At 42.1% G+C, this 516,735-nt stretch overlaps 24 protein-coding genes across 29 annotated transcripts; 10 read left to right on the forward strand and 14 right to left on the reverse strand.

Annotated features, from left to right (window-relative positions):
- Nucleotides 1-3,243: 3,243 nt before the first annotated feature.
- On the reverse strand, nt 3,244-28,587 carry LOC308305276 (RAS guanyl-releasing protein 1-like; the record flags this gene model as incomplete). Its single annotated transcript, XM_080750040.1, has 17 exons — nt 3,244-3,381; nt 4,430-4,812; nt 5,850-5,984; nt 6,715-6,751; nt 7,957-8,101; nt 8,800-8,909; nt 9,050-9,154; nt 9,534-9,614; nt 13,194-13,469; nt 15,558-15,674; nt 17,842-18,015; nt 19,085-19,235; nt 19,357-19,488; nt 19,639-19,690; nt 21,918-22,034; nt 27,647-27,825; nt 28,454-28,587. 17 exons carry the CDS (start codon nt 28,585-28,587, stop codon nt 3,244-3,246), a joined length of 2,466 nt encoding a protein of 821 aa, XP_080606166.1.
- Nucleotides 28,588-36,329: 7,742 nt separating this feature from the next.
- On the reverse strand, nt 36,330-37,343 carry LOC308305996 (zinc transporter ZIP6-like; the record flags this gene model as incomplete). Its single annotated transcript, XM_080750895.1, has 1 exon — nt 36,330-37,343. The coding sequence occupies one exon, from the start codon at nt 37,341-37,343 to the stop codon at nt 36,330-36,332; it is 1,014 nt and encodes a 337-aa protein (XP_080607021.1).
- A 3,514-nt stretch (nt 37,344-40,857) lies between these two features.
- On the reverse strand, nt 40,858-41,874 carry LOC308305997 (zinc transporter ZIP6-like; the record flags this gene model as incomplete). The annotated part of the gene is made up of 1 exon (XM_080750896.1): nt 40,858-41,874. The coding sequence occupies one exon, from the start codon at nt 41,872-41,874 to the stop codon at nt 40,858-40,860; it is 1,017 nt and encodes a 338-aa protein (XP_080607022.1).
- An 11,484-nt stretch (nt 41,875-53,358) lies between these two features.
- On the reverse strand, nt 53,359-54,375 carry LOC308305998 (zinc transporter ZIP6-like; the record flags this gene model as incomplete). Its single annotated transcript, XM_080750897.1, has 1 exon — nt 53,359-54,375. The coding sequence occupies one exon, from the start codon at nt 54,373-54,375 to the stop codon at nt 53,359-53,361; it is 1,017 nt and encodes a 338-aa protein (XP_080607023.1).
- A 4,496-nt stretch (nt 54,376-58,871) lies between these two features.
- On the reverse strand, nt 58,872-59,888 carry LOC308305999 (zinc transporter ZIP6-like; the record flags this gene model as incomplete). The annotated part of the gene is made up of 1 exon (XM_080750898.1): nt 58,872-59,888. One exon carries the CDS (start codon nt 59,886-59,888, stop codon nt 58,872-58,874), a length of 1,017 nt encoding a protein of 338 aa, XP_080607024.1.
- Nucleotides 59,889-64,407: 4,519 nt separating this feature from the next.
- On the reverse strand, nt 64,408-65,424 carry LOC308306000 (zinc transporter ZIP6-like; the record flags this gene model as incomplete). The annotated part of the gene is made up of 1 exon (XM_080750899.1): nt 64,408-65,424. One exon carries the CDS (start codon nt 65,422-65,424, stop codon nt 64,408-64,410), a length of 1,017 nt encoding a protein of 338 aa, XP_080607025.1.
- Nucleotides 65,425-102,299: 36,875 nt separating this feature from the next.
- Nucleotides 102,300-198,717, forward strand: eml5 (EMAP like 5; the record flags this gene model as incomplete). Of its 2 annotated transcripts, none has more annotated exons than XM_080750741.1 (42): nt 102,300-102,496; nt 118,240-118,399; nt 123,065-123,163; nt 125,092-125,160; nt 134,534-134,719; nt 137,688-137,823; nt 139,895-140,096; nt 142,661-142,798; nt 145,466-145,722; nt 147,089-147,301; nt 147,413-147,577; nt 151,006-151,112; nt 151,892-152,010; nt 152,600-152,786; nt 153,436-153,541; nt 154,186-154,279; nt 157,091-157,191; nt 157,776-157,969; nt 158,781-158,892; nt 161,319-161,446; nt 163,892-164,033; nt 164,140-164,292; nt 172,211-172,342; nt 172,903-172,991; nt 173,905-174,081; nt 176,923-177,124; nt 177,359-177,485; nt 180,543-180,651; nt 181,920-182,049; nt 183,220-183,318; nt 184,471-184,491; nt 185,206-185,379; nt 188,067-188,275; nt 188,868-189,025; nt 189,578-189,692; nt 189,792-189,980; nt 190,072-190,244; nt 190,344-190,506; nt 191,132-191,235; nt 191,345-191,498; nt 198,079-198,179; nt 198,681-198,717. In XM_080750741.1, 42 exons carry the CDS (start codon nt 102,300-102,302, stop codon nt 198,715-198,717), a joined length of 5,928 nt encoding a protein of 1,975 aa, XP_080606867.1. The 2 variants fall into 2 exon arrangements, with proteins under 2 accessions (XP_080606867.1, XP_080606868.1); XM_080750742.1 differs by having other exon boundaries at nt 180,573-180,651.
- A 3,361-nt stretch (nt 198,718-202,078) lies between these two features.
- isca2 (iron-sulfur cluster assembly 2) lies at nt 202,079-204,517 on the reverse strand. Its single transcript, XM_080750100.1, has 4 exons — nt 204,420-204,517; nt 203,868-204,033; nt 203,253-203,368; nt 202,079-202,919 (listed from the first exon to the last, which is right to left on the reverse strand). Exons 1-4 carry the CDS (start codon nt 204,494-204,496, stop codon nt 202,745-202,747), a joined length of 534 nt encoding a protein of 177 aa, XP_080606226.1. The 5' UTR covers nt 204,497-204,517; the 3' UTR covers nt 202,079-202,744.
- A 492-nt stretch (nt 204,518-205,009) lies between these two features.
- LOC308305787 (NPC intracellular cholesterol transporter 2-like) lies at nt 205,010-208,203 on the forward strand. Of its 2 annotated transcripts, none has more exons than XM_080750659.1 (5): nt 205,010-205,143; nt 205,415-205,528; nt 206,643-206,750; nt 206,844-207,016; nt 207,452-208,203. In XM_080750659.1, the coding sequence occupies exons 2-5, from the start codon at nt 205,447-205,449 to the stop codon at nt 207,536-207,538; spliced, it is 450 nt and encodes a 149-aa protein (XP_080606785.1). In that variant the 5' UTR covers nt 205,010-205,143; nt 205,415-205,446; the 3' UTR covers nt 207,539-208,203. The 2 variants fall into 2 exon arrangements, with proteins under 2 accessions (XP_080606785.1, XP_080606784.1); XM_080750658.1 differs by lacking the exon at nt 205,010-205,143 and adding an exon at nt 205,151-205,246.
- A 134-nt stretch (nt 208,204-208,337) lies between these two features.
- gskip (gsk3b interacting protein) lies at nt 208,338-210,780 on the reverse strand. Its single transcript, XM_080750660.1, has 3 exons — nt 210,770-210,780; nt 209,769-210,014; nt 208,338-209,528 (listed from the first exon to the last, which is right to left on the reverse strand). The coding sequence occupies exons 2-3, from the start codon at nt 210,009-210,011 to the stop codon at nt 209,370-209,372; spliced, it is 402 nt and encodes a 133-aa protein (XP_080606786.1). The 5' UTR covers nt 210,012-210,014; nt 210,770-210,780; the 3' UTR covers nt 208,338-209,369.
- A 524-nt stretch (nt 210,781-211,304) lies between these two features.
- atg2b (autophagy related 2B) lies at nt 211,305-242,883 on the forward strand. The gene is made up of 43 exons (XM_080751316.1): nt 211,305-211,352; nt 217,317-217,727; nt 217,824-217,986; nt 218,951-219,103; nt 220,334-220,436; nt 220,542-220,704; nt 220,800-220,979; nt 221,496-221,592; nt 221,694-221,858; nt 222,278-222,429; nt 223,307-223,418; nt 223,914-224,157; nt 224,262-224,424; nt 224,558-224,650; nt 224,886-225,074; nt 225,594-225,867; nt 225,947-226,055; nt 226,440-226,641; nt 227,549-227,691; nt 227,803-227,960; nt 228,113-228,288; nt 228,387-228,537; nt 229,231-229,433; nt 229,798-229,878; nt 229,983-230,089; nt 231,014-231,106; nt 231,407-231,477; nt 231,564-231,640; nt 231,895-232,065; nt 232,506-232,638; nt 233,159-233,358; nt 234,216-234,445; nt 234,545-234,662; nt 235,100-235,291; nt 235,724-235,825; nt 236,234-236,312; nt 237,532-237,742; nt 237,975-238,044; nt 238,153-238,235; nt 238,735-238,856; nt 239,047-239,201; nt 239,322-239,471; nt 239,793-242,883. Exons 2-43 carry the CDS (start codon nt 217,566-217,568, stop codon nt 240,021-240,023), a joined length of 6,231 nt encoding a protein of 2,076 aa, XP_080607442.1. The 5' UTR covers nt 211,305-211,352; nt 217,317-217,565; the 3' UTR covers nt 240,024-242,883.
- Nucleotides 242,884-244,331: 1,448 nt separating this feature from the next.
- On the forward strand, nt 244,332-246,604 carry noxred1 (NADP-dependent oxidoreductase domain containing 1; the record flags this gene model as incomplete). Its single annotated transcript, XM_080750900.1, has 5 exons — nt 244,332-244,486; nt 244,979-245,154; nt 245,246-245,426; nt 245,821-245,975; nt 246,402-246,604. 5 exons carry the CDS (start codon nt 244,332-244,334, stop codon nt 246,602-246,604), a joined length of 870 nt encoding a protein of 289 aa, XP_080607026.1.
- A 2,855-nt stretch (nt 246,605-249,459) lies between these two features.
- On the forward strand, nt 249,460-256,743 carry tmed8 (transmembrane p24 trafficking protein 8). Its single transcript, XM_080750788.1, has 6 exons — nt 249,460-249,600; nt 250,518-250,629; nt 251,690-251,795; nt 252,674-252,767; nt 254,356-254,646; nt 255,202-256,743. Exons 2-6 carry the CDS (start codon nt 250,520-250,522, stop codon nt 255,417-255,419), a joined length of 819 nt encoding a protein of 272 aa, XP_080606914.1. The 5' UTR covers nt 249,460-249,600; nt 250,518-250,519; the 3' UTR covers nt 255,420-256,743.
- A 1,389-nt stretch (nt 256,744-258,132) lies between these two features.
- Nucleotides 258,133-263,594, reverse strand: gstz1 (glutathione S-transferase zeta 1). Of its 2 annotated transcripts, XM_080750061.1 has the most exons (10): nt 263,486-263,594; nt 263,337-263,388; nt 263,123-263,190; nt 262,788-262,868; nt 262,504-262,629; nt 260,823-260,898; nt 260,653-260,705; nt 260,494-260,555; nt 259,758-259,807; nt 259,454-259,536 (listed from the first exon to the last, which is right to left on the reverse strand). In XM_080750061.1, coding segments are annotated over exons 1-9 (537 nt in total). In that variant the 5' UTR covers nt 263,504-263,594; the 3' UTR covers nt 259,454-259,536; nt 259,758-259,806. The 2 variants fall into 2 exon arrangements, with proteins under 2 accessions (XP_080606186.1, XP_080606187.1); XM_080750060.1 differs by lacking the exon at nt 260,494-260,555 and having other exon boundaries at nt 258,133-259,536; nt 263,486-263,583.
- Nucleotides 263,595-264,352: 758 nt separating this feature from the next.
- Nucleotides 264,353-272,322, forward strand: aldh6a1 (aldehyde dehydrogenase 6 family, member A1). Of its 2 annotated transcripts, XM_080750057.1 has the most exons (13): nt 264,353-264,507; nt 265,122-265,163; nt 265,252-265,281; nt 265,407-265,481; nt 266,281-266,442; nt 267,250-267,328; nt 267,854-268,156; nt 268,373-268,494; nt 269,093-269,282; nt 269,765-269,946; nt 270,085-270,264; nt 271,207-271,305; nt 271,897-272,322. In XM_080750057.1, the coding sequence occupies exons 1-13, from the start codon at nt 264,469-264,471 to the stop codon at nt 271,999-272,001; spliced, it is 1,608 nt and encodes a 535-aa protein (XP_080606183.1). In that variant the 5' UTR covers nt 264,353-264,468; the 3' UTR covers nt 272,002-272,322. The 2 variants fall into 2 exon arrangements, with proteins under 2 accessions (XP_080606183.1, XP_080606184.1); XM_080750058.1 differs by lacking the exon at nt 265,252-265,281.
- Nucleotides 272,323-272,455: 133 nt separating this feature from the next.
- Nucleotides 272,456-304,231, reverse strand: bbof1a (basal body orientation factor 1a; the record flags this gene model as incomplete). Its single annotated transcript, XM_080750901.1, has 10 exons — nt 272,456-272,845; nt 273,049-273,117; nt 273,939-274,043; nt 274,298-274,791; nt 290,940-291,084; nt 292,953-293,023; nt 293,856-293,936; nt 294,035-294,178; nt 301,951-302,203; nt 304,188-304,231. 10 exons carry the CDS (start codon nt 304,229-304,231, stop codon nt 272,740-272,742), a joined length of 1,512 nt encoding a protein of 503 aa, XP_080607027.1. The 3' UTR covers nt 272,456-272,739.
- A 4,688-nt stretch (nt 304,232-308,919) lies between these two features.
- On the forward strand, nt 308,920-315,850 carry entpd5a (ectonucleoside triphosphate diphosphohydrolase 5a; the record flags this gene model as incomplete). Its single annotated transcript, XM_080750059.1, has 13 exons — nt 308,920-309,364; nt 309,813-309,892; nt 310,445-310,588; nt 311,192-311,267; nt 312,010-312,045; nt 312,510-312,598; nt 312,690-312,769; nt 312,874-312,935; nt 313,026-313,127; nt 313,844-313,987; nt 314,232-314,288; nt 315,152-315,267; nt 315,767-315,850. 13 exons carry the CDS (start codon nt 308,920-308,922, stop codon nt 315,848-315,850), a joined length of 1,515 nt encoding a protein of 504 aa, XP_080606185.1.
- A 3,098-nt stretch (nt 315,851-318,948) lies between these two features.
- On the reverse strand, nt 318,949-332,633 carry coq6 (coenzyme Q6 monooxygenase). Its single transcript, XM_080750207.1, has 12 exons — nt 332,310-332,633; nt 331,657-331,791; nt 330,345-330,403; nt 325,941-326,067; nt 324,585-324,715; nt 324,356-324,463; nt 324,212-324,274; nt 324,011-324,118; nt 321,706-321,908; nt 320,702-320,817; nt 320,132-320,298; nt 318,949-319,064 (listed from the first exon to the last, which is right to left on the reverse strand). The coding sequence occupies exons 1-12, from the start codon at nt 332,512-332,514 to the stop codon at nt 319,035-319,037; spliced, it is 1,452 nt and encodes a 483-aa protein (XP_080606333.1). The 5' UTR covers nt 332,515-332,633; the 3' UTR covers nt 318,949-319,034.
- A 1,863-nt stretch (nt 332,634-334,496) lies between these two features.
- Nucleotides 334,497-339,265, forward strand: fam161b (FAM161 centrosomal protein B). 2 transcript variants are annotated; one of them, XM_080750102.1, is made up of 9 exons: nt 334,497-334,588; nt 335,404-335,623; nt 335,720-336,201; nt 336,828-337,162; nt 337,675-337,799; nt 337,949-338,116; nt 338,339-338,438; nt 338,531-338,706; nt 338,981-339,265. In XM_080750102.1, the coding sequence occupies exons 2-9, from the start codon at nt 335,415-335,417 to the stop codon at nt 339,063-339,065; spliced, it is 1,680 nt and encodes a 559-aa protein (XP_080606228.1). In that variant the 5' UTR covers nt 334,497-334,588; nt 335,404-335,414; the 3' UTR covers nt 339,066-339,265. The 2 variants fall into 2 exon arrangements, with proteins under 2 accessions (XP_080606228.1, XP_080606227.1); XM_080750101.1 differs by having other exon boundaries at nt 338,531-339,093.
- Nucleotides 339,266-349,943: 10,678 nt separating this feature from the next.
- Nucleotides 349,944-352,802, forward strand: ngb (neuroglobin). Its single transcript, XM_080750743.1, has 4 exons — nt 349,944-350,530; nt 351,084-351,186; nt 351,783-351,902; nt 352,035-352,802. The coding sequence occupies exons 1-4, from the start codon at nt 350,436-350,438 to the stop codon at nt 352,179-352,181; spliced, it is 465 nt and encodes a 154-aa protein (XP_080606869.1). The 5' UTR covers nt 349,944-350,435; the 3' UTR covers nt 352,182-352,802.
- Nucleotides 352,803-366,264: 13,462 nt separating this feature from the next.
- tmem63c (transmembrane protein 63C) lies at nt 366,265-396,241 on the reverse strand (the record flags this gene model as incomplete). Its single annotated transcript, XM_080750110.1, has 22 exons — nt 366,265-366,577; nt 367,952-368,026; nt 373,891-374,003; nt 374,114-374,281; nt 375,238-375,343; nt 375,517-375,679; nt 375,783-375,848; nt 376,595-376,681; nt 377,302-377,408; nt 378,785-378,938; nt 380,982-381,104; nt 381,978-382,111; nt 382,519-382,639; nt 383,163-383,243; nt 384,130-384,203; nt 384,613-384,721; nt 384,826-384,877; nt 386,774-386,916; nt 388,404-388,441; nt 389,153-389,240; nt 390,784-390,863; nt 396,032-396,241. The coding sequence occupies 22 exons, from the start codon at nt 396,239-396,241 to the stop codon at nt 366,347-366,349; spliced, it is 2,523 nt and encodes an 840-aa protein (XP_080606236.1). The 3' UTR covers nt 366,265-366,346.
- A 26,972-nt stretch (nt 396,242-423,213) lies between these two features.
- zdhhc22 (zDHHC palmitoyltransferase 22) lies at nt 423,214-424,844 on the forward strand (the record flags this gene model as incomplete). Its single annotated transcript, XM_080750902.1, has 2 exons — nt 423,214-423,760; nt 424,567-424,844. Exons 1-2 carry the CDS (start codon nt 423,217-423,219, stop codon nt 424,842-424,844), a joined length of 822 nt encoding a protein of 273 aa, XP_080607028.1. The 5' UTR covers nt 423,214-423,216.
- A 2,795-nt stretch (nt 424,845-427,639) lies between these two features.
- Nucleotides 427,640-433,041, reverse strand: cipca (CLOCK-interacting pacemaker a; the record flags this gene model as incomplete). The annotated part of the gene is made up of 3 exons (XM_080750903.1): nt 427,640-428,368; nt 429,973-430,142; nt 432,933-433,041. The coding sequence occupies 3 exons, from the start codon at nt 433,039-433,041 to the stop codon at nt 427,640-427,642; spliced, it is 1,008 nt and encodes a 335-aa protein (XP_080607029.1).
- Nucleotides 433,042-437,555: 4,514 nt separating this feature from the next.
- pgfb (placental growth factor b) lies at nt 437,556-483,813 on the reverse strand (the record flags this gene model as incomplete). The annotated part of the gene is made up of 9 exons (XM_080750904.1): nt 437,556-437,577; nt 438,751-438,813; nt 439,129-439,158; nt 439,262-439,341; nt 440,281-440,477; nt 456,644-456,650; nt 456,826-456,877; nt 483,350-483,414; nt 483,802-483,813. 9 exons carry the CDS (start codon nt 483,811-483,813, stop codon nt 437,556-437,558), a joined length of 528 nt encoding a protein of 175 aa, XP_080607030.1.
- Between the last annotated feature and the right edge of the window lie 32,922 nt (nt 483,814-516,735).

The raw sequence follows: 516,735 nt of genomic DNA on the forward strand, positions 1-516,735 counted from the left end.
CTTGAGATTTCAGACTGTTGCATACTCGAAACTTGTGTTGTTAGATGTGGACTTCACATGTTTCTTTTTAAGGACTTTTTTAATAAAGTCCCAATTAACCACCATTTGAGAGGTACTGGCAGAGAGTGTGTTTGTTTGTTGACTTTTCAGCCAAAATAATTGGACAGAAAAAGTAGGTCTGCCCATTAAACAACACTGTTCTCAAACTCAAAACAAGACCATTTAAATAACCACTTTGGATGTTAAACTCATTGTAACATCAGCAGCAAAAATTAGGCATCCAAAACTGAGATACTGGAGAAGAGGCTGATTCTGAGGCTTGAAGGACCCCTGTTGGATAAGTACAGTATTACACTTGACTTTTAGATTATTGAAAGATTATGCTTTATTGTAACAAACAATAAAAACAATACTGAGAGAAAGAATGCTCTTCTAAGTAACTGTATGGCACAACAATATAGGCTACTGGTGTGTGTGTGTGTGTGTGTGTGTGTGTGTGTGTGTGTGTGTGTGTGTGTGTGTGTGTGTGAGAATGTACAGCATACAACCCAAAGCCTATAAATAATACACAGTACATTAATGTTATGCTTGCTTACCATTGAGGGCTGCACAGTTATCAAAAAGGCATAGACTAAAACAAAAAAGGCAAAAACTACACATAGGCATAAATAATCTGATGAAAGTACCAGTATATAAAATGTTGAACTGTCATTCATTCTTATATATAATACAAATGTGAAACTGTGTAGTGTTTTAGACAATACATATTAACAGAAGTACAAAGACTATCTTGCACATTGCTGTAAATGTTACATGTTACTGTGATACATTACAGAGTAACACTGTCCACCTCTCATTCTGGTGGTACACAAATTAGAGTGCTTGTCACCTTCAAAAATAATAAAACAATAACAGGAGCTTTTCTTAACTCCAATTAAAAACATGTACACTGCTGTACTCTATTGTGTGCAAATCAATGTCAAATACTATACTTCTGATATTGACATTCCTGATTGATTTTTTTACAACCAATTTTACTGACTGTCATTTTAGCATGAGGAAAATCGATTTTAGACCAAATGCATTTATTGTAGCTGTTGACATAAATTAACACTTAAAAAAGTGATCAAGTGCTACAGTAGCACATTCTACGATCTTCATACTAAAATACTATAGCTACCATAGTTCACATACTTTCAAGTCTCTGTTCTACTACTGTATGAAAAGCTAGGTACTAAAGTAGTAATTCTTACATTGATGACATTTTCACTCACTGCACTAATACAATAGAAAGACTGTCATTGATTAATTAATCACTAATTGCCATTATTTGACAATCACTCACTACATAAAAGTATGTACTTCACACACCATTTTACTTCAATGTGTAGACTTGTTTCACATTTGACTTTCACTCTATAACATTTTATACTCTTTCTTTTATTTATCCAGTACTCACCACTGGATTAATAGCTAACTGACTATTTGGCACACAGAATACATTTTTGATGTAACCTCCAGTTACTCTCAAGAAGCCCACACACCCTAGAAAAGCTACTTCACATAGTTTGTTATTAATGCCTTATTGATAGTATACTGATTGTCTTTATTGCCTGATTGTATACCGTAACGACAGTAAAGTACTGATTGGCTGTAGGCATAATACACACTTTGTATACAAGGTGTCTGTAATGTTGGGGCGCTCTAATGCAGTGGTTCTCAACCTTTTCAGGCCGCGACCCCCAAAATAATCATATTTTAACTGGGGAACCCCCCACCCTGACAAGCACTAAGAGTTGAGGCATTACATTTTGTATAACACGGTTGTATTGTGAAAATAGCAGATCTACATGCTCGCAACGCCTCGCAACGCGAGGCATTGTGAGCATGTAGATCGGCTATTTTCACAATTTCTGCCTCTAATATTTGACAATTTCGCCAATGTTTAATTTGTCATTTTAGAGGTATTAAAAAGTCCTTCAATTGTTACTTTAGAAATGTGCAGGTACCGTCTATACACTTAAACTTTATGTTGGCTTGTTTACTGTTGGGTGAGAAAACAATGTTGCACTTTAAGGTAATCATCTGGCGACCCCCCCCCAAATAATTTGGGGACCCTTCTTGGGGTCCCGACCCACAGGTTGAGAACCACTGCTCTAATGGATCTCCTGGTAAGAGCACATACCACATAATTAAGGTTATAGACCTCACTCCAGTGGGCCTGGGATTGAATCTGACCTGACACTGTTTGCTGCTGCTTGTTATCCTATCTCTCTCTCCCACTTTTCTATGTCTCTCTCACTGTCACTATCAGAAATAAAGTGGAATTTCTGATAAAAATAAAAATAAAAAAAACTCATGGAAAGGAATGTATGTGCGTGCGATCCACAATCATCTAGGACAGTGTTTCTCAAACTTTCAAATTTCAAGGTCTCCCCTTAACTCTGACAGTGTACAAATAACGGGTTCATTTGGTTCCATTTGTGCACTGTAAGAGTTACAGACTTGTATGGGTCAATTTTGACACCCCAAAAGCAGTAGTTCTCAACCTGTGGGTCGGGACCAGGGGGGGTCCCCAAATTATTCTGAGGGGTCCCCAGATGAATAATTTAATATGTAACATTGTTTTCTCACTCAACAGTAAACAAACCAACATAAAGTTTAAGTGTATAGAGGGTATCTGCACATTTCAAAAGTGGCAATTTAAGGACTTTTTAATACTTCTAAAATGACAAATTAAAGGAGCTATAGTCAACTTTTTCTTGAAAAACGGATGCTAAAATAAAAATAATGTTTCGAAAATATTTTATAAAAACATAAGCTTCATATATGTGTTTCTATTAAAAAATGACCACAAAAAGCGTAAAATAATGATAAAATAATCATTTTGGCCATTGTCAGACCTACACTTTGTTTACATTCATAGTCTATAGACTAGGATGTAAACAAATTGTCGGCCCTACAATGAAAAAGTTGACTATAGCTCCTTTAAACATTGGCCAAATTGTCAAATATTAGAGGCAGAAATTGTGAAAATAGCTGATCTACATGCTCGCAACGCGAGGCGTTGTGAGCATGTAGATCTGCTATTTTCACAATAGAACCATGTTATTCAAAATGTAATGCCTCAACTCATCAGGGTGGGGGGGTTGAAATAGGATTGTTTTGGGGGTCGCGGCCTGTAAAAGGTTGAGAACCACTGACCTAGGATGCCACATGGCATCAGTGTCAGTCTCATGTTGGCTAAGAGGACGACGAGTCTTCCTCTACAGGGTGGAGGGCGTGTCTCTTCAGAAGAGTCTTTAGAATCTCAACCTCTCGCTCCGTTTCCTTCAGTTTCCGACGCAGCGTCTCATTGGCTTTCTCGAGCTTCTGGACATCCTGAAGAAATAACATGGGTTTAATCAGTGTTGTATATCTCTTATCACATACTGTACCCAGCCTTTGTTTTTTTTACAACAAGGGTTCATATTTTGGATTGTATTTAGAGAAAAGAAAAAGTTTTAAATGTTTTCATTTACTGCTTTCTATCGTTTTAGCGATTTTAGTGATTTTGATTTCAGTGGGTGGGGGCATGTGGCTAAATATGTATTTTTAGACACAATAAGCCGCCAATTTCTTTATTACTATTTACAGTAACACTAATATCCCCCATAAGTCACATCTGCCCATGAAAGATTGTGGTACATCTTGGGAATGGGCTTATTATTTAGCCACTTGTACGCATGCCCCATAATTACGATCTAAAATATGAACCCTTGTTGTAAAAAAACAAAGTTGTCCTTTAATTGCTCTGTCTGAGGGGAGCAATAAAAGGACAAAGAGGATAACTGAACATAACTAGGGCTGATAACGGAAAACCCTGCCTTAGAGCATTATGATTAGTTGCAAGTAAAAGTGCCACTGCCTAACTGTCCCTGTGAGTGAATGTGGTTACATTGTGATCATATTTGTTATACTGTACAGTGTATATAGTATAAGTCAAGTGTCCCAAACTTGGCAGTTTATGCTACAGCAGATAATAAGTACTTTGAAATACATTAAACATACAAACTACAACATAGACATACATGTATGTCTGTCCATAAATAATAATAAGTATCCCCAGCAGCAAGGCAACAACAACCACCCTCCCACCTACATAATCGTAGACAGCAGACCACGACCATATTGCAGATAATGTATAAATGGTTACCAAATCCACTGTCTGGCCATTTATGACACTACTCATGAGCTGATGGAGGTTGTCTAAAATCAATGCACATATTCTTTAGTCTTTGTGACGTTAAATTGTAGGAATGCCTCTTCACACCACGAAACAACGTCATCTACAACTGGACCAAGACTGGCATGGCATAGGAGGATACTGTAGATTAGAAGTAGCCAGCGTAAAACAGGGAATACCGACGTAAAACGTTGTGAACCTCACCATTTCCAGAACTTCATAGGTGGGCTTGTTCTCCTCCTCTGCTCCCTTGGGCTTTTGCACGGTGGAGGCTCGGTTCTCCCACTTGGCACAGTGACGCTGCTTGCGTTGTGGCACCGGACTAGGGCATGGCGTGAGGGTGGGAGCTGCAGGCGGGACCAGGAGAGAAGGCTGTGGGCGACTGGAGTCAGGGGTTGTATTGGGCGTATAGGGTCTGGAGTCAGGGGTTGTATTGGGCGTATAGGGTCCATCGGTCTGCGTGCCACTATGGACCGTCAGCGTCCTTTGTAGCTGAGGCGGCTGCTTCAGATGGGAGGGGGCTGGGGACTCTGGGCTCCAGGCCTTGCATTGGTGTGGTGGGTAGGTGAAAGGACCTTCCTCTGAACCTGGAAAACCAAACGGAAGTCACATACTGTTAGGCCTGTCACAATAATTACATAATCGTCTAATCGCAATTATTTGACATAATTGCAATTATGTAAAATAATTGGTGGGTATGTAATCGTTTACATGTTGAAAAATGTTCATATATTTATATAACATTGAAAAAAATTGTGGAAATGGCAGCTCTCAACGCGTCGTGATGCAACGCGTTTGACGTGAACCATCCAGACCTCTCAGGTCATCTGGAAAAGGTGTGCTTTCTGTTCCTACAACCACAAATAAACATGGGGACGCACTGCATTCGTTTAGTTTTTATGCACCACATATCTGGAACAAACTCCCAGAAAACTAAAGATCTGCCGCCACTCTTATTTCTTCCTTTCTTCCTTTTTACATAAACCACCCTGCCGGAAAGTAACAGGAGGAAATTGAGCTTCTCCGTCCTGCAGGGCAAAAGTTATGCGTACAAACGAGATTGGATAGACAATGAAATTGCCACAAACTTTCAAAGATGGACATTTGTCTGTGCATACATGTCCTGACCATAAATGAGAGATTCATAACCACCAAATGTACAGTACTTGTACTCTTCCACAGAGACAACCATGTAGTTAGCTAAATCACTTTTAGTGTCAGTACTAGTACTTGCTCCGTCATTGAGCTTACACAATGTGCACAAACACACAAAAACCACTACAGATTGCAAGAGGAAAACTACAGAGTGTGGCTCTGTAGTTTTCCCCTTGCAATCTGCAGTGAATGTTGTGTGTTTGTGCACATTGTGTAAGATTGGTGTATGGAATGTCATTGCCATTGTGGCAGCACGAAGAGCAGAGTGCAAACTCAATGTCTTACTCTTCCTGCGTCACAAGATGGCACTGTCTTTTACTTAGACAGACTCAATCCAACTTAGTGGTTATATTTATGGGTCAACAAAGGTGTGTGCTATTACACATCATTGTAGGCAAGTGTGTATTGTACATTCAAAGTCGTGCTGCATGTGTGGGTCTGTGTGTTCTGTGTGCTCTCTGCCACCGACCTTCCGAGATGCCCATGTTGACAGGTGTAGAGTTTGGGGTTGTTGGACTGTCGGTGGGGCCCGTCCCTTTGCTGTTCTTCTTGCATTCAAATGCAACCTGATCCTTGCACAGCTTGTGGCAGTTCATCCCACAGTCTAAACAGGCCCAAACAATGCAAACATGTTAGAGCAGGAACTAGTCATTTAGTTCAGTTCCACCACTGCATTCACTCAATATGCTATACACCACATGATGTAGGCCTTCCTTTCTGTAATGTTGTGCATTCTGCAAGTGCAATGCTCAAAGCAGTGTGTGCTCTTTGACATGTAAACTATTTGTTTCTCTCTTTGAGGTAATAGACAAGGCAGAAAAGGAGGGGAAAAGGTGTTTTTGTGGTTCTGACACTGCACACTCCCCATTCTTTGTGGAGTGCTGCAAGGTACAGCTAACAGTCTGCAACACAGAAAACCACAAACTACAACCTTTTAAGATCCACTGTACCTGCTCTCAACAATAGCTCTCAATAATAGCTCTGACTGTCAGTATCCTTCCTGAAAATACTCTTAACACTAAAGGCCTATTTTGTACTTCAAACATTTTCTGTAATAGGATCTATAAGCTTTATGACCACGTTGTGAGCTTGTAGATCTACTAAAAATATATATATATTTTGAAAATATTTTGTATATGTCTGTAATGATGAATGACCAGGTTGAAGGTGGTGGCTAGATTACAAAGGCTACTTACAAACTCTGGCACTCTAAAAAACTAATTGCGATATTCATTGAGCCAAATGTGTTTAAAACACACTAAATACCACAAGTACAATGATCTAAATCTCCTAAGTCTCTCTATTAACAAACTAGACAGCAATGAGAACATCACCTTTGCACCTGTAGCCCTGTTTAATGACGCCCCACAACTGTGAAGGAAAAGAGGAAGAACATTTGTATGAAGATAACACAGAACAATGTACAGTAGACATGATGATGAGGCTGGCATTCAAATTTCCACGCACGATTTACAGTTTAAGAGTGAAAACAAAAGGGTTGGGTAACTGGGCAATATAAATGAAACCAAGAGTATCTATGACTACAGGTACAGTATGTGGTTCAGTGTGGTACAGAAACGGGAAATATTGTATATTCAGGTGACGTTCAACCCAGCTTCTCTATGATACTTTTAACCCAGATCATTTTACAGGCATGCAGCTTGTTTAATTTTCATTTGGTTACTGGGAAATGGTGTTAAACCATACAATACCCACACCACCAGTAGAGTACAGACTCCAGTAACTATTATAGAGCCTTAATTCATCCAAGGCAGTTTCTCTGAGCACTCAGCAACAACCCTCTTCAAACTCATACAGTTACAGTTACACACCTTCACACCTGGGAGCTGTCCAGTGTAACCACAGTCTAAAGGTGTGATCATCTTTATGAGCAAGCTATTTCAGTGAAACGTCGCATTCACACCGGATGAAACATTTTCACTAGAAGCGGTATTTCCCCCCACACACAGACTGGCTGTCTGTCACTCTGTTCCCTTTAGCGAAAATTGCTTGGGTTGAGCTCTGGGCAAAGAACAAAATCTTTTTTTATGTTGCGTCATTGACTTAACATTGAATCGTTTCGCTAAAAAAAAAGAAGAAGAAAAATTGCATCATGGCTGGTGTCAAAGCACCTCTATACAATTGCCCAATGAGCAGTGGAGCATTTGGGGGCTACAGTAAGTGCCTTGTTCAAGATCCAGATATTTCCTGCCGGCCCCTGGGGACCACACACCTACAGTATACCCTTTTTAGACCACCGTATATATTATGTGTGTTTTTCACTGATCTTGTGAAATTATCATTATCAGTGTGCATGTTTTTGTTGTTTGGTAACGTTAACGTTAACGCTGCAAACTGTCAACCCGAAGGAACCCCATTAGCTTTAATGTGACATTTTCTTCCCTGCACAAATGCTTCAACCAGGATAGAACATATCAAACTGGGTTACCATGCAGGGTTGAATTGCACTAGATAGCTTGCCTAACCACCACAGAGCAAGCCCATGTAATATATGAAATGCATCTACAGGTATGTTTCCTTTACAGTATCATTTTGGTTTCTGTAAATAAACTTACAAATCCGGAACAGTTGTCGCAGAAGGTTGGCTTCATGTAAGTGGTTTCTTGGAAGTTGTGCACAAAGCCCAGACCCAGCTTGGAGCAGATGACGCTCACGCGCATGAAATAGGCCGTGATCTCATTTCTACTGATTTGACCTTCCCTGTACAAACACAGTACATAAGGTACATACATCAGTCAGCAATTTACTACACTGTAATATCTGACACTGAGAGTGGCACCATGTAATTTGAATCCATACTTCTGTCAGTTCAGTCTATGAGCTGCACTGTAGCTCTGATATTATATTTTCGTCCATGCCTTAGCACGATTTTGAAAAACATTTTAAAATACTTCAAATAGCCGATTACATCGACACGTTGTGAGCTTGAAATATTTAAAAATGTTTTTCAAAATAGTAAAAGACTACGAAAGAGTTTAGGGATAAGGGTTAAGGCACGGATGAAAATAGAGCCCTAAATGTTCATTTAGACAGAAGACATAATGTTCACATAATTCAGTCCGCATTTCAAGAAAGAATATAAATGATGATGCAGTGACAGGGCTGAGTGTGATGATTGACTACTGCGAGTTCTGCTGCTATTTTTGTTTCCTGCTGCCACAGTCAATGCTACAGATTCCACTTTTGTTCCCTTTCCACAAAGGTTTTCGAGGAAAGCCTGGTTTATACTTTGTCACATGAAGGTGTCGCGTGCCGAAAATGGCAGGCCTCCAATCCTTGCGTTGTGGACCTGAAGGTCAGCTATTTTCTTTGCGCGACACCGGCATCCGCCAGAGAGTAAATCAATGACCTGTCAAGTATGCAATGGGAGAAACAAACCGCAATGCAACTCCACTCACCTTTCTTTGTCCATGACGCAGGAAGAGAAAGGAAAGCTAGCAGCAATTTTCTCAAAGTCCTCTTGAGAAATGAATCCATTTTCATCATGGTCATAGTTCTTAAAAACAGACTGTGAATTACAAGGAGAGGGGAAAATGCATTATTGACTTTTATAATAGTTCAAATAAATAATGACACCAGTTACAGTAACTAACATTATGAGCGACACTAAGCTACTTTACACTGTACAGTGACAATAGTGAGACTCACGTCCACCATTCTTTGCACATGTTTGCTGATGGTTCTGGGATCCGGTTTGGGGGCCACTCCAGATGCCCAGTCCACAACCACTGGAGGTCTAGAGGGGGTGGCTGGCTGATAGAAAATCAAACAATCACTAAAAGCAGCCTCTAGACGGTCAATAAAACATGATATTGGATAAGCTCCCCAGATTAATTCTATTAGACTAGATCCATTTATAAGCTTCTACAATTAAAACATGGTTTGTTAATGAAATCTACTCTTAAATGTAAAATACTTGTGAGGAATGACCAATCCATTCCAGTCTTTAAAATGGCAAATAGAATCCATGTTCACATATTTCAGTTTTGTAAACTAACTAAATTTACAACAACAACCAAATCTCAGAGCAAATCATTATCAATGATTAAAGGTATGGTATGATTAAACTGTACATCCGCCTGTAAAGAATGAAGAGAATGAAATATTTTGAATAGCAAGCTCTGTCACTCACAGGTAATTTGGAGTTCTTGGGCTCCCTGGCATAAGACAGCTCATAGATCTCATCCTCTGTATAGTATAAGTCCAACGAGAGCTGTGGGGAAAGGTACACAGTTTTATATGTAAAGCCTACAGTAGTACACCACGATTTGCAACACGAAGAAACCTTGCAGAATGATGCAAAGGAAAAACACAGTGGTCTGAATTTCCCCATTGCAGGTCGGTGCATGCCGGCCGATTGTGTTGCAAGAGGTTCACCTTGTCCAATCGCACATAAGTTGCAACGCAATTCTGATCACACAAACGCACACGAATCTGCCATTAACTTGTCTTACTGTATACAAATATTGTCCCCCTTCTATTTCTCCCTGTATCTATCTCATACACACACAGTCAAGTGATTCAGGTCAGTCTTTTTGAGCGGTGGTCACAACGCTCCTATACGTGGCCGTGTGTGTGGGTCTGTCTGTCTGCGTGTCTGTCTGTCTGTCTGTAGCCTGCAGTAACCTTTTCTGACCACACATGTTAAGGGAGGGGCGCTGTTGTTCAGGCCAGGCCAGACCAGGCACACACACACACACACACACGCACGCACACACACACACACACACACACACACACACACACACACACACACACAGGGGGGAGGGGGGGGGGAACCACCGCTCAGTTCACACGGGTGTGATTTTTTTGTTTTACGACACGCACTTGCTGTGAGAGAGAGGGAGAGGAAAAATAGAGCGAGCGGACAGGAGAAAGGAAGGGAGACCATATAGACATTTCATATTTTTAGAGACTATAATAGGTTGATGTGCTATGGAAACATTAAATGATCTCTGCAGACTGCTTGTCACCTTGATGTGGTCTGTCACTGTCCATTTGCCTGCCCTGTCTGCCATTACATTGCTATGGCAACGGCAATGGGTCAAGGCTCGCCACCTGCATGTGGACTGTCCAGTTTTATAATGTTGCAAACCACCCTTTTGGGGATTCTGCTGGGGGTTGGCTCATTGCAAATGTTAGCTTAATAACTGTTAACTGTTACAATTATTATGCGCATCAATTTAGAATTGTGATGAGACCGCAGCAGTGCATTTATCTGAAGATAATGCACACCCTCCGGCCAATCAGAATTGAGGTATGGTATAAAGCAAGGTTCAACATGCTGTAGTATAGACAGACCACCCGAAACCACCAGACAGCCAGCAGAGATCTTCTACATCTTTGAACTGCACTACAAGAGACAATGTAATGGAATGTGCAACAGTAAAGATAGACCACACTACCACAGTAATACAGCGATATGCACTCTCTCACACTCACTCACACTCAACTGTCACCCACTCGCTCATCGATGCACAACCCTCGGCACACAAGCACACACAGTTTGCTTACTCATCATGCACACCTACACACATCAAGGCTTGCATTTTAGCTGAGCTAAATCCATTTAAAGTTACAATCCAGGACTTATTTTATCAGTCTGCAACCTTTTTCCCTCAACACCAAATCCCTTTGCTGAAAATACTACAAGTTGCTTTGCAATGTGCTGTGAACTTGTAGGTCTGCTATTTTTGACGAATGTTCATCCCCAGAATAGGGCCTATAGTCATCTCAGCAACATGGATCTGTCCCATTTAGCGCCACCATCAGGCCGATGTTTTCAAACACTCTTTTGTGACCTGGCGGTCGCTTATCTCCTGATTAGGCAGTCTTACTGGTACAATATACAGCATATTTGCATTAGTTGAAGGTGATCTCCCAACTCTTCAATTGAGAAATTTTGTCCCTGGCATCAGGGGAGGACCCCTACTGGCTAATAATGTCAATAAAGTTATTTGAAGCAGATGGCACACTGAATCGGATGTGTGTATACTATTCCCTCTAACAAACCAGTAAGACTCCCTAATCGGGAGATACGCGACCGTCAAGTCGCATACACAAACTTTAGAAGGCAATCGTAGCCAATCAGGAGGGAATATGGGAAATGGGACAGTTCCAAGTTGAAGACATGACTTCAGAGATACTGTGTACCGCTTTGCGTGATTTTAGGCCAAAATCTGTAGGAGTAGTGTCCAAAATGTGTTTTGCAAAGATCGGCCTGATGGTGGCACTAGAAGAGGGCCATGTGAGAAATCAGGGGCGGAGGTTGTGAGTTGCCATCCAAGGAGTGTGTGTGCAAAGTTTGGCATCGATAGTGCCAACGGTGCCAGAGATAAGAGTAGGGGCAAAAGTTTGACGTGACGTGACGGACAGACGGAGGGACTGAGGGACAGCCAGTGGAGCTTTTCATAGTAACTTGCGACCTGACGGTCACAATCAAAAGAAATAGCCCGAAGTGGTTTATGGTAGCAGACATGTGTAGGTCATTTGCCTGAAAATATTACATATGTAGGTAAAAGTATCTCTGAGTAAAAGAGTGAAACATGAAAAACGTTACAATCGTGCTGGCTCTCCCGCTGTATAGTTTGGAAAAGACAAGAAACAGACATAAAATGTAAGGACAGTTTTAAAACAATTTTCAAAATACCACAAATCCTATTACTGTATATGCTGTAATTGGCTTGAGACACCTTCATATGCGTTTCCGGTTCAAATCTGCCCCTGAGCCAATCAAATGAGACACTGATCCGGTACAGGATATTAGAATGCCACCTTCTGGAAAAGGAAACTCCAGTCATACACACATCACGCTGCCTATCAGTGCAAAGAGTGCGTTATGATAACGTCCTCCGGTGACTCCGGTGATGTTCAGAACTACTGTAGGCTAGATCAAAGCCCATATGGGGATGATCTTGAAGTCATTACCAGGACGTCATATGGACTTTTTTGTTTGGATTTATTGTTATTGTTTGTAATGATAGTTGAAACATGAGCATGTAAGGTTATATTCTGGGACATACAGTATCTGACTAGTTATGATATTTATCTGGCCTCGATCGGACCCTCTCTGTTTAATCCAGGACGTCCCTTTTCGTGGGCAGGATTAATGTTGGTTGAAATCAGGTGATATTCTAGGCCAGATCTGACTATGTAGCAGGGACGTGCTGGGCCCCTGATTCAGCCCGGGAAAAAGAGTTTGAGAGGCCCTCATTGCGTGCTATAGAGAGAGATCTCTCTCTATAGCGCTGCTGCTACTCAAAGATTTGCCATTTCAGATCACGACAAGTGACAAGCCAGTGGGCCAATTACAGGAGTTAAATTTTGTCGTTGTTGGGTGGAAACCTTGTATGTCCAAAACCGTTTGTTTTGTACTTATCATTTTAAAAATGATTTAAACTAGTGAAAACAGACGATCTACAAGCACACAACGCCTCGCAATGCGAGGCGTTGTGTGCTTGTAGATCTGCTGTTTTCACTACTTTTGTGCGACGGCCTTGTATGGTGAAGCAGGGCTTTGCTTTGCGAAAAAATTTACAAGTTTGAAACTTGGAGTTTCTGCCCGACAGTGACGATTTACTTTGTTGATTGCCCAGCCCCCAAAATGGAACGAAGGCCGACATTTTATTTTAATTTTTTTCCTAAGAATGAACCGGCCATTCGGGAGTTGTCCCGCTTTTCCCAATGACCAGCACGTCCCTGCTACGTAGTCATGGTTTGACTTGATCTGGCCCCAACCGAGACGTCACTGATTGGTCCAGGACTCCTGACCGTGCTTGCTGGGTTGGCTTACCGTCAGTAGATGCACCAGGTCCTTGTTGGCGTCCAGCTGAGGCGGGATCTGCTGCAGGTGAATCAGGTCACTGATGTGGTTGTAGAGGGCCTGCAGCTTCTGGACGTTCACCTTGTCCTCGTCCAAGTAGTCGGACATGGCCTCGTTGACAGAGATCAAGTCTTTGAGATGGACGCCCAGGATGGGGATCTTAAATCCTGCGCACCTGCTGTAAGCCTGTCTGTAGTTGTCGTAGTTCCTACAGGAGGACAGCAGGTCTGTCATCTCATTCAGCGCCTGTGGGGTGGGTGGGGGGGAAAAATGCATGTTTCCATGTCCGTGGTTCTCAAACCTTTTCATGTCAAGGACCCCCAAAATGACATGTATTTGGCCGCGGACCCCCAATACTGTATGTTGTTCCAGGAACCCCCCAGTAGCAAAGATTTGCTTTGACAAAGACACATTCATAGATTTTAGATTTGACCAATTTTTTTAACTCGGTGCCGCGCTGCGAGCTTGTATATCTGCTATTTTTCAATAGTTAAAGCATAAAATTATTCCAGGTCTTAATATGGCAGTGGTTTTTCAATAAAAGAAAAAAAGAAATGCTCAAGGCACACCATAGGGAAAGTCAAAACCGCAACGCACACTCACATGTATAACGTGTGTTATCACTCTTTGCAAAACACAATTTAGAAATATTGTTTTTAGGGTATAGAATTTCCCTCTGTATTGGGGAGATGCACACAGTACTGATACATAAAATGAAACAATTATTCATAACCTTTCTGTATATGGTACTGTAGTAAACAACAGTACAAAGTGTATATTAATGTGTAAAATAATGTGTGGTTGTCACAAAATCCCAAGACAACCCTACTGGTGACTTATGTACATACCGGTATGTAAAAACCTTTTTTAATAAATACATTGAATCGAGAGCTATTCTGAATTTGACCCGTCATGGTCATAGCAAATATATTTCGTCTACTTTCCGTGTGGACAAGTAATTTCTGAACCACTATGAGAAATGTTTTGCCTTGCTTACTTTTTTACTTTTTTGCTATTTTGTTTGTTCCAAAAGAAGAATCTTTGTCATTTCAACATTAAACGTTCCATGACAATCTTTTTGTTCAATGATGTTTGGCCTTATAGATGGAAATCAGGCTGTTTTCCGTTCATTTCCTTCGTTTTTAGACTACTCAATACTCATGTGTGTTACAAAATGATTGTCTAAACTTCCAAAATATGACGGTAATTTTTAGCTTGCGGCCCTTGGACTTTTTGTATTCTGCTGAGTGGCCCCTGAGCCATCTAAAGTTGAGTAGCCCTGTTCTACATACAGTAGGCTCTGATGCCTGATAGCGAGTCCCAGGATGGATTTCTATGACCCTGTCACTCCCTGACTATCTCCCTCTGTTTCCTGTCTCTCTACACTGTGGACTATCATTAAGGAAATACAATAAACAAACTATACTTAAAATAGCCGATATGCAATTTTAGCTATTTTTTACCTACCAAATCTGTTATGAAATGCAAAGAATAGGGACACCTGGTTGAAAGTGATTACAGTATTTTCTGGACTATAAGGCGCACCTGACTATAAGGCGCACTGTCAATGAATGGTCTATTTTCAAAATGTTTTCATATATAAGGCGCACCTGACTATAAGGCGCACATAATAGACGCTACCGTTGCGTTATGCATCCAACAGATGGAGCTGTGCTAAAGGAAATGTCAATGTCAATGAATGATCCATATATAAGGCGGACTGGACTATAAGGCGCACTGTAGTTTTTTGAGAAAATTAAAGGCTTTTAAGTGCGTCTTATAGTCCGGAAAATACGGTAATCATTATGGTCCTAGTCTCTGAAACGAACTGCCTATGACCTGAGATCTGTAACAACTGTATTGTCTTGTCTTCTTTCAGAACTATTGTTAGTCTCTTTCTCTCTGTTTGTGTATGTACGTTGCATTGCAGTATCCGGTGTGGGTGTACGTGCAACTTGTAGGGGTGGGGTAGTGCGTGGGAGGGATTTCTGTGTGTGTGTGTGTGTGTGTGTGTGTGTGTGTGTGTGTGTGTGTGTGTGTGTGTGTGTGTGTGTGTGTGTGTGTGTGTGTGTGTGTGTGTGTGTGTGTGTGTGTGTGTGTGTGTGTGTGTGTGTGTGTGTGTGTGTGTGTGTGTGTGCGCGTGCGCACATTTTATCGTTTTTTTACATATCCCAGTGCGGCACTCTGTGCCACGCTGTGAGCTTGTATATCTTCTATTTTTCAATAGTTAAAGCATAAAATAATAGTAGTGGTTAAAATGACACGGATGCGTTCCCAGTCTTAATGGGGTAATATATTTGACGTGATCAAATATTATGATATATTGATAAATACCTTGGAGACCTCGTTGGGGACATGTGAGCTGGTGTCCTTCAGTCTGGAGATAGAACTGTGACACAGGCCTCCCACCACCGCCATTAGTGTGTTGAAGTTGTGCATAAGATGCAGGCTCTGGTGAACACATAAACATAACATGAACAATAGATGAAGAGATATGAAGAGCATGTTTCAATCCATTACCACATCGCAAACACACACACACACACACACACACACCCATTCTCTCCCACACACACACACTCACACTCACACTTGAACTCTCTCCAGGTACTGCGGCTGTAGTTACATAATTCACGCAAGTTTGCGTTGCATAAGCCACTCAGCGGTTGCTATCTGCTTGTCGCCGCGCTGACATCCAGCTCATTGTTTTATGCAAGTGTTTTTCTCTCCCTTTCAGTTCTCTCTATTCATTTCCTTTAGCAGTGGGTTTGATGTTCATACTAAACAGCAGTGGTGTAGAGTAGCTAAGTACGTTTACTCAAGTACTGGACATAAGTAAAATTCTGAGGTACTTTTACTTCACTTGAGTGTTTCCTTGTTGTGATACTTTTCCTCCACTATAATTACTTGACAGCTTTAGATACTTTAGATTTAGATGATTACTACTTAACATAAACATACATTAAGTTGAGTACTTTTACTTTGCTACTGTAAGTTTATTTTGATGACACTACTTTTACTCAAGTAACATTCTGCATACAGGCCTTTTATCTGAAACAGGGTAATTTAACTTCGGTAAAAACTCTAGGTATCCTACTTTTTCCACCACTGGTAAACAGGCGGTGGCAGGATGCATAACTGGCAGAGAGCGAGAGGTCCTACAGAGTTCAACTGTACCAGCTGGTTCTCTGAAACAGTGCTTCTCATTCTTCTCAAACATTTTCATGTCAAGGACTCCCAATGAGATATGTATTTGGCCGTGGATACCCATCTGAAAGTACAGGGACCCCCATACAAGATCTGTGTTGTTAAAACGTTTAGTTTTTGGAAAATAGCAGATCTACAAGCCCATGCAATGCTTTGCATCTTCTAAAAGTGTTGTACCTCTCAGCCGATAGTAAGTAACTAAGATTGGACTTTTGGGTCTTTTGACATAAAAATACAAAAGTGTGAAAAACTCTTAAAGGAGAAAATCGTAAAGGAGTAGGTCTCTTAAAGAAGTAGTTCACCCCCAAAATGACTTTTTCTCTATTGATTACTCACTCCATGGCGACTTGAGTTCAATAATATTTTTTGTTTTTTCTCACATTCCTAAGACAAAAAATTGATTATAGTAAATTTACCCCCATTGATTCCGGATGTGGACCCAAATGCATTTTGGCGTGAGAAATCAATAGAAAAAAAAACTCTTTTTGGGGGTGAACTACTCTGTGTTTAAAGTTTCTAATTTTCCTCCTGGATCACCTTCAAGGACCCCAGGGGATCCTCTGCCCCCACTTTCAGAACCAGAACTTATCATAGTATTCCTTGACAACTCACTTAAACCCTATATACTATAGGACCAGAGTCCTATATGGCTCTATACTAGGCCCCCTCCTTTTTACTCTACACCATTATCTTCAGTAAATAGCTGCTCTACAAGCTCACAACGCGTTGCGCCGTAGATATGCTATATTCCCCTATAATGTTAACCCCAGAATAGGAACGCTAGTGGTTATCTGGTTAATATTCCAAGCAGTCATTTGTCTATTAGTGAACGTCTTTGATGGAATAAAAGCCTAGGGCTGAGCTCTTGAGAACCATTAACAGCCCTTTGTGAATATGCATTATCAAACCTCAATTTACTAAACCACACTGAAGAAGATGCTGAGTGGGATCACACCACAGAGTGCCATGGTAGTCTGTCTATAGGAAACAATACCATAGAAGCCAGTGATAAACAAATGAAGACAAAAAAAAAGAAGAAAAATAAATATATTTAAATATATGTTCAGACACACCTGTAGATGGCCAGATAGTGGATTGATTGAACACAAAATCAAAAAGCAACAAACGTATGTATTGCTTTGAAAAACATCATGCAGTACATCATATCACCAACCTCAATATGAATGACCATCCGTAAGACTTTGCATTGGTTTATCTCAAATTGTTTCCAACCAGTTTTACCAATGAAGTCTGGGAGATTGTCATCAGTCTCTAGTTGAGCAAAGCATTTAGAGACTGACTTGTGAGTCTACCGACAGCCGACGAAGACGCACAAGGTAGTGTTAATGTAGCTGAGGCTGTGAAAACAGACCCACACGGTCTGTTAAATGAAATGATTTCAGAACTGTACCTGTGCCACGTGAATAAACTTGATGAAGACCTCAGCTCTCAGCTGAGCTGTCGGCCTGCTCAGCACCATCAGCTGGACCCACTGGGAGATCCCGTTGCACAGGGTGATGGACCGCTCCATGGTGGGGATGTCCTTCATGCAGCAGCTACGTATGTAGTTCTGATAGTCTACAAACTAACCATGTGAACAGACAAGAAATTAGCTACGTATGTATTTCTGATAGTCTACAAACTAACTGTGTGAACAGACAAGAAATTAACTACGTATGTATTTCTGATAGTCTACAAACTAACCATGTGAACAGACAAGAAATTAACTACGTATGTATTTCTGATAGTCTACAAACTAACCGTGTGAACAGACAAGAAATTAACTACGTATGTATTTCTGATAGTCTACAAACTAACCGTGTGTGGACAGACAAGAAATGAATAGCAGCATGGAAACTGATGGAAAGCATTTTCCCTCAAGGGGAAACACCTAATTTTTTAAAGCTGCAATCCGGATTCTTTTTTTATTTCTTTTTTAATATATATATATAAATAAAATGTTAGTTGCACATACAGTATCGGTCTCCACTGGGAGAGGACATTGCAACTTTAAAGGACAACGTTGCTTTTTTACAACAAGGGTTCATATTTTAGATTAGAGAAAAGAAAAGATGTTTTCATTTACTTCTTTCTATAGTTTTAGCAAATTTTGGACAGCAAAAACAGGAGAAAGATTGCAGCATTAGATTACTTCACTGCATTTCCCTCTTATCTAGTGTTCTCATGTTTTCATGCATGGCAAATGGCATGTACAGATACTTCACATTATTTAAATACTCAGGTCTACTAATAATTAATGACTGATTTCAGTGGTTGGGGGCATGCATGCAAGTGGCTAAATATGTATTTTTAGACAATAAGCCAGCGCTTTCTTTATTACCATTTACAGTAGCCCCCATAAGTCACATCTGCCCATGAAGGATTGTGGTGCATCTTGGGAATGGGCTTATTGTGTCTAAAAATACAAATAGCCACTTGCATGCATGCCCCCAACCACTGAAATCAAAGTCATTAAATCGCTAAAAAGATAAAAAGCACTAAATGAAAACATTTTAACACTCATTTTTTCTTTTCTCAAATTACCTAAAATATGAACCCTTGGTGTCCTTTAAGTGTGACTTAAAGTTCTGCAAACACAAATAGCAACCTGTGTACAGTGTAGGCAGACGGTTGCAATGACGGCCCGTACTCACTGATATTCTGCAGAAGGATTTGAACTCCAGGTACGTGAGATGTTCCGCTAACTCAATGGGCTCCAGGTGATCAAACAGCAGAGAGACCTTCCTCTTTTTACTACTACTACTGATCTTCTGGCTGGCCTTCCACGACCAGTCCCGTTCAGTTCTGCAACACAACAAAACGTATCACGACAAAGTACTGTGGTGCAAACACATAAAAGAATATTACCGTATATTCACCTTATTAGAAAAGATTGGGGTGGAATCATGACCGGAGATGAACTTACATCCACTTGGTTTCTAAGAGAGGAGACAGATGCTCCTGTCCCAGATCCCTGATCAGTTCCCTGAACTGTTCCAGATGATCAGACAGAGTGTGGTGCAAGCGGAACATTATCCAAAACTCCTGGATCCAATACCTGGGTGCAACATATTTCGCAATACATAACATAATTTACCATCATCATTATGATACCGTTGTCTCTATCAAATAAAACGTAAACAAAATATTATTACAGTATATACACAAGTGAATTTACATGTTTATTTACACGCACACACATACTAACCTGATGAGGTAACATATCCTGTCGCATTCTGCAGATTGCTCATTGTCCATGGCTGTTTTAAATGTAAGCACTCATTAAGGAAAAGGTTACTGTGGATGATGAGTAAGTTATGGCCTTATTGTCCGTTAAATAAAAGTGGTATTTACTGTAGGAATCAATTCAGCATCCTCTAAGTCTAAACATTGTTTCAGGTTTCGGCCCTACTGCAGATAATACACATTGAACATGAAACTACAACGTTCAGGTGCACGCAAGGCACAACTCATCGACAGAAACTAAACCGACCCAAATTAAAAAGCCAAACAGAAATGACATTTGGTCGTTGTGGGAGAAAGCAACCACCACGGGGAAACTGTGATGAGCGTCAAAGAATGAATCATTCCACAATCAACTGCAATCCTTGCTCCTTCTACTGTGGAACATTATGCAAAGTAAAGCAACGTTTTAGTGAAAATAAAATATGCATACAGCGAAGAAGAGAAATAAGAGAGAAGAGTGTGTGTGTGTGTATGTGTGTGTGTGTGTGTGGGGGGGGGGGGGGGGGGGGGTCCTTACTATGTGTCGTGAGGCTGTGACATCACTACAGGTATTTATTACCTATGGACCAATGGATTCATAAAAACATCTCTTTATAATGTGAAACCACTTTTAAAAATGGCCTGAGTCTGACATCAATTGGCAGGAATAAGCTCAGAGTGATGCAAATTAAAAGGCTAATTGCGTCATGGGAGCAGAGGAGCAGCCCACGCAGTCCCAAAGCCAGACTGCGATAAAGGCTGCAAAAGCCTCCTGTTTGTCTACTGCTTGATCCTCCTAACCCACATTATTGACCATATTTGATGGATCCTTTTGGGCCCTCTGCTTAGAGTGAGATGAGGGGCGTGGAGGGTTAAAAATAGAAAGAGGTGCCCCTGCTGCTCCGTAGTGTGACGTGGGTTTTCTTGAGCAGGGTCTGTTTTAGCAACCGAGGGGTCTGTGTTTATATATAGTTGAAGTGGATTGTAATGGGTTGAGCCAGAGGTAATTAACACCTGAAACCCCAAGGCTTCTCGCAGGACCGAGAGGCTTCATGGCGACACCGCTCTTTCCTTGAATGAAAGCCTGGATTACAGAAAAAACTATCTACATAATATGAAGCGGTGAAAAATGAATGGATGGGCATTGAGATTTTTTAATGGGCCCCGTTACAAATATAAGATGGAAATAGTCTTAGCTAAAATGCTTTGGGATACAGTGGGCGTACACTCAATACAATAAAAAGAAAGGGAAACATATGATGTGGTGTTATTAATTAATGACTAGGGGTAAACACAAACTGCCAATCACGTTTTAGGTGAGACTGACTGACAGATTTGTAAGCCAAATTTGAGGATTTAACAGCATAGTTCGTCAGGCCATAAGAGGGTCTTTGTGTCTGTCTGTCTTTTTGTCTATAGCTAATCTTGCAAACCGCTGGACTGATCAGTGCCAAATGTATTTTTCACACTGTCTGCCAATAGGCTAACTTAGGGTCTCGACAATTTGTATTTTCACATAACCCTAAACTTGCCAATTCCTTGCATCCATTTCCAAATTTGACCAAAAAAAAAAGATTGGCTTAAAGGACCAGGTCACCTCTGGGACAACCAGATCTAATTGTTGTGTGGGACACGATCAACACAATCCTGAATTATTTTTTGTGTTCAATCTGTGTTTTTAGATATGTTAGTAGTTCAGCATGCTACAACTGGTCATATGATGCATTTTGCATCATATGACCAGTTGTAGCATGCTGAAATCGGCTGAAATACTAAAATATCTAAAAACACAGATTGAACTAAAAAATCACACCCGTGTGAACTGAGCGGTGGTTCCCCCCCCCCCTCCCCCCCCCCCCCCCTTCCCCCCTGTGTGTGTGTGTGTGCGTGTGTGTGTGTGTGTGTGTGTGTGCCTGGTCTGGCCTGGCCTGAACAACAGTGCCCCTCCCTTAACATGTGTGGTCAGAAAAGGTTACTGCAGGCTACAGACAGACAGACAGACACGCAGACAGACAGACAGACAGACAGACAGACAGACAGACAGACAGACAGACCCACACACACGGCCACGCCACGTATAGGAGCGTTGTGACCACCGCTCAAAAATAGCTCAGGATTGTGTTGATCGTGTCCCAAACAACAATAAAATGAAGATCTGGTTATCCCAGAGGTGACCTGGTCCTTTAAGCCTTTGTGTTGTATTGTTTCAGCTGTTTCAGATTTATGAGTGGTAGCCTATACTGTACTTCTACAGTCAGAATATAGAAAGATATAGAGTGGTGAGTTTATCCAGGAGGTCACTGGAGGTCATGTGGAGACGATGCATGGCCAGGGTGATGTTCATCAGGTGGCTGCTCCCACATACACATCCATCATTATCTGTAAGAAGAAGCAAAATGCACAAACATGTAATGCTACAACTATAATCATATATAATTATGACACTTGAGTTCAATCAATGGTCAGGCTTTTTTAATCGGTCAATACTTGCCTATTGGTAAATGGTGCATTTATATAGCGCTTTTATCCAAATCGCTTTACAGAGATTGTGCATTACATTCACCCATTCACACACACATTCATACACCGGTGGCGGAGGAAACCATGCAAGGCACCAACCTACTCACCGGGAGCAATTAGGGGTTCAGAGTCTTGCCCAAGGACCCTTCGACATTAATGTAACTCAGGGGGAGCCCGGATTCGAACTGGGAACCCTTCGGGAACCCTTCGTGCTCTAATAACGGTTTCTCTACCCCTGAGCTATGCCCCCCTAAACACCTATTAAGTATATATCGGACACTGTATATCAGTTTCGGCGTATATGTGATGATCTTTATAGAACATAATGCAGAAAAAGATGCTTGGGTTAGTTATTTACAAGTGCATAGTTTTAGTGCACTTACATCACAGAATGTCATTGTTGACAATAAACAATTCATCATCGTGAAACTCATTCATTGTGAAACTGCAAAATATTTTTACATTACATTTTTACATTCAGGACCTCAGTATTTCCATTTTCTTTGTCATAAATCAGCACAAATCAGTCTCACGTCATGGCATGGCTACTTCAAAATGATGCACATACTGTCCAACACCTACACTATAAATAATTTTGTAATATTATTAGCGCACACCGTTTCTGCAGGTACGTGCGTTTCCGGTGGTTGTGTGACTGCTCTGCGGTCTACGCTTTGCTCACTTCTCACTTCCTGCCTTTGTGACCAGACCACCTTCCCTGTCTCGCTTCTGTGTGTCTGCAACACTGCAAACACTACAATAGACTTCATGGAATTCAAGGAGGCCAATGTCTTTTGCATCAACTACTTCTTTCAAGACTGTAGAAATACAGTACACTCAATTATACCCTGTCGGTAATAAAATTGCAAACATCTTAACCACTTAAACTCTGTTTTATACTTTGTGGTATAATGGTGTCGCACAGCGAAAATAGCTGCTCTACAAGCTCACAACATTGTTGTGAACTTGTAGATCTGCTATTTTAGAAAATGTATGTAACATAGGGGTGCCAGGGTTAATGTTTAAAACCAAGGCCAGACCAAGTTTGATCTCACCAATCATTACCCACAAGTTTGATCTGATTAATCATTTCCCTCAGACCACTGATATTCTACTTAAGTCAAGCTTTGTCTGGAATCTGTTACTATGCCCAGCCTAGTACATACATAGCAGTCTGTCAATATCATATTTTAATATTCAATATTTTTCTGTCTTTTGAATCCCGCAGACTGTGACATCACACACATGTCAAATTCAATGGAGAATGAAATGCAAAAGTTGACAGTTCAAGCAAACACTCTACTGGAGTGGGCAATCAACACCATAATGATAATACTAAATTCCGAAAATCCATTGGCATTCTCCTTTAAGGCCTAGACAGCTGGCATTATCTTGACGCCAACCAGGACATTAGGTTTACATGCACCCACTTTTAAGCCATATCGCCTTGGAAATATCTCAGATGCCATGGTAACGTGCTCCTTTCTAATCTTTGTTATCTATATGCAGTGGGCCACTCCAGCAGCCACCTAATCCTGCCCTCATATCCTGCATGGGGCGTGTTTCTATTTGCACCACCATACAATCTCTACCAACTACCACAGTCAATCTCAGGAAAATGTGAACTGACCACACCAGTCCTGCTAACAATGCATACCAATCTGAGCCATTGGATAACTTAATTAGAGAAAAGGGACAATAAAAATCTGTAATGAGTAGATTAATAATTATGGAGTACACGCAGCTTCTCTTAAACACTTTTTCTGGGTGTTTAGAATGTGCCTGCCTATTAACTTACTGTACTGATGAATTCTTTAGATAAGTGTTGGTGGGAGCAGGTCGCTGTTACTACATCTCATCTTTTCGACACCCGACTCTAACCCTCACTCTAACCTTAACCTCCGTGGAGTGAATCGCTAACCCTCGGGTCGAAATGATGGGCGTTCGCAAAAGCAAGATTTCCCCTTGTTGGTGATGGTGGAGGAGTGCACAGTAAAATCCTCTGAGGAGTGTACATGTACCAGTGTGTATGTGTACATCATGTACCATTTGTATAATCTTCGAAATTCAAATAACACTAGATTTCACTGTGTACACTATTTTCACCAGAATACTGAACGTGGGTGCTACTTTGTGGGTGCTATAGAACAACATCACTTTCATAAGGAATTCCTGTAATGATTCCCTGTTTTCCTCTGACTGTACAGTAACTAAATTGCTTTAATTATTTTAATTAAGCGGCTGTCTAGCTTTACTTCAACAAAAAACAGCCAGATATAAATCAACCAATCCGAGACATTCTGCAAATATGTGACAGGAAGCCGTGATTCTCCATCCAGGTAAACAATTGCTCCATCCTCTTTTTTCACAACTTTCCAACCACTAACGCCGTTGGGTTAATTGCTAAAGGAAATCCCCTTTGGAACGGACGGTCTTACTCACTGGAAAGTTAGGAAAGCTGCCAGCCGCTACAGTGGGAAAGGAGGGACGCCGTATGATGACAAACACCGCTGAGAGCGTGCTGCAGCAGCCAGTCCTTTGCCTCGGGTGTTATCTTAAGCTCTCATCAGCCGCACTAACCGGTGGGCTGCTTTTCCTTGTTTTGACAGGACGCTATCATAATGGATGGTACCTTTGTTTTCAAAAGAAGTCCAAATCAGATTCTGGACATGGCAAGCATGCATGCTTCTCTCTCTCTCTACATAATCCTCCACCACTCTACCTTTATTGCCATTTCTATGAAATAGTATATTTATTGAATTTATTCTCATAAGCGTTTATATTCCACAACTAGTGGTATATTTACCTCTCATATCGATGGGTGTCACTGTTTGTTTTCAATACCAATAAAGGTTTCGATGTGTTACTCATCAAAACCAATATGTTGATTTCTACTATTCATTTAATACTGTACATTTCCAAACACTTTCCTTTGTTGAGTGAAAGCACACAAAATGATTGCGTTATTGCTGTATAAATGAACATTTATACACAGCTTCAGATTTTTCACTATGAATCCATTGTTTTGAGGCTAAACATTTAGGCCTAAACTGACTTAAACTTCAGAGCAGCTGTAGTCTACACTGTAAAATACTGAGTGATATTTTTACTCTGAGTGTGCAAATGGGCTTAAATGGATCATTTTGGGTCCATGTGTAGGTAGGTTGAGCATGATGATGTCAACAGCTATTGATCCATGCCTTCACTGTGCTCTGTGTTTCAAAGAGCGGTGTGCATCTAAAGACCACCGTGTGGAGAAGCTGACCTTTAGGGCTTGTCCGGGCTTGAAGCAGCCATCAGGTAATCCTTCAAATAGCTCTTACGTGGACGGTCACATTTACCTCAGGGGTTCGTCTGTGATGTGAGGCAGGAGAAACCGAGCAATGCTCTGCCATATCAGCAACAGCTGTTAACAAACCTATTCTGTTGACCACCTCACCTCATCACCTGCATAAATTAAAGGTAAAAAAAAAAAAAGAATGTTCGCATTCACGCACATTAAAACCTGGGAGCTGCCCGGTACACCCGCATTCTTAAAGCGTTGGCCACTGGGCAGCTCATCTAATTTCTCTTTTGGGTCACTGGCTAAAAGGTTTGGGAACCACTGCACCTAGAGCAGCTTGGGAATCAGTGCCTTGCTCAAGGGAACTTCATCAGCCTTGGGGGTGGGGTTAAGTGGTGGGACTTCCCCAGCTCCCACACAGATTTTCTCTTATGCCGGTCTGGGGAATCGAACCAGAATTTTACCTTCAAACCTTTACTCAACAAAGGCGCTGCTTGAAACTTCAGGCCGCTGCCCTACATATTGACAGGGTTGACATGCAGTATTCTTATCTCTGGTTGGTTTCTAGAGGATTTTGTTCTTGAATTACTTCAATTCTGGTGAATTTGAAATGAGCAGCAAGCTGTCACTTCCCCATTATTCTTCCAGCGCATGACATACATGTAATTATGAGATGACATTCACCGTTCACTCCATTGTACCACAGCGACCAATGCTTCATTTGGGTATCCAGGCAACAGTATTTGAAAGCTTGTCTTTTCAAAGACATAACACCATAACTCTTGACTCTACTGCAGACAAGTCAGTTAAGTTCCAGATTTTCACTGGATTGAACCACATGTCCAATTACTGATCAGTTTCTATGCTTATAAAATCTTCCTTGCGGCTAATTTGTCATTTGAAGTTAATACAAGCGATGCATAGAAATGCCATAAATTGAATATGAAAATACAATTGTAAAAAGACAAATTCCCCAATCGCCATTTAAGAGTATCTTTAAGATTTTACTCGCTCATAAAATAATCGAAACACACTTGTTGACTCATCTGAGCTTACACATTAAAATACTCAGTGTTGATTTATCCATTTTGTAACTCAGAGAGAGTTGAATCAATCAATTGACCCTTAGCCTTAGAGGTCCATTTGGTTCCATTTAAGTTAAATTAATTAACCTGTGTAGAAACCTGCAGTAGCATACAAGCTTTCATGAAAACATAACAGTACTGTATAATGCTTTCAGTCATTCTTACCTTCCCATTTTAAGTTAGAGGCCTGTCTAAACTTGTCTTCTTTAGTTTACTCCAAAGTCAATAATGACATGTAGCGTGAGAAAAGTGCCAGACAGGAAATTAACAAACATTCTCAGGTTTAAAAATGACCTGTATCTGTATGTGTTCACTAACACAGAGTAAGCGGTAACCACAAAGCAGAAATGAAGCTTAATTTCCATCAAGCGGTGTCACTTGCCAAACATAACTGACCTAAGCTAATAACAACATGTCGAATTTGTACTACAGACAATAGTTTTAAGAGCCCATATGCAGCAGCTCTCACTTTCATTCAAAAACAAACGTGGGAGTTCCTCTCAGAAAGAATTCCAAACATTCTGCAGTGCAGTAACAACCCAATTGAGGACTACATTGTAATAAATGATGATTACTATTGTTAGTTTAACCAATAACACCCTATTTACTTAATTGACCAGTCAGGTGTCCCCCCCAGGGGCCTATACTTGGCTCAATCCTTTTTCTCCTCTAGCTCTTTGCTTAAAAGGAGGGACCGGGACCCGGTCCCCACAAACTTGGGTCACCGGGTGCAAATGGTTAAGTTGTAACAGAGGAGGACTACCAATGCACTAGTTTAATGGTTAAGTTGTAACAGAGGAGGACTACCAATGCACTAGTTTAAATTGCGTGTCCAACACAGAAACCTACAGTACAGTGGTTCTCAAAGTGGATTCCAGGGACTCTGTGGGTTCCTTTATAAGGAGGTCTAAATTGACCCATACAAGTCTGTAACTCTGACAGTGTTCAAATGGAACCAAATGAACCCGTCAGCATTCATTTGGTTCAATTTGTACACTGTTGAGGGAGGGGAGACCTTGAAATGTGAAAGTTTGAAAAACAGTGCCCTATAGTAGACTATACAGCCTGCATGACAGCAGCACGGCTGGTCAACAGTGACTTACCGAAGCTCTGCAAAGAAGACTGGACGAGCTCCTCCCAGGTAGCGCCTTTGGTAAAGTGTCCCAAGGACATCATGACCTTGCCGTGCTGGGTCATCTGGGCCGGGGTGGGCCTGAGCACCCTCTGAGGACGCTCAGGAGGACAGACTCTAGGCCTGGGACTGCATCCCGGAGTCGCACGCCTTGAGGGGGTCCAGAGGAGAAGAGTGAGGGGGGAGGGGTTATTGTGAGAAGTGTAGGCTGCAGTAGCCAGGGGGGCTTGCTCCAAGAAAGAGTGTGTGTGTGTGTGTGTGTGTGTGTGTGTGTGTGTGTGTGTGTGAGAGAGCAAGAAATAATTTGTCATTAATATTTTCACCAAAATGAAAGCTATTCTTTAACGTCAAACACCTGACATCTGGAGCCAAGCTATTCATTGTTCTCATTTCCTTCCCTTGGGGGAAATAACTGTTGATTGCGGACATCCAGTTTTAGTCTCTGAATGACCAGTGAAGTGAGTGAACGTTGAACATTATTTGTTAAAAAGAAGGGGGGAAAAAAGAAGAAAAAAGAAAAGAAAAGCGAAACTAAAGTGCAGCATCATATTATCAGAGAAGGACAAATAAGTCATAGGCTATCTAACTTGCGCAGCGCACAGGTGCCAATGTTATAGGTCCGTTTTATCCCTCGCATTAATTCTACAATTCCGATAGACTGCTTTAATGTCGGCAACGAATAATGACGTGCCTGATCGCAAAATCTACCATTGAGCAAACTATAGGGTCGCCTTTTTTTCCCAGTGACAGTATAAAACAAAAATATTATAAAACTTACGGATGTTCCTTTTCCTTTTCGCTTGATACGTTCCCATGTTGGTTGTTTTCTTTTGATTGACATCCCATTGCGAGGTACTGGGCAACAAGTGGCTGAACCAGGCTGTCCATCTGTGTTCTCTTCGATGAGAGCATTGCATTGTGATGTGTGTGAGCTCAACTCCCCATGTTTGTTGTGACTTGTCAATGAAGATGATGACACAAACTGACGAAGACCCGTCGCGCGCTGTCTAAAAAGTGGGTGGAAACCAGAGGTGTAAAGTAACAATTAAGTACATTTACTTACTGTACTAAGTACTTATAAGTAACATTTTTGAGGTATTTGTACTTTACTTGAGTATTTCCAATATACTTTCACTTTCACTCCACTACATCTCGGATCCAAACATTGTAGCCTACTTTTTAGATTTGTATTATTATTACAAAACATACATAGGTAGACAGACCTATAACACTTCAGCCAGGCTATTTCTGGCAACATTTGAAAATAGCAGATCTGCTATTTTCTAAAGATTTGTATACATTTGAAAACTAAATGGGACATTATTCTGCATAATTAGTACTTTTACTTTTGGTACTAAAGTGCATTTTGAATCGAATACTTTTGTAAGATACTTTTACTCAAGTAGAATTCCAGACTTTTACTTGTAACAGAGTATTTCTACATTGCAGTATTGATACTTTTACTTAGACTACACCATTTGTGTAGCCTATACCAATACATTTCTTTTTTCATTATGACATTTACAAATGCCAATTAGGCTTGTGGCTATACAAAGGTGATTAATATTGGTTTATTTCTTTCATTTCTCACTTTTGATCTGTCAATTTTTTGAGATTTTATCTTCATTTTTACCAGGTAGCCTGTCTCTTGAGTTCTATAGCCTACTGGCCTGGCCACAATGTCAGCATTTAAATGATAAACAACTAGAAGCAGTGCTCTTCCGAGCACAGGTCTCCACCAGGCAAACTTTGGAAGCTAATATTAGCCAATCAGGATGGCATATGAAATATCAGACGGATCGGACTTGATCACATAGAGATACTGTGTACCGATTTGTGTGATTTTTGGATAAAATCTCAAGGAGTAATATCCAAAAATGTGTTTTACATAAGTCGGCCCAAAGGTGGCGCTATAAAAGGCTTATGTGAAAAATGCAGGGCAAAGGTTTATCCTTAGCTTCTAGGGAGTGTGCTTGCAAAGTTTGAAACTGATCGGTGGAGTTATAGGTAAAACCACAAATCGGCCTGTTATAGCGCCACCATGAGGCTGATTTAAAAAAAAATAAGTGGCATTTCTTCCTCGGCCTAGTGGGAACGTGTGTGCGCGATTTCATGATAATCGCACTTTGCGTTTGTGATTTGAGGCATTTTGTTCCAAACGGCTCGATCCTACAAACTTTGGAAGCCAATCTTAGCCAATCAGGATGGAATATGCAAAATCGGACAGATCCGTGTCGATCACATGACTGTCGAGATACTGCCTACCGATTTGTATGATTTTTGGACAAAATCTGTAAGAGTAGTGCACAGAAATGTGTTTTGCGAACATCGGCCACTAGGTGGCGCTAGAAAAGGCCCATTTAAAAAAATTAGGGCAGAGGTTCTAGATTGGCATCCAGGGAATGTGTGTGCTCACTTTGGCAGCGATCGGGCCAACGGCGACTGAGATTAGGCGCTCACAAACTGCGAGAACTCACGGACGGACGGACGGACGCACGGACGCACGGACGCACGCACGGACGGACGGACGGACGGACGGAGGGGAAAACATACTCTCCCTCAGCCTTCGGCTGGTGGAGACAACAACATAGCCAAATGGTTGGGATTGGGGAGGGCATGGGGGGTATTTTGTTTGGGGCAGGCTGCAGAATGTGTTAACAGGAAAGGGTGGCCTTTCCTAATCTAATTCAGTTAAAGGAGCACTTCTCATATTTCCAGCCTATCTTCATAATTCCCCATGCGGAAAAGCCTCAACATTCCAGGCTAAATGCATTCCAATCGTCTCATTTGCATTGTTGGGTTAAATGATAAAATTATGTCTCAGAGGATAGTTTCTGTTATTGTAGCTCGGAATTTCCTTCGATGATGTCATTGGTAGGAAAGTTTCTGTGCCATCTCTTAAGGAAGATAAGGTTGAAAATGGGTGAAGGCCTAGTAGCTTTGGATCAAGGCTGTCTATCATAGGCACAGACTGGTCCGGACACCTATATGCTTCAATGTAGCCAGGTTCGAATCCCGATCCTGGTGGTCTTTGCTGCGTGTCACTCCCCCTGTGTCTCTCTCTCCCCGTTTCCTGTCTGACTTCACTAAAAAGCCCCAAAATAAATATTAAAAAAATACTATCTATCTTTTATTAGAGTTCTCAACGGTCCTGAAAATTAAGGCCCGGCCCTAACTGGGCCCTAACTGGGCCTACCCGACGCTCGCCGACCCGACCAATTAGAGTAAACTATAAGCCCGACACCCTAGAGCACCCGGAAAAAAAAATCGACAGTTTTTTAAATTATAGCGGAGTGGAAGTGATGCTGCGTGCCTGTACAATGTAATTTATATTGTGTCCATCAAATGCTTAAATGGTTGCGTGACATCAGCTGCAACACAGACTCAGTGCAAAGTAACAAGTTAAAAACGCATTCTAGTTCGCTATTGATCGATGCACGACCGAGGAGGCACCAAGCAGAAACCTGCTGCAGCTGCTGCTAGTGCTGCGTGCTTACTTTTATCGATCGAAGTCAGACTCGATAAAATACATTTGAGCCACGGAACAACATTTGATGAGATTTAGCCTCTCAGACCCCAAACGGGGGTCTGAGAGGCTCGACTTCGAACTCCAGTTGGTCCGAAAAGGTTAAAATTCACCAGGTTAGCATTCACCAGCATCGCCAGGTTAGTTAGCTACTCACCAGGTTAGCATTCACCAGCATCGGCAGGTTAGCTACTCACCGAGTTAGCATTCACCAGCGTTAGTTTTACTGAGGTTAGGGTTAAGGTTTAGGTGCGGTCGGACCAAAGGGAGTTCAAACCAAGGACATGTTACCCCCAAAACGTAGAATATTTTGTTATCGTTGGATACGATTATTTCTTTTTTTCTTCCCACAATTCTATGCTGTATTGATGTGGTATCATAGATAAAAATAACAACTATTCTATTCTCTAATTGTGTAGACTTCTTGTAAATTAAGTAATGCCCCAAAAATTCTCACCCCGGGTCAAATACAATTCGGTGACCCCGGAACGGTCGCCAGCAGGTATTCCTAAACCTAAACGTAGCATCAGTAAAACTATGCCCACACATAATCTTCCTAAACTTCATTTATCCATCTTCAACTGCTTATCCGGAATCAGGTCGGCGGGCTTCATGAACTTAGCCTCAGTAAAACTGTGCCAAACCATAAACATATTCCTAACCTTAACCACACTAAAACGAATACAACAAGATCCGCTGGGGGCGAGCGATACGTTTAAAAAAAAACGGGGGCGAGTGTGTTTTGGGGCGAGTGTTCCGGTTACCTGTCATTCCTGCCTATAGTAGGCCTATACTGTGTATGGGTCATAATGTTTCTGTGTGTTTTTACAACACTGGCTCCACATCTGGATTGAACCGTGTCTAAACAGCTGTCATTCCCAATGAAACGGTGACTGTTTCTTCTGGAGAGAATCCAATGATTTTCTGATGTCTGATCTATATCATGTATCCTCATAATCCATAGGTTACTATACATTATATAGTGACCTATGGATTATTTAACATTGTCTAAAGTTTATTCCCCTGCTAAGCTCTGACCGCAATGCAGTTTACCCTTCAAAATGTCTGCTTTGAACTAGGACGCTTATCATTTTTCTTGTTGGATTTGAGCAACAAAACCAATGTGTTTCATTTGACTAAAAGTATACTCTTCCCTCCGTGTTTCTCTCTCTCTTGCCCTTGGCTCCAATGCAGGTACAGGCAAAAATGTACCACGTGTGCAGTCTGTGGCCTTACAAGGGCAGGGTGAGGTCATGAGAACTTATCTATGTTAGTTGTTTACTGTAGGAGGTGAGGCCTGCTTCCTTTTGTATTGGCTGGATACTTCAGTAATGTCAGTCCCTAGCCAGACTGTCTGAGAGGCTTATGATGCCTTAAGTCTGCCACCATGTGGCTACAGGTCCAACTGCAGTACCTCTGGTTTCACTTTGTAGACATAATCCCCAGCAAATTTAGAGCACACCATTGTACTATGCATACAGCATTTCCAAGGGGGAAAAATAGTTATAGAACTATATCTAGTATTTAGCATATAATCAAATTTTTATGCTGCATGCATGATTTTCGTCCCTTAAAGGGGTCTTCATAGACCTATTGATTACTCACGCCATGGACACTTGTACGGTACCCCCATTAGATTCCGGATGGGGACCCAAATGCATTCCGGAATCAATGGAGGTACATCTACTATAATCAAATGAATGGGACAAATACAAATGTATTTATTTATTTACCCTTTTTACCATACAGTAACTTCAGCTGGGTCACCACCCACCTGACAACCAGGGATACTAATGAACTTCATTTTAACACTTTCTGTACAAAGAAAACAATCTTCCTCCAAGTATAATCATAATTAATACCTGATGATTATGTTTTAGGGGGAAATGTCTTTAAATCAATTATTCCAAATCATGCCGTGTGAAACATGACTATCCTATCATATCCTATGTAAGTAGAAAGATGCAATTGGAAATTGCAAGTGTGTTGCCTTCAAGCGATATCTCTGTATCTGTCAGTCAGTCCCATACTGTAGGTCAGTCCTTGTCCCAATTTGAGTGGTGCTAACTGCTAACCATTCCGACCTTGTCCCTTTTATGCCCATATATGGAGATCCATGATGTCATCAATATTAATGGGAATGCCCATATATGCCCAGCACATACAAAGGACCCCAATGTAAACAAGCCATAGTGATTTCTTGGGTTTAAATGATATTTAATATTTAATGCACTTATAGTGGCGCATCTTTGATCAATGAGCAGTGATAGTTACAACCATATTTGTCTCTTCACCGCCTGTCCTTCAGTCCATGTGTCCATGTGACCATGTGTTTGTCTGTGAACAACTATTCTCAGTCACTGTTGGACCTATCAAGGTGAAACTTTGCACACACTCCCAGGAGGCCAAGGAAGAACCTCTGCCGCCAAATCGGCCTGTAATAGCGTAATATATTATTTTCTTTCATATGATTAAGTTACATTTGAAGATGGAACATTTTAAGATAAACATCCAAGTTAAGCCCTTTGCACACAGGACAGTTGCGTTTTTTTTCGTTTGCGGCATGAATAAAACGCATTGGATTTGGTGTGCAAGGCTGTGCGGAATCGGCGCTGCGGATCCCAAAAGGAGTCATAAAAGGAGTGATGAGTTTTTTACCGCATGCGACAAGACGCACGAATCGAACTGGGTTCGATCGAGAAAAAAACGCACGGCGGCAGCCACTCGTCGCACGGCTAATTCGGAGCCGGTGTGCATGAGGTCATAGAGAATCATTGTTTTCTTTTCAAAACATTATATTGTCCGTTTTATCCGTGCGGTTAAACGCGCCTGTGTGCAAAGGGCTTTACTTGAATACTTTGTTTTTGAGGACCTACTGTAGTCTAAAGATTCTGGTTTTATTGGTCTACGAAGATGACCACATAATCACATAATCAGATCTACATGTGAAATGGTATGATCTCAGGAAAACCTTGTTAATTAAAATTCTGTATTTACGTATAGGTGTCCATGATAATGCCTGTCAAATTAGATTTGACATTGCAATGTCAAATGGTATAACCCATTACGCCATTTGACTCCCATCCCAATTTTAAGATTATGCTTATTTAATGATAATAAACAACCTACTGTTGTACACAAACCAACAATAATTTTGTAAAATCCAACCTGAGCGGTGCAAACACGACACACATGCATATCTCCTTGTATGGGCCGTTCTGTCCCTGAAGTCATTTACTTTATGTGTACGAGCACGGATCTGCATACATAATACATTCCGTACAGACAGAGTGAAATGTAGGAGCTGTTCACACTGCTCAAAAATGGTTAAATAAAAAAGAATTGCAACACGACAGACTCGCATATCTTTTTGTATGGGCCGTTCTGTCCGTGACGTCAGTTATCTCCATACATGAAGATCCGTGCTCATACATACATACATACACACCAAGCCAGATGTAGGAGCGGTTAGCACCACTCAAAAATATATATGAAGGTTTGCTTTCCAGTTAATTTTTTAGCCCACTATATTTGTAACCCATTACTTTATGTGTCAATTACCTAATGTTATAATCCTGGGCAATACACGCACTCAAGCCATATGTCAAATCGCCCGGCTTCAACGGGAATCGTATGCTTGCATTTTGCTAAGAGTTACGTTATTAATTTTCTCCTCTGACTTGAATGGGAAAATGCAAAAAATAAACTTTCCCCAAATTTGGAGATGACTGACATCATAGATGTTTTGATATCATAGTCCGACATGGAAGCCAAATGGGAAAATGCTGATGTCCATATATGGGCATTCCGAGATATGGGCTTAATATTGATGAAATAAGGGATCTCCATATGTGGGCATGAAAGTGACAAGGACTGACAGAGATCTCCATATATTGCCATTCATTTATTAGTGAATTAACTTTCACCATTAGCTTCAATGGTAAGAATTAATTTGCAAGTGTGACTCACGTTACGGCAACAACACTTGCAATTGAACAATTGCGTCTTTCTAGTTTGAATCAGTATTATTTTTGCTGAAATACATCATGTAATGACTTGCAACCTTTTATTGTAAAAATCCAAGCTAGGCTGCTTATGTCTACCATCCCCCTATGTGATATAAAGCGACTGCCTTGTGTCCACAGTAGCGCACTGCAAGACAGACAGAGAGGCAGTGCTGAATCTCACAACCTTCATCAATCAATCAATCAATCAATCAATCAATTTATTTACTCACGACCATGATCACATGGTATGGAGCACATACAGTATATATATACAGTATACAATACAAATTGTGTGAATGTCAGAATGCGTACCAGCCTGGGGCGCCCGCTGGCTTACCAGTCTAGGCTTTTGTCGCAGGTTCGAATCCCGACCTTTGCTGTGTGTCACTCCCCATCTCTCTCCCCATTACCTGTCAGTCTATTGTCCTATCAATTAAGGCATAAAAGCCCCAAAACAAATCTTTAAAAAAAAAGAAAAAAAGAAAAAAAAAGTGTACCATGCCACTTGTGTATCTGTCCATCTGGAACTCCGGGTCCATCATCAGTTGTTCAATTGTTCAAGAAACATAATACAAAAATCAATAATGCTTCTGACTCGCTGACCATCTATTTTTCCACCTTCAGATGTGTCTTCACTTTTCATAATCACAATTTTTTTCAAAAGTTTTCCCAAATAATGGCCTGTAGGGCAGGCAGTGTAGGGCCGTGCCTTGCTGTAGGCAAGGTTCAGTGGCTGCCTGGGGCCCCACACAGTCAGGGCCATGTTATTTTATAATATATATATATATATATATATATATATATATTATTTTTTCCTCTTTTTTCTGTCTTATTTCTCACCTCAAATGTTTTCACATACATATTGTAGTTAGTGTACTGTTTGAAATTATTTTGTTGGTGGCCTACTGGCAGAGTACACAATACATTTTACTCTAATTTTACACTAATCAGTGTAATGTGTAATAGTTGTAGACCCCCCCCGTAGTATTTTTCATTAGTACCCGATGATTTTTTTTTCCTTGCTTGTTTTCATCAGTAGGGTGATGTTAAAATCAAACGAACTTCTTGAATCTTTATTTAGGATGATGTTGGACTAAGGTCCAACATAATTTTGTTCATTATTAATCGCCCAGCTTCAGTTGCAGTTTCGGTTCAAAGATGGCGATAATCAGCATGATGCAGAAACCAAGCAATATGCCAGCATTCTGCAGCAGATAGAAGCCACTCTGACTTCTGAAGCCTTGGTTCCTAGCATCTTTATGTATTATTTCTGGTAGCATGTCCACCAGGGCCACATAGAGAAAAAGTCCAGCGGTGAAAGGAAAGATCCATACGACTATGTTCTCATAGTAGTGTCCAATAGAAATGCCAATAAACATGCCCACGTAGGCAAGCATGGCCGACAACAGATTGTAGATGATAGCCTGGCGCACACTCATACACTTCAACAGCACCGCAAAGTCACCCAGTTCATGAGGAAGTTCATGGCAGAAGACAGCTAGAGAGGTACTGAGACCACTGGTCAAGCCATCACTAAAGGCAGCGCCTATTGCCAGGCCATCAGTGAAGTTGTGCAGGCCGTCTCCCATGAGAACCATCCAGGCCAGTGTGGCGATCCCAGGCTCTTGGATGTGCTCCTGGGAGTGGTGATGCCTGTGTGGCTGGTGGTGGTGGTTCAGTATGTGGTTGTATTGACGTTGATGCGTGGGCCCCCCGGCCGCGCTCTCACAGTCATCCACCAGAACTGGGGGATGACTGGGGGTCACAGAAATGTCGACTGGCAGCGGGTGGGGCAGAGCCCGCATCTCCTGACCCTCTACATCGATGCCCATTCTGTCGCAGGTCACTGAGGGGTCTTTGTTGTGGTTCTTGCGATAGTACATCTTTCCCAGAGTCAGCAAGTGTTCCATGAGCAACATGGAGTTGATTCCTGCCAACACCATCAGACCCTTCCACACCCCGTCAAGAGACTCCTCGTCCTCCTCATGCTCTTCAAGGACACTGTGACTGTGGTGGTGGTGGTGGTGACCACCTTGGGAATGGGGGATGAGGTGAAGCAAAGCGTCTCCACAGAGGGTTCCCACTGCCAACGCAACCAGGAAGCTGAGAAGGAACTTGAAGAAGGAGTGTTTCATCAGAGGGATGAGGAATACCCCAAGCAGAGATGCAAGACTGATCACTGTGACGGACACAATGCCACCCACCCATGCTGTGGTGGCATTTTTTTGGGGGTGGTCATGTTCGCCGTGTCCGTGGTCATGTTCGCCGTGTCCGTGGTCATGTTCGCCGTGGCCGTGGTCATGTTCGCCGTGTCCATGGTCATGTTCGCCGTGGCCATGGTCATGTTCGCCGTGGTCATGGTCGTGGTCGGTGTTGTTGCACTTGCCATGTTGATCCGGAAGCACACAAAGCCAACAAATGCGGACAGATCGGGCAGAGGAACAGCTATGCCCATATATAGAGATCCCTGATGTCAGAATAGGAATTGGAGTGGCCGAACAGTCCTGCCTACAGAGGATGACTGTGAGAACAAGTATCACTCTAACTTCCATAACACAGTGAGGAATAGAGCACTGCTGCTGGGCTGCACTAAACCCTACCTAGTGGACACGTCCCCACTGCGTTAAGACCAGATAGAGCAGAGAGAATGTTAATTACCGCTCAATTTAACACTTATTTCTTTACTTTCTGGGACTGTGCGATACAAATGTCATACTGTACCTCAATACTTACCAGTAAGACTCCCTATCGGGAGATAAGCGACCGTCAGGTTATTCTCTGCTCAGCCCTGGTATAAGAACCTGTGTGCACATATAGAAAAGGTTATTTGATTGCCTGACTCCAGCCCATAGACCCGCCCACTCTCTGAGCGGACTGGTTCTCTTGGTCTGGTGTTGCGTAATGAACCTAGAGTTTCTCTGGTCTGAGGCAAGACCAGGCCAATGAGAGTCGGCGCCTCGGAGGAGGGGGTGGGTCTAACGAGACAGCAAATCAGCAGAAACAGAAAATTAACAGAAACAGTGGAGGGAGGGGGAGCTCAGCCAGAGCTCTTAATTGCTCCCTTTGAACTTCAAAGGGGGTTGTGCACACCTCATTAGTGATCTCTGTAATCAATGAAAGCATCAAAGACAACAACGTGTTTTATTCCTGTTATAGAGGGGAGGGGGAGGGGGGAACACAACCCCACCAGATCTCTTGTGATATGGAATTTCACATTTCAAATCCCCTCCCCTTTGAAATCTCTTGTCAATGGGACAATGTCAGACTCAATCTCCAGCGCAGAGTCTGAAATCAGGCTAGCTATTTGAGATCCTGGGCTCATAGCCTCCAGATGGCGTTGTGAGCTACTTCCTTTTTAATACTTTTTAACCTAGCCACATGTGCTGTGAGACCCTATCCATGCAGACTGTAGAACCAGCCATGTGCTGTTGAGACGCTATCCATAGGGATATTCACGTTTGCATGTTTGGGCCGTTCTGTCCCTGACAGCTCTGATGACCCTGTGGACCCTCTATGACGTCTTGTGGCAAATAAAGGTGGCTAAATTGTGCCTGAATAATTTCTGCATTTCTGTGTGGAGTTCTCAGGAAAACATTGTTAATTAAAATTCTGTATTTACGTATAGGTGTCCATGATAATGCCTGTCAAATTAGATTTGACATTGCAATGTCAAATGGTATAACCCATTACGCCATTTGACTCCCATCCCAATTTTAAGATTATGCTTATTTAATGATAATAAACAACCTACTGTTGTACACAAACCAACAATAATTTTGTAAAATCCAACCTGAGCGGTGCAAACACGACACACATGCATATCTCCTTGTATGGGCCGTTCTGTCCCTGAAGTCATTTACTTTATGTGTACGAGCACGGATCTGCATACATAATACATTCCGTACAGACAGAGTGAAATGTAGGAGCTGTTCACACTGCTCAAAAATGGTTAAATAAAAAAGAATTGCAACACGACAGACTCGCATATCTTTTTGTATGGGCCGTTCTGTCCGTGACGTCAGTTATCTCCATACATGAAGATCCGTGCTCATACATACATACATACACACCAAGCCAGATGTAGTAGGAGCGGTTAGCACCACTCAAAAATATATATGAAGGTTTGCTTTCCAGTTAATTTTTTAGCCCACTATTTGTAACCCATTACTTTACGTGTCAATTACCTAATGTTATAATCCTGGGCAATACACGCACTCAAGCCATATGTCAAATTGCCCGGCTTCAACGGGAATCGTATGCTTGCATTTTGCTAAGAGTTACGTTATTAATTTTCTCCTCTCACTTGAATGGGAAAATGCAAAAAATAAACTTTCCCCAAATTTGGAGATGACTGACATCATAGATGTTTTGATATCATAGACCACATGAGACCGACATGGAAGCCAAATGGGAAAATGCTGATGTCCATATATGGGCATTCCGAGATATGGGCTTAATATTGATGAAATAAGGGATCTCCATATGTGGGCATGAAAGTGACAAGGACTGACAGAGATCTCCATATATTGCCATTCATTTATTAGTGAATTCACTTTCACCATTAGCTTCAATGGTAAGAATTAATTTGCAAGTGTGACTCACGTTACGGCAACAACACTTGCAATTGAACAATTGCGTCTTTCTAGTTTGAATCAGTATTATTTTTGCTGAAATACATCATGTAATGACTTGCAACCTTTTATTGTAAAAATCCAAGCTAGGCTGCTTATGTCTACCATCCCCCTATGTGATATAAAGCGACTGCCTTGTGTCCACAGTAGCGCACTGCAAGACAGACAGAGAGGCAGTGCTGAATCTCACAACCTTCAGAATGCGTACCAGCCTGGGGCGCCCGCTGGCTTACCAGTCTAGGCTTTTGTCGCAGGTTCGAATCCCGACCTTTGCTGTGTGTCACTCCCCATCTCTCTCCCCATTACCTGTCAGTCTATTGTCCTATCAATTAAGGCATATAAAAGCCAAATAAATCTTAAAAAAAAAAAAAAAAAAAAAAGTGTACCATGCCACTTGTGTATCTGTCCATCTGGAACTCCGGGTCCATCATCAATTGTTCAATTGTTCAAGAAATATAATACAAAAATCAATAATGCTTCTGACTCGCTGACCATCTATTTTTCCACCTTCAGATGTGTCTTCACTTTTCATAATCACAATTTTTTTCAAAAGTTTTCCCAAATAATGGCCTGTAGGGCAGGCAGTGTAGGGCCGTACCTTGCTGTAGGCAAGGTTCAGTGGCTGCCTGGGGCCCCACACAGTCAGGGCCATGTTATTTTATATATATATATATTATATATATATATATATTATTTTTTCCTCTTTTTTCTGTCTTATTTCTCACCTCAAATGTTTTCACATACATATTGTAGTTAGTGTACTGTTTGAAATTATTTTGTTGGTGGCCTACTGGCAGAGTACACAATACATTTTACTCTAATTTTACACTAATCAGTGTAATGTGTAATAGTTGTAGACCCCCCCCCCCCCCCCCCCGTAGTGGTTTTCATTAGTACCGGATGATTTTTTTTTTCCTTGCTTGTTTTCATCAGTAGGGTGATGTTAAAATCAAACGAACTTCTTGAATCTTTATTTAGGATGATGTTGGACTAAGGTCCAACATAATTTTGTTCATTATTAATCACCCAGCTTCAGTTGCAGTTTCGGTTCAAAGATGGCGATAATCAGCATGATGCAGAAACCAAGCAATATGCCAGCATTCTGCAGCAGATAGAAGCCACTCTGACTTCTGAAGCCTTGGTTCCTAGCATCTTTATGTATTATTTCTGGTAGCATGTCCACCAGGGCCACATAGAGAAAAAGTCCAGCGGTGAAAGGAAAGATCCATACGACTATGTTCTCATAGTAGTGTCCAATAGAAATGCCAATAAACATGCCCACGTAGGCAAGCATGGCCGACAACAGATTGTAGATGATAGCCTGGCGCACACTCATACCCGCCTTCAACAGCACCGCAAAGTCACCCAGTTCATGAGGAAGTTCATGGCAGAAGACAGCTAGAGAGGTACTGAGACCACTGGTCAAGCCATCACTAAAGGCAGCGCCTATTGCCAGGCCATCAGTGAAGTTGTGCAAGCCGTCTCCCATGAGAACCATCCAGGCCAGTGTGGCGATCCCAGCCTCTTGGATGTGCTCCTGGGAGTGGTGATGCCTGTGTGGCTGGTGGTGGTGGTTCAGTATGTGGTTGTATTGACGTTGATGCGTGGGCCCCCCGGCGGCGCTCTCACAGTCATCCACCAGAACTGGGGGATGACTGGGGGTCACAGAAATGTCGACTGGCAGCGGGTGGGGCAGAGCCCGCATCTCCTGACCCTCTACATCGATGCCCATTCTGTCGCAGGTCACTGAGGGGTCTTTGTTGTGGTTCTTGTGATAGTACATCTTTCCCAGAGTCAGCAAGTGTTCCATGAGCAACATGGAGTTGATTCCTGCCAACACCATCAGACCCTTCCACACCCCGTCAAGACTCTCCTCGTGCTCCTCATGCTCTTCAAGGACACTATGACTGTGGTGGTGGTGGTGGTGACCACCTTGGGAATGGGGGATGAGGTGAAGCAAAGCGTCTCCACAGAGGGTGCCCACTGCCAACGCAACCAGGAAGCTGAGAAGGAAATTGTAGAAGGAGTGCTTCATCAGAGGGATGAGGAATACCCCAAGCAGAGATGCAAGACTGATCACTGTGACGGACACAATGCCACCCACCCATGCTGTGGTGGCATTTTTTGGGGGGTGGTCATGTTCGCCGTGTCCGTGGTCATGTTCGCCGTGTCCGTGGTCATGTTCGCCGTGGCCGTGGTCATGTTCGCCGTGTCCATGGTCATGTTCGTCGTGTCCATGGTCATGTTCGCCGTGTCCATGGTCATGTTCGCCGTGTCCATGGTCATGTTCGCCGTGTCCATGGTCATGTTCGCCGTGGCCATGGTCATGTTCGCCGTGGTCATGGTCGTGGTCGGTGTTGTTGCACTTGCCATGTTGATCCGGATGGTGATTGCCAAAATAAGGATGGCTACTTTCTTGGCCCAGCTGCTCGTCGTAATGTTGAACCATGGCCGTCCTGATGCTGTCCAGGTCGGCACTGTGCAGTAGACGCTCCAGGCCTGCCAGAGACATGCTACCGTTCTCCCCGTACTGGTGGAATATAGACTCTAGATGTTGTTGTTGAGTGGCTTCTGCTCTCTGGCTGTGTACCACTACAGAAAGAATCCACAGCACAGCCAGACATGCTCTCAATGTCCTCTTACCACCCATCATCATTCTGATGTGTTGTCCTTTTTGAGTGGTGCAAACCGCTCCCACTATGTGCTTTATTCTGTTGATCAGCGTTTAGAATGCTGTACAGTAATTACACCTGCTGAGTGGAAGATAATAACTTCTATCTGCTCCTGGATGAAGGGGAACGGTTCAGATTCCTTCGAGACCTGCCTTTTAAAGGTCAAATTAATCACCACTGTGACGTCATGCCACGTCATGGCACATTGCATGCCTTTATATAGCTTTTGTACACATTCATGTTTCCAAGCAACCAGAAGCACACAAAGCCAACAAATGCGGACAGATCGGGCAGAGGAACAGCTATGCCCATATATAGAGATCCCTGATGTCAGAATAGGAATTGGAGTGGCCGAACAGTCCTGCCTACAGAGGATGACTGTGAGAACAAGTATCACTCTAACTTCCATAACACAGTGAGGAATAGAGCACTGCTGCTGGGCTGCACTAAACCCTACCTAGTGGACACGTCCCCACTGCGTTAAGATAGAGTAGAGAGAATGTTAATTACCGCTCAATTTAACACTTATTTCTTTACTTTCTGGGACTGTGCGATACAAATGTCATACTGTACCTCAATACTTACCAGTAAGACTCCCTATCGGGAGATAAGCGACCGTCAGGTTATTCTCTGCTCAGCCCTGGTATAAGAACCTGTGTGCACATATAGAAAAGGTTATTTGATTGCCTGACTCCAGCCCATAGACCCGCCCACTCTCTGAGCGGACTGGTTCTCTTGGTCTGGTGTTGCGTAATGAACCTAGAGTTTCTCTGGTCTGAGGCAAGACCAGGCCAATGAGAGTCGGAGCCTCGGAGGAGGGGGTGGGTCTAACGAGACAGCAAATCAGCAGAAACAGAAAATTAACAGAAACAGTGGAGGGAGGGGGAGCTCAGCCAGAGCTCTTAATTGCTCCCTTTGAACTTCAAAGGGGGTTGTGCACACCTCATTAGTGATCTCTCTAATCAATGAAAGCATCAAAGACAACAACGTGTTTTATTCCTGTTATAGAGGGGAGGGGGAGGGGGGAACACAACCCCACCAGATCTCTTGTGATATGGAATTTCACATTTCAAATCCCCTCCCCTTTGAAATCTCTTGTCAATGGGACAATGTCAGACTCAATCTCCAGCGCAGAGTCTGAAATCAGGCTAGCTATTTGAGATCCTGGGCTCATAGCCTCCAGATGGCGTTGTGAGCTACTTCCATTTTAATACTTTTTAACCTAGCCACATGTGCTGTGAGACCCTATCCATGCAGACTGTAGAACCAGCCATGTGCTGTTGAGACGCTATCCATAGGGATATTCACGTTTGCATGTTTGGGCCGTTCTGTCCCTGACAGCTCTGATGACCCTGTGGACCCTCTATGACGTCTTGTGGCAAATAAAGGTGGCTAAATTGTGCCTGAATAATTTCTGCATTTCTGTGTGGAGTTCTCAGGAAAACATTGTTAATTAAAATTCTGTATTTACGTATAGGTGTCCATGATAATGCCTGTCAAATTAGATTTGACATTGCAATGTCAAATGGTATAACCCATTACGCCATTTGACTCCCATCCCAATTTTAAGATTATGCTTATTTAATGATAATAAACAACCTACTGTTGTACACAAACCAACAATAATTTTGTAAAATCCAACCTGAGCGGTGCAAACACGACACACATGCATATCTCCTTGTATGGGCCGTTCTGTCCCTGAAGTCATTTACTTTATGTGTACGAGCACGGATCTGCATACATAATACATTCCGTACAGACAGAGTGAAATGTAGGAGCTGTTCACACTGCTCAAAAATGGTTAAATAAAAAAGAATTGCAACACGACAGACTCGCATATCTTTTTGTATGGGCCGTTCTGTCCGTGACGTCAGTTATCTCCATACATGAAGATCCGTGCTCATACATACATACATACACACCAAGCCAGATGTAGTAGGAGCGGTTAGCACCACTCAAAAATATATATGAAGGTTTGCTTTCCAGTTAATTTTTTAGCCCACTATTTGTAACCCATTACTTTACGTGTCAATTACCTAATGTTATAATCCTGGGCAATACACGCACTCAAGCCATATGTCAAATTGCCCGGCTTCAACGGGAATCGTATGCTTGCATTTTGCTAAGAGTTACGTTATTAATTTTCTCCTCTGACTTGAATGGGAAAATGCAAAAAATAAACTTTCCCCAAATTTGGAGATGACTGACATCATAGATGTTTTGATATCATAGACCACATGAGACCGACATGGAAGCCAAATGGGAAAATGCTGATGTCCATATATGGGCATTCCGAGATATGGGCTTAATATTGATGAAATAAGGGATCTCCATATGTGGGCATGAAAGTGACAAGGACTGACAGAGATCTCCATATATTGCCATTCATTTATTAGTGAATTCACTTTCACCATTAGCTTCAATGGTAAGAATTAATTTGCAAGTGTGACTCACGTTACGGCAACAACACTTGCAATTGAACAATTGCGTCTTTCTAGTTTGAATCAGTATTATTTTTGCTGAAATACATCATGTAATGACTTGCAACCTTTTATTGTAAAAATCCAAGCTAGGCTGCTTATGTCTACCATCCCCCTATGTGATATAAAGCGACTGCCTTGTGTCCACAGTAGCGCACTGCAAGACAGACAGAGAGGCAGTGCTGAATCTCACAACCTTCAGAATGCGTACCAGCCTGGGGCGCCCGCTGGCTTACCAGTCTAGGCTTTTGTTGCAGGTTCGAATCCCGACCTTTGCTGTGTGTCACTCCCCATCTCTCTCCCCATTACCTGTCAGTCTATTGTCCTATCAATTAAGGCTTAAAAGCCAAATAAATCTTAAAAAAAAAAAAAAAAAAAAAAAGTGTACCATGCCACTTGTGTATCTGTCCATCTGGAACTCCGGGTCCATCATCAGTTGTTCAATTGTTCAAGAAATATAATACAAAAATCAATAATGCTTCTGACTCGCTGACCATCTATTTTTCCACCTTCAGATGTGTCTTCACTTTTCATAATCACAATTTTTTTCAAAAGTTTTCCCAAATAATGGCCTGTAGGGCAGGCATTGTAGGGCCGTACCTTGCTGTAGGCAAGGTTCAGTGGCTGCCTGGGGCCCCACACAGTCAGGGCCATGTTATTTTATATATATATATTATATATATATATATATATTATTTTTTCCTCTTTTTTCTGTCTTATTTCTCACCTCAAATGTTTTCACATACATATTGTAGTTAGTGTACTGTTTGAAATTATTTTGTTGGTGGCCTACTGGCAGAGTACACAATACATTTTACTCTAATTTTACACTAATCAGTGTAATGTGTAATAGTTGTAGACCCCCCCCCCCCCCCCGTAGTGGTTTTCATTAGTACCCGATGATTTCTTTTTTCCTTGCTTGTTTTCATCAGTAGGGTGATGTTAAAATCAAACGAACTTCTTGAATCTTTATTTAGGATGATGTTGGACTAAGGTCCAACATAATTTTGTTCATTATTAATCGCCCAGCTTCAGTTGCAGTTTCGGTTCAAAGATGGCGATAATCAGCATGATGCAGAAACCAAGCAATATGCCAGCATTCTGCAGCAGATAGAAGCCACTCTGACTTCTGAAGCCTTGGTTCCTAGCATCTTTATGTATTATTTCTGGTAGCATGTCCACCAGGGCCACATAGAGAAAAAGTCCAGCGGTGAAAGGAAAGATCCATACGACTATGTTCTCATAGTAGTGTCCAATAGAAATGCCAATAAACATGCCCACGTAGGCAAGCATGGCCGACAACAGATTGTAGATGATAGCCTGGCGCACACTCATACCCGCCTTCAACAGCACCGCAAAGTCACCCAGTTCATGAGGAAGTTCATGGCAGAAGACAGCTAGAGAGGTACTGAGACCACTGGTCAAGCCATCACTAAAGGCAGCGCCTATTGCCAGGCCATCAGTGAAGTTGTGCAAGCCGTCTCCCATGAGAACCATCCAGGCCAGTGTGGCGATCCCAGCCTCTTGGATGTGCTCCTGGGAGTGGTGATGCCTGTGTGGCTGGTGGTGGTGGTTCAGTATGTGGTTGTATTGACGTTGATGCGTGGGCCCCCCGGCGGCGCTCTCACAGTCATCCACCAGAACTGGGGGATGACTGGGGGTCACAGAAATGTCGACTGGCAGCGGGTGGGGCAGAGCCCGCATCTCCTGACCCTCTACATCGATGCCCATTCTGTCGCAGGTCACTGAGGGGTCTTTGTTGTGGTTCTTGTGATAGTACATCTTTCCCAGAGTCAGCAAGTGTTCCATGAGCAACATGGAGTTGATTCCTGCCAACACCATCAGACCCTTCCACACCCCGTCAAGACTCTCCTCGTGCTCCTCATGCTCTTCAAGGACACTATGACTGTGGTGGTGGTGGTGGTGACCACCTTGGGAATGGGGGATGAGGTGAAGCAAAGCGTCTCCACAGAGGGTGCCCACTGCCAACGCAACCAGGAAGCTGAGAAGGAAATTGTAGAAGGAGTGCTTCATCAGAGGGATGAGGAATACCCCAAGCAGAGATGCAAGACTGATCACTGTGACGGACACAATGCCACCCACCCATGCTGTGGTGGCATTTTTTGGGGGGTGGTCATGTTCGCCGTGTCCGTGGTCATGTTCGCCGTGTCCGTGGTCATGTTCGCCGTGTCCGTGGTCATGTTCGCCGTGTCCATGGTCATGTTCGTCGTGTCCATGGTCATGTTCGCCGTGTCCATGGTCATGTTCGCCGTGTCCATGGTCATGTTCGCCGTGGCCATGGTCATGTTCGCCGTGGTCATGGTCGTGGTCGGTGTTGTTGCACTTGCCATGTTGATCCGGATGGTGATTGCCAAAATAAGGATGGCTACTTTCTTGGCCCAGCTGCTCGTCGTAATGTTGAACCATGGCCGTACTGATGCTGTCCAGGTCGGCACTGTGCAGTAGACGCTCCAGGCCTGCCAGAGACATGCTACCGTTCTCCCCGTACTGGTGGAATATAGACTCTAGATGTTGTTGTTGAGTGGCTTCTGCTCTCTGGCTGTGTACCACTACAGAAAGAATCCACAGCACAGCCAGACATGCTCTCAATGTCCTCTTACCACCCATCATCATTCTGATGTGTTGTCCTTTTTGAGTGGTGCAAACCGCTCCCACTATGTGCTTTATTCTGTTGATCAGCGTTTAGAATGCTGTACAGTAATTACACCTGCTGAGTGGAAGATAATAACTTCTATCTGCTCCTGGATGAAGGGGAACGGTTCAGATTCCTTCGAGACCTGCCTTTTAAAGGTCAAATTAATCACCACTGTGACGTCATGCCACGTCATGGCACATTGCATGCCTTTATATAGCTTTTGTACACATTCATGTTTCCAAGCAACCAGAAGCACACAAAGCCAACAAATGCGGACAGATCGGGCAGAGGAACAGCTATGCCCATATATAGAGATCCCTGATGTCAGAATAGGAATTGGAGTGGCCGAACAGTCCTGCCTACAGAGGATGACTGTGAGAACAAGTATCACTCTAACTTCCATAACACAGTGAGGAATAGAGCACTGCTGCTGGGCTGCACTAAACCCTACCTAGTGGACACGTCCCCACTGCGTTAAGATAGAGCAGAGAGAATGTTAATTACCGCTCAATTTAACACTTATTTCTTTACTTTCTGGGACTGTGCGATACAAATGTCATACTGTACCTCAATACTTACCAGTAAGACTCCCTATCGGGAGATAAGCGACCGCCAGGTTATTCTCTGCTCAGCCCTGGTATAAGAACCTGTGTGCACATATAGAAAAGGTTATTTGATTGCCTGACTCCAGCCCATAGACCCGCCCACTCTCTGAGCGGACTGGTTCTCTTGGTCTGGTGTTGCGTAATGAACCTAGAGTTTCTCTGGTCTGAGGCAAGACCAGGCCAATGAGAGTCGGCGCCTCGGAGGAGGGGGTGGGTCTAACGAGACAGCAAATCAGCAGAAACAGAAAATTAACAGAAACAGTGGAGGGAGGGGGAGCTCAGCCAGAGCTCTTAATTGCTCCCTTTGAACTTCAAAGGGGGTTGTGCACACCTCATTAGTGATCTCTCTAATCAATGAAAGCATCAAAGACAACAACGTGTTTTATTCCTGTTATAGAGGGGAGGGGGAGGGGGGAACACAACCCCACCAGATCTCTTGTGATATGGAATTTCACATTTCAAATCCCCTCCCCTTTGAAATCTCTTGTCAATGGGACAATGTCAGACTCAATCTCCAGCGCAGAGTCTGAAATCAGGCTAGCTATTTGAGATCCTGGGCTCATAGCCTCCAGATGGCGTTGTGAGCTACTTCCTTTTTAATACTTTTTAACCTAGCCACATGTGCTGTGAGACCCTATCCATGCAGACTGTAGAACCAGCCATGTGCTGTTGAGACGCTATCCATAGGGATATTCACGTTTGCATGTTTGGGCCGTTCTGTCCCTGACAGCTCTGATGACCCTGTGGACCCTCTATGACGTCTTGTGGCAAATAAAGGTGGCTAAATTGTGCCTGAATAATTTCTGCATTTCTGTGTGGAGTTCTCAGGAAAACATTGTTAATTAAAATTCTGTATTTACGTATAGGTGTCCATGATAATGCCTGTCAAATTAGATTTGACATTGCAATGTCAAATGGTATAACCCATTACGCCATTTGACTCCCATCCCAATTTTAAGATTATGCTTATTTAATGATAATAAACAACCTACTGTTGTACACAAACCAACAATAATTTTGTAAAATCCAACCTGAGCGGTGCAAACACGACACACATGCATATCTCCTTGTATGGGCCGTTCTGTCCCTGAAGTCATTTACTTTATGTGTACGAGCACGGATCTGCATACATAATACATTCCGTACAGACAGAGTGAAATGTAGGAGCTGTTCACACTGCTCAAAAATGGTTAAATAAAAAAGAATTGCAACACGACAGACTCGCATATCTTTTTGTATGGGCCGTTCTGTCCGTGACGTCAGTTATCTCCATACATGAAGATCCGTGCTCATACATACATACATACACACCAAGCCAGATGTAGTAGGAGCGGTTAGCACCACTCAAAAATATATATGAAGGTTTGCTTTCCAGTTAATTTTTTAGCCCACTATTTGTAACCCATTACTTTACGTGTCAATTACCTAATGTTATAATCCTGGGCAATACACGCACTCAAGCCATATGTCAAATTGCCCGGCTTCAACGGGAATCGTATGCTTGCATTTTGCTAAGAGTTACGTTATTAATTTTCTCCTCTGACTTGAATGGGAAAATGCAAAAAATAAACTTTCCCCAAATTTGGAGATGACTGACATCATAGATGTTTTGATATCATAGACCACATGAGACCGACATGGAAGCCAAATGGGAAAATGCTGATGTCCATATATGGGCATTCCGAGATATGGGCTTAATATTGATGAAATAAGGGATCTCCATATGTGGGCATGAAAGTGACAAGGACTGACAGAGATCTCCATATATTGCCATTCATTTATTAGTGAATTCACTTTCACCATTAGCTTCAATGGTAAGAATTAATTTGCAAGTGTGACTCACGTTACGGCAACAACACTTGCAATTGAACAATTGCGTCTTTCTAGTTTGAATCAGTATTATTTTTGCTGAAATACATCATGTAATGACTTGCAACCTTTTATTGTAAAAATCCAAGCTAGGCTGCTTATGTCTACCATCCCCCTATGTGATATAAAGCGACTGCCTTGTGTCCACAGTAGCGCACTGCAAGACAGACAGAGAGGCAGTGCTGAATCTCACAACCTTCAGAATGCGTACCAGCCTGGGGCGCCCGCTGGCTTACCAGTCTAGGCTTTTGTCGCAGGTTCGAATCCCGACCTTTGCTGTGTGTCACTCCCCATCTCTCTCCCCATTACCTGTCAGTCTATTGTCCTATCAATTAAGGCATATAAAAGCCAAATAAATCTTAAAAAAAAAAAAAAAAAAAAAAAGTGTACCATGCCACTTGTGTATCTGTCCATCTGGAACTCCGGGTCCATCATCAATTGTTCAATTGTTCAAGAAATATAATACAAAAATCAATAATGCTTCTGACTCGCTGACCATCTATTTTTCCACCTTCAGATGTGTCTTCACTTTTCATAATCACAATTTTTTTCAAAAGTTTTCCCAAATAATGGCCTGTAGGGCAGGCAGTGTAGGGCCGTACATTGCTGTAGGCAAGGTTCAGTGGCTGCCTGGGGCCCCACACAGTCAGGGCCATGTTATTCTATATATATATATATTATATATATATATATGAAGAGTTCATTTGCAAAAACAGATAACTCCGTTTTTATAAATGTTCACAAATCCAGCTTTTTTATTGTGCACTCAAAGTAATATCAATCAAACTGAAGTTGGGTGGATTTGACTAAGTAAAAATGACTTAACAAAATAGATGTATCATAAAAAATGTTACTTTATTAGAAAATAGTTTTTCTTTTAATTTAAACTTATTTTTTTGGCAAAAACAGATAACTCCAACAGTCGTTTTTTATCAAAAACAGATAACTCCACAATTGATGTTTCACCATTGAATTTTGCCATATCGAGGACGCAAAAAGGATTTCCAGAATTTTACAGGAGAGAAAAAACAAAGTTTTGACAACATACTTAAGTAGTCTGTACTTTTATAGGGGCCACATGTAGCCACCAGGGGGCACAATAGGGGACAACTCAGGGGCCCCTGGGGTGCTAAAGGTGCACCGTTGCTCCAATCTGCACCAAACTTGGCACAACCACTTTTCAGGGGTCTACCATGACAATAGTCACACCAGGGGCCACCTCACAGGCCACACCAGGGGCCCCAGTGTACCATATCAAGGGCCCCCGGGGGCCCCAGGGTGCCAAAGGCACACCCTTGCTCCAATCTGCATCAAACTTAGCATGAACACTGTTTAAGGGTCTGCCATGACAATAGTCACACAAAGGGCTAAACCAGGGGCCCCAGTGTACCATATCAGGGGCCCCCGGGGGCCCCGGGGTGCCAAAGGCACACCATTGCTCCAATCTGCATCAAACTTAGCATGAACACTGTTTAAGGGTCTGCCATGACAATAGTCACACAAAGGGCTAAACCAGGGGCCCCAGTGTGCCATATCAGTGGCCCCTGGGGTCCCCAGGTGCCAAAGGCGCACTGCTGCTCTGATCTGCACCAAATATGGCACAAATACTGTCCATGGGTCTACCATGACAATAGTCACACCAGGGGCCACCTCACAGGCCTCATCAGGGGCCCCTGTATATCAGGGGCCACTGGGAGCCACACGCCACATGGGGCCACATGGTAGACCCCTGAACATTGTTTGAGAAAATGTTGGTGCATAATGGGGCAACAGTGCGTCTATGGCACCCAGAGGCCCCTGGGGGCCACACATGGCCCCTGAGAGCCACACATGGCCCCTGGTGTGACTTTCCTCATGGCAGACCCCTGAACAGTGTTTGAGACACTTTTGGTGCATAATGGGGCAACAGTGTGCATAATGGGGCAACAGTGCGCCTATGGCACCCAGAGGCCCCTGGGGGCCACACATGGCCCCTGGGAGCCACACATGGCCCCTGGTGTGACTTTGCTCATGGCAGACCACTGAACAGTGTTTGAGACACATTTGGTGCATAATGGGGCAACAGTGCACATAATGGGGCAACAGTGCGCCTATGGCACCCAGAGGCCCCTGGGGGCCACACATGGCTCCTGGGAGCCACACATGGCCCCTGGTGTGACTATCTTCATGGCAGACCCCTGGAACAGTGTTTGAGACAAGTTTGGTGCATAATGGGGCAACAGTCTGCCTACGGCACCCAGAGGCCCCTTGGGGCCACACATGGCCCCTGGGAGACACACATGGCCCCTGGTGTGACTATCCTCATGGCAGACCCCTGAACAGTGTTTGAGACACTTTTGGTGCATAATGGTGGCAACAGTGTGCATAATGGGGCAACAGTGCGCCTATGGCACCCAGAGGCCCCTGGGGGCCACACATGGCCCCTCGGAGCCACACATGGCCCCTGGTGTGACTATCTTCATGACAGACTTCTGGAACAGTCTTTGAGAGAAGTTTGGTGCAAAACGGGGCAACAGTGCGCCTGTGGCACCCAGAGGCACCTGGGGGCCACACATGGCCCCTGGGGGCCAAACATGGCCCCTGGTTTGACTATCCTCATGGCAGACCCCTGAACAATGTTTGAGACAAGTTTGGTGCATAATGGGGCACCATCTTGGATCACATGGTCTAAACACGCTGCCCAATGGATTTATCTGTTTCTGCAAACAAAGAGCTATGTCACTTGTCTGTTTTTGCTACAAAACCTGATCTTTGAGGGCGTTTAGAATGGGATATATCTGCCTTAACAACAAAATTGATTTTATATTCTAATAAAACTCTAAGTTAACTCTTATTTACAATAGTTATCTCATTTTTTTCCAAAATGGCTTTTATCTGTTTTTGCAAATGAACTCTTCATATATATATATATATTATTTTTTCCTCTTTTTTCTGTCTTATTTCTCACCTCAAATGTTTTCACATACATATTGTAGTTAGTGTACTGTTTGAAATTATTTTGTTGGTGGCCTACTGGCAGAGTACACAATACATTTTACTCTAATTTTACACTAATCAGTGTAATGTGTAATAGTTGTAGACCCCCCCCCCCCCCCCGTAGTGGTTTTCATTAGTACCGGATGATTTTTTTTTTCCTTGCTTGTTTTCATCAGTAGGGTGATGTTAAAATCAAACGAACTTCTTGAATCTTGATTTAGGATGATGTTGGACTAAGGTCCAACATAATTTTGTTCATTATTAATCGCCCAGCTTCAGTTGCAGTTTCGGTTCAAAGATGGCGATAATCAGCATGATGCAGAAACCAAGCAATATGCCAGCATTCTGCAGCAGATAGAAGCCACTCTGACTTCTGAAGCCTTGGTTCCTAGCATCTTTATGTATTATTTCTGGTAGCATGTCCACCAGGGCCACATAGAGAAAAAGTCCAGCGGTGAAAGGAAAGATCCATACGACTATGTTCTCATAGTAGTGTCCAATAGAAATGCCAATAAACATGCCCACGTAGGCAAGCATGGCCGACAACAGATTGTAGATGATAGCCTGGCGCACACTCATACCCGCCTTCAACAGCACCGCAAAGTCACCCAGTTCATGAGGAAGTTCATGGCAGAAGACAGCTAGAGAGGTACTGAGACCACTGGTCAAGCCATCACTAAAGGCAGCGCCTATTGCCAGGCCATCAGTGAAGTTGTGCAAGCCGTCTCCCATGAGAACCATCCAGGCCAGTGTGGCGATCCCAGCCTCTTGGATGTGCTCCTGGGAGTGGTGATGCCTGTGTGGCTGGTGGTGGTGGTTCAGTATGTGGTTGTATTGACGTTGATGCGTGGGCCCCCCGGCGGCGCTCTCACAGTCATCCACCAGAACTGGGGGATGACTGGGGGTCACAGAAATGTCGACTGGCAGCGGGTGGGGCAGAGCCCGCATCTCCTGACCCTCTACATCGATGCCCATTCTGTCGCAGGTCACTGAGGGGTCTTTGTTGTGGTTCTTGTGATAGTACATCTTTCCCAGAGTCAGCAAGTGTTCCATGAGCAACATGGAGTTGATTCCTGCCAACACCATCAGACCCTTCCACACCCCGTCAAGACTCTCCTCGTGCTCCTCATGCTCTTCAAGGACACTATGACTGTGGTGGTGGTGGTGGTGACCACCTTGGGAATGGGGGATGAGGTGAAGCAAAGCGTCTCCACAGAGGGTGCCCACTGCCAACGCAACCAGGAAGCTGAGAAGGAAATTGTAGAAGGAGTGCTTCATCAGAGGGATGAGGAATACCCCAAGCAGAGATGCAAGACTGATCACTGTGACGGACACAATGCCACCCACCCATGCTGTGGTGGCATTTTTTGGGGGGTGGTCATGTTCGCCGTGTCCGTGGTCATGTTCGCCGTGTCCGTGGTCATGTTCGCCGTGGCCGTGGTCATGTTCGCCGTGTCCATGGTCATGTTCGTCGTGTCCATGGTCATGTTCGCCGTGTCCATGGTCATGTTCGCCGTGTCCATGGTCATGTTCGCCGTGTCCATGGTCATGTTCGCCGTGGCCATGGTCATGTTCGCCGTGGTCATGGTCGTGGTCGGTGTTGTTGCACTTGCCATGTTGATCCGGATGGTGATTGCCAAAATAAGGATGGCTACTTTCTTGGCCCAGCTGCTCGTCGTAATGTTGAACCATGGCCGTCCTGATGCTGTCCAGGTCGGCACTGTGCAGTAGACGCTCCAGGCCTGCCAGAGACATGCTACCGTTCTCCCCGTACTGGTGGAATATAGACTCTAGATGTTGTTGTTGAGTGGCTTCTGCTCTCTGGCTGTGTACCACTACAGAAAGAATCCACAGCACAGCCAGACATGCTCTCAATGTCCTCTTACCACCCATCATCATTCTGATGTGTTGTCCTCCGCTCCCACTATGTGCTTTATTCTGTTGATCAGCGTTTAGAATGCTGTACAGTAATTACACCTGCTGAGTGGAAGATAATAACTTCTATCTGCTCCTGGATGAAGGGGAACGGTTCAGATTCCTTCGAGACCTGCCTTTTAAAGGTCAAATTAATCACCACTGTGACGTCATGCCACGTCATGGCACATTGCATGCCTTTATATAGCTTTTGTACACATTCATGTTTCCAAGCAACCAGAAGCACACAAAGCCAACAAATGCGGACAGATCGGGCAGAGGAACAGCTATGCCCATATATAGAGATCCCTGATGTCAGAATAGGAATTGGAGTGGCCGAACAGTCCTGCCTACAGAGGATGACTGTGAGAACAAGTATCACTCTAACTTCCATAACACAGTGAGGAATAGAGCACTGCTGCTGGGCTGCACTAAACCCTACCTAGTGGACACGTCCCCACTGCGTTAAGATAGAGCAGAGAGAATGTTAATTACCGCTCAATTTAACACTTATTTCTTTACTTTCTGGGACTGTGCGATACAAATGTCATACTGTACCTCAATACTTACCAGTAAGACTCCCTATCGGGAGGTAAGCGACCGTCAGGTTATTCTCTGCTCAGCCCTGGTATAAGAACCTGTGTGCACATATAGAAAAGGTTATTTGATTGCCTGACTCCAGCCCATAGACCCGCCCACTCTCTGAGCGGACTGGTTCTCTTGGTCTGGTGTTGCGTAATGAACCTAGAGTTTCTCTGGTCTGAGGCAAGACCAGGCCAATGAGAGTCGGAGCCTCGGAGGAGGGGGTGGGTCTAACGAGACAGCAAATCAGCAGAAACAGAAAATTAACAGAAACAGTGGAGGGAGGGGGAGCTCAGCCAGAGCTCTTAATTGCTCCCTTTGAACTTCAAAGGGGGTTGTGCACACCTCATTAGTGATCTCTCTAATCAATGAAAGCATCAAAGACAACAACGTGTTTTATTCCTGTTATAGAGGGGAGGGGGAGGGGGGAACACAACCCCACCAGATCTCTTGTGATATGGAATTTCACATTTCAAATCCCCTCCCCTTTGAAATCTCTTGTCAATGGGACAATGTCAGACTCAATCTCCAGCGCAGAGTCTGAAATCAGGCTAGCTATTTGAGATCCTGGGCTCATAGCCTCCAGATGGCGTTGTGAGCTACTTCCATTTTAATACTTTTTAACCTAGCCACATGTGCTGTGAGACCCTATCCATGCAGACTGTAGAACCAGCCATGTGCTGTTGAGACGCTATCCATAGGGATATTCACGTTTGCATGTTTGGGCCGTTCTGTCCCTGACAGCTCTGATGACCCTGTGGACCCTCTATGACGTCTTGTGGCAAATAAAGGTGGCTAAATTGTGCCTGAATAATTTCTGCATTTCTGTGTGGAGTTCTCAGGAAAACATTGTTAATTAAAATTCTGTATTTACGTATAGGTGTCCATGATAATGCCTGTCAAATTAGATTTGACATTGCAATGTCAAATGGTATAACCCATTACGCCATTTGACTCCCATCCCAATTTTAAGATTATGCTTATTTAATGATAATAAACAACCTACTGTTGTACACAAACCAACAATAATTTTGTAAAATCCAACCTGAGCGGTGCAAACACGACACACATGCATATCTCCTTGTATGGGCCGTTCTGTCCCTGAAGTCATTTACTTTATGTGTACGAGCACGGATCTGCATACATAATACATTCCGTACAGACAGAGTGAAATGTAGGAGCTGTTCACACTGCTCAAAAATGGTTAAATAAAAAAGAATTGCAACACGACAGACTCGCATATCTTTTTGTATGGGCCGTTCTGTCCGTGACGTCAGTTATCTCCATACATGAAGATCCGTGCTCATACATACATACATACACACCAAGCCAGATGTAGTAGGAGCGGTTAGCACCACTCAAAAATATATATGAAGGTTTGCTTTCCAGTTAATTTTTTAGCCCACTATTTGTAACCCATTACTTTACGTGTCAATTACCTAATGTTATAATCCTGGGCAATACACGCACTCAAGCCATATGTCAAATTGCCCGGCTTCAACGGGAATCGTATGCTTGCATTTTGCTAAGAGTTACGTTATTAATTTTCTCCTCTGACTTGAATGGGAAAATGCAAAAAAGAAACTTTCCCCAAATTTGGAGATGACTGACATCATAGATGTTTTGATATCATAGACCACATGAGACCGACATGGAAGCCAAATGGGAAAATGCTGATGTCCATATATGGGCATTCCGAGATATGGGCTTAATATTGATGAAATAAGGGATCTCCATATGTGGGCATGAAAGTGACAAGGACTGACAGAGATCTCCATATATTGCCATTCATTTATTAGTGAATTAACTTTCACCATTAGCTTCAATGGTAAGAATTAATTTGCAAGTGTGACTCACGTTACGGCAACAACACTTGCAATTGAACAATTGCATCTTTCTAGTTTGAATCAGTATTATTTTTGCTGAAATACATCATGTAATGACTTGCAACCTTTTATTGTAAAAATCCAAGCTAGGCTGCTTATGTCAAGCGACTGCCTTGTGTCCACAGTAGCGCACTGCAAGACAGACAGAGAGGCAGTGCTGAATCTCACAACCTTCAGAATGCGTACCAGCCTGGGGCGCCCGCTGGCTTACCAGTCTAGGCTTTTGTCGCAGGTTCGAATCCCGACCTTTGCTGTGTGTCACTCCCTCTCTCCCCATTACCTGTCAGTCTATTGTCCTATCAATTAAGGCATAAAAGCCAAATAAATCTTAAAAAAAAAAAAAAAAAAAAAGTGTACCATGCCACTTGTGTATCTGTCCATCTGGAACTCCGGGTCCATCATCAGTTGTTCAATTGTTCAAGAAATATAATACAAAAATCAATAATGCTTCTGACTCGCTGACCATCTATTTTTCCACCTTCAGATGTGTCTTCACTTTTCATAATCACAATTTTTTTCAAAAGTTTTCCCAAATAATGGCCTGTAGGGCAGGCAGTGTAGGGCCGTACCTTGCTGTAGGCAAGGTTCAGTGGCTGCCTGGGGCCCCACACAGTCAGGGCCATGTTATTTTATATATATATTAAGGCTGGGACTTTAACTGATTAATTGCGATTAATTAATTACAGAAAATTAACGCGATTAAAAAAATTAACGCATTTTAATCGCACTTAGTTTTTGCACCACAGAACCTTCAGTTTCGGGCATACCGATCATAGCGATGCACCAACCAAGAAGAGACAACAAACGCAAAGGGAGAAGTAGCCGATCAGAGCGCTTTGCTTGGCCCAGTGGATGCGAAATTTAGATTTAAAAAACTCACTAGTTGATTCACTCGTACAACAAAATGTGTTTTACTTGAAAAAAATGCTTCTCAGGTCAAATATCGATGGGCGATTAAAATGTGATTAATTGCGATTAATTAATCACAGAGCCTGTAATTAATTAGATTAAAACTTTTAATCGCATCCCAGCCATAATATATATATTATATATATATATATATATATTATTTTTTCCTCTTTTTTCTGTCTTATTTCTCACCTCAAATGTTTTCACATACATATTGTAGTTAGTGTACTGTTTGAAATTATTTTGTTGGTGGCCTACTGGCAGAGTACACAATACATTTTACTCTAATTTTACACTAATCAGTGTAATGTGTAATAGTTGTAGACCCCCCCCCCCCCCCCCCGTAGTGGTTTTCATTAGTACCCGATGATTTTTTTTTCCTTGCTTGTTTTCATCAGTAGGGTGATGTTAAAATCAAACGAACTTCTTGAATCTTTATTTAGGATGATGTTGGACTAAGGTCCAACATAATTTTGTTCATTATTAATCGCCCAGCTTCTGTTGCAGTTTCGGTTCAAAGATGGCGATAATCAGCATGATGCAGAAACCAAGCAATATGCCAGCATTCTGCAGCAGATAGAAGCCACTCTGACTTCTGAAGCCTTGGTTCCTAGCATCTTTATGTATTATTTCTGGTAGCATGTCCACCAGGGCCACATAGAGAAAAAGTCCAGCGGTGAAAGGAAAGATCCATACGACTATGTTCTCATAGTAGTGTCCAATAGAAATGCCAATAAACATGCCCACGTAGGCAAGCATGGCCGACAACAGATTGTAGATGATAGCCTGGCGCACACTCATACCCGCCTTCAACAGCACCGCAAAGTCACCCAGTTCATGAGGAAGTTCATGGCAGAAGACAGCTAGAGAGGTACTGAGACCACTGGTCAAGCCATCACTAAAGGCAGCGCCTATTGCCAGGCCATCAGTGAAGTTGTGCAAGCCGTCTCCCATGAGAACCATCCAGGCCAGTGTGGCGATCCCAGCCTCTTGGATGTGCTCCTGGGAGTGGTGATGCCTGTGTGGCTGGTGGTGGTGGTTCAGTATGTGGTTGTATTGACGTTGATGCGTGGGCCCCCCGGCGGCGCTCTCACAGTCATCCACCAGAACTGGGGGATGACTGGGGGTCACAGAAATGTCGACTGGCAGCGGGTGGGGCAGAGCCCGCATCTCCTGACCCTCTACATCGATGCCCATTCTGTCGCAGGTCACTGAGGGGTCTTTGTTGTGGTTCTTGTGATAGTACATCTTTCCCAGAGTCAGCAAGTGTTCCATGAGCAACATGGAGTTGATTCCTGCCAACACCATCAGACCCTTCCACACCCCGTCAAGACTCTCCTCGTGCTCCTCATGCTCTTCAAGGACACTATGACTGTGGTGGTGGTGGTGGTGACCACCTTGGGAATGGGGGATGAGGTGAAGCAAAGCGTCTCCACAGAGGGTGCCCACTGCCAACGCAACCAGGAAGCTGAGAAGGAAATTGTAGAAGGAGTGCTTCATCAGAGGGATGAGGAATACCCCAAGCAGAGATGCAAGACTGATCACTGTGACGGACACAATGCCACCCACCCATGCTGTGGTGGCATTTTTTGGGGGGTGGTCATGTTCGCCGTGTCCGTGGTCATGTTCGCCGTGTCCGTGGTCATGTTCGCCGTGGCCGTGGTCATGTTCGCCGTGTCCATGGTCATGTTCGTCGTGTCCATGGTCATGTTCGCCGTGTCCATGGTCATGTTCGCCGTGTCCATGGTCATGTTCGCCGTGTCCATGGTCATGTTCGCCGTGGCCATGGTCATGTTCGCCGTGGTCATGGTCGTGGTCGGTGTTGTTGCACTTGCCATGTTGATCCGGATGGTGATTGCCAAAATAAGGATGGCTACTTTCTTGGCCCAGCTGCTCGTCGTAATGTTGAACCATGGCCGTCCTGATGCTGTCCAGGTCGGCACTGTGCAGTAGACGCTCCAGGCCTGCCAGAGACATGCTGCCGTTCTCCCCGTACTGGTGGAATATAGACTCTAGATCAGGGGTCTTCAACAGGGGGTCCGCGACCCCTAGGGGGTCCGCGGAGGTACTGCAGGGGGTCCGCGAAATTATTGCTTAAAAAAAAAAAAAAAGGATTTCAAAAAATGTTTTTCCTTTTTTTTTTTTTTTTGCCATTTTCCACATTTATGTTTAAAAATAAATCATGATTCTATCCATTTTGAATAGCTTGAATACATGATTGCTATTGACATATTATTAACATTTGTTCTCAGTTAATAAGTAGTATGTTTAGAAATGGTTGTGGTACGGCCCACCCTGCTCGCTGTAACTTGTACATGTTTAAAATAAAAAATATGTCGTAGCCCCGACCCCCCCACCTTACGAGGTGGTAGGGGGTCCCTGCTCCATCTCCCCATCAGTTTGGGGGTCCCCGGCCTGAAAACGTTGAAGACCCCTGCTCTAGATGTTGTTGTTGAGTGGCTTCTGCTCTCTGGCTGTGTACCACTACAGAAAGAATCCACAGCACAGCCAGACATGCTCTCAATGTAATCTTACCACCCATCATCATTCTGATGTGTTGTCCTTTTTGAGTGGTGCAAACCGCTCCCACTATGTGCTTTATTCTGTTGATCAGCGTTTAGAATGCTGTACAGTAATTACACCTGCTGAGTGGAAGATAATAACTTCTATCTGCTCCTGGATGAAGGGGAACGGTTCAGAATCCTTCGAGACCTGCCTTTTAAAGGTCAAATTAATCACCACTGTGACGTCATGCCACGTCATGGCACATTGCATGCCTTTATATAGCTTTTGTACACATTCATGTTTCCAAGCAACCAGAAGCACACAAAGCCAACAAATGCGGACAGATCGGGCAGAGGAACAGCTATGCCCATATATAGAGATCCCTGATGTCAGAATAGGAATTGGAGTGGCCGAACAGTCCTGCCTACAGAGGATGACTGTGAGAACAAGTATCACTCTAACTTCCATAACACAGTGAGGAATAGAGCACTGCTGCTGGGCTGCACTAAACCCTACCTAGTGGACACGTCCCCACTGCGTTAAGATAGAGCAGAGAGAATGTTAATTACCGCTCAATTTAACACTTATTTCTTTACTTTCTGGGACTGTGCGATACAAATGTCATACTGTACCTCAATACTTACCAGTAAGACTCCCTATCGGGAGATAAGCGACCGCCAGGTTATTCTCTGCTCAGCCCTGGTATAAGAACCTGTGTGCACATATAGAAAAGGTTATTTGATTGCCTGACTCCAGCCCATAGACCCGCCCACTCTCTGAGCGGACTGGTTCTCTTGGTCTGGTGTTGTGTAATGAACCTAGAGTTTCTCTGGTCTGAGGCAAGACCAGGCCAATGAGAGTCGGAGCCTCGGAGGAGGGGGTGGGTCTAACGAGACAGCAAATCAGCAGAAACAGAAAATTAACAGAAACAGTGGAGGGAGGGGGAGCTCAGCCAGAGCTCTTAATTGCTCCCTTTGAACTTCAAAGGGGGTTGTGCACACCTCATTAGTGATCTCTCTAATCAATGAAAGCATCAAAGACAACAACGTGTTTTATTCCTGTTATAGAGGGGAGGGGGAGGGGGGAACACAACCCCACCAGATCTCTTGTGATATGGAATTTCACATTTCAAATCCCCTCCCCTTTGAAATCTCTTGTCAATGGGACAATGTCAGACTCAATCTCCAGCGCAGAGTCTGAAATCAGGCTAGCTATTTGAGATCCTGGGCTCATAGCCTCCAGATGGCGTTGTGAGCTACTTCCATTTTAATACTTTTTAACCTAGCCACATGTGCTGTGAGACCCTATCCATGCAGACTGTAGAACCAGCCATGTGCTGTTGAGACGCTATCCATAGGGATATTCACGTTTGCATGTTTGGGCCGTTCTGTCCCTGACAGCTCTGATGACCCTGTGGACCCTCTATGACGTCTTGTGGCAAATAAAGGTGGCTAAATTGTGCCTGAATAATTTCTGCATTTCTGTGTGGAGTTCTCAGGAAAACATTGTTAATTAAAATTCTGTATTTACGTATAGGTGTCCATGATAATGCCTGTCAAATTAGATTTGACATTGCAATGTCAAATGGTATAACCCATTACGCCATTTGACTCCCATCCCAATTTTAAGATTATGCTTATTTAATGATAATAAACAACCTACTGTTGTACACAAACCAACAATAATTTTGTAAAATCCAACCTGAGCGGTGCAAACACGACACACATGCATATCTCCTTGTATGGGCCGTTCTGTCCCTGAAGTCATTTACTTTATGTGTACGAGCACGGATCTGCATACATAATACATTCCGTACAGACAGAGTGAAATGTAGGAGCTGTTCACACTGCTCAAAAATGGTTAAATAAAAAAGAATTGCAACACGACAGACTCGCATATCTTTTTGTATGGGCCGTTCTGTCCGTGACGTCAGTTATCTCCATACATGAAGATCCGTGCTCATACATACATACATACACACCAAGCCAGATGTAGTAGGAGCGGTTAGCACCACTCAAAAATATATATGAAGGTTTGCTTTCCAGTTAATTTTTTAGCCCACTATTTGTAACCCATTACTTTACGTGTCAATTACCTAATGTTATAATCCTGGGCAATACACGCACTCAAGCCATATGTCAAATTGCCCGGCTTCAACGGGAATCGTATGCTTGCATTTTGCTAAGAGTTACGTTATTAATTTTCTCCTCTGACTTGAATGGGAAAATGCAAAAAAGAAACTTTCCCCAAATTTGGAGATGACTGACATCATAGATGTTTTGATATCATAGACCACATGAGACCGACATGGAAGCCAAATGGGAAAATGCTGATGTCCATATATGGGCATTCCGAGATATGGGCTTAATATTGATGAAATAAGGGATCTCCATATGTGGGCATGAAAGTGACAAGGACTGACAGAGATCTCCATATATTGCCATTCATTTATTAGTGAATTCACTTTCACCATTAGCTTCAATGGTAAGAATTAATTTGCAAGTGTGACTCACGTTACGGCAACAACACTTGCAATTGAACAATTGCGTCTTTCTAGTTTGAATCAGTATTATTTTTGCTGAAATACATCATGTAATGACTTGCAACCTTTTATTGTAAAAATCCAAGCTAGGCTGCTTATGTCTACCATCCCCCTATGTGATATAAAGCGACTGCCTTGTGTCCACAGTAGCGCACTGCAAGACAGACAGAGAGGCAGTGCTGAATCTCACAACCTTCAGAATGCGTACCAGCCTGGGGCGCCCGCTGGCTTACCAGTCTAGGCTTTTGTCGCAGGTTCGAATCTCGACCTTTGCTGTGTGTCATTAAGGCATAAAAGCCAAATAAATCTTAAAAAAAAAAAAAAAAAAAAAGTGTACCATGCCACTTGTGTATCTGTCCATCTGGAACTCCGGGTCCATCATCAGTTGTTCAATTGTTCAAGAAATATAATACAAAAATCAATAATGCTTCTGACTCGCTGACCATCTATTTTTCCACCTTCAGATGTGTCTTCACTTTTCATAATCACAATTTTTTTCAAAAGTTTTCCCAAATAATGGCCTGTAGGGCAGGCAGTGTAGGGCCGTACCTTGCTGTAGGCAAGGTTCAGTGGCTGCCTGGGGCCCCACACAGTCAGGGCCATGTTATTTTATATATATATATTATATATATATATATATATATATATTATTTTTTCCTCTTTTTTCTGTCTTATTTCTCACCTCAAATGTTTTCACATACATATTGTAGTTAGTGTACTGTTTGAAATTATTTTGTTGGTGGCCTACTGGCAGAGTACACAATACATTTTACTCTAATTTTACACTAATCAGTGTAATGTGTAATAGTTGTAGACCCCCCCCCCCCCCCCCCGTAGTGGTTTTCATTAGTACCCGATGATTTTTTTTTCCTTGCTTGTTTTCATCAGTAGGGTGATGTTAAAATCAAACGAACTTCTTGAATCTTATTTAGGATGATGTTGGACTAAGGTCCAACATAATTTTGTTCATTATTAATCGCCCAGCTTCTGTTGCAGTTTCGGTTCAAAGATGGCGATAATCAGCATGATGCAGAAACCAAGCAATATGCCAGCATTCTGCAGCAGATAGAAGCCACTCTGACTTCTGAAGCCTTGGTTCCTAGCATCTTTATGTATTATTTCTGGTAGCATGTCCACCAGGGCCACATAGAGAAAAAGTCCAGCGGTGAAAGGAAAGATCCATACGACTATGTTCTCATAGTAGTGTCCAATAGAAATGCCAATAAACATGCCCACGTAGGCAAGCATGGCCGACAACAGATTGTAGATGATAGCCTGGCGCACACTCATACCCGCCTTCAACAGCACCGCAAAGTCACCCAGTTCATGAGGAAGTTCATGGCAGAAGACAGCTAGAGAGGTACTGAGACCACTGGTCAAGCCATCACTAAAGGCAGCGCCTATTGCCAGGCCATCAGTGAAGTTGTGCAAGCCGTCTCCCATGAGAACCATCCAGGCCAGTGTGGCGATCCCAGCCTCTTGGATGTGCTCCTGGGAGTGGTGATGCCTGTGTGGCTGGTGGTGGTGGTTCAGTATGTGGTTGTATTGACGTTGATGCGTGGGCCCCCCGGCGGCGCTCTCACAGTCATCCACCAGAACTGGGGGATGACTGGGGGTCACAGAAATGTCGACTGGCAGCGGGTGGGGCAGAGCCCGCATCTCCTGACCCTCTACATCGATGCCCATTCTGTCGCAGGTCACTGAGGGGTCTTTGTTGTGGTTCTTGTGATAGTACATCTTTCCCAGAGTCAGCAAGTGTTCCATGAGCAACATGGAGTTGATTCCTGCCAACACCATCAGACCCTTCCACACCCCGTCAAGACTCTCCTCGTGCTCCTCATGCTCTTCAAGGACACTATGACTGTGGTGGTGGTGGTGGTGACCACCTTGGGAATGGGGGATGAGGTGAAGCAAAGCGTCTCCACAGAGGGTGCCCACTGCCAACGCAACCAGGAAGCTGAGAAGGAAATTGTAGAAGGAGTGCTTCATCAGAGGGATGAGGAATACCCCAAGCAGAGATGCAAGACTGATCACTGTGACGGACACAATGCCACCCACCCATGCTGTGGTGGCATTTTTTGGGGGGTGGTCATGTTCGCCGTGTCCGTGGTCATGTTCGCCGTGTCCGTGGTCATGTTCGCCGTGGCCGTGGTCATGTTCGCCGTGTCCATGGTCATGTTCGTCGTGTCCATGGTCATGTTCGCCGTGTCCATGGTCATGTTCGCCGTGTCCATGGTCATGTTCGCCGTGTCCATGGTCATGTTCGCCGTGGCCATGGTCATGTTCGCCGTGGTCATGGTCGTGGTCGGTGTTGTTGCACTTGCCATGTTGATCCGGATGGTGATTGCCAAAATAAGGATGGCTACTTTCTTGGCCCAGCTGCTCGTCGTAATGTTGAACCATGGCCGTCCTGATGCTGTCCAGGTCGGCACTGTGCAGTAGACGCTCCAGGCCTGCCAGAGACATGCTACCGTTCTCCCCGTACTGGTGGAATATAGACTCTAGATGTTGTTGTTGAGTGGCTTCTGCTCTCTGGCTGTGTACCACTACAGAAAGAATCCACAGCACAGCCAGACATGCTCTCAATGTAATCTTACCACCCATCATCATTCTGATGTGTTGTCCTTTTTGAGTGGTGCAAACCGCTCCCACTATGTGCTTTATTCTGTTGATCAGCGTTTAGAATGCTGTACAGTAATTACACCTGCTGAGTGGAAGATAATAACTTCTATCTGCTCCTGGATGAAGGGGAACGGTTCAGAATCCTTCGACACCTGCCTTTTAAAGGTCAAATTAATCACCACTGTGACGTCATGCCACGTCATGGCACATTGCATGCCTTTATATAGCTTTTGTACACATTCATGTTTCCAAGCAACCAGAAGCACACAAAGCCAACAAATGCGGACAGATCGGGCAGAGGAACAGCTATGCCCATATATAGAGATCCCTGATGTCAGAATAGGAATTGGAGTGGCCGAACAGTCCTGCCTACAGAGGATGACTGTGAGAACAAGTATCACTCTAACTTCCATAACACAGTGAGGAATAGAGCACTGCTGCTGGGCTGCACTAAACCCTACCTAGTGGACACGTCCCCACTGCGTTAAGATAGAGCAGAGAGAATGTTAATTACCGCTCAATTTAACACTTATTTCTTTACTTTCTGGGACTGTGCGATACAAATGTCATACTGTACCTCAATACTTACCAGTAAGACTCCCTATCGGGAGATAAGCGACCGCCAGGTTATTCTCTGCTCAGCCCTGGTATAAGAACCTGTGTGCACATATAGAAAAGGTTATTTGATTGCCTGACTCCAGCCCATAGACCCGCCCACTCTCTGAGCGGACTGGTTCTCTTGGTCTGGTGTTGCGTAATGAACCTAGAGTTTCTCTGGTCTGAGGCAAGACCAGGCCAATGAGAGTCGGAGCCTCGGAGGAGGGGGTGGGTCTAACGAGACAGCAAATCAGCAGAAACAGAAAATTAACAGAAACAGTGGAGGGAGGGGGAGCTCAGCCAGAGCTCTTAATTGCTCCCTTTGAACTTCAAAGGGGGTTGTGCACACCTCATTAGTGATCTCTCTAATCAATGAAAGCATCAAAGACAACAACGTGTTTTATTCCTGTTATAGAGGGGAGGGGGAGGGGGGAACACAACCCCACCAGATCTCTTGTGATATGGAATTTCACATTTCAAATCCCCTCCCCTTTGAAATCTCTTGTCAATGGGACAATGTCAGACTCAATCTCCAGCGCAGAGTCTGAAATCAGGCTAGCTATTTGAGATCCTGGGCTCATAGCCTCCAGATGGCGTTGTGAGCTACTTCCATTTTAATACTTTTTAACCTAGCCACATGTGCTGTGAGACCCTATCCATGCAGACTGTAGAACCAGCCATGTGCTGTTGAGACGCTATCCATAGGGATATTCACGTTTGCATGTTTGGGCCGTTCTGTCCCTGACAGCTCTGATGACCCTGTGGACCCTCTATGACGTCTTGTGGCAAATAAAGGTGGCTAAATTGTGCCTGAATAATTTCTGCATTTCTGTGTGGAGTTCTCAGGAAAACATTGTTAATTAAAATTCTGTATTTACGTATAGGTGTCCATGATAATGCCTGTCAAATTAGATTTGACATTGCAATGTCAAATGGTATAACCCATTACGCCATTTGACTCCCATCCCAATTTTAAGATTATGCTTATTTAATGATAATAAACAACCTACTGTTGTACACAAACCAACAATAATTTTGTAAAATCCAACCTGAGCGGTGCAAACACGACACACATGCATATCTCCTTGTATGGGCCGTTCTGTCCCTGAAGTCATTTACTTTATGTGTACGAGCACGGATCTGCATACATAATACATTCCGTACAGACAGAGTGAAATGTAGGAGCTGTTCACACTGCTCAAAAATGGTTAAATAAAAAAGAATTGCAACACGACAGACTCGCATATCTTTTTGTATGGGCCGTTCTGTCCGTGACGTCAGTTATCTCCATACATGAAGATCCGTGCTCATACATACATACATACACACCAAGCCAGATGTAGTAGGAGCGGTTAGCACCACTCAAAAATATATATGAAGGTTTGCTTTCCAGTTAATTTTTTAGCCCACTATTTGTAACCCATTACTTTACGTGTCAATTACCTAATGTTATAATCCTGGGCAATACACGCACTCAAGCCATATGTCAAATTGCCCGGCTTCAACGGGAATCGTATGCTTGCATTTTGCTAAGAGTTACGTTATTGCGACCGTAGGTCGCACTTACTACAGAAAGCTCCACCAGGTGTCCGTGCGTCCGTCAGTCAGTCCGTCAGTCCGTCACACGTCAGATGTCACACTTTTGCCCTGCTCATATCTCCGCAACCGTTGCCCCGATCCATGCCAGATTTTGCACACACACTCCTTACCTGCCAAACTACAACCTCCAGGGACCCCCAGCTCCCTCGGGGACCCCCAAGTGTAAAAAATGAGCACATGTGCAAAAATTACCAAATGACCACCCCAACGGGGCTGCTCACGGGGAATTCCTGGGGACCACCCACTCCTGGTGCTCCAGAACGGATGCAAAAGTGGTGACGCCCCCAGTGGAGGACCCCCTCCACTGCAGCTCACATAAAATGCCGTAACTCGGCCTAGGAGCGTCCGGGAGAGCCGGGGCCGGTACCTATTCGTCCGCCAAGGCAACGCGGAGACCCCACCCCTCATTTCTCACATGGCCCTCTTCTAGCGCCACCTTCAGGCCGATTTTTACAACACATTTTTGCCCACTACTCCTACAGTTTTGGCCCTAAAATCACACAAATTGCTACACAATATGTCTACACTCATCCCATCAACATGAATCTGTCCCATATAGCTCCACCTTCAGGCCGATTTTTAAAAACACATTTTTGGACACTGCTCCTACAGATGTTGCCCTAAAATCACGAAAATCACTACACAGTATGTCTACACTCATGTCATCAACATGGCTCAGGCAGATTTTGGAAAAACACATTTTTGCCCTATTTGTGGAGATAAGTGTGACCTACGGTCGCTTATCTCCCGATTAGGGAGTCTTACTGGTTAATTTTCTCCTCTGACTTGAATGGGAAAATGCAAAAAATAAACTTTCCCCAAATTTGGAGATGACTGACATCATAGATGTTTTGATATCATAGACCACATGAGACCGACATGGAAGCCAAATGGGAAAATGCTGATGTCCATATATGGGCATTCCGAGATATGGGCTTAATATTGATGAAATAAGGGATCTCCATATGTGGGCATGAAAGTGACAAGGACTGACAGAGATCTCCATATATTGCCATTCATTTATTAGTGAATTAACTTTCACCATTAGCTTCAATGGTAAGAATTAATTTGCAAGTGTGACTCACGTTACGGCAACAACACTTGCAATTGAACAATTGCGTCTTTCTAGTTTGAATCAGTATTATTTTTGCTGAAATACATCATGTAATGACTTGCAACCTTTTATTGTAAAAATCCAAGCTAGGCTGCTTATGTCTACCATCCCCCTATGTGATATAAAGCGACTGCCTTGTGTCCACGGTAGCGCACTGCAAGACAGACAGAGAGGCAGTGCTGAATCTCACAACCTTCAGAATGCGTACCAGCCTGGGGCGCCCGCTGGCTTACCAGTCTAGGCTTTTGTCGCAGGTTCGAATCCCGACCTTTGCTGTGTGTCACTCCCCATCTCTCTCCCCATTACCTGTCAGTCTATTGTCCTATCAATTAAGGCATAAAAGCCAAATAAATCTTTAACAAGACGAACCTCGGTTCGAAGTGAAGCGGTGGACAGATAGAACCCTTATTCTTGACCAATCCTCAAGGTATCCATTCATCTGACCGGGAGGAACACCACACACATATTCTAGATGTACAGGACATATAAATTATCATTTTTTATTAAATATTTTAATTAATATTAATTTTATTTATTTTCAATTTCTTATTTTAATGTATTTTTTTTAAACCCATTATACCAACCGGTATAAGGAAAGACCTGTTCATTCTGGCCTGGAGTGACCATATATGGACATAAAGTAACATACATTGTGTTTTTGAAGAACCCTATTCATTCTAGACTGAGGTCATATGGTAGTTAAACGGACATTCTGTTTTTGAAAAAGCCTGTTCATTCTGGACTGAAATGACCATATATGGGAGGGGTCTGACCAGGAGGGAAACCGCACACATATTCTAGATGTACAGGACATATAAAGCCTATTCATTCTGAACTGAAATGACCATTGGACATGGGACACACATTTTGCTTTTTTAAAAAGCCTATTCATTCTGGACTGATATTTTACACGTACGGGACAGGAAAAACCTGTTCATTCTGGCCTATAGTGACCATATATGGACATAAGGTAACGGACATTCTGTTTTTGAAAAAGCCTGTTCATTCTGGACTGGATTGACCATATATGGGTGTGATACACAGGACTAGATGTACAGGACATATAAAGCCTATTCATTCTGAACTGAAATTTGGACATGGGACACACATTTTGCTTTTTGAAAAAGCCTATTCATTCTGGACTGATATTTTACACGTACGGGACAGGAAAAACCTGTTCATTCTGGCCTATAGTGACCATATATGGACACTATAGGCCGGACATTCTGTTTTTGAAAAAGCCTGTTCATTCTGGACTGGATTGACCATATATGGGCGTGATACACACAAAGCCATTCATTGGAAGCGGTTTCCACCGCTTAAAAAAAAAGTGTACCATGCCACTTGTGTATCTGTCCATCTGGAACTCCGGGTCCATCATCAGTTGTTCAATTGTTCAAGAAATATAATACAAAAATCAATAATGCTTCTGACTCGCTGACCATCTATTTTTCCACCTTCAGATGTGTCTTCACTTTTCATAATCACAATTTTTTTCAAAAGTTTTCCCAAATAATGGCCTGTAGGGCAGGCAGTGTAGGGCCGTACCTTGCTGTAGGCAAGGTTCAGTGGCTGCCTGGGGCCCCACACAGTCAGGGCCATGTTATTTTATATATATATATATATATATATATATATATATATATATATATATATATATATATATATACATATATATAATTTTTTCCTCTTTTTTCTGTCTTATTTCTCACCTCAAATGTTTTCACATACATATTGTAGTTAGTGTACTGTTTGAAATTATTTTGTTGGTGGCCTACTGGCAGAGTACACAATACATTTTACTCTAATTTTACACTAATCAGTGTAATGTGTAATAGTTGTAGACCCCCCCCCCCCCCCCCCCCCCCCCCCGGTAGTGGTTTTCATTAGTACCCGATGATTTTTGCCAGACCCATGAAAGGGTAGGCCTACATAAGCAAATGTCGGTCTGTCCGGTTTTTCTCCATAGATGGTCATGATGATGACATGATGATGACATGAGGGAGGGATAGACCGACAGACAAAGCCTTCATGTCATCACAATGACATGAGGGAGGGACAGACCGACAGACAAAGCAAAAGGCTTTGTCTGTCGGTCTGTCCCTCCCTCTTTTCTCCATATTTGGTCACAATGATGTCACAAATGATGATGACATGAGGGAGGGACAGACAGCCTATAAATGTACCATTACATTTATAGGCCCAGAGGGTTGGCAGAACCGGGGTCTGGCACAACCAGGTTGACCTGGTCTAGTTTTTTCCTTCCTTGTTCTCATCAGTAGGGTGATGTTAAAATCAAACGAACGTCTTGAATCTTTATTTAGGATGATGTTGGACTAAGGTCCAACATAATTTTGTTCATTATTAATCGCCCAGCTTCAGTTGCAGTTTCGGTTCAAAGATGGCGATAATCAGCATGATGCAGAAACCAAGCAATATGCCAGCATTCTGCAGCAGATAGAAGCCACTCTGACTTCTGAAGCCTTGGTTCCTAGCATCTTTATGTATTATTTCTGGTAGCATGTCCACCAGGGCCACATAGAGAAAAAGTCCAGCGGTGAAAGGAAAGATCCATACGACTATGTTCTCATAGTAGTGTCCAATAGAAATGCCAATAAACATGCCCACGTAGGCAAGCATGGCCGACAACAGATTGTAGATGATAGCCTGGCGCACACTCATACCCGCCTTCAACAGCACCGCAAAGTCACCCAGTTCATGAGGAAGTTCATGGCAGAAGACAGCTAGAGAGGTACTGAGACCACTGGTCAAGCCATCACTAAAGGCAGCGCCTATTGCCAGGCCATCAGTGAAGTTGTGCAAGCCGTCTCCCATGAGAACCATCCAGGCCAGTGTGGCGATCCCAGCCTCTTGGATGTGCTCCTGGGAGTGGTGATCCCTGTGTGGCTGGTGGTTCAGTATGTGGTTGTATTGACGTTGATGCATGGGCCCCCCGGCAGCGCTCTCACAGTCATCCACCAGAACTGGGGGATGACTGGGGGTCACAGAAATGTCGACTGGCAGCGGGTGGGGCAGAGCCCGCATCTCCTGACCCTCTACATCGATGCCCATTCTGTCGCAGGTCACTGAGGGGTCTTTGTTGTGGTTCTTGTGATAGTACATCTTTCCCAGAGTCAGCAAGTGTTCCATGAGCAACATGGAGTTGATTCCTGCCAACACCATCAGACCCTTCCACACCCCGTCAAGACTCTCCTCGTGCTCCTCATGCTCTTCAAGGACACTATGACTGTGGTGGTGGTGGTGGTGACCACCTTGGGAATGGGGATGAGGTGAAGCAAAGCGTCTCCACAGAGGGTGCCCACTGCCAACGCAACCAGGAAGCTGAGAAGGAAATTGAAGAAGGAGTGCTTCATCAGAGGGATGAGGAATACCCCAAGCAGAGATGCAAGACTGATCACTGTGACGGACACAATGCCACCCACCCATGCTGTGGTGGCATTTTTTGGGGGGTGGTCATGTTCGCCGTGTCCATGGTCATGTTCGCCGTGGTCGTGGTCGCCGTGTCCATGGTCATGTTCGCCGTGGTCATGGTCGTGGTCGGTGTTGTTGCACTTGCCATGTTGATCCGGATGGTGATTGCCAAAATAAGGATGGCTACTTTCTTGGCCCAGCTGCTCGTCGTAATGTTGAACCATGGCTGTCCTGATGCTGTCCAGGTCGGCACTGTGCAGTAGACGCTCCAGGCCTGCCAGAGACATGCTACCGTTCTCACCGTACTGGTGGAATATAGACTCTAGATGTTGTTGTTGAGTGGCTTCTGCTCTCTGGCTGTGTACCACTACAGAAAGAATCCACAGCACAGCCAGACAGGCTCTCAATGTCCTCTTACCATCCATCATCATTCTGATGTAGTGTCCGTTTTGAATGGTGCAAACCGCTCCCACTATGTGCTTTATTCTGTTGATCAGCGTTTAGAATGCTGTACAGTAATTACACCTGCTTAGTGGAAGATAATAACTTCTATCTGATGAAGGGAACGGTTCAGATTCCTTTGAGACCTGCCTTTTAAAGGCCAAATTAATCACCACTGCGACGTCATGCCATGTCATGGCACATTTCATGCCTTTATATAGCTTTTGTACAAATTCATGTTGCCAAGTAACCAGAAGCACACAAAGCCAACAAATGTGGACAGATCGGGCAGAGGAACAGCTATGCCCATATATAGATATCCCTGATGTCATCATCTGGTTTTTGGACCAGAACTGACGGTGATAGTGACAGAATAGGAATTGGAGTGGCCGAACAGTCCTGCCTACACAGAGGATGACTGCGAGAACAATTATCACTCTAACTTCCATAACACAGTGAGGAATAGAGCACTGCTGCTGGACTGCACTAAACCCTTCCTAGTGGACACGTACGTCCCGTCCCCTCTGCGTTAAGACCAGATAGAGCAGAGAGAATACAGTTTGTTAATTACCGCTCAATTTAACACTTATTTCTTTACTTTCTGGGACTGTGCGATACAAATGTCATACTGTACCTCAATACTTACCAGTAAGACTCCCTAATCGGCAGATAAGCGACTGTCAGGTCGCATGTATACACAAATTGTTCTGTCCATGTTGATGACATGACTTAAGAGAACTGTGTGTGTACTCTCTCATGTTGTGTTTATAGACGTTTGCGTCCCCGTTCAAATGAGCACTTGCCCGGTCGGGCAACCTGAACGCTAACTTCACCTGCCCAAAGGTTTTATTTACCTGCCAGGGGCAGGTGGGCAGACCATTGATCCAGAGCGCAAACAGTCAATGCCTGTTTGCGCTCGTAGGAAGTCAGAAAGAAAGCTGTTTAATTTTGTTTTAATAATTTGTACAGCAATAAATATGCTTTATTTCACTTTTGCCTGGTTATTCTCTGCTCAGCCCTGGTATAAGAACCTGTGTGCACATATAGAAAAGGTTATTTGATTGCCTGACTCCAGCCCATAGACCCGCCCACTCTCTGAGCGGACTGGTTCTCTTGGTTTGGTGTTGCGTAATGAACCTAGAGTTTCTCTTGTCTGAGGCAAGACCAGGCCAATGAGAGTCGGAGCCTCGGAGGAGGGGGTGGGTCTAACGAGACAGCAAATCAGCAGAAACAGAAAATCAGCAGAAACAGTGGAGGGTAGGGGGAGCTCAGCCAGAGCTCTTTGAACTTCAAAGGGGGTTGTGCACACCTCATTAGTGATCTCTCCAATCAATGAAAGCATCAAAGACAACAACCTGTTTGATGCCTGTCATAGAGGGGAGGGGGAGGGGGGAATGTCAAACACAACCCCACCAGATCTCTTGTGATTGGGAATTTCACATTTCAAATTCCCTCCCCTTTGAAATCTTTTGTCAATGGGACAATGTCAGACTCAATCTCCAACGCAGAGTCTGAAATCAGGCTAGTTATTTGAGTTCCTTAATTGGCTCATAGCCTCCAGGTGGCGTTGTGAGCTACTTCCATTTTAATACTTTTTAACCTAGCCACATGCACTGTGAGACCCACTTCAGGTTAGCAAGCACATATACATGGCAAAGAAATACTGAATAAAAAGTGACCATGCCAGCACCAAAGAATGTAACTGGCAAAAGAATTATCCACCCAATCGATTTTTTTTTCTTTTTTTTTCTTTCTTTTTTTTATATCATACAATGTTTGTTATATCAATAAACACCCATGGCATCATTCAGTCCTAAGTTTTTTAAAGTGACAATCCGAAGGGTTTGTACCAGCCATGGAAGGCATTCCACCTCTAACTCAGAGTCAGGACAGTACACATAAACATCAGCGAGCGATATAGCGACTACAGCTTAGGGCGCCCGTTGGCCTACTGGTCCACCACTTAGGCACATATAGCCACATATGCATGGATGCCTGGCAGCCTCGCTGGTTCGATTCACGATCCGGACCGCGTCGCTCCCATGGTCGCTCCCCATCTCTCCCCCCATTTCCTGTCAGTCTACTGTCCTATCCAATAAAGAGACAATGCAGGTGCTGGGGGGCGTGTTCCCTCTTCTGGGTCATCAGTTCCCATAGATAGGCTTGGAAAAAGGGCTGTGTGGGGTTTGCATTTTCTCCCCGTGTCTCCTAGGGTAGGCACCTCACAAAAAAATTAAGTAATCCTGGTCTTTATACTGCCTACCTCTGGCCAGAAAAGAACTGGTTGGAATAACGTTTCCAGCTGGGGAAACTCCCCCCTGTCAAATGAAAAGAAGCTGTTTGGACTCCTCATGCGTATGTAGCAGAGTGACTAACTGCCTCAGCCTGATGGCCTCAAAAATCTTGTATCTCCCTCAGTCCATAAGGATATCCCTTTGATCAATGGTTAAGATATTGGACTTTAACATGGGAGACCCGGGTTCGAATCCTGGGTGTTACACGTAGAAGGAAGCATGCGGCAAGGTCAGTCTGCTGCTCTCCCCAGGTTGGCAGAGGGAGTGTAGCGCCCAGGATTTCCTTAGGTAATTGACACTGGGTGAAAAGAAATGGGTTACAAATATCGGTGGCTAAAACAAATTAAATTAACTGGAAAACAAATCTTCATATATATTTTTGAGTGGTACTAATCGCTCCGATCTGATTATGTGGTATAGCTTCATCATCTGGTAGTGTCTGTCTGTCTGTCTGTCTGTGTCTGTGTCTGTGTCTGTGTCTGTGTCTGTCTCTCTCTCTCTCTCTCTCTCTCTCTCTCTCTCTCTCTCTCTCTCTCTCAAGCGCTAGCCTCTGGCAAAGGTGTGACACAGCCTGGATAAACTGGCTGCAGTGCTACACTTCTGGAAGCACGCAGTGCACACAGAACAGACTTCCCAAGACAAGTGCGCTTCAACTGAAGAAAGAAAGCGGTAATAAATATTATTATACGGGTACGTATTGTTTTTATATTTTCATTTTGCTCTTTTCTAAACTAAATGATCTCATGGAAAATCTGCCTATCTGCCACTTAGGCTATTTATGATGTGATAGTGAACTTTTGATTATTTGTTGGCGGGCTATAGGCCTATCTGAATATGATTAAAGATATCCCATGATGATAACTCCAAATATTGGCGTGATATTTTCAATAGTTGCTCGGTGGAGAAGAATTGGATATTCCAAAATCGTTTGCTTACACACAAGCGATATTGTTTAGAATTAATCCGTTTATTTTTGAGGTGGTGTGACCGTGTGAAAAAAAGACATGTGTGCAACAGAATAGAGAATTATGGTCTCTTGGTTTTGTAAACAAAAGTCTTTAATCATCCCGACCCCTTTATAAATTCAAGACCAGAAGTGGATCTTAGTTATGGGTCAGGGTACTAAAGTATCGTTCGATTTTCAATAGAAATTCAATTTTAAAAAATCATTTTTCTCTCAATTTTTTAATTTTCCAGCTCCCCATAAAATCAAATATTGGTTCATTTTTCCAATTTTCTAGCTTGCAAAAAAATCAGGAAAATGCTTCAATTTTGCTTCAATTTTTTAAATGTGTGATTCGTCTTTGTCATTATTTGATTTGGAACCGACAAAGGAAAAACATCTTTAAAAAAGGTATTTTTCATTTTTTACCACATTACGAATATCAAAAAATTGACAAATTTTTTCAATTTTCTAGCTTGCAAAAAAATCAGGAAAATGCTTCAATTTTTTAAATGTGTGATTCATATTTGTCATTATTTGATTTGGAACCGACAAAGGAAAAACATCTTTAAAAAAGGTATTTTTCATTTTTTTACCACATTACGAATATCAAAAAATGGACCAATTTTTCAAATGTTCTAGCTTGCAAAGAAATCAGGAAAATGCTTCAATTTTTTAAATGTGTGATTCGTCTTTGTCATTATTTGATTTGGAACCAACAAAGGAAAAACATCTTGAAAAAGGTATTTCTTAATTTCTTACCCCATTACAACAATCAAAAAATGGGCCCATTTTTCCAATTTTCTAGCCCACAAAAAAGTCAGGAAAATGCTTAAAATTTGCTCAATTTTTTGAATGTGTGATTCATATTTTGGCATTATTTGATTTGGAACCGACAAACAAAAAATAGGCCCATTATTCAATTTTCAAGTCCAGGAAAGAAATCGTCATCATGAATGTCACGTGACCACGTGTCAAGTCACATGGTACACAACTTCAAAATAAAAGCTATAGGCTAGTCTAACATCCAACAAGTAATAGGATCAACATGCAGGCAGGCAGGGGGTCCATGAGGGGTTTACAAGGGGGTCCATGGCTGGTTCCCAAAGTGTGGTTTGGGGACCCCCAGGGTTTCTATGGCTGGTTCACAACAGCCTGGTACACGTACAGCCATGGCTGGTTCCCAAAGTGTGGTTCGGGGACCTCTGGAGGTCCATGACGGATTTCCAAGGGGGTCCATGGCTGGTTCTCAAAGTGTGGTTCGGGGACCTCTGGGGGTCCCTGAGGGGTTTCCAAGGGGGTCCATGGCTGGTTAGCAATAAGTGTGTTTAATTGCGACCGTAGTAGGTCGCAGTTACTTTTACACTCTCTACTATCCAAACCTCCACCAGCCGTCAGCCTGTCCTTCCCTCCGTCACGTCACTCGTCACACGTCACACTTTCCCCCTACTCATATCTCCGCCACCGTTGCCCCGATCCATGCCAAAATTTCCATACAAACTCCTTGCCTGCCAAACTACAACCTCGAAGGACCCCCGGAGCTCCAGGGACCCCCAGGTCCCTGGGGGACCCCCAGGTGTAAAAAATGACCAAATGTGCAAAAAAGACCACCCCAAAGGGGCTGCTCACGGGGAATTCCCGGGGACCACCGACTCCTGGTGCTCCAGAACGGATGCAAAAGTGGTGGCGCCCCCAGTGGAGGACCCCCTCCACTGCAGCTCACATAAAATGCCTTAACTCGGGCTAGGAGCGACCGGGAGAGCCGGGGCCGGTACCTATTCGTCCGCCTCGGCAGCGCGGAGACCCCACCTCTCATTTCTCATATGGCCCTCTTCTAGCGCCACCATGAGGCCGATTCTGCAAAACACATTTTTGGACACTGCTCCTAAAATTTTTGCCCTAAAATCACACAAATCGGTACACAGTATGTCTACACTCATGTCATCAACTTGGATCTGTCCCATATAGCGCCACCTTCAGGCCGATTTTTTAAAACACATTTTTGGACACTGCTCCTACAATCTTTGCCCTAAAATCACACAAATCGCTACACAGTATCTCTACAGTCATGTAATCAAAACGCATCTGTCCCATCCAGCGCCACCATCAGGACGATTTTGGTAAAACAAACTTTTGGCCTTTTTGTGGAGATAAGCGACCAACGGTCGCTTATCTCCCGATTAGGGAGTCTTACTGGTAGTGTAATAGGTGAAATAGTGTAATAGTGCATTCTTATCAAAACCTCCACCAGCTGTCAGTCTGTCAGTCAGTCTGTCAGTCAGACTTTCAGTCACACTTTTGCCCTTCTCATAGTGGTTTTGGCTGCCAAACCACTACCCCATTTCTCCCTCTTCTAGCGCCACCATGAGGCCGCTTCTTGCAAAACACATACTTTTTTGGACACTGCTCCTACAAATTCTGCCCTAAAATCACGTAAAGCGGTACACATTATGTCTACACTCATGTCATCAGCATGGATCTGTCCGAGATAGCGCCACCATCAGGGCATCCTAAAATCACGCTTTGCTGTGATTTTACGCTTTGCGTGATTTTACGGCAAAATCTGTAAAAGCAGAGTCCAAAAATGTGTTTGAAAAATCGCCCTGATGGTGGCGCTATCTTGGACAGTGTCAACCCAGTGTAGACATACTGTGTACCGCTTTGCGTGATTTTAGGGCAAAATTTGTAGGAGCAGTGTCCAAAAATGTGTTTTGCAAGAAGCGGCCTCATGGTGGCGCTAGAAGAGGGAGAAATGGGGGTAGTGGTTTGGCAGCCAAAATCACTATGAGAAGGGAAAAAGTGTGACTGAAAGTCTGACTGACAGACTGACTGACAGACTGACAGCTGGTGGAGGTTTTGATAGTAACTGCAACCTGACGGTCGCAATGACACTATTATATTATTACACTTATTACAATATTACACTATTACCCTTATTGCGCTATTACACTACCAGTAAGACTCCCTAATAGGGTGATTTTAGGGCAGTGTCCAAAAATGTGTTTTCAAAAATCGGCCTGAAGGTGGCGCTATATGGGACAGATCCATGTTGATGACACGAGTGTAGACATACTGTGTACCGATTTGCGTGATTTTAGGACAAAAAATTTAGGAGCTGTGTCCAAAAATTTGTTTTGCAAGAATCGGCCTCATGGTGGCGCTAGAAGAGGGTCATGTGTGAATTGATGGGTGGAGGTTGTGGTTTGGCAGGCAAGGAGTATGTGTGCAAAATTTGGCATGGATCTGGGCAACGGTTGCGGAGATATGAGCAGGGCAAAAGTGTGACGTGTGACAGACAGACAGACAGACTGACTGACTGACTGACGGACGGACGGACGGACGGACGGACGGACGGACGGACTCACAGCTGGTCGAGGTTTTGATAGTAACTGCGACATAACGGTCGCAATAACATTTATGCTATTTCAATATTACAAGTAATGCACTATTACACTATTTCACCTATTACACTACCAGTAAGACTCCCTAATCGGGAGATAAGCGACCGTAGGTCACATGTATACACAAAGAGGGCTGTAACTGCCATTGGTTCCTAGTTGTGTGGGCAATGTGTAGACATACTGTGTACCGATGTGCGTGATTTTAGGGCAAAATCTGTAGGAGCAGTGTCCAAAAATGTGTTTTGCAAGAATCGGCCTCATGGTGGCGCTAGAAGAGGGCCATGTGAGAAATGAGGGGTGGGGTCTCCGCGTTGCCTTGGCGGACGAATAGGTACCGGCCCCGGCTCTCCCGGACGCTCCTAGCCCGAGTTACGGCATTTTATGTGAGCTGCAGTGGAGGGGGTCCTCCACTGGGGGCGCCACCACTTTGGCATCCGTTCTGGAGCAGCAGGAGTCGGTGGTCCCCGGGAATTCCCCGTGAGCAGCCCCGTTGGGGTGGTCATTTGGTCATTTTTGCATATTTGGTCATTTTTTACATCTGGGGGTCCCCCAGGGACCCGGAGATATGAGCAGGGCAATAGTGTGACGTGTGAGGTGTGACAGACAGAGGGACAGACAGACAGACAGACGGACAGTTTGTGCAGGCTGTGATAGTAAGTAGCGACCTACGGTCGCAATTACACTTATTGCTAACCAGCCATGGACCCCTTTGGAAACCCCTCAGGGACCCCCAGAGGTCCCCGAACCACATTTATTGCTAACCAGCCATGGACCCCCTTGGAAATCCGTCATGGACCTCAAGAGGTCCCCGAACCACACTTTGGGAACCAGCCATGGCTGTACGTGTACCAGGCTGTTGTGAACCAGCCATAGAAACCCTGGGGGTCCGCAAACCACACTTTGGGAACCAGCCATGGACCCCCTTGTAAACCCCTCATGGACCCCCTGCCTGCCTGCATGTTGATCCTATTACTTGGATGTTAGACTAGCCTACAGCTTTTATTTTGAAGTTGTGTACCATGTGACTTGACACGTGGTCACGTGACATTCATGATGACGATTTCTTTCCTGGACTTGAAAATTGAATAATGGGCCTATTTTTTGTTTGTCGGTTCCAAATCAAATAATGCCAAAATATGAATCACACATTCAAAAAATTGAGCAAATTTTAAGCATTTTCCTGATTTTTTTGTGGGCTAGAAAATTGGAAAAATGGGCCCATTTTTTGATTGTTGTAATGGGGTAAGAAATTAAGAAATACCTTTTTCAAGATGTTTTTCCTTTGTCGGTTCCAAATCAAATAATGACAAAGACGAATCACACAGGTCAGGGGATCTTAGTATAATTGAGATGTTCAATTTAAATCCAAAATAGAAAAATCAATTTTTGTGATTTCTGTCTTCCCAAACGGATTCAAAACAATCACATTTTGGGCCCTTTTTCATTTTTTTAATTCAAATTGAATAACACAATTATACTAAGATCCCATGACCGGGGGATGGGTGGGGGTACCTTAGTATAATTGAGACGTTCAATTTTAATCCAACATAGAAAAATCAGATTTCGTGATTTCTGTCCTCCCAAACGGATTCAAAACAATCACATTTTTGCCCCTTTTTCATGTTTTGGTTCAGAATTTAAAAATTGTGAAAACGCAAATCAGAAAAACACAAAAACAGCCAGGTTTACTTAGTATAATTGGGATATTCAATTTGAATTAAAAAAACAGAAAATTGGCTATTTTTCCAATTTTCGTTCAGAATTTAAAAATTGAGAAAACGCAAATAAGAAAATCACAAAAACGGCCAAAAATGGGCCAATTTTTTTAATGTATTTGTGCACAAAAAAATCTGGAAAATAGGCCCATTATTCAATTTTCTAGTCAAGGAAAAAAAATCAGCATCATCAATGTCACGTGACCACGTCACAAATCACATGGTCTACAACTTCAAAATAAAAGCTAGTCTAGCTCTAGTCTAACATCCAAGCAATAGGATCAACAGGCATGCAGGCAGGCAGGCAGACAGACAGACAGACAGACAGACAGACAGACAGACAGACAGACAGACAGACAGACAGACAGACAGACAGACACTTAGAACATTGACATACAGAGTTATAGAATGATGCCAATGACATACACTTTAATAAATATAAGTATTAATAACATTAATGATTATTAGTGCAGTCAGTCTGTACAGAGTAAAATCATCTGTGTTATTTTATCCATTAATAACTCTTGAGAGAGTATGAATTGAAACAAATGAACCCTTATGGGTCCATTTGGTTCCATTTATACTCTCTCTCTCTCTCTCTCTCTCTCTCTCTCTCTCTCTCTCTCTCTCTCTCTCTCTCTCTCTCTCTCTCTCGGGTTAAATCAACACTCAGGTTTTTACTGTGTAGTTGCATGGGTGATATAATTCAGTTTATTATTATGTATTACTTTACCCTATGCTCATACATATATTTAGAATCTATTTCTGATGTTATATTTTACTCTGAATTAACTTAAAATGGGGGAACTACAATAAGCACTAGTTATAAAGACTTCCTGGGGTCTATATCCAGGGACACTGTTGATGTCAGAAAATATTATTTACAGCCTCTCAGTCTAGATTAATAAAAGCATAGCTTAGTTTTTGAGCGAAGCTCCAACATTTGGCATTGGGACGAAACATGGACAAACGCGTCCCGAAGCATGCCCTACATCTGGCCTTCATCTTGTCACATAAGCCCCTTTTCCACTGCAGCTTTAGCACCACACCACAGTACACCACACTACACCACACCACACCACACCGCACCACATGAAAATATCTACATTTTCCATTACACAAAAGTACCCCTTTCGGTAAGAAACAAATTGACCCTTTTAACTGTGATTATAATACAATATAAATTTGTATTACAACTATCATAAATTATAATACACTATAATGGATTATAACTGTGATTATAATACACTATAAAGTATTAATGTATCACTATGATAATTATAATACACTATAATAGATTATAATAGTGGTTATAACACAATAGAATCTATTATCATGTATTACAACTATATCCTGGTGGTCCAAATGAAAAGTCAGTGAGTGATCAGTCATTATGAAGTGTTTGGCCCTGTTTGGCCGTGCTCAGACCTACTCTAGATTGGATACCTTTTAGTAACACGTTTAGTACCACTTTCACACCACTCTACCCAGTTTTTTTTTGTTTTTTTGCTGATGTGTTTTTGTACTTCCAACAAATGTACAACGTTTATGGGTGTTTTTATCCACCTCCCCCGGGGTCCCCAGGAGTTCCCAGGCCAGTGTTCTCTCCATGTAATCCCTCCATCTGGTCTTTGGCCCCCAGACCACCCTATAGGGAGATGCTCAGGAGGCATCTATCTGTACTACAACTTAGGCATTTAACAGACACGACTTACAATAAGCAAGGTCAATACATAAACATCAGTACATCAAATGCATAAAAACAGTTACTTTCAGTCATGACCCACACTCCATGACCATAGGTGAGAGTAGGAACAAAAGATTGCTCGGTAGACTGAGAGCTTTGCAATCTAGCTCAACTCTCTCTTCTTCACAACAGTGCGATTCCGAGACCGCCAGCTCCTGCTGCTCCGAAGCTCCTTTTTCTGCTCTCATTCATGAACAGGACCCCAAGATATCTGAACTCCTTCACCTGGGGTAAAGTCTCCCTACCTGGAGTGTGCAATCTATCAGTTCCCTGCTGAGAACAATGGCCTCAGATTTGGACACTTTTTTCTTTTTTTTTTAACTTTTCATATCAGGTCAATCGCACATTAAAGTTCAGGTCAAGGTTATATTTGACCTCTGGGAGAACAAAAAGTTGAAACAACTTTATTTTATCGTGATGTCTGCCTCGCTATGACTAAATGTAGTCTCCACTTGTGTACATTATGCTCACCAGCCACCCCCCGTCAAGGACAAAGTGTCAGTCCACTCACACACAAGTTCAGTACACAGTGTCATCATGCGCATTACAGCATCTTTATGGTAGTCTGCTGGGGAACAGTGACAGTGTTCCAGAATCCAGCATGTTGCCATTAAACAGACAAGGTCTGGCTTAGCCTCAGTGACAAGGAGCACGATACAATGCACAGGCATATTCAGAAGGTACTGGGTTAGATATCAAGTACCTCACTATACCTCGCATGTGCTTCATGAGAGAGAAGGTGACGTCACCATGTCTCCCTGCAGTATGAAGTAGTCGACCCAGCCAGTAGGGACATACTATGGAGATGAGCAGTGTCCAGATACTGCTCTGTACTGTAGCCTACTGATCTGTCCAAATGTCTTTATTTCATGCATGCATTGCCAGTGCTGAACCTTGCAGCCTTGGGTCAGCAACCTTTATCAAATTATGTTTTTATTGTCTAGAAGATTGTCAGTGTGCCATGTTAAAATTCATTTTAATGACGCCATCAAATATAATGACACATTTTGATTGGCAGGACATTGTTATAACGATTAGACAATAATACAACAATCTCAGCGACTCCCTACCCGGTCAAAGTTCAGAGTTTTAATAGATGTAGAATTATGAACAGGGTGTAGTTTACTGTAAATTAGCTAACCTTGTTTGATTGACCATGTTTAAAAAAAATCCTCTCTCTCACTCCTCTGCCAGTGTGCCAGTGGGTTCCCCTGTGCCATTGTTGGCAGAAAGGGACCTTGACCTGACCTAGCCTATTGCATAAAAGCCTAAGGGCCGATGCATACTCCACTTTAGAGCCAAATTTATTTCGGTTCGGCTCTGTCTAAACTATGATATGGCGTCATTCAGAGGATTGGGGGGCGTGTACTGTCATCAATTTAGCTGTTCGGTGCCACCAAGATTTTGTGACTCCCCGAACTAAATTTGTCTCTAAAAGTGGAGTATGAATCAGCCCTAAGACTGGCCTAAGAATATATTCTACACCTACGTATGAGCATAATTATGGTAACTGAATAATAGTACCCATGAAACTACATAGTAAAAACCTGAGTGTTGATTTAACTCGAGAGAGAGTATAAACAGAACCAAATCGACCCATACAGGGTTTATTTGGTTCCATTTATACTCTCTCAGAGTTAAAAATGTATAAAACAGCACAGAGTGTCTATTGACCACACTAAGAATCATTATTATTATTAATAACTAAGAATCATTATTATTATGGGTAATAATAATTGCGAGGTCGCAGATTAGTATGTGAACGGTCACAGCTTGTCCGTATGTATATACAGTATGTATCTCTCTCTCTGTCTATAACGCCTGACACTGTGGTTCTATGGGTTTGTCACTCTGACATCATACTCTGACGTCACTGTAACGTCAGGGGAACAGAATGGGTTTTCCACTCTGACATCACATGCTGGCTTCACCGATGTCACACTAACAGAATCCATATATGGCCAAGACAGCCCATGTGTGGCTGGTTCTACAGACAGGGATCTCCATGTGGGCATAAAAGGGTATGATGTCAGATGTCATGTCATAGACATCATAGGACTTTCACATGACGGATAACTGAGTAAGCTTTTTTGGGGCTCTTACAGCATATCTCCATATACAGTAGGGGTCTCCATGTAAGGCCTATGGGTAACTGGTCCGATATACATCACTGGTCAGATGGCCAAGAATTGGGGCGAATTGAGGCGTCTTACTAGTATATATTACAATGAAAATCCACAGATCTTAACCGTATGTATCTTGTCCGTGAGTAACGCCTCAATGTCTATATCTGCTGTTTGTTGACATTGTGACATCACATTTGTTGTGACATCACCTCATCAAAGATCAAATCCTGGATATCCATTCATGGAGACAACTGGATCATCACCTAGATCTCCATACAGTATATGGAGATGACCTCTACATCTGATCCCTTTTATATTAAGCCCATATCTGTGAATGCCCATACAATAGAATCCCTTTTATACCCATCAATATTAAGCCCATATCTGGGAATGCCCATATGGACATATTGTGTCAGTTTAACCAGTCCAACTTAAACAACCAACCGCAACTTGCCACATTGCAGTATAATATATGTATGTCAATGTTAGCCTGCCTGCCTGCCTGCCTGCCTGCCTGCTAGTGGTGGGACGTTTGCGATCGAATCGAATCTTTTGAATAGCTCTTTGAAGTGAACGATGGGATCTGGTTCACGCAGTAGGGGATTTGGGGGGGTTCAACACAAAACCTCCTCCTTGCTACTCCACTGAGAGAGAGAGAGAGAGAGAGAGAGAGAGAGAGAGAGAGAGAGCGAGAGAGCGCGCGCGTAGAGAGTATAAATGGAACCAAATGGACCCATAAGGGTTCATTTGTTTCAATTCATACTCTCTCAAGAGTTATTAATGGATAAAATAACACAGATGATTTTACTCCGTACAGACTGACTGCACTAATAATCATTAATGTTATTAATACTTATATTTATTAAAGTGTATGTCATTGGCATCATTCTATAACTCTGTATGTCAATGTTCTAAGTGTCTGTCTGTCTGTCTGTCTGTCTGTCTGTCTGTCTGTCTGTCTGTCTGTCTGTCTGTCTGTCTGTCTGTCTGTCTGTCTGCCTGCATGCCTGTTGATCCTATTGCTTGGATGTTAGACTAGAGCTAGACTAGCTTTTATTTTGAAGTTGTAGACCATGTGATTTGTGACGTGGTCATGTGACATTGATGATGCTGATTTTTTTTCCTTGACTAGAAAATTGAATAATGGGCCTATTTTCCAGATTTTTTTGTGCACAAATACATTAAAAAAATTGGCCCATTTTTGGCCGTTTTTGTGATTTTCTTATTTGCGTTTTCTCAATTTTTAAATTCTGAACGTAAATTGGAAAAATAGCCAATTTTCTGTTTTTTTTATTCAAATTGAATATCCCAATTATACTAAGTAAACCTGGCTGTTTTTGTGTTTTTCTGATTTGCGTTTTCACAATTTTTAAATTCTGAACCAAAACATGAAAAAGGGGCAAAAATGTGATTGTTTTGAATCCGTTTGGGAGGACAGAAATCACGAAATCTGATTTTTCTATGTTGGATTAAAATTGAACGTCTCAATTATACTAAGGTACCCCCACCCATCCCCCGGTCATGGGATCTTAGTATAATTGTGTTATTCAATTTGAATTAAAAAAATGAAAAAGGGGCCAAAATGTGATTGTTTTGAATCCGTTTGGGAAGACAGAAATCACAAAAATGGATTTTTCTATTTTGGATTTAAATTGAACATCTCAATTATACTAAGATCCCCTGACCCACACATTTAAAAAATTTAAGCATTTTCCTGATGTTTTTGCAAGCTAGAAAATTGGAAAAATTGGTCCATTTTTTGATATTCGTAATGTGGTAAAAAAATGAAAAATACCTTTTTTAAAGATGTTTTTCCTTTGTCGGTTCCAAATCAAATAATGACAAATATGAATCACACATTTAAAAAATTGAAGCATTTTCCTGATTTTTTTGCAAGCTAGAAAATTGAAAAAATTGGTCAATTTTTTGATATTCGTAATGTGGTAAAAAATGAAAAATACCTTTTTTAAAGATGTTTTTCCTTTGTCGGTTCCAATTCAAATAATGACAAAGACGAATCACACATTTAAAAAATTGAAGCAAAATTGAAGCATTTTCCTGATTTTTTTGCAAGCTAGAAAATTGGAAAAATGAACCAATATTTGATTTTATGGGGAGCTGGAAAATTAGAAAATTGAGAGAAAAATGATTTTTTAAAATTGAATTCCTATTGAAAATCGAACGATACTTTAGTACCCTGACCGTTATGGACGTCCATCAAATGCTTGTGACTACTAGTACTCGACCACTGAAAATCAATCAATTAATATAAATGAATAAAACTACAAAATGTTGTCCCTAAAACTTTTCATTACAGTGTTAAAGACATATTCTGTTCTAAATAGATGAAAGGCATGGTCAACATAACAGTATTTTCGGTCAGGGTACTAAAGTATCGTTAGATTTTCAATAGGAATTCAATTTTAAAAAATCATTTTTCTCTCAATTTTCTAATTTTCTAGCTCCCCGTAAAATCAAATATTGGTTCATTTTTCCAATTTTCTAGCTTGCAAAAAAATCAGGAAAATGCTTCAATTTTTTAAATGTGTGATTCATATTTGTCATTATTTGATTTGGAACCGACAAAGGAAAAACATCTTTAAAAAAGGTATTTTTCATTTTTTTACCACATTACGAATATCAAAAAATGGACCAATTTTTCCAATTTTCTAGCTTGCAAAAAAATCAGGAAAATGCTTCAATTTTTTAAATGTGTGATTCGTCTTTGTCATTATTTGATTTGGAACCGACAAAGGAAAAACATCTTGAAAAAGGTATTTCTTAATTTCTTACCCCATTACAACAATCAAAAAATGGGCCCATTTTTCCAATTTTCTAGCCCACAAAAAAATCAGGAAAATGCTTAAAATTTGTTCAATTTTTTGAATGTGTGATTCATATTTTGACATTATTTGATTTGGAACCGACAAACAAAAAATAGGCCCATTATTCAATTTTCAAGTCCAGGAAAGAAATCGTCATCATGAATGTCACGTGACCACGTGTCAAGTCACATGGTACACAACTTCAAAATAAAAGCTGTAGGCTAGTCTAACATCCAAGTAATAGGATCAACATGCAGGCAGGCAGGGGGTCCATGAGGGGTTTACAAGGGGGTCCATGGCTGGTTCCCAAAGTGTGGTTTGCGGACCCCCAGGGTTTCTATGGCTGGTTCACAACAGCCTGGTACACGTACAGCCATGGCTGGTTCCCAAAGTGTGGTTCGGGGACCTCTTGAGGTCCATGACGGATTTCCAAGGGGGTCCATGGCTGGTTAGCAATAAATGTGGTTCGGGGACCTCTGGGGGTCCCTGAGGGGTTTCCAAAGGGGTCCATGGCTGGTTAGCAATAAGTGTAATTGCGACCGTAGGTCGCTACTTACTATCACAGCCTGCACAAACTGTCCGTCTGTCTGTCTGTCTGTCCCTCTGTCTGTCACACCTCACACGTCACACTATTGCCCTGCTCATATCTCCGGGTCCCTGGGGGACCCCCAGATGTAAAAAATGACCAAATATGCAAAAATGACCAAATGACCACCCCAACGGGGCTGCTCACGGGGAATTCCCGGGGACCACCGACTCCTGCTGCTCCAGAACGGATGCCAAAGTGGTGGCGCCCCCAGTGGAGGACCCCCTCCACTGCAGCTCACATAAAATGCCGTAACTCGGGCTAGGAGCGTCCGGGAGAGCCGGGGCCGGTACCTATTCGTCCGCCAAGGCAACGCGGAGACCCCACCCCTCATTTCTCACATGGCCCTCTTCTAGCGCCACCATGAGGCCGATTCTTGCAAAACACATTTTTGGACACTGCTCCTACAGATTTTGCCCTAAAATCACGCACATCGGTACACAGTATGTCTACACATTGCCCACACAACTAGGAACCAATGGCAGTTACAGCCCTCTTTGTGTATACATGTGACCTACGGTCGCTTATCTCCCGATTAGGGAGTCTTACTGGTAGTGTAATAGGTGAAATAGTGTAATAGTGCATTACTTGTAATATTGAAATAGCATAAATGTTATTGCGACCGTTAGGTCGCAGTTACTATCAAAACCTCGACCAGCTGTGAGTCCGTCCGTCCGTCCGTCCGTCAGTCAGTCAGTCTGTCTGTCTGTCTGTCACACGTGCCCTGCTCATATCTCCGCAACCGTTGCCCAGATCCATGCCAAATTTTGCACACATACTCCTTGCCTGCCAAACCACAACCTCCACCCATCAATTCACACATGACCCTCTTCTAGCGCCACCATGAGGCCGATTCTTGCAAAACAAATTTTTGGACACAGCTCCTAAATTTTTTGTCCTAAAATCACGCAAATCGGTACACAGTATGTCTACACTCATGTCATCAACATGGATCTGTCCCATATAGCGCCACCTTCAGGCCGATTTTTGAAAACACATTTTTGGACACTGCCCTAAAATCACCCTATTAGGGAGTCTTACTGGTAGTGTAATAGCGCAATAAGGGTAATAGTGTAATATTGTAATAAGTGTAATAATATAATAGTGTAATAGTGTAATTGCGACCGTCAGGTCGCAGTTACTATCAAAACCTCCACCAGCTGTCAGTCTGTCAGTCAGTCTGTCAGTCAGACTTTCAGTCACACTTTTTCCCTTCTCATAGTGATTTTGGCTGCCAAACCACTACCCCCATTTCTCCCTCTTCTAGCGCCACCATGAGGCCGCTTCTTGCAAAACAAATTTTTGGACACTGCTCCTACAAATTTTGCCCTAAAATCACGCAAAGCGGTACACAGTATGTCTACACTGTCCAAGATAGCGCCACCATCAGGGCGATTTTTCAAACACATTTTTGGACTCTGCAAAGCGTGATTTTAGGATGCCCTGATGGTGGCGCTATCTCGGACAGATCCATGCTGATGACATGAGTGTAGACATAATGTGTACCGCTTTACGTGATTTTAGGGCAGAATTTGTAGGAGCAGTGTCCAAAAAATTATGTGTTTTGCAAGAAGCGGCCTCATGGTGGCGCTAGAAGAGGGAGAAATGGGGTAGTGGTTTGGCAGCCAAAACCACTATGAGAAGGGCAAAAGTGTGACTGAAAGTCTGACTGACAGACTGACTGACAGACTGACAGCTGGTGGAGGTTTTGATAAGAATGCACTATTACACTATTTCACCTATTACACTACCAGTAAGACTCCCTAATCGGGAGATAAGCGACCGTTGGTCGCTTATCTTCACAAAAAGGCCAAAAGTTTGTTTTACCAAAATCGTCCTGATGGTGGCGCTGGATGGGACAGATGCGTTTTGATTACATGACTGTGCGATTTGTGTGATTTTAGGGCAAAATCTGTAGGAGCAGTGTCCAAAAATGTGTTTAAAAAAATCGGCCTGAAGGTGGCGCTAAATGGGACAGATCCATGTTGATGAGATGAGTGTAGACATACTGTGTACCGATTTGCGTGATTTTAGGGCAAAATATGTAGGAGCAGTGTCTCTGTGTACTAGCGATTTGCGTGATTTTAGGGCAAAATCTGTAGGAGCAGTGTCCAAAAATGTGTTTTAAAAAATCGGCCTGAAGGTGGCGCTATATGGGACAGATCCATGTTGATGAGATGAGTGTAGACATACTGTGTAGCGATTTGCGTGATTTTAGGGCAAAGATTGTAGGAGCAGTGTCCAAAAATGTGTTTTTAAAAATCGGCCTGAAGGTGGCGCTATATGGGACAGATCCAAGTTGATGACATGAGTGTAGACATACTTTGTACCGATTTGTGTGATTTTAGGGCAAAAATTTTAGGAGCAGTGTCCAAAAATGTGTTTTGCAGAATCGGCCTCATGGTGGCGCTAGAAGAGGGCCATATGAGAAATGAGAGGTGGGGTCTCCGCGCCGCCGAGGCGGACGAATAGGTACCGGCCCCGGCTCTCCCGGTCGCTCCTAGCCCGAGTTAAGGCATTTTATGTGAGCTGCAGTGGAGGGGGTCCTCCACTGGGGGCGCCACCACTTTTGCATCCGTTCTGGAGCACCAGGAGTCGGTGGTCCCCGGGAATTCCCCGTGAGCAGCCCCGTTGGGGTGGTCTTTTTTGCACATTTGGTCATTTTTTACACCTGGGGGTCTCCCAGGGCTCCGGGGGTCCTTCGAGGTTGTAGTTTGGCAGGCAAGGAGTTTGTATGGAAATTTTGGCATGGATCGGGGCAACGGTGGCGGAGATATGAGTAGGGGGAAAGTGTGACGTGTGACGAGTGACGTGACGGAGGGAAGGACAGGCTGACGGCTGGTGGAGGTTTGGATAGTAGAGAGTGTAAAAGTAACTGCGACCTACTACGGTCGCAATTAAACACACTTATTGCTAACCAGCCATGGACCCCCTTGGAAACCCCTCAGGGACCCCCAGAGGTCCCCGAACCACACTTTGAGAACCAGCCATGGACCCCCTTGGAAATCCGTCATGGACCTCCAGAGGTCCCCGAACCACACTTTGGGAACCAGCCATGGCTGTACGTGTACCAGGCTGTTGTGAACCAGCCATAGAAACCCTGGGGGTCCCCAAACCACACTTTGGGAACCAGCCATGGACCCCCTTGTAAACCCCTCATGGACCCCCTGCCTGCCTGCATGTTGATCCTATTACTTGTTGGATGTTAGACTAGCCTACAGCTTTTATTTTGAAGTTGTGTACCATGTGACTTGACACGTGGTCACGTGACATTCATGATGACGATTTCTTTCCTGGACTTGAAAATTGAATAATGGGCCTATTTTTTGTTTGTCGGTTCCAAATCAAATAATGCCAAAATATGAATCACACATTCAAAAAATTGAGCAAATTTTAAGCATTTTCCTGATTTTTTGGTGGGCTAGAAAATTGGAAAAATGGGCCCATTTTTTGATTGTTGTAATGGGGTAAGAAATTAAGAAATACCTTTTTCAAGATGTTTTTCCTTTGTCGGTTCCAAATCAAATAATGACAAAGACGAATCACACATTTAAAAAATTGAAGCATTTTCCTGATTTTTTTGCAAGCTAGAAAATTGGAAAATTGGTCCATTTTTTGATATTCGTAATGTGGTAAAAAAATTAAAAATAACTTTTTTAAAGATGTTTTTCCTTTGTCGGTTCCAAATCAAATAATGACAAATATGAATCACACATTTAAAAAATTGAAGCATTTTCCTGATTTTTTTGCAAGCTAGAAAATTGGAAAAATGAACCAATATTTGATTTTATGGGGAGCTAGAAAATTAGAAAATTGAGAGAAAAATGATTTTTTAAAATTGAATTCCTATTGAAAATCTAACGATACTTTAGTACCCTGACCATTTTCCCACTCAGTAAGTTGCACTATATAGCCTGTAGGGGGAGCCAGTCGCCTACCTAAGAATTTGACAAACCTTCCTCTAGATTCTAGAACATGCAGTGTTTCTCAAACTTTTACATTTCAAGGTCTCCCCTTAACTCAGTCTATGACAGTATACAAATGGAACCAAATGGACCTGTTAGGGTCCATTTGGTTTCATATGTATGCTGTCAGAGTTACAGACTTGTATGGGTCAATTTAGACCCCCATAAAGGAATCCACATTGAGAAACACTGCTCTAGAATGTCCTATTTGATTCTCAAACCTTTTCATGTCAAATAAATATGTATTTGGCCATGGACCCCTATAAGAGGTTAAACTGATTTTGATTAGATTTTTGCTTGCCTGGGTACCCCCTGAAACCCCCTCAAGGACCCCCGGGACCCCACTTTGAGTAACACTATGATACCCAGAACAACCTGGAATATTTTAAAGGTTTTTTTTATAAACTGATTGTAATGGTATCAACACACTTTGCTGCGGTCCCCCTGGAACTCCCTCAAGGACCCCTGGGGGTCCACGGACCCAAGTTTGAGAACCACTGATGTACAGTAGGCCTATATTGTCTGATGATTAAGTGATTACAGTGAGGTCAACAGCAAATGTAGATGGTGTTCAAAGTGTGCTTTGTGGCTGAAATGTTACCTTGGTTTCTCAAAGGGTTGAATTGTGCCAAGTTCTTCTCACGATACTAAAATAGACACATTTCTAAACATTCCATTCCATGGGTTACAATGTTGAACGTAGAGATAAAATAATGAATAACCACCCGGACACTGTCAACAAACAGCTTTTGATTCTTTTATCTGAAGTGTACATGTTTTCAGCAGCAGCTTATGAGAAATAAAAATAACTTTGACCTAAAAACCTTGCATTTCAATTTACCATTTACAATATAGGCATTTAGCAGATGCTCTTAAGGAGCATTCACGCCAAGCACTATAATTATACTGTTCACCATTATCTTACCACTATAGTTGAGGTCAGACTTCTGCCATCCAAAACTACTCATTTACACTATTGAGTCTATATTTATTGAAGTTTGGATCCCATGTCTAGTCTATACTATCTCATTCTTCACCTAGATAAAAAGCCGGATGATCTGTAGCTTCAAGTGTTTATGCTACAATGCCACATCATCTAGCAGATTTGCCCACGTGCATAAGCATGCTCAATTTGTGCTGTACACAACTTTGAACGCTTGAGCACATGCCCTTGTTGTTCTTTTTCTTCGACATAGAGAGAAACAATGTATTGTGTGTAAGCGATGTCCTCCCTTGACATCTGTGGAACACTCACGTCAGAGTTTAGATTTAACAAGTTATTGCAACAAGTGGAATAGTTCTTACAAAGGTTCTTTCAGCCATTATTACATTTCAATAGGCATTATTTCTGTCTACGTGCAAATGTGTCTCAGAGGTGGGCTTTGGCTAATCTACAATCTACAAGCTTGTAGATCAGCTATTTTCACGTACACTGTCAGAGTGAAGTAAACACTTAGGATTTCACAGTGTAGATTGAGGTCCCAGAGCTACAGAACTGTATCAAATGGTGGTCTGTGAAATTCAATCGGTTTCACTGATTTAATATACCTGTCCTGTGACCTGCAGATCTACAAGTGACTGGGATCGAGGTCTCAAAATGCCTTTGCGCATGCAGCCTGCTGAGAGCAGAATGGAACTGACTGACACTCAGTCTGGTAAGATATAAAAAATAAAAATAAATCACAAATATATATACTGTACTAAGTGTACATTTGAACTTTTTAGGTTCAAAGATTTGATTCCACTACCGTGTGTGTGTGTGTGTGTGTGTGTGTGTGTGTGTGTGTGTGTGTGTGTGTGTGTGTGTGTGTGTGTGTGTGTGTGTGTGTGTGTGTGTGTGTGTGTGTGTGTGTGTGTGTGTGTGTGTGTGTGCGTTCTTTAGGTCGTCCTGTCTGGGTCAAATGGGTCCTCACAGTTAGACATAGTAAATGGACTCTGTATGGTAATGGTCTCATCCTGGCTGGCCTCACCATCCTAGTCTTGTGGCTTCTGCGCTGTGCTTGTACCTCGGTGCCAGCCATTGCAACTGGGGAAGAAGATCAAGTTGAGTGGCTCAACTCGGTCAGTATGAGCTCATAAGCACTGGTTCTCAAACGTTTTCATGCATTATATATTTGGCCGCAGACCAGCCACTAAGCCTGTCACAATTATTACATAATCATCTAATCGCAGTTATTTGATATAATCTCAATTATTTTGTCATAATCGTCATAATCGTGAATGTTGAAAAATGTTCATACATTTTCAGAAATAGTGGAAATAGCAGATCTACAAGCTCACAACGCGTCGCATCACGACACGTTGTGAGCTTGTAGATCGGCTATTTCCACTATCGATGTTATTTTTTAAAGGAGTCGTTCAGACCAAAACACATAATAGGGTTAAATCTGCCTTTTATCATACCCCTTCATACCTGCTTTAGTCGATTTTTTTCATTGCTGCCCCTGTTGCTAGATTTTGCGGGCCCTCTCATAACTAACAGAGTAGATAGACTTTATTCTAGTGCGGTTATTTCTTTAGCTTCAAAGTTAGTATTTTTTTATTGGACACAATGTACACAATGTCCTGAGACCAACCAAACCTCTGTTTTGACCTCACAGGCACCCTTACTTGTCAAACGGCTTCTGCTCTGCACCAGAGCAGGGAGAGGAGAGCCTAGAAAGGGAGGGGATCTTCTCGTCTGTTTGACAGATTTAACCCTATATGTGTTTTGGTCTGAACGTTGTCAGTTGTGTGAGTAATTTCTTTGTGTATTTAGGTTATGTGTCATATCTGCCATGTGCAACTTCAAAGCCTGAAAGCCAAACAGAAATGTAATTGTCAACGGCAAAAACAGTAGCAACTAGAAGCAGTGCTCTTCCGAGCACAGGTCTCCACCAGGCCACACAAATCGGCCTGTTATAGCGCCACCATGAGGCTGATTTAAAAAATGTGGGGCAGAGGTTCTGAATTAGCATCCAGGGAGTGTGTGTGCTCAGTTTGGCAGCGATCGGGCCAACAGCGCCGGAGATTAGCTGGTAACAACCAGGCCACACAAATCGGCCTGTTATAGCGCCACCATGAGGCTGATTTGAAAAATGTGGGGCAGAGGTTCTAGATTGGCATCCAGGGAGTGTGTGTGCTCAGTTTGGCAGCGATCGGGCCAACGGTGACTGAGATTAGCTGCTCACAAACTGCGAGGACGCACGGACGCACGGACGCACGGACGCACGGACGCACGCACGGACGGACGGACGGAGGGGAAAACATACTCTCCCTCAGCCTTCGGCTGGTGGAGACAATTACCGGTATTTGAGTGTGATGTAAACTGACATATCGTGACAGCCCTACTAGCCACCACCTGAAAGCAATTGAACACACCTTTTTTTTCTTCTTCAAATAGACATGGGGGTTAAAGTTTGATGCTATAGCTATTTATTAACACATTTTGCTGGGGACCCCTGGAACCCCTCAAGGATCCCTGGGAGTTTTTGGACCCCACTTTGTTAACCACTGTCATACACTGCATGTACTAAAACCTAGAGATTTGTGGACTCAAAAATCCATGCCACAATGTAACCTCTTAAATCTCAAACATCTTTCATGGTCTCAACATTTTCCAATGTGTTTGTATTATGGTCTGTTGGATTATTACATAATATGGTCTTTTGCTCATCTGTTTCCAGACCATGAACTAAGGAGGAGTAGGAATCGGATCACACAAAAACGTCTCGACTGCTGCAACTCCACTATGTTCAGAAGACCTTCACTGGCTTCCGTTCAAGCAAAGAAATCTACTTCCCGTCAAGCAAAGAATTCTCCTCAGTGCCTACAAGCCCCCACCCACCTATCCAACTCCCTCTGCCAGCACGTCCCCACAACAATCACACTCTCATTCAGCTCCAGACGGTAATGCCAGGCAACCAACTGGAAATCCCTGGGACCAAGGACCAGACCTGAGGTGATACAACTTTTTCAATTGCTGTTTTTGGAACAAACTCCCTAACCACATCAAAGAATCCCTGTCCCCCCATCCTTCAAAACAGCCCTCGAAACCCACATTTATAATGTACGTATAAATTATGTATATTACCATTGTAAAAGATAAAATTAAACAAGTTGCACAGCTGTTTTTCTGTACTGCTATCTTCCTTTTGTCTGAATTAGGCAATTTGTAACAGAGCATTTGAATCTTTATATCTGGCAGTGTACTTTCAAGCTATTAAGGAGGCTACTTTCTCATTAAATCTGTTCCTTTGTGGACAAGAATCCCATAATAATGATGGTGAGTGTCACAGTTATAGCATGAGAGACTCATAACCACTTAAACCCTTCATTGTTAGTCAAACGGACGATCTACAAGCTCATATCTATGTCGCTTTGCGACGATTGTGATCTTGTAGATCTGCAATCTTTTACAAACCCCACTCTACACAGAAGACCATGGCTGTTATAGAAGCAAAATTTTATTAAAGCCAACAAAAAGCAGAAAAGACAGCAGTTCCCAAACTCCTCCAAAAAAAGAGAAAAGTGTCAAGGTTTCCTCCAGTGGCACGGCCCTGGTGACGATGGACAGAAATGTAACTACTGTAGTTCGTTTGATGCTTTTATCAGGCTTGCTTTACTAGCATTGGAAAAAGATGGGTACATTTAGAAATTACATCCGTTGAAAGGCTAAAAGTAGGCCTGCAGAAATTATATTTGATGACTGAAGCAATGTAAGACCTATCTTTAATCATTCATTACAAATCAAGGAGAAATCAATGAAAAAGTACAATCAAGCAGCCCTGTTTATAGGCCTAACTGTCTAATCTTTTGACTAGTCAGTGAGCAGAACCATACAGTTGTGTAACTGAAATATGAGTAGCCTACCCACATAGTCTTCTAAACTAAACTAAAGTCATGCACACTGATTTTTTTATTTCAAGGACGCCACAGTCCCCACCCATAACGCTCAGAGTTACAGACCTGCAAAGGTCCCCTCAAGGAACTCTGAGGGTCCCCGCCCTGGACCGAACTTTGAGCACCACTGTCCTACAGTAGATGTTTGTCTGACCACTTTCTCCAGGTTATGACAGTCATAATACCAGCAATCTGGCTAGCCATCGTCAAGGTAAAGTTCGGTCGCTCTTTTCAGTAGCTAGCTACAGACCGTTTTAAACATGTGTTTGCACTTCATATTCATAACAGGAAGTATTTATTTACTTTTTCTGTATGTTTAGAGAGTACACTTAGAGTAAACACTGCTTGGCTGAAAAAGAAATAAAACTCAAATAAGATTTTCATTGTTGTGTTTGATTATTTGAATTCACTCAAGCGTTTTTTTTTTATAAATTGCTGACCACTATTTGTAACAACTGCAACACATTATGTCTTATTAAGCACATTAGCCCTAACTCAAAAACAGCTGAAATCCATGCATCCATGTACCTCCATTGTTTTGGAGCGAAGAGTACAAGTTTGGGAGAGAGAGCTGGAAGTATCTGGAATCCTAACAGAATCAACCCCCAAGAGCTGTAAGATTACATACAGAACAACAGTTGCCTGGCTCCAGCCAATAGACCCGCCCACTCTCTGAGTGGACTGCAGAGTCTGAAATCAGGCTAGAACAACAGTACCATTGTGGGAATAAAAAAAAGAAAGAAAACAGCATCCTGGAGGCTGACTGTAACATCCTCATCCCTGCTGCAAAAGATAAATCAGATTTTCTAAAACACTCCCACTGCTGTCCTTAAGATGTTCTCCCCAGTACAAGGGGTCTAAAAAGGAATCGAGATGTGGTTTGATGCCAGTTCAGACAGACATGTCAGTGTAACGAGATTCACACCGGAGTTCCCAGCATGGATAGGGACACTAATGCCAAAAATATCTTATCCACTGACTAGGGGTGCCCCTTTGATGGGGGAGATATTAGGCTTTGGGTCTTCAGGCAGAGACTCTGAGCTACCCTCACATACACATTTTGGCTTTCATAAAGGTTGTAATGTAACTGAGCTAAATGATAACTGCTGACCTTAGTGGTATTTTGTTTGCGATGTTGTCTTATCTCACCTCTCTTAATGTGTCTACTGTCTTGTGCCCTCTATCATTGAGCATAGTGTTTGTAGTGTGCGATACAATTTTAAACCGTATACCCTAGGTGCACCCATTTCTCACCTCAAATGTGCACATTTACCTGCCCTCTGCCTTAAACAGGCACACATACTACACACTCGCTGCCCCCAACATATTTGTAAGGCAGAATCAGGTAGGTTCATGTGTTAAAGCATAATTTTTGCCAGCCACGCAGTGCTGCTGGGAGCAGAGGCACTGCCATGAGTTAATACTGTATGTACTGCATGTATGTTTTGAAATTATGTTTTGAATAAAACTTACAGCATGTCATCTGGTATCACGGCTGTTTATCTTTTCTGACAGATCATATCTTGCGGCCAAAGATTTACCCCAACACAACTCTCATCACCATATAGGTAACAGTAAATATGGTATCATAATGGTGTCACTTGTTTAATTATCTGTAATGTGATACCATACAGTATGTGTTTTGATATGTACAGAGTAGGCCCTAAAAATATATATGTAAGTACCTTTGTCTCTCCCCATGATGGCGCTATCGTACCACAAGTTATTACATTGAGCTACAGTAGACTACATGAGGATGTGAAAATTGTATAGACAGATCTATTTCAATCTGCAATCTGGAATGATGATTGCTTTGAAAAACAATACTATATCCCATTGAATATTAATTTCTGCTCATGTTGTATTATTTTATCTATTAAAATAATGAAATGGTTGTGAGTTCAAATGACTGACAACAACCAGTCACCTTACCAGGATATTTATTTCTGTGTACTCTGAGCAAGATGGAGCTGAGGCCCCATGGGAAAGGGTCTGAGATCCCTTCTCTCGAGTATTGGTTCTCTCAATGTGGGGTCCTTGAGGGTTCCCGGCAAAAAGAGGATCAGTTCAAAAACCTATAAGCTAATACGTAACCTAATACGTAAACCATTCTAGTGCGATGTCTGTTCATAAACGTGTCTCTTTGATGATGCGATTCTCCCGTTGTCAGATTTCTAGTGCAGTGCCAGCAGCCCAGCGCCCATTGAAGTGTGGGTAATAATCATATACCAAAAGAATAGGATTACGGATATAAGCGGCCGAAATGAGTTTCTCAGAGGGGTGACTGGGGACGTGGGTGAGAAGTTCAGTCATCCACGAGAGACTCGGAGTAGAACCGATGCTCCTTGACTTGGAAAGGTTCCAGCTTAAGTGGTTCGGGGCTTCGGGCATCTAGTACGGATGCCTCCCGAGCATCTCCCTGGGGAAGTCCTCGCTGCATGTCCCACTGGGAAGAGACCCCCTGGCAGACCAAGGACCAGATGGGGGGATTATATCTCCACACTGGCCTGGGAGCGCTTCGGGGTCAACTATGAAGAAGTTGTTAACATTGCTCTGGAAAGGGAAGATTGGAAATCTGTTGGAACCCGATTCCAAATAAGCGGTTGAAGATTGATATTACTTGGAGGCCAGTCTATGACGTTAGTACTGTATGTATTGATGGTGTCAGAGATCTCCATATATGGCAATACAAGGAACACAGACAGACAGATGCACATCATGCACAGACATTTTGTGCTTTACTTGCGAGCGCCAGCATATTGCGCTGGCTCGGGCGCAAAGGCAGCCCTAGTGGCCATTAGCCAATGAGGGTGCACCGTTCTTGGTAACGTCACTGCCAACAAGTGTGACTGATATGAATAAAAAGGTGCAAGTTGGCATGTCGACAGAGTGCCAACTTGCCCATGCACCCACATACTGATTGCATTGCCACTGCGATTTTTTTGACATGGGTAACCTCCAGCACCATCTTTGCCTCCAGTTACCCACACTTGTACAGCTCAGATTCTGAGCCTGGCTGACTTCCAGCCCAGAGATATGATGGTTTCAGCCCAGATGTTGTTCTTGCCCCCCATGTGAAAAAAGTAGAAAGTAGTACTTGCGCACAAGCAGGCCATATATGGCCACAAGTGCATGAGGAGCAAGTTGGCACCCCAACAGAGTGCATTCTAGTTACTTGCACCAGCAGAGCGTGCTAGTACTTCGTTTGGCTGCGTATGTAGCTATGTCGGTGTCTGTGTGTATTTAAGCCTGTAGCCCAATCAAGGACCAGCATTTCTGGCAATGTCATCATTAACATCCATTGAGGGACCAGCATTATGATGATGCCAGTGGTGATGTCAGCAGAGTTTGCCATATAAGAGCATTCCTGGTAATGTCTCTGGTAATTAACAGCCAATGAGATCAGCAGAGTGCACCTCATGGCACGCTCTGCCGGCGCACAAGTAGGCCAGGTACTGTATAGCCTACTTGTGCACAATAAGCAAGTTGGCACCTCGGCAGAGTGCAGTTCTAGTTATCTATATTTGTTTTTATTCCTTTATATCACAAGTGCCAGCATAATATAATAGCCTATAAAGAAACGTTCTCAGTGGAAATAAATGAAAACTTATAGGCCTATTGGGATAGTTCACACAAGAAATCACTTTCTATTTATAACTCACCCCATGCAGACTTGAATTCATGGATATTTTAAGTTTTTGTCCCATTCCTAAGCCAATAAGTTGATGACCAGCAGTGGTTCCCTGTGTCTTCTTATTCTTGGTAATTTGAAGAGACTCTTTGATACTCTTTGTCTTGTGCAACAAAAACATGAATTCAGTCTCCATGGGTTGAGTAATTTATAGTGGGAAAAAGTCATTTTGGGGGTGAACTATCCCTTATGTGTCAAAACATAATTCTTATGTAAGACCACTTATTGAAAATCGCAATAAAGTATTTATACAGTATGAACAAATGAAGTCTGAACTTAAAGTATGACACCTGTCCAATTGCACAATTGGGTGGTGAAGTAGCCTACTACTACAGTTACAGTAGCTTACAGAAATGTGGGAAGGGGCAATTTCGTCACACTCGGCTCAGTTGAAACTGAAAGCGCATAAGATCAATGTGCATGCGTGCCGTGGCCTCTCCTACTACATTTTCCTTCTAGGATGGCTGTGGACGCGATTGGACGAGCGGATGATCTCTCATCGTTGTGGGCGGTGCTTGTGGAACAACACTAAAGCTCCATCTTTGTAGAATTTGACAGGAGCTTTGACCTATGTGTCGGGAAGGACTGCGAGCCCGGGGCTGACGTATAGTAGGCTACACGTAGATTCTCAACATGAAAACAACTAACAGCGCAGGAAGCTATTTCTAAAAAGAAAGACAGGGGGTCTTTCTTTCACATCACAATACAGGGCTGCCTGTCATGCACATGACCCTCAGATGCTGCCTAATATCACCGCTTTTCCTGGACTGACAGATCCGACGGAACTAATGGGAGACACACAGGCTTAAGATAAATCCTTGTTGGTGAATGACACTGTATCAGATATACTGGCTATAACGGCAGAGACACGGACGCGCGGCGGACATGGCTGACAGAACTGCTCCCAATTGCCACCTGAGACTCGAGTGGGTTTACGGATACCGGGGACACCAGTGCCGCAACAACCTGTACTACACGGCGGCCAAGGAGATCGTGTATTTTGTTGCCGGCGTGGGAGTCGTGTATAACACACGGGAGCACAAGCAGAAATTTTACTTGGGACACAACGATGACATAATCAGGTATAGTGTAATGACACACCGCCGCTATACCACGCGCTGCCTTGACTGCACGTTCATTTCAGCACCACAGACAGCGACACGCTCAATTTATTTATAGTGGTGGAAAACAAAGTACTCAAATGTTTTAGCCTGCTTAAGTACAAGTATCATTACTGCAATCAATGTAGACATACTCTGTTACAAGTAAAAGTCCGGAATTCACAATGTACTTGAGTAAAAGTACAAAAGTATTGTTATCATAATGTAGGCTACTCATTATTTTCAAATCACATTTGTAAAATATTTTGAAAATAGCAGATCTACATGCTCACAATGAATTGTATTCAACATTTTGCCTTCAAAAACTAGAAAGGATAGTTAAGGTTTTCAAATAATTGTTGTGGAGTAAAAGTAGAATATTTGCCTCTGAGGTGTAGTGGAGTAGAAGTACAAAAAATTGGAAAAGGTCAAATTAAAATAACTCAAAATTCTACTTAAAGTACATTTAGCCCACTTGGTAGCCTACGCCACTGATTTATACTCCGTACTACGGATAAAAAGAATCTAGAAGCGAACATGCAGATCAGTTTATTTTTGGGCTTTTAAAGCGACACCCCTGCGAGATGGAGTTATAAGTTAAGCTAAGACTGAGGGCTATCCCACCACCAGCAAACTGAACATTTGCCATTGTATTGTAGACCTATGTGGTTGTAGAGTCATACATATCCATAATATCCATATCAGCGACCGTCATGTTTCAGGACTACCATATTTCCTATACCCCTGAAAATTAAACAGCAGTTAACTTTTTCTTCAGTGGAGTTATAAAGGTGACAGAATTGTCACCACCATTGGTATCTGACAAGATTTCCTAAAATAGCTGAGATAGTAACTGAGATAAATACTCTCATATAGGCTATTACTATCCAACAGTAGTCAACCCATCTGGCAGTCTGTCAATGCTATCCATTAACGCGTGCTCACTGCTCAGTGATCTGGTAAAAGTCTATAAAACGTTGAAAGGGCACCGTTGCCGTTTAGGGGAACCCCTGGCCTGAAAGCCATCGATTAAAGGCAGAGCAACCCTGAAGCGTCCACTTTTAAATAAAACACAGCCAAGTAGCCTGACGACTTAAGGGCTAATTAACTTCTTGTGTAAAGGCCTTGCACATCATTCTCTCAAGATTATAATACACTTCATAAAAGTGCTTCACGTCATGCCAGCACACAACAAAGATCTATCTGTCCAATGCCTCAGTGCTTTGTGTTGACATTGTGTGGGTTGGCCTGGAGATGACTAGGATTATATACTGTGCCATTAGTCAGCTGGCCTCCTGCTCCATTATTAATTGGTCAACAGAGACACCAGCCTGGCTCTGCCTCAGTTCAAATGCTGTGCTGGAGAGTTCATTCACCAAACCATATGATGTTTGGGCAGCTGGCTGCACTGGGCTATGGGAAAATGAGCTTTACCTGACACAAGTCTACATCAGGCGCATCAGGCTTGTGTCTGGATATTGTTCCTAATATAGCCTCCCAAATCTTAGGTTTGGGGCCACATTTAGCCTGACTCATTTTGTTGCAGTAAGAAATGTGTGGACAAATGCCATACACCTTTGCAATTAAATCTGAAAATCAACAGTGATTAACATTTTCAAACTGCAACCATTGGCCATCAAGTGTGTGTGTGTGTGTGTGTGTGTGTGTGTGTGTGTGTGTGTGTGTGTGTGTGTGTGTGTGTGTGTGTGTGTGTGTGTGTGTGTGTGTGTGTGTGCGCGCGCACGTCCGTCTCTGTTTGTCTGTCTGACTTTCCACAGCTAATCTTGCACTGTGCTGATCAGCAGCATATTTCTTGTGCATGCTTTCTGCCAGCAGGCCAATGACCTCAATTCCAAATTCTTTTCTCAATTCGGTCCAAAATCAATGATGTCATTTAAAAAAAAAAATATATATATATATATATATATATATATATATATATATATATATATATATATATATATATATATATATATATATATACTAGTAAGACGCCTCAGGGCGACCTCGCCCTGCGCCATGTCTTGGCCGTCTGTCCAGTGATGTATATCGGACCAGTTACCCATATGTGGAGATCCATGTGCTGTATATGGAGATATGCTGTGAGAACCCAAACTTGCTTACTCAGTTATTCGTAATTTGAAACTCCTATGACGTCAAATGAACTCCCTAAACACATCAGAGATGCCCCCTCCATCCCCACCTTTAAAACCGCCCTGAAAACCCACCTATTTACCATCGCCTTTCCCAGCTGACCTTATACCTACTCTTGTTTTTATTGTTTTTTTATTTTTACCTCTTATTTGTTGTTGTTTTTTACCTGCCACACACACACCCACACACATACAGTCTTGTAAAGCGACTTTGAGTACTCAGAAAAGCGCTATATAAATTCCAGATATTATTGTGGGCTCGCCTGAAAGGCGAGAACACTGTTATCTTCATTATTTATAGAGTGAGTTCTGTCGCGTGAGTTCTGTCGCACACAGTACAAAGGCAGGGCCCTTAGCCAATGAGGCGCAATTGAGGTGTAGAACATCTGGAAGTGGTGTTAGCTGGAGTATTGGTTGAGCTTCACATGACAGAGCCCACACTGTTTCGTAGGAACAGTATTTCTAATTATTATTATTATTATTATCACATCTGACATGGTACATACAATCCCTTTTATGCCCATACATGGAGATCCTCGTCTGAACCAGCCACACAGATATGGGCTGTCTTTCTCCAGATATGGGCATTCCCATATGAAGTCCTGTTAGATATTTATGACATTAGTGATCTCCATATATGGGCATACAAGGGATTCTGTCAGGGGAACCACAGTGTCAGGTGTTACCCGTCTGGACGGACGGACGGACGGACGGACGGGTACGGTCAAGCTGTGACGGTTCTGACAGTATGGAACAATCAATCATCCCTCCAGGCTATGGGATAAGTGTCCTGCTACTAAGTACTTACTTGTAAGTCGCTCTGGATAAGAGTGTCTGCTAAATGCCTAAATTGTAACTAGCAAATTACAAAACTGTCTTATGGGCTGTACTGGAACTAGATTACTACTGAAATATAGATTAAAATGTGACGACATACCAAGAAACCTTCAAATTCAATTCAATCAACTCAGTCCAAGCTGTCTTAAGTCAGTCTTTAGTCCATTTTACGGAGTTTAGAGTGCAGACTTTCGGGCAAAGCAAAGAGAAAGAGAGAGTGAGGTAGACCATGACTGTGTATGAGTGAGAGAATGACAAAGACATACATCTGGCAATTACATGCTGTGCTAAGACTTTCATGGCTATAGGAAATAATGTAACTTCATACATCAATATTATTATGCTTTCTGGTGGAGATTTGCGCTCAACTGAGTACACTTTTCTTGTGCGTTTGCTTTACATACTCCCAGTATCGGGACCTTTCTGGAGTGGATACTCTGTTGAATAAATATTGGGCAGTGGAAGAGATGCAGAGGTCTCCGATGACACTGTCTCTCTCTATCTGTCACTCTCTCTCCCACTCTTTCCCCTCTGTCTTGTTCTCTCAATATTAGCGTATAATGCCCTCTACCGATGTTTGTTTCCCACATTTAAATGTGTTATTTCATGCAGCTACTTGGATTAATCGCTGCCCTCGCATCTGGTTTTGTCTTGCCCTGAAGCCTGTTCAGTTTGCTGGTCTCCAAGTCTGATGGAAAGGAGCTAATGGGAAGACTGTCGCATGAATGAAAGGCTGCTCTCCTCCAGAGATGGGACGATATGAAAATGTCATATCACGATTATTGTGAGAAAATAAATCGCGATTTACGATATTATCGTGATAATCAAAATCCATTATCCTGGGGCGGAACATTTGCCAAAAAATAGCCGATCCACAAGCTCACAACGCGCCGCACGCGACGCGCTGTGAACTTCTAGATCAGCTATTTTTTGGCAAAGACATTTGATAGAGTGAAAAAAAGACTGTATCAAGTACGTATATTATAAGTACCTTTTACCAATTATAAAGGGTTTAAGTGGTACCGGATATGCAGCTCGGCAAATAAAAGGTGAATTGATCCCAGTGCATGACGGAGGACGATATCACGATATGTTAAATCTCCACGATACGATTATCGTGAGTGTTTTTTTATCACGATAAACGATAATATCGCGTATCGTCCCATCCCTAGAAGATTGTCGCATGAATGAAAGGCTGCTCTCCCTGACAACTGAAGGGTTGATTTATACTTAGCTGTGCACCAGTGTCATCTTTGTTGGGATGCAGTGACAAAATGAAAAATTGTCACACCGAAGAAATAGCAGATTTACAAGCTAACAACGCGCTGCGACGTGTTATAAGCTTGTAAATCAGCTATTTTTGCTGTGCAACGTGGCACGCAACCAAGTATAAATCTAGGCATGACTGTGAATGTTACGCCCTGTCTGGATTTGCCAGGGTATTTTAGTGGTACTTTCTGTCTTTCTGTGCAATATGATTTTCATTTGGCAATGATGGGAAAGCCAGAATAAACAAGACATGCTGCTAACAGACAGTATACTCAGAATACTGCTATAACTGTAGAGAATTCTTTAAGATGTGCTTTACATTTTTACATGGTCGCCTCGCATCGCAAGGACATGTAGATCGGTTATTTTCACAATTTCTGCCTCTATATATTTGACAATGTGGACAATGTTTAATTTGTCATTTTAGAGGTATTAACACATCTGGTGCCAACCCCGAGTTTCCCGAGTTTGTATTGATACCAACGCTGTGCCAACCCCGAGTTTTCCGAGTTTGGGCCGTTTTTTTGTTTGTTTTTTTTTGGACCTCCAGAAATGTATTAGGCATGATCGCGATCGCGAAATTGCATGTTTAACCCCCATACCAACCCATTCTTTCAAACATGGCAGCCATGTTTGTTTACATCTGAAGAAAACATAATGGCCCATAAATCATGAATGCCTGAACGGATTTCCAAGCGGATTTTTTTGTTTGAAAGCTGTGAACAGCGTCTACACACGTGGTGCATCATCTAGGCATGGGCGTGCACTTTTTACACAATTGCACAATTACATGGAAGTCTATGGTAACCATGGCAACGCGAGACATTGAAGAGAAAAAATCATTGCAACATAAGTGTTAAAAAGACCTTAAATTGGCACTTTAGAAATGTGCAGATACCCTCTATACTTAAATGTTATGTTGGTTTGTTTATAGTTGAGTGAGAAAACAATGTTGCACATTAAGTTAATCATCTGGGGACTCCGCAAAATAATTGGGGAGGGGGGGGGGTCGTGTGTGATGTGATGACGTCATCAAACGATAAAGTCGACTTCAACTCAACTTTTTACTCGACTTGCAAAAATCACAAGTTGTTAACCCATTTAGGCCTAACCTATTATAGAATAGGGCTAAATCAGAAATTAGCCTACAAAACAAATATGTTGCTACATACTGTACATGTACTGTAAGCCCCTCCCAAACAGCAAAATGTGTTCCCGGCCTGAATGGGTTGCCTTAGCCCTAATCCTATACATACAAAATGATGTGTTTAAATTGATTATCTGCAATCCATTTGACATTAACTGTTGGTCATTCTGTTTCTGAAATATGACTCGATGAGGACAAAACAGTTTTGCATGACAAGAAAAAAAGGAGAGTCTATTTTAAAGGAAGTTGTAGATTATGTTGATGTTGGTGGAGTGGTGTCAGGTTTTACATGTGTCAGCGTGTGGGGGAGGCTGGGATATATCCCAACCTCGCAGGTGAGACACATGGCTCCATACCATACCCAGAGGCAAGCCCCCAGTCGTATCTCGCTTTTCTCTTCTCTTGTTCATCAGCTCTAATTTCCAGGTTCCTCCTTAACTCTTATACTGCTTTGGACGTTCCTGTTCGCCCCAATTCTCAAGAGACCTCCGCGCCAATACGGCGCTCGTTCGCGTTCGTTTGTTCGTTCGGTTACCTTGTTGAAGCTGATGAGGGGTGGCGCCGCCGTGTACTGTAAACACATTTTCCGCGGTGATGGTGTAAAAAATCCATTATGCGTTAACATCAACGGAGACCAATTCACTTCCTTGTTGATTTCTCTGGCTGTGAGGCTCTGTGGCCAGTGACTGGTCTGAATGCACGTAACAGGCAAATCACATTCATTCTCAGCATGACGCCGCCCTCTGCTGCCTGGCAGACCAAAGTGCACTATTGCACAATCAAAAAATAAATAAATAATAAAATAAATAAATGTCTATCTATCTACTATAATGTCGCAAAGGTAAGCCGCTTTTTGATGGCACCAGACCCAATAAATAAATAAATAATCTGGCAGTAGGAGAGTTAATTTCTGCTGGTCGGCCTTCCTCCATGGTCTTTGCATATTATACAGCTAAGCTTATGTCCATATCTAAACCATGTGTACTTTCATTCATTACTTGGGTAATCCTTAATCTGGGGTGATTTCTTTGTTATGATACTATCGATGAGAGAATCAGATACATGAAATAAAGAGGGGCTCAAATAGCCTGCTCGTCTTATGGGCAGAAATATAGATTAGGCTATTACTTACTCTTTGTGGTGTTTAAATTAGATGAATTAACTATTTTTTTTAAAGCAAAAAGGGAAATCTGATTTACAAGATCACAAAGCGTTGTGAGCTTGTAGGTTTTACCATTTTCATAAACAGTTTGAACATGTTTTAAATTACTTTGAATTTTTTGGCTGTCAAAATAGTGAGATTGAGTTCAGGCATTGAGTTCAGTGCTGCTCAAGTGTTCTATTCAGCTACTGATGAGTTACCTGGGCTTGTCAGAGTCATGCATGTAGTGTACTGTAGGTGCGTTTGTGGTGAGAACGAAAATAAACATGACAGACTGGCAGGCAGGAACTTCTCGCTGTGCGCTGTGAATGATGTGAACTAATGATGTCTATCGGCATACATGTTGATAGGCTCACCAGAGACAATGCTTTTTAAAGCATTATTTCAGGTTTCAGGTTTTTTGAGGGGGGATGCCATCCCCCTTGTTAGCAAAATTACCCAAATGCTCCACCTAGTTATTAAAGCTCTCTCCAACCCCTAGCTGAGTGTGATGGATTCAGGAGGATCCCATGAAGCCATATCTTACACGTTACTATGGCAGTATTGTGGTATTTACGTATTATACAATTCAAAAAACGTACATACCGGTACATTACAATGTATGTGAATCATTTTCTTTTTACTGCATGTATATAGCCTAGGCCCTAGATCAAGCTCTAAATCAGAGGTTCCCAAACTCATTTCCCTTTTTCCTGTAATTTTTGCTCCTACAATGCTGAGAAACGAAACACAAACTATTTTACTCTTGTATACTCAAGATGTAACGCTATCTTTAAGTGCTGGCAGACATGCTGCTACTCTTCACTCACTCACTGTTGGCCAAATACAGTTGAACAAAAAGACCCTATTGAACATCACTTGATGGACCTTCAGTCCTTTATCACAATTACCAGCAGGTATGTCAGTTCCAATCACATCGACATGACGTGACTCTCTACCCATTTATGAAAAGGTAAATTGAAAGGTTTGTTCCCTTCTTTTTGTAATCCTGCACTTATAGCTGCCATGACTCTCTGATGCAACACACACACACACACACACACACACACACACACACACACACACACACACACACACACGGACGCACAGGTCTCACGCACGCACGCTCGCACACACATACATGTCAACACATCTGTGAAAATAGTTATGATTTATTTTTATTTTTTATTTTTTATTTTTTAGTTATGAGTTTTTTAGCAACTACGAGTCATGCAACTACTCAGTAGCCTACCTCGATTATTGGCTTGTGGATTGTGACATCATCTATGATAGAGTGTCTATAAATGAAGCAGAAATGTACCTAAAAAAGACCAGAGATCTGTCTAGCTCAAATGTGCAGGAGTGTTTACTGAAGAAAAAGTATACCATTCAGCATTGTAAATGCTTGAGTTAAAAACGAAACAAAAAACATTATAAAGGTTTCATTGAATCAAACTGGTGTAACAAGGTGACTTTATGCAGAGAGGATTGTTCTGAATCTGAAACAGCACTTTAACCATCTTCAAGTAAACAAACAGCCCCTGAAGATGAAGATGTAGATGAAGATAGCATGTCAACTTTCAGACACAGTAGTGATACCTTTGTGTAAAAGAAGACTGGAGAGGCTAGTTCTACTGTGCTGAAGTATTTGAAGTTCAAACCATTCTGTTAAATACTATAAGGGCATCCGCTATTATCACAAAGTGGTTCAACCTCTGTTGAATTCCATCATGGCTATCCTATTTTTAGTTGTGCACACTTGCTGTATGGATTATTGGAAGATGGATTAAAATTACTTCACGTGAAGCCTAGTGTAGAGATAGTCTATAGTAGTGTACAGACCTTTAGAAATGTCCTAATCCACTACCTCTTTATAATCTGCCGTAGGCAATTACTAAAAAAAGATGACTGCTGGAGTGTTGGGGAATGTGAATCAATCCTAGTTTAGATCTATAATATCATCTTAATACTCTTTTACATTTTTACATTAAGATCACATAAAGGGGACCTGGTTCAAATCAGACTGGGCTCTGGCCACATATCTTTATCATCTTAGACTGTTTACAGTTAATATAAACTCTAAAAGCCCTTCTAGCTACACCCAACCGGACCAAAGCGGTTTGAATCGACTGATATTGCCATCATTATAGCCCTGCACTCTCACTAAGTGGCACTAAAAATGAAAGAATAGGACAATGTAAGGTTATTAATGTCAGAATTGGGGGTGGGGGGGTTGTATATTCACTTAGGCATTAGCACATAGTAAACAACAGCATAAGCGTTAAGGTCAAATAAAATAAAGTACCATAATAAAGAATACAAAGATACATGCTGTATTTTTGCACTAGAGGGAACTCTATTGGTTCACCCAAATCAATAGGGTTTATTCTCCAGGGAGCATGAATGCACTCAGCAAGTTTTTTATGTGATCAAATTCTGCAGAGAGGAATAACTTTCACAGGGCATAGTGAGAAACGTATAAAATATACCATCCCACAAGACTTGACTACAACAAACCTGTATTATTTACAGTAGTGCTTTATGCTTTCAACTGCATTAACTACCATGTTCACATTATTTTGTTTTGCACCATTTGTCATTCCATGTAATGAACATCCAGAAAAGTAAATAACCACTGGTGTCTCTGCAGACAATGCATAGCCTGCCAGCATTGAACGATAATGACTTCAGACACTGACAGCCAGCCATACTCACCATTTTGAGTACATTTCAATAAAGAATCATCATTCAACAATAAAACCAAAGGAGAGCATGGTATTCCATGAGCACTGACAGATATGAAGAGATACACACTAGTTATTGGTGTATTAAAAACACTGTACAAGTATAAAACAATAAATACATGACAATTGCAGTGAAGTTCATCCATGCGATCATATAGTTACTTTTTGCCAGAGATTGGAGTACAAATGGCCTTGGGGGGAAAAAAATTACTTCTGGACAATACCAAACCTATAAGTACCAGAAAGTCCCAGAGGGCAAGGCGTGCGATTTGCAAATTGTCTGGCTTTGATCGGAAAGAGTTTGCTAGTTGTCCAGTATGTTTTATAAACAAAATTATAATATATCATCTGATGATTTGGGGTTTCTTGAAGAAATAGATATACTGTATTGTACCAGAGTCTGACTCGATATCTGTGTAATTTAGTGATAAACCTTTTCTCCTCATATAGTATAAATCACACCAGAGTACAAAATATACCACGGCTGTTCTTTCCTCCAGGGGATTTCATAACATAAGCACATAAGCACAGATCAAATTGGCAATAAAAAAATGTGCCTGGTACTGTATATTAAACTGCTACTGTAGTGTATGTCCTGGAATGTACAGACTGTAATCTTTTGTAATATCAGCAATTGTATTGTCAGTTCTCCCAGTAGTACATCATAGTTATTAAATAATGGATAGTGCTGATGAAATTTGGATTGGTTTTGGTCACTCAGCAAGTTTAGTAAAAATCTGCCAATTCAATTTTGAGTGGCAGCTTTGGCTTAACGGTGGCGCCAGAGGAAAGGCCATGGGGTAATACACCAAAATCAGTAGGGTTCATCCTCTGGGGAGCATGTAGGTGCACATGCAGCACATTCCATGGCAATACATTTCCACATGGTGTTGCTGGCAGAAACCTTGTATCTCCGTATTTCAACCAGGGGTGTAGTTGTCCCGATTTAAAATGAAGCAACACAGAACTGAAAGTTGCGCTGTTCTGGCACCAGAAGCAACATGTTCTCCATAGGATTCCATCAATTTCCCCCAGAATTTTTACATTTGATTTTCTTACCTTAATAAACATTGTCATAAATACTTTATGGTTCCTGTCGCTAGTTTAAAGCCTTGTTTTAATCACCATGATATGTGTTTTGTGAAAATATCGTCCAATTTATGTTATATTTGATGTTATAGCAGGGTATGCTGTAGGAGGGGCTTGTGATCATAGGCATGTGATGATTCTTCTTCGTGTTCTTTATTTTCGGCAAGCTCAAGACAATGTCCCATGTATCCCTGCGGTTGCACGTGACCGTTGGCAGCCAATAGCATTCGAGATGGTACCATTTCTACCAATGAACGTTGATTTCTACAATGATGGCGTCACCCATACAACGGCCACAAAACCTTCATTTGTGCAGCATACTGTAGAAACCAATGGCTTTCCACCATCCATATTTTTTTTACAGTCTATGATTTCAACCTTTTGTCATAAATGAATGCCCAATGTGAGCTTATAGATCTGGTTTTTCACCATCATGGTTCCCACCTGATGTTTGAGGCCAGACCATCCTTACAGCCCCAGTCAGATTTTGATAGTGGACCTTCTATTGTACAGTATTATGAACCAATATGAACTGTGAAAACAGACTTGTGACTTCTGGTGATACAAACAAGATTTCCATATATTTTATGTGATTTTAAAGATGAAACGAAAAGGATTTTAGCCGTAGTATTAAAACCCCTGTGAACTGATGGCAAAAAGTCTGTGAACTGAGCCATTCTGCTTTTGCAATTTAATTTTCCTTCTGATTATTCTGTATCTGTCTAGTAAAGTGTGTGATGTCCAAGGGGTATTCTGAACCTGGCAGGCAGAGGCAATCATTAGATATGTATCCAGATTGAATGTGTATAATATGTAGCCAAACATCTTTGCTTACATCAAACAGGAGATTTTTGAAGTTGTACCACATTAGTTAAGACATTTACCAGTCGCTGTAACAAATTGAAATGTTATTGAAAGATTCATCTCATTTTAGGATACCAAAAGGGAAATATGCTATCTCAGGCACAAAAGGCATACATTGTAGGCTGTAGGCCCTATGCATTCCATACTTACTTACTTATCCCCATTACGCCGGCTGGCGCATAGGGCAGCAACAAAGTTCCTCCACTTGCATCTGTCTTTGGCCATCTTCTCTATTGTCCCCCAGCTCTGCTGGTGTTGCTTGAGCTCCTTCTTGATCGTCCTCCGCCATGTTGTTTTAGGCCTCCCTCTCTTCTTTTGCCTTCTGGGGTCCAGTGTAATGCGACTCTTGGGATTGCATTGATGTCCATTCTGAGGACATGGCCGATCCAGGACCACCTGCTTCTGTTGATTATGCAGTGCATGTCATCTTGTTGGGTGATGTTGAGGAGGTTCTTGTTAGAGATGGTCTTGGGCCAGAATATACGCAGGATTTTGCACAGACATGAGGTGTGGAAAGTTGATAGTTTATGGATGTTGTTTTCTGTAGTTTTCCAGCTTTGGTAGATCTGGAGTTTGGTTTTGGTGCTGTATTGGGTTGACTTCCAGATTTGTTTAAGTCTTATGAAGGTTGTGTATGCTTTGTTGATCCGGTTTTGAATGTCCTTACTTGCGCCTCCATCATGGTGAATGATACTTCCAAGATATGTAAAATGTTCTGTATTTTCTAGGGCCTGTCCATCATTCCATGCCTGAGATGTACTCTATGCCATAGGACATGTGCTCATGCTAAAGTATTGACATTAGGCATCAACGGAAAAGTTACCCAACAACCTTTTTGTAGCAATCTTGGATAGTCATCATGAACCAATATGACTGTTGAATTGTGTAGAAAGTCATGAGCTTGTCTAATTCTAGCTGTCTCTTCTATGAATAACCCAAATTGTATGCAGTTTAGCTTGATGCAACTTCAAATATACAGACTGAAATATGATAGTTTAGAAATTGGTGGATGCATTTGTTCACCTCGTTATGCTTGCAGTAGGGATTAAACCAAAAATAGGTCTTTGTCATACTGTATGCATTTAATCAGTGTTGCCGATATCAATTAGTCTTGGGTAATTGCTGCATTGATCAGATGATGGAACTAATAAAAATACATTTAGCCGTGTGGTAACTGTCTGAACCAAAGCTATTCTCTGGCTGCATCTAAAAGAGTCCTAATCAGATTCTCTTTGTCTGAATACTATATTTAGCTGCTTTGCTGTGATTATATAATTCATATAAGGAAGAAGGGTAATCTAGTTGCCAGGTTGGATTGGAGTGTTCAGTGCAGAAAGGCGAGGGTAAAAACAAAGGGTAGGGGGCTAGGGGGAGATACGAGAGATACGGAGTAAACCTCTTTCTGTAAGAACCAAGAAGACGCTACCTGATTCTATATATATTTAAAAAAAAAATACTCTCCTTTTTTGGCCCCTGGTCATGGAATGACCTTCAGTCCAGACTCAAACTGGCTGTGTTAATTCCTTTGAGAAGTTTTAAGAGAATCACTCTAGATAGATCTACAAACACTTGCACTTGTTCAGACCTGTAATAATTGCTCTGTAGATCTCTTCCTTTTTGGGTACATTGTGCACACTGCATGTATTGCTACCTGAGAAATGTAAACTAGTTTTCTATTTAGTGTACATTTTGTATTTTTGGAGTTGTTCTTGGTTATCTGTTTGTGTATCATGGATGTTCTATTTTTGTTGTTGATGTCTTGTATGTAAAGCAAGGATTGTGTAATTTCTTTTTTCTGCCTCTTGGCCAGGTCACACTCGTAAAAGAGATCATGTCTCAATGTGTCTTTATCTGGTTAAATAAAGGTTAAATAAAATAAAATAAACTCACCCTCTCATCAAGCCTATTACCCTGGTTCTGTATCTCATCTCTGCCCACAAGCTGTGAAGTTAGGTCTCCTCATCAAGCTAAAATAACAATTTGTATAATCTGTTTTATTTATCTATTTATACTTAAAATAGTCGATCTACAAGCTCACAGCGTGCTGCATCTGCGGCGCATTGGGAACTTGGACATGGCTAGTTTCGGTGTTTGACACCGATGTATGACGGAGCATAAGTTTGCCATCTTTAGAGAGTGAGAGTAAACTCCTGACGGCAGAGAGAAAGGGGAAAGGGTGAGAAATGCAGAGAGTGTGAAGGAGATGAGTATTCATATAAGAGAGCAAGAGATTGGAAGTGGAAGAGTTAAATGATTTCTGCTGTGTAGGGTAGTGTGATATTCAGATGTGGGTGAATGCCAGGTCTTGGTGATCTGATTTGAGTCAGCGTGCTGGTGGCTGCATGCGCCCTGGCCTGGCCCGCAAAACCTCTACTCTGGCCTAGGGATGGGACGATGTCATATCACGATTATTGTGACAAAAGAAATCGTGATTTACAATATATTATCACGATAATCAATCCATTATCCTGGGGCGGAACATTTGCCAAAAAATAGCAGATCTAAAAATAGCAGATCTCACAACGCGTCACGTTGTGACGCGTTGTGAGCTTGTAGATCGGCTATTTTTTGGCAAAGACATTTGATAGAGTGAAAAAAAGTTATATAAAGTTATTATAAAGGGTTTAAGTGGTACCGGATATGCAGCTCGGCAAATAAAAGGTGAATTGATCCCAGTGCATGACGGAGGACGATATCACGAGAAATAAAAAAAAAATGTTTTTTATCATGATAAATGATAATATCGCGTATCGTCCCATCTCTGCTCTGGCCTGCTGTCTGAAAACACGTCAGGATTAAACATTGCAGAGTGCAGTTGGCAAAAACGGGCGGCCTGATTATAATGGAAGAAGGTCCGTCGCAGCATGAAATATACTATATAGGCCAGGACGAGGCAAGAGTAGAAGAGAATTGCCCAGTGATTCACTCAGCCCTGCCGGGTACGTGACGGGCAGCTGCTGGGTTTGGGGGAGGGGGTGGATGGCTTTGTAAGGTGGGCTGTTGCTCAGTGTGGGAACCGTTGTACTGTACTGTACTGTTACGGTACGGTGTGTGTGTGTGTATGGTTTGGGTGGGTGGGGGGGGTTTGTACAGATGGACTGGAATTACGGATTATGTAATAATTGTATGCTTGGATGCCAGGCAAGCCCAGGTATTTGAATGTAAGGCAAGGCAAGTTTATTTTTATACACATACGTTTACATACACAAAGGCAATTGTATGTGCTTTACATAAGCTGTAACAAGGCTTTCAAAGGCATAGAAAATGGAAGGAATGATTGATTGATTGATTGATTGATTTTATTTGATAATTTCATGACAATTATCTGGACAGCACAAAAAGTCCAAAGACTTATATCCGTTGCGATCCCAAAAAACGAATATGGTAACTAACTAATATCACGTCTAAAATCACCATACTAACACATTCAATAAAAACACCCAATAGCAACCATACCAACAAGGTCATTTTAGGCCCACCTTGCTCTATTCTAGCTTGCTCATCAGCTAATCTTTCACCACATCTTTAAAAACAGACTGGGCAAATTCTATTTCATTAGGGATTTTGTTCCGTTCCTCCACCGCTGTGTATTGGAAGGATGATCTAAATGAGACTGAGAAAATGAAAAAAATAAAAAATAAATTAAAAAAAAACACACGGGCTAAAGAATAATAAAGGTTATGTGCATTTTGAGTAGGTGACAGGGGCAAAGCACGGGCAAAGAATAGTTTGCGCGATTCAAAAACAGCATCTGAAAGAGCCGTTGGCCTGTGTGGCCTTCCATAAGCCCTCGTCCTCCGTGGCCAGCAGGCATAGAGGAAGCAGAGACGTGAATCTATCTGAGCATGAATGGGTTAACTGAACCATGTCACCTCCGAGGGATGAAGCTGACCCTTTTATTCATAGTTATGTTGTCACGAACATAACATGCATCACCCCATCCATGCACACATGCACGCTCACGTGCATGTGCGCACACACACGCACGCACGCTAGGGCATTAACGAAAAAGTCGACAAGTCGACTCAGTTGACTTCATTACACAAGTCGACTCCCACCAGAGTTGCGTTGCGAGGCGTTGTGAGCATGTAGATCGTCTATTTTCACAATTTCTGCCTCTATATATTTGAAAATTTGGACAATGTTTAATTTGTCATTTTAGAGGTATTAAAAAGTCCTCAAATTGGCACTTTAGAAATGTGAAGATACCTTCTATACACTTACACTTTATGTTGGTTTGTTTACAGTTGAGTGAGAAAACATTGTTTCACATTAAGTTAATCATCTGGGGACCCCCCAAAATAATTGGGGGGTCGTGTGTGATGTGACGACGTCATCAAACGATAAAGTCGACTTCAACTCAACTTTTTACTGAGTCGAGTCGACTTGCAAAAACTGGTATCCCTTTTTTTGGGTAGGGCCTAAGTCATTATAGAGTTACATTTTACAACCAACTTCTATCTCTCTCTCTCTTTGTACAGTTTAGCACTGCATCCGGAACGTGTGCTGGTGGCTACAGGACAGGTGGGCAAGGAACCTTACATCTGCGTCTGGGACTCCTACACGGTGCAGACCGTGTCCATCCTCAAGGACATGCACACACACGGCATCGCCTGCCTGGCATTCGACCTCGAGGGACAGGTAGGTGACGGCTAAACCAAGCACTTCTGTGTAGCACAACATCGACAACAGCTCTGCGTTCCTGTCATTCCTATAGAGCCGTTCACTTTTCTTTGATTTTGTTCATGACAAAGGAATAGGCATGGGACGATATGAAAATGTCATGTCACGATTTGTGTCCAAAAGAATTTGCGATAAAATGCGAGAATTAAATAATAAAAATATGCCCAGCATCTCTTATCCTGGGGCGGAACATTTTCCAAAAAATAGCAGATCTACAAGCTCACAAGTCACAACGCGACGTGTTGTGAGCTTGTAGATCAGCAATTTTTTGGAATATCCCTTTAACATCCCTACCTGACACCCTATGTTGGAAATGTCACTATAGGCGAAGATTGTCAGAGATTGTCAAGATTGTCTGAAATGACAAAAATAGCAGATGTACGTGTGATATTGCTCTGGGTTGTGACCTTGTAGAATAGATGGACTATTTTCACTATTTGGCATATGACAAAGAGAATAAATAGGGTTTAAGTGGTTAACATAATTTTCAGGAATGTACAGCTGAGCTGTCACTGCGGCAATTACCATTAGCTCCACTCAGTAGCTATATATACAGGCTGGCGATTGGCGCTTGCCTGCTGGGCTGAATTTCCAAATGAGACATCTGTGATTATTCCGGCAGTATTAGCCAGACAGCTGCACACAGACATTACCCCGCTTCAGAGATTCAACTTGAAAGAGTCAGCTGCAATGTCTGTCATCTATTGTCTCACAGCGTTGGACGGCACCTTGCTGTGTGAAGGCAGCGACAGCCAGAGCCGCTGAGCCTGGTTAGATTAGAAACAAAGACGTTTGAAATTCAGAGATTGTTTTAACCATGGAATGGAATTAAGTTAATCCCCCTCAAGGGAGCAATGACACACTTGAGCATAAACGTTATACTTCATGTCAGTGTAAAGTAACCAAGTTTCATTTACTTTAATTTAAGTGCTGTACTTTTTTATCACTTAAAGTTTATTTAAGTTTTCACTTAACATACAAACAATAAAATAAACAGCCCAACAAGACAGAAAAACAAAAACCACAATTAAAAAACTGTTCCTATTACAATTCTGATTTCACGTTCATCCCATGGTAATCCCCTTGTTTCACGTGTCTTGTGCAATTTTGAGGTATTTGTACTTTACTTGAGTATTTCCAATTTCTGATACTTTTACTTCTAATCCACTACATAGGCAAATTTGTACTTTTACTCCACTACATTTTTTTTCTTTTTTTTAAGATTTGTTACTTTGTAGATTTTGATCATTATTACAAACCCTAGGCTATATACATTTTGGCCATTTGAAAATAGCAGATCTACTTGTAGATTGGCTATGTGTATATGTGTATATGAGTGGAATCCGCGTTCCGCCAATGCATTTCAATGAGACAGTCTCTGTGGGTTTTCATGTCAGTGGAGGATAGTATCTGCGCACCGCGCCGACCTTGCGTTTATGGGGAGGGTTCTGGAAGTTACTGACAGGCGCGTTGCTGTCTTTGAGACAGAATGTGCTCTCTGCGTTTTTAGTCAGCCGCGCACCAAAAGAGTTTATCCACTGGCGACCATATTTTGGTCCTCACTCAAAAATAGCTTTTTTTTTTTTTTCAGAGGAGGGCTGTGGGCAGGTCAGAAACCCATCGTCTTGTGACATCATCGATTGCCAATCCAGTTTATAGAAACTGCAGGCTTTCTATTCCTGAAAAGTTGCAATTTTAAAGTGGAAGCCATTGTTCTCGCGATAATAAAAATCGAAATATTTTTTTCAAAAATATTGATTACATTTTTTTGGGAAAATGATGATGTCACAAGACGATGGATTCTGAACTTCCCACAGCTCTCCTAGGAGACTTGGACTGAGTAGAAAATAATTGTGATATTTTATCATGAACATTAGTGAGGACCTATTACATGAAGACAGGTTGAAAAGTGGTGAACTACTCCTTTAAGTAAAAAAATATAGTACTTTTTACACCACTGCTTTGCGTATCTGCCCTCATCGCACAGTTCATGAGTCAAATGGTCCTATGTGTGTGCCAGTTTGATGTAGCTGGTTAATAGACTGCTATCAGTATAGGAGTGTACCTTTGTGACTGTTTATTGCGGGGGCACTTCATTATTTAGACCTTTCCTGTCAAGTCGATGGCTGACTCAGTGCAGTCGTGGCTCTTGTAAACTGTTTCTCTACCTGATATTTGCTTGGAATATTCATGTCTCAAACATCAGTATTCCACGGATGCAGCAATGGGTTTATATCTGTGCGTGACCCTCATCTTTCTCCCGGAGGAGCTTTTGGCAACGGGCTATACCTCCTCAGCGACATGTACATAGCAGCGGGAGACAGGGGGAATGACCCTGTGCATTTCCTCGGTCGGTCAGAGAGCCAGGGATTTAGATGGGATGTGACAGTGTATAAAGTCAAGCGGAGGCTCACTCGCCTCTCGTTTAGCATCTCTGTGTTTGCACCCTGTCTCTCCTCTCTGAGAGAGTCGGGGCTGAATTGAGAATGGGCTGGTGGTGGAATCCCTTGTTTGGTCACTCCTTTCCGTCTATTAAAGCGATGTCGAGGAGCATGATGATATTGTATGAGACATCTATTCTGCAGGTCTCAGGGCATGCTGCTGTGTTGCAATGTGAGCCAAGAGCGGTAGTGGAGAAAGTAGTTTTACTTAAAGGCCCGCTGACACACCCCGAAATTATAATAGTATGATACAGTAGGTCACGTGGTCTCTCTGAAAATGGTCTGAAATAGTCTGAAACTCATGTCACAATGTAATCTGCCCCTCGCCCCCCAACAACAGCTGACCAGTACAGTAAGTAGTCTGTACAGTACATTGAAGTACAGTCAATTAATTTGATTGGCTTATAATTGCGCATTCCCACAATTACATCATAATATATTAACTAATATTTTAAGATTACCTTTTAAAGTGACAGTACCCCTTTAGATGACAGTTCTACTAAGTAAAAGTACCAGTAAGACGCCTAAGGGCGAAAAGGCGAGGTTGCGCCATCTGTCTTGGCCATATACTGTATGGATTCTGTTAGTGTGGTTTTCCTAACAGGGCATCATCTGGGGTACAATCCCTTTTATGCCCACATATGGAGATCCGCAGAATCCCTTTTGTGCCCATGCATGGAGATCCCTGCTCTGAGTATCTGACATCACTGTGATGTCACCTGTTTATGCCCATATATGGAGATCCTTGCTCTGAGTGTCTGTCACTATGATGTCACCTGTGATGTCATGTCACAGTGATGTGTCAGGGGAACCACAGTGTCAGGCGTTACCTGTCCGGATGGACGGATACAGTCAAGCTGTGACGGTTCTGATAGTAAACTGCGACCTACAGTCGCAATCAATACTGCAATGTAAAAATACTCTGTTTCAAGTAAAAGTCCTGAATTCAAAATGTACTTGAATAAAAGTATGAAAGTGTTGGCATCAACATGTACTTAAAGTACCAAAAGTAACAGTACAAAATGTTTGAAAATAGCAGATCTACAAGTTTCAAATAGCCACAGTATAAAATAGGGCCAAATGTGGTACCAGCTGAGGCGATAACAAAAAAACACTGCAGACTAGTTTGGTCGGAGAGAATCTTCACTATAGCGTCATTTCATCACAACGGACTGCCCTATTACTGCATAGAAGCTCCGGAATACTGTTAACAAACTTTTAAACAAGCCATAAATGTAAATGAAGAATCAATATGGAGCACTGCCTACAGTATATCTCGCCTAAAATGTTATCAGAAACAGTTTAAACAGTATCGCTTAGTGAGTTTGTAGATATGCTATTTTTGGTGTGCATGACGGAGCATAAATTAAGCCTTGAACATTACAATTAAAATGTTGCAGTCTGAATTACCCCTAAAAGCACTCGTTCTTGTGCTTGACTGTCACGGTTTCCTTGCGTTTCATCATGCAGGGCCCTTTAGTCATCATTGAAATACAGGCTTATCAAACTCTAGAGGGGTTCTCCTCTGTTTACCCAAACATTGATTCAACAGCAAATCAAAGAGGACACCCACTACAACAACAAAGCAAAGCTTCAGAGTACAGATGCATATCCATAAGCACTCCTCTCCTCTGTTCTCCACTGCACTGCTGCCTACTCACTCCCTCACCCAACCAAAAGCACTTTAATGTGCTCACTTTGAGCGCCAGGGGCTGGACAACTGTTCTGTTCCGTAGCCATTATTAGCCTATGAACCAAACCATTCATTGTGGCCATTGGAGGAGAAAAAACTTAAACACTTTTAACTTGGTGTCCCTATTTTGAGGGACATTATAGGCATTTTTTTTTTTTTTTTTTTTTTTTTTTTTTGTCAAGCATTGTCAAAAGTCTACAAGCTCACAAGCTTGTAGAGTTCGTATAAGCGATTCTGTAAACCCCATTGCGTGATTTTCAAGCTAACAACACATCTTGAAGATCAGTAAATTGTGGGCAAGCGACACCATGATACTACAAGTACTGGTATACTGTACTTTTTGGCTTTAGCTCGTTTATTGATGCATGTTCAGTGTGTGATATGTAACAGAATGTGGTTAATTGGTGTACAGGATGTATTCTTCTGTGGTACCAGAGTCTTATCTCGTATCTCTCTCTCTCTCTCTCTTTCCCCAACCCGCCCCCACAGTGTTTGGTCTCCGTGGGATTGGACTCCAAGAACACAATCTGTGTGTGGGACTGGAGAAGAGGGAAGGTTCTGGCAGCGGCTCCTGGACACACGGACAGGGTAAACTCACTCAGTCCTGTCTGAGCTCCATCTGTATTCTGTATCGATCGCCTCAATTAGTGATAAATGCAGGATGGAGCTCTTTCCCGAAGGAGGTATAAACAAGTTACACCTGATTGATCAGGGTCTTTCCATGGGCCTGTCTGGGAAAAACGCCCGGCTAATGAAATGGAATTAAAAAAAGATGAAACGCAGGCAGCTGTTGTTTTCTTGCTCAGCCCCCATGCTTTATGCATGATCATAGAGAAAGAATGCTCACACACGCACGCACGCACGCACGCACGCACACACACACACACACACACACACACACACACACACACACACACACACACACACACACACAGTTATTTATTTGCGTACTTAAAAATACCTAAAAAAGTTCTGAAACGTAACTTTGGTTGATTTTGTCTCCCCTTCACTACCAGTTGTTATTGTATTTTTTATAGTTGTTTCGTTGATTTGTCTCCTTTACAATGAAGGTATTGTAAATGGCAATGGATCGTGCCATTGTGGAATGATGATGAACACAGCTAAACGTGTGGGCAGGCGCAGCGCCCCACCAACATTTGCCAAAATCCCCAATATGCTTCTGTTGGTAATCTTGTTTTGAGTGAGCTGCCAGTCACAGAACAGAACAGATTCTCAGGAACAAAACAGAGAGGGCGCTGTTTTTCCCTTTTCTTTGACGATGGCTAGCCAGATTGCACACCTGCAGTCACAGGTGTGTGTCTGTGTGACTGGTGCCTGAGCATGGGCCCTGCTCAGTTTGTGTGTGCTCCAAGCAGCAAGCAACACTGCCCCATGGAAAGATGCCATGTTTGTCCCTTCAGGATAAGGTCCGTGCAATAGGGCAAGTGGAAGCTGGTGTTCCGTTACACAGAGTGGCAGCATCCCTAACTTAAGACCAAGTTCAGTGAGACTGGTGAAGTCAAAAACAGACAGCGAAGTGCCACCCCAAGAAGACCTGTTCCTCACCCTTGCTTCACTTCACTTCCAGAGATTTACACAACTGTGTCACAGACAGATCTCTGTCAAAGTTGCAGGACCCATGTTCAGGTGCCAGTCACACACCTGTGACAGGTAGGTACTGTACCAACAGATGCATAATTATGGGGGCGATTTTTTTACCCACGTGTTTAGCTGTGTTGCTCATTCCACGGTCGCATGATCCTTACAAGTTATACCTCGTTGTAAAGGTGACTAATCAATAATAACAACAATATAAAACAGAATACCAATTGGTATTATTGAAGTAGAAATATTTTCGATTTTCCAAACCTTTTTTGAGGAGTTTATTTTAGAAGGGCTGAAGTTGACTCGATATGATCCCTGAGCAAGACACTTAACCCCTACACCGCTACCTCCCGTGTGCTCATCAAACCATCTGAGCAGCCATCAGCTGAGTGAAGCTGTAAAAGCAATTTCCCCTCACTCCTGGAGGATGGGACCAGAACATACTCACTATTAATACAATCAAAACACGATAGCTGCAACATGAAGAGTCTGGTTATCTGTACTGGGGTTGTCAACTATACATGAAATTCAAATAAGAATAGTGGTTAATTGGTGTACAGGATGCATTCTGTGGTCAGGCGTCCCTTATTTCCAAGAAAAATAAGGGACGCCCAAAATATTAAATCTCACTCTATATGTACAGTACAGTTTTTGTACTGTACATTATACTAAGCAACTTCAACCACAGCATCCATATTCTGGGGGGAACATTAGCCCAAACTAGCAGATCTACAAGCTCACAAGGTTGTGACGTGTTGTGAGCTTGTACTGTAGATTGCCCATTTTTTGGCAAAGAGATTTGGTGTTGAGCTTATATACATATCATGTATGCATACTGTACAGTATATGAGCTGTTTGAACAGATGCGTGTCATTAATTGATTTGATTAATTATCATTATCTCTTCAACAGATATTTGACATATCGTGGGATTTGTACCAGCCAAGCAAGCTTGTCAGCTGTGGTGTCAAACATATCAAGGTACAGCTACCGTACTTATTTTGAAGTCTGTGTTTTTGTGTGTGTGTGTGTGTGTGTGTGTGTGTGTGTGTGTGTGTGTGTGTGTGTGTGTGTGTGTGTGTGTGTGTGTGTGTGTGTGTGTGTGTGTGTGTGTGTGTGTGTGTTTTTGTGTGGGCAGACTCCCTTTGCATAATATCAGAACACATTATGATTTGCATGAACTGTCAAGCTTTCATCTGTGCTCTCTTCTTCATCGGTACGACAGTTTCAAAGCCTTAAAACAAAATATGCAAATTCACTTAACTTCAGAGTAAAGGATTTTTAGACCCTTTAAGTGCTAAGTAGGCCAGACAGTGACTTAATTTCAAGTTTCATCTTTAGTGATCTGCCTTTTAGAGTACATTTTTATGAACTTGACTCTCTGATTCTCAGTGTGTTGCCAATCTTTAGCCTTTCACTTCACCCCTTTAATCTTTTCAAGATACCTTACTGAAAGCAAAGGTAGAACTTTATTTGTCCCCGGGGGGCAATTGGTTGTACACGCTGCTGCAGCAGTAGCAGCAGCATCTGTGTTTACTTCCTATTCTAACCTACGGCTTCTTTTTCATTTCATAAATGTTGCATCTGGGTGTCTCAGCCAGGGCGTCTTGTGGGGGATATTCAGTGGCGGGTGCTTGAGTGGAGTGGCCAGGGCCATTAGGAAATGAGCTTGTTCCCAAAAGCTCTCAAATGGCGAGGAAAAGTGCACCCGACCTTTTGAGTCTCAACACTGAGGCTTTCTTAAATGGGCTTGATGTAGATGAGTGGGTTACCACACATTAAAATCCTCAGTGTCCATTTATCCATTTGTAACCTGAGTCCCTTACGGGCCCCAAGTGGATTTCCCAGTGGAATAGGATCTTGCTGACGTTTTCCCTCCCCCTCTCCAGGTTTAATAGTAATAACACCCCTTCCGAAGGCACTTCTCTAGCCTTCTTTTAACGAAACAGTTCACAAATCTTACTGCTGTGTTCGCACATTGTTGTGTTTCTCCCAGTAGGTATCTGAGTTTTTTTGTCGTTGGTCATGTTTTCCAATCTGAAAAATAAATAAAACACTCGCACACTGTGGACTCTCATGCGAAAATTGTGCTTTATTGCACCAAATAAGTGTTGTGACGTTGCGAGTAACCTGCTCTTCTTCAGACAGAAGAGCAGGTTGCTCGAAACGTCACAACACTTATTTTTCGCATGAGAGCACACAGTGTGCGAGTGTTTTATTTATTTTTCTAGTATCTATTCGTCGCTCAGCACCTGCCCAACTTGGGTCAGGGATGGATGTGCATGTCATCTCCCTTTTTCCATGTTTTCAAACCTCCCACTGCACCTCATGAAGCACCACTACAGTCACATCCCCATCAATTCACCTTTTATTTGCAGAGCTGCTTATCCGGTACCATTTTAAACCCTCTATAATTGGTGAAACAGACCTGGAAATAACTTATTTCTTTTCACTCTACCAAATTTCTTTGCCAAAAAATAGCCGATGCGTTGTGAACTTGTAGACTGCCTATTTTATCATATTTCGATTATCGTGATAATATCGCAAATGGCAATATCTTTGGTCACAATAATCGTGACATGAAATTTTCATATCGTCCCATCCCTACCAGGCCATCCCATATAATTCCCCGGCCTTCACCCAGCAGACCACCATGTGACATCTGCTCTCTGGCCCTCCGCTCGCTCAGCGATTAGAGCACTCAGTGAATCCAGGAGATTTAGCTCCAATAATCCCTTCGCTAGCATGTCGCACAAAACACAGCCTACAGTATGTGACTGGGACCAGTGTTACTATGCCAGTACCCGTCTCCTTTCCCCCTAACCGCACGGCTACTCGAAGCCAGAGGAAACACTTAGCTAATCATTCGACCATTATGTTCATTAGTTCAGGCCCTGTCTTGACCTTCTCTAGACCCACTGTACTCACACACACGCGCGCGCGCACGCACACACAGACAGACAGACACATTTGAAACGTGTATTTATGTCCACATAAACAGAAGTACAAGAATGCCTTGTACAAAGGACATAAACAATGCCAGTGCAGTCAGATAATTAGGAAGACAGACAGTTACAAAGGGAATATAGGGCAGAACATTGTTATATACAATACTGTTGGTGAAACAGAGAGCTCAGTCAGCTGGTTACTCCTGCAAGCCTCTGAGAGGATCCTACAGGATTCGTCGATGCTTAGCCTTGCCTAGCCCAATGATATCTGTAATACTGCTGAGATATGCTGAGGTAGTAACTGAGCTGGTATCGTTGGTCAACAGCCTCCACCTCTTGCAGTCTGCACACCAGTCTGCAACAGAGGAGCAAGGTCAGCAACAGACTGGTCCATCTGCATGCTGTTCCAAGGAGCACTGCCTGACATCTACCTATTCAGGTCTAGGGGATGGGACTATATGCGATATTATCGTTTATCGTGATAAAAAACACTCTTGTGGAGAGTTAATTGATTGTGATATCGTTCTCCGTCATGCACTGGGATCAATTCACCTTTTATTTGCCAAGCTGCATATCCGGTACCACTTAAACCCTCTATAATTGGTAAAAGGTACTTATACTATACAGTCTTTTTTCCACTCTATCAAATGTCTTTGCCAATAAATAGCCGATCTACAAGCTCACCACGCGTCACAACGTGTAGATCTGCTATTTTTTGGCAAATGTTCCGCCCCAGGATAATGGATTTTGATTATCGTGATAATATCGTGATAATAGTGTAAATCGCGTTTTCTTTTGTCACAATAATCGTCCCATCCCTACTCAGGTCACATCTTTGAAACCGTATAAGGAGATGTTGTTAGGGGGAACGCATCACGACACACACTAACCTCCCCCTATATGAGACAGTGGCTCGGGTTAGTGTATGGCGTGATGCGTTCTCCTAACAACATATCCTTATACGGTCGTTGCCTGTACGCCATTGAAGCGTTCTTAACAGTTGGCATACTTGTCAAACAATCTGTAGCCGAGCTGTGAGATGGTCTGCTCTAGCTGATGATATTTTAACACTTTGGTTAAGAAGTCTTCCTCTAAGTCAGGGGTCTTCAACAGGGGGTCCGCGACCCCTAGGGGGTCCGCGGAGGTACTGCAGGGGGTCCGCGAAATTATTGCTTAAAAAAAAAAAAAAAAAAAAGGATTTCAAAAAATGTTTTTTCCTTTTTTTTTGCCATTTTCCACATTTATGTTAAAAAATAAATCATGATTCTATCCATTTTGAATAGCTTGAATACATGATTGCTATTGACATATTATTGACATTTGTTCTCAGTTAATAAGTAGTATGTTTAGAAATGGTTGTGGTACGGCCCACCCTGCTCGCTGTAACTTGTACATGTTTAAAATAAAAAATATGTCGTAGCCCCGACCCCCCCACCTTACGAGGTGTTAGGGGGTCCCTGCTCCATCTCCCCATCAGTTTGGGGGTCCCCGGCCTGAAAACGTTGAAGACCCCTGCTCTAAGTTGTAACCAAAGTTACAGCTGACCTCGAGAATGAACACCTCTCTATGGTTTTCATTAACAACAATGACATTAGGGGAGTTAGCTGAAATGTTAGAGAACACAGAATCATCGTTACACAGGCTAAACATGCTCGGCTTCATGCTTATATAGCATGATGGAGAACCTGAAGATGAAAGAGATATATTTTTATATCAAATCCACTATTCTGTCATGACTACGTAGAGACCCCTGTATACATGGCACCCTGTATAAAGACACACACGTGCGCACATGCACGCACACGCACGCACGCACGCGCGCACACGCGCGCGCGCGCGCACACACACACACACACACACACACACACACACACACACACACACACACACACACACACACACACACACACACACACACACACACACACACAGCCTCCACCCCCTGCTTGACTGGTAGGTGATTAGTTTACGCTGAAGCTGATTAAGGAAACTGTGTGTGTGTGTGTGTGTGTGTGTGTGTGTGTGTGTGTGTGTGTGTGTGTGTGTGTGTGTGTGTGTGTGTGTGTGTGTGTGTGTGTGTGTGTGTGTGTGTGTGTGTGTGTGTGTGCGTGCGCGCATGTGGGTGCGCATGTGGGTGCTTGTACGTGGCACTCGTGCGTGTGTGAGTGTGTGCATGCGTGAGTACGTTTGTGCGTGTGTGTATGTGCATATAGGCCTACACACTTGCAGGTGAGCTTAAGATTGACACAGTGGATGAGAGAAACTTTCAAAGAATCAACTTCCATTAAGTTGTCACCCAGTTGACCCATTACAGTAAGACTCTAAAGAGGCACACTGACCATCTATCAATCTCTGGTTCAGCCTTTGCCACTCAGTGCTTAACCTTGGAGTCAGTGTGACGACAGCGAGGGCCATGCATGCATTGTAGGATTGCCATTTTAAGAGGGTTTATCATGATTGAGATGTGGGGAAAGGTGGGGGGTTGTTTAGAGGACATCCTAGAACGCATGGTCTCAATCCTCAATTCTGATTGGCTGGTTTCCGTTTAGTAGATGTGGTAAAAGACACTGTAATCTACTCCTTAGATCAGCTCATCTCATTCACAGGTGTGTTATTAGTTTCTACAGCGATCTAATGAGGGAAGGGGAGCAATACCCGCAGGACGGCGAGTGATTGAGGGGATTCGGGCAGGGCTTGTAAGAAATACAAGCACTTCCCACCCACGCAAACCATCAGTGCTGGATTCTCGGCTAGTAGCTAGGCTAGCAGTTTACACAGGAAGTTCACAGACGTAGTAACTAAATATGACAAAAAAATTGAATTTCTATTTAATATCTTAGTTCTAATGAGATTGAGCAGTTAAGTTTTGTTTCTTTATGTGTTTGTTTGGAAAAAGTTTACATCTAGCTAGCCTTGAAACAGGAGTTCGTATCGCACGACCGCCATGGGACCGGGTTTGCATGGGTTTGAGCAGAGCGACTTATTTCGCCATTTACAACTACACAAACATCAGATTTCACAAAAAAAGTGCTTAATAAAGTCTCACACCTGTCTAAATACGGTACGGCAAACTATAATTACCCAAGTATCCTCTGTATTCTTTAATAAGAAGCCTTTTTATCCGATCGTTTTCTGTGTTTCCTTGTATTTCCTGGTTTTCCCCATGCGCACCAACCCCATCTATGGACACTGAGAAAGATATTAAAGAATACGGAGGATACGGGTAATTATAGTTTGCGGTACCATATTTAGACAGGTGTGAGACTTTATTAAGCAATTTGTTTGTGAAATCTGAATGTTTGTGTAGTAGTAAATGGCGAAATAAGTCGCTCTGCCCGAAGTTCCCGGACCCATGTAAACCCGGTCCCGTCATGTTTCAGGCTAACGTCTATAGCACACTCTCTTCTGGACTGGCTGAGTAAACAGGCACTGGTCTCTGTCGGGAAGTTGCTCTTCCTGTAGCCGGAAACTACTTTCTTGTAAATGATAAACAGTGTGTTTACATATTGCGTTTATCCAAGGTGCTTCACAATGAGTGTGCATTACATCCACCCATTCACACACACATTCATACACTGATGGCAGAGGAAACCATGCAAGGCACTAACCTGCTCATCGGGAGCTATTCAGTGTCTTGCTCAAGGACACTTCGACACTAACTCTGAGGGAGTGGCTCTGTCCAGCTCTGTTAGTTCATCTTCCCCCTTCGACCTCACAGTGATACTTCTAGGCTATATCTCAGCAGTATTATAGATATCATTGGGCTAGGCAAGGCTTAAGCATCGGCGAATCCCGTAGGATCCTCTCAGAGGCTTGCAGGAATAACCAGCGTCTGAGCTCCAGCTACTGAGCTCTCTGTTTCACCAACAGTATTGTATATTAGAAAGGCAGTAAGCCACGCAAGGTCTCACTTTACCTCTTTTTTATAATGGCGTCGGGTCACTACGCGCCTCAATCAGCCATTGTAAAATACTCTGTAAACTGCTACCTGTAGTGGCTTACTGCTTTAATTTATACCTTATCACGGATTCCATGAAAATGAAACGAAAGCCTTTCCCACTGGAGGTAACCAAGCTGTCTGGACTGAGAAGAACAGCCTTCTCTGTACCCAGTCGTCACTGGAAGCCTATTACCGTATATATATATATATATATATACAAGAAAGGAGGAGTTACTCTGACAGACAGTGATGTTAATATCATGAAACTGTAACACATTCATAGCATGTGTCATCATTCTTACGAGCTCTCCCTTTTTCAGCTCTCAGTAGTTTTACTGAGAATGTAGCAATTTTACAGCTGATTTCCACCATTTTAATACACTGTCCCCACACACGCATAGGCACACGTGCACGCACACACACACACACACACACACACACACACACACACACACACACACACACACACACACACACACACACACACACACACACACACACACACACACACACACACACACACACACACACACACACTTCCCATTCTTATTTCTCTATCATACACTCTCTCTCTCACTCTCTCTCTCTCTCTCTCTCTCTCTCTCTCTCTCTCTCTCTCTCTCTCTCATTCTCATTCTCATTCCCGGCCTCATCATAAACCCCTCTGGCAACCCATCTCCTCTCAGCAGTAATTCAGCAGTGAGGGGATTAGCCTTCGCCTGCGTCTCTTGGTCTTATCTGTGGTAGGCAGGGAGTGCCGTGCCGTGCCGTCACGCCGCATCCGTCCACACTGGCTCTCTGCAACAGGCTGGGCTGGTCACAAACACCCCCCCCACAATACCACTCCGCCCGGGATCTCCAATGCTCCTAGACCTCAACAGAACTCACCCTGACACCTGCCCAGATTATTTGCACACTTACTGTATGATCTTCATTCTTTAAGTACTTAAACCATACTAAACCCTACTTTTCGCTTCTAGCAATTTGCTATCCAATGATATCCAACATAAGGATGCCAAGAACTAAATGGTTCCCTTTTTACGCCAGTATCCCACCCCAAACATATTTTGTTTATTGCACGAACAAGACAGTTTTCACATAACACATAAACATTCTAATTGAATGGATCCAAGTGTATTTCCTGGCGTTGCAGTGATTGTTAATATCACCAGCTGACCCAAGCTGTTCCCTAGCAACACATTTCCACTGACAAGGCCTATAAACCGTTTTTACAGCAGCCTTTTTGACAGGTAAACACAGCCGAAAATAATAATGTGTTTCAGGTGGGTGTTACTGTGTGTGTGTGTGTGTGTGTGTGTGTGTGTGTGTGTGTGTGTGTGTGTGTGTGTGTGTGTGTGTGTGTGTCAGACAGCTCCTGCGCCACAAGTTTAAACCCTTATTAATTAAGTAAAAGTATCAATACTGCAATATAGAAACAATCTGTTACAAGTAAAAGTCCAGAATTCAAAATGTACTTGAGTAAAAGTATTACAGTACCAAAAGTAAAAGTACAAAATGTTTGAAAATAGCCGGTCTACAAGCTCACAACGCGTTTTGTAGTTGATTTAGTGGAGTAGTAGTAAAAGTATTGGAAATTGGAAATACTCGTAAAGTACAAATACCTCAAAATTGCACTTAAGCACAGTGCTTAAGTAAATGTACTTAGTCACTTTACACCACTGAAATAGATGCTGTGAAATGGGTCCATCCAGCTAGCAGCAACATTTCAAGCGGTGAAATTCTTGTACGTCGAGCGAGGTTCAACACTGTGGATGACAATTAAAACGTAATCATACGAAAATGTCAGCAGTCAGAGCAGAACACAAATAATCCAAATAAACACGATCGCACACTCAATCCAGTAGAATTAGGATTAGACGGCGCAGTTCTGTTCCCCGTTGACACGGAAAAGCCTCCGATGTTTGACAGCAGGGCCCTATCTAAAGCTGTGATGCTTGTCTGTGATAATCGATCCTTCCTGTTAACACGCCGCCGCCCTATCAGTCACCGCAAGGCGCCGGTGTTAACGGAGGCAGGCAGGGGCGTCACAAGGGGGGGGGAAGTGGGACTGAGTTAGTAGGGCCCAAGGTGGAGGGGGCCTTAATTATTTTGTATACTTTAGCTATTGAAAAAAAGCAGATATAGAAGCTCACGGCACGGCACCGAATGCCGCGCTGCAAGCTTGTAGATCTGCTATTTTTGAAAAGTTGTGTGTGCCAATCTATAAATATTATGTATTTTTAAGCGAATATTGTGTAACTCAAATTTTGCTTCTATAAGACATTTATAGAATCAGGTCAAAAATATTCAAAGACACATTTTCACGTTTTTTCAAAAATAGCAGATCTAAAAGATCGCAAGCGCGGCACTCGGTGCTGCGCTGTGAGCTTGTATATCTGCTATTTTTCAACAGTTAAAGCACAAAATAATGCGTAATAATGCGTTCCCAGTCCCCCCCTATGAAGAACATCATTGGGGGCCCACAGTGAATCCTTGTACCCAGGGCCCAGAATTTGGTGCGACACCCCTGGAGGCTGGGTCTGACAGGCTTGTTGTGATAGAGGAGCTCATTCATAATGTTTTAGCTGTCTGGCCCCCTCAGACGGCCTCAACCGTTACCCGTCTCCTCCAAAAGGCAAAGCTCCCAGCAGTTTGAAGGTTGTCTCCGACAGGTTTTAATATCTGGAGGGAGCGAGGGGGGAAGGTGATGTGGTTGGGGTGGGGAGGGGTTAGTAAAAAGGGCTGTCATTCTCCAGCTGTTCCCTTTGACGGGTACATCTTTCAGTCACATGCCGATGGCGGCGTCTCTGTATTCGAGACACACACGCGCGCACACACGCACACACACAAACAAACAGTCATGCAAGTACATACACATTTTGTGATCTCTAACACACATGCCCCCCCCCCCCACCCACACGCACACACACACACACACTCAGCATGATTTCGTCTCGATGCAGACTGAGCGTCTATCCGCTGGATGGATTTTGCCCTCAGACGCGGCTGTGGCTGCGCATTCCAATGACCTTGTTCATAAATCATGAGCGTGTGTGTGTGTGTGTGTGAGAGTGTGTGTGTGTGTGTGTGTGTGTGTGTGTGTGTGAGAGTGTGTGTGTGTGTGTCTGTGTCTGTGCATACTTATTGTGTGGTTAAAGCACTGACCTCTCAGTTACGCTTCATTTATACTAATCGCACGAGGGTATCGCGTGCCAAAAAGAACCGATCTAATTACAAACTAACGATATCAATTCTTACACACGTGTGCGATTTTTAAATGTTTGGTTTGCTTTGTGTAGCCTACATGGTGCATGACGATTAGTTTTTTAATCTGTGGGTTCTCATATCTCTCTCTTTTGGTGGTGTGCTTGTGTGTGCATGTACAATATGCGGCATATATGCGCCATGTCAAAATGTGCTTCCTCAGTCTCTCTCTTTCTTTGTTCCTGTCTGTTTGTGTTTGCAGTTCTGGAGCTTATGTGGCAATGCTCTGACGCCCAAACGAGGCGTTTTTGGCAAAACCGGGGATCTCCAAACCATCCTCTGCCTTGCCTGTGCGAAGGACGAGGTGACATATTCCGGTGCCTTGAACGGCGACATCTATGTGTGGAAAGGGGTCAATCTAATGAGGACGGTCCAAGGAGCTCATGGGGTACGTTGTATGGGTTGTGATCTGAGCCGAGTCTAGACCACTGGTTCTCAACCTCTGGGTCGGGACCCCCAGGGGGGTCCCCCAAATTATTTTGGGGGGTCCCCAGATGATTCGCTTAATGTGCAACATTGTTTTCTCACTCAACAGTAAACAAACCAAAATAAAGATTAAGTGAATAAAGGGTATATTCACATTTCTAAAGTGACAATTTGAGGACCTTTTGATATCTCTAAAATGACAAATTAAACATTGGTCAAATTGTCAAATATTAGAGGCAGACATTTGTGAGCATGTAGATCGGCTATTTTCACAATAGAACCAACCGTGTTATACGAAATGTAATGCCTCAACTCTTAGTGCTCGTCAGGGTGGGAGGGGTCCCCAGTGAAAATATGGTTATTTTGGGGGTCGCGGCCTGAAAAGGTTGAGAACCACTGGTCTAGACCACTGGTTCTCAAAGTCATATCCGAGGACCACCAGGGGTGCAAATGGAGCCTTACGGGTCTGTAACTGTGTACAAATGGAACCTTTTGTTTGCATAATATACACTCTCAGATTTAAAGGAGCTATAGTCAACTTTTTCTTGAAAAACTGATGCCAAAATAAAAATAATGTTTCGAAAATATTTTATCAAAAAAAATTAAGCTTCATATGTGTTTCTTTTCAAAAATGACCACAAAAAGTGTAAAGAAATGATAAAATAATCATTTTGGCCGTTGTCAGGCTGACTTCGTTTACATCCCTCTTCTATTCTTTTATATGGATATAGGCAATTCTCTTGCTGCCTTCAGGTATGGCATGGAAAGGGTTCTTTCACCATAGTAAAAACTGCATTCATGGTCTGGAGAGGGCACTTTTTATAGACAGTTAAAAGGGCAGGGGCTCAAGCCCCCTTTTATGTCTATATGGATATAAAAGAATAGAAGAGGGATGTAAACAAAGTCAGCCTGACAACGGCCAAAATGAAAAAGTTGACTATAGCTCCTTTAAATTAACATTGATAGGATGTTATACTGTAGATTGGCGTTCAAAAGATAAATAAATCAAATGGGGATCCGGGGGTCCTTGAAATTGAAACGGTTGAGCAGCACTGGTCTAGACTTCTTATCAATGTCTCTGGAGTGCATACTGCGTACCGTATCACCCACACACTGCTGTGGGGCCCGCGACAAGGAGAATGCTAAACAGCCTCGCGTACACATCACGGCATGATCATATCGCGCTGTGCGACTCAGGCTGGGTTTCACGTTTCCTGCAGCTCGCGCAGGTTTTGCCAGAGGCAAGCTGTTTGCACGGTGCACACACTCAAGACACAAAATGTTCGTTCTGCTTTGGCAAATAATGATGCTGTCATTACTCATTAGACATTATCCACAATGTGCGTTCTGTGGACAGCAAGCATACACTCCTCTGGTCTTGTGTTATTCAGCCACGCTACTGGACCGTATTCAGTGTGTAATTGTCTTAACCCATTTCAGAGGGGCTGACATGCAGCCCCATGGCTTCATTTCAGGGACGTGCAGAGAATGTGCAGAGAGGCAGGGGCTGAAATTTCTTAACGGGCACTTTTCGTGAAAATACCGAAAATAGCAGACCTCCAAGCTCACAACGCGTCGCGCTGCGACGCGTTGTGAGCATGGAGGTCGGCTACTTTCGGTGCTTGATACCACACTGAACTAAGCATGGATTTCTACACAGAGAGGGGAATTCTTATTCTTTCAACATAAGATGCTGCATTCAAGTTCAGGAGAGTTTGGAGGAGGCAATTCTCTTGCTGCCTTCAGGTATGGCATGGAAAGAGGGCATTTGCATTTCTTTCACCATAGTAAAAACTGCATTCATGGTCTGGAGAGGGCACTTTTTATAGACAGTTAAAAGGGCAGGGGCTCAAGCCCCCTTTGATGTCTATGTGTGCACGTGCCTGCTTCATTTGAATCTGCACAGTGGAAAAGGATCAGTGTTTACTACACAGAGGAGGATTAAATGATATCTATGGGTTCAACAGCTGGGTGGAGGATGGGGAAGGCTCTGTCACTATGTGATACACACACACTGCTGCTGTTTTGCTCATTGCATTCAACTGTTCACTGTGTCATTGGGGCTTAAAGGGCAACTTCAGCAATCTTTAACCTGAATAGTAGGACATGTGAGAAATCTGACTTAACATAATGGGTTCTGTGGGTCAATAATAGCTTGCTGCCTTGCTCTCATAGGCGCTGGGAAATTGTTGCCTGCATCTTCACTGTCAAATGGAAATCTTTTATTTCCAAAGCTGTTACTTTTCAGGATATGGAAAAAAAACAATGGATGTTCCAATTGATCCAGAGTAGTTAATATTTAGTCACAAGCTGTTATTAATACATTTAATTGGTTAAATATTTATTAAACCAATGAAACAATATACAACGAAACAACTCGTTGCATCTGGTGTGATTTTCCTCCCCTCTCACTTCCTTCACAGGTGTTACCAATGATACTAATGAAGGCTCTGTTCCATTCCAGTCAAACAGAGTGAGGGAGTTGATACTGTTCATGTTGGCTCACTGGAAACGCTGTTTGAAAGTGTGGTCCAGTTGGGGGTTCCAAATGACCCCTTAAAGGTGTGTAACTCAACTCTGAGAGCATACAAATGGAACCAAATGGAGTGGACCCTTACGGGTCCATTTGGTTCCATTTGTATGTTCTCAGAGTTATGGGGGTCCTTGAAATAAAAGGTTTGAGAACCACTGTGCTACATGAAATGGAACAGAGCCCTCATTAGTATTATTGGTAACACCTTTGAAGGAAGTGAGAAGAGACCCAACTTCTCTCCAAAATGGCTGCTGTGCATATAGCCTAGTATTATTGAACTTCTAAACTCTCATTAAACAGTTTCATGGCTGAGCGGCGGTGCGACGCTGTGTGTAGTAGTACTATCTTGTACCGTGTACAGTGCAGATCCACGGTGACAACGTGTCATTTCCTCCAGTCAGGGATTTTCAGCATGAATGCCTGTGAGGAAGGCTTCGCCACCGGGGGCCGAGACGGCTGCGTCCGGCTGTGGGATCTCAACTTCAAACCAATCACTGTCATCGATCTCAGGGAAACAGACCAAGGATATAAAGGTGACGTGTGTGAAACTGTCTGCCTCGTCTTAATCTCACCTGAGCTCATCAAAACAGGGCTGCAGTGCAGAACACAGTCGGTGTTTGTTGACCTGCTGCGAAAGTACAAAAGCACATAACATAACGTTGTTGTCCGGTGGAAACCTCGTATCTCCAAGTTTCAAATGTGTACGTTCTTTCGCAAAGTAAAGCCCTGCTTCATCATGCAAGGCAGTCGCACAAAGGTAGTGAAAACAGCAGATCTACAAGCACACAACGCCTCGCGGTGCGAGGCGTTGTGTGCTTGTAGATCGGCTGTTTTCACTAGTTTAAATCATTTTAAAAATGATAAATGCAAAACGAACGGTTTTGGACATACAAGGTTTCCACCCGACAACGACGATAAGTAACATATAACGACAGCCTCCTATGTCGTTTAATGAAAAGATAATTTTTTTTTGTATTTCTATTCTCCTTACTAATTTTCATTTTCCTTTCCTTTACGTCCGTCTTCTGTTTGATTGGTCATTTTGGACCAAACAGTAGCTAGAGGTGAAAATAGCCGAGGTGGGTAATGTTGTGGAGGTTGGGCGTATTATACTGTAGTCAACTCACCCGTGTCAGTGTGTTCGTAAGGGAGAGTATTCTTTGCAGGTCGTCAGTCCGAGTGTATCAAAAAAGCAACTGGGTTAAGCACCGTTGGTCCGACCAGGTTAGCATTTCACCAGGTTAGCATTCACCCGCGTTAGTTTTACTGAGGTTAGGGTTTAGGGTTAAAGTTAGGTTTAGGTGTATCTCCGTCCCCCAGACTTTCGTCACCTCCGCGCAGCCAATCACAAGCTTCCACTGCCTTATAGGGATCCCTGGCTAATACGACAAATATGCCTTAATACATTATAATTGTCCTCTATAACTACAATGTAAAATTAAAAACACCTTAATTATTTTATTTCTTCTAGAAATAGCTAATCTTTCACTCAACAGGGGAAATAGCCGTCGCAAGTTGATGATGTCATAAATGTCATGTGTGATGTATCCCTATGGAATTTATGGCATACATGTGAAAATAAAAACAAACTTAATACTTCCTATGGTTAATATGAGCATTGAATCAATATTTCAAATGTGTTTTTTGCACATGCATGCCATAAATTCCATAGGGATAGATCACACATGACATTTATGACAGAAAGAAATAAAATATTTACATTGTAATATTTTACATTGTAGTTATAGAGGACAATTATAATGTATTAAGGCATATTTGTCGTATTAGCCAGGAATCCCTTTAACCCAGTTGCTTTTTTGATACACTCGGACTGAACGACCTGCAAAAAACACTCTCCCGTGTTCGTACCAGTCGCCACATCGTTCACTTCCTCTTGTCGACAGTTCAGCCCCAGCATTACAGTTATGTGCTGTTTAATGTACAGTACATAAAGTAATGTCATGTTGTGGGCAATGGATTTGTACAGCACATGCCGCTTCCATCCTTTCCTCTCTGTTACTGAGCCCGGAATCGCAAGATTAGCGTGACAGTGTGTCCTTCCATCATATCTGCTGTTCAAATCCCTGTCCTAGATAGTCATTACATGGCTATTTACAATACCTTGTAAGTTCCCCTGTCCTGTCACTTATACACCCGCTCTGTGTATGTGTGTACTGTATGTGTGCGTTGGGAGGTAGGCCTGTCACAATTATTACATAATAATCGCAATTATTGGACATAATCGCAAATTAATCGTTTCCATGTTGATTCAAATGTTCATATATTTTCAAACATTTTCAAAAATAGTGGAAATAGCCGATCTACAGTACAAGCTCACAATGCGCCGCGATGCAACGCGTTATGAGCTTGTAGATCGGCTATATCCACTATCAATGATATTTTTTAAGTATAAATATGTCAAATATGTCAAACTTATCTGCCATGTGCACAATTAAAATCATAGTCATAATCGTAAAATGTCATAATCGTGACAGCCCTAGTTGTGGGGGGGGGGGGGGGGGGGGGGGGGGTTCCTTGGTCTGTTTGTTGGTACCGTTCTTTTGTTTCCTGACCGTATGCTGGTTTTTCCGGTGCGTGGAGCAGGCCTATCGGTGCGCAGCGTGTGCTGGCGGGGGGACCACATCCTGGTGGGCACCCAGGACAGCGAGATCTTCGAGGTGGTGGTCCACGACCGCACCAAGCCCTTCCTCATCATGCAGGGCCACTGTGAGGGCGAGCTGTGGGCGCTGGCCGTGCATCCCACCAAGCCCCTGGCCATGACCGGCAGCGACGACCGCTCTGTCAGGTAGGAGATCACTAGGGATGGGACCATATGAAAATTTCATATTAGGGCATTCATCAAATATTCTGATATTCGAATATCCGAAAATCAAAGTCACTATTCGACGTTGTTCACCAAAGTCGAATATTCGCTTATATTATTTTATTGTTTTCTAAAATATATAGTTTATAAAACTTGGCTAGATAGGAAGTCATAAAAATGAGGGTCAATGCCCCTGGTGGATGAATTTGTTAGGCTGTGACCCTCAAAATAAACATATTTGAACTGGAGACCCCCACCCTGACAAGCACTTGGAATTGTAGCTATTACATTTAATGTGACTCGTTTCCTCAGAAAAATATTGTGAAAATAGCAGATCTACATGCTGCGAGGCGTTGTGAGCATGTAGATCGGCTATTTTCACAATATTTTTCACAATGTTCGCCTCTTGCTTACTTAATATTTAACAGTTTGGCCAGTCCTGTCGAATATTCGACTATTCGAATACTTTGAGGTCGAATAATTCGAATACTCAAAATCACTATTCGTGAATGCCCTACCATATGAAGATTTCATATCGCGATTATTGTGACCAAAGAAATTGCGATTTACAATATTATCGCGATGATCAAAATATCCCCAACATCCCTTGTCCTGGGGCGGAACATTTGCCCAAAAATAGCAGATCTACGAGCTCACAACGCGTCGCAACGAGGCGCGCTGTGAGCTCGTAGATCTCTGAATCAATACAGGCAGTTGAACAAATGCATTATTCATTAATTAATATGAAAAAAAGAGGGGGAAATCAGTGGCACTCCAGTCATTTACATTTGTGTCAGGGGCTCATACAGAAACGTGATTCAAATTAGATTCAGATTTTTGCGACCGTCAGGGAGCAGTTTACTATGAAAACCTCCACCGGCCGGCCGTCCGTCCGTCCGTCCGTCCGTCCGTCCGTCACACGTCACACGTGACCATCAACAAACGTCACACCTTTGTTGATGTTTAAATCGAAGAGTCTTGGTCAAATACTTCTGTTGGTTTCTGCACTGATCATTTATACAATTCAGCTGTGTTTGCTCGTGTCATCATGATGAGGTCATAAATCAGCCATGCCCAAATATAGATTTTACGGGTTTACATGCTTACTCAGTTATTCGTTATGTGAAAGTCCTATGACGTCTATGATATCTGACATCATCATACATACATTCCCTTTTATGCCCATAAATGGAGATCCCCTCTGTAGAACCAGCCACTGACATCACTGTAATGTCAGGGGAACCAAATCCCTTTTATGCCCATATATGGAGATCCCTGTGATGCCAGGGGAACCAAATCCCTTTTATGCCCATATATGGAGATATGGAGATCCCCGTGTTGCCAGGGTAACCAAATCCATTTTATGCCCATATATGGAGATCCCTGTGATGCCAGGGGAACCAAATCCCTTTTACGCCCATATATGGAGATCCCTTATGTCATCAATATTAAGCCCATATCTGTGAATATCTTTGGGTACCAGATGTCTCCATATATGGTTAAATGGTCCGATATACATCACTGGCCAGAAGACCAAGAAATGGTGCAACCTCGCCCTTTGCTTTTCTCCCTTAGGCATCTTACTGGTAGGTAGTTTAATGAGGAATGCAGTATGGTGGTAGGTAGGTAGTTATGGCCTTTGATGTAAGATTTTCACTTTCTAGGATAACTATATTTGCTATTCCCAGATGATGCCCTTTTAGGGTACCCCTCATGCCCATATATGGAGATCCCCAGGCTTTACTAATTAACATAAGTTTTATGCCCATATATGGAGATCATTGTCCCAATGTCATCAGATATATGGGCATACATGGACACAGGCAAACTAGATGGGCTGTATGGATATCCAGATGTGTGATGTAAGTGTTTTATTCCAAATGTGGCACCCCACAGACATATTTCCAGAAACAAAATCCCTTTCATGCCCATATATGGAGATTTCTGATGTCATCAATCCCAGGCCCTTTAAAAAACATGGTTGCTATGGTAAACAGTTGGTTGCTAGGGTAAACAGTTGGTTGCTAGGGTAAGAAAACATGGTTGCTATGGTAAACAATTGGTTGCTAGGGTAAACAGTTGGTTGTTAGGGTAAAAAAAACATGGTTGCTGTGGTAAAAAGTTGGTTGCTAGGGTAAACAGTTGGTTGCTAAGGTAAAAAACATGGTTGCTATGGTAAACAGTTGGTTAGTAGGGTAAACCTTCAATGATTTTGACATCTTGTTACTAATCTGTCGGTAGATAATGCCGGTCTTATATAAGGGTCATTTGTGTACGGTGTGATGTCATACTGATGTCAGCAGTGTGACAGGAGATAAGCGACCAACGGTCGCTTATCTCCCGATTAGGGAGTCTTACTGGTGCTAGCAGTGTAGGGGAAGTGATTTCACCAATGTAATCAAATTCAGTGCATACAATATTACGCCAGTTGTGTATGTATGCCATTGATACAGAGTAACTCCATTGTGCATTAGTGATTTACTCCCAGCTTGTTGCAACTGTATCAACATCTTTTTGCTAACTTTGTTTTGGTTGTGTCCCTCTAGGATATGGAGTCTTATAGATCATGCCCTGATAGCTCGCTGTAACATGGAGGAGCCCATACGCTGCCTGGCAGTGAGCACTGACGGCATTCATGTGGCTCTGGGCATGAAGGATGGTTCTTTCACCGTTCTCAGAGTCAGGTGGGCACTGGATAGAACACACACACACACACACACACACACACACACACACACACACACACACACACACACACACACACACACACACACACACACACACACACAGGGGTGTCACACCAAATTCTGGGCCCTGGGTACAAGCATTCACTGTGGGCCCCCCATGAATGTTCTTCATAGGGGGGAACTGGGAACGCATTCTTTTGTGCTTTAACTATTGAAAAATAGCAGATATACAAGCTCATAGCGCGGCACCGAGTGCCACGCTGCGAGCTTGTAGATCTGCTATTTTTGAAAAATCGTGAAAATGTTGAATATTTCAAATCCTTCTAAGGTTTTTTGAAAAACCTATGTTTCTATGTCAGTGGTGCTCAAACCTTTTCATGTGAAGGACCCCCAAAATGATATGTATTTGGCCACAGACCCCCATTTCAAAATATTTAGTTCCAGGGACCCCCAGAAGCTAAATCGTTATAAATGTTTGCTTAAGAAATAGATATATTCAAAGATATATTCAAAGCAGCACTCTGTGCCGCGCTGTGAGCTTGTATATCTGCTATTTTTCAATAGCTAAAGTATAAAATAATTAAGGCCCCTCCACCTTGGGCCCTAGTAACTCAGTCCCACTTTCCTCCCCTCTTGTGGGGGTCATAAGCGCCCTACTTCCGTGTTCACAGCCAACTGCTTTTTACTGGGCGACCTGATGGTGCTTATTGCCATGTACAGTACATGTATGTAACCAACACATCCTCATATCGTCATTGTTGTGTGCATGGAAACCTTGTATGGCCAAAATCGTTACTTTTAATTTACTAAGAAATAATAATTATGGAGATAAAAAGGTTTTTGGAACTTCTTACGAGTTTAACACAAAGGCACAACGTTGCTATAATAACCCATTTATATCTTAGGGCGTTTCTAAAAACACCTTCTAAAACCCAGGACATTTATGTAAGTGCCCTCCTTAAACCTGAGCATTTTCTGAAAAACATTCACACAAAAGAGCAATGATCAGCCTCTGTATAGCAGACAGAAACGAGGAATAAAAAAAGAAATAAAAACATTTGAGAGCTTGAAGGTAGGGTAAGTGATATTTTGTCTCCCTGTCTCTCCAGAATTATTGAATGCTTTAACCAGTGAAAAATAGGTGCCGCGCTGTGAGCTTGTAGATCTGCTATTTTTGGAAAAAGTTGTGAAAATGTGTGCAAATCTTTGAATATATGTATTTTCAAAGCAAACGTTAGTAACTCAAATTTTGCTTCTGGGTGGTCCCTGGAACTAGATATTTTGAGATGGGGGTCCGTGGCCAAATAAATATAATTTTGGGGGTCCTTCACATGAAAAGGTTTTAGAACCACTGACATAGTAGTCTCTCAAGAACAGACTAAGTGAGCTCCAGTTAAGTGAAAAAGGACCTTTTCTTTGACGATGGCTGGCCAGATTGCTGACATAGAAACATTGTTTTTTCCTTAGAAGGATTCAAAAGACACTAAATAGAATCAGGTCAAAATTCAAAATTTCAAGATTTTTCAAAAATAGCAGATCTACAAGCTCGCTGTGAGCTTGCATATCTGCTATTTTTTAATAGTTAAAGCATCCACTAATTCTAGGCCTAAATGCAGAAAATGTGCATTTTCATTTCAGGTCGGAATACCAATTCTATCCAATCAGGAGAGAGAACTCATACAGGATGAACAAGTGAAATTGGAAGTGATGTCACAAAGAAATGACAGAATTGGAACTGGAACACTATAAAATGTTTCTGTTTAATAAAGAGCTGGAGATGGGGAGACATCTGTTACTGAACAAAGGTTTTTTTTAATTATTTTATAGCAATGATTACTGAATATAGAGACAAACAACTAAGATCTTGTTGTAGTAACCATAAAATATCGCTACCTTACCTTTAAACCTTTGCCTTTTACAGAAAATGTCTTTCATTTGTCATATTGTATTTTGTATGAAAATCATGACAAATGAAAGTCATTTTCAGTAATAGCCAAAAGGTTTAAGCTTTGGATATGGCTTTGGCATTTATTGTTTCTTTTTTATTATTTGTCTATTTGCTAAAGAGGCTGATAAATAAATAAATATATATATAACAGAATCTAAAATGATGTCCATGGTGCTTCGGGCTCAAAAGGCAGAAGTACACAGATGTGCACCAGGTCTTAATACTTACACGTTGCATCAGGTCTAAATGGGATGAATTGAAATGTCTGTTCTATACATTTATGTCTATGAATGCATTAGTCAAAGGGCAAGTCCTTGTTCTCTTATTAAAAATAAAAAAACAGTGTTTTTCATGTATATTCAGCGACAAATTGCTGAATATTTGGTGTCGTGTGCATCCGCTCACGGGAGCATTCAAACACGGGTCTTGTCGAATCTGAAAATATTCATTGTCCGACTGGGACCGTCCATTTGAAAGATACAGGCTTCCAAGGGCAGCATGCGCCCAGCCCCTCTCCCAATACACAATCATTTCCCTAAAAAAAGGGAAAGGCTGTTTTGGTTATTGTTAGGTCATGACGTCCATCGGGGCGACGAAAAACCATAACTCGTCAAACTCGTCCCATGGCTGTGAGTTAAGAGATTTTACTATGTGCAAGAATGCTTGAGCACTCCGATACGAACTCCAACATTTCTTTCCTTTTCAATTGTCCCCAGAGACATGACGGAGGTGGTCCACATCAAGGACAGGAAGGAGGCCATTCATGAGCTGAAGTACTCCCCAGACGGGGGTCACCTCGCCGTGGGGTCCAACGACAACTCTGTGGATATCTATGGAGTGGTGCAGAGGTACAAGAAGGTGGGCGAGTGCTTCGGCTCCACCAGCTTCATCACACACATGGACTGGTCCACGGACAGCAAGTACCTGCAGACGAACGACGGCAGCGGTAGGCGGCTTTTCTACAGGATGCCAAGTAAGTACAAGAGCTAAATTCTCAGTGATAATAACAAGAAGGTCCAATGTTTGGATATCATACTGCTGCTGCTGTATTGGACCATTATTCACACATTATTTACGCAGCCACTACTCAGTGGAATGCTCTGCCAGCAGATCTGAAATCCCTGAATTCCCTACTAAAGTTTAATAATGATCTTAAATCGTGGCTTGTTGGCTTCACTTAAATTCCAATTGGACTTGGATGAATCTGTCCCCCTGGCTGGCCTGCCCCTTGCTTAACCGATGGCTCACTTTCTTGTTGTGGCTTTGTTAGGTCCCTTGTCATATGTCTACTGTTTTTAACTGTTTATATTAGTTTTAAACAGTATACTTGTGTTTTTATTCATCTCTGTGTACAGTATGTGATCAAATGGTTCATGTGCTGCAGATTTAGTTTTAGTCATAGTCTTTTGAATAAAACATTTATTTAGTTTTAGTCATCTGACATTTTTTACTTTTAGTCTAGTTTTATTGGACTAAATACCATAAGATTTTAGTCGACTAAATCTACCGTTGATTTGTATGTATTTTGGCGGCCTTTATGGTGTCGTAATGCCCGATTTTATACTTAGCTGATCGACAAGCTACAGTAAGCTCTGTGACGCGTTGTGAGCTTGTAGATGTGAGCTTGTAGATCTGCTATTTTCAGAGCGCAACACTCGAACGCACCCAAGCATAAAAGGAATTGTCTTTTAGTTCTACTGGATCTCTTCTCCACTATAGTCCCTCCCTAACATTCTTTGTGTTTTTTATGTATTTATTAAATTGTCAAAATATTTAGTCTTAGTTTTAGTCATCATAGCTTAGTTTATAGTTTTTATTCGGTACTTATTTCGTTTTCGTCAGTGACAAGAAAGGTAGAAATGTAGAGTGTGATGAAATGGCTTTTTTTATTTCACTTAATTTTTTTTATTTAACAAGTATAGAATTAAAGGACATTGAACAAACATATAACACACAAACAACAAAAAAATAAAAAATAAATAAACAACATATAATGGTAGAAAGAGGTCCAGGTGTTCTTCACTGTTCTGTTGTAGAAGCATGTGAGATATATTATATATAGAACATTTTTTACAAAGATGAGCAAGATAAAAAAAAAAGACAAAAGCAATACTATCAGAATAAAATAAAATATTGTTTTTTTGTTTTTGTTTTTTTCCTTCCATTTTTTACATTGAATATATACATTGACGACAAATACAAAAATAAAAACAATGGTATGTATGTACATTGCAAAAAAAGAATGAGTACAGATAAATAACCAAAACAAAACAGAGTAGACGCTTTTGTCTTTCCTCCTAAGTCTTATCATTGATGAAATGGCTTGATGTGCTGTTCAGGTGGTAAGGAGGTGACCAGCAGAGAGGAGCTGAAGCTGGTCCAGTGGTCGTCGTGGACGTGCGTCCTGGGTCCAGAGGTCAACGGAATCTGGCCCAAGTACTCTGACATCAACGACATCAACTCTGTGGATGCCAACTTCAATAACCAAGTCCTAGTAACAGCCGACGACTATGGATTAGTCAAACTTTTACGATACCCATGTGTAAAAAAAGGTAAGGAACAATGCTGACCTGCTTCAGAATCGAAAATACATGCCAAGCGTCTTGTGTGTTTTATCATGTGTTTCAAGCAGTAATGTTGATATTCTTTCCTCTTCATTTTAGGTGCGAAATTCAAAAAGTATTTAGGTCATTCAGCTCACATAACCAACGCCAGATGGTCACATGACTACCAGTGGGTGATCACCATTGGTGGAGCTGACCACTCAGTATTCCAATGGAAATTTGTTCCAGAGAGAAAGAAGGAGGCTCTGCATATAGCACCTCAGGGTAAGATTGTATTACTTTTCAATGTTTTGTTTTGTTTGTTTTATTTTCACACAAATAATTTGAAATTGATCAGGCTGGCCCATAAACTATATTTGAAGTTACTGAGAGAAGATGATTAGTTGGCAGTATATGTGCGTGTATTCCAGAGAGATTAGAGAATGTATTTGAGAACTGAGGTCATTAGTGTAGCTGAAGGGGGAATAAAGATTATTGGATTGTCTAGTGTTATGGGTGTGGATTTGGGAGTTACTCTCAAAATATGATTTGAAAGGTATACGGAGCATAATTATTTGAAAGTCAGGTGCATTTGTGTAAGTGAAAGATTAGATAAAAGAGTTTTTAAGAAGAGCAGATGGATCCAAGTGTAGCCAGTCTTAAAAAAAAGTACTTGTTAAGACAATTTTGCAGTAAATTAGATATACATAAATGGAACTGTACTGTAGTATAGAGTATAGTATAGAGTAAGATGCAAGCCTGATAATGGAGCACCCTTCATTGATTAAAAAGGGAACATTCCCTGCGTCGACGCCGGCACGACACGTTAAGAGTCATATTATTTACTTAAAGCGCAACATCAACACATTCCCAATCCTATTGTTCTATTGTTACAGATGTAATTGAATAAATGAGCCTATTACAACAAACTCCCTAGAATCCATAAAAGTGTACAAATCCTCATAAAACAAATACCACCCCAAATCACAAGAACACAGACCTTAAGGAAAAGAAAACCACCGCACAGTTGAATGAGTCAGCAATACAAGCTACCTACAAAAAAGGTTAAGAGACCAGAGACCTTCTCAGCGCCTAGTAAAATGAGTTGCCTTGAGCCAGGTGTCTTATATACCACTTATAAATACCTACAGTAGACCATACTCAATGGGGGCAAAGCTTTGAAAGAAAAAAAGGAAGAAACCAAACAACAACAAAACATTTCCTGAACAATCGAGAGTTAGTCACCACTGTTACAAACATGGCAACTAACTGCATACAAGACATGTGGAAATATGATAATAAAAGATACATGAATAAAGGGTGGCCAATGCCATGGATTGTGTCAAGTTTCACCACAGACTCAGTGAAACAACATACAGGCTCTACCATAACTGAAGGTCGGTGAGAGAGAATGAAGGGAACATGTTCTGACCTAGAGGGATCAGTGTGGTCAGACATTCATCCAGAAATGCAACACGGTGCCTTGGAGCAGAGCCCCACTCACAGAGAAAGGAGAGATGAGAGGAGACATCATCTTCCGACATTGAAGCATGCACTGCTGGCACTGGAGGACGCACAGTTCAGTGACTGAGGCTGGCTGGCACATGAAATGGACACACATCACACATCACAGACTTGATCCAGCTGCTCAGATTATGGTTCTGACTAGAAGCACTGGCTCAAAGGCTTCACAAATGTGTCTCTACTGAGAGCAATGAGTTACCACGTACAGCCTGCCAGGAACACGTCTCAAAGCTGTATGGAGCTAGATTGAATGACCCAACGCTGCTTGCAGCCATCTAGCCTTGGTCGCACATACTGTGCGCATCTTGACCAATCAAGATGTATGTGAGGGGGAACGAGGAACTCCAGTCTCTGGGCAGGATAGTCGCGTTGCAAACTGCAAAACCGTCTCTTCGCCAGCAGGCACTTGGAACCGTGCCCAGACCATCCAGGGAAGCAACGGTGGAGAGGACAAACGGCCTGTCAAGTCTACACATTAACAGGTGCTTCCAGATATCGGGAATCTGGGGTAACTAAATAATATAACTCAATGGTTCTCAAACTTTTTAATCTCAAGGTCCTCCAGATTAATGTGTATTTTGCCCCAGACTCCCATCTGAAAATATTTTGTGCCGGTGACCCCCATACAAGAGTTGTGTTGTTAAAAGGTTTCCAAAATCATCAATATTCTTTGAAAATAGCAGCTGCACTAGCTCATAAGGCGCTGCATCACTGCATTACATTCAACAATTCACAAACACATTCACACACCAACTGTGCAGGAAATCATGCAAGGAACCAACCTGCTCATTGGGAGCAGTTAGGGGTTCAGCTCAAGGACACTTCCACACACAGTGGGGAGGAGCTGGGAATCGAACCGGGAACCTTCCAATTCCAAACTGCTCTTTCCCTTAAGTCACTGACACACCTCTCTCCAGAGAATCCTTAAAGGGGAGAGGTGATGGTGCTGTAAGAGGTTTATAGAGGGGGCAGAAGGAGAGGTGAAGGAGGTGTAGCATCCGTACTGTGCACTAGTCCAGTTTACACATTAACTGTCAGGTAATAACTACAGTATGTATAGTGACAATTCCTATATACAAACTACAAACTATAGAGGCTGCTGTATAAATGACTCTGTTACACATAGGCTGGCTGAGATTTTCCAGTGCCTTTCGAGAGTGAACTCTCAACACATTGTGAAGTGTTATATTATGTAATTATTTCCACATGTCTGGCTCCTCGCAAACTAGCAATACTGTATGATTCAGGATAAAAATCTGCAATGTTGCCGCTCAAATTGGACTTGCAGAATAAGCACTCATTACTACACCCAAAAGCATAATTATAAGTTGGCCCTGTCCAAACAAACCCAGAATACAATTGTTTCAATTCTAGTATACTTGCTTTTCTATAAGACTCTCCCTTATAAGATATTTTAAAAAATCCATCGAGAGTGACTGTAGCATGTAAAGCTTACTTAGACCCGCAGATTTAATTTTCATCCACAGACAAAGAGAGACGCCTTTCCATTTAATTTTCCTAATGGACCTTGCGAGTTACTGCCCTCAGCTGCCTGCCACGGCTGCTTATTACCTTGTCTTGGCACAGCTCTCTCTCTCGCTTTCTCCCTCTCTTTCTGCATCAGCATTTTTATGAATTTCTCTTGAGTAATGTCCCAGCGGAGGCGAGTTGCCAGATAAATAGCAGACGTCATTGTGCCCGGCAAAACTATTGTTATATGATCCACTTTAGTTTTGACTGAAGCAGGATGTTTTATTTTTTACTCCAGTTGTCACACAGTGAGATATCCGACATTGATTGATCTGATTGTGTCACACCTGATGTCACGCTCCATATATGGCCAAGACATCTCCATATATGGAGCTGGCAAATACCTCTACATCTGACCTCACGGACTCCAGATATGGATATAGCTGACCTGTTCTGACATCACAATGATGACTCGACCAGCCAGATCAATACTTTAACTCCTGCCTCTTACCTGTGCCGTATTTAGAAGCTCTGATGTTTCGGCCCGACCTCGCCCCTTAGGGCACCTCTCTCCAGAGAAACGCCCATGTCAAAGCGCCAGCGCTCGCCCAGCAGTCTGCCGTCACCCAGGCGGATGCGTGCATGCGCCCATGCGCTTCTTGCCCTTAGGGCCTCTTATTAGTTAATCTGGTCTGACCAAACACTTACTGTTCTTGCAGAGATTTTGGCAGATTCTAACAGCGAGGAGTCAGACTCTGACCAATCGGACGTACCTGAGATGGACTCCGAAATCGAGCAGGAGACACAGCTCACATATCGACGACAGGTCAGTGATGAGACGAGTCCGATACGTTTGATACACACTCACACTCACTCACTCACTCACTCTCACACACGCACGCACGCACGCACGCACGCACGCCAGCACGCACGCACGCACGCACAGCACATAGGGTATAGATGTTTTGCAAAATATCTTATATACTGTTAAAAAAGGACGAGGGGATCAGAGAACTCAGAATAAAGAGGAGAGGAGCTTAAAGTTAAAACAAAAGTTTATTCTATAAAACCGACATGTTTCGACCTTGCAGTCTTCTTCAGGGCATGAACAGTTCTTTGTGTTAAAACTTTGTTTTAACTTTAAGCTCCTCTCCTCTTTATTCTGATTGCTCGGATCCCCTCGTCCTTTTTTAACAGTGTTTTTTCAACTGATCCTGGTAGCACCACATACTTTTTTGGAGCGGTGAAAGCGCTCCCAATAGACAGGTATGTCTGTGGCTGGCTGGCTGGCTGGCTGGCTGGCTATGTGGCTGGCTGGCTGGGTATGTCTGTAGCCTGGCAATACCTTGAGTGGCCACACAAGTTAAAGGAGGGGCGCTGTTGTGCAGGCACAAACACACACACACACACACACACACACACACAAACACACACACACACACACACACACACACACACACACACACACACACACACACACACACACACACACACACACACACACACACACACACACACACACACACACACACACACACACACAGATTCACCGCTCCACTTCGAACCGAGGTTTGATTTTTCTTATATATACTGTTTCATATTCAGGTTTACAAAGAAGATCTACCTCAGCTCAAGGAGCAGTGCAAAGAGAAGCATCGAGCGATAGCCATGAAGAAGAGAGACCGTGCACCGGCCAATGGAGTGAAGCTGCACTTTGTTCATGGGTAGGATGACACTAAAACGACGATAAGCCAAAGAAAATCACTCTAAACCAGGGGTCTTCAATGTTTTCAGGCCAAGGACCCCTTCGCTGAGAGAGAGAGTTTAGCAGGGGCCCCCTCTACGTATTGTATAAAATTGTGTTGCAGATTAAAAATGTTCATAGATTTCTGAGACAGCTTGACAACAATATCACCAGTGTAGGTTGTTGGTTTAATGTGTATTTTTAGACATTGAACGACTTGAACCGTCAATGCTTAGTCTGCTTTTCTTTTCACTCTACACCAAACATCTTTGCCAAGAATAGCTGATCTATGAGCTTGTAGATCGGCTATTCTTGACTAATGTTCCACACAGAATAGGGATAGGGTTCAAGTGGTTAATGTAGAAAAAACATTTTTATCACACAAACATTTGGAGGACCCCCTGTAGTAACTCTGAGGACCCCCTAGGGGTCCCGGAGCCCCTGTTGAAGACCCCTGCTCTAAACCAAGTGCTAGCACACAACAAATACATATTGAAGTCGGCCTAATAATTCTTTGTCTGGTTATACATTAGCTTTTGAAAGAACAGTCTTCCTGTGTTGTCGTTTAGCTACAGGGGCTATGACTGCAGGAGCAACCTGTTCTACACACAGACAGGGGAAATCGTGTACCATGTGGCCGCTGTGGGCGTGGTGTACAACAGACAACAGAACACCCAGCGCTTCTACATGGGACATGACGATGACATCCTCTGCCTGGCCATCCATCCGCTGAAGGACTACGTAGCAACCGGCCAGGTACTTTAGCTCAGTGGTTCTCACACTTTTTCATCTCAAGGACCCCCAAATATAACATGTATTTGTCTGCGGACCCCCATCTAAAAATATTTTGTGTCAGGGATCCCCCATACAAGATTTCTCTTGTTAAAATGCTTCATGATTTATAGATCTACAAGCTCCAAACACGTCACAATGTGACACGTGGTGAGCTTGTAGATGCATGAGTTTTTTTAACTAATTTACCGCCTCATCCCTATGTTCCTCTCCACCGGGCCCGATAAACCTGATAATTTTATATGCTTTAATCGCTATAAAACATTTAAAAGTATAATCGCTGTTTATCGCAAATCGGGCTCCAATCACCTGCGAAAAAGCGCTTCCGGTCGCATTTCCGTATCCTGTTTGATCAGGTTTCCTATAGGCTACGTGTTAGCTTTCATTTAAACAGTAGTAGAGGGAGCTCAACGATGGAAATGTATTTATTCAATGGGATTTGTTATTTGAAAGCTGTAATCGGGTGTACACACGCCAGGTACATGATCCGTGCACAGAACGTGCGCGATGTGCAAGCACACGCCCACGTTAAAAGGTAAGGACAACGTGGCAGTTAACCCCTTCAGTCGATGTTTTAAAAGACAGTAAATGAGTTTTTGTGTTGACTGTCCAGGTGGGTCGAGATTCATCCATCCATGTATGGGACACCGAGATGCTGAAACCAATGTCAGTGTTGAAGGGATTCCACCAGCTTGGAGTATGCACTTTGGACTTCTCAGGTAACACCTTGGAACGGTTCACCAAAGGCTGATTCATACTTTGTTGTAATAACTGTAAGCACTGTTGCTAAAACAACTGAAAAGCAGTCGTACGATTAGATATAAATTGGGTGGTTAACGAGTCATGTTTACTACTGTCCATTGCGTTAGATGAGAATATACTGGACAGATCAGAAGGAAACTGTAAAACTGTTATTTTGTACAGCATCAGTCCTAAAATGGACATGCATAAAATCTTTGTGAACTAATATAATGGGCAGAAACATTCACAAATACTGTACTTCATTTTTAGATCCTCCTGTAACAGATACTTTTCTCCCACTGTGGATACAGGCAAACTTAAGCCATTGACAGTTTATAAGCAACAATGGAAAGAATCCTTCCCCTCTTGTTGTTTATGTTGTTAGTTTCAGCAGCATCTTGGACAGGTAGACCCATTTATTTCACTTGCTCTAATTGGCCCCAGGCCGAGGCAGAGCTGTGATCTCTTTGTCAATATCAGTGAATTACCTGCCACAGATCAGACCCACCAGGCGGCTTTGATGTTCCTCCTAACAAGACCTGAACTTCACTGAACCGAGGCAAGAGCGGGGCTTTTTATCCGCTCTGTTTTGAAAGGGCTTGTTTTGTTTCTCCCTTCACAGCGGATGGTAAGCGCCTGGCCTCGGTGGGGCTGGATGACAATCACACCATTGTCCTGTGGGACTGGAAGAAGGGAGAGAAGCTCTCCGCCATACGGTCAGTACAGCGGTTAATACACAGCACTAGATCATCCTTTCACCACCCGGCAGTCGGTTATCCTCGCTGCAAAAATAGAGGCTTAGATACACGAATTGGAAGTGTTGCCGCTGAATCCCTCCCGTCAATTCTGTAGACAGTTTGAGCTTCCCCACTTTACACATGGACATTTATAGATGAGCGCCAAATTGGAACTAGCTGCACTGTCCGGGGTCATCAGGATGATTGATAGAAGAGGAGATTGCAAAGAGAATTGCCTATTAGGTTATGAGGCTTTTCCTCCCTGAATAGAACACTTAAACCTGCCAAGTCACACCAGGGGTGTTTAGAGAGGAGGTTATTTGCCCCAGGGGTTCACTTGCACAACCATGATGAATTAGACATCTAATTGTATCTAGAATGTGTGAGGTGACTTGATACACGTTGCTGCAAATGATACTTGATATAAATTATGTGAACACTGTGCACTGGATTAAATTACCTCCCCAGACTTGTGGTATGAACTTCTGCAACAAACACACCGTGAAAAAATTACAAATGTTCTCCCAATACCTCCATATCGTCGTTGTCGGGTGAAAACCTTGTATGTCCAAAACCGTTCGTTTTGCATTGATCATTTTAAAAATGAACTAAACTAGTGAAAACAGCCGGTCTATAAGCACACAACGCCTCGCACCTGTGTGCTTGTAGATCTGCTGTTTTCACTACTTTTGTGCGAAGCCCTTGATCATGAAGCAGGGCTTTAATTTGCGAAAGAACGTACAAATTGAAACTTGGAGATACAAGGTTTCCACCCGACAACGACGATATCTAGCTTTGTCATATTCCTGGGTAATCCCCCAAATTTAGCATCTACTTCATAGATGTTTCACCCCTGGCCAGTTGGATCGCTGCATGTAGCCTCTCTTTCATAGCTTGCTGTTGTGTGCGGGGCTTCCATAGCAGCTCGGAGACAGCTCGGGAGCTGCACTAATCCTCAGGGACGTCACACCAAATTCTGGGCCCTGGGTACAAGGATTCACTGCGGGCCCCCCATGAATGTTAACTATTAAAAAATAGCAGATATACAAGCTCACAGCGCGGCACCGAGTGCCGCGCTGCGAGCTTGTAGATCTGCTATTTTTGGAAAAATCGAGAAAATGTGCGCAAGAAACCCATGTTTCCATGTCAGTGATGCTCAAACTTTTTCATGTCAAGGACCCCCAAAATGATATGAATTTGGCCACGGACCCCCATCTCAAAATATTTTGTTCCAGGGACCCCCCCCGGAAGCAAAATTTGAGTTACAAATGTTCGCTTAAAAAAGATTTTCATGACTTTTCAAAAATAGCAGATATACAAGCTCGCAGCGCGGCACTCGGTGCCGCGCTGTGAGCTTGTAGATCTGCTATTTTTCAATAGCTAAAGTTACTAGGGCCCCTCCACCTTGGGCCCTGGTAACTCAGTCCCACTTTCCTACCCCTTGTGACGCCCCTGCTAATCCTCTTTGTAGACCCTGGTGGGCAGAGCAGTGAGGCGGGCAGGGGGGCAATGAGGCCTGACAGAGCATGCCTTGTACACTGCTGCACCGCCTAGTCGTCAGCTGGGAGAAGTGAAGCGATGACAGCATGGTGTGGGAAAGGGCTGGGAGAGGTTATGCAAGGGCAGTGGTGGAAGATGTACAAAGATCTTTTTTTTTTTTTTTACTTGAGTAAAAGTTGCAGTAACTACAATATAAAAAATACTCTGTAAAAGTAAAAAAAGGATTGTATCCCTACTCAAAATTTGAATTTAGTTAAAAGTATATAGGTTAAAAAAGAGGCGATCCGAGCTCTCTAAAGTAGACCAGTTACAGTCTTCTTCAGTTCTCGCCCTGGTGAAGACCTTGATTGGTCGAAACATGTTGTTATTGTTGACTACATAAGCTCACATTGTGTTGCACCGTGAAGCATTGTGAAAAAGTACAGTTTCATGACAGTACAAATCACTGGTACAAGGTCAACTAAAAGGAGATCCTAGAAAGCCGAGGCTTATTTCCACAGGAACCACACTTTAAGTATCTCATATAACATTGAAAGACAGACGGATAGAACATAGTACTTTATCTAGGATAATATTTCAAATATGTTTCAAAAAGCATAACATCAAATACAAAGGCAGAAAAAAGAAAAGGATCTGCTATTTTCAAATAGCTGAAGTATATTATAAAATGGAAATAGATTGGAAATCAAGTAAAAAGTAAAAGCACCTCAAAATTGTACGTTAAGTACGGTACTTGAGTAAAGCTACTATGCCCCACTGTGCAAGGGTGAGTGAGGGACAGAGAGAGAGAGAGAGAGAGAGAGAGAGAGAGAGAGAGAGAGAGCATCATGTTGCACTAGGTTCAATGACTCTCAGTGATGCTGCAGCACAAAGGCTGATGATTAGAGAACTTGCAGTGTGAGGTACGCTCCACTGCCCTGGACAGGGAACAGACACCAAGGCTTATTGTTCATTTTATGGTAAGCAATCAGCAGGCCAAAGAAGGAGCCAGTACCCTCTCTCTCTCATGTGCTCTTTCGTGTAATACTGGTGTTTGTTTTTAGACAGTGATTCTCAAACGTTTTAATTTCAAGATCCCGCTGTTTGATATGCACACTCTGGGACCCCAGTCAGTACTGTAAAATCCTCAGTGTTATTTTAACTTACAGACCCGTAAGGGTCCATTTGGTTCCTATCAAGCAGTTGGTCCAGAACTATCAAGCTGGAGGACCCCTTGTTGAGAATCGTCCACCTTATATTTCAAATGCACAATTTTAACACAATTCTTTTCCCATTAAATTGTATTTCCAGGGGGAGCAAGGATAAGATATTTGTGGTGAAAATTAATCCCTACATGACGGACAAGCTAATCACAGCTGGAGTGAAACACATGAAGTTTTGGCATAAAGCGGGTAAGAGTCCCTGACTTTTATTGAACTAGAGTGACTCAAACAAAGCAAATCTTACTTAAAGGACAGCTTTGGTTTATTACAACAAGGGTTATTATTTTAGATTGTAATTAGAAAAAAGAAAAGATGAGTGTTAAAATGTTTTTATTTACCGCTTTCTATTGTTTTAGTCATTTTAGCGATTTTGATTTCAGTGGGAGGGGGCATGCGTACAAGTGGCTAAATATGTCTTTTTAGACACAATAAGCCGGCAGTTTCTTTATTACTATTTACAGTAACACTACTAGCCTCCATAAGTCACATCTGCCCATTAAACATTGCAGTGCACCTTGGGAATGGGCTTAGTGTGTCTAAAAATACATATTTAGCCACTTGTACGCATGCATGCCCCCACCCACTGAAATCAAAATCGCAAAAATGGCTAAAGTGATAGAAAGCAGTAAATGAAAACATCTAACGCTCATCTTTTCTTTTCTCTAATTACAATCTAAAATATGAACCCTTGTTGTAAAAAAACAAAGTTGTCCTTTAAAACGTAACGTGTCTGAAGCACTGAACGCCAGCTCATCTGCCATTATGTATTTTAGGCGGGGGACTGATTGGCCGCAAGGGGTACATGGGAAAGACGGAGACTATGATGTGTGCTGTGTACGGCTGGACGGAGGAGATGGTGTTTTCGGGCACGTGCACGGGAGACATCTGTATCTGGAGGGACATGTTCCTAATGAAGACGGTCAAGGCGCACGATGGCCCCGTGTTCAGCGTGCACGCTCTCGAAAAGGTCAGTGGTGGAAAAAAGTACTTGCGTTCTTCTTCTTTTACTTCTTTTGGGAATTGGAAATACTCAAGTATAGTGCAAATACTTGGGTAAATGTACTTAGTTACTTTACACCACCGGAAAAGTTACAGTGGTGGGATGGGTTAACACACCGGAAAGTGTTGGAGCTCGCCCGTTGCTCTGTTGCAGCTGCTGTCTTTGTTGTCGTGTTTTCAGTGGCGTCAGTTCAGAAAAAGCTAAGGTATGGCAACATGACTGGTGTCTTGAACACGCGCGAGCGTGCAAGACACCAGTCATGTTGCCATACCTTAGCAACAGGCATAATACATTTATTTTAAGAAGTACATTCTATTTTTTCCCCTGTTTCTGCGGTATGTTAGCATGTTAGTAAACGTGCCACAATTAACAATAATGCATTGCACCTGTGCAGCTGACCTGCGGAACCTGGGAATATACCATTATTTGTCAAGATGTGGTGAATTCAAGTGTAGAGAATATAATCATAATACCTTGTTAAAGTGACCATTTTGTTAAATTTTGCATTTGTAGTTATTTTACTGTAATTTAACAACATAATAACCAGCACAGATAGACAAAGAGACATTCATGGATTTATATTCAAAAGTAACTTTTATTTTTCCCAGGGTATGGCAGCTGCATATACCCCTGCCATACCCAATTGACGCCCCCGCGTGGTTTGTTGTTTACTGTGGCGACTGTAAGGATTAAATTTGCTTTGTCAGATGACAGGTGCAATCAGCGGGGATTATTCACAGCTTTAAGTGTGTCATGGTAATAATGAGTTACTCTGCAGGGATTTGTGACTGGAGGGAAGGATGGTATTGTGGCGCTGTGGGATGACACCTTTGAGAGATGCCTGAAGACCTACGCCATCAAGAGGTCCGTCCTGGCCCCTGGCTCCAAAGGTGAGAGGTTATACTTCTGGGGGAAGTGGGACTGAGTTACTAGGGCCCAAGGTGGAGGGGCCTTAATTATTTTATACTTTAGCTATTGAAAAATAGCAGATATACAAGCTCACAGCGCGGCTGCGAGCTTGTAGATCTGCTATTTTTGAAAAGTCGTGAAAATGTGTGCAAATCTTTGAATATACGTATGCATTTTTTTAAGCGAACATTTGTAACTCAAATTTTGCTTCTGGGGGGTCCCTGGAACAACATATTTTTAGATGGGGGTCCGCTGCCAAATACATGTAATTTTGGGGGTCCTTCACATGAAAAAGTACCACTGACATAGAAACATAGGTTTTTCAAGAAACCTTAGAAGGATTTGAAATATTCATAAGACTTGTTCACGATTTTTCAAAAATAGCAGATCTACAAGCTCGCAGTGTGGCACTCGGTGCCGCGCTGTGAGCTTGTATATCTGCTATTTTTCAATATTTAAAGCACAAATTGTGTAACTGAATCCGATCTACAAGCTCACAGCGTGTCGCGCGACACCTTGTGAGCTTGTAGGTCAGCTATTTTTGAATAGGTTTTGAAAGTTTGAATAAATATGTCAACGATGAAAATTACTAAATAATAAATACACCAGTAAGACTCCCTAATCGGGAGATAAGCGACCGTTGGTCGCTTATCTCCACAAATAGGCCAAAAGTTTGTTTTACCAATTATCAAGACATACGGGCAGTTGACAGTTTGCCATGGTTACTCATTGAAGTTGAATCTCCATATATGGAGACATAAGTTGCTCATACCATAGCAACCATGTTTTTTACAGGGCCTGGGATTGATGACATCAGAAATCTCCATATATGGGCATGAAAGGGATTTTGTTTCTGGAAATATGTCTGTGGGGTGCCACATTTGGAATAAAACACTTACATCACACATCTGGATATCCATACAGCCCATCTAGTTTGCCTGTGTCCATTTATGCCCATATATCTGATGACATTGGGACAATGATCTCCATATATGGGCATAAAACTTATGTTAATTAGTAAAGCCTGGGGATCTCCATATATGGGCATGAGGGGTACCCTAAAAGGGCATCATCTGGGAATAGCAAATATAGTTATCCTAGAAAGTGAAAATCTTACATCAAAGGCCATAACTACCTACCTACCACCATACTGCATTCCTCATTAAACTACCTACCAGTAAGATGCCTATAGGGAGAAAAGCAAAGGGCGAGGGTTGCACCATTTCTTGGTCTTCTGGCCAGTGATGTATATCGGACCATTTAACCATATATGGAGACATCTGGTACCCAAAGATATTCACAGATATGGGCTTAATATTGATGACATAAGGGATCTCCATATATGGGCGTAAAAGGGATTTGGTTCCCCTGGCATCACAGGGATCTCCATATATGGGCATAAAATGGATTTGGTTACCCTGGCAACACGGGGATCTCCATATCTCCATATATGGGCATAAAAGGGATTTGGTTCCCCTGGCATCACAGGGATCTCCATATATGGGCATAAAAGGGATTTGGTTCCCCTGACATTACAGTGATGTCAGTGGCTGGTTCTACAGAGGGGATCTCCATTTATGGGCATAAAAGGGAATGTATGTATGATGATGTCAGATATCATAGACGTCATAGGACTTTCACATAACGAATAACTGAGTAAGCATGTAAACCCGTAAAATCTATATTTGGGCATGGCTGATTTATGACCTCATCATGATGACACGAGCAAACACAGCTGAATTGTATAAATGATCAGTGCAGAAACCAACAGAAGTATTTGACCAAGACTCTTCGATTTAAACATCAACAAAGGTGTGACGTTTGTTGATGGTCACAAAGGTGTGACGGACGGACGGACGGACGGACGGACGGACGGACGGCCGGTGGAGGTTTTCATAGTAAACTGCTCCCTGACGGTCGCAATAAATCCACTGGAACACAAGTTATTGTTTTCCCTATTTCCTGCAAAAGTTACAGTTTTGGATGCACAAGGACATATCGTCGTTGTCGGGTGGAAACCTTGTATGTCCAAAACCGTTTTTTTATTTATCACTTTAAACATGATTTAAGCTAGTGAAAATAGCCTACAAAACACACAACGCCTCACACCGCGAGGCGTTGTGTGCTTGTAGATCTGCTATTTTCACTAGTTATGTGCAACAGTCTCTAGTGATGAAGCAGGGCTTTACTTTGCAAAAAAACATACAAATTTGAAACTTGGAGATACGAGGTTTCTGCCCGACAGTGATGATATATTTGTCCCCTAGCTCCAGACATGCAATAAAATGTATCCATGGAAGACCCATTAAAATCATTGCACGCTTTTAGCTGTATTGAAGATTACCTCTTATATTCCGTTTTGAGCGATGTCTCTCTGACATCACGCTATGATTCACCGTCTCCATAGGACTGCTATTGGAGGACAACCCCTCCATACGTGCCATATCTCTGGGCCACGGCCATATCTTAGTGGGGACCAAGAACGGAGAGATCCTGGAAGTGGACAAGAGTGGTCCCATCACTCTGCTGGTCCAGGTGAGTGAACCATGGATGGATTGTGCTTTTAGTATGAAAACAACGTGAAACAAGTGAAAAAAGAAATGTCGGCCGCTGGTAATTACGGTAACCGCCTTCGTTCCATTTTGGGGGCTGGGAGGCGTAAAATCACAGTAACCGGTTAGTATTTTGGGCCAAAGAATCTGGACCTCTCCAACTCCTTTTCCCGGGCTGAATCAGGGGCCCAACACGTCCCTGCTCACAACTCATCACATTGCAAGAGTTTGTAGGCCATACGTCTTTAGTCAAACATACTGTATCAGACAGTCTACATTTCTCAAAAGGATTTACATGTATTTAATTCAGTCTGACCAGAAGCAGGGATAAAACATATCCCCACTGGCGATAAAAAATGTAATGTCCAGAGTGGGGGGCAGGGGCGTCACAAGGGGGGGGGGGGGGAGTGGGACAGAGTTAATAGGGCCCAAGGTGGAGGGGCCTGGAATTATTTTATACTTTAGCTATTGCCGCGCTGCGAGCTTGTAGATCTGCTATTTTTGAAAAGTCGTGAAAATGTGTGCAAATCTTTGAATATTATGTATTTTTTAAGCGAACATTTGTAACTCAGATTTTGCTTATGGGGGGTCCCTGGAACGAAATATTTTGAGATGGGAGTCTGCAGCCAAATACATATCATTCTGGGGGTCCTTCACATGAAAACGTTTGAGCACCACTGAAATAGAAACATTTCAAAAAGCCTTAGAAGGATTTGAAATATTCAATTCAGACACATTTTCACAATTCTTCAAAAATAGCAGATCTACAAGCTTGCAGCGCGGCACTCTGTGCCGCGCTGTGAGCTTGTATATCTGCTATTTTTCAATAGTTAAAGTACCCAGGGCCCAGAATTTGGTGCGACACCCTTGGTGGGGGAAATTCTCAAAAGCAGAATCATGGGCCCACACCCACACCCAGCAAATCCAACCCTGAATCAGATTTTCCCGAGCCTGAATGGGTGTGAGCCCGCAATGACGGGAATAAGGTTATTCCAGGATATATTTTGGATTGAAGATGTGCAGATGCACTAACTGACTGCCTGCCAGTGCCTGGAACTGTCCTCTTCCTCGTAATGTCATTATAAAACTGTTGATCTTTTTGGCTTACGTAACGCCGCAGAATCACAGACGCCACGGCTGTAAAAGACTGATGGATTACTGCTGCAGAATCTTGGACCGTTCATTTAGTTAAGTGGTCCCTTGGTTCTGCCAGGCTCCCCCCTGAAATTAGACAGCGAGTGCTAATGTTATTGATTGTCCATTTGAAAGGCTTTAATGCATATAGGTATATTCCTATGGGTGAAGTACACTTTTGATTAATTATTTCCTTCTTCGACGGGGCCGCCTCCAAAGGACTCACTCTACCCCTCTGGGTACGTCCATTATAATAGGTCTTTTGTATATTTAATTTTATTGAGTGTCTTGAACCTCAATGAATAAGGATAGTCAGACAGGAATACTTGTATGCAGCACGTCGTAAACATATTATAAGCCCAGGCATTGCTTGACAAGCTGCTTCATGCCGGTGCTTGAAAGCAATGTAACCTTTGAGACAATCCAATCCGTTTAGGCTCTTTCATGATGGAACACCACTGTATGACCTTTATGGAGTGGAGGTGCATTGAGACATTCTGAATGACATCTCTCATCGCTTTCGACCTGTCGTCCCAATTTTGGGCATGCCATTTTAGGTAAAAAATACACAAGCTTCACGACCCGTCATGATGCGACGCGCTGATAACTTTTATTTAAGAATTTATTGGAAGTTTGCCATAGAAAAAAGTACAGTTTCATGTCAAATCACTGCTACAAGGTCAATTAAAAGGAGATCCTAGAAAGCCGAGGCTTATTTCCACAGGAACCACACTTAAGTATCTCATGTAACATTGAAAGACAGACGGATAGAACATAGTACTTTATCTAGGATAATATCAATTTCAAAAGCAGAAAAAGCATAACATCAAATACAAAGGCAGAAAAAAAAGGGGTGGGGGGAGCATGGGGGCTTAGTTTATTTTAAGTCACGGGTAGCAGCCGCCTGAATGTGACTTTTCATACCGATTTTGAAGGAGGCTAGGGATCTGCTCTCCTTTAAGGCTTGTGGAAGGGCGTTCCACATGTTGGTGGTATAGCAGGAGAACGAGTTAGAGCCTTGTTTAGGTTTAAATCTACGTTGTAGAGCGGCTATTTCTGCTATTCATCGTATGACAAAATATAAAGGGCTTACGGTAAGTGGCTAATGAGCAACTGGCGTGTGTGTGTGTGTGTGTGTGTGTGTGTGTGTGTGTGTGTGTGTGTGTGTGTGTGTGTGTGTGTGTGTGTGTGTGTGTGTGTGTGTGTGTGTGTGTGTGTGTGTGTGTGTGTGTGTGTGTGTGTGTGTGCGCGTGTGCATGTGCGTGCGTGCGTGCGTGTATGCGTTTGGTTGCAGGGTCACATGGAAGGTGAAGTGTGGGGCCTGGCCACTCACCCCCACCTCCCCCTCTGTGCCACTGTCAGCGAGGACAAAACCCTGCGCATATGGGACCTGTCCTCCAGCCACTGTATGCTGGCGGTACGAAAGCTCAGGAAAGGTGAGTCACCTGTCCAAGACGCCCGTCTCTCCTCCTGTCTCACAGTGTGTGCACATACCAGGTCCATGCGGCTCCCTGTGTGAACAGACATATTTCTCCTCGGCAGGGGGGCGTTGCTGCTGTTTCTCCCCCGATGGTAAGGCGCTGGCGGTAGGCCTGAACGACGGCAGCTTCCTCATTGTGAACGCCGACACCCTGGAGGACCTGGTGTCCTTCCACCACCGCAAGGACATCATCTCGGATATCAGATTCTCCCCAGGTCTGTGACTCACTCCCCCCCCCCTCCCCCCACACCTTTGTACCCTCCCAGCGGAAAAAACCTCCTCATATCCATCATGTCGCCGAGTCTTATGTAGGTGGCTGTTTTTATTTTTATTTTGTTTATTTTTAGTTAGAGTAGCCAATTTTCTCCCAGTTTAGTTGTTATGCTAGTTCATTCATCCTCACACACGTATGTGTTGCCACTGCTGTTGTCAGGGGCGTCACAAGGGGGGGGGGGGGGGAGTGGGACTAGGTTACTAGGGCCCAAGGTGGAGGGGCCTGGAATAATTTTATACTTTAACTATCGGTGCCGCGCTGTGAGCTTGTATATCTGCTATTTTTGAAAAGTCGTGAAAACGTGTGCAAATCTTTGAATTGACCGGTAAGTGAACATTTGTAACTCAAATTTAGCTTCTGGGGGGTCCCTGGAACTAAATATTTTGCGATGGGGGTCCGTGGCCAAATACATATCATTTTGGGGGTCCTTCACATGAAAAGGTTTGAGCACCACTAACATAGAAACATAGGTTTTTTCGAAAAACCTTAGAAGGATTTAAAATATTCAAAGGCTTGCAAAAATGTCACGATTTCTCCAAAATAGCGGATCTACCAACTCGGTGCCGCGCTGTGAGCTTACATATCTGCAATTTTTCAATAGTTAAAGTACCCAGGGCGCAGAATGTGGTGCGACACCCCTGGCTGTTGTGTCATGCTGGCTCACCTGCCAGTGAGGAGCCGCCATGCAGCGACAAAGATTACACTCCCTGCCCGACTTCCAATCCCCCAAACAGGCCAGTTGTGTTTGTATAATACTCAGCCAAACCGGATGCACTGCGGTAGATTTGAACCCCCCTAGACTCTGCGGAGGTTGGCAGTTACTTTTACTCCTTTTATTTATAATCGTTTTAGTAGCTGAGATGTGATCAGGTGCATCCTAGGTGATGAGGGCAGGGTTTTAAAAACTGTGACGCACGCCCCCCCCTGGTGAGGAACCGGAGCATTGCACGGGGAGCACAGAGAGACATCATCATGAGGTGAAAGGGACAGCAGGTCAGGACAGTAGCCAGGGGCGTCACACCAAATTCTGGGCCCTGGGTACAAGGATTCACTGCGGGCCCCTCATGAATGTTAACTATTGAAAAATAGCAGATATACAAGCTCACAGCGCGGCACCGAGTGCCGTGCTGCGAGCTTGTAGATCTGCTATTTTTTTAAAATTGTGAAAATGTGTGCCAAGAAACCTATGTTTTCATGTCAGTGATGCTCAAACTTTTTCATGTGAAGGACCCCCCCATCTCAAAATATTTAGTTCCAGGGATCCCCCCCAGAAGCAAAATTTGAGTACAAATGTTCACTTAAAAAGTACATATATTCAAAGATTTGCGCACATTTTCACGACTTTTCAAAGCTAAAGTTACTAGGGCCCCTCCACCTTGGGCCCTGGTAACTCAGTCCCACTTTCCTACCCCTTGTGACGCCCCTGACAGTAGCTGTAGTTATGCCAACACATTCACGCAGCAATGGTTAGTGTTTGGTATCATCTATATTAGTTTTGCCTATAGATCCTGCATACAAATGCTGGCACTTCTTGTTTTCAGTTTCTGATGTATTTATTTATGCCATTGTCTCAATATGCACCCCTGGTGCTCATTCGTCTGTAACGGTGTGCATAAGTGCATGAACTTAAACTTGGCAGTAGAAGGCTGCAAGTCATTGCAGCGTAGCAAACTACTACTTTTGTCTGTTCATGAGAAAGAGACCCTTGCTGCTACTACCTGACTCTCCTCTCCTCTCCTCTCCTCTCCTCTCCTCTCCTCTCCTCTCCTCTCCTCTCCTCTCCTCTCCTCTCCTCTCCTCTCCTCTCCTCTATCTCTGTTGCAAATTGGCTTGCACGGATAAGACTTTCAAACATGGAGATGAAACGGGACGGGACTTAAAATGAATGCAATTAATTGTTATCTGCATTTGTATAATTAACATTTTCACACTGATGTTGACTTAATGTTGAACTACAGTAGTCCCATTGCATTTTAGTTGTTCCTTTTATTATATTCTATGACGTAGCATTTGTTTTTCATATAGACCTTTTAAATGCACATATTCTCGCTATTATTAGCCTAATAGTCATGTCATGGGTTAGGGTGGGGGGGCCAGGGGCGTCACAAGGGGTAGGAAAGTGGGACTGAGTTACCAGGGCCCAAGGTAGAGGAGGGGCCCTAGTAACTTTAGCTATTGAAAAATAGCAGATATACAAGCTCACAGCGCGAGTGCCGCGCTGCGAGCTTGTAGATCTGCTATCTTTGAAAAGTCGTGAAAATGTGCGCAAATCATTGAATATATGTATTTTTTAACTCAAACTTTGCTTCTGGGGGGTCCCTGGAACTAAATATTTTGAGATGGGGGGGGTCCTTCACATGAAAAGGTTTGAGCATCACTGACATGGAAACATAGGTTTCTTGGCACACATTTTCACGATTTTTCAAAAATAGCAGATCTACAAGCTCGCAGCGCGGCACTCGGTGCCGCGCTGTGAGCTTGTATATCTGCTATTTTTCAATAGTTAACATTCATGGGGGGCCCGCAGTGAATCCTTGTACCCAGGGCCCAGAATTTGGTGTGACGCCCCTGGGGGGGGGGGGGGGGGGCAGTTGTCTGACCCTTGGTTCCAAGGGGAGGCACACTGTCTCTGTCTTTGAAAACCGCTAGACCAGGGGAATATGCTGCTGCAGGCTCGACCCAACAGGGGTGTCGCACCAAATTCTGGGCCCTGGGTACAAGGATTCACTGTGGGGCCCCTGTGCTTTAACTATTGAAAAATAGCAGATATACAAGCTCACAGCGCGGCACCGAGTGCCGCGCTGCGAGCTTGTACAGGTAGATCTGCTATTTTTGAAAAATCATGAAAATCTTTGAACATTTCAAATCCTTGTGAGTTTTTTTTTGGAAAAACCTATGTTTCTATGTCAGTGGAGCTCAAACCTTTTCATGTGAAAGGACCCCCAAAATGGTATGTATTTGTATATCTGCTATTTTTCAATAGCTAAAGTATCCACAAGTTTCCGCAGGAGTTTACTGGAGACTATCGGGACCAAACTTCCGGATTTAACAGCAGACATACAAGCTCACGTTGCGTCGCAGATGCAACCCGTTGTGAGCTTGTAAATCGGCGCCGGAAGCTCGGTGCAGACGTCTGCACAATGCACTATGGGGCGTTGGAAACTCGTGGATAAAATAATTAAGGCCCCTCCACCACCTTGGGCCCTAGTAACTCAGTCCCACTTTCCTACCCCTTGTGACGCCCCTGTCGACCCACATTAGTGGTTCTCTCTGTAATAAGGCCAGACGGCTGGAGAGGGAGGGGAAACGGTGAGCTCGGACAAAGTGAGAGGAAGAAACTCTTTATCCGGGACACTTAACCTTAATCTACAATGCAAGGGATCCTGTTTCTCAACCCTACACCCATGGATCCACCCACACTATACATGTACAATAGGACTGTATTTATATACAGTAGTTTCGGAAAGCGCACATTCAAGGTTTATGGATTGTTTTTATTTTATTTTATTTGTGTTCTTTTTTGGTCAACTAGGGCAGATTTGCTGGTTTTGAACCTGGATTCCGTTGTTCTGTTGCGAGTAGGACATGTGGAAAATCACTTTCCGATGTCTTCTCAAGAGTTCACCCTTACAATCCCTAGAAAAGGTCTGGCAGCCTACTTAAAATGCAGCTCTTGACGTAGGCTAGCGGAGGTTTTCCAGCTCAGGCTGAGAAGCAGGGGCTGACATTTCTAAAAGGGCCTTTTGGTGAAAATATTGATCATTTTCCGTGTCTTGATACCACAATGAACCAAACAAGTCAAGAACATAATCAAGTCAAAACTGGAGATGTGGTGTACAGCATGGATTTCTACATAGAGAGGGCAGAGAGGGAGAGTTTGGACAAGGCAATTCTTGAATGCCGCCTTCAAGTATGGTATGGAAAGAGAGCATTTGCATTTCTTCCACCATAGTAAAAACTACATTCATCGTCTGGGGAGGGCACTTTTTACAGACAGATAAAAGGGCAGGGGCTCAAGCCCCCTTTGATGTCTATGTGTGCACGTGCCTTCTCCTTTCCCTTTTGACATAAAGTGACTTTTGGGAGATAAACATCCCTGCATGTCCAGACCTTAGGGGTATTACTGATTATTACTGGGTATTAGTGATTTAACAATTGGACAACCTCGATTGCCACAATAGAGGGTATGCAGTATGCACATGCATAAAGTGAATGGCAAATCGATTTGGCAAAGTGAGTTTAACGTTGTTTAATGCAATCAGACTTTTCTTTTAGGATGTATGGGCTGCCAAGGCCAGAACGTAGTTTTTTGCCACTCAGTATTGATTGATTGAATTTGATTGAAGACTTTATTAGAAGTTTGCATAGGAAAAGGTACAGTTTCATGACGGTACAGTTCACTGGTACAAGGTCTACTAAAAGGAGATCCATGAAAAGACTAAGCTTATTTCCACAGGAAACCATTTAAGTATCTCATATAACATTGAATGACAGTACTATGCAGTAGATATGTAAATACAATAAAATAAAATAAAATAAAAGTATAGTAGGGCAGGAGAGTTTTTCGAGAGGTTTTCGAAACCTGTTTTTTTTGGACCGTTATGATGTCTAGTTATGATTTCTGCTTGTTGCCGTCGCCAACTAATACCCCATGGGGTTCATTTTTAACCTTTTCTCACAACTATTCCCAATCTGAACCATACAATGGTCATAACAGAAAATGCCATAACGCTTGATGTAAACAACCTACAGGGACAAATGAACACACTTTTCTATATGATTTTGACCCAGGGAATTCATTAAAGTGGTTATTTTTTACATTTAAGCACATCTTGACCCTATTTCAGGACAGAAACGGCGAAGAATAACCCAAAAATGTTCAAAACACGTCTATACTTCTCTTTGTACAGATGAATTAAGGTGTATTCTTTTGATACCACAGGTTTTTTAGGACCCTTATGATGTCTAGTTATGATTTCTGCTTGTTGCCGTGGTCAACTAATGTCCCATGGGGTTAATCTTTAACCTTTTCTCACATATCCCCAATTAGTGTGGGGATTTAGGGGAGCAAATGCTAAATTCGTGCAATTTTGACTTAAAGCGCGAAATTTTGCACAGATGTAGCCCAGGGCTTGCTCTAATGATTTAGCTAGGGCGCCCGAGTCTGCGACCTTCGGGGTCTCCACAGCGGTCAAATCAAGTTGGGCTTCCATTGACTTTCTATACAGGAGGAAAATACCCAGAAAAAGATTTTCTTTCTGGGTATTTAAGGAGGATCTGAGGGGTCTAACTAGGGGTTTGTCATGATGCTGAATCCATTGCAGGCATTTGTTTTGCACAAAAAAACATTCAGTGGGCTAGAAATGGCCTTAGAAAACAATACACGTATGGGTGAGTATTCATGTTAGTCGGAGGCCTTAGGTTTTTTTTTTCTCGTGCTAATCAGTCTAAAAGTTCAAGATTTTGCACAGATGTAGCTCAGGGCATGCTCTAATGATTTAACTAGGGCGCCCGAGTCTGCGACATTCGGGGTTGCCACAGCGGCCAAATCAAGTTGGGCTCCCATCGACTTTAGTGATGAAAAGTGATGAGTCATCACTTTTCAGAGTTGTGTGGGTGCTGTGGCGACCCCGAAGGTCGCAGACTCGGGCGCCCTAGCTAAATCATTAGAACATGCCCTGAGCTACATCTGTGCAAAATTTTGAACTTTTAGACTGATTAGCACAAGAAAAAAAAACCCTAAGGCCTCCGACTAACATGAATACTCACCCATACGTGTATTGTTTTCTGAGGCCATTTCTAGCCCACAGAATGTTTTTTGTGCAAAACAAATGCCTGCAATGGATTCAGCATCATGACAAACCCCTAGTTAGACCCCTCAGATCCTCCTTAACTCATTCCCTGCCAGGCCCGATAGTCCCGAGATTATTCCAATGTCTTTCCCCGCCAGGCCCGATAGTCCCGAGAATTAAAAAAAAAAAAAAAAAAAAAAAAAAAAAAAGATTTCCAAAAAAAAAAATTTCATTTTTTTTTTTGACCCCCAAAAATAGAGTAGGCATGATAGCAATCGCGAAATTGCATGTTTAACCCCCATAGCAACCCCATCTTTCAAGCATGGCAGCCATTTTGGCAGCCATCTTTGTTAAACATAGTGGCTGTTATCTCATGAATGCCTGAACGGATTTCCATTCGGATTTTTTTGTTTGAAAGCTGTGAGCAATGTGGACACACGTGGTGCATTATCTAGGCATGGGTGTGCATGATCCGTGCACACCCAATTACATGGAAGTCTATGGAGACGAATGGCAGGTGGGAGTACGGAGGTATGTTAAAATGGCGGTCAATGTGTTAAATACCCAGAAAAAAAATCTTTTTCTGGGTATTTTCCTTCTGTATAGAAAGTCAATGGAAGCCCAACTTGATTTGACCGCTGTGGCGACCCCGAAGGTCGCAGACTCGGGCGCCCTAGCTAAATCATTAGAGCAAGCCCTGGGCTACATCTGTGCAAAATTTCGCGCTTTAATTTAAGTCAAAATTGCACGAAATTAGCATTTGCTCCCCTAAATCCCCACACTAATTGGGGATATGTGAGAAAAGGTTAAAAATGAACCCCATTGGACATTAGTTGACCACGGTAACAAGCAGAAATCATAACTAGACATCATAAGGGTCCTAAAAAACCTGTGGTATCAAAAGAATACACCTTAATTTATCTGTACAAAGAGAAGTATAGACGTGTTTTGAACATTTTTGGGTTATTTTTCACCGTTTCTGTCCTGAAATAGGGTCAAGATGTGCATAAATGTTAAAAATAACCACTTTAATGAATTCCCTGGGTCAAAATCATATAGAAAAGTGTGTTCATTTGTCCCTGTAGGTTGTTTACATCAAGCGTTATGGCATTTTCTGTTATGACCATTGTATGGTTCAGATCGGGAATAGTTGTGAGAAAAGGTTAAAAATGAACCCCATGGGACATTAGTTGGCGACGGCAACAAGCAGAAATCATAACTAGACATCATAACGGTCCAAAAAAAACACGAAAACATGTCATTGGGGTGCTGGTAGACCCCTCTCTCCTGCCCTACTAGTAGGCGTTCCCGCATGACTTTCGGGTATGATGATGATGTCATGCGCATACCCTCTATTGTGGCTGGCAACATAGATCTTGCTGTTTGTCGTCCATTTTGAATAATCTAACTGGGGCAATATCAGCTCTATTCATAATCTTGTATTGTATAATCCCAAATCTTACACATGCAGATGAGCTCAAAGACGACCACCAAATTGTATACCACTGAGAGGCCTTGAGATATTTTAAGGTCACGCTCCCATGCCATCTGGACAGAAGAATATGCAATAGGGACAGCCCTTGAACAATAAAATGTAAATATTTTAGGCCACATCTCTTGACGACGTAGCTTTCTTAAAAAGCTGATCCCACTCTGAACACAGACTTTAAATCTACTATTTATGACAGACAATAGTTTAATGTTAAAATGGAAGAATCCAAAAGGTCAAATCGATTCTCATTTCAAACACTTCACAATTGAAGTGTTTGAAACGTTAAGATTTTATCACTAAGAATCTGTCCCACTGTTGTAATGCGAAGTGGCAAGTTTAATGTCACATCATGACGTGACTCATAAGTACCAGAGAGTGTTCAATTTGATGTACGCAAGACATTTGGTGCTGATCGACCCGGTGGTTCGCCAAATTAAACCTGGACACACAGACAGACCCTCTTCTAGATGTCGCGCCCCATGGGAGCCATGTCATAAAAAATATATATTCTTTTGTTATTGCCACCAGACAACGTCATGATGGCTCGTTAAACACTTTGTACTGTGTTTACCCAGGGGCAGGGAAGTACCTTGCGGTAGCGTCAGCCGACAGCTTTGTGGACATTTACAACGTGATGAGCAGCAAAAGAGTCGGGGTGTGCAAGGGATCCCTTAACTACATTACCCACGTGGACTGGGACAAGCGAGGTAAGCAGGCTCACTCTGTTGCAATGCTGCTCATTGATGGACTGGAGAGTACACTGTGACTGTGTGACATGTTACTGTAGAACTCGTTTTAGAGTGGGTGATTATGAATTGAAAGAACGTCCCCCCTGGGATTGTAATCACACATATCGGTAGGGCTGTCACAATTATTTCATAATTGTCTAATCGCAATTATTTGACATAATCGCAATTATTTTGTGATAATCGTTATAATCGTTTACATGTTGATAAATGTTTATATGTTCATTTATTTAGAAAATAGTGGAAATAGCAGATCTACGCAAGCTCAACGCGTCGGGATGCTACGCGTTGTGAGCTTGTAGATTGGCTATTTCCACTATCAATGTTCTTCATTTCTTTGTATATTTAGGTTATGTGTCATATCTGCCATGTGCAACTTCAAAGCCTACAAGTCAAACAGTCAACGACAAAAACACAATTAAATCGTTAATCGCAATTATTTGAGTGACAATTAATCGCCATGTGAAATGTCATAATCGTGACAGCCCTACAACACACCGGTGTTCCGCTCTACTTCACAGGAAAACTATTGCAGGTCAACACTGGTGCTAAAGAGCAGTTCTTCTTTGAAGCTCCTCGCGGCAAGAGGCAGACCATTCCAGCAACAGAGGTAAGCGCCAGCAACAGCAGCGCAGTATCAGCCTTTGCTGTGCCGTGGTTCTGCCACTGTTGGCCTACATTTTCCCCCCAGGATGTGTGTGTATGTGTGTGTGTGTGTGTGTGTGTGTGTGTGTGGGGGGGGGGGGGGGGGGGGGGGGGAGACGACTCTGGGAAGGGCACTGAAGCATTAAAACGGCCCACTTTTCACCAGTATTGTTCTAATTATGGCAGTGGAAATGGGATACGGTTTCGGGTTTCTTTTTGGTGTGTGACATTCAGACGCCTTGTGGAGGCGAGCGGTGCAGGGGAGCATTAAGGGAAACCAAGGTTAGCCATGATAGATGCTGTTAAGGCTCGGTGGCTGCTGGGTCACGTCTCAGCGGGGACCACTGGTGTTCCTTTCAGGGACGTGCAGAGAATGAAACGGGCTGAAATTTCTAAAAGGGCCTTTTGCTGGAAATATCGAAAATATTACCTATTTTCGGTGCTTGATACCATACTGAACGTAAGCATAATCACGTCAATACTGGAGATGTGGCGTAACGGCATGGATTTCTACACAGAGAGGGCAATTATTTCAAAATAAGATGCTGCATTCAAGTGCGGGAGAGTTTGGAAATGTCAATTCTCTTGAACTCTGCCTTCGGGTATGGCATGGAAAGAGGGCATTTGCATTTCTTTCACCATAATAAAAACAGCATTTGTGGTCTGGAGGGGGCACTTTTTACAGGCGGATAAAAGGGCAGGGGCTCAAGCCCCCTTTGATATCTTATGTGTGCACGTGCCTGGTTCCTTTAGTCCTACTTGGCTCCCCCCCCCCCCCCCCCCTCCACCTCGTCCTGACACGATGTACTCGACCTCTTTGTCATTTCTCCATCGTTTTCTCTCCCTCCCCCCTCTCCCCCTCCTTACATCCCGTTCAGGTGGAAAAGATAGACTGGTGCACGTGGACCTGTGTGCTGGGAGCGTCCGTCGAGGGCATCTGGCCTGTGGTCAGCGAGGTCACGGAGGTTTCCGCCGCTTGCCTTAGCAGCGACAGAAAGGTCTTGGCGACGGGAGACGACCTGGGATATGTCAAGCTGTTCAGATACCCTGTCAAGGTAAGACTGATTGACTACTTGGAGGATCCGGTCGGTGCAGGCAGGGGCGTCACAAGGGGTAGGAAAGTGGGACTGAGTTACTGGGGCCCAAGGTGGAGGGGCCCTAGTAACTTTAGCTATTGAAAAATAGCAGATATACAAGCTCACAGCGCGGCACCGAGTGCCGCGCTGCGAGCTTGTAGATCTGCTATTTTTGAAAAGTCGCGAAAATGTGCGCAAATCTTTGAATATATGTATTATTTAAGTGAACATTTGTAACTCAAATTTAGCTTCTGGGGGGTCCCTGGAACTAAATATTTTGAGATGGGGGGGGGGGGGTCCTTCACATGAAAAAGCTTGAGCATCACTGACATGGAAACATAGGTTTCTTGGCACACATTTTCACGATTTTTCAAAAATAGCAGATCTACAAGCTCGCAGCGCGGCACTCGGTGCCGCGCTGTGAGCTTGTATATCTGCTATTTTTCAATAGTTAACATTCATGGGGGGCCCGCAGTGAATCCTTGTACCCAGGGCCCAGAATTTGGTGCGACACCCCTGGGTGCAGGGGTAAAGGTCCTCTGCACCACTGTGTGTGGAGAACTGGAGATTAGGGGTATGAATCCTCTACGGCAGGGTTCCCCAATAGGCGGCCCGCGGGCCATTTGCGGCCCGCAGGGGGCTACTGTCTGGCCCACACCAACCCCAGTAATAATGGTGGTATAAGAGCAGCAACAACACTAGTATATCGTCGTTGTCGGGTGGAAATCTCGTATCTCCAAATGTGTACGTTCTTTCGCAAATCATACAAGGCCGTCGCACAAAAGTAGTGAAAACAGCAGATCTACAAGCACACAACGCCTCGCGGTGCGAGGCGTTGTGTGCTTGTAGATCGTCTGTTTTCACTAGTATAAATATTTTTTTAAATGATAAATGCAAAACGAATGGTTTTGGACATACAACGTTTTCACCCGACAACGACAATATCTGAACTGTCGCAGTCGCTGGAGTGGGAACGCCACCGTTGCCCCCTGCAATGTTGTGGCCCTCGGCTTGGTACCCTAGACATAATTCGGCCCTTGGGGAAAACTAATTGGGGAACCCTGCTCTACGGCACTGGTGACCCAAACACTGGATCGGGACACATTTGTGTCCCTTAATTTTTAGTTTACTACATTTTGTTTTTAATTACTATTATTTCAAAACATTTTCAAGAAAAAACATTCCCAAACATTTTTTCATGATTAAAAAAAAAGGTAATGATTTTTCAAAGTAATTTCATGAATAAATAAAAGAAAAATGCAAAACATTCCATGAATTAGAAAACAGATCTTTAAGAAGTAGTGAAAACGCAGCGCGATGCGTTGTGAGATCGTAGATCGGCTATTTTCACTACTATGGTTCCCGGGCAAACGTCTTAATTTTTCTTTTGGGTCACATGCTAAAGGAAATTTGCTGAGTGCGCATGTGTGGGCGGGCCGTGAATAGGGTCTATATAGGCTGTGCTCACAGTAGGGAAGCTGGTTGGGGAGTGTGATCTCTGTCGCTGCACTAGCGCCTCCTACAGGTTGGTCAGGGCACCTGTTCAGCAGGGAGCGGAGCTGAGAGGCATTCCTCTGCACGCATTACGTGCACCTGGTGAAACTCCACACTGTCTGGTGAAAAGAAGCATCATGTGTATCGGAGGAGACTTTGGAAAAAGGCGCTATATCAACAGGGGGACCGGAACCCCTAGGTGGTCCTCAGAGTTAATACAGGGGGTCCTCCAAATCTTTGTGTGATAGATAACCTTTTTTATATTAACCACTTGGACCCTAGCGTCCATATTCTGAGAACTTTAGCCAAAAATAGCTGATCTACAAGCTCACAACGCCTCGCGTTGTGAGCTTGTGAGCCCAAACCTCTTCGCAGCGCAAAGAGGTTTGGTGTAGAGGGGAAATAGAGCAGACTAAGTACAGAGTGAAAGTGTATTAAGTATTTACAGTTCAAGTGGTTAAATATCTGAAAACACAAATTGACATGAAACCAAAATACACTGATGATTGTGCTGTCAAACGATGTAACTATATGGAATCTCTGAAAAGGTTGTGGGGGTCCTTGCTACATCTCTCTCTCTCAACTAAGGGGTCCTTGGCCTGAAAACGTTGAAGACCTCTGCGCTATATAAATGCGCCATTTTACACCCTCCCCAAGACCAAACAGTAGCCTTTCCCAGCAAGCACATCATGACCTGGACCAATCAGTGACGTCTCGATAGGGGCCAGATCACAGCCCATATGCCGATGATCTTGACGTCATTACCAGGACGTCATATGGACTTTTTTGTTTGACAGGATTATTGTTATTGTTTGTAATGTTAGTTGAAATATGAGCATATAAGGTTATATTCTGGGACATATCTAACCAGTTATGATATTTATCTGGCCTAGAATATCACCTGATTTCAATCAACATAAATCCTGTCAAACAAAAAAGTCCATATGACGTCCTGGTAATGACGTCAAGATCATCCGCATATGGGCTGTGATCTGGCCCCTATCGAGACGTCACTGATTGGTCCAGGTCCTGACCGTGCTTGCTGGGATAGGTTAGCAGTGATGGGGACTATGCTCACATATGATGGGGCGGAATTGGCTAAACTAAATTGGGAGAAAAAAGAAGAAAGAAATGGACTGCTTGCACTCTGCGTGGTTATCAGTGTTTTACTGTCTGATGAAGATTCTCATCTGATATGTGTACCTCGTGGCTCAGGGCAAGAGTGTTTTAAGATTTATGCTAATGTTATGTTAATGCTGCTGTGTCACTAAGTGACGCCACTGTCACACATGTTATAGTATTATAAACGTTTTTCTTTACCTCCAGGGAAAATATGCAAAGTTCAAGCGCTACGTGGCCCACAGCACGCATGTCACCAATGTGCGATGGACCCACGATGATAGCCTCTTGGTGACGGCAGGCGGGGGTGATACCTGCCTCATGATCTGGGCCCATGAACCAGAGGGCCACCGGGAGATTCGACAGTGTGACAGCGAAGAGTCTGACATTGAGAGCGAGGATGATGGTGGTAAGTAAGAGAGTTCTTCTTGTTAAGGTAGTGTCTCCTGAACTGGCAGTATCGATGAATTGCATGAACAGAAATGTCAGGCTTTAGGTTATAGATGGTTCCGTTTTGTTTTACTAAGTGGTTATTAATCTTTATGCTGATGACCCCTAAAACATTTTGGCCAATAAGCCCCCCCCCCTTCTTGAATAACTAATTAGATGTTTTTATATGATTATCTCTCCCATCATTTATCAGGTTATGACAGCGATGTGACGAGGGAGAACGAGATCAATTACACCATCAAGGCCTTATCCACCAATGCACGACCCATGACAGGGGTCAAACCCCACCTACAGCTGAAGGAGCCCTCTGTGGATGAAAGGTAACCGGTAATGGAATCAGTCATTCCAAGGCCCAGACCAGTGGGTACCTCATACTCAATCATCAAACTAGTATATGGGGTGTAATGTAGGCCTATCGGTTTCCATGTACTGTACACTGTACATGGCTTCTGCATCAAAATGACACAAAACCACTGCCTCAGTCAACAGGTCTTTTATGTTTTCTGCATTTTACTTCCAATTCCTTCCCTGTCTCTTGGAAATAATTTGGTATTTTCAACTCTTCTTCTCTCTTTAATGGCTGTTCCACTGTCACTGTCCTGCTCTCTTCTTTAACACAACTTGAAGGCAGGGAGTGGTCAGGTAAGATCCTATGTTTACATCTCCTTATTGAGCGAAAATGATGAGAGCACAGGGTGTGCTTCAAAAGTCATGGCAAATGAGGCAAATTAACCTATGTTGCTGGCATCTCACATATTGCTATTTACTGTTTGGTGTGAAGCACTTTGAATTGCCTTGTTGCTATACAAATCAAATTGCCTCACCTCACCTTGCCTTGCCTTACCTCACCAGCCGGGTGAAAATAATCTTGAGGTAAACACGGGCAACCTAGAGGTGTGCATGTTTGAACTGCAAAATGCCAGATTTGAGTGCTATTTCACATCATTAACTTATGTAATCTGTCTATAACGCAAGATGTGAAATGGTTGAGAAAAACCTTCAAGTGAAATCACTCTCATCTTTCTATTATTAATAGTTCAGATTTGAAGGTTTGACAGTGTGTTGATAATTGACTCGATATGTCATATTTTGAGTTATGAGATATTTAAAATATTAAAATCCATGGCTCTGTGTTTGTCGGTGATAAGCATATTGAGTCGTTGCAGACATTGCAGACAGAGTTAAACATACACAAACAGACAGTGACACCTTCATACTTTAGCAAATAAATTAGGCTTTAGAAATACCCAAAATAGCAGATAGAGGCCGATACAGTACATCATTATGTAATTACACAATTGCATATAATTGTATCATGATAATAATTACAAATTCTGCTTTAGTGCAACAAGTATTTCATTTGCCATGTACTGCAAGGTTGAAGGAGCACAATTCCCAAACTTTAACATTAGCTTTTCCCAGGGTGGATGTTTTCTGTTATTCCGAGTTACGCGGTGGTCAGTGACAGACGCTCCGTGCTTTGGGCGTTATTGATTGGCTTTGGACTGTGGTGAGAGCGTCCACACACCAACAGGGCAGTGGTTGTCATAGAGATGGCCAGCGGTTGTTATGGTTACACAGTGGAGCTGACTGATATATTTTATCGTCGTTGTCGGGTGAAAACTTTGTATGTCCAAAACCGTTCGTTTTGCTTTTGCATTTATCATTTTTAAAATGATTTAAACTAGTGAAAACAGCCGATCCACAAGCACACAACGCCTCGCGGTGCGAGGCGTTGTGTGCTTGTGGATCTGCTGTTTTCTCTACTTTTGTGCGACGGCCTTGTATGATGAAGCAGGGCTTTACTTTGCGAAAGAACGGACAAATTTGAAACTTGGAGATACAAGGTTTCTACTCTACAACGACGTTATGTTCTCACTGGCTGTGTGTTGTGTTACACTGTGTTGGTGGGCCCTGACGGAACCAAAAAAAAAAAGTCTTGTATACCTTGTCGAGCGGGGTCTGTGCTTGGGCCTCTTCTTTTTCCCTCCAAACCAGTGGTTCTCAAAGTGGGGTCCCTGGACCCTCAGGGTTCCTTGAGGGGGTTCCAACCCCATACAGGTCTGTAACTCTTGAGATTGTACAAATGGAACCAAATGGACCTGTAAGTTTAAGAGTCCATTTCGTTCCATTTGTACACTCTCAGAGTTATCGGGGTCCTTAAAAAGGTTTGAGAACCACTGCTCTACACCAAATCTCTTTGCTGAAAACAGCCTATTCTACAAGCTCTGTACTGTAGGTCGCGACGCATTGTGAGCTTGTTGATCTGCTATTTTGACCAAATGTTTGTCTTTTGTCATTGAATGTTCACCTATTATGACATGTTTAGAATAGGGACCTAAAGTTCATGTTGTTAAATGCTAATGCCTGCTATTTCTTTGTTACTGCGGACATTAAGAGGGTCCAGGTAAGCTCAGTGTTGTGTTGTGATTTTTGGGTGTGATGTCCTCCTGATCCAGTGGTTCTCAGAGTGGTATCCTTGGATCCCCAGGGGTCCTTGTAGGGGTTCCAGGGGTCCCTGGCAACATTTGTTAACGCAACATAGAAATCAGTTTAACAACTTTGAGACAACTTTTATGTTTTATACGTAACCTTGTGTCACCAGGCTTTTTCGGGGGAAAGCCTGGTGTTCGTTTACTAAACAGGTCAGCTGCCAACATTGGACTCTTTCAAGTCTGCACTGAAGAGACACTTATTTATTCTGGCTTTTGGACAATTATGTTTTGTTAAGCACCTTGGGTTTTTTGAAAGGCGCTATATAAATCCAAGTTATTATTATTATTATTATTATTAACAGGTCATTTGATCCGGTCTAGACCGGATGGCATCCAGTCGCTGCGAGTTGGACTAAAAGATGGATATACCAAACAAACGTTTAAAAAAATAAGCAAAACTATGCCGCATCAAGGGTTTTAGGTACTAAAATTAAGTAATTGAGCGTGGAGAATTGTTTGGGGTTAAAACTGACTCCGGTTTGGTATTTCCTGCCAAAGTGTAGTCCGTTTTGACTACAAAATAACGTAGGACGCAATCCGCTCCCGACCGGATCAAAAGCCCGAAATTGGAAGCGATCCCAGGCCATTTTATACTTAGGCCATTTGGAGATAGCCAATCTACAAGCTCACAGTGCTTTGTGTTGGGAGTTTATAGATTTTCAATTTTCGAGAGAAATGTAAATATCTTTAGAAAGTGTTTGAGAACAACTGTCCTAATCTACAGTAGATTGCAGCAGATTAAAGACGTTCAGCATATTTTATTTAAAAACGTTTGATCAGGTCTCTGCTACATTTTAACTACTCTACACTACACAGTCAATACACAATTACACATTAAACAATTTGGTTTTGGTGTGTATTAGAGTTCTACCACTGTGGTAGTATATGTCTTACCAAATCTGTCTGTTGCAGGCCTCCTGTCAGTAGAGCCCTACCACAACCAGAAAAACTACAGACCAACAATGTTGGAAAGAAGAAGAGGCCAATCGAGGTGAGATTTATTGTAGATCTGCTATTTTTCGTGTGAGACATGGCGCGCACTCCGTGCAACCCAGTATAAGTCAGGCTTGACACACAGTATCACAATCCAGCCAGTGTCTCCCTCACAAGAGAAAAGGCAGGCTATAAAACACATCCAGTTGAAATGTCCAGGTGCAGGACAAATAAGAATGAGAACATGAGATCAAACTTTGAGTCTGCACACTGGAATACAGCTCCTTGCATAAATTGTTTATTGTAGAAACAACGCTTTGATCATTACAAATCTTCTTAAAAAAAAAAAAAGATTATAATCAGAATCAGAATGGTTTTTATTGCCAGGTATTTGGTGAGGTTGATGCATTACAAGCAAATGTATAGAAATATTTTCAATTATTTCCAGCAAAACTGTATTCAAAATATAAACATCAGCTAGATTGATATACATATTGGGTTTACAATGCATTCTACTGACTACAGAGACTGGTATAGCAGTGTTGGAACTTGGTAGATACATAATCAATATTGATTTTTGCACATATTGAAACAGAGTAATATAATATACATTCCACAAAGCACTTATATTAATTAATATGTAAATAGAAAAAATGACTTATTGCACTTTGTTGCATTGTGTACACATCATGTACTCACTCATGTTCACACAGAGGTCAGCAGTGTATGTACTGTACAATCATATTGTAGAACACTATACAGCTGACGTCTGTCTTATTTATTTCTGTACTGTCCTGGGGCCAGTGAGGGGCATCAGCAGGTGGGGAGGGGGGAAGTCACATTTCCAGAGATATATTGTGTATATTTAGTGTAACACTGCAAACGTAATCATTTAATCCGAAGACGGTGTGTTCTCATACACTCTCCAGACCACCTCCTCGGGGACTCTGATGATGCCATAATTGAATAACGCCACTGTCGGGCTAGAAACCTCTTAGCTCCCAAGTTTCAAGTGTGTATGTTTTTTTGGTAAATTAAAGCCCTACTTCATCATACAAACGTTTTGCACCAAAAGTAGTGAAAATAGCTGACCTGCAAGCACACAACGCCTCGCGCCCGCGAGGCGTTGTGTGCTTGCAGATGGGCTATTTTCACTAGTTTAGATCATTTTTTAAAACGACAAATACAAAACGAACGGTTTTGGACATACAAGGTTTCCACCCGACAACGACGAAATAACGAACGTTGGCATTTGGCTAAAAGCATCCCTGTTGTCATGGAGTCGACCTTTCCTTGACTTTTCTGCTGCCCCTCCCCCTCCCCCAGGACCTGGTGCTGGATCTGGTGTTCGGTTACCGAGGCAATGATTGCCGCAACAACGTCCACTATCTGAACGAGGGGGCAGATATCATCTACCACACAGCCTCGGTGGGCATCGTCCTCAACCTAACCACCTGTGAGTGACATGTACTTCTTCTTCTTTCATGTATCATTGTCTGCTCTACAGTGACATGTACTGTAGTGGTTCTCAATCTTTTTTGGCTGCAATGCCCCCTTAAACTGATTTCCGAAGCCCAGCAACATTGACATCAAATGTCCAGTTCCAATGCCAATACGTTCAAAATAAAACAGCATAATGGAAAATAAACATTGCTTTCTATTCAACAACAGTTACTACTAGTCAAGTAAGTTTTACTCAAGTACCACCTGCAGTACCTCTGTGTACCCCTAGGGGTACGCGTACCCCGATTTGAGAAACACTGCTGTAGAGCACTGTTTCCCAAACACTGGGTCACGACCCATTTGTGGGTCGCGGACACATTTTTATGGGTCCCTTAATTTTTGTTTCCTACATTTAGTTTTTAATTATCATTATTATTATTTTAAAACATTTTAAAAAACAAGATTTTCATGAATGATAATAAAAAAGTAATTTCATTAATAAATAGATTAAGAATCAACGAAATTCCATAAATTAGACAAATGTTTAATCTACAAGCTCACAACACGGCGCGAAAACGAGTTTGGGTCCCAGGCAAACGTCTTAATTTCTCTTTTGGTTCTCGAGCTAAAAGGTTTGCGAACCACTGCTGTAGAGCAGTGCTTCTCCGACTTGAGCCACGGATCCTCATCTGAGAATATTTTGTGCCAGGGACCTCCATTACTCTAGTCTCCATACATAAATATTCCAAAGGTTTACGGGTTTTTATTTTCCCAAGAGTTTTTGAAAATAGCATATCTACAAGCTCTCAACGTGTATATCTGCTATTTCCAAACAGACAACGTTTAAAATAGGGTTAAGGATGTTAAACTTTGGATTTTATATTTTAACAAATGTTGCTGGGGACCCCCTGGAACCCCATCAAAGGACCCTGTGGGTCCCCAGACCCCATTTTGAGAATCGATGTTGTAGAGGACGAGCTGCTTGATCGATGATGTCCCCAAGTGCAGAAGTGTTACATTACCTTAATGACATTACCTAAGTTTACCTAATGCATTACCTAATTTGTGTGTGTGTGTGTGTGTGTGTGTGTGTGTGTGTGTGTGTGTGTGTGTGTGTGTGTGTGTGTGTGTGTGCGTGTGCGTGTGCGTGTATGTGCGTGGCTGTCTTTTCTTATTCTTACAGCCTGCCAAAGTTTCTATGTAGAACATAGCGATGACATTCTGTGCCTAACAATCAATCAACACCCCAAATTTCCCAACGTGGTGGCGACTGGCCAAGTAGGTATGTCTGTGAGGAGTTGACCTCACGTGTCACAAGGCATTATTTTTCCTCCCCTATACTGCACGTTGTGTTGCACACTGTGTTCAAGAGGAATTACTGTACACGACAGTGAACCTGACCCGCCAACCCCCCACTCTGATCTGCAGGGGTGTCACACCAATATCTGGGCCCTGGGTACTGCATAATTCTTTGCTTTAACTATTGAAAAACAGCAGATATACAAGCTCACAGCGCGAATTTGTAGATCTGCTATTTTTGAAAAATCGTGAACATTTGTGCAAGTCTTTGAATATTTCAAATCCTTCTAAGGTTTTTTGAAAAAACTATGTTTCTATGTCAGTGTTGCTCAAACCTTTTCATGTGAAGGACCCCCAAAGTGATATGTATTTGGCCACGGACCCCCATCTCAAAATATTTAGTTCCAGGAGCGTCCCAGAAGCAACATTTTAGTTACAAATGTTAGCTTAAAAAATACATTATATTCAAAGATTTGCACACATTTTCACGACTTTTCAAAAATAGCAGATCTACAGTGCAGCAACAAGTGCCTCGCTGTGAGTGCTGTGAGCTTGTATATCTGCTATTTTTCAATAGCCAAAGTATACAATAATTAAGGCCCCTCCACCTTGGGACCTAGTAACTCAGTCCCACTTTCCCCCCTTGTGACGCCCCTGCTGATCTGATCTGTGCTCCAAAGCAACTAACCTGCATAATCGGCATCTCTACACGGTTGAATTATGGCGGAATTGGCATTTCACGCTGCAGGCTTCGTTATGCACGGGCACTTTCTAAAAGACGCAAGCTCTAAAAGAGCTAGGGCTGAAACTGTCAATTATTTTCTTATTGATTACCCTATAGATTACTTTTTCGATTAATCTAATGACCGAGAAGCGCATTTATTTTTTATGTTTTGTACAAATCCACAACAACAAAATTCAAATAGATTTTATTATACGACTGAACAGGGTCGCACAATTTGTGTCGCTTGATAATGTCACACAGAAAATCTATGAGCTCACAGCGCGTTGCATCGTGAGTGACGCGTTGTGAGCTTACTGTTGTGAGTCACTTTACTTTACAATAAATAAAAGCAGCATATATACTGTATGTCTTCCCTCCATCACTCTCTTTTTCCTATATTGTTTTTTTCAGGTGATAGTGGTGATTTGTCAGGTAAGGGACTTTCTTAAAGATGGTAATGCATTGTTTAATTACCATAGTATTTTAACAATGGCTAGTGTACTACAGCGTACTACAGTACTACACATAAGTGACTTTACAAACGTTCCCTCATCATATTTCATGTGCTTTTTTTTTTTTTTTTTACCAAGAACCTTTTATCTTACAACATGTTCTATGATATAAATGACACCTGCTAATATCTCAAACGGCATTTATAAGTTGTTTGTATGGTTAAAAAAAAAGGGGAAAAAAAGTGTTGATATGATTTGTGGATTTTATGTAAAAAAAGAAAAAAAGGAAAAAGAAAAATACTTTGTAGAAATGGGCTTCTGCGCTATGGAGAGCATGAGTTTGGACTTAAATTATACTTTTGAAACAGTGCCACCTAGTGGTCCTTTGGTGTTAGGTTAGGAATCTACCTGAGAGGCCCTCTCTACTGAACTTCCATTTCATGGCCCGATCTACAAATATGGTAAAATACAAGGAAAAGATTTTCTATAACCTTTTGCTAATTTAGTGTAAATAGAGTAATTACAATAACTTCAATAAAATTATAATAACTTCAATAAAATTAAAATATATCAATTGAAAGTCGATAGATGATAGAAAGTCGATAGCTATGATAAAGTTAAAACGAATTAACGTTGTCAAGCGACGCCATTATGCGAGGGAGTAGTCCAAGTTTCTTTTTCTGTCCTTTCTCAGCTACGTCCCCTTCCATTCATGTGTGGGATGCCATGAGTAAACAGACGCTGTCGGTGCTGCGCTGCTCTCACTCCAGCGGGGTGTGCGCCGTCAGTTTCAGTGCCACAGGGAAACTGCTGCTGTCCATAGGGCTGGACCCAGAACACACACTCACCATCTGGAAGTGGCAGGAAGGTAAGATGTAGCACCAAATTAGGGGCCCTGGGTACTTTAGCTATTGAAAAATAGCAGATATACAAGCTCACAGCTGCGAGAATATTTAGTTCCAGGGACCCCCGCGGAAGCAAAATCTGAGTTACAAATGTTGTCTTAAAAATACATATATTCAAAGATTTGCACACATTTTCACGACTTTTCAAAAATAGCAGATCTACAAGCTCGTAGCGCAGCACTTGGTGCCACGCTGTGAGCTTGTATATATGCTATTTTTCCAATAGCTAAAGTATAAAATAATTCCAGGCCCCTCCACCTTGGGCCCTGGTAACTCAGTCCCACTCCCCCCCCCCCCCCCCCCCACACACACCTTGTGACGCCCCTGAGGAGAGGGTCTGCTCAAATGGACTGTGACTTGTCCCTCACTTTTACAAGATGAATTGTGGCGCTCCTCTGGTTAATTAGTTCCTCGACAGTGTCCTTAGATCTATTAGCCTTGTAAACCAGACTCCTCACAGAAGATGGGAGGAGTCAGGTTTACTAGGCTATAGATGTGTACCCTGATGTGCTCTAACCCCTTAGTTGAATGACTCACCTTGCACTCTGACCTATTTGGTCCGATCCTGTATAAGATAACTCGCTGTTCCTAATCTGGTGACTGTTTATTCAAGATTCTGTGTAAGAATTCAACTAATACTCTCTATTCCATCCTTAAAACGCATGCACACAGTGTGATCAAATGTACTGTATGGGGTTTTATAACTTTTATTTCATGGAGGAGACACACAATTATTTTAATATTGTCTAATCGCAATTATTTAACATAATCGCAATTATTTGACATAATCGCAATGATTTTGTCATAATCGTCATAATCGTTTCCATGTTGGAAAATGTTCATATCATTTCAAACATTTTCTAAAATAGTGGAAATTGCAGATCTACAAGCTCACAACGTGTCGTACCACTATCAATGTTCTTGTTAAAATATAAAGTTGTCAAATATCTTTCTTCTTATATTTAAGTGTTATATCTGCCACGTGCAACTTCAAAGAAGCCTGCAAGCCAAACAGAAATGTAATTGTCAATGACAAAAACACAATTAATTTGTAAATCACACTTATTTGAGTGTCAATTAATCATCATGTAAAATGTCAAAAAAGATTTTCCCAAAAAACAGCCCTACGGATAGTACAGTATTAATATATGTAACAGTTCCCTATAGCTCCTTCTGTATGTGTTGTCTGTAATCTGGCCTTATTTATTATTTACAGTTGCACTCAAAGGTCTGTAAAGAGATTCACAGTCTGTACCACACGACCACTTTGGCTCACAATCACAACTATGAGGATATATGGGCATATGTGTCTACAGTATGTGTAACAATAAGCATTATTATTTTATGCAAATACATCTTAACAATAAATGCGCTCTGTACGTACCTACGTCTGCCCCGTTCGACCGACATCGCATTCGGCACACGTGTCGCAGACGATCCGATGGAGTGCAGTGCTCTGCGTCAGGTCAGTGGGATATGCGTTTGGCAGAACCGCCAAAACAAAAGGCTCTGGCCATGTCCCAAATGAGCCAATTGATTGCCATGGCAACCCCGGGCCTAAGCTTGATTTGTCAAATTCCCCAGTCCACTTTTAACTGTCAGTTGGCACAATTTAATATTTAGCTAATCCAGAGCGATTTACAATAAGCAAGGACAACACAAGGTAATCAAATGCATAGAAATAGTCTAACAGTAGAATATTCACAACATCAATATTGAGTTGAAGCTATACAAGCTATAGGTGTCTACATAACATGCTATTTAAATGACATTTTAGCCATTGCATAACATAAGCCTGCAAGGTCGTCGAGGCATTCTCAACATTAACGTTGCCACTGTACAATGACTTTTCCATATGGGAACAAAAGGGACACACACAGACAGACGGTTACAACTGGTACGCTGACAAAGGGTATAACTTTTATTGCATTTTATTGCATTTTATTGCATTGGCATGCTTTCCCTATTTGCATCATTCCTGAGTAGGCCGGCACCCAGCGAGCACCATGATCCATTAGTTTAAATTCCAGAATTCTAATGGTCCAAGGCCAGCAGCGAACTCCTTATGACACATCATTTTAATTAACTCTCAAAAGACATTGAGAGCTGAAGCATTTTTTTCGATGGTGCTGAGATTATGAATGTTTAAACAAAATCTAAAAAAAGCAACCTGCTGACTGTATAATTCTATGTGTGAGCTGTATTTGAGCGGTGGAGGGGTGGGTTGGGAGGGGGGATTGAGGACTGATTGATTGTGGTTATAGACCTGTTTCTTGTTTACAAACATTGAGACTAAATGCACAGGTGACTGTATCATGTAATCAATTCCCACCAATCCCCAAACCTGTTGTTTTGGGGAGCGCTGGTTTCATTGGCTAATTTTGGTACCGACCTGCGCACGCATCTAGTTCTTATCAGTTTAACGTGGATCAGAAACCCGTCTATTGTGTACTGTATATTGTCAATGCTGTTTGATATGTGAAAAACAATTAAAAAAATCTAATGATAAAAAAAAAAAAAAAGACATCAAGTGAAACACTTATAATAATAAACAAGGCTGTCAAAGATATATTTAAATTGTCCAACTGACTCACAGACCCCATGAATACAGTAGGTGATATAATATTCTCTAACTCTTTTGTCAATCAAGGTGCCAAAGTGGCCAGCCGGAGGGGTCACACTCAACGGATCTTTGTGGCTGAGTTTCGGCCAGACTCTGACACACATTTTGTGTCTGTGGGGATCAAACACGTGCGCTTCTGGACGTTGGCTGGCCGGGCGCTGCTCAGCAGGAAAGGTGTGCTCAGTACCATCGAGGATGCCCGCATGCAGACCATGCTCTCTGTGGCATTTGGAGCTGTAAGTCCATTTCTATCATTAAAAACATGATATCGTCACTGTCGGGCAGAAACCTCGTATCTCCAAGTTTCGAATTTGTACGTTTTTTTGCGAAGTAAAGCCCTGCTTCATCAGACAAGGCCGTCGCACAAAAGTAGTGAAAACAGCAGATCTACAAGCACACAAGGCCTCGCGGTGCGAGGCGTTGTGTGCTTGTAGATCAGCTGTTTTCACTAGTTTAGTTAATTTTTTTAAATGATAAAAAAGAACGGTTTTGGACATACAAGGTTTCCACTCGACAACGACGATATGCAAGTTGCATTAAAAATACTAGAAACACTGCATATGAAATTCCCGTTTTGGGCATTCTTAGCGTGTATTTATATTTATCTATATATAAAATAAAATAAAGTATTTTACTATTAGGTGATAGATCCTAACTTATTAATTATTACGTTATTGTTAAATACCTTATACTCTTGCATATTAATACATTTTCAGTATTCCAAATTATACCATATCATCATGTTGTTTTATGAAATGTGAATGTGAATGTGCTTGCTCTGCTGCTCTATTAGGCCACTAGATTAGTGCAGCTTTGTTTTCTTTTCAGAATAACTTGACGTTTACAGGTACCATTAGTGGAGATGTGTGTGTGTGGAAGGAACACGTTCTAGTAAGAATAGTGGCCAAGGCTCATACAGGGCCTGTATTCACCATGTACACCACACTGAGAGATGGCCTCATTGTCACCGGGGGCAAGGAAAGGCCGTGAGTACTGCTCTGTTTTGTAATTGAATTGAATTGAATTGAATTATGTTCTGCATGTCTTGTATAATTATTATTATAGTTTATGATGTATGACAGGTTTTCAGGCCAGGGACCCCTTAGCTGAGAGAGAGATGAAGCAGGGACCCCCTTTACATATTGTATGATGCAGATTTTCATCGATTTCATAGATAGATTCCAGACTTGTTTGACAGCACTGTCATCAGTCTATGATGGATTTAGTTAACTTGACCTTTGACTCTGTACTTGGTCTGCTCTTTTTTACCTCTACACCAAACCTATTTGCCGAAAATAGACGATCTACAAGCTCTCAACGGCGTTGAGAGCTTGTAGATCTGCTATTTTTGGCTAAGGTTCTCCTCAGAATAGGGATGTGAGGGTTCAAGTTGTTAATTTAAAAGAATGATCCTATCACAAAGATTTGGCGGCCCCCCCTTGTAGTAACTCTGAGGACCCCCTGGGGTCCCTGACCCCCTGTTGAAGACCCCTGATATATGATAATGTGGTTTTGGTGTTTATTGATCCATACTGCAGGTCTAAGGAAGGAGGAGCTCTGAAGCTCTGGGATCAGGAGTTGAAGCGATGCAGGGCCTTTCGATTAGAGACAGGACAGATCATTGACTGTGTCCGCTCTGTGTGCAGGGGAAAGGTACAGTACACAGATACCACCTACCGTGGCTGCAAAAGTTATTACACTTACATTAGCATTATGTCAGTTTTTTCATGTTTTTTTCCCCCACTGATCCAGGGTAAGATCTTAGTGGGGACCAGGAACGCCGAGATTATTGAGGTTGGGGAGAAGAATGCAGCATGCAACATCCTGGTGAATGGACACATGGATGGGCCTATCTGGGGCGTATCCGCCCATCCCTCCAGAGATGTGTTCCTGTCTGCTGCAGAGGACGGCACCGTGCGCCTCTGGGACATCCCAGAAAAGGTCAGCACAAGTTATTCAGTAATATAGATATTTCAAAGCTACTGTATCTCTACAACTCAATACACAACGATCTTGCCTTGTGGAAGTACAGAAGATGCTCAATAAGGTGAACCTGGGCCATCCAGCGCGTGCCGTCAGCTACAGCCCTGAGGGGGACATGGTGGCCATCGGCATGAAGAATGGAGAGTTCATCATCCTTCTGGTGGCCTCGCTCAAAATCTGGGGGAAAAAGAGAGACCGCCGCTCCCCCATCCAGGATATCAGGTCTGAGACGCACTGTAACGTAATCCCGTTGAGGAAAGTTAGTCCTGCAACCTCCACAGACCAAGTCTTAGAAATTTTCTTTTTCTTTTTCACATACAGGTTCAGTCCAGATTCACGGTACCTGGCCGTAGGTTCTACAGAGAGTGCAGTTGACTTCTATGATCTGACGCTTGGACCACAGCTCAACCGTATCAACTGCTGCAGGGATATCCCCAGCTTTGTTATGCAGATGGACTTCTCTGCAGACAGCACCCATGTCCAGGTACTGTAAAGTACACCGCAGAGAGATAATAATCACTTCTCAGTTTGGGAGATCCCGTCACGGTCTGGCGTTTCAGCCAAGGGCCCAGTATCCAGGCTTGCAAGTTGAGGCCATATAGGAAGAGACTTCAAGAGAAAGTTCATATGAATGGACGTTAGTTTCGCTGTTTCACCAGTACTGGTGTCAGAAAGAAAAATGCTCTATTCAAGTGGATGGGTTTTTGCGAAACTTTACACTTGATTTTATTACCTTAATAAAAAATGTCATAAATACTTTATGCATCCAGTCGCTAGTTTAAAGTCTTCTTTCTATCACGTTTTGTTAAATTATGGTCCCATGTATTTTAAAATTGATGATAAAGTTGTATATGCCTTTGGAGGGGCCGGTTAGCTTGATTGACAAGCTCCCAACCAATAGCATTTATTGATTGACCCACCCCCTGCTATGTCTCAACCAATAGAATTTCAGGACAGGATGTAGAAAGATGGAGGCATGCACACGCTTTCCAAATAGGCTTCATTTACCGTCTGTAGAGTATATGGGCGTAACATAGTCTGGTCTCTTTTACGGTCTATGCCGGTTCAGCTTGTGTTGTGTGACTTACAGCTTCTAATGTCCTGAACAGATATCGACAGGCGCCTATAAACGGCTAGTTTACGAGGTACCATCTGGGAAGCAGGTGACAGAGCAGTCCCATATTGATAGGATTACCTGGGCCACATGGACAAGGTGAGAATGCTGTGTTGACACGTATACAGTAGGTACACATTGTACACTCCAGTGAGGGGTCATGCTGAATGTTGTTGTTGTTGATGATGCTGTTTTTGTGTCTGTTCAGTGTCCTTGGGGACGAGGTTATAGGGGTCTGGTCCCGAAACACGGACAAAGCAGACGTCACTTGCTCCTGTGTGTCTCACTCAGGCCTCAACATTGTCACAGGGGATGACTTTGGAATGGTAAAGCTGTTTGACTTCCCATGCCCAGAGAAGTTTGTAAGTATCTTATTATAATAGCATTTCCTTTGCTACTAATTCCATTGATATATAAAAGAACAGTATTATTTTATCTTAAAGGTTTTACATGAGATAATTACCTATATGGGAGGTCTAAATGACAATATGCCACATTTAAAATGAATCACTTGCAAAGCTACATTCTATAAGCTTTTCTATCAATGTAAATATAGATTATCACAGGTATTCATTATTAGATAAACTGATCTAACCAAGAACAGGCATATCATCCTGTGCCAATTACACCGTACCAGAGGTTTGATACAAGAGCAAGGATGAATACCGGGGTAATAATGTGTTTATCACATATCAATAACATTATTTATTTACAAAGTCAAGAAAATAGCAGTGAGGATTGTGGGGAGAGAGTTGGACACAGTACCTAGACTGCACTCTGTCGAGGTGCCAACTTGCTCCTTGCGCATTCGTGGCCATATATGGCATACATGTGAGCCAGCAGAGCGTGCAAGTACTTCAATCGGTGCTGTCTGTATGTATGTGGGTGGGCAAGTTGGCACTCTGTCGAGGTGCCAAGTTCTGCTATCAGGTCGCACTTTTTGATGGTGACGTCCTCAAGAATGCTGGTCCCTCATTGGCTAAAGGCGGCTGTAAATACAGATACCGCCAGTAACAGGCGGCATCGATCTCAGTCTTGCACACTCTGCTGGCACAAGTAAAAATGGTGCCCAATGCCCCCTGCTTGGCACTCAGCATCAAGGGTTAATGGAGTGTCCCTGCAACCAATGTTGATTTCGTCGACTAGAACTATGACGAAGAATGAAGAAAAAACGATTTAAAAACTAAGCTATGATGACCAAATCTAATAATCAATAAGTGCGGCTTCATGGATTGGCCAAACTTGCCGTGATGTTTGTGCCCCAGTACCGATATAAGTGGTCGCACGCCCACAAGACTCCCCCTATAAGAGGCACATTTTAATCATATTTTCATCTAGTGGAAATGTTTCTCTGGTCCGTCAAAGACTTCTCCAAACGCTTTCATGCTGCCGTTGTCGCCGATGGAAACAAAGTGTATTCCTTTGGATGGGACCATAACAGTGATGGCAGAGATCGTCAGATCAGTGTCCATGTCTTCAACACAGTCTCTTCATGCTGGAGGACGTTGACCCCTCCTGGAATAGGAGGACTTGAGGTTCCATCCAGACCCGAGGGCCTCACAGCCGTGCTTATAGAAGATATCATCTACATCTGGATCTACTTCTGGGGAGTAGAGTGGAAGTCTAACGTGCTTTACGCATTTGATGTGGACACCCACAGATGGTTCAAACCCAGGGTTTCTGGGACTGTTCCAGAAAGGAGGACCGGCCACTCGGCTTGTGTCTTGGGGAAGATCATGTATGTCTATGGAGGATGCATCTATCTTACTGGACAAAATGACATGTACAAGTTGGACACCAGCACAATGGTCTGGTCTTTAATTAACACTGGAACAGACACTAGAGTACCTGATGAATATGGCTCATCAGGTCACACTGCCACCATCATCGGGACGAAGATGTTCGTATTTGGGGGCTGGAGGGTCGGGACACAGAGGTTCGCATTTGGGGGCCGGGATGTCCACTCCTACAACACCATCAGAGTGTTTGACACAGAGACTAACTGCTGGCTGAGCACCCCTTCTACACAGCTTCTTCCAGAAGGACGCTGGGGTCATTTAGCCTTTGCCTACGATGGAGAGCTGTACATATTTGGTGGTCAGGACAGGTGTCGGTCCCCATGCTTCAATGATCTGTGGAAATTCAATCCAGAGAGTTTCTCCTGGAAGACGGTTGAACACAAGGGCAAAGGCTGGAGTCAGGTGAATAGTATGCGCTCTTGCATGGTGGGAGATCGTGTCATCGTCTTTGATGATGACCTGTACATCTTAGACTTGAGTCCGAGCCTGAAGACATTATGCAAGCTGTCAGTTATTCAGTACGGTCAGTGTTGTACCCGAACGCGTTCAAAGAACGATCGTTCATGAACACGTTCATATTTTGGGCGAACGTGAACTGAACGTAATTGTTTTCGCTTGATGAACGATATTGTCGAACGCGGTCATTCTGACGCCCGTGAACGACGTTCGTCGGCGTTCGTCGGCCGTTCATGCGGCGGTCCGCGCCTCCGCGGTCGTCTGTCCTCTGCTCCTCTCGTCTCTCTTTTCATTCACGTGCTCCAATAGTAGGCACTGCACGCAGCAGTGCCTCGTGAACGTTCGTCGGAGGCTCCGTTGATATGCAGTGCTGTCTACTCTGCACTCTGCTCCTGCACTGTGTGTGTGTGTGTGTGTGTGTGTGTGTGTGTGTGTGTGTGTGTGTGAATCTCCTCCTCGTCTCGCAAGCCTGACTGACTATACTTTGTCCTATGTGTGTTGCACGGCGAGAATATCTGATCTGCAAGCTCACAACGCGTCGCATCCACGAGACAACGTGAGCTTGTAGATCAGCTATTTTAACCAACGCGGATCATGCTGTGCACGGTTTAGAAACGTCTGCCTTCTAGTGGGGTTCCTTGTACATGTAACTTTTTGTTTTTTTCTAGTGGGGTTCCCTGTACATGTAATTTTTTGTTTTCATTTCAAATGTGTGTTAAAGTTTCTTTCACTTCCAATTTGTAGATTATGGTCTATAGCACAATTTTGGTTAGAGTATCAAGACAGTAGATTGAAGAAAAATATATTTTTTGCCCTATTACCAAAATCGGAATTGTGTTTTTTGAACAATGTCTTAGTTTTCCCACAACTGCTGTGTAATATATATATTATTTTGTATTGCTATATCAAGTCAATACTGTGTGGGGAATCAATTGGAGTCAAATATTTGTTTTTGAATATTATGATATTTCACACAATGAGACAATAACATGGTTATTACATGCAGTCCTTCACAATAAGGGTGCAGGAAGACTGATGTTGTGGGCACCTCAATGTTAAGTTGGATGAAATTATTGCTGTGTGTGTTTCTATATAATATGGGTTGAGTCAATAATTTTGACAAATAATAGCATGCAGAAACGTCTAAACATTTATATAATATATAAATGTTTAGGTCTATATATGGGTGGGTGACGTGACGTAACGTTTTCGCTGTCCTCGGTGTCAAACATGTATAAATAAAAAATATATTTGTCAAAAACCTTCTGAATATTGTGCAGGACATTAAGCTTTATGTGAACTTACTCAAGATTAAAACATTTCATTCCTCATTTCTTCAGAATCTTCAACCAAACATGGCAAAACTCATATGGTGTGACTGTCCTGACCTTGTTTCTCAAAGTGGGAACTTGAATAAAACTAAGAAAAAGAATTGCTAAAAATCATTTGAAAATGAATTTAGGCTAAAAAAAATGTCTATTTTGAGCCTATATCTTTTCAAAGTCAAAGCATAATGTTTTCAGTCATTTCTGATCAAAAACATTTTGTCCCCCAACCCAAAATCATTTGGTGTGACACTAGTTTGGAAAAATTAAACAGGCAATTATTTGGACACCTATTGGCTAGAGAGGTCCTTCTTCTGTAAGGCTATTCAGCACTCCCAGCACAACTGCAAGACAGGTGTCTGAGGTGAGTTATGATTTTAACATTTTCATGAAATGCCATCTTGTTGAAACGTTGACAAACTCACCATTCTGGATGTCTTTTGGTGTGACACCTTTTCTTTAAAAAAAGCTTAAGTTATTTGAAGTTTTGGTCATATTTCCATGTAGATCTAGGCTGCTTTGTTATAGCTAGCATGCTGTTAGCATGCTAATGTGTACATAGTAGCCTCAAGGTAAACCTAAATGGAGAAAACAGTAATATGGTGTGACACTTAATCATATGGTGTGACATGTCTGCTTGTCACACCATATGACTTGACTGTCACACCATATGATTTATACTGTATTTAACTACAGATATAACAACAAATAACAAAGTTCCATGTTTCTTTTGTACATTTAAACATTTGTTTTAAACATTTTTACATAAAATGTAATTTAGCTTCATTCAGTGATACTTCAAATTCATCAGACAGAGCAGAAACCCCTTCACAGAAACCTTAACATATTGTTTCAATCTAAACAATATTTTCTCTTTGTCTTAAACTATACATTGCATTTTCTTTTGTCAGCTGGAAAATGACAAGTGCTGAGAGAACGAGAAAGTACAGGGAGAAACTAAACAATGACCCAGCAAGGAGAGAGGAGCCAAAGGGGCGAGACTGCATTTTCTACGAAGAGCAGGAGGTTGTCTGTGGCATAGCAGAACCGCAACAAGGCAGCCGGTTTGCTACCCTCACCAAATACGACTGGCTGATGTACAATACAGTCTAAATGTATAATCTAATCTGATCTAATACTTTTGTACTTTCACTCACTGGACTGGACAGTGGACAGTGTTAAGGTAGGACCCGAGACAAAACTAGCGAAAATAGCTGATCTACAAGCTCTCAACACGTTGTGCTGCGAGAGCTTGTAGATCAGCTATTTTCGGAGTTGCGCAACCCAGCACTCTTTAGCTAGTGGAGATGTGGTGTAATGTCATGATTCCTAATTACATTTGTTCAACACAAAATGCTGTGTTCAAGTTCAGGAGACTTCGGAAAAAAGCAATTTACCTGAATGCTGAGTTCTGTTTCCACTAATTGGTGTTAATAAAATGTTGCCTTCAATGCCTTGGCTCCAAGTGTGGCTATGCGCCTTATTGTCCCTTATTGATCCTTCTGCCGTGGGCCGGCAGAAGACTTAGGTGTGCGTAGCATTCCTGTGCACATCCTCATCATCCATCTACTACTACAATTCTTTCTTATCCCATGTTAAAGCCCTACAATAATATCCTGTTCAGAAATATTAAGGCCATGTTATCCTGGGTAATTGTTTAATCAATCAGTAGTTCAGTTCAGTACTCACTAATAGGTAGGTTAAAACACAGTTTGCTTTGACACATGAAGATATGATCATACAGTGTGACACTAAATCATTTGGTGTGACATTCCAAATAGTGAGAAATCATACCTTTATTAATGATTAAACCAAAAAAATGTTTATGGATTACATAGAGAATATTATCAGGAAGAGTCACAAATATTTGTGTAATTTTAGAGAAAGTTTTGACAGAATACATTTAAAATATGTTGTAAGATCATGAACATGGGCCTCACACAGAGTGTCGATTATGAAAAAAAATATACAGATATAATTAATTTTCAAAAAACTATAGTGGATCACTGGTTAGTTATGATAAAGGACTTTGATAAAGTGAGTAACTTAAGAAAGATGTACTCCATTTTCATTTTATGAACAATTATTTTCATGTCACACCATATGACGATTTTAGGCACAAGTACAACAAACTGCTGAATAAAGTCTGATTCCAATAAAATATCTAAAAACAAAATGTATTTCCATAAGGTTGAGAGTGAGTAGAACAAAAGTAAATCACTTTTATGCCTGCAATTTAAAGTTTTTTTAAAAACACATTTTTTGGGGCGTCACGTCACTGACCCACATATAATATATATATATATAGACCTTTATATATTTTTTCCCCTTTTTTTTGAATTGCCAAAAGTATAAAAAAAAAATATGGTTAAAAAAAGAACTAAAAAAGAACTATGTAGTTCATTTTGGGGAACCATGAACTTTAGTTCATAATGGGGAATTATGAACTAAAAATGAACTAGTTCATTTTAGAAGTTCTGAACTTGAACTTGAACTAGTTCATTTTTAAAGTGAACTTTCCCAACACTGAGTACGGTCTGGAACAGACAGAACTGCCACACAACGCCAGGTGGGAACTGGAAGCAAGTGTAAAGATCACACTCAGTTTGAAGCAGTGGTGTGATATGGATTTTAGAAGTGGTTCCCCTCTAAATTCATGACGTCACGTGCGCACGCACGTGCACGCGTGCATGCATGCCTGCCGCTCGGTGCTAATATGTATAACACACATTTTTAATCTAATTATATTTCTTATTTAGTTACATTGTTAATTTGTTGTTTTTATTTTAGTTATTAATGTATTTTCCTTTAGCGTTTTCTTAGCCATGAATTCTACCAAACCGGGTGGCAGTGGCTCAGGAAGTATCTGGTTCGATCCCTGGCTACCCCTGGGTTAGTGCCAAGTGTCCTTGAGCAAGATGCTTAACCCTTAATTGCTCCCAATGAACAGTCTTGCATGGTTGCCTCCATAATCGGTGTGTTAATGGATGAAAGTAATCCACATAGTAAAGTAGTTCTTTGGATAACCATCCACAGCAACCTGGATTGGTGGCTGAGTTTTGTCCTAGTAGTAAGTTCTTCCACAGGGAGGCCGTTAATAGCAGTGCTAGTTTATTGCAGGCCCTAGTTGTGCTGATCAGTCAGCTGCCATAGTGAAGATACAGCACCTGATCAACTAGTACATTTATGTCATCCTTCCCCTCACCCATTGCAAATAAAGGATGGGTATGTGATAATATGTGATGTCCTCTCCTCAATAATCTATTTACAGTGCCACTGACTTGATACGTACATGTTTTGTTTATAATTTAGTTTTAAGAAGGGTCACATTGATGAGACTTTGATATTGTATCCCCTTGTAGGCCAAACACAAGCGCTTTCTGGGTCATTCAGCTCACTTGAATAATATACGCTTCACAAATGGAGATCGCTTCGTCATTAGTGCTGGTGGAGACGACAGAAGGTATGCTTATCATGGTTATTATTTAAAAACAAAACTGGAAAAGTTTGAAAGAAGATTCCAAGACCTAGACATTACATTCGAGAAAGGTTTTTCTGTAGTGGCCGAAGTTCCTATAAAAAGAACAGCAATAAACACTTAGGTGGTAAAAAGTGCAAATCAAGTTAAAAGCAGACATGGAAAAGTTAAAACCCATTTGTGAAATTAGTATTTTACTGTATACTTTATAAGTTGTGTTGTTTATATGACTAGTGCACTGCAGTTTATCAGAGTACGAACAAAGAGAGAGAGAGAGAGAGAGAGAGAGAGAGAGAAAGAGAGAGAGAGACACACACACACACACACACACACACACACACACACACACACACACACACACACACACACACACACACACAGAGAGAGAGATGGAGAGGGAGAGATATACTGTGTAGATAGATGGATAGATAGATAATGTGACTGTCAAATGTTAATAATTGTGTCCTTAACTCTCTGCCCTCTCAGCCTGTTTGTCTGGAGATGTGTGCACACACCTCACTGAGCAACGTACCCCAGGAATGCTGCCTCTATGGGTCAAAGTGGCTGCATGGGCTTTTTCCAAACATGGCGACGGCAGGAGAGGAGCCTGCAAGAATGATGCATGCCTCGGAGGAGAACAACAGACCTGGCAGCTAGGACACTGTATGACAGAGGAAGTTAACTCGACTCACTGCCTCAAAACTAGGTGCATGCATACGTGCAAGCCTCATTTCCACCATAGCGTAGATCCTGATTGTCATCATTTAAGAAGGGCACGCCGTCACAGCTCTGCTGGTGGAAATGATCCCACTAACAACATCATATCAAGGATATGAAAAAAGAAAAGAATATTTCCCTCTAATATCTGCAAATGATGTGTTTTTTATTTTTAGTACGAGTGTGTCTGTGTAAATGTCCAAACGGCAATTTTGCCACTTGGTATGAGTTTGTGTTACTGACAATGCCATTTAAAAGAAGAAAATAAATACATGTAGCAAACTGAATTAGCCTTAATGTACTTTGAGCGTTTAACTGAGGAGGGTTTGGATTTGGTTGATTTTTTTTCTTCTTTTTTGTATCGTTACATTTTACTTTTTTTGATCATGTACTTATTTAGTTATTTTAATTATTATTTTTTACTGATTATTTATTTATACTCCTGTGGCCTTTCTCCTGAATGTAACATCCACAGTTATGTTCTGGATGTCAGCATGCCAAAGCATACTATGCACTGTATTCCTGACCTGGTCACTGTGTTACCCTGATGGTCTGTTTATGGTTTGTTTATGTGATTGTGTTGACTGATTGAACCTCAAACCTCCCTCAGCAGTGTGTTACCATGTGCGTACATGTAACGTAGCAGTCTCTTAGCTTGTAAAGTAATCCACTGATGACATGTTATGTGTGCATACTTGTTTGAGGATTTGTTTGTGGGCAACGGGCGTGCATGGCTTACCGAAAGACAATCTGTCTAACCAAATTCCTCAGAAAACAAAGGATAAAGCAGTAAATTGTCATTTTCAATGCACTGTTGCATTTCTCCTTTGGTCACTATTCAGTGTGCTGCTATGATGTAATATTTTTTCAAGTTACCGTTTTGTGTAATCAGATATATTGCTTTAATGGAATGTTTTATCAGAGGTAAAATATAAAAAGTGCAAAACATTTTGCTCCTTGTATTAAGATAAATGGAAAATAAATGTTGCTGCATATTTTGATTTACATTACATTACACCAATGTAAATATCATTTGTAGATATTCTTTTTTTGTATATTTTTGTGAGATGTTTCTTAAATTCAACTTTAATAAAAAAGGCCACTGAAGATGTTTTTAAATGTGTGAGATACTAAATGCTGACTTAACTATACTTACTGCATTGAGCGAACTACAAAACCTGCCAAAAGGTTTTTGATGTTGGACTAATGTGACGTAGTTAAATTCACACTAAAACTAATCATAGATTAGTCTATTACATATCGAGGGCTTGGAGCGCAAAGGGCCCAAGTGACATTTTTGGCGAAAATGACCTTTTTACATAATTTTAAAGGTCTCTGCGAACTCTATCAGATGGTGAAAATGTTATGTAATAATATTTTTTACTTTTTGAAATAAAGCCTAAAAACCAAAAAGGCTCATGTGAAAACCTTCAGTTGAACTTGGAGCGCAAAAGGCCTAAGTGTACGTGTAGTATACCCAACCAGAGACACCGTGGCCCTAATAGGCACCACATTTGGCACAAACACTGTTCAGGAGCCTGCCATGACAATAGTCACACCAGGGGCCTTGTGTGGCCCCTAGGGACCACATTAGGGCCCCTGGTGGGCCCTGGGTGCCACAGGGGAACAGAGATAGTAACTTGCCAGAAACTGCTCTGATCCGCACCAAACAAGGATTAATCAGGGGTCTGCATTCAGAGTGGCCACACCAGAGGCCATGTGTATCCCCCAGGTGCAAAATCAAGGCCCCCAGGGGCCCCTGGATGCCACAGTTGCACCGTTGGTCCACTCTGCACCAAACGTGGCATAAACACTGCTCAGGGGTTTGCCACGACAAAAGTCACACGAGGGGCCATGTGTGGCCCCCAGGGGCCATGTTAGGGGCCCCCAGGGGCCTTTGGGTGCCACAGGCGCACTGTTGCCCCATTACGCACCAAACTTGTCACAAACACTGTCCAGGGGTCTGCCCTGAGAATAGTCACACCAGGGGCCACATTAAGGGCCCCCAGGGGCCTCTGGATACCACAGATAAACTGATGTCCCATTACGCACCAAACATGTCACAAACACTGTTCAACGCCATATTCGGTGCAGATCAGAGCAGCAGTGCCACATTGGAGCCCCGATGTGGCACATGGGGCCCGTGATGTGGCCCCTGGTGTGACTAGTGTTATAGCAGACCCCTGAACAGTGTTTGTGCCATATTTGGTGCAGATCAGAGCAACGGTGCACCTTTGGCACCCTGGGGGCCCCTGATATGGCACACTGGGGCCCCTGATGTGGCCTGTGAGGTGGCCCCTGGTGTGTCTATTGTCATGGCAGACCCCTGAACAGTGTTCATGCCAAGTTTGGTGCAGATTGTAGCAATGGTGCACCTTTGGCACCCTGGGGCCCCTGATATGGCACACTGGGGCCCCTGATGTAGCCCTTAGTGTAACAGTGTTTATGCCAAGTTTGGCACAGATTGGATGAACGGTACACTTGTTGCATCCAAGGGCCCCCTGGGGCCTCTGATTTTCCCCTGGGGGCCAAATGTGGCCCCTGGTGTGGCTACTCTGATCGCAGACCCCTGATTAGTGTTTGTGCCAAGTTTGGTGCAGATCGAAAGAGTTACTGTCTCTGGTCCAGTATTACTTAAACTTAAGCAAAAAGCTATATAATGTTGGAGCGCAAAGGGCCTAAGTGACGTTTTTGCTTAAACTTATTAGTTTTGTATTTTTTTTTAAATAGTTTTGCACTTTTTTATGTACATACCTATTCAAATATCAATTCCTTTTAGCTTAATCTGTATAAAAGTACAGACTGTTTACATATGTTGTTTTTAATAAAATAGTTATAGTCAATCAAAACTTTGTTTTTGCTCTCCTGTAAAATTCTGAAAATGTCACTTGGGCCCATTGCGCTCCAAGCCCTCGATATACTATCAGTGAATGGCAACTGACTGCCCTTTCATAAGTGATGTAAAATACCTCATGTTAGTATATTTGATTAAATGCATTACAATGCACACCTTGTATGTATGGCACATCTTTAGTAGCCTCGTAAACCAGACTCTACTCCTCGAATTTGAACAGAAGGTAGGAGTCTAGTTTACTAAGCTACATCTTTAGTACTGTAGGTTTACGAAAGAAAATTCAAACGCCTGGACATTATGTTTACCACTTTATTTTCACATACTTTATTTTTTGCTTATTTACATTTGTACTTTTATTTTTACATAGACAGCAATACCGAATATACTTTGTAGAGTATATAAATACATACAGAAAACTCAGTCATCAATGAGCAGCCATCATTTTATCCAGGCACAATTACCAGTGTCTGCTTCTGTTTTTCAATCAAATCAAATACCAGGGGATAAACAATCTTCACCAAGAGATTAGAGTGTTCTAGCAATGTTGTTTCAGTAATATGGTTTTAGTTACAAGTTGAATATCTTAAGCAAATAGCATCCATTAACAAAAATATATTTACTATGGCAGGAATATATTATAAAATATCAATTTACAATATTGAATATTGTGGGTTGTGAAATATTTTGAATTTGAATGATACATTTTATTTAGAACAACCAGTCGTTCAAGCACCTTAGCAATTCTGATGGGTGCTAAGGCCATGTATTAGTAATGCAGAGCAATAAATATAGGTGCCTGAATATTTAGCCTAACGTTGTGTTGTCAATATTTGGCCAAAAACATCATTGTACCGCAAATCACTCGGCTCCACATAATTTATTTTTGAAGCACTGTTACGTTAAGTTGCTAGTGCAAACAGGCTGACATTAATCTATGTTGTGCATCCCAATATTTACATGCAATTAAGAGAACTGTTGTTCATATCTTGACTGAGAAGGAGCTGCCGCAGGAGCAGCCATGATCTGCTTGAGGGTTCTTAACCACGAGGAAGGAGGCGCGGATCAGCTCCTGGGTAAAGTCTAGGGTGGATCCTTTCACAAAGTCCAGACTGTCTTGGTCCACAATGATCCCCACTCCTTCCTGCTCGAACACCCTGAGGAAAGAACACAATCAAATCCTCAGTGTTCATTTCACTTAGAGAGCATACAAATCAAACCGGAAAGGTGTTTTTGGTAACATTTGTATAGACCTTTTTCCAGAGCGCTGCCGTGTAGCTGCGGTGTCGCTGTGCGAAGCGGTGCTGCTTGACACCGCAGCTATGGTTGGTTCTGAGAAATCGGTCTATACTGTACCTTTGGATTTACAGATTGTTACGTTTAAAGTTATTTTACTTGGAGATTGCATTTAGAGATATTAGTGATTGGATTTTGGCTGTTTTCAATAGTGACTATCTATTCTAAAGAAATAAAGATCAGTTGCACTTTACCTGTCATCCTCTGTTATGTTACTGCATACTGAAAACTTGTACTGGAATCCAGAACAGCCTCCTCCCTCCACATGGATCCTCAGATACTCTCCTTTCGACATAATCTCCTTTAGTCTCTGGAAAAAGTTGGACACAAATAATATTTGTGTATATTTTATGTCTATAGCATAATATCTCTCAATCCCAGTTGTATCTCCATCTTGCAAGGACATAAAGCCTGGAAAAGAAGAACTACTGCAGAGTGCAGGGCTACATGATGTTGTGCGCACACACATGCGCGCTCTCGCGAGCACACACACACACACACACACACACACACACACACACACACACACACACACACACACACACACACACACACACACACACACACACACACACAGATAGGGTCTACAATTTCCTCCCTTCTCTATCCAGTCAGACACTATAGACACCATAGCATAGCAGACAGTTTACAGTAGCTGTATGTGTCCTACAAATCATTCATAAGAGGTGCAGAAATAAAAAGCAGCCTTTCCCCAATCTGTGCTCTAATATTATGGACTGAACAGTTGAAAAAATAGGGTGCAAAGAATAAACCAATGCCAAGACTTCTTTGTGCCCTGTCATGAGTACCTTAACACATGATTCACTGAGGTTGACTTTATCTTCAGATGGTATCTCCTGGGCAGCTGAGTTACTGCTGAAGCGCTGGAGTGTGGCTGTGTAGACAGGCTGAGGGCTTCTGGGACATCGTTGTAATTGCTCTCTCACATAGATATTTCGGAGAGACAATGAGGTCCTGTTTTAAAAAAATACATTTATTGCAGATATTTAGCAGACACCAAATGCAAGGCATAACAAGGTATATAAATGTTTTGTTGTTATAGTTTGTTGTTATAGTTAATTGTGTACATAACATACATTTCTGCTTATGTATTTGTTTTATGTATCTCGTCTGTCTGACTGTACATTCTATGAAATACTAAAATAACGTTTACTAGTCTGTAGAAAAGAAAACATAAACAACAGCAGCAAACTGAGCAAAGTTAGCTAGCAGTTGTTAGCTCGGGCCAGCAGGCATGGTTATATATAAAACCAAGTAATTTGCTGCATATGTCTACCTCGTAGTTTAAATGACGGTCATTCCATACGTGCAGTTTACATTACATCGTACATGAATGTTACCTGGCAATGTTTAAAGCTCTTGTTGTCTTTGTCGCAGCTATCATTGCTCCTCTCCACAATGACATCTTCCATAACATTAAAGTCACCTGATTCAACTCCTCCCGTCACTGGCGAAGCTCGCCACGTTGATTGGCTGCGATGGGTGTCTGTCTCAGGAAAACACGCCTTGTGGTGGAAAAAGTACTCAAATAATGTTTTACTCAAGTAAAACTATCAATATTGCAATATAGAAATACTGGAGTAAAAGTACATAATGCCTCTGAGATGTATTGGAGTAGAAGTAAAGGTATTGGACATTTGAAATACCCAAGTAAGTACAAGTACGGTATTTGTAGTGTACTTACTTGAGTATTTCAAGTAAGTAAGTATGTACATAGTGCTTAGTTACTTTACACCAGCCTGTTACTTTAGCCCGCATGTTGCGTAAAACGGAGCGACTTGATTCGTTGTCATCTCACGTCAATCAAGGAAGGCAAGTCAGTGGGTGCGTTGGTTTTAACACCGTTCGGTCCGGCGCGCGGGCGGCGGGGCGGGGCACTTCGAAAAACACGCTTTGCTGAGGCGAAGCAAAAACAACAATCGGGTACAACCGGGCACCTACGGGATTAAACATCGAAGTTGATCGAACATCATGCACTGAAACGTATGCGTCACCTCGGTCCCGTGACCATGAAATAAGAAGGCTGAACATTCTGCTGCACTAGATTGCGGAAGCAAACTAAAGGTATGTATTAATTTGTAGTGACCTATTTGGACGTGTTGTTATTTCCCCCCCTGCTTAAACGGCGATTCGTGGCTTTTGTGTACTTTTATACACGGGCCTTGAGGTAAAGTCCTTAATGTTTTTAACATTCTGGCGTGTTTTTGTTTCTCAATCTCAACTCTTGTCAGTTGAGGAACAATCGGACCATTATGACGAAACGCTCTGTTCTTTGTTGACTGATCCAGGTGACTGCTGTAAAACTGACTGTTTCTAATGTGCTTTTGTTTCACAGAAATTAACAGTGAGTAAACAATTAAGACCACCATGGACTTCAGAACTACTTGGATCGTTTTGTTCTCTCTGATAGCGTTCACTTGTGCGGATCCAGTGAAATTTGTTGACTGTGGTAAGTTTTGTGCGTTGCTTCCCTCGCATTTAAATGGAATCTCTCTGTTGTTTTTACTTCTGGCAAATTCATTTGAATAGAAGCTATCTGTAGTCTGCCAAAGTGAATTTCACAAGACATATGGCAATCTTCTGCCACTATTTCAACATAGATTGAATGCACAAATCACTCAAATCAATTCAAATGTATTTCAGTGCCTAATCACAACAAAACTTCTCGTGATAACAGCACAACAACTAACATCAGTGGTTCTCAAACATTTTCATGTCAAACTTGATATTAATATTTATTTAGCTGCAGACCCCTATCTGGAAACATGTTGTGTCCAGTGTCAGAGACCCCCATAAGAGAAGATTTGTGAATTCCTCTAAATTTATCAAGATCTTTCAAACATTTTCAAAATAGTATATTGGATGTTTTATTTTTGAATAATCAAAATATAAAAATAGGGATACATTGGTTAAACTGATTCGATCGGGACCCCTTGGAACCCCCTCAAGGACCACAGAGGGTCCCCAGACCCCACTTTTAGAACCAGTGAGTGACTCAGAGCTTTAAGCCATAGAAGCCCTCGTGATCATCATGATCCATGGGAACCTGAGGCACAAACACTTGGGAAGAAGTCAAGTGGGGCAGGAGTTGCAGTAATCCAGACTGAAGATGGCCTATGGCTTAATTAAAGATTTTATTGTTATATTTTATATACAAGGGTAACATTTTGTTTTGGTTCCTCAACATTGTAGCAGCAAAGTATAGTTTGAAAGTTGCAATGTACTTTGAGGTGCTTGTATGTGCTGTTTGCATGGTGTCTGCTTCTAAATATTATCCATGTGTGCGCACTAAACCCATGTAAATATCTATTTACTTTGGTTTTGTATGTATATAAAGATGTACTGTATCTGTTGCATTTAAAGTTTGCATACGTTTATGTGTGCAGTCTTTAATGTAGGTGGGAGCTCAGACTGCTGTTTGATTGTGTGAAACCCTTGCGTACACACTCACTCATTCACTCACTCACTCACTCAAACTAACTATCATATATGTGGCACTGGCACCAGTGTAAGCATTTAAAAAACACAGCATAAACTATTTTAAATGGCATTCTACTGTCCAGGATCGGCTGCTGGAAAAGTGTCCATGGTTGATATTCTCCCGTGTCCCCATCAACCTTGCCAACTTAAAAAAGGACAGAACTACATGGTCAATGTGACATTCAGCAGTAGTAAGTATCATTCAGAAATGTGCATCATTCATTGCTAACCACCTGTCTTTAGGCCAAATATTAATGTATTGTACTCCTGGTGTCTTGTTATAGCTGTGGCGAGCACAACGAGCAAAGCAGTTGTCCATGGAGTGATTGCCGGACTCCCTGTTCCATTCCCAATCCCTAATGACGATGGCTGCAAATCTGGAATTCAGTGTCCCATTGAGAGTGAAAAGAGCTATACCTATGTGAATCAGCTTCCTGTGAAGTCGGAGTATCCATCAGTAAGTAACGTTTTTCAGGCCAAGGACCCCTTAACTGAGCGCAATGAAGGAGGGACCCTCACTAATTATTGTATACAATTATATTACAGATTACATTTTTTGAAGACCCCTGAAGTATGCTTACAATTTTATTTTAGTGAAAATCATAATTGCAATATGTGGATTAGAGCTTACCGGTCGGTGAAGCATTTAGGTCTACAGTGTGTCACCTTTTGGCGGCTGGAACATGGCATGTTGAAAGGAACATTTCACTTTTCTGGGGTCATTTAAATCCATTTTTAACCATGGAGATGTATCACTTCTGTTTTTGGATCAGGTCTCTCATTTCCTTAAGCCATTTGGGGAAGTATCAGTTCTCTTTTTGGATCAGGGTTCCTCTATTCATTTATTAACGCATGCAAATTTGTGTTTTTTTACCTTTCAAAATATCTTTAGATACGACTGGTGGTGGAATGGGAGCTCAGAGATGATGTCAGCAAGGACTTGTTCTGCATCAAGTTCCCAGTTCAGATTGTGAGCTGAGGTGTTCACAGTACAATATTTTTAAAGGGATAAGGGTAGGGTCACACCAAACTACCGATGAGAGTGGATTCCTGATTCCACCGATGCATTTCAGCGTTTTTTTTGCAGAATCCTCTACTGGCAGGAAACTGCTCCAGTCCCATTGAAATACATTAGCGGAATCGGGAATCCACTCTCATAGGTAGTTTGGTGTGACGGTATCCTAACTGTCTGAAAATGATTTGAAGGGAAATGGTTGTCAACGTATCAGATTTTATTGGTTCATTTTAAAAGGTGTAGCTTGTTTTCCTTAGTTTGCGCTATTGTTTTCCCAAAATACTGTGCAACCATCTCAATCTGCAGATAAGTGTTCATCTAATACAAGGTGTATTTTGTCAACATCTTTGTAGTCAGTTTAGCAGTTTGGAACATGAAATAATTAATCACGCACTGTTAACATTCTATTGCAACAAATGGCCCTCTTGGATAATAAAGATTACACCGAGCTTGATTCTGACCTTGCAGTTAATGTTTCTAGATGTTTTTATAATTTACTGGCTGCCGTGTAGTCAGACAAGCTTTTTAGCATCTACTGGAATTTTTTCTTAATACTTAATACCAAATACTGCCAAAGCAGATCACTCTTGTAAAATATTTTTGACTACTAATAAAGATTTAACAATTTATCCTATTTGTTTTTCTTTGTACTTTACTTCTCAAACTTGCCAAATGTTTTCCACAACTTAACATGTTTTTATTTTGGTAGAATTGCATTGTCATTTGAATAAAACTCATTTGGTTTACTTTTGAGATTGTATTGGTCTGAGCAAAGGTCAACAAGGAATAAAAGTATAAAAAGGAATTTCACTGAAATACTTGAGCTTGTTACAAGCACAAAATACCTTGAATTTGGTGCAAAATATTCAAAGTAATTGGACATTCTGTGCATTTTGACAATGAGCCAAAAGTTCAACTTACAAATGAAAGATGATGCTTTATCGCTACTGTATTATTAGCTTGCACATAGAATATTCATGTTTTCTCTATTTTACAGCATAATGCGGGGAGTATAAGCCATTTCTGAAATCAGTCCTTAGGCATTTGTTCATCTTCCCAAAGATCTGTACAGTTTCAAAACGAGTAGCTTGTTATCATCGAACATTGTCAGCCGAGTCATTCATCTGGCATAACGATAGGCATACGCCTATTTATCTCTCCTGGGGCTTAGGTCATCAAGCATCCCAAGCCTGAGCCAACCTCTCCAGCTGACCAGGTGGCCAATCTTCTTGGCATCTGTCTCCAGTACCTAAACTATCTTTCGTAAATACAAAATAACTAAAGTTAAGAATTAATTTGTACTTTTCCAACCAAATAGCATTATGAAGATCAAAAGTTAAGGCAGTTAATGAGAAATTATAGTAAAAACTCACACCAATGTTGGCCCTTTAAACAAGACCTACAGTACATGTCTGTATTAGTAAATTGATGGATAATATCAGAGCACATAATTGACCACAGGCTTAGCGCAATCAATAGTAGAGGTAAAATGTTTATGTGAAGTTAAATTGCTGCTTTGATGTCTTGAATCTAGCTGAGAAGGTGAAGAATTATAAAAGGTGAACAAATGTGGGAAGTTGGAACAAAGATCGGTCTTGACATAAAACCGGATGTGAAAAATGACTAAACCAGGTGATGCAAATGTACGATGGTGGCTTGTGGATGTCAATCAAGCAATAGGATATCATATTTTACTAGACTTGAGGTGCTATTGGCTGACATTTAAACGCAGAAAGAAATATGTCCAACCCTTGCTTTCACTTCAGCAACTTCCAGAGGGTCTTGTTTTTTTACTTTATTGTCCATTTTGCTTCAGTGCCTCTAGTCGCTGGAGCAAAGCATTCCCAAAGGCTTCTCTGTAACCTGGACTCAGTGTGTCCAGGAGTGAGTAAACAGTCTCATGATATTGGGTGTTCAGATCCTCATCCACTTGATCAAAGGCATAGCCCACCACCTGTTGGGACAAACAACTGTGATCAGAATATATTTTTAAATAATTTTCACATAATGTATAAGTAATATGACTTGATTGGTGCATTATTGTGAACAACAAAATATTTCGAAATATTAACACAATATGTTAAAGATACAAGTATGAAAGGGAGTAAATGAGTATGGATAAATATGATTGCACGTTGTTAATAACAATAATAATAATAAATTAAGTTATTAGGAAGGTAAAAAAATGTCTCACCCTTAGCCCTGCTTCTGTTAGCTCAAGGCAGTAGCGATTGCCCTCTCTTGTTTTGACATTTATATGGGCCATATCCAATGCACTGTCAAGACATTGAGAAACATACATTTCAGAAACAGCAAAGAGTACGTCGTTGACCACTGCTTCTGCCTCCAACCTCATGTCCTTGACGTCTCCAAGCTCAGCAAAATCTTCTTCAATTGCAGAGACCATTAAGTCGTCTGGCTGGGAGTCTATCTCCATCCCCTATGATACAATAGAAACAACATTAGAAGTTACTCACAGCAATGTCAGATTTAGAAGTACATTTTTTCCATTTACACTTACAGTTTTATCAAGTCTTATCTGTATTGAGATGGAAGATGAAAGGAATGGAATGGGACCACCATATACAGCTCGTAAACAGTTTGTACATTTGTTCCTGAATCTGTGTCCACATGCTTAGTCATACATTCTGTCATAAACAACTGACATCACTGGATGACCACACATAAGTCCAAGATCCCATGTGGAACCATAGATTGACTGGGCAATTAACTTTCCAATTAACATTCATAAGTGACGTGTTAGTGACATCTTGTGGACACACGCGACATCACCATGGCCGATTCTAATATTGTAGTACTGCTAGCTAACCAAAGAGAAACGACGTTAGCGTTGTTGATGACAGAGTACAACAGCAACATTAAATATAAAAGTCTAATTCAGATAGACGAGTTAATTTAGCTAATTGCTTAATTGAAATGTCTCTCTTGGTAGACTGAAGAACTAAAGAGATTCAGAATCACCCACTGCTTCTTACTTCTTTCACTGCAAACATTAGCACACAAACCACCAGTGGCCCTGCCGGCCAGAAAGAAAGTCATATCATTCACGCCACGCACGTGGCTTGCAGAAATAACACGTATATTAATAATTAAGAAACCCCGAACCATAACTATGTGACCTCACATTAATTCAAAATATGACTTTGTAATAACTTGCACTCGCTTTTCTCTCACCTCCTCCCTGGTTTGTGTACTTCCGCTGTCTGGTGACTGAACGTTACGTTTCGGTTTCCTCCTGCCCGCCCCAAGGTTCATGAGTCAAAGGATGAGCCAACTTGACAGTCAGTAACCTCGCGTCACCAGGCTTTGCCTTCTCTGAGGAAAAACTCGACTGTAGGCCGAATCACGACCATAGACTGTAGGCCTACTGTAAAAATATCAGATCACGACGATACCAATACATGACATTATATTCTTCTTCGTATGACATTGGGAATAAATAGCATTAAAAGAGTACTTTAGCAAAATTGAAATATATAGGTCTATATATAAAAAAAAGATGTTGAATACAACGCACGTTGTTCAGCTGAAATATAAAAGGGTTATAGAAATTAATTGTTGCAACTCAGTTGCACTGTAGATTCACTTCGTGTATTTTAACTTTTTCTTTTTTGTTCACTGTTCATGAAAAATAACTCGGCGTGATGACGTCGTTTACTAATCCTTGCTCTGCCGTGCTCGGCTTGTTGTCGCTGGTCGTCGGTGCGGACTGGACTGGAGTCGTCATGAAAGTGTTTGTAAACAACTCATGCAGAAGGTGAGACAAGTATGAAGCAACACAATGAACTCTGGCCTTCTATGATCTATAGCAGCGCGTTGGCACAGCGCGGCCACGGCTATGCGTTTGGACGGGTTAATACGTGTATCTGTCATAGAAGAGAATTTAAGAAATGCCAATCTTTTTTGTTATGGCTAGACAGGCAGCCCCAGCTAGCTTGTTAGCTTGCTAGATAATAGCCCAGTCAGCCAGTATCATCAGCAGGGTTAGCTACTATGCCACTAACGTGCTAGCTAGAGCTTTGTCTAACCGCCTTGCTTATGTGGTCTTGGTCATTATGACAGCTTAACACGAGGTAAGTTATAGATGATATAAATCCACACCGATGAACCAGGTTGTCGTGCTAGTTTTGTGCAAGTTGTGTTTGGGTGACCGATAATAGCCGGCTTATTAATTGCGATGTCACTGGTGTTGTAATGTGTTAAATGTGTATGTGTTGGTAAACTGATATCTTGTTTATTCAGATTAGCCGGTGCAATAAACGAACACTCCTTCCTAGAAACGAACACTCCTTCCTAGAGTCATCAATAGGAATAAAATACACGTTACACTCACACTGGAGTATACAACATGGATATGTGTAGTTTTGCAAACAGTGGTGGGAAAAAGTACTAACATATTTTACTTAAAGTACCAAATGTAAATGTACAAAATGTTTCAAAATAGCAGATCTGCAAGCTCACACGTCGCAAGTTTTCAGATAATTGTAGTGGAGTAAAAGTAGGGTAGAGTGGGGGAATAGGCCCCCCTGGGGTAATAAGCCCCCCAGCTGTATTTGACTACAGAACTACTAGCCATAAATTATAACTTCCAGTAGAGGGTGCTAATATGCGGAGGTTACGTCTCTCCTGGAGTTATAACGCAGAGTAAAATAGCTCTCGCTGGTTGAGCCTCCATGTCCCTAATCGCCTCAAAACATGTTTAAATCATGAAGTTGCTCACCTCATCGTCGAAACAGCTTTATATCTACCGATGAGCCCACTCGTTGGCATGTGTTAGTCCATATGTTTCTAATAAATTAATGTTTACTAAAACTTCTTTGAGTCTCATCGCTTTCCTTGTTTTTGAACTGCTTGGGTAAAATGGCCGAACATATCACGCGAGATGAGTAAAAGCCTGGCTACGCGAGGTTACATATCACGTGACGTTGATCGCCGTTGCGATTTGCTCATACTAGGACATGACGTTTTTGTATGCGGAAGTATTCCAACGTTCTGTAGTTCTGAAGCGCTCTGTATGCGGAAACATTCCGACGAGGAAACGCGAGTCTCAGAGAAGTTTTAGTAAACATTAATTTATTAGAAACATATGGACTAACACATACCAACGAGTGGGCTCATCGGTAGATATAAAGCTGTTTCGACGATGAGGTGAGCAACTTCATGATTTAAACATGTTTTGAGGCGATTAGGGACATGGAGGCTCAACCAGCGAGAGCTATTTTACTCTGCGTTATAACTCCAGGAGAGACGTAACCTCCGCATATTAGCACCCTCTACTGGAAGTTATAATTTATGGCTACAGAACTACAAGGTGGCAACCTTTTTGATTTCAGCACATTCCTGGCATCCTTAGCTCTTCATGGATACAACATTTCATTGTCTCACCTTAATCCAGGTCATAACTTTCTCAATCAAACACATTTAAGATAAACTGATCTAATTCTTTGTCACTGTGAAAATGTTCCAAACTCGGTGTAAATAAGTTGAACCTCTTCACTTATTTTTTGTATATCATTAGGAAGGCCTTATGATAAATTATCAACTTAAAAAAATAAAAAAGGTTTAAGATTTAAGATGACACTCTTTGCAATGACAGCGTTGGGGTAATAGGCCCCCCCCTCGTGTGGGGTAAGAAGCCCCCGGAGGCTTTTTGCCCCATGGAGAGAATAACTGCTTATTTTTGGCAGAATCGTTCAGTTAATGATACAAACGTGAAAATTGGCATTAGCAGTTTCCATGGGTCACTTTGAAATGGACACTTTCAAGATGACAGACATTTTTCAAGATGGCTGACACCTAATTGGAGCAGTTATGTGATATAAAGGGTTATTTTACCCAGGGGGCAAACCAGCCTTTTTTTGGGAAACCTGCATTTGCCCCGACATAAAAAGTTGTCCACCAGAAATATTATCCATGACCCAGTAGGATCACAACCTATATGGACAACCCGGTCAATTTGTACAACAAAGTCCAATATGGCCGCCTCAATATTAGCCCCTATTAGTTTTAATGGATGGTGAATAGGGCAAAATTTTAAACTGAGGGATATTTCCACGAAACTTCACAGGTTGATCAATGGTATACATATGAACATTTTTTGTATTGCAAGTTTCCATGAAATCCAATATGGCCGCCACAATATGGCCGCCATAATGTAAGGACCCAGAAAATAGGTTTTGCCTCTAACTTCTGAACCAGATGAGCTAGAAACGCAAACTTGGTGTCTATTTCATGGTGTCTGACCATGGGAGACTCAATGGAATAGCTAATTTTATTATTGGGTGTGTCTGGACCTTTATTGTGCATATTTGCAAGATGGTGGATTCCCAAAATAGAGCTTTAACATAATTTCTACCATGATTGTTGACTGCTTTTGCAAATACAAGCAATATGAATCCATTTGCTAAGATTTATGGCACAGAAGGGACTTATACCTGTATTATTCTTGAGTTTGCATGTTGTCAAAATGGCTGTAAACGAGATATTATATTTCCTACCCGATTCTACTGTATGTAGTTGTAGCAATGACTTCAGATAAAATCAGAGACCAAAACAATGTATCTTAGAAATTATTTTTTTATTAAAAAAAATATAAAAAAGAGAGAGATTATCTCAATGAAATGAATGCAACTGCCTTTTTGGGTCTTTCACACATAGACATGCACATGCTTTCCAACAACTTCAGCTTCAGGGAAATTATAATGAACACATGATTAAAACAGGCTGCATTATAATGCAAATAATTGCTAGTCACTATCACTGTCATGTGTACCTATCCTGCTGCATCTTGTCTCCAGTCCTTGGCAACGACACCCCAAGTAGCATGCAATTCCCTTCTTCGCACATGAACAGTTTTTCTGGCAGCCTTTGATACAGCTACATGATATTGCCTTGTCCATTGATATAGGCCAGGCTGGCTCTGTAGATGGACAGGGGACTGCCTTCCCATGGCGGCAGCATGATATAGGCATCTATATCATGCTGCCACCCACCTCCTAGACCTTCCAGAGCTGTGGGTGAGAACAGAGCAGGATGCATATCTTCCTATCCATCACATGGTCTCAGCCCTTGGACTCGCACAGTGTCGTGCCCTGCCCTTTATTCACAGCCTGAGTGGCAGAGATACCACCAGCTATCCCTTTTTCACTGGAAAGAAGGCATGGTTCAAGACCAGCATGGGTCTAGATCTCCCTGCACTTCAGGAGTTTGGTGAAAATTCCTCTTATTCCCTCTCAGAGGATGTCAAGAATCAGGCTAGAGACCTCACAATAGCTGTATATGCATCAAAAGCTGACCATTCGGAGGACTTTGACCTGGCAAAGCTGAGAGTGTACAAGTTCCTAAATAACCGATCAACCCTGTTGAAGCTGCTGCCACCTACAGAAAATGCCTTTGGCCTGCACCTGAAAAGAGCTGCTCTTGCAGCCATAATAGATAAAACTGCACACATCGCGAAGCCAGACATCCCTTGCTTCACTGAATATGGATGGTCTCTCAGTGATGGGAAGGCAGTCCCCTGTACATCTACAGAGCCAGCCTGGCCTATATCAATGGACAAGACAATATCATGTAGCTGTATCAAAGGCTGCCAGAAAAACTGTTCATGTGCCATCCATCCATCCATTCATCTTCAACCGCTTATCCGGAATCGGGTCGCGGGGGTAACCGTTCCAACTGAGACTTCCAGATTTCCTTATCCTGCGCAACTTCCTCCACTCCCTCTGGGAGTATACCGAGGCGTTCCCAGGCCAGTATGGATATATAATCCTTCCATCTGGTCTTAGGTCTGCCACGGGGTCTCCTCCCAGTGGGACGTGCATCGAGGACCTTCCTAGGAAGGCGCTCGGGGGGCATCCGTACTAGATGCCCGAACCACCTAAGCTGACTCCTTTCCAAGTGAAGGAGCAGCGGTTCTACTCCAAGTCTCTCTCGGGTGATTGAACTTCATGTGCGAAGAAGGGAATTGCATGCTACTTGGGGTGTCGTTGCCAAGGACTGGAGACAAGATGCAGCAGGATAGGTACACATGACAGTGATAGTGACTAATTATTTGCATTATAATGCAGCCTGTTTTAATCATGTGTTCATTATAATTTCCCTGAAGCTGAAGTTGTTGGAAAGCATGTGCAGGTCTATGCGTGAAAGACCCAAAAAGGCAGTTGCATTCATTTCATTGAGATAATCTCTCTCTTTTTTTCTTTTTTTTTTAAATAAAAAAATAATTTCTAAGATACATTGTTTTGGTCTCTGGTTTTATCTGAAGTCTTTGCTACAACTACATACAGTAGAATCGGACAGGAAATATAATATCTCGTTTACAGCCATTTTGACAACATGCAAACTCAAGAATAATACAGGTATAAGTCCCTTCTGTGCCATAAATCTTAGCAAATGGATTCATATTGCTCATCTGGTTCAGAAGTTAGAGGCAAAACCTATTTTCTGGGTCCTTACATTATGGCGGCCATATTGTGGTGGCCATATTGGATTTCATGGAAACTTGCAATACAAAAAAATGTTCATATGTATACCATTGATCAACCTGTGAAGTTTCGTGGAAATATCCCTCAGTTTAAAATGTTGCCCTATTCACCCCCCATTAAAACTAATAGGGGCTAATATTGAGGCGGCCATATTGGACTTTGTTGTACAAATTGACCGGGTTGTCCATATAGGTTGTGATCCTACTGGGTCATAGATAATATTTCTGGTGGACAACTTTTTATGTCGGGGCAAATGCAGCACACCTTCCTTTGCCCCCTGGGTATTTTGGTGATACAAGCCTGAAAATTGGCATGAGTAGTCTCTGTGGGTCACTTGGCAATTAGCCTCGGAAACCCAGACTTACTTGGCAATTAGCCACCCACAGTTACTTGAAATTTCAATATGGCAGCCATTTTTCAAGATGGCCACCACCTTAGTGGAGCACCAAATAAACCATTATATCACTTAACTGCTCCACAAGGTGTCAGCCATCTTGAAAAATGTCCGCCATCTTGAAATTTCAAGTAGCTGTGGGTGGCTAATTGTCAAGTGACCCACAGAGACTGCTCATGCCAATTTTCATACTTATATCACCAAATAAACTATTATATCACATAACTGCTCCACTAAGGTGTCAGCCATCTTGAAAAATGGCCACCATCTTGAAAATTCAAATTCCTCTGACAATTATCTTGTCAAGTGACCCATGGAAAATGCTCATGGCAATTTTCATGATTGTAGCACTTATTCTGCTCCAGGACATAGAAGGGGGCCTATTACCCCATAGAGGGGGGCCTATTACCCCAGTAGTGGGGCAATAGGCCCTTTTTACATGTTTTTCTTTTTGTACTATAAAATCAAATGTATCTAATTTTTCAACATGGTGCCCATATAGGTGTATTGGGTAAAGCATTGTTAACATGTACATACTGAATTAATATCAAAATGTATTTTAATTGGTCATAAAATAGACATTATCCTTAAGGGGGGCCTTTTACCCCACCTTACTCTACAATAGTTGGATCCGAGAAGTAGTGGAGTAGAAGTAAAAGTATAGAAAATTGGAAATACTTCACCGAAGTACAAATACTTAGGCTACTTACTTAAGTACAGTACAGTACTTAAGTAAATGTACTTAGTTACTTTATTCCACTGTTTGCAAATGTCTCTGTCAGTAAACATTATCCAATGTGTGTCAGATTACGAGAGAGTCACCACGTGTGTTTATATTCTGTAGGCGCAGCAAACTGGAGTCGGACCAATTGCCAAACATATCTTCAAGTTCCAGCACATCTGTTGAAGTGTCCCCATTCTTGGGATGCGGAAGAAGCTTGGGGTCACGTTTTATTGACTTTTTAAAGTCAACAGGATGACAGAACAGGATATTAATTACTAAATTGGTAGCTATTTGCGTAGCTGCTAATATCCTCTGCTGAGAACTTCAAGACCTTTTTACTTTTTGGGCGGGTAAATTCATTCAGTGAAGATGCCGTGGCCCTTTTCAGAGTCCATTAAAAAGAGGGCTTGCAGATACCTCCTGCATCGGTACTTGGGAAACTTTCTACAGGAGAAGTTGAGTTTGGATCAACTCAGCTTAGACCTCTATCAAGGTACTGGATCACTTGCACAAGTCCCCCTGGACAAATGGGTAGGTTTAAATAATGACAGAATACCTCACATAAATGGAAGTAGACTTAAATGTGTGTACTGAAAAAGACCTGACATTTCCCCCCTTGTTCCTCAGTCACTGAATGAGCTCCTAGAGACAGCAGATGCCCCTTTTGAGGTAATAGAGGGGTTCATCCAGGCAATTTCTCTAACCGTACCATGGGCGGCTCTATTGCAAGAAAACTGTGCACTAGAGATCAAGGGAATGGAGATGGTGTTCAGACCCAGACCACGGATGGGTGAGGAAATTACACATTCACTTTTTCCTTTAATGGGAAACTTTAATATTTTTGATTGATCAATTGTGGATTTTAACTGTGTCTGAAAAAGCTACCAAACTGGCTTCTAGTTCTAACTAAAGACTATACAAAAAAGAACAAAGATATCTTAGTATACTCTTGTGGCAGCTTGTTTGGCAAAGACATTTGGTATAGAGCGGAAATGGGGGGCCATGGGGTCCAAGTATAGACCCCTAGGTAGTGAGAAGGGAGAACCTGATCAACAGTCAAAGTAAGGTTTAATAAGCATACCGGCCAACACCCGATTCTAACTAAAGTATTAACCTTTCTCCCGCTGTACTCACAGAAAAGTTAATTGCGCATACTTACTTACTTACTTATTGTTCCTATTGACTGCGCTTTAAATAGACATAACTAAATATATATATAAAAATAGTGTAAAGTGAGCGGCGCTCACGATACAAGTTGATATCGTTTGATAATGTGTTACTCTGGATACTTATAAGACACGGACAGTTATTACACAGTATACAAGATTATGGTAACTGTGATATGTTTGTAATACACCTGTCTGGACACAATGCTGTGGTCAAGAGATGAAAATGTGCTCCAACAATGTGTTCTTTTAAGTGGTTGCAGCTTTATGGAGTTATTATTTCTTGTATTTTTCTCTTTACAAATACTTTTTGAGAACAGTTTCCCTGTGGATTCCTCTGGGAAATGAATTCTGTCTTACTTTTTATATTACTGCTAGGGTCACTTCTGCACCTGTGCATGTTGCAGCAGAATCTTATGTGTACATTTTCTACTTTGTATAATACTAATACTTTGTGCGTGTTTTCAGCGAGCCCACACGGTTTCTGCAGGAACTGCTTTTCTAGTGTTTTGGATGTTGACTTTTGATTACTTTTTGTTGTTAAATACATAATTTATTTTTCTTTTTGTTATTCCTTCTTTTCTGTAGCCTCTGGCATGGAACCAATGTACTGGTCCAGCTTCATGACCAGTAGCATGCAGCTTGCCAAAGAATGTCTAAGCCAGAAACTTACTGACGATATGGGGGAGAGCTTTCAACCATTCGAAGGACTGGAGAAGTTTGCAGAAACCATAGAAACAGGTATATGTTATTAGTAAAAACTTGAACCGCTATTACAGGGGTCCTCAAATACAAATCTTGAAGGTCCAGAAATATTTTTTTGAAACAGGTCCGGGTCCGAAAAAAAAAGGCGAAGGCGAAATAAGGCGGATACATTAATACAGTATGTACTGTATGTATGTATGTTTATTATAATCATTAGAATTGTTTATTTTAATTATTATTATTATTATTTGGAACTTTGGAAATCTCAGTTGGAACTGTTACCCCTGCTACCCGATGCTGGATAAGCGGTTGAAGATGGATGGATGGATGAATGGATAATTATTTATGCATGTAGAGTAGGCTACATTATTTACATTTATTGTGTAGCAATAAAACACTGGCTTATAGTTTAATTATTGGAAACTAAAGAGCATAAATGCAATATTAGGCTTGTCGTTCAGAATGGAAAATAAAGTGAAACTTAGCGTGAGGGGGAGAGGATTACTTGACATTCAGTTGACACACGTACTGCACAAGCCAGGCTGTGCTGATTGCCTATGTCAAATGGCCAGTCAAATCAGGGTCAACGAGTCATAGTTATTAACCTAACACAGCCTAGGATAGCTGGCAATAATATGCGACGACACATCACATTGTTAAAGACGCATGATCACGCATCGCGAGTTTCGCGACCATTTCTCGTCTAATGCAAGCAGTTGGAGCCTTACATCGTGGATATTAATGTGTTGCTGTTGTCCTCTCCAATTGAACAGCCAAAGGTAGAAGATCTCTAAGTTATTAATCCAGTGGGAGCAATGGTTTCCAAGAGGTTTTAGCAACTTTTTCAGGCAACGAGCGGCATGAGTGTGTGGAGAGGGGAGGGGAGGGGGGAGCAGCATGGAGAGCAGACTGCTTCGGAGGGAAGGAAAACCTTTGATCTACAAGCCCACAGCACGTTGCAGCCGCGACGCTTTGTGGGCTTGCAAATTGGCGTAGGGGACGGGGTGTGTCTTGTGAGCCTGTGTATGTGTTTGAGCGAATGAGCACATACACACCCACGCACACACAAACACAAATCACACACAGTCAGTCCGATCAGATACAACTGTGCGGAGATTTCTCAGAAATGTGCCGCGGTCCGGACGGAGGTGCGCCTGGGTCCGGACATGGACCGCGGTCCGCCTATTGAGGACCCCTGCGCTATTAGGTACATAGAATAGGCAGTTAGAGGCACAAAATATGTATTGATAATTTCTTCTCTTTTAGTTCTGAGGAGAGTCAAGGTGACGTTCTTGAATACAGTTCTTAGAATTGAACACGTTCCAGACAATTCCAAAACTGGAATTGCTCTTGAGATTCGGATCAACAAGTAAGTGGAGTTAATTCAGTGGGTCAACCTACAGTATTTGTTATTCCTTTGTCAATGTGTTATTGTTCTGAGTTCTTTAACAAAGTAATCTTTTGTTGCGTTCAGAATTGTTTACTGCGATGAAACGGGTGAGGAGAGTTCTAGTGTCAATGTGCACCAACCCACCACATTTGCACATAAAAACCTGCAGATGGAAGGAGTCACCATCTTCTGGGATGAATTCTCAGAAGCAGCACGTGCTGGTTTCAAATCTTCACCTACATCTGCAGTGGGTTTAAAGCTTTCCTTTCTTCATTTCTTGGAACAGATTACTTTTGATTCCATTCTTTTACTTATTAACTTAAGAACTTCTTCTCTCTCCAGGAGACTGAGGCCAAGCTCTCCCCTAGCTGGAACCCCAAAATAATATGTGAGCCTCATCCCCAGTTCACAGAGCCAGTGTCCTCAGCTACAACCTTTGAGCCCATGCAGATAGGCAGCTTTGGTGGTAAAGTCGAACTGTCGCTCACCTTGAAGCATAACCTAGTAATGCCAGGAGCAAAGGTAATGCCTGTTAGTTTTTAATGATAACATTGGCTCAATCTCAATGTCCGTACTCACTCATGCATTCAGGCTTTGATGTTCATGAGGGCTGTCCCACTGACATTTTTAACCTTTTTGTGGATACCATTGGAGAAGTCAAAGAACAAAATTCTGACAATGCGTTGTCCTTGGTGGTCACTTGTGCACTCATACATTTACACTGAACACGATGACAATTACACTCTGAGGGTTCAGTGCCCAAGAGCTCAAAACCGTTATCCCATCCCAGTGGATTTGATTCAGATTTTGGGTTGGATTATGAGCACTTTGATATCCAATCTGTGACCAAATAATATTTTTTAACACCGAAAATCAAATTTGATCCACTCGAATAGGGATTGGGCCTAGAGATTACATACACTGAGATTGGGCTAACTTTTTGATTTTCACAAATTGTCTCATTTGTGAGACATTTAGCCTTTTTGGCAGTCGCAGTCAATCAGTGATTAAAATGACTATGTATACTTTGCTTTCCAGCTTGACGTTGATGGAAAAATTGATACAATGATCATCCTCTTGTCTCCACGACAAGTCCATCTTCTACTGGACATGTTTGGAGCTTTCTCAGGTGGAGGTAAGCTGACGGTTGTTTAGAGATGTTCCAGCACAGCAACCTTAAAGATAATGGTCATTTAGCAGTTGAGTGAAGGAGCCTCTCTTGCTTTTCATTTGAAGGAGCTCAGGAATGGGCCAAGGATAGGAAAAGTCGTCCTATGCAGCAAGAAGATGAATACCGGCTCCACATGGAACTGAACCGCTGTCTAAAGAAGGACACTGCTACACCCGGGGCTGACCCGGAGCTCTTTGAGAGTCAGACTACCAGAACCGTGTCTAGCAGGGGTTAGATTCCGCCTGACCATGTTCACACTTCACACAGCAGACCATTTTCCTCTCAAGTCAAACTTTCGGTGCGGTGGGGTTTACTTTCCCACATCAAGTGTGACGTGAGAGCAAAATGGACATTGATTTGAATCGCATAATCAGTCCTAAAAATCTGCCTCATTCATTATGATTCATGATTGCATTCTGTCTAATAACATTTGGTCTATAATTGTCTAGTCTTATTTTCTTCACACACATCTTATATACTTACTCTATATCAACAAAGCAACCCCCAACAATGTAAATAAATTGTTTATACTTGAAAAAATCAATTAGTCTAAGTAACCAATTAAAGCCCTGATTTTATATTGATTGAATTTCTATTAAAATTATTCGTTTGATTAACGGTTGCACCCCTAAATCTATGCTTTGTGCAGAGGACGTGTTCTTCTCCATGGCCGACATGGACATGTCTCACAGCTTGTCATCCCTCCCTCCCTTGGGTGAACCGCCCACTGTGGACCTGGACCTGTCTCTAAACAGCAACTACTCTGCCTCCCCTGTAGAGTCTCCTTCTGGCAATGCAACTGTAAATGCTCAACTCCTTCACTATGATTACACAGACATGTTAGAATAGAGTATTGACATTCTCCAGTTAATTGTAACATTTATTTTATGCCTTCTTTGCCTTTCCAAAAAATAATAATATATATATATATATGTTGTAGAACTTGCAAATAGTGTGTGTGTGTGTGTGTGTGTGTGTGTGTGTGTGTGTGTGTGTGTGTGTGTGTGTGTGTGTGTGTGTGTGTGTGTGTGTGTGTGTGTGTGTGTGTGTGTGTGTGTGTGTGTGTGTGTGTGTGTGTGTGTGTGTTGTTAGAAAGTGTTTGCCTGTTTGCCTATATGCAGTACATGCCCAAAATAGTGAAGCCATGTAGGGATGGGACAATAAGCGATATTATCGTTTATCGTGATAAAAAACACTCACGATAATCGTATCGTGGAGATTTAATTTATCGCGATATCGTCCTCCGTCATGCACTGGGTTCAATTCACCTTTTATTTGCCGAGCTGCATATCCGGTACCACTAAAACTCTCTATAATTGGTAAAATGTACTTATATTATACGTACTTGATACAGTCTTTTTTTCAATCTATCAAATGGCTTTGCCAAAAAATAGGATATGATGATATGATAATGGATTTGGATTATCGCGATAATATTGTAAATCGCGATTTATTTTGTCACAATAATCGTGATATGACATTTTCATATCGTCCCATCCCTAAAGCCAGGTTGAAAGTTGTTAATTATAATTTATCATCATTGTGGTTATAGATCATTCATTAGTATTTTGGTCTGCGTTTATTATGTCTACTACCCATATGTACCTAATGTGAACCATGTTTGGATGATATTACAAAGCAGTTATCTTGGTCTCACTGAATGTGTTTGTCCCTGCAGAATCTCTGGGATGATTATCTGGACGTGCCAAGACAAAGAGAGAAGCTCACCAACGAAGGCCCATTCCAGGTCCGGGATTCACAATTCCCCCAAAAACTATTGAGACAGGCCTGTAAGTACTGCATCAGAATACATTATCCTTCCTGTGCAAGTCATATTTTTGCATTCCCTGTGTTGACTTTTGTTGACGTTTGTTGCTTATTATCAATATGGATGATGGCACCCACATCCAGTCATATCTATGCGGGTGCTGAATGGATTCCAGTCGAGAAAGACGGTCCTCACACTGCAGGGCTCCTCTTCAGCTCATTTACTTGCGCTAGACTAGACATTGTGACATTTTGAGCCTAAAGCCTAAGTTTTAGAGTCTATTTATTACATTGTATGACGTGTCAGAAAAAAAACTTGAACACGAAAAATGTAGTGTGCTTTTTCCTTGAAAAAATGATAAATGACCCCCAAATAAATGAGTTGAAGTCGAGCAGTACAGAGCAGTGTTCAAAATGTTTTTTCTTTTTTTTTTTACTGACCAGAGTTACGACTTACAAGACAATCTATCTACAGTATATGCATACAGTGGCATCATTGTTTTTGTGTTGTGTTTCAGCCCATCCATCCAAAACCCATGGTGATGAGTCGAGGCCAGAGCTGGTATTCAGGCTGACTCTGGGCAGCCTGGCTGTCTCTGTCCTCCACATTGACCCCCTGCCCCCACCAGATGCTGCTCCCAGCCCCCTTGCCCCCATGGCCACAGACTTCTTCAGCATGGTGGACCCAGGCCAGCTGTCTGCAGCTGCTTTCCTCCAGTCTCGGACCGTGTTTGACCAGGCCTGCCCCCATGACCACCTCAGGTGTGCTTGCTCACTAAATTCCTCTTCCACAGGGTTGGCACCAATAAGGCGGGATGGGACTGTCATTGTGTGCTTTAATGCCTAACCAGGGTCTATCTCTTCAGGTTTGTGGGCCAGGATCTGAAGATAAATTACGAACACTGTCAGGGCTCCAGCCTGCGGACCTTTAGCACTGATGTTTCCCTAGGCAAGATGGAGTTTCTTGAATGCCTGTTTCCCTCTGAAGCCACTGTCGATGGTTCCCAAAGAAGGGTTCAGTACACAGAGGTTAGGGTTCCCAACACTAGCACACAATATGGCATGGCAGCTTTGGATGATCAAGCACTGCAATTATTCTCGACAGGTGCACCTGGCTCATCGTTTACAAGCTTGTCTCACTAATTTCCCTGTCACACCTCAGCTCCTGACATTTGACACCCCAGCTGATGCTGACGTGCCATCAACCACCTGCCTTCGCCTGCTTTATAAACTGGCTGAGCGCAGAGGCCCTCAGGTAATAGCCTAAAGCTCAATTCCATCACAACTATTATCGCGTGACAAAAATGGCACATCTCCAAGCTCACAACACATCGCAATGCAAGGTGAGGCTGTGAGCTCAGATCTGCTATTTTCGGCACGTGACACCACTGCACGACAAAGTATAAAGCAGGCGTAAGCCAACAATACAACACATCGTATGCTCTAATCTCCAGCTCTCAATCCATCACCTCTTCTACTACTTTTCACAGGGTGGCCAGGTGCGTCTGAGCACCATCCCAAGGAAGGCCGAGATTCAGGTAGAGCTGGGTGTGGTCCGCTCCGAGCTAGACATCAGCATCGTAGACCGTCTTAACTCATTACTACAACCCCAGAAGCTGGCTACCACAGAGATGATGGCTTCTCACATGTATACGTCCTACAATAAACATGTTAGCTTGGTAAGGACGTCCTCTGAACCGCTTTCGCCCTGGCGTCCACATTTTAGACATGTTATAGGTGAAAATCTTAAAATATTCGCTGATCTACAAGTTACATCACGTCGCAATGTGACACGTCATGAGCTTGTAGATTGGCTACCTTCGACAAAGTATAAAATAGGCTTAAAACAGGGCCTAAGTGGTTACGATTGTTTACCAACAGCATATTCAGGGCTACAATTTCTTGATATACGCCTATGTGAAGAATTTTTTGTCTTGGAAATGCTTTTAGTTTTAGTTTTTAGTTACTTTATTGAAAGATCTTATTTACTATATTAGGTCAATTATTTTGTTAGAGTTGAAGCTTGTGTGTGGGGGAAAATATTTCAGCCATTTTCTTTGCTTTTTTGAAGTTTGAAATTGTTACTAATGTGACATACCCGGTACTGTAACTCACCACTAGTCCAGTCCTTAATCAAACTAGCAAAACCTTTTCAGTTGCCTATAAAATAAATGTTTTACCTTAAATATAATTTGCAGCACAAGGCATTTGCAGAGGTTTTCCTTGATGACAGCCGTACACCAACCAGTTGTCACGTGTCATTGACGGTAAATGCCCCAATGCTGTGCCTGGTGGTACGATTCCCCATACCAGACCTGCGCTCGGATCAGGAGAGGGGCCCCTGGTTTAAGAAGTCCCTACAAAAGGAAATCCTATACCTGGATCTGGAGGACCTTGAGATAAAGACTGAGTTCATGGGAGGGAGTTCTCCAGAGCAAACCAAGATGGAACTCACCTTCAGGGAGCTTGTTGGTATGTGACTGTAGAAACAAAATGTCTCCAACCTCTTGCCCAAGAACCGTTTTTAAACTGAAGTATCCCTCTTCCACAGGGAGGTTCCAGGAGGAGCCTGGTCAACCAGCAGCAAGGTTCCTCAGGGTGTCCCACACCATGGATGGAGATATGACAACATCTGACAGCGGGAAATTTGATTGGCCAAGGTAAGCTTCTGGTGTAGCTGTAATCATCCATTCAGAAATGTCGCACTTAACCCAAAACCTTCACAAAGAATGCGACACTTAAGTTAAAGTAGATATCTCACTAGAAAACGACTAAAATGAAAATCATGCATTACAATACCACTTAGTTTTAAAGCATCTTATATTAACTGTGCATAAGTTTGAAAAGAATCTCACATCAACAAGTAAAAGTAAATGCTGTTAAAGAAGAAAAGATAAAAAGCTTGCACTCTTGATTTAAAAAGCATTTGATATTTAACTGTGTGAGTTTGGATGATGTTTTTCTTGGCCCAGTTGACCAACCGCACACCAGTCACAAAAAACACATGTTATCGTTGTTCACTTTGGGTTGTCTCTGTGGTACAGAGTTGTGCTGAAGATGAACCCCACTGCTGTCCACTCCATCCTTGAACGCGCCACGGCTGAGGATGACGAGGGGGGTGACGACCATTCACCAGAGGAAGAAGAGGAGGAGGGGGCCGCCCACTCGCTGAAGGATGTCTGCGACTTTGGGAAACATGAACCATCACCTTTTTCGTCACGCAGGGTCATGTACGAGACTGAGGAGGTGTGTTGTGTGATGGTTTTTAGAGCAGCCCCCTTGTAGAACAGCGTTGTAATATGTCCTCTAAATGTTTGCCCAAATATGGGGTCCACACCGCCCCAGACTGGCCTCCACGGACTGATCAGAAATATTGTACTCCATAGTCCAGGCACACAGACACAAACTTCACACAATGCAGTGCACAACTTCTTACACTTAACTTGCTATCTATAAATTGGAAATGGTGCATTTATATAGCACCTTTATCCAAGGCGCTTTACAGAGATTGCGCATTACATTCACCCATTTACACACCGATGGCAGAGGAAACCATGCAAGGCACCAACCTGCTCACCGGGAGCAACTAGGGGTTTAGAGTCACTAACCCTTGGGGAGCCTGGAATAGAACTGGGAACCCTCTGTGTTCTAATGAGGGTTTCTCTACCCCTGAGCCACTGCCGCCCCTACATCTATAGCTACAGGCAGCGCAGGGAAGCGATGCATTGTGAACTTATAGATTGGCTATTTTTGTAGTTCTTTAGTTTTTTGTTTTAATACAATTACATTTATTAATGTATAATTTATTTTTCAAAAGTTTGGGAAAATGTTTGACATTTTAGAAATGTTTTAACATGCCCACATAGCAATGCCAGGTTGAAAGTGGTTAAAATGTGCCACATTCAAACATTGATATTAACCTTTTGATATCCAGAATGGTGGGGTTTGACTGCTTTGGCCAGCATGAAGCAGCAAAGTGGAGGTTTATTCTTTGTTTGAATTGAATTCTGCTTAACCCTAACGCAAATCATTTAACAGTTTGTCATTCTGAAAATGGGACGTGGGGTAAATTCTGTAGCTATGTAAAGCTGACCGACTTTGTAGACATGATTGCAGTGACACACAACTTTTATAAATCGTTCTATTTTTCCAGATGGTCATTCCTGGTGATATTGCAGAGATGACCGAGTTCCAGGAGAAAACCACAAACAACTCTCGTTTCATTCTTGAATTATGTTTCCCCAATGTCCAATTGGCACTGCCCAGCAAAACATTTTATGAAAAATTACACAACAGGTACAGAATACATACAAGGCCATGTTATTTATTGTTTCACATAAAAATAAAATACATCTAAATTGTTTTTTGAAATAGCATTTATATAACTTCCTCCTGTTTGTCTTACAGAGTAAATAATGATCTGCTGCTATGGGAGCCCACTGCGCCGTCACCAGTGGAGACTGTTGAGAACATGCCATATGGAGTTGGACTGTCTGTAGCCAGTCAGTTGATCAACACCTACTCTAAGGACAGCTTCAGCCAGTTCCGCTCCACTGGGCCTGAGGGTGAGAAAACATTTATTATATATATTGTCTGTAATGTGACACCATCAGAGCGGGGCATCTTTAATTTCTTTACTATTTCTTTCATATTTTTGGGCATATTCATCAGGCACTCATTGACTCTGTGTTGTTGACGATGATGATGATTTTTGCAGAGGACAGCAGCGGTTCAGAGGAGGAGAACCTTCATTACTACTGCCCTGCCTCTGAACTGGGCTTGCGGTCTCGCAAAAAGAGAAAACCCAAGACGCAGAGTAAGTCCTCCCAGAGCCTGTTCTCTGTCATCCTCAGTGTCAACCACGGCCTGATATCTCTACAGACTAATGCTAAGGTAACCCTACCTTCTACATTTGTGCTTTTCTTTCATTTCTTTGTTACTCATAAGCCGTTTGCCCTCTTGCTAGTAGACTTTTGATGTGTCTTCCTTAGAGGGAGGATAAGACTGTAGTGAAGAACCGACACGGAGAGTTCTGGATGGAGGTGAAGAACGCGGTGCTGTTCAGTGTCACTCAGTATGAAGGCTACAAAGACCAACATTTCATCTGCTTCCACACCAGCAGTATATGCATGTATCACCAAGGTAAACCAGGAATTTAAATGTGTTTTAGTTTGACCCAATACAAACCTACTGGAATGTGTGTGTATGTTTGTCTGTCTGTGTGTCAGTCTCATGGATGTAGGTCATTCTGTCACTCTGTTTGCAAATCTGTTTCTGTGATTTTATTGCAACCGTCAGGTCACAAGTTACTATGAAAAGCTCCACCAGCTGTCCCTCCTTCATTCAGTCAGTCCGTCCCTCCGTCTGTCCGTCACGTCACGTCACACTTTTGCCCCTACTCTTATCTCTGGCACTGTTGGCCCTATCGATGCCAAACTTTGCACACACACTCCTTGGATGGCAAATCACAACCTCAGCCCCTGATTTCTCACATCGCCCTCTTCTAGTGCCACCATCAGGCTGATGTTTTTCAAGAAACATTTTTGAACACTGCTCCTACAGATTTTGGCCTAAAATCGCACAAAGCGGTACACAGCATCTCTAAAGTCATGTCATCAACATGGAACTGTGCCATTTCCCATATTCCCTTCTGATTGGCTACGATTACCTTCTAAAGTTTGTGTATGTGACGTGACGGTCGCTTATCTCCCAATTAGGAAGTCTGGTATGTGTGTGTATGTGTATTCTGCAGCCAGAAGAAGAAGGGCAATGGCTATTTTCAACGCCAGTTTGAAAACTGTGAAATTGTTTATGGTTCATCTGTGTGTGTCTCAGGCCTAGTGGATGGAAACACCTCTGGCTCAGACATCAAGTTGCCCTGCAGGACACATCCCCATTGGCTGGAGCCTGGCATCTACCAATCAGAGTCCTCTCCTGTCAGAGTGTCAACACCCTCAGAGGGCATTGGCCTGGAGGCTCACAGCATGCTGTCTGTTGCTGTCAAAATCTCATCCCAAAACATGGAGCAAAATGTCAAGGTCAGAGCGATACTACTGTTTACACAGTTTGAATGAATAGATGTTGAGGAGAATGTTTGTGTGACTGTGAAATTGTTATTGACGTTTAATGTAGTTCAGTCTCCCGCATTCACTGAAATGTCTACTGCTAAGCTAAGACGCTTCACGCAATACCTCTTGTCAACCAGTGTGTGGTCCTGCCTAACCACATCATCTAAATTCCTCAACAATAAGGGAGGAAGACCACATCCAACCACTGCAGTTGTTAGTTATATTGTGTTAACATACAAGTATACGCTTACTCGTACATACAGATTACTAAAATAAAGATGTATCCACTAAAAATAAGTTATGGATTGCAGCTAACTATCTGTTTCCTATACAGGAATTCCTGGTGGCTGTTGGAGTGAGGGGGGCAACACTCCAGCACAGGGTAGTCCCCTCCAGTTTGGGCTGGTATGAACAGGTAGGGGTATATGGAGCTAGAACCTACTTTAGCTTTGTGTAAAAGGTTGTAAATAAAGTTCAACGGCAGCACAATATTAACCTCTTTCTTTTTGCGTGTAATAGATTGTTGACTTCCTGAATGTTTCCGATGAGCCTGTGTTAGGATACACCCCACCTACGTCCATCACCACCCTACATCTACACCTATGGAGCTGCTCTCTAGATTACAGGTACTGTAGAACCAAACTGTATATGAAAGTATTAAAGTACCATACCAGAGACCTTTACCCATTTGACTATGACTCACAGTATACTTGACATTACTATAGACCAATTTACCTTGGTTTGTTCGATTTTTTTAATATATTTTTATATATCTTTATTCATGTCACATATGTTTCAACAGTATACATTAAAATTCAAGAAATCACTATATAGTGGTAACAGCCTAGCACAGGCATGCACTATTGTACATTCCGTGTTGGTCCGGGGAAAGGGGGTGGGTGGGTTTTCTTTTCCTTTTCTTGTTTTGCTATTGTTTGTGTTTGTCTGTTAATTGCATTTTTCTTTTGATTAATGTTTTACTTTTTCTTGTTCTATTCATATGTATGTCTCTAATTTCATGTTATGGAAAATAAAAAGAATTGATAACAAAAAAAACAGTATACATTAAACAAGTCAATATTGCAAAGATTTTTTTTCCCCTTTCCCCAGCCCTCCCCCCATATTGCTATCCTTCCTCCCCCCATATTGCTATCCTTAATTACTCCTTGAAAAAAGAATGAAGAGAAAATAATAATAATAAATACAAAACAATAGATCAGCGTACACATTATACATGGGTTTGTTCGATTTTTGAGTAAACCATTGGATTCCAACAGTACAGTAAAAATAAACTTTTCCCGAGATATCCCGACTAAGTCGGGATCTAACTTTTCCTATCGTTAACCGTAGCATGCAAAAACTGAAATTACCACAATCCTTCGGGAGATGTAGTCATCCGGAAATGAAAACCTCTGTTTACTGCAATGGATTGCTGTGAAGGAAATCCAGATCGAGTTCTTGTTTAAAACAAGCCCATCTCATAGTAGTAAGTATTAATATGACTATGTATTTCTATCTAATTTATCTCATGGGTTTTGCCCTCTCAACAGACCCCTTTACCTGCCCGTCAGATCACTGTTGGTGGTGGAGACTTTCAGTGTGTCCAGCAGTGTCTCACTAGACCACTCTTCCTCTACACTCAGGTACAAAAAGTTCAGGTCCTTACGCCAGGGAACTTTTGTTTTTCGTGCAATTAATTAAAAAAAAAATATATATATATATTATTCTTTTTCAAACTGTTTACTTGTCAGTAAATTCACACATAACAGAACACGTAATTATGTGTATTTGAAAGAAGGTCAATTTCTCTGCACTTCCTCACCACCAATAAAGGCATGATTTTTGTATGAATCAGGCATCAACTATATGAATAGTTAAGGTTCTTAGATATTTTTTCAAGCAAGAAAGATATGTCATTACTGAACATTCTGTGCCTTTTCCAGGATCATTTTGGATGAGGCTGCTTTGTTCCTGTCCGACAAGACCAATGCCGTCTCTGTCAATCTAGCACGTGGTAGGAGAAGCTCTAATAAATCCTTTAAATATATATTTTTAAGATGCTAGTGATTTGATTGCCCTGACCTTTGTTTTACCCCACAGACTATGTACAGGTAGTGGACATGGGCACATTGGAGCTCAGGATCACAGCTGTCAAACCTGGAGCGGATGGAGTTCTGGTGAGACGATCATGCTTTTTCAAATTCGATTTGTTTCTGTGGAATCCTGTTTCTACCGACCGAATACAAAATGTAGATCGTCTATTTTCAAATAGCTGTTTTTTAACCACAAACCTATTAAAATGGTTAAACTGATTTTGATGGGGGGACCCCCATCAAAACCGAGGACCACTTTGAGAACCACTGCTGTATGATTCTGTTTTCATCACCTTTGTTTTGTATATATTTTTTTCTTCTTCTTGTTGGGGCGACAGACAGAGCCCAGATTTGAGCTGCGCTGCTCCAGTGATGTCATTCACATCAGAACATGTTCAGACTCCTGTGCGGCCCTCATGAACCTCATCCAGTACGTGGCCAGCTACGGAGACCTCCTGCCCCCTGCAGAGCCGGAGGCCAAAAGCAGCAGCACCACAGCAAGACCCAAGGTCTGTAGCAACACCATCCATGATCCCACATCACAGCATGTAAATGACTTAACTCTTGATTTCAGAAAAGGTATTGTCAGATAGGGCTGTCACGATCGTGACATTTTAGTTGACGATTTTCGAACAAATAATTAAGAATTTCTATAGTTTTTTGCATTTTGAACATATAAATCAAAATTATGTTTATTCTTTACCTTTAGACTTTTAAACAAAATTAACAAATAATAACTAAAATATTCGGAAATGAATAATTCAAATAATTAATTTCCTATGGCCAAAACAGGTCATGCATTTATTACTTGAATACTTTAAAAGTATGAATTCATACAGATGAATGGAAAAGATTCTGGCGATGATCTCAAATCATAGCAATCAGGCGTTGTATGTAATATTTGTCAGTCAGGAAGTCTCAGTCTGAGCGTATATATATCATTGGACAGGCGGAGTACCCAAGCCGGCCACCATCTCAGACGCTTCTGCTCCCTGAGACTGACCAGCAGATGTTACAGGACCTGATGAGTGAAGCTATGGAGGAGACGGATGGGCAGCCAGCACAGGGCCTGCAACAGAACGGTGAGAACGTTTGCTGCAATAGACTATGGATCTACAAGAAACCTTTATAAGGCTTTGTTCAGAATGCAGGCAAATCAGTTTTGTTTCTCAAATATGATTCAGGACTGACTGTCCACACTGTTATTTGCAAGTGATCAGATCGGACTCGTGTATTCAGACATTGTCGCCCTAACTACAATGCTTACTGTGGTAACGACACGAAGCGTTGTCAGTTTGTAGATCGTCTATTTTTGTCAAGCAACACTGTAACAACAATGTCGGTTGCTGCAGTCACAGTTTGCATTTCTCTATTTGTTCCATAAGAGTGGCTAAGACGGTTAGAGTGGGACACATATTTAGAAATCTGATTTGAATCACATTTCAAACCACCTACTCTAGTAATGTAGTCAGCAGCAAAAGTCTGTTTCCATGTTTTCTTTTCCTGTTCATACTTGATAAAAACAAATCTGATTCCAATCTGGATATGCCTTATCACCATATCACCTTTTGAGACTTGAATTGTGGTTTCAAACACATACAGGCGTGCATGAGGAGCGGAATCACGACCACGACCCTCCTCGCTCAGACCTCTTCCTGTTTCCTGACGAGAGTGGAAACGCAACGCAGGAGTCGAGCCCCACCTACCCAATGCTTCACTCTCCCCTCATTACCCCTGTGCCCACCCTGGCCCAAGAGACTGACGACTTCTGTATCCTAGAGACCCCAGGCTCCAGAGACCAGGTAAGCATGGCTGTGCACAGGCCTTTGGGTGCTCTAATGTACCCCCCCACACGTAAGCACGTACAATTATTTTTACGATAAGAGATTATCTGATCGGTAAATTATTTGAAAAGTCTTATCAGTGAAACCTAGCAATTTCACACTCGCATGCTTCAGACACGCTAGCCATGTCGTCTGATACATTCTCACACTAGGAAGACTTTTAAAATACTCACAAGTCTCACATCTAAAGACAATTTTGTCGCTGACTATAATATCAAGCAAAGACTGGGGATATTGCAGGGTCACTGTTTGCAAGAATACGCTGTCTGAAATCACCACTACATACTAATCAGTTTTTAGTTTGGCTTTTTTTTATTTATGATCTCAGTCCTACTAACCATGTGGTATCGAACCACGCAGAATGTTAGCGTTTGCCATTGTTGTTGTCCACTCTCCATGCTACCTATTGACCTGCTTGGTACGGGAGAGAGCGCACCTATTGCTTGTTGTCAAGGTCATCGAACTTCACATTAGCTTGAGAAAAACACTGACATAAGAGTAATGCCTCATTCACACTACAGCTATATAGTTGAACGTTTAGCTTGGTAATTCAATGTAATCTCAATGGAAACCAGCTTTAAAGCTTTCAAAGCTTTGTTTGGAGCATCTCCTGCATCTTTAAAGCTGGTTTCCATTGAGATTACATTGAATTACCAAGCAAAACGTTCAACTATATATCTGTAGTGTGAATGAGGCATTAGACCGCTCAGACTACAATCTTAGGTCAGCGATTGGGATGACAGAAGTGCGCCACGACTCGAGCAAAACTGTCATGATAAGATTGTTTGGCATTTCAAAGAAATGGTGTGTTTCAGGATCGAGATCAGGAGCCGGTGGTGAAGCGGTTGACTTCAGACGTCATAGAAATAAAAGACAACTACTTCAGCCAGCCTCTGGACAGCAGTGACTCGAGCCGTGGAGCCATGAACTTCCCTGTTCCAGAGGTGCGATACCTCATCAGGGAAATCTCTGTCATCTGGCATCTCTACGGTGGGAAGGACTTTGGGAACGCTACTTTCACTGCCTCTCCAGCATGGAGCCGGGGGTGAGCCATGGACAATCCACCACCACCAAATAACTGACATGTATAGCGCTATGCTATAAAAGATTGACTTGTTTGATTTGTTCTTTTTCATTCTTGCAGTTCCACTCCCCATAGTTCCCCCTCTCAAACACCAGTGAGGCAGGGCAGGGTTGCAGGACGAGCTGGAGGCGGGAAAGGAAGGAACCCTGACGTCTTGATGGAGATCCAGCTCAGCAAGGTACACCTCTTCCTCTTCTGCTTTGCTCTTTGATAATATACAGTTGTATAGTCATAGCCATCCAGCAAGTAACTATGTTCATACTGTTGCCAATTGGCCATTTTGCTCTTAAAGATGCAATCTGTTATGGTTTATGTCTTGTAATTTTAATGCCAAAGTCTCCCGCATGGGAGACCGCAAACACCTACCACCCACCAAAACCACTTGGCCTTTGGAGATAGTGGTATGAGTGTATGAGCTTCGGACATGACTAGTTGTCTACCAGTAGGTTTCCTGTACTTGACACCATCTAAATTTCTCAGTGGAAGAGTAGGGAGACTACCTCCAATAACTGTAGACATGCTAGTGATGTATACCATTCAGATTGGATAAAATAAAATGTTATTCTTTCAAATAAGTTCTGTATCGCAAGTTTTTTCTCTCACTTCTTTTTTCAGGTACGGTTCCAACACGAGGTGTACCCTCAAACTCAGCCTGCTCCTGGGTTGGCAGCGGACCAGCCGGTGTCCCGACAGGTCTTCATTGTACAGGACCTGGAGATTCGAGACAGACTGGCCACCTCGCAGATGAACAAGTTCCTCTATCTGTATTCTAGCAAGGAAATGCCCCGCAAAGCCCACTCCAACATGGTGAGGAAAGCTACTTTGGTCACTGTAACACTGTAACACTGTAACTGTAACAACGCGAGGCGTTGTGTGCTTTTGGATCAGCTTTTGTGCGATGGCCTTGTATGATGAAGCAGGGCTTTCCTTTGCGAAAGAAATTACAAATTTAAATCTTGGAGATAGGAGTTTCTGTCCGACAGTGACGATATACTGTACAATGAACCACTTTTTGGGGTATGTCATTATAGGCATCCATTTTCAGAAGCTTTCCTCTTCACAAATAGCGAATAAATCTGCTATTTTTGCTGTTGCTATCATCATAATATGAAGTATATATAATAGTTATTGGTACATCTATTACTCCTAGTTACAGTATATGACAGTTGACAGAGCGATCCACATGTGTTGTCTTGTGAAAGCCATTTCCTTATTATGCTGTGCTTATCTGTCTTTTAGTTGACGGTGAGGGCGCTGCACATGTGTCCAGAGACAGGACAAGCTCCCCAGGAGTGTTGTTTACGTGTGTCCCTGATGCCTGTTCGTCTCAATATTGATCAGGTACTAAGCTAGCAACAGTTTACCCCAAATAAAAAATAATAATAAAGATGTTTCCTCTTTCTCTCAGTGCTCTATCCATGCAGATAGTTTTGATATGATTTTCTATATAGATTTAGAGATGTCTGACGTCAGCCCGATAACAGCTCCATGGCATTTGGTTTAACATTTTAAAGTAGAGAAATCTTGATACAGTTACTCCTAATAATCCACAGACCTCATTGTGAACAGTTTAATTTGGAACTGTTTTCTATCGAAGTACACCCACCAACTATATGTTTTTGTGCAGAAGGGAATGGGGTTTTCTTTTGGAATTTTGGGTGAACTCTTCCTTTTAAAATGATCAAATTCTATCTTGAATAAGCAACATCCAGTAGATGTCTATATGACACATAACCTTTTTGTTTGCAGGATGCACTGTTCTTCATGAAGGATTTCTTTGCAAGTCTCGCTGCAGAAGTTGAGTATTTCTCTCCACCTGAACAAGAAGGTAAAACTCCTTTTACAGTTGAAGCCCGAGACCCAAGCTCACAATACCGAGCCCGGCTGCGGCCAAACCTGAAAAAATTAAACATGTTGATTTTTGCTAGAAAAGGCAGTGTAATTCATGTATACTGCAAATGAGTGTAAGAGAGTGAGAGGTAGAATTGTTGCTGATGTCTGTTTTAGGCAGATCGTTTGACCATCATATAATCCTTGTCAGCGCGTGTTGCATCTGCTGCAAGATAATGTTTTTTTTTTCTGGCAGATGCATTTATTTGTGACAGACACTGACACTGCTCCCTTCCACTCTCATTAAGTAGATCATTTTAAGATGATATTATCCCTCTTTACATCACTGTTTCAGTAATGCAACTGATGTTGCACACTTGTTAGTTCTACTTCCATACACATTTATATTTGAAATAGAACCCCACAGCATTATTACCACATCAAAATAGCACACCAAAAGACACATACTGTACATGGCTTTATATTTTTGGTTGTTGTAAGATGCTTCTCATGTTGTTGGGCATTCCTAAGGTTATTCACATTTGTCTTGTCTTCTCAAAATGTTAACTCGTGCTTACACTTATTTATAGTTTATTTTATTGCATTTATTTATTTGCACAGCCCGAGCCCTACTCAATCCCAATCGATTGGTATAAATCAGGGGTCTTAAACGTTTTCAGGCCAAGGACCCCTTAGTTGAGAGAGAGAGATGAAGCAGGGACCCCCACAACCTTTTCATAAATTCCATATAGTTTCATCGTTTGACAAAACAATCATCAGTGTATTTTGGATTCATGTCAATTTGTTTTCAGATATTTAACCATTTGGACCGTCAATACTTAATAAACTTGACCTATCACTCTGTACTCTTTTTCTCCTCAACACCAAACCTCTTTGACGAAAATAGCCGATCTACAAGCTCACAACGCCTCGCACTGCAAGGCATTGTGAGCTTGTAGATCTGCTATTTTTGGCTAAAGTTCTTAGAATATGGACACTAGGGTTCAAGTGGTTAATATAAAATAGGAGAAAAGAAAAATCTTCTATCACTCAAAGATTTAGAGGACCCCCTGTTGTAACTCTGAGGGCCCACTAGGGGTCCCAGGCCCCCTGTTGAAGACCCCTGGTATAAATTGTTTCAGGCTGAAACTGGGTACTCGAGCATGGGGGAAAAACAGTTTCAACTATTGTCTCATGTGAACATGTTTTGTCTACAGCTCTCTGCGTATCAATGAAGAAGCCATCTGCCCCAGAGATCTCCTGCAGCTTCTCTAAGCACCCGGGCAGCAGCCAGGACCCTGCTCCCATCATCTCAGTGCCTGCTCAGAGACGCCTCAGCCACAACGGTCTCACCACGTCTGGTCAGGAGGATTCCAACGAAACCGATGCTGCTGTTCCTTCCTTTACAGACCAGCCCATATTCTTTAGGTCTGTGTATCTTCTAACTAATAGTGACCCAATACTTTTATAGACTATGAACATTTTCAAAAAACTGAAGATCTACAACTCACATTGTTTACTTGTAGATATATTATTATACTGTATATATTTTTGCTGTGCAGCATCATTTTACGGTGAATTATGAAATAGAGCTTATGTGGTTATTAAGCTAGTGGGTGGCTAGATCTCTGTGTGTGATGATTGTCTTGTTTTCCACTAGGGAGTTTCGGTTTACCTCTGAAGTTCCAATTCGCCTGGACTACCATGGGAAACATGTGTCAATGGAGCAGGTATGTGCTCTCTGAGGGTTGTTATAAAGTAAGCAAATACTTTGATGTTCGTCTTGTGCTTGTGATGATCTTAGGAATGCTTTTTTTCCCCCTTCTTTATTTTTTCAGGGAACATTTGCAGGGATCATAATCGGGTTGACTCAGCTGAATTGTTCTGAACTGAAACTACGACGGTTGTGCTATCGACAAGGGTATGTTTAAATATGTCAAATATTGTATTGGACTTCTTTCTCTTTTATTTAATGACACTGATTTTGGTGCTCGTGGCACAGCGGTAAAAGTCCCTGTGCACCACCGCAGTCTAGAGGTTCAGATCCACCATAGTGCAGGGCTTTTCAAGCTTCTATACGAAAACAATTGGCCCGTGTTTGGGTTTTGGGAGATGGGCAGGGAGGGTGATATTTGTCACTGCCGTTAGTCCTAGCCTTTGCTACAAATAAAATAGAATAAGTTAATATTTGTCTACTGCCAACTTTTCACTGCCAAAGCCTAGCCTATCATAATGTCTGTTCCCTGCCATCAAAATCCCTTACCTTTGAGATTTCATAGAATAAATATCCATCCATTATTTCCATCCGCGGTTTTGTTTAATGAGGAGCGACACGTGACGAGCGCTCGTCATAGGCAGTAAAAGAGTTTTTGTCATTTATTTATGTATTTTATATTTTATTTAATTATTTTCCTTTTCAGACTGTTGGGTGTAGATAAACTCTTCTCCTATGCAATAAACGAGTGGTTAAATGACATAAAGAAGAACCAGCTGCCTGGACTGTTGGGTGGAGTGGGACCCATTCACTCACTGGTACAGTTGGGTGAGTAGAACTCTTAAACAAATAGACAGGCAGGGTACTGAATTTCTCTGAGGTCACACAGATGTATACTTAATTTCTCACTTGATGATGTTGGCATCCTACAGTATGTCAGTAAAATGTGTTATCCAGATATGTAAAACTTGTTCTTCAAATTGGAACAATTCGTTCTTCTGCTCTCTGTTGTATTTAGTTCAGGGATTCAGGGACTTGGTTTGGCTCCCGATAGAGCAGTACCGGAAGGACGGTCGGATAGTTCGCGGGTTTCAGCGTGGCACCGCCTCTTTTGGGACTTCTACTGCAATGGCTGCTCTGGAGCTCACTAACCGTATGGTGCGGACTGTCCAGGTGAATAGTTTTAAGAGATGGGACATTTTCATTTAATTCATTGACTTTTAAATAAATAAGACATCCGTAAACTCCTCCCCATGAGGAATCAAACAACTATGCAACTTCTGTCCTCCATAGGCAGCAGCTGAGACGGCGTATGACATGGTGTCTCCAGTGCCCGACGAGAGAGAGACAAAGAGGATAAAACGCTTCTCTCATTACGGTTTGGCTCATCAGCCTGTGGACCTGAGAGAAGGAGTGGCCAAAGCATACACTGTTGTAAAAGAGGTACGAAAACTGCTGAAACTGATCAGAGTTGTCCGCATCACCTCCATCAGTATCTTGTCTGTGTCTCCCTTTCTGTAGCCAAGCCTAGTTCAGACTGAGGCTCGATGATGGGTTGGTAATGTGTTAACTGCAGCTCGGCCAGTTTCTGCATGGTCCCTGGCCACTTTACATAAAAATTATTTTTAAAAATAGCAGAGCTACAAGCTCGCTGAGTGGCACTCGGTGCCGTGCTTTGAGCTTGTATATCTGCTATATTTCAGTAGCTAAAATATAAAATAATTCAAGTTTTAATGTTTAATGGAATGTTGTGTTACGTTCCAGGGAATCACAGACACTGCGCTGACCATCTATGACACAGCGACCCGAGAGCACGAGCAGCGGGGCATGACGGGGGCCGTGGGCGGGGTTCTGCGGCAGCTGCCGCCGGCGGTGGTCAAGCCACTCATCATGGCCACAGAAGCCACCTCCAACGTGCTGGGCGGGATGAGGAACCAGATTCACCCCGATGCACGTCAGGAGGAGTCTCAGAAATGGAAACAAGGGGAAGAGTGATTATTGACCATATTCACACAGTGGCCCATTTTGCTTTTACCTCACAGTCCGGATGGGGTCAGTTGGACAGTAAGTACGCTGCAGCACTGTAACTGGAAAGGGGATGGGCGGAGAATTGTCTACCCGTGAATTTGGGCCGAATGCCCATACAACGCTCAGCCCTTCCTACGTGGAGTCTGATCAGACCTGATCTGTCAGTCTCAGTGTATATAACGTCATATTCATCTCATAGGACTTGAGATTCAATGTGGCAATTTGAGCGATTTTAATGTGATTCAGCTTATTAGGTTACATTACCTGTTCCAACATTTCCCTCACAGTGCCTTCATGGTCATTAGCATTATGGTTAATCAAAGGGACTTAATGGGAAATTGATGCCGCCCGAGGCCACCTTTTCTCCAGCTTTATGTGGTTTACTTTTTGTTTTGGTCTGTATTTAAATGTTAAAGCAAAATAACTGAGGAAAACTAGAGAGGTTCATGTGCTCAGTAGAGAGTGCATACTGTATCTCCGCCAGGCCGGGGGTTCAGTCTTTGACGTCGGTCAGTTACAATGATGACATATGACTATATTTGGGCCTGGTTATGGCCAAATCCAACTTCCCTTCACTTACACTATTATTATCAAAATAAAGTGAAATATTTCAAAAATATATAAAATGGAGGTATTTCCATGGCCTACTCTACTGCAAGTGTGCACATGAAATTTAGCACTGATCGATCCTGCGTGACTAGTGATGAAAACATAATCTCCCCCCTTGCCTTTGGGCTGGCTGAGTAAAGGACTCTCTGCAGTTTCTTTATTTTGATATACAGCAGCTCTGTGTACAACTCATCTGTGATCAGTCACCCAGCATTCTCTTATCCTACATGGTGTCAATAAACGCTAATATATCTTAGGTGTTACGTCCCTCAATTTATATTGTGACATGTATTTAGGCCTTGTTTCTTACTTGTTACTGTGTCACACTTCCCAAGCCACACTGTTGCCTCCCACAATTTTCAAATGCTTCTGTCATACAGTCTTGAGCAAATGAAAATGATTGGGGTGTAAAATTGATATAATGATAGATATTTTAAAATGTATTTTTGTGATAGAAATGACAAACAGCTTCTTTTCTCAGCTTTTGGGAGATATAGCATTCGAAGATTGTGGAATAGGAGTCTGGCCATGCAAGACCACAGGGACTGAGTTGTTTAAATGTTTTTTTATTTTTCCTCTTCTTTTATTTCAAAACCAATAGGCATACTATTTTTTTATAGACAGAATAAATGGTTACATAAAATGGTAGTAGTATGGTGTATACAACTCAACCCCTGATCACCAACCAACATCAGCTGGTCTCTTTACAACAAAAAACATTAAACAATGAGTAAATATATCGATGAATAAAAACAAACTTTGTATAAGGTAATGATGATAGTAATACAACAACAAGGTAGCAGGTCAACCACATACAGCTGTGTATCTTTCATGTCTACCCTGGAATTGAACCTGGGACCACAAGTGCAGAAATGGTTACTGTTTGTATAATGTTTTGGAAGGCAAGATATTTTCTTTTGAGTTTCATGTGATACCTCTTGTCAACCAGTAGTGGTCCTCCCCGACCACGTGACCCATAGTCTCAGTGGAAGAGCAGAAAGACCACCTCCAACCACTCCACTTAACCTTGTATTACCAAAACTAAACCCCCAAAACGTTGTGGATTGCAATTTTAACCCCTATTTTAAAACAATACTTAAGTATTGTTTACTTTAAAGCCAGCAACAATAGCCGAAACTCACAATGCATCTTTGAAAATGTATTACTTTTTTATTTTTTGATATTATTTATTAATTTTCTCATTTAATGATATACCTAAAATAGGGATGGCAGGTTGAAAATTGCTAATGGGTGTCTGGCCACATAATAATAACGATTTGTTGTAAAACGTTAGAAGTGAAGTACAGTACACCACCAGACAATAGCTTCAGGCCTTTGAAAGTAGGTAGGGTGACACATGCAACCTTAGATGGGACACGTCTCTGAGCCATTGAGACGTGTTGATAAAGCGTGTGCTCCCATCTGCATAATTTGGTTCATAAACCATAACTATCAGTCATTTAGCTTGGGATCTCTGGAAGTCCCCAAGGACCCCTGGTGGTCCCTTAGGCTAGAGTCTGGAAGAAGGTATTTTCCAAAACTTCAAGACTGGACACAGCCAGAACATTGGTATAGTGATACATTGTTAGTAAGGCATTGAGGCTTATGCATTGTCCGAGACATTTAGAGAAATAAACCGGGGTATATTTTTGGAAAACTTCACATTTCTACCGCTAGGCCAAGAGGAAATCCCTGCTTGGCCAGGGTATATGTACGAGTATATTTGCTCATGAGCTTAATGCTTTCCTCCAACCACAGGAGATGTACTCGATAGTTGTACTGTATCAACATACTGATTGGCTAAAATAACAATTCATTATTATAAATTCCAAATTACAGATTTTTTTTAAAGTAGTGCATTTCATCCCTGGAATAAAATGATTAATCTGCACTTTCAAGTGACATGTTTCACAATGTTATTGTTGGCAGGCTAATGCACACTTCATGAAGGCTGCTAGGATTGTTCTCTACAAAACCTTTACAAAAAGTTTACCTTTGCTTAAGACCTTAGCCAAAGTCTTAATGTGCTCGTAGGGATTTTATAAGTGTACGTTTGATATTTGGTGTGATTCATTGTAATCCCCAGACTTTCAATTTGCTTATTTCCTTGTTAATGTGGAAACGAAGAATATTGTTTCTTGTACATAGGTGTACAGAAGATTCTTTTTTTGAATTTGTATTGAAAGCATGAAATTATCTTAAAGGGAAATAAAAAAGTGTTAAGTACACCTTACCTGGAATTGTCAACATTCTTTTTTACCATACCTTTCTATAATATATGCCAGGTTGCGAAACTTGTAGGCTATTCTATAGAATTGACACAAATTTGTTTATGTAGCAATCTACTTGTCTAATTTGCAACATGACAAATTAGATATTTTATCTCTTTTCTGACTTGAACCTGATTTTGGAAAGTGTTGGTAAAAGAAAGACCTCTAAACTTAGACATTTCTTCCACATAGTCGAAGAGCCACCACCACCATATGGGACCTTCATCACCCTTCACATGCAGGCGTTGACACTAAAGGGTTGCCCACCTGCCCCTGGTAGGTTAATAAAACTTACGGCCAGGTGGAGTTTGCTTTCAGGTTGCCCGAACGGGCAAGTGCTTGTTTGAGAGGGAATGCAACTGTCCATAAACACAATACCAGATATCTGCTCAGTGCTCAAACACCTGAACGTATCGGTCTTCTGGTCTGTCGATGTAAAATAAGAGAACTGATGTGTGCAGTTTTCACTGTTGCTACACTTAAAAATATAAAATAGCAATTGTTTTATCGCACAGCCTGTAGAACATGACCTGTACTTGCCCGATGGGCAAGTGCCTCTGAGACCTAATAGTGTCAACACCTGCCATGGCCTTTTTGCCCTCCTACCCACAGTAAACCAACTGACCTAAACTGATTGGACAGTGACACTGTAGGCCTACTGCACAACAGCATTTAGTAAATTGTGATTAAACCTTTTTTTTAAGGATTGTGCCATGGCACTTTACATATTATGTGCTATGCTGGAAACTTAGATGAATTGCATTAGGCCTATTGGTTATTTTTCATGTTTTTACTTTCTTTTCTTTCATGTTTCTTAGATGGTTTTATGTTGCATTGTGGCTGAGGGGGAACGGTATTTCATATTCTTTATGTACTGTAATTTATGTAAGTAAATTGAGAAATAAAGCTATTCTGATTCTTCTGATTATATAGTGGTACCACTACCAGTATACCAGAAAGCTGCAGATGTACAAGCTCACACGACTTTGTGAGCTTGTAGATCTGCTATTTTCAGAGGACACCGTCATAGTGGTTGTTTAGGACTATAACAGCATCAAATGTTTAACATAAATAGGCCTACATAAATATGATATATGATACACAATCTATATTAACATGGTTTGGTTAGGAGTTAAACCTCACAAGAAGTTTGCCTTGTAAAGCTCTTATTTTGAAAACGAAAAACCTTAAAACCGGAACTTATTGCTGTGCAGTCGTTTACCACTTTTTGAGCTTTTTTTTACACTGCCATCAGAGGTTCCCAGAATCCCAGAGGGTTTTTTTCCGCCACTAGGTGATTGGTGCACAACGCTTCGTTACCATAGGAACAGAAGTGTTGTGTATTTTGTTGGTGAAATCTAATTCTCATATTTCAATCATAACTTGTAAGTGAATAATGGATTTAACAGTGAATCTGAAAACACTCGCTTTTGAATGTGGACTGGATGAACATGAAAAAGAACTTCTTCATCTTCGTGCACGCTCAGCGGGCCTGACAGTTTGTGGGTGCGCGCACGGTGTTTTTGTATGCAACCTTGTTCACTCATTGAAGTAAGTAGGCCTACATCCCGGGTCAATGACATTGCAGCTATTTTTAAATAGTAAATCACTGCAAATATTGGAAGAATAAGCTCCTGCTCAGATTATTTAAAGTAGCCTATTGCACACACAAATTGACACAATAGATATTGTCTAGGATACAAGTCCTGCATTCAATAATAGTAGCTAGCTACTCATTATGCAGAATGGTTGCAGTTGGTAAAGGTGGGTCTGATTTGAAATACCTTTTGTGTGAAGTCTATGTTTTCTTCTCTCCAGTAGGCTATAAGTATGTCCAGCACCTGTACAATTTTACTTTTTGGATGTGTGTGCTTCCCTTTGGACTCTATTTCAGACTTGATAAAAAAACATCTCATTCTGGATATAAGGGCTTCCAACTAGTGTGAACATAGTCTTAGTTACTTTTCCACCAAAGTCACTAAGTCACTCATGTCATTGCAGCTATTTCTAACAATGTCAACCTATTGTTAACTCCATGTGCAGGGGGAACATTCAAAGGCATATTGCAAAAGGTCAGGCATCAGAAGAAGGAAGTGGTCTGTCAGTGGGTATATTAGGAATGGGACACATTGGGAAGCAATTAGCCCTGATGCTGCTTCAAAGGACTGGGATAAAACCACCACAAATCCAGATCTCCACTAGAAGACCTGAAACATCAGGTAGACCTTATTTCTGATCGAACCATTCTGTTAACAGAACTAGAGCCTTTTCCTGAGTTTATTGTTTGTCGTCTTTGTGTTATCATTTCAGCACAATTTGCACAGAAGGGAATTGAATGTTACTTTGACAACCGCAGGCTGGCATCATGGGCAGATATTCTATTCCTCTGTTGTCTGCCCTCTCACATCCCTAAAATATGTGCAGATCTCGCCTCTCACCTGCCCAAGCACTGCCTTGTGTACAGTTATATCTCTGCTATTCCCGTTAAAAGGTATCACACATAATCACCCGTACATACACAGTCAAATCTACAGTGTTTGTTTTAAAGGGGTGTAAGTGATATGTTTTTGATAAATATACTTATACTTAAATATACTTATATTTATACTTAACTACTTACTTACATGTGTCAGGTCATTTTTAACAAATTTACAGCTCATTGAGCCTTTTGCGTCCATTTGGTTACAGTTTAGGCATTTAGCAGACGCTTTTAATCCAAAGTGATTTACAATAAGCAGGTTAATACATCACTATAATGTATTACATTTGTACACCCTGAGTTACAAATGGACAATATATGTGAACACTGCAGACTATACTGTGAGTGTGCATGCATGGTTTTGAAAATAATAATTTCTATGTTCTCTTCTCTTCCTCTCTTTCAGATTAGCACAGCTTCTTGGACACAATTTCATCCTCAAACCACAATATGAATGTGTTGCTTCTGACTGTGCAGACTTGTGGCTGACCCAAAGTGATTTGCCCATGGCTTTGAATGACCCTATGTCAATAGAAGCATCCTGTCCTCTTGCAATGTGTGGTATGTTGTTTTCTATGATTGCAGCTCAACATCACTCACAACACTTTCTTTAGAAGAAGGTCTTAGTATTTCTATTTGTCATGTATTAAACATATGATAAATGAGCCAAGTGTTGTATTCACGCTTGAGCACGCACATCAGCAACGGCTCACATTTGGTTTTTTCCCTTAACATGGGAGTGGATGGGAGTTCTGCTGCTTGATGCTGACTGTGCCCGTACCCAATGTGCGCGCGCGCACACACACACACACACACACACACACACACACACACACACACACACACACACACACACACACACACACACACACACACAAACAACAAGCTGAGCCGAGGAACATCACATAGGCTAGGCCTACATACAGTATTTTAATTCTCATAGCACTGGTAACAGTTTCACAAGCCTGACATTTTCATTCCATTTAGGTGGCTTTTCTCTGGGTGTGGAATGGGTGTGTGGGGTATTGTATGCCCTCCTGAATATCTGTACATCTGCTAATCTGGGATCCACTGAGGCTCTCCTTCTGATAAATAACCTCTTTCCACTAAAAGGACCACATACTGAGGAATTCATGGCACAGAGCTTTGTCAATTCATCTTGCACACTGTCTCTGGCCTCAGCTGAGTAAGTACGGAGGATTAAAGCAAGATAACCAAAATTATATTGTTTAATTTATTTATTAAGCGTGCGCATTTCAAATTGTGCTGCTTTGTTGTTGATTGTACAGAGCAGAAACTAGACAAAGCTCATTAAAGGCAAGATAAATGAATCATTGCTTATAAGGTTTTTTACTGAAGAGGTGCTAGGTCTACCTACGTTTTTGTTAGATAACTATTTCTATGCATTTGATGTTAATGTGTTAATGTATTACCTTGCTTTGTAAATCACTCTGAATTAAGAGTGTCTGCTAAATGCCTAAATTGTAAATTGATGTTCTCATTACAAAATTATACAATTTTCTTCTCTTCATTTTATAAAGGCCTTTCCCCTGGATTAATTTGGCTGATGCCCAGACAAAGAACACCCCACTGTCACTCTTTGTATCAAGAAGAAAATGTATACAGGACAGTATCTCTGCAGTGTACAAATCACTACTGGAGAGTTCGTTGAAGTGATTGATGGAGAGGTGGAGGAAACTCCTGGCTATTACAGATGTAACACCGGGATTCAAACCCTGGTCTCCCAATCAGGAAGGGACACTAAAGCCAAACCTCTCATCCACAATGGTAATCCCCCCTGGCTGGGGGAGATAATATGCTTTTGGTCAGGCAGAGGCTGTGAGCCACTCTGCTAGACTGCTACACATACATTAAACTAAGTACATAGTATAATCATCTTATACAATATTATACCATTTAAGATAATGGGGTTGAAATAAATAAATACAAATAAAAAGTACTTTTCTGGTAGTGGTTATTTGAAAATGTTTTTAAACGGAAAATGCATACATTAATTGGGAGAAATTAAGTCAATACTCAACAGCGCCATCTTCAGGCCGCTCTTGCAAAATTGCCATGGTACAAAATATTATCGTTTAATAACATTATAATAACTAGAAGGGCGGCCGAGCGTCTAGTCGGCGCCCTGGCCAACTCGGGAACAATGTAAATAGGGGATGAATGCCCCGCCCTTTAATGCAAACCCCATTATACCTGTTGTCATAGGATCTGTCTTGACCATCTGTTTGCGTGTGTCCATTTATACCCATATATGGGGATATCTGTCTGTCTACGTCCATTTTATGTCCATATATGGAGATCGCTGTAGGACCCGTTTTGACCATCTGTTTGCCTGTGTCCATTTATGCCCATATATGGAGTTATCTGTCTGTCTGCGTCCATTTTATGCCCATATATGGAGATCTCTGTAGGACCTGTATTGACCATCTGTTTGCCTGTGTCCATTTATGCTCATATATGGAGATATCTGTATCTGTCTGTCTGCATCCATTTCATGCCCATATATGGAGATCTCTGTATCTGTTTGTCTGTGTCCCTTTATGCCCATTATGGAGATCTCTGTATCTGTCTGTGCCTCCGACTGTGTTGCAGACACAGTGCTGGTTCCCCCTTTAATGCAAACCCCATTATACCTGTTGTCATAGGACCCGTTTTGACCATCTGTTTACCTGTGTCCATTTATGCCCATATATGGAGATATCTGTATCTGTCTTTTTGCGTCCATTTTATGCCCATATATGGAGATCTTTGACCATCTGCTTGCCTGTGTCCATTTATGCTCATATATGGAGATATCCGTATCTGTCTGTCTATGCAGACACAGTGCCGGTTCCGGAAAACCCTGATGTCAGACATCAGAATCCAAACCTTTCGTGCTGGTTCCAGAAAATTGTGTATTGTATCGGATCGAGGCCAGGCACTGCACTACCTGCTGCGGCGGGGAACGCGCGTGCCGAATTTGAAATAGGGAATGAATGCCCCACCCTTTAATGCAAACCCCATTATACCTGTTGTCATAAGAGCCGTTTTGACCATATGTCCTTTTATGCCCATATAGGAACATCAGAATACGTAACCATGGCATTTTTTGACTCATGTGGCGTACGTGATCTCAGATGTGATGTCACAATGAGTCAGCGCTTGCGCCGATTTCCTCCGGAACAGCCTGATGTCAACAATCAGCTCCGCATAAGGAGATTCCGAACGTTTTGCGCCGGTTTAGGAAAACCGCGAGTCGGGTCAGGTCGAGGCCCGGCACTGCACTCCGCGCGGCGGCGGGGAACGCGCGTGCCGAATCTGAAGCCGGTGGGACGAACGGTTCTCGAGATACGCGGATTACAAACAGACAGACACGCAGACAGACAGAGATTTGTCGCATTTATAGATAGATAACAACCGTCATGGTACACGTGCGTCTGCTGTGGTTTTAATCCGGCTGTCTCAGAATTTAGTTTGACGCAAAAGGGCAAGTGAAAATGCCCTACTGCCACCGTGTCATGAGCCAGCTGCACAGATTCGCAGTCGTGGGAAAAGTAGACTACTCACATATTTTACTTGAGTAAAGTATCAATAGTTGCATTATAGAAATTCTCTTTCTATCATGTACTTGAGTAAAAGTATGAAAATGTTGGTATCAAAATGTACTTAAAAGTACAAAATGTTTGAAAATAGCAGATCTACAAGCTCACAACGCGTCGCATCGAGCTTGTACGGTTTATGCATGTTTTATACTATTATATCTGCAAAGTAACTAACTGAAGTTTTCAAATAAATGTATTGGAAACTGGAAAGCGCGATATTTGGATCCGAGATGTAGTGGAGTGTATTAGAAATAAAAAAATACTCAAAGTAAAGTACAAATATCTTAAAATTGTACTTATATGTACATTACTTGACTTAGTAAATATACTTAGTTACTTCACAGTACACCACTGCAGATTCGTGGAATTTCGTCAGCATTCGAGTAAGAACGGAAGTGTGAGAATCGGGGTCAGTGTGTTTTCTTTTTTCCTGCAAAGCTGGCAAGCTGCAGCGGACCCGCAGGCAGGGAACAGAACAGTCACGGCGCGTGATTGCAGTCCTTTTAGACCTTCCTGATGTCCTAAATTGGATCTATAATCTGCCCACACACATCGCACCGTCTCGTCGATCAACGTTACACGTGGTGAGTGAGTTGGTCGTCAACTTGTTGTGGTAGTTTTGTTTTTACACTGTTGTCAAGCTAGGTAAGCTAAACGGCCAGCTTCCTTCCGATGGTGAAGCTTGTGGACATCCTGAGTAGTGTAGTCTGTAGTGTAGTCGTGTAGTGTAGTGCAGTCACAGTGGTTTTCAACCAGTGGTCCGGGGACCACCGACCACCAACCAATGATCCCTGAGGGGGAGACTGGAGAATTGGTAAAAATTGACCATTTTACTACTCCTGAAAGCGTAAAATGAAACCAACTCCATTTGGTTTCATTTTACACTCAGTCACTCAAGTCAAGAGTTAAATATTGTTAAACATCATTACTTAATTTACAAGAAGTCTATACACAATTACTGAGAATGTAGAGAACAACATTTGCCTGTTGTCTCTCGATGGTACACTATACCAACATCATTACAGTATGGAATTGTGGACACAATCTTTTCCAACGACAACAAATATATTCTACGTTTTGGGTCTTGAGTGACTCTGAGAGGCTCAATCTCATCAAATGGTTGTCCGCGGGTTGAAAACCACTGGTGTAGTGCATTAGTAGGCTACTCCTCCAACCAGTGCTCATTACAAGTCATCTCTAGTCAGTTTTGTCGAGTCAACCAGGAAGGCTGCTGTGATTGACTTGGGCTTTTTAGGTAGGGTAGAGTCTTGTCATTTCTCTCTCTCTCTCTCTCTCTCTCTCTCTCTATCTCTCTCTCTCTCTCTCTCTCATATTCATTCTTTCTTCTCTCTCAAATCAATCTTTCATCTCTCTCTTGCTCTCTTGCTGTCATCTCTGTCTGTCTGTCACCACTCTCTCTCCCTCCCTCTCTCGTGGAGAAGGGCGGGGATTCACGTGTTTCTCGCATAGACAGACAGGGCTGTTTATCTTGCCTTTGCAGCGATGGAGAGGTTAGAAGCCACATCTGAGCTGCAGTCCAGGTTGTCATCCCTGTCGGTTTCCTCTTTTCCTGGAATAACGTCCACGTACAGCGAGGACAGGCTGCTAGACAGGTAACCTGTTGCTGCTTCAAAAACCCAACCTGAGAACCAAAATATTAGTTCTTGTCTTGTTTTTTGTTTAGTTTTTACCATACTGTGTACTATTATATATAATGCTATAGCCTTGGATCAAGACGATCATAGATGTATGTATTTTATCGATTCTATATCGCCTTAATAGTCACTGGACATCCGCGCGCAAAGCCCGATACTTCTCCCTTCATGGAAAAAAACCCCCCCACACATGCTGACCATGTAGCCACGGATGTTAACTCAACATCAGGAACCTGCGTGCACTGCATTAGTCCTTATCTTTCAATAGATTGTGTTTTAATCCCGTCTGTGCCTGAATGCCATTTTATTTCCTGGTTTACATCCTGTTTACATCGAGTGTAATACCGTCTTTCACCTGATGCGCCATACAGGGAACTACCGACAGAATCCGACACAGACGAGATTAAAACACACATCTATTGAAACACACGGACTAATACAGTCCATACAGGGTCCGGATGTCGAGTTAACATCCATGGCTACAGGGCCAGCACTTTATATGTTTTGTTTGTACATGTGCGGAGAAGTACGGGCTTTGCGCACGGATATCCAGTGACTTTGATGCAAGAAGAGTGGGGGCACTAAGAACAAGTGGGCACCTCGATGTAAAATGTGCTATTTTGTGCAAAATGTTTTTAAAAAGTAATAAGTGAAAAATGGCCTTAAGTAATACATGATTTGAAAATGCACAGTACTCCATTATCAGACTTAAATTATATAATTTGATATAGGGTTCTACATTTTATTAGACACTCCCCTTGCCAGGGCCCCTTCCTATACAAACCCATTGTCCTAATACGTGAGCTGGCCGTGAAAACCATTTTCATTTATTTAAAAAAATATATTTGGGAAAATGGAAAAAAATTAATTTATACAATAAAAATGCTCTTCCTGTGATTGATAAAATGCATCTATGATATGCGTCTTGATCCAAGGCTAGTGTAATAAATGCTGTTCGCATTAGATGGTAGCTAATGTCATATTATTTATTTATTTCTATTTAATGTCTTTGTTAAAGACTCCAGAATACAGACCTTTCACAGAGTTATAGCAGTACTGTCAGCCAGCCCAATATGGACCATGAAACTAAGGACACTACGGATTCTACACAACACGTCGAGGAGGTGGGTACAGAATGTTTATGTGTGTCACGTGACGTGACACACTGAGCAATCAGTGGTAGACGATAAAGCGCATTAGGGTTTATAACCACTTGAACCCCAGTATTCCCCCTATCATCCCGGGGGGGGGGGGGGGGGGATGCAGATCTACAAGCTCACAATGCATCTTGTAGATCAGCGGTTCCCAAAATAGTGTCGCAGGAAGGTGCCGTTGGGGTCACACGTTGGCAAACAAAACAAATAATGAATATATTTGAATCAAGAAACGCTTAAAAAATGTGGGGCGTGAAGCGAATGGACGCTCCTCTCCCTCTAGTCTAACACACACACCGCTCCGTCCCCCAACGAGAAGTAGCAGAACAGTTTTCCAAGGTTAATAGCAGACACATTCACAACACAAACCCTTGTAAGCAGAGCCAGAGTCTGAGACACACTCTGATTTGAACTGTTCATGAACGATTCCCTAGGATTATATTTAATATCAGCGTGTGGCACATGGACCACTAGTCCATTTGGTTCCATCTGTACTCGCGGTTTTAAATTTAGATCGCAACACCATGTAGGCTAACATTATACCGACCGGCTCGCTCGGAGTGGGGACTGAGGAGATCATTCCAGAATCCGGACAGACAGACAACCAGTTATCAAGAGTTGGATCACACAATTCTTGTTGCAATATGTTTAAAGTACTACTAGCAGCAACATATTTTGGCTAAATGCTTATGGGGGGTGGTACAAATAAGTGGTCCATTTAGAACTATCTGTATTCTGTACAGGGGCGGGTCAACTATTGACTTGGGCATAGAGACTTGCGAAGAGACTTGGGCAAAAGGTCTAAGTACAGTTGGAAAGAACGCCTGTGTGTTCATGTGTGTCTTCAGGGTAATCAGGAGACGCCTGCTGAGCAGGCCCTAGAGGGAGACCCAGAGGGGAACGGCTCCGCTGGGAACTGCCAGCTCTCTGATGAGATGAAAGGTGAGGAGCTACGGGGTATTCCACCCAATTAACCCATTTAGAACGGGTACACATTTTGTGTATCATTATTTTATGCTTTAACTATTGACAAATAGCAGATATACAAGCTCACAGCGCGGCACCGAGTGCCGCGCTGCGAGCTTGTAGATCTGCTATTTTTGAAAAATCGTGAAAATTTGAATTTTGACCCGATTCTATAAGTGTCTTTTGAATCCTTCTAAGGTTTTTTGAAAAACCTATGTTTCCATGTCAGCAATCTGGCTATAGCCATCGTCAAAGAAAAGGTCCTTTTCACTTAACTGGAGCTCGGTTAGTCTGTTCTTGAGAGACTACTATGTCAGTGGTTCTCAAACCTTTTCATGTGAAGGACCCCCACAATGATATGTATTTGGCCACGGACCCCCATCTCAAAATATCTAGTTCCAGGGACCCCAAAATTTGAGTTACAAACGTTTGCTTTGAAAATACATATATTCAAAGATTTGCACACATTTTCACGACTTTAAAAAAAATAGCAGATCTACAAGCTCGCAGCGCGGCACCCGGTGCCGCGCTGTGAGCTTGTATATCTGCTATTTTTCACTGGTTAAAGCAGTCAATAATTCTAGGCCTAAATGGGTTAAAAAGACCTGGAACACATTAAAAATAGCAGATATACAAAAATAGCAGATATAGCGAGCCTGTAGATTTGCTATTTTTAGAAAAATCATGACCATTTGAGCAGGTCTTTGAATATATTGACCCGATTCTATAAATGTCTCCTAAATCCTAACAGGTTTCTAAAAAAAACATGTTTCTATGTCAGTGGTGCTCAAACTTTTTCATGTCAAGGACCCCAAAATGACATTTGGTTGCGGACCCCCCATCTCAAAATTGTATGTATCAGGGACCCCCCAGAAGCAAATATTTCAGTTACAAATGCTGAGTGAGCTTGTATATCTGCTATTTGTTAACAGTTAAAGCCTAAAAGAATGGTTAAAGGACCATGTTGGTCATAGGACCAAGTTATACTGAAATCAATAAATACCAGGCCTGTGCCATGGGGTCTTGAGTTGATTCTGATATTCAGATGGTCAAAGCATATGATGGAAAAATTTGAACAACATAACCGAATAATGAATAATTCTGCTATAATTCTACCATAGCCCCCCTGAGGGGAGATAGAATATGAATTTGAATTAGATTAGAATGTGAATTTTCACACAACGGAGGGTGAGAAAAACTTCGTCACACGTGTAAAAACCAATGCTTTGGTTTTTACACGTGTGAGAACCACCTTCATGTGGCGCGCGGCCCCAACGGGAGCAGAATTGGAGTGGAGAGCGGGTCGGCACATAAATAACGTGCATGTCTACTATGCATGGCGACGGATTTACCGTACGTAGTTTCTAACCCAAAACGTACACAAAATCAAGCATACGTAACTATAAATGGCCCTTAAAGAGTAGACGGGTACTGAACAAGTGCTCTATCTATATCAATGAGGACTAACAGAATATAGAGCTAATTATTACTTATTTTACCCTACCTTTTTAAATCACCTAAGTATATCAAAGTTGTATTGTTGTGCTCTTTTTTTCAACTGCAGGCCAAATGCCACCATTGAAGCCTCCATCGACATGGACATCTGAAGCAGTCAAGGAACTGAAGGCCAAGCTTCGACTGGAGAAGGACAGCGTGGTGACGATATACAGAGGGGACATCATGACAGTGCACGTTCCTACCGTCCCTGAGGGCAAACAGGTTTGCTGGGAGTTTGCTACAGATGGTTATGACATCGGCTTCGGCGTATATTTTGACTGGACTCCTGTCACCAGCCGGTCTATCACAGTCCACATCAGCGAATCGAGCGATGACGAAGAAGAGGATGACCTTGAAGGTCAGTGCGTGTCGGCCTTAAGAATTTGGCCTCAATCCGCATAAATCCGGTTGCCACTTAAGACTTGAAAGAGAATGAGATTCTTGACCTCAAGAAACGTATTCGGTAAAGTTAAAGGTTAAATCACAGGAAATTACTTAACAAGCTGTGTGTGTGTGTGTGTGTGTGTGTGTGTGTGTGTGTGTGTGTGTGTGTGTGTGTGACTGTGTGTGTGTGTGTGTGTGTGTGTGTGTGTGTGTGTGTGTGTGTGTGTGTGTGTGTGTGTGTGTGTGTGTGTGTGTGTGTGTGTGTGTGTGTGTGTGTGTGTGTGTGTGTGATCATTATGGTCAACAATCGCAGATCGACAAGATCACGATATATTGTGATGTGACGTGTTGAGAGCTTGTAGAGTGGCTATTTATTTAAAAGATAATATATATACAGTATATAGTATAAGGATTAAGTGGTTAACACTTGATTTGGTCACAATTTACCAACACAAGTGTGTAGATATGTGTTTCTGTCTGGTATATTTGATCATTTTCTTGAATTTGTGGTATGTGCTTTGTGCTGCAGGGCCCATCAGTAGTGGTGATATTGAGAAGGGCTCCAAAACAGTGTCCAACTCCAACCTCGGTGAAATCTTGCCCGTCTACCGCCAAGACAGCCACTTGTCAGTGCACGGCGGCAGTCATGAATTCCCGGGTGAAGGCACTTACCTCCTTAAGTTTGATAACTCTTACTCACTTTGGAGAAATAAAACACTGTACTACAGAGTATATTATAGTGCCTGAGAAGAATCCCATTCCCTGTTGTCTGTGAATGTATGAAATACAAGAACTATTGTTCCAAGAACTGAACTATTTTTTGATTCCACACATGGTAAAAGAGATTATTATTATTATATTAGAATATTATGTAATGGTTAGCAATAGGCACATCTATTTTTTACCACTATCGGCTTGTATCGCCCCAGGGGTCACATGTAAAATGTATACAGTCAGCATTTTGAACGCAATGTCCCTCAGTGTCTTACTGATAGATATTTTCTGAAGCATTTTGTGTACTCTATGTGCCATGTCTCCATATATATGTACTGTGCAGTTAGATAAAGTGTCCATCATAAAGTAAATTATATATTGTTGTAAGCCATAATATTTTTATTTTAGATAGATAGATAGATACCGTTATTATCCCAAGGGGGATAATAAAGGTATCTATAGATACCTATAGAAGCAGAGATAGGGAACCCCTGACACATGCTTTGTATGGGTCAGATGCACTGTTCTCAAGTCCTGAGAGTTCAGAACTCAGAAGTGCTAATGAAATGGGATTGTTTTTGTTTCCTGTATGTTACCCTTTTTTTATGATTCTTAAGTTCATTTGTCATTCATGCAACTGCATTTTGGCTGATTGTTTTCTAAAGTCTGTGTGCAATCTGACCATCTTTGTCTATAATTTAATACAAATTATGTGCACAGCAAGGCCAATGTTTTATCCATGTACGTTCATTGTGGATATTGTTAAGGCACAAGAAAAAGGTCTGTTAGGACGTTGAATGTGTTGGAGGTTTTACAGGTTGTCCAGAGTGGTTCACAGTCTGTCTTTTATGACACAAATAAAAGCCATCCCTTATCACGTGAAGCTGGTATTATGTAATATAGATTCAATATTTACATTTGACTTGCCCCCGCTTAGCTTGTTGGTTTAGAGCGAGGCATCTGATCTCAACCACAGTTCAGCCACAGGTTGTCTTTCGGATTATTTCCTCTAAATGTTTTTTTTTTTTAATATATAAATGTAAATAAAAGTCACTGCATTTGTATATCCCTTCTGTATTGGACATATTTTTGTAATGTCCAGGCCTAATTTGATTATATCCAGATTATATCCAATCATCCTTGTTGGGCTGATTTCCAAAATCAGTGCTTTTACCTCATTGATTCACTTGTGGTGTGCATGTTTCCAAAGATTTCTTGCTGATTTCCAAGGCTTTTGCTGCTAATGTGTACAACTGATTTTATGCTTCCCATATCTACTGTACTGTATTGTTTAAATATGTTACATATTTATCCTTTAATTGTTTTCCATAATAAAGAGGAAAATATATTATAGTTTTCTGAGAGTTACTTATAGTAGTTGTGTAATTCTTTTAATGCTGAATCTGAAGGATAAATTATGTAGATACAGTTGTACATACCCGTTTGGATATGAAGACCGAAAATATGCTAATTTCATCTGAGACATATGGAGATCAACAACTTCACCTCGCTCTTATCCAGAATTAGAAGCCGCTCCAAGTTAGTCCCATGTGTTTCCATTAAATTCTGACTGGGGGATTGATGTAATTATTACAGAGCTGGTGAGGAAAACACATTACCTTTTTAGCTCTCCCCAAAGGCTGTAGGCGGTTTATTATAGCACATTTCAACATTGTGTAAAGCAGTGGTTCTCAACCTGTGGGTCGGGACCCCCAGGGGTGTCCCTAGATGATTAACTTAAAGTTTTACTATGTAACTTTTTTTATAAAACAAATCTTAAAATTGTCCTAACTGTTAAATCGCTAAAGTTTTAGAACACCCACTCCGTTATTTTCAGCTTCTGAAGCCTTCTCTTTATATGTTTTCTATGAGCCGTGAGGGGGGGAGAATTTCGCGCCATGATGACGTAATCTGCATCATCTGTATACGTTGTGTATACGTTGCCCAATCACATCGCCGATCATGCACACATGGTACACTACCGGCCAATGCAGCGCATCTTGAAGTGGGGTCGCCATATTTGTAGTCGCCCGTGTGTCTCTTTACTCAAAAGCTAATCTCGCCTACCAGGCAGGGTGAAGTAGTCCGTTTCTCCGGAATGCCTGAACGCACAGGAACCAGGGACCCCTCTAAAGATAGCTCTCGGCGTTGTGGAGGCAGACGCGGGGGTGTGAAGGTACGAAAAACGGGCGAAAGACGCGAACGCGACCGCGGTTTGCTATATGGCTACTGACCACTAGTTGAGAATCTTACACAGTATAGCTTTAATGTGCAACACTGTATTCTCACTCAACAGAAAACAAACCAACATAACATTTAAGTGTACAGCACATTTCTAAAGTGACAATTGAAGGACTTTTTAATACCTCTGAAATGACAAATTAAACATTGGCCAAACTGTCGCATTGTGAGCATGTAGATCTGCTATTTTTACAATAGAATAGTGTTAAACAAAATGTAACGCCTCAACTCCTCCAACTCCAAGTAGTGCTCGTCAGGTTGGGGGGGTCCCCAGTTCAAATATGATTATTTGGGGGGTCGCAGCCTGAAAAGGTTGAGAACCACTTCAGCAATTCAAAGTGCTTTACTCAAAACATTAAGAGCTTTAAGACAAAATAAACAAACACTAATAATACATAAAAAGGAAGAGAATATAAAATAAGAATATGCAAAGATTTTGTACAAAAATTAAAAGGTTAAGCCTACCCAGAGAGATATAAAGAGCTTGGCGACAATTTCAATTTAATTCAAAGGAGCTTTATTAGCATGAGAAAACGTTTACATTGCCAAATCAAGTGTCAAAATATAATACAAACTGTTGAAAAGGGCATTTGGAGGGGGTACAGCATCAACTCCATTCACTCAGAATAAATTCCAATGGATTCCTTTTGTCAGATATCACTGAGGCCTAGGCTATATGTGAACCATGTGATCAATCAAGTATAAATGGACTTAGATTGGCTATGTTTACATGCAAAGGGTATATTCCACAATTCAGAATGACTGCTCATTCAGAATAAAAATGCTCATGTAAACTCCACATAATGGAATTCCAGTTTTGAGGGGTGGTATATAGCCTACCATTTGAATCAGAATAGACTTTTATTCAGGTTCCATGTAGTTGGGGGTATGAATCTCTATTCGTAATGAGTTAATTCTGAATGAATAAATATTGTCCATGTAAGTAGCCAATGTTACTCTACCTATCATTGGTTGTTTAGAATGATTAGCGTGGTGCAATTAAGGCCCTCCTAATCATTGGTTCTTTAGAATGATTAGCGCAGGTGGTGAAATTGAGGCCCTCCTACAAACAGCACTGAGTTGAACTCATATCATTCATAGAGTTATTGAGTAAAGACCAGTTAGACCACAGTCTGTCACTTCACTTTTAACTCGTCTCATTATGGCTAGTCCGAGAAGATTAAACTTCTACGCTCTTTGGTCCATTGCTGGTGCTCCCCGCCAGTTCAAAGTATAACTAGTGATGTGTTTGTTTCGTTCTAATTGCAGTGGTAGGTAATTAAACCTTTTCATTAAACGTTTTTCATGTCTTTCCCTGCAGTAACTCGTACAAGAGTTAACAAGTGTCCCTTCCACTGCCCCTCCCCAAATTTTTGGTTATATTTGGTCTTGGAGAGTGGACCTCCATATCCTCCGTATCCGTGGAGGTTGAGGTCGGTGATAAGTCATGGAGGCACTGAAACGATTACTATCAAAGAACTTTATTGTACATTGTATGCAATATACAATGTACAATTGTGTGGTCTAGAGATGGGTGGTAAGAATTTGGTGAATAGAAATTGCATCACTAACCAGAATGGAGAGCGGTGCGGTCCTTCCTAATCTGGGTGATGGCATTTGTTTGGTGATTATTTATTTTTTAAATAAAAATGGACATAGTTTAGTCACCAGTTAATTTCACCGACCACCCAACCCATACAATGATTCTAAGACGTCGTACATAGACTATTGGTAGGCAGAGATATCCGATCGTCTGGCTTTGCAAGACTATAATGACAGTCCTTAAGTACGTATATCAGCAGGTGTGTCTGGTTGGCAAGATGGATGGCTCATTTTGAAAGCTTCAACTTCCACCAAGGTCTCATTAAGCCTTTTGATTGTTGGAAATTGGCCGACATTCACTTTGAACCTGTTAGAGACATTCATGGGTAAGTCATGATTCTGTGAGAGGGAAATTATGTACAAAATAGTGTTTTTGACGTGTAACAAATTCCATTGTTGCAGCTAAATGGTCACAATAATTTTGCAAAAATCATCACAAAATGACAAAATAAATATAAAAATATTACATTTCAGTGAAATGTGAAACAAATGCAACCATGTTTATATTCTCATTGAATAACTAGTTACCTTTCAGCATTGTATACTTGTGGGACTAGACAGATGTCAGCCATGGATATCTGAGAAGGAAGCACTTTGTTAATGTTAATGGACCAAACTACAGCCATAACTTGTCACTGTTGGGCAGAAACCTTGTAGAAGAAGGTCCTTGACTGCTTTATTGATTTGAGCAAGTGAAGTGTGCTTGTGTTTTTTTTATTTTATTAATCTGTAGCTTGTAATCTTGTAGATCTGTTAGTGGTCAAAGGACCACTTCACCAATTTTCAGCCTATTTTCACATAATGGTCCTCAGACTCCTGACTCCTCACTAATACTCATTCATTATATTTTGATGAATTGATTACAAAGGACCCCAACTCTGTGTCTTGGAGGAGGGCTGTGGACAGTTCAGAAACCTGCCCACCAGGGGGACTGCCCATAAGTCAGAAATCTCCTACATCTCATTAGTCCTAATTTAGTTAGAGTTATGTTTTAGGGTTAGGTTTAGGCATAGTTTTACTGAGGTTAGGGTTTGGGTTAGGTTTAGGCATAGTTTACTCAAGGGAATTTTGACACTCACTCTGGGGGAGCCTGTAATCAAACCGGGAACCTTCCGTTTCCAGTGGCCGCTCTACCTCCTGAGCCAGTGCCGCCCTATAAATTGTGCCGTCTCATAATGAGCATTAGAACGGACCAGATTATATGAAGATACGGTTGAAAATGGGTGATGTGCACATAGTGTAAGTCTGTGTTTTTTATATTTAACAATGAAAAGTATTAACATCTTGACTAATTTTATCCATTGGAACACACGTGTTTTCCATTCCCTGGAAAAGTAAAAATGTTTTGGACATACAAGGTTTCCACCCGAGGGCAACGATATGGCCCATATGTATTATTGTAACTCTGATATCATCCCCTCACCTCATCCCCTACGCAGTATGTCCCAGCTGTCTCTTTCAGAATGGGCTCTAAAGCTGAGAATGTACACCAAGTATAGAGGTTAGCCAACTTAACCAAGTAATAAATGCCTCATGAGCAGACGGTGTAAAGTGATTTTGAAAGTAAAGTTGTAAAGGCAGTTCTCTACCCACCTTGAAAACCACGTTCTATGAAATGATGTGCCCACTGCACCTTCTCTGCTCCTATCTTCTGGATAACGTACAGATTCTGAAACACAATCAGGAAGCAGACAATGAACTCTCTAAGATAAGTCAACTAAAAGGTGAAGAAAAAAAACGAATGTCATCAATATTTAACCATTTAAGCGCTTTTTATACTTTGGAAAATATGAAAATTGTCAATTTACAAGCTACTTCTGCTATATTTTAAATATTTTTGTAATTTCTCTATAATGATGTACCCAGAATAGGGAAGCCAGGGTTCATGTGGTTAATCCTATGTGTGTCTGATCCTATTATGAATGCTTCTACAGCTCATGCACTTATACTGGCACTGCTTAAAGGAGTAGTTCACCCCCAAAATTACTTTTTTTCTATTGATTAGTCACGCCATGGAGACTAGAGTTCAATAATATTTATAGTTTTTTGTAGCATTCCTAAGACGAAAATGTGATAACAATAAATTTACCCCCATTCGTTCCGGATGGGGACCCGTTTCGAAACGGGTCCCCATCCGGAATCAATGGGGGTAAATTTACTCGAATCAAATTTTTGTCTTAGGAATGTGACACAAACCAAAAAATATTATTGAACTCTAGTCTCCATGGCGTGACTAATCAATAGAAAAAAAGTCATTTGGGGGGTGAACTACTCCTTTAATAATCTCCATCTAATAAACTTACATTTGTAATTACACAAGTGACAACAGACCGGATTATATGCATTTATCCATTAAGGCACCAGATGTTATGAGACTATACGTATTTTAACCCAAACAAATCTCATTGCCGAAACTAGCCCAAATCCAAGCTCATAACGTGGTGCGTTACGATGACTACGTTATGAGCTTGTAGATCGAATGTTCCCCCAGAATAGTTACACTAGGGTTTAAGTGGTTAAATGCAACTTTTGGTTTTGATTGATTGATTGAGGACTTTATTAGAAGTTTGCATAGGAAAAGGTACAGTTTCATGACAGTACACTAAAAGGATAAACACAGCAAGAAAGCCTCCAGGCTTGTTTCAATTGGGGTTCTTTTTAAAACTCATAACATTGAATGACAGACAAATAGAACACATCCACCATTGACGTAGAGCTTATGTTCTATATCAGGGGTCTTCAACGTTTTCAGGCCAAGGAACCCTTAGTTGAGAGAGAGATGAAGCAGGGACCCCCTCAACCTTTTCATAGATTCCATATAGTTTCATTGTTTGACAGCACAATCGTCAGTGTATTTTGGATTCATGTAAATTTGTGTTTCAGATATTTAACTACTTGAACCGTCAATACTTAATAAACTTGACTTTGCACTCTGTACTTAGTCTGCTCTTTTTTCCCCTCTACACCAAACCTCTTTGCCAAAAATAGCCGATCTACAAGCTCACGAAGCTGGGGACGTGTAGATCGGCTATTTTTGGCTAAGTTCTCAGAATGTGGACACTAGAGTTCAAGTGGTTAATATAAAAAATTAGAAAAAAAGTTTCTATCACACAAAGATTTGGAGGACCCCCTGTTATAACTCTGAGGATCCCCTAGGGGTCCCGGACCCCCTGTTGAAGACCCTTGTTCTATATTATTCAGGAGAAGAGCATTATTATGTTAGAACTGTCGGCTTTGGTTTGATTGTGAATCCATTTAAGCACAGTGCACTCACCTGCAGAGGCTGTATTCCAGAGGCAATGAGGTCACAGATCATTCTGACCTGCGCCCGCTTCTTGGGGTCTGTGGGCAGCAGCCTGGGTCCTGGTCTGGTCTCCTCAATGTACTGGATCACAGCCAGCTGGCAGAGCAGAGAAAATGTTTAAAGTCGAATCACACAGACAAATAGAGAGTTTTAATTAAACTCTTCAGATCATAGAAATGGACCCTGCCAGATGAGTTAAATTAACAGAGGAATTTGCTGTGCTTTAAGTTGAATTTTAAATTTTGAAGACTCACAGACTGAGACAGGGTGATGCCATCTATTTGCACAGCAGGCACTTGTTGCATCGGGTTTAATGCCTTGTACTGATCTGTAAGCTTGAGTAGACAGAGTAATAGCACAGTTGTGTGTGTGTGTGTGTGTGTGTGTGTGTGTGTGTGTGTGTGTGTGTGTGTGTGTGTGTGTGTGTGTGTGTGTGTGTGTGTGTGTGTGTGTGTGTGTGTGTGTGTGTGTGTGTGTGTGTGTGTGTGTGTGTGTGTGTGTGTGTGTGTGTGTGTGTGTGTGTGTGTGTGTGTGTGTGTGTGTGTGTGTGTGTGTGTGTGTGTGTGTGTGTGTGTGTGTGTGTCTGTACCTGTTGACCTCCATCTTTGATTAGATTGACTGGAACCTGGTCATAATCGATACCTTTGAGGGCAAAAGCTGGCACACATGACATTTAATGTTGTTTGTGTGTATAATATAGCCTATATACATGTAAAAGGTGCATATAGCTTAAATGAATAATAAGGGAGAAAACAAATGCATATCAGAAATACATATAGGTATATCTAAGTAGGTCTACTTACCGATTCTAACCCTCCAGGAACAAGAGCTCCTGAAGTATCCATGAAGTACGGGCTAAACACAAAGCAAATGTTAAAACAAAGAAAATAGCACATTTTGAAGGAAAAAAAATACATAAATATTGTATAAATCAAGTTATCCATACGTTCACCTTATTTGTGGTCTCCATAGTTATCACTCAAAACTTTCTGTGAATCAACTGCAACTACAACCCTTATTCTTACTGGGAGAGCTGGAGAATAAAACCATCATCTATCTGGCGACCAATAGCGTGTTCCTCTAAAATCCCTCCTCCCAAGTTATTTGGTCAATGACTAAGCAATGTCTGGGGTTCATATGTTTCACATTAGCGAGGCATGCAGTACACTACTACAGCACACAGCATAGATAGAGCATAGCACACTGACTGACTGAGCACAGCATAGACGAGCAGTCACCTTAGTGAGGCAAGCAAAAGACACGTGCATTGTAGTGGTTGTAGGAGACTTTCCCAGGTTCCTTCTAATGTCAATGGTAAAGCCTGGTGATGCGAGGTTATGTCAATGGTAGCCAAAATAGTTGAGACAGTATCTGATTCTGCGGGGTTTATATTTTGTGATAAGACGGTGTCGCACGTGACAATAGCCGATCAACAAGCCGACATCAAGTCGCTGAAGCAAAGCGTTGTAAGCTTGCAGATCGGGTATTTTCGGCACGTTTTCTCATGCCCTGTAGCCTCTGTGTGGTGTTTTCTGATGCGGACCCCTTTATAGCTCTCCCTGTTTGAACTAAGAGGTCGGTGACGAGTGGTCCGGGGACAAAAATGTTACATAATTTATTTTGACCAAGTTATTATGATCAATGCTGTTGTGTAGTTCCGGAGGAAGGTGGGATTATGTTAAATCGCGAGGAGAGATTGGCCGGCGTCAACGCAGGCTGAGCCAATAAAGTGGTTCAGCTCATAGGCGTTCTTTGCCAAAAGCCAATGGCAGGTCAGGCTTTTCTTCCGTGCCCGCCCACTTGAGTAAACCCAAGTAGGTGAAAGATTGTGAGCCCCCCTGTCAGACTGGCCACTGTCCACCTCTACCTGGACGTCAGGGGGTATTTCTTTGTACAATAATAATTAATAATAATTCAATTCATAAGATATTCACAATGGCATCGACTGCAATGAGATCACTGTTGAAGAAGAAGGTAAGAAAATGTATGGTAACCAACTAACTAAAACAAACTAATTGCCTCAGCTGCAAACTGCTTTTGACATCAATGTTTACAAATTGGTGGATTGCTGGATTTGTGCCAGATTGTTCTGTAAACTAGGCTACTAGTTATTTACTAATGGGGTTAGTTGATCTCTTAAGTTAATGAGAATATGATTTCACATCTTGCTTCATCTGTCTATAATCGTTTTGGAAGAGACCCTCTATAACTGTTTTAACACCGTGAAAGAAGTGCATTTGCAACCAGACAGGAATATCCCCTTTAATCACTTTTGGGGGTCTTTAATTATCAGGCCACTGTCCACCTGTTAGCAGAACCTCAGCTCCAGAGTCCAGGTTCATTGTGCATAGTTTGACTTTGACCCCTAGCTCTGGTCCATAGTGTTAGCTATTTGACCCCCACAGTCATGGCTGTGCTTCATTGTTGCACATTAATCTGGTAAAGAAGGCTGGTTGAAACTGGACAATGCTGTCTCTCTTTGCATTCATGTTTTGCATTACCATAATACCGTATATACAATTCTGAGTGTCTATTGCACTGTTTTGCAACATAACCTGCACTAAGCACCTGCTCTGTCTTTTGTACAGGTCCCACTACAAGTGGGCCGCATGTGTTACTCCTCCTCTGTGGTGAGTGGATGAAATATTATTAATATTTTCGCATTGCAATGTTTAGCAACGCAACCTGCACTAAGCACCTGCTCTGTCTTTTGTACAGGCCCCCCAAGTGTGTTACTCCTCCTCTGTGGTGAATGAAATATTATTATCGACTAGTTACATGACACAATGAACCGGAATTATAATAATCAGTTACACATACGATAAGTTATGTGGTGAAAAGATGCAGATATAACGTATTATCTCTCCTTCCAGCCCACCACTAAGCTGTTCATAGATGGCAAGTTTGTTGAATCCAAGACTTCAGAGTGGCTTGATATTCACAATCCCGTAAGTGCTTCTTCTGGTGTAGACCACATAACAGTACGCTAATGCTTACATCACTGACCTATTGTCCAGTGTTAGGGTTACCTGGCTATGGGTGGAATGTTTCACAATGAATAGATGTCTCTGACATCTATAATCATCTAAATCTACTGAGCTAAGCAGTTTCTTTTTTTTTGTATGCCTTTAAGATTATTATGCACTTTCTGATGCAAACTGTTTTCTGTAAATAGTCTACAGGAGCTTAATTATTAACCTTTTTGTATAGGAAAAATATCGTTCATAGGAAAATGTACTGACCAGAGCCTCTTGGTCAGTGCATTCTGGTGACAAGACACGTCACATACAGTGACCACTGACCACAGACCAGTCATAAGATTAGTCTTGACAGTACTTTTGCCATGTAGTTTAAGTTTACTAAACATCCTGACTCCCTGACCCAGTGCTGGTATCTCAGCTGAGCATCCTGTGGAGTTAACCATTTACATTGTTACCAAACAAAATGTCCTTTGACTCTGATGAAGACAGTAGGTGTCGAAACATCATTTCTTAGCGCATGAATGTCTGTAAATTATCAGTGTGCTCCAGTCTTCTCTCTTAGTTGTTTTAATAGTCCTAAGCCTGAAAAGCATTTTGTTGGATGTGGATGACACCCTATGATATCCAGTTAATCTAAAAATTGCTCACTCTATACTACTCATCCATATTTATTTAGGTGATATTATGAATCTACTCGCCTTCAGCCTGTCTTGATGTTTTTCAAAATATTCCATTAAGGCGTTCTATTTCATCTTCTTGGATGCAGGCTACCAATGAGGTAATATCCCGTGTACCCAAGGCCACCCAGGAGGAGATGTTGGCAGCTGTGGATTCTTGCTCCAGGGCCTATAAGACCTGGTCTGATACCTCCATCTTGGCTCGGCAGCAGATCTTTCTGCGCTATCAGCAAATTATCAAAGACAACATTGTAAGTCAGTGAAAGGTTCAACAGCTCATAGTGTTAACCCTCACAGAGTTGCGTTAAGACCAGTGTATATACTGTACATTGCGTAATACGTCTTTCAAGTTCAGCTATCTTTACTGTGCCACTGCCTCTGTGTTGATCATTTGGACACTGCTCCTACAGATTTTGCCCTAAAATCACAAAAATCACTATGTCTACACTCATGTCATCAACATGGATCAGGAAGATTTTGGCAAAACACATTTTTGCCCTATTTGTGGAGATAAGTGACCTACGGTCGCTTATCTCCCGATTAGGGAGTCTTACTGGTCATATATTATAACCTGGAGTGTTACTGCATAAACTGTTGTTGACATTTTATATTGATTAAGGCTGGGCAATATATCGAAAATATATCGATATCGAGGTATCAACATGCGAGGTAAACATATCGACAAAGACGGCTTGAAATGAGGTATTGGTGGACACACTATGCATGCACGTAGCACATGCAAAAAAGCAGTCATCTGTAACCAGGTGTGGTTATTTCAATAAAACCATTGTTGGAAAATGGAAATAAGGCATGTCAGTTCTTTATTCAATGTGTACTGAGCAGTGTGCATGCATGGATATGATATTCATTTTCTGGGTTAGGCAGGCAGTGGACCTAAAGCAGAAAAACATTAAAAACTATAATATCGTGAGTAATATCGATATCGAGGTATTCATCACAGTTATCGAATATCGAAGGTTTTCCTAACATCGCCCAGCCTTAATATTGATGCTTCTGTGATGCGTTGAAAAAATGCGAGGTTTCCTTGTGTGTTGCAGAAAGAACTCGCCAAGTCAATCACTATAGAACAGGGCAAGACCCTTGCAGATGCAGAGGGGGATGTGTTCAGGGGATTGCGTAAGTTACTTGCTTACTACACACACACACACCCCTGCCTTTGTAAAGGGCAACATATACAAGCACTGTTGATAAACCTGTGTCTATACGTGCTCTGTGATAATGGGAACAGCTCATCAGTGCTCACGTGTAGATAACAACACTGTACTCCAGTGAGTCTATTCCAGCACTTTGAATGAGTTTACTGGCCTGTTCCCACCTCCCAGTTTATGTGGAATTATTAACCTACACCCATGTTCATCCACAAGCTGCCATTATATTTTCACATCAAAGTTTTTAGTGAAAATGCAAGTGTCCCCTGTATTTAGCAGTCTTTCAGTAAGTTGAACGAAGACCTTGTTGTCCTACGTTTTGCCCTTCGGTGGTCTGGATGCACATTTATTTTGTTTGTTTAATTTTATTACTTTGTCTTTATTTTAGATTGCACCAATTTAAACAAACATGACAAGACACACCAATTGTTTGTTTAGTTTTATGGACTGTATGTACTGTATGGTTGTATGGTTGTATGGTTATTTCATCCAGAGGTGGTGGAGCACACCTGCAGCATTACCTCTCTGATGCTTGGGGAGACCCTGCCCTCCATCACCAAAGACATGGACACCTACACATACCGCCTGCCCCTCGGGGTGGTGGCCGGCATCGCCCCCTTCAACTTTCCCGCCATGATCCCTCTCTGGATGTTCCCCATGGGCTTGGTGTGTGGTAATACCTACCTCCTGAAGCCATCGGAACGTGTGCCCGCCTGTACCATGCTGTTGGCCAAGATGCTGCAGGATGCTGGTGCGCCCGATGGAACACTTAACATCATCCATGGCCAACATGATGGTATGAAATGGTCTATTTTTCTTACGTTGCACAACCCTTTCAGCAACCCTTCAACTAAAATTAAGTATTTCTGTCGAGTGAAAGGGCTGTGTAGCAAAGTATAAATTACCCTTAAGCTGTAATATCACAAGTTGGACCAAATCATTAAATGCTTATAATATTATATGTAATTATAACTATGCTAATAGACATTGTGTATCTTCCTTTCTCTCACAGCTGTAAATTTAATTTGTGATCATCCAGCCATCAAAGCAATCAGCTTTGTAGGCTCTAACCAAGCTGGAGAGTATATCTATGAGAGGGGATCCAAAAATGGAAAGAGGGTACAGTCTAATATGGTGAGTATGGAAAACCCAGCTCAGAATGCTAAATGTACTATAAGATTTGCATTTCAGATAACTGTTTTCAGAAGAAAAATGTCCTTTTGCACTCCTACAGAGGGACAGGTGTGTCGGAACAGTAAACTTGACAAATAGAAAAATGGAGTTGTCCCGCACACTGACTTCACTTACAACACTTTTATTGGTAGGCAACGTTTCGGTCACTCAGACCTTCTGAGCCAGATGCCCGATGAAGGTCTGAGATAGTGTGCAGGACTTCTCAATTTTTCTACTTGTCAAGATTACTGTTTTCAAAATGACCAGAAGGTGGCAGCATCGACCTACAAATTGTTGTTGATTTAGTTTTTTTGCTTTTCCTTATTGCCAACTGTGCATATAACATGAGATGCTGAACAGAGATTGGAATTGGGCAACACTTTTGAATTATGGGGAAGCAATTTAATATTGTATATGTATAACCTATCCTGTTCCTATGCATTATCCTTTATGCCATAATATATTCCTAATATTGATAATAGCTTAATAAATGACACATGTACGTATTCACATTCCATTGTGCAATAATTGAAATTTAACTGCTCATCATGTGCCGTAGGGAGCCAAGAACCATGGTGTAGTGATGCCTGATGCCAACAAGGAGAATACCCTTAATCAGCTCGTAGGCGCCGCATTCGGGGCGGCAGGTCAGCGCTGTATGGCCCTTTCTACAGCCATCTTGGTGGGCGAGGCACGCAGCTGGCTTCCAGAGCTGGTGGAGCGTGCCAAGGCTCTGCGCGTGAATGCAGGTACCCCACCCTCTCGCCCCGCCCTCCCGTTCTCTCCTAGGCCCCCATTCATCCCCGGGGGCCTTCGGTTTGGCCCTCTTAGGGCCACCCACGCCGCCCTAACCACACCTCTCGCCTTGCGCCCTACCATAGCTTTGCATTGGAGTCAGCTGGGACCGAGAGCTTGTTCAGTCAGTCATGCTGCAAATTTGTGGCCAAATCCGCAACCCTGAGCTAAATAGTGACTCGGAGCATCAACTCTTTTGAGAAAGCAAGTTGATGTGGAAGAGGAGAATGAATAATCCCCCCCTTGTTTGCAGCAATCTGCACTCTAATTTGTGCGACTGCACAGGAAACCTCTAAACAGCCATTTTGGAGGGAGTGTCTTGGAGTGCCCCTCGTCCTGGCTTTTGTGTGTTTGTGGCTGGAAGAGTATTTGTAGTGTCAGTACTGTACATGCATAATGTAAACCTCTAACCGGTGGTTTTGGGGGACCCTGTCAGGGGACCAGCCCGGCGCAGATGTGGGGCCTCTGATCTCTCCCCAGGCTAAAGAGAGAGTCAACAGCCTCATCCAGAGCGGCGTGGACGAGGGAGCGGCATTACTCCTCGACGGCAGGAATGTACAAGTCAAGGGTTACGAGAACGGCAACTTTGTTGGACCCACCATCATCGGCAATGTCACAGTATGTGTATTGATGTCTTTATGTTCATTCAATTATTAATAACACCTACATGTATTTACCCCAATGAGATAAAATAGTAAAATGCCCAAATGGTGAATCGCGTCATGAGGTCTGACCTCAGGTTTCCCCCCTCCCCAGCCCCAGATGACGTGTTACACTGAGGAGATATTTGGGCCGGTGTTGGTCGTCCTAGAGGCAGACACCTTGGATGATGCCATCAGCATGGTCAACAACAATCCCTATGGCAACGGGACGGCTATCTTCACCACAAATGGTGCCACCGCACGCAAATACACTCATGAGGTGGACGTGGGCCAGGTCAGTGACTAGAATCTCCCCATGTGTTTTCTTGTTTTAGGAGAATGGTTACATTCACAGCCCGCTGTCAATGTCTATACAGCATTTTAAACAAGTAGTCACACTTCTGTTTGAAAACGTACACACACGCGCGCACGCACACACACACACACACACACACACACACACACACACACACACACACACACACACACACACACACACACACACACACACACACACACACACACACACAGGAACAATTGTTTTCCATGGCAAGTATAGCCTTGTTTGCTCCTGAGTTAAAATATACACTTTGGTGCCCCCTTTCCATCCCGTGGGGTCTACAAATAGCCTCAGCAAATATGTATCTGTTCAATAAAAACACAGGAGACAAGATCTTTCCTGGTAGAATTAGAGGAGGGGGGGATCTTAAATTAAACTCAAAAGGGATTCCTTGGAACCTGTTAAACCTTTAAGCATAAATATTGTATGACCAGCCTGTTTGTTTGCTTGCGGGGCCCAGTTATGGCCCTGTGTTTGCTGTTCACATGTCGGGGAATGCTGCAGGCCATGTGCTGGACTTGGACTCCTTTCCAAACCTCCATGCAGCAAACACCTCCTTTTAACCCCCCCCCCACCATATACCTTAGCCAAAAGGTCTAACTCCAGTGTGCCCAGAATTACACCCGCAGTTTCAAACATTCAAACCAGTGCATGCTCATTTCCACTGCCTTCAAAAGAAACATGTTTTGCTATTGTTTAGTATTCCTCTCCCTTTCATAAGCAAATGCGCACAACACTGTCAAAACTGAGAACAAATCTGTTTTTAGGTTAGTTTTAAAGATAAGTATAGGCCCTGTCAGGTATCATATTTACATACTCGTCCAAAGGCTTAGATCCAGACCGCTATTGTGTAAACCTTGCACTCATGCAGATGATGACTGGTTGCATTTTTTGCAGGTTGGAGTGAATGTTCCCATCCCTGTTCCACTGCCCATGTTCTCCTTCACTGGATCCAGAGGGTCCTTCAGAGGTGACACCAACTTCTATGGAAAAGCAGTGAGTAACAAGTGCCTTGGAATTAAAGGTTTACTGTCAAATGTGTGAACATAATCTATAGCTTATTTGTGATAGTGGTGATCAGTGTTAAAAAATTTGGATTATATTCAATACCGGTTGAGACATTTTTATTCTTTGGTCCGGTTCTGAACATGGCGCATTGCTATCTTATTCTACAATACCCAGAATTCACTGCAAAAGAGTAATGCTCGGGAGAATGGCTGTAGTTTTTTTTATGAGAAGTCAAATGAGCACGCACATCATACAAAAAACTTTCAGGGTGCTGAGCAAAAATACGTACATAGAGATAAAGAAGAAGGCCTGCACACCGTCTGGAGCTCCACAGAGGAATTTTATTAGGCAACGTTTCGACCCGCAAAAGGGTCTTCGTCAGGCAACAATCTGCAGTTAGTGGTTTCGATTTGTTCCTCCAGCAATACAGAGAGCATTGACAGACTTTCACAGTGTGTTGATCATTGCTTCTTCTGATAAAGACAAGGAGATAGTAGGGGAAAAAGGAGTATTATTCCTAAATGATTGATAAATGTAGTGTACTGTAAGTGTTGATGTAAATGTTTTTTTCCTCTGCAGGGCATCCAGTTTTACACACAGATAAAAACTGTTACTTCACAATGGAAAGCTGAAGATGCCACGTCGAAAACTCCTGCCGTTACCATGCCCACCATGGGACGCTAAGCCCTAACTGTGTGTTGTGAATAGATTATTTTGTAACTACTGTGCAGTCCCACTACTGTAGCTCAAGGGACGTTGCCAACCCTCCTCTTCTCAATGAGACAAGCCTTAATGTTTAGAGATTGTCTTGACACTTTTTATTAATGGTACATTGAAAGTCAACCATTATAAAGCTGTAGATAGATAAATATAATTTCTCTCCTGTGCAGATTTTCTACTAATGATGTGTACAGAATGTTCCTCATGTGTAGACAAGTTCTCGATGATACAACCTGTATAACGAAAACAATGTAATATAATAACAAAGCTATCTTTCCAACAAAATGCCAGTATTGAAACTCTGTGTACTTGCTAGTATGCATTATCTGTTTAGCATTTGTTGAAGGCATTTTGCCATGAACATTGTATTTCCTTTAATAACTGTCAGTCACACATTCAGTTCCAGATATTAAATCTTAAATTAATGTAGTTTTTAGTACAATATCAGAACTTCATGGTCAGGAAAGGTAGCAACTGGAATAAAAGGCCACAAGTTAAATTGGATGTACAGTAGGGCTGTGCGTGCTGCAGAGATGAGACGGAAAGAAGCAAAGGATTATTTTAAGTCTTGGTTAAGGTAAGAGCTTTCCCATGTATATAAAGAACATTTTGCTCACAAAGATACACATAATTGCAATTTTGTGGGAAAGCAGCAAACATCCCAGTGAAAGTGCAATGTAAGTGTCCAGGGCCAGACACAAGTCATGTGGTGTTTATATCCGGGAGGCTGTTGGGGTTGGAGGGCAGGCTGGATACAGGCGCCTGGGTGAGGAAGGTCATCGGGGACGTCAGCTCTGTAATTCTGCAAGACAGGCGTCATTATGTCACACACATAAAAAAAAAGAAAAGAAAAAGAAAGTCTGATAAATCACACTTGGGAATCGCAGTCTCACAAGTCCAATGCTTTGCCGGCTAAACATGGAATGTGGGAACAATAAATCTGAATATGCTTTGTAATTAAAAGAAGAAAATATAGCTGTTGTATTCTCATGCATTCCGCTGCTGCCTTACCCAGCAGCCTCGCTGTGAATTGGAATCTTCTTAGAGGACACAGACAAAGCCAAAGGCTGGCTGGGGTTCCTGTCAGGAAAAATGCAGAGTTGCAATGAAGTACATCATTTTGAGAGGCCATGTTTTAACACTCTGGTGTTTTTATTCTCTCAGGCCTGTAACTAGCCTTGTAAAGGGGTTAGTTTGGGTCAGTGTGAAGCACACTGACCGAGGTTCTCTAAAATGGCCTTCCAAAAGGTCACCAAATTCAGCATGTTATGCTGCTGGACTACGTGCCAGACCACGGTTAACGTGAATATACATCGACTCTGCCCTGATTTACCCCCTATGCAGTCAGATCTCCTGTACACTGCTTTCTGAAAATCATGTAAGCAGCTGCTCCACGACCACAAGCGTTCAAAGAACTAAATAAACGTCTTGGTGCACGTGAAGTGGAGCCAATAGGCTGAAGGCAAATCGACGTGACCAGATGTTTGTTTCCAAGCACACGACTCTGTGGCTGGGCCTATTTTTACTATTGTGCCCAGACTCTTTCTTCATTCTTTTTAAGCAGCTGGACGGAAAAGAAAATTGGTTGAAGCCTTAAGTGATGTTTTATGGTATCCTCTTCTGCTGAGAACAGGGCTGTTTAAGACATTAAATAGAGGGAGGAGTCACAATTGAAGGCTCAGGGCTGAACTATTGCTTGGTGTCACAGCATTTTGTTCTGCAGAATTAATTGCATCAGAAGTTTCGTTTTCATGTTTGGTGACTCCAAATGGACCATCTTGTCCAAAGTGAGGCCATTAGGCATAAAAAGAAAAGGGAAAGTAACTAACAACCAACATGTTCGTTGCTTACTCAGTTATCCACTCAGTTGGATACAATCTGAAGGGGTAATAATACTATACCTTGCTCTCTGTCCGTTCATTTTTGCAAAGAGCAGTCTTAGCACTTTCTCCTTCTGCTCCCAAGTGAGATCTGAGATGTCAACCGTGTTGCTCTGCACATGAGTCCTGAATCAGAAGGGGTGCATGAAATCAATGAATGCAAAACACGTCTATAATACATACCTTGCCATATGCTGCATCAAGATGTGAACTGTGTTTAAAATTGGTGTTGTTTGGTCCACCTCTGGATGACGAGTTGTAGGTGACTTATAAGGTGCTCTTACATTAGCATTGAAGAAAAATAATACACACACACACACACACACACACACACACACACACATTTACATTCTCGCTAAGATTCTGACATAGGATCTCACCATTTCGCAGCCTCGTCCATGTCTGAATAGACACAGTTGGTGCTATGAGGGTTCTTGTGGAAGGTGCGGATGAGTGGATACTTCTGCTTGCCCGCCCTGGCCTCGGCCATCTTACTGCGGTAGGCCTGCAGTGCCTCCTCTCTGTACTGCATTCTGCTGGCCTGAATCTCTTGCTTCACCTGAAACAGGGCATCCTGGAAGAAGCACTCCACCTCTGTGCGCTGCTCCACGACGACACATGCCAACCGCTTGACACGGGCTATCTCTTTCTCCCGCATGGCCAGCACCTTCTGCAACTTGTCCAGTTCTACCTGGCTGGCCTGGGCTCTGACCCGGTCTCGCTGCTGGGTCTCCTCCTCCTCCTGATCAAACTCTTGGGCCATCGACCCGAGGGCTCGCTCCAAGGTAGCCACCTTGGCCTTCAGTTCAGATATCTCCTCCCTCTGGGCCTGCATTTGAGCTGCGTTGTCCTGGATCATGAGCTCACTGGTACCCTGTGCGAAAACGATAGCCGTGTGGTTAAGGTCTGTCTAAGAATGGTCTGATCAGTATCAAATCACTTTGATGGGGCATGCCGTTACAGTAGGTGAATACAAATCACAGGTCTGTCTAAGAATGGTCTGATCAGTATTAAATCACTTTGATGGGGCACGCTGTTACAGTAGGTGAATAAAAATCACACCTAGTGTGAAGTGAGTGGGGCGGCTATGAGTTAATTTTCTTCAGTGTCACGCGAAGCTTGGCCAAAGTGACCCTGGGCGTACAACAAACTTTGAGCACTTTGTTCCAAGATGTAGGCCAGATGTAGGCCATCCTTCAGAACCTGGACAACAAACTTTGAGCACTTTAGGCCAAGATGTAGGCCACGCTTCAGAGCCCTGAAATTTTTTGGGGCCCGGACAAAGCCAGATGTTGGAGATTAGCTCTTTCCAGTAGCACCGCTCAAAAACAAGTGCGGGCTTACAACTCACTTTTAAATGCTCAAATTTGTATTCACATAAATGCTTTCTGTAACTATAACTGACTTTGTACATTTTACTGTATAACTATTAGAAATATAGCTATTGGAAATGAACCATCGGGCAGTAACTCTTAGTTGTCAACCAGTATGTGGAGAGTGATGATGCGAGGTTAGTCAACCTGTGGTCGTGGTTCTTGTGGCTACTGGCTACACCACACACCACAGGATATAATACAATACACGGTATACATTTCTCAATAGAAAAGCAGGGAGATCACGTACAACCACTGTAGTTGTTTCAGTTATATTGCGTAAACGTATTAAAGATTGGTTAAAATAAGGCTTTATTCGTTACATTTTGACTGGTGCTAACCGCTCCTACGTCTGGTTTTGTGTGTAGGTCCGTATGAGTGTCCGTATGTTCCAAGATGTAGGTCAGCTGATGTCACGGACAGAATGGCCCATACAAGGAGATGTGCATGTGTGTTGTGTTTACCGCTCACTTTACATTTACATTTTACATTTTGTAATGTGGCCCACAGGTTCAGCTATTTGAGTATCCTTGGACTACATCATGGGCATTCAACAGGGGCTCAGGGTCATCTTATCTTTGTGTGATAGTTACTGTTTTATTTGTCATTAACCAGTTGAGACAGGAGCAAAGGGAGATTCTGCACACTTACAGATTTCACATTTCAGTCCAACTGACCTTTATTGTCACTCTTGAGGGAAAGTGTACAAATATTTAATTTATTTCCTGCATTATTTTATCCACGGTTATCCGAAATTAATGAATAATTATTTTTGATTGATTCAAATACGCCCGCACCGCAGATCACCGTGGTGCACCGTGGCTAAAACCGCCATCCGTGCATCTCTAGTGTCTATCCGCCATCATTGTTTTAATGGTACCCAAGGAATGATGTTGGCTGCCAACGGTCACTTGATACTGTAGGGATAATTGGGTAAATGTGTTGAGCCTGCTGAAAAAAAAGCACACAAAGTAGAATCATCATAAGCCCCTTCTACAGCATACCCTGGGACCATATTTTCACAAAACGCATATCATGGTGATTGAAACGAGGTTTTAAACTAGCGACAGGAGCCATAAAGTATTTATGACAACGTTTATTAAGCTAAGTAAATCAAATGTAAAAGTGTGGGGGAATTGAATGGAATCCTTTGGAGAACATATTGCTTTTGGTACCAGAACAGCACAACTAGCGGCCAATCATAGGAACTTTTAGTAACAGAGAACAACTGGACCCCTGGTTGTAGCTCAAGAGATAAATTAGTGGTTCATAAAAGGTGGGTTAAGTATTACATTCCCGGTTATTTCTCCATGCCAGCATGGCTCAAAAGATAAATCGAAGGTTCGTGTACCAAAGGTTGTGGGTTCAAAGCTCAAACAAAACTATAACTCAACTTTTCACTGTCTATTTGAATTCTAAAAGGTGGGTTAAGTATCACATTCCCGTTTATTTCTCCATGTCAGCATGGCTCAAAAGATAAATCGAAGGTTCGTGTACCAAAGGTTGTGGGTTCAAAGCTCAAACAAAACTATAACTCAACTTTTCACTGTCTATTTGAATTCTAAAAGGTGGGTTAAGTATCACATTCCCGGTTATTTCTCCATGCCAGCATGGCTCAAAAGATAAATCGAAGTTTCGTGTACCAAAGGTTGTGGTTTCAAAGCTCAAACAAAACTATGACTCAACTTTTCACTGTCTATTTGAATTCTAAAAGATGGGTTAAGTATCACATTCCCGGTTATTTCTCCATGCCAGCATGGCTCAAAAGATAAATCGAAGGTTCATGTACCAAAGGTTGTGGTTTCAAAGCTCAAACAAAACTATAACTCAACTTTTCACTGTCTATTTGAATTCTAAAAGGTGGGTTAAGTATCACATTCCCGGTTATTTCTCCATGCCAGCATGGCTCAAAAGATAAATCGAAGGTTCATGTACCAAAGGTTGTGGTTTCAAAGCTCAAACAAAACTATAACTCAACTTTTCACTGTCTATTTGAATTCTAAAAGGTGGGTTAACTATCACATTCCCGGTTATTTCTCCATGCCAGCATGGCTCAAAAGATAAATCGAAGTTTCGTGTACCAAAGGTTGTGGTTTCAAAGCTCAAACAAAACTATGACTCAACTTTTCACTGTCTATTTGAATTCTAAAAGGTGGGTTAAGTATCACATTCCCGGTTATTTCTCCATGCCAGCATGGCTCAAAAGATAAATCGAAGGTTCGTGTACCAAAGGTTGTGGTTTCAAAGCTCAAACAAAACTATAACTCAACTTTTCACTGTCTATTTGAATTCCAAAAGGTGGGTTAAGTATCACATTCCCGGTTATTTCTCCATGCCGGCATGGCTCAAAAGATAAATCGAAGTTTCGTGTACCAAAGGTTGTGGTTTCAAAGCTCAAACAAAACTATGACTCAACTTTTCACTGTCTATTTGAATTCTAAAAGATGGGTTAAGTATCACATTCCCGGTTATTTCTCCATGCCAGCATGGCTCAAAAGATAAATCGAAGGTTCATGTACCAAAGGTTGTGGTTTCAAAGCTCAAACAAAACTATAACTCAACTTTTCACTGTCTATTTGAATTCTAAAAGGTGGGTTAAGTATCACATTCCCGGTTATTTCTCCATGCCAGCATGGCTCAAAAGATAAATCGAAGGTTCATGTACCAAAGGTTGTGGTTTCAAAGCTCAAACAAAACTATAACTCAACTTTTCACTGTCTATTTGAATTCTAAAAGGTGGGTTAACTATCACATTCCCGGTTATTTCTCCATGCCAGCATGGCTCAAAAGATAAATCGAAGTTTCGTGTACCAAAGGTTGTGGTTTCAAAGCTCAAACAAAACTATGACTCAACTTTTCACTGTCTATTTGAATTCTAAAAGGTGGGTTAAGTATCACATTCCCGGTTATTTCTCCATGCCAGCATGGCTCAAAAGATAAATCGAAGGTTCGTGTACCAAAGGTTGTGGTTTCAAAGCTCAAACAAAACTATAACTCAACTTTTCACTGTCTATTTGAATTCCAAAAGGTGGGTTAAGTATCACATTCCCGGTTATTTCTCCATGCCGGCATGGCTCAAAAGATAAATCGAAGTTTCGTGTACCAAAGGTTGTGGTTTCAAAGCTCAAACAAAACTACTGTATGACTCAACTTTTCACTGTCTATATGAATTCTAAAAGGTGGGTTAAGTATCACATTCCCGGTTATTTCTCCATGCCGGCATGACTCCGAAGATAAATCGAAGTTTCATGTACCAAGGGTTGTGGGTTCAAAGCTAAAACAAAACTACAACTCAACTTTTCACTGTCTATTTGAATTCTAAAATGTGGGTTAAGTATCACATTCCCGGTTATTTCTCCATGCCAGCATGGCTCCAAAGATAAATCGAAGTATCGTGTACCAAAGGTTGTGGGTTCAAAGCTCAAACAAAACTATAACTCAACTTTTCACTGTCTATTTGAATTCTAAAAGGTGGGTTAAGTATCACATTCCCGGTTATTTCTCCATGCCAGCATGGCTCAAAAGATAAATCGAAGGTTCGTGTACCAAAGGTTGTGGTTTCAAAGCTCAAACAAAACTATAACTCAACTTTTCACTGTCTATTTGAATTCCAAAAGGTGGGTTAAGTATCACATTCCCGGTTATTTCTCCATGCCGGCATGGCTCAAAAGATAAATCGAAGTTTCGTGTACCAAAGGTTGTGGTTTCAAAGCTCAAACAAAACTATGACTCAACTTTTCACTGTCTATTTGAATTCTAAAAGATGGGTTAAGTATCACATTCCCGGTTATTTCTCCATGCCAGCATGGCTCAAAAGATAAATCGAAGGTTCATGTACCAAAGGTTGTGGTTTCAAAGCTCAAACAAAACTATAACTCAACTTTTCACTGTCTATTTGAATTCTAAAAGGTGGGTTAAGTATCACATTCCCGGTTATTTCTCCATGCCAGCATGGCTCAAAAGATAAATCGAAGGTTCATGTACCAAAGGTTGTGGTTTCAAAGCTCAAACAAAACTATAACTCAACTTTTCACTGTCTATTTGAATTCTAAAAGGTGGGTTAACTATCACATTCCCGGTTATTTCTCCATGCCAGCATGGCTCAAAAGATAAATCGAAGTTTCGTGTACCAAAGGTTGTGGTTTCAAAGCTCAAACAAAACTATGACTCAACTTTTCACTGTCTATTTGAATTCTAAAAGGTGGGTTAAGTATCACATTCCCGGTTATTTCTCCATGCCAGCATGGCTCAAAAGATAAATCGAAGGTTCGTGTACCAAAGGTTGTGGTTTCAAAGCTCAAACAAAACTATAACTCAACTTTTCACTGTCTATTTGAATTCCAAAAGGTGGGTTAAGTATCACATTCCCGGTTATTTCTCCATGCCGGCATGGCTCAAAAGATAAATCGAAGTTTCGTGTACCAAAGGTTGTGGTTTCAAAGCTCAAACAAAACTACTGTATGACTCAACTTTTCACTGTCTATATGAATTCTAAAAGGTGGGTTAAGTATCACATTCCCGGTTATTTCTCCATGCCGGCATGACTCCGAAGATAAATCGAAGTTTCATGTACCAAGGGTTGTGGGTTCAAAGCTAAAACAAAACTACAACTCAACTTTTCACTGTCTATTTGAATTCTAAAATGTGGGTTAAGTATCACATTCCCGGTTATTTCTCCATGCCAGCATGGCTCCAAAGATAAATCGAAGTATCGTGTACCAAAGGTTGTGGGTTCAAAGCTCAAACAAAACTATAACTCAACTTTTCACTGTCTATTTGAATTCTAAAAGGTGGGTTAAGTATCACATTCCCGGTTATTTCTCCATGCCAGCATGGCTCAAAAGATAAATCGAAGGTTCATGTACCAAAGGTTGTGGGTTCAAAGCTCAAACAAAACTATAACTCAACTTTTCACTGTCTATTTGAATTCTAAAAGGTGGGTTAAGTATCACATTCCCGGTTATTTCTCCATGCCAGCATGGCTCAAAAGATAAATCGAAGGTTCATGTACCAAAGGTTGTGGGTTCAAAGCTCAAACAAAACTATAACTCAACTTTTCACTGTCTATTTGAATTCTAAAAGGTGGGTTAAGTATCACATTCCCAGTTATTTCTCCATGCCAGCATGGCTCCAAAGATAAATCGAAGGTTCATGTACCAAAGGTTGTGGGTTCAAAGCTCAAACAAAACTATAACTCAACTTTTCACTGTCTATTTGAATTCTAAAAGGTGGGTTAAGTATCACATTCCCGGTTATTTCTCCATGCCAGCATGGCTCAAAAGATAAACCAAAGGTTCATGTACCAAAGGTTGTAGGTTCAAAACTCAAACAAAACTAAAACTAAACTCAAAACAAACAACTCAAACAACAAAAATCTCAAAAGCCTCAATAAAATACCTGGAATGGTTAAAGTCAAACTTGCATTGGGGTAATATAAACAAAGTACAAAAATAAACAACAACAAATTCCTCAAAAGAATCAAACAGAAATGTGGAAATTAATTATATAATTAATATGTAAATATATTAAGCTCCTCCCCCTGGAGGCAGGGTTTATCTATGCTCCACCCTCTCATACCGGAGCTAAAAGAGGGCGTGAAGAAGAGGTTGGGCTGCCTCCAAAGCTCCTCCCTCTCCTACCAGAGAAAAAAGAGGGAGGTGGGCTGCTTCCATGCATTTCGCCTTAAAAAGACCAAAGTTAAAGACTTTGCAGTAGTGAGATTCAAACCCACAACCTTCAGGTTGTGAGCCCTATGCTTTTCTGCTGCACCACCAGGCTTTTCACTCTAATGAGAAGTCGGAGGTTATATTTAAAGTGAAAAGGAGAGCAGACAGGTCAATAGATGAAAACCCACAGCAAACACCTCTACCCCTGACAGAATGACTGAATCTACTCTTATGACCAGGGAGGGTTCATTATGACAACTCCAATTTTGTTGAAGTTTTGTTGGTTGTTCTTTAAAACCATCTTATTGGAACACACAGATTTACAATTTCATTGAAAGCACAATTTGTTTAAAAAAAACTAGAGAAACTTAGTTTCAGGTGATCAAAACTATAGCAGTTTCAATGTTTTTGTTGAATCAGGTGCATTTGCGGTTTTCACTTTTAACCGTTGAATAAGAAAAATATGACTGCTTATAACTTGTTCTCATTGTGGTATTATAAACCCAATTTCATTGATTAGCATAAAAACGACCACTTCCATTGTATTTATTGCAACAAACATCATTTAAATAAAACAACTGATAGCTGTACAGCAAACAATTTAGCCTCACAAGAAAGTATGACATATTATAACTGCAATATTGTATGACTTACTCCTCAGAGTATGACATTTTTCATAGAATATTGTAGCTGACTTAAAGATACTAAACTCCTTTTGATCAAGGTGTGACTCAAGAGATAATCAAGAGGCAGAGCAGGACAAATACACAAAGGTTGATTCCACCATACACAGGATCACAAGAATAACCGTTGCATATACAGAGAAATAACTACTGAACACTGTAAAACATTCAAGTGCAGGCAGAGATAGAATTGAGGAACTGAGGATTTAAATACTCACAGTGTTAACCAGACACAGGTGAACACAACTGACAATCAACACAGGGATTGGCTAAGAGACTAACAGGACACAGGTGGAGAAAACTAGCAAGCACAGGGAGTGAAGGAGGTAACAGTAACAAGAGTAGGCAGACAAAACAAGGAACAATGATGACTACTAAATAAAAGGAAGTAAGGAACACAAGAGCAAAGCAAAACCTACTGTAAATGATCACTGAAAACAGGACACACTGAAATAATTTTCACACTATCTAAATGTTATATTTCTCAGACAGATTGCATCCAATCCTCAGGCAAATAACATATATCTATAATCGTGCGATCCCAAGTTTCCATGATGCCAAGTGGCTATGGTGGAAACTGCAGTACAGATTAAGTGTAATGGTGATGATCTCGCTTCTGTGGCAGCAGACCTATGTCAGTGGTTTGTACGCTCACGGTTGCAGTTCTAGACCACAATTTCAAATTGTCACTCAATCTAAATTCTACAAGGTTAAGTATTATAATCATGTTCTCACTTGCTTCTTCCACATACCAAACGTTGGAGGTTCAAAGCTTAAATAAAACTAAAAAACTATTAAAAACAAAACAACTACAATAAGTCTCAAAAGCCTCAATAAAATAACTTGGATGAAATCGAACTTGCAATAGGGTAAAAAAAAAATAACACAATTAAACAATAACAAATACCTCAAAAAAATCAAACAGAAGTGAAAATGAATTATATAATTAATATGTAAATGTATTAACTCCTCCCCTGTGGAGGCAGGTTTTCTCTATGGCCCACCCTCTCCTACCAGAGCTAAAAGAGGGCGTGATGAGGGAGGTGGAGCTGCTTCCATGCATTTCACCTTAAAAAGACCAAAGTTAAAGACTTTCCAGCAGCGAGATTCAAACCCACAACCTTCAGGTTGTGAGTCCTCTGCTTTACTTCTGCACCACCAGGCTATTCACACTAATGATAGGTTGGAGGTGATATTTAAAGTGAAAAGGAGAGCCGACAGGTAGATAGATGAAAATCCACAGCAAACACCTCTACCCCTGACAGAATGACTGAAACTACTAGATGACTACTTATGACTAGGCTTCATTAAGAGAACTGGAATTTAGGTTGTTCTTTTAACTATCTTATTAGAACACCCAGCTTTACACTTTCATTGAAAGCACAATTTCTTAGGTTCAGATTTTCAAGACTATAGCAGTTTCAACCAAGTTCTATTTTAAATGTTTTTGTTCAAGTGCATTTGCGGTTTTCACTTTTGACAGTTGAATAAAAATATGACTGTTTGCAAATAGTTTCTCATTGTGGTATTTATGACTCCAGCTTCATTGAGTAGCTAAATTACGTTTATTTGAGAAAACCTCTGAACTGCATTGCTTTGAGCTGTTCAATAACAAATTACGTAAATTGAAAACGACCACTTCCATTTTATGTATTTATTGCAACAAACACCAATCTAAATACAACAACTGATAGCTATTAGCTGCACTGCAAACGGTTTAGCCTCACAAGAAAGTATGAAATTAATATTTTAACTGCAAAATTGTAAGACCTTTATGGGGCGGCATAGCTCAGGGGTAGAGAAACTGGTATTAGAGCACGAAGGGTATAAATCCCGTAGGGTTCCCAGTTCGAATCCGGGCTCCCCCTGAGTTAATGTCGAAGGGTCCTTGGGCAAGACTCTGAACCCCTAATTGCCTCCGGTGAGTAGGTTGGTGCCTTGCATGGCTTCCTCCTTCCTGCCACCGGTGTATGAATGTGTGTGTGAATGGGTGAATGTAATGCACAATCTATGTAAAGCGCTTTGGATTAAAAGCGCTATATAAATGCACCATTTACCATTTATTTATGACTAAACATACTTAACTGTACACTGTAAAAACATTCAAGTACTGGCAGAGAACTCAAGGAACTGAGGGTTTAAATACTCACAGGGTTAACCAGACACAGGTGAACACGACAATCAACCCGGGGATTGGCTAAGAGACTAACAGGACACAGGTGGAGAAAACTAGCAAGCACAGGGAGGTGAGACAAGACAGGTAACAGTAACCTGGGTAGACAGGGAAAACTAGTCACAATACAAAACTAGAAGCAGTGCTCTTCCGAGCACAGGTCTCCACCAGGCCGTGCGTCCTGGTGGTGCTACTGTATAATAGGCCAATGTAAAAAGGGTGGCATATGTTCTTCACCTTAGATCTTTCATGGCAATCGGACGCTGCATGCATGATTTCAAGCATTGTGTTCCAAAAATGTGTTTTGCTAAAGTCTACCTGCTGGTGGCGCTATAACAGGACAATGTTAAAAAGGTAGCATTTGTTCCTTGACCTAGTGGGAATATGTGTGGCAAATGTCACGGTAATCGCAAGCTGCGTTGATTAGGGATGCGGTATCGGTACTCGTGGTATCGGTACTCGCCCCGATACCGGCCTATTTTGTGGTATCGGTACTCGTCCGATACTGCTCACAAAGCGCCCGAGTACCCTGTGTGTTCCGCCACTTCGCCTTTCTCTCTCTCTCTTAAAGGGCCTACACCATGCTTTTAAAACTATATTTTTTGTATAAATATATGCTCAAAATTGAGTCTTAGACAGGTTTTAACCCTCAACAAACACTCTGACCATTATTTTTGTTTGTTCTAGCTCTACTATAATGAGGCTCTCCAGCTGCAATACCAAAACGGCCTCTGTTTGCTCAGGGGCGCATCTAGTGGGGTTTTTTTTTTTTTTTTTTTTTTTTTTTTTTGACTTTTTGACAGTTTTTTAAAAAAAAAAGTTTTGAAAAAAAAGATTTTTGAAAAAAAAAAAAATTGAATTTTTTTTTTTTTTGACTGAAAAAAAAACGGGAAACGCTTGTGACGTCACATGCGTCAACTCTCAGAACAGCACTGTTCTGAGAACCCGTGGAAAGCTTTTCATCTCTGTCTTCCCAAAACCAGAGAAAGACACAATGTACAGAAATAGGACTTTGTGAGGATAGAAGGTGCCAGTGGGACCCCAAAAAAAGGTTTTAAAATAGAAAAAGTGAAAATTCATGGTGTAGGTCCTTTAAAGTATCAAAAGTAAAAATACAAAATGTTTGAGCATAGCAGATCTAGAAGATCATGCACAGTACAGGAATTTCCATGGGCTAAACCTTAAAAAGAAAGTGAAATGTGTGGCAGTTGTGCCATGTTCTGGGAAAGCAATGCAATTTAATGTGTTATATACAGGCAGAAAGTGAGGAACGTCTGATAAAAAAAATAAAAAAGGAAGAGAAAAAAAAGTAATTTAAAGACATTTTGTATTATTAATTGTACTCGTATCGGTACTCGGTATCGGCGAGTACTCAAAATGAAGAACTCGTACTTGTACTCGGTCAGCAAAAAAGTGGTATCGGGACATCCCTAGCGTTGATGATTTGAGGCATTTTGTTCAAAAACGGAGCAGTCCTGCAAACTTTGGAAGCTAATATTAGCCAATCAGGATGGAATGTGAAATATCAGACGGATCGGACTTGATCACATGACTATAGAGATACTGTGTACCGATTTGCATGATTTTTGGATAAAATCTCAAGGAGTAATATCCAAAAATGTGTTTTACATAAGTCGGCCCAAAGGTGGCGCTATAAAAGGCTGATGTGAAAAATGCAGGGCAAAGGTTTATCCTTAGCCTCTAGGGAGTGCGCTTACAAAGTTTGAAACTGATCGGTGGAGTTATAGGTAAAACCACAAATCGGGCTGTTATAGCGCCACCATGAGGCTGATAAAAAAAAATTAAGTGGCATTTCTTCCTCGGCCTTGTGGGAACGTGTGTGCGCGATTTCATGATAATTGCACTTTGCGTTTGTGATTTGAGGCATTTTGTTCAAAACGGCTCAATCCCACAAACTTTGGAAGCCAATCTTAGCCAATCAGGATGGAATATGCAAAATCGGACAGATCCGTGTCGATCACATGACTGTCGAGATATTGCCTACCGATTTGTAGGATTTTTGGACAAAATCTGTAAGAGTAGTGCACAGAAATGTGTTTAGCAAACATCGGCCACTAGTTGGCGCTAGAAAAGGCCCATTTGAAAAATTTAGGGCAGAGGTTCTAGATTGGCATCCAGGGAATGTGTGTGCTCACTTTGGCAGCGACCGGGCCAACGGCGACTGAGATTTGGCGTTCACAATCTGCGAGGACGCACGGACGCACGGACGGACACACGGACGGAGGGGAAAACATACTCTCCCTCAGCCTTCGGCTGGTGGAGACAATAAAAGGAACACAAGAGCAAAGTAAAACCTACTGTAAGTGACCCCTGACAATTGGACACACTGAAATAATGCTATTTTTCACACTAGCCCAATGTTATACTACTCTGACAGATTGTGTCCAAACCTCATGCAAAGGGTTACATATCTATAGTCATGTAATCAAGTCCTGTCGGTTAGATTTTCCATGGTACTGACTATGGTGATGATATGGTTAATGGCTATGGTGCAGACTATGGTTAATGTCAAAGATTTCCCATGCTCACGTGGCAAGAGAGCTACACCAGTGGTTAGCTCACGGTTGTGGCATACAAGATAATTCTGGGGTTTAAAAACCAAAGGTCAAGGGTTCAACAATCTCAACGAACATTTTTACTGTCTTGTCTAAATTTTCTGCACTCCTCAGACCAAACAGAATGGTGATTCAGGCCATAAAGTCAGTTTTTCCTGTAATAAAAAGCCAGTTGAATTTCACTATTTAGAAGTTTTTCCTGTAAAATAATGGCTGGACAGAGTTCTTTCAGACATAACCCTACACCTTTACTTCTCAGGAAACAGGGGGAGGGACACCCTCCTGATGGTCCTCCATGTACTGTACCTTGGGCATGGGACTTGAACCTGTCTGAAACCTGTCTGTAGCTGGGACAACCGATCAAGCGCACCACACCATTGAGCCAAGGCATCTTTGAGCCCTCAACAGGTATCTCCTCTCTTATTTTAGCCTTGAAAAGGTCGAAGTGCTCCAGTAATGAACTGTAGGTGGACTGGGATATGAACACTCAACCTCTGTACTGAGAGTCTAATCTTTAGACCACTACGCCATATCTCTCATTGCAAGGACTTGCCAGTGCTTTTGAGTAATACTTTTGTATTTTAACCTTGAAAAGGTCAAAGCTCTACAGCAACGTAGGAGGATTGAGATTTGAACATGGAACCTCGGCACTGCAAGGCTGATCCGACTACTTGTACTTTCTGGTGCCTTAAGTATTCTTTTGTATTTTAACCTTGAAAATGTCAAAAAGCAACAGCAATGATCTGTAGGGGGCCTGGGATTTGAACATGAAACCCCGCACTGTGAGGCTGATCTTTATACCACTACACCATCTCTCTTGGGCTACAAACAGCCCCCCTTTTCACAGTTTTGTGGGGTCAGTTTTTCGGAAAGGAATGTTTTTCCTGCAATGCTTGCATTGGATTCAGAATCCCGAAAAAACCCTAGTTTGACCCCTCACATGCTACTAAACCCTAACCCTTTTTGTAATTATTTTACTGTATAGTAAAGTCTATGAGACCCCAACTTTGATTGGCTTTCACAGGTTTCCTAAGACAATCTGCGATGTCCCTATAGCCAAAACAAATCATATGGCATGTTCTTTTTTTTTAAGATATATATATTTTTTTGGGGGGGGCCTTTATTGATAGGTGCACTGTAGGCTGACAGGAAACGGGGAGAGAGATGGGGGGGTGACACGCAGCAAGGATCACCAGGATCGGGACTCGAACCCGCAACGCTGCAGGGGCTGGATTACCAACCTAGGTGCCTGGACCACTACCCTGTGGTAGGGACCCATATGGCATGTTCCAACTGTGTGTCAAATTTCATGCTTTTATCGTAAAGTGCGCGATTTTTGCCAGAAACGCTCGGACAATCCCAGATACATAGCCAATCTACATTTGTTTTTATTCTAATGCACGAGAGCGGGCGCTAGATTTTCCGTCTCTCACCGCATGTGTGTGCGTGCGCGCCACGCACACACACACACAGCGCCAAAAATGGTCAGCGACAGCACAATCGGCTCAAAATGTCAGGCAGTGTGTTCGAGCCCTTATGCTTCATAGTACAAAGCTGTCTCACACTGAAATTATCAGATGTACAGGCTCATTGTAGATCGGCTATAAGCATAAATTAGGCAATACTGTTCAACTGCAACAGCATTACAGTTTTTTAGCACAACCATTAGAGTCTTCCACTCTCTATCTTAATTTTGTTTAACTAACCACTTATACCCTCTATACTTTGTAAACTCATAATTAAGAAATCTCTTTACCAAAAATAGCAGACTACAAATTCACAACGTGTTGCGGATTTGCTATTTTCTGCCAATGTTCCCACCAAAGTAGGGATGCTAGGGTGCAAGTGGTTAACATGGCATAATGTAGAACATGATTGTTCAAACAACACTATGTTCAACTGTGCAAAGTTATGTGCACCCTTGGTTGTTAGAATGCCATTCCTACAGTAAAGCTCTGAATAAACTACTTGTGTATGATGATTACATGTTTGAAATAAAAGACTAACTTTGGATCTAACTCTAGCAATCTCTACCTTTTAAATTTAAGTTACAGTATTTTCTGGACTATAAGGCGCACCTGACTATAAGGCGCACTGTCAATGAATGGTCTATTTTCAAACTGTTTTCATATATAAGGCGCACCTGACTATAAGGCGCACATAATAGACGCTACCATTGTGTTATGCATCCAACAGATGGAGCTGTGCTAAAGAGAATGTCAATGTCAATGAATGATCCATATATAAGGCGCACTGGACTATAAGGCGCACTGTAGTTTTTTGAGAAAATTAAAGGCTTTTAAGTGCGCCTTATAGTCCGGAAAATACGGGTAACCATATGAAAGAAAAAATATATATATAAATGTTTTAAGCAGAAATTGGCCTCTGGTGACGCTATTACTGTCCTATTTGGGGGGCAGAGGTTGTTCCTTGGCCTCCTAGGAGTGCGTGTTTAAGGTTTCACTCCAATCTATCCAACTGTGAGATTAGCTGTTCACGGACAAACACATGGACACATAGATGAAAGGGCGGACAGACGGTCGGACAGGGGCAAAAACATAGTCTCTGACCCTCGGCCGTCCAGCCTGGCGGAGACAAATATGGATGTAATTATCACTACTAATTGATCAAAAATACACCACTATAAAGGCTGTTGGTTCAAGTCCACCATTGCAAAGAAGATATCAGAGCTGTATCACAAAGGCTCTTAATTCAATCTCCCCTGTAGGTAAAACAAAAATACTAATTCTACTCACCCAATAGGCTAACCCACAATGCCAGGCAAGATGTTTTCTTTTTCTTATCCCATGATTTCAGAACCTATTTTTCACCCAGTGCCAATTGCCTAAACTGTAATCCTGTGCGCCGCTCTCCCTCTGCCAACCTGATGAGAGCCCCGAACTGAGCTCACTTCAGTGTATGAGGAGTGAGCAGGCCGCTTTTGTGAGGTTACCTACATTAGGGGTCACGGACATGTGATCTTATACTATACTGTTATATCAAACAAATGACATGTACTATAGTTTATTCTTGTTAGAAGGTGATAATCTGGCGCACTCAGCACAGTGAAAATGCAGTGCAGTATTCCATTCATAACAAATCAGTGCCTAGATTCCCAAATGTATTGGGCCAAAACCATGTGGCCTTCCTGATGTGATGTGCAAGTTTGATTGATCACAGCCTTATCTAATCAGCAAACAAATTCCCATTTATTTACGTCAACTGGATAGGGTACACAAACTGATAATAAGACAAACACAATAAAAAAACTGTATTGTGGTGGGTTGTCCCTTTTCATTAGGCACATTTTGAAGCCCATTAGCTCCAGCTATGCTGACTCCACTGCTGTGTGTCAAACTTCCAAACCCATAAATTGTGCTGCTAATAAACATTAGCACTACAATCCTCAGAATATAAGAAAGAGGCAATCTTTTTGGAAAATAGACGATCTACAAGTTCACAATGCCTATTCAAACAAAATGTAATGCCTGACTGAGATAGATAATGGTTGTGACAATTAGATCAGGTCAGATCAGATAAAAGTTCTATGCAGTCTGTGTTGATGTAGAAGATTTCAGAAGGTGACTGACTTACCTTATGTTAAAGTAAGATTTAAAGTAGCCTTTGGTGTAATTTAGTTTAGAGTGTGGTAAGGTCCTAACCAATGAAATTGTACTTATGAGATTAATGTATTAAGTATGTGTTTGTTTTAGAAAATCATTACCGGAAAACTACCTTCCTAACGTAGGACGACGGTAGCCTTTTTTTCCTTACTGGAACTATATCTGCACTGACTTTGACCTCTAAGGACCTTCCAGGGAGGGTGTGTTTTTGTGCGTCTTGCCGCATCACCCTTTCTTGTTTATTTTTATTCTTTTTTGCTAGTTGTTTTTATCGCTCTGACCTTTGGACACTGCACTATTAGGTTGTTTTAGTAATTTTCTTTTAGTATTTCTGCTTGTGTTTGACTTGATGTAGAGATACTTGTTGCACTAACTAGCATTGACTGTATGGTCACTTTGATTTGGGCACTGTATTATTTTTTGATAGTCGTGCTTTAAGACACTTTATGTATATATATTATTCGTTCCCTTTCCTGTTGTACCTTGCTCTTACTGTACTTACTGTACTCTGTACTCTGTTCTTGTTTTTTCTTTTTATCTTTTTCATACTTCTCTGTAACTTTGTAAATAACCTTATACTGCTGTGCTGCCTCTGGGCAACAAATTTTCCCCCTTGGGATAATAAAGGTATCTATCTATCGAGTTGGGGGAGGGGAAATGGAGACCATTTGCCGGTGGAAACTCTCACCACAACCACGAACCACAGAGAGGCTGGCAAGCACTAGGAGGTGAGGGGAAAGTAGGACCACAAGCTAAATACACAGGGTCAGCACAAGTAAACAGCACAGGGGAAATACCACCTGAAATACACCCTCCACAGATCATCTGACAAGTGTTTCCTGACCAAAAAGGATTAAAAGTTCCTTTTTTTGGGTGTGATTAGTCTCTGTCCAACATCCCTGTCTCCTGTCCCCTGGTTTAAGCATACCTTGTTCAGTGCAAGAGAGGCGTTTTCCTCAACCATTGACGCCGTCAATCTCCTCAGGTCTTCCACCTCCTTCATGTGATAGTTGAGTGCCTCATTCAGTCGGACGTTCTCCTTGAAAACAGAGCGCGAGGCGTCATCCAGCTGGCTGTTGATTTGGGATCAGAAAGAAAGGCCATGTCTGAAACTTTCTAAAATTGTTTAGTTTCTCTCACACACGCACGCACGCACGCACGCACGCACGTTACGTCATGTCACGCAACGCATGCACGCACGCACGCACGCTCACACACAGGTTACCAGTAAGACTCCCTAATCGGGAGATAAGAGACTGTCAGGTCGCATGCACAAACCTTAGAAGGAAATCGTAGCCAATCAGGAGGGAATTTGGGAAATGGGACAGATCCATGTTGATGACATGACCAAAATCTGTAGGAGCAGTGCACAAATGTGTTTTGCAAAAAAAACAGGAGGTTGTGAGTTGCCATCCAAGGAGTGTGTGTGCAAAGTTTGGCATCGATAGGGGGAGATAAGAATAGGGCCAAAAGTGTGACGTGATGTGACGTGACGTGACGTGACGTGGCGGACAGACGGACTGACAGCCGGTGGAAGTTTTCATAGTAACTTGCGACAACATGCGAAAACGGTTTCGACCAAGGGCTTGCGCACAGAGGTAGACAATACTGTGCATACGAGACGAGAAACGGCAAGAAAGGGCCCCGCGATGTCATCGGTAAAAACACGGAAGAAGCAGTAAAAAAGGGTCTGCGTTGGGTTAGCAACTCCCTAGAAATGAATGACAATCACGTTTCTTCTCCGACACACATGGAGTCACCAGATGCTTCCTTTCACCTGACAGCAAAGACCTTCACAGTGAGGAACACGCTATCCCCCCTCTTTCTCTCTCTGCAGACAGGTGCCCTGGTCAACCTGTAAGAGTTGCTGCTCATTTTGAGCGCCCGGACAAGCTGAAAGCCCCACGGAGGAATCAAACCTCAGCCTCCATGGTGGTGCGCAGCCACCCGGACGCCCCACAAATGTTATTTTAAATACTATTTGTGGCCTGTTAATTTACTGTGATTCACTCATAGCTGGTGAATTGGCTTTGGAGCAGAATAGAATGAGATGTGTATGTAGAGTAAATCATGACTAATACATCCCAGTCACATTCTGTGCTCTTAGTCAGCAAATTAAATGAAACTGGGTCAAACTTGAGTGTGTTCACACTTAAAATCAATTAGTGATACCAGGGACGTGCTGGGCCCCTGATTCAGCCCAGGAAAAAGAGTTGGAGAGGCCCTCATTGCGCGCATAGAGAGAGATCTCTCTCTATAGCGCTGCTGCAGATCATGACAAGTGACAACCCAGTGGGCCAATTACTGTACATGAGTTATATTTCGACGTTGTCGGGGGGAAACCTTGTATGTCCAAAACAGTTTGTTTTGTATTTATCATTTTAAAAATGATTTAAACTAGTGAAAACAGCCGATCTACAAGCACACAACGCCTCACACCACGAGGCGTTGTGTGCTTGTAGATCTGCTGTTTTCACTACTTTTGTGCAATGGCCTTATATGATGAAGCAGGGCTTTGCTGACATTTTATTTTGAATTTTCTCCTAATGGCAGGCCTGGACCGGCCGGGAATGAACCGGCCGTTCGGGAGTTGTCCCGCTTTTCCCAATGGCCAGCACGTCCCTGAGTGGTACTCAACTCAAATCAACATCCAAGGCTCACCAACACCAAGGTCTTATGCATGGTAAAATGTGGAATCAAAACAACATTTAAGTATATTTAAGACAAGGCAGAGGCAGTTGAGAGTGAGACTGCTAGGAATGTAATCGTTCTCTGTGAGTGATGTACACACTCGTGAACATGACAACATGATGTGCAGTGGAAACAATAACCTTGTTTTCTATACATAATGATTTATTTACTTTTTCTGCTCTACCCTGCCCTGAATGTTCAGCTTGAAGAATAAAATTAGCCTGTAATGACACAGCAGAGAGACACTCACACAATGGCTTCGTTGTGGGCTCTCTCGGCTAGCAGGGCGATCCTCTGCTCAGCCTCTCTCTCCAGGCGAGCCTGCAAAGGAATAGACACAACTCAATGTTACTCCTGTGTGTCTCTTTGCTTGTTTTAGCTTTATGCATGACTAGATAATTGTTCAATTTGATGTCATAAACGACTTTCAACTCTATTTTGGGAATGTCATTATATTATAGGCGTCATGACTTTCAAACATTGTCACCAAATGTCAGAATTCTTCAAAAACTTTCAACAATTTTCAAACATTATTACCAGTAAGACTCCCTAATCGGTCGCATGTATACACACTGCTAAAGCAACCTCATGGTGGTGCTAGAAGAGGGGCACGTGAGAAATCAGGGGCGGAGGTTGTGGTTTGCCAGCTAAGGAGTGTGAGTGCAAAGTTTGGCATGGATAGGGGCAACGGTGCCGGAGATAAGAGTAGGGCCAAAAGTATGACATGACGTGACGTGACGTGACGTGACGTGACGTGACGGACAGATTGACTGACAGAGGGACAGACAGCCGGTAGAGATTTTCATAGTACCGGTCGCAATAATTTCTTTTTTTAGAAAAAATAGCCAACAATGTCACTAAATACATTCATGTACCGATGGCAGAGGAAACCATGCAAGGCACCAACCTGCTCATTATTAGGGGTTCAGTGTCTTGCTCAAGGACACTTCAACACCAACTCTGGGGAAGCCCAGGATCGAACTGGCCGCTCTACCTCCTGAGCCAACTAACTTAGTTGGATCGTATTAGTCCACAGCTATTTCCATGTCTACTTTATCTTATGACTGCAGTGTAGTCTTTCAGAATTTACCTAATTTCTTCCACTGTGAAAGACAAAATAAAAGTACAAATGTCTGTTAAAGCTCTTTCATACCTTTTCAATGAAAAATCTGTGCTCCATTCTGGCCAGGTTGTCCTGGTGTTGTTTGTCAGCAGCATGCATGCTTTCCCTAATCTGGAAACCACAGGGTTAATGTTTACTGATATCGTTCTGTGATAAAGGCCAAACACACACCTGTGAAGTACAGTAATCATTTGCGTATTTATCCTCACATCGCTGAGCTCCTGCTCCATCTGGGCTTTCTTCTTATGAAACTCCTTAATCGCCTTCCACTCGCTCTGAATCATCTTAAAATCATCGGACCTCTCTCTGAACCTGTCTTCCAATTCCTTTATTTGAAGTGTGTATTCAGCAACCTGCAACATTCAACAACAACATTATGTACAGAAGATACTATAGTGTGTTTACGCACATAAAGGTTTAAAAAAGAAATTAAGATTTGTTTTTGGGCTTTTTATGCCTTTATTGATAGGACAGTAGACTGACAGGAAACAGGGAGAGAGATGGGGAATGACATGTTGCAAAGGTCGTCCGGATCGGGAATCGAACCGGCAACGCCAGCAGGCATCATAGCCCAGTATGTGGTATGCGCCTTGACCACCAGGCCAGCGGGCGCCCCTATAAAGGTTATATACATAAATTTGTCTTTGTGAAAGGCCATTTGTAGATTTAGGAAAAGTACATATTATGCTCTTTTTTTTCTCAGAGAAACTGCCCAGCGATTCCAGGAACAGAGAACAACTGCTTATACCAGCTGGGAAGAAAACGTTCTAAAAGTTCAAAATGACCATGCCCTTTGCAACCCAGCCCAACTTAAGCACACATCAGGCTGGGTTTGTCAGGCTCAATACCTCAAGTCAGAGTCAATTGCTACTGTGGACACACCAGTCGGAGAAAAAATGCAACAACGTGACCAAAGTCATGAGACACCAGCGAAACATGCGCCCACAATGATGTACATGATGAGAAAATGAATGCTTTCCAACCATCTGACTACATCTTTTTGGCTTAATTGTTATTCTTCAGATAAGGAGGAAAGCCGAGATCTGTTTGCGCTGCTACTGTATGCTGTGACGCCAACTCACGCTTGTGCTGTTGTTGCCTCTAAACTGACGTTTCTGGCAGCTAGCGCAACGCTCAAATGACAGTTACCCTAAGTGGTATTGTGGTACCAAGTGTTAGCGTGGTATCAAGTCAATATGGCAGTGACATATTCTTTATCTATTTATTTAAAAAAAATGTTCAACATGGTGGCACAAAGCTAATGCCTCTCAACAATACAAGGGATTTACATCTTTAGCCCTACATGCAGCGCACACAATAGGGGACACTGAGACGGATGTTCTCCAAAATGCTTTTCAAGCATTCCTCTGTAAATTGTCTCTAAACCTTTATGTCGGAGGGCTTGAAATCGACCTGAGCATCTTTAGGCAACCTGAACACACACGAGTAATGTTTAGTTGTTCTTTAAGAGCCTTTAAAGCATTCCCATGATTGTTCAAGCTCTGTTACTGTTTCTCTTACACTTAAAGGGGAAGACCACCCATTTTCAATATTGAAATATGTCATTAATATACCTTAGAGGAGTTGTGTGGAAATAGAAAAAAGTTCCCCCCCTTCTGTGTTGCCTAGAACTGGAGGATTGATTTTGGGGTTTGTATTGTAAAGTACAATGTGTGATGTCATCAAGTTGTACTTTACAATACAAACCCCAAAATCAATCTTCCAGTTCTAAGCAACACAGAAGGGGGGGAACTTTTTTTCTATTTCTACACAACTCCTCTAAGGTATATTAATGACACAGTTAAATATTGAAAATGGGTGGTCTTCCCCTTTAAGTTAACTCAGGTATAACTAGATCAGTGCTCTTCTGAGCACAGGTCTCCACCAGGCCAGGCGTCCTGGTGGTGCTATAATAGGACAATGTAAAAAGGGTGGCATGTGTTCTTCGCCAATCTTAGACATTTCATGGCAGTCGGGTGCTGCATGCATGATTTGAGGCATTGTGTTCCAAAAATGTGTTTTACCAAAGTCGGTAACACTTTACAATAATGACCTGTTATAAATCATTTATAAACATTTATAAACAGTTTGTAGATGAGTAATAAACATGAACAAACTGTTTATTGACATTTGTAACTGTTTACCTAAACATTTATAACTGCTTTAAACATCATTTACATGTTTTTAGTAAGGTATTAATAAGTAGTAAACTAATCATGAATAAACCATTTATATACATTTGTAAATGTTTACTAAATCATTTATAACCAATGCTAAAAATCACCAATCCTCATGTGTAGGAAATGCATTTACAAATGTCTGTTAAGGTGACCTCCATCTTTGTTCATGTTTAATATACGCTTTGTAGATGTTATCAAGAGCCCTAATGTAAAGTGAAGACTCACGGTCGCAAGTTACTATGAAAACCTCCACCGGCTGTCTGTCTGTCTATCCGTCACGCCACGTCACATCACATCACATCACGTCACGTCACGTCACACTTTTGGCCCTACTCTTATCTCCGGCACCGTTGCCCCTATCCATGCCAAACTTTGCACACACTCCTTGACTGCCAAACCACAACCTTCGCCCCTGATTTCTCATATGTCCCTCTTCTAGCGCCACCATGAGGTTGCTTATCTCCCAATTAGGGAGTCTTACTGATTATTTACATCTGTCTGTTAATGTGGCCTCCTTGTTTGTTCATGGTTATGCTTTGTAAAACATCCCTTAAACATCTATAAATAATTAGTAGATGTTATCAAGAGCCCTAATGTAAAGTGAAGACTATTCATTATTTACAACTGTCTGTTAATGTGGCCTCCATGTTTGTTCATGTTTAGCAGTTTGGCAAGTTTGGCATGGATAGGGGAAACGGTGCCGGACATAAGAGTAGGGCCAAAAGTGTGACGTGACGTGACATGACATGTCATGACGGACAGACTGGCGGAGGGACTGACAGACAGCCGGTTGAGGTTTTCATAGTAACTTGCGACCGTGAGTCTTCACTTTACATTAGGGCTCTTGATAACATCTACAAAGCGTATATTAAACATGAACAAACATGGAGGTCACCTTAACAGAAATTTGTAAATGCATTCCTACACATTATATGTGATTTTTAGCATTGGTTATAAATCATTTAATAAACATTTACAAATGTATATAAATGGTTTATTCATGATTAGTTTACTACTTACTAATACCTTACTAATAACATGTAAATGATGTTTAAAACAGTTATATGTTTAGGTAAACATTTACAAATGTCAATAAACAGTTTGTTCATGTTTATTACTCATCTACAAACTGCTTATAAATGTTTATAAATGATTTATAACAGGTCATTATTGTAAAGTGCTACCCTAAAGTCTACCTGCTGGTGGTGCTTTAACAGGCCAATGTGAAAAGGGTAGCATTTGTTCCTTGATGTAGTGGGAATATGTGTGGCAAATTTCACGGTAATCTTAAGCTGTGTTGATGATTTGAGGCATTTTGTTCAAAAACCGAGCAAACCTGCAAACTTTGGAAGCCAATATTAGCCAATTAGGATGGAATATGAAATATCAGACTGATCAGACTTGATCAAATTACTATCGAGATACTGTGTACTGATTTGCATGATTGTTGGAGAAAATCTGATGGAGTAATAGCAAAGAATGTGTTCTACATAAGTTGTCCTCCTGGTGGCGCTATAAAAGGCAAATGTGAAAAATGCAGGGCAAAGGTTTATCCTTAGCCTCTAGGGAGTGCGCATACAAAGTTTTCCACTTATCGGTGGAGTTAAAGGTAAAAACACAAATGGCCCTGTTATAGGACCACCATGAGGCTGATTTGAGATATTTGAAGTGGCATTTCTTCCTCGGCCTAGTGGGAACGTGCGCACCCAATTTCACCAAGTTTGCACGCTGTGTTCATGATTTGAGGAACTTTGTTCAAAACTGAGCAATCCTGCAAACTTTAGAAGCCAATTGTAGCCAATCAGGATTTGTAGGATTTGTGGACAAAATCTCTAAGAGTAGTGTACAGAAATGTGTTTTGCAAACATCTGCCTCATGGTGGCGCTAGAACAGGGCATTTGAAAAATGTGGGGCAGAGGTTCTGAATTGGCACCCAGGGAGTGTGTGTGCTCATTTTGGCAGCGACCGGGCCAACGGAGATTAGCTGGTAACAAACTGGAAGGACGCACAGACGCACGCACGGACGGACGGACGCACAGACGGACGGACGGACAGGGGCGAAAACATACTCTCCCCCATGCCTTCGGCTGGTGGAGACAATGATACCTAAGTTAACTTAAGTGTAAGAGAAACAGTAACAGAGCTTGAACAATCAACTTGAGCAACAGTGAGTCACTGAAACCTCGGCGGCCTCTACTTGTTTTCCCAGAGCTTTTCAAGCTTTCCTCTGGTTCATTCACCAGAGAGCAGAGAGGTTGAACACCCAACCTCAGCAACACTCATTGACACCTGCATGACCTCTACTTAAATTAGCTCTCAAAACTCACATTTAAGTTGGAGGTATTGGATTTGTGAAGTCAGCACCTTCAGCCAAGCGCTGAACATACTGAGTCATGAGCCCATTTGCATGTTGAATTGCATGGGATTAAATATGGACAGACAAACGTTTGAATATGGACAGACAAACGTTTACCTACTATGAGACAACAGATCACCTGTTTATGTTTTTAATACACAACCATGTATGAAGGGTATGAAACACAATGATTTCTTTTGATGTAGTTTCCCCAGACAATATATAACATTTGGAAGAATGGAGGATCACCCAATTAATTTGTTTATGAAAACACAAACTTTATTGGTAGTCTGTAAAGAAGAACTGCTGTTTTAGTTTAATTCATTGAAATCTCTAAAAATAGAATACAGCAAAGAAACTTGTGAATATATTTAATGGTTTAGCTTTATTAGACAATGAACCTAACTCAAGTTTTCTTTTCTCTTTTTCTATTTCTATACTTTCTTTGTGTGCTAAATAAAACACTGAAACTGTTCAAATGTTTTCACTGACATCACAATATTGACTTGCCACGAGTCACTGGCATTTGCCTCACCAACATCGCACACACATCTCGACTCTGAAGATCAAGTTTGCATGTGTCCAAGAACTACATACATGTATAAACTTGCAGTATGTCGTACTGTATCCATGCCAATGGTTTCTAGTTTGAACAGTATTCAAGGATTGGCTGCGATTTCCCAAAAGTTATCTTTGGGCCTCACTAGTTTTTGTCCACCACCACAGAGACTAGTGAATTCTCGACATTGCCTCCGGCTTGGCCAAGCATTCTTACAAACACAACTGGCTATGTTCGGCGGAGGGAAGCCGGGCGGGCAGGGAAGGTAATCTTTTTTTTTTTTAAGATTTGTTTTGGGGCTTTTTATGCCTTTATTTATAGGACAGTAGACTGACAGGAAATGGGGAGAGAGATGGGGAATGACATGTGGCAAAGGTTGTCCGGATCGGGAATCGAACCGGCGATGCCAGCAGGCATCATAGCCTAATATGTGGTATGCGCCTTGACCACCAGGCCAGCGGGCACCCCAGGGAAGGTAATCTTTGTCACTGTGCAGGCGAGTCCTATGTGCTGGGGCAGCATCTGACAACGGGCGGTGTTGTAAGGTGAGAAGTAAGAGTGGAGGCACGACTACATCCTCTCAGTGCGGGGGGCTCCTCACTAGCAGGTGAGTTAGTAGGGGCAGTAGTGAGATATTGGCTTCTCTAATTTTAAAAAGGTCATCTTTCCACACACAAAAATACCCACCATTTCAAAGTGGAAATGCAGCTACTGTGCATTTCTTAATGTAGTGTGGTAAACGGCTTTGGAAAACTCTTTATGATATAATTGTTTGGCTGACTGGTTTTCTCAGCACCCAGAGTCTCATCATGCATGACTCTCAAGACAAAAGCCATGCAGGGCACTCACGTTCTCGGACTGCTTTTGATGAGGTAGTTTCCATTAGCTAAGTCACTTTTCAAGATGAACCATTTTATCACCTCGCAATGAGAAAAAGGGTTGGAGGAGCGCGTCTCGAGGTCACATCTTTGGAGTCGACCACAACAATATTTTTTTTTTTTCAACATGGGCATATGTGACAGTTCCACCATGCATGTCTAAAATGGGGATGTTTCAAGTTGATCCAGACCAAGCCTCTTTTTTGTGCCTCTGCTGCTTATTGGATCACATTTTTAATAGTATGAAGTAAGAGCTAGGAGATGGAAAACAGCTGTTAGCAAAAGCTGGACATTTTCCCCCTTGTTTGGAAGCGTGATGATAATAGCATTTGATCATGTGATTTTAATTACAATTAACAGAGGCTAATAAATAGTGTCAAAAAGAATTAAAATAGACTGCGTGCTATTCTTGGCCATTTACAAAGACATGTGAGGGAATGTATAACACGTCAAGACACTAGCAGTGTCAATGCAGTTTTCCAGACCATAAACCTTTTTTGTCTTGTTTGTGTGTGTGCCACTCAGAGGGATTCAAATCATTTTTTGATAATGTAACTGATAATGTACTGTTTTGTTTTTTGTTGTGGCTGCTTTCTTTGTCTTACACAAAAAGTGCAAGTGTAATTACATACAACACAGCTGTTCGGACCAAGCACATGCTTTTGATTCTTTAGATGGGTTAAAACGGTTATTTTGACACAATAAACGTCTCATTTGATACTGTAGCCTACTACTTGACACCAGTGGCGTCAGTTCAGCAAAAGCTAAGGTATGGCAACATGACTGGTGTCTTGCACGCGCGCCCTCGCGCGCGTGCAAGACACCAGTCATGTTGCCATACCTTAGCAACAGACACAATGAAAAGTACATTTTATTATTTCCCCTGTAGCCAAGGTATGGCAGCTGCCATAGCTTGCCATACCCAATTGACGCCTCTGCTTGACACGTAACTTGATTTTCTCAGCTAACGACTGTTGTGTTTGTGTAATGCAGGCTACCAGTTTCTGTTGCTCCTCCTGCGCAAGTTCCTTTTGCCTGTCGAGTTCATCCTCCAACATTGTTATCTATAAAAGTGAATGACACAAACAAAATGTATACATAGCCTACATACATACATATTGGTATATTTTCCACAATAACCATGCCATATGAATGTGTTTTTCTTTTTTATCCCAAGATTTTGTAACCCATTTTACACCCAGTGCCAATTGCCTAAACTGTAATCTCAGAGATCCCAGAGCTCTCCCTCTGCCAACTTGGGGAGAGCCCCGAACTGAGCTCATGCTTCCTTCAGTGCATGAGGAGTGAGCAGGTCGCTTCTTAACACCTGACAGGGGGAGGTTCCCCAGTTGGACGTAGCATGTGGAAGGAACACGCTATTCCAACCAGTTCCTTTCCCCTCCATCAGGTTGGCATTATAGAGACCAAGATTAATGCATGTTTTTCGTGAGAGTATCTACTCTTGTGGACAGGGGGAGAACATGCAAACTCCACACAGAAAGGCCCTTTTGCCAACCCCACCCAGGGTGTGGTTGCTGATGAATTGGATGAGAGAACATGACCCCAGCGCCCACAGCATCCCCCGGCAGGAATCGAACCCAGGACCTTCTAGCTGTGAGGCGACCACCGTGCCCCTTCTGTTCTAATAACTAGAAAAGATGCAATTGGAAATTGCAAGTGTGGTTGCCGACATGACTATATTCTGCAGCAAGCTAATTGTCATGTGAAGCTCGACCAATTGATTCCCTATTGATTCCCACTCCCATTGATTCCCTATTGATTCCCACTCCCATTGATTCCCTATTGATTCCCTATCCCATTGATTCCCTATTGATTCCCATTCCCATTGATTCCCTATCAAGGTAAAAATCCATTCACAAAAAAAGTTTATCTAGAAGAATAAGAAGAATAAATAAAGTTTCCCCAGGACTATAGTGTGTTGCCCTACTGTCGGGCAACCACACTAATAATAAATGTGTTTTTTGACAACTTCTCTACACACTACTTTTAGGCGGAGGTGTTGCCAAAAAGACTACTAAGGATGTTGTTACACAATAACTAAATAATAAATGAATAGGCTACATTAATAATAATAACAAAAACAATAATAATTCATAATAATAATGATTAATAATAAAAAATAATTAAGAACCTTCTCTTCCTTCTCTGTCTGCTTTATGTTTAACAGCCTGATGATGTCAATCGTGTCCTTCTCTGTTCGATATTGATGGTTTGTCAGGTCATCGTTGGCTCGGGCCAGCCGGCGAGCAGCCTCGCGGTACTGCCCACGTGACTGTTCTGTGAGCCCTAGCTTGGCCTCCCATAGAGCAGCGTTGGCCTTTGCCTTCTCAATGTCAGACTCTTTGTCTTGCTTTGAGTCTTGCTTGCTTTCCTTCTTTCCTTTTCTGTAGGCAATCAAGAATGAAAAATTGTGTTCAGTGGTGGAAAGGTATTAATATACTGCAATATTAATATTAAATACATAAACAGAAAGTTTGGAACGCAACATTTACTTGTAGTGGGAGCGTTTCAAGCAAAGATCGTGCACTTTATGAAAGAAGCATGAAATTTGGCACACAGTTAGAACAGGCCATATGGAACATTTTTGGCTATAGGGGCATCGCAGATTTGTCTTGGGAAACTTGTGGGAGACAATCAAAGTTGGGCTCTCATAGACTTTACAATCCTACTAATAAAGGAGCAAACTCACGCTCTAACGCTCTAACGCTCACGCTCTAACGCTCTAACGCTCACGCTTATCTACGTTTATCTATTCACTCGCTTCAGCAACTGATACCAAAGTTCACATGGTATTAGCCATTAGCATTATACCAACGCTGACGGAGCCCGAATTTCATTTCTCCCAAATTAAAGCAGTTTCTTAGCGTTTTCTTAACCACTTCTGTTGAACTCTGCTGTCTGTTGCCAGGGTTACGGTCCGTTCCTCCAGGCCATGGGATCTGTAGCCCCACACACACACACACACCCCTTTCTCTCACAGTTAGGAATGTTTCTCTCTCTCTCTCTCTCTCTCTCTCTCTCACACTTTCACCGGGTGCGTTTGACATATTTTGGAGCACATATCTTCGAACGGGTAAGGTCTAGTAGAGTAAAATAATACAAAAAATAAATATGCTTTAAGTAGCATGTGAGGGGTCAAACTAGGTGTTTTTCGGGATTCTGAATCCAATGCAAGCATTTGTTTTGCACGAAAAACAACCCTAAAACTGTGAAAAGTGATGACTCATCACTAAACCATAGTTTGTATGGGGTCCGTTTTTAGCCCAAGGAATGTTTTTCCTGCAAAACAAATGTTTGCATTGGATTCAGAATCCTGAAAAACACCTAGTTTGACCCCTCACATGCTACTTAAAGCATATTTATGTATTATTTTACTGTATAGTAAAGTCTACGAGAGCCCAACTTTGATTGGCTCCCACAAGTTTCCCAAGACAAATCTGCGATGCCCCTATAGCCAAAAATGTTCCATATGGCATGTTCTAACTGTGTGCCAAATTTCATGCTTCTTTCATAAAGTGCACGATTCCATCAAAATACTGCCCGAAACGCCTGGACTATTGCGTAAAAGTACAAAAGTATTGGTATCAAAATGTGCTAAAAGTACCAAAAGTAAAAGTACTCATTGTGCAGAATGTCCCATTTCACAAGTTCAAAATGTACACAAAATATTTTGAAAATAGATATTTTCAAATGAAATATAGGTCTATAGGGCTGAAGTGGTTTGTGTGTTTTGTAATCATAAAGTTATCATATGATTGTAATGGAGAAAAAGTACAATATTTGGATCAGAGATGTAGTGGCGTAGAAGTAAAAGTATTGGAAATTAGAAATGCTCAAGTAAAGTAGGCGCACAAATACCTCAAAATTATTAGTACAGTAGGCTACTTGAGTAAATGTAGGAAGGCCTACTAGAAATCTAGTGAAATTGTGTTTGAACAGTGTTCAGATAAAACGAAATGTTGTCACAGCAGGGCAAAGAGTAAATACAGCTGCAGCTAATTAAATCAATAATTAGTCTGTTTAATGTTTATTTTATAGTAAGATGTAAAAACCCATAGCCTACTTTGAGTCAAATTAGCCAAAAACTACAAATAAATGTCTTTATGTGACAATAAACAAACAGTTACCAATTAGAGTTGTAATAACCCCCAAATAACCTATAGCTACTTAACTAGACACAATAGGCTACCCAATTTTAGGAATGCCTAAGAGAAGTAGTCTACTGACAGCTAGTTTCAAAGTTATGCTTGCTAACTGTAGCCTTCATCTAAATCAAACATGCCATGATCACTATTGTGTTGCTGTCTACTGTTTATCCTGTCATTATGACACGTCTGTTTAGTAGGCCCATTCATTGCCCTTGCTTACCCGCCTTTCGCCTTCTTCCCCTTTGTACTTTTCTTCTTTGGCATGTTGTGGGTGACAGGCAAAAAATATATAATCAGAAAACTAGCTGGAGTGGACTGTTGCAACGAGAGGATGAGAAACTTTTCAGTACTTTAGCATTTCTTCACTGATCAGGATTGCCTCTGACACTAGCTGCAGCCGGGGACACTGTTTGCAATTAGTGTTGCTATGGAGATGCAGTCACGTGTGGATGTGGGCACTCCGAAATGTATCTGCCTGCCTTTTGGTACCTGCAGGGTATGTATTAACGATAACGACCCATTCATTTGTTAATGTTAATGTTTTGCACGTACATTTCTGTATATAGGCCTATATCCCACTGTGCAAATGTAAATCCTCAGGGATAGCGGCAGCATATTAGCAGGCATGCATTTGAATTACTTCACAGGCCTGCATTATAAAGTCCCAGGGGCCAGCTCTAAATAAGCTCATGAATGTTGGATAGTGGTGGAGATCATTACTACATTTGAATGTCTGCCACATCATGTTTGGAGCCTGGGATGACACGGTATGGGCTGCATATGTCACTTTGGCTTGTAATTATGATTTGTTTGCATGATCTGTTTTTTATCAAACAGGATCTGTTTGCACACAACTGTCTTCCCACATGATGACATGACATACATTGCAGAAATGTTGCATTGTCCTGAAAAGAACAGTGAGCTGGTCATTGGCACTGAAATTGTTTTATTTTTGCAATTACATACAGTAAAGTCACAGAGGAGCCACTAAAATCAAATGAATTGCAGTTGACTATAAATCTTTGGTTATGCTTAACCAAAAGAAACAATGTAAGCTCAGCGCAGGTCATAATTTCAACTCAGAACCACTGCATGTCCTCAGCCATCTTGTTCAGCTTGCCTGGAGGCCATCCAGGGAACACTATTCAACAAACAAAAAAGTAGATATCACAAAATGTTAGGGTGTAGCTACTGTAAACTGAATCATATAGACTTATGCCTTTTTTGCTCTGGAATCATGCATAGAGTTTGAAGACTAAATTTAAAGGTAATTGCTATGACAGCAAGCAAGAGAAAACTGAAATAACCCTGAGTTTTCAAAGCTGTCATTATCATTGGAATTGTAATGACAAGGTTTAGGCCTCTTCAATAGACTTTTTGGGGTAGAACACCCACAAACATGGCATTCCTGAGGGTAACATTGCAGCATATTAATAATACATTGCACAGCTTAGATTACAAAGCTGGGGTCCCCTCTTATGCTTTACAACGTTCTGCTAGCTCGAGACAAATCACTAAACCTTGTATTCAAGCTACCTCGTCTTTGGGTAATTTAATCATAATATGCTGTGTCATACCATACTGTAGTTCTGCCATACTTAGCTTGCCTATAGATTACAGTGTGTTTTCTATGCTATCATTTGGCGGCGATTGACCTAGTTTTTCTTCATCTTCATTCACCCTAGTTTTCCTTTAATTTAGTTTATGTCAATTCACTACAGTTCTAAATTGCCTGCAATATAAAGATGAATATGACAGTGTAATTGTAGGATATGCTTGTCAAGCCATTGTTCACACAATATCACATTGTAATTCTTGCATAAAAGAAGGTTTATGTGTCAACGGCTAGAGCATGCAATGATTCACTGTGTGCAAGATATTAAGTGCCTTGAAATGCTTTACACCTGTTAAAGCACAGCATATGACCAAAAAAAGGAAAAATCTGTTGTTTTTGAAGCGGTGAAAGCCGCTTCCAAGGAGTGGCTTTGTGTGTCCCATGTCCATATATGGTCATTTCAGTCCAGAATGAACAGGTTTTATCAAAAACAAAATGTGTGTCCCATGTCCATATATGGTAATTTCAGTCCAGAATGAACAGGTTTTATCAAAAACAAAATGTGTGTCACCTCATGTCCATATATGGTCATTTCAGTCCAGAATGAACAGGTATCTGTCCCGTACGTCCAGAATATGTGTAGTGTCCGTCCCGGTCTGATGATTGGATACTTTGAGGATTGGTCAAGCTTCACATGACAATTCGGCCCTCCAGATAAAATCATTCATTCATTCAGAATATAAAGAATGTATAGATCACAGAGTTCATAACTCTAGAACACATAGAATAAAAGTTCACCGCTTCACTTCGAACCGAGGTTTGTTTTTTTAACTTAATTTGTAGGCTATATGACTGAACAAGACTACCGTATACCCACCCCACGCCTAGTTAGAGAGAAGAATAGACACTTTGCAAAATAGGACATCTTTCTAATGAATGAATAATAACCAGATCATACTGTTAACAACAGAATATCTGTTGGCATAAGTAAATTTGAGAGGTCTTACACTTTGATGCTTTGATAGGGCTAAAAGACCATTCTGGTCAGCCACAGGATTGGAAAAAAAAGCAGCCACGGTATTTAGAAAAAAAGGAAGGAGGAAAGAAAGTCCAATATTTTTAGTCCAAATTACAGTGTTGGAACGGTGCTTTGCACAGCCGAGTGTCCTGGGATTGGAATGGCATGATGGGTGAACACTGGTGCCAAGCCCAACCCGCTGTTCACTGTCCTTTCTATGTACCTCCTCTCTGAACTCCATGGTGCCCATCTGCAGGACCTCGCTCCACCCCCAGTCCTTCTTACCCTTCTGACAAGGCAGACAGTCTCTGCCTCGCTCACCCAACGCCCGCTGTATGAATGTGAAACGGCTTCATTAATAATACAAGCAGAATTGAATGAGCCAGCAGGCTCAGGTCACCTTGGACAGCCAACTAAATATCTTGAAATTCAGTTCAAGCGCTGCCGTCTGCTTGGCCGTCTGTTCCTCATCTGTCGAAGCAAAGAAAGTCTGGGTCCCATGAAAGTGTTTGGTTCATATAAGGTCCCTCAGTCTGCGCATAAAGGTCCAGGGCTGCTGGGATATCCTCAGTTCCTCTCTCTTCCTCCCCTCCCAAAGACCAGGAATTCTGAATGTTACACAGGACTTCAGCTGATACATTGCTGCATGGTTTCAAATGCATTGCCAACCACCCACCTAAATCAGAGAAACAGCCACTCATGCTTTTCATGCATCCTTTCTTCAAACATGCCTTGCTGCCCAAATATTTCTGCCTTGAAAAACCTGTGGTCAGTTCAGGGATGAGTGGGAGTGAGATGATTACTAACATTCTTTTAACTTTCATGCCAGTTGGAATATAAGTCACGTTTGCACATATTTTTTGAAAGTAAGCTTGGTTAAAAGTACTACAAGTAGTTTATTTTTATTTTTATGTGGGGTTTCATGCACACGTCATGGCATGAGGAGTGGATTGTGATGTATTGCAGGGCATTTCTACTCATGCAGTTCATCATTCCAGTTGTTGAAAGGGGTTTGTCAGGTAGTAATGTAAAATCCATCTTGAAACCCCACTCAGTGACTCATACAGCTTCAGTTTCAGCTTGAACTTTACCATTCTGCTTTTGGGGTTTCTCTTCATTATAACACCATCTTATGGCTTCACCACAAAGTGTATTTAAACAACCCTCTGCATTATTTTGGTTTGGTGAATGTAAAGCCATGAAATTACAATTTAAGATGTAGGCATATAGCAGACTCTCTTATCCAGAGTGACCTACAAAGTACAAGATCTGAGTATATGGCATGAACCTATTCAACAAACAGGGGAACTGGTCAAGTAACTAGTGTGCAAAGAAAATAATGATATACTGCAAACTAAAGTAACTAGGATTATTTAGGATTAACTTCATTAGCTATTGCATTAATAACCTTAAATAAATAAAATTTGTTTCAAAAATGTCAATTGGGTAATATTTCAATACAAGCAACATGAGCATCAAATAATAAATACATTATTTGCTCCATTATAATTGCAACACTTCAGTAGTTATAGCATTAATAAAAGGGATTTGTTAAACAAATGTGAAGTAGATCATATTTTTATATAAGCAACATGAGCATCAAATAATACATAAATAATTTACTCAGCAAACAATTTCATACATCACTACCAATTTAAGGAATAGACCAAATTACGATTATAAGCAGCAGTGAAAGTAAAAAAAGAAAAAAGATTTTAGAGGCCAGTTGCTCTGTAAGTCTTAATTAAACACACTCGTAAAATATATTTTAAGACCATTGCTTTAAGTTCATGTGTGGACCATTCATTTTGATTTGTCTTGATAAATCCTGTTTTTTCCTCTTCTTATTTTTAGGGAAATTTGGCTCCTGATGAAGAAGGAGGGAAAAAAAGACAAAAATAATGTAGCCAAAAATAATGTATGTAATAAAGAAAAAAGAAAAAAAAGGAGGGAAAAAAAAGAAAGAAAAGTTGCTGGTAAGCAGGTATTCAGCCTCTAGCACGAGGTGGGGTGGGGTGGGGGGGGGGGGGACTCTGGAAGGAGCTGGGATGGAACTCAACATGATTGGTTGATGGTTGCTGTTGGTGTGGCCCTGTGCCAAGCCCTTATGTCTTTATATACTGTAAACAGATGAGCAGACAGTCCTGAGTGTGCACTGTGATCCGCCGTGTCACATCCCTCTGTACCACTACCTCCATCACAGCAGCCTCCGGTCCCTGCATCTCTGGTCCCTGCAGCTCCTCCGTACAAACGGGGCCCCTCTGATAAAGTTTTAACAACAGCACCAAAAAAGGCTTTTTCATTTCTCATAGCTTTTTTTTTTTTGCTCCTTTTTCTTCTTTTTAAAAAGTCACAGGCAGTCTCGCTTCATCCACAACAATGGCTATCCAGATGTTGCTCCTGACTGTGTCCTTGTGGTGGCTTCTGGCCGGGGACTTCATGGCGGAGGCCACCTACTACCGGCATCACCGCCTTGTTCCCCATTACCGCTACCGCGACCACTCCGCCAACACAGAAAACCATCTTCCTGAGGTCTCCAACCCGGTTCCTGAAGCTTCCCAGCCGGCCATTCAGCCATACCCCGACATTCCTGAGGTCTTCCATCCGGCACCGGATTCTTATCACCCACCCGCGCCCGACGCTTATCACCCTGTGCCTGAAGTCTTCCACCCGGCACCCGAGCCTAACCACGAGCCTGCACATCCACCAGAACCTGAAGCTTCCACCCCTCTGAACATCAACCGTGTGTTCTTTGGAATCATGTTCGACGCCGGCAGCACAGGCACCAGAATCCACATCTATAAGTTTATTCAGAAAGACCCAGGTGAGTGGGGTTCTCTCTCTCTCTCTCTCTCTCTCTCTCAGCGTATCCAGTCTCTCTCTGCCACTGTCCCTGGAGCCAATAAGGATCCACATGCCGGTGTCTCCCAGAGAGCCTCTGTTTGCTGTTAGGTCATTCACTTTCTGGTGTAAAGACAAACATGTGCCGGCAGGGTGTGGAGAGAGCAGGAGCAAGACAGGAGTCTAAAAGTAGCTGAGTTGGAGTTTAATTTGCCTGTCTCTGCGTTTATTACACTAGTAAAGCAGACTGTAATAGTGAATCTGGATTCAAGTCAACTCCTACTGTCTAAGTATCGCGTGTGATAATTGAATGCTTTGCAAATACATGTTTTTAAGTTGCAACTCTTTCATATTTGAGGCGAACATCCTACAATTAGCTGTCTTTTTCTTGGCTTATTATGCTCTTTGACACCCACTGCCTCTGTCTTTAGTGGAGCTGCCAGTTCTCGACCATGAACTGTACCATGCAGTGAAGCCTGGTTTGTCTGCTTACAAAGACAAGCCTGAGGAGGTATGTATGCCAGTTATGCCATTACTTTAAGATCATAACAATTGGGAAGTTCCACACTGTCTACACATTATAAAAATCTGCTGTTTAAAAAAAGAAAAATCTGCTGTATAGAAATCTGCTGTTCTCCGAGAGTGTGGAAATTGATCCCTTCAATACGGGTGCATTTTTATACTCTCAGAATTAAACTCTCTGGATTTTACTGTGTACAAACCATTGAGATTTTCATGAAGTTGCATCCCTGTGATAGACTATATACTGTAATTTGAAGATTTTCTTGTACTGATGCCATCACCACTGCCTACTGCTGAGTCCAATTAACTTCCACGAGATGACGAGAGCAACATATACTGCATTTACAGTCTTTAATTCTTGAATATATCCCATTGAACCGAAACATCACTCCGAATTGTCGTCTAACCATCAGTCCAGTCATTCATTCATCTTTTTTGGTTTGCTACCACTGTGGGTACGTTTTTGGGGTGATTGCTATGTGCTACTGTATGTGACTGCTGACTGTCGCTGGTTTGTAACTGCTCATTATCCCTCCTTCAGGGTGGTAACACCGTCAGACAGCTGCTGAAGATTGCCAAAAAGACTGTGCCCGAGGAATACTGGAAGCAGACACCGGTGGTCCTGAAAGCCACAGCGGGTCTGCGTCTGCTCCCCGTGGAAAAGGCCAATGCTCTGCTCGATGAGGTGAGGCACGTTTTCTCTCAGTCCTCCGGCGATTTGGCACAAACATAAACCGTTCCACCAAGGAATGGGATGAGAAACCACTAAGTGCTTACAAGTGTCTTTGAAAATCACGCGTGCACACACACACACACACACACACACTCATACACGCAGACACTCACATACACACAAAACCAGGGTAAGTCTGCCCTTTTGGAGGATATCATCAAGTTGTAAAAAAAACAGCTGTTGTGGGGTTGTCTGGAGTAACGGTTAGCCGTATGTCATTTGAATTATTAACTTTTAGACTACTGTTTCAACCATACTTGTGGTCGGGCATCTGTCACTCAGAAACACCCACCACAGTTCATTTGCCGGTGTTTTCAGAGAGGTTATTCATTATTTAAACCCTATATACAGTACTTAGTTGAATCTCTTCACCAACAACAGCTGATCTGCAAGATCTACAAATGTTCGCCTATTATGACATGCCCAGAATAGGAGTGCTAGGGTTTAAGTGGTTCAGATTCTGATTGTTATATTTTATGGCTACTACTGTATACTGTAGAATATTACATGTTTGGTGGGTGAATGAGGTGAAATGTAAATGCATTGTTTCCACAGGTACGAGAGGTTTTTGACGAGTCACCTTTCTTTGTACCAAACAACAGTGTCTCCATCATGAATGGGACAAACGAAGGTAGGTCATCTTTGAAGTGGTATTGCCAGTATGCATTCACTATGATGAAAAGCAAAACTTTCAGAAAACGGTTCGTGTTGACAATTGCCAACTGAGATACTTTGTCATTCACTAAAGTTGTATCATTCACTAAAGTTGTATCTACCAATAGTGTCTTCATAAAAGCCTTTTTATGGCCTGCAGCTACCTCATTGAGACAATTAAATATCCTTGTCTACGCTGCTGCCCCACGCCCAATAATTTAAAGTGATCCTCCACATCACTCATTAAGACGACCTCACCATGTTATGCTTCATCATGCACTTTGTGCCATTCATTATCCACAGTTTATGAGCGCAATAACTGACATCTGAGACTATTGTTATTACCTGGGCTGGTCTACAATCCTACAAGACTCACACCGCTAATTTTATTGAGCTTTAACAACAGAAATCTAGACAATGGTCATCTCTGCCATCCTCGTTTAGGCCTTTTCTCTAATAAAGGTATCTATATAATTTGGGAATGTCATTGTCAGATTATTTTTTTAAGATCTACATGTTCATAATCCATCACAATGCTACGCATTGTGATCTTGTAGATGGGTTATTTTTTTAAATATATTTGAATAGGGCATAAGTGGTTAAGCATATGTACGAATGCCTGAAACAAGCCATGTTTTGTAGTTGAGCTGTAATAAATAGCAACCTGGTCTCATGGTTTTACTCATGTCCTGTTTTTTCCTTCCATGTGCCCGGTTTAGGAGTCCTGGCCTGGGTTACTGTGAACTTTCTGACAGGTAAGACATTGCTCCTTTTCTGCTACAGTGGTGTTAACGGTCAGGGGGGGCTTCATATCTGAGGTTGCTACTGTACACAGTGGACCGGCAGTGACTGACTCTTGTGTTTCCTCTGAGGGTCTGAAGTTGAGTCACTGCGACCCATCTGGTCACGATATTCCTTCACAATTGACACTGCACTGGTGTAGCTTCACATTATTTGAAGTCCAAAACAAAAGTCACCCTTTCCGTTCGGTGGCCACAGACAAGGTCCGCACAGTTGCAAGAATACTTGTCAGCAGGCCAGTCCATAAGATATAGACTGGCCAATATGGCTCTAGTGGTTGGAAAATGTATTCTTAATAAAACAAGTGGCCAGTTAATGTACTGTACGTGATATGGTCATATCATCTGTTTGCAGACAATGATGATGAATAGTCAAAAGGATTGTCTATATTGAGTGTGTTTATTGCTGTTTGCTTTAGGTCACTTATATTCCCATACAAAGAGGACAGTAGGCATCCTGGATTTGGGCGGTGGATCTACCCAGATCACTTTCCTTCCTAAGTCGAAGGTAAATGAGACATGCTGTATGATTTGGCTAATTAACATTTGAATATACTGATGCATAATAACACACTGAACATGTGCCCTTGTTTCAACAGAGAACGGTTTTTACCGCCCCACCCTCTTATATAGCCAATTTCAACATGTTCAACCTTACATATCAACTCTATACACACAGGTAAATAATGGAAAAGTAGCAATTGTTCCCTTCTACAGTAATTCTAATGCACAAAAAACGGCAAATAGTTACAAATAAATAACTTAATGTCTCATCCCTCATAGTTATCTTGGAAATGGACTGTTTGCAGCTCGACTGGCAACTCTTGGTGCACTGGGAGCTGATGGTGGGTAATCTTCTCATTCCACATCTGTCATGCGTACTTCTGTAAGATGGAAATGGCAGGTTAAAATTGGCTGTGCTTCCACCTTCTCAGGTCTAGATTGGAAAATCTTTTACAGTTCCTGCCTGCCTAAGAAGTTTAAAGAGGATGTCACCTTTGGAGGAACTACCTACCAAGTTAGCGGAATTCCAGACGGTACGTTTTAAAACGCTTTTGCGGTTTTGATTGCCTACCCAGTTCCTTGGACCCAACAGACCACATTCCTTGCATTCACAATGGTATATTATGCAGAACAATATAGAGTACTGTAGTCTCTCACGATATTTTCCCATAGGAGTCCCTGGGACTTTGGCACCGAACTCATGTTTTGTCATCCTCGCACTCTCCGCCTTCCCTCTTGAACAATTAGACTACAGTGAACCTTGTATTTAAATGAAAGGAAAACTGTCAGTTAACTCCACAAATAAGGCAGCTACTCCCATACCACAGTCAAGTAGCCAAAAGATACTGGGTTAGTCTCTGAGCTGTTATTTTTCTGTGTAACGAGCGGCTTGATCTTGACCGCTTTCAATTATGTGGTAAAAATAGACAGCCCAACAGGGCCATACTAAGTGCTGCCCTTGTCAACACATGGTTTTGTAGGTTCGACCGAGCCAACCAGTCCCAAGGGTCTGTGTGAAAGTGGTCTTTCTGGGGCTTCCCTGGTATAACTGTATGGCGAGAGCCCCCAACTTCACCCGTCTGACCTCACTGACTGAGGCTCCAGGCTCTCTGGGCTGCATTCCTCTTTGCAGTGCCTCTAGGCTTCTTCAAGCCACTTCCTTAACACACGTAATGTGCTCCAATATAGAACGTTTGAGCGTTTAGTCACTGTGACAATACTGCATTTGTTTTCCTTCTGTCATATGCAGGCTACGCAGGCTATAAGCTGTGCTACTACGAGGTGATGAAGGTGATCAAAGGAAAAGTGCACCAGCCGTTCGAAGTAAAGGGCAGCAGTGTTTTCTATGCTTTCTCCTACTACTTTGACAGAGCTGTGGAGTCGGGCCTCATTGGTAAGTGGCCAAATAGTAATTCATAATAGAAGAGATACATTACTGTACTCATGTTGAAAAGCAATGCATTGTGAGCTTATAGATCTACTTGAAGGTTCCACCGTTATCTTGTAGATCTGTTAATTTTGCTATACATGCATAATTAAAAAACGATAATATAAAAAAAAGAAGTTTGCCTATAATGCACAAAATAGGGACACCAAGTGGTTAAATCAATGTTTTGTTTTGTTTTGCTTTATTACAGATGGAAGAGCAGGTGGCATGGTCGAAGTCCGAGATTTCAAAAAGAGAGCCAAGGAAGGTGAGAGTCAAACATTTCTTTGGGCCGGGTAAGCTGCGGTTTGCATTAGTTCAGACAGTACAAATAAGGAAGCTCGCTGTTTATTTACATATTTTAGAACCCAGCAATCTCACAGGCTTCACATAACCACTGAGTTTTCCTGCAAAACACACACTGTTCTAATCACACAAGTACTAAACCTCGTTTGTGCCCAGGTAACTTGGCACAACCATGTCAACTTGGCACAGCTTACCCTGGAACACACAGGGACTATTTGGTGGGACAGTTTTTAGCTTAAATGTTTCATGGACACAAAATAAACTATATGCACATGTAGTGTTTTATAACATGTAATATGTTTTAGGGTAGCAGAACATTTGAGGTTTCACAAGGCTTTTGCATATTTCATATTCTATGATCACCATTAGCTGGAGTGTGTGTGGAACTCAGAAACATCCAATGCAGAACTAGATTTATCACCAGCAGGAATGAGTTGGTGTCTTCTGTAAACCTGTTTGTGTTTGCGGGAACACAGTCACATGGTCTTGATGAGCATGTCTGGCACAGAGCGGGGGCTGGCAGCTGAACTGAGGTTGTCTGTCTGGCCCCCGGCAGAATGGCACCTGACAGCCACACACCACACACTGGGGGCTGGGACACGCTGTGTACAGTACATGACTAGCGGACACTGCCACCCACCCTCACCCTTACCTGACCCTTACCTCACGGTCACACCTCCAAGCAAAACAAAACACAACGCTCACCTTTTAATCACGTATCGTTAAGGTTCGAAAATACGTTCCGCATTACGACATTAGGATGGGCTGCAGTGGTGTCTGCATATTTACTCGAAAGAGCTCATGCCAACGTTTGTATTTTTGCAGTGTGCAACAAGATGACCAAGTACCGTGCCATTAGCCCCTTCCTTTGCATGGATATGACTTACATCACCTGCCTGCTAAAGGAGGGCTTTGGTTTTAAAGACACCACCATGCTGCAGGTAAGTCAATAAGGGACAGTCACTGGACATATCGCAGACTAGGCATGTCACGATTTACCAATAAATCTATTTAAATAGATTCAAATAGGTCATGATTTAAATCAATTTAATACAAAATGTAAACTGATTTTTGAAATGTTCATATTTTTCGGTAATTTGTCTGGAAATTTATATTGTTTAAACAATTTAGAAAATCGTATATCGTGAACCTAATATTGTGATTCGAATCGTATCGTGAGTTGAGTGAATCATTTGTTTTTCCCCTTTCTTTGACGAAAGCTAGCCAGATTGAGTGAATCATGACATAAGCCTAAAAGAGACACATTGAATGCTTGAGATACGCAAGGGAAAATAATGATAGAATAATGACGACTTGGCTAATAAATGATAGCACATTCTATAATCCTCTTAAGCTTTCAATATACAACTTATTACTGTCGTTTTGTCTTTTATCCTGTCATGGATCGACATATATTCTTCTTGCTCTTTATTTCCACAGCTAGCAAAGAAGGTGAACAACGTGGAGACAAGCTGGGCCCTGGGAGCCACCTTTGACCACTTCCGTAACCTCAACATCCATTAAGGACAGCCAACTGTCACTGCCGCACTGAAAGGGACAGGTCTGTCACTGTGGGTGATGACCCCCCTCCACGATGCCCCGACCAGCCCCTCCCTCAGAGACAACCCCGATTCCGACACACTCCTCCAAGCCAACCCTCCCCCCTTCTTTGACCTCAGCACCCTGCAGATACTCCAAGAACTGTTGAAAAAAAAAGAAATCACTATATTTTTTATAAGGCCAGCTATTTCTACTGTACGTCGAGCCCATTATTAGTGAGCTGACTTTATTTTTGTAAAGCAAAAGCGTTTACATTTTTGGCTTCCTCCGAGGTGTCTGATCAGAGATGCTGTCTCACTTGCCCACCTTCACAGTGGGTAGAGGGTTGTCTAGAAGCAATGCAACACACGTCATGGTTTTTAGAGAGGTTTGTACTGTGGTCCTGGTGCGCACTGTATAGTACAGTGGAACATTTGAAAAGATGGGTTGTATGCAACATGCCAACCTTTAGTTGTAGTTCTAAATGCTTGGAAATCAATACTTTTCTTGTTCATATTAATAATTTGCCCTTACAAGCTGTTAAGAGAAGCGTAGACATACAGCAGCTGGAAAGAGTAGTTGGAGAACACAGTCAAAAGGTTTCCTTTTCCTTAGATTTTGCACGTACCACTTTAAGTTGCAGAAACTGTAGCTAAGACATTAACTGTTGCTTTGGTGTCATCTGCATATAGTTGTATATATTAATCAAGGAGTGTTGGATTCTCTATGACTCAGGGGGCCTAAGAAAGCACAGCGAAGGAGAGATAAGTCTTGAGTGTGTGTTGCATGATAAATGAATACTGTTGTATGTATGACGTTAAGCCTTGAATATTTGTTTTGTCTACAGCGGAGCAGTTCCTATCAAGCGGGGAGGCCAAATTGTAGTGCCATAAGTCTAAACTATATTTTAGTATAGCAATGGAGGAACATATCATCAAGGCTAGCTAGAGTGTATCTCAACATCATTTACAGACATTTAATACACAAACAAGAAAAGGACACAGCAATTAGCCAAAAAACAAAAGAAAAAAAAACAAAACAATAAATCCATGACTGCTTGATCTGTTTGTGTTTATCCAAGCCATAAATAATACAAAGAAAGTTTTTTTTTATTTCTCCTCTTGTGAACTGTACAAATATTTAAATAACTGCAAGATTGCCTCATTATACAGTATTGTAATAATCTTTGTATTTAATATAGCTATTGAACATTTCTGTGTAACTGCTCTTCAAGCCATGGCTTTGCTGTCTTTTCAGTATTCAACATGTACAATAACTACTGCTGTATATAATATGATCACAATGTAAACTTGTATTCGTGAAGTACTTTGACAAAAATCTGCTTTGACATTTAATGCTGCCGCTGCACATTTGCTCAGAAATGCCTCTATTCTCATCAGTTGAATCACCTGATGACTTAAAGGACAACTTTGTTTTTTTACAACAAGGGTTCATATTTTAGATTGTAATTAAAGAATATAAAAGATGAGTGTTAAAATTGTTTCATTTACTTATTTCTATTGTTTTAGAGATTCTTATTTCAGTGCCTGGGGACATGCGTACAAGTGGCTAAATATGTCATTTTACACAGAATAAGCCCATTCCCAAGATACAACCATGAAAGATACCTTTCATGGTTAGATGTGACTTATGGGGGCTAGAAGTGTTACTGTAAATAGCAATAAAGAAACTGCTGGCTTATTGTGTCTAATAAGACATATTTAGCCACTTGTACTCATGCCCCCATGTGTACACATGCCCCACATTTTAGCACGGTAAACGTGATAAAACAATAGAACGAAGCAAATGAAAACATGTTAACACTCACCTTTTCTTTTCCCTAATTACAATCTAAAATATGAACCCTGTTGTAAAAAAAGTACTTGTATGTAAATTCCAATATTTGTAAAACTTTGTAAGTGAAATACACGTATGCTGTACATTTGAATAAAATGTAAAAAAATACACTTTTTCAGAGAATGTGTTCTTCACCTCGATACTCCTGTATTTTTAGGAATCAAACCATTTAGACCTGGAACACATATATTTCCATGTTTCCATCCCGACTACAGATGATACGTGTACAAAAATATAGAGTGTACCTGACAGCATAATCTTAACACCATTTTTCTATTTCTGAACACTTGATTTATGACTATAACATTACAACGATTACAGAATAGCAACATGCACATTGCACAATCCATCTTTTTTTCTTCTATAATTTTTATCCCACGATTTTGTAACCCATTTTCACCCAGTGCCAATTGCCTATGTAATCCTAGGCTCTGCTCTCCCTCTGCCACGCTTGGGGAGACAACGGACTGACCTCATGCTTCCTTCTAGGCATGAGGAGTACAAGTTGCTTCTTTTCACCTGAGAGTGGGGATTTCCCCGGTTTGGACGTAGCGCTGGAAGGAACACGTTATTCCAACCAGTTCCTTTCCCCTCCATCAGGCGCCCCGGCTGGCCAGGGGGAGGCATTATAGAGACCAGGATTACTGCATGTTTTTGTGAGGGTAACTACCCTAGGAGACACGGGGAGAACATGCAAACTCCACACAGAAAGGCCCTATCGCCAACCCCACCTAGGGTGTGGGCGCTGATGACGCGGAGGAGGGAACACGCCCCCAGCGCCTACAGCGTCCCCCAGCGGGAATCAAACCCAGCTGTGAGGCGACAGCACTAACCACTGCGCCACCGTGCCCCTTCAATCCATCATTAAATGTCTCCAAAAGTGTCTTGTGTTTTATCATATAGGAGTCATGCTTTAGCCCTGATGATATATTTCATGAATTCTCCTACAGCAATTAAGAGAACTGTGTGTGAAATATGAAGCATAACATATACATTTTGGGCGCCTCTTATGTCTACATCATATTTAATATGTGCCGAGGACTGTCATAGAGCATGTCAACCTCAATGTTCAATGTCACGAAAGGATGTGGGTGTGGATTTCTTTTTTCTTTCTTTCTTACACCAAAGACCACTTCTAAGATTAACTTTTACCATTAGATGGTTCCAAAAACAGGCCTTTGTCCTTGGTTTCTCAAGTTCCAGCAACAAACACATATAGAAAAGAGTAAAATAAAACTTTTTTAATTTACACTTTTACATTCACAAATCCATGAGTCCAATCACGCCTCCACTGCAGGACAAATATCACCCGTCACTTGCTTGCAAATGCCATGATCTGCTCCTGTAAGAGGCAAGAGAGAACAGGATCAACTACACTACACCATCACTGCACCCTGCCTCATCATGCTTAGTAACGGTATGTTAGAACTGAGTGCTACTACAAACCTCTATACGAGACCTGTAAACCGGGAAACCCTTGACATTTAATATGGAAAAAAAATGTCACGTTAAACTTTGTGCCTTTAGGGTGAAATGCCTTTACAGTCACTTTGGTCTGAATCACTTAGTAGGAAATAAAGCTATTTCACTTGAGTGGTCTGTAATAAAAGTGGTGTGAAAACACAACCCAACACCGCTGTCCGCCGCTGCCCCAGGGCCAGCCCTGCACCCCACCCACACACTTTCAGTAACACTAAATTTGGGGCTAAACTTAGATGCCATAGTAGTAGGTTCAGAAGCATGGAAATTATAGGCACGGCTGGAGTTAAGCCCCATGTAATCAGAAGAGGGGGCAGAGCGGGGTGGAGTCACGTTGGAGGCGGTGCTTACATCTGACAGGTGGATGAACGCTCCTGAGCGACACTGAGATTAACACTTGATTTATACTGTACTTCGGCACGCTTGTGCATACTGTGTGCTATTCTCGGTGCGCGACACCCACACACACACACAAGTATAAATCGGACTTAAGTTGACTGCCGAAAAGAGGCTTCCCCAGCGACGTAACATATAGTAAAATTAGAATATTGTGTAAAAGTAAATTGTCTTGAAACTTTCATATATTTCTTGAAACTTTCATATATTCTAGATACATTGGACATTCAGTGAATTATTCCAAACCTTTTTTTGTTATAATTTTGATTTTTTTATGGCATACAGCTTATGAATATCAAAAGTCCATATTTCAAATATTACAATATTACACGAGACCACTCAAAACAAGGATTTATAATAAAGAAATGTCAACCTTCTGAAGTCAGAGATGCTTGAAGTCCAATGGGAAGTTTCCGATGATTTGGGGTGCTATGGCATCTCCAATGCTTTTTCACACAATATTCTAATTCTTCAAGAAGGATCTGTATATATCTATATTCTATATATTACAGGTGAGGAGGAGAGAGAGCTTACTTTTAGCGGAGGAAGCATGTTGGTGGCCTGCAGGCCAAAGGTGCGTAGGAGGACCGCAGGAGCAGCATTAGTGGAGTAAAGGTGTTTCATAAGGTCAATGGCAGCCATCATGGGGAGGTTATGCCGCTGGCGTTCAGTTTCATACTCCAGCAGGTGCTGCATGGCTCCTACACAAACAAAACACAGCCTTTATCAGCTGAGGTGTTTGAGTGGGTCTTGCACTGTGTTGAGCCATGTGCATGGCCTTCATGTGTTTTCTGCATTAAGTCAATATACACTGGAGCTATTTTTACTTCAAAACAGACCAATCACAGAGAAAAGAAGTTGAAAAAGAAAAAGAAATACAGAATCACATAACAGGATTATATCTTTTTTTTACTGAACACAACGTGCATGCAGTTATTTGGTGGATTGGGGAGAAAAACATCAAATAAACTCTTGAGGAAAAGCTGATTCTTTTTATAATGCAAGGTCAACAGTGTGCATTCAAGCTGGGGCCATGGAAAAGAGCTTAGGAGAAACCACTGGCTAGGGCTGCAGAGCTCGTGTCTGTTTAGGGCTCTCACTGACCCAGGTCTTTCCCGTTAAAGGCTGCTTGGCTCAGGACCCGTGTGAGGCAAGCCACATCCCCAAAACCCAGGTTGGCTCCCTGACCGGCTAAGGGGTGCACGCGGTGGGCTGCATCCCTGCAAACACAAACAAATCCCTTACTAAGCAACATATGTTCTCTATGGCATAGAATCAAAGCGGTGTCCACTTGAAGTATTTTACATTCATTTGCATTCAGTGAACTAAAATAATCTAACATTTAACAAACTAGTAGAACAACAAACATTAAATGCTTTCTATACTGTATATTCACTAAAATGTTAATTTAGGAGCCTATCGTTCTGCAAAAAGAAAAGACTATGCAAGCTGAAACATGACTTTCTAGGACACTCTTTTCACACAGGTTCAAGCATTCTCTACCCATTGAAACGCAGCTTCTAGCTACTGTTTCAGAAAGGATAATGTACAAGGTTATTGAAGGTTGTTCAAGGCTATGTTAGGGTTCTTTATCTGCTTGCACCATGTGTTGATAGGGGTTTTGTCAAGTCAACTGCTTAACAGACTAATGTTTTAAGATAAGTGCATGAAACAAAGTAACCATTTGGGGTGAAATAAATGTATAAAAAGGATACTTCCATTCATAGAAAAGTATGTTCGTTATGAAAATGGTAATAGTAATAGTATCCAATGAGCATTCATTGGGTGCCCCAACCAAGTAGGTAGCTAGTGAACATGGACTTATTTTAGAATATATGTATGGTTTGAGGACAGAACTGAATGTTTTAGGAAAATGGAAACGCATACAATTCCACGTTGACTTATGTCATACTGAAACTGGAATGCGGTAGTTGCACCTCACTGTTTGCACACAACATGAGGGAGTTATTGTTTCAACAACGGGTGAGTGAGTGACTGACTGAGTCTATATTAGTCCCCATTGTTTGTCAGAAAAGTTCCAACAGAGTCCTGTGTCAATGTCCTCTAAATCTGAGTCAGTGGCACCATCCTCTGTTTTTGTGTCTTACCCAATGAGTGCCACCCGGTGCCTTATATATTCTGATGCATGGCCCATGCCCAGGGGGAACATGACCCGACTCTTTGGGCCAATGCCGGACACGCTGGGGGGAAGCTGGCGCGTTGAGCCGGCAGATGGCATCAGGACTGACAGCGCGCTGCGGAACAGTGAGCCAGCTGTCTCTATCAACTCAGACTGGTTCTCATTACTCCACTGTCAATGCGAGCGAGCACACACACACACACACACACACACACGCACGCACACGCACACAAAAACAGGATTAACAAATTGATGATGTCTGAGGCTCTCTCCTCAGGCAGGAACCTGCAGATTTTTCCTGAGTTGAGGTTTAAAATTGTGCCTTTGCGGTCAGAGCTCCTCCACTCTGGAACCACCTGCCTGAGTGGTTAAATTACAGCTTTCTTTCAAATCCTTTCAAATCCCTCACTGCAGTTGATATTATATACATCTCATAATGTTTTTATCCTTTTGCAGATTTTTGACACGCACGCGTGTGCACGCAACGCAGCACACACACACACACACACACACACACACACACACACACACACACACACACACACACACACACACACACACACACACACACACACACACACACACACACACAGTATCTAGCAGCCTTAGAAGCACTAGCACAAGTAAGTGATAGATTAGTTATGTTGAAATATTCTTCTGAACAACAGAATAGAATGTCTTTCATACATGCATCTAGCATCTTAATGACATCAGGGCTTGACATTAACTTTGAGGCACTTACATTTCCCATTCACTTGTTTGACATTTCACAGTCATTTCTTTCTTAAATGCATGCATAGGAGTCAAGACATTGAAATAGAATGAATAACAAAAGGACTGTAACATAGTAGTCCATAGTATGGGCAGTCCATAGTCTGCATAGTGCATACAGCCCAAAGCTGCCAGGTGCGTCACAGAAAAAGTGGAACCTTGTCAATTCTTTATGAACTTGACCGGAAGGATTTATGACTTGTCCCGGACAACAGAACAAGCCTTAATGCCATGCCCTTGACATGCATTATTACATGTATTATATGGACATGCATTATTACATGTATTACTGTGCTGTATTTCTCTGTGGTTAATTGTTTTTGAATAATGTAATGTTGTTGTTTTTTTATTGCCCTTTACAGTACACTCATGTGGGCTTGTAGCGTCCACATTGGGGATTAATACAACCGTTAATCTATCAATCAACCGATCAATCAATATGAGCGATGAGGGACCAGAAAATGGAGAAAATGAAGACACCAGCATACAACAAAGAAATTAGCTGACAAAGGGGCAATTCTGAAGTGCAGGCCGTCGAGAGTCTGTTTCCTCCTCCCTAACTAACTGGTTTGGCAGGGCTTTGGGAGCTGGTCTAATTAAAAGAAGACGCTGGCCAGGCCATGCAGTTGAATTAAATCCATTTGAAAAACATTCCATGCAGTAATGGTCGACACTGGCAGACCACAGGTTTAATTAGCAAACCAGGTCTGAAACCAAGCATGAGTCAACCGTGGTGACCCCAGCCATCGGCAGGGACAGCAAAAATAGCCAGCTTGGGAAAAAGGAGTTTCTCCAAACACAAAAATGGAAAGGTAAGCTATATAATGTTCACTGTCATACACTAGCAGTGTATACTGTGAACGCAAACATATCAGTGAAAAAAAGAAATTAGTTAAACTGGTCTTAAATGGTCTGGCATGTTTGACTATGACTCACAATATGCTTGACATTACGCTGACCATTTTCCAAAGCATACTGCCAACTTTAATTTTGGAATAATTAACATTTTCCTTTTTTGCTGCTTTCAGGTGATAATTTCACATTAAAATGATCTGCTTCTCTGGCAGACAATTCTGTTGCCATGAAGAAGTAATTAGAATTTTGTTCATGAACATATATTTTAAATCCATGCAAGCGACCTGGATAGTCCTTTGTGCCAGTAGCCTGCTACTTGACTCAGTAGCCCACATTTGCAGGTGGGCTACTGGAATTGTAGACAACTGAACCATGACAGATGCCCGTTAACTGCTGTAACTGTTTAATTGCTGATAGACTATAATACTGTATACTTATTATATTCACGGTTGATAGATTGTACATATATTATCCAGATCACCACTGTTGTAGGCTAGCTGACACTGTAGATAATATCAGACTTATATCCACTGTTAATAGTCTGTACATACAGTGTCAAGACATGGTTGGTCTCCTACATTGGCCATTACATTATGCATTATCATGTAAAGCAGTTTAGTGTTGCTGATGTTAGAAACAGGCCTTACGAAAGCAGAGTTGATGGCATCCACGAAGCTCTCTTCGTCCAGGTCCAGCAGTTCTTCTGCATGGCGGTGGCTGGTAGACCACACCAGAGAGCTCTGTGTGTCCGACAACTACGATGCACAGGACACAGTCGTCAATATACAGTCACATCCTCAGGTAAAGAAAGGATTCTAGACAACTACTAAACATGGGTTGCAATTTACCGGTAGCATTGCTATGGGTCCTGTTGGGAGGAACCTCTGCCATGCAACATTGTTCTCTGTGGGCTGATGAGACACATACGGTTAAAATGAATTAAAACATGTGGTTTCTCCATCCATCCATCCATCCATCCACACCATACTGACCTCTGATAGGTGTAGCACAGCCACTACAGCAGACTGGTCATAATTCCACTTTACAGTGGGAATCCCCGAATTTCGTCTCACCATTGAGTTTGGTCCATCGGCACCGATCTGTAAGATGCACAGCTCAGGTATAGAATAACGCTCACTCCAAACGGACACAAAATAATAAAGAGTCACTTCTGAATCTTTCAAAGAGGAAATCTAGATGAAAAAGAACAGCCAAACTGACCAGAAGCTTGGTTTGAAGCGTTTCTCCGCCGGCCAACGTCAACTGGACCCACGGGATGGAGTCAGCCACCTGGCAGGACATTGGCCAAACGTACTTCACCACCTTGGACCTGTACTTGACATTCACGTTATCTGACCATGAAGAGAGGAGAAAGGAAAAGTCGGTTACTATATGGATGAAGCCGATTCTCTAAATATAATGACCTTGGCTCAACTGATGCAACTTTTCTTCTCATAACAAAGAAATAGAACGTGGTCCTGTTCATTATACCAAACTGACACACTAATCAGGGGTTTGCTACTTTCTTTGTCCAACAAGGAGGGAAAAGGCAAGATTTGGCTGTGATCTGCACCGTGCAAGATCTATAAACCACCTCGTAAAAGTTAAACTCCGCTGGCTTTCCTCACTGGCATAGGCTAGTTGCTGAAGCTCACATTTGACAATCTTCTTAATGGTCTTGGCTTGCCACATAGCATTGCCTAATAGTGTTTATCTACAAGCAGACCACGCCACACTCTGCCAGCATGTTGGGTTTTGCACTAAAAGTCCCCGTATTCCTAAAATATCAGGAGCGGTCCGGTCACTCTAAACATGAAAGGATCCTGAATAATTACACTGGCTCTTGCCGACTTGGAGCGAGGCCTGTCCGCAGGTCGACTACTGGTTCCCGAACACGAGTGTCAAATATTGGCTTGCACTGATTGGAGAGAGCAGAGTTGCAAGGAGCCCAGCTGGCGCAGAGCACACTTTTCATGTACTGACTCTACAGCACTACAACACCATGGCCAGAATGGTGATACACATGAGACACGTGCAACGACCGCACATCTGTTACACTTTGAATCTGCGAAATCTTGAGAAGTCCTGTTTATAAATATGCCGGTTTTACTGTCAAGCACATGGCAGAGCTACTTTTTCATCTGTGAACCTCACAAAAGCCAGTCTGATGTCAACAGCAAAAAAAGACAATGCCATACACACCGTCAGCACTTTAAGGGCCCTAAGAGGTGGCAGAGACTAGAGCACATGGCAGCTTTAAATAGGTCACTGGACCACTGCACGTGTCTTCAGTTGGTGCCGGCCGCTGGAGCTCTGGCCTGGAGGAAATGTGGCGCTTGATTGAAATAGCAGGGAAAAAACACGGATGGCTCCAAGAGCCGTTTAAAAACAGACACTGGGAAAAGTACAAATAAACAAATCCCATGGGCAGGATGGAACAAATGCGGTGGTATTAGGCAGCCAGACCCACAGCATCCATTAACAGGATGGCACAAGAATCAAAAGGTCTTGTGTATCACCAGTAGTACACAGTACACTGGGCCTAGCTGAAAACACAAACGACGTGTGCTTCCTTACCAGAGAGACTGTCCAGCTGTTTGGTGAGGGCAGCCACAATGATGTCGTTCTCCACAATGTATGCCATCTCGTCCTGCAGGTTGTCCTTATCAAATGTAATCAGGGCATCGGAGCAGGCATCCCAAACCTAAATGAGAGGCCAATTATCCATGTGGTCTACAACTCTATCCTTAAATGCACCCCCTTTCCTCTAAATATAGCCAGCCCAAGGAGCACGGCTTCACAGAACTGAACACATCAAAGTTGTTTGGCCACGGTCAGGGGTTGGCGGTGCGTACGTTACAACCAAGCACCAGGCTAAGATCTATGCCCTACAGCACCTCTGTTCCTCAAGCTGACCTATATCAGTGTTTCTCAAACTTCTACATTTCAAGGTCTCCCTTAACTCCAACGGGTCCATTTGGTTCCATTTGTACACTGTCAAGAGTTACAGACTTGCATGGGTCCATTTAGACCCCCCTAAAAGGAACCCACAGAGTCCCTGGAATCCACTTTGAGAAACACTGACCTATGAAGGTTGGTGAAACAGGGTGAAATGGGAATTTTCAGTATGAATTTCTTTGCCAGATAGATGAGATTTTCTTGGAGAGAAAAAAAAAGCTATTTTCCACACTTGACAATATAAAAACTTTAAACATATCCAAGTTTCTTTCCTGCAGCAGTGTTAGTAAATATCAGTAGCTGACAGGAAATAAACATGGACCCAAGTTGTTCTCTAGCGATGCAATTTCATAGGTACGCCACGGTCTAGAATATGTAAAATAAAACCTTTACATTTTTATGTTTATAGCAGGGTTGACCATCGTCACCCCTGCAATAAATGTGCAGACTTAATGAGTTTGGGTAGTATGTTTGAAGTGGCCATGTAAAACGTTTGTACTTATATATTGTCCTTTGCTTTTGAGTAGCCTAAAGCCCTTTCATTCTAAATTTGTCGGACTTCACTTTGAACCACTTAAACCCTATATACTTGCCTAGGGCCCCAGGGCTCTATCCTTGGCCCACTCCTTTTTCCCTATACACCAAATTCCTTAATGAACACAGCTCATTACAAGCTAACAATGCTCAAATTTGGACGCATTGTGAGCTTGTAGATCTATTCTCATAGATTGTTTGCATATTATGACATGGCCCGAATAAGGACGTTTGGGTTTGAGAGGTTAAGGTCTATAATAACCATTTCTGAAGATGACTCAGTCTGCATGTCAATATTTACCCACACGAGGTTAGTTTCCCTAACATTAACACCACACTAACACCACCACAATCACCCCCTATAGAATGAGCACTAGAAAAAGTTGCAGTTATAGGCTACTGTAATTTAATTCTCCAAGGCATCATTTAAGTTAAACACAAAGAGGTGAAAGTGTTTGTGCACGATTAATCCTTTCTTGGGCCGTAACCATGGCGACAGACCCTATCATTCAGGAGTAATATGCTGCTGTGCTACTTTTTTCCAAGTTGCCATAAAGTAGGGGGACATGCCCTGCAGCAAACCGCTAATGGCACTGGGGTATGCAACTTGTGATAAGCGGTTAGGAAGAAAAGATTTAGAGAGACCAACCCCAAAATTATTTACTTTTTTTTAAAAACCTGCACAGTAAAAAGATATGACTTTTTAAAAGAGCAAGGTCACGAGGTCCCTTGAGAGACTTAAAACGCCGTGCACAGCCTTGCAAAAATTGCGAAGTGGGAAAAAAACTAAAACCTAATGACCAAATCTCATTCTGCCTCATGTAGCATTTCCAAACCATCATGCTCAGGGGACAATTAAATGGGAAGAGTATTTTGTTGGGTGGAAGGGATCTTATTTAGAGCTGACCTCAGTGCATTCCGCTACTACAGTATGGCTGAGACTCACGAGCAGAGACAAACAAGCCGAAACAGCGGCAGTGCAAGCGAAGGTATTATGGGAGAGGTATATCACCATAATCACCATACAGCCCTTCCTGATGACATCCTCCTAGGCCCTGAGAGAAACCCTGCGGTTGAGTGTTTGGTACACAGCGACCACATCTTACGGGAGGGACGGAGCCTGCACCCGCAGCTGTAAAATGGGTTCACTTTGCTGAAGACAACCACTCTTCTTCTGATCTTTCATCTCAGTCCCGTTTTTCACATGAATCTTCATAATTAGAAGACACAGGGAACGAGCACCCCATTTGAAAACGTCAAGAGGATTTATTCTTCATAACGAACATGACTTTAATAAATAAACACTGTGATGCTGCGGCCAGTACTCCCAGTATGCCAGGGCAACTGGGGTTCTGTTTTTAAATCCACCTCGCGCCCTTTGGGGTTTTGCGGCACACTGGTATCCGCAAAGGCCCTGTAGATGCATAAATTGCACAGGAGAACAGAAGAAAATGTATGCCAGTCGACGCCACTGTGTGTACAACTTTTCAGAGCCAACAATTACACGCTTGCCCCAGAGAAATAGTATTGTGCTGCTTGTTCACTATAGTCGACGAGTGAGTGAAAGTTATGAGCCGATCCAAAACAACCTCCCCTCCTGCTGAGCTCATTTGTTAAGCCGTGTTGATTTATGGAGGACAGAAATATGTCTGTGGCGGCATTAAATCTGACAGAGTGCAAGAGGACGGACTAAGACAAGGAAGAGGATTTCTGGAACATTCCTTTATGTTAACCACTTTCAACCTGGTGTCATTTTGTGCATGTGTCATTATTGTCTCCACCAGCCGAAGGCTGAGGGAGAGTATGTTTTCCCCTCCGTCCGTCCGTCCGTCCGTCCGTCCGTGCGTCCGTCCGTCCGTCCGTGCGTGCGTGCGTCCGTGCGTCCTCGCAGTTTGTGAGCAGCTAATCTCAGTCACCGTTGGCCCGATCGCTGCCAAACTGAGCACACACACTCCCTGGATGCCAATCTAGAACCTCTGCCCCACATTTTTCAAATCAGCCTCATGGTGGCGCTATAACAGGCCGATTTGTGTGGCCTGGTTGTTACCAGCTAATCTCCGGCGCCGTTGGCCCGATCGCTGCCAAACTGAGCACACACACTCCCTGGATGCTAATTCAGAACCTCTGCCCCACATTTTTTAAATCAGCCTCATGGTGGCGCTATAACAGGCTGATTTGTGTGGCCTGGTGGAGACCTGTGCTCGGAAGAGCACTGCTTCTAGTTATAATGTTTTCTTCGTTTTTTTGTGGGGTTTTTTTTTCTTAAAAAAAAAGGAGATCTCACACAACGCATGATGCAACACGTTGTGAGCTTGTAGATTGGCTATTGTCTCCACATGACACCATTTTAAGATGAACAGATGAAGTACTAGTAAGATGCCACAGGGCGACATGCGACCTTGAGGTCGCGCCAATTCTTGGCCATCTGGCCAGTGATGTATATCGGACCAGTTACCCATATATGGAGACCCCTGCATGATATATGGGCATTACCAACTATGGGCATTCCGAGATGCCCTGAATATGGATGACATCGGGACAGGGATCTCCATATATGGGAATAAAACGGACAAGGTGGTAATTCATTTGCAAGTGTGACTCGTGATGACATATGGGCATAAAAGGGACATCAAGCCAGAGCGTGATGTCAGAGTGGAAAACCCATTCTGTTAAGCGTGGTTCGCCTGACATCACAGTGACATCAGAGCATGATGTCAGAGCGACAAACCCATTAAACCAGACAAACCCATAGAACCACAGTGTCAGGTGACGTACAGCCAGAGATACGTGCCGGTTTTCATAGTATAAAATTCGGCTGGTTATGTTTTATTGTTCTCCAACAAAATGTATACAGGTGGATGTCTTTTTTTATCTTTTTTTGCATGTATCGCTCAAAATCTTTCCTGGCATACCGTTTTGGTGCACTTTTGTTTTGTATAGCACTTACACTGAAATGGATTACAAATAGATTTGGCATCCTTAAACCTTAGTATGGACATTTCTTTTTTTCCAAAATCAGTGTGCAAGCATTTTTCTATCTCTCAGATCCATTCAACTTACGCACCTGATTAAGACCCTTTAGTAGTATGGACTGCTTGACAAGAGCGCAAACTATTTTCCTTATTTTGTGGGACTCTACAGTTTTGACTGAATACTTGATTAGTCAGAAATGTAAACAGCATGTGGTACATTCAGACATTAAGGCTGAAAGGATAACACAAAAAAAGTTCATCATCTAATCAATAAACTAAACATTTACATTAATAAAATATAACACATTTACATTATTTTAATAATAAACTGTAACATTATGAATAAATTGCAAGAAATAAAATAAATCAAATAGTCAAATAATTGTATTTTATTACTAATAACATTTATTTTTTAGATCATGACAAGAGTAGTGTCAAGTTAAATTTCCCACTGCGTTACATATGCAAATAATAATAATAATAATAAATAAAACATTTAACATAAAAGGTACAGTACCTGCATTTTCTGATAAGGCTTGTACCTCATGTTTGTGATATGATCCCATGCTCCAACACCTGTAATGGCAAGGACAGCGTTTTAGATATTACATTTTACCTGTCAAATTTGTGAATTTCAGCACAGGTCAGTGTAACTTAACTTGGCATGTCACATCATTTATCTAAAATAGGCAAAACATTTTATTTTAGGCTACATTTGGCTATCCTGAATCATTATGGCAGACCAAAGACCAGATGGAAGGATTATATCTCCAAGCTGGCTTGGGAACGCCTCGGTATACTCCCTGAGGGAGTGGAGGAAGTTGCTTGGGATAAGGAAATCTGGGAATCTCAGTTGGAACGGTTACCCCCACGGCCCGATTCCGGATAAGCGGTTGAAGATGGATGGATGATCAGTACGCTGTCACCAAGTAAGCAAGCCTTGCCGAGCCCCGAGGCCAATGGGGCAGGAGCCTATCTCAGGTTTCCTTTGCGTGAGGCAGCTTGATGTATAAGTACACCCCCTGGACATGACACTAGTATGTTGCAGGGGACTTGTCTTACCCCAATCCAACCCTTGATGCTGAGTGCCAAGCAGAGAGGCTGACCCAGCAAGGGATGGAACCCCGACCTCCCAGTATGAGGACACTCTAACCACAAGGCCACTGAGTTGGTGTACGCTGTCCTAAACATGTGATTTATTTCTGGGTCAATTAGGTCAAAGGTCAAGGCGGACACAATTAAGGTCAAGGTCTGACCAGGAATTACAGTTGTTAAATTATCAATTGTTGTCTGATAAATGTACTTTTTGAAGGTTGGTATAATTCTGATTTCAAGAGAAATCCAAGGTGACATAGATTATATCATGGTCACGACTGCCAGACAAGATCCCTGCTAAGCCTCAGAGACTGGACAGCTACTGATCCCTGTCCTACTTTGTAAGAACTATTTAAACATTTGCCACAAATGAGATTAATTATCTAAGTGTCTCTTTAATTGCAAACACTCTGACAAGGGAAAGTTGCATTGGCCAAGTAGACATACAATCTGAAATTTGTACTAAGAATCTGTCCTCCGAGTTGATTAAACCAATCCTAATTATTAAGATCAGTAGTGGTAGCAGCAGTTCCAGGGATCTGTTAGGAGTTCAGTGTCTTGTTCAAAGCCATTCTCTGGCACAATGCCACAGCAAAGCAAACTAAACCATATTCATAGCTAATTTCATAGAGCAGTGTTTACTTGTACTTGGTTGGCATCCCACCATAAATTGTACTATTATAAACGTATTTATACAGTATAAGTCGAATTAAAATTGCAAGCATGGCATGTACCACTGAGGAGGGTGGCGGAGCCTGGACTGATGGAACTGACTCTGGTGCTGTAGTTTTCAGGGACACTGTCCATCACTTTCTTGTTGCCTGCTTCCAGCAGCAAAATCTTCTTCCCCTCCAAATTGGGATCCATGCCTGTCGACAGTGACATAATGATCATGACTTCAGAATTCAGCCATGCATCTTATTTTGTATATCTTTAATTAAGTATTGTGGTGTGTGTGTGTGTGTGTGTGTGTGTGTGTGTGTGTGTGTGTGTGTGTGTGTGTGTGTGTGTGTGTGTCTACATATATTTTAGACATGGCTGGTGTCATCATTATGATAGCTAGCCTTGGATCAAGACAATCATAGATGTATTTGATAGATTTTTAACATTTGCATGTAGAAATCGATCAAATACACCACTATGATGGTCTTGATTCAAGGCTAAATAATAGATAAACAATAAATGAAGCGAGGGGAAACAACACCAACTATTAGGGTTATGTTTAATGGGTTTTAATTGTTACTTAACATTTTAAATAGGGGGCTGCTGAACCGCAAGGAACATTTGGCAGTGCTGTTCAAGTGTTGTAGACTGCCATGTTTACATTACAAATTGCATAATTGCAATCAGCCCGCGTCGTCACTCGAAGGGCATCATAAACACTTACCTAGACAACAAGCCATGGCGGACCCCACCATCCCTCCTCCGGATATAACAACATCATAAACATCACTCTGGTCATGATGATGATTATGTGTGCTCACTAACCCTCGACTAATGATGTTTACACTACTAGACGAGTGCTTCGCCGCAGCTATGTAACACCGGCTAAATCCATGCAAAGCCAACGTCGATTTCGTGAGGCCGTGCATTGTGCTTTGACTGTGCACTGAATCTGATCACTGCACAAAAAGCGACTGTTCTCGATTGATCTGAAGCGTTTTCCCCTTGAAATGCGTCCTGTTGTTATGATCAGTATAATCCAGCCATGTTGACTTTCACATCACATGCATAAGTAAAACAAAGCGCTGGAGGAAGTACTTCCTGTGTTGTCGTCCGCGGGAATAAGGTACTTTATTGCCAGTGGTGGAAAAATAACTCGCAGTTATTACTTTGTATGAAAGTGTTGGCATCAAAAGTACAAAAAGTAAAAGTACGAAATGTTTGGTAATAGCAGATCTACAAGCTCACAATGCTCGGCTATTTTAAAATAGCCTATTAAATAGGGCTAAAGTGGTTATTATTAATACTAGAAGCTGGGTCTAGTCGGCGACCTGGCCAACTCGGAACAATGTAAATAGGGAATGAATGCCCCGCCCTTTAATGCAAACCCCATTATACCTGTTGTCATAGGACCCGTTTTGACCATCTGTTTGCCTGTGTCCATTTATGCCCATATATGGAGATATCTGTTATCTGTCTGTCTGTCAGCGTCCATTTTATGTCCATATGGAGATCACTGCAGATATAGTTCTGGGTCCATTTTATGCCCATATATGCCCATATATGGAGATATCTGTCTATTTGCGTCCATTTCACGCCCATATATGGAGATCTCTGAATCTGTCTGTCTGTGTCCCTTTATGCCCGTATATGGAGATCTTTGTGATTCTGCGTAAATTTTATGCCCATATGCCATTTGCGTCCATTTTATGCCCATTTATGGAGATCTCTGTATCCGTCTGTCTGTGTGCCTGTCTGTGTCCCTTTATGCCCGTATATGGAGATCTTTGTGATTCTGCGTAAATTTTATGCCCATATATGCCATTTGCGTCCATATAGTTCTGGGTCCATTTTATGCCCATATATGGAGATATCTGTCTATTTGCGTCCATTTCACGCCCATATATGGAGATCTCTGAATCTGTCTGTCTGTGTCCCTTTATCCATTTTATGCCCATATATGGGGGCATTCATTTTATGCCCATATATGGAGAACGCGCGTGCCCGTGGGACGAACGGTTCTCATATGGGGGCATTCATTTTATGCCCATATATGGAGAACGCGCGTGCCCGTGGGACGAACGGTTCTCGAGATACGCGGATTACCTACATTCATACACACTCACAGAGATTTTTTGTTGACTCATGTGGCGTACGTGATGTCAGAGCCTTTTATGAAGTGATGTCACAATGAGTCAGAGCTTTCGCCGATTTCCTCAGAAACAGCCTGATGTCAACAATCAACCCCGCATAAGGAGATTCCGAACGTTTCGCGCCGGTTCGGGAAAACCGCGCGTCGGGTCGGGTCGAGACCCGGCACTGCACTCCGTGCCGCGGCGGGGAACGCGCGTGCCGAATCTGAAGCCGGTGGGACGAACGGTTCTCGAGATACGCGGATTACAGACACACACACACGCAGAGACTTCTCGCATTTATAGATAGATTACAAAACATACACTTGTAACATTATTAATATTAATATTATGTAATATTATGCAAAGTAACTAAAGTTTTCAAATAAATGTAGTGGAGTAAAAGTACAATATTTGGAAAATGTAGTGGAGTAGAAATACTCGAGTAAAGTACAAATACCTCAGAATTAGTACAGTACTTGAGTAAATGTACCTACTGTTACTTTACACCACTGTTTATTAATGATGTTCCTTTCAGACGGGTCTGACAAGGAGGCTGCCTTCCAAAGATGTACAAGGAAAAAAAGTACCTTCTTTCATCCAATGGGAAAATAATGGCAGTGGCACCTAGCAATACTCTATTTGGCCACAAGCAGCGCTAATAGTACCACTTTACCAGACATTGCACAAACGGGAAGAGAACTTTACATCTTGCTGTTAACTTATCAAGCCTTTAGTAATTATTTTACAAGTTACAACATTATCATCAAACACCACAACAGAGATAGGGTGATTTATAAATTCGAGAAGGATCCACGAAAGTGGAAAAAAGTCTGAACGGACTATTTTGCTGTCTTGTGCACTGCAGGAGGTTTGTATCACTTTGGGAGTCAGTGGTTTTGTGTTTGATTTTGTTCGTGCTTATCTTGTATTTTGTGCGTGGCGTTTTCTGAGTGTTGAGGCCTGGAGGGTCTAAATTAAGACGAGACTTTGTTTAAGTGTGGAAACTATACCATATACACTTCCTCACGATAACACTATTCCTTTCATTGGGTTAGTGGGTATCAATGTTGAGAAAGTGTAGGCTTGGTTACCATGGTAACATGAGCTCGAAACAGTGCGCTGCAAATTGAGGGCAATGATTAATAGGCTATTTAAATGATAAAGTTTCTTTGCGCAATTTGTGCAGTACCTCTACACAATGGAGGAATACATATGCTTGCATGCTGGCATGAACATGTGTTTTCAAATGTTTTAGCTGTGTTTAAAGGAGTAGTTCTCCCCCAAAATGACATTTTTTCTATTGATTACTCACGCCATGGATACTTGAGTTCAATAATATGTTTTGGTTTTTGTCGCATTCCTAAGACAACAAAAAACGTATTATAGTATACATACCCTGGTTTCCCCATCCAGTGCCATGCATGATTTGGGTCCCCATCCAGGGCCATGCATTTGGGTCCACATCCGGAATCAATGGGGGTAAATTTACTATTCAGTAATCACATTTGTGTCTTAGGAATGCAACAAATACAAAAATAAATTATTGAACTCAAGTCTCTATAATCTCTCTCTCTCTCTTTAATCAATAGAAAAAAGTAATTTTGTGGGTGAACTACTCCTTTAAGTATATTACATTTAAATTGACTCCATTTCGTGTATTGATCTTACATTTCTGGCATTCAGATAAATACAGGATGTCAGACTTGGACGCCTTGCTAGTGGATGGCCTTGGGTCAGAAGATACGTTTGAGAGGCGTCTCCAGGCCCTGAAGGATGCCCATAGGAAGCAACTGCAGGAGGCAGAGAGCAGACAGAGAGAAGATCTGGACAGAAGGATTCAAATGAACTCCCTGCTCTCAACAGACATGAATAGAAAGCCCAGTAATGAAAGACATCCTATTAGGTTTGTGCGGTTTTCCTCAATTATACGTTGTGTTTATAATGTTCGTGTCAAATCCGTTTTGCACATAAGACATATTTTATCATTGTATTTCCGTAGTAATTTGGGCCCAGGCCGATCCAGTTCTACATCTGCCCTGAACTCAGACAAGGAAACATCACAGCAGGTCTCCCGGCAAACAGAGAGACGCTCATGGAGATCTCTGTCAAATGTCTCCCCACAATGTCGTAATAAGACGAAACCAAAGCAGTTTCAGAAGCACGCTGCATCAAACACACTGCTGGAGGACGAGGCAGAGTGTCAGAAGCAGTTCCGCGCGGACCCCGTCCCCAGCCATGTGAGTCTGCCCCTGTACGAGGACATAATGCGCGTGAGAGAGGAGGAGAGGAGACAAGGCCATTCGGAGAGGAGGAACTTCCTCCTCTCCTCACAAAAACCCTTCAGCTTCCTGGAGAGAGAGAAAGAGAAGTTAACTGAAATGTTAAAGCAAGCTGCACAAAATCACAAAAACAAAGCTGCTGTAGTAAGGAAGTCTTTTCCCAAAGCAACAGAGAAACCGGAAGTCTCTGTACCTCCAAAAGGTAAGGTGTGTGTGTGTGTGTGCGTGTGTGTGTGTGTGTGTGTGTGTGTGTGTGTGTGTGTGTGTGTGTGTGTGTGTGTGTGTGTGTGTGTGTTGTCTCTATCTAGAGTTATTGAATGTGTTCTGTTAATATAAACCAGGGGTCTTCAACAGGGGGCCCGGGACCCCTAGGGGCCCTCAGAGTTACCACAGGGGGTCCTCCAAATCTTTGTGTGATAGCTTTCTTTTCTCCTTTTTTATATTATCCTCTTGAACCATAGCTTCCATATTCTGAGAACTTTAGCCAAAAATAGCATTTTCGGCAAAGAGCTTTGGTGTAGAGGAGAAAAAGAGCAGACTAAGTACAGAGTGAAAGGTCAAGTTTATTAAGTATTGACGGTTCAAGTGGTTAAATATCTGAAAACACAAATTGACATGAATCCAAAATACACTGAGGATTGTGCCGTCAAACGATGAAACTACATGGAATCTATGAAAAGGTTGTGGGGTTCCCTGCTTCATCTCTCTCCCAACTAAGTGGTCCTTGGCCTGAAAACGTTAAAGACCCCTGATATAAACGATACATACTGTACCTTATTTACACCATACAGTTGACACTTATTCCGGCTGAATGTGGTGTTTTTCTAGAGGAACTTGGCAGAAAGGTTCATACTCAGACAACAGCACAGGAGACCTTGAGAACCTGCAAAGCGCCTGCACAGAATACTCATTCCTCTGGGGACCCTGAACCTCACAGCACCCTGCGTTCAAAAAGGGAGATGTTGGCCTTCCTGGATGAGAAGCCTAGTTTCCATCCAAAGATCAACCCTCTTGTCCCTGACTTTAGCAGGCTGCACAAGACCTTTCAGACCGATGCTATGAGAAGGACAGAGAGGAAAGATGCAACCAGGTGTAAACCATTCCACCTGCGAACGTCAACTCTCCCCTCGAGACAAAGTAGGATGAGCCCTGAAAACTCACAGGTAGACCATGGCCTTTAATCATTATATATAAGTTGTTAATGTTTAGCCTTTTTTTTCCAAGATCACAAGTTAAAGGAGTACTTCACCCCCAAAATGACTTTTTTTCTATCGATTACTCACCCCATGGAGACTTGAGTTCAATAATGTTTTTTAGTTTTTGTCACATTCCTAAGCCAATAATTTGATTATAATAAATGTACCCCAATTGATTCCGGAATGGAGACCCAAATGCATTTGGTTCTCCATCCCGAATCAAAGAGCCTACAAAGAGTCTCCTCAAATTATTGGCTTTCGGAATGTGACAAAAACTAAAAAATATTATTGAGCTCTCCATGGGGTGATAAATTGATTGAAAAATAAATAGTTTGGGGGGTGAACTAATTCTTTAAGAAAAACACAAAACAAGCAGAAATTAAAAAAAAAGAAAAGAAAAATCACATCTCATAGTTAAGCAATTAAGGTAATTAAGGTATTTTGTGTTTAAACCTTGGAGTTATTTTTCTTTTCTTTAGGAGCCAGTGTGGGTGTCCAGCTATTTAAAGAGAAGCCATTCATTTGGGGGCTTAACCTCACTGTCCACGGACACACTTCCTACCTACATCACAGATGCTGCGAGACAGCGATGCTTGGCTATCAGGTGAGGCTTACTGTGTCCCTATTCTGGGTATGTCATTATAGGCAAAGAGATTTGGTGTAGAGGGAAAAAAGAAGTGGACCAAGTGTAGACCATGAGAGACTCAACATTAATTTGTTAGTCCAATTTTATTTTATTTTTTTCTCGTGCAGGAACTCAATGGAGCTGAGGGACAGTAAGAAACAAGAGAGTGAAGAGTGGTTGAGAAGGTACCAAACGAGGTCCGAAGCCATGAAGAAAGCAGTTGCCATCCGTGCACAGGTTATGGACCCACATAGCAGCTTGAAAGAGGTGTATCACGAAAAACTAAAAGAGCATCGGTAAGTGCCGATCTAAAAAATGATAAGAGATTGGGATATTCTATATCTGCAATATATTTATATATCTGCTGCTGCTCTGTGTTGCATTTACTTGCACAAAACTGTGGTATTCTATATCTTCTGCTATTATAACTGTTGCTAAGTGTTGTTGATATGCAAATGACAACAACCACACACGTGTGCCACAGTGGTCTAATCTATAATCTTCTCTTTGACTGTCAGAGAGGCTGACCAACGAAGGATGAGAGATTATGAAAGAGAACTGCGTGACATGAAAACACGAGTCAGTGTACGCCCGTTTCTGTTTGAACAAACGAAGCAGGTAAACACAACTATTATATTAAATTGAAAGATAAATTGCATCAGAAAACGTTATCCTTCCCAGTTGCATTATTTTGGAACTCTTATTTCCAGAGAAAGGCCAAGGCTCATGCAGAGCAGACATACAAGAACAAACTGACAGAAGCTGGGTTGAGTGAGCATTTCGTAGAAGAAAATGGAGCTGCGGCTGAAGTAACTCAGATGACACCCATATCATCATCTGAGGATGAGAAAGATGAACACGCCATTGAGAATGACACTCAGATAAGGTATGCAACATGGGTATTTCTTCCATATAGCACTTGTCTTCTAGTTTTGTCCATACAATCATGTAATACCATACCACTGTATCCGGTGACCGTATGAATAGAACCGGTGCTGGAAAGGCCAAAGTCTGCATGTGGTTTGGTCATAATGTTACATTACATAATGCTGTGATTCGGGCCTCAGAACCTTTGGACAAGAAAAGACAAAAAGTGTAGCCAAGTAAAAGTTCATGTAATTACTATATAGGCATTTTCTAACCCAACATGTCTGATTTAGGGAAGAAAATGTAGACGACGGAGAGAAAATTGAAGAGGTAGAAGAAAAGAGCGTGAAATCCAACGGGTACAAAAAAACTAGATGATCAAAAAGTTCCAGGCGACATGGATCGTCTTGTGGCCTTTCTGCTTGAGAACACTGCTGTCCTAAAAAATAATTCATGTCAAGGCTAACTATGTGCAAAGACTCTTAAGAGGCAGTTGATAGTTTCAAATGTGTAACTATGAATTATGAAACTGCAATGCATGTGCATTTTCAGACAAATGCTAACACAAAATCTTAAGGCTAAACACATTAATTTAAAGGGGAAGTTCACCCATTTTCAATATTGAACTATGTCATTAATATACCTTAGAGGAGTTGTTTGGAAATAGAAAAAAAGTTCCCCCCCCTTCTGTGTTACCTAGAACTGGAGGATTGATTTTGGGGTTTGTATTGTAAAGTACAATGGTGTGATGTCATCAAGTTATACTTTACAATACAAACCCCAAAATCAATCCTCCGGTTCTGGGCAACACAGAAGGGGGGGAACTTTTTTTCTATTTCCACAACTCCTCTAAGGTATATTAATGACATAGTTCAATATTGAAAATGGGTGGTCTTCCCCTTTAAGTAAACATTCATAGAACTCCGTAAGTAATTAAGATTTATTTTTAATTTTTAGGGGAAGGGAATTGTGCTTATAAATGCTTATAGTATATATAAATATTTGTCTGTATGATATTCTATCCTCATTAAAACTTTTTTTTGTTGCATTAAAGGAGCTATAGCCAACTCTTTCTTGAAAAACGGATGCTAAAATAAAAATAATGTTTCGAAAATATTTTATAAAAAAATAAGCTTCATATATGTGTTTCTATTCAAAAAATGACCACAAAAAGCGTAAAATAATCATTTTGGCCATTGTCAGACCGACACTTTGTTTACATTCTAGTCTATAGACTAGGATGTAAACAAAGTGTCAGCCCTACAATGAAAAAGTTGACTATAGCTCCTTTAAATAATTGTTTAGTAATATGAGAGTTACACTTTAAAGCATGATGAACATTTATTCATTTGCCAGAAAATAACAGTTCAAAACAAATTAAGACCAATTTACCCTACAGTGTCTGTAAGTTTGTGTTTTATTCAATTCTAAAACAAGACATCTCTGATGGACGTATAAACGTCATGCTAATCATATACTGTACCACTGATTTATGCTTAAGTATTAAAACTGCCACTCTGCTGGTCAGCTGGCCCTTTCTTTTAGTTCTGTTTGAATAATCATAACAAATGATTTGTCAATGGACAGGTCCCATGAGGACAGGAAACATCTGAAATGGACATTTCTCGGATGTTTTGGTCAAAGTCCCCCAGTTATTTTTGGAGCCACACTGCCACTTAAACAAATAGCCCTTACCGGTCATGTGCCGTCACAAAGACCAGTTCAGTGCTCTGCTCCAAGCCTAAACTCCCACATCAAATGGTCTTTTACACTGGCAATCCTCTGTGAGCATGTACTGAAGTTGCGAATTGCCTGGAATTCCAAGAAGGAAATATATTTTTTACTAACCAGATGGAAATGTCTGGATATGTAGATCGTAAAAATCATATTAAGGTTGCTGTCTTAAGGTCTTGTTCCTTACAACATCAGTTATAGTGCATAGTAGTTGATAGACTTTTTCTGTATGTATATTCCTACTATATGCACATATTACCTGTGTCTAAATTTATAAATACCTAGATCTACATGCCTAACAGGATAATAATGGATTGCATTTTTATAGCGCTTTTCTAAGCAAGTTGCGAACTCAAAGCGCTTACAATGTTCCATTCATTCATACATTGGGAGGTGAAGCGGCGAACAGTCAACGCCAGCGTCCTCACTTCCCACATTCACACACCAATGGTGGCAACTGACAAGCTAACACCATTGGAGGCAACGCGGGGTTCAGTGTCTTGCCCAAGGACACTTCGACATGTAGACAGGAGTAGCCGGGATGTGAACCGCCGATCCACGGACCATTGGCCACCCCGCTCTACTTCCTGAGCCACATGTACTCATTGATAATTCTTACCTTTAATACTTTAACCATTTTACTCTTGATACATATATTTTATTAATATTCTTTGGTCAGTCCAAATGAAGACGTCCACATCAGTCCTTAGGTCTATTTAGATCATTTATTATTGGTGATAGAATGTACATAATACGGATGCCTCTACTTCTACTGTACCTACTGGTGGCCTATACACTATGCACACTTGACCAGTCCAAGTGCAGAAGAGCTACATGTAGGCTGGTTATACTGTCTTTTATTGCGACCGTAGGTCGCAGTTAACTATGGAAACCGGCACATATTTTCAGTAACTCTGTCAGTCACGCCTGACACTGTGGTTCCCCTGACGCATCCCTGTGACATCACAGGTGACATCACGGTGATGTCAGATACTCAGAGCAGGGATCTCCATATGTGCGCATAAACAGGTGACATCACAGTGGTGTGGCTGGTTCAGACAGGGATCTCCATGTATGGGCATAACATGGATTATATGTTGTGACGTCATGGGAACCACTCTAACAGAATCCCTTTTATGCCCATATATGGAGATCCCTGATGTCATCAATATTAAGCCCATATCTAACAGGACTTCATTTGGGAATGCCCATATATGGAGGAAGACAGCCCATATCTGTGTGGCTGGTTCCTTACCTTTATCTTTGTTTGTCCTTACTGTGGTGCTGCTATGACAACCACATTTCCCATGGGATCAATTGAACTGAATACAACATATATTTTGGATTCTTCACTACAGTATGTTTTACAATACAGGCGGTAAAAAAAAAAAAAAAAAAGCTATATTATATGCCTAGGCCTGCATGGTATAAAAGCCCAAAGTATTGGTTTAAAATTTGACCAACTTCGTTCATGACAAAAAAAGACCTATAGATGTTACAGGTAGTCAGAGAGTTCATCCTAACAGCTCAAACGTCACATGACTGAAGCTTCAAAGGCTCCAATAAGGTTGTCATGGGAACCATGTATCCCCCCCCCCCCCCATGCTGCACTGATCTCTGAGGAGAAGGCTGGCCCTCAGATCTCCTGTTGCATTACTGGAAACATCCAGTTTAGCAGTTTAGAGGCCACACCATCAATTGCAAAGCCTAATCAGGTTAATTCAAATGGAATAATTGATTTACTGATGTACTGTATCATGTACATATGTCTAATATGTGTCAAATTGATACATTTATTGTTGTAGAATATTATAAGTAATACAATTAAATGACCTGACAAAGATGTATTGACATCAAAGCGTTGTCACTCTGGCCTGCACCCTTGCTCTAATGCTTTCCTTCCACAATTAAAATCTATGTTTTGGACTGCAGGGTAATCTGTAATTAAAAGCTTGTCCATACTTTGACCGAAACCACCCTTTTCGGTCAAAAGGTCCTTTTCGACCCTAAAATTATGTCCCTTGCGACTTCTGAAAAACATTAGACCGAATGAGAGTTCGGAAATGTGCACGTCGGAAAGTCCAGAAAGACAGAACCCTCGCTATAAACCCCAGGACAAAAATCCACTCGTCCTAGACAATTTGCCCTCCTGGCTCCCAAACTGTGGAATAAACTCCCTGTCGCACTTAGAACAACAGACTCACTCCCTAGCTTCCACCGTGGACTGAAGACTCACCTCTTCAGACTCCACCTAAACCCATAGCACTACTGTGCACCTGCTTCTAATGATATCAACGCACTTAATGCGAAATATTCACGTGCTTTCAGACTCTTCAATGCAGAAAGTATCCAGGATACTTGGATATTCAGTATCCAATAACTCACCAATGCAGAGATATTAGTAGTAAAATGTCGACATCTAGTGGTCAACCTCAGAGGAGCGCAAAAATAAAACCTGAGGTGACTCCCAGCCTTGAACCAGATGCCAAGTGTGCTCTGTTCCCCAGTGTAACGCTCCACGCCACTGACCCCGACGGAGCGGCGCGGTATTGGGCGCCGATGACCCCCGTGAGTCGCCACCGAGGCGAGCGCTAGCGAGCCGAGTTGCCGCGACGAACGGTGGGAACGGCGCCCAATCCCACTCAGCCGCGTTACCGAGTTATGTGCCGTTATGGACAGAATAGTAAATATTCAGTCCCTCACTATCAACATCTACCCCACTATCCACGTCATAGATATCCACGTCATAGATAAATGCACAAAAAAGGAGTCACTTCATCCGTTCATTAGCTCAGTCAGTAGAGCACGGATGCAACAAACCCACGGTTTGGGTTCGATTCCCCTGAGGGGACTAATATTCAAGGCGAGAGATATCGGCGCATGCGTACTTCAAAGTATCATACTCCTCCGTGGATACCCAGTGCATATTCTCTGCATTCAAACGTCTGAGAAATGGTGAAAAAGTCGGATTGAATGCGAAGAGAGCAGTCGAAGCCGGTGCACTGTAACACTCAATGACCATACATGAAGCTAGATTATTATACATGATTATCAGGTATTATGATTACCGTATACTAGAAAAGTTTACAGAAAGAGTTAAAATGTGTTTTTTATGTGGCCACACCCACCAGTTCATTAAGTATGCCTGGTTGTCATGGTGGGTGCTGACCAAGCTGAGGTTAGCCATACCCACAGTGTTGGGTGAATGGTAAAAGGGGAGGGGATGATTATATGATGTCATTTTATCTGTGTTTTTGGATCGGCACTTTTGACCCACAAGGTGTCAGCCTCCAGGAAGAAACCCCAAATACAAAGGGAATACATAATTAACAACAACAACCTCACCAGGGGGTCTAATGAAGTACTGTCAACCTCCTTGACACATGAAAACCAGAAAAAGTACAAAACTATGGCACCGCCTCTTTAAGCCATTTCAAGATGTCCATTTGAGCATAAATAGACTATCATGGATTCATGTACTGTATAACACATCTACCAAGACATACTGTACACAGAGATCCGTACTAATACACACAAGGTGAAACGTAGGACTAGGAGCGGTTTGCACCGCTCAAAAATAAATAAACTGGGTCTAATGACGGTGTGGCATCTACGTGGCTCTCTTCCATCATGGTGGTGATGTCATATTGATGGTTTCACTCTTGCCCAAATATGGAGGGGCGGCAGCCTGCACACATCGGTGTTGTCAGGCATGCACCGGCAACCGTTTGTGTTGTGAGTGAGGTCAGACCATAGCTCTGCTCAGCATCACATAAGATTTGAAGGTATCTTTGTATTCCACTTCATTCCACAGAGACCCGTGTTTTCTTACCGAGAGGAGATATAACTCATAGGGAGTCAGAAGGAGAATAGATAAATTGTCCATTACCTAACAGAACCTAAAACTCTGTCCCTATCACAGTCATGTATAGATGCAGATTTGATGATGAACCGCAACTCCAGGAAGGAGTGTGGTCTCAATCTGCCCAGACTAAGGTCTGCTGTTCTGATTGTACATACTTCAGATCTCAATCGAGCCATGACGACCTCTACTGCCAAATTCCCATAAATGGACAGATCCCCTCAGAATCCTTCCAGCAAATCCCCAGAATTGTAATCAGCCAGGAACAAGGAGACACAGACAAACCAATATATTACAGTCATCAAAGGTTTACCAAGACTTTAACTCATCCAGGAGAAAACAAGACCCATCGGCTGAAAACTCACTTCTGTGAACAGTGTGACAAGCATTTCAGTCAGTTAGGTCACCTGAAGAGTCACCTGCGTATACACACCGGAGAAAAACCTTTTCACTGCAAAGAGTGTGACAAGAGTTTCAGTCAGTTAAGTCACCTGAAGGGTCACCTGCGTATACACACTGGAGAAAAACCTTTTCACTGTAAAGAGTGTGACAAGAGTTTCAGTCAGTTAGGTCAGCTGAAGGGTCACCTGCGTATACACACTGGAGAAAAACCTTTTCACTGTAAAGAGTGTGACAAGAGTTTCAGTAAGTTAGGTCACTTGAAGAGTCACCAGTCTATACACACAGGAGAAAAACCTTTCTATTGTAAACAGTGTGACAAGAGTTTCAGTCAGTTAGGTCACCTGAAGAGTCACCAGCGTATACACACCGGGGAAAAACCTTTTCACTGTAAAGATTGTGACAAAAGTTTCAGTCAGTTAGGTCAACTGAAGGGTCACCAGCGTATACACACAGGAGAAAAACCTTTCATCTGTAAGCAGTGTTCCAAGACTTTTAGTCGTTTAGATGTCCTGAAGATTCACCAGCGTATTCACACAGGAGAAAAACCTTTCATCTGTAAACAGTGTGACAGGAGTTTTAGTCGGTTAGATGAACTGAAGATACACCAGCGTATCCACACAGTAGAAAAACCGAAATGTCTGTAGGCTGATTAAGCAGCCAGGAGAATGAGACTCGCAGGACACTGCCAAAGACACCAAGAGTTGCCAGCCAGTAACCTGTTGCTGTGGGAGCCAACACATGGGCACCGGTCACAGGTCACGGTCATGTACTCAAGAAAGACACAAAGCACCAACCAACTGGCCGGATGTATGGAGAACCGAGATGACTGGAAGAGACAGAGGATGACAGAGACATAGAGAGAGATTTCCAACTTTCTCAGAAAGTCTCGGTTTAGGGGAGATATTAAGTTTTGTAGGATCAAAACTTAATATGACCCTGGGTCCTGTGCTGTTCTTCTCCTGTTCTGAAAAGAGAAAGAGACAAAGAAGAAGAAGTCTCATCCTCTTCATTACTCCTCCTAGACTAACATACATCATGTATAATAAAGCATTAACAATGTTATCCTCTTCCCAGAAACATACTCAGGATTGTATTTCCACTACTACACCAGGACCTTCTGAGAAACGTTGTAAATCAGAGAAATTCAAATCAACAATCTCTATTTCCCATTTACATCCCAACAAAACAAATTGGGTTTTACAAGCTTGTGTCCTGAAAAAGAATTAAATAAAACCTTGGAGTAACGGAAAGGGAAAATGGTTTACTTTTAATAAATGCGATAACAGTGGAGGGATACAGATCAAAGCCTTTAATAAACAGGACCTTTTTTTTTTTTTTTTTTTTTCAGTTTAGAGAACACAATAAGGTTTATCCAATATCTAATGCAAATGTTCAGACAGTAAATACTGTTCTGAAATTAGAAACGATTATGAAGTTGTATTGACTTATGATAGTGAACTTATCCTTTGTGATGAAAATACAGACATTCGTTCAATGTACTATAACCTTGTGCTGTTTGTCAAGGTGGGAGACATGACACGGGATACATTTATAGATGTTGGGCGTATGTTCAAATGCAGAGAACATCAGACAAGTAGTTACTCCCCCCCCCCTGTGTGTGTGTGTGTGTGTGTGTGTGTGTGTGTGTGTGTGTGTGTGTGTGTGTGTGTGTGTGTGTGTGTGTGTGTGTGTGTGTGAGTGAGTGAGTGAGTGAGTGAGTGAGTGAGTGAGTGAGTGCCTGCCTGCCTGCCTGCCTGCCTGCCTGCCTGCCTGCCTGCCTGCCTGCCTGCCTGCCTGCCTGCCTGCGTGCGTGCGTGCGTGCGTGCGTGCGTGCGTGTGTATGACACACATGACTTGTAGATCTAATATTTGCGCTATTCGTCGTACAACAAAGTATATAAGGCTTAAGTGCTTAAGTTAAAGTAAGGACTGATTCACAGCATAGGAATGTGAGAGCTCTCCACTGCTGCCTACAGTGTGTAAACAAGCTACAGTGCCTTGCAACGGGGGAGCTCAGAGTGGGCAGCAAACAACACATCTCATTTAGATTAATAAGAGGGTGAGTGTTTGGCCACCACATATTATGATCGGGGTGTTTGAGGAGTGGCCTCTCCAGCAGATCAACAATATAATTTCACCAAGGAGGTCGCCCATTATTTTAGCCGCCGTGCAATATTAAAATTCCCACACGTTTAATTCTGAAAGTGCAAAGGCAGCAAATCTGCTGGTTGTCCAGTGCCAACAAGGTCACTGTGATTTATTTTAATTTAAGATGAAAGACGTGTATAATAAAATCAGACGGTGTGGTGAAGTTCACTAAGGGGCAAAAGAGACACGCCCACGGAGTAGCTGGGACAGGCTTCAAATGGATCACTTCATCTTGAAAACAAACCACTTAAGAGCACCTTATTGTTAAGATTTAAATGAAAGGTTATTCTGCAGTCCAACACCCAATGTGCCTACAGTCCCTTTTTAACGACTGTATTTAAGCCCTGTATACTTCGCTGTACAACAGGGGTCTTCAACAGGGGGTCCGGGACCCCTAGGGGGTCCCCAGAGTTACTACAGGGGGTCTTCCAAATATTTGTGTGATAGAAACCTTTTTCTACCACTTTTTCGAGTCACGTGTTCAAATACTGGATTGTGATTGGCTTAAAACAGTAGTAAATGAGGCCACAATAGCCGGAATGTGTGAAATGCCCGGATGTACATGCAAATGAGGCACATTTCCGAGATCAATACGCGATGAACGCATCCGGGGACTTCAGGAGGGAGTCGGAACCTATGGTCGGAACACCTTTCCCCCCACCAACAAATGACGGTCGCAGCTGTCCTATGTTTACTAACGTGCGTACTATCGTCGCCGATTTATTTGGATCCAATGCAATCCGCCAACTTTAAAGCCCCTTTTCTCTGAACCTATGCCTTTCTGGAAGCGAACAGCCTCTATTTACGGCCGGAACGGTGCTTTTAACTGACGTTAGCTTAGCTGTAAGCTAGGCGACCGAGTATTTCCCGGTGAATCTGTGCGCAAAGGTGGGGGCTTGGGAGTGTGGGGGTCTGGGGGACACGCACCACCACTGACTATTGCTGATGATGGAGAGGTTCTATAGCTTAGCCTTTATGTATTGAAAATGAGAGGCACTCTTGCCGATTTAGTAAGAGACTCGTCTCCAATTGCAAGATATTTAAAAGTTATTTGGGGCCATGATGATGATGATATCCTTTTCTTCCCACAACTAGACTAAGGATTTTATATTGTCTGTGTTATTGTTTACAACCACTGAACCACAATTATTCACGTGTGGCAAGATTCACTCGTTTTTAGTAGGCTATATAGTGTAGGCTTTAAGCCTACACTATATAGCCTACTAAGAAGAAGCTTAGAAGAAGCCTTTTCAGAAGTTAATTTAATGATTTCCATTTAATGATTTCATTTATCCTCATCTAATGCACCGTATGCACGCTGTTTAAAGGCCGTGTAGGCTTTTCAGAAGTTAATTGAATGTTTTCCATTTGCGCTAATGCACGCAACTGTTTTCGCCAGGTTTTAAGGTCTTATTTTAGTTGTTTCTCATAAGCTCGCAACCCTCCTTGCCCATCGGCCCCCACCTTTGCGCACAGATTCACCGGGAAATACTCGGTCGCGTAAGCTAGACATCTGTCTCAGCATGGAGTTGGCGCCATCTGGTGGTGAGTAGAAGATGTTGTTTGTGGCACTATTTGTTGTTATGGCGGAAGTTTTATAGGCAATAATGATTGTAACTTAAGATCCTTGCAAGTTACAACTATGTGTTTTCTTTCATGTATACGGGAAAAAGTGGTAGAAAAGCTATTTACCACTCGGGGTCGGACATTATGCTCTCATAATGTCCTGAGTGCGGGTGTTATCGGACTCGGCTGGCGCCTCGTCCGATCACACCCGCACTGCAGACATTATGAGAGCATAATGTCCTCTCACTCGGGGTAAATTGCTTACTTTTCTCTTTTTGGAGCGGTGAAAGCGCTCCCAATAGACAGGTATGTCTGTGGGTGGGTGGGTGGGTGGCTGGCTATGTGGCTGGCTGGCTATGTCTGTAGCCTGGCAATACCTTGAGTGGCCACACACAACACACAAGTTAAAGGAGGGGCGCTGTTGTGCAGGCACACACACACACACAGCTTCTATGGCACTATTGTGCAGACTAGACACACACACACACACACACACACACACACACACACACACGGTATAGCTGCTCAGATTCACCGCTCCACTTCGAACCGAGGTTTGATTTTTTTATATCAACCACTTGAACCCTAGCATCCATAATATACTCAGAGAATTTTAGCAAAGCGCGAGGCGTTGTGAGCTTGTAAAGGTTAAGTTAATTAAGTATTGACAGTTCAATTGTAAATATCTGAAATTGACATGAACCCCAAATATACTGAGGATAGCGCTGTCAAACAATGAAACTATATGGAATCTCAACTAAGGGGTCCTTGGCCTGAAAATGTTGAAGACCCCTGCTGTACAATGAATAGCGAAAGACATGTTGGTAACACTTTACTTAAAGATTGGGTAGGCCTATATAATGCATTATGATTTCATTTATAATGCATGTATAACACTTGTTATACATTTTTATAATTATGCATAACAACTTATAACAAGGTTTGTGAAGTATTATAAGTGCTGGTCATAATACATAATAAGCTCAGCGGAACAGTACATTATAACTACCATGATCAGTTATAAAGTGTCTTTGTTATAAGTTGTTATGCATAATTATAAACATTTATAATGAGTGTTTTGAAACCTAATAACTGAATTGTAATGCATTAAATGTGTAAATGCGATTATCATGCATTATACTGTAGATCCAACAGTTTTACCTGGTAGTTATAATGTACTATCAGCATGTGTTCCAGTTAACACTTGCTGAGCTTATAATGCGTAATCACTTATAATACTTTTTAAGTAAGGGCCAACTGTTGGTTTGTATGTTTGTTTGTTTGTGTTTGTGTTTACATGGTGCTGTCGGCTGTCACTTCACCTGCAGGAGGAGCTGTGGCTCATCGTTGCCGCCTCAGCGAAGCGAAAGAGAGAAATCCCTCTTTTTCTCCTTCAGTGGCATGAATAATATCCCCGCTCTGGAGAGAGCATATCGAGAGAGAGAGAGAGAGAGAGAGAGAGAGAGAGAGAGAGAGAGAGAGAGAGAGAGAGAGAGAGAGAGAGAGAGCAGTCAGTGTGACAGATAAGAGTGTGGTAGGACTTGTATCCCTCTGACTGCACCAGGAGCAGTGGAGCGAGAGAGAGCAAGTGCATCAGGGTGTCAGGCAAGTCCCTGTGTGCACAAAAGCACACACACACACACACACACACACACACACACACACACACACACACACACACACACACACACACACACGCGCACACACAGACCTCACAGTCTGGCTTTGCCATTAGAAGTTCAGAAAAAAGGTGTACTCTAACCAAGGTACGGCATGCTCCGTACACACTTTGCCAGGGATCACATCCAACCTCTCGATGTACTGTACACTATTAACGTTGTCGCTCTTCTCGGCTTGATGCTCCTCTGTGCTTTTCCAGGTGGGTCGGCAGGAGTGTCCTCTAGTGGAGTCACTGTAGCGTAGTATGGCTTTCCTCCAACTGCACCTTCATCTGGTCCACTAGAATAGCTGCTGCTTCTCCACTGTAAGAACTTCTGCACGTGCACAGAGACAAGAGAGAGAGAGAGAGAGCGAGGATGGCAATGGCAGAGAAGGACAAGGAGCTCATACGAAGCAGCTGGGAAAGCCTGGGGAAAAACAAAATTCCACATGGTGTCGTCATGTTCAACAGGTAATACTCTTCATGATCCTTACATCCTACATGGTTGCATTGATTGGAATGACAGCAAAGTGAGAAAACAAGCCTAACTTTTAAGGTCCTTTGTCTGTGCAGCAAATGCTTACTATTAATTCACTTCACACATGCATTGTTTTGCACAAACGCAAGAAGAACATGGTGGTAAAGGATAGCTGCTATGCTTTGTGTTTGTACGTTTATTGTTGGAGTGCATTCTTGCTCATGTAGCAGCACAGGTGTAAAGAGAAGAGAACCCATGCCAGTTCCTCCTGCACAGCACACTTGCTCTATCTAGAGAGGCTTGACTTGTTGCTTGGCGACAGACAGCAATAATCTACAATTTACTTTGAGACAGCTGCCGCCAAAAAGAGACGCGAGAAGACGAGATCTGATTTAGCTACAATTTATAGAGGGATATTGTGCCTGTGTTTGTGACGTTTGGCAACCCAGATGTCAACTGCATGCAGCTCTGGTATTGAATAGTGTGGAATGTGCTAAATGGACCTGTGAGGAATAATTGAATGTTTTTTAACTGTGTCTGTTCTAGACTGTTTGAGCTAGAACCTTCACTCCGTCATCTCTTCAACTTCAACACAGACTGTGTTGAAGACTACCTCTCCAATGCCCGATTCTTGGATCATGTCACAAAGGTGAGCTCAGCTCAGCACCACAGCAAGTTGGCAACTGCTACAAGTGACACACTGTATTAGTAGAGCAGTTCACTCGTAAGACCAGGGACTTGCAGAGAATTATAGAGAGGCAGGGGGCTGACATTTCTAAAAGGGCCTTTTGGTGAAAATACCGGAAATAGCAGACCTCCAGCACTGCGCGTTGTGAGATTGGTGGTCGGCTATTTTCGGTATACTTACTTGATACCACACTGAACTAAGCATAATCAAGTGAATACTGGAGATGTGGCGACATGAAAGGGCAATTCTTTCAACATAATATACTGCATTCAAGTTCAGGAGAGTTTGGACAAGGCAATTCTCTTGAATGCTGCCTTCGGGTAGCATGGAACATTTCTTTCACCATAGTAAAAACCGCATTCATGGTCTGGAGAGGGCACTTTTTACAGACGGGTAAAAGGGCAGCGGCTCAAGCCCCCTTTGATGTCTATGTGTGCATGTGCCTGCTTAAGAGACAGTATTGAGCTCTTCAACATGTGTGCGTGTATATAAGCATGTGTGCATTCATTTTCCTCTTTGTGTGGTGTGACTGTGTGCACATACTTATGTGCTTCCAGGTGATGCTTGTCCTCGATGCAGCCGTCAATAACCTCGACAACCTCCTCGCCCTGAAGGACTATCTGGTGAAACTGGGAATGAAGCATGCGGCAGCAGGAGTCAGCATCAAGTCATTCGGTGTAAGACGATCTTACAAAAGCAATTCAAACAATTCAACAATCCATAAATGCAACCATGACATCTCGGTGACCTTCTATCTGCATGTGTCCTGAACTTGCGTGTTTCCTTGTTTGTTTTGGGCTGCTTTTTAGGTGGTGGGGGAGTCCCTCCTCTACATGCTGAAATGCAGCCTGGGAGAGGCGTACAGTGCCCCCCTGCAACAAGCCTGGCTCAACCTGTACACTATTGTGGAGGCGGTCATGAGCCAAGGGTGGACTGACAGCGAGCACAAGGCCTGACTGACACAGATCGTTCAACGTTAGTTGCCATGGAGTGAGGTTATGTAACTTTGCAGATCGCCGATTTTGGCTACTGTACATTTCCTCTGTGATTACGGGTTTGTGTTGTGTTTGTCTGCGAATGTACGGTGTAATCACGCACAGCATTAATGGTTGGATCGACTGACATTCACAGAGTTCCGCTTTCTTTTTCTATGGATGTTGTAGCTACTTGACCCTGCTGCTATAAAGTGGAGAGGATTTTTGTCAGTCAGCTTCGGCTCTGCTAACATCACGTGAGGTCCTCACATGGGGACGAGGCTTTAGGCGACAACCGTTCCAAGTTGAAACTGCTTTGTATATAATGGCATCGATATATCTACTCAAATGATAACAACGCCTGTGGTGGTCTTTGTGATGTATCTAAAAAGTTGCACAATAGTGAAACACTGGATATTACATTTGGGCATCACACTCTAATCAAACTGTGATGATTACTGTGGCCCACATTGGCAGCTTCTGATAAGACAATACTCCTTTACAAAAATTGATGCAGAACCCATTAAGACTGTTTCTTTTGTGAATTTATTATTTATAAGATGGCAGTAACCTTTAACCTAATGATTAACCACTTTAACCCTGGCGTCCCAATTCTGTCATTATAGGCGAAATGTTTTACATTTTGAAAGATGTTCATACATTCTTTGAAAATAGCAGATATGCACGCTCACAACACGTTGTGATGCGATGCTTTGTGAGCGTTTAGATCAGCTATTGAAAAATGTAAGACCGAACATAGGGCTTAAGGGGTTTTAATCGAATAGACACTGGCACATGAACTGTTATACTCTCATCGATAGCTTCTTCTGTGATCTCTATGACTGTTAAGGCATCCATGTGCACCTCAGTTAACATGGTGCGTGATGCTTCTCTATTCACAGAATCAATAGGGGCTTCTGACTGTTAATCTCTAACCTTGCTAGACTGTTATTTTTGCTTTACAAGTTTGGATGTGACAGACATCTTAGCTCAAAGAAATGACAGCATCATTTCTCTCTATCTTGTTCAGTTTCGTCCCACTGGTATTGGTGTAATGTAGTTTTGCTGTAGTTTATCTCAATAATGCCTGTTAATCTAAACATTGTTACTCTAGCTCCAAACACTATTTGACCACATTGACACAGCTGCCATTTTGCGTTTAGTTCATACAGTAGTTGAGGGGGTGGGAAACATCCAGGGTGAGCTTGAAGACCTGTTATGCATTGTGGTCACAATTAGGCCTGTCACAATTATTACATAATCGTCTAATCGCAATTATCTGACATAATCGCAATTATTTTGTAATAATCGTTTCCATGTTGACAAATGTTCTTATAAAAAAGTAGTGGAAATAGAATTACAAGCTCACACCTACAAGTTCACAACATTGTGAGCTTGTAGATCTGCTATTTCCACTATCAATGTTATTTTTTTAAGTATAAAGTTGTCAAATAGTAATGTCTTTGTATATTTAGGTTATGTGTCATATCTGCCATGTGCAACTTCAAAGTCTACAAGCCAGACAGAAACGCAACTGGCAACGACAAAAAAACAATTAAATCGTTAATCGCAATTATTTTTGTGACAATTAATCGCCATGTAAAATGTCATAATTGTGACAGCCCTAGACACAATAACCTATATTGCACCACAACCACCATATACAACTGGGATTGTGTTTGGGACTGGGACCCAGCGCTCCCCTAAATTCCCCTTCAATTTATCTAGATCAAATCTCTTGCGATAATCAGTTATGTGTGAATAAGAATCATTATTGCTGCTACTGTATACGATTTAATTTTTCTTCCTCACTGTCATACTGTCATAATGCCAAGTACTTTTGCAACAATATGCCAAGTATTGGATAATAATGCCACACAGCTGCTGATAGGTGGTTATTATCGCTTTAGTCTGAGTTTACATTCATAAAGTTTATTTTTGTATTCTGAAGTGTATCTGCTGTGATAAGAGAGCTGATATATGCCCTCAAAATATTTAGCTTTACGTGTCTTTTCCTGTAGAATAATTCTGTCTCAACACAAGATAACCACACAATGTGTGCTGTACTAAGGTAGATAATTAACCAGACACTTTTCCTGCCCCCAAAGGAGCAAATCAGTGCAACAAGAAAAATATTTTATTCAGTGTAATGGCTGTATTTGCTATATTTTATTATCTACATTTCAGTGGGGAAAACCTTTTATTCGTGAACTCGAATATCCCTGCGTAGTCTGCTCAACCTGTGCTTTCCCAGCTACAAGAGTATTGTTTGTTAACTGACTGTGTGGGTGTTGTATTTACAGTATATCTGTTCCTTTCTTAGTAACAGTACATGGCCCCATGCACATTGTGGCTCATCATGTCTATTTTCATGATTAGCTGAGAGTAGCTCTATTTGGCAGCCATGACTGACAACTGTTTGTTAACTCCTTAACATCCAGGTCTGTTCATATTGGGTGTGTCAATGTCTACCTCATTACCAGCTGCCAATAAGCAGCTCAGATTTCACTTCTATTCCTTTACCAAAAATGAATACCCATTTGACTGTTGATGCAAATAGGCACTCTCTCAACCAAACAGCTTGTAATCTACATTCTACAGTTTATGTAACATGTTGTGTGCTTTCTTGACACTAAATAAAGACATATTCTAATTCAGCAGTGTGTTTTTTTCACCCGCAATCAGTTTGTTTCAATCTCCGACCGATAACCGATAGTTGAAATGCTATGTTCAGTGTTCAAGAAATCAATCATATTATGCACAATTTCTCTTACTTTCTACTCTGAATGCCTGCTCCCTAGCGTTATGTAAGAGCCGTGTGCTGAATGGCTAATTCCCCTTGGCTACAGAGGCGAGGGCAACCTCTGCTGAATATCAGAGCGCTATAGGCTTATCAGCCCACTTAAACATGCAAGTGCACAATGTCACACTAAGACCATCTCTAGAACTTCCCCCTGCCCTGACAGTGAACACAGTCCTGTTTTATCCTCTTGCAAAATATATTGAGAAAAGTTATGTTTGCATGGGACAGTATCAGGGACATGCATAGAATGTTAGAGAGGCAGGGGCTGACATTTCTAAAAGTGCCTTTTGGTGAAAATATTGAAAATAGCAGACCTCCAAGCTCACAACGCGTCACAGCGCGACGCGTTGTGAACTTGGAGGTCGGCTATTTTCAGTACTTGATACCACACTAAGCTAAGCATAAAAAGGCAATGTGGCGTACAGCATGGATTTCTACACAGAGAGGACAATTCTTTCAACATGCTGCATTCAAGTTCAGGAGAGTTTGGACAAGGCAATTCTTTTGAATGCTGCCTTCAGGTATGGCATGGAAAGGAGGCATTTGCATTTCTTTCACCATAGTAAAAAAAATCACACTCGTGTGAACTGAGCGGTGGTGTGTGTGTGTGTGTGTGTGTGTGTGTGTGTGTGTGTGTGTGTGTGTGTGTGTGTGTGTGTGTGTGTGTGTGTGTGTGTGTGTGTGTGTGTGTGTGTGTGTGTGTGCAACAGCGCCCCTCCCTTAACATGTGTGGTCAGAAAAGGTTACTGCAGGCTACAGACAGACAGACACGGAGACACGGAGACAGACAGACAGACAGACAGACCCACACACACGGCCACGTATAGGAGCGTTGTGACCACCGCTCAAAAAATGCATTCATGGTCTGGAGAGTAAAAGGGCAGGGGCTCAAGCCTTCTTTGATGTCTACAGTATGTGTGCACGTGCCTGGACAGTATACAAATGCTTGTTTGTGTGATTGTGTGTGTTTACTGAATAGGCCTACGTGGCAGTGACATAAAAAGGTTGAGAGATGGGGAGACTTATGATGTAAGACTTAAGAACCTCATTAACTGCACTGGGCTCATTACTTCCACAAATAATTCACACGCTCAGTTTGGCTGCATCACTGTTAAGCGTCGCATCCGTGGGCCGACTGTCTGTTGCTGCTGTTGGAACAGTGGCTGACATCATGGCCCTAATTTGCCATGGCCCTAATCCGTCTCTCCGCACTGCCAATGTTATAAACATTCTCTGCCCCAATGAAAGTTGGCTTGCATGCTGATGCAATGTTCAGCCTACAGAGCAATATGGGGAGCAACACTCGTCTGCCGAGGCGTGGCTTTCAGATTTATTTTACCTTGACTCAGGTCACTGACCAAATGTGTGAATTAAGTGTGTGTTTAATAGGTTTAACCACTTTCAACCACCCTATTTTGGGCAAGTCATATTAGGCAAGTCATATTAAACTAGAAAGATGTAATGAAATTGCAGAAAACTGGTGGGTGTGGCCACATAAAAACATAATTTGGACACTTTCTGTATACTTTTTTGGAAAGAAATCTTCCTCCTAGTATAATCATATTACCTGATCATCATGTTTTAGGGGGGAAACAATCATTCTTTAACAACAATGTTATATTGTGTAATGTCGGTCCAATTAGACACGATTGGTCATGCTTCGCTTGACCAATCGTGTCTGATTGGACAGATATTACTGGACGATGTCCGCCATGATATTCAGCTTTACAGCCCGGATAACATCACTCAAAATGTTTAAAAAACACAATTTCATTTTGCTGGCAGAAGATTCTCGGACCGAATACAATAGTACGTTGCCTATAGCAACCACATTGATAATAACCAGTAAGACTCCCTAATCGGGAGATAAGCAACCATCAGGTCCATTAATGTTGTCTGCAAAAAGCAACCTCATGGTGGCGCTAGAAGAGGGGCATGTGAGAAATCAGGGGCAGAGGTTGTGTGGTTTGCCAGCCAAGAAGTGTGAGTTCAAAGTTTGGCATGCATGGAAAGGTGCCGGAGATAAGAGTAGGGCTGACTGACGGAGAGACTGACTGACTCACTGACAGACAGCCGGTGGAGGTTTTCATAGTAACTTGCGACCTGACGGTCGCAACTAGAGGTGCCAATGTGTCCTCATGGCATCAGGTGTAAACAAATCAGCCATATATGGGCACATACTGAGCTCCAAAAATCACACCTAGTGTAAAGTGAGGGGTGCAATTTATGAGTTCATTTCAATAATGATCCTACAATGCTTAACCAATGTGACCCTGGGCGTACAACAAACTTTGAGCGCTTTGTGCAAAGATGTAGGCCAGATGTAGGCCACGCTTCAGAGCCTGGACAAACCCAATCTGAGTTCCCAGAGGTAATTTTTTCCGCCACTAGGTGGCGAAAACTGAAAATTACCTCTGAGAGTTTGTGCCAAGATGTAGGCCAGATGTAGGCCACGCTTCAGAGCCTGGACAAACCCAATCTGAGTTCCCAGAGGTAATCTTTTCCGCCACTAGGGGGCGAAAGGACAAACCCAGATGTTGGAGCTGGACCTTCCACGAGCACTGCTCAAAAATGAGAAATTAGCAAGCTCACAAGGCTTTGTGATGCAACTCCTTGAAAGTTTATAGATCTATTATTTTCACTCTTCATCTTATGATGAAGTTTATGGGTTCAAGTTAAGCACTACAGCATGTACAAATGCTCACAGCGCTTGATTGAATGCTCCCTGGTTCTAACCAAGGAATATGAATAGGCCTCTATGGGTCTAGCAGCTAACTCACCCCTGAGGGCTGGAGAGCTGATTCTGAAGGCTGTACACTCTAGAGAAGAGCCTGAATACACACATTATTTTTAGAACGTCTGCAATGTGTTTTGGAATGAAGGGGCATTGAACGTTGTCATGGCAACTGTGAGGGTCCAGAGCGGCAAGTATGAGTGTTTTGGTGAAAGAGAAGGGCTAGGTATTTCAATCTCAGCTGATAAATCATATCGGAGGATGGGTGGGGGGGCTCGCAAACCAAGATTAATCAGTTCTACTATTCATTCTCCAGATCATCCAGGAAGCAGTACTAATTTGCCATGCTCTTTCACCAGAGCTGTGTGGAGTGGGCACCAAACACTTTGCAACGCTGAGGTGTTGGCTATTTTGTACTTTGGCGTATAACCGTGTCGCTTGCTGAAAACGACATGCTTTGTCTTTTTTTTGTTGAACATTTGTTATTTTCAGCAAGTAACACAACGAAAAGTGGGTCTTCTAGGATCAGAAGCACATCGGTTCTAACCTCAGCTCACCCAGTTTACAGTACGGTACAGTATGTGTCAAACTGTCCGTGAGCAAGGCACTTAAACCCTATAATCTTAGTTGACCCCCCCTGGCCTCTATACTAGACCCTCTCCTTTTTTCACTCTACACCTAGCCGATCTAAAGCTCATGTGCTGTGAGCTTGAAGATTTCTGCTATTTCTGCTGAATGTTTGCCCCAGAATAGGGACACTATAGGGTTCAAGGGGTTAAACTCTGAACTGCTCCCCAGGTGCCAGGCAGGCAGGCAGGCATCCATGGCTCCTAATAGCTAGGATGGATCAATTGCACTGGACACATTCCACATAATTATGTGCAAATGTACAGTGGAAAAATATCCCAACAAGAACAATCCTATGGGCAACACAGCATGTGAAGAAAATTACATAATATGAAGGTCAGAGGTTAAACTTATGGAACTATTTGAGCAACATTATGTATAGCAAACAAGAGCAACTGATAAAGCTAAAAATGTGCATGTTGAGACTAACCCATCAGGGACCAACAATATGGCCTGTGGCAGGAGAGATACTGTATTTTCTATTCTAATCATCTGGGCTGGTGAGGGGAGAGTGGTGTGCAACACACCCAGAGGGATTCACCTTTCAATAGAAGCAAACTGTAGCAGTTGCCAGGGGTGACGGGGGGAAATGTCAGTCATTACTCACTTTTTCAGCGCAACAAAAAAAGGCTGTAAATCATCACAGGTAGACCTATAGTATACAATATTATATAATTATATAAAATATCATTCAGAATTTTGTTGTATGATATGAAATAGCATGAGTGTTGTCTTTTTCTATACTTAAGCCTTATATTTTATCCTATATTTTTATAATTTAGACTCTCGCCATTATACAAGCTGATCAACAAGCCCACAAAACAATTCTGAAATAGCGAAGGTAGACATTCACCAGCAGTATCACATGTTGCACTGACATGTTACACAGAATGGTGTAGTAACAGATACGCATATTAAAGGCTCCACAGTTCTAGCGGGAAAGTTACCATAGTTAGTAAACCAGTAAGACTCCCTAATCGGGAGATAAGCGACCGTAGGTCGCTTATCTCCACAAATAGGGCAAAAATGGGTTTTTCCAAAATCTTCCTGACATGTTGATGACATGAGTGTAGACATGCTGTGTAGTGATTTCCGTGATTTTAGGGCAAAATCTGTAGGAGCAGTGTCCAAAAATGTGTTTTTAAAAATCAGCCTGAAGGTGGCGCTATATGGGACAGATTCATGTTGATGGGATGAGTGTAGACATACTGTGTAGCGATTTGCGTGATTTTAGGGCAAAAACTGTAGGAGCAGTGTCCAAAAATGTGTTTTAAAAATCGGCCTGCAGGTGGCGCTAGAAGAGGGCCATGTGAGAAATGAGGGGTGGGGTCTCCGCGTTGCCTTGGCGGACGAATAGGTACCGGCCCCGGGCTCTCCCGGACGCTCCTAGCCTGAGTTACGGCATTTTATGTGAGCTGCAGTAGAGGGGGTCCTCCACTGGGGGCGCCACCACTTTTGCATCCGTTCTGGAGCACCAGGAGTGGGTGGTCCCCAGGAATTCCCCGTGAGCAGCCCCGTTGGGGTGGTCATTTGGTCATTTTTGCACATGTGGTCATTTTTTACACCTGAGGGTCCCCCAGGGACCTGGGGGTCCCTGGAGCTCCGGGGGTCCTTGGAGGTTGTAGTTTGCCAGGTAAGGAGTGTGTGTGCAAAATGTGGCATGGATGGGGGCAACGGTTGTGGAGATATGAGCAGGGCAAAAGTGTGACGTGTGACGTGTCACTGACGGAGGGACATTTTTTTACACCTGGGGGTCCCCCAGGGACCTGGGGGTCCCTGGAGCTCTGGGGGTCCTTGGAGGTTGTAGTTTGGCAGGTAAGGAGTATGTGTGCAAAATTTGGCATGGATGAGGGCAACGGTTGTGGAGATATGAGCAGGGCAAAAGTGTGACTGACTCACAGACAGACAGACAGACAGACAGACGGACGGACAGCCGGTGGAGGTTTTGGTAGTAAATGCGACCTACGGTCGCAATAAAGCTTCCCCAGGACAATAATGTGTTGCCCTGTTGGGCAAGTGCAAGTGTGGTTGCTTTTTTTATATCCAGACAAATAGCCATGTGAAGCTTGACCAATCCTGACCAATCCTCAAGCTAACACCACTCCCCCATTGAACTCAATGGACTAACTGATTCAAGGTAAAAACCCATTCACAAATAAAGTTTATCTAGAATAAATAAAGTTTCCCCAGGACTATGGTCAATGGACTTACTGAGTCAAGGTAAAAACCCATTCACAAATAAAGTTTAATATCTAGAATAAATAAAGTTTCCCCCGGACTATAGAGGTATGCGCATGCATAAAGTGAATGGAAAATCGAGTGGCATATCTAGTGGCAAAGTGAGTTGAAAAGTGAGCTTACGTCATTTAATGTTGTTTAATGCAATCAGAAAGGACTTTTCTGTTTGGATGTATTGTCTGTCAAGGCCAGAAAGTAGCTTTTTGCCACTCAGTTGGCGTTCCCGCATAACTTCCGGGTATGATGATGATGTCACGCACACACCCTAGTGTGTTGCCCTGTTGGGCGGACAACCAACTAACTAGAAAGATGCAATTGGAAATTGCAAATGGGGTTTTCTATATAATTGGATAGCCAAATTGTCACGTTAAAGGAGTAGTTCACCCCCAAAATGACTTTTTTTCTATTGATTACTCATGCCATGGAGACTTGAATTCAATAATATTCTTTTGTACATTTCGCATTCCTAAGACAAAAATTCGATTTTAGTAAATGTACTTCCATTGATTCCGGATCAATGGGGGTAAATTTATTGTGATGACATTTTTGTGATGACAAAAGTTGATCCACAAAGGGGCGCCCGCTGGCCTACTTGTCCAGGCACATACCACATAAGGCATTGCCACATAAGCATTGATGCCTGACGGCGTTGCCGTTCGATTCCCGATCCGGACGACCTCACTCCCCATCTCCCCCCCATTTCCTGTGAATCCTGTCAGTCTACTGTCCTATCGAATAAAAGCCCAAAAAACGAATCTTTAAAAGTTGATCCACAAAAAAATTATTGTTTGGCCGAATAAAAGACACGCTGTGATTGGACGAATAAAAGACACACTGTGATTTTCTTGGACTAAGATAAAGACTAAAATGCTCGACTTTTAGTCGACTAAAACTGGAGTAAATAAAAACAGGATGAGGTTGACAAAATGTGAAAAAAAAACTAACAAGGGCGATTGAAACTAGACTAAGACTAGATCTAAAAATGGCTGATAAAATTAACACTAGTTCCCCGTATTATAAGAACCTAATGTTCATGCACAACCAATGCTGCTCTGCATTGCAGTCGTTAGGTGAAGGCAGAGGTTCATGCAATGCCCTCTTCCATCATCTGTTGTGACTTTGGGGGCCAATGAGGTTTGTGGTATGCATGGGGGCTGATCCCTGACTAGTTTATATGCAGGCTCACTGCTTCAAATGTCAGTTCATCAAGGGAGTGAGCTCCTGCATTCATTAGCCTCGTCTCCCCAGCTCTGCCAGGGAACAGTTTAGATTAAGGTCTCTGGTCTTGTTTAATGCATGGTTTTTAGACGGCCAGTCTGATCAAGAGAGAAACGTCATAACATTAGATTTGTAATGTCTCAGTAAAGTCTAAATGAAAGGAGACAGGTCTCATAAAGGCATCGGATATGAGGCCGTCTGGGAATCAGAAGGTCACCATCTGAGCTAATCTTGACCATTTGACCAGCCACTAACTGGGTGAAGCTGAAATAGAATTTCCCCAGCCCGGATGAATAAAGGTTTACCAATAAATAAATGAATCTGTAGCTACAGATAATAGGTGTGCAGTTTGTGAATGAAGCAGCAATTAGACTTTTTCCACATATACCAATTACTTTTGCACCTGTTGACTCATGGCAATGGCTCTGCTGGCCTAAATGGAACACAACCTTATTTTACGTATAAAAGCAGGCTCTACCAGATCACACTGGTCAATTCAGAGTGAAAATCATAGCCTGTGTGGTTAGCAGCATCAGCTGAGTTCAGAGGGCAAAATATAAAATGCAAGCTGGTTATGTCTTGAGTGGCATTTTATATTTTAACTACGCATCTTCTTATCTTAAGTGCTAGGACCAATGAACAATATGTTTTAATATTGCTATTTTTTGATTACTCACTCTTGTTGACATGTGTTGTATATAGCCTACAGTATGTTTATGATTATTGTTACTGCTACAATGTCTTGAATAACCAGAACTAAAGAATCTTACTATATACCTGTACACAAAAATAACATAACGTTGACCTTGAACCATGACCTTAATCTTCATCATCGAAAGGGATAAGATGTAGTAAAATAACGTTCATAAAACCGCTGTGTGCTTCACTTCTTGTTCACTGTTTTAGTCGTTTACCTGAACATCACAGATCTCTCTAAAGCAGCGATCAACAAACAGGGTCAGGTCCCAAAATGAATTCTTGAATCATTTTAAGTATTCTACTTTCACATTCACAACTTGATTTGTGCAAGGAGTGTGGCCAGGAAAATGTAGGCTACATGCTTGTGTATACATGTGGCCAGGAGGAGGATTGTGTTTAAATTGAACTTTAGGTTTCGGTTACCATCCTCCCATGTGGGCCAGTAAAGACAGGAAAGCAATACATCAATCATGAAAGCAACATACAGCATTACAGTACGTGCAAACACATCCCCTACTATTAACCATATGCTGTCAGCCGTACACTGGCTCTCAACCTGCCTTCCTGCAGTGTGCAGACCACAACTTTAGAGAATTATAATGACTTCATGGCACGGGATGAGTGGAAGGAGCTGATTTCTTTTTAATTTCACATTACAGCACTTCACTTTTTTGACAGATGAAAATCCGTCAGGCTGACGGGGGTCAATCGCAAGCCGGCCCATAACCTCAACCTTGGAGAAATAACAACCCACATTTACAGCTGGCTGGCCAATGTTTGTCCTCATGTTACTGCAAGTCAATGATTCTGAGAAATCTATATTAGGAAGTTAGGATTTACCAGTTTACCAGCAAGACAAAGTCTGGAAAAACCACTGAATCTCCAAATAGACATAGTCCCCACTGAATCTCCAAATAGACATAGTCTACAGCAATTTCAGTATGTGAACATAAATGGCAGATGTACAGCAAAGCAAATTAAGCATTAAATCTATCATTTCCTATACTGGTATGGTTACAGGGACCATGAAAATTCAGTTCTCTTCAGTCTTTGTGACACTTTTTTGGGACTCATCGCAAACGATCACAGCAATCTAGTCATTTTATATTCATGAGCATTACAGAAACAGATGCATTTGTATTTTTCAGCACAAAATGATTGTGATAGACTTACTGGAAATCAGAGCACACTGGGGCAGCTCCGAGAAGATTTCTGATCCATCCTATCCAAATAGATTTACAGAATCTTTCCCCACAATGGGCATTTCTTGTTTTCTATCGTCAGCCGTTGTGTTCAGCAGAAACAGAATTTCCATTGTTCTTCACATGGAACAAATAACTTTAATTTTGTAAGACACTGTAATAGTCCCTTCAGTTCATAAACCACAACTGAAAAATCGCTCCCAAGGGATACATTTCAGAAACATGAACTTTAAAAATACAGTATGTAGGCTACTGTATATTCACATTACACACAAATATGTGATTAAATCACATAAAACCCTTTATGACTTTGCAAACTGCTGAATGAACTTGTAACTGTGGGTCACTGCCTGGCATTTCTTGCACTGGTTCACATTTATAGTTGCCGACTTTGAAGTACTGCTCAATTTACTTTACAACACAATAGCTTTTCTATTGTTAGAGATGCTGTGGGGGAAACCGTTAAGAGTCATGCTGTCAATAGCTGAATTGCAATAAAAATGCTAAAATAAAGATAGAAAAGAGAATAAAAGGAAAGATAGAAAAGAGACACTGGTTAGACAACTTTCAAAATGATTTATCTCTGCTTAGAACTTGGCTTTTGTAATCACAGAACGCAGCAGTTAAGCACTGCAAAGACACTGAGTGACATCCACGAAAAAGGCACCTCGAGCCACAATCTAAACAGACCTATCCCTCTCAAAAACATACAAAATAAATGACACATAATTAAATAATTTAAATATATATATATATTTTTTCCTTCTCCACGACACATCTGAGATGAGTCAATTCTCCAAAACAAATGAGTTAATATCATTAGAGGAGCCTACTGCTTGCCTCTATGCAATACAAACTAGTCAATAGGTGACCTGATCTGGGTTGTCAAAAGTAGTTTTTCCACTATGTGTTAGTTTTTAAGTCTATATCCCTGGTTTCCCTGCTCATCCTATTCAGCCCATGCAGCATATGTCAGGCCATGCTGGATTGTCAGACATAAGGGAGTTTTTCTTCAAGGCACAGCAAGACAGCATGTTTACAAACCACATTCTGTTTACATTCAGGTTGGCGTGGAAACCTTCACCTCACCTGGGAAGGCAAAATTAGCAGATATCAGCTTTGTAAATTGGGAGATTAGGTTTAGCCATAGAACTTATAATCATGAGAAGAATGCATAGGGACAATCTCTCCGTTATACAGACACTGTCGATTCAACATACGGTTGAATTCACCTTTTTTCAGATTCTCATAAGAATTGTGAGAATGATATAATGATGTATCAATAATCAAAGAGAGATGAAAGAAAGCTGGGGAAAAAAAGAAAATAATTATTATAGTAAATTTGCACAATGAATTGTTTCATTGTTTGGATTAAACATTTAGTCCTGTCCTACTGAAATCATAAACATTCCCTTCAAGATCAAACTCCCGTTCAATGCATATTTCTGAAAATATGCGTATAATTTATGTATATGTTATTTTTAAAACAAAAAAACTATCCAATGTAATCTGGCTGTGACAATCCTAACTGTAGTGCCAATAGAGTTTGAGGGGACACACCAGTGCTATGGTGTAATTGGCTCTGCTAAAGTACTTCAACCATGGCAACCTTCGATAACATTGGCTGACCTCAGACCTCTGATGACCTGTTTCTCAGGTTGCTTAAAATTTGAAAGCATGGCCATATTTAACTCAGATCATAATGCCAAACTAGATTGTTAACAAAGATTTGACGGCTCTACGAATAGAATAATCAAATTCCCTCCCAACCCAAACCCAACGCACAATATTGATTACATCATACATACAACCGTCAATTTGGATAAATAGCAAAAATAGCGACCTCAAAATGGTAATAAATAACGAGTTTCAGGTACAGTCAGGCTTCGTTGTGCCTCTGTAGCGATTTTGTGTAGATTACATCTCCGAGTTCCATTCTGCCCTCCGTCTGTCTCCTCTCTCACTGCAGATGGCTTCTCATTGGTGTTGCCCTCACCCTCTGCCACCCAGAGCTCTGCCACAGAAGAGCCAGGTCCGCCCGCGCCGAGACCACTCTGTCGGTCAGCTGGGGCAAGCCTCCAATGGGAACTGTCCCCTCACCTCATGTGGTCGTGGACATGTGTCTCTGTCTACCTACACAAAAGGAAGCTCCAGCCAAGTCGCATTCAGTGTGGTTTACTCATCCCACACACAAATTAGGCCTCAAAGAATGGAGTAATTTGGTATTACTACAGGGGGCCCACCAAATCATTGTGGGATAGGATCTTTGTGGAATACAAGTGAATCTAAAACATACACACAGATGTACTGCATCCTATCCATGGAGACTAATGCACGGTTAATGGTCATAAGACAGCTTTAGGGCATGTTTTTGAGACTTTGAGGTCCACGGGCATCCTGCTCTCTCATACAGTAAGTCAGGCCCCAGGAGGGATCTCCTTCTAACCACAGGCTCTTAAGACTTTCAAAGGGACATTTCTCAACCAGCCCAAATCCAGTGTGAGGGGTCTGAGGCAGCTGGGTTGGATTCTGAGGTCAGTGGCAAAAATGCAGCATCATGGCATTTAGCTCTCTGTGTGTTTCCCACACAAAGGACACAGGGACATTAGCAGGCGGGCATTTGGAGTTACTGGTAGCCCACTGGGCTGTCCATGAGTTGGCTGGAATAGTATGGGTCAGGGCCAGGGGGGTCCCGGAGCTCAGTCTCGTGGGTCTTGGCCTGTTCCTGTTCCTCTTGGTCTGCGGGGCAGTGGCCGGAGTTCTGAGCGCTGGCCATGGCACCGTAGCTCTGGTGCGCTGGGGAGGGCATGGGAGTCAAGCTCAACTCTGGCTCTAGCAACACGGATGCCACAAACAGCTGGGGAAGGGAGAATGACACATAAGTTATTCTGTATGTCAGTGGCTAAAATCATATTAACGCTACAGTTAGTGTATGAGATAATTAGTGTGGTTGCCACAGGCAACACACTATAGTACTTGTCGAACTTTATTTATAGAATAAGCCCAAATCCAACTTTATTTATAGAGTTAAGCTGGTTGCACACTGCTGTGTTTTTTCGTTGCAAAATGCGTTTTTCAGGGCAAGGAGAGAGAGATGGAGAGAGCAAGGGACCCAGTGGTCCGAAAATAAATACGAAACGGGCAGCAGTGTGCAAACGTGATTGCCGTAACGTGAGGTTGATTTCTTTATTTACGTGCTCCGAAATTCGCTCCTATATTCGGCCGAAAAAACGCAGCAGTGTGCAACAACCTAAACTCCAAAAGATCGCCAGACTACTCCTCGCACAGTTTTGGGGGCACACACTCGAGTCATAAGTCAAACCGACCGGCTTCATCGGGAATCGTGTGCTTTGCTAAGAGATACGTTGTTGTTGAGAATTTATTAGTGAATACATTTTCCCCATTGACTTGAAATGGGAAAATGCAAAAACGGCAACCACACTTTCTGGTGATTCGGATGTTTTTCATTGTCGTTTCTTTAAATCTGCAATGTTAGACAGGTTGAAACAATGCCCAAGACTGTGGAACAGAGTAATGATCCACTCTGTTGCCTCAAAAATATGTACTTTTATGTCAAATTCAGGGAAAAATGTTTGTACAACTTGGAGGACAAGTCCATCCTGATTTATTTCTATAGCGAGATCAATAAAGCTAAAAAATAAGATGCCCCAAGTTCCCAGGCAACTGTACACCACAACAAGAGCTTGAAACTAACTTAGATGTGTTCCCAGGACTGCACATAGTCTCAAGACACCACCAAAACAAAACAATTGCCAAAGAGACTACGCCTAGGGTTAGTTTTCACATGGACCGTGTTGAGTCGAGATGGTCCGCATCTACAAATATTGATATGAAACATATTTTTGGTTAAGAAACGTCAACATTCAACAATTACAGCTTACAGGAACAAAATGAAAAAAGAAAAGGCGTTGGCAATTGGGAACGGGTTACGCAGTGCCGCAGATTGGAATCCTGATTCTCTGCATTTATTTTTTATTAGAGTAGCAAATCATTTTACCCTCTTTTTCTTCCCACTTCAGTCATTGTGGCAATTAACCCTCCCCACACATTTCTGTGTTGCCACTACTATTGTCTACAATATCTACAAGATCTAGAAACTTGTAGATCACCTATTTTCACTATTTGTCGTAGAATATAGGGCTTCAGTGGTTACGTTATTTGTTTTGGATTAGTAGTGAAACATGTAGAAAATGTTTGTAGTTGTATGTACACTGGAGGCAGTGGTGGAAGTCACAGTGCTTCTCTCTGGGTCAGTCGACATCTCCTCTGCGGGCTGGTCAGACATCTGGAACAGAAGACAGGATTCAGAAGTGACTGGCAGAAGGACAAGTTGCTTCACTACAGACTCAGACAGAAGGCAAATCGGATTTGTTTCTCATATATGATCTTTAGGACTGAATATACACCCTTTTTATCTGCAAGTGATCAGATCGGATTTGTGTATTCAGACATCGTCAACCTATTTGCCAAAAATAGCCAATCTCATATGTCGAAGTATAAATCAGGCTTCAATGTCCAAGTGTACAGACTCAGACACATCTTTAGAAATCAGATTCGAATTGCATTTCAAACCACCGAAAGTTGGAATGTGGTTAAAATCTGATTTTCAAAAAACAGTTTTCCATGTATTTCTTTGCCGTTTGTTCAGACCCTGAGGTGGTATGGACATGTCGTGTATGGGGCATGTGTCGTAGTTGAATGTATAAGTGGTGCCCAGGAGCTGATTGGTTCCAGCCTTCCAGTGGAGGGGTATAGGCATAGGGCATCGCAGTGAGGTGTCGGAAGTAAACTGCCCATTCATTTACACCATAGGGGATTTCATGATCAGCCACAACATTTTAACAATTCAAAGAACACTTACCAGTAGGCTTCTGGTTGTAAAATGGTTCTATATGCTCCTGTAGAACCCCCGAGTATGTATGCAATCACTCTAGTTTTATTAAAAACATGTTTTAATAAAGATTGCACGGAAAAGAACTGCATTACTCATACGGCTAAGAATGTACATCCGGTCACATCGACGTCTGTGATTGGTTGAGCTCACGGCTACCGTGAGCAAGTCTTTCTTTTACAAATATGATGCGCTATTTTAAAGATGAAGATAAGAGCGGTCTCAGAGATGCAAATCCCTACATGTCAGGCCATATCCTGGCCTGGATAATTAAACTGAGTGTGGTTTATGGCATATATTTCAGGAAATAAATGGAATTCGCAATGCTTTGTGGGAGTGTAGTTTCTGCAGTTTTGACAAAGATTATGTACACAGTGTTGTAATTAATCGTTGCATGAAAAAAATAGTGTTTATTGTCATGATTCCTCACAAGCTGGGGTGGCTTTGTCCGAGGCTTAAAAGACGTTTAAATAAATACTTTATGAAATGTCTATGGATGAAATGCATGGGGAAAACGCTTCCGGGACCAGAGTGAGGACGGGGTGGGGCTTAAACTGCGATGCCCTATAAGATGCTGGTTGTCGCCATGCTGCTGCAGGCTAATTTCTCCTCTCCCAGCCACACTGACAGCAACCATGCCACTTTCTTTGTTCATTTGTTCACAGACAGTAGTTACAATGAACAGGCCGTTAATGATTTAACACTGGGTTTGGTAGAGTTTCTTTTGGCTCACCTTTTGTTTTTCTGATTAGCAGTTAGATTAACTGTTTTTGTTTATATTATTTTGGATAGGCCAGTGGTTCCCAAACGTTTCAGTTCGAGACCCAAAAGAGAGATTAGACGTTTGCCTGGGACCCAAACTAGTGAAAACAGCATATCTACAAGCTCACAATGTGTCGCTTCACGCCGCGTTGTGATCTCGGAAAGGTCCGACTTTCCGACGTGCAGCTTTCCGAACTCTAATTCGGGGTAATGCTTTTCAGAAGTTTTGAGTGACATCGTTTTGTAGTTGAACCGTAAGTTTCCGACAAAAGGTTTGGTGGTCGGAGACAGTATGGACAGCCATTGAAAATGTTTATGAGAATCGCATTTGCCTTCAAGTGCTAACAAAGCTGACATAAAAAGATTCTTATTGACAAACTAAGGGACAAGGGTGTGCTTCCTGTGCCTTCTGGGGCTGCTGGTGGAAATGTGTGCGAGCACAGACATGCCACCTCACACCCCACCTCACATAGAGTTGCTGCAAAACCCTGTGGGTGCAAGCTCTAGAGACTGGAGACACCACCTACCCCACTTGTCCCTTCCCCTCAGGACAGATATGTGGCACTTGTTCCATGCATCTAGTCGGGGACCGGCCTACTCGGAAACGATGTAAATAGGGAATGAATGCCCCACCCTTTAATGCAAACCCCATTATACCTGTTGTCATAGGACCCGTTTTGACCATCTGCCTGTGTCCATTTATGCCCATATATGGAGATATCTGTATCTGTCTGTCTGCATTCATTTCATGCCCATATATAGAGATCTCTGTATCTGTCTGTCTGTGTCCTTTTATGCCCATATATGGATATCTCTGTATCTGTCTGTCTGTGTCCCTTTATGCTAAGGAGATCTCTTTTTCAGACCAAAGGCCCGAAATGTGATATACATTTATATTGTCAGGACCTCAGGAAAGACAACATTGCCTGCTTGCTTTGTCACCCGTGGGGTATTGCCTCCGGTTGTTAGGCAATACCCATCATACCCGTTGTAGGGGTATTGCCTAGCGGACATCAGCTCTGCATACTTGACCTAGAGTGCAAAGTGAAAGTGTGGAAGGATTACACAGGAGTGATGTCAGAATGAGTCAGCAGAAGTGATGTTAGCGTTTGTGCTGGTTCCGGAACAGCTTGATGTCAGACATCAGCTCCGCATACGGAGATTCCGAACCTTTCACGCTGGATCCGTAAAACCGCGTATCGGGTCGGGGCCGGGCACTCCTACTACATACTCAGAGATTTCATTGATTGTATTGTTATTTAGGCCAGCGTACGTATATGCTTTACACTGGCCTAAAGAGGGGAGGGGGGCTTTTTTGGTACAGTGTGTTTGTCCCTGGAGCAGGGTTTGGATTGTGCACTTTAGGGATGTTCAATCAAATATAAAACGCACTCTATTTTATAAATGGCGTATTATTATTATTATGCTTAGTCCTGCTCCCACCTACTCCTGCTGGATTTCTGAACATTCGCACCTGAACTGGTTTAATTTCCAACTGCCCGCAGTTAATTTCTGAAAATGTAAGTGATGTTAAATCCTTCATAATCCCGCAATAAACGGAAACACAGAATAAGAGAGCGAGAGTGAGAGAGAGATTAACAGACACACTGACAGAGAGAAAGAGACGGGAGACTGCCATTACAGCACCACGGATAGCAACACAGTGGGCTCGGCTGGACTTACTGCTTGGCAGTAGGTTATTATTACTAAATAGATGCATTATGCTCATACCTGTTGGGAACAATGTTTTGAAATGACGTTCTCTACATTTAGCAATAATATACAAGCCAATCGGACCACCCATTCCTGCCTGCAGGTATTTATAAACTGCCCACTCCTGCAACATTTGCGTTGGGCCCCGCGGCACCTGCAGGAATCCCAATGCAGGGCTCTAGTGGCATCATGCAGGGTACTGTACTCTCTCCTTTCCTGTTCACTCTCTACACTTCTGATTTCCGCTTCAACTCCAAGACCTGTCATCTACAGAAGTTCTCAGATGATACCGTGGTGGTCAGCCAGATCTCCGGTGAAAACACGTCTGAGCATGATGGTGTGGTGAAGGACTTTGTGCAGTGGAGCGAGGCCAACCATCTCCGGCTTAATGCTAGCAAGACCAAGGAGATGGTCGTGGACTTTCGTAGGACTAATCGTGTTCCCCCGGTGCCTAGCACCATAAACGGAGAGGTGGTGGAGTTTGTGGACAACAACAAATTCCTTGGAATGCACCTGAACAGCTCTTTGGACTGGTCTGACAACGCTGAAGCGATCCTCAGCAAGGGGAAGAGCAGGCTGTTCCTCCTGAGAAGACAGATCATTTGGAGTGTGCAACAAGATGCTTCAGATGTTCTACCAGTCAGTTATGGCTAGTGTTCTCTTTTTTGGAATATCTTGCTGGGGGGGCAACAACAGAGCGGGTGACACTGCCAACCTCAACAGACTGGTGAGGAAGGCAGGCTCTGTCATTGGGTCCTCCTTACAGGGGGTGGAGGAAATAGCCAGGGTGCGTACAGCTAGGAAGCTGGTCGCCATCTTGGAGAACTCCCATCCCCTCTACCCTGAGATCTTTGGTTACTGGAGTATGAGAGGAAACAACCGTTTCCGCTACCCAGGACGGAGGTGCGAAAGACTTGGAAAGTCCTTTGTGCCGGTCGCTCTCAAGCAATACAACGAGACTCATGATGGTCGCTTGCCTAGGCCTAATTGGATTACCTAGGACAACTGTTACCTTGCACTACTGGAACAAAAGTTGTACTGACTCTGACCTCTAACGTACTTTTCCCCGAGAGGGTTGCTGTGGCGTCTTGCTGTGGCTCCCACTATTGCTTTAAAAGGAAAAATATATATGTATATTTTTGACTTATTTGCACTGACTTTGGCCCTGCACTATTGGGTTGTGTTGGTTGTACTGTGTATTATTGCGGTGTTGATATGGCGGTGCGATACTTGTGTTGCATGACTGCATTGACTAGCAGTGACTGTTATGTGCACGTTTTTGTTTGGCACTGTTTGTTAAGTTATGCTTTGAGTATAGCTTTTTTGTGTGTGTGACGTGTCACTTATGAGCGTTGAATGTTTGGTGGTCACTTTATGTATATAGTCTTCTTCTATTTTTGCAATAGCTTTCGACACTTTATGTTTTATTTATCTTTTTTTTGTGCTTGATCTTTGGACTGTATACTACAGTACTCTTTTTCTTTTTCTTACTTCTCTGTAACTTGTAACCTTAACTGCTGTGCTGCCTCTGGGCAACTGAATTTCCCCCGTGGGATAATAAAGGTATCTATCTATCTATCTATCTATGCCACCGAGACTAAGGATTTCACTTAATTGAGTGAACCTGTGTTGCTCGAGGAATTCAAGAGAAGCCGGCAGGAAAACATTTGGTGCATTTAAATGAGCAAAACGTTTCAATCTTATCAGGAGCAGCAGTCGTTGCTAACAACAGTCACTGGTAGTGCGTGGTACGTGTCTCTGTTTTTACTTCCGGGACAGTGGGCATTTGATTGCTGATTGCGCTAGAGAGGAAAGCAGGGGCGTCAATTGGGTATGGCAGGGGTGTGCAGTTGGCATACCCTGGGTCCAGGGGGGGAAATAAAAGTTACTTTTAAATATAAATCCATGAATGTCTCTTTGTCTATCTGTGCTGGTTATTATGTTGTTAAATTACAGTAAAATAACTACAAATGCAACACGTAACAAAATGGTCACTTTAACAAGGTATTATAATTATATTCTCCACACTTTTATTCTCGGCCTCGTCACGCTGCGCTAAAACGTGAATCTTTCTCAGCTCCATAGTCCATATTGCAAAGTACTGTACAGTAGGTAAGTTAAACTTCCCATTAAGTTGTGTGTTTACTTTGTTTCTCTCTCTCTCACTCTCTGTGTGTCAGTGTGTCTGCCTGCTTTCTGTCTCTCTGCATCAGGCGCAGCACCAACTCATAAAAAAAAAAAAAAAAGACGAACGGACATTCCGTAGGCTAAATCAATGCATTTCTGTGATCGCACAACTAAGAAAACTAATGGGGAATAGCCTACCAGAAAATAATAATAATATTAATAGTTTGGAAGTTGCGGATGAGGATGGATGCGGATATATAAATTGGATAATATAATTAATGCGGTTGGATAATGGGCGGATAATTAATTTGTGCGGATGGATTCGACGACATCAAAAGCCTATCCGCACATCACTACTGGGGACATAACCAATGAGATTCTGGATAGGAAAAAATAGGATTTGGGTTGCCAGTCTGAGCCTAATTTCCTTGAAAATAGTGTTTTCATTATCTACATCCTCTGCACAGGAAGGATGGACTAACAATCAAACGACACTAAAAAGTTCATTTATTATTTTTCATACCACAGCTGGTCTAGAGTAGACAGATTCTAATGAGTGCCAGACTATCTCCCGATAGCAGCACCAATCTCCCTCTAGTGCATTGTTACAATGTATTTTCCTTCTATCCAGAGGCATGTATATTTCCATAGCTGACCTGATAACTTGTTGACTTGTCTAGCTGCTTCTTAAGGCACACGCCTAGGAGGGAAGAGGCAACACAGAAGAGCAGGGACACGGAGGTGAACAGGGTGATGGGATGCACTGGGCCTGAAATATAAAAGGGGGCAGACCAAAGTAAGAGTATGAACATTATGGATACAGTATGTGACATTTAATGGTACTACATGTGTCGTGCATAAATTAGAACAAGGAAGTACCAAGTCGAAGAACTGAGAAGAAGAGAAGCATGAACATGCCGAGCATGGGAGCCACTATGACCTGGTTGATGGCTGCTCTGTGGATTTGACGGCTGAGCCTGGTAGGAACGTATGCATAGTAGATGTTGTACCTGTCCACCATGTGCTTCAGGATCACGTAGAGGAGACCTGGGAGCAGAATCACGCATGCACACACACACACACAGATTACAAACCTTTGTCTACATTGCATTGACATTAAACCTAACTCTTACTTACCCTAAGCTTAACGCTAACCTAGCTCCCAGTACTTGATCATAGCATTGCCACCCAGAAGAGGAGGTGCCGGACGAAACTGTATTTCCCTATGTTGTATCAAGGAATGTGAATGTATATAAAAGGAGGTTCCTTGAGATGCCTGTAGTAATGACAGGGTGGCAATCTTGTGGATTTTTTTTTACAGCTCCTGTCACATCAGATCATATTCTGTGTTAAGTTTCCTGCAAAAGCCGGGGGAGGTCACAGATGGGGTTAACCTTTACCCGAACATTAACCATAACCGCAACGAACTAACCTTAACCCTTACCCTAAATGTAAACCTAACAGCCACATGCCAAACCCTAACTGGAGGGTTTTTTCAAGAATATTCCTGGAGGTACAGTAAAATGACAGGGGACATGTTTCACAATCAGCTGGTTAGATGTCCCAAATATGTCCAAAAATTTACTGTGGCCTATCATATGCCAGGAAAACGCGCACACGCACTGGCTAATTAGTATGTATTCCTCTTCCATTAGCCTGTCAGTTATACTCCCTTTTAAATGTGTGGAACACACGTCGAAACACAAGGGGCAGCAGAGCGTGGCATGGCTGTGTGCAGGACTATCTGAAGGCAGTAGTGAATTGCAGCTTGTTGAGCTCTGGGCAGAGACAGGAGTGGAGTGGGCGTCTGGCTCGCAACTCACTGTGTCTGAGCGTCTGGGACTACGGCAACACATTCACACAGTCTGCACCCGGCTGGCAGGCAACAGAGGTGAGGGAGGTTACTGTGTTAGGAGAGACACTCCGCATGCACGTGCACACACACCCATGTGCACACACATATTTTACCATTGTGCAAAGCTGCACAGTGAGTATATGCTCACCGAAGGGCATGATAATGGGACATGTGATGCTGTAGGTCATACTGACTGCAACGATACACATGTTCCAGGCGTACTGCAGACCGAACTGGAACTCGTAAGCCTGGTTCTGCAGGGGAAAACACAGACATAACAACCAATATGACTGAGCAATCTCTGCATGAATATTTGGTTACATAACAGCAACAGTATGAACCGCAGAACTGTTTTTCGGTCAATAGACAGCATTCCAATCGCAGCCCACATGAAAACAGTGAGATAAGTGTGAAATGTTTGGCTCACCCGTTTGAGGTGAATGCGTTCAGCCTGGGACTTGGCGAAACAGAGGCGGAACGCGTAGACTATCAGCGCCGGGATACGGAGCAGTTCCATGGCTGTGCCAATCAGACTGGATGTGATCACGTAGTTTACGAAGAACGCTCCATTGTCAGGAAGAAACACACACCTACAGCGCACAGAGATCATTTTTCAAATTTAAATGTGTTTGGTCGCTGTATTTGTTGTAAGAAGTTTTGGTGTTTATACCCTGATCAATAAGGTAGTCTTACTGGAATTTGACTTCCTTATCCTCCAAGAAATTGACATCAAAGAGCCATCTGAAGAACAAATCCAAGCTAAAAAAAAAGAATACAATGTTTACTGTCTACAGAGTTAGACAATAATACAGATAATATATTGTATGCCAAAGAGTGCTGCTGCTACTACTGCCACTACTTCTACTGCTACTTCTAATATTATTACTATGTCTACAACTAATAATACCGTTACACCTTCTTCTAGTACTACTCCTACTATTACTTAAGTCTCACGATGCCAGATGATTGGAGACCTCCACCTACTGATCAGGGGTTTCTACGGGACTTTCCAAGGTATTTGTTAGAACGGTGGCGAGTATGGCCACAAACAAATCTACAGCACTGCTTTGGAAACCTATCATGTCATTGCCCCAAAATGAATATGAACGAATGTCCTTAAGAGTTTGGATTAGTTCTGCAATGCAGGTTTTTTTTTTTTTTGCGGTGCTAACCGCTCCAACACAAGGTGACTTTGTGTGTATGTCCATGTGTTTTTCCAAGTAGTTTTCCATTGTATCAAATACTGATGTCGTAGGTCCCTATCCTGTGATGTCATGTGGGTCAATCATCAGCAGCACCGCTCACTTGACAGAGGTGTGATTTATTATTTTATTTACTCTTAAAATGCTTAAGTTAAGTTGGAAGATAGTCCTCAGCCTTTAGTTGAGTGAAACATTTAGAGAATGACTTGTATGTCCACTATTACACAGTAATTCTACTACTACTGCTATTAGAACAATAATACAAACAACTACTAACAACTACTAACTAAGTACTAGTTGTACCTGGACAGGCCAAGTGATGGAAGGATGATCACCATGAACACCAGCAATAGGAAGCACTTGTGCATCGTTATCTGGTTCTCACCCGACCTGTTCCAATGCAAATACAACCAATCAGTGTGGATTCATAGAAAAACATTAATGGTAACTATACACATACTGTATATAGGCTTCTGCACGTGTTGTAATCAGAAGTCAAGGGCTTTATAGCTGGATTAATTAGCATGTTTTTTTTTACATTGGTCAACGGTTGATTTGCATTTAGCTTCATACTGTACATCACGCTTGCACAGCCCCAATTGTGGGGGTGGTTATGTAAAGGAAGGGTGCTCAGAGATGCTGGGTGCTGAGGTTGTCTCCTCGTGCACAGTTGTTCCCTGCTCCTTCAGTGCATGGCGACTACTGTGCATATCATTATCCCCACATGCACATCTCTATGACAACCTGCCCAGAATAATAATAATGCTAGGAGACAGAGACACCGAGAGAGAGAGAGAGAGAGAGAGAGAGAGAGAGAGAGAGAGAGAGAGAGACAGCTGAGTGGAATAACTGAAATAAACATTTGAACTATCAAGCGAGGAACAGATATTTCCATTTCAGAAGGCAGAGAGAGATGCTGCAGAGAGGGAGAGGGAGCTGGGAACAGTGGTTTCTGACTACCTGGTCCAGTGGGATTCAAAGAAGAGCTGTTAACAGTGGTTTGTGACTACCTGGTCCAGTGGGATTCAAAGAAGGCAGAGTAGTAAACGATGAAGGGCAGGAGCACGGAGAAGGCCCAGAGGAGGAGGGTAGGGAGGAACTGAGTAATGACTGGGTTCTGTATGGAGACCAAACAGTACCAAAGAATGTGAGGAACATCATTTAATTGAGTTGTAGCACGAAAGGACAAGCTATGTTTAAAGGGACACTGTCACTCCTCTAAGGTGCATTTCAGTCGATGGTTATTATAGTCTATGACCACAATTACATTAAGGTCACATTGTGTAACATTTTCAATTAAACAAAAATGTTTTTGTTCAATATCATCTTTCACTGGTTTATTTTACCAACCATTCCACTTCCATTTCTCTAAACACTATTAAATACTATTTTTATTCGCGAGTGTGTCCCCAATACTTGTGCGAAAACGATATAGGCTCTAGAAATGTATTTAAATATATATTTTAACATGAATAAATACAGTTTCTGACAAATTATTGCAGACCCTGTAGCATTCCTTTTTAAACGGTACTAATAGAAACAAACACTAATAACAAGCTACAAGAGGTGTTGTCAAAAAGACGATCGAAATTAATGATAGTGTCCCTTTAAAGTCACAAGCATATCTAACTATTATTCATTTACGTAATGAACAGTGTCGCCACCATGGTAACAGCCGCATGCTGAAACAATGCCCAAATTTGGAGATGAGTAACAGCGGAATGCTGAAACAATGCCCAAATTTGGAGATGAGCATGATGCAACATCACTGATACAAAACAGTGTCATCACCATGGTAACAGCCATATGCTGAAACAATGCCCAAATTTGGAGATTAATAACAGCCATCGTGCTGAAACAATGCCCAAATTTGGTGATGAGCATGCTGACATTACTTCTGAGACTCCTACATTCAATCCCTCATATACTGTGCACACCCCCGGGTACAAGGACGTCATAGTACTGACGTCACATACTGGCTAACACCATATATGGGAATACACGGAACACCATATATGGGCATAAACAGGTGAAACAGTTCCCAAATTTCTGACATCACTGATACGGCCACCTGTACAGCCCATGCGTCGCCACCATGGTAACATACGCGTGCTGAAACAATGCCTAAATTTCGAGATGACTGACATCAGTGATACGTCTGGGTTCTCCAACATTATTTCTGAGACTCCTACATTCAATCCCTCATATACTGTGCAAACTGCACACCCCCAGGCACAGGACTAGTATTAGTTATATTCCTAAAGATACTACATTGTTAACAGGGGTTCCTGTGTAAATAAGCCGAAAAGCTTACTAGGATCTCCTTTTAGTTGACCTTGTACCAGTGATTTGTATTTTGTACTGTCATGAAACTGTACTTTTTCCAAAGCAACCTTCTAATAAATTCGTCAATCAAACAATCAAAACATAGTAACACATGTAACATCCCAGAAAATACCACTTGCAAACAGTTTGACTCTACATCTAACTGACCTGAAGGCTGTCCACAGGTCTGGTAACGTTGAACTTGTCCATAGTGTTGACGATGATGGCGGGTGTGGTGAGGAAAAACAACAGGAGGAAGAGGAGGATGTTGAGAAGGACACAACGAAGCCACCAGCGGGAGCCACACACTGACAGGTTTTCCCTAGAAACAGAAGGGCACGCATATGAAGATTAAAGGAGTTTTTGTTGTTGTTTTTCTTAATCTGTACGGTCGAGGCAGGAAAATGTTTTGTGTGAGGACATAAGAAAGAAGATACAACCATTCTCCCCCCAATAGGTGCAATGGCATCTAGTACGGATCGAGATCCAAGCCTTCACAGTGGATTCTGGCTATTGTAGACATCAGACACCAAAATGTCATGTTCAGAGGTTTTCTGGTATTATAACAAAATCTATGTTTTGCATTTACCAACAGATTATGTCATAAATTGACTATACGGTATGTCAACAAATAGAATACAAATAGATTAACACAACATTCCCTTAACACAACAAGATGCTCGCTTTAAAGTACATGCTTCCTAACATGCACATCGTCACTGTCGGGCAGAAACCCTGTATCTCCAAGTTTCAAATGTGTGCGTTTTTTAAGTAAAGTAAAGCATTGCTTCATTATACAAGGCCATCGCACAAAAGTAGTGAAAACAGCTGATCTACAGGACAAGCACAGTTGTGTGCTTGTAGATCGGCTGTTTTCAACTTTAAATCATTTTAAAAATGATAAATAAAAATCAAACGGTTTTGGACATACAGGGTTTCCACCCGACAACGACGACATCGATATAAGCCCCAATTAGTCCCCTACGTAAAGCCCATGAGCAGCAGAGCCCAGCCATCTCCTTGTGTGGGAGGCAGCGAGAGATAGCGCTCCACTGCACTGAACAGGTTGGGTACTACACACACTCCAGCGCATCATTTTAATGAAGGAACAACAGTTGCGCGTGTGCACGCACAGTCGCACACGCACACACACACACACACACACACAACAAATGAGGCATGAAGCATAAACAGTGAACACTGCTGCCATTTCTTTGGTTAACCTCCTATACATATGCATCACTCACTTGTTACATAATCTCAGTGGGTCTGCTGTATCCGTGCAATCTTACAGTACATATCGTTTTATGCTTTTGATTTCCTTTTTTTAATGTGCAGGTTGACAAGGGGATCAGGGGGCGCTCAGCCTGTAAAAAGCCTGTGAAACAGCCAATCAGCGACGTGCCACAGACCCATGTGAGTGAGTGTTACACCAAATGTGTTACTTGCAACTTTGTGTGACCTGCATTCATGGATGGAATGGGAGGGAGGAACTGAAGTCGATGGGTAACGAAATGTTGTGCATTATCGTGACACACAGACGGACGGACGGACGGACGGACGGACGGACAGACATGAGATGGACGTTTTCATACTAACTGCGGGAACTGAGTTACTAGGGCCCAAGGTGGAGATGTCTTAATTATTTTATACATTAGCTATTGAAAAATAGCAGATATACAGCGAGCTTGTAGATCTGCTATTCTTGAGAAGTTGTGAAAATGTGTGCAAATCTTTGAATATATATATATATATTTATTTTAAGCGAACATTTGTAACTCAAATTTTGCTTCTGGGAAGTCCCTGGATATTTGGAGATGGGGTTCTGTGGCCAAATCCATATCATCTTGGGGGTCCTTCGCATGAAAAGGTTTGAGCACCACTGACATAGAAACACAGTTTTTTTTCAAAAAACCTTAGAAAGATTTGAAATATTCAAAACTAATAAAGACTAAGAAAATAGCAGATCTACAAGCTCGCAGTGAACTTGTATATCTTCTATTTTTCAATAGTTAAATCACAAAATCCGTTCCCAGTTCCCCCTATGAAGAACATTCATGGGGGGCCCGCAGTAGAATCCTTGTACCCAGGGCCCAGAATTTGGTGCGACCCCTGCCTGTATCGCTACTTCAACCTCGTGTCATTTGGGCGAAGATACAGAACCTTGAAGTGGGAAAAGATTCATTTTAGCAGGAGTTTTGTCCCCTCAACCATTGTGGCATTAATCAAACTGCCCATGTGAGAAAAGTTTTGGCATGGATAGGGGCAACGGTGGCAGAGATATGAGTATGGCAAAAGTGTGACGTGTGACAGACAGACTGACAGCCGGGTGAGGTTTTGATAGTACTACGCGATCAATACTGACCAGATGATGTCAGTGGGGGCGGGAGCGTAGCCCAACCCCCAGCTGTGAGACTGGACCACAGTGGTGATGCTGGACTGCTGGGGCCTGCGACGACAGCGGACACGACCGTAGTCCTTTACAATGCTAGAGAACAGAGATATAAGAAAGACACGTGCAACGTGCAAAATCAAGAGAGGCAATTAAATAGGCTCACTTTTTTTCATGTATTAAAATACAAAATGTCAGTACACGGATACATCCTTAGTGTTAATTGAACTGTGAAAAATGTACAAATGGAACCCATAAGGGTCCATTTGGTACACTTTTTTTCAGTTCAATTAACTCTTTATTCAACCCCCCTCTTTCCATTCATTCATTCTCTGAATTATGGTGAGGTGAGAGTGACAGACAGGCATCATTATTCTTTTTGCTTTTTCTCCCCAATTTAATCGTTACGCCAATTGATTTCTCCCCACACACTGTTGTCACTGCTGGCTCCACAGTACCTCTCAGGCCTTCTCCATAAACGTACTCTGTCGCGGAAACCTGCGGTCAACAGACTTGGACCTCTCTATTCCCCGAACAAGCAAGCGAGTAAGCCCCCTTGACATTCGCCATGCTCCAACCCTGGACTCCAAAAGAAAAAGCACCATTTACCATTGTTATGATTTAAAGCGTCCTTGGGTTCGTGAAAGGCGCAATATGTTCAAGCTATTATGATTAATATTATTGTATCCTACTGACTCACCTGCCAGTGAGGAGTCCCCACCGGGAGGATTTGGAGCTTTCATCCTACTCTCCCCCCCCCAACATTTCCCACTGACAGGTGCCGCCTCAGCCCATAGGAATACGTGCCTAATATCACCCTTCCCGCCCATCTTCCCTCCCTCGAACATGGACCAATTGTGCTTGTGCAAAGTCTGGTGCACCATGGTGCACTCGAACCCAGGCCACAACCCTCGCGGTGGTGGGCAGGCACTTTACCACTGTGCGTTTTCATCATTGTATGTTACTCACACAGCTGTCATCCTCTCATCTCGGAACGTCACAAAGGCGATTCCCAGTCTCTTCAGGGAGATGCGATTCTTCTCAGCGTTAAACTCATCAGTCAGCTTCTCCTCTAGCTCACTGTAGTACTGTTCTGCATCCACCTGCAGAGAAATAGAAGAGTTTCGTCATTGTCGGGTGGAAACCTTGTATGTCCAAAACCATCAGTGTGCTTGTAGATCTGCTATTTTCACTCGTTTTGTGTGACAGTCTTGTACGATGAAGCAGGGCTTTACTTCACGAAAAAACATACACATTTGAAACGTGGAGAAAAATTGTTTCTCCCCGACAGTGACGGTTTACTTTATTCATCATATCGACTTCACAGTCAGTTTGATGCCTCAGAGTAGATTTGCAAAAGGCAAGGTGTCAGACTGTTGCTGTGCCAACCTAAATCTGGATTGCAGTGCCATCCAGTGGAAATGTAGTAGAACTGCAAACAGCAATGCACTTGCACTACAGTGATGGTGTAGTCGGCATTGTACATTGTCACCTGTAAAAGTTACAGTACCTGCTCAAAGCCACAGAAATCACAGCAGAATATCTGAGCACACGGGTGAGTCTTAATCATGATCTTCCCCTCCTTCTGGGCTTTGGTGGTGAAATACAGCCTTCCTTTCATTGCCTTCCGCCTGCACAATGCAAAACACACACCGTTACCAGAGTCAATATGACACAACCCACAATGCTGACCAGAAACTGTGGCATTCTATTCAGCAGGGATTATGTACAGTGGTGGAAAAGGTACTCAACATTTTTTGAAGTATCAATACTGCAATGCAGAAATATTCTATTAAGTCTGGTAATCAAAAAAGTACAAAAGTATTGGTATCAAAATGTACTTAAAGTACCAAAAGTAGAACATACTCATCATGCAGAATGTCCCATTTCAAGTATTCAAATAAGTAGCAGATCTACAAGCTCACAAAACGCATTGTGAGCTTGTAGATCAGCCATTTTCAAATGGCCGCAATGTATATACTGCAGTTGTTAATATATGTTTTGTAATAATAATCAAAATCTACAAAGTAACAAGTAACTAAAGTTTTCAAATACATTTAGTGGAATAGACGTACTGTACAAGTATTGGAAATTGGAATTACTCAAGTAAAACTCAAAATTGCACTTAGTTACTTTACACCACTGATCGTGTACCTTTCCAGGTCGAGGGTCATCAGCGTGTGCACGTCAAAGCAGAAACGAATGTCGGTGACCGTGCAGCTGGGGTAGGCCTCACTGGTGGAGGGAGCCAGAGTCAGTCACACTATTACTGTAACAATGTTACTGTAACAATGTCTACTGTAACACTGCACTTTTCATGGAACAACAGGCAGTCACACCAACATTGTTACTGTAAAACTTTGTTTCATGTACGCAACTACAGTACGTTGTTACTGAAAAGGGCCGTTCACATGAAGCACTAGAACGATAACTATAACTAGGATATTGTTGCTGCCTGGCAGAAACCTCTTGTCTTCATACTGAAACTTTGTGGGTTTTGTTTTTGTAAATTAATGTCCTTCTTGATCATAATACACCAGATCATCACGCCAGTATCAAAAGTAGCAGATCTACGAGCTCGAAGCATGACACAAAGTATGGGGTTTTGAGCTTGTCTTGTCTGCTACTTTTGCTATTTTTGAATCTGAATCCTGAAAAGTAACCGTTTTAGAGGTCTAAAACCTCATATTATGAGGTTTCCACCCGACAGAGACGATGTCCTTCACCATTGTCTTTGTTGTACTTGGTGGTGTGAACTCTGCCTTCCACTTTACAACGGTATACTGCACTGTACGTATATTTATAATTATAGTTATGTGAACGTTATAGTTAGTGTGAACGGCCCTTAACCCTGCATGGTTTATGTAGCCACAGTACAGAACATAACATTGTTACTGTAGCCCTGCATGTTTCATGTCATTCACAATGTTACTATAACACAACTATAACAGCAATATTTCATGTAATGTTATGATATATTATTTCGGCCAGGCCAGGGGCCAAGGACGGAGATCATGTCATTTGGTTACACATTTGTAACCAAATTTGGTTACACATAAATTATTTATGTGTATTATTTATAAATTAAATAAATAATACAATGAACAGAATGCATGCTCACTGAAAGTGTTTGGTGATGAGTCCTGGATCTGAGATTTCTCTGGGTATGGAGGTGATCATGAGTGTTCTAGCCACCTGCAACAGATAATACAGTTCATATTGCCTTTGATTAGTTATCTGTTTATGTTATGTCCTGTTATTTTGACTGTTTTAGTTTTTTTGACATTTATTTATTTAATATTCTTCCATGTGAAAAACTGTGACTCTGCTCTGGAATGGTACTATACAAATAATCATTACTTGCAGAACTTGCTGTACAAATCGAGCATGTGTGCAAAGGTGGCGTTTCAGTTATCAGCCACAAAGTTATACCGCCTTCGTAATACACCTTCAGAGGGGGAACCACACCTGCATCTTTATTGCATTACACACATTAATTCCGTGGGCATTTTGCTCTTACTTCATACTCGGTGGTTGGGTATCAAGTAAGAGCATTGGCTGTGTGTGGTGTGGTGTGAATATGGTCAATGTTATGGTGACAGACCTTTTCGTCTTCTCTGTACTCCAGCTTTGAGGAATGGTGGGCCATGCACAGCATGGTGATGACGAAGTAGAGCAGCGCGAAGACGCTGTGAAGCCACAGAAAGCTGTCCCTACGAAGAGAAGAACATTCTATCTGTACCGTCCACATCTCTGCGTGCTCACAGCTCGGAGACAATTCGTGACATTTAGCGCTGGTGGTGTCATTCAGACTTACCTTGAGCTAATGTTAGCCAGTGTTGTTCTCCCGAAGGTTTCTGTACTGTCGTCTGTCGGTATAATGAGATATGACATTGACACTGTGAGTTTGGGATGAGGTAAGAATGAGGCAATACTTTTCAGAGAATAATGTTCTCCACCCAACTTAATGAAGCCGCTTGACAAGACACAAAATTCAAACATTTGCAGTCACGCCTCACTGCAATATTTTAGTTTGGGCACTCTTTGCTTAAAACCCATTTAGAACGGGTACACATTATTGTGTATCATTATTTTATGCTTTAACTATTGAAAAAGAGCAGATATACAAGCTCACAGCGCGGCTATTTTTGAAAAATCGTGAAAATTAGAATTTTGACCCGATTCTATAAGTGTCTTTTGAATCCTTCTAAGGTTTTTTGAAAAAACGTATGTTTCTATGTCAGCAATCTGGCCGGCCATCGTCAAAGAAAAGGTCCTTTTCACTTAAATGGAGCTCAGTTAGTCTGTTCTTGAGAGACTACTATGTCAGTGGTTCTCAAACGTTTCCATGTGAAGGACCCCCAAACTGATATTTATTTGGCCACGGACCCCCATCTCAAAATATCTTGTTCCAGGGACCACCCAGAAGCAAAATTTGAGTTAAAAACGTTCGCTTTGAAAATACATATATTCAAAGATTTGCACACATTTTCACGACTTTTTCAAAAATAGCAGCTTGTGTATCTGCTATTTTTCACTGGTTAAAGCATTCAATAATTCTAGGCCTAAATGGGTTAATGTTTCCACGGCTACCGGCGCTATAAGTATGTTGCTGTTTTTTTTTTTTTACAACAGGGTGACACACTGGTCCATAAGATGACAGCCAACACCAATAAACTGGCGGTGGAAAACCCAGCTCCTTATAGACCCCATAATGGCCCTATAGTGTAGTCTGTGGTCCGCATTCCTTTTGGCACGACTTACGCCCGATTTATACTTGGTTGCGTGACAAACACAGCCAACCTACAAACTCACAACACCATTGTACACAGTAAATCAAGACTTACTCAGTGTTTGTTAAAGGAAAATAAGTAACACAACTGACAAACGACATTTCTGTTGCTATTTAGCAGATGGTTTGGTGCATCATCTCGACAACCCTCTGCCACCTACTGTCCATGTGTGTTAAGGGAAAGCTGTTGCCGATTCCTGCTCAAGATAGGGCTTGATTAAATGCCACTATTGTCTGTCCCCCAAGCTGATGTATTGGGTCAGATAGTGGTGATGATGTTAGTTCTTCACATTATTATTTTGTTGTACTTGACTGGGTTTTAGATTAGTTTATTACTGTACTTGATTGGGTTTTAGATTAGTATTATTATTTATTACTGTACTTGATTGTAGATTTGTATTACTGTAATTTAGAAAAGAAAAAAAATAGCACCTGCTATACTCACTCTTAGTCTTATTCAATGCATCTGGTTCGTCCAATGATTGTGATGTCCATGTCAAAAAAACATAACATAACATAACATAACATAACATAACATAACATAACATAACATAACATAAACATAAAATAACATACAATAACATAACATAACATAACATAACATAACATAACATATGTGTGTGTGTGTGTGTGTGTGTGTGTGTGTGTGTGTGTGTGCGTGCGTGCGTGCGTGCGTGTCTCAAGGTTTGGTCATCTTCAGTTCATACAGAGTTCAATGGAAAGGTAGTTTCTTAGCTCTACTTTTCTCACACATACTTTTGTAATAAATAGTTTTAGTCTTGGTTTTACCTCCAGTGAACTAAAATAACATTGGTGTGTGTGTGTGTGTGTGTGTGTGTGTGTGTGTGTGTGTGTGTGTGTGGCCTGGCCAGTATCCCAGTAAGGTGCCCTGCATGCCTGGCCGTCCTGAGGTTAAGGATATCCCCAGGCCTTCAGACAGTGGACCAGGCCTCAACGTAAGGACCTAAATTACCCAGGAGGTTCCCGGTAAGGTTGACGGGCAGGATGACAGCCAAAGACAGCAGGCAAACCACCGTCATGAGTAGGATGATGTGGCGCTGGAAGGACAGGTATGTGACCGCATCGATGCCACATTTACTGCGGATCTCCTCGTCTCTGCAGAGATAGGAAGCATACAGAGTTTGTTTTGTGTGTGTGTGTGTGTGTGTGCGTGCGTGCGTGCGTGCGTGCGTGTGTGCGTGCGTGCGTGCGTGCGTGCGTGCGTGTGTGTGTGTGTCTGTGTACTGTAGCTATTTGTGACTATTTACCATTTAAAATTAAACATTACAATCTGTGAATAACTTGTTATCTAAATAACATTCTTAGCATTTGAGGTCAGGCAAAACCAATCTAATGAAATGTGAACAAAGTAACCAACATAGATCTGCATAGTATCACAAACATCTATAAAATAATGTGACAATAAGTTATAAAAAGTAATGAGTGCTTGGGGTAATTGTAATGACACTGAAATGGGTCTTCCAGTATCCAAGGGTACACAGGGCAAGGGTCAGTCTGCCACCCAAGACAAATACCCATTTGTCTTGGAGGCAGACTGCCTCAACGTGAGTAAAGCTGCCTCAGCGTGAGTAAAGCTGAGCCACAGCTACGCTGGTGTCAAAATGTGTGGTTGCCCTGGACGGACCAGTTTCAGGAAACCCAGGGTCATAAAATAGAAAAACTAAAAAAAGAATAATACAGGAGAGATGCTGGCTGGTGCCATGGCAGCCCACACATCGAGATCACACACAGGGTGGGTTGGGTTTGCACTTTCCCAGGGATCCCAGGGTGAGCCACTAACATGACATCTAAAAACAGAAGCACCCACACTGCACCATAATACTATGGAAACCATGGACACGGGGGGGAAGTGACTTTTTTACGGGGCTAAATGTCCCTACAGTGCAGTCAGCAGGGGCGTCACAAGGGGTAGGAAAGTGGGACTGAGTTACTGGGGCCCAAGGTGGAGGGGCCCTAATAACTTTATTATCTATTGAAAAATAGCAGATATACAAGCACCGAGTGCCGCGCTGCGAGCTTGTAGATCTGCTATTTTTGAAAAGTCGTGAAAATGTGTGAAAATCTTTGAATATATGTATTTTTTAAGCAAACATTTGAAACTCAAATTTTGCTTCTGGGGGGTCCCTGGAACTAAATATTTTGAGATCGGGGTCCGTGGCCAAATACATATCATCTTGACATAGGTTTATTGCACACATTTTCACGATTTTTCAAAAATAGCAGATATACAAGCTTGCAGCGCGGCACTCGGTGCCGCGCTGTGAGCTTGTATATCTGCTATTTTTCAATAGTTAACATTCATGGGGGGCCCGCAGTGAATCCTTGTACCCAGGGCCCAGAATTTGGTGTGACGCCCCTGGCAGTCAGACTTGAGCGAGTTCAAATATTCAGTGGGGAACCACGGCACCGCCGGTCGCCTGAGCCCAGACTGGTTTGTTTTTGGTGCTCAATGAGGGATAACATGAGAGGTTACGTTTGATGATGACATCAACCTTAAAAGAGAGTGGGGCCAATAAAACGATGAGAATTAGGGAGGAGGGGGAGGGATGAGCCAGTTAAAAAGTACTACTTTGTGTACTTACTTCATATGGTAAAGTGACGCGAGCCAAGAGAAGAAACCCTGAAAGAGCAGGCATGACACAAGAACATTCAATGAAAAGCTTATTAAAGTCAATAAATTACATATGTCCCATCCGTATGGAAGTCAGCGCACACCACATCTGGCCGCTGGCTTGCATCGAACACTTTAATAAAAACAAGGCCTCCAGAGAGACAAAGATGAGGAGTTTTAATAGGTCTAGCCTGAGGCTGTAACTACTTTAATGTGTGTAGGCATTATGCAATGGCTAACAGTCTATAAACACAGAGAGGATGACATCACTCTTGTCACACAGGTGTCTGTCACGCTGTAGATGGGCCAGCGGACTCAGGTTCTAGACTTTTCTTTTGCAAGGGTCGACAAGGAGACATTTTACTGCCCGTTTAAAGCCACCGCAGAGCTCATTGGAGCATGTAGGAGCTCAAACGGAGTGTGGGTTTGTTATGTACTTGATATGTTTCTTACATTCAAAATTCCTCTTGCAACTTCCATACGGTGTCTTATTTCTGAGCTTGCAGATCGGCTATTTTGAAAAGATTTTTAAACATTTATAGAATAGAATGGAAGTGAACGGGATGCTTGGTGCTTCTGACAGGTACTGTACAGTATGTGTGACCGTGAGCTACACATTTGTTCCTAAACAAATCTAATAGTGATTCAGGATACACCATGCCAAAGTAACCATCAGCGTCTGAGCTGAAATGCTATTATGCCAAACCATGCCATGCTCACCATATCCTTGGTCTCTGAGTCAGAGGGGCTGGACTCAGAAGGAGACTTCTCCTTCTCGCTCGGCTCTCCGTAAAACAGAGATGTGAGACTGAAGAGGAGAGCAAACGGAAAATCAAGCAATAGGATTGTTACAAGAACAAACTAAACCAGTTCTCACTTTCAATAATGACCCGGGCAGACAAACGACAAACATAAAAAGAGAACGTTAAAAGATAATAATAATAATAATGGCCGTCCAAAAATTACAGCATTTTTTTTAGATTAATCACAGTTTAGTTTATCTGTATAATGTGTTATGGGAAAGGAAAGATAACTGGAATATAAACGTACAAATAAAAAAACAAGTTTGCACCCTTGGAAAGAGGAATAATAGCAAGGTTCATTAACTAGCCTACTTACCGTACTTACATTAGTGTGAATCGAAAAGAGCAGGAAAGTGTGTGTGTGTGTGTGTGTGTGTGTGTGTGTGTGTGTGTGTGTGTGTGTGTGTGTGTGTGTGTGTGTGTGTGTGTGTGTGTGTGTGTGTGGATTGACATGATGCACAACAGGTATAGTCACACTCGGCACAGGGTGTAATTAAGCCCAGTGGGACTGCTTAAATCAGCCATCAGCCATGCTAAGGCAGCACTCCTACTGATATATCCTGAGCAATAGCTCTACCAACTACATCTGAAATGAAGCCCGCGGCACCGCAATATTATTGAATCCGGTCCTACAGAGAGAAGACTTGAGGGATACTGTAATAACATCTACTGTACTGTGATCAGGAGAAATCAAAAGTTATGGTGCAGAGCGGTTTGAATCCAATAAAAAACTGTTATGATGGAGTTAGAAAATATTTCCCTCTGCGCCAGTACCCCAGACATTAAGCCGGCACATTGAATTAAAACAGACTAATTAAATCAGTGCAAATGACACCTGCTTGGCAAAACATGCAGATGCTGGGCATCCTGGGATAGTGGTGAGCTATTCCATATTAGTATTGGAGAGGGGCTTCAGGTCAGGCTGAAATAAACAATTGCAGATCCACAAAGACTGCTGAGGGGAGCTGGAGTTTATTTTGACACCTCCAACACATGTACGTGCAGGCATGTACGCATGCATGCATGCATACTGTACCGTACATTTTCATAGTAGTAGGCCCATAAGGGGTCCATTTGGATCCCCGGGTGGGCCCGGACCTGACATTGAGAACCAGCACATTAATTGACACATTTGCCTCTGCAGTACCATGTAGTACCAGGAGAGGGAGATAGAGTCTGTGGCGTCAGCAGCATACATTGTCAATGTTTGAAATGAGAATTGCTACTCCATCTTGAATATCGTTGTTGTCGGGTGGAAACATTGTATGTCCAAAACCTTTTTTTGTTATTATCTTAAAAACAATTAAAATAGTGAAAATAGCCGATCTACAAGCACACATCTACATAGTTGTAGATCTGCTATTTTCACTACTTTTGTGCGACACTTTTGTATGATGAAGTAGGGCTTTAATTTACGAAAAGAACATACAAATTTGAAACTTGGAGATACAAGGTTTCTGCCTGACAGTGACGATATATTGCCCTGGCTCTGAGACCAGCAGGCAGTGTGTGCATGATGTGTTTAGGGGGATTTAGAGGAGCTTTCACCTGTCATTCTCCACCAGCAGAGCCAGACGTCCATAGTCCCACGCAGCCTTCCTCAGGCAAGAGAAGATCAGCAACAGGAACTGTGAAGCAGAAAGACAATTGAAGAGATCAGAGAAAACCCTGTACCTCCTCTCTAGGCCATGGACAGACCCCTGGGAGACCCCGGTCAACGAAGTATATAGGGATTAAGTGGCTATGCCAGATTTGTACTTCATTGTACAATGCACAAGTACTGTAAAGATTAAGTATCATCTTTCAAGTTTGTCCTCCTCGTCCTCGCACTTTAACCTTTGCACTCTTTACTATTGGTTTTGGTTCGAATGGTTTCCTTTTAAACCATTACAACCGAGGAAGCAGGCCCAGGCCACCGGTGAGGCAGTCTGGGCACTCTAGGCTGCAATGCCGGCCTGGCGCCACGGGTTCGGGTCCCGTCCCCGATGACCTTTGCTGCTTGTCATTGATTGCAGATCAATTTGGGGATCCTTGGCACTAAATATGTTTGAGAACTACTGATTTAGAAAGCATTTTCAAGACCACATTTTCTCTTGTTGAAAACGTGTGTGTGTGTGTGTGTGTGTGTGTGTGTGTGTGTGTGTGTGTGTGTGTGTGTCTCTGTTTTTGATTCTATGTGTTCTATATCTATGTTTTTGATTCTGTGTTCTAGATCTATGTTTTTGATTCTGTGTTCTAGATCTATGTTTTTGATTCTATGTGTTCTAGATCTGTTTTTGATTCTATATGGTGTTTTTGATTCTATATGTTCTAGATCTATTTTTTGATTCTATATGTTCTAGATCTATGTTTTTGATTCTATGTGTTCTAGATCTATGTTTTTGATTGTGTTCTAGATCTATGTTTTTGATTCTGTGTTCTATGTGCGTGTGTGTGTGTGTGTGTGTGTGTGTGTGTGTGTGTGTGTGTGTGTGTGTGTGTGTGTGTGTGTGTGTGTGTGTGTGTGTGTGTGTGTGTGTGTTGCGTGCGCGTGTGAGTGAGTGTGCCTGGCCTGCACAAAACAGCGCCCCTCCTTTAACTAGTGTGTTGTGTGTGGCCACTCAAGGTATTGCCAGGCTACGGACGGACACAGCCAGCCAGCCAGCCAGCCAGCCACCCAGCCACCCACATACCCACGGACATACCTGTCTATTGGGAGCGCTTTCACCGCTCCAAAAAAAAAACTTGCAGCCGGTACAAACCGCTACACATTCCATACAGAGAGAAGAACATTCATACATGCAAATAATTTATAAACACACTCAAGCATTCACACATACAGGTGCACACGGACATGCACGCACAAAAGCACGAACGCACGCACAAACTATGGGGTGGAATGTGCACAAGTACCTCAAGCCTGCCTAGTTTACAGTTTTCTGTTAACTAATAAATGTGAATGGTACCGTACAGTGACGTAGTTGAAAGGAATGGGATCAAATTAATCATGGAGAGTGTCTTACTCCCCAAAACTGTTGTTCTTGCAGCATATCTGCTTCTCCTTGCCAAGCATCTAGACTGCTAGCACAGCAAGTTCATCCAAACTGAACATATGGCATTGGCTGCACAACTCTACAGGAGTAAGTAGTATATCCACCATTATGAATAAAAAGATGTCTTGTCATGTTATCAATCATAACGTTCATTTTCCAGAGCTGACTGTGTTCCATTGACTACAAAAAAGTGCTTCCATAATTGTGGAATGTCTCTCTCTCTCTAAACATGATGGTAATAGATGAGCCTGGCAGACTTGCCTGACACCACCTCAAATCATTTACATGACCATTGTATTCAGAGTTGTTAGCCCATAAAGGGACATCGTTTTTGGAGTGAGAGAGGGAGAGGTGGACGGTCTGAGAGGGGGATATTTTACCCATGCTAGAACTGCTGCGTACCGAAACCTGAAAACGCTGTTGTCAGAGCAATAACCCTGGCAATGCTTCTTACACAATAAAATCAGCATTTGCTAAACTTGCCATTAGTCATTAATAAGAAACGGTCAATCTATTTAAGTGTTAAGTGTGTAGCGTCATAGCGCTTCACTCAACAGCACACCAGCACCACTGCCTCTTTTGCCTGTGTAACCATTTTAAGTCTATGGGAATTGCAGGTGTCAGTCAGACATTGGTCAGATCCCGCAGAGGACTTGAGCTACTGTGCTTGAATTTTGATACGTTCCACACACCCCTCTGCAAGCGTGCGCGCACACACACACACACACACACACACACACACACACACACACACACACACACACACACACACACACACACACACACACACACACACACACACACACACACACACACACACACACACACACACACACACACACACACACACACACACACACACACACTTTTTGTCCACTATTTTTTTACTCCAAATTTGCTCAAATTTGGTTAATTCAAAACCAAACAACTGATCCACCACACACCCTTGCTTCAGATTGAAGAGGGCCATACAATTAATACTTCCAAACATGTCCAAATCCTGCATCAATAATGAGCCACTGTCTTCTTTTAGAGTAGTATGTGGTTGTCTTGGAAACAGAGAGGTCAGCATGTGGGCAAGCAAGCAAACACACACACACACACACACACACACACACACACACACACACACGCACACGCACACGCACACACACACACACACACACACACGCACACACGCACACGCACACACGTGCAGTGCAGTGCACATCTGACAAATTACTGAGATTAGTCAATAGCAGGATTACGTGTGAATAGTCCCTACTCCCCCATGATGGTAAATAAGAACAGTGCACAAAGAATGCGCTGCAATGCAACATGGGAAAGAGATAGAGCAAGAGGGAGAGAAAGTAGAACATTTGAATATGAAAGAGCTCTTGATTGATCATGTATTATTTTATTATTTACGCAACAAAGTAGTGTAATTACTTTTTGCCTTCGTTATGGAACATGATAGATGACTTTAGACATAATGCAAATGAGGTCAGAGAAGGTGAATTTTGGATGTTAACCTCAGTATAAATCATACTGTTTGTTAATTTGAGCCAGGAGGTATTGAGTCTGAGCTCAGGACTGACAACACAGTTACTAGGAGGAAAGATCTTTTCTTTTCCTATATTGATCCAAAGTCAAGCATCTAGGTAATCAGGGCAACCTTGGTCAAACCTCAAGGATGAATATTAATTCTGCTCTCACTCTAAGGTCTGAATGTTTAGATAAGAACGTTGCTATTCATCCCTGGTCTCCTTCTCATTTCTGTCTATTTTAAAGGAAACAGGGAGTCAATTGGAAAGGAGCTGAAAATGAGAAAATAAATAAATAAATAAATACTTTATTTAATTAATTATTTTTTCTTTTATTTAGCCTTTATTTGATAGGTAGAGTAGAAAGACAGAGTCTATGGCTATTTGGGGGTCTTTGGCATGGAAACGTTTGGGAACGTCTCCATTTCTTCATGTTGTGTGTGTGGTTTGCATTTCTCCTGCAGAGCAAGATCCTCTGTGATGCTGATGCCCAGACGCGTTTGGGGTGATTTTCACACTCTCAGAGTAAAATGAACACCTAGGATGTTGCTGTGTCTCCAACATAATGTTGTGTTCTGTGGGATGGGCGCAGGGGCTTGTAGCCATCACTTAGGGCATTGGTTCTCAAACGTATTTCTTTATTTCAAGGACCCCCATAACCCCCATAACTCCACAGGTCCATTTGGTTCCATTTGTAGACTCTCAGAGTAACGGGTGACTGACATTAAGAGGCAATGCTCAAATCCTCCAGGTTGTCCTGACAACCAGGAGGCAATTCAAACAGGCCAATTAAAATGTGGAGCAGGCAGATTGAGGGTGAAGTCACAGTGCAGAGATCAAGCTTGACAGGACATGACAACCGAACTGAGGGAGTTGACAGTTGAAAGCATGAAGCCAGTTGCTATCTGTGGACAGGGAAATGATAATTATAAGTCTGTATGCAAACAGTGTGTGTACCTGTGTAATGTATTGCATTTAAAGGAGGTCTGCAGATGAATACAAATGTGAATGTGCGCTTTCAACATTGACTTTCAACATGCCAACATAACTGTGACACTTTTTTCAATGAAGAGCAGAGACAACTTCTCATCCTTGAGGCAAGAAACACAGAAATTGCAATTGCAGTGATCTTTAGTTATACTGTGTGCATTCCCTTAAGGCAGGAATATGTACGACATGGAAGTGGTCGGGGTGTCATCGAATCGTTAAAGTATTTCACACAACACAAGTGTTTTTCTTGAAATCGGCAGTCATATCGCTGTGGTTTTCACTACACAACTGTGGTTTTCATCGACTCATAGCCGAGTTGTAGCAAAGCTTCTGGCCAATGAGAGGGAGTGTTGTTGTGGAACTGACATTAGCAGCATGAAGCTCAAGGATTGGTCGGAATGGATGTTTTGGGGTGTGCGCTGCTGTGAGTTTGTGTGAAACTCAGTTAAAACTAAAGTATAAAGTTGGAACGATTAACTGAGGATTACTTCTCTGCCAGCTGTCAACCAGTCGATCCTTCTTTTATTAGGTCCATGTGATATTGTGTTATTGTGCATTATTTGTTCCCTGCGTCGCTTTCTTTGCATGCAGCCCATGCTGTTATCTCCACAGTTTATTTTGGGTTTGATGCACAACACAACACATGGGCCCACGGAAAGAGGGATCGGCTTGGCTGGTACTGTTCTCTCACTGGTTGAAACGGAAGCTTCTCGCAGTGCTTATCGCAGCCCAGTCGGCGATAGAGACAAATATCTAACCTGACAGATATCCAGAAACGCTCGGGAAGCTCTCGTCGAGTGCTGGAATTGTGCAATGATCTTGTTGCAGAGGCTTTCACACACTAGCAAAACCTCAGCGAGCAAAGCCCGATCTTGTGTCAGATCGCGAGCGCCAAAAATGGTCGGCGACAGCATAATCAGAGGAAATATCTTCTTGCCAGCCCTAAGGGCAATAACAATTTCACCTTTTTCCCCTAGGGGAGCTTGTCTTACACACAGATAAGCCACACAATGGTTCAGCAAAGACAATAGCAGCAACAAAAGTTTAAGTGCAAAGAATGAGGACAATTACAGCAGAGAATAAGACAATAGGTTCCTTCCACAATTGAGCTACAGAGAAAATAAAGTCACACAGAAATAGTAGTGCTGAGAACCTCTGTAACATCTGATTTGATCTAAATTACAATTATTGGGTTAAAAAATGTATGTGTGTGCATGACTGCATGTGTGTGGTGTGTTGTGATGAACGTACTATCCAGAGGACCCCATTGATGGCAAGAACCGTCGGTATCCCTCCAAAGGGCAAGCCCTGCAAGACACTGCTGCGAGAGTGGGAACGATAACACCTGTCTGCCGTGCTGTTGCCTTCCCCAAGGGAAGCCAGAAAGCCCAGGACATCGAGCTCCACGCCGCTCCCCTCCACAGGGGGTTCCCTGGTTACAAACAGCTCAGAGTCCACCATCGTTCTTCTCTGGATGTTAAGTCAAGCAACCATTCCTAAAGGGAGACAAGAGAGCGAGAGAGCTAGAGATTATTATTATGTTGCATTCACCCGACTGTTCTGGAAATCCCCTTTACCGAACCACAGGTTTCCTGTGTGCTATGAGCTCTTGTGTTAAAGTTAGGCACCACTTCCTGTTCCTCTTAGCCGTTTCATTCTGACAGGTTGGGGTGCGTCCACACAAGACATGCATTAACCCCCATCCACTTCCATGTTAAGGGAATAACCCACATCGTGAGACATGCATTGACCCCCATCCACTCCCATGTTAAGGCAATAACTTCTGGGTTATTCCCTTAAAGGACCGGTTCACCTCTGGGACAACCAGATCTCATTTTATTGTTGTTTGGGACACGATCAAGTTATTTTTTTGAGTTCAATCTGTGTTTTTAGATATTTTAGTATTTCAGCATGCTACAACTGGTCATATGATGCTTTGTAGCATGATATTGCATCATCTAATGCATCATATGATGCAAAATGCATCATATGATGCTTTGTAGCATGCTGAAATACAAAAATTACCCAAAAAACAGATTGAACTAAAGAAATAACTCAGGATTGTGTTGATCGTGTCCAAAACAACAATAAAATAAGATCTGGTTGTCCCAGAGGTGAACCGGTCCTTTAACATGGGAGTGGATGGGGGTTAATGCATCTGTCTCGTGATGTGTGGAGGCACCCTTTGAGAGCCTGTGACACCTGAATCTCTGCATGGTGATTACTTGGTGCCTTGTTAAGTGCATTTGAATCAGCTGTGTGGAGGAAGTGAAGCCCACATTAACACACCCCCTTTTCCCCAGTAAGCTCACTGAAAAACTTAAGGGGCACTCGGGTGGTGCAGGGGTAAAGTGCTGCGGTGCCTCCAGCTTGACCACACGCTCCTAGGGATAGTGGTTGCTGCATGAGCAACTCCCACAACCTGTCAGGGCGCCTGTACAATGGGGCTCTTAAGCCGTGACATCATTTTGTAGTCAGGTACCAAGCAGATTTATTGTCAATATGGGCAGTGCTGTGTCCCTCGCAATTTCAACAGATCAGAGACAAAAATCAAGACTAAAGTATAATTCTACCACTTTCCTGTCAAAAAGAAAGAGAAGAAAAATTTGCTTATAGTAAAAAGATTCACAGGCGCTGGTGCCTCTTACCGCCTACAAAATGATGTCAGACTTAAGAGGCCCATAGGGACATGAACTGGGTCGGATAAAGTGTTCCTCTGCATGTGTTAGGCCCTCCCTGTGAAACGTCTCCTTACTGTCAGGTTAAAAGAAGCGGCTGGTGTCGTCATGTGTACAGGAGACAGGTGCTAATGTCGGCACCCTCCCACATGCACAACTGTAGGGGCCACAAGTGTGGGGAACATTGGGATTTGACATAATGACCAAGGCCTTTATTTTATGAAGACATTATGAAGACATAAAGACATACCCGAGTGCCTACCCTGAGGTGTGCCCAGTATATACTGGGCACAATAGCGTCACAATAGCATCATCCATCTCCACAACAAATCCCCTTCCTTTGTTTACACAGATGGAGATTTAGTGTTTCTCGTATTACTTGTTGCCATAGCATTTTTCCCCCAGTGCTCTCATCCTACACAATACTATATATAAGATATAAAGGTTTAACATTTGTTATTTTAATGGATGCGTTTGTGATTGAGGTCAAATGTATGCTACTGTAGCCTACTTCAATGCAAATTATCAGAATTAACAGACCATATTTTGTTACCATACCTGTATAGCTGCTCTAGTTCTTTATCAGCTCCATGTTTAGGCACACAAAATATATTTTTGTGACCATTTGTGTCCATTAGCCTTTTGCTAAAATACAATAACTGGCTTAAAAGTAAGGGTCTTGATTATCACCAATCATTATGAATGACTCATTCAACAGCCTGAAATAAGTGACATGAAGCTGTTAACCAGTCTACTATACTTAAGTAGAGGCAGGTATTGATCAATATGTTTGCCTAATGCAAACATATTGATCAACGGCCTTGCTCGATCCTTACGCAGCATGTTTGTGCTCCAGGGATGAATCAATTCAAAGACTATCTGTGAACTCATCTGTAAACTGAATGAGTTGCTGAGGCTCAAGATTTGGCATTCAGGGATTGTTAAGCGATGTCACCCCACCCCGTGCATTTTCAATATGGAGCCGTCATAATTTATTCATATTCTGTCGTATGGGTTGCAGATGCAACGTATGACGGAGCATAAATCAAGCATAAATGGAGCTTCATGCTGCCTGCCATAACCACAGAATCAAGGCCTGAGCCTGGTAAATCCTCAAACAATCCCCTGGTTGATCAATAGATGCCCAGCTGTGGATGCTTCTCATACAGCAGACTGTCCAAAGATAACCAACAGCAGAGTGCTGAATAAAGCCTTTATATATTAAACTGAAGGGTTGCATCTGCACAGTGATTCTAGTTCATGGAGATGCCCTTTCTTTCAGATGGGGTAAGAAAAGGGAAAGTGTTTTGAGGGATGTCTCCGCCAGGCCACCGCATCACTCTTAAAAACAAATTAAGATAAAAAATAACGTAGACATGTCATTGTTTAATAATTATAGACCCATATATCAAACCTCCCGGTTCCAAGTAAAATAATTGAAAAACTATGGTCTGTTATTAGTTGTTATTGTTATTATTGGTTGAGCTGTTCTGGAGCATCAGAAGAATAAGTCATATCATAAATGTTTTTATCTATAAGAGAATGTTGTGACTGTCATAAATAGGCTTCTTGTTGTGTAACAGAAGTCTACTGAAGAAGGTGAATCACAGTGACATAGGTAGGAATCCACTGGATCGCTGGCAATCCACCTACTGTAGTTTGCATTAGTTCATAGAATTAAACAAGAGACTGGCTCAAAAGCCTACTGGGTTATTCCAGTAGGCTTTTCACTCTCAAGTCTATATGGCGAGCTGCAGGATAGGGTGAGCAGAGCACCTTCAGCCTGAGGCTCATTCTCCTACGGATGAAAACGGTCTGTTATGTCAACTGCCTTCAGACTGCATAATGCATGAGAACGCTTTCCTTAATGCATACGGTTCTGTGTCTGCCCTGTTCTTGTGTGATTACTGTATGTCCATGAGTGTCACTCGGATGTGATTTTGTTCGTATTGTAGATTATTATTATTTATTTAACCCCTTAAAGCTGCTGTAACGCCACAATTTCCTGTCAGGGATTAATAAAGTATATTTCATCTCATGTCATGTGCTGTCATCTCAAGTCATACTATAGTGTTGAGTTGGGGCAACATCTGACCATTTTACAACGCTCCCACTAGTCCCGCCCACACTAGAATGCAGAAGTGCCGTTTTCACTCGCAGCTCGGTATCCACAAGTTTCCTGTGTCCCATGATTCCTTGCCTAAAAGTTGGGTCTCACTTCCTGTTCCTCTTAGCCGTTTCATTCTGACTGGTTGCAGTTGCTACTGTGAGCCTGTCAACACACCCCCTTTTCACCAGTAAGCTCCTTGGGAAACTTGGATAGGTTGATGTGTCTGCTAAAACACTTACAGGCACGCTGTCAGGAGCGGACTTGAGCCGTGAAGCATTCTCCGAGTGAGCTGTGTCAAGCCGTGTGAAGTCCGCTTCTGCCAAGTCAGCAGCGCTCGACATACCAATCAGAGAATAGTAACTCACCATGTTCTTGCCAACAAATGGCTTGATGCAGTCGTGTCCCGTCTCAACAAACATGAGTTTGGTCAAAACTCGTCATCCATTTGACACAACGGGTGTGAGACTGCATTGTGTTTTTATTCAAAGTTCTTAGAATGTGCATAACATTCACCCATTCATACACTGATGGTGGATCCAACGTCCAACCGTGCAAACAGTTCATCAGCACATATCTTGCTCAAGGTATGATACAAAGCCAGGAAGAGCCAAAGATCGGGACAATTCTCGCTCGTAAACGTCCACCTCATGAGCCACAGCTACGATCGCATTTACGCATAAAGAATCAGACAGTTAAGAAGGTTCCCTGGGCAAGGGACAACGATAGCTCATAACATTGACAGTACATCATCAACAGAAACCTGTTTCTATCACAGATTACATCACATTCTCTATGTTACAGAGTGCACCATCCTGCTCCACCAGTTCAAAGGGAACTGGTTTAGAGGTAGAAGGATTAAATTACAAAATGGGCTTATGATGGCATAGAGAAACATTAAGAGTCTTACGTCATGAAGCATAATTATGCTTAAAGGACAACTTTTTTTTTTTACAACGAGGGTTCATATTTTAGATAGTTATTACAGAAAAGAAAAGATGAGTGTTAAATGTTTTCATTTACTGTTTTCATTTACTTTACCGCAATATTTCAGGGGCAGATGTGACTTATGAGGGCTGATGTAAATTGTAAAAAGAAATGTAAAAAGAAATTGCCGGCTTATTGTGTCTAAAAAGACATATTTAGCCACTTGTATGCATTCCCTCAGCCACTGAAATCAAAATACTAAAATCGCCAAAACAATAGAAAGCAGTAAATGAAAACATTTTAACACTCATCTTTTCTTTTCTCTAATTAAAATCTAAAATAAAATATGAAACCTTGTTGTAAAAATACAAAGTTGTCCTTTAAGTCCAATCGAATGCAACTATGGCCTGTCCTGTAAAAGAAAATCAACCAGCATATCTTTGATTAGAAAACTCAGTATCCTTAGATGACATATTGTTCTGAGAGAAAATTAACAAGTCTGTGTTAAAGCTACTAATTAGCTGAGCTAATAGTAACAATTTGAGCATTAAACAGTGGAGGAAAGCTACAGAAATGTGCTACATAACAATTAGCTAATTTGATGATGACAACAGCACTCAACTCAAATAACAAGTAAGAGCTTGATACGCCGCAGCTCAAACACACCTTTATCGAGCTCATCCCCTACCATCAAATGTGTGTCTGACTCGCTCTCACTTTCTCTGGGTCTTGTTGAGAAGTAGTGTGTCTCCAGGCTATTGATGCTGACAGTGAGAGTCCATCCTCTTTCCACCCCCAGGAAAGAACAGAAAGCCCCTAGACAGGCTGTCTAAAACATGGATCACAGCCCAATCGTACCAACGTCACGGTTTCCAAATACATGACTCAGCAAGTCAGCAGTCATGTACGCCAAGTCATGTAGTTATATTGTGTGTGTGTCTCTCTCTCTCTCTCTCTCCCAAACTCCCTTTGTCATATATCCACACCTCCAATGCCTAGGTTTATATACACAGAATCTGCAGTCTACACAAATTGCTTTGCTAGTATAAATGTCTTATTCAGCTGGAGTCTACTGGTGAATATTCAACATATTTTCAGAACACGTATTGTTTTTCTGATTATTTCTATGATCCCCACAACTATGAATGGAAGCATATCAGCCTGGAGCATCGCTTTTGTAGCAGTGAGTGACTAGCATTGGAGACGGAATGCTCTGCTTTTTGGTCTGTTGACAATTAGCAAAACGTCAGCTGAACTCACTCGAGCTGAACAAACCCGAGTTTTAAGCAGGAAAAAAGGCAAGCTGTAGTAAAATAAACCAAAGCCAGCTACAGAACTCTGCTCAATGCACCAGATTAAGAAGAAATAGATGGTGTGTGTCTGTTATGCACTCTGTTTGATTGCGACAGTAGGTCGCAAATTAGTATGTGAACGGTCACAGCTTGACAGTATGTATCTCTGTCTGTCACACCCGACACTGTGGTTCTATGGGTTTGTCGCTCAGACATCATGCTCTGATGTCACTGTGATGTCACACTAACAGAATCCCTTTCATGCCCATATATGGAGTTCCCTGATGTCATCAATATTAAGCCCATATCTAACAAGACTTCATATGGGAATGCCCATGTATGGAGGCCACATCAGCCACATACCACACTAACAGAATCCATATATGGCCAAGACAGCCATATCTGTGTGGCTGGTTCTACAGACAGGGATCTCCATGTATGGGCATTAAAGGGTATGATGTCAGATGTCACAGACATCATAGGACTTTCACATAACGAATAACTGAGTAAGCATGTTTGGGCTATCACAGCATATCTCCATATACAGTACATGGATCTCCGTATATGGGTACCAGGGGTCTCCATATACTGTATGGGTAACTGGTCCGATATACATCACTGGCCAGATGGCCAAGAATTGGCACGACCTCGCCCTTTAGGGCAACTGGCTTTGTCAGGCGTATGTATGCCTATGTTCGGGCCGGGGGAGGGAAGCCGGAGGATAATATTGATCATTTGCGTACTCCTACCAGCTGGAGCAGCACCTGTCAACGGGGAATGTTTGGCAGGAGGAGTAGGATGAAGGTTCTACTCTACGTCCTCCCGGTGGGGGCTCCTCACTGGCAGGCGGGCCAAGGATATAACAGCAGTGACTACACAGAAATGTGTGTGGGGAGGAATCAATTGGCATGAGGCGACTAAATTGGGGAGAAAAAATGTATTAGCTACTCTAAATTGTAAAACTTAAGAATTCCGCTCACATTGTCATTCCAAATATTAAATATCACTTCATTATTGTGGGCTTGCCGAAGGCGAGAACACTATGTTATCCTCATTATTTATAGAGTGAGTTCTGCCGCATATTTCCGCCGCAGACAGTAAAAAGGCAGAGCCACTAGCCAATGAGGTGGCATGATTGTATTTGAGTTCTGTCGCAGACAGTATAAAGGCAGGGCCCTTAGCCAATGAGGTGTAATTGAGGTGTGGAAAATCTGGGAGTGGTGTTAGCTGGGGTATTGGTTGAGCTTCACATGACAATTAACACGTCACCTTTGGGGGGAAATATATAATGAGTTCTGCCGTATATTTTTTGCCACATATATATTCCTAATATGTCGATGGGACAATATGGAGGGACAATTGTTTTTAAAACATTTTCTTTTTACAAGCGAGCCCACACTGTTTGTATTTAAGTATATAACTAAATGTGTTTGAAATTAAATCAAAATGTTACCTTTCAGGATTCCAATTAAAATATATATATTCAGGATTCCAATTCAAAAGAAGCAAAAATAGCCGATCTACAAGCTCAAAACGCATCGCAGCGCGATGCGTTTTGAGCTTGTAGATCTGCTATTTTTGCTTCTTTTATTTTTGCAGGTAGCAGTTATTGGATTTTTCCCACTCATCAACTTGTGCACTCTGCTGGCGCACAAGTAGGCCATATTTGGCTAAGAGTGCACAAGTCGCTTGTTAGCACCTTAACACATTCCCCGCCATTTAACAATACCTTCGTACTCTATGGTGCCACTGGTCTCCATAGACTTCCATGTAATTCATAGTGCACGGATCATGCACACCCATGCCTAGATAATGCACCATGTGTGTCCACATTGCTCACAACTTTCAAACAAAAAAATCCGAATGGAAATCCGTTCAGGCATTCATGAGATACAAGCCATTATGTTTTCCTAAAATGTAAACAAAGATGGCTGCCATGTTTGATAGATGGGGTTGCTATGGGGGTTAAACATGCAATTTCGCGATTTCTATCATGCCTACTACATTTTTTGGGGTCCAAATTTTTTTTTGAAAAAAAAGATTTTTTGAAAAAAAAATATTTTTTTTTCAAAATGGCGGAAATTCTCGGGACTATCGGGCCTGGCAGGGAAAGACATTGAAAAAATCTCGGGACTATCGGGCCTGGCATGCAATGAGTTAACAGAGTGCAGTCAAGTTTTTTTGAGCGGTGCTACCGCTCCTAGATCTGTCTTTGTCTGTTTGTAGGTATGTATGTACCGCAAAGCTTGTCACCTTGTGTTGGGTGAATGTTAAAGGGGGCGGGTTGATTCTATGATTTGATTGAATTGATTGAAGACTTTATTAGAAGTTTGCATAGGAAAAGGTACAGTTTCATGACGGTACAGTTCACTGGTACAAGGTCTACTAAAAGGCGATCCTAGAAAAGACTAAGCTTATTTCCACAGGAAACCATTAAAGTATCTCATATAATAACATTGAATGACAGACGAATAGAACACAGTACTATGCAGTAGATATAGTCAGAAAAATAATAATAAGAAAGAACAAGGAACAGTAAGGCAAACAGAAAGTATATACAAAGAAGGGGCAGGGGAGGGTAGGGCTGGGCTGGGCTGGGCTGGGCTGGGCTAGGTTTGTATTTATTCCCAGTTGCGGACGGCTGCTGCCTGTAAGTGGTTTTTCAGGGCGATTTTAAAGGATGCTAGTGATCCACACTCCTTTAAGACCTTCGGTAAGGCATTCCACATTTTTGTGGTATAGCAGAAGAATGAGTTTGACCCTTTCTTTGATTTGACTCTGGGTTGAACGTGATCTGAGGCGCTGCCTCTGGTGTTGTAATTATGGACATCCTTAACGTTTTTAAAGTATTTTGCCAGGTACATGGGTATCTTAGTGGTGTAGTGTATCTTGTACACCAGGGCGGGGTTGCACCAGCTGTTACTAAGTTATAACGTAGCCTAGTTGTAACGTAAATGGCTTCTTAGTCAAGACTTACCAATTACTAAAATTTCAGGACTATACATTACTTTAGGAACAGTCTACGCATTACTAGTTACGTTATGCCTTAAGTAGTCGTGGTGCAACACCTGTTAGTAACTCACTTAAGGCATGTTTTCATTGCAGTTCCGGAATTTTCCCGGCAAAATAAAGAATTATAATTAGCATAACTTGCCGGGAGTTTAGTTTTTTGGGTGTTTTCACATGCCCTCATCGGCAGCAAAAATACTGGTATCGCTGGTTTTCACTGCCATTGTGACGGCATGAAAACCAGGGTTGCCAGATTTTGCGAGAGAAATAAGCAACCAGGTGTACAAAAATAAGCCCCAAAAAGTGATATTATCTAGCCACACGAGCACTTTAAAACTATACGCATCGCCGCATCAGCTACTTGAAAATTGCCAATCTACAAGCTCACAACAAATAAACCGCAACCAGCCACTATCAATATAAGCAACTTTACGGAAATCAAGCCCAGAGTCGCTTATAATTAGCAGACATGGCAGCACACGGACTGAAAGACCTGCAAAAAACACACACGGGCTGAAAGACCTGCAAAAAACAGTCTCCCCAGTTCGGTTTGGTGCGTCTCTTCTCTCTCTCACCCTGAACACTACAAATGGATTTAACAAAATATTCTTCATGCAACAACACATAAGGTTCAGAAAGGATCGCTCATGCGTTATGCAACCTGTTGGGGGAAATCTCGCTCTTAACACGTTGCAGTCCGAAATAGAATGGTGGTTGGTAGATTAGCCGTGAAATTTCTATTATTGTATTGTGATCTGAGACATAATATTATGTTTATAAACATGACCCCGCAGCCCCTCCATCTTGAACAGCGCCGCTGTTTTTTCTTTTTTTTTCCCCCCCAGGCCAGTAACTCACCATGATTTTCTCGATCTCCGTTGGGATAGAATGGGGGTTTTGGCCGATCGTCGATGTCCCCGTGCGTTTCGCGTGCGCGATCCTTTCACGTAAATGTCCCCGCAAATAGTCCATGTGTGACTGAAGAACAGAACTAAAAAGTTTCGCTAGCATAGCCCCAAGCATGGCTGCAGGAGGAGCTCGAGTGTGTAGACAGTAAACGGATGGGTGGAAGGTGCCTTGGAGAAGGAGAGGCGCTGACGTCACCTCTGCTTCATGCACGGTCTGCATGAGCTATCAGTGCACGAGTGGTGACTAGGGAAGGTTAGACGATCGCCGATTTTCGGATCAAAAGCTTTTATTCCGGTTTTAAAGACAAAGTCCGGGAATGTACGACGTGGCTGAGAGTCCCTGGGGGGATGTGCGATATAGTACGGTTTTAACATTAAGGGGCCCCCCTTGGCTTAGAAGGTGTTAACAGCGAAACGCTCCCCCCATGCACTTGTGGCTTGTGGGCTTGTAGATTTAGCTTTTTTTTCACGCGTCACTGTAAACGATGGATGACCATGCAGACTCGATGCTCGCTGCTCTGTAAAACACTTTTAATCATGCAACGAGGAGAAACTATTAACTAATGATGCAGCTCTTTGAGTTGGTAAAGATTCCAGCTTTCATCACAACATTACGAGCGCTTGTATCAAAACCCACACAGTTTAATTAAAAATAGGCTATAGAATACAAATAAGTTTGAACCATGAGCAAGCTCAGAAGGTTCAGAAAGGATCGCTGCATGATGCAACGTGTTGCACTTGTGGGCTTGTAGATTATTAGCTGTGTTTTTTTTCTTCTTCACGCGACACCATAAACGATGGATGACCAGAGAAAGAAAGAAATAGACTTCTGCTGTGTTTGTCAATGCGATTCTAGCCTAAATAATTAATCCCCTATTCAAAGTGAAGCTGTAGACCTACTTTATTTCTATATATTCCTTTACATTCAGGTCATTTTCAATCCCAGATACAATGTTTTAAACTGTTAACTGGCTCCTTTCATGCACCTGGTTGTCAAGAAAACGGCAAATTCACGGCATGCGTTTTCACTGGAGGGAAATTTGTATTGTCACGGTACTTTCATCAAAAATTACTAGGTATTTTCCCGTCAAATTCCGGCCCCCAATACTGCCGGGACACAAAATAAGTGGCCGTTTTCACATGGCGTGAATTTCAAAATTGCCGTCATTTTTGAAAAAACTCCCAGAAGTTTTGCTCAGTGAAAACGGGGCTTTAGTTAAGCCGGTTTTCCACAGGCCCAACTCCACACCACTCCACACCACACCGCCCACTTGTGTCAGGTTTTCCACTACAAGGAACTGGGTAGAGTGGTGTGAAAGTGGTACTTAACGGGGTACCAAAACGGCTCCACTCTCGAGTGGAGCCGTTTTAGTACCCCTATGCCAAGTGAGGCCAAATCAGTGACGTATACACGCTGCTGATACTGATTGGTCAGAGACAGAGTCTCACGGCTGAGCTGTGTCTTTCAACACAACAACTTGAGACAGATTTTAGTATGCAGTCACGGCTGCAAATCAAATATAAAAGCAAAGCCTGTTTGTTTTAAAAGAGGACGATTAGGCAGAATTGTGTTCCCCAGCCCTGCAGTTGAGATACCACGAAGCACCAAGAACATTAACCAACACAAACAGTGGACATACACATAGGCTATATCGTCGCGAGTCGCAATTATCAACGGCAAATGCGTCGGCAATCCGTTATTTTATATAGATCTCAGTGAGATGTCTCCTGTTTGTATTTGTAACTGCGTGTGTTGAATGGGGGAACGAATCTACAGTAGCCTACATGTACTGTACTGTACTGTTGCTGCGCTAGCATAGCCTCTACATTAGCTTACTTCTTTGTGTAGTTTGGCCAATAAAGTTATTATTTGACCATGAACATCCCGACGTTAGTCGTCGCTATAGTTGTAAAGACTTGATGAAGACCTGTGTGAGTGTGTGGCATCTAAAACATTGTCCACCACATCTCCGTGTTGAATGGGGAAAAGAATCTACAGTAGCCTACATGTACTGTACTGTAGCTTAGCATGTATGCTAGCGCAACTAGCCTCTACTCTTCTTTGTGTAGTTTGGCCAATAAAGTTATTATTTGACTATGTTCACCCCGACGTTAGTCGTCGCTATAGTTGTAAAGACTCGATGAAGACCTGTGTGAGTGTGTGGCATCTAAAACATTGTCCACCACATCTCTAAAAATAATTAGCGCAAGTTAGCATCTCTGTTGTGTTTACAGACTGAGGAGAGTATCCATATGTTGAAAGGGGCGTCGATTTCTTTCGGGAGCGGAGGGGAGGAGGGGGAGAGGGGAGGAGGAGAGGAGGGGGGGGGGGTACTGTAGTGGAAAACCTACATAAAAAATGCGGTGCGGTGTCGTGCCGTGTCGTGTAGTGTCGGGCTAAAAACTGGTATGGAAAACCGGCTTTACAAACTAACTAGTAGTTACTAAGCCTCTAGTAAGGACGGTCCCACCCTTTTTTACAGTACACTAATAAGACAAAATAAGACATAATAAAGCCATAATTAAGAAATAATGTGTTGGTAATTAGAACTTATAATGTTTTATTAGACAAGAACAAAGACAGAATAAGACAGAATAAAGCCACAATAAGGATGATGTTTTATTACCCCTTGAATGAAACGTAACATATCAGGGTCCCAACAAACTCTAATAAGTCCTATAAGACCAATCAGGGTCTTAACAAAGTCTACTTATTTAACATTAGGCTTCATTAGAAAATAATGTGCTCTAATTACAAACAAATTATCACTCATTATCACAGAATTGTACTGTAAAAACTAATCAACGACAAGGTAATTAGAACTTATCATTTTCATTAGACAGAAACAAAGACAGAATAAAGCCATAATAAGGATGGTGTTATTAACCCTTGAATGAAACGTAACAAATCAGGGTCATAACAAACTCTTCTTATTTAACATTAGGCTTCATTACAAAATAATGTGCTCTAATTACAAACAAATTAGCACTCATTATCACAGAATTGTACTGTAAAACCTAATCAACGACAAGGTAATTAGAATGTATTAGACAGAAACAAGACAGAATAAGACAGAATAAGGATGATGTTATTACCACTCAAATGAAACGTAATAAATCAAGGTCCTAACAAACTCTTCTTATTTAACATTAGGCTTCATTACAAAATAATGTGCTCTAATTACAAACAAATTAGCACTCATTATCACAGAATTGTACTGTAAAAACTAATCAACGACAAGGTAATTAGAATTTATTAGACAGAAACAAGACAGAATAAGACAGAATAAGGATGATGTTATTATATGAACAATGGCCGAACTCTCCTCCAGGGGGAGCTCCTGAGCACATTTTTCCCTGCCTGCTGCAGAAGAAGAGAGGAGGAAGCCAGCAGCAGAGCAGAGAGCTTCATATGTTTTTCTAAGAGAGTGTTTTGACACATGTTCCAAAGCTTTAAAAGCTGATTCTGAGGCAACTAAATGTGATTAACCTTACAGACATTGAGTAAATGATTTTCTATGTTACTGTATGCTGCCAGATGACCTGAGAGTACCGTTTCCTTTTCTTTTGATGAAGAATCTCTGGTGAGTGTAATTGTCTTTTGTGTGCCTTTCTTAACAAGGGTGCTATGCTCATTGTTCATATAATAACATCATCCTTATTCTGTCTTATTCTGTCTTGTTTCTGTCTAATAAATTCTAATTACCTTGTTGTTGATTAGTTTTTACAGTACAATTCTGTGATAATGAGTGCTAATTAGTTTGTAATTAGAGCACATTATTTTGTAATGAAGCCTAATGTTAAATAAGAAGAGTTTGTTAGGACCCTGATTGGTCTTATGAGTTTGTTGGGACCCTGATATGTTACGTTTCATTCAAGGGGTAATAAAACATCATCCTTATTGTGGCTTTATTCTGTCTTATTCTGTCTTTGTTCTTGTCTAATAAAACATTATAAGTTCTAATTACCAACACATTATTTCTTAATTATGGCTTTATTATGTCTTATTTTGTCTTATTAGTGTACTGTAAAAAAGGGTGGGACCGTAAGGACTTTACTCCATAACTTAGGACAGAACCTACGTTCTGGTGGTGCAACCTGCAGGCCCATTGCAAGTTGCTGCACTCTGTCATCTACTCTGAGCCACCCCACTCTTAACTGGTGAGTAGCGGTGAGGTGAGTCTGAAGGAAGGTTAAGCAGGACCCTAATTAGTTTGTTTTGGGCTGTTTGGAGCTTAGTTTTTAGGGCTTGTGGGGCGTCCCGATACCATACGTGGACTCCATAGTCAAAGAGGGGCTCGACTATTGCACCAGCTATGGTCTTCAGGGTGTTGAAATTGACCATCGGGGCGATCCTCCGTAGGAAACGAGTATGTTGGTTGATTTTATTTACTACTTTAGAAGTCATCTTTTCGCTGGAAAGATTAGCTTCAAGGATACATCCTAAGTAGGAGATTTCGTTTTTACGTGTTATGACCTTGTCACCCACTTTGATTGTGAAGTTGTCGACTTTATTGAGGTTATGATTTGATCCAAAGAGGATGGATTCGGTTTTACCCAGGTGAATTGATAGTTTGTTGTCATTAAGCCATGGGCAGATCTTGCTTAGTTCAGAGTTAACACATATGGTGCCAACCCCGAGTTTCCCGAGTTTGTATTGGTACTAGTGCTGTGCCAACCCCGAGTTTCCCGAGTTTGGGCCGTTTTTGAAAAAAAAAGAAAAAAAAAATTCAATTTTTTTTTTTCCAAATTTTTTTTTGGACCTCCAGAAATGTATTAGGCATGATCGCGATCGCGAAATTGCATGTTTAACCCCCATACCAACCCATTCTTTCAAACATGGCAGCCATGTTTGTTTACATCTGAAGAAAACATAATGGCTGATAAATCATGAATGCCTGAACGGATTTCCAAGCGGATTTTTTTGTTTGAAAGCTGTGAACAGCATCTACACACGTGGTGCATCATCTAGGCATGGGCGTGCACTTTTTACACACTTGCACAATTACATGGAAGACATTGAAGAGAAAAAATCATAGCAACATAACGTTTTTTCAACCTGCAAGTGGTCCTTGCCCGAGACTAGGAGAGCCGAGTCATCCGCGAACAGGAACAGGTTGCAGTCGCAAGCAGATGCCATGTCGTTTACATATATTAGGAACAACAGAGGCCCCAGTATGCTACCTTGAGGAACACCACAGTTTACTGGGGGGGGGGGGGACAGGATACCGTTCACCTCCACCACCTGTTCCCTCCCCACCAGGTAAGACTGCATCCAACTCACTGCTGCGCTGTTAAGACCGATAGCTTCAAGTTTCTCAATCAGAATAGAGTGGTTCACGGTGTCAAATGCCTTCTGGAGGTCCATCATGACCATGCCACTATATTTGCCCAAATCCGCTTCGCGTTTGATTTGGTCAGTCAAATAGAGAAGGCATGTGTCAGTGGAATGGGATTTTCTGAAACCAGATTGGAACTCGTAAATCAGATTATTCTCATCAAGATATCTTGCAATCTGTTCGTAGACTACTTTTTCCATGACTTTGGATATGGAGCTAAGAATGGAAATGGGGCGGTAGTTGCCAGGGTCTAGTTTGCTTACCTTTTTTATGCAGGGGCGTTACTTTTGCTAGTTTGAAGTCCTGGGGGACATGACCCTGTTCGATTGATAGGTTAATTAAGTGGGTAATGATTGGAGCCATGGAGGCTGCTGAGTGGGTTTTGAGGTCAGGGTTGAAACGTTGTAATTGTATCTGTGTTTTTGGACCGTCACTTTTGACCCACAAGGTGGCAGCCTCCAGGGAAAAAATAAATAAATACAAAAAGAATACATAATTGCTCATTAACAACCACACCAGGGGTTCTAATGAAGTAATGTCAACCTCCTAGACACATGAAAAACAGAAAAAGTACAAAACTATGGCACCACCTCTAATGAAATGAAATCATAACATTTATCAATTTACAGCAGCCATATTTCGGTGTGACCACATTGTTTATTTTTTCCTCTGTTGTGCTGATTGATGGTGGTTTTCACTGTTTACAGTGAAAAGGTTTTTCTTCAGTGTGGATATGCTGGTGTCTCTTCAGATTACTTAACACACTAAAGTTCTTTCCGCACTGATTACAGTGAAAAGGTTTTTCTCCAGTGTGGATACGCTGGTGAATCCTCAGGTGACCTAACTGACTGAAACTCTTGTCACACTCTTTACAGTGAAAAGGTTTTTCTCCAGTGTGTATACGCTGGTGGATCTCCAGGTCACCAAACTGACTGAAACTCTTGTCACACTGTTTACAGATGAATGGTTTTTCCCCAGTGTGGATACGCTGGTGTATCTTCAGGTTACTTAACTGACTGAAACTCTTGTCACACTCTTTACAGTGAAAAGGTTTTTCTCCAGTGTGTATACGCTGGTGGATCTCCAGGTCACCAAACTGACTGAAACTCTTGTCACACTGTTTACAGATGAATGGTTTTTCTCCAGTGTGTATACGGTGGTGACTCCTCAGGTGACCTAACTGACTGAAACGCTTGTCACACTCTTTACAGATGAATGGTTTTTCTCCAGTGTGTATACGCTGGTGACTGTTCAGGTGACCAAAATGACTGAAACTCTTGTCACACTCTTTACAGTGAAAAGGTTTTTCCCCAGTGTGTATACGCAGGTGACTCTTCAGGTTACATAACTGACTGAAACTCTTGTCACACTCTTTACAGTGGAAAGGTTTTTCTCCTGTGTGGATTGACAGGTGTCTCTTCAGATCACTTAAATGACTGAAACTCTTGTCACACTGTTTATAGATATGAGTTTTCCTCCGTGTATAAGTCAGATCATGTGTTTTTACTTCTCCTGGTTGAGTATTGGTAATCTTTTGATGACTGCAATATATTGGTTTGTCTGTGTCTCCTTGTTCCAGGCTGGTTACAATTCTGGTGATTTGCTCGAAGGATTCTGAGGGGATCTGTCCATTTATGGGCATTTGGCGGTAGAGGTCGTCATGGCTTGATTGAGATCTGAATGTACAATCAGAGCAAATCCGCGTCTATACATGGACTGTGATAGGGACAGAGTCTTAGGTTCCGTTGGGTAATGGAGGAATTATTCTTCCTCCTTATCTACGGCACTGAGTAATAACACTACACACTGATCCTCTGGTCTCTGTGGAATGAAGTGAAATTCAAAAATATTCTCACATATTATACGATGCTCTGGTCTGACCTCACTCACAACATAAACGGTTGCTATGCATGCCTGACAACACCGATGTGTACAGGCTGCCGGATATTTGGGCAAGAGTGACATCATCAATATGACATCACCACAATGATGGAAGAGATCCACGTAGATGCCATGCCGTAATTAGACCCAGTTTATTTATTGTGGGCTCGCCTGAAAGGCGAGAACACTATGTTATCTTCGTTATTTATTTATCAAGTTACGCCATGACAGTACAAAGGCAGGGCCCTAATGAGGTGCAATTGAGGTGCGGAAAAAAATCTGGGAGTGGTGTTAGCTGGAGTATTGGTTGAGCTTCACATGACAGTTAGCACGCTGCAGAATATAGTCACGAGCGAGCCCACACTGTTTAGTAAGAACAGTATTTCTAGTTTCATAATGATATTTTCACATACATAACTTCATCAAGGTCCATGGTTCACAATCGGATTGGGTTCAAACTGTACTGTACTAAGTTCAAGGCATACAGTACATAATTATGGAGTCCTCTTTAATCTCTGAAGACAGAAGTTCATGGTTATGAACTAAACCCATCTTCAGACTTGAGTAAACGCCTAATAAATGACACCAGAAGAACCATCTTCAAGATTCATTACCTGCGGGGAAGGGCAGAATGTGAGGGGGAGAGAGAGGTGGCGCTGTCAGAGCCATAAATAACAGTGTGAACTAATCAACTGTCAGTCACCCTCAGGCAAAAGAGCGTGCCTCCGAAGACAACAGACAACTAGAAAGATGAAATTCTGGGAAATTCCAAGTGTGGTTCCCCTGACGCGAGTCACGAGGAATCCGCTGGGAAATTTATTCTGTCTTACCATTTATTGGGACCAAAGGTCGCAGTTTACTATGAGAAACGTCACAGCTTGTCCGTCCCCGTCCGAGTACACATTTTTACGGTCTATGGGTTTGCCGCTCTAACATCTTGCTCTGATGTCACTGTGATGTCAGGGGAACCACTCTACCAGGCTTCACTGTGATGTCACACAAACAGAATCCCTTTAATGCCCATATATGGAGTTCCCTGATGTCATCAATATTAATGATGCCCTGTTAGAGAGATCCCTGTTATGCCAGGGGGAACAAATCCCTTTTATGCCCATATATGGAGATATGGAGATATCTGTGATGCCAGGGGAACAAATCTGTTTTATGCCCAATATGGAGATCCCTGATGTCCACATCAATGTGGCACATCCTCGCCCTAAAGGGTGAGGCCGCTTGTTGCCCTGAGGCATCTTACTAGTATTAGATATTGTGATGACAAGTGAAGCATGACCAAAAGCTTCACTATTCTGTTGTGCAGCCGCCTAACCTGGATAACATACTCAGAAACTTTACAAAACACAGGTTCACTTAGCTAGAAAAAGAAACCTCTGGCCGAATACAATAGTGTGTTGCCTATGGCAACCACAATAATTGCCATGAATAAAACAACACCAACTTCAACATCGTCTGGAAACTCACTCAATGTGCCGTTCTCCCTTGTCACTGTTAATGCTCCTTCCGTCTGACGTAACAATATTATGGTTTGACATTTCCGCTGTCAACATTTCTGCAGTCAGAGAGAGTGAAGTCTTCATTGCAGTGAATACTAGAAATATACTATAATACTAGCTCTGGCTCGGTTGCCTACCCAGGGCTGTGCAAGTCGTGGGTTGGAGCCTTATTTTAGTCATACACTGGTGTTATGCAAAAGTAGTGAAAATAGCTGACCTATAAGCTTGGGCTTATGATGACATGATTATTTGATTGATTGACTGACTGACTTTATTAGACAGAAATGTAAACAGCACGAAGGATTGTGAGTAACGCCAAAGAAAGACAGCTTAGAATTGATTCATGATCATATTGGAGTGCATGGCGTCCCTGGACTTCTGTAGCAAAAGCCCCACTCTCTTTTACATTACTGAGGACGCCACCGCCTAATGAGGTGTTAATCAGGTGATGAAACGCCGCTGACATGAAAGCAGGGCACACAGTCAAAAAACCAAACCCAGCCACTCCCACTACGCAGCATGCTTAGCAGGCTTGGAGAAGTTCCTAATTGAAATGAGACAGACTGGCTTTTCCGTCACACACCAACGGACTCCCAGGGGGTGGATTGTTGACTCACTCCTCGCAGGTCACAGGAAAGCCTTCCAATAATCCACATGGATTAGATGAACATAAAGATGAGGCTGTGTAGTAACTCAGTAACACGATATCCATGTAGCTCTAGATAAAAATCTATCTGGAAGATTGTATGAATGCGTGAGCATGCATCACCAGAGACCCTTTCATGCTCTCATCTCATTCAAGATGAGTATCTGCCCAGTGGTTTGGATGACAGATGATAGAGTTATCATCATGAATGATAAAGTTATCATCATGAACGAGGGAATCGCTCTTCAAGAGGACAGAGAGTAGACAGCCTGTTCTGGGAGTGGGAAATAGCACTGGATGTAATGGAGGATCGTGTGGTTGGTTTCTTGGTTTCCGGGAAGAGGGAGGTCTTTGTAAGAGCCAGCCTGAGGGGACAAGTATACAGTGTTTCACAATCTGTTGATGATCTCCCCAATGGCAGGGGGTGGTTCGCTGCAGTCATCCTCTCTAGTACGCAGACTAGCTGCTACTATTACTTCCTGGTTGCCAGTACAGTACCTTCTGTCTACATAATAAAATAAGTGCAATAAATATGCACACTCAAAAACATATGCTTTATTTTATACTTTCTCATATGACACATATGCTTCACAATGCAACAAGTCGTGAGTTTGTATAGGCAATTTCTTGATGACCATTTACATCTATAATGACATACTGTACATAAAGTGGTTACGTGTTTCTGTGTGGGTTTTATAAATATGTAAGTATTATGAGAGTTCGTGCCTAATAACTACAGGATCCATTGGAACACAGGTTCTTTTCCCCCCCATCTTTTGAAAAGTTACTGTTTTGGACGCACAAGGTTTGCTTCGACAACATGCTAAACATGCACACGTATACACAGATCATCAACTGTGTCTGTTAAAAGCACTGTTTAAAAGCCAAGGCAGCAACTCCGTTCAGCCCTGTTCTCACTTAAGGCTGAATGAAAGAGCTGTAGTGTGACTGCTGGAGTGATGACTGCACACTAGTGATGATGTGGCTGGGTCAGCGCAGATGTCAGCACCCGCCAGTTTTTACTATTCAACCACATAATACAGGTGTGAATCATATACGCATGACCCTGAACCCACGTCACGAGAGAGAAATATCAGAATTATACAGTAGGCCATATTACTTGTAACATTTTTCAGGATCTCCTCTATCCAGACTCACGCATGATTGTTCAGAAAGTTGTTTTTCAAACCACAGGGTCCATATGCATCAACAGGGGACCCGTCCGTCCTCCATTACTACCTTGCACAGTAATGCACACCAAACATAAACAATTGCTCCCTCTCTAACTGTGCATACTCAATGAGGCCCCAGGGGACTGCAGTGTCTACAATGCTGCTCATTAGGACCTGTCTGGCATCCCGAATTGCTCAACCCTAGTATCTAATCAATTTGGCTTTCACTTAAAAATGGTCACTTAAAAATGGTTGGCTCTGAGCACGATGAATGAGTCAGCAAAATCCTATCCAGCAACTGTAATGTTGAATGTGGTGCACCTCTCACTAGGCCTTTTAAGTATGGAGACCAATCTTTGTCTTTGCCCTAATGGAATTGCTCAGGTGATTCATTTGGTGTTTAATCTTTTCCTCTGGAAATCCAGAGAGAAGTTGTTAATGTAGTTCAAAAACTCACTGCTTACTTACAGTATAGTCAGTTTATGACATTTGGCTTTGTCAGTGAAAAGTTATATAATTTTTTAAGCCATACTGTATATACTTCTTGTATGAAAATAACAGATCAACAAAAAGCGTTCCATTGCTATGCATTCTGAGATGCATTCTTTAGATCTGCAATTTTTAAAAAATGGTTGGCTCTGAGCACGATGAATGAGTCAGCTCAGGGCAGCAAAATCCTATCCAGCAACTGTAATGTTGAATGTGGTGCACCTCTCACTACTAGGCCTTTTAAGTATGGAGACCAATCTTTGTCTTTGCCCTAATGCAATTGCTCAGGTGATTCATTTGGTGTTTAATCTTTTCCTCTGGAAATCCAGAGAGAAGTTGTTAATGTAGTTCAAAAACTCACTGCTTACTTACAGTATAGTCAGTTTATGACATTTGGCTTTGTCAGTGAAAAGTTATATAATTTTTTAAGCCATACTGTATATACTTCTTGTATGAAAATAACAGATCAACAAAAAGCGTTCCATTGCTATGCATTCTGAGATGCATTCTTTAGATCTGCAATTTTTTACCCTAACCCTAACCCTTAACCAAAAATATCACTTACACAATGTTTAACCAAAAGTGGTGTACTTTAAGTTTAAATTGTGATATTATAAAAAACATAAATACCAGACACTGCAGACAGTGTCTTCCCTTTGGTATTTAATTCAGTCTGACCAGCAGGGATAAAACTTATCCCTAACAGCAATAACACTAATTCACCAGAAGAGAGATATCAAAAGCAGAAGCATTGTCTCCCAACCCTAGCAAACGGAACCCTGCTAATGTCATTGATTACATGATCTCTGAATAAGGGGCAGTCCATACTGTCTCCCAACACCAAACTTTTCATCGGAAAGATCAGACTTTCCGAACTCAAAATCAGGGTAATCCTTTTCAGAAGTTGCGAGTGATGGCATTTTGTAGTTGAACCGGACCTTTCCGACGAAAGGTTTGGTGGTCGGAGACAGTATGGTCCATAAGTGCCATAAGTGATGCCCTCTGGTACAAAGTTACGGGCATCACTTCTCAGCCCCTGTGGATGCATGAAACTAGACTGAACTTTGTTGAGGTGCGAACTTGTGCCTTGTGCACTCGGGGCGATATATTATATGACCTAGTTGTGCGCTAGCAGAGTGCGCAAATACTTTGATCGGTGCTGGCTATATGGGTATGTGATGACACTTGTTGGTTGGTGGTGACGTCTCGGGGACCTCACATCTAGAGAGTGAGGGTTATTTATATCAGGTCGCACTTGTTGGTGGTGACGTCACCGAGAATGCTGCTCCCTCATTGGCTAAAGGCCCTGCCTTTGTACTGTCGGCCGGAAACAGACGGCACCGACACACAGTCGCAAGTAATAATGCACTCAATAGTGCAGCATTTCTATAGCTTGTTGGAAGCAAGGCAAAATCGTAGGTACAGTAAGAGGCTAATGTTATTCTGAAAATATTATCATATCCAAGTACAAAATCTATGTTTAATTCTTTGTCTGGGTGGTTAGATACCAAATGTCTTAAGAGGGCATTGTGGGTAGAGTACGCTGATGGCACTGTGCTCTGTGTTATACTGGTGATTATCCTAATTCTAAATAACAGTGTGGGACGGCATCATTGTACACTGTGAAGTCCACAGTGCATTTGGATACTATCAGAGTTCAATTAATACTGTAGTAGCCCCTGCTGATCAGGAAATGCTACTGCAAAAAAAACAACAGCTGCCGTAAGAGGAAAATAATTCTTTCTTCTGGGAGATTCTGTTACAATTCGATTTTCGGTCAAAAGTGTACACAGTACACACAGTACAGTTCTCTGCCATGTGTGTTAGGCCCAGCATCCTTTGAAATGTGGCTGGGGATATATGAGTCACAGAAATACATCACACACAAAGTATGATGCAATCTAGGACACACATGCATGCGCACAGACAAGGACACATTTGGTACACAGACCACCAGCACCACAGTGCCAGATAAAAGTAGCAAAATACACAGGAAGATGCATGATTAGTGTTCATCAAATCAGGATTAAGTGTCAAAGCTGTTAACAACTGAGACGGTTCCTGTCAGATCATGTTACAACTGAATCCAAACAAAGCATAAGGCTCAGGTGCTTTAAACTCTCACTCTATTTGCTGCCTGACGAAATAGCTCATATCCCAACCTAAAGCAGATGTGCAACATTGACAAACATAAATGGTGCTTACATTATACAGAACAATGCCCTAATGAAAGACAAAAAAATTAACTTCTTCTTGGAATGATATATAGAATGAATCCCATAATGCTTTACAATATAAGACAGTTATTAAATACACAATCAAACAGCAAGCCACGTCACCTCATCCAATCTGGGAACCCATAGGCAAAAAAAAAAAGAAAAAAGGATTACACCTCATCTAGTTATTCTGTGTGAATTGCCAGATCTGCATATGGAGCTGTCCAGATGCATATGGTGCTGAAACACAGAAATAAAAGAATATCCACAAGTTTCCCAAGGAGCTTACTGGGGAAAAGTGGGTGTGTTAATGTGGGCTCCACTTCCTCCACAGAGCTGATTCAAATCACTTAACAAAGCACCAAGTAATCAATCACCATGAAGAGACCCAATGAATCATGAGACACATGAAACTTGTGGATAGAGGCTTCTTCTTTCGCATGACTTTTACTAAAACACTCTTCCACCACTATCCGTTCAAATCATGGTATTTCAATCTCATCAAAGACCCTTCTGAAATATTCATGACTGTTTCCTTCAAGATTAACAAACCAACATTGTCCTACAACATCCTTTCTATGTAAAACTTCACATCATTTTCAACAGTTGCCAGGCCAAATCTTGCCAGAGAGAGAGAGAGAGAGAGAGAGAGAGAGAGAGAGAGCGAGAGAGAGAGAGAGGGTGGAAAGAACCCTATAATGTAATATGCAACAATAATGAAAGCAACATGCACTCATTGGCTACACTTTGACTGATTGAAATGATGACTCATCATTTATCAATGTAGTTTACATGAATGAGCCACATTGATCTATTCTAGACCTACAAACTTTTCGAAAAGTAATCATCATAGGTCCAACATTTCTTTTTGGAATATGCCTACACATGTCATTTCAAGAATACCTGGAGCAACCTCATTACTTTAATCCACTGCAGACTTTGCCTGTTTTTCAAACCACAATATTAGAAAATAATAATATACACACAGGATATATAGGGGTATAGTAAATATAAATAGCTTAGTATTATGCTCAGCATACATCAAACATCATAGCTACTATAGGCCTACAGAGAAATATTAACTGGCAACAAGCCATTTCGAGAATAATGTTTATACCTTCTGTGCTTCACTGCAAAAAAAACATGGCCCAGCCAGAGTTGTTGCTACCCAAATGAATACACAGTTGGCTACTGTGTACTGTACAGTATTGTTTGATTCAACAGGTCAGGAGAAGTATTTCCGATTTCCAATACTTTTACTTCTACTCCAAATGATCCAAATGTTGTACTTTTACTCCATTACATTTATTTGAAAATAAATCCTATTAAAACATACATTAGCCACTTTAGCCCTATCCCCTATTTTATACATAGGCTATTTTCAAAAATGTTGTAGGCCTATAAGTGCATTTTGATGCCAATACTTTTGCACTTTTACTCAAGTAGGCCTACCTACATGTTGAATTCCGGGACTTGTACTTGTAACAGTATTTCTACATTGCAGAACTGATACTTTTACTTAAGTACAGTTTGAGTACTTTTTCCACCACTGCCCAATGAGGAAGTGTGTATTTGTATACCATATAAAATTGGTACAGGCTGGCTGATTAACAACAGGCAACAGCCCCTTCATTGTGTCAACCCATCGCCACGTCGGTGGCAACCGTGGCATTATATTGCAGCAACTGCAGCACTTCAGCTACACTTCTTACAAATAATCAAAAGCAATCACAGCGCAATAAACACCAGGAGCATGAAACAATTCCCTTGCCTGTCGGTCTGTAAGGCATTGTCAGTTGTAGCACCGAATCCGTTGAATTTACAGTAGCGGTGGATTCACTTGACGTGACATTTCTCGACAGTCTCTCGATCCCCGCGCCGTTCATTCACTGCAGCACTGATCGGAACAGTCAATAACGCCCATGCATCTTTCGCTAGACTATAGCATCTAACTTCAAAAATGTTACTGAATAACGTTTTACTGTGGGGTACAAACCACAGAAGAACTGCCCTATCCACGTATTCTCCCCATGTGAAGATCAGTTTAAAATTCACATTGCTCACCTTAACAATGGTTCCTTCTGATAGCGTCAGATGAAGAGGATGCTGTGTTTGCTTGCCACCAAGAAGAGATAGGAACTCCCACCTACTAGTCTAGGGGGCCGTCTGTCTGTAGTAGGCTAAATTAAACACCTGCGTTAAAAGCTGAATACGAGGATGTTCAATGCACTATAAGAGGCATCAATTCAAAACATGTAGGTCTAAATCAATTACCTCAAGAAATAGCCTAATCTAATGATTTGATGTGCAGGTTTATGGCGAAATCTAGCTCTGTTCCATAGCGTTAAGGAGTTTTCCTTAACGCTATGTCACTGATGAGCCCTTGCGCCGCATGAAAGGCTGCGCACCTTCTCGTCTGTAGTACAAAATATAATATACCGTTTCGCTACTCACCAAAACAAAGACGGCTTTAGGGAGTTGAAAGCGTACTTTCCTTAGTGGGAACACTATGAGACCCCCACCTCATGTCTAAAATACACTTTTTAGCCAGAAAAGAAAATACTTGCTGCAAGGGAAAATCTGGTCAATGGTATTTCCTATTGACAAGATCTCTAGAGGGCAGTGTGGAGTAGCTAAAACCTCGGGTGAAATATTTTCTTTTCTGGCCAAAAGTGTATTTTAGACGTGAGGTAGGCCGTGGGGGGATCCAAGTGTTCCCACTATAAAAAAAAAGAATGTGTAGGCTTTCAAAATCTTAGAACAGTCGTTGTTATGGTGAGTAGCGAAAATGTATTTTTTTATTTTTTAATACAGACGAGAGGTCTGGGTGTGAGTGCACGCGGGCTCAGACAGATGACAGATATAACTCATAGGACCAGAGCTAGGCGAAATCGTTTTTTAAACGATTGAATTTAGTTTTGTATGGGCCTGAGTTGCTGAATATAAAACCAGAATATTGATATACAGTGTAACAGTATAGAACATATTCTGAATGCTCGATTTGAAAAGTAAAAGCATTGAGTGGTCAGCTCCACCTGCTGGACATTTGGCATAATCGCAATTCCTAAAACAAAGCATGAACAGTGTCAGGTGGTATATGAAGATTAGGTTATTTCTTAATAGGAATAGAACATTCTAAATTGTAAGCAGATTAGTTAATAGTTAGCTCTGTTCCATTGCATTAGAAGGAACTCCTCATGGAAGTGCCATTATTAGCCAGCAATTGTAAAACCACCAGCAACGGCACCGTCGTCTTTAGTTTGAAGATGACGTGCTATGAAATTCACAAATAAATACCACTAAAAAGGAAAAGAGAAAAAGAAAAGTAAATCGCAGGGCCGCATCCAGACCAGCAGACGGCGCTAACAAACGATATGGTGGCCAGCGAGCGGCCAGCTTCACTCATGAAAGACAGATCCACGGCATCGTCGACACCAACGAAGCCTAATTTATGCTCCGTCGCACGAAGGTGTCGCGTGTCAAAAATAGTCGACCTACAAGCTCACAATGCGTCGCGGATGCGACGCGTTGTGAACTTGTAGGTCGGCTATTTTCGACGCACGACACACCGTCTAGCGACGAAGCATGAATCGGGCTTAAACGAGATGTTCTGCAGAGCTGCGTGGTGCTGAAAGGACAGCTCCTTCCCCACACATCTGCAGGTAAGCAGGTTGCTGCATGTGTCCTGGTCGTCTGGATTTCTGTCAAGTGTCAAGGATTTTCAACATGAAAGGATGTTGCATTTACGATTGTTGTCATTCACAATTTGAGTATTTGACGCAATATTTCCATTTAAGTGAAATTGACACACTTTAATTAGGCTATGATGATCACTTGGTCATGGCCTAATCATAGCCACAACATCTGTTCATTTAATAGAGAAAACAGCATGCAGACAGTAAATGATCACACACCTTGCCTTATTATTGTTATATTTGTTCTGTAGAGCCACATTTTCTTTGACATGATGCAGGAATACTGTACAAAGGAACAATATGGGAAAACCCAGCAAAATGTTCCAAACAGCCTTAACGTTACAGGGGCCTCAGGCTTCTTACAGCAAGCCAATTAATTATGTGATGATGATGATGATGATGATGATGATGATGATGATGATTACTATTACTATTATTATTATTTGGTTGTTGTTGTTGTTGTTGTTGTTGTTGTTGTTGTTGTTGTTGTTGTTGTTGTTGTTGTTGTCGTCGTTTAATATTGATGCCCTCTTTATCTTTACTTTCGCAGAGCGATATTTACCAGGATGTTGAAACTGAGACTCTTAAATGCTGTAGCACCCACATACTTCTTCACAGCTACTGGAGTCACGTTCATTTTGCATTTCTTTATGTTCCTCCCGACGATTTTCACACATCCAGGAACGTCACTGACCGGATCTATGATACTTCATACGGTCGTTTTCCTTTTCCTGATGCTCAATGCGTTGGGAAACTACATCATGACTATTAAATATCCCTCCGAAAGTGCAAACGAGACGGTGATTCCAGTGTGTTCCCCGGACTGTCCAGACAGAGTGGACGCCCACTACCTCCTCAATGGTCGTCACTTCTGCAAACTCTGCAAGAAAGTTATCCTCAAGAGGGACCACCACTGCTTTTTTACAGGGAACTGCATTGGCAACAGAAACATGCGTTACTTCATCATGTTTTGCATCTACACGTCATGCACTTGTTTATACTCCTTGGTTCTTGGTGTGGCCTATCTTACTGTGGAATATACCATCTCCTTTGAAAACCCATTGACCTTCTTAACTCTGCTTCCCCTCTCCACCGGTTACTTCTTTATGGGTATGTTGTTTATGATTACATTATGTAGATCAGGGATCAGAGTCCACTTGGAAATATCCAGTGTTTACGGCCCACCCATCTGACCACTTAACATGACTGTGTGTTAAAGAAGCACTTCGTCCATTTCCAAACTTTCCAATCTTTGTAATTGGTCTACAAGGACTACAATGGAAACAAGCCCCATCATCGATGGGGATTCCAAGCCGATAGAAACTACAGACTTTCTCTTCCTGGAAAGATAGCATGCTGAAATAGAAGACATATCGTTCTTGAAATGATCAAACCTGTCTACCGTTAATGTCACTATAGTGAACTGTTCACAGCCCTCCTCTGAGACACAGAGTGAGTTGACAGAAATGGTGCCATCTTATAATGAGCGTCGGTGAGAACCACTTATATGAAGATACGTTTTTAAATTGGGTGAAGTGCTCCTTTAAGTGGTCAGATGGGTGGGCTGCATGCATACAGTACATGTTTAGAGCAGAGTTTATTCTAATGATCAACCAATCGATTGCGATCCGGCTTTGATCAATGAAACGAACATAGTATACTTTATGTTTTTATTTATCAGTATCAAAATTAAGAAATGTCAAGGTTTAAAAAAAAAGTTGTTACATTTTGTTAATATGTTAATGTTATTGTCATTAAAAGCTTGGTGTTTTGCCAATTATTTGGACGCCCACTCGCAGTTGGGAATCACCAAATAGATCAATGTTGATGAAAGGAAACATTAACCCACTAAAGTGTCACATCATGACCACCTTATCATAATGCTCGCTCTCTCTCTCTGGTTCTCTCCCCACCAGGAGTTATCTCGGGCATGCAGTTGTTCCTGGTGCTGATGCTGTATGTGTGGCTGGGCATTGGCCTGGTGTGTGCAGGGTTCTGCTGCCAGCAGATGCTGCTGGTGGCCCGGGGACAGACCTGGTGTCAGCTGCAGCGGGGTCAACTAGTCGAGAGCCGCAGTCCTTGGAGAGCCAACCTTAAGGATGTGTTTGGGAACCGCTGGATCTTGGGCCTTATCTTTCCTGTACAGACAGTGGAGGCATGCTCTAAGGACACAACTGAACACAAATTGGAGTGATTATGACCAAATGTGAACCATTTTCAGTTGTTCTTATCTTGAGTTTATAAGAAATTATTTGTTGGACCCATGTTGTGAACGATTTGATATAAAACCAGCAATTGGATGTTTAATAATTGCTGCCGTAGTGTATGAACTCATTAGAACACATTCCTGTGAAGGACAGGACAGGAGCCATATAAAGTAACATTATTTTTCTTTTTCTGTTCAAAGTACATAAATATGTTTTGGTAGCTTTAAAGGGGATTTTTGCATCCATTTTTAGATCCTTTCAACAGATATCGTTTTTTTCTTCTTATGTCAACATTTAATGACCACGCAATGACAAGTTTACTTTTCTTTGTGATATTTGCTAGTAGTTTTAGCAACAGCGCAGGGTTCCATGCAGTGGTCTGAGATCATAGGTTTTAATATTTTGGGTTTCTAGATAAATAGGATGCTACAATATCAGACATTCAGGAAAATATGGTAGTTTTCATACAAAAATATTTGAATCAGATATCAAGGGCTAGCATACAAAAAATAAATTGTGTTAACACAGCACAAAACTGCCAACCTTGACAACTGTATTGATAGGCCACCAGTTTTAGTGACAATATGTCTTTTGTATTCTGATCAAGTGTATTTTCTAGTTTAATGAAAGTCAGGAAAATAAGTTGACAAGTTGTAATGTGCTTTACAGTAATTGATGGGGATACTGTGTGTGTGTGTGTGTGTGTGTGTGTGTGTGTGTGTGTGTGTGTGTGTGTGTGTGTGTGTGTGTGTGTGTGTGTGTGTGTGTGTGTGTGTGTGTGTGTGTGTGTGTGTGTGTGTGTGTGTGTGTAAATTATATACAGTATTGTATATACACATATTGCATTTACATTACATTGATGATCCAGGGTATTGACCATGATGTGCCATAAAAGCATGTCTAAAACCAAATTTATACCTTGTATGCCGAAAATAACAGATTTTCAACTATGAAAACTGTTAAAGTCAAACTAATTAATATGATCATGCAAACAATGATAAATTCGATTTTACATGCTCAACAGGTTGACCCCAAAGACAAATAATACACATCTGACCCTGAACAGAAACAGCAAGTTCTCACATCTTACTCACACCCTCTAAAGAGTTTTTATGGGGACTATTATATTCCACAAATTTAGTTAGTACTAGAACTCTGCTTTGTAGAACTATTTTATCTGCAGTATTCCTGTTATACCAATAAACATATTCAAAGACATTAAGTAATACTCGTTCTTACAACTTGTTCTGTTGTATAATCATACCTAGTGCGTACACTGAGCTATTGTAGCAAAATGTGGAATGAATCAAAGAATCTCACAACCAAATTTTGTTGGATATCAATTTAATGACTTCCTCAAGATGAGAAAACAAAACAGAGAATCAATCAAAACCAATGACCGAATTTGAACACTTGTCCACATCCTTTGAGAGCTCAACACAATACAGTATACAGTACAACAAATAACATTTGCTAGACTAGACTGTCATGACCCCTTGAAAATGTATTGAACATGGTTAGGAAATCAACATTCTTTTTTAATTTAAGTGCTGCCCCACACAATATCAATGATCCTTTCTAAAATACACTGTAGGTTTACCAATGCTAGATGCATTAAGACTAAGAGACCACCACAATTTAATATGTTGCACAGGAAAATAATATTCTTTGAAGGTTTTAATGAAATGCCTTTCAAGCTCTCAAAGTAATAAAACACTAACCGTGGCTTGGTTCTAAACCAAGCAGCCACATTGACATATAAAAAATGGACAGGCAACTTGACAATCGTTAAAGCCAAGTACATTTTAAAATGACATACTAAAAACAGTGATGCAAGCTCTTAAATTGTGCTTCAAATTGTAACAGCAATCATGTTCCTGCTAGAATGCAAGACTTTATAACACACATTCTCTAAACAACCATTATTTTTTAATTTGTCAGTCAAATATTTTCAATTAAAAAAATCATGAACACAAAAAAACAGTAAGAAAGAACATGCTATATATAGCATTGATCAAATAAATCAAATAAATTAGTTAGAGCAATGTTGTCGCTACAATAAAATATTTTACGTCACCTCTAAAAAAGGAGCTAGCTGTATGAAAATGTATAGTTAATAACCTAAACCAAACAATTTTCATGAGAAAGATTTCTTATGGAAAATAAATTAACATACAACAGCAAAAACATGAAATATCAAGGTTATGAGTAGCCCTCTGAATCAATTAGCTATAAAATTGTAATTTATTCTTCTATGAAGAGACACCAGTGAAGTATAGGCACACAGATGAAAACATGCAGCTGTTGTCATTTGTTGACAATATAGTAGCATCTTATTTAAAATAGCTTTTCTTAGAAGTAAAAATAGGTTTCCCTACTGAACCTCAAAGGTTCTTAGAGCATAAATATAGGCCACATGTGTCCATTATACTGAGTTGTCTGTTTAATCCTAAAACATAACACAGGCTTTTAGAGTTACAGTTAATCTACAGTAGTCAAATTGAAGCCAGGCGTACACAAGGGAAAACTGCTACTTGTCCATATGTGGGCTGTAAGGCATGCATTAATTGATAAGTTCAACTTAGAAGCCAATAGCCCTATCACAACTGACAATTAGATTTAGAAACAGCAGAGGCATTATAGGCAAGGGTTTTAAATGAAAGCGTGCTTCTAAAACTCACACTGATCTAGCAGTGGATGTGCTTCTGCTTCATGTTTATTTAAGTTTGTAATTGTGCCAGTGTGTTAAATGAGATCGCTCTGAGGCTTTGCTCCTCCTACATTACTGTGAAGTGGCCTTTTCTTGCAGTGCAAACTGGAGCTTCATCCAAAGCTGGGGATCTCCGCTGCTCAGGGCCTCCGTCAGCAGACCGGTCTGCTCTCGGAGCTGACGTAGCTGGCTTTGAGTGCGCCGGTTCTCTTTAATCAGCTGTTTAGTGCGCAGGGTGATTCCCAGCAGACCAGATGTTTTGAGAATATTGTAGGTGTTGCTGAAACGTTGTCGTTTGTTGCTTCCCGCTGTGAAGATGTCCTGGTGCTCGTCATCTTGCCACGTGTTGGTTACTAGCCCCGATTTAAAGTCATGTGAGACAGGCTGAGACAGACACAGCTCCTGGCAGTCAGCTGGCTGTGCTTGAGTGATCGCTGCTTCAACATTGGAGATGTTTTTGACTGGCGTCTGCGATCCTGGCCGGTGGCTGGGTGAGCTGTGCAGCCTATAGCCATGGTGGTGCCTCCTATGGCGCTGTGCTGGTCTTGAACCTCCTCTCACCGCAAAGGCTCCATGCCGTTTAGATGATGGGCTTGCCCCAGGGTGAGGGGCAATTTTGGGATATGACTTGAGGATGGGTAGACGGGCCTTGGATTCTTTGTGTTTTTCCGAGGCGGCCTTTAGGGAGCTACTGCTGGCATTTGGAACCATAGGTTGAAGAAGGACCACCTGGGACTGCGGTATCATTTCCACAGAGGAAGGAAAGCCCCACTGCTTTGTTGCTGGAACCACAGGATCCGTCTAGCAAAACAAAATAGTCTTTGTTCATAAGAACTCTCTTGATATAATACATGCAATATACAATATCATTGACGGCAAATGCCAGGCAATAATTAATTACCCTTAGCCATAGCCTTATTTATTCATAAATGAGTGTATATAATTCCAGATATTATTTCTGCCGAAGGCAGGGCCGGAGATTTTTTTGCCCCCTGTCTGTGTTTAACAGTCCACAGCTAATCCAGTAAATAAATACACAGAAGAACAAAGCATATTCTTCAAATCAGGCCCTTTATGGAAACATTATGATTAAAAAACAACTCAAACTAATCAAATTAAACAAATGTAGAATGCACAGTGGCCCACAGAAGTATTCAAATTAAAACTACAGTAAGTGTGTGATGTGAAGACTATCAATAAGCACTTAAGAAAGGAGTTATGTGAATCTGGTAGTAGAAGTCAAACTAAGCAAGACATGCCAGTTACTGAAATAATTACATAGTTTAAAGCAAGGGTAAGTCATATTGTTTGATTACGAAACATGTTTTTTATGTTAAAGCACTATATTCTGACTCATAGGGTGTTTGTTCAGTGGGGTCTGCCCGTCTCTACAGCTCTTTAAAAAATGAAAATGAGGTTACGTACACGCGAAGACGATTCGCGAGTATTCTTTGGTTACAAAACATGTTTTTGATGTTAAAGCAACTATATTCTGACTCATAGGGTGTTTGTTCAGTAACAGAGGTCTCACCGTCTCTCCAGCTCTTTAAGAAAATGAAAGAGGGGGGGGGGGGGGGGGGGGCTCGGTGTATGCAGGTTAAGGGAGAGGTTGAGCTGTAATGTCATTGTTTCAGGAACACAAGAGGACATGAGGACAGTGTCTTCAGATTTATTCACTCTGGTACTGGTTTAAAAAAAAAGGGTATTCTGGCACCCAAAACGCCAGCTCTGTGTGTCTGGAAGGTCTAAACAATCAAAAACGTTTGCAGATTCACCTAAAATCGTTTTCGTGTGGACCTTCAGGTGGTTTGCCAATTTCAAACAATGAAGTGAGAGTACTTTTTATGTCTGCTCGTTTCTGTCATCATTTCCAATTTAATCTGTATCCTGTGTGCGTTCTCTCTCCTGATTGGATAAAATTGGTATCCCGACCTGAGAATGCATTTTCTGTTTACTAAGGAGCTGGAGAGACAAGGACTACGTGTATGAACAAGCACTCTATAACAGCAATGAGCACTATCAGAACATATGCTATTTAACATGTATTTTAACAATGCAGTATCACTTACCATACCTTTAACTCATTGGATAAAAATCTTGTTTTGTATATTATGCTCCATTAGTTGTTAACACTTTCAACCTGGTGCCCACATTTTGGCACGCGTTATAGGCTGAATTCTTAAAGATTACTGAAAATAATAGGAGATGTACAAGCTGGAGCTTGTAGGTCGGCTATTTTAACTATTTCCGAAATTGTGTGAACTATAAAACAGTGCTTAAAGGATGCATTACCACAAAGTACCCAATCACCGTAATGAGACACAAATGCAATGAACATTCTAAGCTGTTTCACAAACGATGGGTGTTATCTGAATGTTAGATATTTTATCAGTACTACACAGTACCTGCTTTAAGATGAAGTTATTCAGGATGATCATTGGAGACAGGCCAGAGTAAGAGCCTCCCATTGTGGCCACCTGTGGGCTGGGCTGGTCTTGGTTCACCACAGACACGGTTCTCCCTGTGTCTTCAGAATCAGTCAGGTCTACTGCACTCAGATACTCGGAACCGGCATCTGCGGGAGCAGAAGAAAAGCATATGGGTCAGGGATCGCAGATCTCCCCAGGAAAAAAGAAAAAGAAAAACAGGATAAAAACAGGAAATCTAACTTCAATGTGGTAGCTTGAACATCCAAGAAAACCTCTGCTGAAAAACCCACTGCATTGACAACCTATTCTGATACCATCAGAATATGAAAGACCACTCTAGTCTTTGCATTGGTTTTGCGATGCAGTTATCCACCCAGTTGTAGCCCATACATTGAATTTGAATGTCACCAGAGGTATTATGCAGAGATTGCTGATTGTCTGGTAACACAAGAAGACTACAAAGCTAAATAGATAGTGTTTTCTTTAACCCATGGACGGGAACCCCTTTTGGGGTTCTTGTACAGCAGTGATTCCCAAACATTTCAGGTCAAGACCCCAAATAGAAATTAGACCTTTGCCCCGGAACCCAAACTAGTGAAAACAGCAGATCTACAAGCTTTTTGTAATTTTTGAATACATTGCATTTTTAGGACTCAGGTCTACTACAGCATCTCAGCCATGACATGAGTACCACAACAAGGTCAGCCCTAATACTGTACAGTTAATCCAGGTAGCAAAAACCAGGGTCAAAGAGGGATAATAAAGGATGACCTAAATCTCTGGTTTTGGCCAAGGTCTTACTACTGTAGGTTGGTGTCCCCTTGGGTCATGTGTAGAAACAATGCTGAATATGAATACAGTATTGAATACAGTAATATTAAAAAAATATATTTTTCAAAAATTGAAAAATCTATTTTTCAAAATTGGAAAATTATTCTTCTTCACGTTTACCGTTTAAAACGTGGGTTCTTGAACAGACTTATTACATCGCTGTACATACGGCAAAACCGGAAAAAGGGACAAAATACCTTTTCAATCATAACAATTTCCATTTATTACAAGGAATAATAGGTACCCCATAGTTCAATATGATACTGGTTTCAGTGGTACATTGAAGCATAAGTGGTCTTTAATTCGAGTGGTTAAATAAGGACATCTCATCCGATCTGTGTCTACTTGTGGATAGACACAGATAAAGAGGTGCCATAGTACTTTTTCTGTTTTGTGTGTGTACTCTAATAGACCCCCAGGTGTTGTTATATTATGCAAAGATGTCTTCCCCGTATATGTGTGGCTACTTCCTACAGTTTACTCAATGAGTGTTACAGTAGTGCTATGGGTTTAGGTGGAGTCTGAAGAGGTGAGTCTTCAGCCCACGGCGGAAGCTAGAAAGTGAGTCTGTAGTTCTAAGTGCGACAGGGAGTTTATTCCACAGTTTGGGGGCCAGGAGGGGACGTCTAGGACGAGTGGATTTTTGTCCTGGAAAGCTGAAGGCCTCTGAATCAAAAGGCAAAATTTAAATACACCATTTTGGGGCGCCTGCCGGCCTATTGGTCCAGGCGCATACTACATAGGCATTGATGCCTGACGGCGTCGCCGGTTCGATTCCCAATCCGGACAACCTTTTCCGCATGTCACTCCCCATCTCTCACTCCATTTCCTGTCAGTCTACTGTCCTATCAAATAAAGGCATAAAAAGCCCAAAAAACTAATCTTTGAAACACTGTTTTAATGACATCATAAAATGAACCCCTTCCCTTTTTAACCATACAGCAACATTGTGGGTGTGCCTAACTTCAGTGCCTAACTTCACACCTGAAAGTGAAAACCAGCTATACTTAATGAACAGGTGTGGCCACATATAAACATAATTATAACACTTTCTGTATACTTTCTTGGAAGAAATCTTCCTCTAAGTATAATTATAATACCTGATGATCATGTTGTGGGGGGATCACGGCATCCCGTCTTTAAGACATTAATGATACATATCCACAGCATGATCCCTGTCACCGTCTGTGACTCACCGCCCAAGCATCTCAAATGTCAATGAACACCCAAGAGGAAATAAGACTTGAATGAGTGGTATGTGTGACTTTAAGTCCTCCATAAAGAGCTGGCTGAATAGTTTCTTGCCCTGTCAAGCTGTAGCAGGTTCCATGTTGTCTTTGTTATTTGAGTTATCTTGTACATTGGAAATTATATGAAGGTATTTATTTATAAAAAAATATCTTTGATAATCGGTCATAATTCTATCTGCATTTTGTCAAGAGATTGTCCTACATTTACAAGTAAGTACAATAAAAAAGGGGGGGCTCTCTCCATTCCGACATGTCCCCACTCCGACATTGACTTCTTATTGTCCAAGTGGCAACACTTCCATAGAGGTTAAGGTTATATATGTATAGGGTTAGTGTCGGAAAGCAGACATGCAGTCAAAAAAAAGTCACTTGATAACCAAACTTAATCATTCATAATCATTCACTTTATTTGACAACATATCCTGTACTACTGTACTTGAAACCAATACTGCACTTTATACATAATTCTCTTTAGTATACAAATATATACATAGCCCTCTAAAACGCTGCTAATTCCCCAGTGCAATACTACACGAGCCAAGTGGAACTTGATTTAGTCTTAACCTTAAACAGATATCTCTTTGCACCTTTGTTCTTGTATTTTATGTTCTGTTTCCCTGTGTAATGTAATGTACTCCTCTGACTGCCTGTGTTTGATTTTTTTACATTTTATTTTTCTGTGGGGACTGAGGATGTAGTAAATTTGCTAATTCCGGTGCATTACGTTGCATTTATAACGTTCATTAATATGTGGTGTCCGGTCTAAACAAACAAAATAAAAGTAAAGTAAACAGATACAAATATATGTTTATGCATTTTGTCACTCAATGAGTCAACGGAGTAACTGAGACAAACCTGAGTAACCAGAATCTCTCTCAGATTCAGGCTTAGATGTTTTCAGGTGTGTCACCATCATGGAGAACGGTGGTCCCCCGTCGACCTCTGGTTTGGTGAAACTGTTCATCTTTGCCTGTTCCAGGAGAACGGAGAATGACAAGTTAATTCACTACCTCAGTGGTTCTCAACCTGGAGTCTCAATTAGGGTCCCTAATTTATTTTGGGGGTCCCCAGATGATTAGCTTAACAGTGTAACATTGTTTTCTCACTGAACAGTAAACAAACCAACATACCGCATAAGTGTATACAGGGATCTATATGTCTAAAGTGTCCATATAGACCTTTTTAATACTAAATTGTCAAAAAATACATATACAGGCAAACGTTGTGAAAATAGCAGATCTACAAGTTCACAAGTGCAAGGCGTTCTCAGTTTGTAGTTCGGCTATTTTCACAATTATTTATCTGTGGAACCGAGTCAAACTAGATCCGATGCCTACAATTCCAAGCGCTTCTCAGGGTGGGGGTCCCCAGTTCAAATATGACTATGTTGGGGGGTCACAGCCTAAAAGGGTTGAGAATCAGAGAACCACTGTCTGCATTGCACTGTCTGAGAACCCCCTCTAAAACGAGATGGCACATCTCAAGGGGTTTAGCCTAATAATGAAACTTGAATCATCATAGCAGACAAACTCAGATTGATGAATCAAACATTGATTATGCAGGTGACATATCTTATTGTTTATCACCAGAAAATCTAATCATTTAGTAAGCATACTTTTTTCACTGATGTGATAAATCTGTATGTAGCTGACAACTGATTTAATTTGTAACTGATAGGGTTTTATATCCTTTAGTTTTCCATTAAAATAGCTCTGTTCACACAATGCTGTACCCCCTCCAACTGTAATATGTTCCCCATTTTCAACTGTTTTTATTATACACGTAGCAATGTTTTCTTCTCCTGCCAATAAAGCTCATTTGAATTGTAAACTGAATTGAAAATAATCCTTATTTGTATTCTATTTATTTTGTACAACAACGAGTACCAGTCCAACCCATCAAATACCTCATTTACAATCATAGGCCCTCCATTTCTATTCAGGCCTCAAGAAATGCAACGTTACATTAAACTGCCACATCTCTCGTTTGGATTGACGTACGTCAACTTCACATGAAGACAATGAGCTGAACGGGCCATCTAGATTAGAATATGTCAGGATAATGTTATCACACTTCCATTTCACAAAAATGGTATGAAAGTGAAACATACTTTGACAGAAATCTAATAGCTGGTGAGTGGTGGTGGTCACCCATCGTGTAGAAGGTGAAAAGGCCTGAGACATCAGGGAGTTCAAAATAACGTTTGCTAAACCTCAGACAAGTTGTAGCAAATCAAGTTACCTATATAAATCGCTTAATTGTCTTACTGTTCCTAGTAAATATTTGTTTTTAATTTAGGTATTAATCGTATTTTTTTTGGTGTGCCCATGTTCATCACACGATTCTGATGAAGACAGCATCCATCAGGTTCAACGTTAGGCTATTAGTTCGCTTCCCATTTCCAAACCAATAAAAATTCGAACGCTAATTATTTACTTACATGTGCGGGTTTTGAAAGGTCTGTTAACGGGTCGTCGTCTTATAAATCAAACGTCCATCCAAAGAAGCATCCATTAGAAGATGATGATGACACATTTCAACCGCCTGCCTCTCAGCCTCTCTACTTTACGGCGTGAATGGGTCGCAGCCATGGTCGCAGCAGGCGTTGCTAGGAGACTGTGTCGTCCTCTTTCATTCGAGCGTTCTGATTGGTTCACAAGCCTGACTTGGAAAACGCATGCTGTGTGGTCCAGAGTCGTCTAGAAGGCTCTGGTGTGCGTGTTCGAGTCCAGAGATGCATGGACAAAAGACTATAACCAATCACAAAACTGTCCTGCTGGGAAATGGGATCTAGACAGCGGGTTGTAGAAGACCAAAGACGTGTCAGGCAGTCAGTGCATAAAAAGCCTTTCTACAAGTTTCTATATGCTAGTGGTTCTCAAACTCTTTTATGTCAAGGACCCCCACATTGACACATAGCCTGGCCCTGCGGACCCCCATTTGAAAAGATATATGGCATATTTTTTTGACGGCTCTAGCAGTAGCAGTGTAGCACTATAGCAGTGATTCTGAACCATTTTGATTTCAAAGACCCCCAGTTTGATATGCATTAGGCTACGGACCCCTATTTAATGGAATTTCTATCTCTGGGACCCTAATTTATAAAATGGTTTTTGGTACTATTTGTACTCTCTCAGAGTTACAGACCACTAAGGGACCATTTGGTTCCAAACTGTCTATATTTTAGCTGGGGACCCCCCTGGAACTCCCTTGAGGAACCCTTTGGGTCCAGACCCCACTTTGAGAATAGTGAAGCAGCTTACAAAAATACAAAAAAATAAATAATCCATTGCAAGCATTTGTTTTGCACAAAAGATATTCCTTGGGCTAAAAACGGCCCCCACAAAACTGTGGAAAGTGATGACTCATCACTAAACCATAGTTTTGTGGGTGACAACACACTATATAGTATTCGGCATAGATTTTACCAGCAAAGTGAGCTTTTTGTAAACCTTTTGACTTATGTTTGGCTGGATATCTTGGACAATGCAAAATCAGACAAGTTTGGTCATGCTTCACTTCATATGCTTCCCTGCTTCACGTGCTTCACTTGTATATCACAATATATAATACATGGTTGCTATGGGCAAGTGGCAACACACTATTGTTCTAGGTCTGAGAATTGTTTGCCAGCAAAGTGAACCTGCTTTCTGTTAACCTTTTGACTGATGTTATCTGGGTTGTAAGGCTGGATGTGTTGGACAATATAATGTCCAATCAGACAGGATTGGTCATGCTTCACGTGACATCACAATCTATAATATAAATAGTGAAACGGAATTCCCAGTGGATTCCTCGCGACCCGCGTCAGTGCAACCACACTTGCAATATCCCTGAATTGCACACTTCTAGTTTTATATTACATTTTATATTTACATGTATTGTATAAATGGAGGCCAACCATTTAACACCCAACATATCAACAATTGCTAAAATTGTTTGTTATTTTGGGCCCACAATGTTTGGGTGCCCACTTAACTGAACAGAGATTCCCGAGATGTGAGGTCAGGTTTAACACCAAAAACAACCACTAGGTGCTGCCAAACTAAAAAATAAGACATTATTAGAAATGCCTCTACTGTAAGAACTGCTACTATAATGATAATAATTTAGACTAGAGGTATGTTGCACAATACTCCCAGCCTCCCTTTATTGTTAATATTGATCATTCAGATTTATATCAAGGGAAAACATCTATTTGTTTTAACTAATCCTAAAGTTAGATGAAGGAAAGCAATTATTTAGTAATTGCAAGTTAATAACTTAAAAGTCATGGCAACTCTGAAAACCTGTAAAACATCATCTTGACTGTTCTTTTTCTGCTGTAAGTCGAAAACGGGAATAGATGCTGTCTTCAAAGGACAACATAGAGAGTAGCTACCGTATGTTTGGCCAAAGTCAATGGTTTTAGGTAACAATGTTTTTTTAAACTGTCCCAGACAGTGTTGAAATTTACACCTTTCCCTATGCGCGCACACGCTCGCACACACACACACGCACACGCGCACACACACACACACACACACACACACACACACACACACACACACACACACACACACACACACACACACCTAGAGGGGGAAGAGAGAGAGAGAGAGAGAGAGAGAGAGAGAGAGAGAGAGAGAGAGAGATAGAGCAAATAGAAATGTCTGTATAGGAAATGTTATCAACAGCTTGATATACAATATCTCTTTATTAACTGATCCCATTTATTTACTTTATTTATACACAAACGTCTTTGGACATATCTTCGGTCAATACACGTCCCCATTTCCAAAAATATAGTTCTTGGTTTAACTCTGACCTTGGAGATAATCTTACTTATCTTCTGTCCCAGCTAGGGGGCGTTGTATTGTTAAAAACAATCAATTAGGCTGCTCATTTAAAAGTCAGACATTTCATTCTAGCAATTACAGAATAACTGCCTGCTCTCTGTAACATAGTCAAACAAATGCAATTATTATGACAAATTAAGACATCCTGTCAGTCCTATGTGGAAGCTTGAAAAAGGACTCACATAGTTCCTCCTGCGTCCTAAGTCATTGGTCAACATAATATTTTGAGTCATCAATAAATATACACTTTAAACAAGAGTAACAACTTTTAAATACCAAAGGGATGGGGGTTGGGGTGGGTTTTGGGCAATAGTTGATAACTGGTGTGAAGGAGAAGACATTGTTATTTTCAGTCTGTTTGGTCCTCAATTGCACTGGCTCCCAGTAATGTCCATTGTATCAGGTGTTTAACAGATGTTCCCACCAGTCAAAAGGCACTTCCTGTTGAACCTTGATTATAGGTGCTCTCCCTGTCAGCAGGAGGGCCTGTCAGCTAAACAGCCCATGCAGTTTCAGAGTCTCTTGCTGCAGACAGGCACAGTATTGATAGATGAGCTAAGAAGACTCTTGATTCTGTCACCGGGCAAAAAATAAATAGTGAGCCATCATGTCGCGACAGTGGGCAGGATGACTGCTGCAGTTACCTGCGGGGGATCTGACACCTGAAAGACACAACGAAGGATAATAATATTATGTCTCTGATGGTGGTAATTATAATGGAATAATGGAATGTTCTATAAAATCGCAAAGGTAAGCTACTTTCATGGCCGAGAGCGGACTATAAACAACCTAAATGACAGTAAAAGAGTTAAAGCGAACATTTGTAACTAAATATTTGCTTCTGGGGGGGTCGCTGATACATAATATTTTGAGATGAGGGTCGGCTGCCAAATACATATAATTCTAGGGGTCCTCGACATGAAAAAGTTTGAGAACCACTGACAGAAACATGAGTTTTTTTAAAACCATAGAAGGATTTAGAAGACATTTATAGAATCGGGTCAATGTATTCAAAGACTTGCACAAATTGCCTCGATTTCTCAAAAATAGCAGATCTGCAAGCTCGCAGCACGGCACTCAGTGCTGCGCTGTGAGCTTGTATATCTGCTATTTTTAATAGTTAAAGCATAAAATAATAGTTAAACGGTTAAAATCTAGAGTTGCACAATTGCGTTCCAGGCCATCCTCTCTCTTCTCATGGAATACACAGCACGATGGTGCGTGCACGAAAAAATCATTTCACCCATTGCTTTACACCTGTAAAACTGATAAACAAAACGGATTCTAATTCTACTACTAATAATAGTACAACTTCTACGAGTAATAGTAGTAATAATAATAATAATAAATGTAATATTATGTAAAGAATGTATATGCTACTGTAGCTAACTAACACTTTTAGTATGTGTCTGGACACCTAATAGAAATGTTGTATGGTGAAAATGGTATGTATGGTAATAACATCTTGTAGTTCTGTTATATTTGTTTTAAAATGGCATAACAGGTTTTTGTTGATATTTTATCTGAATTCCTCACCTCAAAATGTATTTTGAGGTCAATTCAAATCTCAGACGAATGACAATGGACTCACCACTTTTTCTCAACAATTGGCAACCATTTTGGATCGATGCCAATAAAACACATTTCCGCAACTAGGATTTCTTAGTATTTTAGTGTGTTGTTCTGGACACCTCCTAGAAATGATGTATGCTGGAAAAAATCTTGTTACAATTACTTTGATATGATGAAACACTAGTTTGCCTGGACTATTAAGTAAAGTTTACAGAAATAAACTGTCTTTACAGTCAGAGGTAAAATGTTATTATTTTGCTCACCCATCACATTCCTTCCCCCTTTGTCTGTCCTTCCTCTTCCTTCCTCTTCCTCGTTGTCTCCTCCTGTAATTAACAGTGTGATGGATGTTAAAATGACATTCTCTGTCATCTGAATCATTGTTGTGCTTCTATTTAATTAAGCTTAAAATAAAGATGCAGTGCCATGATTTATTTCCCCCCTTAAAACATGATGATCAGGTATTATGATTATACTTAAAATACACAGGGAAGACAAATCTGCACATTATAACCACACCTGTTGGCTTATTAGAATAATATTAACTTCATAGACACATACAAAACAGAAAAAGTACAAAACTATGGCACCACCTCTTTAAGCTTAAAACTGATACAAATAATTCAGCGCAATGTCCTTACCGTTCAGATTTCACGATGGGCGTCCTGATTCTGAGGATCAAACATCGCAATGGAGTGAGTGCAGTGCATACTTATGAATATCCATATATCAGTGTGCACAGGCCATCAAGGATGAAGTCTTTATTTCTCTTACCTACATTCACATGTCTGATGCTCCACAAATGTCATCTCAACATATTCTTGACCCTGCTCTGCTGGCTTTATTTTCAACAGCTGAGGAGCAAAAAACAGAGGCTGAAGATTACAATGAAGCCATTAGATTTTGTCTGCTCATTTCACTCCAATTTCACTTGTTTATCCTGTATCCTGTATTAGTTCTTTCGCCTGATTGGATAAAATTGGTATCCCTCTGGATGAGCAGAAGATGTTTGTTCGCCCATTTGCGAGAGACCCAGGTTTAAATCCTGGGGTGTTACAGTTACAATTGACCCTTTGTCAAGGTTGTGTTTTTTTCCCTCCCAAAATGATGTTTTAGCGAATGCAACATAAACAACCATAAGGCGGAACTAGGGCAGAAAGGGCCTGCTGTTTGGTCATTCAGGGACCAACCAGAAGGCTGACAAAGGGTCAATTATCTCTCTTGGTTGGGAGATGACATAAAACTTGCCATTTGCAGCTTCAACACTGAGGATGTTATTGTATACCAGGGGTCTTCAACGTTTTCAGGACAAGGACCCCTTAGCTGAGAGAGAGATGAAGCAGGGACCCCCACAACCTTTTCGTAGATTCCATATAGTTTCATTGTTTGACAGCACGATCATCAGTGTATTTTAGATTCATGTCAATTTGTGTTTTCAGATATTTAACCACTTGAACTGTCAATACTTAATGAACTTGACCTTTCACTCTGTACTTACTCTGCTCTTTTTCCCCTCTACGCCAGACCTCTTTGCTGAAAATTGCTGATCTACAAGCTCACAAGTGAGCTTGTAGATCTGCTATTTTTGGCTAAAGTTCTCAGAATATGGACGTTAGGGTTCAAGTGGTTAATACAAAAAAGGAGGAAAAAGGTTTCTATCACACAACGATTTGGAGGACCCCCTGTAGTAACTCTGAGGACCCCCTAGGGGTCCCGGACCCACTGTTGAAGACCCCTGTTGTATACTTTACGTAACACATAACATAAGTAACAATGTGAGGTGTGTGAGGTACCTGCATGGTGACATTTGAGCTGTGGATGGGATGACACTCCAGGTTCTCATCTCCACAGCAGCCTGCACAACGCACCAATGGCACACACGAGGGGCTGTAGATGTGCTCCACTTCTCCAGGGTATTCCTGCACCACTTCCACCAGCTTCTCAATGGTCCTGCAGAGGCTCCGACCCCACACTTCTTGGAACATCAGAACTGTGGGATGAAAGGAAAGAGATTGTTTGTGTCCGTGGAAAAACTCGCAAACTGCTGGAGTGATCAGCGACAATATTATATGCATGCTTTTTCATGTATGTTTTACATTATTTGAAATATTTAACTTATAATGGAAGTTAACGGTGGTCATGACTGGCGTATAGATTGGCCACACCTACACTGGGCGCATGCATCTTTCAAGTTATTGTTTATTTGCAGTATCACAGTGAATATGCTAATTGGATATTTACATTTGTATTTATATTACATTGTATGTGTACACTGTATATAACTTAATAAACTGGAACAATATGCTTTTGACATTTCTATGAATCCGTTACGGTCGGGGCATCAATAACAACCTCTACTGTACGGCCAGAGCACGCTCTTATTATAATGTCTCATGTGAACATGAGACCTCTTGCAATATGCCTGTGTGTGTGTCCTGTTTTCATTCTGAAAGAAGAAGAAAAATGTTTGTATAATGCTTGCTTTCCTGTGGGAGCATAATGTGTGAAAGTGTCCCACTTGCATAGTCGGTGAGGGGAAAACAGGGCTGCCTATGGTCGAACAAACACAGAGAGAAGAGAAAACAAACGCTGGAAACATGGCCATGAGCAGAACCTGGGCCAGGGCTGGAACTGAGCTGGAACCTCTGGGACTGAAGTGACCCGAGGGGTCACCGAATGGAGCCTACCACTTACAATAGCTGTTTACAGGGGCGTCACACCAAATTCTGGGCCCTGGGTACATGAATGTTCTTCATTATTTTGTGCTTTAACTATTGAAATATAGCAGATATACAAGCTCACAGCACGGCACTGCAAGCTTGTAGATCTGCTATTTTTGAAAAATCTGTGAAGTCTGAATATTTCAAAATTTGCATTTACAAATGTTCGCTTAAAAAGTACATATATTCAAAGATTTGCACACATTTTCACAACTTTTCAAAAATAGCAGATCTACAAGCTGGCTGTAAGCTTGTAGATCTGCTATTTTTCAATAGCTAAAGTATAAAATATGTAAGGCCCCTCCACCTTGGGCCCTGGTAACTCAGTCCAACTTTTCCCCCCCTTGTGACGCCCCTGGCTGTTTATAAAAGCAGACAGGCTTTGGGGTGGTGTGTGTTGGGGGGAGTACACACTGTCATGTTATATGTTGTAGCACAACAAGCCAGTCCCCAGAATTCATTAGCCTACCCTGCGGTTCTCTGTCAGCAACTTATCACAGATTTCCTTTTAGTGCATGCCTCTTCATGTCCACTCTGACAGCGAGTAATGAAATTCTGCAACTATTTTGGGGCGTATCTATTATAGGCGGAAATGTTACGATAAAAAGAAAATGTGAATTCACATGTGTAACATCCTCATCTTATCCATTAACAATGGATAGAATGGTCCAGGAAAACATTCCCTGACCAGGGTTGTCCCCATACGGCATGACATGCCCTGTTTTCCCTCTAACATCACACCCAATTAAAAAAAAAGATTCAATGACAGACAGTCAGGTCAGTCAGTGGACAGACAGAAAGACTCTTACCTTCAGATGTGCTGTTTATACTTGATGATGAGTAAACGCTCTGAAAAGAAATGAAAGACTTTGATTACAAAATATCCATCATGCCTTCAGTGACTTTTACAGTAAGGTTAATATGGATAGCGTAAAACCTTGTGTTCAACAAAAAACATTTAATATACCACCTTTCATGAGAAAACTAGGAGTGAGGGGAGTGAGGGTAACGGTAACTACCTGTAGATGATATCTGGCCCGTGCACACATAGACATCAAAGGGGGCTTGAGCCCTTGCCCTTTTATCCATCTATAAAAAGTGCCCTCTCCAGACCATGAATGCAGTTTTTACTATGCTGAAAGAAATGCAAATGCCCTCTTTCCATGCCATACCTGAAGGCATGCAGCATTCAAGAGAATTACCTCGTCCAAACTCTCCTGAACTTGAATGCAGCATTGTCTCCAGTATTGACTTGATTATGCAGTATCACGTACCGAAAATAGCCGACCTCCAAGCTCACAACGCGTCGCAGGCTTGGAGGTCCGCTATTTTCGATATTTCCACCAAAAGGCCCTTTTAGAAAATTTAGCCCCTGCCTCTCTAACATTCTCTGCACGTCCCTGGATGACGTAAGCAAAATAAATAGCATTGGGGAGAAGCATGTCAAAACCTTACATCATTACTGCCACATCTCCCCTAGGAATTACAGCGGTGCAGAATGTCATAATGAAGACCCCATTAACTAGTCAGACCATGTGCAGATGTCTAGTGTCAGACTCTATGTTTGTTTGATCTCATTCTTATCTCTCTATTCTATACCTATCCTGTGTTTCTCACTTGAAAACCAGAATTTCCACACAGGGATACACAAAGATGTATCTTATAATTATTATTTCATCTAATTATTATTATAGTAACAATTTTAGAAACCAGAAAATACTGTAGAGATAATGAGATATTAGTACCATTTCAGAGACATGCAGAGGTGTCCTCTAGTGGTACAATGTTGGAACTACTGCTGTGACACAACAAGAGAGGTGAAAATAGCTTATTTCTTTCCCTTTTTTTAACCTGCCGTAGAAAAGTCTTTTTGACAAGGACCAGACCCTGTCTCTTATATATCACATTCCTCTATGTGCCCAACTGTTTAGGTTCAAAACCTGTTTCCTGCAGAGGCGTCAATTGGGTATGGCAAGCTATGGCAGCTGCCATACCTTGGCTACAGGGGGAAAATAATAAAATGCACTGTAATCGTGCCTTTTGCTAAGGTATGGCAACATGACTGGTGTCTTGCACGCGCGCGAGGGCGCGCATGCAAGACACCAGTCATATTGCCATACCTTAGCTTTTTCTGAACTGACGCCGCTGGTTTCCTGTGGTGTAAGATTCAGCTCTCTATTTATTTTCCCATTGGTGGTTTCCCCCTGTCTTGATTTTTTCCCATCATCCCATGATAAACAGAGTGCATTTCTCATTCGTCTGGGAAAACAGTAAACCTCTGAGTGACTCCATCTCAGGAAGGGAAATCTCTATTTGATAAAATACCCCCCAGCGAAGGAGGCTGGAGAGGCAGCGAACAACCTGCTTTGCGATCTGTTGTCTCCACCGGCATTGAATTTCACAGGCAGATACCTAATGATAGCTGTACACGATACATCGATACACGGTCTGCACACATGCACAGACATGGTTAGATATAGGTCCAAAAGTTGTAACATAATGGCACTGACGGGGGAAATTCGGGACACAATAAAGTTAGGACTGCTTCTGACACAATCTGCACATTACTGAAATGTGTCACCTTCCTGTTATGGACCCAAGATTTGCTTGAAGGTCGGTGTGATATATGATGTTCTACAATGAGACCAACAAAGTGATTGAAGTGGAATGTCCTGCTTTCATGCGCGCACAGACACACACACACACACACACACACACACACACACACACACACACACACACACACACACACACACACACACACACACACACACACACACACACACACACACACACACACACACACACACACACACACACACACACACACACACACACACACACACACACACACTCTCTCACTGCAATGGGTTTCCTGTATCTGTCAGTAGGCAGGTCTGTGCTGTACGGTGGAACTCTCATGCCAGAGAGGTCTATCACTTACACAATCCTCCCTGCATTACAGGAATTGTGCAAGGAATCTCCCCTTTTCTTACTGAGCGGAAAGGCCGCCTGCATATCTGGACAAAATGTGCAGCTGTTACAGTGACACTAGTGCTACTATATGGACTTCCACTGAGTTGCATCTATTGCACAATACCATATTAAGACATTGTGGGATTTATTGTCCCTACCCATAAAAGAGAGATAATAAGCTGTTGTGTTTCAAACAAGGCAGTCAAGATTTTTACAAAAAGAAAGGAAAACGACACTGCCAGCTGGCACATAAGTTGTTAGTCTCAATGAAACCTTCATTCATATACCACTCAGGTATATTAAGGTTTCAGACCTCGCAACTATCAAACTATCAGCGGTGTTAAAAGCCATTTCCCACTCTGTGGGGTATTAATTCATCTTTTTTTTTATCATCGCCAGCAATGACATAATCATAAAATAAATCCTTTGACAGTGTTAATTGGCATATCATTTGCCTCTTTCTTTTTGCGCTTTTCAGCCAGAATCCACATCACAAGGTTTTTTTTGGCTCTGGTGCCTTTTGGTCTTGTGGCAACATGGGGAGAACCTTGTGTGGATTTTCTGACCCAGGTTGAGGGTTAAGCCTGGACACACCACAAGGCAGCCTCTTGGCATCTCCTGTGGTCAAGAGCAGATGAGTGAACCACCCCCAAATAGTTGGCAGATTAATAAGACTGCATGAGCATTCTCACGTAGCTGCTCCTTACTCGCTGGGCACATGAGAGGGTAATGAGTAAAAAAAGTAAAAAGTGATTCAGACCCAAAGGGGAAAAAATTGGCCATTTAAAAATTTGAGCTTGAGCTGTGCATGCTGGGGGAAAACGTTTAAGCAAATGTCTTCTGTTTAATTATCACTTTTTTTTCCTTCTTTTTTTTTTTTTTTACTTAATTTGTATTTGCAGATTTTTGTTTACAGTTACAGTGCAGGGGTTTCTAAATACATTACAGCATCATATTCCAGTCCATTCATAAATGTCCCTTATTTTTTTATTTTGATCATTGAAGCTGTAATCCATTGTTTTAGGTAAATAGGACTAGATTTTGATCAATCTTTATGGTAGAGTATATTAATAGAGTTTAATTAACACAACTGTGGTGGCGTTTTTTTATTCTATCTGCTTCTATTTAGAAATTCAGACCATGTGGTCAGGTACCGTCGGACCACTGCTGGTTGACAGGATGTATTGAACTTCAAAGGCTAAAATATCCTCTGTCCAGGTTCCAATTGACAATTACAGCTTTAATAATGGTTGGAAAACATTTGAAATTAGACCTTTGTCTACAAGCCAAAAACAACAGCAATAATAATAACAGTGTTTGCTGCCAACACAAGCAGCAGTAAGCGAACATTGTCTCCTGGCAGGATTCTCCATGAAATCGACAAAAACGCTAGCAGTAGAATTTCACAAAGTAGTCCACAAAGTTTACTTCAAGTAGCTGGCTGATTAAATGATGAAATAGGCAGATTGAAAATATCTCTCTGGGTCTGCAAAAACCCAGAGAGAAACAGAGAGAGCACAAAACTAACTAGAAAGTGCTGGTCACACACACACACACACACACACACACACACACACACACACACACACACACACACACACACACACACACACACACACACACACACACACACACACACACACACACACACACACACACACACACACACACACACACACACGTCATCCCTTCGACACCCAGACTCCATGGACCTTGAATTCATAAGCCATTATTTCTAAATAATTTATCATCGTCAGAAGTCAGTTATTTATTTGTGCAGTATATGAATAATTTATAATTAAATAAGCTGTGAATCGATCTGAGCATGCAGAATGAGGACCTACAGCACAACTCTAGCGCAGCGGTTCTCAAAGTGGATTCCAGGGACTCTGTGGGTTCCTTTAGGGGAGTCTAAATAGACCCTAACATGTCTGTAACTCTGACAGTGTACAAATGGAACCAAATGAACCCTAACAGGTTAATTTGGTTCCATTTGTGCACTGTCAGAGTTAAGGGGAGACCTTGAAATTTGAAAGTTTTAGAAACACTGCTCTAGAGCACAAATGAGCACTGGAATGGTCTGTCAGTCAATGGTTTGGTGCTGAGCCAGTGGACTGCTCTGGAGAAGTCATTCTCATTGGCTAATTAACATGCCGGAGGAGTAACAGGGTTCATGCTCCCTGAGCACATTGTGGCCAAACCCCCTTTCCTTAATCCTGCTCTCGTAGAAAAGAGTTTTGTCTATCATCTGATAGGTGGTGGTACCTTTTCAACTTGAGACCCGAGAGACAAATTTGGTGTCTCCCTAGGACCCAAACTTAAATTACATTTTTGGGCGATACCGACGTTCAAAATAACAAATATATATTTATTTCGTTTTCGGTGTTGTTATTTCCCCTTTTGGGCCAGGGAAACAAATAAATCAACATGATAAGAAATAACTGTTCAGAATATACTCTCTTGTAGACTGCAAATAACCAACGCACCAACATAGCCAGCGCAAAATGTATGCTTATCAAGAACCGATAAATATCAGCTACTGCCATCGGTTAAAGGGACTACACCATGAATTTAAATCTTTCCTATTTTTATGTCTTTTTTTGGTGTCCCACCAAGTCCTATTTCTAATCATTGTGTCTTTCTCAGTTTATGGCCAGATCTATGTAAGCAGGTCTCAGAACGGGCTGTCCGATTTTCTCCCTCTGGTGACAATACCAGAGGGACCTACTGCTACTGCTGTGCTGTGCTGAGTGGGGACTCGGGAGGGGTGGTCAGGCCTGAGCAGGAGGCGGGGAGGAGCTGGGATGAGGGTGGGGCTCAATGCTGAAATTTAGCCTCAAACCTTTTGAAAAAGTTTTTGGGACATAAACAATATGATATTAATTATTTTTAAATGCATGGTCTAGAACCTTTAATGTTAGCTTTATTTGCAGATACCGATATTGACCAAAAACGGCAAACATCGGTCGATACCGATGTGTGGTCGATATATCGGTGCATCCCTAAAATAAATATAAACGCATGCACACCAGTAAGACTTCCTAAATCGGGAGATAAGCAACCGTCAGGTCGCATACACAAACTTTAGAAGGCAATGGTAGCCAATCAGGAGGGAATATGGGAAATGGGACAGATCCATGTTGATTACATGACTTTAGAAATACTGTGTGTACCGCTTTGCGTGATTTTAGCGCAAAATCTGCAGTGTCCAAAAATGTGTGTTTTTCAAAAATCGGCCAGATGGTGGCGCTAGATGGGACAGATGCATTTTGATGCCATGACTGTAGAGATACTGTGTACCTTTTTGCGTGATTTTAGGGAAGAATCTGTAGGAGCAGTGTCCAAAAATGTGTCTTGCAAGAATCGGCCTCATGGTGGCGCTAGAAGAGGGCCATGTGAGAAATGAGGGGTGGAAGTTGTGGTTTGGCAGCCAAGGAGTGTGTGTCCAAAGTTTGGCTTGGATCTGGGGGAGATATGAGTTGGGGAAAAGTGTGACGTGGCGGACAGACTGACGGATGGACGGACGGACGGATGGACGGACAGACTGACAGCCGGTGGAGGTTTTGATAGTAACTGCGACCTGATGGTCGCAACAAGTAGAACTGCTAGATTCACATTTTTTGTGTACAGAATAGCTCAATTTATACTCCACAACAGTCTCCCTTGCCTAAAACAAGAGATCTTGTTGGCAAAGTATAAATGATACATATCACTCCACTTCTTTATACTGGGAAACAGTGCCTTGGAATATGAGTCCATCAAGGGGGACTACTGTACAAAGGGTATTTTCAAACATCTGCAACATCAGTTATGGCGGAGTTGGAAATGTAGCCATAAAGAGTACCTTCAGTACATGCGGGACTGGAGAAAAAAAAGGTCTTTGATATTTGTGGTGCTGCTAATGAAAGTTTGACAGCATACTAGCTCCCCGTGCTCTGACTCATACAGGCATGTACACACATAGACATCAAAGGGGGCTTGAGCCCCTGCCCTTGTACCTGTCTGTAAAAGGTGCCCTCTCCATACCATCAATGCAGTTTTTACTCTGGTGAAAGAAATGCACATGCCCCTTTCCATGCCATACCTGAAGGCAGCATTCAAGAGCCTTGTCCAAACTCTCCTGAACTTGAATGTAGCGTCTTACTCTTATGTTGAAATAATTGCCCTCTCTGTGTAGAAATCCATGTCGTATGGCACATCTCCAGTATTGACTTGATTATGTTTAGTTCAGTGTGGTATCAAGTACCGAAAATAGCCGAGCTCCAAGGTCTTGGCGAGCTTGGAGGTCTGCTATTTTCAATATTTTCACCAAATGCCCTTTTAAAAATGTTAGCCCTTGCCTCTTTAACATTCTCTGCACGTCCCTGGAGGACCTCAGAGCTACGCTCTGGCTGTTATAACTATAGGGGCTGCAGGGTTCCACTCCCACACAGCTGTGCTGTGTCATCCTTAACCTCCGTGTTTCACATTATCTGGAGAAGGATGAAGGGCTGGGTGTTTAGAGAATAAACATGAAAAGGACAGTAATCATTGTTTGATTACTGGTCATTAAAGTTGTTTTTTTGTTTTGTTCTAGTACTGATGGTGAACTGGACTTAATAATCTGAAATTGAGGGTACTAAAACATTTCAGTTTATAGTTAAACAGTGATAAAGTTAGTGATAAAGTTCCAGCTTGGCTACATATAGACAGAATGAAGTCTGTGAGATGACGGAGTGCATTATTCAATTAAGCCCTTTGACTGGTTGTGGCCTGAATAGATAAGACACCATCTCCTGTATCTAGCTAGCGGAAGAACTGGATAATGACATCTGGGTCACGTTTTAGCTGCCATACCTCACTACTCAGCTCTATATCTGTAGATTATATTTTGGTATGATAACCCTTTCTGAGACACAGCTAAATAAGGAATACTACTGTAAGTAATGTTTCTCATGCAAAACAGATGCTTGCAATGGATTCAGAATCATGAAAAACCCCTAGTTTGACCCTCATATGCTACTTAAAGCAGATTATTATTTTTCTTTTTTCCCCCTGTATTTTTCGGTGAAATTGTGCATGCACATTCCCAATGGGTGAGGAAGAAATGCCACTTCAAATGTCAAACAGCCTCATGGTGGTGCTATAACAGGCCGATTCGTGATTCTAGAGGCCAAGGGTTAGCCCTGCATTTTCCACATCTGCCTTTTATAGTGCCACCAGGAGGCCTTATGTAAAACACATTTTTGGATATTACTCCTTCAGATTTTATCCACAAATCAGTATGAGTAAGACGGATCTGTCCGATATTTCATATTTCATCCTGATTGGTTAACATTGGCTTCCAAAGTTGGCAGGATTGGTCCGTTTTGAACAAAATGCCTCAAATCATAAACGCAGTTTGCGCTTTCTGTGAAACCTTGCACGTACATTTCCACCAGGTCAAGGAACAATGCCACCCGTATCACTGGCCGACTTTTGCAAAACACATTTTTGGAACAAAATCATGCAAGCAGCGTCCAATTGCCGTCAAAGGCTGAAGAAGACATGGCACCCCTTTCACATTGGCCTATTATAGCGCCACCAGGAGGCCACAATAACCTTCCTGATCTGGCGGAGACCTGTTCTTGGAAGAACAGTGCTTCTTCTAGTTTATACTCATTCGCACAGCACTGTCCTGCACTAAAAATAACAGATCTACAAGCTCACATGCGTTCTGCTATTTCCAGTGCACAACAACCATGCAAACTATAATTGAGTGGAATGTCCCGATTTCATGATGTGCGCAGACTGCTCACACACAGACGCACACGCGCGCGCACACACACACACACACACACACACACACACACACACACACACACACACACACACACACACACACACACACACACACACACACACACACACACACACACACACACACACACACACACACACACACACACGCCAACCAGTCCCTTTTTGTCAATACAATTACAGTTCAACATATATGTGATCACAACATTAATACCCAATGTTTTCAATGACTCTCTGGACACCACTCTAGCTGTCATTATCCTGTATGATGGAAAACTCGGTTGTGCCTGTGTATTTGTAGGTGAAAGAGCCTTCAAATGACAGCAATGCCATTATAGTTCTATAAGCTATATGGGACTTAACCACCTTAAACTTTGTTGACCAGAGTCCCAGACCCAGAGGGGTCTATATCTGTTTTTTTCCCCCTGTACTCCAAATCATCTCTTTGAAATAAATAGCCAGTCTAAATGCTCACAAGATCTGTAGATCTGCTATTTTTGCCAAATGTTCAGTTGCTGAAAGTTCACGTATTATTTTTTATTTAACCTTTATTTAACCAGTAAAAAACATTGAGACATGATCTCTTTTTCAAGAATGAACTGGCCAAGAGGCAGAAATAAAAATTACACTAGCTTAGCTACACATACAAGCAACAGCAAAGATAAAACATCCATGATACATCACAAATACCTATTCTCAGGTGATACTATAAATAGTATAAAAACTAGTTTACAACATTTCGGGTGATAATGCACAAACAAATAATATGCAACCTATCACAAAAAAGGAGAAGAAAACACATAATGAGAGAATCTAATAAACATCAGGGCATGTGCAAGTGTTTATGTATCTATCCAAGGTGATTCTTTTAAAGCTTCTCAGCGGAATTAGCACTGCCAATTTGAGGCTAGTCTGAAGGTCATTCCACGACCATGGACCAAAGAAAGCAAGACATTTTTTGCCTCCCTCAGATGTGCGTACAGGTACTGTACAACGTAGCCAGGCATTTGATCTGAGGTTTAACCCATTTTTAACCAATGCCAATTTGGAGGAGATGTAAGAGGGGAGCTCACCAAGTATCGCTTTATAGACAAAATTATTCCAATGCTGTAACCTGCGAGATGACAGAGAAGACCAGTCAACTGCAGCATACAACAGGCAATGGTGAGTCCTAAAAGGCAAGTTAGTAATAAATCTCACCGCTGCATGATACAGGGGATCCAGTTTGGCCAATGTGGTGGTACATGCAAACCTGTAAATGGTATCCCCATAATCAAGTTGGGACAAGAACAGACCAGTGACCAATCGTTTGCGAGAGGAACGGGCAAAACAGGCCTTCAGTCTATAGAAAAAACTTAAGGTAAATTTCAGCTTCTTGCCCAGAGCATCAATATGAAATTTAAAGTTTAGGTGATTGTCCAACCAGAAACCAAGATATTTATAGCGCTCCACCCACTCTATAGTGGTACCATCTAGAGTAGAGATGATTAAAGATATTGGATGCGCTTTTGGGGTGAACAACATTGCCTTTGTTTTGTTCCCGTTTAACAACAATTTGTTTCTTCTCAATTCATGCTGCAAAGCGATGAAATCAGAAGACAAGTTATTTACAGCCAAATCAAGCGTGGGCGCACAGGTGTACAGAACCGTGTCATCCGCGTACATATGGTACCTAGAGTACTTTGATTTACTGCAAATGTTATTAATATATAAAAGAAAGAGTAAGGGACCCAATATAGAGCCCTGGGGGACTCCCTTCTCCAGAGCAACTTTATCCGACACTATGTCACCCAGTTTCACACATTGAGTGCGACCTAACAAGTAACTGGAGAACCAACCAATAGCATTTTGGCCCATACCAATGTTGGACAGCGTCTTAAGCAATATGGGCAAATCCACAGTGTCGAAAGCTTTAGCTAGATCTATAAACAACGCTGCACATACATAAGACTTTTCCCAGGCTGCCTTAATATCATCTAGGACAGTAAGACAAGCCGTGACAGTACTATGCTTGGCTCTAAACCCAGACTGCATAGTATTAAGGATCTTATGGTGGTCAAGAAAAGTATTTACTTGGACTGATACCTGAGCTTCCAGGATTTTTGCTAAGGCAGAGAGATTAGAAATTGGCCTATAATTGTTGACATCAAGGGGATCACCTGCCTTAAGAAGGGGGGAAACATGAGCTTGCTTCCACACCAATGGAATACTCTGAGAAGTCAATGACAGATTAAAAATGTCAGTTATAGGTTGGGCTAATACTACTGCAGCTAATCTCAGGAGATATGGGTCAAGGCCATCAGGTCCCGGGGCCTTTTTTGGGTCCAGAGAGGACAGCGAATGAAGAACATCAGTCATAAGAATAGGAGAAAAATCAAAATTTACCAGACCATCAGGTGGTGAAAATGCCTCCTCATGTGCACCTTGCAGAGAGGAGGAAGCATTTTCTACATCGAATAAATGCCCAGCCTTTTTAAAATGATCATTGAAAGCATTCGAAATCAGTTTTGTGTCACAAATAACAGCATCACCAACCCGAAGCTTTGGCGGGGGACCAGCAGCTCCCCTCTGCTGGAGGGATTTAACTGCTTTCCAGAAGTTTACACCAGACGTGTCAGAAGTTAGAGATAAATAATACTGTGCCTTCAACTTTTTAGTGAGAGCAGTACACTTATTTCTGAGAATGCGAAAAAGAAGCCAATCATTTAGGGACTTGGACTTTCTAGCAAGAGCCCATTTCCTATTTCTATCATGAATCAGATCAGCTAAATCCCTAGTGAACCAGGGATTAGACCTGTTCTTAATTCTGACCTTCTTTAGGGGAGCGTGTTTGTTAACCAACGAGAGGAAGTGGTCGAGGAAGAAACGGAAAGCATCCTCCGCAGACGGTATAAGTGGGATACGGAACCAATCGACTGATGATAAATCATGCAAAAAAGCTTGTTCATCAAATTGTCGAAAACAACGTCTGGTTATAATTAAACCTTTTGATTTGGGCATCTTTGTGCTCCTGATGCAGGCAATAGCACAATGATCGCTCAAATCATTTGCAAACACACCCACTGAGATATATTTGTGAACAGCATTTGTCAAAATAATATCAATCAGAGTGTCACTGGCAGGTCTAGTGGGGCTGTTAATAATCTGGGTTAAATTTAGGGAATCACATTTCTGTTTAAAGCAAGAAGAAGTCTCACTATCCCAGTCCCAGTTCAGATCTCCCAAAAGTATCAATTCAGTATGAGTATATTTAGCAATTAAATCAGTAAGGTTTCCCAGAGTTTCGATTTTAGCTGAGGGAGGCCTGTAGCATTATGACATGGCTAGTGTTAAGGGTGATCATCAGGTCAGGTCCTATGATCACAGAGTGATCCCAAAACACCAACACACCTCAAAAGAAACACTGTAGAGATACGGAGCAGAGAGAAGCTTCGGTTACTGTACTGTATATGTTTGTCCATGTTTAGATAGAGAAACCTTGAACCCTCCACCAATAAATGATTGATGACGTATAGATTCATTCATTTCATTCTGATGCTCTATTTTGAAAAAGAAAGAAAGAAAGAAAGAAAGAAAGAAAGAAAGAAAGAAAGAAAGAAAGACATTTTAAGAAGGGTTAATTGATGTTCAGAGGCCCATACTGTATTTCTAAGATGCAAATGATTACAGCCACTAAAACATTACTGGTTTAGGACTTTAAGTGCTTAAGATCGCTCAGTGGCAAATAAGCACTTTGTCCCTGTACGATTCAAAGGGTTCATTTTAAAATGAGACTCTTTTAACTCCACTACAGACTGGGTAAACAAACCTCATGAAAAAGAAATCCTAAATGAAGCTGCCACTTTTTGGGGGAACAACAGTCAAGTGACACAGCAAAAGTAAATGTCCATATAAATGCTGTTTTAGATAAAGCTAATTTCTTCAATACAGGTCCATTAATGCATGCACCGATGTACAGTACGTACATATATACGTACGCACACACACACACGCACGTGTGTACACACACACACACACACACACACACGCACACACGCACACACGCACGCACACACACACACACACACACACACACACACACACACACACAAAATGGCGCAAAACATGTGTGCACCACCATGCTCAAATACATACACACACACACACACACACACACACGAGCGCACACGACACAGGTCTTCTGATAAGGCTGAGCGGCGGTAATTGTGGTCCCTATTACAGTAAACGCTGTACTCCTTGTGTAAACCACAGTAAATGACAACCAGATGGGAGATTAAAGCCTGCTGAGTAGACGGCTGCCCCGAGCGCCGCTGCTCCGCCCCCATAGGAGGAAGGAGAAATCCATATTTCCTGATTGCGATTGCACCTCTCCCCTGGGCCAGGACATTACCACTAAAGAGAGGTACCGCCACAGCAGAACATGGCCTATCAGGTCAGTGCTGTTGCACGCGTGCTCACATGCAGACCGGCATTGATTATTCAAGTCGTATCTGAACAGGAGAGGGTGGTCAGGGAGTGAGACAGACGTGTGATGATCTTTTAATGAACCATCTACATTATAAACAAATGTGAAGCACATGCGTGTGCTACTGCAACCTACTGCCAACTTACTCTGATATACCGTAGAGACAGACAGGAAGAGAGAGAGAGAGAGAGAGAATATTTCAGGACTTCACCATCTGTAAATGTATGGCCCGGGTATCTTTGCTTTGCTAGCCTGTCCTTGCCTTCTGTACATAAATAGCAGTAACCCAAAAGCTCCCCTCCTCCGCCTGGAACTGGCCTCTGGATTTAGCCGGGCCCGCTTTGTTTTGCTGCTGGTGTTGATGTAAAGGAAGCACCTGTATAGAATCATCTCCTCACACACAGATAGAAGAGCAGAGTCTGGGCGCTCTCGGTCGAACGCTGGCTATGATCTCCCTTATTCTGCCCCCCAGGGATGAACGTAGTCGATCAACTCTGAAATGTTATGATAAAGTCTTTAGCCCCTAACCCTGTGAAAACAAAAAGCCCTTACACTCTGGTAGTCAAAACATCAAAGACACAGAATAGTTGAATTATCTCATTAGTCACTCACTTTTTTAAATCCGTCTACATAATGAGGTCAGGAGGAACAACAGCCTGTTGAATTATGATCTGGTGTAATGATTATTTTATTGCCAACAATTGAGTTTTGGTTCCCTGGAACGGCAGACTAATAACTCTCCACTTTTATTGTCCATATACAAGATGTGTCATGTACCTGACGTGAAGCAATGAGCATATGATATGAAGCCAGCCTAGGTAGAGTAGTGGAAAACAGCAGCCAGACACATTCCAATGGTTTTGTTAAGAAGTGTGGGATGCTAGTTAGTGAACAGGAGCCTACAGGCACTTGAGCAGTGTTAGGCAATCTTTTTGCATTTGTACAGGATATAAGCACCGCGCAACCATTCGTTGTAGTGAATTGTCATTTTGAGTTGTCATTTTAAAACATAGAAATGCACACATGCATGTGCACAGCACACACACCAGGAAGGATAGTACTTTAACACCTCTGGACCCAGCACAGGAAGAGCTAATAATACGCTGACCAAAAGGGGAGAAAATACAGTGTCAAGGAATGTGAGCAACATAACCGGTGGATGGCAAATATGGAACATTCTCCATCAGACAGCCTTGGTGACAGGGTGACTATAGGGCCACCATTGTTCCAAAGGGGAACCCAGGTGCTTCCACCCTGCATTAGGAGTCATATGAGACTGGAAATATTTCTTGAAAATAACTCTATGTTGCACATATGACTTACAGTAATACATAAATGTACTCTACCTACTGTACACAACAATGAATGGTAACCGGTAGAGTCGCCGGAAAGAAACTTGCAGAGATTTATATTTTTGTATTTATTATTATTATTTTTTTACTGAGAATAAAGTTAGAAATAACTTTAGGATTACGCATATCTTTCTGAGGTTAAGATTAGGATTAGGATTAGGTTTTGGCAACGTTTTACTGAGGTTAAGGTTAGGAATAACATTATAGGTTTAACTGTTTAGGCATAGTTTATAGCGGTATATAAGGATATTAAGGATCTCAATGCAAAATAACAAATAAGCCTTGCCTTACCCATGTTTCCTTTTAGTTGACATTGTATCGGTGAACTGTACTGGCATGAAACTTTACCCATTCCTATCCAATAAATACCTCAATCAATCAATCAAAAGGCATAAACCATCAGCCCAGGCAAGTTTCTTTCCCGCGACTCTTCTGGTATTCCAATGAATTTATAGTGACAACTGCAGAAATCCGCCTACTGACGAGTACAGCAAGTATGTACAATTACACAAGCAAATCTAAAATCATTGTTCATACAGGTACAAGCAGCAAGGTTTCACGGCAATTGCACGCTGCGTTCATGATTTAAGGCATTCGGAAGCCAATCTTCATCTGTCTTGTTGATCACATGACTAAGTACCGATTTGCGTGACATATCGGCCTCCTGGTGGCGCTATAACAGGCCGATCTGAAACATTTAGGGCTGAGGTTCTGCTCTGGCATTCAGGGAGTGTGCATGCACAATTTCACTTAGATCGGGCCAACAGGCCGGAGATTAGCTGTTCACAGACAGACGGACACGGACGGACGGACGGACGGACGGACGGACGGACGGACAGGGGGCAAAATATAGCCTCTGCCTAACCTTCGGCCTAGTGGAGACAATAAAAGAAACACATTTATTAAGAGAATAACAAGATAAAAGGCTAAAAACTAAGCAAAGGAAAACATTGAATTAAAAGGCAGAAAGGCCGGGGATTTGACCAGGGCAAGGGCTTTGAAGTGAGTTCCAAATAGAGGGAGTTGCAGCTGAGGAAGCCCTGTCACCCAGGTCCGTTTCTTTGTTTTGGGGATGTCCCGGAGGTTGGCATCACCAGACCTGAGGGAGTGGGAGGGGGTGTGGTGTTTTTTATTGAGGTCCAGAGAATAGCAGGGAGCCTGGTTGAGGGCCTTGTAGGTGTCAGGTGGTGATCAGTAAATAGTAGTTTTTCCCTGAATAAAATACACCATTGCAGTGTTGAAAACAGTAGTCCTGGCTCCTGCCTAAAAGTAAGTCAGGGAAATAAAATGTCCTTGACATTTGCGGAAGTTGAGCTGTGAAAGCAGCTCCTGTCATATATCAGCAGTCAGCACATCAAACAGCTGCACATTAATGAAATGCGTCATGATTAGTGATGTGCTGTTTAAACTTTAAACCAGGGATCTTCAATGTTTTCAGGCCAAGGACCCCTTAGCTGAGAGGGAGATAAAGCAGGGACCCCCACATATTGTATAAAATTCGATTTTCATTGACTTTTGACAGCACTGTTATCAGTCTGTTGGATTCATGTTAATGTGTATTTTCAGACATTTAACCACTTAAATCGTCGATACTTAGTACATTTTACCTTTCACTATGTACTTGGTCTGATCTTTTTTCCCCTCTACACCAAACCTATTTGCCATAAAGAGCCGATCTCAGTGGATTCCTCGCAACTGGCATCAGTGCAACCACACCTGCAATTTCCCAGAATTGCACCTTTCTAGTTTTATTTTATTTTATTACTCTTTACACGAGAATGGATAATCTGGGCAAGGATGAATGTGATACTGATATTTATATTTATAATGTCACATGAGGTGATATTTATTCACAGAGACTACGATAAAACTAGATTCGATCAGGATCAAAGAAGAAATACTGCCGCAAACAAAATGGTAGTCCTGCTGGGATTCCTCTGCAGCGTGGGGAGGGAGTTAGGGGGCGATCACATCGAGATGCGTTGCTACAGGCGGAGACGCTTCAGAATATGCCTTGGCAAACAATGAGGCGAAAGCAACCAGGCTATTGTGGGCCCAGCTGAAGAACACTGCAAGAAAAATGGCGGTGTGTGATTGCGGCACTATGCTTCTAAGAGCCTACATGAATAAGTCAAGTAAGTCAAACAGGGGCTGTGTCCAAAGAAAGAATCTTTCACAGAAAGCATTTTTTGGCAGCCAGTGCTACAGCTGTACTTGGCACTCTTGACAAAGCACTCTAAGAATCAAGAATCAAGAGGGTTTATTTGTCACTCACTCATACAGGTACAAGCAGTGGTAACGTTAGTGTGGCACGTTCTTCAAGACTCTGCTAAGTGCTAACACTAATACAACATAAATAACATATTAAAGAACTAATACTGGATTGTAAGATTTGGTATCAGATTATGAACTTCTGTGAATCAGTGCACTTATTTATAGAAGGTATACTGATTCATGGAAATACTGTATGCTCATCTCTACATTAGTGCATGGGCAAAGAAGCATAATTATTCACAGATTCATTCCGTTTATTTGTTTGCCTTTGAGTTTCTTTGTCTGAATCTTCGTACTGTGACGATCACTGTGACAAGTGGTGCGTCTCAGCCACTTAGGCTAAAATGTTACGAATATTTTAACTTGCTTGCAACAAAAACTAAATAAATAAATAAAAATGTGACGCGTGGTGCCATACGAAAACAATGCTTTTTTTTGTGAAAGAATGGCAATTGTCAAATGTGTTTTAACAGCCAGGAGAATGAGACTTGCAGGACACTGCCAAAGACACCAAGAGCTGCCAGCCAGTAAACTGGTGCTGTGGGAACCAACACATGGGCACCGGTCACGAGGACGTCCCACACTAACATATGTGGATGTAGGCCTACTCAAGAATGACGCAGGAGCACAAAGCACCAACGAGCTGGCTGGATGTATGGAGAACCGGGATGACTGGAAGCGACGATGGAAGGCTCGTCTGAGGACGACCTAGAGAGAGAACTACTCTGAACATTACTTTAATGGTCAGTCACCTTGTCACATACAACCTATGATATTGCAATGATAACTTTATATATGAATGTTTGACTACCAAACACTGCAGATAATTTTGAACTTTCCCAACAGTAACTCCAACTGGCCCTGAAAAAATAACCCTTTTCTCATTGAGGTCTAGAAAATGGTCCACTGCCCTCAACTTTCTATTGTAGTGAAAACCATTTGGAGCCCACATTATCCACACATGTGCTGTACACACACGCATGCACACACACCTACTGTACACAGAAATAAAACATATTCATATTCTCTCATGCCCATGGTCGCATAAAGGATGGTTCATTTTGTGTGATGAAGCAACAACAAAAAAATATGTTGCATGCCAAAACTTCACAGCAAGAGCTTAAATATCTGGCTGTGAAGCTGTATGATTAAGTACTTGAGGTCAATCCCTCCCTCTTTTCATCAGTCTAGGCCTCAGTAGACGTGAATAACTGCAGTTCCACAAAGTGCGTGTCAAAAGCTCCCGCTGTGACACTGACAAAAGCATCATTAATTAAGAGACCATATTTCAGGATACAGCACCATTTGGGACTGCAGAAGAACATTCTGTCTTCCCGCGGCCACATGGCCAATGTTTGCTTTTCCATTCTGGTTGATCAGTTTGAGAAATGGGTTACTGCAGTGACATAACAGCCAGGTTTCAGACTTAAAATGACTGAGACAAGTCTTTAGAACATAACTATCAATACATTTAAACAGGACTACGGGACTAAAGTCCATACCAATTATTGGCAATGCAACTAAACCATTGCAATGCATTGCAGGGAGGAGTTGCAGCGGCCTGAATTTCCCTGCTGCAGGTCAGCGCAGTTTGGGGATTCTGTTGCAAGTTGTAAGGTACTGTATGTGGCTGCAAGATGGAACTTGTTGCATTGCGAATCATTGGTGTGGACTGGGATTAAAAGTTCTGATAGCAGCAGAAAGTCATTAGAGGCATTGCTAGTACACCCAACCGGACCAAACAAACAAGATTACTGTCCTCAGGGCGCCCCATTATCACTAGTAGTGACATTAACAATGGGATAAAAAACTATAAATACTGCATTGCTGTGGTATATGCCTCTATGCCAACCAGTTGTCATACACATCTGTGTCTGTTTAGACTAGCCTACATGTACGTATATACAGTATATCGGATTTGTCACTGTCCGATGGAAAGGAAACCTTGTATGTTGTCCAAAACGTTCAGGAAATGGGATGAATAATCTGTGTTCCAATGGATCCAATAGCCAATGTATTATCAGATTTACAAGCTCAGTGCTGTACAACACATTGTAATATGTTGTGAGCTTGTAGATTATACGAAGTAAGACATGGCGGACGGACTGATTGACGTACATACATTCTTAGAGCCTCATTGATAGCAGAGATAAAAGGTCCTGCACTGTAATGACCATTGCTTCTTTTTTTCAGGAGAACAAATTATGCTTCCTTTCAGGTGTATTTGCTACTATTTGTCTGGAATTCTCATAAGGAGAAAAGGGAGTACCCTGGGATTGTATTGTTTATGCCACAAACATCTGGATGGATGACATTCAAAAACTAGACATACTGTAACCATCCAGCATCTCTGTGGTCGAATTAAGTAATAGTCGCACTGGATAAAAGCGACTGCTAAATGCCATTGAAACCTTGTAATAAACAAATAAATTACGTGTTGCTCTCAGAATGTGAAGCAAATGGCTGCAGAACAAAGGTAATAATAAGCTCCCTGACCCCTTCACGCACGCACGCACACACACTCACACGCACGCACACACACACACACATTTGGCTAAAAACAGCTATTATGTAAGAGAAGACATTACACTTTTGCAATTTGATGGATAGATGTTTTAGTTTCTGAGATTCTCATAGCCTTTCTGATATGGCCCAAGAGATAAGATGTTACACATGTACATGTGCTATTAATCCTGGAGTAGGAGGGGCCCTTTATCCCAACACATTTTATAAGCACTGGCTTGACTCCACTCCTGTTTTGACTAAGCAGGCTATGAGCTGATTATGAGGATTACTGGAGATGTGGGAGCCTTCACCTCTCCCACTGATTCCCCATCAGCTCCCACTGACCCCAATCTACAACTAGAAACTTGTACTACATTTGAAAGCCTGGTAGAGTGAGTGACTGCATGTGTAGTGGAGCCTAACATCTCCCTTGGCCATGAGGGGATGGGGATTCTCTTGTGAGTGAGCGGGAGATGTTTGGTTTCCTACACGGAAGTCCCGGGTTCAAATCCAGGTGGTTAAATTGGGGGATGAATGGAGCAGAAGAAATACTGCTGGGGTGCTGATGGCTTCTGGTTAAGGCTTCTCTTACAATAAATGCATGGAATCTCTGTATGTACATTATGTTCGTCTGTCATCCACGTATATTGAGAACCGTCCTACCAACGACTTAAAAGTCGGCATGCGTGTCGCCACCGACCCAAGGGAGTGCCATTCCTGGCGCTGAGTCGGTCGGATAGGCGGTTTTTCAATTTCCAGATACGCCAGAAAAGGCTCTGGCCATGGCCTAAATGAGCCAATTGATTGACACGGCAACCACAGACTAAGCTTGACTTGGCATATTCACCACACCAGTCAAATTCCCCACACCTGCCCTTTGATTATCAAGGGTGCGTTCAGGAATGCGCAGTTGCCACTCAACGCACTGGTGTGCCATGTTGTCGTTTGTTTATTTGGTGCACTTGGTGCGTTGTCGTTCGGAAATCCAGTGCGCTGCGCACCGGGTGTGCTCAGTGCACGCACCGACCGACTCTTCTCAGAAGTTGGGGTTTGACGGTGTGGTGCGTTAGTGCTGTGTTTTGATTGGTTCGTTTTCATGGCCGTAGTCTCGAGCGCTTCTCGGCTGTGAACAATGGAGGAAATGACCGCAAATTGCAGCATTTGCAGCTTAATTGGTCGTTTGGGCTTGATAGTTTCACACACACCAACATGTAAACTAACAGCAGGTGTGCCAATGTTATGAATTAAATCTCCTTTCAATATCAACGTTACTGCTGCTTTTCACAAGGTTTTCCTTCAGAGTTCAGACTGAAAAAGCGCACTGCTGCTCCTTAACAAGTCGTTCATAAATAAGCCACACTGAATGAACTCTACAACGTCACTGCACTCACTACACTGAGCACACACCCGGTGCGCATTTCCGGACGCACCTTAATTCAGTACACTTTCCACAGTCAGTTTGATCGAACAAGGACAGATGCAGATAGAGATCAAGGTGGGGCATGCATTCCCTAATTTGCATCATTCCCAAGTAGGCCTAGTAGGCTCTAATGCGAGTTGCAGGTTTGATTTCTGAGCCTGACGACCTCTGCTGCGTGTCACTCCGTGTCTATCTCCCTGTTTCCTGTCATTCTCCACTGTACTATCCAAATAAAAAAAATCACACCCAGTGTGAAGTGAGCACTTTTTTTATGAGTTAATATCATTAAGCATCCCGCGAGGCTTGGCCAATGACCCAAGTGTGGGACATACATACATACATACATACAGACAAAGCCAGATGTACTGTGGGAGCAGTTAGCGCCGCTCGAAAAAAAGAAGAAATACTGCTATTGTTAAATTGTATCAATGTAGGCACACCTATTATAATTGAACGGTGCAAACCGCTCCTACGTTTTAGTACGGAAATGTATTAGTACAGATCTATGGAGATCCGTGCTCATACACATAAAGTAATTGACGTCATGGACAGAAGGGCCCATACAAGGAGATATGGATATTTGTCGTGTTTGCACCGCTCACTTAGCACCGGTGCGATTTATTTTGTATATATGTATAAGTTTGTACACATTTGCTCTCAAAGAACCACATTGCATTCATTGCGTTTTAGCCTTATGACAAATACAGTATATATGGTCATCATGTATGTAAGCCATTTACCATGAGAGGGAGTGGGTTGTTGGCTGATTTACCACTGTTTCAGGGTTGTGGCACGAGGCGAAGCGACGCTCGAATGGTAAATTGCTTTTCTACCACTCTATCACTCCTGCCCACAACAGTGGGCAGGAGTGATGCGCGGGCCGACCCGGTGCCCCCACCTGCCCGCCAACCTGCCCACAATGGGGCGGGTGGGTCAAGGTTTCAGACTCAATTGGCGGGTGGCGGGCGGGCGGGTTATCACCACTCTCATGTGCAAAAAATAAATAAGAATAATCACCTGCTCTTATTTGCCTTTTATTCTTAATAAGAGTAGGCCTATAAGAATAAGAATACAACGTTTTGAATACGAGCATTTAAAATGCACCAGATAAGAGAGGCTTGGAGCGCTCCTTGGTGCGAGGACCGTCCCAATTCCGCTCCTGCTGGGGCCGCGAACCACATTCGCCAACATTTTCGCCTTGCGCTGTTGCGCACATAGCAGCCAGTCAGACACACAACATGAGCAGAGGAGAATGCACAAACAATTCAGCGCGTGTCGCTGATCAGGATTTCACTTAAATGTCTCTGTCATCCACACAAGTCTGTTTATAAATAGCCTACTTTGTGTCAGTCAAGTTATATAACCAGCCAGTCAACGGAGACGATTTGAAACACAACTTTCGCTAGTGAGACGGATTTTATACTGAATGAACCATGTTCACCTCGAGTCTCTCCCATCTCACCAATCTGGTGATTAATCAATCAACAGGATTTAATATTGTCCGTCTTTTGCTGCCTGTTTGAAGTGCAAGGCGCTGTATAAATATGATTGACATAAAACCTGAAACGCCATTCTTACCCCGACGATGCCCCCGCGATTTAGAGAGAATGAACGTCTTTGAATGAATGTCTTTATGCTGTCAAATAGGCTAAACCCAGAATTTGAACAACATGTTTGTTTATTTAGCCTATGACAATATTGTGCTATTGTAGACCTTTCTGTAAAGCGACTGTGGGTACTTAGAAGAGCCGTATATAAAGATGAGCTATTGTGGAGATGATATATACCATCTTTTTTTTATATGCAGGTTGCGGGGCGGGTTCGTTGATTTGTAGATTGTTCTGCGGCGCGGGCGGGTTACGTTCCGTGCGGGCTGTGGGCGGTGCAGGCTATGAAAAAAAGCTGACCTGCGCATCACTAGTGGGCGGGGTCCATGACCCAACTCAAGGTTGTTGACTGATTTACCACTGTTTTAAGCCAATCAGAATCCAGTATCTGAACATGTGACCACAAAAAGTGGTAGAAGTACTTTTTGTCAATAAAAACCTCTTGAAGCCAAGACCAGTACAACTTATTTACACTACAACTACTAACATACAAAACACAGAGGCATGGGTAAAACCGAAGCAGTGCCATTCAGTCCAGTTAACTGGCCTGGGTCAGGCTATGAACTGTGTGATAGTTGTAGTGAATGGACCTGGTAGAGCCGGGTCTTGCATTAAACATGAGAGGTAGGCACACCACAGACGCCGGCATTAAGCCACCTTGGGAGGAAATTGGAGACAAGCCTGATTTATACTAGTTGTAGGGTGTCGCACACCGTAAATAGTCGATCTACAAGCACACAATGCATCACGGATGCGATGCTTTATGAGCTTGTAGGTCTGTGATTATCAGTGCCTGGCACAGTTGTATGGTGGAGCATAAATTAGGCATTAAGTGCTGGAGTGACTCTTTGCACGTGTGCCAATGTCCGGTGGCACATCCACTACAAGTGTTGCTGCAGGAAGGCACAAGCCTTCGAATGAGTACTCACTCCTGTTTCAGCTCAGACCTATTCCTTGTTGGCTAATGTTCAATGTAAGACTAAAGATGGGCACTGCCATCACACAGAGAACAGACCAGCTTTGTGCTAATCCTCCCCTACTGCCTGACAGTGATATGACTAGCCTGAAATTAAGTTTCAATAGTTTCACTCACTCACTGACGTACGTACCGGTATGCCCGCACGCGCACACACACGCACACATACACACATACACATATCACCACCAGCACAGCTGAAAAATGTGATAATAAAGAGATATGCTACAAGATAAGACATACCTGTAGGCCTATGCTACAGCAGTAACACTACAAATCCCAAACTCTTGCCAATTAGGCTTTTTAGCCAGGATTATTTGACAGCTGCCATAAATCTACTAAGCTTGTTCAATCAAGTTCCCATGTGGGGGGCAGACCTCCATTCAGAAACACCCCTACTTAGAAACATCCCCATTCAGAAAGACCCCCACTGAGGTTAGGGTTTAGGGTTAAGGTTAGGTTTAGGTGACACCTTTTTTTTTTAATGTTTTTTATCCCACGGTTTTTGTAACCCATTTTTCTCACCCGGTGACTACCTAACCTGTAGTCCTGGTTTCCGCTCTCCCCCTGCCACGCCAGGGGACATTGGGGAGCACCCGGCTGGCTAGGGGGAGGTAGTGTAGAAACCAGGACTACTGCATGTTTTTGTGTGAGGGCCTATGCCCAAGGAGACACGGGGAGAACATGCAAACTCACCACAGAGAGGCCCTATCGCCAACCCCACCTAGGGTGTGGGTGCTGATGACGCGGGTGGAGGAACACGCCCCCAGCGCCCACAGCTTCCCCCGGCGGGAATCGAACCCAGGACCTTCTAACTGTGAGGCGAAAGCGAAGAGCTAACCACTGCACCACCGTGCTCCTTGACACCTATCTTCTGAATGGCAATGTTTCTGAATGGAGATGTAACCATGTGATGCAAAAGAAATTCGATAGAACATAGGTAACATCATTTATATTATAACCAACAAATAATTCCTGGACAAACCTAATTTGTGTTCTGAACAGGCTTATTTCTGAGGACTATATGACTTGGTCAAAATCCATTTCTGTGAAATCGTCTCTTAAAGTATGATCTGGCTCTGTAATTACAAGCTTAGTAAACTTCCATAAATGTAACAGCTAGTCTGCTTGCATCATCTCTCCCAGGGAGAGAGAGTGATGCAGTTTGTCACGTTCCACTCAGTGAAGGCAGTGCTTTAGGGATGGCACACATTCAAAGAGGGATCAACTTATCAAGACACAATGGGAGCTATTACTCGACCGTCGCATCAAAGCTGCCCTGGGGAGCTTCTGCTGACTCACCCGTTTTGAATTCTGCGATGAATAAATTGCGACAGTAGGCTACCTAAGACCATGTCCATGGTATTAATAACACGCCAATTTAGGCTGTTATTGTAACCTAGCTGTATAGACTATATATGCTATAGTCTGCGACACATAATTGCATTTATCTTAAAAACTGACAAACTATTTAAGTTAAAAGGATAGCTGTAGCTTTATATTAAACGTCGATTTATGTAGCACGTTTTATTATGAGCTATGGACTTTTCTCCCTGCACTATGTGGTGTAAAGTAAGTAGGCTATGTAGGCTACTCAGCCCACTGTATTTGATAACTTTATTTGTTACTTTGATACTAGATATTGATTATTATTACAAAATATATGCCTACATTTGCAAAATATTTTTAGATATTGAAAACTTAAATGGGACATTCTGCATAATATGAGTAGACTACTTTTAGCCTACTTTTGGTAGGCCTATACATTTTGATACCAAATATTTTTGTAGCCTACTTTCACGCGTTTTTTTTTTATTCCATACTTTTACTTGTAACAGAGTATTTTTGCATTGCAGTGTTGATACTTTTACTTGAGTAAAAAAGTTTGAGTACTTTTTCCTCCACTGACATTGAGTTTTGAGAACAGCCTAGGAGCTGATAGTCAGATACACTTCCTACCTGGGCAGGTGAGGGCTGTTGAAGGTGAAGCGCCACCGCGATCTGGATGAAAAAGCACAGTTTCATTTCGGGAAGTCTGCTAACAGAGGTGATGACGACGAGTCCTCCCAGCGCGCAGCAAATCCACTGAAGTCCGAATATTCGCAGAAAAGATGATGACAATGAACTTCCAAAGCCGCTCCAACTATATCACCCGTCCCACTTTCAGTATGACTGCAGTCAGTGTGTCACGTAGCCCGGTCGCTCCTGTAACCTGATGTGTGTATGTGTGTGTGTGTGTGTGTGTGTGTGTGTGTGTGTGTGTGTGTGTGTGTGTGTGTGTGTGTGTGTGTGTGTGCGTTAACTAATGTTAGGCCCTGCAGAGCGAAAGTTGATGTGGACTGTATTTTAAATGTTGATGAAAAATTGCAGTTTTGTTCCGTTTAAAGAAAAGATTAAAATCCAGCGAATGTCATAATAACAGCATGGAACAAGCGAGATTAAAACAGTTGGCATATCTTGTCCATACGTTTGAACTGGTCATCTTCTTAAAAGTGCATTTGAAGTTGATGTTTGGAACAATCTTTGCATTTCGGTCCTGCTCTGCAGCCTTTGGTCTGTAGAATGACATAGCCTACTTGCCACTAATTGCCTGACTACCTCTTCAAATGCTGGCCATTTAAATCTCCTCCCCCTCTCTCTTCCTCCCTCTTCTAGTGTCAATCTCTGCCCTCCTCAAGGGAAGACTTGACACACTATCTATGCAGTGATGATATTTGTTAAATGTGGTCCTGGCACTTAGATAACAGCAAATGTAACATTTTAACAGAACTTCATTATTTAACACTAGTTCCAAATGCCAAGAGACAGAGAACAAACACCCTGCAGGCAGTCCCAGGACTTTCTCAAGCTTGCACTGGCATGTGCACACAAACACATAGACATCAGAGGGGGCTTGAGCCCCTGCCCTTTTATCTGTCTGTAAAAAGTATGTGCCCTCTCCAGACCAGGAATGCAGTGAAAGAAATGCAAATGCCCTCTTTCCTTGCCATACCTGAAGGGCTGAAGGCAGCATTCACGAGAATTGCCTTGTCCAAACTCTCCTGAACTTGAATGCAGCATCTTATGTTGAAAGAATTGTCCTCTCTGTGTAGAAATCCATGCTGTACGCCTTCTCCAGTATTGACTTGATTATGCTTAGTTTAGTGTGGTATCATGCACTGAAGGTGAGGTTGGAGGTCTGCTATTTTCGATATTTCCACTAAAAGGCCCTTTTAGAAATTTCAGCCCCTGCCTCTCTCTGCACGTCCCTGGCTGAGAAACTTCTCCACTTGAGTACTCAGGATGTTCTGTAAGAGCCATTTGAGCAAGGTAAACATTTGGAGTCGCCATGCACCCCATCGCTATGGATGAGTTTCGGGCTCCAGGATACATGGGGATTTTCCTCTTTAGGGGGAGAGCGACTCGAGTATTTAGCTAAGTTGCAGAGAGAGAAAGGGATGAGATTCCATCATTGTTGACACATAGAGTTAATCTTCTGTATGGAACTCTCTATGTTTGCTGTAGACCTGGAATGCAAGGATTCCTCACTGGCTCCTCCACATTCCTCCAACGGTGCTGAATGATTCTAGCACCATGTGCTATTGTACAGACCACACTTAGGATGGTTGGTATGGTGTTTGTAAACATCCCAGAGTGTCTGCTGCACCCCCTCCCCACGCGGCGCGCATGCGCGCGCCGCACACACACACACACACACACACACACACACACACACACACACACACACACACACACACTAAGCCAGGGGTCAGCAACCTTTCTGAAAGCAACCTTTCTGAAATGAAGTGCCATGTTTTCATTTTCTAGACAGTCAGTGTGCTATGTCAACATACATTTTAATGACACTCCATCAAACATTCTGACATATTTTGATTGGCGGCAGGACATTGTTATTATGATCGTTATAGTCAGGGCAATAATCCACCCAGTATCTCCCTGACGCCCTCCCCAGCAAATTAGGTGACTTAATTTAGGCTAATTGACCATGATTAAAAATATACATTTCATTTTAAAATAAAAATCCTCTCACACTTCTGCCAGTGTGCCAGTGATCACCCTCCTCTGTGCCAATGTTGGCACCCGTACCTAAGATTGCCTACCCCTGCACTAAACCATCAAGTCAACTGGCACATCTAGGCAAAACATTCTTTTATAAAATGTCATCTAGCAAGGTCGGATGGCTTTAACAATAGAAGAAGGAAACCATTCTTGTTCAGAGAATTATTGTAGTAAGCATTGTTTTTCTTTCTCCCCACCTCTCCCATCTTACTACCCTTGCCCAGACAGACACTGATATACTTTTCCCATAGTCATATCAGTCAGTCTTTATCTCTACCTGTCCAAATATCGTCCATTCATTCGCCAGACATGTTCTTGGACAGCATATATCACAAAACATTGTCTGCACAGGATGTTTTTGTTATTCTATAGCCTGCTCTTTAGTCTTCAATTCAACTGATGTCCAATCTCCTCTAACTGGTGGTCAATACATGATCAACAGGAATACAAGAATAAAAAAACAGTACAAATATATATGTATATAATGAACTTTTGTATGGTTTCAGTTATGTATTTAATTGAGGAATGGAATAATGAGAAACCAGTGGAAATCAATCTCTAATTATATGTTCACTTTTTATTATTGATTATATTTATTGTATTTATTTTTGAGAGATGTAAGGGTTGTCAGGGTTTGTATCAGCAGTTGTCTGTCTCCCATAAGCATGAGAGTCGAGTCAAGCTCTTACTGCACAATAATGATATATCCATGTTTTCAAACCTGCACTGGCTGATACAACCTAATTATGTCACTTTGTTGTCATCATGAATACAAACTGACAACACAAGCACACCTGGTTGAAGTGATAATGTTATTCCAGGGGATATGTATATCTCTGCTCTGACATCTCCTTTTTAAATAACTTGTTAGCCATCAGTGCTTTTGCTAAACACATTGCTGGAGCTTAGATGTTATTCTTGTGGCCTCTTTGTCAAACAGTGTGTTTGGTTAGGCGAAAGTGTCATTCCTGCTCAGATTACACATTTAGCCTTTTTAAAGCACAATTTCAGAGGCTACAATTCTAGCCTTAAGACTCAAACACATTCGAAGCTATTTTCCTAGACAAGCCAAAGTACATATAATCCATTCACATGCTGTGTTTAATAAATTCCACAATGTTTTTGCTGTTGGTCTAATCATGTGAGGTCTGTGCTATCACTTGATGGAACATTTTCCTTATAGGATATACTATAAAGCACTAAAAGCTAAATCAACTAATTGTGATGAGACTACTGAGGGGAGTGGAGTGCTGGTCGTGTCTGACTACTGGGTCCCCTGCATACTCTGCAATGTCTACTGATGTTCTGTAGCCCAAATAGGAACTGGGGTGTCGCAGTGAATACACTTCCTTTTTACCATTGACCCCTCATTTTCCACTATTGCAGAGTAAAAGGTAAACAGATGAACAACAGTAATGATGTCCATTCATCATTGTTGGGGCAGCTCTGGTTTCCTCCACACTGGGGCCTTTGAGGGGAAGGTATAGAGAACCCCCCCTTCTACCATTAGAAGCACCAGAATAACATTCAGTAAAGTTGCAAAGAGAAGCTGAGGAAGACAGGAGCCACTCATCATGGCACTGTAATTTCATAGCCTATTGATTCCTTAATTTGATCGTTGGGGGCTCATTATAATCACATTAACACTAGCGTCCCTCTTCTGGGCATGCCATAGGGCAGGCGAACATTGGTCAAAATAGGCAAACAATCTGAAAATAGCACATCTACTAGCTCACAACACATTGTGAGATACAGTAGGTATATAGAGTCTAAGTGGTTCAAATAATTATGTAGTATGACTGAGGTGGGGGGAACCCCTTTGACATTATGATTCTGGTAGATGACCATGAAGGTGTGATGTGATTTTGTAACGTTTTTGACTCATGTTTGTCCACCTGGACAAAATATCTAAACAGGATGTGACATTATTCAGTGCTCAGACCTTCTGCCTTCCTGCCATCAATTAGCTCCAACAAACCATGACATTTTTCCTCCTTTACCAACTGCAGGTATTGGTCAGGGGGAAGTCCTCCAGCCATGAGTAAAATGCTTCTTATTGTTGCTTGAGGTGATTACCATCAGATCATAACAACACCTTACGTTTCATTTCAATCTAGTCAAATCCTGTTTACTCTTCCGTGCTACATTGTCATATGTTTGAGACGCATATAGTCACATCTCTGTCACGCGTCAGGTGTCATCCTGTTTTCATGCCTGGTCCATTCTACATGTGCGTGTTGTTTTGCTTTGTAGGAAGTCAGTCACAAGTGATGGTAGGAGGTTATTTTTGTCTGAAGGTGTTATATGAAACGATCAATATGAACAGCAGGCCTCCACATTTTATGTAAGTTGGTGTATCTGTGACTTTGACAGTGCCATCTAAAGGTAATTAATATATTGTACAGATCCTAATATTACCAGTAAGACTCCCTAATCGGGAGATAAGCGACCGTAGGTGGCTTATCTCCACAAATAGGGCAAACATTTGTTTTTCCAAAATCTTCCTGATCCATGTTGATGACATGAGTGTAGACATACTGTGTACCGATTTGAGTGATTTTAGGGGCAAAATTGTAGGAGCAGTGTCCAAAAATGTGTTTTGCAAGAATCGGCCTCATGGTGGCGCTAGAAGAGGGCCATGTGAGAAATGAGGGGTGGGGTCTCCGCGCCGCCGAGGCGGACGAATAGGTACCGGCCCCGGCTCTCCCGGTCGCTCCTAGCCCAAGTTACGGCATTGTATGTGCGCTGCAGTGGCAGGGGGTCCTCCACTGGGGGCGCCGCCACTTTTGCATCCGTTCTGGAGCACCAGGAGTCGGTGGTCCCCGGGAATTCCCCGTGAGCAGCCCCGTTGGGGTGGTCATTTGGTCATTTTTGCACATTTGGTCATTTTTTACATCTGGGGGTCCCCCAGGGACCTGGGGGTCCCTGGGGCTCCGGGGGTCCTTGGAGGTTGTAGTTTGGCAGGCAAGGAGTGTGTGTGTGTAAAATCTGGCATGGATCGGGTCAACGGGTGCGGAGATATAAGCAGGGAAAAAGTGTGACGTGTGAGCACATTTGGTCATTTTTTACATCTGGGGGTCCCCCAGGGACCTGGGGGTCCCTGGGGCTCTGGGGGTCCTTGGAGGTTGTAGTTTGGCAGTCAAGGAGTGTGTGTGCAAAATCTGGCATGGATCGGGGCAACGGTTGTGGAGATATGAGCAGGGCAAAAGTGTGACGGACTCACTCACAGACAGACAGCCCGGGGAGGTTTTGGTAGTAAATGCGACCTACGGTCGCAATAAGAAACTTTGCCTCAGTTTGTTCATCTAACAAGCAACAGTTCCCCATGCCAGATCAGATGCTATCTGTTCAGCTATGAGACTGAGCTCAACAGCTGTGTAAGGGTTAGCACTTATACAGTATGTACCAGTAAGGCTCCCTAATCGGGAGATAAGCGACCGTAGGTCACTTATCTCCACAAATAGGGCAAAAATGTGTTTTGCCAAAATCTTCCTGATCCATGTTGATGACATGAGTGTAGACATACTGTGTAGTGATTTTCGTGATTTTAGGGCAAAATCTGTAGGAGCAGTGTCCAAAAATGTGTTTTTAAAAATCGGCCTGGAGGTGGCGCTATATGGGACAGATTCATGTTGATGGGATGAGTGTAGACATACTGTATACCGATTTGCGTGATTTTAGGGCGAAAATTGTAGGAGCAGTGTCCAAAAATGTGTTTTGCAAGAATCGGCCTCATGGTGGCGCTAGAAGAGGGCCATGTGAGAAATGAGGGGTGGGGTCTCCGCGCCGGCAAGGCGGACGAATAGGTACCGGCCCCGGCTGTCCCGGTCGCTCCTAGCCGGAGTTACGGCATTTTATGTGAGCTGCAGTGTAGGGGGTCCTCCACTGGGGGCGCCACCACTTTTGCATCCGTTCTGGAGCACCAGGAGTCGGTGGTCCCCGGGAATTCCCCGTGAGCAGCCCCGTTGGGGTGGTCATTTGGTCATGTTTGCGCATTTGGTCATTTTTTACATCTGGGGGTCCCCCAGGGACCTGGGGGTCCCTGGAGCTCCGGGGGTCCTTGGAGGTTGTAGTTTGGCAGCCAAGGAACGTGTGTGCAAAATTTGGCATGGATCGGGGCAACGGTTGCGGAGATATAAGCAGGGAAAAAGTGTGACGTGTGAGGTGTGACAGACAGACTGACAGACAGACTGACAGACAGACTGACGCTTTGTGCAGGGTTTGATAGTAAATGCGACCTACGGTCGCAATCAATACTAGGGGTGTAACGATACATTTTAATAGCGATTCGATACATATCACGATACATGGTTGACGATACGATACATGGACGATATTGGTTCATTCATGGTGATACGATACGATTCGATTCAATGATTTAAAATCGATATAGTAACTATTTAGCAAAGAAATTACATCTGTGTGAAAGGTGTGGATAGTGCAGGTTTTTAAGGGAAACATGTATTATTATGGATATAATTAAGTAAACACAGTGATTATCTGCCAAATACATGGACATTGTATAATGACAAACCTGCACCTTGACATGAACCCAGAGATTACACATGTATCGATAGACCAAGAGTAGCTATATGGAAAGGAAAAGTAATTAAACCCCTCCTTTTAATTTTTTCTTCTTAAAAATGCTAAATACAATGCACAAGTGGGTAGTATCGATACAATCGATTCTTTGCACTGCCGATTCGATACGATACAAAATAAAACGATACGATTCGATTTTAGCTGTTTTCATTTCGATATACTTCGATTTTTTAAGTTAAAAACGATATTTCGATACAGTTACTATATCGCTACACCCCTAATCAATACCCACCCCACCAGGGACGTGCAGAGAATGTTAGAGAGGCAGGGGTTGAAATTTCTAAAAGGGCCTTTTGGTGAAAATATTGAACATAGCAGACATCCAAGCTCACAACGCGATTATGCTTAGTTCAACACTGAACTAAGCATAATCAAGTCAATACTGGAGATGTGGCATAACAGCATCGATTGCTACACATAGAGGGCAATTCTGTCAACACAAGATGATGCTTTCAAGTTCAGGAGAGTTTGGACAAGGCAATTCTCTTGAATGCTGCCTTCAGGTATGGCATGGAATGAGGGCATTTGCATTTATTTCACCATAGTAAAAACTGTGTTTATGGTCTGAAGAGGGCACATTTTACAGATGGATAAAGGGTTCACTGCACCACCTATAGCCTGTGAAATTAGTAGAACAATCGTTCACTTTGTGATACAAGCACCAAAGTTTGCACAAAGTTTCCTCTGGACCTACTTTTCCCAAAAGGCATGTTAGCCACTCAATTTATTTAAAAAAGGGTTGGGGTCCCATTGACTTTCTATACAGTAAAATAATACAAAATAATTAATCTGTTTTAAGTAGCATGTGAGGGGTCAAACTAGGGGTTTTTCATAATCCTGAATCCAATGCAAGCATTTGTTTTGCACAAAAAAACATTCCTTGGGCTAAAAAAGCCCCCCCGAAACTATGGTTTAGTGATGAGTCATCACTTTTCACAGTAGTGTGGGGGCTGTTTTTAGCCCAAGGAATGTTTTTGTGCAAAACAAATGCTTGCATTGGATTCAGGATCATGAAAAAACCCTAGCTTGACCCCTCACATGCTACTTAAAGCAGATTTATGTTTTTGTATTATTTTACTGTATAGAAAGTCAATGGGACCCCAACCCTTTCAAAAAGAAATTGAGTGGCTAACTTGCTTTTTGGGAAAAGTAGGTCCAGAGGAAACTTTGTGCAAAATTTGGTGCTTGTATCACAAACCGAACGATTCTTCCAAAAATAGACTTCATTTCCCGCGCTACTACAACATAAGCCATGGAGTGGGGGAAAGGGGCTTATGGTTGATCACATAGAAAAGCAAAAGCAAGGTGCATTACATTATTTCATTTAATTTCAAACGTTATTTTATTCCCGAAAAGACAGCTGAGGTTTCCCGCATTTCCAATGTCACTGACAAGAAAGACATTTAAAATAAGCCAAAGAACAAACATATGAATCACAGAATAATAAAATAAAATTAAAACAAGCAGACAAATAAAAGAAAACATCAATCACAGAACAATCAAATTCATTCAAAACAGTTTCAGCTTGAGACACAGTGGCTAGAAATCAAAGTCCTAGACTCTGCCAGAGAGGGAAGAATCTACACAATGTGTTAGAGGCAATTCCAAGAGCTAGGGGCATAAAATGCAGTTTCAACTAGTTCAGTGCAAGCTCTGGCAATTGTAACCACTTGAACCCAAATTTCAGATCTACAAAGCTCACAAAGCATTTTGTTATGTTTTGAGCTTGTAGATCAGCTATGTTTGGCAAGGATGTTCAAAGCGAAAACAGGAGTGGGTCTAATATAGAGCCCTTGGGAGTCCAGTCAACCAAATAGAGGATTAAGTGAGGGCTCATTCATTAGAAGCCCTGTAGATTCTAGAATTCCATTCTATCAAGGTTGTGATAAGGAGGTACAGTAGTTATTCTTCCTATTACTCACTCACTCAATGTCTCACTTATGGGAGAGTGCCCCCTGGCATGATCACAGGAGCATTTATTATACACTTCCAGACAATTCATTTGCTGGATCACATCACCATAGGACATTCAACATTAAGGATACTAACAGAATGAACAAGCTGGTAAAGACAGCTGTCCATGTCGTTGGTGCTAAACTGGATGGTATGGAGGTGGTGGTTGAGGTGAGAAAAGGGAAGAAAGTTTGAGGGTATCCTGGGCTGGCTAAACCCACCCACCCCCTCCAGAAGGAGTTAGATAGGCGATTGAGCACCAGAGTTATGTAGATTCACTCTCCTCCCATAGAGGACCAATACGTACAACAGTTGGGCAGATAGAGACTCTGAGGAGGATACTGGAAGGGAGCAGAACCTGTCTGTCAGCAGTGATCACCTTCATTGACTTCCAAAAAGCTTTTGACACCATATATACCGGTGGCCATACATATATCAGGGAAAGCTCATGAACATACATTCTTTGAGCCTGAGGTTCTTCTGACCTACGATATGGTGAGACTAAAGAGTTTTAGGCTCTTTGGCGATGGGCCAGGCCCTGAGACTCACAATCAGTTGGAGGGAGGAGACACCATGTTTCCCACTGGTCCCTAGGAAGACTCAGCGATTAGCCGAGTACATCCCATCACAATCACTGACCTTGACTTTGCAGATGATATGCCTTAATTGACATAGTCTCATTACACACAGCAGAGAAAGTAATGGAACTACTACTGTTAGTAGCAATACAGGAAGATCGGCCTCAATTTCAAAGCCAAGAAACAAAATTAATGGTATTCAACATGGAGGACAGAACAATTGCTACTGTCCACTAGTAGACAGGTCTTAGACCCTCTGCTGAGAAACTCAAAATGGCAGCGTACAACAGTTGGGTAGATAGTGCCTCTAAGGAGTATAGTGGAATAGGGAGAAGAACCTGTCAGCGCTGATCACCTTCACTGACTTCCAAAAATCTTTTGACACCATATACCAGGGGTCATATACCCACCTGGGGAAACCCCTTCCAGTATCCTCCTCAGAGTCTCTATCTGCCCAACTGTCCACACTTTCGCATCGCATGACGTCACTCAAAACTCTAAATGGGGATTATACTGTCTATTTCTTCTTTTTCTCTGCTCCTTTAATGTTGTTCTTTTTGAGCCGTGCTTATGTCACGGACAGAACGGCCCATACATACAATCTTTCAGATTTTCATATCCCAAATCCCATCCTGACTGGCTAAGATTGGCTTCCAAAGTTTGTAGGAGTGCTAAGTTTTTAACTGACATAATGCCTCAAATCATGTACACAGAGTGTGATTTCTGTGAAAATGTGCACACACAATCCCACTAGGCAGAGGAAGAAATGCCACTTGAAAATGTTCAAATCAGCCTCATGGTGGCGCTATAACAGGCCGATTCGTGTTATTACCTATAACTCCACTGATCAGTGTACAACTTTGTATGCGCACTCCCTAGAGGCCAAGCAAGGAAAAACCTTTTCCGATTGCCATGAAAGGCCGAAGAAAACATGGCACCCTTTCCACATTGGCCTATTATAGCGCCACCAGGAGGGGACTGAGTTACTAGGGCCCAAGGTGGAGGGGCCTTAATTATTCTATGCTTTAACTATTGAAAAATTATTCTCAGATCCTCTGTTATAAAAAGAGAAAATACACAGAGAGGGGCTAATGGAATATAACTTTTAATAGACTAGATTAGAGGTTAGATTTATTTCAAGAAGTTGGAGACACTTAGAAAAATCTTCAGTCAGGCAGGGAGATTTAGTGGACTGCATCCTTGATGGAGTGCTGCTGTTTATTTTTTCAGGGCAGAGCGTGTTCTTTTTTTCAACCTCAAATTAGTTTATTCTCCCTCAGGGGCTAATGGGAAGCTTTTTAAAAGGCTTCTTTTGAAAACACATCAACCACAGCCATAAAATAAACCTGTGTGACTAACATTTGCCGCAAAATGCGTTAAAAATATTAGTAAGGAAGGTATTACTTACCATAGAATAGCATCTTTATGAGTTCAAAGCAAATGCAGATCACATAATTGTTTTATTATTAATTATTTTGATGATACTCCCTTATTCTGCAATCATTAGATGGGAGGAATGTGTAGGCCTAATACGCTATTAATGCTTCCTGCGAGTATGAGTTATTCATGTTTTGAACCCTTCTCGTTTCACACATCTTGATTACAGGATTAGTGATCTAGATGACTATGGTCTATAAAGACTGATGTAGTACCAATAGTATACATCAACACTGTAGTGGTGAGAGTAGAGGTCACCATGACCTCTATGAATCTTCCTAATTAACCCACAGAGACTTACAACCCAGGGTGTGTTTTAATTGGGTGGTGAAGTGACCGATTGACTGTCACAGGGACAGACGAGGAGCCCAAAGAGGAGCCTGGAAAAGTAGGCCACGGTCTGACAAGTGTAAGGTGAAATTCATCCATGTACACCAAGTGTTTACGCAAACCAAAGCCAAGCAAAATTGTGCATGAAGATTTATTTATTTATGTGTAGAGAAATACTTTTACCCAAATAACTAGCTTGTAGAACAAGGGACAGGGACTGGCGGGGAGAGAGAGAGGGTGGGTGGAGGTCAGGGAACTGGGGGAGAGTTAACTTGAACTAATAAACAATACAACCAACTGATGGGAATTTGGCAGCTGTGCCATCCATTATTATTTGTCAATTCACTGTGTCTCGATTAAAATATTAATAATAATAAGTGCTTGGGGTTAGCCTACTGCTCCGTGGCTACTGTGCACTTACTGGGACAGTGGATCTCATTACTCCTGACAATGTGAGTTTGTTTTTTTGTTTGTTATACCTCTGCTCGTAAGTGGCTAGTCATGGAGCGTAGCTGACAGGGAGATGCTGGAGACAACCAATCCCAGATGGCGCAGTGCCCAGAGGGGACAGTTAAATGAGGACCACCGGAGTGGATAAAACAGCAGGACTGTGAACACCGGGGCCGCAGGATGCACATGCACTACATTAAGTATAGTGCCAAACCATATAGTCGCTGTATGGTTGAGTGGAAAGGTTGACCAGAACATCCTGGGCCGCAATCTCAGGTTTCTAACCACTTTCAACCCATGGCGGGCGTCCCTTTTTTGGGGGGCATTTTAGGTTAAAGTGACATTTTCTAAAATTTTCAAAAACCTTCAAAACTCACACAAAAAGCTACAAGCGTTGTGAGCTTGTAGATCAGGTGTCTGTGGACGACGATACAGTGACATGGCTGCTGGAGGTGTACCCAGACATATGGCCCAGGTGAACCCCCCCAGGCCGGAGGTGGTAAAAGGATAGCCCCTCAGCCCCGTACCTGGGGAGCAGAGCGATACTACCTAACCCAAACGACAGAGAGAGGTGTTTTCCCATGTGTCAGAAAACTAACTAACTAAGGCTTCAGGATGGCAGAAAGTAAGGAGGTAAAAAGGTCTGCTCTCTTGGTTCAGGTTCTGGTGTTCTCTCTGTCTCGCTACTTACAAAACCCAGAGCAACAGGCAACACGCTGAAATACTGAGAAATCAGAGTGTGTCGCTCAAGGATTTGGTATATCACTTAAGGGATAAGGAATGCTATAACTGATGGTATCTGTACTGATTTACTTATCGGATTTGACTTTTTTCCAACTGAAAAGGGATTCCAAATCTGAACAAAGGCTGATCACTCATATTATGTTGCGCTGTCAAGCCTTCACAGATATCATATTACAGTCTAAGACCCTACAGTTCCCTAATTACATTTGTAGGGATTTTGGTAATCTGCTGTACTCAGCTGAAGGCTATCAAGCTGAGCCGGGATTCATTTCTTTGGCACAGAGGAGACCAACAAAACCAACTGTGAGCTCCCTGCACTGCTGCAGCGTAGAACACAGGGAGGCTATCTTTTCCCTTGGGCTCAAATCATATAGCGCAGTGGTTCGCAAACCTTTTCATGTCATGGACCCCCAACTTAATATATAGTTGGGTCAACTTGGCTGCGGCCCCCATCTGAACATTTTACCTGAAAATAGGTGATCTACAAGCTAACGGCACATTGTGAGCTTGTAGATCAGCTATAAACAGACTATGTACACTATAGCAGGGGTTTTCAAAGTAGGTGACGGGGCACCCTGGGGTGCCGCCATGGCAGTCCAGGGGTGCCGCGAGATCATTTGATGATATTTGGAATTCATTTGGACACTATTTAATATTTAGTATCATTTTAAACTTGAAGAACAAAGTTATTTTCTGTCAGTTCTAACCAAAATGGCCATTATCTCAACATTTTCCTCGCAACATAATCGCTAAATCTAAAATATCGTCACGGTTGGACATAAACCTGTATTTCCAAGTTTCAAATGTGTACGTCTTTTGGTAAAGTAAAGCCCTGCTTCATCATACAACGCACAAAACTAGTGAAAACAGCCGATCTGCAAGCACACAACGCCTCGCATCGCCGATGGTATTGTGTGAACACAAGTCACAACCTCTTTTAGACTTTACAGAAACGTGTTACCAGGAGCTCTGGTCAACATCCAAGACTCTCCAAAGAGAGACTTGACTGAAATGACTGAAATGCAAGAAGTGCGTTTGGCAGCAGTAAGAGTTACTAGGCAGGACATGGGTCATGCGTCTGTGACATGCCACTATGAGGGGGCGAGCTTGATGGATGTTGGACCAAAGGCTTGGGGGTGGGGGGGGGGGGCAGCGATGAATGAACCCAGACACTTACAACCCATGCACGTACGCGTGTGCGCATACACACACACACACACACACACACACACACACACACACACACACACACACACACACACACACACACACACACACACTTGCCCAGTATCGAGTGTGCGTGAACGAGTGAAAACAAGCAGCCCTAATCAGCAGAAAATAAACAGAGCAGCACCCCTGGGCGTCAAGGCAACAATTGATGGGGCTGAGACAGAGTGAGGCAAAGTCATTGCAGTCACATTTTTGGACACTGCTCCTACAGATTTTGCCCTAAAATCACGAAAATCACTACACAGTATGTCTACACTCATGTCATCAACATGGATTAGGAAGATTTTGGCAAAACACATTTTTGCCCTATTTGTGGAGATAAGTGACCTACGGTCGCTTATCTCCCGATTAGGGAGTGTTACTGGTTACACATATTGGACATGCACGGCACACCCAATCATCCAGATATTGCCTTGCCTGTGTAGCCATCTGATCTAATCTAATTCCAGCACAGATATTTAAAGAAACACAAGATCAAATCTAAAATCACGCTTATTTCTTTGCAATCTTTTTATCCCAAGATTTTTGTAACCAATTTCTTTTCCTTCTCACTGTGAGCCGACAGCGCTATACCGACTTTGCCACAGTGTCCATTAAAATCATGCTTTTTATTGCAAGCTTAATTACTTTGGGAGATTTTGTGTTGCTTCTTTCTATTGCAATTGTTGACGGGGAGTCGGGACTCGGGAGTGTGCTGCTTGTTGCTACTGTGCAGGCTGGGGTTCACTGTTCACTCACCCCATGGGCTAAATGGGTTACCCTGGACTGCATCCAACAAGGCCTCAGGGAGCCTGCTTACGAATGGTGAGCCTCCTAGGAGCCAGGCTGTTCTATCTGGGGGACTCCAGTCTTATCGCTGGGATCAGGGGAATTTTCCCATCGAGATGAGAAGCAGATGTCTGTCCTGTTCCTTTACGTCTCTGTTTGCCCGTCTCTCTGTTTCTGTCTCTCTTGGTGTGTCTCTCTCTCTCTCTCTCCCTCCCTCTTTCAGTCAGATCTCACCCATCATCCCCTCTCCCGGGTCAGTGAAGAACATGAGGCACCATGGGAAGGGTATGTCCCCAGGCCCATCCACATGACGAAGGGGCCTTGCTTTGGGTAGCTGTTTGGTCCAAGCGCTCCCAACTTTCTCATGGAAAAACACAGAAAAGGGCACTTTGTTAAAAAATGTCATGTTTCGCAGATTCCCACTTAGGGTTGGTAAACTATGTCTGTCTGTAAGGTAGGCCCGCTCTCCCGAGTGCACTCGGACTTTATTATTTTGTGTCCACTGTTGATATTGTGTGTGACCCCCACTGACCCCTGGCAGAATGAGGATACATGGAGTTCAGACGGGGAGAGGCCAGTGGCTCTCTCCATCATTCCCACCCACTATACACTGACATCAGTACTGATGTTACCCACGCTCTCGAGTCTCTGTCTGACTCCACCCTGTGCACCTGCCTCTCCCCTGGGTCACAGTCCTTGTTCCGCTAGAGAGCCTGGCCCCCTTGGTCTACCGTCAGTCCGTCACCCTTTGACCCAGCACTGACGCGCATATGAAGTCTGTCTGGAAGCATACAGTAAACAGGCAGTTCTCCCTGCGCCAGTCAAAGGGTGTTTGGCTGTACTTTGTAAACAGATCAACCAGAGGAGGGCCAGGACCTCCCTTGGGTATACAGAGTCTAAAGCCGAATTTATACGCCATGGTATGATCGTGTCGCTTGCCAAAAAAAGGAATCTACAAGCCAACAACGCATGGTGCTGCTTTTAGATCTGTTCTGATCTCCCTCTTCATTGCAGAGGGATTTACCACAGGGCAAATCAGATGCAGATATTAAAAACAGACAATTTATCAAACTATTGCAATATGGGCCTATCATATAGATACGATAAGGAGTGGGCATACATATCCCAATATTACATATTAAATACACACTGAGTAGCCCTAGTAGTTAAACAACTCAAGGTTCAACGAAAGTCCAACATCCCTTTAAGGGTGGATGAAGTATTTACCGGTATATCGTCGATGTCGGGTGAAAACCTTGTATGTCTAAAAGCGTTCGTTTTGTATTTATCATTTAAAAAACGAACTAACTAGTGAAAACACCCGATCTACAAGCACACAACGCCACGCACTGTGAGGCGTTGTGTGCTTGTAGATCTGCTGTTTTCACTAGTTTTGTGCGACAGCCTTGTATGATGAAGCATGATGAAGATGTGAAAATTGGAGATACAAGGTTTCTGCCCGACGGTGACGATATAAATAATGAAATGTGATGTGATCACAGACCTCATATAGCTAACATTTTCAGAGGGTTATTTATTTTTTATCTTAGGAAGTACATCTCCACACTGGCTGAGGAACGCCTCGGGATCCCCCCGGAAGAAATGGATAAGTGGTTGCTGCTCAGGAGAGGGAACACTCGAAATCTCTGTTGGCACTGTTACCCCCATGACCCGATTCCGGATAAGCGGTTGAAGATGGATGGATGGATGGATGGATGGATGGATGGATCTTGATACCTGTTTATAGTATATTATAGCTTAATAGCAAAGCTGTCATGTCTGTTTTTTAAGATATTATAAAATGGAAGCAGGGTTTGAATTATAAAAACAAAATACCAACACTTGAGAGATAAAGTAGGCCAATTGTTTAAGCTTTACTTATAGCAATCGTGATTCCAATGTTCTGAGAGCTGCAAATTGGAAAGAAGAGCCAAACCCCAAGTCGTTGAAGGTTACTATAAGGATTGCCATCAAAGCCTGCAGTGTTAATAAGGCTGTGTTTACATTCTGCGGCTCAGTGTTTAAGAATTGAATGACAGGGATTAAGAAGAGGCTGGTAAATCTATGTTTCAATGGTATAGACACGCGCACGCGCACACGCACGCGCACACGCACACGCACACGCACAGGCACAGGCACAGGCACTGACAGACAGACAGGCAGACAGAAACACACACACACGCGCGCGTGCGCAAAAAGGTGCCGATGAAGGATTGAAAGCAAAAGCTTAGTGAAGGCCGTGCTCAAGGAAGTCCAGAAGTGTTTCTGTCAGCAGTCTTGTTGGAGTGGACTTAACTTAATGGCCACATCAGCCAAATAACTGTTCCCACATTCCCACAGTCAGGTTATTCATGTTGTTAAACTCATCAAGTGTGTGTGGGTGTGTGCGTGCGTGCGTGCGTGCGTGCGTGCGTGCGTGTGTGTACTTTTGTGTAAAAGTATACACAGCTGTGTCATACTCATAGATGTGTCATGAAGTCATCCATAGATATAATCTAAAATACAAGGATCTTAACATTGCATAATAATGCCACTGTGCAGCACCAGGTGGGGAACATCAGAGTTAGTTAATTTGATTCTTGAAGGCCTGTGGTTAACATCTTTAATCACCTTTATAAATGGGTCACAGAGTGGTCACGGTGGCTGCCTCCCATCCTCCAGTCTGGACTGTGTACTGAGCACAAAGGGTTGCAAAGTGCAGGCCTATTGGATAAACAGAGGCAGATTACAGATAACATAAAAGATGATAGTGTAGGTGACAATCATCTATGATTAGGAAAATGTGATTCATCACATGCGAAAAGCCCAGAAACACAGATTTTAAAAAGAAATATTGACATTACTTTACATTCATTATGTGAATATGTGAACCCACCACCCCCAAAATAAAGCAATAGAAAAAAGAATAATAAAAAATAATATTTTAAAGAATACAAATTAATATGTTTTCAAAGAAAATTGGAAATGTTTTGAATTGATTGATGTCTTTTTTTGCACTTGTAAAGAGACCTCATTTAAGGCCCAGGGAATCAACACTGTCTGATGTTGCATCTGCCCCTTGACCAAAAAAAGTAAACACTTCCCACTCACCTCATCAATCATTGTGACATATTTTGCTATAGGACAACTGCTACTCTGCTCTAATGCCCCACCGTACAGAAACCACCCTCAGCGGTCTTGAAAAAGCGCCAGAAGTATAATTGGTGGCGACCACCACACCTGGCTGTAAATGAACACCATGGGCCCACAGGCACCTGTACAGCCTGCAACAGCACAGATGGAGAGATGAATCACAGAGCCAGGGTGATTTATGAGAACCCTTGACAGTGTTGTCATAACACGCTGACATGTGCTATGTGCAGGCAAGGTGGCAGTGAGACTTGACGGGACACCAAGCGACTAAATGAAGACCATTATTTCGTTGTTGGGTGGAAACATTGTATGATTTAAATCTAGTTAAAATAGCCAATCTACAAGCACACAACACCTCGCATCACTTGTGAATCTGCTATTTTCACTAGTTTTGATAGTCTTGTATGATGAAGCAGGGCTTTACTTTATGACAAAACGTACACATTTGAAACTTGGAGATACGAGGTTTCTGCCCGACAGTGACGATTTGCCACCAGGATCCCCACTTTAGTGTGTGTGTGTGTGTGGGGGGGGGGGGGGTTGTTCCACATCTGCCAGCTTTGATGGTGCAGTTTAAAGAGCTCTGAGATGCTCCCCCCCCCCCCCCCGACACACACACACACACACACACACACACACACACACACACACACACACACACACACACACACACACACACACACACACACACACACACACACACACACAAAATGCAATGCAAAACTGGCAAATTGGCATGAGAGTACATATGTTTACAGTGCCCCCCACCCCCACCCCTCATGCATCTGTGTCAGGGACTTTTTATTCCCACACTGTGAGAAAAGGGGATCTCTGGGCCATCTCTCTCTCTCTCTCTCTCTCGTGACTGTATCCACTTTCACTACTGGCTCATCCAGTGGCTTTTATGGGTCTGCTGGGGTTAGTGTTGGCTGGTGTGTGTGTGTGTGTGTGTGTGTGTGTGGGGGGGGGGCATCTGCTGTCCTCCGTCTAATAGATATGTAATGACAAATGGTTCCTGGCAATTGCATTTACAGAACACACTCACGTGATTCTGGGGGGACTCACCAATTAAGACTTCTAGCGCGCCTTTCCCTCTAACGCAGTCGCCCCCCCCCCCCCCCCATTTAGTCCCTGTTGCCTCCTGGGATGGCTCTTATCAATGCGGAAAAGTCACAGGAGGAAATGCCATCTTAAGTTGAGGCGTCTGCATGCTGCTCCTCCTTTGGGAACCGTAGTGACAAGACATTTGATTACCGAGATGAGTCTCATAACTGTTGGACAAGTGACTTATGGCGTTTTGGATTGTGGTTATACGATCTGCACGATCTGCATGTCCAACTGACACTCAAGATGTTTCTGTGTAGATCGTATTGGGTCAGGGACAGGCACGTGCACACATTAGACATGAAAGGGGGCTTGAGCCCCTGCCCTTTTATCTGTCTGTAAAAAAGTGTCCTCTCCAGACCATGAATTCAGTTTTTACTGGTGAAAGAAATGACAATGCCCTCTTTCCATGCCATACCTGAAGGCAGCATTCAAGAAAATTGCCTTGTCCAAACTCTCCTGAACTTGAATGCAGCATCTTATCTTATGAAAGAATTGCCCACTCAGTGTAGAAATCTATGCTGTTACGCCACATCCGGTATTCACTAGTTCAGTGTGGTACCAAGCACCGAAAATAGCCGACTTCCAAGCTCAAAACACATCACAGCACAACGCGTTGTGAGCTTGAAGGTCTGCTATTTTCAATATTTTCACCAAAAAGCCCTTTCAGCCCCGGCCTCTCTAAGATTCTCTGCACGTTCCTGGTCAGGGTAACGTTAAAGGGCTAGGGGCACACAGTGGATATAGGGACAGGGCCTATAGCATGGAAGCAGCAGGATCCTGCAAAGCACGCTATCATGGGAAATGTGTGCACATGAATCGACAGACCTCTTTAAACTGGGCAGGAAACACAAATCTGCAGATGTTGAGCAGCTGGGAGACATCAATAACTACACCATGGGAAATGAGTGCAACAGTTTTAAACCGTGAGTTATGAGAGTAGAGCTTATATGATAGTTGACTGTATGACGTCCTTTTTGTTCTCACTGCTGTTGAATCCCACCGGTGCTGATGTTTTCCTGTTAATATTTTTATGTATGCGTTTCACTCAACCACTGTTGACGGCTGATGCACAACAGTGCAGAATAATCCAGTGTGTGTGTGTGTGTGTGTGTGTGTGTATGTGTGTGTGTATGTGTGTGTGTGTGTGTGTGTGTGTGTGTGTGTGTGTGTGTGTGTGTGTGTGTGTGTGTGTGTGTGTGTGTGTGTGTGTGTGTGTGTGTGTGTGTGTAAACCACTTTCAACCCGGCATTCTTATTTTGGGCATGTCAACCTCAAATCATTTTCACAATAAAAAACAAATAGCCGGGGACACGGTGGCGCAGTGGTTAGCGCTTCGCCTCACAGCTAGAAGGTCCTGGGTTCGATTCCCGCCGGGGGACGCTGTGGGCACTGGCGGCGTGTTCCTCCTCCGCGTCATCAGCGCCCACACCCTAGGTGGGGTTGGCGATAGGGCCTTTCTGTGTGGAGTTTGCATGTTCTCCCCGTGTCTCCTAGGGTTGATACCCTCACAAAAACATGCACGTAATCCTGGTCTCAATAATGCCTCCCCCTGGCCAGCCGGGGCGCCTGATGGAGGGGAAAGGAACTGGTTGGAATAACGTGTTCCTTCCACGCGCTACGTCCAAACCAGGGAAATCTCCACTGTCAGGTGAAAAGAAGCAACTTGGACTCCTCATGCATAGAAGGAAGCATGAGGTCAGTCCGTTGTCTCCCCAGGTTGGCAGAGGGAGAGCAGAGCCCAGGATTACATAGGCAATTGGCACTGGGTGAAAAAATGGGTTACAAAATTGTGGGATAAAAATTATAAAAAAACAAAAAAAAACAAATAGCCAACAGTAGATCTTCAAGCTCACTTGCTGCAACGTATTATGAGCTTATTGATCAACTTGTTTTTTAGCCAGAGGGCAGAGGCTACGGCTAGTTGGGGGTCCTTGCATGGCATGCAAAGGTTTGGGAACCCCTGGTATAATCTTTTGCTGTGGAGAGGAGATGAAAGTCAGGGGAAAGTGGAATAGAGGAAGATATGAGTGTACTTCAGTGGTGGAAAAAGTACTCACATTTCTTACTTAAGTATCAATTCTGCAATTTAGAAAAACTCCATTACAAGTAGAAGTACTTGAGTAAAAGTACAAAAGTATTGGCATCAAAATGTACTTAAAGTAACAAAAGTAGAAAGTACTCATTATGCAGAATGTCCCATTTCAAGTTTTCAAATGTATTAAAATCACAATTCGTCGCATCGCAACACATTGTGAGCTTATAGATCGGCTATTTTCAAATGGCCGAAATGTATACAGAGAGCTAAAGTGGTTAATGTATGTTTTGTAATAAGAATCAAAATCTACAAAGTAACTACCGTAGTAACTAAAGTAGTTAAATAATTGTAGTGGAGTAAAAGTACAATATTTGCTTCTGAGATGTAGTGGAGTAGAAGTAAAAGTATTGAAATTTGGAAATTGTAAATACCTAAAAACTGTATTTAAGTATACTTAAGTAAATGTACTTAGTTACTTTACACCACTGGTGTACTTCATAATTGCAAAGATACAGACAGTACAACACTCTTTGTCCTGGCCACAGCAGATGGTATCTGAAATGATATGATGCATGCAAGCCAAGAGCAAGCAATCCCAATAGCCGGGGAGCCACAGGCCCAAAAGCTCAAAGAATAGGATGTTACCTGTGATGTCATGACATACTTTTAATTTTTGTTTTTTCTATTAATTTGGTCATCAAGGTCCACAGAATGAGAGGCCTGCTCTGCCGGAAATCCTGCGAAAAAAAGTTATGGCCATTTGTATATTCACTCCATCGACCTCAATATAAAGGAAAGAAACACACCAAAAACAATATGCTTTAAGTAGCATGTGAGGGGTCAAACCAGGGATTCTTGATGATTCTGAATCCATTGGAAGCATTTGTTTTGCATGAAAAACATTCCTTGGGCTAGAAAACGGACCAAAATAACGGTGAAAAGTGATGACTCATCACTTTTCACAGGTTTGAGAGGCTGAAATCTAGCCCAAGGAATGTTTTTCATGCAAAACAAATGCTTGCAATGGATTCAGAATCATGAAGAACCCTTAGTTTGACCCCTCACATGCTACTTTTTTTGGTGTGTTTTTTTCCAGTATAGTGAAGTCAATGGGAAACTTTTTTTCGCAGGATTTCCGGCAGAGCAGGCCTCTCATTCTGTGTACCTTATTGACCAAATTATTAGGACAAACAAGAATTTGGAGTATGTCATGACATCACAGGTCCTCTCTCATTTTGGCCCAGTGGCTCCCCGGCTACAAGCAATTGTCTTGGGAAATAGGAAATAAGTGAAAGACCTCAAATTAACAAAGAATGGTCATTCCCATGGTCTGGCTGGGGGAAGCCGTTATGCAATTTGATACTTTGGCTTTGGTGATGCAGTCACTTTCAGTAGAAGACATACAATACATGAGAATAATCTGCTTAAAGTTAGAGAATAGTAATACCTGTATGATAGTATAAACTGAGTTATACTAAGTCTACTGAGAGAGAGAGAGAGAGAGAGAGAGAGAGAGAGAGAGAGACAGACAGACAGACAGACAGACAGACAGACAGACAGACAGACAGACAGACAGACAGACAGACAGACAGACAGACAGACAGACAGACAGACAGACAGACTTAATTTCTTGATGTAATGGATACGCCTATTCAAATACCAGACTAAAAAGTATAGTGAAATCGGATATATTCGAGCAAATTGGATCTCAAAATGAGAAATCCATCTGTATGCATCACCCACAGTCTGGGGGCGTTTCTAGAGTACATTAAACAAGCCAGGTTTTAAGACACATAATATTACATGGTGTTTCAATGGTGTTTCAAAACATAAAGGGGTCATCACCATGGCAGTTTGTGATGGACATGTTCATCAATATTTTTTTGCCGTGGACATGCAAAATAATAATTTGACCAAAAACACATTGGCCTAGGTCTAAATGTATACTGCCTTGGGTTTGCGATTAGGGATTTAATGTAGGGGTCTCAGAAGTAATGTTGGAAAATCCAGACCGGTGCCCGTTGGGAAGAATAGTCACCATCGATGTCCAGTTGTGCAATACCCTTTGTATCTGTCTGTCTGGCTGGCACTCTTTTATGCCCATACATATGGTATATGTAGGTATATGTATATGGTGTATGGTGTTCCGTGTCCAGGCCAGTCTGTGATGTCATCTCCAAATTTGGGCACTGCAGTGATGTCAGTCAGTGATGTCAGTTGGGCTTTGTTGATGTCAGTTGGGCATTGTTACCATGGTGGCGACCCTGTTTAGTATCAGTGATGTCAGCATGCAGACAGACGGTCAGACGGTGGACAGACATTTGGTAAATGAATAGTTAGATGGATAGTTAATGTGTCATAGGGTCATCACATTTTTTATTAAAACAATTGTATGTCTGCATTAACTACTGAGCCACTTAAAAAAAGAAATATATATTCAGTATATACATTGTAATAATTATTAGGTAATTTAGTTTTATCAGTACAGGCAGTGCTTCCATCGCAAAATGTGCCCTTACTGTAGCTGCAAAGGTGAGTTATACATCATATGGCTATTTTGCAGGCTTGTTACTTAAAGTTAGGGTAAATTATTTCATTTAATTCAAATAATAACAAAATGGGTGTGCGCCGTAAGGCCCGCCCCCACTCTGCCCCACCCATGATTGGAGGAAGGCCCCCACTTGATCACCTACAGGGAAAACCGAAACTGCTTTTTTTTCTCCTCGCTGCAGGATAGGGCGGAAGTCCTTATATCAGAACATAGACCCATTTTGTTTTTATTTGAATTAAATTAAATCACTTACCCTACCTTTGAGGACACAAGGAGATGAACTTCTACCAGCTAAACCATTTGTTTGGTTTGGCAAGGTGGCTACAATAGTTCCTAGGTATTCTCTGTTGATGAGAAAGTCCAAGGCATGCAAAAGTCACAATGGAAAAAAAAGGCACACTACAAGCTACACTTGATTTGATTTGATTGACATGCTGGTTTAATGCTTCTCACGGAAATGTCAAGGATAAAATGCCAATGGAACACTGGAACAAGGAAACTTGAGAGACAATAAAGATATTATGTACATGATGAGTGATTAATGAAGGGCATGCCAGGATTTGAATTGAATGCAGTGTCACAATCTTTTCTTTTTTCTTTCATTCAAAGGCGCTTTATTGGCATGAGAAAACATCTATACATTGCCAAAGCAAGTGTCAAAATATAATAAAAATCAAACCTCGGTTCGAAGTGGAGCGGTGAATCTGAGCGTGCGTGCGTGCACGTATCTGTTTTTGATTCTATGTGTTCTATATCTATGTTTTGGATTCTATATGTTCTATATCTATGTTTTTGATTCTGTGTTCTAGATCTATGTTTTTGATTCTATGTGTTCTAGATCTATGTTTCTGATTCTATATGTTCTAGATCTATGTTTTTGATTCTATGTGTTCTAGAGCTATGTTTTTGATTCTATGTGTTCTATATCTATGTTTTTGATTCTATGTGTTCTATATCTATGTTTTTGATTCTGTGTTCTAGATCTATGTTTTTGATTCTATGTGTTCTAGATCTATGTTTTTGATTCTATATGTTCTAGATCTATGTTTGTGATTCTGTGTTCTAGGTCTATGTTTTTACATTCTATGTGTTCTAGATCTATGTTTTTGATTCTATATGTTCTAGATCTATGTTTTTGATTTTGTGTTCTAGATCTATGTTTGTGATTCTGTGTTCTAGGTCTATGTTTTTACATTCTATGTGTTCTAGATCTATGTTTTTGATTCTATATGTTCTAGATCTATGTTTTTGATTCTGTGTTCTAGATCTATGTTTTTGATTCTGTGTTCTAGATCTATGTTTTTGATTCTGTGTTCTAGATCTATGTTTTTGATTCTATATGTTCTAGATCTATGTTTTTGATTCTGTGTTCTAGATCTATGTTTTTGATTCTATATGTTCTAGATCTATGTTTTTGATTCTGTGTTCTAGATCTATGTTTTTGATTCTGTGTTCTAGATCTATGTTTTTGATTCTATATGTTCTAGATCTATGTTTTTGATTCTGTGTTCTAGGTGCGTGTGTGTGCGTGCGTGTGTGCGTGTGTGTGTGTGTGTGTGTGTGTGTGTGTGTGTGTGTGTGTGTGTGTGTGTGTGTGTGTGTGTGTGACCTGTGTGTGTGTGTGTGTGTGTGTGTGTGTGTGTGTGTGTGTGTGTGTGTGTGTGTGTGTGTGTGTGTGTGTGATGAATGCGCGTGTGAGTGAGTGGTGAGTGTGCCTGGCCTGCACAAAACAGCGCCCCTCCTTTAACTAGTGTGTTGTGTGTGGCCACTCAAGGTATTGCCAGGCTACAGACGGACACGGCCAGCCAGCCACCCAGCTACCCACATACCCACGGACATACCTGTCTATTGGGAGCGCTTTCACCGCTCCAAAAAACGTTGAAAGTATACAAAGATTTAAAATGTGTGTTCAGCTCTGTTTATACAGTATGTGCTAGGTCTAGAGGTCTACTGACCAACTGTGGTTCTCTATGGAGATACAACGAGTCTCATCAAATTATCAAATTATTGACAAAAACAAAGAAATATCCATGAATTCAAGTCTGCATGCGGTGAGTAATCAATAGAAAAAAAGTCATTTTGGGGGTGACCTATACTGTATCCCTTTAAGGTGGCACAAGAGGAAAGGTCATGGGATCACTCCAAATGGTTGTTTATCACATACTCATCGTCTATCTATGAGCAATTGCACCAGCAAACAAGACGGTAGTCCCACTGGGGCTCCCTGACAGTGTGGGGAGAGATTTGACTTAAAATACAACAGATGCCAATGGCTATCAGCCTCATAACTATAAGCATACTCTGTGTTCAGGTTCATTTGTGCCTAGATAAACTCCTGCGTCTCCTCAGCTGTCACATAATCACTTCATCTGCAGCAACCGTGTTTTGACTTTGGAGGCAGAGTTTCATCCTTGTTTGACATTGTGAGTACCTTCAGTATAGAGGGTATGTGCTAGGGTTTTCTGTTTGGATATATGGGCTGTCAAGACCAGAAAGTATTTGTTTGCCACTCAATAGGCGTTCCCGCATAACTTCCGGGTATGATGATGATGTCACACGCATACCCTCTATAGGGAACAAGTTAAGCATGCAGTGATGGCATGGCACTTTAGCTTGTGCAAGCTTTGTCCTTCCTTACCACCCCTGCCCAGCATCCCCCACAGGGAAAAATACAGGCAGGCTGGCAGGCTATAAGTGATAATGACATTTATACATTTATATGAATAGAAGATAGTAAGTTGCTTATGGTTGTCCTCCACTGGTATTCTTGTTCTAGTGTTGATGGTAGGCTATACAGTAGTCTAGTTTGTTTTACAGACTTGTTGAGTAAGACGTACAATAGTCACTCACTGATGACAGCTACATAACATATAACATATAATTTTGGTTTGGATATACTGTAGCAACTTTCTAAATACTACGTAGTAGGCAAGCGTGTGCTATCTCTGAGAAGAAACTGGCTGTGGGATTATTTTTGTGTTTGAAGAAAACATGCACAATACAGGCCAGTAGCACTGACTGGCAAGGGTGTGCATGTGTTCTACAATCATGGTCCTTTTGCGTAAGACTTAAAAATCACCTTGTGAGATTTGAGAGATTGACTTACCATGGACAATTGTAGCCTGCAGTTTATCTCCTCTGATATTTAGGGAATACCAGTAACTTACGTTATACATTACTTTGAGTAATCTATGTCATATTACCCAATATATAGTACCATTAGGACATATGTTGGCTTCTACAGAATCTGATCTGTCATCACTAATATCAAACTGTACGCACCGGTTCCCCATGTAATAGCCTCGATTCATGTTGTACTTGAGTGAACTTATCGCAGTGATTGACTATGTTATGTAGGAGTTGGACATAAAACACTTATACTCCAGGCAGCTGGCAAAGACTACAAACTCTGAAATTACACATAATCTCGATTCCCAGAATCGAGAAAGTGGTTGAGAAATGCTATCTTGTAGTACAGTCAGAGGTCCTTGGGTCACTCAGCCAGTAAATACCGTAATGTTTTGTTTTTCATGAGGTGCCAATATGATAACTTTTGTCCTTGGTAGGAAAGCATAGTAAATACTGAGTAAAAACATGCACTGAAAAAAACAAAAAAAAACAAAAAAAGATTTACAGCAAGAAGCTTCTAGTCCTCTGTACATGAGGTTTGCGTGGTGCCAATTTCCTCCCACAGTCCATTGACGTAAAAAAATAAATACATTTATACCCAATTTATACTATAAAAAAAATAGCAGATACAATCTCATAACAGGTTTGTGGATGCCAGGATATCTGCACGACACCATCATACGACAGAGCATTGCAGAACATTGCAGATAATGGTCTAAATTTCCCCTAAATTTCCCAGTAGTCATAATTAAGAACCTCTTCAGGAATCAGGATGCCTCGCTGCCTTGCCTTTCAAACAGTTCTCCATTCCCCTGTGGATCCATCAAATGGATCAAAACATTTTCGAACGAATGATGAATGGATTCCAAGAGTTTGCTAGTCTCCTCTGACAAGTCTTTGAACAACACAACATATAAAATATTTAACCTGTAGGCTAATACAAGTAGTCTCAAAATATATACAGTATGTGGGTGCAGGCTTTTCAATCTTAAAAGCTATGGTTGCGTCCAGTGGGATATACTGTATATTTTATGATGGATAAAGCATCCCTCCATCCAAATCCAAGCTCAAAATTCTTGAACTGTAGTAACCTCAAGGAATTATGGCAGGACAGATTCTTGGAGTTGGACCCTGCACATCTTTATATCAGTTGGTTGAGTGACCAGTCTGCCGGAGTTTAGTTTTAACTATGATGAGACTGCAAATTGGAACTCTAGCTGGCACTATGGCTCTGGCACTATGACTGTGCCATTTGTCTTGACAAGGCAGCCAGACTGACTGGAGAGCCCTATTACACCTCAAGAGTGTCATTTCCAAAGTTGTAAAGAAGAGGACATTGATTAGAAAATAGCCTCAATGGTGTAAACAGAGAGAGAAGAACCTACACTTTGTTTCAGAAATGACCAATTAGATACTGTCGAAACACATGGCTTTCAAATCAGCCTTTCAACCCTGTTTTCCCTAACTTTAGAAGGTGAAGATAATCATCTTTGTAATGTACAAACAAGACAGATTACCACACACTTATAGGCACACAGATTGCATGATGTGATATAGAGTATTATATATAGTAGTATACAGATTACCAAATTGCAACGCTGGACAAATGCTGGATGAAAACCTATGTTGAAGTTGCCTCTGGGCCGTGGGATAATAAAGGTATCTATCTATTAATTGGGTGAAGGATCATTTGAAATGACAAACAACTAGAAGCAGTGCACTTCCGAGCACAGGTCTCCGCCAGATCAGGTAGGTTATTGTGTCCTGCTGGTGGCACTATAAAAGCCAATGTGCGCACAAGATTTCATGGAAATCGCAAGCTGCGTTCAAGATTTGAGGCATTTTGTTCAAAACTGACCAATCCTGCAAACTTTGGAAGCCAGTGTTAGCTAAGGATGGAATATGAAATATCGGGCAGATCCATCTTGATCAAATGACTATAGAGATACATTTGCTTGGTTTTTGGATACAATCTGAAGGAGTAATATAAAAAAATGTCTTTTACATAAGTCGGCCTCCTGGTGGCGCTATAAAAGGCAGATGTGAAAAATGCAGGGCAAAGGTTTTTCCTTGGCCTCTAGGGAGTGCACATACAAAGTTTTACACTGACTGGTGGAGTTATAGGTAAAAACACAAATTAGGCTGTTATAGCACCACCAAGAGGCTGATTTAAAACATTTGAAGTGGCATTTCTTCCTCTGCCTAGTGGGAATGTGCGAGCACAATTTCACAAAAATGACATGCTGTGTTCATGATTTGTGGCATTTTGTTCAAAACGGACCAATCCTGCAAAACTTTGGAAGCCAACCTTCCATGTTGATCACAAGGGAGTATATGGAAGGGAAATCTAACCTTTGAAATGGTGATGAGAAATGATGAAAAGATGATTGTGACTAAATTGGTTTGGAGGATTGGTATTCTGAAAATGTTTAATTCATATTTAACTTTAACTATGCTTACTGCCCTTTTCTATTTCTTTAATAAATCTACCTGTGAATTAAATTGTTCTATTAAAAATCAATATCCCTTTAATATTCAAAAAACACCTCCTTGCTGGATCTAATTATCCTAGATACAAAATAACTACTCTGTAACTTCCATCCAACAAATACCAAAAAGTGTGACTCCTTACCCTCCTTCAAAACCACCATAAAAAAGCACCTGCAATTTGTAACTGGTCCTGTAGGTCCTCTAAGCTTAACACCAGAAATGGATTCCAGTGATTACATCCATGACTCTACCCTGGTATAAGGCAACACATTCTTGGATTGCAAAATAAAATCTTCAAATACCATGAGAGATGTGCTACAGTATATGCAGTATGCAAAGACTGGAGTCAAACACCGTCAGGGAGAAAATAGTAGGTCTGATCTGGTATTTTCACACTGATTAAAATCATGGCGGATAAACACTGTGTCCCACTGGAGGCAATTATCTGTTCTTCTGAAAAAAGGATTATGTTTATAACTATAAATGACCATTACACATCTTTATAATGTAAATGATATTTTAACACTATCAATGAAATATTATGCACATACTTTGGTGCCACTTACATTAATTTAACACAGTTAAGATGATTTGTAGGGCTACAAATGAATGCAGTTAAGAGGATCTTCTTCAATGTGTAATTCCCATTGAATACATCATGAACTTGTCTGTCACACATCGAAAACAGCAGATCTACAAGCTCACAGTGCATCACATCTTGACTCATCGTGAGCTTGTAGATCTGCTGTTTTCGGTGCGTGACTGCGTTGTACAATGAAGTACGAATCATGCTTACAAGCCTAAATTGGACATAAATACAGAACCACTTTAACTGAAGAGTGCTCTGCAGTCATATAATGAAGATCACTTTGTAACATCTGATCCTCTTACAGCAGTAGTTCTCAAAGTGGGGTCCAGGAACCCCTAGGGGTCCTTGAGGGTATTCCAGGGGGTCCCCACTCCCCAGCAAATGTAGACGGTAATGTAGCACCAGAATGAGTTTCTCAACTTAACTCCTGCATGTATATACAGTATTTCATAATAGCTGATCTACAAGCTCACAATATGCTACTTTGAAAGATTTTAACAACACAAATCTTAGCACAACATATTTTCAGATGGGGAACATGGCCAAATACATATTAATTTGGGGGTCCTTGACATCAACTGTCTTACAGTAATAATGTGTGTTAATTGCAAGGCATTGCCTTTGTTTGTTTAGGGGTCAGCATTCTTTTTTAAATGAAGTGCCATGTTTTTATTTTCTAGATAGTCAGGAGTGTCATGTCAACATAAGTTTTAATTGCACACCTGCCACACCATAATTTTGATTGATTGTTATAACGATAATCTCCCAGACTCCCTCCCCAGTCAGAGTTCAGATCGAGTTTTAATGAATGTAGAATTATGTGCAGGATGAAAATTAGGTGACTTCATTTAACAGACCACGTTAAAAAAAACTGGCACACTTATACCAGTGTGCCAGTGATCACCCTCCCATGTGCCAATGTTGGCACCTGTGCGTAAGGTTGCCTATACCCCTGACCATCTTGCTTAATACCAACCAGTTATTCTGCGAGAAACTGGTTGACCAGAGGGTGGCACTCTGGTAACAGCTTTTAAGTGGAAGTCAACATTACTGTATTTACACATCAGATACACAGTACATGCATACTGTAGCCACACACGCACACGTGCATGCATGCTCGCACACACACACACACACACACACACACACACACACACACACACACACACACACACACACATGTGAGGGGGTGGAAGACAGCGTTATTCTTTTTTTTCGTTAAAATGTATTTCTTTGGAAACTCTTGTGTTTTATTATTATTTCTGTTAAGTGAATGCTATTTTATATGTTTCCCTTATTATACATTTACTTATTTGTTTGTGTTTAATAACGTTATTTCTCCCTACATGAAACTCCCCTTCTGATATATGTGTGTGTGAAGAGCCTGATAGGTTAACCAGCGGCCGCTACTCGGCCAATGAGAAGAGACTGACGTCATGCCCGGCCAATGAGAGGCTAGTGTCAGGCAGGGGGCGGCCTTTATAAGTGGGACTCTGTCACTCTGTTACTGAACGTGAAAGGAGGAGGACGTGTGTGTGCGGCAGGTGAACAGGCAGAGGTGACCAGTGTTATGAGGGACTGAGGACAGACACAGGAGGGCATGAGCAGTGAGCCCTACCTAGAACTATTGATGATGAACTTGAGTGAGCTCCACAGTGCAACGCAGTGAGTCAGACAACACGGTGGCCCAGCAGAACCGGTGAAGTTCCCGCGGACCATCTATCCTGACCAGGCGAGCCGAGACGAGCCGCTCTATCCGAGCTGACTAGAGGGGTCGCAGTGGTGACAGTGGTGTCGTGCGCAATACCCGCACAGGCAGCCATTGGCTGCCTCCGTGTGAGTAGAGAATCTGTGCACCATTTGTCTCTTCAAGCCACTGACCTGAGTTATGCCCATAAGTTAAAGTATACAAGGATACTGGCCTATTTTCCTTGTTCGCAGATACGAAGGCCTGAGACGTAGATGTTACTGAAGAGTTGCTGTGTCCCTCTACACGTCTTCTACTCACCCTGCTTATTATCATAATTATTATTATTATTATACCTGCCTGCGCCTATTAGTATTATATATATATAACACACGTCCTATTTGAGCTAATGATTTGCAATATTCATATTATTATATATACGCCTTAAATTGCTAAGTGGCGAATATTGCACCCGCACTTTAATTGTGCGGTGGGAATTGATAAAGGGAGGAAATTACCCGGGTTGTGATCTTATTGTTGGTTGTTTTTAGGTTTTTTAGTTAGAAGCGCTATTTAGGAGTGTTAGGGTTTTATTTGTGTTTTGAATGGTTTTATGGCGTATAGAAGCCCCTGTATTTTAGATAATAAAGAACTTGTTATACCTTTGGAAATACTGTGTCCGGCTCCTTCTCTCCTGGGTTTATATTGCTCTGAACACCTGAAAAACGTACCTGTGTGTCTTAAAAGGGTTATTATTATATATCCCCTTTTCCTCTTTTATAGAGGTGGCGTTGTCGGAAGTCTTATAATTATATATGGAAATGCTAATGATAATACTGAAATAATACACTTGAATCAAAAGGTGTGTACTATAATTATTTATTTGCAAATCCAAGAAAGTAAGGTGTTGACAAAGAGTACCAGTTTATTCTGGCTGTTAATGTGAGTCTGGCCACTCTTACATTTGACGTGGGTCGGCAGGATCGGGTACAGAGCAATATAAAGGAGAGATTGAACAATTGTGTGTGATTTAAACTTGTGGTTCGTAATGATGATGATGCCGGTTTACCCAGGCGCCCCCTGGCTGCCAACGTTTAAAGGTACGGAGGGCGAAACGAAATATAGAGAATGGAGGGTACAGATTAGAGGGCTATTGAGCACCCAAGATGTCACAGAGGTAAAGAAAGTTGCTATCTTACTACAAACCTTAACTGATGAGGCTAGACGGCAGGTCAATGTATTGGATGACGGAGATCGAGACACAGTAGAAAAACTGTTTGCTTATTTAGACAGTGTGTATAAAGAAACGGTCCCTGTCTCAAAAGTACGCTCACAATTTTATAGTTGTACACAGCGCTCAGGGGAAAGTGTTAATGCGTTCATTCTAAGATTGAGAGAACTGTTTTGTGGGTTGCGACGATACGATGCCGCTACAGCCCCCTCCGATGCCGTTCTCCGAGATCAGTTTCTCCAGGGGTTAGCTGAGGGCCCGCTTGGCCAAGCCCTGCGCATATATGCTCGACGTCATCCCGACGAAGACTTCGCCGCACTACGACAGGAGGCCTTGACCTTGGACGTGGAACATGGAGGTACGCCAGCTACTGAAATTGTTTGTCATGCTATTAACCCAGTAACTGTCCCTGTGCCATCACAGACCTCTGCTTGGAGAGAGGAACTGAAGCGAGAAATAATGGAGGATGTCAAAACACAGATGAAGGGGTTTACGAAGGAATTGATGAACGAAATGAGACCGCTCATGCAAGCCGCCGCTCCAGCTGTGCGCCCCGCGCCGCCGCCACCACAGCCAGCCTACGTGCCACCGCCGCGCCGTTATGCACCACCACAGAGAAATGAATGGGACAGGGAAGGCAGGCCCATCTGTCGACAGTGTAACCAGCCGGGCCATATAGCTAGATGGTGTGCGAACGGCCAGCCGCCGTTAAACTGAGTTGTCCTGTCGCCGCGGTCCAGTCGACAGGAGGTGAATCATCTGTGCTACGAACCAGGGCCAATGATGTGTTTATTGGGCAATGTCCCACGGTTGATGTGCTAATGGGGAGCGTTCGATTACAAGGGCTGCTTGATACGGGGTCACAAGTCACTTTAATGCAACAGAGTTTATTTACTGAACACTTTTCCCAAACTGATTTAGGGACGGGGCCGCTCGTTTTTAAGTTACGGGCAGCAAACGGGCTGGATATACCCTACACTAATTATGCGGTATTTGATCTAGAATTGGAGGGAGTACGAATCCCGGGGAGGGGGGTCGTCATTGTTAAAGATGAACACTGTACGCAACCGCTCATTATTGACATGAATGTAATAAGTGCATGCTGGCGTACTCTGTTCAAATGGCCTGGGAGGGTTGCTTTTCCCCCGCGCCAAGCAAATTCTCTATGGAGAGATGCGTTTGCTGCCTGCCAGCGCATTGAAACGGTGACGAATGATGATGGCTCCTTGGGCTATGTGTGGCCTGGTCGCCGTCAGAAGATACGAGTACCTGCTCAAAGTGAAGTGGTTGTATGGGGACGCACGCGCCGGGGCCCGCAAGGGACTGACTACGAGGCGTTGGTGGAGGCCTTGACGGACAGGCACCAGCTGGGGGTGGCGCGCGCCTTGGTCACTGTGCGGGGAGGGCGGGTTCCTATTCGCCTCTGTAATCCCTTTCCCTATAGTGTCACCGTGGGACGGTACCAGAAGCTGGGGAAATTGTATCCGGTCCAGGATGCTGATGTCCGGGGGGACCAGGACCTGAGTCTGTCCATGTCTGCGGATGGCCTGGTGGAGGTCGCCCTGGTGAGTGCCACGGAGGACGGACCCGTGCGCACTCTGTCCCAGGAGCTCCAGGGGCTCGCCGATCGAACTGATCTACCCCAGGGGGAACAAGAGGAACTGCAGGCTATGCTGACGAAGTGGGAGAAGGTGTTTGCTGTACATGACGAGGATTTTGGACAGACGGAGGCAGTACAACACCAGATCCATACCGCTGACGCTGCGCCTATACGTGAGCGACACCGGCCGCTGCCGCCCGCCATGTATAAAGAGATGAAGATCTTGCTAAGTGACATGATGGACAAGGGAGTGATCACTGAGAGCTGTAGCCCGTGGGCCGCGCCGATCGTTCTGGTGAAGAAAAAAGATGGCAGCTGGAGGTTCTGTGTCGACTACCGTAAGCTGAATGCAGTAACGCACAAGGACGCGTTTCCCCTGCCGCGCATCGAAGAGACGTTGACGAGCTTGACTAAGGCCCAGTGGTTCTCGACTCTTGACTTAGCCAGTGGATATTGGCAGGTGAGCATGGATCCACGGGATCAAGAAAAAACTGCCTTTACGACCCCTTTGGGGTTATTTGAGTTCAAACGAATGCCCTTTGGGCTGTGTAATGCGCCAGCCACATTTCAGAGACTTATGCAACACTGTTTAAGTGGCCAAGTGGCCGAGTCTTTATTAGTTTATTTAGATGATATTATTATATACTCCCCTGATTTCTCTTCTCATCTACAGCACCTGGATCGCGTGTTCCAGCGGTTATGGAAACACGGGCTTAAACTGCGCCTGGACAAATGTAAGCTGCTACAACGTGAGGTGAAGTTTCTGGGCCACGTCGTGGACCGAGAAGGAGTGCGGCCGGACCCAGACAAATTGGTGGCAGTCCGGGGGTGGGCCACTCCAACGACGGTACGGGAGGTTCGTGCGTTCTTGGGCCTCGCAGGTTATTACCGCCGGTTTGTGGAGGGCTTTGCTGCCATTGCACGGCCACTAAATAACCTGTTAATTGGGATCTCCGTTGATAATAAGTCCTCACAGCAGCTGATTAGGTGGACCACTGAATGTCAAAATTCATTTAATGCGTTAAAGAGTGCCCTCACTCAAGCTCCTGTACTGGCGTATGCGGACTATGATCAACCTTTTGTGGTTTATACAGATGCGAGTAACCAAGGCCTGGGCGCTGTGTTGGCTCAAATGCAAGATGGGAGAGAACGAGTTATTGCTTATGCAAGCCGCAGTTTGCACCCCACTGAACAAAATGATGCTAATTATAGTTCCTTTAAACTAGAATTATTGGCTCTTAAATGGGCTGTCACGGAAAAGTTTAGGGATTATTTGGCTGGAGCTCATTTCACGATTTTCACAGACAATAACCCGGTGGCGCATCTCCAGACAGCTCGACTAGGAGCCATAGAGCAGCGTTGGGCGGCGCAACTGGCGTCGTTCACGTTCGATATCAAGTACCGCCCAGGAAAAAATAATGCTAACGCTGATGCCTTGTCCAGGTTCCCCGTACAGCCTACGACAGTTGCGGCGGTGGAGCTGACGCCTGCAGCCACGAACAGCCTTGGTGAGTGGCAGAGCGCGCAGAGACAGGACAAGGATATCCAAATGGTGATGCGGTGCGTAGAGAGGGGCACGCACCCCACCTTGACGGAGAAGAGGAATTGGACGAGAGGGGCGGTCCAGTTATTACGGCAGTGGACGAGGCTGCGCGTGGAAGGGGGGGTATTGTATCGTCATGTGACTGACCCTTATACCCAAGAAGAATACTTACAGATTGTTTGTCCCAATTCCAGGCAGGAGGAGACGTGGAGAGAGATGCATGTGGCCGCTGCGCACGCTGGTGTGGATAGGACTCTAGCACAGCTCCGCAGACGATTCTATTGGCACGGCATGGAGGGGGAGGCACGTCGCTATCATCAGGGGTGCGTTAATTGTGGCTTACAGAAAACCAGGATGGAGCCTAGGGCTCCTTTACAGCCGTTTGAAGTTTCCTACCCTCTAGAAGTGGTGGCGATTGATTTTCTCACGTTGGGGCGACCAGCAGACCCCTGTCAGAATATCCTTGTAGCAACTGATTTATTCACTAAATATAGTTGGGCTATTCCGACACGTGATCAAACTGCTCAGACCACTGTCCGTGCGCTATGGACCCATGTAATCCAGCCTTTCGGTTGTCCAGCTCGTTTTCACTCGGACAGGGGGGCCAACTTCGAGTCCGCCCTTATGCAACAATTATGTAATAATTATGGTATTACCAAGAGCCGTACGACGCCCTATTATCCGGCCGGAAATGGTGGCGCGGAACGATTTAATCAAACGTTACTTAATCTGTTACGTTCTTTGGATGCTGACAAGCACGGCCGATGGCCTGAGCATCTCCCCGAACTGGTTCACGCTTATAATAACACTCCCCACAGTGCCACTGGCTATGCCCCAACGTTTCTGATGTTTGGTCGCCATCTGCGACGCCCCGTAGATGTAGAGCTAGGAGTGCAAGCTCAGCAAAATAGGCTTACTGTAGGAGACTGGGTCCATGATCACAGACGGAAACTAAATGACGCTTATCGTACTGCAGGGCATAGGATGGGAGGTATGGCCGAGCAGAGAAAGCGCATGTATGACAAACGGGCGGGTATCCCACCGTTGGTACCGGGTGAGCGAGTGTGGGTGAGGAATCGGAACAGACAAGGCCAAGGGAAGCTGGCTTCATGGTGGGACCCCGAGCCGTTTGTAGTAGTGGGCACGGTAGGAGATGCGGGGGTGGTGTATAGGATTCGGCCAGAGAAGGGAGGGCGGGATCGAACGGTGCACCGAAACGCTTTGAAAGTCTGTATAGCGCCTCGGGAGCTGGGTGGAAGCGTTGAGCCGGTGTCTCAACCACCAGCGACTGGACCAGTCTGGAGGCAGTGTTATGGGTTCTTCCCCACGGCTCTGCGCCGTTCGGGGAGAGTAAATTTGGGACAGCCACCACAGCGGTATAGTCCGGGTTAAGCTATAGCTGCAGGGACTGCTAGCGATTTAATTAGGGGGGAGTGTGAGGGGGTGGAAGACAGCGTTATTCTTTTTTTTCGTTAAAATGTATTTCTTTGGAAACTCTTGTGTTTTATTATTATTTCTGTTAAGTGAATGCTATTTTATATGTTTCCCTTATTATACATTTACTTATTTGTTTGTGTTTAATAACGTTATTTCTCCCTACATGAAACTCCCCTTCTGATATATGTGTGTGTGAAGAGCCTGATAGGTTAACCAGCGGCCGCTACTCGGCCAATGAGAAGAGACTGACGTCATGCCCGGCCAATGAGAGGCTAGTGTCAGGCAGGGGGCGGCCTTTATAAGTGGGACTCTGTCACTCTGTTACTGAACGTGAAAGGAGGAGGACGTGTGTGTGCGGCAGGTGAACAGGCAGAGGTGACCAGTGTTATGAGGGACTGAGGACAGACACAGGAGGGCATGAGCAGTGAGCCCTACCTAGAACTATTGATGATGAACTTGAGTGAGCTCCACAGTGCAACGCAGTGAGTCAGACAACACGGTGGCCCAGCAGAACCGGTGAAGTTCCCGCGGACCATCTATCCTGACCAGGCGAGCCGAGACGAGCCGCTCTATCCGAGCTGACTAGAGGGGTCGCAGTGGTGACAGTGGTGTCGTGCGCAATACCCGCACAGGCAGCCATTGGCTGCCTCCGTGTGAGTAGAGAATCTGTGCACCATTTGTCTCTTCAAGCCACTGACCTGAGTTATGCCCATAAGTTAAAGTATACAAGGATACTGGCCTATTTTCCTTGTTCGCAGATACGAAGGCCTGAGACGTAGATGTTACTGAAGAGTTGCTGTGTCCCTCTACACGTCTTCTACTCACCCTGCTTATTATCATAATTATTATTATTATTATACCTGCCTGCGCCTATTAGTATTATATATATATAACACACGTCCTATTTGAGCTAATGATTTGCAATATTCATATTATTATATATACGCCTTAAATTGCTAAGTGGCGAATATTGCACCCGCACTTTAATTGTGCGGTGGGAATTGATAAAGGGAGGAAATTACCCGGGTTGTGATCTTATTGTTGGTTGTTTTTAGGTTTTTTAGTTAGAAGCGCTATTTAGGAGTGTTAGGGTTTTATTTGTGTTTTGAATGGTTTTATGGCGTATAGAAGCCCCTGTATTTTAGATAATAAAGAACTTGTTATACCTTTGGAAATACTGTGTCCGGCTCCTTCTCTCCTGGGTTTATATTGCTCTGAACACCTGAAAAACGTACCTGTGTGTCTTAAAAGGGTTATTATTATATATCCCCTTTTCCTCTTTTATAGAGGTGGCGTTGTCGGAAGTCTTATAATTATATATGGAAATGCTAATGATAATACTGAAATAATACACTTGAATCAAAAGGTGTGTACTATAATTATTTATTTGCAAATCCAAGAAAGTAAGGTGTTGACAAAGAGTACCAGTTTATTCTGGCTGTTAATGTGAGTCTGGCCACTCTTACACACACACACACACACACACACAAATAAACACTTTTTTATGCTTGTGCTTTCATTTTTATGCTATGGTTTAATGTTTCTATAAGTTGTATTCTCTATTGTCTGCATTTGTTTATAAGCATTTTTGGTACTGATTCACACAAGAGTTCCCCCACTTATGAATTAAACGTAATATATCGAACTTTGAATATCAGACAGGCAGCGGCTCAGGACGTAAAGTGGTCACTTGTGAACCGGATCATGAAGGCTCCCCCAGAGAGACACTGAACCCCTAATTGCTCCTGATGAGCAGGTTAGTGCCTTGCATGTGTGTGTAATTGTATAAATACACCACTTTCTTTTACATATTTCTTATAGTGATGCTTTTGTTTTGGCTCAGGTGATTATTTTCTTTTTTTTTATGTGTCATTTTATGGGATTTCCTTGGTATACCCACATGCGATGTGTGTACAATAGGATCAGTGTTATACAGGACTCAGGAGGTAGAAAAACACAGAGACCACTGCCCCCCCCCCCCCCACACACACACACACACACAGTCACACATAGTCACACATCACCAGAGGTCAGAAGTCAAGAGATGGATGACAACACACATGCACACAAGCACTCACACCACATATACATATACACACACACACACACATACTTTTATACCCACACACATACACATACCCACACCCACACAGTCACTCACATACACATACACATACACATACACATACACATACACATACACATACACATACACAGAGGCTATTATTCACACATATGCGCGTGCACAAACACACACACGCGTATGCACACGCACACACGTATACACAAGCACACACGCAAGCACGCACACGCGTGCGCGCACATCCATCCACAACCCCAGGCAGGCACGTGCACACATAGACACCAAAGGGGGCTTGAGCCCCTGCCCCTTTATCCGTCTGTAAAAAGTGTCCTCTCCGGACCATGAATGCAGTTTTTACTATGGTGAAAGAAATGCAAATGCCCCCTTTTCCATGCTATAATTGAAGGCGGCATTCAAGAAAATTGCCTTGTCCAAACTCTCCTGAACTTGAACGCATCTTATGTTGAAAAAATTGCCCTCTATGTGTATTTAGAAATGTCAGCCCCTGCTTCTCTAACATTCTCTGCACATCCCTCCCTATATAGGGAGTTGCGTCATCATAAGGAATCCAGGGAAAATACAATTTGCTTCTATACTGTTCAAGAGTTATCGGCCCAAAACGAAAAGTGGGCTTTTATAGCGCCAACATGAGGCACAACACTGGTGTAATAATGTTTTCCTTCATAGGCCACTGGACTGTGAACCCTACCATGTGTGGTAAAACTAGTATTAAATAAAGTCGCCCAATATAAGAAACCAGACTAATTAGTATTTTAACTGCTCTCTACCTTCCACTAATCACAAAAACACACGCATGCGCAGCATTGATTTGAAAGTAGACCAATCAATCGGATCAATTCACTCTGCAGGTTGATTGATACAGAGAGAGAGAGAGAGAGAGAGAGAGAGTGTGTGTGTGTGTGTGTGTGTGTGTGTGTGTGTGCGTGCGTGTGTGCGTGCGTGCGTGCGTGCGTGCGTGCGTGCGTGTGACAAACAAATCACTTCCTCTAGATGTAGTTAATGGAACCTGAGTTTGCTCTACATGGACCACTTATTTCCTTCAGAAATAATTGATCTACAAGCTCAGAAGGTGTCATCTTGCTATTTTCATTGGCTACTGTTCCCTCCAGAATATGGATCCTTGGGTTCAAGGGGTAAATGTGAATCAATTTCCCTTTGTGAGTCTTGCAGGTTAATCTTGTGAGCTGGATGTCCAGCTGCAGAACATGGAGTTAAACCTGGTTTATACTGCCAGTCAGACCCTGACTCAGCTGTGTATAAATTAGATACCGTACAATATAGAGCTATGAGGGATCAGGCTTTAAATCACTCAGTAATAAACCAGGCTTTGTGACTCCATCAAGGTCTATGCTGCACACATCAACCAGACTGCTAAAGGGTACAAAGCATCAGTTTTAAACACAGCTTCTCAACGTCACAATCAGGCTTGGAATTTTGTCATTTTAGGTGCAAGGCCACTTGGCCTTTGGTGTTGTCCATTTTCTTAGGGCAGGAAGGATATCAAATAAAACAAGATTTTAGTCCATTGAAAAAATGTGTTGAATTTAAGTTATAGAGATGATAACATAATCTGCAGTGAAATAGATAAATGATGGTATTTACAATCTGATCCATGCTCAGCCCTGCACCAATCAAAGTCACTGGATTGGTTTAAAGATGGGGACTCGGGGAATAGAAGCTGGTCATTACTTCTACATCTGTCCTCCTCACAGACTCTGCTGACCTGTTCTGACATCACAGTGATGACTCGACCAGCTCAGCAGAAGGGTATACAAGCCAAATCACCCATGTGCACGCGCCCATGTGTGTTGCTTCTCGCCATTAGGGCGTCTTATATATTAATACAAAATATTAAATATTGGGTTAGGGTTAGGGTTAGTAGGAACCTTGTTTTAATTTCCTTGCTGCTGCTCCTTGTGTGTTATGCTTTGTGTATGTGTACTAATGTGATTCATGCTGTTGGTCTGCACAAAAAAGAAAATAATTGGCTGGTTGCTGCATGCGTAGTTTAATTGTGTCATGGTTCATTGTGCTCATCATTTCACTGGACGATCATTTGTGTCAATGTTTCGATCTCACATGGATCTTCATCAGGTCAGTATGCTGAATGTGATACTGACCTGATAAAGATCCTGTGAGATCGAAACGTGAATCATAACTGGAAAATGGTGAGCGAGCTCTATCTCTCTCCATATTATATAGTTTAATTGGCCTACAACCCACCGTCGATGTGCATGTAAATACTGTATGCTTTGAATTCACTCTTCAAATGGACAGTTCATGAAGATATGGGCTCCATACCTTAGGTGTTATAATAATACATTCAGTGGCTGCACGTTCAAGTGTTTTCCCTGACTAATTATGTATCACCATGTCTATGGTAATGTGGTAATTATAACTCTCCCTTTCTTGCTCTTTCTCGAGCTGTAATTATAATATGCATGTCCTATCCTTCCTCATGATTTATCTTTGTTATGTTTATGTGTACAGATACCCATACAGTATATTTCTATCTATCCATCTATCTTTTTGAGACCATTTGCTTGTTGTTAAGCTGTCTTTGTTTGTGTAAATGAATAAATACATAAATACACATTTGGAAAGTTAAACCCTATTTATAGTACTTGGACTATTAAAAAATAGCCAATTTACGTACTAGTTTACAACACGTTGATGTGACCTGTTGTGAGCTTGTAGATCTGCTATTTAAAAAAATAAATTTACATTTTCTTTTCAACTGTAAGTATATTTTGATGCCAATACTTTTGTTACTTTGAGTTCAGTAAGATTTTGAACATAGGCCCCCCCCCCCCCCCCCCCCCCCCAGGAGCAAACTCCTGTCTCTAATTGTGCAGTGAAACATCTGTAGTATGTCTTGTAGACAACAGGGCAAATCCTGAAGTCTATATATCAGACAGCATTGATTCCCTGTTAAATCTCTCACCGGTTATCATAGGGAGAGACCACGCGACTTCTGCCTATACAGTCACTATGGACAAATTGTTTAATTAGGGAGGCCCCCTTGGGAGTAGATGGGACATCCCGGGTAATAAATAAAGATTAATTGTGTCTTGTGGTGAAACAGATCAATGTACGGGAAGAAATGGGAGGGAAGGGGTTTGCCAGGCTGAAATAGAACCTGGAATTGCACTTACAAAAATTAGGAAGCCTAAAAACTTTAATCAAAGGAGTGCATAGAAGTAGTAGTACAATCTGTTTTGTGTAGACATGCTGATCTCTGGGGGAAAACAAAAAGAGAAGGAAGAAGAGAAGCAATTTTAGCAGGTTTGTGAGAAATCTCCTGGGTTTGCTGTCCATGAATCTCAGTCAGTCAGTAATCTTCTTGGACAGGGACGTGCTGGCCATTGGGAAAAGTGGGACAACTCCCGAACGGCCGGTTCATTCCCGGCCGGTCCAGGCCGGCCATTAGGAAAAGAAATTACATTAAAATGTCGGCCTTCGTTCCATTTTTTGGGGGCTGGGCGGCCAACAAAGTGAATCGTCACTGTCGGGCAGAAACCTTGTATCTCCAAGTTTCAAATTTATAATTTTGTTCGCAAAGCAAAGCCCTGCTTCATAAGGCCATTGCACAAAAGTAGTGAAAACAGCAGATCTACAAGCACACAACGCCTCGCGGTGCGAGGCGTTGTGTGCTTGTAGATCGGCTGTTTTCACTAGTTTAAATCATTTTTAAAACGATAAATACAAAACAAACGGTTTTGGACATACAAGGTTTCCACCCGACAATGACAAAATATATTGTACAGTAATTGGCCCACTGGCTTGTCACTTGTCATTTTCTGAAATGGCAAATCTTTGAGTAGTAGCAGCAGCGCTATAGAGAGAGATCTCTCTCTATAGCGCGCAATGAGGGCCTCTACAACTCTTTCTCCCGGGCTGAATCAGGGGCCCAGCACGTCCCTGTTCTTGGACACAGATGAGACGCAAGAGACCATAAAGCCTGAGTTATACTTAGTTGCACACGGGTGTCACGCATCAAAAATAGCAGAGATTTAGTCTCACAATGCATCTCACTGCGACGTGTTGCACTTGTAGATCTGTTATGTCTGATAACAGATGAAGTATGAATCAGACAGAAGGTGAATCTCAACTAGCTTACTGTAGGTCCATTATAGAGACAGATGTAACCTACATCCCTGCATCACAGAAAGTAGTCTAATGACACCTAGCTTCATCTAGGACTAGGTCATGCTCACGACTAAGACTTTGACAGTTATTTGCAAAAAGCTCAAAATTACCCTTTAATCATTCAACCTTTCATTCATCATGTGACATTAATGGATTTGACTTTGTTTGCTTGGGCGCCCAGTGGCTGAGTTGGAGTGTTATATAGACGCAGTTTTCCAAGTGACCGTGGAGGAGTTACTCCTGACAACACTCATTCATTTTGTCAGTAGCCCTGCATGCATGAGGAACCACAGAGAATCCACAGCTTAATGGAATGTGGACATGGAGTTAAAAGGGCCGAGGCTGCTGGGAGAGGCTGATTTAGAGTGATGCAGGTCCTGACCCGTGAGGCTGCTTCACCCTGCCACGCCACGGGCACCAGCCACTGGAGACGTTTGTGCTTCAACAACGCCAGTCTCCAAAAAAAAAAACGTTCCTCAATTATGGGATGGATGGTCATGGCTGGTACTGTATAGACAGCCACTGTGGAGTATTCCCAATTCTCCTTAATACAGTACATCTCCCAGGAAGTCGATAGCCACTTCGACCTTGGGATTAATTCCTATGTTGTCACTGTGTTTCCACGACACCAGAGTTCAACGAGTTTGACTCTGAGGATTGAACCCCCCTGGCTGATTTCCCTCCGTACTAGATCATAGTTAATGAGCTGTGGGGAGAGTGGCTTTATGTTGGGCGTTCAATGGGACCATTAATCCAGGGAGAGAAACACCCATCTCGGCAGCCAACTATAGGCTGAATGAGCTACACTGAAAAATCCTTAGTGAATTATGTCTGAGAGGGAAATCATGGGCCCGTATTGGTACAAATGACCTTATACAAATAATTGAACACTCTAAGAGCTAAATGAACACTCCGGATTTTGCACCGTACTGCCATTGAAGTTTCTCGCCAAGGAGACGGCTGCATTACCATCAGAAACCTCAACAGTGACCTCTCGCAGAATAATGAACTATAATGAAGGAGTGGATGGCGGTCTAGGCCGTTATTGATCTTCCTAATGATGGGGGAGGGAGGGGGATGTTAAATCTGCTCTGAGGAATGGAAAGTGATGGGAAAGTTTTGTATTCTGCTCTATTTTTTCTCTGTATGCACAATGACTCAGTATCTAACTTCCTGACCTTTACCAAAATGTTACTTACTGTATAATCGATACAGAGGGGCTGTATCAATACTTGCTTTCCAAAGCCATAAAACAATCAAAATTAACTGAATGTACAATTAAAAGGAATAAAGGAATGTGTAAACAGAGCTGTGTCAGTGCGTTGCAGTCAAATATGTAAAACATTTACCACAAATATTGTGTATTTGCTGTTAGAAATAGTGATATAAGCTAGGATAACTTGGTATATGTCTCATCTCATGTATCTCTCTGTATTTCTCTCTCTCTCCCTCTCTTCCCGACTTCCCCTGACATGGTCAAGGCAGAAGGCTGTTCTTCTTGAGGCTTCTATAGGCCTATGTAAAGTGTATTTTTTGCTATCTGCTAATGCGAACTGCGAAGCACCTGCTCTTCAATGCTTAAAATTCCCTCCTCCACCCAACAGCTCTCTCTTCCATAGACATCTTTGGCTATGGCTGAGGCTAATGGCTCATGAAGTTCAGCATTTATTTCTCCCTGCATGTGCCCGGCACGCCTTATGGAATACTGTTTGGCTTAAGTAACTAGAAACCAGGGTAACTAAATATAAAATCAGTTGTTTAGGGTGGCACACAATGGCCTTGTCACTGTGCTCGCTGGTGGAATTGTTGGTGTTAATGTTTAGTGTGACAGTGTGCTGCATTTGTTTGGTATTTTGTAATGTGCCTGTAAGACTGCTGATGTTGGGAAAGATTTCCCCAGCTCATAAAATGGATGTGAAACCATATGCTAGGATAATTAAAGGATCTGCAGTGTTTTCACTGGCCTATAGGGAGGGTGGATGGGGATGTGCATTGTATAATAAACAATTATACAGGAACAATGCTCCAGTAAGCTGTTTTTTCTTCAGTTGTTGGAACAAATAACTAATATCAAACTCATACGATTGTGCTCCAGGCAGCAAAAATAAATTAAACACATTGCCGTAAGTTCATCCAAATTATGATATTCACAAAAGCTGTTCTCAACAAACTTTTACCTGAAAAGATGTCCTCAGTTTCATGTATCTGTTTGTTTATTATTGTAAAATGTTCTGCTTCATCGGATCACTCTTAACTGTCAGAGATGGATGTTCTAACACAATATGGAGGACAGCTGTTACAGTCTATACGTTTTTAACAAATTAAGGAATCTTATACTGCGGTTGGTAAAGAATATAACTGAAAAAGGTTTAAAACTTAAACTTTGTTTAAACCAAAGAGGTTTGGTGACGAGGGAAAATAAAAGCAGACTAAGTATTGACAGTTAAAGTCGTTAGAAGGTCTAAAAATGCACATTAAACCAACAACCTACACTGATGATATTGCTGTCAAACAAGTCTAAGCTGTCTCAGAAATCTATGAAAATGTTTAATCTGCAACACAATTTTATACAATACGTAGTGGGGGTCCCTGCTTCATGTCTCTCTCAGCTAAGGGGTCCTTGGCCTGAAAACGTTGAAGACCCCTGGGTTAGTCAGTTTGTTAGAGTGATGTGATGGGGTTGACTTGTACTAAAGCACAAATGGGGAGTGGTCCCTGACTTAATTTATATTATATTCCAATTTTTATTTATATTACATTTGTGGCTGGGAGGCATGGCATGATAAAGTGTGGTCCTTCATTCATCTCTCCATTTGGGTTTATATCATACAACCCGATACAACACAAGGTTCACCAAAGTTCATTTATTTTGTTGTTGTGATAATTCATTCAGTATGAGGAAAATACAAGGCATTACAATGAGATAGTATTGAACTCTACAATAATCATGGCTTTTAGAATTGACCCTAAGTCACTCATGCATAACATTAGCAGATAAGCATCACGTACCCGTCACTTATATAAGACATTCCAATTCCCATTCCACCAACAGTGTCAGTGACATGCTACCAGCGGCACTTGTCAAGCTGGTTTAAAATCATTTTCACATGGTTTACAACACATGGCTCCATACAGAGACACTGACCTTTATAGATATTAGCTGATGAAATATTCATGTGCACAAACACTTCTGGCTATTGGCATGTCATATGAATAAGTTAGAGCAGTAACATATATATGGTGCAAGTGATATTTGAGGCCATGGCCACCTGGGTTCGATGAACACAGACGTGGCATTGGACTGAACAACCACACCACCACTGCCCGTTCGACAGCGAGCCTTTATGGCGTGTTATACATATTCAACCATCTTCCTCTAAAAGCGTGTTCAAATAGGCATGAAACCTAACAGGCGAGTGACTTGGCATGTTGGGGTTAGCTAAGCACTGTAGATCCTCTATTTTTAAAAATGCAGTCTGGTGGTCACTACATATATTATTCATACGTAGACTGGGATGCTTACAGCAGAGCTGGCTGGCTACTTTGCCAAATGCCTTCTAGGGGAAATCAACTTTTAAGCTAAACGGGGGGGGAAGCCAACGGGGGGGAAGCCAGCTTTGGTCGACAAGCCTACCAAAGTGCTGTGAGACTTGTTTTCACTTCACTTTTGTTTTCATGCAGAGTCTGCAGACACAACAATGAAAGGACATACATCAGGCTTTGAAGAGGACATTATATGAAACATTATCAGGTACACAGCTAGCGTGGATGGGGGGAAAATATCATTTTACTTTAGGCAAGACAATGGTTCCTACTGTAGAGAAGTATTATAAACTACCGACAGAAGGACGTGATAGCAATGTAAAAATAAAAAAATAGGCTCTTAAATAATGTTCAGTATTTCGTAATAAATACGTTCACAGATGGTCATAAGTGAAATCTGATCACCTACTTTATATACGGTAAATATACTCTGATTGGATTGCTCATTCTGCTTGTCATTCAATGGTGAACAAAGTCATACAATATTTATCAAACCTGACCGTTGTAGGCCAAAGTGGCTTGGATTGATCATTCTGCTTGTCATTCAATGGTGAACAAAGTCATACAATATTTATCAAACCTGACCGTTGTAGGCCAAAGTGGCATAGTTGAGCTCACCATATGACAAATCTTTATTTATAAACATCTCTTTCTCTCTCTCTCTCTCTCTCTCTCTCTCTCTCTCTCTCTCTCTCTCCCTCTCCCCACCGCACAAGCTAGGTTATCTTTAGTACACATTGAATATTTATAAAACAGGGGCTGGGGAGTCAGTCACTGATCTCTAAGGTGACTTGTCGAGCCTCTGTAGGGGTTTGATGGTGCACAGGGATTGGCTTGGAATAGTGTCACATGGGACCCAATGTCTCCTGAAGGTGTCCTTTCCCTCCATTTAGGCAAGGGATTGAGTTTTATATGGCTGCTGTACCTACTGCAATTCACCTCTATGAGGTTTGAGAGAATGAAGCATTAGAGTAGAGCAGAGTGTGATCAATCTACCAACTGATTAATGCAATGTGTAGCACCGATATCAGACCCAAGGATTAAAAATGGAAGCATTACGGTGCTCCAGTATATCTTATTATTAAAGATTGTTTTCCTAGGAGCCTATATCTCACATACTGTGAGATGCTCAGCACACAGAAGCAGCTCTGCTGAAACTTAATTTGAGGCTGTTTTGAATTCAGCCTCACAAAAGGAATGAAGGTCAGAGAGGAAGAGAAAGGCGAGAAACCTCCTAAGCAACTAATCGTTACCTGACACTTCGCCATGCATACGTGATGGGGGTCTGCTGATGCTCTGAATGCTAAACATGATGTCACTGAGATTGACGGTACCCTCAGCCTCGTTCCCACTGCATTGCAGTGGGCCAAATGAGGAGCATGGACTCGGCGGCCTTTAAGATGCATTTCAGATGTAGGCCCAAACATGTAATGATTTCAGAGATAATTTGGCCAGGACTCCCTCACACTGTGTTTGCAAATAAGATCTAATCAGCCAAGACTCGCATTGTAAATTCTTATGCATGAACTGGTTTCTCATGGGCGCTATCAGTGAAGTCTTTATATTGCGCCCAGTCAGAGGCTTAATAAATGTTATTTAGTTTTATTTAGTTGCCAGACTTGCCAGACTTATGCTTGAATTTATTGAATGCTTCCCGGGATAGTGGTTGGAGGGAATATCTATGCACTGTGGAGCAAGGACATGGACTATCATTTTAATTATTTGGCTTTGCTACGGAATGTGTGAGATTCTGATTTAGCACCTTCTGCAGATAATGTTGCCATATCTAAGACGTCAAGTAATATTCCTACGTATGTGAGTATCACGTTTGAAAAACAAAATGGTTTTATTTGGTATGATTTAATGTACACTTACTGAAGAAAGAACATCCTCAAAGAAAGCATCGCCAAAGTTTTAGTTCAGTAGTTGCAAAGAATGGCAATGGCAATGACAAAGTAGCCAATAAGAAATTAACAATTCACAAAAAGCTTGGAGAAAGTTTCTGGGCTTTTCATTTCATTGTTGTAGCCACAAAGCAATCCCTATAGGGACTGTGAGAGATAACATGTTTGGAGCGAAAGCAAACAGAACAAAAGAACATGAGTTTTGTTAAGTAAAGAGAGGGAGGAAGAACCACTTCTGGCATCCAAGGGCATCACAAAACCCAGCATGTTGTCTGCACCACAATGCCAACAGGGGTGCAAATTCTCCTCACACTGGAAATCAATTTCACACAAAGTGCTGAGGACTTGGACACAGAGGCGTATCGCAGAGACACTGAAATACTGCATCTTCTGTTATTGGATTTGGAGCACAGTATAGTCAGCACATTCTGGGCTCCTTCCACAGTCTGGACCATCCAGGCAACTGGAGCTTCCCACAAGCCAGTTATGCAGGCTCTGGCCAGCAGAATAAAGGATTGTTCTGGGGTTATTTAAATGTGTCACACTGTAATTGAATGAAAATAAAATTGGAATAATGTTTATGTTTTCTTTACTTGACCATTAATCCTTGACCATAACTTATTAGAATCTATCCATCCATCCATCCATCCATCCATCCATCCATCCGGTGAGAGGGTAGCTTTTACACACGTTCAGTTCAGTTATTGCGACCTTAGGTCACAGTTAACTATGGAAACCGGCACATCTTGTCTGTATCTCTGGCACGCCTGACACTGTGGTTCCCCAGACACATCACTGTGACATCACAGGTGACATCACGGTGACACATCACAGGTATATATGGGTATTCCCAAGAATCCCTGGCTGTGGCTGGTTCAGATAGGGATCTCCATGTATGGGCATAAAAGGGATTGTATGTTGTGATGTCATGGGAACCACTCTAACATAATCCCCTTTATGCCCATATATGGAGATCCCTGATGTCATCAATATTAAGCCCATCTCTAACAGGACATCATATGGGAATGCCCATATATGGAGGAAGACAGCCCATATCTGTGTGGCTGGTTCAGACAGGGGTCTCCATATGGGCATAAAAGGGATTGCATGTATGATGTCAGATGTGATAGATGTCATAGGATTTTCACATAATGAATAACTGAGTAAGCATGTTTGGGGTCTCACAGCATATTTCCATGGTTCTCCTATATATGGGTACCAGGGGTCTCCATATATGGGTGGTCCGATACACATCACTGGCCAGATGCCAAGACATGATGCGAGGTCGCTGGATGGAAATTTAATGGAATCATGCTCTGAAACGCCTCTGATCAATAACCTACAACTGAGCATAATAATAGCCCACTGCCCATCCTGCTCGTTTATTTGGTTCTTTTCAGTGGTGGAAAGTAAGTAATTAAATGTAGACTACTAAGTGTAGGCTACAAAGTACAATTTTGAGGTAGGCCTACTACTTTTACTTAACTGGAGTATTTTTAATTTTCAGTACTTTTACTTCTACTCCACTACATCTCAGAGGCAAATATTGTACTTTTACACCACAACCATTATTTGAAAACTCTAGTTAGTTACTTCGTAGATTTTGATTATTATAACAAAACATTACTTCAGCCCTATATATATTTAGAATTCCACACTTGTAACAGAGTACTTCTACATTGCAGTATACTTTTCACTAAGAAATGTGAGTAGTTTTTCCACCACTGCCATGGTTCATAGTGTAGAATTCAGATTTCAGATAGTAATGACACGCCCTCTAGCGTACGATGTCT

The sequence above is a fragment of the Nannobrachium achirus genome, assembly GCF_963921795.1.
Source record: "Nannobrachium achirus genome assembly, chromosome: 20".
Lineage (NCBI taxonomy): Eukaryota > Metazoa > Chordata > Actinopteri > Myctophiformes > Myctophidae > Nannobrachium > Nannobrachium achirus.

Bases quoted from the DNA above. Each gene is read 5' to 3' on its own strand.
- isca2 (XM_080750100.1), bottom strand. From the start codon at position 204,496: ATGTTATGGAAGATGTCATTGTGGAGAGGAGCAATGATAGCTGCGACA. The intron at 204,034-204,419 runs GTAACATTCATG...TTTTTAAAACAG, and splicing joins AGAGCTTTAAACATTGCCAG to GACCTCATTGTCTCTCCGAA. The intron at 202,920-203,252 runs GTAAAGTGCAAC...TTCTTTCCTCAG, and splicing joins AACATAACAGAGGATGACAG to GGTGTTCGAGCAGGAAGGAG.
- LOC308305787 (XM_080750659.1), top strand. From the start codon at position 205,447: ATGGACTTCAGAACTACTTGGATCGTTTTGTTCTCTCTGATAGCGTTC. The intron at 205,529-206,642 runs GTAAGTTTTGTG...TCTACTGTCCAG, and splicing joins AGTGAAATTTGTTGACTGTG to GATCGGCTGCTGGAAAAGTG. The intron at 206,751-206,843 runs GTAAGTATCATT...GTCTTGTTATAG, and splicing joins CAATGTGACATTCAGCAGTA to CTGTGGCGAGCACAACGAGC.
- gskip (XM_080750660.1), bottom strand. From the start codon at position 210,011: ATGGAGATAGACTCCCAGCCAGACGACTTAATGGTCTCTGCAATTGAA. The intron at 209,529-209,768 runs GTGAGACATTTT...TTGTCCCAACAG, and splicing joins TAACAGAAGCAGGGCTAAGG to GTGGTGGGCTATGCCTTTGA.
- atg2b (XM_080751316.1), top strand. From the start codon at position 217,566: ATGCCGTGGCCCTTTTCAGAGTCCATTAAAAAGAGGGCTTGCAGATAC. The intron at 221,859-222,277 runs GTTAGATTCCGC...TGCTTTGTGCAG, and splicing joins CAGAACCGTGTCTAGCAGGG to AGGACGTGTTCTTCTCCATG. The intron at 224,651-224,885 runs GTAATAGCCTAA...TACTTTTCACAG, and splicing joins CTGAGCGCAGAGGCCCTCAG to GGTGGCCAGGTGCGTCTGAG.
- tmed8 (XM_080750788.1), top strand. From the start codon at position 250,520: ATGGAGAGGTTAGAAGCCACATCTGAGCTGCAGTCCAGGTTGTCATCC. The intron at 250,630-251,689 runs GTAACCTGTTGC...TCTTTGTTAAAG, and splicing joins GAGGACAGGCTGCTAGACAG to ACTCCAGAATACAGACCTTT. The intron at 252,768-254,355 runs GTGAGGAGCTAC...TTTCAACTGCAG, and splicing joins GCTCTCTGATGAGATGAAAG to GCCAAATGCCACCATTGAAG.
- gstz1 (XM_080750060.1), bottom strand. The intron at 263,191-263,336 runs GTAAGTAGACCT...CATGTGTGCCAG, and splicing joins TTCCTGGAGGGTTAGAATCG to CTTTTGCCCTCAAAGGTATC. The intron at 259,537-259,757 runs GTAACTAGTTAT...TGTCTCTAACAG, and splicing joins CAAGTATACAATGCTGAAAG to GTTCAAAGTGAATGTCGGCC.
- aldh6a1 (XM_080750057.1), top strand. From the start codon at position 264,469: ATGGCATCGACTGCAATGAGATCACTGTTGAAGAAGAAG. The intron at 265,282-265,406 runs GTGAATGAAATA...CTCTCCTTCCAG, and splicing joins TGTGTTACTCCTCCTCTGTG to CCCACCACTAAGCTGTTCAT. The intron at 268,157-268,372 runs GTATGAAATGGT...TTTCTCTCACAG, and splicing joins CATCCATGGCCAACATGATG to CTGTAAATTTAATTTGTGAT.
- coq6 (XM_080750207.1), bottom strand. From the start codon at position 332,514: ATGCACGGCCTCACGAAATCGACGTTGGCTTTGCATGGATTTAGCCGG. The intron at 326,068-330,344 runs GTACTGTACCTT...CCTCTCATTTAG, and splicing joins AGCCTTATCAGAAAATGCAG to GTTTGGGATGCCTGCTCCGA. The intron at 324,275-324,355 runs GTCAGTATGGTG...GTGTCTCATCAG, and splicing joins CTGTGCTACACCTATCAGAG to CCCACAGAGAACAATGTTGC.
- fam161b (XM_080750101.1), top strand. From the start codon at position 335,415: ATGTCAGACTTGGACGCCTTGCTAGTGGATGGCCTTGGGTCAGAAGAT. The intron at 336,202-336,827 runs GTAAGGTGTGTG...GTGTTTTTCTAG, and splicing joins AGTCTCTGTACCTCCAAAAG to AGGAACTTGGCAGAAAGGTT. The intron at 337,800-337,948 runs GTGAGGCTTACT...TTTCTCGTGCAG, and splicing joins CAGCGATGCTTGGCTATCAG to GAACTCAATGGAGCTGAGGG.
- ngb (XM_080750743.1), top strand. From the start codon at position 350,436: ATGGCAATGGCAGAGAAGGACAAGGAGCTCATACGAAGCAGCTGGGAA. The intron at 351,187-351,782 runs GTGAGCTCAGCT...ATGTGCTTCCAG, and splicing joins TCTTGGATCATGTCACAAAG to GTGATGCTTGTCCTCGATGC. The intron at 351,903-352,034 runs GTAAGACGATCT...GCTGCTTTTTAG, and splicing joins TCAGCATCAAGTCATTCGGT to GTGGTGGGGGAGTCCCTCCT.